The sequence below is a fragment of the Leopardus geoffroyi genome, chromosome B2 (genome assembly GCF_018350155.1).
Source record: "Leopardus geoffroyi isolate Oge1 chromosome B2, O.geoffroyi_Oge1_pat1.0, whole genome shotgun sequence".
Taxonomy (NCBI): Eukaryota; Metazoa; Chordata; class Mammalia; order Carnivora; family Felidae; genus Leopardus; species Leopardus geoffroyi.
The window spans coordinates 135,777,673-136,338,709 of NC_059332.1; the positions used below are offsets into that span (position 1 = coordinate 135,777,673).

At 45.3% G+C, this 561,037-nt stretch overlaps 2 protein-coding genes and 2 long non-coding RNA genes across 13 annotated transcripts; 2 read left to right on the forward strand and 2 right to left on the reverse strand.

Annotated features, from left to right (window-relative positions):
- Positions 1 to 15,478: 15,478 nt before the first annotated feature.
- PLEKHG1 (pleckstrin homology and RhoGEF domain containing G1) lies at positions 15,479 to 253,093 on the forward strand. 7 transcript variants are annotated; one of them, XM_045500019.1, is made up of 17 exons: positions 15,479 to 15,710; positions 72,325 to 72,381; positions 150,670 to 151,175; positions 183,372 to 183,472; positions 201,687 to 201,756; positions 210,518 to 210,564; positions 214,863 to 215,013; positions 219,047 to 219,178; positions 221,946 to 222,128; positions 222,222 to 222,317; positions 222,510 to 222,596; positions 229,190 to 229,223; positions 232,183 to 232,278; positions 234,614 to 234,652; positions 236,634 to 236,656; positions 241,486 to 243,127; positions 249,599 to 253,093. In XM_045500019.1, the coding sequence occupies exons 3-17, from the start codon at positions 150,768 to 150,770 to the stop codon at positions 250,660 to 250,662; spliced, it is 4,173 nt and encodes a 1,390-aa protein (XP_045355975.1). In that variant the 5' UTR covers positions 15,479 to 15,710; positions 72,325 to 72,381; positions 150,670 to 150,767; the 3' UTR covers positions 250,663 to 253,093. The 7 variants fall into 7 exon arrangements, with proteins under 7 accessions (XP_045355975.1, XP_045355976.1, XP_045355970.1 ...); XM_045500020.1 differs by lacking the exon at positions 72,325 to 72,381; XM_045500014.1 differs by lacking the exons at positions 15,479 to 15,710; positions 72,325 to 72,381 and adding an exon at positions 103,662 to 106,466.
- Positions 232,292 to 265,334, reverse strand: LOC123609171. The gene is made up of 3 exons (XR_006717647.1): positions 265,226 to 265,334; positions 251,333 to 251,430; positions 232,292 to 233,167 (listed from the first exon to the last, which is right to left on the reverse strand). It is a non-coding gene; the product is annotated as an uncharacterized LOC123609171 (long non-coding RNA).
- Positions 263,677 to 451,682, forward strand: MTHFD1L (methylenetetrahydrofolate dehydrogenase (NADP+ dependent) 1 like). 4 transcript variants are annotated; one of them, XM_045500021.1, is made up of 28 exons: positions 263,677 to 264,228; positions 270,797 to 270,881; positions 272,268 to 272,318; positions 272,409 to 272,462; positions 275,405 to 275,529; positions 277,349 to 277,449; positions 279,670 to 279,806; positions 295,113 to 295,224; positions 302,629 to 302,720; positions 304,497 to 304,594; positions 307,217 to 307,390; positions 315,686 to 315,822; positions 317,275 to 317,321; positions 320,075 to 320,182; positions 321,044 to 321,118; positions 321,737 to 321,839; positions 324,507 to 324,583; positions 329,047 to 329,187; positions 332,816 to 332,884; positions 339,858 to 339,969; positions 372,109 to 372,248; positions 379,255 to 379,296; positions 380,065 to 380,165; positions 380,723 to 380,900; positions 396,737 to 396,844; positions 399,272 to 399,424; positions 444,041 to 444,161; positions 451,385 to 451,682. In XM_045500021.1, exons 1-27 carry the CDS (start codon positions 264,002 to 264,004, stop codon positions 444,128 to 444,130), a joined length of 2,937 nt encoding a protein of 978 aa, XP_045355977.1. In that variant the 5' UTR covers positions 263,677 to 264,001; the 3' UTR covers positions 444,131 to 444,161; positions 451,385 to 451,682. The 4 variants fall into 4 exon arrangements, 3 of the variants coding, with proteins under 3 accessions (XP_045355977.1, XP_045355978.1, XP_045355980.1); XM_045500022.1 differs by lacking the exons at positions 444,041 to 444,161; positions 451,385 to 451,682 and adding an exon at positions 423,331 to 424,465 and having other exon boundaries at positions 263,682 to 264,228; XR_006717646.1 differs by lacking the exons at positions 396,737 to 396,844; positions 399,272 to 399,424; positions 444,041 to 444,161; positions 451,385 to 451,682 and having other exon boundaries at positions 263,682 to 264,228; positions 379,950 to 380,165; positions 380,723 to 380,833.
- Positions 392,524 to 408,290, reverse strand: LOC123609172. Its single transcript, XR_006717648.1, has 2 exons — positions 408,185 to 408,290; positions 392,524 to 392,756 (listed from the first exon to the last, which is right to left on the reverse strand). It is a non-coding gene; the product is annotated as an uncharacterized LOC123609172 (long non-coding RNA).
- Positions 451,683 to 561,037: the final 109,355 nt, after the last annotated feature.

The following is a 561,037-nucleotide window of genomic DNA, read 5'->3' on the forward strand; positions in this document are numbered from 1 at the left end:
CATACATCAGTTTTCAGCTACTTAAGAGAAACCGAATCCTGGTTATGTAATACAGTAGCATACAACTCTGAAAGAACATTCCAAAGTTGTAAGGGAGAGGATCCTTTCCTCTTTCTTATAGAAGCTCTCATCTGGCGTTAGGAGTTAGCCAGGCTTTTAATGTAAAAACTGAATGTGAAATACCAGGAAAAACGTATTCACATTCGTTACTTATCTGCTATGTTTCAGACACAATGTCTACCTTATTTCACTTACCAACATAATAATGCTTCAACGTGGATTCCACTCCGTGGTCCAGATGAGGAAACTAAGAGCAACACAGGTTAAGTAACAATCTGCTCAGGGTCATCTTGAGAAATTGCAGTGGACAGAATTCTGAGAATGGCTCCTAAGATCCCATACCCTAATCCCTGAAACGTGTAAGTATACTGACATATCACTCCCATGGTTATATCCTAGGGCTCAGTTGACCTTAAAAGAAGGAGATTATCCATGGACTTGATTGAATCACATGAAACCTTAAGAGCAGAGAGCTTTCTCTGCCTCCACTGAAAAGAGAAATCAGAGAGATTCAACGCATGAGACCAGAGGAACATCTGCTGGCTTAAAGATGGGGGATGGGGAAGGGCCACGTGAGCATCTAGAGAGATGCCTCTAGATGCTGACAATGCCCCTTGGCTGATGGCCAGCAAGGAAACCAGGACCTCAGCCCTACAACCACAAGAAACTGACTTCTGCCAACGACCTAGTCGAGCTTAGAAGCAGGTCCTTCCACAGAACCTCAAATGAGAACGCTTTCCATGTGAGGTCCTCAGCAGAAGACGCAGGGGAGCCATGTTGGATGTCTGACCTAGGGAAATTACGGGACAATAAATGGGTGTCGTTTTAACGCGCTAATTTTGTGAAAATCTGTTATGCAGCAATAGAAAACTAATACATACAACAGGGCACCTGGGTGGCTCAGGCAGTTGAACATCCGACTTCGACTCAGGTCATGATCTCACAGTTCATGAGTTCAAGCCCCATATAGGGCTGGCTGCTGTCAGCTCAGGGCCCACTTCGGATCCTCTGTCCCCCTCTCTCTGCTTCTCCCTGGCTTGTGCTCTTTCTCTCTCAAAAATAAATAAACATTAAAAAATAAAATGACATTAAAAAAAAACCAGGGGTGCCTGGGTGGCTCAGTCGTTAGAGCATCTGACTCTTGATTTTGGCTCAGGTCACTGTCTCGTGACTCGTGAGTTTGAGCCCAGCACCGGGCTCTGTGGTGACAGCTCAGAGCCTGGAGCCTGCTTCAGATTCTGTGTCTCCCTCTCGCTCTCTGCCCCTCCCCCACTCACGCTTTGTCTCCCTCTCTCTCTTTCTCTCTCTCTCAAAAGTAAATAAACATTAAGAAAGGAAGGCAGGCAGGAAGGAAGAAACCAAAACTCAGGAAAATGGAGTTACATGCTCTGGGTTGCAGATCTTGGCCTCATAGTTCCTGGTCTCAGAGCCCACTGACCCAGAATTCCTTGTCCCTCAGCCATCTGACCCCAGTTTCTCTGCCTCCTGCAGCCAATAACTCAGATCCGGCACCCACAGCCTCTGTCCAAGCTACAGCCTCTGACTCGGGTCCCCTCCTCACTCTGGGCCTTCGAGCCTTTCCCTAGTGGTTAACCATCCTGCCCCAGGCCCTTTGAATTGGCTGCCAATGCTCTCCCTGCATGCAACACTCTCTCTGTCTTCATCTCTTTGCCTTAACCATGTTGACTCCAACTCATTGTTCTGATCCCAGTTCAAATGGCAGTTTTGGCGACAGCTCCCCTGACTTTCTAGGGCATGTTAATTTCCCTGCAGGCATTCTTTAGCTTCAAAGCTTGGCAATGTATACTGGCTTGGGATTAGGTCATCGACGTCTTTCCTACCCATTATAAGACAATTCCATGGGGACTAGGAGAGCATCCCTTCTGCTCACCTGTGCCTAGCACGGTCCCGGCACAGACATGGGACTCAGAGAATGTCGGACGAATTAGTGAGTGTGTTCATGCATTTATTCATGAATGAAATAATGTAGCCACTCTATGTAGACAGGCGATTACGTCAAAGACGGCCCCTCCAAGTTGTCAGATAGTGAGGGCACTTTGGCAATATGAGACGTCATCTTTCTGCCTCCACCATTTCTCTGCCATGTACCAGAAGTGAGCGTAGGGCCTTTCCAGTAAAAATTTTACATCCCCAGCGCCTCCAACTAAACCAAACCGAAACTAAAAAACACTTTGCGATCCTGACAGGAAAGCACCCTGTACCTCCCAATTGCTTCCTCCATTGCATGGGCTGGGGGGGCCGGTCTTTCCCACCTCCCTACATTTATAGCTCTGATTTTCTCTGCTGAGAAAGAACCACCCCCCTTGCTACCAGGTGACTGGCTGCAACCCGGCCACACGCTGGAAGCTGCTGTGTAGACCATTAGTCCCATGATTGGGTCTCTCCTTTCTCACAGCAGAATTGAGTTATAAAAAAACAGCTCCAGCGCACCGGGGTGGCTCCATTGTTAAGCATCTGACTTTGGCTCAGGTCGCAATCTCACAGTTCGTGAGTTCGAGTTCCACGTCCAGTGAGCTGAGCCCTGCTTTGGGTGAGCCCCACTTCTCTCTCTCTCTCTGCCCCTCCGGGGATTCTATCTCTCTCTCTCTCTGCTCCTTGCTTACTTGTGCCCTCTCTGTCTCTCAAAAATAATAACAATAGGGGCGCCTGGGTGGCGCAGTCGGTTAAGCGTCCGACTTCAGCCAGGTCACGATCTCGCGGTCCGTGAGTTCGAGCCCCGCGTCAGGCTCTGGGCTGATGGCTCAGAGCCTGGAGCCTGTTTCTGATTCTGTGTCTCCCTCTCTCTCTGCCCCTCCCCCGTTCATGCTCTGTCTCTCTCTGTCCCAAAAATAAATAAACGTTGAAAAAAAAATTAAAAAATAATAATAAATAATAATAATAATAATAAATAAATAATAAAATAAAAATAAAAATAAAAAATGGCTCTCCGTATTAGTCATTCTTGAATAAATTGGCATTTTTATCTTATTTTCTTGACAGGAGTTATTTGGAAAATTGTTTGAAAAGTCGACAGTCTCTAAGTTCTTTCCAGTTCTGAAAAATCGTGTGATTTTGCACGTCAGATGTAGCAGCTACAGATTTACAGCATTGTCTCACTCATTAAAATGAAAGCGAACAGCGTCAGATTCCAGAAAATTATACGGCAACATAGAGAATGCCTTCTTCTTGAAGAGGGACTCAAGTAAGGCACTAGTTACTTTTAATCCAATCCAAACTTATTTAATCCCCTATGCTTCTGCCAACTACTTAGTTGACTATTTTTTTTTAATTTAACATTTATTTATTATTGAGAGACAGAGAAAGACAGGGCATGAGCAAGGGAGGGACAGAGAGAGGGGGAGACAGATTCCAAAGCAGGCTCCAGGCTCCGAGCTGTCAGCACAGAGCCCGACATGGGGCCTGAACTCACAAACCACGAGATCATGACCTGAGCAGAAGTCAGATGCTTAACCGACTGAGCCACTCAAGTGCCCCGTTGGCCATTTTAAAAAACTTGAGGAGAGAGACTCTGGCCCTAAAGAACCCATCAATGACTCAGTTTATTACATGACTAACTACCTTCAATTATATCAATTTAAAAACAAAAACTCGTGTACATGCAAGCCGACCACGTTGACATTAAAGGCTCACCTGCCCTATTCTATAAGTCAATAATTGCACTTTGAGTGCACACCGCATAGGGGATCTGGGCCCTTGTTGCCATTCGCAGGGAAGACAAGATCCGCCAGGCGTGGTTTGGGCATTCTGAGTGGGGAACTTTTCCCTGAGATTTTAGGAAAACCTAACACAAGACGAGGAAGTAGAACTGCTTTTTGAAGGAAGAGTACATCTCAAAGAACACACAGAAAAACACATTCCAGCCGCAAACACAAAGTCCCATGATAATGAGATGTCTGATAGGGGACTACAGATACGGGTGGGTTTTGTGGACTGAAAACTTGCGGTAGAAGGAGAAGAAGAAAAGGCAAAATGGTCAGCTGGGAGCTAGATTAATAGGCCTTGAATATTGGGCTAAGAAATTTGAACTTGATTCTAAAGTAGGGAGTCACTGAAGTTTGTTCAAGGGCTGGCTGATGTGCGCGTAACTGAGGTTTACCCCGCCTTCTCCGGCCTGAGGGCATTTGTCCCCTACTTGGCCTGTACCCTCTGAGTATCAGACTGAGAGTGGGGTCCCCATGGTTTAAGCATCTTTCTTTAACAATCCTGAGGGATGCTTGGAATACGTCATATCATGACGTCATCAAACAAGAAATTCGTCGGAAATTAACATCTCCACATTGTGGGATAACGCATATACAGTTTTAAAAAGCAATGATGTAAGCAAGAACGTAGACAAAGTACTACAAAGAGTGTGCGGGAGTCCCAGTGTTTGAGCCTGCCTTACTAGGAAATTTGTGAAATGGGGCGCTCGGGTGGCTCAGTGGGTTGAGCGTCTCACTCTTGATTTCGGCTCAGGTCATGATTTGGCGTATCCTGAGTTCGAGCCCTGCATCGTGCTCTGCGCACTGACTTCATGCAGCCTGCTCGGGATTCTCCCTCTCTGTACCCCTCCCTCACTTGCTTTCTCTCTGTCTCTCTCACAATACATAAATACATTTTTTTAAAAAGAAATCAACCAAAATAACTCGGAGATTAATTCCCAATCAAGTCTACCGTTCCTCAAAGCTAAGGGTGCGAGTAGAACGACTTCTTCAACGATAATCCCAAATTCTAGCATCTTTTCCCACTTAACCCCCGTGCGGGTCTCGACAACACTGACATTTAATTAGAGGTGTTCTCCTCCAATGGGAGCTCTGCAAAACCACTGTCCCAGCCCCAAGTGACTGCCCAGGGACCAGCTTCCCTTCTGGACAGGAGCGGCAGGAGTGGGGCAGGGGGGGAGGTGTGACGCACCTTGGGAAGAACGGTGACCAGGAGTTAGGATGGACAGAGAAGAAAACGCACAGGTTGCGGGCCACTGGGCAAGACTCCCCACTACTCAGAGGACTTTGAGTGTTTACTTAATCCCTGGGTCACACTCTCCAAGTCCTTCCTGAGCACACAGCCTGATTCTGCCTTTAACCATTTGGGGGCCCTTTATGTGTTGTTCAGCTATGCAAACAGTATCCTACGGAGATCAGGCTGGCAGCAGGTTATATAGAGCGTGTGGAGCCCGGAAGTGGACAAACCTCAGTTGGGGCATGATGAGGACTTGAACTAAATCCGGAGGACAAGGACGGAAAGAAGAAACAGATGTTGGCGCTCCTAGGCGGTATGCAGTGACTTCAACGTTATGTATAACGTTTGGAATGGTAAGATTACAGATGCTTGTTAATTAGCCCACAGCAAGGCTGTCTTCTTTTGACGGATAGGTTTTTTGTTTGGTTGGTTGGTTTTTACTTGCTGGATACTTTTAAAAGACCCCTTCAGTTCTTGAAAGGATACAATTCCTAAGAGAAATAGGAGCTCAAACCATCTTGCTAGGAATGTGGGAATCAGCTCTCAGGAAAGTATTGGGTTGCTGGAAAGTGATCATGAAATTGGGTTCTTCATAAACAATGAAGTAACTTTTTTTTTTTCCAAAAAAAAAAAAAAGTGACTTTGAAACCGATATATGGAGAGTGCCTGAGGTTAATGGCTTTACAAAAGGCTGGAATCTACACAGGCAGCTGAGTCCGTGTAACTCATGGGTTCTCCACCTGCTATCAGATCTTGTCTAGGTAATTGACAGGTGGTTTTCTCCCATTCCTATATGTCGGTTGTCCGACCATGGTGAGTTAAGTCGAGGGAAATTATAAAAATTAGGAAATCAATTTTTAAAAGAGTGATTTTTTAAAGAAAAAGCATGATGTTTCTTTGGCTTCTGGTTTAATTTGTTCTGTCACAAAATTCCAACGAAAGTGGATCATCTCAGAATTTATATGCAATATGTGAATATTATGTAATCAGGTTTTGCTGAATTCAGCTGGAAGAAAAATGCTAATGGGAGTAAGGATTTTCATAATGCGAATGAACTGGAGCTTTTTGGCAGAAGTGGACTCAGAAAATAAGAGAAAAAAAGAAAGGAAGCCTGGAAGAACGGACCCGTACAAAGAGGCACAAATACATATGCAAATGTGATCGTGATGGGAGGCGGATTTTGTTTCCGTTCTGAGGCGGTTGATACACACAAGTGAAACAGCTAGATCGCAGCAGTTTTTAATTGATGCAAATGTGATTCTCCATATCTGGGATGTGTTGTTCACTGAGCAAGCATGAAGAAACTAAGATATGGTAAGGATCTTTGATTCATTCTTAATAATTCTTAAGTTTATCCAGGATCATCTGTATTAACAGAGTCTGACTGCTAAAGGTGATGGATGAAATTGTTCCCAAGTTTCATAATAAAGAAATTAGGAGGGGGGGAAACATGAGATGGAGATATTTTTATTATAAATTGTGTGTATGGCAAAAACTCAGTCCACCAAAATATCTTAGCAAATTACAAAGCTTGATCATGCTGACTTGAAGAAAACTATCTTGGGGTTAGAAGGATACTCTGTCCAATCCACCTCTTTCCAAGGAGCTCCCAGAGATGGAAGAGAAATCTCATCTTCCTTCATTGGCTGTTTGATTCCCTCTTATTCCCCATATCGTCCTCCTGTTCTTCCAAAACAGCAGGCACACTATCAGCCTACTGATAACTTCCTTCATCGTTAAACTCTGTTTAAATTTCAAGTCTTCATATTTTCAAATATCAATGTTTCCCGATCAAAATAAATTATTCTTTTTTTTTTTTCTAGAATTTCACGGGACTTAATTTTTTTTTTTTTTTTTAATCTTGCATTTGTCTTACAGGATTGGGCTACGTTGAGTGCTAGTTCGAAGTTCGTGGTTTCACTTGTTATATATGTAATATGAAAACCCAGTCCTAGATCATTGTATCTCTGCTACCAGACATTTGAAACAACATTTTGCAGTTGACGTGAGAACAGCCTGGAAAGCCTGGTTTCATCGGAACCTTTCCTTCCAGAGTTTTTGCTTGCAATAAGTATGTTTTATTCTTCAGGAAACATTGCCTGCCACCATTTAAAATGGGAAGGAAAAAAAGCAATGACATTTTATCGACTGTCCCCAGTCTCTAAATTTGCCAACGGCTTCTGACGAGTTGTTATAGAGTCCTCAGTGATGGCCCTAGATCATGATTTCTAAGATGATAGTGCCTGAAAGAGCACTGCAAATTTACAGTCTCAAAGACCTTTCCCGGCGTAAATGAGTAAGAATAATTATGGGGCTTTCCCCCTTTCTGCTGATCGCTTTGTTCTTCAGAATTCTTCAGTTCCCCTTTTATTCTTTTCTACGGCGTGTGCATTCAGATCTTGAATGTAAGACTTCTTTCCTCGCAGTTAGCCTAAAGATGTACACAAAGGAGAATTGGATAATCACGAAACTCCATGTGAACGTAGCAGCGTAGAAAGTCTTCTTTGGGCTAAAAATCTTTCCCCCCCCCCCCCCCCCGCCAAATTTGTGTTGGTTCATGTACGGAGTCTCCCACGTTCTCTTCCTTCAATCCATATACTCTGGGTGGCACATAAGATCGAAACATCTTGCCCGGTTGACTGTAGAAGGGAGGGGACCCAGGGATCCTTGTGACTGGCAACATCGTGAAGTCTTTGCTCCTCTTGGGCACAACACTGCAGAGCCCCTGTATTTCAAGTGGTCTTTGGAGAACCATCTTTGCGCGGTCAAATCTTAATCTTACCATTTTTCACGTCTTCCTTTACAAGGGAGAGGTAGAGGAGGGGGAGAAAATTCACATCTTAGTCTTTATCAAAAAACTCGTAAAACTGAGATTGCCCCATCATGGCGGCAATAATTTTTCACAGTCCTGAATTCCCTGGGAAGAACTCAGATGGACATTCTAAGGCAATTCCACAGGATCTACACTTTTATTGATGCGCCAATAAAATATACCTCAAATACGTAACTCCTTATTCCCTTGCATCTCCAAATTCCTGCTCTGTTTCTCACTTGTTATAAAACCTTGGCCGCGTTACCCAAGTCTCCAAGCCCTTATTTCCTGATAAGCTTCAATCAGGGCGCTAACAATCTTGTTCCAGCACCATCAAAATTATCCTCAAGACAAAAGGGTTAAGATGGTCCAGGGAAAGTGTTTTGCTCCAGTGGAGCCAATAATTTTCTCTTCATCCTAGACCCTCCCTTGTCACCTTCTGACTTGCAGGGAGGACAGACTGGGAAGAGCTCAGGGGGGCATTTTCCCCCTTTCTTATCTCACCCCTACTTCAACAGTGTGCTGGTAAATGTTGAACAATGAGCTTCAGGGCAAGACAGGAGCTTCGGGGCAAGGCGGAGGAGGGAGGTCTGATTTGCAGCATTTTCCAGTTTCCGTGATGTAAATATTCCTACCTTGGCTGATTTCAGGCTACCGACTTGACGTCCACTGGCTTACCAAATTCTGGAAATTGTGACAACCAGCTCTTGCAAACTAATAATAAGCCAAGGCCAACATGCCATTGCTTCTTACCGTTCAGAAAATATGGTTTTAATAGTACCCATTCAATATCATGTGGGCTTTTTGAAGCTTCAGATCCATAATCTCTAATTCAAGATTTTAGGGGTTTTTTGGTGGGGAATTTTAGAAAGGCAACACGGTGCATATATCATATATTATGTAGTAGCCTTGCAGGCGTCTGGGACGGCACCCCAAAATCCAGCACCCTAATATTTCTGCAGTTAACTGAAAAATTCACACTCAATGGAATTAAAAGCAAAAACTACCCAAAGTCTCCAGCCGCTGAAGGTGAGGTTTTTCTTACAAAATGAGCTCAGGTCAGGACAGACGTCGGTACAAATGGTTTAGGAAAAACTTCCCATTTGCAGAGCTGTGGGATTTCAGAACTGAGGGGAAAAGATGTGGGGCTGTAGATGTTCACAGTATCTAATTGGGGCCCGTGTGTGCGTTAGTCCATGAACTACTGTCTAGAAGTCATAGAAGTCATGACTCCTGGCCGCAAACTCATAGAAGGTGACCAGAACGAACATGGCCGATGTATGTAGAAACTCATCGTGTACCGACAAACCTCAGTGGCACGGGGCACTTAGGACAGGTTTGGGATCACAGACCTGGTTCCAAATTCTGGTGCCGCTCCTTACGGTTGTTGAACCGTTGACCACATCACCTGAGCTCTCTCAGCCCTGGTGTCCTCACTTATAAAATGAAGACCATACACTTGGCTGTGAAGATTAAATAAGTCATGCAGAACACCTGATGTAGAGTTAGGACACGGTAGATCTTCAGCATCCAGTAGAACTCACCGTTCTGTGTACTAACTTGTAAGGATTTGCTGTGTGTTATCAACATCAGGAAAGAGGAGACACAGAAGGAAGAGGAACCAACATGCTTGCAAGCCTCTGCCATCAGTTTATTGTTCAAACGGTTCATTAACTCAATTTTTCAGCCTTAAAAATAGTCTGACTCCCCTCCCCTCCCACACACACACATACTCATTTTGTCATTTCAGTTAGAGCATCCACGGCATTGAATTCTTAGAGGAGAAAAGCATTTTCTCTCCATCCTTCCCCATGCAGTTGATTCCGTGTCTTTACGAAAGACGGAAGAGGAGACGGAGGAGGGAGGAAGGATCCTTCCTTTGATTCTTACCTGAAAAGTTATCCAAAGCCATGGACGTGAAAGGGAGGGCCCACAAGAAGATCCTGGCTTTAGGGAAGGCATGTTTGGTGCAAAGCAGTGGTTAAGAAAAGTTGAATTTAGACGCCTTAAGCGTGCACCACACCCTCACAGCTCTGCGCTGCTGAAGCAATTTTTTTACTGGCCTGGCCCCAGAAGGTATTTCAATTTGTGACGCCCATTCTAAATTTATTTAAGTTTATGTATTTATTTTTGAGGGAGAGAGAGAGAGAGATCACACAAGCAGGCAGAGAGAGGAAGAGAGAGAATCCCAAGCAGGCTCTGCACTGTCAGTGCACAATCCGATGTGGGGCTCAAACTCACAAACTGAGATCAGGACCTGAGCTGAAGTCAAGAGTGGGATGGCTTAACCGACTGTGCCCCCCCAGGCGCCCCTGGTGCCCAGTCTAAAGGCACTCCCCCCCACCAGCGGGCACTTAAGGAGCTGCTCTTGGTATTTATGATGGGAAACCTTTCGTGGTGCAGGACTATCCTATCATTGCAGGAAGTATATCAACCCTGGCACCCTACCGCGGGTAGACCGCATCTCCTACGATAACCAAAAACACCCACCCTCCAACACACACATTTCTAAATGACTCTGAGGGGTGTGGTACTACTCTTGCGGAGAACTTCTAAATATATTTTTTTTTAATTTTTTTTTTCAACGTTTATTTATTTTTGGGACAGAGAGAGACAGAGCATGAACGGGGGAGGGGCAGAGAGAGAGGGAGACACAGAATCGGAAACAGGCTCCAGGCTCTGAGCCATCAGCCCAGAGCCCGACGCGGGGCTCGAACTCACGGACCGCGAGATCGTGACCTGGCTGAAGTCGGACGCTTAACCGACTGCGCCACCCAGGCGCCCCCTAAATATGATATTTTTGAGAGATAAAGCGGTAAGCAGCTTCTCCCTCTACCACATCCGACCTAGAGAAAACAACTCAAAAAATACCTTAAAGTTTACAAGCTTCCACTCATGTACTGTTATAGACTTGAAAATAAGGCTAAGTTTAAAGCAGAAGCATGAACTGTTCAGTATTGCTTCATTTCGTATAATACAATTAAGAGTGGTCTCTATTACAAAGATGTTCAGGCCATCTGCATGAAATAATATGGGATTAAGTTTAACCAAGACGATCAATATCAATATTTATAAAGCATGTACATATACACTTTACTCTGCTGTATCAGTCAAAATTGAGGAAACGAGGGCAATTAGAGGCGAATAGATAAAATTATGATGCTGACCATGAGCTATTTACGGTTATTTTCACAGGTTTCTGTCATCCGGGCACATTTCTGTTGTCCTTGTTGCATTCGTTGGTGTCCCTTTACTCTCTCCCCACCCTGGCTGATATCTGGGGCCCAGCTCTTCTCCCGGGACCTTCTTTCCCAGCAGGAAGTTACACTTTTTAAGAAGATGTGTTCTAGTTCAATAATTGGCAGGATAATCCTTCACTATATCACCCTTTGATAGGTAATGAATTCACACTCGCACCACCTATGTTGATTACGTGTCTTTACGAAAGGTGTAGGAGGACCCAGCTCAGCAAGGACATTTCTTCTTTGTATCTTTCACTCTTTGAGGCTAGCACAGCTTCTTAATTTTTAAATCTCCTGGCTAATGTGAGACTTGAGAGAAAGGATCACCGGTAGCAACAAACGCAGACTCTGATTTCCACTCCTGGCTGGAGAGAATTTGAAGGCACACATCACCCTACCATGCACCTACTTCCACTCTTGGTTTTCTGTCTTCCCAACATGAGACCATCCCCTAAGTCCCTTCTCTTACTCTCATCTCTCTAAAATGGCCCGAATATTCTAGATCATTTTCTGAAAGCCTCCCAAAATCCAATTGGAAACTGAAATAGCTTTTCATCAATCAATCAATCAATCAATGATACCTATGTCTTTTCCTGAGGTGCTCCTATGATCCAATAGCCATGATGTTTCTGATCATGTGTGATCATAAATTCAGTATAGCCATCATCGGCATCATAAAAGTTATCACCATACGTCATAAAATGAAAGCAAGGCGTGATCCAGCCTTTTAACTCTGTAAGCCTTGCAAACATTCACTCCCATATGGGGATGGACTGGGTGACCCCGAAATGCGATCCTATTCAAGACCGTGTACGGATTGCACAGCGTTTCAGTAGAAACAGGAGTTAGTGGGACACACAGGAGAGCTGAAACTTGTTCCGTCACATATGGCTGTGTGGCTTTGACCGAATCACTGAAACTTCCTGAATCTCTGTGACCTTGTGTGTAATTTAGCGATTATAGGATCTATTTTAGCAGGTCTGTATGAACAATGTATGAGATGCTGTGGGGGACGATCAATGATCTCAAAAAGCAAAAACATTTCTTCGGCAGAAGTATATTTGGTAAACCCAATCTTATTTGAGAAGGGAAAGGTATGCTTTGAGGGATATGCCAGGCCGATGCTGGCTGTCCTCGGATCCTTCTGGCCCTTTTCCTGCCCGCTATCACAGGACTGGCCATGGGGCACCCTATAAGAGGAGCGTTCCAGGTTCCCTGTCAGCTGGGTTCAACCCACGTTGGATTGTGGGGCGAAGGAAGGGGGAGACCATGTCTTTGCCCCCCCCCCCACCTCCGCAAGTATCTAAGGCAATGGCTATTTCTCTGGCTCTCAAAGACAGGTTCCATCTGTAACACCCCCTCTTCCTGCCCCTCCAGCCTGATGGCTTTCTGCTGTTGATAGTTTCTGGACTATCTCTCCTTTTGGATTCTTGGTTCCTTCCATCACTGCAGAGTCAAGTCCTTGCATAAAATCTCTCTTTCATAAATACTTTAAGTGGCTTCTGTTTCCCTTTTTTGACCTTGACTTATATTGGAATTAGTACTAAGAAGACCTCACCCAAAGAATTTTCCAGATACAAGAGATGCCTTTAGAAAGTCATTCGAGGGGCACCTGGGTGGCTCAGTTGGTTGAGCGTCGGACTCTTGGTTTCAGCTGAGGTCATGACCTCATGGTGTGTGGGACACTGTGCTGACAGTGTGGAGCCTGCTTGGGATCCTCTCCCTCTCTCTCCACCCCTCCTCTGCTCAGGCTTACTCTCTGTCTCTCAAAATACATAAATAGACATTTAAAAAAAGGGGGGGGGCACCTGGGTGGCTCAGTCGGCTAGGCATCTGACTTTGGCTCAGGTCATGATCTCACCGTTTGTGGGTTGGAGCCCCGTGCTGACAGCTCAGAGCCTGGAACTTGCTTCGGATGCTGTGTCTCCCTCTCTGTCCCTCCCCTCCTCGCATTCTGCATCTATTTCAAAAATAAATAAACATTAAAAAAAAAAAAGTCATTCCATTGGATTCTTTTCCTTGAAGGGGACTGTAGCGTATGACTAACACGGACTGCTACATAATAGCAAGTTCACCACTGTGGCTGCTGCTCTTTCTTTCACCCAGCCGCCATCTGCTCACCCACGGAACTTTTTACATCTGTTGTGTCAGGAGCTGAGCAAAGCGCTGGGCACACACAGATAAACTAGATACACAGGGTCACAGCCCAGGTAATTTGGAGATCACTCTCCAATGATCTGAAGGGCGGAGTGCCTTTATTTGGGACGCGGGAATAACAGTGCAGATCAGGTGCCCAGTGCTGTACCTGGCACTCAGTATCAACGAAAGGGATTTCATGTTCCCGTTTCTACTTCCTACCTCCCGCCTCTTACCTCATTAATGAGCCGAGGTGAAGCGAACAGTAACCATTCCACAGATAAAGAACCAAAGTTCAGAACTGTTATGGGCTTAAGGGTGAGCAGCTCGTAAGGGACAAGAGTCTGCAGCTGGCGATCAGATCACACTCCTTCTCTAAGTCACCTGTGCTAAGAAATGTGTGACTATATGGTGTCAGGGACTAGAGTAGCAGAGAGAGCATTTAGCTAGGAATCAGGAAACCCTAGTTCTCCTCCCTTCTTCTCCAAGTTGTCCCCAACACCGCATCTGGCGCGCGCGTGCACGCGCGCGCGCGCACACACACACACACACACACACACACACACACACACACACACCAGTTAGCTTCTTTGAGCCTGAGGCCCCGAGTATCAGGTGAGACCAGCACCTACTTTACAGGAATGATAAAGACCATGGATGTGATGCTAGTTCACACGTGCTGCACACGTGTGATGTGTTCCTCCTCACTCCCACCCTAACGACATAGAGCGATGGGGTGATACACGTGGTTTTGTGTGAGCTCCACCTACCGGAAAGGGTCCTGCCGAAGCCGGGCCTCCATTTCCCATCTGCGAACAGGACCTAGCACCTGTCCTGCCAACCCCGCGAGGTTATGTCGAGACCAACGCAAACCATGCGTTGAAGATACCTTGCAGTTTGAGTCCCGCTGCAAATCTTCCACGGTAATGTAGTCCAAGCGTAAAGCAGTCTCAGAGCTTTAGGTAACAGAAGTCAGTCGTGGAGACCAAATAAACTGCAAAACTGAACACAAACTGCACGTTGCAGGGAGAGAGCTGTGACACCGTAGCCTTCCTTTCAAATCTTTATTGTGATCCCCGTAATCATGTACATGCATAAAAGCAGACAAAAGGGGGAAAGTCAACAACAATAACAGCTAACACTTATCCAGGCTTTATTACCCGGGCTTAGACTCCAAGCCCGCCTGGTGCATATCTTATTTAAATCACACACAGCAGGGGCGCCTGGGTGGCTCAGTCGGTTAAGCGTCCGACTTGACTTCAGCCAGGTCACGATCTCGCGGTCCGTGAGTTCGAGCCCCGCGTCCGGCTCTGGGCTGATGGCTCACAGCCTGGAGCCTGCTTCCGATTCTGTGTCTCCTTCTCTCTCTGCCCCTCCCCCGTTCATGCTCTGTCTCTCTCTGTCCCAAAAATAAATAAAAGTTGAAAAAAAAATTAAAAAAAAAAATAAATCACACACAGCAGCTCTATGAGGTAAACATTACCGCTATGATCCCCATTTGACAGATGAGCGAACTGAGGCACGGAGAGGTTAGCTAATTTGCTCAAGGCCACACAGCTAGTCACTGGTAAAGCTGAAGGTCTGTAAACAAGTAATGTAAGAACGTATTCCTATAAATCAAGTAACCTACTAGAGTCAATAGGCAAACCATATGTCTGCCTTTGCCAGGATGGGTAAGTGTGAAGAAATCACTCGGGATGCCTTTAAGGGTCACCGTAGGCACCTTTGGCTGAAGTCAGAATTTTACTACACAGCCGGTGCCTTTAAACATTTATCTGGCTATTACAAAGGTTAGTCTTCTTTGCCTTTTTCACTTTTACTTTCTCTAAGCAAAGGTTATTTGGTACATTAACTTAGGTGATTAGGGTAATGATGCCTGAAACTCTGAGATCCCCTCTCTTGTTACATGGTAGTACCCCAAAGCTTCTGTGTAATAGTAGGATGTTGACTTAAAGAAAATTATTTCGGGTGTTCTCTTAAAGAAATCGTGTGGGAAATTATCACGTCCAGGAGAAAGCTGGACCCAAGGATCCCGGAAAATGAAGAAAAATGATGCGTCTGCGAAAACGGTAGCTGGGATTTAAAAAAAAAAAAAAAAAAAAAAAAAAAAAAAATCCCCCCCCCCGGGGGGTTGTAATTTGACTGCGCTCTCTGGCAAGGCTCCAGTGACAAGTCCAAGGGCTTCGTCGCGCTCGTTGGCTCTCCGCCCCCCCGCCCCCCACCCCGCCTCCCCACCTTGCTCGCCCCAGGCCGCGGGGAGGAGGGACGGAAGGTCCGCGGCTGGCGGCGGAGCCCGCATCCCGGCACTGGGAGGGGCGGGCCCGGGCGCGGCCGAGCCGGGGAGCGCGGCCGAGCGGCGGGGCCGAGCCGAGGAAGAGGAAGTGCGAGCCCGAGCGGCGGCGCAGGGAGCTCGGCCGGAGCCGGAGCCGCAGCCGCGCAGCCGCGCCGTCCCCGCCGACCTGCGAGCGCGGCCCCCCGGCGCGGGAGCCGCCCCCCTCCCGGTAAGCGCCGGCCTCGCCCCGCCACCCGGGGTCCCCTTGCAGGGATGGGGCGGCTCGTGGGGAGCCCCGGGGGTGGGGGGCGGGAAGGGGACGCGGGGACCCTCGGCCCGCGGGCACCCCAAGCCGCAGGTGGAGGCGGCCGGAGCGCGGCGCCCGGGGCCCCTCTGCCCCGGCGAGCTCCCTCCGGGGTAGGGGGGCGGACGGTGTCCCGGCGCGCGCCCCCGCCGCCGGGGACCCGGGGCCCGCCGCTGCCCGCCGCCGCCTGGAGGGGGCGACCCGCCGCCGCCGCCCGGGCTCTGGGCTCCCGGTCCCCGAGTCTCGACCGCCGGCCCCGCGCTCGCACCCTTCCGCCCGCTCCGAGAACGGGTTTCTGCGTGCACCCGGGCGTGTGACCAAACCCAGCCCCACAGCTCAAACGGGACCGTCCGAAAACGGGACACGACGGCCAGACGGCCGAGGCCGACTCCCCAACAGCCATCCCGGCGCCCGCCCCCCCTCACCCCCCCCCCCCGCGCCCCCAGGACCCGCGAACCGCGGTGGGAGTCGGAGGCCAGGGTGCTGAGCTTGGCTTAGGGGATCCCTGCCTTGGTAGGAACTAGGCTTGGTGTCCCGGCGCCCAAATATGCTCCCTTGGGGGCGGCGGGGGGGGGGGGGGGGAGTTGAGGCGCCTCCTCCGTCACGGGGGTAAATGGTAACACCTGGTCCGCTGGGACTCCGCCGACTTTCCTGGCCTCGCGGGGGCTGCGGGTGATGCCCGAAGCCCAGCCCCTCTTTGTGTCCTCTGTTGAGAATCTGGTTCCCAAAGCAGAAGCCGAAGGAGGTTCTAAGGGGGAGAAGTTCAGCTGTTAAAGTTTCTTTCCGTTCATCGGAAACAGTGCGGTGGGTGACTTTTTTAAGGGCGCCGGCGGAGCCCTGTTTCGTTAAGTGCTGGTCCTTAACGCTCCCTTTGTAGCACCCTCGGGGGGCCGTGGCTAGTGCACATGTTTTTGAAATCGCTGAGTGGGAGTCCCGTGGAAGGCTGTTTCCAGCCTGCATCGCGGAAGACAATGTCGATCTGAGAGGGAGAGTTGGTGTGGGGGGCGGTGGGGGGGGGGGGTCCAACGGATCGGATACAGAACCATCTTGTGTTTCGGATTTAAACCGGGAGGAGTCCAGAACGTTGACTCCAGGTCAAATTGGTCGTCTCACAGAATTCCAGGCCTAGATAGGTCGTGCAGTGCTATGAAAATAGTTATCAAGCATTAAAGTCGCCTTCTTCTGGCTTGTCAGTTTCTGTAGTTGGCTTACTTTTATTAAAGAATTTACAGGCTTCGGACTTTGATTAGACGCTGTTAAGACATTTCCGAGCCCATCGCGTGGGGAATAAGAAAACTCTGTTCTGACTTGAGATCTGAGCACCGCCGTGTGCCCTTAGCTTCCCTCATTATAAAGCGATGTACATGAACCAGATCGTTCCTAAAGCTTCACGTTCATCCCCGCACCCAGTGATATTTATTTGCGTTACAATATTCAAGACCTAGATACAAAAGTGATGGCTTGACGTCCGATCCTTTACCGTCTGGATTCCTAATTCTTCACTTTCCTTTCTATCCGATCCGAGGCCCCTGTCTAAACCACCAAACCACCTGAAGAAATGTTGTGCCCAGAGTTTGTCCCATCTTGCTGACCTCATCCTTAGTGGGTCGTCCACAGCCATCACTGCTTGACCTTGCCTTTCTCTCCCGCATCCGTTCTCCGAAGCTCCCTGTGGAGGCACAAAGTGAGAAACCGTTATCTAGCAGCCCCTTGCATGCCCTACACATGCTTGCCTTGATCAGTTTTCCCTGCTCATCTCCAGCTTCCTCTTGGGCACCAATTCCTTCGGTGACTTTGCTAGGGATGAAGCCACCAAGTACAGGCTTAACTATTTCCATGGGAGACCCGATCTGTACTTCCGAGAAGTCAAACAGACACTTTGCAAGAAACAATAGAAAGCAGCAACATAGTTTTTCAAAACCAAGAATAAACCAGCACTCTTTTGTTCTCCTGCGAGGATATGATTTTCAAGGGATTTCATTAAGATGTAATGGTTCGGGGCGCCTGGGTGGCGCAGTCGGTTAAGCGTCCGACTTCAGCCAGGTCACGATCTCGCGGTCCGGGAGTTCGAGCCCCGCATCGGGCTCTGGGCTGATGGCTCAGAGCCTGGAGCCTGCTTCCAATTCTGTGTCTCCCTCTCTCTCTGCCCCTCCCCCGTTCATGCTCTGTCTCTCTCTGTCCCAAAAATAAATAAACATTGAAAAAAAAAAAAAAAGAAAAAAAAAAAAAAGATGTAATGGTTCGTAGTCGGACGCGTACATGTGGGGAATGCTTGAGGACGACTGCATCTTTTGAGCTCTTAGTAAACAAAAAGCAATTCCTGGGTCTATGCTCGGATGCTTCATGGCTGCAATCTGCTTCTTGTGGGCTGCTCCCCCCTCCCGCTTTCATGGCGGGTGGTTGGTCTTTCAAATAATTGTCATCTTTTAATCCTTCTGCAGGGATGGTTAGACGCCTGGAATATTAAAGCTGGGATGGATCCTGGACGATCTAGTTCAGACCCTACATCTTAAGGGCTTGGGAAGGTGCTAGTGGTGAAGAGCAAGTTCTCTGGAATTAACTGACCTGTGAATGAAGTTCGCCTCTCTGCATGCAGCTCATTAGCACTGAGACCTTGACCCCTCTAAGGAAATTGTTTAGACCTAGATTATTTTGGAATCAGGAGAACGTAACAATTATGGCTGGTCACTCTCTCTGGATTATCTCACCTTTGCTCATTTCTTCCTGCGTAAATTTAGGAAATAATGGCCCTTTCCTGTGGAGTCACACTGAGCATTGATGATTATTAATGAGATAATTCATTGTGAGTGCTTGGCACATTGTGTGCTTTAAAGATGATTATTTAGGGGGCGTCTGGGTGGCGTGGTTGGCGGGCCGACTTCGGCTCAGGTCATGATCTCACAGTTTGTGGGTTGAGACCCGTGTCCAGCTCTGGGCTGACAGCTCGGGACTTAGAGCCTCCTTCAGATTCTGTGTCTCCCTCTCTCTCACGCTCTATCTCTCAAAAATAAAATAAACGTTAAAAAAAACTAAAGATGATTGTTGTGGATAAACCAAATCCCAGGAGTGAGTGATTTTGCTGGAGGTTACATAGCTCTGGACTGGCACAAGTGTGATTTAGCCCAGCTTCACGTGTCTTTCTCCCAAATTTCACTACCTAGAAGTGATGGTGGTATAGAGACATATTTTTTCTTAATTTTTTTAATGTTTTTATTTTTGAGACAGAGAGAGAGAGAGACAGAGCATGAGCAGGGGAGGGGCAGAGAGAGAGGGAGACACAGAATCCGGAGCAGGCTCCAGGCTCTGAGCTGTCAGCACAGAGCCCGACGCGGGGCTCGAACTCACGGACTGTGAGATCATGACCCGAGCTGAAGTCAGACGCTCAACCGACTGAGCCACCCAGGCGCCCCAAGGCATATTTTTTTAATCAAGTGTAATGGTTCATTCTTTCAGAAAAAAAAAAAAAAAAAATCACGTCTCTTTTGTCTTAGGAAAAACATGATGTCTAAAGCAAAATGGTCATGTATTTAGCAGGGATGGAAATGGAAACATTTTCTAGACAAAGACTGTAAGCAAGTTAGTACTTGTATGTGTTAGGCATCACTAATGCTTCGTCACAGCCTACATCAGTCTTGCTTAATAAAGTGAAAAGTTGACCCCAGACCATTTGGGCAGCCAGAGCCATGGGTTCTGTGCCCAGTAGAACCTATGCCTGTAGAGCCAGCTTTCAAGTAATTAAGAGATAACTACACGTCCAGCTTTTTATTGCTCATGCTGGTGAAAAGCGACAGGTGTTGTAGCAAAGATAATAGAAACAGAGGCTAATCCTCCTAGTAAGGGAGCCCAGGTTTGTTATAGGATAACTGGGCCACAGGTTATCCAGACGCTACAGAACAGCTTCAGATACGCCTGGGTGATTCCCATCCCAGTGATCAGGAGTTGACTGTGTATCTTGAATAGTCTTCGTGTTTGAGTCATGCTTTGCTATCTTTGCAATCTGTATACACAAGGTTACTAACAAAAACATGTTTTTCTGAGGAGATATAAGCCAAGTAAAAATTTCCAAACCTAAACATCTTCTGGTAAATATTGAATTACTCGGTGATGGAAGCTAAAGTATGATGTAATCAGGGATCCCAAAATTCAGAACCTTCTTCTTCCTTCCCCCCGCCGTCCCATACGATCCTGGAGAAAAAAGGAACATGAAGGACGCCAGGCTAATTTTCTTTTTTTTTCAACGTTTATTTATTTTTGGGACAGAGAGAGACAGAGCATGAGCGGGGGAGGGGCAGAGAGAGAGGGAGACACAGAATTGGAAACAGGCTCCAGGCTCTGAGCCATCAGCCCAGAGCCCGACGCGGGGCTCGAACTCACGGACCGCGAGATCGTGACCTGGCTGAAGTCGGACGCTTAACCGACTGCGCCACCCAGGCGCCCCCAGGCTAAATTTTGAAAAAAGATTCCAGCTACGCCGGCTTGATGTACTAACCCGATGGGAGGGGAGTCGGGGTTTTCACAGGTCTTCAATTAAGAAAGTTGTTTTCGTAAGCTTTAATAACCAGGATGCTATCAAGCCCACAGAAGCTCCTTACCACCAGTATTAGGAAAGTAAAACCATTAACAGCAGTTGGCCAAAAGCTAGGAGGCACTTAAGTGTAAGGAGGACATCTTTTTAACGTATCACCGTTGAAATTGGTGTGAGTCCAATAATCGCTAAAAATTTAGAATTCGCATAAGAGGAATGACTATGTCAATAAATTATCGTCCCGTTAAATTGGCCTTAAGTCTTGAGGTGGTAAATGGATCTAGTTCTCTACGTGGGTAGTCACATTAGGCACTAACTAATGGGACTTGTGTCGGAATACAGATGGAGGCGAGTGATAAGAAGTTGTTCCAGGGGCGCCCGAGTGGCTCAGTCGGTTAAGCGTCCGACTTCAGCTCAGGTCACGATCTCACGGTTCGTGGGTTCGAGCCCCACATCTGGCTCTGTGCTGACGGCTCAGAGCCTGGAGCCTGCTTCCGATTTCTGCGTCTCTCTCTCTCTCTCTTTCTGCCCCTCCCCTGCTTGCACTCTGTCTCTCTCTCTCTCAAAAATAAACATTAAAAAAAAATTTTTTATAAAGAAGTTGTTCTAGATCAGGAGGTGGTACACATTTTCCTGTAAAGAGCCAGGTGGAAAGTATTTTCTGGTCCCTGTATGCCTATGCCATATATTCTTTGATGGAGAGGGTTGGGGGAATGTTGTTTGGTTACCGTCCTTTGAAAATGTAAAAGCCGGTCTTTCCTTTTGTGGCATATGGGTAGGACAGGCTGCGTGCTGGCTTTGACCTGTCCCAGTAGTTGGCCACCTCGGTCCTAAATGAAATAGGCAGTGTTTGTGCTGTCCTTCAGTGTTGTTGCAGAGACCCAGAATAACGAATTTAATAGGCTCTATCGAAGCTGACTCAATATAAACGGACTTATAATCAAGTGTGCTTTGTTGTGCCTTTTTCTAATTGTGCTCTATTTTCTTTTTACACTAGCCTTACAAGTCTCTGTTTGACGTAGCCTTCAATTCCCGTAGGAATGACAGTACCAAAGTCCAGTATTCTTCCTTGAGTTAGATGCTGAATGGGAAAGATGCTTGGCTGGGATGGAATAAAGCCCACGTTGAAATGGGTTATTGATGAAGATGATTAATGATATGAAAGGAAGTTCAGACCCCCGAGCATGGCACCCAAGGGCCTCGTACCTACTTTTCTTCTAGCCCCTCCCACGGGTGCTCGACGTCCCTGTCAGTCACCTCGCAGAGCCCTGAGCGGGCTGTGCTGTCTCTCATTGATGGTGGAATCCTTCCATACAAAGCTGAAATATCCATTATTCCACAGGGCCTCTCCTCACCTTACCAGGCAGAGACTTGGACACCTGCGCTTATGTCCATGTTCACACAGGACCTTAACACGAAGCACTTGGAAGGACAGAGGAATGTGGTGATCCCGAGTAGACAAACAGTACTTTTCAAGGACGAGGGGGAGTTTTATTTTTCTCTGTAGCTTCAGGGATCTTCCCACAGATCTTTGGACAGATCACAGAATCAGGTACAGAACTGTCTCCGGGCTTTGTATGTGATGCACGGAACAGCCTAGGGTCTGTGGGTCTGGTTTTTGAAGTCAGGATGCGCCGAGGACTAGTCCTGGCTTCTGCACTTAAGCTGCTCTCTGCCGTCCCATCTTTAAAGTACATGATAAGAACGACTTCGTAAATGCTAGGAATAAATGAGATGTGCCTCTGTAAAGCATTCCGTTCAGAGTCTGACATGTAGGAATGGATCAATAAACGGTAACTTTCCTCCATCCCAGAGCTGTTTATTGAGAGGCTAGCATGCCTAGAATGACACCTGATGCTCTTCTAGACATAGGGGTGAACACAGAGATGTGGTCTCTGTAGAGACGTGATGACTGAGGGAGAAGACTCAGGGTGAAGGGTGGGCCACCTTAGATGGGCACTCCAGGAAGCCTCTCAGAGAAGGCAACGTTTGAACTGTGACGTTAATGATATTGACGAGTTCCTGTCCCATCAAATCCGAGATACTTATGAAATACTCCATTTTTTAACGTTCCACTAAGAAAGGAGAAATTCTGTCAACGAAATTGACACCATCCCCTGTAATATACATCCGCAAGTTATGAAAAATGTACATCGTAACATCAAATGAAATTTATTGGTATTTGTTGCTATATAAATGTGCATCGAATACATTCGTGCTCCTCCGTGGTTGCATACACGATTGGGCGCCAATGGTTTACATTCCGACTGAGTTTCTCTCTTCTGTTTCCTAGCTCTGAAAGACTGACTCGGATCTGCCAAAGATAAATTAAGAATACAGGAAATTAAAATATTGTGAGACAGTGTAGGACATTTGTGATCTAATGTGTTTTTTAAACAGTTTAAAACATCCACTTCGGTCATTTAAATGAACAAAGCATATTAGAGAATCCTGTCTGAGTGGAATTGACCTACACGTACCTTGGGTAGGAGTGAAGTCGAGCCGTTTCTGCATCTGGATGATTCCTTTTGGCAGCTGTCTGCGGGGATGTGTGAAACTTTAATGCACATAAATGCCTTTCTAGGGGGTAATGAAGGCATTAGCTGGCATTTACGTTCTTCTGTTGTCTAGAGCTAATTTAACATAACTGCTCCTCTCCTCTGTCTCCCAAGGGGCCGATCATTGTTCTGACTGTGTACATCCTTAATAATGAAGTGGAAGGGGCTCCATATAGAGTCAACCCCTTCCTCCTCTGGAAAACCTCCGGCTTTTCACACTCCAAGGAATGTTCTCTTCCCACAGTTCCCCACCCTCCGCCCTGTTCAGAGGGTAACCTACTGCTTAAGTCTTTGCTTTCTGACCACCCTCTAAATTCTGAACCTTCATCAAGTTTTTTTTTTTCTGGACCCAGTTTGGAGCCTCATTGTCTCTCCTTCTCCAGCTCTCCCCACCTGTCCAAGATTCCTTTAACTCCTCAGTTTCTGGATGGATGACTCCATGAGAGTTTTGACAATACTCGGCTATTTCTAGCGGTCGTAAAGTGTCCTCCGTGAGGCTCGGGTTTTCATTTCAACATGGCGTGCAAATCCTTGGTGCACGCGGGGAGCACACCTTTCCTTAGACCTTCCTGGGGTCTGTTCCTTTGGGCCCCGCCCTCTCCCAGTAGTCGACTGAAGGCCCAGCAAAGTCCCCTTCCACACCGTGCCTGATAAGGGGGGGAGGGGGGTCCTCAGTGCTTGGCCAAGGAGGAGGTTTGTGCAGGAAGCCAAGTGCAGACCTGTTTCTCTTCCGGGGCCCCCTTCTTCCTCCCTCCACCTTCTCCTGTGACTGAAGCCCTCATGTTTTGGGAGGTCTTCAGAATCAATACCAACTCCAGCTGAAATATGAGTCTTTGCAAACAAGTAGATGCAAAGGGAAGGTCATTTGTAGGCATTCCAGGGATGCACCTTAACCACAGTCCAGCCTGAGGATGATTTAAGGCTGTTCCAACCTGGGACTAGAAGCTGGTGGCGGGGGCGGGGGAGGGTGGTGGGAAGGGGGGACACGTGAGGCCACGAGGAAGGGGTGGGGGCACTGAACCAAGGCCATCAGAGTTCAGCTTCCCGGGGCTGTGTGATGACACACGGTCCTCAAAGACTAGCATCTGTGCTTCTCTGATGTGCTGGGAGAGAGGGAAGACTGTAATCTGGAGCATAAATATACGATCCTGTGTTTGTTCCCTTTAAACTGTGTAAACCTGTTATTAGTTTAAGCATCTGTGTTGTGCTGAAATATTATCGCTGCCTCCAAGGAGGAGCCGGGAGCTGGTCTGAAACAGCTTACAGTTTAAATATTCAGGTGTCTCACACTTCTTACAATGTGACTCAACTGAACACCTGAATTATGAACCCCAAGAGTCAGACTCGGGAAGATAGGATTACCTAGTGGGGGACAGCAGAGCATACCGGAGGAGATGTAGCCTCTAAAAGTTGATGTTTTAAAAGAAAAACCTTCCCCGGGGACACCTGGGTGGTTTAGTCGGTCGAGCGTCTGACGCTTGATTTCAGCACAGGTCACCGTCGCGTGGGTCGTGAGTTCAAGCCCCGTGTCGGGCTCTGCCCTGACAGCGCAGAGCCTGCTTGGGAATCTCTCTCTTCCCCTCTCTCTCTGCCCCTCTCCCTCTCTCAAAATAAATGTTTAAAAAATGAAGGAAAAGCTTCCCTTACCTCATGCCTTTCCCATCATAGATCAGAACTTGTGGGGAGTTGCTGAGGAACGATGAGGGTGAGGCTGTAAGGGTGATGAAGTGATGGGAACTGGGCAGCGTGGATGGGCTGCCTGGGATTGGCTCTATCCAGAAAAGCGCTTGGGGAGCTATTTGGAGGCTTTTGGAATATAGCTAGGGAGCAAAATCTTGGTGGTCTTGGCTTTTTTCCACCACTCTTCACTGTGTATACCAGATAAATGCTCGTTTTCCCCTTCTCGCCTTGAACAGTCGTTTGGGTTAAGCTCTAAGGAATGCCATTTAATCACAATATTTAACGATATCTGATCTTGAAGCTAACATGCTAAGGGGAGTAATGTGAAAATAATGTGTCTGTGGCACATGGAACCCCATACCCTGTCACCACAAGACGTTACCGCTAGCAACTTAGAATCCAGATGACTTCCAGAAAGTGTCCTTATTCGAAAGCTCTCTTATCTTTCTTGTTAGGCCTTTCTCTTTAGAAGCGACCCCGCTACGAAAGCAAACACTAGGAAGTTCTAAAAATTAAGTTGTCGTGAGCCCCGCCATAGCAACACGCTTCAAAATCCAGAAGAGCCCTGAGGAACGAAAAGAGATTTGTTCCGCTCTATGCTCTGCCGTATCGAGCTGCGATCCCATCTACTCTAATACTATAGTTCAAGAAATTTCCAAATAGGGAGTTAAGCGGTGTTCGCTTTAACCTTCTTCTATAAGGGACAAAGAGAGCACACGTCTGTGCCAGCAAAGACATAATAGCTAGCAACGGCTGTCCTAATTGGGGTCACCAATAGGTACAATAAACACGCTTTGCGAATGTTCGGACGCTATCTACCCTACCCTTGAAAGAGAAGGTTCTTCTTGGGCACTCCAGTATGCGTAACAGATATGGCAAGCAAATGCCATACTTTCTTGCTCTCTTTGCTTGCTTCTTGTGCTCCTAGTTCAAACACTGTTTCTGTGGCATTCATTGTGGGGGGAATCGTATGCACGGCGAAGAGAAACTTGTTTTTCTAAGGTCTGAATCCTCAGACTTGAGCTGTGGGAATAGCCTGGAACTGGGCAGTCTCTGTGTGTCAGTTGGAAGTTATCTGAAAATGCCTTCTGTGATGGGGCTAAAACCATGTAACGAAGAGGTCATGAGATTTCCATGTACCATGTGTGGACAGTGCCTAGTAGATAAGTCCTTGCTAAATAGTGGCTCTCTTGGTACGTTCACTGGGTGTCACGCTCCAGTTTTATTCCTTGCTGCTAGACACAGGAACGACGAGCCCACGCGAAAACAACTCAAACAAAAGCCCATGGTGAAGAGAGAGGGAAGAAGAGCACATTTTTCTGGGTCTGTGTTACCGTAGTGGAGACACGATATTCATTATACTTGAGCATTCCGATTAGAATTAGTTTATTCAACAAACATAATTTCCTGAATTCTGGGGATACGTGGAACAAAGCAGACCAAATCTGGAGTGAAGGGGAAACTCCCTGTAAGGAGTTCCCTAAAGAAAAGAAAATAGGGCAATGGGGTGGGGGTGGGGCTGGTTACATGGGGCCAAGGTTTAAATAATAAGTGACCCTGAAAAGATCTGAGGGGAGAACATTCTATTCTAGGCAGAGGGGAAAAAAAAAATAAGGGAGGAGGACCTACGAGAGAAATAAGCTTGGTGAGTTCTAGGAAAAGAAAGGCAGGCTGTGTGTGTGAAATAGGGGAGTCGCAGTGGGTGGGAGATGAGGCCGGAGAGGTAGGCAGGACCCGGATTGTGTAGACCTTTATAATATCAAAGGCCTTTCCCATGACTTAAAAGGGCAATGCAAAGCCACCGGAGGGTTCCAAGCAAGGGAGTGACATAATTTGATTGATGCCCTGTCATCCCTCTGGCTGCTGGGCAGAGAAAGCACTTCGGTGGAAAGTTCTGGAAACAGGTACAACAGTTGGGACGCTATTGCAGTGGTACAGGGGATGCTAGCCGAGGAGGTGGCGGGAAGTGGGTTGATTCAGAACTGGAACGCCAGCCAAGATGGTACAGCTCGAGGCGAAGGAACGTATGCGGATCGGGAAGGAGCGTGGCTACTGTTACTGTGTGGACCTACGTCTCCATCTTTCAGTTCCATCGCCCTTTCTTTTTTGGCTCCCCTAGGAGTGGCTGCTGCTCCCTGTGAAGCCACGACGGCTCAGCTCACCTCCCCGCTAAACTCCTTCGTAGCCGAATACCCCATCCTTCCAGCTCCTTAGCGTCCTGTTGACCTCACTTCTAGTACGTACGGTGGGGTATTTTTGAAAACCATTTCGTTGGTCTGCCTTCCCTCGCACAACGGTGAGCTCCCTGAGAGCAAATATTTGAACAAAATAATCTGTCTTCTACTGGGTGAAGTGAGCGTTAAGAAATCTGGGCAAAAATCTTTGTTTTCACAAATTCGTTGAAAAAAAAGGAGGCTTCGAGTAGGTAGCTAAATACTTAAAGAAGAAGGCGGAGAAGGAAGGAGAGGGGGAGAAGGATGGAAAGGAGAAAAACTGAGAAGGAAATGAAGGACGTGGAAAAGGAAGGGGAGGGAGACCCGCCGGAGAAACCCGGAGGGGCTCTGGCTGAACACTTCACGAAGGCTTCTTTGGAAAGGCATTTGCGTTCTACTGATTTTCTGCAAGAGGCGTCCGGGAGCTGTTGGTTTGAAAGTTGCATGGGTCTGTAGAAAGCGTGGTGCTCCATGAATATGTATGTTCCTTGCCTGCCTTTCACTGGCTTATAGAGCACTTGAAAGCTCACCCGTGCTTATTCTGGAATAGAAACAACTCTCGGCGAAACTGGAGTAGCAAGAAGTCTCTCTCATGTTCCAGCAGTTGAGTGACCGCTGTGCCTTTCCAGACAGGAGATGAGCCCTTTGCCAACTCTATAAACACACTTTCTAATGCACGGGGAGCGCACCTCAGGCCTGTCGCTAGGTCGTGAATCTCCTGGGGCATGGCGACTGTGTCCTCTTCATCCTCGAATTCCCGGCAGAGATCATAGTCACTAGGTGCCATTGACCTTTAATTAACGATCGGAGTTTGGTCCAGTTCTCGATTTCCACTGTAAAGTGGAATCGAGAAGTCTGATGTTCAGCGCTGATGTGTGGGTTTTGGACGAAAACCTGAATTTTAGTTTACCGACGTCGAGCTTAGGCACGTAAAAACAAGTTTCAGAAGCCCGTATTTGTTACTCTCATATTCAGAATTTAGCACTCTCCCTGGGAAAAAAAAAAAAAATGACTATGGCTAAGCCACATTGTTTAGTGTTGTTTTCAGTGGTGCAATGATTGTCCTCTTATTTGCAAGTTGAACTTATTAAGACAGGTCTTCGAAGGCTCCCTTTGTGTTAAAAGGGAATGGATTCTGGTAGCCTAGTTTTAGTTACTAGGCCTATTAGGAAATAACCAAATGAAGTTTCTTTCAGAATATTCTGATTTAAATTTTCTGGCTCAAGTAGTGAGGCCCTATTGTGTTTTAAAATAAATCAAGAGAAAGACTGTGCAGTCCGCCTGTCTGAGCCTCTCACTTACTCACATGCCTTCTGGGATTTATCTGTTGGCCTTTGCACAATTGATTCAAAGTCACCCACCCAGAATTGGGCTCCTAATCTCTCTTTCCAGACCCACCTCTAACTTCCTGGGATTGTTTTTTTCCCTCCTTTTCCAATTCTCAGTTAATAGCACCATAACCCACTGGTCACAGCAAGCCATTTTCCTTCTCTCTCCTGCCTCGTCCAGTCACTTCGCGATAACTTCCTAAATAGTTCTCAGCCCATATGCACTTATCCTTGCCCCTTTCCCATCCTTCTAGACACTCAGCTCTTGCCTAGACCTTTAGAAGAATTGTTGAGCCAGCACTGATATCTCTAGAACACAAATCTGACCGGTGAATACATTGTCAACGGGGCCTCTTCTGATGGCTTAACCCAAAGGAAGGGTTGATGGTAGAACTTAAGGCACAGATAAAAGTCCGAGGTAGAGGGCCTTTAGTATTTCTCTGGTCACGTTCCCCTGCTCCTATCTCAGCTTCAAGAGACATACTGCGTGGGCTCCACCTTCCAAACATCCAGAATCCTGCTGCTCCCACTGGGTCCAATTCATTTGCCCTCTCTCGCTGGATTAGCGCCAATAAGTTTGGAAATTGTCTCCTTGCTTAGCTCCGTGCTGTCTAATATCTCTTTTCCACACAACCGCCAGAGTGATCCTGGCCATAGGCTGGGGCGGGCTAATTCAGACTCCCTCAGTGGTTCCCCGTCTCACTTGGAGTCAAAAGCCAATCTGTGGAACAGCCTCCAAGAACCTCCCCGGTCGGCACCCGCCCCACTCTTTCTCTCTGACCCCACCGCCTGCTCTTCCCCACATGCTCACTCTGTCTCAGTTCACTGGCCTCTTGGCAGTTCCCAGATAGACCAAACAAGCTCCAGCCTCAGAGTGTTTTCGTGACCTCTGCCTGGAAAATTCTCCCCTGGGTATCAAAGCCTTACTGTCTCCCTTCTTGCAATTCCCTGCTCAGGTGTCTCCTTATCAAAGAATTCTTCCTCATCATGCTTTATAAAACAGGAACCCCCCCCCCCCCGCACCTTGCAAGCCATATCCTTCTTACCCTACTTCATTTTTATTCATAGCATTTATCAACACATAACAAAGGAGATGTTTGTTTCTTGTCTGTTCTTCATGAGAAGAGAGGCTTTGTGTTGCTTTCACCGTATTTCCAATGTTTAAAAACAGTGCCCAGCACAGAGAGAAGCTGACACATTTTTTGAACAAATCAATTTCACCATTGCTATCTCTTGCCTCTAGTAAGGTAAGTTCTGGCTGTCCGTTACTGTTAGACCACATTCTAGAGTGAGATCAGCCGCCTAAGGTGCTGTGGGTGGATGTGGGTGAGTGGATGGGTGGGTATTTAGGAAGAGACGGGGTGGAGAACCTGTTCTGCGATGCCACCCTCTTCCGTTCCTGTGCTCATCGGGCTTCTGAAGACATTTGCTCAGGAGGTTCCCCTGGGCCGCTTGCCTGCCAGGTCTGCCCTCTAGCCCCATCTTACCCAGAAAACCTTACTCTTGACTGTTCTCCCATATCTGCCCTCCACTCCACTCAGGTTGCTTCCCCACACCCTGCCTCCCTCCTCCACGGTGCGCCCAGCCCCAAACAACCTCTCGCAGGTAGCAGACGCTCAGAACATCATCAAGTCACTGCTTGATATGTAGGTCTCCTCGTTTATCCTTCGTTATCCAAATGCTACCTACCGATCAAAATAGGCAGTGTGGTATGACGGTTACATGCTTAGGCTCTGGAACTAGGCTACCTGATTCCACTCCGGATTCCCCCACGTAAAGCTGGCATGACTTTGGACAAGCTGTCTGGCCTCCCTAGCCTAGGAGGCACCTTCTTCTCGGCGTCTCCCTCCTCCCTTTGTGGCTTCATTTTTCTGCATAGCACGTACATCTGTCTGACTGACGCGCTGTAAATTACTATGTATCCTTTTAAGTTCCTCAGGGAGGAGTCCCTCTTCTAATTAAAGAAATCTCCAAATAAACGCGAGTAGAGAAAATAGTATAACACACCCCCATGTATTCATCTGCCAGATTGAACGACTATAAACATTTTCACCAGTCTTGTTTCCCCTTGAACCTCCCTCCTCTGCTTTGGAGTAGTAAAAGCAAATCGCAGCTCTCATGTTATTTTACTCATAAATATTTAATATGTATTTCCAGCTGATAAGCACACTCTTCCATTCTAACCGCCAATTCATTAATATGCCTACCTTAATTAATATCTGTTCTTATTCCGTCTAAATTTCCCTGTTGGAGCGGAGCTTTTTTTTTTTTTTTTTTTTTTGCCTGATTTGTTGACTGTCACATCCCAAGTACATCATAGGCCCTGCAACATGTAACTGAATGAGTAGAGAAATTGTATCCTAAAATTTTATTTTTGAAAGACAACTCCATAAAAATGTTAGAAATGGTGATTGCGATCTTGGGCTAATGGAAGAAAGCCCCCCCACCCCGACTCATCGTGTAGTGGAGGCATAATTCTGTCTTATGTTTACATGTACCAGAGAACTGAGACTGGTGTCTTCGATGAGTTCTAACTTGGAAGAGGCCACTTTTGAACCTGCTGCTCTTGCCTCAGAGGATGTGAAATTCCATTTCTCGTCGCCTTGAGCAGGGAATAAAGATAGCCTGGTCCATACTTTCAGAGTTGAACGGACCGCCCTTGAATGTGAGCTGTGCTACTTCCTAGCTACTCCTGCTTCCAGAAAATGAGGAGGACAGTTGTAACTACGGCATCGGATTGTCATGAGCATGTAATAATAGCAGATAAATTGTTGACACAGCGCTTGGCCTTTAGCAGCCGCTTAATGGACAGTTGAGATCTCCCCCTTGTCACCAAGCCACTGTTGTTGGCAGTCTCCAAGGCAGGAGCTCCCAGGAGAGAGAGAAAGGCCAGCAAGGGTTGATCGGGGGCAGGGGACCACCGAAGGGAAGCTGGCCCTCACCAGGGCTGCTTCCCCAGGACTTCCTCCCCTCCCCCCAGACTCTCTTTCGCCTTCTGTGGAGGTCAGCCCTTCAGGGTTTCTTACTTTTACTCTGGTCTACTAGGGAATGGGAAAACAGTATTGTTGTTTTACTTCCGGGCAGTACACCGCCCCTTTGAGATTACTTCGAAGAGTTTTTCCTACGAACAGTGAGATTTAAAGAAATCCTTTAAAGAAATCCACTGAGGGAACACTAGGGGAAAATAGTTGCATGAATATCAGAGTTTGTGCTCTCTTGAATGAATGACCGACCAGGTCACACTCTAGATTCCTATCTAAGTAAGAATGTTTTCAAGCACACTGGGCTCCCAAATGAATCTGGGGACGTACTGGTCTTGTCAATAACGTGTTGGCAAATCGGTTCTCAATGAGTTTAGATACGAAATGAGTTTCCTCTCCATCATTCATCTAATGCATGCACATGCCTTCTCGATTTCATGATTTGAAGAAGTTGCCCTCTGTTTCCAAGTCTGCACCTTGCTCTGAGGTGGGGTAACTTGGTATCTGAGGTGAATCAGGCTTTGTATAAGCTACAACCCCCAAGCTCAATCTCTCTCTACGGCACATAGAGGTCCAAAAGCGTTAGATCCAACTCCGATCGCTTTACCAGAACACACACCGGTGCGCCCTCTCCTGCATTCCATATCTATGCCCCCGCCCCTCACACCAACCCCGAAGTACAATCCAGAATTCTCTGTTTGCTCTTGCTTGGCCAATTTGACCCTCTGAGAGCTGGCATCAGCTTGATTTCCTTCCTCCTCCGTTGCAATGCTCCCCCTTTCCAAATCCCAGTGGAAATTTTGTAATACTCCTGCATGTACTTAAATTCTCACAATGGGAAAAATATATAGATGTAAAGTCACATAGGCTAGAATTTTTTTGTGAGAACAGTCAGAATGAAGAAGGATGACAGTGGGCGGAGTCTGCTGTGAGGAATACCGTGGAAATTCTAAATAAGCCGTATGGAGCCTGGAAGGGGCAGGGCATCTGGGGAGCGGGCATGGGAGAAGGGTGAGGCAGTACAAGAACCAAGGTAATGGGTATGAAGCTTTGCCTTCTGGTTGTACCGAGAAATGGCAGACTCAAGACAGATAGATATGGTGGTGGAGGTGGCAATGGCAATGACCACTGACGTTGACTGAGCACTTCCCAACCCAGGCAGTGTTCTAGAGGCTTTGCGTACATTTACTAATTTCATGCCCACAAGCACTTTGTGCACAACCATCCCCATTTTGTAGGTGAGGAAACTGAAGTTTAATACTGGTTAGATAGATCTCTTGTCCAAAGACACCCATTTAATCGATGGCAGTGCTGGGATCAGTGCCCAACGGACCAACTCCAGATCTCATGCACACAGTATGCTTGGTGTATGGGTTGGGGTTGGATTCAACTGCCAGAACTCACAGGTCTGAGTAGGTCCAAGGCCAATAGGTAGCTCTCTGCTCATAGGGACCCAAGCTCCTTCTCTCTTATTGCACTGAAAGATATCATCTTAAGTATGGGCAGCCATATGTCTGGTTACAATTGAGGATTGCTTTATTATAGAAGAGAAGAGTGGCTAGTTGGGGGACAACTCACATGCTAAGAGAAAAGGAAGGTGACATTGCAAGGTGTGGCATTCTAGAAGGAAGGAGCACGTATAGTCAGAGTCACTGAACTGTCCTGCTCGAGTGCCTTGCCAAACTGTGGCTTATGGTAGCTTCCAAACCACTTGATTGACAACTGAGGCGTCTTCTCTGAAAGCAAAAACCGTACCTAAAATATTTAACATCTGGCGGGATGCCCCACTTAAGTACAAATAAACATTAGATTCTAGTGTTTGATTAACAACTGGGCATTTCCAACTAACGCTTCATTTTGGCAAGAGCTGTTTACTAACAGAGTCAGAAGCAGTTACTTCTGGAGAGGAAGCTTCTCAAGATGCTAGTCACCATAGGATGTCAGTCATTCATGGTGACATCAGGAAACACCTGAAAACCGATATGATCTGCTTGCTTCCATCGGTTTAATGTCTTGTGCAGACTTGCTTTTCTCTGAACGAGGTGTGCTGATCAGACACTTGCTTGAAGGACTCCACATGTGGAGTGAACTGATTAATCAAAGAAATGATTGCGGTTTCAATATTCTCATTCTACTGTGATAGGAAAAAAGCCATTGGGAAATGCGGAAGCTGTAGAATTAAGACCTCCATTGAGTGTGGGATGATTTCAACACGATTGAGAGGATTAGAAGGAACATCGAGAACTAGAATAGCAAAGATGTTTTTTGCCAAAATGAGGAATTTGAAGAAGGGCAGTTAAGTTGTGCATTTTCAGAAGTGTAGATTCTGGGACTTTTCTTCTATTGCATATTCCCAGAGAATTACAGGAAATCCTTTGTAACAGGGTATCCTGAGTTGGAGGTTTGTTAAGTTAAAAAAAAAAAAAAAAAAAGCACCACTCATTTGGTGGCAGGCTTCTGGTGAAGATTATAGAATCCATTTATGCTTCACTGAGTTTGAGGAACAACAATCACTTTAATCACACTTGTTTTCACGGTGGCCCAGGGAAGAATTAAGAGACTTCCTTTTTAAAAAGTTTTTGCTAAGACAGCACTTTTCTTTTCCAGTTGAGTCAATGGGATTGTCTTCTATTGGCATTCCAAAATCAAACTTGATGCCCTAGTGAAATGTACAAGTAAATTGATGAGAAGGAATTAACCAGTTCATTACCAGTGTGGCACAATAAACTTGGGCTTTAAAAGTTTTTAAACTACGCAAAGCTCTGGGACTTTTGAAAAAGGCTATTTGTTAATGTCATGAAGCCTTCTGCAGTGCAAAACTCTAAATCTGCTTGCCAAAGTTTCCTGTAGGACTCAATAAGGTTTTGGTCTAATAGAGGTGTTTGTCTCTTTCCAAGCTGCCCAGGAGAGTTCAGAACGGTGATACTGATGGTAAGTGGGGAAGAAAGCTGCCTACTGGTGTGAGCGGGCTTATGAGGCGGAGGCAGAGAGCTCACCAGGGTTTATAAATGCAAAGGATTTCCTTCCATTCTCTGAGGCCATTTGACAGACAAACGATTCCAGCTTATTGATGGGCATATCAGCAAGCATTGTTTTGTGGGCGGCCTGGGGTGTGGGAACAGGTCTTAAGGGGGCGAGGGAATAGATCCAAGCACAGGAGGATGGAAAGCGAGTATGGCGCACGTGCTGGTAAATGTCTAACAGCCTACTGGGGTGGGGGTAGGGAGGCGCGCGCGCGCGCGTGTGTGTGTGTGTGTGTGTGTGTGTGTACACACAACACACAAAGCACACAATTTGCAAATAGTGATAAAAATACAAAATGATTTGCACAGCATGCTTTTTGAATGTTTGCCAAACTTCTTGTATTCATAATCAACCCGTTATTAAGTGAATATAGTTTCGACGTGAGTACTGTTATTTTCTTTCACATTCATAAGAGGAAAGTGAAACAATGAAGATGTATGTCAGAGTTTCACTCACTCATCAATGACATGACTTCTGTACTGAATTGAGAGCTGGATGAACATTTCCTCATTTTTTTGTGCTATCGATACAATGTTACAGCTATAAACATAACACTCTTTTATGTTTTAATCTGCATTATTAGCTTTTTCATCACTTTCTTAGACATAAACAGAACAAATCACGCCCAGACTTGTAGTGTTTGCCAACTTCCAGGGTGTAAATGTCCCCACTGTGGCTACTTTTGGTACCAATATGACATTAATTGAATGCAGACTTGGGAAGAAATATACACTAGTCCACCATTAAAATAGTATTTCTACCATACAGATAAAGTAGATGTCAATGACCTCAAAAGCATTGGTACTGGTAAAATAATTAAGAGTGATGAGTTTGGGGCATTTATATCTTTGTGTTTAATATAATTTAATTTAAAGTTCATATTGTTTATGTTTTAATGAGGACTGTAACCACTGGCTCGCAACACTCCTGAAATTTAATACCTGGCTCTTGTGAGTTGCTAAGGAAGAGTCTTCAGGAGGAGGGTGCCCCCTTTCAGTCCAGGGAAGCAGAGAGGAAGCATAGCAGACCGCGGTCATCTGGGTAGTCTCTGACCCGACAAAACATTTTGACAAGCAGCAGTGATCTCCCTCCAAGTGTGGGGCAAACTAAATAAAGGCAGTCTCTAAATTACTGAGGACAATTAAAATCCAAAGGGTGGTGTGGCCCCTGCCTGGCTACTGCTAGGGACGTCCCCAGTGGAAACGCCAGGCTTCCTACTTGGGGGAGAGGCAGTAGCCACAGAGCAAGAGGAGGGTGTGTTAACTTTGTGAAAGATCTGCCTGTTCAGAAACCAAAGGGAAGAAACCAGGAAAAGCAAAAACCAGTTTAGACATGCTTTGGGGACAGATTCTAGACAATTCGACTCCAATGGTGACTTTCCTCAAACTGCTACCTACCGGGAGATCCATGCGATTAAAGCCTGGGAGTGGGGGTTCAAAGGTCACCTCTGCTCTGTGCTCGAGGTTCCTTCACACTCCTGCTTGCTTTAGCTGGTCCCACCTCCACATGCCCCTGCCCCCCCAAAACGCTCTCACATTCTTGCACGTGCTCCCCTCTCCCACCCTTGTAGACGGGTCTTTCGCTTTGTCCAACCTTGCATTAGCTCATACCATCACCCAGCTCAGAGGGGACTCAGGATTCACACTTCCTTGAAAGGCAATAGAAGACTGTAAACATAGGCATATTTCTGACACATTGGCAATGAAATTAATCCAGTATTGGGGCGCCTGGGTGGCGCAGTCGGTTAAGCGTCCGACTTCAGCCAGGTCACGATCTCGCGGTCCGTGAGTTCGAGCCCCGCATCAGGCTCTGGGCTGATGGCTCAGAGCCTGGAGCCTGTTTCTGATTCTGTGTCTCCCTCTTTCTCTGCCCCTCCCCCGTTCATGCTCTGTCTCTCTCTGTCCCAAAAATAAATAAACGTTGAAAAAAAAAAAAAAAGAAATTAATCCAGTATTAGCTGCTCTATTCCTAATGCCACTGAGACCCTCTGTACTAAGGAAGCAGATGGTTAAGTGGGAAGGTAGGCAGTTGGAGAGCAGGGAACCTTTGAGGACCCAAGGGAGGCTTTAATGGAATGGAGGGAGGGGTAAGGAAAATAAAATGTATCTTCTAGATGCTTTCTTTCCTCAGACTTGAACGAAGAAATGCCTTTTTTTCTTCTCCCTCCCGCTTTTTGCTCCCCACGGCTTTTCCAGAGACTTCGGGGCTCAGCATAGCCTCAACTCTGTTCCTCACAGGAGCCAAGAGCGAAAACCAAGTCTGAGTTCTCGCTGGGGTGACAGAACTTGTAGAGGACCACCCGTTCGCTGCTCGGACTGCTTACGGTTTTGGGCATGAAATTGATTTCTTTTTCCCAAAAGATGTGTTTTGAGTCAAGGAGGGTGTTTTGGAGCATTCACGCTGACATTTATGATGCCACATCTTGTAAATAAATGCCATGGTTTATTTGGTCACAAGCACGCGATCGTTACCGTCTTTATATTTTCATGGTGTTTGTTTATTTTTATCTTTTGTCTTTGTGTTTACTTTCATCGTATGTTTCTTGGGCCTCTGTGTATAACATTTATTGAATTAAAAAAATTTTTTTTGATGTTTATTTATTTTTGAGAGAGAGACAGACATACTGTGAGTGGGGCAGGTACAGAGAGAGGGAGACCCAGAATCCGAAGCACGCTCCAGGCTCTGAGCTGCCAGCACAGAGCCCGATGCGGGGCTCAGACTCATGAACTGCGAGATCATAACCTGAGCCCAAGTCAGACGCTCAACTGACTGAGCCACCCGGGCGCCCCGACGTTTCTTGAATTTTTAATCTGAAAGGAGATGTTGGTGGATGTGAAGGGAAAGAAAAACACTGGCTCAGGTTTGGTCATTAGCAGTAATTCCAAACCTGTGCCCCCCAAATCCTTGTCTGGCCATCGGCAGGAAGCCCCCGGGGCTGGGCAGCCTTGACTGTGTCCTCGTGGCAGGAAGGCACCCAGACTCAGTTTCCCCTCAGCTCTGTCCATTCCCAGCCCCCTTCGGGCCAGACCTGGCAGGTCCTCATCCCACAGGAGTTTGCTACAGCCGCCTGGCCTGTCCTTTGTCCCTCCAGACCCCTTCAGTATTTGTGCAAGTGGGGAAGGGCTCTATGCCAACACTGTCACTCCCTCTGTGACAGTGGGCACTCCACACCCGTTTTTGGTTTTTTTTAATGTTTATTTATTTTTGAGACAGAGACAGAGCATGAACGGGGGAGGGGCAGAGAGAGAGGGAGACACAGAATCGGAAGCAGGCTCCAGGCCCTGAGCCATCAGCCCAGAGCCCGACGCGGGGCTCGAACTCATGGACCGCGAGATCGCGACCCGAGCCGAAGTCGGCCGCTCAACCCACTGAGCCACCCAGGCGCCCCTCCACGCCCGCTTAATCCAAGTGAGGGTGAACAGAGCCAATTGTGTGTTCTATTCTGCTTGTCTTGTAAATTGCCAGATCTTTTTGACTGACGTGGCTGTCTTTTTTGAGGTCGTCTAGACTTCTGCCGTAATGATGAGTATGTGCGTGTGTGTTCGTTCAGGAAATATCTGTGTGCCAGTTCTGTGCCAGGCGCCATTCGTTGGTTGTGTGGGTGCAGGGGTGAGCCACACTGGGAGTCTGCCCTCTCGGAGTTTGCATTCTCTGCAGAAGACGGACACAAACAAGTCAACGTCGAACGTTTTCAGGAATAACCAGCGCCGTGAAGAAAAGTAAGGCAGCGTGATGGCATAGGGAAGGGATATGGGTTGGGAAGGGTGGGCTCTGTTTCTTAGGGTTACCCAAACACATCTCATTTGTTGATGTTACAAGTGGTAGGCAGAGGAAGTAAATAAATCTGTACAATTTATCCTGCCTCCCAGATGCCTAAAAGCGTGTAAGTCTCTTTTAGGGGAAAGAGAAACAAACGGGGCGGGGGGGGGGGGGTTGGTTTAGAGTAACCCCCTCCCTTTTCTAAGGAGAAGACCCAGTCGATGGCATTGTTTCAGCGCATCTGTCACAGAGGAGGTAGCACTTCCTTTTGTGTCCAGTAGATACGGAGTCTTAACTAAAATCTTTTGTTGTCGCTGTTCTGTAGGAAATGACTGAGCAGAGGCCACTTCTGTCATTTGTTAAGGGTCCTGCATGTCAGGGACACATTCTGAAAGTTTCACTTCTCTTTACACCGCAACTCACTCTAGTATAATTCACCAGGGGACGCTGAAGTCACCTTGGACATGATCGTGCCTTAAACCACACAGGTGTAGCCAGAAAGAGGAAGACAGATGGGGAATCCCCCCCCCCCCCCCACCATTTTGCAAGTTAAATGACCTTGATGGTGGCGGGGAGTGTTGGGGGGGCATTATATATTCTTCTGAGAGTTTGTGCTGTTTGGGGTCAATGACGGTGCTGTCTTTTGGTAGAACTGTGTGAGGTCGTAGGCACCGTTTTAAATATTGCTTAGTAAAAAGCGTTAGCAGGGCATTTCAGTATTTGTTGTTACAAAGTTTCTCAACTCCGCATCCCTTGGAATCATCAGGATCAGAGATCAGCAGTCTTCAGAGTTCGGTCTGTGGTTCACATGTGGGTCCCCTAAGACCCTTTCAGAGGGTCCACAAGGCCAACCTATTTTTATAATAATACTAAAACATTATTTGCCTTTTTTACTCTCTTCTCTCACAAGGGTGCTATGAAGCTCGCCAGGGACTATATGCCATATGATATCACAATATATCGAATGCTAAGGTAGATAGGAGAAGCCAGCTGTCTTTTTTCCACAAAGTCAGATAATTTAGAAATTTAGAAATTTAGAAAACTGTAAAACAATGCCAGCCTTCTCACTAAGTGTTTTTGGTTTAAGAATTTTTATGTTCCAGGAGCACCTGGGTGGCTCAGTCGGTTAAGCGTCCGACTTCAGCTCAGGTCATGATCTCACAGTTCGTGAGTTCAAGCCCCATGTCGGGCTCTGTGCGGACGGCTCAGGGCCTGGAGCCTGTTTCGGATTCTGTGTCTCCCTCTCTGTCTCTGCTCCTCCCCCACTCATGCTCTGTCTCTCTCTCTCAAAAATAAATAAACATTAAAAAAATTTTTTTTAATTTTTTTTTTTCCAACATTTATTTATTTTTTTTGGGACAGAGAGAGACAGAGCATGAACGGGGGAGGGGCAGAGAGAGAGGGAGACACAGAATCGGAAACAGGCTCCAGGCTCTGAGCCATCAGCCCAGAGCCCGACGCGGGGCTCGAACTCCCGGACCGCGAGATCGTGACCTGGCTGAAGTCGGACGCTTAACCGACTGCGCCACCCAGGCGCCCCTAAAAAAAATTTTTATAAAGAATTTTTATGTTCCATTGAAGTGTCATTTATATTAACATGTAATGGGTTTGTGAATGTTATTTTAAAATAAATTAATACAGGGCCGCCTGGGTGGCTCAGTCAGTTAAGCGTCCGACTTTGGCTCAGGTCATGATCTTGTGGTCTGTGGGTTTGACCCCCGTGTTGGGCTTTGTGCGGACAGCTCAGAGCCTGGAATCTGCTTCAGATTCTGTGTCTTCCTCCCTCTCTCTGCCCCTTCCTCTGCTCGTGCTGTCTGTCTGTCTCTTGCTCTCAAAAATAAATAAAAATATTTTCGAAATAAATAAAATAAATTAGTACATATTTTGAAAATCTTCCGTTTGTTCGGTTTTAGCTTCTCATGTGATAAATGTTAGAATTCATAAGCCACATAGTCAAGAGCTCTTTGGTGTCCTCAGTAGTTTCTGAGGATGTAAAAGGGATCCTGAGACAAGTTTGAGAACCACTGGCCTAATACAAGATTTTTTTAAAAAAATTTTTCTTAACGTTTATTTTTGAGACAGGGAGAGACAGAGCATGAACAGGGGAGGGTGAGAGAGAGGGAGACACAGAATCGGAAACAGGCTCCAGGCTCCGAGCTGTCCGCACAGAGCCCGACGTGGGGCTCGAACTCACGGAGTGTGAGATCATGACCTGAGCCGAAGTCAGATGCTTAACCGACTGAGCCACCCCGGCGCCCTGAAGAACTGATCTCATACAAGATTTCTTAACAGAAGAATAGGCAAGATCTATTTTCCTCCACCAGCAGCACCTAAGAGAGTATGATACCCGTGTGAAATGCTGCAGGGATTGTCTGTGTCTACAGAATGCATTATATATTTTTCACTCCATCTCTCAGCCTGTGGGACCTTTGCCTCTTCTGCCAGCCCTTCCAGCCCTTTCTGCCATGACTGGCCTGTGCTCCAGGTGGGCTGGAAATGCCTGGGCCTTGGGTGTGCTGATGCCTTCCTGCTTTGCTCATGCCTGCTCCTTGTTCTTGGGTCCTGTGCCCCAGCCACACCCCAAGGGACCCCACCGCAGGAGGACCTTCCTTCCTTCCCTGTACCCTCAATACCTGAACCTCAGTTTGCCCCTCCCTATTGTGTCTATAAGGAGCAAACAGTGTGTATCTCACCGAGTTATGGTGGAGAACAAGTGAGCTCATTTCCAATGTGTTGGGCACCGGACCCACCCACAAAGTGAGTACTCAAGCGTTACCTGCTGTGATGAATAAAAACGCCTTTATCATGTACATTTCATCCCCATTCAGATTATAACCTCTCTTGGGCAAAGGGGGCCATCCTGTCTATGTGGCACCTCACCCTGCGACTGCTGTAGGGGAGTCTCTTTTAAGAAATTCAACCGGGAAGGCTGTAGTTGGCTTGCACAAGGAAACTGAGGAGACTCTAACATCATCATCATGATTCTTGCATAGACAGTGATCAATTCTTCATCCTTCCTTCAAACAGAAATGTTGGAATTTCTGTTCGGATTAAAGAATGAGAAGAATATGTACTGAAAGCTTTCAATGCACCAGACACTCTCTACGGTTTCGGGTTCGTTTGTTTTTGTTTGTTTGTTTGTTTGTTTGTTTGTTTGTTTGTTTGTTTGTTTTTTCCAGCTGTCCCCACAATCAGCCTAACTTCAACAGCGGCAGTCAGCGTTCGAACTCCACTCTAATGACGCAAGTGAAGCCCAGAAATAGGGACCTTGCTTCCAAGTACCTTGCACCAAGAAACAACTCTGGAAATCCAGATTTTCTGAAATAAAAGTCCAGGGGCGCCTGGGTGTTCAGTATGTTAAGCGTCCGATTCCGGCTCAGGTCATGATCTCACAGTTCATGAGTTTGAGCCCCACACCAGGCTCTGTGCTGACAGCTCAGAGCCTGGAGCCTGCTTCGGATTCTGTGGTTCCCTCTCTCTTTGCTCCTCCCTTGTCCATGCTCTTTCTCTCTCTGTGTCTCAAAAATAAATAAACGTTAAAAAATATTTAAAAAAAAGAAAGATCTGTCCAGTGCCTTGTGATCAGGAGTCAGTATTGCTTTCCTGTGTGCTTCTAGGTATGAAGGGAGGTGATGGGGACCTGGGAAGTCAGTGCTATTCACTCCTGGACTTTTGAGTGAAGAGAAAAGCTTCTGCAATCACTGTACCCATGTTGGCAAACTCAGGTTTTTCTGGCCTTGCAAGACTCAGATGTACTCTGTTGGCAAGTGTTCTTTATGTTTTCAAGGTTCGGCTATGGCACGAGCCAAGTATTATGGGACGTGACTAAGATAAGTAAATCTCTTTAAATAGGTGCTTATCCATTCTATTTCAAAAGGCTCAGGCCCAATATCAAAGAATTCAAGCCCATCATTTGGGCTAGAATGCTAGAGGGATAATATCGTACCAAGTGTTAGGAGTCGTTCCATTTTCATCCTGAAACTCTGTGTGTGTGTGTGTGTGTGTGTGTGTGTGTGTGTGTGTGTGTGTGTGTGTTATTTTTACCCTCAATTTAGGTCAAGGCTATAGAAAACTATTTAAAGTTAAATTTCTTTGTGCTCAACTGTTAGCAAACTCAGGAAAATCTTATGAAAGAAAAGTAGCAAATAAGCGGTGTTTTATGGTGAATGGGACACTTTGAGAGGAAGGGAAGACAGAAAAGCCAGTGTCTGGGCCCTGTGGTGGGGCAAGTCCCCTTGTAATAAATCAAGGGAAGGGAATGCTCAGAGCCTGGTTCTAGAGATGATATACAAGTCCAATCAGCAAGTTCATACGCAGACTTGTTTGTTTATACCATGCCAAATTCTGGACCACATGTTTATTTGAAAAATGAAAAATATTTATGTCTTCGAAGGTGTTTTTGTGGCAGACAGAGATGGGAGAGAAACTTTTTCATCCTTTTGCTTCCCAAGCTCTATTCTAAGCTACAAAATCTGCTCTTAAATTACTTGCACTTGCAAGAGAATCCAAGGCATTATTATCTCTACTCCTGAATTTTGCTTTTGCTAACGTGGCAACAGCCCCTGTTCTGCACTGAAATTTTTCCTTTGTTCGAAAATGAGGTTATCGTGGTTTCTTCCATCAGGACAAGCAAACGTTTCCACAGATTCTTGTCGTGCAAATCTCAGAGTAAAGAGAAACGAAAACGTAACCTTACAAATGACAGTGGTCTTCCCCCCACCCCCCCCCCCAACTCAACACTAACATCATTTTTGAGAAGGAAACTTAAACATCTGGTTTCCTTCTGGGAAACTGCACCGTTTTTTTTGACCTTCATCTTAAAAAAAAGTCTTTACTAGTCTAGTCTCAAATATGAAGTTAAAATAATTACTACATACCTGAGAAATCTAATGTTGACACATAGATCTTGTTTATTGAGATTACAGGGTTAACAAAATTGGATATACATGTGTCCTGCCTGGCAAAATTGAATATAAATATTTGTGTCAACATATGCTTGCTACAATTAGAAAAGATTTCCATCACACGCTTGCCTTGAGCACTTTTGGAGGAGTTTCTTGCCATCTGCGATCATTAGAAACTTAAATCCCAGATTAAAGAGATAATAATGAACAATTGCTACTTTGTTGCCTTCCAAACATGTTGCTGTGTAATATGCAAGGAGTTTTATGGCACGCAGGCTTTATTCTGTTCTAAGAACAGACATAACCCTCCATTAGTATTGATTTTTAATGATATCCTTGTAACCACATGATAATGGGATTTTTAAAAAGAACCCGTCCTTGTACAGCATCAGGGTTGCAAATGTTAACTATTCTTACGTCTGACATGTGGGCAACAGATTGAACCCAAAGCAAATGTTTGAAAGGTTTGGTAATATTGGAATGATTGAGGAAATGCTGTTTCTGCAGTGAAACTGAACAGTGAAGCAATGATGTAGGCATTTGAACTCCCACTTTGAGAGGCTTGAAATGTAATATGTTTCTGGTTGTTTTCTTCTCTGAGTGGGATTTTCTGTTTTACTGTAAATTGCCACTGCTGTTTAATATGTGTATGTTTTTCTTGGTAGAAGCTTCAAACAGGATGTTGACCTCGTAGAAAACCCTTCGCCTGAAAGAATAGCACGAAATAGCAACTTTCCACACGTAGCTTTTTAATCCTGGTTTCTCTTTAGATTCCTTTGAGATCAATTTTCTTTTTTTTTTTTTTTAATTTTTTTTTTCAACGTTTATTTATTTTTGGGACAGAGAGAGACAGAGCATGAACGGGGGAGGGGCAGAGAGAGAGGGAGACACAGAATCGGAAACAGGCTCCAGGCTCCGAGCCATCAGCCCAGAGCCCGACGCGGGGCTCGAACTCACGGACCGCGAGATCGCGACCTGGCTGAAGTCGGACGCTTAACCGACTGCGCCGCCCAGGCACCCCTGAGATCAATTTTCAAAGAGCCCTCAGCAAACGGACGTTTGTTTGGGGATGGTACGTAGGTAGGAAAATACACATTTGCGTGCACGCACACACACATCCACACTTGTCCTTGCCCCGCTGTGTTACGCACTCTATCTAGATTATGTATTAACTTGACTCAACTGGCGGGCCTTGGGGTTGAATTCACTTAGTGTGATAGGGCTGGTTAATATTCTGCCTCTACTATTAACGGCCTTATAATCCAGCAGAGAGGGTAAGATGACTGCACAGTCGTTGTATTCTCCTATAGAATACGGATCTGGGTTGTCGCGATATCTCCAGGCAGTTGTCAGGCACGTGACGTCAGAGAAGTTCTTCCAGTGACGAGTGGGCATGCAGTGCTGTCAGCCACGTGCAGACGAGGAGGCCTCGGAGTAGACGGGGAAGGAGTGGAAATGGAGAAGTTGATCCAAGAGAAAGCGTGTGTGGGTGCGTGTGTGTGTGTGCGTGCATATGCACGTGTGAGACCATTCTTTATACTTGAGCAAGACTGTCCACGATGCCCTCTTTGAGCGGCCTCTACCTCGTTCAGCTGGAAGACCACGGGAAGAATGGTACCCAGGGAGCAGGTCCTGGGTAGGACCACGACTTCTCTCTGGGTGCGATAGGAAGCCACGGGAGGGGTTAGAACCCACGAGCATAATGATCTTGAATATGAGTGGATTTGCTCTGGCTTCTCTACATAGAATCAGCACCGGGGAGGCATGAGTATAGCAAGGAGACTAGTTACAGAGGCTCACAGCAGTCCAGATGAGAGACGATGGGTGCTGGGAACAGAATAGGAGCCGTAGAACTGGTGAGCCATGGTTGAATACCTACTGAGAGCGGACCCAATGGGATTTGAGGACAGCTTGGTTGTGGGGCATTGGAAGAAGAGAGTAAAGGATAAAGCCAAGGATCAAGGATCAAGCCTGGACATTCGAATGCGTCTGGCATCGTCGGCTGAGGTGGGAAACACAAAGGCAGGTTGGCAAGGGTGACAAGTTAAGGAGTCTGTGGCCACGTTGGACCTCGAACAGGCATTTCAGCTCTAGGCAGGGATGCCGAGAAAGCACTTGGAAGTGTGAATCTTGTGTTCCAGAGAGAGGTCCAGAGAGGAGACCTCGCCTGGAAACTACCAGCCAACGTACAGTATTTATAACCACGGAGGTAGATACGGTCTCGTAGAGAGGGTAGACGGGGAAGAGGAGGCCAGAAGGCTCATTGTGAGGCATCTCAGCACTAAGGATGGGTAAGGAGGAAGACCCAGCCCAGGAGACGGGGAAGCAGCAGCCAGCAGGGGAGGAAAGCCGGGAGCCTGTGGTCTCCCGGAAGCCAAGCGGAGAACGTAGATCATACCGGCTGCGAAGTAAAGCAATGTTCTGAGAGCTGATCGCTGCGTTTTGTGGTGAGGCGGTCGCACAGTTGAACAGTTTCAAGTTGAGGAGCACTTCCAGTGGAGGGGAAGGGATGAAAGGCCGATGATGCGTACTTGGAAGAGAAAGCTGAAACTCTCAAAGGTTTTACTCACTGTTACTGAAGAGTAGGACAAACAACATCTCCTAAGCCCAGGGAATTCAGCAGCTCCTGGAGTACGGGTTTCTGGGTCTTCTGCGGCCGTGGCTTCCCAAGGCTCTGTCACCCTCCAGCCTGTTAGCACCCCGCAGCTGATCACCACGATTTCTCTCTCTCTTTCCCAGTTAAAACCAAGAAGCCGGTTCCACCTGCCGTCCAGCTAGCAGCCTTCTTGCCAGGTCTTCTTTCAGGTGACAGACAGGACCACGGGGAGTGATGGCAATGGATGACGTTGCCCTTTTGGGGATACCCCACCCCCTATCGCAGGGAGTCAGGGGCCCAGCATGGCAGCCACATTCTACACCTGGTCTCGTCTGACAGGGGCCTCTTGGCTACTCCCGCCATAATGACAGCCTCTTTAGGTCACCTAGCAAGATGCCCAAGGTAAGGGAACTGCCGTGTGCTGTTAAGAGCCCTAGGAAAACAATAAGGTCTGAGTTTGCATTTCGCGACACTTCTCCCCCCGCCCCGCCACAACGGGTTTGGGGCTTCCCTTCCGTCCACCAGCAACTGCTCCCCACTTGGCTGGCAGGAGGATCACGGATGCTTCCGAGCACCGGTGGAGGCTTCTGAAGACGGGGATGGAAGGTTGAACGGGCTGGTGAAAAGAGGATTTAGGCTTGTGGAGGGGGCTGCTATCAGGGGCAGGCCCCAGGAAGCAGGGAGCAGGGCGTCTCAGCCCCAGGCGCCCCCAGGGGCAGGCTGCCAGCCTCCTCTGCCACTGCCTCCAGGCTGTGCATGGGTCCCCGTGCTCCCGGGCCCACTGAGAATGGCAACAGTCTGTCCACTTCGCGGCTCTCTGATTCCTAAAACAGGCGAGGGGGCGTTTCTGATATTTTTCAGAGGAGTTTCTGCGGCAAGTAGCAAAAGGTCAACAGTTTCAACTCCTCTCCAAAAAAATGCCTGTGGTATAATACTCAGTGGTGGGGGTGGGGGGGACGGGGGAGGAAAAAGGTCAGAGTTCACTACATTATTTAATTCCCCCTTCTCCTTATAAACAAGCAAACAGGCCAGACTGGAAGGAAAGCACCACAATATTAGCCGTGATTGTCTCTGAGTTCTAAGTGATGCCGCGTCCTCGTTTTTCTTCACTTCCTCGACTTCTTACAGTGTGTGCCTATTACTTGTACAACTAGCCAAATGCACATGTAAAGGCGTCTTCCGAGATGGAATTCTCTGTAAACTTTTACAGTCTGCTTTGGCCCCTTGGATGCCAGGAGGCTCCTGTCAGGGTCTCAGGTGCTGTGGTGGACAGTCAGACGGTCAGTGGACAGACAGACCAGAGGCGGCTGCCCAGGCCCCCCGCGGCCCCGGATGTGCTGTCCAGGATGGCTTCGTCTCACCTCCTGGATTCTCCTCCCTCTTCCTCCGTTCCTTGTTCCCGACAGGGTGGCTGGGGCACACGCCACTTGCAGAGAAGATAGGCCAGTGGCCATCGTCCATTAGAGACACGAGTGTCAGGACTAATGCATGTGTTCTCTTATGATCTCCAGGTGAGGGAGACAAGAAGGGTGGTCTTGCTTCTTGGCTACTGAGGAGGAGAACTGATGTCAGAGGAGTTACAGCGCTGATAGATTCCAAAGTTGGGACAAGAGACTCTGAACCCTTGTTTCCTTACACCCGTCAATGGTGGCTTTCAAGTCTCTTAAAACCATAAACAGAATTTTGCATGGAAACGTCTATATGCGTGTAAAAAACATAAAAGCGACCTGTTTGGAGCAGGAGTGAGGAGTAAGGATTCCCTTCCCTCAAGGGGAAGAGCTTTATGATTTGCCTGGGAGCAAAGATGGAAACCCACTGGCTCAACCCATTCTGAGCTCTGAGGATGGAAAGAAGAAACCAAAGCCAGCAAAGGGCACGCAGGTGATAGCAGAGCCCTGGGAGTGCTTTAGGCAAGTTCGGTGTTACACAACTTTAGGGGAAACTTTCGTGGGGGTTAGCGTTGTTGAAGGTGACTGAGGGGTAGAATATGATTGGCACTAAGTAAGAACTGAAACGGTAGTAAGAGGAGGCTGGCCTCAGTTCCAGAAGCGTCTCTGCAGTGGGAGGCACTGGCCTTGGTTCCAGAAGCGTCTCTGCAGTGGGAGGCAACTGAATCTGCATGAGGGAGCTGATGTCTCAGAAGTGTGTAGGCTGAAAATTCACGTGGCTCAGTCCGTTGAGTGTCCAACTCTTGATTTCAGCTCAGGCCGTGATCTCGTGGTTCGTGAGTTCGAGCCCCGTGTCGGGCTCTGCACTGACAGTGCGGGGCCTGCTTGGGATTCTCTCTCTCCTTCTCTCTCTGCCCCTCCCCTGCTCGTGAGTGCGCGAAATCAATCAATCAATCAATCAATCAGTCTCTATCTATCTCTGCTGGTTCCCTGTTGTCAGTCCCAGAAATGGAACGAGCAGGCATTAAAAGGGAGTGGCCCCGAGCCCGATTTGCGAATTGAAGAGAAAGAGATTCATGAGGGGGGCTAGATGAAGGACTGGGGGAGTCAAAATGGAGACGGGAAGCAGTGTGTGTTTCTGTGGCAGGGCGTGCTTCCTGACTCACTGTGTTGAAGAGAGAAAGCCCTTCCTCCGAGAACACCTGTAACGATACGAAAAACTGGAGGGTCTGTTTGTTGAGGCAAAGTCCAGCTGATCTTGTCTGAAGCAGGAGGCGAGCTCACTCACGGAAGACGGGTGTGGAAGGGGAGACATAGCAGGGTTGTGGCCTGACGTCCTACAACAGCGTGTTAGGACACCCCACACGGCTTGCTTCTGCCAGCTCAGCAAGCCAGACTCTGTCTGCAGCTCCCCCGGATTGTCGCTGGTCACGGCTGTCCTTCCCGGGCTCCCGTTATCACGTGTCTAGCATCTCAGGGTGGGTACTGTGCGTGTGTGTGTGTGTGTGTGCACGCGCTCACGCGTGCGCCTGTGCACCTAACTCAGAAGCTGCTTCCAAAGCTTTGACTATGACTACAGGTCTCCTTGACTCATTTCGTTCAGTCCATTTTTATTGAGTTCCAGATGTGTGCTGAGCTGGTTGCCTGTTCCAACTTCCAAAAGCTATCAGTCTTTAAACTCTCAACAAACCTTGTGACTCCCTGACCTGTTTTTTGTTTTTGTTTTTGTTTTTTTCCTAGCTCTAAGTTCCTTCTGATACCTGTCTTAGCAGTGCCTGGCTTATTAATCATCACCAGTCCTTTGGCCTCAGCCCATGTCGGACGCCATAATCCCTGGTCTTGACTATGGCTTGCAGAGCTCACTGTGGCTGCCAGGGTTCCAGCAGGGGACAGAGAAACCAACAGGCCATCTTCTAGGGGATCAGCACTGCCTGGGAGCACAAGGGAGGTGGCCCGGGGTTGCGGGTTGGCACCACACGTTCGGCACTTGCTGGGGAGGAGAGAAAGCGTTGAGTGCTGCCTAAGCAGCGTCATAAAAAGTGGAAGGGAGGAGGGGTCTGCCATGGGCAGTGTTCAGGGAGACTAGTCTTGCTTGAGTCCTAAAACCTAGAGCAGGTAGATGTCTGGATGCATATGTGGTGGAGGGTGGGGGCGGGGCGGGGCGGTCTGTGAAGAAGTTGTAGTTCGAGAACCTACCTTGGATCCAGAGGCCACAAATGATGCCCCATCTTGTGTGGTAAAGTCTAGAGCAGCACTTCTCCACGTTTGCTCCCGGTCAGAGTCACCTGGAGGGGGGCTGGTAGAAACGCAGGTTCCCATTCCGAGGGTCTGGGGCAGAACTGAGAGCTGCCTCGGTCACGGTGCGGCTGACGATGCTTGTGTCCGGGTGACGCTTGCAGTCGCAGGGCTCTGAGGGCCACTCCGAGGTGTGGCTGGTGGTGCTCTGTGCTGAGGGGTAAGGGGTTCCTCGCTGGGGGTGCATCTTCAGTGCGGGGGCTGACGCTGAGAGCACTGGCTGGGACCAGAGCAGAGAAACACGGAAACCCAGGCAAGGAATGGAGGGGAGTTGAGCAGAAGCCCCTCTGTGGGGACCCGGATGGGAAACATGTGTTTTCTCTGACTGGAGAGCTGTGGGAACTTTTTTTGTTGTTGTTTATTTATTTATTTTAAGAGAGAGAGAGAGAGAGAGAGAGAGGGAGGGACAGAGAGAGAAGGAGGGAGATGAATCCCAAGCAAGCTTCATGCTGTCAGCACAGAGCCCGACCTGGGGCTCGAACTCACAAACTGTGAGATCATGACCTGAGCCAAAATCAAGAGTCGGACACTCAACCCACTGAGCCACCCAGGTGCCCCAGAACTTTTTTAACACTCGTGTTCTTCGTTGCAGGACTGATTCCTTCTTGACCATAAGTCACGCGGTGAAGCTAGTGGGCTTGTGTCAGACTCTCCATTATTTTGGTGACTAGTAATACTCTTGTCACGGGAGAGTCCATTGATGAGTATGAGGAGCTTGTAATTTACTAGAGACCAACTTGAACACAGGGACTGTCAACGGTCCTGAAGTTTAGACCTCTTGGCTGTTTGCGTCTACACCATGGGCTTTGACTTTCAGAGAAGTGATCAATTTGTATGAGCGTGTGTGATAGTAATGTTTATATATGTAAACATATATACTTATATAAATATTAATATGCATAGAAGCACCACAGTATATAAACCCCAGAACCTTGGAACTACATGGTAATTTAGGGATTAGTCCAACCCTTTTATTTTTATATGAACTATTAAGATACACAAAGAAGAACAATAAATAGTGTGGGCACACTCGTGTTTAGGAGCCTTATTGGTTCTTTTAAGATGTAAAGTCCCGGGGCACCCGGGTGACTCAGTTGGTTGGGCGTCTGACTTCAGCTCAGGTTATGATCTCCTGGTCTGTGAGTTAGAGCCCCGCATCGGGCTCTGTGCTGACAGCTCGGAGCCTGGAGCCTGTTTCGGATTCTGTGTCTCCCTCTCTCTGCTCCTCCCCTGCTTGTATTCTTTCTTGTTCTCAAAAATAAATAAAAGATAAAAAAAAAAATCTTTTTAACTGTAAAGTACTAATCTCGGCCACGTTATCATACTCTCCTATGAAGGAGGTGAGGAAGGTTCACTTTCCCTTTGAGAAAAGAAAAAGGGGCTTAATATTAAGCTGAGTTTTACATTTCCATGGTCACCATCTGTGGGGAGTACTAAGCCTCCAACCCCTGTGAAGGGTCATCTTCTGCACAAATAGTTTAACAGGCCGTGATATTGTAATTGTTAGTATTTTTTAAAACTCTTACCATTCATCCTTGTAATTACTTTTTCACAAAAACTCCCTTAATGATCACAAAACAAAACCGTCCTCTATGTGTGTGTAGAATGGACATTTGAAAGCGACGAGGGTTCTTCGGGCCCTGATTTGCCCAGAGCTTCGTGTCCACTCGTGAGTGTCAGCTGCCTGGGGGGACATGGCTCAGAGAACAAGGTCTGTCTTTTGAATACGTTCCATTTCCTTGCTTTTCGTTGATGGCAACAAAGCTTTTCAGGGTTACGAGCACAGTGTAAAGTTGTTCTAATAAATAAATGCAGTTCAACTAAACGGGTAAGTGAGAGCTCCTGCCTGTTGAGCTGGCGGAGATTAGGGGGAAGGTAAGGAAGGCAGCTCCCCTCTGACAACAGTTTTGCGAACACCCCGATGTGAAATGCCCGCCAAACAGGCCCAGAGACCGTGTGGGTAAATTCACTAAGGCCTCTGACAGGCATCGCAGGGCTTATCATAGGAAAGCAGGAATGGTGGCTGGCAGAGGCAGCCTGCTCGAGGACCAAGCACCCCTTGATCCAGCAGAACCTGAAGATGCATCCCTGACTATGAAAATGCCCTGACCAGGGTTCCGAGCCCCAGCCGCAGCACAGTTCTGCAATCAGCTTTTGGCTCTTACACATTAGGTGAGATTCCTGTTTAGATGTGAATCAGTCCCACATGTTTAAATACCACCATGTGAATGGCACTTTGACAACGCCCCAGATTAAAGCCAGAGCACTGTTTCCTAGCATAGATAGGAGGATAAGGACGCACCACCAGTAATGGACATCCCCACCTAGTAAATAACGCAAGAGTATGGAGGGGGGCATACATGGTTTATTGTTGGCAAGGAAAGTGAACACGGAGTTAAACGGGAGAGGAAATCGTTGTTGATCTGAAGAGGAATGCCATATCCCCTGCTCCGCAGAGTGTCCACGTGAGGGAGGGAAAGACAGAGGGAATGACAGTCAAGGCAGTGGAGGAATTAAGCCAAGCGGGGAGCGTGAGTTAGTCTGGAGGGATATGTCACGGGCTTACTTGTGATGTGCCTTCCCCTCAAACACGCTGTGCTTTTTCCTGCCTCTGACCCTTGCTCTCAACATTCTCCTTCTAGAAGTTCTTTCTGTCTTGAGGATCTGCATGAGCGTTTATGACATACCCCTTTCACTGCCTTGCCGTGAGCATTGCTGGGCTATCTCAATCCAACTGAAAGGCCACCCGATCATTTGTTAGGACGAGTTTGTTGGGTATTCTGTCCCCTTTCCTTCTTGGAAAACGGAGTATCCCATTCCCATTGTGGAAGGATAGCCACACACCGTACCTGGGGTTGAGCAGGGTACTCTATACGGGTGGAGTCGCTCATTCAGTTGATGCTTGTGGAACATCTGTGACCACTGCTCTTGTCGGGTGATGAGCGAAAGAGGAAAACTGCCACCCCAGTGTCACTCCGAGTCTAGTTGGGAACACAGACAGGAGTAAGGTGTTGCAGCACCGGGGAGGGAATCCTGGGCTGGTAGAACTGTGCAGAATTCGAGACCACAGAGGAGGGGCACAGCCCAACCCAGACGGAGGGAAAAGATTCCCAGAGGACGTTCTATGTAGACTGACTCTCAACGAATTGGGCATTAAGTGTCGGTGAAGAAATATTCATCGAACATGTAAAATGCATTTAGAAAATTTGATCAGGCACAGATATGCAAATACCTGAGTTTCAATCCCTTTCCTACATTATCATATTAAGCCTTCTCAGCCCTCAGAAACCTTGTCACTATTTTCTTATGGATCTGACACCGGTCTCGGGCTCATCTTAAGGCTCAGGATGACGCCCCTCCAGTGAATGGTCTGATACCTGTCAGAAGGTATCCGAGCTTCTGAAGTCTGAAATGAGCCTCAGTTTACTTATTATTTAAAAGACTTTAGGGACACCTGGGTGGTTCAGTCGGTTAAGCGTCCAACTTGACCTCAGGTTGTGATCTTCTGGTTCATGGGTTCGAGCCCCATGTCAGGCTCTGTGCTGACAGGTTAGAGCCTGAAACCTGCTTCAGATTCTGTGTGTCCCTCGCTCTCTGCTCCTCCCCCACTCATGCTCTTTCTCTCTCTCTCAAAAATAAAATAAACATTAAAAAATTTAAAAACTTAAATAAAAAAGAGTATATAAGTGACATGTGATGACTGGGGATAGGGAGGGGAAAAGACCTCATACATGTAACTGCCACTAGACAGAGGCAACCACGTGTAACATTTTTGTGTTGCATCCTTCTAGATGTTTTCCTGCAAACATGTCTTTGTTTCAAAAATGGGATCCTGCTATCCTATCCACCCCAGTCTGCAGTGTGCCCTTTGTGGCCACTGTCTTGTGACCATGTTGAGCATTTCTTAGAAAATAAGCTTTGTTAGTAAAGTATTCTTTTAAAAAAAATTTTTTTAATGTTTATTTTTGAGAGAGAGACAGAGACAGAGCTTGAGCGGGGAAGGGGCAGAGAGAGAGGGAACACAGAATCCGAAGCAGGCTCCAGGCTCCGAGCTGTCAGCACAGAGCCCGACGCAGGGCTTGAACCCACGAACTGTGAGATCATGACCTGAGCTGAAGGCGGACGCTTAACTGCCTGAGCCACCCAGGCACTGCCTATAGTAAGGTAGTAAGTGCCTCCTCAGTCATAATGCCTTCGGTTTGCTTTGTGAGTCCAAATTCAGGAAGCAATGAGTAAAGATACAGAGAATCATTTTTTAAGCTTCTTATTCTGACATAGGCAATGTTGGTGGTAGGGACATTGGTAGTTAAAAGACAAGGCAGAGGAGAGAATAAAGAAGAACCTCGCCTCAAAGGGATGTTTGCAAGAATACCTTCAAAAACGCTCTGTAATGAAATGATACGTATCCTAGTCACTGGTTCTATGTACCAAAGAGTTTCTGGGGGAACTAGGTGGCTTTGACTTTGAGGTTATCAAAGACTAAGGTTAGTAGGCACTTCTCGTATGATTTTATTTGAATTTCCCCTTCCCAGTTTTGTTGATACTTTCGCTAATGACTTAATTATTTATTTAGGCGTTTAAACCATTCTGTGCAAATACCTTGTGCAATGCTTTCCCCCCCCCCCCCTAAAGTTTATTTGTTTTTTACTAAAGCCAAATAACACACTTCACATCTGGGAGCAGCCAACGAGTGGATTTGCTCTCCTTTGAAGACTCCTAATTCAGCTTCCCATGTTTGAATCGTGATTCTGGGCCCAGGGTCCCACAGATGAGACGATTGATGTTTCTGTCCCTGAGGTCAGAGGCACCGTTTGGGGGGAGGGGCGAAGGAGGTCATCGGTGCTAGAGCTGAGTCTGGAGGGGCGCAAGAGAGTAGGCCAGGCGAAGAAGAGGGAGGGTGACGTCCCGGGCACGGGCGCAGGGGGACAGGGTCCAGAGAGGCAGGTAAAGGGGCATCTGGGGCGGTGGCAGGGGTGGGGGGGGGGTGGCTACAGACAGCACAGTCCTGCCAGTGTGTGCCAGGCACCGTGAGGTTGGCAGGGGTCTGGGTAGCGCAGCCCGTGCCCAGCTAGGGCGAGGGGCTTTGCCCTGCTGGTAATCAGCCCAGACAGTCACGGAGCTGTTTCACGGGCAGCTGGAGACACAAGTCTGAAGGCTTTGCTTAAAGCTGGAGGTAAAGATTCAGGAGCCTCTGAAGACCTGTGCCTCCGTCATCTCCATGGCAGCACGAGAGCACAGAAGCAAGAATGGCGTCAGCGGGAGAAGAGGAAGCAGAGGGTCGTAAACAGTGATCCCCAAAAAGTGTGGTCAAGGAAGGAAGATGAGAGTAGGCAAGGGAGGTACAGGGTCCCAAGGGGATCCTTCTTTTTTTTTTAATTTTAATTTTTTTAATGTTTATTTATTTTTGAGAGAGAGAGAGAGAGAGAGAGAGCATGAATGGGGGAAGGGCAGAGACAGAAGGCAGAGACACAGAATCCAAAGCAGGCTCCAGGCTCTGAGCTGTCAGCACAGAGCCTGACGTGGGGCTCAAACTCATAGACCGCGAGATTATGACTTGAGCTGAAGTCGGGTGCTTAACCGACTGAGCCACTCAGGCACCCCGGGGGATGCTTTTTATTTTAAGCAGGGTTGAGATGCCATATATGCATCGGCTGAATGAAAACGGCCAACGGAGAGAGAAAGTTGGACGTATGGGAGGGAATGACATATGGACAAGATGGACAGTGCTAATGATGAGGGGTCCCTGCTCCCTTCTGACCACCCTCCCCTCTGAGCCTGTAGGAAGACAGCAGAGAAGAGTGAAGGCAGAGGTGGGTTGTGAGTGCAAAGCTCCGAAAGCTGAGATTCCTGCTGGCCTCGTCTTCCTCAACGTAGGAGAGTGAGGGATATCCGATGTCGTCTGACAGCAGGGGATGGTATGAGCTAGAAGGTCTGAAGGGCTGCAGACAGGAGCTGTAGAAGGAACTGACCAAGGATAAAGGCAGGAACAGCTTACCCCAGCAGAGAGTCTGGCACACAGTAAGTGTTCAGTTAACACTCAAGTTAAAAACAAGGTCAAAAGGTGGTTGAAGAACATCAAAAGTTTGCCCAAGTGGGGTTGGCGACCATGGATTGGTCACAGTATCAGAGATATAGTACTTACACTAGGGAGACGAAAACTACCCCAGTGTGTGTCTTTTCCTGGGCGGTTGCAAAAGTAAAGAATGGGAGGACGGGAAGGACGTCTGTTGGAGAGTAGTTGGGGGTGAACCCAGGCAGGATCTGACCCGCTAGGAGAATGAGGCGGTGTTCAGGGCTTTGAGGGGATGGAGGCAATAAGGGTTGGGAAAGCAGGACTGTCGCTTTTTCTTACGTGCCCATAATAAATACCATAAATACAAGTGTCCTCATTTTTTAAAGGGTGGTATTGCTATGTTGTTAGTTTTAGGCTCTGTAAGATACAATGAGGGGTAGTCTAAACTTCCAATAAAACAAAATAGAAGTTCAGCGCGGTAGTGAGAGAAAACCATACCATGATGTCCCTGGGAATCAGTTACGGTGTCACATTTGACTCGGGTAAATAGATGTAGCCGGGAGAAATCTCAGCGTCCGGCACAATATGAAAAATCAGATCAGGTTGTCTCTCCCTCTGAGAATCAAGGAGCGTGCTGACTGCAGACTGATTGATGGCTAAGACATGCACTCACCCGTTCGAAAACATGATGACCTACTACGTGCTGGTCAGTGTGTGGGGTGCCGCTTATGTGCAAAGTGCCATGAGTCGACAGAAAGCACGGGAGAGACTGCCTGACCGTCAGACTGGTTCTTCACGTGATTTAGGAGAATGGGTCGAGTAACCTGTATGCCTTTTAAAAGAAAGCGTGCAATCAAGCGGCCGTATGAGTGTTGGAGCATAATAAGTATGAAAATGTTTCGTACTGTAGGGAAAACGTGTAGCCCAGGGAAGTCTAGGAAAGCTTGACGGCTTTGGAGAAATTTTAAACAGTAGTTGAAGAGAAAAAGTATTGGCAGCTCAAAAGGCACATAGTATGCCCTCAGTACGTTAGCTATTGCCACATTCACTTCTATAATTGGACCACGTTCAAGGCTAATTTGAAAACTGAGTCCTGGGGGCGCCTGGGTGGCGCAGTCGGTTAAGCGTCCGACTTCAGCCAGGTCACGATCTCGCGGTCCGTGAGTTCGAGCCCCGCGTCAGGCTCTGGGCTGATGGCTCAGAGCCTGGAGCCTGTTTCCGATTCTGTGTCTCCCTCTCTCTCTGCCCCTCCCCCGTTCATGCTCTGTCTCTCTCTGTCCCAAAAATAAATAAACGTTGAAAAAAAAAAAATTTGAAAACTGAGTCCTGAAACTTAGCTTTGGGAGAAAGCATTTAAAAAATAATAATAAAGTGAATAGAAATAAACATTTAAAATATTTTAACTGAAAGGGTAAATCAGTTTTTCCATTACTAGATCGAATGATTTAAATTCAGACATATGGAAAAATTTAACTTTCATCTCCAGATTCTAAGCCTAATTCAGGGAGAAAACCCATGAAAGTGATAAAACAATTGAACAATAAATCTTTATGTTGTGAAGAACGCAGTGAATGCTTGGAGGTACATCATCATTTCCGTGCTTTTGGATTATTACAAACACCAACGTCTTTTCCAAAGAGTTACAAGGCTGTGATTTGTCACTGACTTCGGGGCAAGGGTGTGTAGGAATTTATGGGATGTTATCCTTCCAAGAAGAATTAGGGGAATTTTTTTTTCACTTGAAGATACTTTAAACAACCCAGGTTTTAAAGTAGTCGAGTGACTCTTCCCCTGGAAAAACAATTAATTCTCAATCCTGTTTAACTTGAATATTGAATCGAACTGTCGCTGGAAATGGAAAGAAATGAAAATGCGGACAGATATGGTCCTTACCCATGAAGGGCTTATGACAGAATACTTTGAATTTCACGCAAATGTTTTCCATTATTTCATTAAGTTGACTCCAGTACATTTCAATTTGTTTCCTGGAGTGTGAGTAAATTGCCCTCTTACTACTTAAAAAAAATTTTTTTGTTGTTGTTTGGGGAGTCATGGAAACTTAATGACACTGCAAACTTCACTTTCAATACATGACATTGAAATGTTTGGAATGCCCTGAAATAATTGAATGAGCATTTTAGGAGTCTTGTAATTAAAATAAGAAATATGAAAGTCATTGGTGGGTATTGTACAGGAGTCATGATTCTGTTGTTTTTTTCTTTTGGAACTTGTGGATTAACTATACATAATTTGTAGTTCACAAGAATTGGGAAGAGTGTCCGTTTAGGTCTGATTACGTCCTTTTGAATGTTTCTAATATCCGTTGTCTTCACTTACGACCAATATCTCAACTTATCTGGAGCTCTATATTTTTTATGTTCTTTTCGTGGGTTCAAACATGTTACCAACGAGTTATGGATGTGGTATTTCTAGATTTTCTCAGTTTCTGCACTCTGGATTCTTAAGATATGGAATTGATTTAACAGCCTCAAGGAGCCTACATAAACCTGGCCATATTAAGTATTCATGTCGATTGGAAGCTCTATCCTGATTTCAGGTATGTTTTTCTTTTTCTTTTGTTTTTTTTTTTTTTTTTTTTTTTTTAATGTTAAGTGAATCTTAAAACCAGGAAACTTGATAGCTGTCCACTGATTTGGCACTAAGTTGTGACATACAGTTCCATGCACGGACACTCATAATGGATTTTGATTATTGCTTGGTAGTGAGTGACTTACAGAAGGCAGGATGATGGGCTTTTTCCATTTTAAGTTTAAAATAATATATCTTTTAGGTGTTAACAGAGGGCATTCTTAAGTTGAAGGAAATGAAACAATCACTATCTTTCGGGGTTGTGTTATCCTTTGTAGATAAGTTAATAGCTTCCTGTGCAAATAATTGCTTCAACCTACCTAGGATTTAGGTTCTCTTTAAAGACAAAAAAAAAAAAAAAAAAAAAAAAAAATCTATAGATATGAATCCCTCTTCAGAGTCATTAGACAAACTTCAAAGTGTTAATGCTCATGAAAAGATGTCCTATTTTGAATTTTTTATATGAGTAACGATTTTGGCATAAAACGGATCGTGGTGTATCATTCAGGCTTTTTTTTTTTTTTTAAGTCGTATAACGTATGACATCCATAAATAGTCACACTTAGAGAGAGAGCATTGTGTCTTTTGAGCAGCTCTTAGGTGGAGGGACCCGGCCACTCGGGCCACCCGCAGCAGCTGCAATGGCAGGGTGGCTTCTGGTGGCTTGTTGCATGATTAACTCGGCTCCCTCGGCCCCTTTTTCTGGCTCACTGAGGACTTCCTCCTCCTGTCCTTTCCTGTGACCATCCATTCTTTACGAGACCGCAGACACTGCTTCTGGACAAGGGAACAGATCTTCCCATCGTCGGTTTTGTTGATACTGTTGCTTTCAAGTCAGAGTTTGGATAAAAATCCCTTGTCTCCCCATTTTTACGTGGCTCCCCGTGTTTGGAGCCTCAGACTTTGCTCATTTTGAAACATTCTCTTTGTTAGAAGTTAGATGCCTCATGAATAAAACTCGACTTATTCTACTCTAAGTGGATGTATTGTTTTAAAAACCTACATCGGGGGCGCCTGGGTGGCTCAGTCGGTTAAGCATCCGACTTCGGCTCGGGTCATGATCTCACGGTCCGAGAGTTCGAGCCCCGCGTCGGGCTCTGTGCTGACGGCTCAGAGCCTGGAGCCTGCTTCCGATTCTGTGTCTCCCTCTCTCTCTGACCCTCCCCCATTCATGCTCTGTCTCTCTCTGTCTCAAAAATAAATAAACATTAAAAAAAATTTTTTTTAAACCTTTAAAAAAATAAAAAATAAATAAAAACCTACATCATTCGAAAGGGGTCAAAATCAAACATAAAAACCTCATTTTCGAGTACAGTTGTTCTTTTCTAAAGGCTCTGTTGGCCCTTTGCTCTGCAGAATGGGGATATTAGCATCTTTCACTCACCTCTCCACCGTGACTGTGGTGACAGTCTAGTCCTGGCTTATCCAGGGTTTTGCCATCGTTAGCACTGAAAGTCCCATGCCCGGATCCCCTCAGACTTAGGAGGGTCGGCCCTTACCTACAACCTCCCGGTGCGTTAGACTCTAATTTTTACAGCATCACAGTTTAATACTTTTCTCTGCTCGCTGTTATAGCATAACTATGAATGTTTCTTTTGTCTATGGTTTGTTCCTAGCAATTGAAAGCCAATATGCAAATATTATTCACCGTGGAGCCAAGTAATATACTCAGATCTGCAGAGAATGCAATTCCATTCTGGATCACTGAATGTTGCTGCTCGAAGGAGATTTTTCCAACAGCTTCATTTATAGACACTCCTCTACTTTGGGGTCATGTTCAGCTCCTAACTATTTTTTTCAAGCCATGTCATTCTCTTCCTTAGATTTCCATTTTCGTTTGGTAGGCTGTTCCCTTGGGATAGCTTTTTATATATAGTGCGCGTGGATGGTCAGCTCTGTTACTGCATGTTCGAAAATGTCTGATTTCGCCTTCACATTTGATTGATAATTTCAGTCTAGATTCAAAATGATAGTTCTTCCACTTCGAGGGCATTGCCGCTTTGATACTTACAATCTAGTGTAGCCAATAAGTCTGGTGCTGGGCTGTTTTTTATAACTTAGTTGATTGTGTATGCGTCTGTTTATTTACCTCTTCGAAGCTTTGGGGAATCTTTATCCGTAGTTCTGATGCTTCGCCAACGATCTTTTTATCATGAATCTTTTTTTTTTTTTTTTTTTGACCTTTATGATTTGACGTCTGCTCAGGCTCAGGATATTTTCTCCCCACTGATACTTAGGCAGTCTTCACAGAGAACTCCAATAGATGGATTTTGGACTTCTTGGAATCAATTCTCCATGTCTCTCCTATTTTCCTTCTCTTTGTTTTTGCTACATGTTCTGGAGGTTCAAATTTTGCAGGCTACTGAATGAGTCTTTAGCCATGTAAGTTCTGTTATTTAGTCCATTGTGTTTTCTGTTTTGACACTTACTTATTTAATGATCTGAGAACTTTCCCATTATTGTTCTTTTTTCCATGAAAGGAATGTGAATAACGATGAGTATTATTCCAGCCCTTAAGAAAGTTTTGTTCTTGACAGTGATAAACTTGACAGGTGATCTTCTGGGATTGCTTAGAATTTTTCTTTTCCAGGGTTAAACACTTCCTTAATTTGTTAATTTTTAGATGGAATGTATTACTGTTTTCGACCCAAACCCTAGCTTCAGCTGAGTTACCTATTTTGGTTTTTGGGAACAATTTAGGCTTTCCTACTCTCCCGTGCTCTCCCATTGCTTCTGAATGTCTTTCCTTCCATTTCCCGTCTCTTTCCTAGAACTCATTCTGATTGCCCCGTCCTCCACTCCATTTACATAAAAGGTTCTGGGGCCCCATCAGCCACAAGCAGTCCCCCCTTTCTCTTGACCCTTGCTTGAACCTTTCTTATTATTGCCCCTCCCTCAATCTTGCTGAGGGTTACCCCTGCTACAGTAGCATTCCTGAAATGAAGGCAAATAAGGGTGTCAAGAGGACAAGAAAATTCCCAGGCACGGGGTGGGGGGAGGCTGAGGAGTTCTAGTGACCGTGACCGGGTACCTCTTGGGTAAAAATAGCGACTCAGTGGTTAGGGGCTTACATTTCTACCTCTTACCTAGACACTTAATTGAGTTGAAACAATTTTTCAAATTATTTTATGTTGCAAAATTCTTCTAGGTGACAATTAGTCAATAGATGACCAAAACAGAAACTATTAACTATTCTCTTTATATAGCTGAGAATAGAATAATATAATCTGGATGCATTCCTGAAATTTCTCTGTGGTTTGGCTTCAGTAAATTACTACTTTACATCCAGCTTTTAAAATATATTTAGATTTAAGTTTAAAGAGTGAGAACCACTTGTGTAAACATCATTGAATACCATTCTTTTAATGAATAGGGTAATGCTATTTATATACTTTCTTCACTTCCTCTGGAAAGCCCATTTCTTGTAGGGAGGCTTTAACTTACATTGTACTCACCTTGAAAAGTGAAAGGAATTCACTCTAGTATATTTTAACTAAGCCACAAATTCTCGCTGTTGCTACTGAGAAGTGCTTGGCCCAAATCTGTGAGTATGATGTTTTTAAATGGGACTATGTATCTTAAAAGAGCAAATGACAATACATATATCCCTGAAGTAGTGAATAGGTATGTTTAGGGGATGAAGAACCCTTATTTTTGCTTGAATAGAGAAAATCCTCTCTCTCTCTCTCTCTCTCTCTCTCTCTCTCGGAAAACTATTTTGCAATTTGTGTTTCAGGGAAGCGATGAGTGAGGCAGAACTGATGACAAAGCGCTTCCTGGGCTGGACTGAGGAGTCTGGATTCACCCAGATAGCAATGGGGGGACCTTTGGAAGGACTGAAGCCAAGAAGTCACAAGATCGTGTTGGTTGTATAGATGGCAGGATGGAAGTAGAATTAGAGGCAGACCAGAGGGGAGGTTGTGGTGTAATCCATGTCAGAAAGTAATGAAGCCATGCGCCAGGACCGTAAAAATGGTTTCTATACAATTCTAAAATTTTATCGTGTTAATTGTGCAGCCATCAGACCATTTACTGGTTATTCTATAAAGAGCCCTTTTGGAGCTAGAAGGGGCCTTGGAGATCTTTATGCAACCTTGTCGTGTTACAAATGGCAGAAACCGAAGAGCTAAAGAAATGAGTGATTCCTCCAAGCCCAGCAGGTCGTTGGGCACAGCAGAGCTTGGGCACAGAGGCAGGTCTCCTGATGCCAAAGTCAAGGCTTTTTCTGTGATGCTACCTACCCTTCCTACCTGCTCTCTGCTGCGCGCATGCCCGGGCCAGTGCCCCACCTAAGGTTCCGTCACCTGGTGGTTGGTGACACGGTTTGATCCTGACAGGCTTCATCAGCTCATGCCCGACTCTTCCAAATGACTTATCCAGTGTTCCCCGCTCTTCCCAAATAGACATTCTCGCTCACCACGTCCAGAAGATGATCTCATCGTTGAGTTCCAAGAAAAAAATAGAAATCACCTAAGAATATGCTGGCCACTGCCTGCCCTCAAACCTAATAACTGTCACATGCCTGCCCTTTGTGATAACGGCCAAAGTATCCCAACCTTATTTAACACTGGCTTCTGAGCCCTAGGTCCCAGTTCTTCCTGTCTTTTCAGGGAACTTTTGATGATTTCCCCATTCCTGTATTTTCAACCCCTTCTCCTCTAAAAGATCTGTCCTGTCAACATCTATAGATCATCTGCACTCTCCCACTTAAAACTCTGCTTATAATACCTACTCAGTGAGCATATTTGATTCAGTTACTCAGTTAATAAGTACTTGCAGGCCAGTACCACGTGGTAGGTGTTGGGCATGCTGTTGTGCTCAAAGGAAATGGGGTCTTATGTGGTCTACTGGGGGAAGTAGATGCTGCACAAATATCTGTAGTTGCTGAACGTTCAGATGGGTAAGTGCAATTCTAACTAACCTGTGGCAGTAGATACTATGTTTCAGTTTCTTCGTTGGCACCGTATTTCAGCTTCATAGTGAGAATTGTGGCCATGTGCTCTCTCTAGCATGTCTGTTAGAGCCCTGCCCTTTGTTATGGGTTTAATAGCACATGGCCGAATGCCCATGCTATTATAGGCTCTTGTAACTTTTATATACCCAAGTAGCTGTGCTAAAAATGCATATAAGCAGAATCTGAAGAAATGTTTATCTGCTCATGGTGTGAAGTTCAGACTCCTGAACTATTTTTGAAATGGCATTCACTTTAAGTTTGAATCTTTTTTTAAATCGGCAAAATAACTATGTAAGCACACGCTGCGTATGCTAATGGCATAATTAATAAAAAGAAAAGTAGTTTTCTCAAGTACAGGTTTAAAATGACAAGGTTTCTATGCATATGTCAATTATCACCCTTCTGTTTTCCTCATGGGCTACTAATTCAGTTTAGCATTTCCCCTCTTTTTAGAAGTAAAAACAGACCGCATTTGCAAAACCAAAGATTTCCAGGAAGTCCTAGCTGCTGTAATGGCAAGGAACATACAGATGAATAAATCACTGTTTGGTAGGGACTGTAAAATGTTTTATTGGAAGCCTGCCTTCCATATTCATGTTTCCTTTGCTTTTTAACCCCCAAACCTGAAAGCTCATCGAAATATCCTCAAGATGGATGTTAAATAAAAACTCTGTGATATATTTGGTAGTTCATTTTTTAAAAACTGAAGTCAAAGCCTGTTTTTCTTGACTGATGTGGAAAGGTTAAAAAAAAGGGGGGGGGGCCTTCAGTGAAAGGAAATTACCTTTCTAAATATAACGTTCAAAAATGATGTAACAGTTTTTTCCATATATTGCCTGAATAAAAGTAGTGTTTTTACAGAAGCCTGGTTTAAAAAAAAAAAAAATCAGTATTCCACCATTAAATAGACAGGCAGCCACCGATTCGGATTTCTAAAGCTACCTCCCCAAATATTAAATAACTAGCATAAGAAACATGATGTCTTCTGTTTCCTTACACTAAAATTGATTTTACTTCTAAACCATTCCAACTTTAAAAACCACAGCCATCTGAATTCTGTTCATTTTAGGGAATGTCCCTATGTTCATTACCATTGCTCATTTTCACTGCTTGCTAACACATCTGAATCGCTCTGTACGGTTATTGATCTAGGTTGGTAGAATCTCTAGGAGGTATTGCTTATAAAATTTTTCTGCTTCGAAATGTTCGTCCGTTTCTGTGACTTCCTCCATTTTATTAAGTACAGGGTCTGCCGCCAAATCTTACTAACTTTCACAGTCACCTTCCTGCTTCTCACTTGTGTCTGTACTTGAAGATCTTTAGAAAGTTCTGCCTCACCTATAATATTCCTCCACTGATATGTTACCAAGCCCCACGTTTGAGTATTAACATTGTATTCTTTTTGTGTTCTCAGGAGCACACTGTGTAACCGCAGGTGCCTCTGGGCTTTGCTGTTCACTAAATCTGTGACCCCCGCCCCATCCCACTAGCTGGAAGGTCTGTGAGCAGTAAGGACTGTATCTGTCCTACTTACTATTGGATCGTCAGCACCTGTGCAGGGTACATGGTTGATGCTTTGCTATTGGATGCTTTCTAGGCATTTTACGAGTAGTGTGGGTTGCTGGGGTGATAAGAAAGGGAGTTAGGAATGTGGCTTTAGCTGCACTCTGGCACTTGTAATGTAGCTACCATCCAATCTGTTCACTAGTATTTACCCCTTCGATGCCTGCTGTCTTCGGCAAAGCCTCAGTATTTTTCTTTGTAATCCCAGAGCCTTTAACAGCACTTGAATGAAGGTCACTCACTCAAGAATCATTCACTACTTCACATTTTTGCCCAGGGTCACCTCCAGCCTTGAAAAATGAAAGAAAATGATGTTGAAATCCCCAGTTCTATTTGGCCGGCTTCCCTTATTAAGAAGCCCACTTTGCCGTAAGAATGAAAGAAAGAGACCTAGAGGACAATACGAGGAAGGGGACACCTGCTAGAACCCCTGATTTCTGATGATTAGAATTAACAATCCTTTGTCAAGTAATTATGCCAACCGTTAGTCTCTTAAAAAAACAAAACAAAACAAAACAGGAAATGGCAAAATCTAAGATCTGGGCCGTCCAGATGTGGTATGCAGTTTTTGTTGTCTGTCGGCTTTTGGTCGCTTTTTTTAAAAATTCACAGCCAACTGACCATGACATACAGCTCAGATTTGACAAGTTTCCAGTATTGTGCTAACATGTCTCAATAATGTATGAGAACTTGAATCATTTCGATCTAGTGTTTGTGTGTGATCCTGGGAACCCCAGGAATTAATACAGACCAAAAACTGAACTTGTCTTTTAAAAGCTCAACTCACTTCTGCATTTTATTTATATGCAGCCTGCAGTGCCTGATAGGATATGCAAAGCTGATACATAACATCAGGGGTGAGTGAGTAGAGCCTTCGTTTTGACAAATTTTCCCTTAGATCTGTTGAAATGCCACTGAAAGCCATTCAACTTACTCCGATTGCTTGACGTGTGTAGTTTTTCCAAGAATACATCCATTCTGTAAAAAGAGAAAATTCTCCTGGAGACCCCGTCCTTCACCCACTTTATAACCCCGCTCCTGGCGCAGGTCAGGTGTTGATTACACACTTTCATCCAGTTGTAGGTAAGAGTAGTATGTTGACTGGTTAGGAAACCAATGAATGTTAGCTATTGAAAGATTTGTACCCCTGTCTGTAGTGTCCACTTCCAAAATTCTAGGGTTTGGGTTTTTTTTTAAAGCGGCTGATACCCACTGTATTTCATTTGAAAAAAAGAAATGACCAAGTAGAGATATCGAATTAGAAATAAAAATGGACTTGAGTTTGCAAGGAGAGCTATACGGTATCTGTCTTTGGACGTCTCTTTGAGAATAAAAATGTGTTATCTGTACATAATAGAGCCTAAATACTTGTTGAATGAATAAATAAAAGTCGGAGGTATTTAAACAATTAATTGCATGAATGAAAAATGCATGTAAATGTTTAACATTCTTATTCTGAACTGTTTGATTATTTTAACTCGCCCCACTCCCTTCCCACCTTGGTCAACAAGTTTCTATTGTGAATTCCATTAGTGGGTTTTCTTATGTCGGAGCAATTATGTGTGCATATAACATCTCAGAACCAAAGCTTGGCTCCATGAAAGAACAAATACAACAAGTGTACTTTTCTGTATATTTTCAAATATAATTTTTAAAAGTATAGTAAGAAAAATAAGTTCCTAGAAATGTACCTAACGAGAGATCTGTGAGACCTTTATGTAAAAAATGGAAGAACTTGGGGCGCCTGGGTGGCGCAGTCGGTTGGGCGTCCGGCTTCAGCCAGGTCACGATCTCGCGGTCCGTGAGTTCGAGCCCCGCGTCGGGTTCTGGGCTGATGGCTCAGAGCCTGGAGCCTGTTTCCGATTCTGTGTCTCCCTCTCTCTCTGCCCCTCCCCCGTTCATGCTCTGTCTCTCTCTGTCCCAAAAATAAATAAACGTTGAAAAAACAAAAATTTAAAATTAAAAAAAAATAAAAAAAATTAAAAAAAAAATGGAAGAACTTTATAACTTTATCGAGAGATACATCTAAAAGATCTAGACAAATAGGGGTGGGTAAAAGATGTCCATTCTTCCAAATACAGGTCCAGTACAATCCCAATCAAAATCCAGCATGTTTTTGGGGAACTTGGGTTGATTCTAAAATTTCTATAGAAGAAAGATCCAGAAGTAGCCAAAAGAATGCTGAAGAAAAAAACAGGTAGAAGGATTTAGAGATGTTATTTATATTGTTATAAAGCCACAGTATTTTAGGCATTATGATTTTGGCAATACAAGTAAGCAACTAGACCAGCAAAGCAGTAGTTCTGAAATAAGCCCTTGTTTATATAGAAACCTGCTGTGTGACAGAGCCGAACTGCAAATTAGTGGAAAGAATAAATTTATAAATGATACTGGCATAATAGGTTTTCCTTATGGGAAAAAAATGAAAAATAGATCCCTGCCTTACAGCATGCATAGTCATTTCAAATGGATCAAGGGCTTAAATGTGAAATCCAAATTTTAAGTTTTTTTTAAACATAATATAGAATATCTTCATGCCCTTGGGGTAGGGAAACAAGACACAAAAATCATTACACCATAATGAGATATATATTAGAGCATCATATTTAAGAACTTCTGCCTGTCAAGAGAGAGACTGAAAATAAATCATAATACAAAATAGACATAAGGATTATATATGGGGAATATATGAAAAGCTCCAACAAATTTGTAAGAATATAATTCTATACATAATTCTATAATTCCATAGGAAAATGGGCAAAATGCATGAATAAGTTTTTCATAGGGAAGGGAATGAGAATGGCCAACAAACATATGAAAATATGCTTAGCCTCATTAGTAATTAGGAAAATACAAATTTAAACCACAAAAAGTACCATTTCCTACCCAGAATAGCTATAATTAAAATACAGTATCCGGTGTCGGCCATAATATGGAGCAAAGTGAATTCTCACATACTGTGGGTAGAGTGTAAATGGGTACAGTTACTCCGGAAAAAAAAAAAAATGTTCATGTGCATGATGAAATCCCAGCAGTTCCAATTCAGCTGAATCCAAGGCGAAACATGACATAAGGACCACGGTACAACATTGCTTGTAATAGAGGGGAAGTGGAAACAGTCTAAAACTCCCAACAGGAAAGCATATGAATATACCGCAAAGTATCCAATGAAACACTGTCCGTCCGCGCAAACAATTACACTGCGTAGTTAGCAAAAGAACGTAGAGGAATCTCACAAACATAACATTGAATGGGAAAAGGCACAGATGGCTGAAGTACCTCTGGCCCCTAAACCCTCTCTCACCTGTGGCTGGTAGGAACAGTAAAGAGTCTGTTTTGCAAGTAAGTTTAATAAAATATGCCAGATGAGGTTTCATTGGCCCTAGGGGTTCTGCTTGGGCCATGTGCCTGTTCGTGAACCAACCACCGTCATCGGGGCTGAAACATGATGAACAGCTTAGCCTAGTTAATGTCATTCAGGTCACAGGAGCTGGGAGGAGGGCAAAGGAGATGAAAATGCCCATGTGGTTGCTACAAGGAGGGTAGGTAGGTGTTGGGCTTCTAAAAACAGCAGCTGCTATTACTCCTCCCACTTTCAGCAACCAGTTGAAGAAGGTCGGACTACCCTAGCTGTTGTTACTTGCTTATGGTCTGTGCACTCAAAAAAGAGCGGGTAAAAGCAAGAAAGGGGTTTTTATGTTGCACGGACCTAGAGTCACAAGTTACCTCCCGTTCTCAAATCAGACTGGACAGATGTGGAATGGCACTCCAGGGTGGAGGGTCTGGGGCAGAAGCAGAACTCTACTCCAGATACAGGGATCTCCTTTGGATTTACATGATCTAACAGCACATCCCTCGAAAATACTCACTTTGTTTTTGTCCATTTGACCATCTGTGTTACTGATCTAAATACTCTCTAGGGAGAGGGAGCGGTGGGGGGAAAAAGGGAAGACTTTCTTGACACTAATGGGAGGAACTTTGGAAGATTTGCCCTTTGTTGGCATTATTACTATTAACTACATTATGGTCTACACTGGTCTGCAGCCCTGTGGTTTCTGGTAGCCCCTTATGTGTATTTTCACCCTTTGTTTCTTCTGTGAAGTTCATGTGTTGCACCCAAGAAATAAAGATTAGAAATTTTGTGCTTATGATCAGATCTCAGGGGCTCCTGTATTTCAAATAGTTGACATCGTAGGGAAAATGTTTATGCTTTGGGTCTTTGTAGAGTCATCATCATAAGTACAAGTGTTTTATCAGACAGGACTTTAAATTGTTCCTTGTTGAAGCCACGCTTACTCAGACCATTAAAAGCCACTTTTGCTAGTCACTGGGTATTACGGTTCTGCAAAGCTAACAGGCCTTTTATTGTGTCCCACATATAAAGAGCAATTTTTGTTAGTGTTCATTCTGTCTAACTAGAATTGATTATGTTGTTATCAGGGCATTTAGCGTTTAGTCTGCACACCGTGTTTAAAATTAAAGGTAAAGTTACTTTAGACACGGTAGTCAAAAGGACATGGTGACATATTTTGGACTTCTGTCTCCTTTTTATAAGACCAGTCGCGACATCTTATTTATTTTTATTCTCAAACTCACATCACTTGTATTTTGCTTTATTTTAAACATGAACTTGAACGTATTCCAGCCTATAAGTTTAGCATTGTTCTTTGACCAAAAGCAATAAAACGTGACCGGTTTCAGCATGATTCAGTGAAGTGCCGTCAGCATTTTCTTTTCACAAATCCAACATCAATGGCTATTTATATACATTTCCCCAACATTTAAAAGTGTAATGATGTGTTTCAGGGTTTTTTTTAAATATCAAATTCTATTTGTTTCTAATGCCCTGAGTGGATTTTGCACTTATGGCCGGATAATCAAATATTCTTAATGGTTTTTTTTTTTTCTAAAAATATTATCTTGAATTTATACCCTGAGGTCCTCAAGTATTCACCTATAAATAAGCATCTCTGATTGTAAAAGTCTCTTGCTGTTCTCATATTCCTTTAATGGTAGTCACCATCCATAGACTAAAAACTAAAAATACATTGGTTTACCTCATGTTGAATTTCCTGGCTAAGTAGTGCTTTTTTTCCTTTTCTAAAAAAAGTACATTTGTACTTTTCATCATTTCTCATGAGGAAACCATTGTCCTAAATATTTCCTTAAGTGTGTTCTATGTACATTCTTTGCTATAAGCATCATTTTTCTAAATATGATCTATCTTCAGATCTGTTTTCATTTGTGACTGGTCATTGCTGCAAATGGACAAAAAACATTGCATTTTATGTGTTGTGCTTTCAAATAATCTTGTGGCACCTTTACTGTTTCCGATAGATGTTTTTTTAGACATTTCTCTTGAGTTTTCTGGGTGTTCAACCTTGTCACCCAGTGATGGTGGTCATTTGGCCTGTTCAATTCCTTTCATTTTGCACTGTGAGCATATTTTGTTATTGACTTCTTAACAAAAATGTTGTCTGTTGTTTTCAGATCTTTTTAAAAACTGTGGTCTGTGATCTTTCTATTTCTAGATTACTGAGAGGCTGGCAGATATAGGTGCTGAGTTTGACCCTGCTCTCTGAGCATCTTTGAACGTATGAATATGCATTGATCTCTTATGACCTATTGATAGAGCACAAGAAATCTATTTCAATAACATTTCTAAAATAAGCCCAATTTCTATTATTGTGTCACTATCTTCATATACTAGAAATTGAGTGTTCTGAGCCCTTGATTTAGTACTCCTCTGTGTTATTTTTCTAAGTTAAACAAGCTTCTTCTCTCTTTGTGTCTTCTCAAGTTTGGTCATCAGGCTTGTACTAGCTTCACCCAAAAAACTAGGGATCCTCATCTGTTCTGTATCCTCAAAGCTTTCTATGTAGTTTGGAAATTATTTACTCCTTGCAGTAAACCCTTATCAGTTTTGTAGCTTTTATATTTCTGGTTCCGTTTTAATAATTAAGTGCCATCTGAGAAAACTGTTTGTATTGAGATGTTAAATTATTCACAATGATATTTTTATGTAACACTCAGTTCTTAATCACTTCCATGTCAGTGATATATTCCTTTAGTAATTCTTTTTTTTTTAATTTTTTTTAACATTTATTTATTTTTGAGACAGAGAGAGACAGAGCATGAACGGGGGAGGGGCAGAGAGAGAGGGAGACACAGAATCGGAAGCAGGCTCCAGGCTCTGAGCCATCCGCCCAGAGCCTGACACGGGGCTCAAACTCACGGACCGCGAGATCGTGACCTGAGCTGAAGTCGGACGCTCAACCGACTGAGCCACCCAGGCGCCCCTCCTTTAGTAATTCTAATTTCATGTTGGATTTTAAGATGAGATTATTGCCTGAAATCCGTCTATGAGTTATTTCATTCTGTAATGAACCAGTGTCTGCTTTTTAAATATCTAAATCACAAATTCCTGCTTTATGTTTATTTCTGCCTTTTTCATCTTCTATTTATTTATTACTATTTTCAAACTTAACTAAGTTTAAATACATATTTCCTTTCTTTGTTCTGTCCAATTTAAAAACAAAAACAAACAAACAATAAAACCCCACAACCAGTCACTGGTGCCATAAGGAAAACCACATTTTTTATGCCTCATAGACAAAGTAAAATTGGCTCACTTTCACTATCTATCCTATTCACTTCCCAGTTGTTTTTTTTGTTTTGTTTTGGTTTGGTTTTTTTATAACAGGATCTAGGACTTCTGACTTAGATGGAGCTAATCATTAAAGTTTTTTTAGATGGATGCCTTTTCAAAAATGTTTAGTTTTCACTCTATTTGGACTGTTTTTAGGATAATTAGCATACTTCAGTCCCTGTTTGCCTGCTCGTAACACTTTCCACCAGTGCTACTGTGACTACTTTGTCGCTCTTAGCTTTTTATTTTGATGCGTCCCTCTCAGTCAACTGGAATATTTTGAAGTTTTTATCGTGAAGATATCCAGCTGATAAATTCCTAAGCACATTTGGTTTGTCCTTTAAAACTCTATAGGGGCGCCTGGGTGGCGCAGTCGGTTAAGCGTCCGACTTCAGCCAGGTCACGATCTCACGGTCCGTGAGTTCGAGCCCCGCGTCGGGCTCTGGGCTGATGGCTCAGAGCCTGGAGCCTGTTTCCGATTCTGTGTCTCCCTCTCTCTCTGCCCCTCCCCCGTTCATGCTCTGTCTCTCTCTGTCCCAAAAATAAATAAACGTTGAAAAAAAAAAAATTTTAAAACTCTATAGACATGGGGGCGCCTGGGTGGTTCCGTCAGTTGGGCGTCTGACTTCGGCTCAGGTCAGGATCTTGCAGTTTGTGAGTTCGAGCCCCGCGTCGGGCCCTGTGCTGACATCTCAGGGCCTGGAGCCTGCTTCGGATTCTGTGCCTCCCCCTCTCTCTGCCCCTAACCCACTCGCATTCTGTCTCTGACTCTCTCGCTCTCAAAAATAACTAGATTTAAAACACACACACACACACACACACACACACACACACACACACACCTCTACAGACACAGAAATGTCTGTGGTTCCTTCTTTTCAAAAATAGTGACCAGGAAAAAAGCCACCCCAAATTTCACCAGATGTAAATATCACCTCTGTGAATTTCCATCCCCATCCCAACTACTTTGCAGAGATGGAAAGTGAGAGGAATCATGGGATATAGCCATGGAGAGGAACTCAGGGATAGAGTGGCCACAGCCTTCGAAAGTTGTTCGTCCTGTGGACGACTTGTACTTCAGAGATAGGGACACTGTGGCCGAGACTGAGGAGAACCATCCATTCTCCTCCTGCCCCTCAGGGTTTCATCTCTCCTGCAGGAAGGGGACATTCTTCCCGGCTTCTGGCAGGTCATTGAACTTAGTTTTTAGTGCTAGTTAAAGTTCACATCTTTAATTTTATGAGTACTTTAAGGGAAAGGGAAAATCAAGGATGGAACATCAGTAACTTTCCTAATACCATATCTTCTAAGTTTTTGTTTTTTAATCAAATCGTTATGCTTATTGGGATAGGTCTAGCATAGACCAGTAGCATAGATGTGGCATTTTCCTCAGAAAATGCTGGCTTTTTGCTGCCCGTGTTCCTTCTGCCACTTAGAATTAGCCCTGCTGTTTCATCCCTGTTCTGCCAAGATAATTCTGGAAAAGCAATAAGAAGTTCATTTTTGTGTCTCCTCTACAGGTGAAGACGGTTATTGGGAGTCTGAGTGCAGACACTGGAAAAGCTTCACCTGTAAAAGTGAGCTATCTTCTTTTTTTTGCTACTCGAGTATGAAACATGCTACAAAATTAATATATTCATAATTTAGGTTTGTTAGGTTCTTTTGTATAAGTACTCTGTAGGCAAAATTGTTCTTGCTTTTAACTATTTTGTAAGCCAGAGTAACAAGTGTGGTCACCACAGGATAAAGTATGAAAGGAAATGCATACTTTACACACACACACACACACACACACACACACACACACGAAGAATAAGAATGGAGTCCGGGAGAGTAACTATTGTTAACTATTGTGTGACTCCGTTCGAAGTCACTTCTTCCCATTGGCCTGCAGCTGTTAATGAGTTGGCCTTTTAGGTTATTTTAAACGCCTTTTATGGGCTAGAAAAGCTCTCTTTGTCCTTTTGACTTTGAGTTTTTCTGGAAGGTTTTAAATCTCAATCTACCTTTGTGGCGGTAGTATTTGAAAAACCACAAAGAATGCTAAAAGGGAAGGAAGGAAGGAGTATGCCTTTTTTTTTTTTCTTTTTTCAGTTCTAGACAGTTATTTTACCCTGCTTCTTTCCTAAGTACTTGATCATTCTCTACCCACATGATAAGCTATATGTCAGGACCCGGAATGCTGATGTTGCTCGATGCCATATCAAGTGCTTACCAGAACGCTAGGAATAGGTGAAGACACTCAGTGCGCTAAGCATTGCGTTATCATTTTTAACTCGTCAGTTTAGACTTTCAGTGTTACATCAGGCCTCTTTCTTTCTTTCTTTTTTTTTTTTTTTAACCAAACAGTAAAATAAAAGACAAAATTAAAAGCGTAAATGCGGGGCGCCTGGGTGGCGCAGTCGGTTAAGCGTCCGACTTCAGCCAGGTCGCGATCTCGCGGTCCGTGAGTTCGAGCCCCGCGTCGGGCTCTGGGCTGATGGCTCAGAGCCTGGAGCCTGTTTCCGATTCTGTGTCTCCCTCTCTCTCTCTGCCCCTCCCCCGTTCATGCTCTGTCTCTCTCTGTCCCAAAAATAAATAAGCGTTGAAAAAAAAAAAAAAATTAAAAAAAAAAAAAAAGATAAAAGCGTAAATGCAGCCCTGGGTTAGAGTTTTGTTGCCTTTAACTAGCAAAATAAGAATGCTTTATTGGAATCATAAATATTTGATACACTGCATTATTCTTCTTGAAGTACTCAAAGTGATTACGAAGACAAATGGTATTTTAATGGAGTCAAGATGACTTTGCTGTGTCAGAGTTCAGAATTCATCAGTGTTTTGTTAACTGGTAAAAACAATGGTTTTCTTGCCGCCGATCTTCATTGCTGGCCACAAAGTCCCAGAAGTTCCTTTGCCTAACTTACGGTAGGACGCTGAAGAGTTTAAAAATCAAGAGTCGGTAGTCCAGAGCTGACTTATTTCTTAGGCACGGTGCCCGGATCCCTGATACTTTTAAAGGCCCGTGAAAATGTCTTCATTTTAATTTCTTTTTCAAAGCAGGAGATAAGTGAATGCAATGGTGAATATAGGATAATGAAGCTTGGGCTGGATGACGTTTTTCTTTGTAACAACGCGGTTGTAAAGTGTAACTTTTGGCGTTTCTTATGGAGGAAGGGGCCAGAGTGCCCACAGAAGTCTGAGTCACCGTCAGGCGCCCTCTGCGTATGTGAGACCCCGTCACTCGAATGCATTTTTCTTTCTTTTTTGGGAGAGAAGTAATTATTTCTGTTTTAGAAATGATCGTCTTCTCTGTGAATGAGTCCACGGACTCGTCTGCTCATCAGTGAGAGAGACACGGTTGTCGCTGCAGAGAAAAGTAACGTGTTGTTAGGCGTAGGAGCTGTGACTATCGGTGCTGTTTCTCTGGAATAAAATCCATATTTTTCCCTCCAGAGACCCACCGATACTCTGTTAGCTTTATAACATGACACAGAAAAATAAGGAAAGGGAAAGCAAGACCTGACTCCGGAAATTGTGGTCTGTGTCGGACAAGCGTTTTGCCCAAGGAGTGTGTGTTCCCGAGCCTGGTGGCTCAGCCGGCCTCCTTGCTGCCACGGGAGTCTAGAATTTTCCTCCTTCCGTAGCCGCTCATGTCTGTTACCAGGTGCACACCATTCTCAATGGCCGTGACGGATCTGGTTTTGTTTGTGTCTGAAGCCCGGATCTGGTTTTAGAGAAAATAATTCTGTTAGTCTTCAACGGTACTGACTATATAAATTGTGTCTAGAATACCTCCTGAAAGTCACTTGTTGATTTTAAAGTAAGCGCATTGCATGTCTGGAGAACTTTTTTTTTTTTTTCAAAATAGGCAACTCGCTCAAAGATAAACTACCTGAGAGCTAGGATCTTTGTCTCTTTTGTTCGTTGCTATTTTGTTCGAGAAAAAGCCAGACGTAAAAAAGAAGCTCAAATATTTGCCCAAAGAATGAATGGGCTCACGTCCTCCTTTAGAAAAACCGTATTCTGAAATTGCTTTGGGCGTGTAAGCGGACTGCTAGCCCTCTCCTCCTTAGACCGGCAAGCATCCGGGCATGCACACACAAAAATAGACATTGCACGTTAATATAAAATTGTCATCTACCAGACTGTTACCCGCCAACTACATAAGAGCTGTCCTCTCTACATGAGCAAGCCAGTGTAGAGGGGGGGTACCACTTCATCAGATGAAGTCAGGAAAGCAAGGGAATTCTAGAGAAAGGTGCCCCTCGCCCCAGCTATTGGAAACGTAAATCTAGAGGTGTAAACAGAATCAACTGACTTTAATTAATAGCACTTGGTTAGGTGGTCCTGGTTTACTGAAAAACCAGAGGACCGTGGCCCTATTTCGCATGGTTTGTTGACTCGAGGAGAACTGGAGTGCGTTATTTTTCTGTCCACGTGCCATGAGTGTGCGCATGTGTGTGTGAGAGAGAGAGAGAGAGAGATTCAGCTTCAAGACTACATTTTAAAGCAGCCCCCCCAAATATATGCATTACACACACCCACGTGTACATTTTCTTTCTTTTTTTTTTTTTAAGATTTGAATGTTTATGTATTTATTTTGAGAGAGAGAGAGAACAAGCAGGGGAGGTACAGAGAGAGAGAATCGCAAGCAGTTTCCGCACCGTCAGCACAGAGCTTGATGTGGGGCTTGAACCCATGCAGTGCAAGATCACGATCTGAATCGAAATCAAGAGTCGGATGCTTAACCGATTGAGCCTTCCAGGCGCCCCCGTAATTTTTTTTTTTTCCTGAACAAACTTGCCCCTGCATTTGATTCTCATTGTGTTCTTGTCCAGGGTCCCACCCGCCCTCTGATGAAGGTATGTTGGGACAGAGCTGCCGTTAGGAGTGCACAGTTTGGAGCTGCCCAAAGAGCAGAAAGATGCCAACTAAATATTCTAACGCCTGCACCAGGCACCGGGGTGCTTGAGTGTCCTGACCTTTACTGCTCGTGCTAGCAGTTTCCAAGCCCCTTCTGAGGTCAAGTGGGGGTGCAGGATAGTGGGGCGGTTTCTAGCGAAGATCCTGAAGACTAGACGTGGTGTGTCTCGTGTGCCAGATTTGCCATCGCTAAGCGCTGCCGTGATGGCTCCTGAGGGGCCTGCAGGGGGGTCGCGCTCTTCTCTGGAGGGTAGGCATCCCTCGTGTCTCCCGTCCCCACACGATGACTCTTACTGCCCTTACGTGAGCAGGTGCATGATGCACATGCATTGAACCCAGGTCACCAGCTGCTTCTGTGGTACCTCCAAAGGGTACAGTCCTGGAGCTGAGGGCTTTGTGGGATTGAATATTGAGGCTTATTACCCCCAGGACTTACAAACAATACAATGCAGGCATGCTCGGGGAGGGATCAGCTGTTTAGTCCTTCCGTGTCCTGCGGGTGTCCTCGCGACCGTGTTTCCAAGGCCCTGTAAGAGTGTTACTCAGGCTGATAGATTTGTTGGATGGCAGCTAATAGAAGGCTCACCAGTGGCTGCAGCGTAAATGATTCGCACTGCGAATAAATAACTTGTTGTATTGAACTATACACTGCTAATCATATAACCATCCAGTGGAACTCTTGGCCCAGTGCTGGAGGACAGGGCTTCACGCAGGATGGGATCTTTAAAAAGTCATCGAGATGCTTTCCTTCTGCTTCGTCCACTGCAAAATCCCCTGGGTATCTCTTGACGTGCGCTGTCATAAAAATGATTTTTTTTAGTGTGTCATCAAAGATTAAAGGTGTTAGAGCTAAATATAGTGGTTACAAAAACATAGCACAAAATCACAGCACTCAGAAAGGTGTACAGATTTGACTCTGCCCAAGCATTGGGCATCTCTCCTCCATTAAAAAGTATCTCCTGGGGCGCCTGGGTGGCTCAGTCGGTTAAGCGTCCGACTTCAGCTCGGGTCACGATCTCATGGTCTGTGAGTTCGAGCCCCGCGTCGGGCTCTGGGCTGATGGCTCACAGCCTGGAGCCTGCTTCCGATTCTGTGTCTCCTTCTCTCTCTGCCCCTCCCCCATTCATGCTCTGTGTCTCTCTGTCTCAAAAATAAATAAAAAAAAAAAACGTTAAAAAAAAAAGTATCTCCTATTGGGGCGCCTGGGTGACTCAGTCTGTTGAGTGTCTGACTTTGGCTCAGGTCACGATCTCGCGGTTCATGGGTTTGAGTCCCGCATCGGGCTCTGTGCTGACAGCTCGGAGCCTGGAGCCTGCTTCAGATTCTGTGTCTCCCTCTCTCTCTGCCCTTCCCCTGCTCATATTCTGTCTCTCTGAAAAATAAACATTAAAAAAAAAAAGTATCTCCTATTAAGGAGTTGTTGAGATCGGCTGCACCGGCAGCGTGAAATGTGCCCCACACGATGGGACTATACACTTAAAAATGGCTAAGATGGCAAATTTTGTCATGTGTATTTTACCACGATCAAAAATTTCAAAATATTTTTTGAAAGTATCGCCAGAAGCTTGCATAGCTTAAGCTGGGGTAGAGATTAAGGGGTGAGGAGAGAGTGGAGGGGGAAGCCTTTCTCGCTGCAGATCTGTGTCATTAGGGAAAGGTATGACAGGGTCCCCAGCTATTCTTGAGAAAAAAAAAAAAAAAACGATATTAGTTTAAAAAAAAAAAGTCCTTGTTTTCTCATGAAAGGATGACCTTTGGAACGAGGAACTGGTTGCTGTTCCTGGCATGGAGCATTAGGGGATTCTCAGGACAGTATGACCTCAATTTTGTGGAATTATGGCAATAGGTTTCCGTCAAAAACAAGGAGGGGGTGGGGGTGGGGGGCTTCACGGTGAAATAGCTGGGGATGGAGCAAGTTGATGAGTTCCTCTTTCTACAGAGCCTTTACCATGCTGCTCTAAGTTCCATGTCTTCAAGGAGGTGCTATGGGCAGGCTTCCTCAAACTTGAGCCTGGACCGTCTCCCCACAGCCTCCACCTGGCCCGGCCTTATAGGGTTTTTTTTTTTTAACCTGTTAACCGTGTTGTTCTGTGGAAGGTAGTTTGGTGAATACAGACGCAAGGCCAAGTGTGGGAACACAAACATAGAAATTGCTTGTAGAAAGAAACAGAGAAACAACTGAAGCCAGAATGGTGACCTGTCCCCGTAGGAGGAGCTTGGAGAGCGGACGCTTCTGGACCACAAAGCCCTGCACGCCAGCTCGGGGCGCCCCATCTCCATACCCAGTAACGGGGCCAGGCCTCGCGTCTGCTCATTAGAGATCCCTCACCTTCAGCGTTCCCCTCAGAGCGACCCGAAGGTTCCGTGTCTGAAACTTGTGGAGCACCTTGAAAGCATTTAGCTAAGCCACTGGCTCAAGGATCGGCAAAGATGATGTTCGGTCATCTGAAATTCTAATGTGGAAGAAGGTTGCCTTAGATCTTTCACTATTAACCTACGTCCAGTCTAGTAACATGTGATAGATTCCGATGGGCTCCTTATGTGAACACATTTCCTGGAAGTGGCGTAAAATTCCTTAGCCCAAGTCGTAATTGATACATTGTTAAAGGTGATCTGTTTCAGGATCGTTTCGTAAGGGAGGGCGTACTTTGTATGAAACGTGAAGTACAAAGCACCCCGCATTGTGAAGGGTACCAAGGCGAGAAGAAAAGGCTTCTGCCCTTGGAGAAGTTCTAAGACACAACTAACAAATAACCTTTCTGTGAAGCAGTATGTGATAAAGAGTGGCATCAGAAAGGTATTTTACCGAAGAGCTTAGAAATGTGATCCGAAGAGACGTACTTCCCGTATAAATTGTTCACTTCTGGGGGGCTCCGTCAGTTGAGCGTCCGACTTCGGCTCAGGTCGTGATCGCACAGCTCATGAGTTCGAGCCCCGCGTCGGGCTCTGTGCTGACGGCTCAGAGCCTGGAGCCTGCTTCAGATTCTGTGTCTCCCTCTCTCTCTGCCCCTAACCCACTCGCATTCTGTCTCTGTCTCTCTCAAAAATAAATAAACAATAAAAAAAATTTTTTTTTAAGTTGTTCACTTTGGTATGTTCTCTGTCTTTGAAAATGATGCTTCTTTTTTGTTGGTTGAGTGTGAAGTTCTCGGTTAAGTCCAAACTGTGTAATTGTTATTCACATCATCAGTATCCTTACTTTTTTCCCACTTTTTTCCCCTGTCGTGTTCTGAGGGCTGTTTTAGAGCTCTCACTGTGTTAGTGAATTGTCAGCGTTTCCTTTTAATTCTGTCAGCTTTTCCTTTCTGTGTTTCAAAGCTATGCTTTACATACATTAAGGTTCACAAGTTGTTCACTTATCATACAGCGAGGTGCAGGTAATTGTTGTATTTGAGAAACCAGATGGAGTATCATATCCCCATGAAGGATGGGGTCACGCAGGATTATTGGAGGTTTCATGCTCTTAACACCTGCAGCTGAAAATCTACCTAGGATGGGCCCACCAGGGGCTTGCCCGGGGAACATCTAATGGGCACGGAAAAGCTGTCACCTAAAATGTCAGAAGAACCAGATGCGCCCAGTGGTGCCGGGTCTGCTTTCAACAGCTGTAGGTAATGAATCCAGTGTCTGGAACAGACAACTAGTTTTAATATTTGAGACACTTGTAGAAGCCCTGGGCCAGACTCACCAGGCTTAAGAAGTCAGAATTATCCACCATGGCCGGCAGTCATCAAGGCCTGCGTTCATGCGGACTGCGTAATGCTGCTCTCACCATCACCTCTGCCTCGGCCCCTTTCTTCCCGTTCCAGACCCCAGGCATCTCGCTTTCAATTGCATTTGCCAAGGTCCGCGTGCTGTTAGAAGTGTGTGTTTTATTGCCCGACACCGTCATGGCTGTTCTGGGCCATAAGGGAAGCCTGTTCTGGAGGAAGATTACATTCGCGATAAAGACTTTTTACAGTTAAGTTGAGCATTAAAGCAATCATTGTGTTTTAAAATTGAAAGACACAGAGTTGCAATTGCTCTTAAGTCCTGCATTAAGTAGAGTATTTTCTTTTAATATTCTTTGTCTTAAAAAAAGAAAAAAAGTGGAGTCTGGCTTCTTAAAATGTTGTAACTTCATATATATTCCTTTGATTTCTAAAGCGTGGTCATTCAGAGGAAAACAGAGTGGACCAATTTCACAGGTCCTCGTAGATGGAATATGGGAGTCGCCAGGCTCTTAGCCAGATGACCGACACATCGTGTTTCTCTGCTTTCCCTTTTATTTCTAAGCCCTCTGCCTCAGCACTGACTCTCTTTCCTGGGTGTTTCCAGTTGGGGAGCTCCCAGTCACCTCCAAGGTCACTTATTCCTCCAACTCACTTCTAAATCCTATTTGAGGAGATGAAGATATTTTTGTGCGTGCTTCTCATTTTAAATGCACGTTTGACATTTCTTTCCCTCCTCGCCGCCCCCTCCCCGTCCCCCAATACCTCATTTGTCACCAGATGTCACGAAATTTTCCTCACCATCTGTTTCATCCTTCTTTTCCATTTCCACGGCCCTTCATAAAGGGAAACGCTGATCACTTGAGTATTTATCACACACCGTGCACTACATTTAGCCCTTGAACCACACAGGTTTGAACAGCACGGGCCCATGTCCACATGGAGTTTTTTTCACTAAATACAGTACAGCCCTGTAAATGTATTTGCCTTATGATTTCCTTAATAAGATTTTCTTTCCTCTAGCTTACTTTATTGTAAAAAGAGGGTGCGCTTTTTGGGGGGGGGGCTTTTTTGGCGACTCATGTACCCTGGAACCCATGCCCCCACGATTCGACCGCATTAAAGAGCCTGAAGAAGATTTTATTGTAAGACTACAGTATATAATACATGTATACGATATATGTTAATCGACTGCTTATGTTATCTGTAAGTCTTCTGGTCAACAGTAGGCTATTGGTAGCTAAGTTTTGAGGGGAGTCCAAAGTTACATACCAATTTTCAGCTGCATCGGGGGCGGGTCAAGGGCACTGACCCTCACGTTGTTCAAGGGTCAGCTGTCTGTACTTTTTCTCACTTAATTCTTTTAGCTTTGTGCAGTTATTATCATGAATTGAACTTCCCATGTTAGGACACTGAAACTCTCAGAAATTTAAGTCATTGCCCAAAGTCACAAAATTAGTAATTAAAAAAAAATTTTTTTTAATGTTTATTTATTATGGACAGACAGAGACAGAGCATGAGCAGGGGAGGGGCAGAGAGAGAAGGAGACACAGAATCCGAAGCAGGCTCCAGGCTCTGAGCTGTCAGCACAGAGCCCGACGCGGGGCTTGAACTCACGGACCATGAGATCATGACCTGAGCCAAAGTCGGACGCTTAACCGACTGAGCCACCAAGGCGCCCCCAAATTAGCAATTTTTGAAATAGGACAAGTATAAACACCTGGGTACGACCCCAAGTCTAATATCTTCTTTGCTTCTGTGACATGTGAAATGCCACCCACAGCCTGGCTATACTGCGAGCCTGTGTTGCCACCTTGGGGCGGAAGGACCAGATTCTCTTTCTCTCGTTTTTCTGAACTTGCAAACCTCCTGCTGCTTCTGCCCACCAGCCTGGTCTGTGCAACGTCTTGGGTTAATTATGTCGGGTGTCTGGTCTAAAATTCACAATGACTTGTTGCTTGCTCTGTAAAATCTGACCTTTCTAAACATGTCATCTTTAAGTCAACTCTTCCAGAAAACTGTGTTTTGTACCACTCAGAACCCTCTCCATTCCTTGGAGTTGGTCTGCAAGAAACACAGGGGGCTCTGGGGTCAGCGGGACCTGGGTGCGTATCTCTCCTTCTCTCTTCCCTGGGACCTCGGGCAAGTGTTTTGCCAATTTCATCTGTGAAATCACGGCCGTAAACTCACTTCAGTTTAACTGTGAGTCTAGAGAGTGCGTGTTCAGTGCCAACTGTAGTGAGAGAGCCTGGCCCCTGGCAGGCTCTCAAACGGAGCTGGAGGGTAGTAGCAGTAACACTATTATCTGGACCTTATCTCTCCTTTTAAACTCAGTTCAAATTCCTCCTCCTGTTTAAATTACTCTGAACTGATTTTATCTGCCTGCTCCTCAAAGCTGCGGTATCAGTTAAACTGCGAACAATGCATTTAGCAATTTTAATTATGTGACGCTGCCTTGCGATCTTAAAAATGCGTCTTGAGATGCCTTCTCGAGAGCTGTTAATTCCTGCTCTAATGGACTGAGGTCATTCAAAGGCTGAACTAGGTCTTACGCATCGTATCTAGGCTGGTGCCTGATACATAACTATTCACAAACTTTTTTGATACGTGATTAAGAAATTTCGCATACATTCATAAGAAATCAATACGCTGAATTGGTTTGAAATATAGAGATATTTACACCCAGGTAGGTGCCTCTATCGTACATGATTAGCCCAAATTTCTTTGTCCCCAGTTCTGAATGTGAAGACTATTGCAGAGTAAATTTTAAAACTCCAAGACATTTCATTATCCAATATTTCTTTTAAAAAATTTTTTTAATGTCTGTTTTTGAGAGACAGAGAGAGACAGAGAACAAGCAAGGGAGGGGCAGAAAGAGAGACACACACAGAATCTGCAGCAGGTTTCAGGCTCCGAGCTGTCAGCACAGAGCCCGATGCGGGGCTCGAACCCACAAATGGTGAGAGCAGACCTGAGCCGAAGTCGGACACCCGACAGACTGAGCCACCCAGGTGCCCCTAAAACTGTCTATCAAACCCTTAAAACATGGATGTATATGCGGTCATTTGTTTTTCTTGGGATAACTCCAGATTGGGAAGTATTCTGATTTTCCTCGTAACTGTTATTTTCCAGGCTTAATTTTTTTTTTTTTTTTTTTCTCGTGCAGCCCTCCACTTTTCTCCTTTGCCTCTTCAGTCCAATCATTTTTTTCTCCCCTCCCCCAACCAGGTTTTCCCTCAGGAGAGTCTGCTGGAGAGGACACCACGGCTCTTGATGCCTGAGGAAAAGTCTTAGAGATGAAAATGTAGCGGCCCTTTTAAGCTGAAGGCACGGCTTGGTTCCTTACGGGCCTTTTAGCTTTACTTAACCACTCCTTATTTACAGCAGAGTTTTAAAACTCCACACTTTATCTCTCATTTTAACTGGAGGATCGGAGCCCCTCTCTAGACAATGTAAGGATTGTTGAAAGAAACATCATTTGAAGCAACTTGCAGGCAAGGTGTGTGTTTCATCCTGAAGTCTTGCACAAAGACTGTTTCTAAGCAAAAAAATATATATGACCAGTTTGAGCAATCTGTGGCCTACGTAGAAGAAGTTATTGGTGGAAATATTTACTTGGGGCAAAGGAAGTCTCCTTGGTCCGCTGGATCTAAAAAGTTGTAAAATTGGGGCGCCTGGGTGGCGCAGTCGGTTAAGCGTCCGACTTCAGCCAGGTCACGATCTCGCGGTCCATGAGTTCGAGCCCCGCGTCGGGCTCTGGGCTGATGGCTCAGAGCCTGGAGCCTGTTTCCGATTCTGTGTCTCCCTCTCTCTCTGCCCCTCCCCCGTTCATGCTCTGTCTCTCTCTGTCCCAAAAATAAATAAACGTTGAAAAAAAAAAAATTTTTTTTAAGTTGTAAAATTGAACTGCGTGAGATCTTTTGAAGAAGGAATCCCCATTCCGGGAAGAGGGCCTTGTGCTTTCTTGGGGCTGAGGAAGGGGGTGAGGGGTTAAGCCACTTCCCCCAGCTGTCGAGATGTGTCATCCCATCACATGCCCGGCTTGGGGAGCGAATCTCCTTCTCTGTGCCCTCGGCCTCGACGTCTGCCTGTGAGGCGATGCTAGCTGGAAAAAGCCTCAGAGGACGTAGAGGCCAAGGCCGGCTTGCCCACACCACCACTGGGATCTAGCAAGATCTCTCGCTTCGCAAAATGCCCTCTCGAAAAACCCCTGCAAAGTTTCTCAAGAGCACTTGAACATTCGTGACTGGCGGTCTGTCGGGAAGGACTGGGAACTGATGAGGGTTCGGGCAGTAAAATTAGGTATATACACAGCATAGGTCATGTGCAAGCAATCTTCGATTCAAGCCAGGGTGATTTTCCAACAGTTCATTTGAAAAATACTTTGGGGTGTATTTTTTCCTCATTAGACATAGAACCATGCATGAGGAGTCCTCAAGCAGACAGAGCCTACTGAACCCATACTGGTCCCGAAATGCAATCTTGTGCCTACGTTAGGGCCATTTGGAGGGTGGGGTCCTGTTACCTACATTCTTTCCCCACTGTTCCCACAAACAATTGAAAGTCTGGTATCTGTAGGCAAACCTCCCCTCCTGGAGAACTTCTCACAACTAGAGAATGTGGCACCCACGTCTTGTATTAGGTCATGTATCTTGATATCAGACTTTAGAGATTCGCACATGAGCTATTAAACTATAGTCATAAAGACATAAGTAATCGTGTGTAAGAATGAAACCGTGGAGCTTCAGGGACACATCAGGGCAATAATAGGAACACAGTGTATCACGCTTTAAAGTTTTATGCTCTTACATCTTATCCCAGTTAAAATTTGGAAACTCTAAGACCTAGGCGTTCTCATTTCTTTTGTAGCAAGGGCTTAGGTGGAATGCGTTGGGATAAGCAATAAAATAGCACCTCATATGCCGAGGGGGGAATGAAGAGATGGTGGGGATGGTGACCGAGCCTCATGGGGGCTCAAACAATCTGTGCACGATATGTACATACCGCGAAAGGAGAAATGAGAAATATACCCATGGTGACCGCGTGTCCCACAGTGAGCATTTGCTAGTCGTGGGTAATGCGAGGTTGAAGGAGAAAAGGAGAGGATAAGGACGTCTTTGCCTTTCCCGCCCTTCAACTCCTCATCTTCCCAGTTAGGGTTACCCACCCCCCCGGCATCTGAGACATGTTGTTCCAGAAAGACACTGATAACCTACAGCTGGAGCCCACCTTGAGGATTACTGTGTGTTAAAAAGCTTTTATGTGGCTTTTTATATGGCTGGGAACCATATATACCATTAGGACCTGGAACACATTTTCCTGTAGAAATAAACAACCATGTCCCGGGAGTCTTTTGGAACACGCTCCATTTTTAAATTGGTTCTGCCTGTACATGTACAGTTGAGTGAGCCTGGGAACAGAATAGGAATTCTCTTGGGGGATGTAAGGCTTCTTTCCTTTGGAACTCAGTGAACTGTCCTACCATCTTGTGGACCCAGAGACCAGTCCCAGCGATGTATTTCTTAGACACAAAATAAAATTTCAAAGTTTTCCATGTGCTTTTTTAATGAACATGAGCTTTCCTATCTGAGAAACTTTAAACACTTATGAAATGATTATGATGCTCATGGGGTCACTTAAGAGTACAGAGAACAGATGGTAAGAAGGTTCGTTGACATGACCAGCTGACCTCCTGTGAGATATTGAACACTGTAATTTATTTTTCTTCCTCCATGATCGTTCTTCTGACCATCTTGAAAGACAGCCAAGAAAACTTTCTCTTCTAATTATTTCCAACTACTTCTCGGCAGTTCATTCAGACTTACGATTAAACAAATCGTCTGGGCTTTGGGAGTACCAATTTAAACATCAAATGTTTGCATTTATATTGCAGAGAGAGGATTAATTCTCTCTCCCGCCACCAGGTTTAGCCTGAAAGGCCAATTATTTACTTTTGCTCACTCTTGTATACTGAGCAGTTGCTGAGTAAATGGATTAAATAATATGGTATCTTGAGTCAGGAAAATGTGTTTCCCAAGTGAACCATTTGGAGAAAAGGGCAAGCATTTTGTATTTTAGATTTATAGCAAATTGAAGACTTATATTCTAAGGAATTTTTATTTTAGCAGATCAGTGTATGTTCGGGAAGAAAATGCTAGAGATACGTAAGGCACTTTCTTTCCTAACATTCAAAGCACACGCACAGTTATTACATTTTTTATCTCCCACAACCCCATTCCCAAGGCTTCTGCTTTCCCTGCTTTACTAGTTTCATTGGGTTTTTCCCTGCCCTGGGTTTTTACTTTATCAGATAGAATGTTTTCAACTATAAGAAAGACTCTAGTTCAAATTTGTTAAAACAAAAGGAAATTAATTACTAATCTATGGAAGGACTATGTCCTTTAGGGTTCATCGACTCTTAGGAACATGACTGATAATTCCGTTTGCCCCCATCTTTCTTGGCTTCTTTCTCTGGCAGATTCTCCTAAATGATCACAAAATGGCTGCCAGACACACATGGTTTAACAGATTCCTTTGTCCATCTGCACCAGGAGAAAGAGAGGGATCGCTCCCTAGCCATGGAATACAAGTCCCTTCTTCCAATCCAATGGTCTCTTACATCGCAGAGAGGAATAACCGCACCAAGAATGCCATGAACTGATTGGCTTCGATTAACCAGGATCCACCAATACAGTTGGGGATGGGATCAGCTGCACCCTTACCACATGACTGTGAGTAGAAGAGATGAAGAGGTAGACACCTCAACGAAACAAGGGCTTGTTGGGAAGGGAGAGGTAGAGAATAGGTGTTGGGTGAACCATCTACAGTGCCCACAGAAGTGAGGTTGTTGTACTTGTCGCATTTTTATTTTCTAAATAAAACTTAGTTCTGAATACAATCTGTCAACTCCTGGCTCTTATCCCTTTGCAGACTGTCCATTGTTCTAGAAAGTTCCTCAAGTTATTTCTTGGCACCTTGGAGAAAGGGGACCACATCTCAGATTATGAACAACTGGGGTGTTGTCTTCATCTTGTGGTCTTAAGTTGCTGAGTCTCCATGACCGGAAGGTGGCAGCCATCCAGCCTACCATGCTATCCAGAATCACCCGTGCGCAGAACCCACCCTGGGCCAATTGGTGCTTGGTTTTTGGAGCATGTGCCAGAGTCAGACCATACTCTCTGCAGAGCTGGAGACGTCGCTAATGTCTCATGGAATTTTAAGTGAAAATTATTCTGTTAGAAAATACCGTCTGCTCTGCGTTCCTCTATCTTTAGGACTCGGACGTAGATCTTAGGGCCCATGGCGCCTGAGGACGGTAGACCAATAACTGAGCTGCTGGGAGTGGCTTCTAGGCTTCTGGCTTGGACAGCTGGGTAGAAGTAGGTTGTAATCAGACAGGCAGGTTGCATGTGCTACTTAGGGCCCGGGTTAAATAGACCAACGTAGTCAATTTCATTACCTCCTCATCCCTTATCCCAATGCCATGTCTGTAGGAAGATGTGCTCCAGTCCCCAGACGTTAAGTCTGGGCTCAGAGTGCTTTAGAACTCAATCTGTTTGTAGGTTGCAAGTTACTGCAGTCGTTGGTGCCACTATCCTGTGTTGTCCTCCTTCTCCAACAACGTTATGTCATTGGAAAAGAAAGTTTTGGTGGGGAAAATGGAACTTTTTTTCCTGCTTGTGTCAAGGCTTTAATGATTTAATTTAATAATTAATGTCAAGGCTCGGCACAGGGCTTTCTTCCTGCTGGATCGTGTTACTCAATTCCTTACAGGGACCAGCACAGACCGCTAGGGAAAGGCCTCTGTTTCTCTCAGCTATAAAACAGATGGTAAACCGCCCCCCCCACCCAGCTGCTTCTGGCCTTTGTTTCTTCATTCCTTAAGGTTTGTCAATCTAGGAACGTTGGTGAAGGTAGCATGGGGGGGGGGGGGCCCACTCCGGAGCTCAGGTAATAGTCCAGTTAAGACCAAAGAAATTTGTAATCTATAAACTCAGCCTCAGGATGCCTGGGTGGCTCAGTCAGTTAGGGGCCCGACTCTTGACTTCAGCTCCGGTCACGATCTCATAGTTTCGTGAGTTCGAGCCCCTCAAGGGGCTCTGCGCTGTCCATGTGGAGCCTGCTTGGCATTCTCTCTCTCCCTCTGCCCCTCCCCAGCTGGCTCGCTCTCTCTCAAAAATAAACAAATGAGCTTTAATTTTAAAACATTACACAAACAAGCAAACAAACTCAGCCTCAGTGCGCCTGTCTGCTCTAATGGGGCCTTGTTTCCACCTCTTAAGTGGAAATGGTGTCCTGACGGATGATCTGGTGTTGCCTTCCCTTCTTTCCACATTGGAAATGCCCCTTGTTTGAGCAAAAACTCCTTGTCGAAAGCAACGGCAACAGCAACAACAAAACATTGAACAGAGATGTATGATCTCTTCTGCGTCTTCCTTCACCCCGGCAATTCTCTGGGTAAAAGAAGCAAGTTATACAAATACAGTGTGGACAAAAGGTGTTACAAGGGTCAGATGTTCCCCTTTCAGCAGCTGGATGGAGTTGTGGTTGTCTGAAGCCAGCCCGTATATTCAGATTGGAATGTTGCCCAGAGAAGAGGGTTGAGGAACAGTGTAGACTTGGCCTTCCTCTCAACAAGCGGGGTCCCCACAATATACTACTGGCTCCCCCTTCAAGGGCATCTGTGGTCTGATTCTGTCCAGCTGTATCTCTGGTTTCTTCCCCAGCCCGTACCCCTCTGCTAACCTGAGTCTGTCTGCCATCTCGCCCCATTCATGAAACATCTTTCTTCTCTGTGTGGAGCAGAATTGTACTTTCCAGATAACCAGTGAGCCTTGTGTGTCTCTGCCCATCTCTGTGCTCGCTTCAGCCACACGGGGTATTAATTTTAGTTGTAAATACGTCCTGTTACTTATGAGAAAATCGGGGCCCAGAGAGACGTGGTGATGCCCCCAAATGTGCCCAGAACGCTTGCGCCAGAGACGGAACTGGAATCAAGATATCCTGTCTTCCAGCTCGGGATGGTTGCCATCAGACCAAATGCATTTATAAGATTCTTTATTTTCTTCGCAATGGGTCTGTGCGTGTCGTGTATATATTTATACGTATACGCACATGTACATATATACACACATATTTTACACTAATGAACGATAAGAAAGGTGGATTTTTAAAAAATGATCTGCTAAATTAGTCCGCAGCTGGGGACGCAAGCCATTCAAATCTTCCAATGTGAAAATTGGGCCTATTTAAACGTATATTAAGGCTGGGCTTATATTACCTTCGCTTACCTAATTATTAAGATTTCAAGTTTCTCAGATCCCTAAATAGTTGATCACTAGCCTTTTAAAATACTGTATTGCTGTAGACATGACTTCTTTATTTGTTAATGTTCATTTATTTATTTTTGAGAGAGAGAGTGTGTGAGTGCAAGTGGGGGAGAGGCAGAGAGAGAGGGGAGAGAGAGAATCCCAAGCAGGCTCCACACCGTCAGCACAGAGCCTGACATGGGGCTCGATCTCATGAACTGTGAGATCATGATCTGTGCCCAGATCAAGAGTCAGACGCTTAACTGACTGAGCCACCAGACTCCCCTAGACTTCTTTTAAAAAAAAAAAAAAATTTTTTTTAAATATTTATTTAGTTTTGAAGGAGAGAGAGACAGAGTGTGAGTGGGGGAGGGGCAGAGAGAGGGGGAGACACAGAATCCGAAGCAGGCTCCAGGCTCTGGGCCCGACGCGGGGCCCGAACTCACGAACCACGAGATCATGACCTGAGCCGAAGTCGGACGCTCAACCGACTGAGCCACCCAGGCGCCCCTCCCCCTAGACTTCTTTAAAAGAATTTCCACACATGACCTTATAGTCTCTGGCTGCGGATCAACTCTAAGAAGGCTGCTTGCTTATATTATCTGTTCAATTCAGTCTGTGTTTTCAGCAAACTTGTAAGAGACAGCATTATGAGGTTTGCATAGAATGGGCTTCTGTTTGTTACACATAATCTAACATCATAAAGTATCTGGGAAGAGAGTAGTTTGAAGCACAGATTCCAGTAATTCTGTCGAGTTATTGGACAACCTCTAATTATATAATTAATTTTCCTTGTTCATAGCAATCTAGTTTTTCCTATTTGCAACAGATGTGTCTAAACAATATGCGTCAATAAATCAAGCAGAAGTATTTTCCTGCATTATAATGATCACATACAACATTTTTTTGTCCAGCCTCGCTTCTGCTTAGCAACTTTTAGAGAAACTGAACTCAGAAGTCCAAAAATCAATGAAGCACAGTGAAAAGCAGAATTGGCCCTCCCTTAGAACTAACGGTGATACTACATCCAACAATAACAAGGAAAAATAGTATCTTGCTGTTGTTGTGTGCTACTTGGCCCTTGAAAAGATTTCTCGGTCAATCAGTGGGCATAAAAGGTTTCAAGACCTCTTGTCTACTTGTGAGATGTGTGTCTAAAGAGACATAAAGAGCAGAAGTATTTGAAAATTGACTTATATACGAAAGTGGCTGAAATGCCTGTAGGCAAATAGGCCTTTCCAGGAATATGACAGTGAAGAATGAGTCTACAAGTCCACTTGCCTGGTTTCTGTAAGCTGGTTTCTGTTGGGTGTGAGAGCTTGTCTGTGAACTAGAAGGCTTCTTGTGCCCACGTATTGCTGTGTCCTCGTGCCAAACACATAGATTGCCATCTGTACCTGCCAAGAAACGACAGAAAGCCCTAGCTGCCCTACCATAACTTTCCTAAAACCATAACAAAAAAATTATCGCGGAAGCATTAAACAATCAAAATACCTTCTAAACAAAGTGCAAGATGATTGGGTTCTTTATGGCTCCCTCAAATATGTTTCACCCTCTCTGTAGTTTAGTTCCAAAGAAAGAATCACGGTTTTTCTATGGGAGCCAACATTTCCCTTTGTAAATTTCTGGATTTGGGGTGATATTTTGAGTTCTGTAATAAAATGTAATGGTCCATTTGAGAAATTGTACCCTTATTGAGCATAGTTTGTATTACTGGGTTGTTGGAGGCAAGTCTTCAGTGTTAGATTCTTCTTTGATCTCTCAGGACTCACTGGTTTCCATGGAGTCTTGCTGGCTCATGACCAAGGGAGAGCTCAGTGTTCTAGTCAGCTGGGGTTCAGTGTTCCTAATCAGCCCTGCCCTGAAATATTCACGTGAAAGGCTTTAAAATCGGAATGCTTTATATGGACCCATGACAATGAGTTGATTATCTGGCGGGGGAAGAGTACAGTTAAGGCTTCAAAACTTTTGTTTCTTTCAGTTAGTTACATGTTGATATGTTTCTGGAAACACAGCCTTCGGACGGTCCAAAACCCATGGTTTTTCCAGTCCTTCTACTTTGTACGCAGTAATACAAAACGGAATGTCTTATTTGACCTTACATGTAAAGAAAACGAGGGCTGAATTATCGGGACCAATATATTGCATACATCCGGCAGTAATCTTTTTATTTTATGGCAGTGACGACTCAAAGCAATTGCTAATCCTAATTTATTTTTCAACGTTTTCACTTAAGCTTTCTTCTCAAGGCTTGCTTCTCCCCCACCTAGTTCTGTAGGAGAGCCAAAATAAGATCACCGTAAATACCCACATTCATTTTTTTAACTCAAACATTTGCACGGCTACTCTGCGGATTCGGGAGAGACAAAAGGAGACCCGTGGCTGAGATCTAGCCCTCCAAAGGAGGGAGCAAAAGCCTTCAAGGCTCATGACTGTAGCAAGCTGGGATGTGTCTTTATTGCACAGAAGGAGTAGGAGCAAAGAGAAAGAAAAGGTGACTTTTCTCTGAGTGGAAAGAGATTGAAGAGGCTTCTGAGATGGCATTTGAACTTTTACAGAGGACATTCTCTGACCTAGTTTGATGCCTCCCTTGCAGTCACTTCTGCTTGCACCCATAAGGCTTCTGGGTAAGAGGAGAATTAACTCCTTAGCGAACAGGTAAGCCCGTGAGATGCTCTTTGGGGTAAATTTTTACTAAATCACTTTCAATGCCTTACGTGCTGTCAGAGTTGCTTGAACTATTTATTTAGGTCCTTTTGGCAGAATCCTGTGAAACAATTGATCCCATAGAGAACAATCCTGTACAGAATCTTATAAAGAATGATTCTTAAGCTCAGTCAAGTTCTTACCAAAGGTGTTCTTCATGTTGACATTGTACTTACCCAGATTTTGACCTTAAAATGTATTTCTGATTTCCTTTTGAAACCATTCCTGGGATTACTAAGGGATTTTTGTATTTAAGGAAAGCAGTGGCTTTATTAATTTTTATCCCTGCTCCCTCAATGAAATCGATGTTTATTTTTCTTCATAAACCCCATGGATTTTGATGGAAATTTCAAGAAAAATACTTAAGGAAAACATTTTATACAATGTTTTCATATGCGCTTCTGTTTTCAAAGTAACTAAACAGTGAGGGATCAGTTTTCAAACGTCAGTAATGTTGGGGGTGTTTTTCTAATAAAAAAATTGACTTAAGCAGATTCTCTTTTCATAGCCTCTCACTGACTTTAATTTCATTGACTTGACAAGGAATATGATCCATTTAATTGTATCTTTAAAGACACGTAGAAGTTAAATGTTGGGTTCAAAACAAAGAATAAACCGGGGCGCCTGGGTGGCGCAGTCGGTTAAGCGTCCGACTTCAGCCAGGTCACGATCTCGCGGTCCGTGAGTTCGAGCCCCGCGTCGGGCTCTGGGCTGATGGCTCAGAGCCTGGAGCCTGTTTCCGATTCTGTGTCTCCCTCTCTCTCTGCCCCTCGCCCGTTCATGCTCTGTCTCTCTCTGTCCCAAAAATAAATAAACGTTGAAAAAAAAAATTAAAAAAAAAAAAAAAAAAAACAAAGAATAAACCTAGGAGCAAAGCATAGGGCTGGAAGAATAAGCCAAAATGGAAACACTGAGGCACTGAGCACAGCCACCACCTATGGCCACATGGACCTGCTCTACACAGCCCACCAGGGGTTGACCACAAACCCCTCTGGGAACGGAGGCCCCTGGAGTTGTACCTACACGTCAGCCCTAGAGCTAACTGAGGGTTATCTTAAAATGTTTTTGCATCCTTGGGTTCCTTCAGCAAACTTTGGGGCCCCTTGATTATCCCAGGAATAATGGGGACACCCTGGACCACATATGTACTCATGGCTAAAAGACCGATTAGTAGTTGACTCCATATGGTTGAGGGAAATGACGTAATGTTAGAGCTCTTGTGTTGCTCCCTTTTTGTCCGTCCTAAGGAGTGCTCCCTTAAAGAGCCGTTATGGGTAAGGGAGAGCCATTACAGGTAAGAAGTCACCAAAGCCCAACACTGTTGAGGAACTAGGTGGGTCAGGAGTCCCCTCACGCTTCACTTGCTTAAGCTTTCATGCCGCCAACACTTACGGAAAAGCTTCATGTGCCAAGTGCTGTAGTAGGTGCTATAGATAAAGTGGACTCCCAGGTTGCTTAGAGTCTAGTGGAGCTGAAGATGATTTTTTTTTTTTCATGTAATCTATTTTAGAGAGAAAGAGAGAGAGCAAAAGAATGCATGGGGGAGAGGGGCAGAAGGAGAGAGAGAGAATCTTAAACAGACTCCACACTCGGCATCGAGCCCAACGTGGGGCTCGATCCCATGACCCTGGGATCATGCCCTGAGCTGAAACCGAGAGTCAGATGCTCAACCAACTGAGCCACCCTGGCGCCCCTGAAAAGTGATTTTAAAGACCATTGCAGTGTATGATTACAAATCGTGGTGAGTGCTACGAATGGAGAACACAGGGTACTCCTACGTGTACAGACTTTGTTGGCCGAGGGAATTGGGGAAGGCCCGTCTGAAGTTGGGCTGTGAATGAAAGAATGAAAAATGAAAGCCAGAGAGGCTGGGGAGCAATAGACAGGGGACAATGAGGTGAGATGGGAGGGAGGCTGGGGGGCTTGCAGGCCACATTAAGGAGTTTGGCTTTTATGCTAAGTGCAAGGAGACTATATTGACAGGTTTTAAGCAGGGGAGTGATGCAATCCAGTTTAAGTTTTTGAAGACTGATTTTATTTAGCTCTTGGGTAAGAGTGGAAAAAAATGGTAAGCAGTTAGGAACCTTTCGCACTAGGCTGGAGTCAAGAGCTAATGATCCCTCAGACCAGGGGGCCCCTGATGCTAAAGAAGTTATGCTCTAAGTCACACAAAAGATGCGTAGATGTTACCAAGGAGCCACTTTTCAGGTCACAGAAAGGGAGAGTAATACCAGAAGTCTTCGTACTGGTATTTCCCTTACCCAACTCACCATATGAGTGTTGCAAAGGGCTCCCTCAGCCTGGGTTCTCTCTATACCATGGAGAAAATGAGAGCCTCGTGCCATGGATGTCCCCACGAATAAATTGTTACTCGGCGCTTTGCGGTACTAGGCAAATTGTAGAAACTGCCTCTGCCTCCTCTCCTTTCCCTGCTGTTCCTTTAAGTTCTTGCGGGAAGCCAGAGGGCATTTATACTGTTTGATCTTAGAGATGTGAACATCAAAATTAAGGATGTTCGGTTGTCTTAGAAGTCGAACCCTTTTAAAAGATCTAATTAGCTGTTCGTTTTAACTATAAGCCTATATTAAACCGATGCTGTATTTCACTAGTGGTAGCATTTAGGTGAAGTAAGAGAAGACAAAAAATTTTAAGTCATCATTCCCTTGACCCGTGTAATATAATTAATGGAAACTAATATATAAATATACATATTAAATTATTATCTTACACATAATATATAATCATTAATACACTTATTATATATTTATATTTATTATAATATCTTTACATATGAAAGGCATACGTTAAATTGTTTATAAGCCACAAGACATAATTGGGGAATGTTTTTCATTATTATTTTAAGTAATATTATTTTAAGCATTGATGCTTAATGCCTTCGGCTATTTGTTCACGTGCTACGACTTTTCCTCTGAATGTCATAAGAGAAAATCATACCAAAGGCTGTAGATTTAGAAGGAATTTTTAAAAGGAGTAGGTATAACATCCCAGTTTTATTTTGTTTTGTGTCGTTTTACGCGGTGACATAAAAGCACTCCCTTATCAGGCGTCATCCCTGCCCAGGAGAGAGAGACAGGCACAGTCCAAACTGAATAAAACTTCAGCTGATAATTCAACTAACAAAGAGAGAAAGATACGATTGTTTGGGTTTTTCTTCACAGCTGTTAATTTCATTTCCACACAGGTGATTTTACAAGGAAAGAAGGGTGAGAAGTCCTCATTTTTCAAGCTGGGGTGGGAAGATAAAAAGTAAGATGAGATTTAAATAAAATAGCTGACCCTCTGACACTCTCCTTTCTCTTTGACTATCTCTGCACGTAGTCGGAGTGTCTGCTTCTGAGTAGCAGGAAATAAATAATTCAGCATTTTCTGCTACATATCAACCCTCTGCTTATTTTCCCCCTCAAATTACATATTCTGGCAAGACTTCCCCCTTGTTAAAGCATTTAATTATTGTGTTTGGCAGTCATGGTTGATTGCATTATATAAACAAATGCCTACTTCAAACACTGAAACTGATTTTTTTCATAGTCTGCCAGAAAGCGAGACTATTTGATGTGCAGTTCGAATGCTCTATTTCTGATTATATAATTTAGGTCTGGGAATAGAATTTTGGCATTTGCCTGCAGTGCTTAATGCCACAGAAAATTAACCTTTAGCCTCCTCTGCAAGAGGGCAGATCATCGTGGATACAAGTTCCAAAAACACGTTTAAGGTAAGCTCCATTCTAGGAAACGACCCTTTTATCTGGAAGCATACGCACATCTGTGTAGTGCCGTGTTGTTTTTACACATTCTGTGTAGCCCGTGACCTCTGCGGAGCTGTCGGAACTCAGACCCTTCATGGTAGTCAGCGTTTAGACGAAGAGTCTGGTAGACAAAGGCTGATAACTTTTCCACCTCTCTGCAGCCAATGCTCGCTATTCGGTGCTTAAATGTATTGCAGAACACTTCTTGGGGCTTTCAACTCCCAGTTGGGGCATGACGTACGCCTGTAGTCCAGTGACGTGTAGGGAAGCCAAAACCCCTAATGGACTGTTCTTTCTAAGCTCAGTTTCTAGAAGAAAATCTAACCCTCCCTCTCCACTGCACACGCAGAGGTCTTGGACATGAGGGGTTATTTCCGGAACTAAGGTAGACCTCCTGAAGTGCGGTATATCCTAGGTCTTCATTCAACCCATTTCACCCATCTTCTCTTCTCGGAGTCTGTGGTGAGGCTCCTTCTTCAGAGCTGACCCTGAGGCAGAGCAAGAGACTGAATCATCAGAGGAAGGCTAAATTATAGCTTGGCCACCATACTTACTTCTAGAGGCAGAAACTTGTATGACCCAGTTTAGAAACAAAGAAATCAAACAGGGGTCGAAAGAGGGTTTCATTGTTAACCCCAAAGCGACCAGAAAGTTCAGTTAGGCAGAACTTCTCATCTCTTGAGGAATTTGGATAATTGCTATTTTACTCTAACAATCGCAACAGAACAAGTGACCTCAGAGGTCAAGCTCTCTTCCCCCTGCCTTGCCCAGAGTGAATTTGCCACCAGGGAGTTTTAGAAGCTCCTCTGAGAAATGATATCCAGAGGGGGAGCCGAGAGCCGGCCAAGGTCAAGCTAGGGTTATAAATTTTTGTAGACCTCCATTTATGACACCCGCGTTTCCCTTTTCTTTCAAGTCACATAAATGCCAGGTTATATACCTCGCACATTTCCTAGGACAGGTGCCCACCCGTTGGAACCGTTTCCTATTTGAAAATGGAGCGGTAAACCCAAAACCTTCGTAACAATCGACGAAGTGGCCTCGCTGAGCAACGTGTAGCAGTCACGAGTGACATTTTGGGTGCTTACCGTGTGCCAGCAGGCAGAGTAGGGCAAGTGCTTTGCGCTTTGTCATTTCCCCTCTACCATCCTGTGAGAGCAGCTCCTGAACTGGTCCTCCTGCGCCCGTTCCTGTCCCCTTCAATGCGCTCTCCCATTACCTGGTGTGGGAACTTGCCTAAGGTCACGCTGCTGCTAAATGGCGGAAACAGGACTCAAACCCAGATCTGCTGGAGACCAAGGTGCGTGCCTGTGACCACTTGAGCTGTCTCAGGAGCATTTTCTCACACGGGCTCATACCCTCTTGCTGTCTTTCTTCTTTTTCCTCTCTTGCTTTCCACGTCGGGGTTGGGGTTTGGGAGAAGAAGGGAGGTCCTACTCCTATAACCTTGTCTTAGAGTTTTATTTTCAGATTTCAAATATATATATATATATTCATATATAACACGAGTACAATATCAGATTCTCACTGGGTAAGTGGTCCAAGGATAGAAACAGACTTTTCACCTAACAAGAAGCCCGATAGGAAACCAAATCTGAAGATAAGTCCAACTTTAGTCAATTTTTTTTTTAATGAAAACATCTCACACCAACCAAGTGAACAAATGTCAAAGGCCAATGCTGGAAGGGCTCTAGGGAAAACGGAGATCCTCGTGTGCTATTGTTGACAATGTAAATCGATTCAGTCTTTTTGGAGAAAACCTGGCAGCGTGTAGTAAGAATTATTAAAGCCTTAACTCTTTAAGCCCACAGCGCTCTTTCTGGGAAGGTATCGTAAGGGTATCAGGAGGCAAGCATTTCTTGAACAGCTGTAGCGTTAGAAGGCGTGAGAGATGGGATGAGGGAGAGCGAAATGGGGATGAGGGAGATTCTGATCTGGAGGAGGAACTCCTGCAACTCAAAGACTCTAAAAAAGCCCAGGTTCAAAAATGCTTTCAAAGGATTGACGACCGTGGAGAAGAAAATACAAGCAGTGGCCTAAATGTCTGAAAATGGAGGTCACTGTTTACCTGACCCGGCCCCCCACCACCCAAACTCTCCTCCGCTCTTGTTTACGCATACCCCTGTGAAAAATGGAGGTGCCAGCCCCAAAGTGTCTACACCACAGGCCTGAGCCCTCTCCCAGACTCCTCCCCCTCCTTCACACACACCCCAATCTAAGCAACCCCAAACCATATGTTTCCCCGCTCCGGCTGTCTCGATACAGGCCACCATCACCTCCTTCCCAGCTGGTCTCCGCCCCCTTACATGCATTCTTACTTCCTCATCTGTTCTCCCACGTCATTGAGAGTCTTTTTTCCGACATACAGATCCGATCATGGTATTCCTCAATTTAAAACCTTTCAAACCCTTCCCATTGCTGTAGGATAAAGTCAGACCCTCGGTTTAGATGCGTGAGGCCCTTCGTGGCCTCGTTCCTGCTTGTGTCCGTTGTCCTTCTCTTGTTGCTCACTCTTCCTCCTTACCACTCCTTACACAACACACACGCACACACCCCACGCTTTCTACCTTACTGCATTGCTTGCTGTTTCCCCCAAATAGGCACCATGGGTCTTTGCACGTGGCATTCTGCGTACCTGCCCCCTGACCGCATCCTACAGATCCAGGCCGGCTGACCCCTAATTATTCCTGTTTGTTCTTCCGGGCCCAACTTCTATATCATCCCGTCGGAGGACAATTTCATGACACACACAGAGACGCAAGACCAGGTTGGGGGTGGGGGTGGGGGTGGGGGTGGGCGGGGCCCCGGGTGGGCGGGGCCCCACCTGTGTTCACCACAACACCTGACATATGCCCGTCATGTTAAATATTCTTAATTTGGAAAGAGATTCTAAATTCTGATGTCTGAATCATCTGTTCTTCATTTTAACTTGGGGAAAAATATATTAGCCTGCTTCATCCCTAATATGGTGTAATGCTCTCTTTTACTGTTTGTTGATAGTCCTCGCTCCAGCCATTTGGAATTGTGCCCCAGGACTGTATTCCTAGGCTCACTGCCTTGCTGTCTGCAGAGGCAAGAACAGGTTTCTGGGACTGTAGACTTGGGGAGCCCTCAGTGACCGTGGTGGAAGAGGAAGGAGAGGAGGGGTACGCTTCCAGTGGCATTGAGGGGGAGGGTTAGGCCGTCGAGAAGCCAAAGAGCTTACTTACTACCAGGAGTCGACCAGGGTAAAGGTACTCTGATCCAGAATTGCTCAGGTTCTGTTAGCTAAAACTCCAGTTAGCCGACTGTTTGTTAATTAAAATGTCTGATATCAAATGTTTTCAGCAAAAGAGGGGAGCCTTACAAGGTCTTTTCAATGTGTTCCCTTGTCTTTAATGTAAATGGTATTTATGACCCCTTAAATGTTGGCATGAGTAATATCTGATACTTCAAGACAAAACATGCGGCCATTAAGGTTAATGGTTCCTCACTTTTTCTAGTCAAATGTCTTAAAATTGTTCCAAATGAACAGCTAAATTCAGCAGTGTCCATATAAGCTTTAATAACTCTATAAAGTGAACATAGAGAAATTTAATCCCTAGTGCCATTAATAACTCCCCATATATATAAAAAGAATTATTTCTTTTTTTTTAATATTTATTTTTATTTTTGAGAGAGAGAGACAGAACATGAGTGGGTGAAGGGCAGAGAGAGAGAGGGAGACACAGAATCCAAAGCAGGCTCCAGGCTCTGAGCTGTCAGCACAGAGCCCGACGTGGGTCTCGTGGGTCTCGTGGGTCTTGAACTCAGGATCGTGGAGATCATGACCTGAGCCGAAGTCGGACACTTCACTGATTGGGCCACCCAGGCACCCCCAAAAAGAATTATTTCTTAATGGAAATAATCCATGTTAAATTCAGATGCCTTAGTAAACAGAAATTTTTCTATTAGGTTCAGCCCAAGTTACCCATCTTGACCCAATCTAATTGATGTAAGTGGTAGGAATTAATTTTGTGCAGGCAGGGATAAAGACTAATCCAGGTCAATCAGCACCTTATAATTAATCCACATTGCTGTTTTTAAAAGACAGAGAAATGTTGGCATGGTCTCCAGTTTAAGGTTCTGCACCAATCTAATACAAAGGTCTAAAATTTGATGGGGTTCAGATTTCAGGGTGGAATCACAAATAACAAAGGTTTTGCTGGAGCAGATGGTTATTCTCAACTGCCAAATGCTGAAGTTTTCCTGGGACTCTGTTCTAACCATCAGGAGTGAATGAACGAGGCTGTGAATTAACGACAAAACATTTCTAGGTACCTTTTAAACAGGGTTGGAAAGCCTGGGTTTTATCAATGGGGCTAAATTGATATTGCAGTTTTTAAAGCCTGAAATCTTTGGACCCCAATTGTCAACTGGAGTTCCGTCTAAACCTGTCACTTTTTATTGCTGAGAACATAGATAAATCTCTGAAAAAAAGAAAAGGGGAAAAAACATTTATGAGTGATTTTTCTACAAAATCAATATGTTAAGCAAATTCTCAGTAAATTGCAGTTGTCAGTAAAGGTGCCACACTAATGCAGGGTAGCCTTTCTTACTTTGATGCAGAGGAAAGAGTAGAGTTGACCCCAGAAGAGCCCAGGAGCCCAATTCACGGGTCCACTTACACTGATTATTTCTGATACATACAGCACAGTCTGGCAAGTGTATTTTCTCTTCATTGTGCCTTTCTTCATGCATTTTTTTCTCTAGCTTTATTCTAAGAACACAGTATATGCATATAATATATAATATATAACATATGTGTGGGGCGTATACGTAACACAGTATATGCATATAATATATAATATATAACATACGTGTGGGGCGCCTGGGTGGTTCAGTCGGTTAAGCGTCCGACTTCAGCTCAGGTCACCATCTGGTGGTTTGTGAGTTCAAGCCCCACGTTGGGCTCTGTGCTAACAGCTCAGAGGCTGGAGCCTGCTTCAGATTCTGTGTCTCCCTCTCCTCCCCTGCTCATGCTGTGTCTCTCTCTGTCTCTCAATAACAGATAAACATTAAAATATATATATATATACGTATAGACACACACACACACATATAAAACATATGTGTTAATTGTCTATTTATGTGATCAGTAACACCTCCCATCAACAGTAAGCTATTATAGAAGTTTTGGGGAGTTGAAAGTTACATGTGGATTTTCTAGTGTGGGAGGATGGGGTGCCCCAAACCCCCACGCTGTTCAAGGGTCAACTGTAAATGTGAAAATCATTTTTGCAACATATCAAGAGTCAGCCACAGAAAGGCTCTGCTGCCTTAATGTTATTTCTTAGTTGCGATGTTTTTAATAGAATGCAAGTTTCATAGGTTTTTTGAAACGTATTTTAACCTAGGTTTTAATCTTATAATGAATACTAAGCTGCCAAGAGATGTTTAGTCATTTGCTAAATTTCTTGAGCTTTATGGCTGTGGATAGCAATGCAGATAGGGTTTCTAGGAGCACAGAAGATGCGTATCTTAAATCTAAAGAGGAGACAAATATAGGCAGCCCACTTTGCACCACAGTGCTCTTTGGAGAATTCATAAAATAAAGTAGGTATCATAAAGTAGATCATGTTTTCCCACGGGAATGATTTTATAATTATGGGCTGCTTTCTTTAACAGAACCTGGTTTCTCATTATAACAATAGCATTTTTTTTTTAATTACAGCGGCTGTGATAGAAATATCATGCACGCTAATTATACCAATGCCCCAGTGCATGATGGCTATTCATTCATTCATTCCTTCACTAAGAGCTCATTGAGTAGGTACCATGTATCAGGCACTATTCTGGGGTTTTGATGTGAGCAAAACACACATGACACCCCGCCCCCCCCCCCCCGACACACACACAACCACATCAATATTACAGAGTGGACTAGTAGGGGAGATGACTATGAACCAAGAGTTCATTGCAAATTATCGATGCTAGAAAGGACAAACATATAGGCACTGCCTGGAAGAGTGGTGGCTGAACTGAGGGCAGTCGCAGCTGTGGCAGGAGGTTGTTCGTGGCTGGAAAGCAATGTGTAGGGACCTGGATCTCCTAGAGGAGCTCAGAGAAGAGTGATGAGTCTGGAGCCATCCAGGAGAGACTCCCGTATAAGTTAGCAAGGAGACAGGGACTAGGAAGTACAAGGTGTTCGGGATCATGTGAAATTTTTGATCATGGTCCTCGATGAAATGAAAGGCATAGGGGAGTTTTCGGTGGATGAGGTAAGGGTGGGGTGACATCCCATGTGCAGTGTGAAAAGCTTGTAGCGTGATGGTCCTGTGCTCTCAGGAGAAGGTGTAAGAGAATATTATGCTAGTACAATTGAAAGATGACCAGGGCAGAGATGGAGAAAAGTCAGTGACACTTGAGAGTGAGCTAAAAAGTGAAGAACAAACAAAACAAACACCACCACCAAAGAAGCTAGCAGTGGTCACGATTTGAATATCTGGAGTGAAAAGGTGGAAAGGATGGCTCAAATTTCTGGCTGGTGTGTCCACACAAATCGGGTGGCAGTCACTGGAAGGCGACCAGACTGGGGAGGAAGATTGCATTTCGTTTTGGGTAATTTATTACATTTCCGTTTCCTGTGAATTCTCAGATCTCAAAGAGTCACTTGGATGTACTGGTCTGGTGCTCAGAAGTTTGGGCCAAAGATAAAGATGAGTCATGGGGTAATCCTGCACAGGAGACTGAAAAGGAATGTCAATATAGGCAGGAGGAAAACCAGGAGAATAAGAGACCGTGGTCCCCAAGGGACGAAAGTGCTTCAAGAAGAGCCCGAATGCGTCGTGCACTGCCGGAAGTTACATGAGAAAGAAACTGATAAATACCAGCTTGGGTGAAGAAACAGAGCCGTTCTGATGGTTGGAAAAGACGAGGGGAAAACTAGATTCGAGTGGGTTGGGGCAGAGCTGAAGAGGTGAGGGCAGATAACCCCATGTGACTTTTACCCTTGAAGAGAAGAGAGCTGCTCCTGGAGCAGCTGGACACCTGGAGAGTCCAGGAAAGTCATCTGAGATGGGCAAGTGTGACCACATTTTCCTACCGCTAGGGCGGAGAGAAAACAGATGCCTTGGCAGCTAATAAATGTCTCTAGACTACAAGAGCTGCTTGTGTGTGTGTGAGAATTCAAATTCTGTATGAATTTTCAGGCAGGTTTCTCAGGGATTGATTTGTATCCGCAGACACGACACACGTTGATATTTTCCCCGTATGCGATCACGGCAACACTGAGGACCATAAACACGGCATCTGGGAGTTAAGGTAATGTTAGCTGGATTTTGTAGCGCGTCCAGCTCAGAACAGTTCAGCCCAGGTTGTGGTTATTACTCAGAGAAAAGAACCAACAGTAGAGCATCATCTTGTTCTTCTCGTTTTCATTTTTTTTTTTTTTTCCGCTTTAGAATTTTCACCATGTTCTTCATGTTGCGAACTAAGCCAACACAGATGGCTGCAGGCCCTCCGAATTTCGAAAATAGGTTTTTATTTCTCTTCCCCCAGAGCAGCTAGTTAGTTCCCAACGTGCAGCACTTTGATCCAAAGGCCATTGCCAGCTCCAGAGTCTCAGTGGTATCTGAGTGAGAGAACCAATTGATCTAGAACTATCTTAAGGCCCCGCAGTGTGGGGAGACTCACAAAGAGCCACCTCAATCCAAATTTTGCCCCTGCTGGGTTTCCTCTTGGCCTTGGATGCAGAGTGGGATTTGGAGCAGTTAATCTGGTGCTGCCTGGACGGGCCTGGCGAGAAGCACTCGAAGCTGTGCCCCCCTCTGCAAGACATACGGCACTCGTTGCCTTGCAGCATTGTTCGCCCTTGGCGTCTCAGTCGCCTGTAAACGCAAGGACTCTCCTTATCCGACTGCTGATTCTTTGCCTCCGTACACCTGCTTCAGAGACCCCGCACCTGTGTAGGTCAAGGGCAAGCAGTGGTAGCCTCCTTCCTAACGCCCCCCCCCCCCCACCATTAGGCTCAACTTGCACTTGCTGGGGCCACCCAGTCATTTGCTTCGGGGAATGAGGCCTGAACCCTGCTTGGGAGGGCCTGGTGCCTGCGGTCTGACTGTCTATCTTTTTATTTCATCGAAGTATGGTTGGCCATCACCTTACGTGAGATCCAGGCCTCCAGCAGAGTGATTCCAGAAGGCTGCACGTTATGCTGTGCTCATCACAAGCATAGCTACCATCTGCCAGCATACAAAACTGTGACAGTACCGTTGACTGTAGTCCCCGTGCTGTACCTTTCGCGTCCTCGTGACTCATTCTGTAACTGGAAGCCCGTGTCTCCCACTCCCCTCCACCCATTTTGCCCATCCCCTCACTCTCCTCCCCTCCAGCAACCGCCAGCTTGTTCTCTGTATTTGTGGGCCTGTTTCTGCTTCTTTTCTCTATTCCTTTGGGTTTTTTTTTTTTTTTTTAGATTCCACGTATACGTGAAATCTTACGGCATTTGTGTTTCTCTGTCTGACATATTTTACGTAGCCTAACAAGTCCATCCCTGTTGGCACGAATGGCAAGAGGTCATTCTTTTTTGTGGCCGAGTAATATTCCATCGTAAAAATTGGCCACACCTTCTTTATCCATTCATGTGTCGATGAACAGCCCCGATACTCTAGAAAGAGCCGCTCCCCTGTGGGCAAAGTCATCTTAAGCTGAAATCAGCTGTCAGAGTAAAAGTTGCATGTGGCATAAGGCTTAAAGCTGCTCTCCAAAGTCACAGAAGAAGCCAGCTGCAGGACCCTAAAAGCTAACCCATAAAACAACTTGCTATAAATCGCCAAATAAACACCAGTGTCCCACACTTAGGACATCGGGGGACAGGGCAATAAAGACGTTCTCCTCCCACCCAGGTTCTGAAGCAATCTGAAAACTTAAAGGAATAAGGCAGAGAAACCAATCTCTCACCTTTATTATCGATAAAACTGACACGAGATTGTGCCTTGTGTCTGTGGGGTGGGTATCTAATACTAAACTCACAAGCAGAAGCTCTCCCGCGCGGCAGAACAAATAGGACAGCCTCCCCCCCCACAAGAGTGGATTGTGCACATGGCACCCTTGTGGCGACAAGAAGTAAAGCAAGACGTGGGCCACCTGTGGGCAATTCTCTGCCGAAAAGAACCAGAGCGGGGCTAGAGGACGCCCGCCCAGTTTTCCTTCTACACTTGCTGACCAAATTCCCGATTTCTGCCCCAAAGAGAAGACTGTGTGCGAGGTCAAAGAGAGACCAGAAGCTCCTGGAACCCCACCCAGATGGCAGAAAACAATCAGGAGCTATGAAGAAACTCCCCCCACACAGCCCCGCCCTGTGCCCCAACATCTCCTTCCTGACACAATAACGGGAGATCAGATATTTGCTACAGAGATGGGAGTCCTAGTTAATTCTGATGGCTTAACGCACGTTGCAGCAGCGGACAGCCGTATCACAGCCTGACACGGATTTATAGACAGACTCCGTATTTGCTAAGTGCCCTTTGTGTGCCCTGAACTATCATAGGCCCGAAGAGCTCACAGAGAAGCAGATGGCCCAGTTCAGCCCTCCTCCTCCATAGGGGGTGTGTGGGCACAGTATTTATGTTAACGGGATTTAGAGAATAGTTGGTAACTCACTGTCACCATAGGAAATCAGAAGCAAACGTCTATGCAGTAAAGTCTCTCATGAGCCGTATTGGCCTTTAAGGATCCTTCGGTGTGATTCTGATTGTCTAGATCTCCTAGCTGAAGACAAAGTGTGTTTCCTTCCTCGACGCGTCCTTTTTCATGAAGAGGGGGAGGGTATGTCATCAGAAGGCTGATTGGGAGGAAAATGACCTCATGTGCTCGCAATTAAAGCTGTTTCCCTTTGCATCTTGGTGGAAGAACACCCTGGGCGTGTGGCAGGTCTGTTTAAGGAAGTATATGTGTATGAATTAGGAAGGGTGGGGCTGACCTACACAGGCAGGACATTACTGGTCTTCCTCTTCCTGCCCACGTTTCCCACAGCAGTCACGGTCATTACTCAGCTTCCTGTTGGGGAAAACCTTGGACACTGAGCGCCCACCTGCTTGGACGGGCAGACTAAGGACAGCAGAGTGTTCGACGCTGCCGTGAAGCCTGAGCCTTGAACTTGCACGCAGACCCCTTTCCGGGAGTATCCGAAGCAGAGGTGGAGCCGAGCCGTTCTGCGTGGGGTGGGGGTGGGGGGCCCGGAAAACGGCAGCGTTGACAGACCGTCACTGCCTGGAGTAAAACACCACAGGCGAGTGACACGTGGGGATTCCCAGGGGCCTGTGGTGCAGAAAAGACCAGGCGAGGTCCCCGGATGGCACCCGCAGCCAGGCAGTGTGGGCGATTGCGGCAAGCGAGAGGCGGCTGGGAGAATCAGGGCGTCGGGCAGCCGGGCAGCGGCGGAGTCCGCTGGGCCTCTGGCCACAGTGCTGATTCTCTTCGTCCAATTGCGTGTTGGCTGCAACACGGCGCTGGGCGCGAAGATGATGAAGGTCGTGGCCTCCGGCTTCCAGAAGCCCACAGTCCGGTCAGGGGGTTTGTTCGTACCGCCCTCAGCTGGATTCCGGGTTGGTAACGTAAGACAGTGTGAGGAGCTCGAAGATACCCAGCCCCCCTGGCACCGTCCCAGACCTAGTGGGGCCGGCCCCGGGCATCTGCCTTTTATCCAGAGCTCCCGACGCGCCCTGCGGTGTGGGGATCGCCGGCAGAATAAGCCCCGTGTGCCGAGTGCCGGGCGCTTGAGCCTTGGGAACCGTGAGGACACGAAGGAGGCAGACCTCTGGGGAGCCCTCAGGCATGGGGTTCACGGAATTTCACTGCAACTAGCAGGTGGCTCCCTTCACCTACTTTTCCACATTGATGTCGCTTCTGGTGGCTGATAACAGCAGCTGCACAGGGCTCTCAGGGTCTGAATCGGGGCATATTGCTGGGCGTCAGGCTCTGGCCGCGTGTCCTGTGGCTGTCACCTTGGACTTCTGATTCGCCCACCGAGGAGCGGTTTGCGGGGATCTCAGATCCGTGGCAGCGGTGACGATGGGAGACCTTGAACAAGAGCCCCACTTGAAGAATGCTAGCTCTCTATAGTCTTCACGGCAGATCCTTGGCTTTTGCAGCATCGCTGTGTTATCTCCGCCACCCCACTCCGAGGATGGGACGAAGGTGGCTTCAGCTTGTCTTGATAGAGCCTTTCCTGGAATCCCTCAGGGGCCTCACCCCCAGCCCACCCAGTCTCCTGCAGCTGGACACGGAGTTCCTAAACAAAATGACTCAAGGTAAACACGCTTACTGTGTTCCCGCCTCCTGGTCCTGTCCCCTAACGAGTGACCCTGGACCATCCCAAAGAGTCCTGCTTCATCCTCCACCTCCAGGCCAGAACCAGGCCCCAGGCTTGAGCACCGATCCCCTGCTGTCCTTTCCTGGATGCCACTCCATGCCCACAGGGAGGGGGCCCGGCAAAGGCATTTTCAGCCTGTCCTGGTGGCTCCGGCGGTCACGGGAACTAAGAGACTGTTGAAGGCCTCTTCGGCCCTTTCCCTAAAGGACAGGTACATGGCTCACCGGGCAGCAGTCTGCTGACCCCCGTCAGAGCCCAGCACAGCAGAAAGGCATGCTACGTGGCAGAGGGCGGTCCCCACTTTGGGGTGCACCACAGGAAGAGACAGGACCCGTACCTCTCGTCACATGCCACCCCCCCATGATCATATCCACTGTGCCCCAGCTTCGCGGCTGACCCCCACCCTGAGGTTGGGACGAGGAGGGACTAGAGCCCACAGCTTCCCAGTCCTTGTACCCCTTCAAGTCCCCATCCTCCATTTCTACCTTCCCTCCCTCTGCAGTGATACTAAAGTTTTTCTAAATTTTGGAAGTGTTCACGATAATGAGCAAACGAGGGACACTTCAGCAAAATGAATGTGCAAAGTGTGAACCCTCAAAACCCTGCTGCTTTGTAATACACTGTAGACATTTGTGTGTGCGTGAAGAATAGGGAGGGAGCTGAGGAGTTTGCCTCCTGCAGAAACAGTCTCGATCTTGTTAAATAAGGTGTCACTGGGAGAAAAGGAGTGTGTGGATGAAGATCCTTTCATTGGCATAATCCATAGACGTCATTAAGAACAGTAAATTATATCAAAACCTCTCAGGCTAATACAATTAATTCAATCTTAATACCACCCAGGGTGAATGAATACAGCAGCTAGAGATCCTCAAGGGATTCTCGAACTTTCTACCACTTGCCCCGCCCACAGCCCTCATGCAGTCGGTGGTCTCCAACCAATGTGCACCGGGCATCTTGACCAGTAGGGGGCATAAGTGAGCAGTGTACTAAATGGAGCTCAGGTCCCACCTTCTCCGTATGAGGCAACTCCAGCCAGCTCACCAGGAGAGATAAAAGAACTAGGCTACTGGAATCAATTCATTTAAAAACATTTTTTTTAAATTTTTTTTTAACATTTATTTATTTTTGAGACAGAGAGAGACAGAGCATGAATGGGGGAGGGGCAGAGAGAGAGAGGGAGACACAGAATCTGAAGCGGGCTCCAGGCTCTGGGCTGTCAGCACAGAGCCCAACACGGGGCTCGAACCCACGAACTGTGAGCTCGTGACCTGAGCCAAAGTCAAGACACTTAACCGACTGAGCCACCCAGGCACCCCTGGAATCAGTTCATTTTTTTTTTCAACGTTTATTTATTTTTGGGACAGAGACAGAGCATGAACGGGGGAGGGGCAGAGAGAGAGGGAGACACAGAATCGGAAACAGGCTCCAGGCTCCGAGCCATCAGCCCAGAGCCCGACGCGGGGCTCGAACTCACGGACCGCGAGATCGTGACCTGGCTGAAGTCGGACGCCCAACCGACTGCGCCACCCAGGCGCCCCAATTTTTAAAGAGCCTTTGAGGGGCACCTGGCTGTCTCAGTCCACTAACAGGTGCAGCTCTTGATCTCAGGGTCATGCGTCCAAACCCCACATTAGGTATGGAGTCTACTTAAAAAAAAAAATAATAAAACAAAATGAAATGAAAAGCCTTTGAGAGTTTACATGATTGTGAATTTTTCTTAAATTCCCTTAACCAACTTCCCTCAGCCACAAAAGCTGACATAATTCTGCGAAGTGAACATTCAGAACAGTAGAAATGTTCCTCATATATTGTGAAGGAATTCCGTTTGTCTAGGAGAATGGTTCTCTCCGGAAGAGTAATTGTCCCAAAGCTGCAGTTCAGGAGAGAAATGGGATGGGAAGAGAGAAAGAGACTGGAAAGGTACATGCCTCCCCCAAGTCCCCGCCCCCCCCCCCCACAGCCACTTTTAAATGTTAAAAAGCGAGACTTCTTTAAGGGCAAAGGGAAGAATAAAAAGAAACTTCCCTCGTGTGGAGGAGCTTGGCCCTTGTGTCGTCCCGACGGGCCCCTCCCGTGGCTTGGCTCTGTTCGTATCCCTCCTTTTTATTTCTGCATGGTCTGCTTTTCTCGTCCCATCTCCCAGACTTTCCCTGGGCCTCCCGAGGGAGGGCTAAGAACACCAGCTGAGGAGAATGTGGGTGCAGGACGAAGGCAGTGGAGCTGCCCAGACCTGTCCGCCTTGGGTGTAGTTACCTGGTCCTGCCCCAGCCTGACGGGGCTGTCCACCCCTCCCCGTCTCGCAGCGGGGCCGCGGCTGCCTGGGGAGCATGCTGTCCGCGACCATGGTGGGGACTCTCATCCGAGGGTGGAGGAGTCGAAGCTCCCCTCGAAGGGCTGAATCCAAACCCCTTCTTCCACGGAGCCGAGATGGAATTCTGACTCAGGGTACGTTCGTGACAACTCGGCCGTGACCGTGTGATCTTTTTTTTTTTTTTTTTTTTTAAGGGTTCAGGAAGGTGATGAGGGTCTTACGAGCTTCCCCCACCTGCTATTTGGAGGTGGTGCTATTAGGACAAACCTAACGTCTGTTTTTCTTCTCCGGTTATTGTAAATGATGGCCAGCTCACCTGTGGAAGTTTTGTTTTTCTATTTTCCTATCAAAGACGCAGGTGCCTTCAGTAGGCACCCAGGAAAAGGGCATTATTTCTACCGTACTCTCCTGCCAAAGCTTTCATGTTGAGATATAATCCGTGTTCTGTGATATTTGTATTTGACCCGTAAGACAAGATGTGTACGGGCTCTTGGCAAATTCTAGTCTAAATCATGCCACTGTGTTGCCTCTGCTGTGGGAAATGGTAAAACAAGGTTAGCTTCTGGGTTTCCTTAGTAACTGTTTTTGTTATCTGTTACTCTTGTTTGGAGGCCACGATGGGACTAGTGACCGAAACGTAGCTCTCCTGTTCACTGAGTTCAAAGGGTTATTGTGGCCTTTTCTGAAACAAATTTTCATTAGAATGCAATACTCCTGAAATACCTGACCTCATTCTGTTCGGTCTGGACCTTGAACTTTTTAATGAAACTTATTGAGAAAGGAGCTCTTGGGCCTTGCTGATGATTGACCTGTGAGAGCACAGAGCCAACACACAAAGCAAGTATGAGCCCAGCGGTAATAAACTCCCAGGGGCTTTCTGAGCTGGCCTGCAGCCCCTCAAAATGCTTTTATCTGACCCACAGCCCTGGGAGCTTTCTAAGCAGTCGATGCAACTGTTCTTTCGTTTCAACGAATACGTGTCAAAAGTCAATAGGTGCCGGGCGCTTCTCTAGATAACTGGCATGCTCTGATCTGTAGCTGACCTACGATTGAGAGGTACAAAAACTAAATGCTGTCGTTTGTTTTGTTCTGCCGGTGGTTTCCAGCTGGACTTTTCAGGCTGATCGCGCTCAAGAATCAAGCCAAGAGGTGGTTTTGAAAACAGTCTGATAAGTATCCATTGCAAGATAGTGAATTACGTATTTTATCAGGCCTGCAAAAGATAGAAGGCTCCTCTGTGTTCTAAACTTCCAGTAGGATTAGTGATCTTTTGTGAAACCTAGGTATGTAGTAAGAAGTGTGAGTCATAGAATTGCAAACATTGATCAGCTGTTTCTGCTCCTGGTAAGTTTCTTTAACAATAATCAGAGCTTTACAAGATGACAGAGTCATATGCAACCTGTGAGGGACGGTGGGGTTTTTTTTACAGGTTTCTTGAGATATAATCTACATGCCGTACAATTCACTCATTTAAAGGGTACAATTCAGGGGTGCCCGGGTGGCTCAGTCAGTTAAGCGTCTGACTTAGGCTCAGGTCATGGTCTCGCAGTCTGTGGGTTCAAGCCCCACCTCAGGCTGTGTGCTGACAGCTCAGAGCCTGGAGCCTGCTTTGGATTCTGTGTCCCTCCCTCTCTCTGCCCCCGCCCCCACTTGTGCTCTGTCTCTCTCAAAATAAATAAATGTAAAAAATATTTTTTTTTAATTTAAAGGGGACAATTCAGTTGTTTCTGGTATATTACCTTCATGTTTTTAAATTATAGTAAAATTATAGTAAAATACATATGACATAAAATTTGCCACTTTAACTGTTTTTAAGGATACAATTAAGTAGCATGAATTACTTTCACAAATTTATGCCACACCACTGTCTACCACCCAAATATTTTCATCATCCCAAACAAAAATTCTATAACCATTAAACAAGAACAATTTCTCCCTTGCCTCCACGCTTAGTAACCTCTCATCTACTTTCTGTATGTAAATTTACCTCCTTATTTCATATAAGTAGAATCATGTAATATTAGTCCTTTCACATCTGGCTTATTTCACTTAGAATAACGTTTTCAAAATTCATCCATAGCATGTATCAGAACCCTTTTATGGCTGATGCAATAGTATGTTTTAAATCCCTCCTATTTTATTCTCTATCTCTTAAATATACTTGAACTTTAAAAAAAATTTTTTTAACATTTATTTATTTTTGAGAGACAGAGCATGAGCAGGGGAGGGGCAGAGAGAGGAGACACAGAATCCGAAGCAGGCTCCAGGCTCTGAGATGTCAGCACAGAGCCCGATGCGGGGCTCGAACCCACGAACTGTGAGATCATGACCTGAGCTGAAGTTGGATGCCCAACCGACTGAACGACCCAGGTGCCCCAGTATACCTGAACTTCTAACCTAGTCATGAAGGAATCTTCCAGTATTCTCAGTCTGATGATATTTTTACATTTAAGTTACTTGAGGCATGAAGAGACTCAGGAACTTACTTATTTTCAGTTCTTTAAAGGTAGGGCCATAAATTGATCTTTTCAGAAATCTTTTTATCCTCATGTTCAGTCCAGGTCCTGACACAGAGCAATCAGTCAATAAATTTCTCTTCAGATGGACCGATGGATGGTTTTTAAAGTTTTGCTTTTAGGTACCAGGAAAAAGATTTTAAATAAAAAAGAATCTGGTTTTAAAATTTTTTTAAAGAATATGGTTTTTATGCTTTATTTCTTTATCCTCCGGAGCAATGATTTTTCTTTTGACATAAAAACTGATAGTTATAATCAGGGCACCTGGGTGGCTCAGTCAGTTAAGCCCCCCTGACTCTTGGTTTCGGCTCAGGTAATGATCTACCAGTTCGTGAGTTCGAGCCCCTCCTGTGGCCCTGTACTGACAATGTGGAGCCTGCTTGGGATCTTTTCTTCCCCACTTTCTCCCTCTCCGTCTCCCTCTCCCTCTGCCACTTCTCTGGTCACACACTCTCTCTCTATCCAAATAAATAAATAAGCTAGGGCACCTGGGTGACTCAGTTGAGCGCTTGGTTGAGCGGCCGACTTTGGCTCAGATCGTGATCTCGCGGTTCATGAGTTTGAGCCCCGCATCAGGCTCTGTGCTAACAGCCCAGAGCCTGGAGCCTGCTTCAGATTCTGTGTGTGTCTCTCTCTCCTCTCCTCCCCTACTTGCTCTCTGTCTCTCTCTCTCTCTCTCTCTGTCTCTGTCTCTCTCTCTCTCTCGAAATAAATAAACATTAAAAAAATAAACTTTAAAAAAAGTAATAGTTGTAATGATTTCACCCTCCATAGAACCACAAAATATGGAGCGTGGATCTGTTATATAATATAAATATTTCACGGTGAAATGGTAAAAGTTGACTCAAGAAATCTGGCAACACCTAGTTCGCGTCTTTCGTGAATGTTTAGTGATGTCTTTTAATGGGAGTGATGGGAGTGTCCCAACGCTGAGCGGTGTGACCTGACACTAGCCTTTTCAACCCACAACTGCCCTCGGCCTTGCCTACCTGGTTGTTCTTTCTCAGCACTGAGCTCAGGAACTGAGAGCAGACTGAGGCGGAAGCTACTACGCCTCGAGAAACCCTTTTACACCTCCCCGGGGGTAAGGAAACCGAAGGCCGGGGCAGATTTGGGTGATTTCACTGTTTTGATCTTTAAATACAGACATAACTATACTGGTGCCAGCTCTGTCCAAATAAAGTCAGGATGCGTACCTTTATATGGGGGCAGCCCCCCACTCGGCACGCTAAAACCAGCTGTGATTGTGCTTGGACTGTTGCAGACGTCGTACAGGACAGGGGAGGAAGGTTGAGGACGGCTGTCACAGGCTGCCTTTGCTGTAGGTGATTTCCCCACCCCCTTTCTCAAAATCTAATCAAGGACGAACAGTTGCAAGTTTCAGATCGCAACTAAGTTGTGTGCTTTGTTGAGAGAGAGCGTGTTCGTTTTAGTTCATGCCGTTATTTTGGAAATGTGGCTCTTTGTGGAAGCCCCTTGACCACCTGAAGGACTTGACTGTGATGCAGCAGGAGCATTTATTCCCTTTCCCTGTGGTCCTCCCTCCTCACCTAGACGATGAGCCCGGTGACTTCAGAACCGTGAAATGCAAGGTGTTATAAAGCAGGGAGCCTGGTTTTCATCTATGGCCTGTGTAATCTGTCTTGATGCTTTGTAAGGCATACCAGGTACTTAAGTTATTATTGCTTTTTACATTTCAAAGGCAGACAGGGCTGCCATTGGCCTAAATATAAAATAATAATTTCTGACTGTAGAGCCATACACCCTGTAGTCGAAAAGAAAGCCCTTCCTTCCTCATTTCTCAGTGACAGCCTGTAATCATCTCTGAGTAATTTTTAAGATTCTTTCTAAATCACCATCCCCTTCGTTATGTCGGCTGGAACAGCTTCTCCTTGCATCAGTTGGAGTGATTCTCATTCCTTCCCAAGCCCAGCCACCCACCTGGTAAGAAGAGGTCGCTGTAAATCTCAGCCAACGTTCTTTTTCCACAATTACGCTGGGTAGGAAGTCAGACGATAAAGTCCGATAACCCACCAAATACTTATTGAGGACCTTGGAGAAGTTTCAGGTGGCTGTTAAAGAGGTTATAACTGAGTTCTACCCAAACCTGATTTCCTCATTCAGCTCTAGCATAGACTTGAAGGAAGAGAGACTGCGTGGGTGCCTCTGGGTTCCTGTCCAGCCAGGACGTGGCCCGTTTCTTTCTTTAGGACTGGGTAGAGTTTGAAAATGCCTGGTCAGGCTTTTATAAATTCCAACTGGAATGTTCAACCTTACCCCATATTTGGCCTAGCAACTGTGGGCACGGACAAAATGAAAACTGAGAAATTGCGCATCGCTCTAAACAAGTCAGTCAGAGAAAGACAAATACCATAGGATTTCACTCCTATATGGAATTTAAGAAACAAAACAGATGAACATAGGGCAAGGGCGGGGGAAGAGAGGGAGGCAAACCATAAGAGACTCTTAACTACGGGGAATCAATCAACTGAGGGTTGATGGAGGGAGTTGATGAATTGACGGAGGGTGGGGAATGGGCTAAATGGGTGATGGGCACTAAGGAGGACATTTGTTGTGTTGAGCACTGGGTGTTGTATGTAAGGGAGAAATCACTAATGTTTACTCCTGAAACCAATATTACACTACTTGTTAACTAACTAGAATTTAAATAAAAACTTCAAACAAACAAACAAAAAAAAAAGAAAAACGGCACATCACAGCTTGGCGTATGGTTTGCGTATAACTAAAAAGTTTTTTTATCTTTGTAAGCCAAAATTCGTATTAACCCCCTGTGTAATTAACAGTAATGACTAAATATGACAGTAACACTTTAGAATGATGCTTCTGTCTGTCATTGTTTCCTGATAGAATGTAACAAGCTCTTATACTCTGACCTATACTAATTTTTCTTAGTTTAAATGAGCTATATAAACCTTTTCCCATATTTGCCCATAATTAACTATGCAATTACCACTTGATAAGAGCCCTTTATTTTAACTAGAATAATCATAGGGCTTATAATTCAGTAAATATTCCCAGGGCAACCGCTCTGTGTAAGACTAACGGGCATGCTAGAAAGATAAAAGAATTACTAAGGCTTGTCCTTTTTTTATTGAGGCATAATTGACCTGTAACATTATATCAGTTTCAAGTGTACAACTTGATCATTCAATATTTGTATATATTGCAAAATGATCACTCTAAGTGTAGTTAACATCCATCACCGTATACAGTTACAGAATTTTTTTCCCTTGTGGTGACAACTTTTAAGATCTATCTAAAGCTTACCCTCAACTTCAAAAGAGTGTTTATGATCTAGGGAAAACAAATGTAAAGAAATGCAACAAATATAATATGAATAGACAAAATTAAGTATAATATGAATAGACAGAATGAAGTGCTAATGGTTATCCGAGAAACAAATGATTAATTTTATGAGACATAGAGACGCATAATTTTAAGAGAGCATAGAGTTTCCCAAGTAAGTAGAACTTAAATTGGGCCTTCCAAACCATTGAGGATACGTTCAAGTCTGAGATTGAAGGCTTAAGAAAGGAAATATTTGCTCTTGTTACACTTCCAGTCTCTTTGATCTCATGAAGGTTCTGCGAAGTCAAAGTGAAGATTTGAAATCAGTTATATACTCTGAGGAACAATTATGTTATATAAGCAGATGCAAAGGCCCCAAGTACCCTGTGATCTCCATATTTACAGAAAGTGGGAAGCATCCCAAGGGCAGGCACTAGACTGAGCAAAGACACAGATGTGTGAAAAGCTGTGGCCTTAGTGAGCAACATTGAGTTGCCCAGTATGGCTGCAGTTCTGGACAGACCCTGGAAGGCCTAACTGCCCAGAGAAGGAGTTGGGCTGAATTTTCAGACCAGAGAGAACTACATCAAACTTTCCTGGCAGGGGGTAACCTACATCCTGAGTTTTAGAGGAGAGCCATGAGGAGAGATGGTTTGAGGGAGCAAGAGATTGGACTTAGCGAGAGTACTCGGGAGGTTATTGGAATGATTCAGGTCAAGATCACGAAAGTAACGGGAGAGATGGGATGGAGAGAAGGGATATAAACTTAACTGATTCTATGTTATGGCCTGTGGAAAAGTTATCATGGCTGTTCTTGATGGAGCTCTGTTGTCTCAACGATTGTACCTGTGGGATTTTAGTTACAGAAATGACCGAGTAACAACACAGACTAATGCCACTCAAAGGAGATTTTTTATTACTTAGATTTCCCGAAAGGAGGGCCGTGGCCTGCCGTGCAGGACCACCTGGGAAGCACCAATGTCAGTCGGGAGGCAGAAAGGAACCAGAGGAAAGCCTAGGCCTAGCCTTTATTGGGGTTGCCCATGCCAGGCAGGGCAGGCTAAACAGCCTAGGATTGGCTAGTTCGAATAATCCCAGCAGGCCTTGGGACATGGGGATTGTCCCTCGCTGTCTGGCCCCTGACCCTGGGATGAGTGTAGAGCAGGAAAGTATTGCTTTGGTACCTAAGAGTTAGATAAAGAGGTGCTTCCGAGTACGGGCTCTGGATCGCAGGGGAGATGTAAACCACTTTGGCTGTTAGTTTGGCCCTGTAATTAACGGATGCCAAGTAGGCGAATACAGAAGCTAAGAACACACAAGTTAGAAAATTTATGTACCAGGACGCTTGGCTAAATTCTTTTCGTGCTTGGTCTCACTTAATCCTCTCAGCAACCCGCAGCAAGTGCTCAATTGTCCCCATTTTACGCATGAAGCAACTGAGACCCAAAGCAAGGGTCGTCAGTTCAACAACTTACCTAAGTTCACACAGGTAAGAACGATTCTTCAAGCTGGATTCCAGCCTCGGCATTATCAGCTCCAACGCCCTGCTACTGATCTCTAGGCTCCGTGGCATGTGACCAGCTCTGCTTGACTATTCCTCCTCACTCCAGCCTCAGGACATGAGACTACCCCTGCTGAAAATGAAGCGGTGGAAACCTGTGGAAGCTTCCCCAGAACTCACCGGGCCAAGGAACAGGGGTGAATTCATGTGGCCACTGTCCCTCCACAGGTCTTTCTGTTTCTCCCTGCTTTGTCAGAATAGTGTAAAGATGCCCGTATTGTGCACTGGTGGCCTGCCTTTCGGCATGTTAAAATTACTTAAGTACATTGTGTGACTTGATCACTGTCTTCTCCCTTCCTGGAAATTGCTTCTTGACTTTTGGCTCCTCTCTCCCTCCCTCCCTCTCTCTCCCTCTCTCTCTCTCTCTCATCATTCTAACTCTGGGTCTTGGAAGCTCTCGTGTCAGCAAACAAAGCCCTTGGCACATTGCTCTCTCCCCAGCATCATCAGTCGATGATCCTAATTGCCTCTGGAATAATCTCTGAATTCGCCGGGATAGCCTGTGAGGTCCTGCATCAGTAACTGCCCTGTTTGGTCACGGTCCAACGCACGTCCTTGGTTCATGCCAGCCACTCCCCGTGAGCTCTCTCTCTCTTCACAGCCGCCATGGCTTTGTTCTCTTAGACTCAGCTGCCTTCTCACCCCCTTCTTTCCGTGACTCTTCACCCGTCACTTGCCTGAGGAGTCAGCTCGGGGCTCAGCCTCTGTGGGAAGACGTCCGCACGTAAATCATGCATCTACGAAGCCTATACTTTGCGCCAGCTGTGAGGGGGATGCGGAGCATGAGAGGCCCAGGTCAGGAATTCAGGGAGGTCGTGACTCGTTTGACAGGCAGGCTAAAGTGGAAAAAGATGCAAAGAACACGTCCAGAAAATGGGGAGTTAGACGCTGTTCCCCACCAAACCGGCACCTCTTTGTACGTAGTTCTTACTTTGCTTTGTCTTCATCTTTCTACCGGCTTCTGACTGTTTGCCTGGGAGCTTTGACTCTCCAACAGGACGGTGGGCCCTCAGAGAGAGGCACCTCCAGTCCAGTCATAAGAGACTTTGCCGAAGGAACATGGCGGAAACTGCCGTTTTCTCTCCCCCGTGCGTTCAGTTCCGCGTGGACAGTCCCCGTCCTCTTGCGCAGAGCTTTGCACAGGGAGTTATCAGAGCCGTGGGAGACGTCTCCGTCCCCGCATCAGACCGGCTGGTTCAGAGGCCACTTTTGCCGCGTCCCAGGTGTATGGCTTTGGACAGTACGGAATCTCTCAGTGCTTCACTTTTCTCAAGTGCAAAATAGGGGCGCTAGCAATGCTTACCTCTTAGACATGTGAGAATGGCGTGAGGTTTTTTTTTTTTTTTTTTTTTCAACGTTTATTTATTTTGGGGACAGAGAGAGACACAGCATGAACGGGGGAGGGGCAGAGAGAGAGGGAGACACAGAATCGGAAACAGGCTCCAGGCTCTGAGCCATCAGCCCAGAGCCCGACGCGGGGCTCGAACTCACGGACCGCGAGATCGTGACCTGGCTGAAGTCGGACGCTTAACCGACTGCGCCACCCAGGCGCCCCTAGAATGGCGTGAGTTTTAACAAATCTGCAGAATGGCACCTGGCACATAGTGAGAAATCGGGAAGTGTCAGCTCTCATTATTAGCTGGTACCGTGTGGTCCTCGTGACTGAATGTTGTCTTTGAGATGCGTTCTGGTCAATTCCTAGTAACCGGAGCTGCCTAAACCTCCACGTTATCGCTTCCATCTATCTTCCGTGCTAGGAAGTCTTTATAAAACCAAAGTTTAAAAACTTCAGCATAAACATTTCCTCTGGAATACTAGAGTTATTGGTATTTCCCGATTCCTACATTGACAGTTTAATGGCCAACAATGGCTTTAAAAGAACTGGGAGGACACGCGGCATCTGGTAGGCTCCATATTGGAGTTCCTGTTGTGTTTTTGTTTCCATGTGAACCTTATTTTTTCAAAAGTTTATAAGCCTTTTGCTCCATGGTGAGATTCAGCAACAAGTTTCCGTTCCAAAGAACAACATTTGTCCTACTTGAGAATTGACCCCGCTTTCCATTCTGGTTGCAGAGAAGTTGCTCAATGCTTTATGCTTCTCGACCTTGAATTGAGCTTGACGTTTTTGCATATGTAATGTTTCATATCTGGCCGTTTTGAGAAACTTCTCAAAGACTGTAAATACAGCACATTGTCCTTTGTCTTTTTGTTTGTTTGTTTGTCTTTGTCCTTTGGTTTTTAGCTGCTGAGTCGTCGCCTTTAGTTGGCCTTTAGCTGCGCTAAGGATGTAGAAAATGTGAGGCATTTACTAGAAATATTCAATCACTCTGTAGTTTCTGTTCTACAGACTAGGATCCTTGACTGCAGAAAGTATTTCTTCCTCACAAAGAAAACTTCTGATTCCCCTTTCCTTGAAACTTTAAAGTACAGGGCAATGGTTGAGAATACGGACACTGGAGTAAAGCAGATCTGATGGAACCCTGGCTTTGTGCTCAGCAGTAGCACCTGGGATGCGTTACATAGCTCGCACGAACCTCAAACTGCCCATCTTTGAAATGGGGATAAGCAAATTCTTACAAGGACTGAGAGAAACAGTGCATTTCCAGGGCTCACAACAGTGCCTGACAAACACAAGCGCTCAAATGTTCACTGCTGTTGTTTCGCAAAGATCTGACCGTCCGGTTTCTATGATGAATTCTATCTGGTTGCTGAAGATTTCTGGGAACAAAATGTGCCCTTCTGGAATGGAGGGGGGTTTTGTGAGGAAATGTCTGTATAGTAACCAAGTGTAGTCACAGTACTTAGGAAGAAGGAAGGGAGAAGACCCATCAAAATAATAATTCAGATTTAGAATTTTCACCTTAACGGTGCGAATTGATGGTTTTCTTGGCGACTTTCACAACCAATTGGGTGAGCTTGGGGCACCCTATATAAGTTACGCAGGGAGTCCGGAAAACTGGTTATCAACCTAAAACGGTGTCAAAAGCCCTGGCTGTGTATCGAGGCTGTGATGAGGACGAATTGAGTGTACAGAAAATGTTTTAGAACCACTCCCCTCTGTAACTATTTTTAAAAGGCCACATGTCCTTTAAATTATTTCTTCGATGATTTCAGTTGAAAGTCGAGGAAGCGTGGCAGTGAAATTCACCCTAAAACCAAGAGACCCTCGGTAGCGCCGTGGGCGGGAGCAGCAGAGGGCTTCGTGAGCGAGGTCTCTCCTCCTCTCCCCGAAGCCTCGAGCCACTTCAGGCCTGCAGGGCTACTGGGCTGGCAGCTCTGGAATAATCTGCAGATGCCAATTTGAAGTCAGAGGATGACATTTAGACGCGTTAATCTTGCGCTGAAGCGCTTTGAATAACTAGTTACCCGCATACACCGATGCACACACGCTTCTCCGTTCTTTGGGGACACATCAGTGCATGTTCCCCGTGGTCTGTTTTCCTTCAGCCCCGTGGATCTCACTTTGTGGCTGCGTCCCTGAACAACATCTCTATGCAAAACGCACGGAAGGAGTCTTAAGCCGACCAGAGTTTGAATTATGAATCCCTGATTCATGAGCATATTTTTGCCAGCGCTTTTTTAAGTCCAGAGATACAAAACTCTGTGCAGGAGAGAGAGGTCTCAAGGGAACTATTTTAAAGGTATTCTTAGTGTGCGTGACACGGAGTCCGCTGATGGTATGTGATGAAGGTTTTCGAAATCCACTTGAAAGCTTTTACAGAGATGGCTTTCTCTTTACATGTTATTAAAGAGAAGACTTTGTTGTCTTTCAAAGGATAAAATTACAAGCTGAAATAGAATGTATTTGATGGTTTGATTCTGAAAAAGTAAGGACCATCACAAACAATTTGTAAATTCTTGAACTTAAGAAAAATGCACAAAACGGTACATTTCCAACCACTTGGACCTACAGAGCAATTCAACACACTGTAGGCAATGGAGACAGCACTGAACTTGGAGTCAGGCCTGCAGTTCTCAAGCTCTGTGCCTTGGGCAGTTCATTTGAATGCTGTCCCAGTGTCCTCAGAATCTTTGTGAGGTGGCCAAGCTTAGGGCACCAGCCCTTGAAGGAGAGAGTCCCAGGTGGGCAGGGGTGTTTGGGGGGAGGAGGTGGGGTTTTCAGGACACTCCACTGGGATGAGTAGGGATGCCCGGGGGACTGGGGGGGCTGCACCAGTGTGGTCCAGGGCAAGCTTCTCCTATTTCAGAGCCCTGCCTAGGGCTGGCCCTGGAAGGGGAGCGGGGGGAGCTGTCCGCAAAAGTTCTGCTTGGTCATTTGGAATTCAGATGACCCCAGCGGGGGTTGTACAGTGGAGGGGAGTTTGGGTCCTCTGCCTAGTGAAACATCTGTTTACTCTGGCTGGCCTTGCTGCTGGGAGATCCACGCCGACGGATCCCCACCATGCAAAAGGAAAATGCCGCTTTTGGTTTCTAATACCAGAGCGGCGTTCTTAGGGCGAATAATCAAATATGTCACCCCGTCATTACCTGCTTAGGAAAGTACTTCTGGGATGGACTCAGAGAATCTGCTTCTTAGAAGCTTCTGAAGACATTTTGTTCTTCTTGTGGGCTGCTGCTGCTGCTTTTTCAAAAAAATATTGCAGCTAAAGACCAAATATTGGCAGACGCATCAAACGGGGAGGTCAGTTGTGAACTACCTTGTGTTATATCAGTTTTGAAAGATAGTTGTTAATGAAGGAAGTTGTTGGCCTATCTGTGGTTTGACTTCTTTTTTTTTTTTTTTTTTCTAATGCTTCTTTATTTTTGAGGGAGATAGAGCACAAGCAGGGGAGGGGCAGAGAGAGAGAGAGGGAGACCCAGAATCCAAAGCAGGCTCCAGGCTCTGAGCTGTCAGCACAGAGCCCAATGCGGGGCTCAAACTCACGAACCGCGAGAGCGTGACCTGAGCCAAAGTCGGATGCTTAACCAACTGAGCCCCTCGGGCGCCCTAGTTTGACTTCCTAACCTGACTGTATATGATGAAAATAAGATACACAATTACCTTACCTATTCCAGCTAATTAAAATATTCAATTTTAATATTTTCAAATATACATGTATGTGTGTGTGTGTGTGTGTGTACACATACATACAAGAATGGTCAAGGAAGAATACTTGGGGAACCTTTAATGACTTTAATGACTTCCTATAAGACTCACTTATAATGAATACAATAATGGGGGCTTCTAAAGATTACTTTTAATTTGATTATAATTTTTAAGCATAGTCTCTGGAAAAAAAAAAATCTTTTAAAGGTCTTTTTTTCAAGGAGAGTCTTATTTAAGTACCACCAGATGGTTCGACACTGGCGGTCATGTTCATTGTCTTTACATCTCCCTTTTGTTTCTTCCCTCTGTTCTTATGTCCTTTACAACCAAAACGCACCTTAAAACTAATGAAGTTCGAATGACCTTCGTGATCTGGACTGATGTCAGCGTCCTGGTTTTGTTTCTGCCCTATCGTCACGCAAAACATTACCATTGGGGGAAACTGGGTGAGGGCTACAGGAGACCCCCTTGTATAGTTTTTTGTTTTCTTGCCGCTTCTTATGGACTGATGCTTATTTCAGAAAATAATTTTTTCCAGGTAACGTTCTTTAGAGCCCTTACCTGAAAGTCTAGTGCCTAGCAGGTATTCTGAAAAGGTGCTTTGGTTCAGTAAGTGACTACCGAGTATTAAGTCCTGGGAGGTTTTGTGGGTGACCTTATAATTACCTCATAGATGTTGATGCTCCTAAATGCTTCCCGAATGTCATGCTCTTTAAATCCCCTTGCTAATGGGGAAGAGAGAGTTCTGGTTTTGAGATCTGTCTACTCACTCGGGTCATGCCATTTCACCCTACCTACCTGCCTGCGCAAATGGGCTAGTAAATAACCCTTGGGCTCTGTTAAATAATAGCAGCAATGATGTTTAAAGCTGGCTGGCACTCTGGGCACACTCCATGTGTGCCAGGCTCGGTCAGCCTTACGCTCATTAAATTGCATAAGCCTCTGAACGCCCTGTGACGACACGAAACACTAAGCCACTTTGAATGTGGCAAGTTTAAACAATAATTAAACAATGTCCCGACTTTCAAAATAGTTCACTCTACCGGGGATCGTGATGAAAGATCCTCTTCGGAGCAAATAAACAAAAAAGTTCCTTTTGAATTATAATGTAAACAAAAGAAAACTTTGAAACGGTCCCGTCGTCCTTTTCTTCTGAGAATAAATACTGGCAATTATTCATGACCCCTGCTTCTTTTGCTAAAACTCCCGCTAGGGTTAGCATTGAAAGAGCCAAACGTTAGATTATAAGTTTTTGGTAAATAGCTCAGAGTGAGAATAAGGCTCACTATTGGCAATAAGCAGGATCGTATCGTTTCAGAACGGTTGGATACAGAGGTAGGTAGGGTCATAGTGAAGTACCAGCATTACAGTGAATCGTGATGCAATGTGCCTGCTTGCCAGAAAGAAGCTTCCAGATGTCTCAGCTAAACTAGAAGGAGGAGAGCATCCCATGACTGTATCCAGGACTGCTCTAGCAGGCCTCCCAGTCTCCCTCAGACTCTCACTGTTATGGAACAGCTGGTAGCCACCATTTACTGGGAAGATACAAAGTGAGAAGAGCCAAAACCTCCTTCTGGCTCAGAGAGTGACTGACGAGGTCATTGGTTCTTAAAATGTATTCCCAAGACCAGAAGCATCAACACCATCTGGGAACTTGTGAGAGATTCTCAGGCCCCACCCCAGACCCACAGAATCACACTCTGAGGGCGGGTCCGAGCAGTCTGTGGTGAGCAGGCCTCCTGGGTGATTCTGATGGTGAGAGCCACCGGCCTACCTTACCTTGGGTGATCTTCTTCCCAGGCTTTAGTTTCTTCCTCTGCAAAATGAAAGATTTATAGTAGCTGTTTTCCGAGGCCCCTCTCTAAACTTCCAAGGCCCACGTCCCAAGCTCTCCAATTCTATAAATCTGTGGTGTGAATGGACACATCCTGCAGAGTTGCATAGTGAGAAAGAGGGCAGGCTCTGAAATCCAACTGCCTGGGTTCAAATTCTGGTGCCTCCACTTGGTAGCATGGTACACGCAAGCAGCCTACTGAAGGTTCCCGCTCGTGAAACTTTCTTTAGGAAGGCGTCGGTTGTGGTTACGGATGCACGTAACACCTGTGATTGCGTCCGTGTTATAACTGGAAGAAAATGAATATAATGAGTTTAGGCTTACTTGCGTCTGGGGTTCTTTTTAATCATTTGACGATAGTCTATCCATAATGGGAAGAAAACTAACGTGATTGGATGCCTCCCGGTGCCGTGCACCGTGGTGGATTTAAGTCTCCTGTCACTTAAATCAAATGGGAACCCTGTGAAATAAGATGGTCCCTGATTTTAAAGGGACCGAGTTTCATTGAAATTCAAGTCCATGATCGTACAGTAAGTTATAGATCCGAGATTTGAAATTAGGTGTATTTCACTCCATAATTCACCCCTCAGCAGCACTAGGTTAGCCATTATATCTTTAAAATACAAACTAACCAGCCGAATAAATAAAATAAAATATAAACTAAACTTTCAGCCACAAGGCACAGACATCTTTTGGCTCTTCACCAGCGTGACTGGATAACACGGTGGTTCTCAAAAGCTCCAGTGCGTGGAACATCTTCTGAAGGACACTGGCAACTTCTGACCATCAACAACGCTTCTCTCCTTTGTGCCTGCAAAAACCAAAGGACTTCACCTAGATGGGTGTGTTGCCCTTCACCATTCTCCCTATCTGTGTGGCCTTCATCTGAGAAAATGACTGGTGTACTTGGAAAGGTCCCAGCTGCCAGGGAGGGACAGCCACACCCAGGCTTTCAGACTCACGACGAAGAAAATCATACTGCCTCTCTCCTTACAGACCTCCGTCCCAGAATTTAAAGATCAAAGCAAGTTAGGAGACACAGAATTCTCTATAAGGGCTTTTAGATTTTGACTCAATACCTGAAATATTTTATTCTGTCCATTAGAAAAGCCCTATTCCACTTGAAGGGTACTTCTTGTAGTATTTCTTTTTTTTAATCGAGAAAATAGGGGCAGCCGGGTGGCTCAGTCGGTTGAGCGTCATCCAGCTCAGGTCATGAGCTCACGCTTCATGCGTTCGAGCCCTTCGTTAGGCTCTGTGCTGACGGTGTGGAGCTTGCTTGGGATTCTCTGCCTCCCTCTCTCTCTGCCCCTTCCCTACTTACACGGATGCTCTCTCCTTCTCTCTATCCAAATAAATAAACTTAAAAAAAAAAAAAAGAATCACTTTAAGAAAAAAATATCCTAGTGTTTGGGGCCCACCTTCCAGACAATATGCTGTTTTTAAAATCGTGTCTGATGGTTGTTTAATATCATGATTTTAGGAGACTTGCAGAGCTTTGTGTGGCATTTTTGCATAGTTGAATGTATTTGGTGCCGTTCAGTTTGCTTATTTATATATTATTATTTCTGACAATGTAACTCAATTAATTTCAAGTGTTATTAGTTTGACTGACTTAGTAGAATCCTCACTTTGGCGATTTTCATGAGTGATTTTAAAAAGATTTTAACAGTAGCCAATATTTATTTTCTATAGGCCCTTGAATTTCAGGGTTGAAAGTATCCTCAATGGTTGGTAATCCAACTCCATTTTTTAGCTCTTAGGATGCTAAAACCCCATCTTAGTTGGTTCTTGGAGGAGAGGGAGCAGGTTCCCAAGCATGAACCCCTAGTGTCCAACCAACCTCTCTGGCCCCTGCGGGTGGATGTGTCCACAGCACAAAGGTCCTCTTAACTTCACCTTTGCTTCACACAAAATCTTTGTGTGGTTTCCTTGCAGTGGAATTGGACTGATCTCTTGTGGGTCTAAAGGGCCCCTCTCGTCCTTCTAGAACCAGCCCAAGTATGAAACTGAAGCGAATTTTCCTACAAAGTCCTTTGCCTCTGACTCCAACCTTTCTGACTAGTTCTATTTATAAGCTTCTGTCCCCCTTTTGGGGAGCCTAATGTTAAGCGTTTGAGGTCTCTAGTTTTTCACTGACCCCATAAGCTTTTCCTCTTTGGGGTGGTGGAATAGGGGAGGTTGAGGGAGAGGTTTGGGAGCTGGTAACAGACTTGAGCCCCTCCCCCCCCCCAAAATAATGACCCTCAACCTTTACAGTGACAAAAATCACCGGGGAGTTAGTGACCAATGCCCATTCCAGGCTCTGTCCCTAAAGATTCTGATTTAGTGTCAGGGCCCAGCAGTCGGGTTGCTTATTGAAAACACAAGCTGATGGCGATTGTATTCATCTACTCAGGCTCACGTACAGGATACCCCAGACTGGGTGCCTTAAATGACAGACATTTCTTTTCTCCCATTCCTGGTGGCTGGAAGTCCAAGGTCAGGGTGTCAGCAAGGTAGTCTCCGGTGAGGCCTCTCTTCCCCACTTGTGGACAGCAGCCTTCTCTCTCTGTCCTCACATGGTCTTCGCTTTGTGTGGGAGCAGAGAGAGAAAAAGACCTCTGTTGTCTTTTCTTCTTAAAAAGACTCTAGTTCTATCAGATTAGGGCCCCACCTTATGACCTCATTTAACCTTCATTACCTCCTTAAGCCCTATCTCCCAGGGCACTTTGGGCTTCACCGTGAATTTGGGGGCGGGGAGGACACATTTCAGTCTGTAACCTTACGAGGTGCTGTGCCCTGAAAAAATGCTGGTTTAGAGTGTGGACTAACAATCACAGAATTCATGTGTCAAGTATTTGGTTGACAAGACCGTATGGCAACTGGTGTATTAAAATATCTAAATACATTAAAATCCCTGAATTTCTACAAAAGAACGAAATGCAAAGTATATCTAGAAGGTGTGCTGTTAAAACACTCATTTTCATGAATTATACACGGTTTAGCTCATCTTCAAGAGGAACTTTTAAAAATTTTTTTAATGTTTATTTTCGAGAGAGCACAAGTGGGGAAGAGGCAGAGAGAGAGGGAGACACAGAATCCAAAGCAGGCTCCAGGCTCCGAGCTGTCAGCACAGAGCCCAAGCCTGGGCTCGAACTCGCGAGCCAGGAGATCGTGACCTGGGTCAAAGGACGCTTAACCGACTGAGCCACTCAGGCACCCCTAGAGGAACTTTTTTAAAAAATAAAACTATGGAATGGGATTTATTGACACAGAAGAGAGAAAGAATCCTCAGCTCTCTAACGCTTTCTTCTCTCAGGCTTTCCAGAGAAGCATCCCAGAAAAAAGACAAGGGTGCCAACCTGTCCTCACTTGGCCTGGAGTGGGGTTTCCCCAGACTTGCTGTGGCCCTCACCGTCAATGTCTAGGCCCACCTGAGCCTGAACCCCCCGGGGCTGCGGGGGGGGGGGATGGGCAGCTAGGAGGTGTGCTGAAAACGCGTGGCCTCGTAAACACGTTTCACAATTGTGCAATGTAAGCGAGTTAAGTAGTCTGAAGTTTGTTACACTTACTTGATCCACCTCAGTCTAGAATCTTTTTCCCTCAGGGAAGCTTTTAGCTTTCGGCTTTTCTGCCACATCAGGATTAGGGGAAAGTAGCTGGTTTTGTTTTCCCATCCCCTCACCCATTCCCTCCTCCTGGTACTCCTGAGGGAAGCTATCACATATCAGAGACATTTCTTCTTCAGAAAGACTTGGGTATGCCCGCAAATCCTCACTGAGGCCTCTGTGTGTTAAAATTTTTATCTCCAGGGTTCAGAAAGAAAGAAACACTGGTAAAGGGTGCAGGATGGGTTTTTTTTTTCCCCCCTTTCCAGGAAAAATGCAGATGATTAACTCATGCCTCTGGGTGTCTCCTTAAATGCTCAATATCAAAATGCACCAATGCTCTTCCAAGTTAGGGGGACTGTTTATTCCTCCTATTTTCTTGCCCAATCTTACAGCCTTTGTTTATTTTGATGGTACTGGGATCGCCACATTTTTTTTTTTGGTTTTAAACCTTATTTATTTTGAGCGAGAGAGAGAGAGCAGAGGAGGAGCAGAGAGAAAGGAAGAGAGAGAGAATCTCAAGCAGGCTCCACGCTGTCGGTACGGAGCCTGACGCAGGGCTCAAACCCACGACCCGTGAGATCATGACCTGAGCCGCCATCAGGAGTCAGAAGATCAACCAACGGAGCCACCCACGCGCCCCCCGGGATCTCCACTTCTAGGTCTTAACTTCTGCCCTATTATTTTTATTTTGAGTTACAACAGAAGTAATGTTTTATGAAGCGAGGATATGATATGTTAATGTTGACATTTAGAGCCCACCTTGGCTTGTTCAGAAGAGTATCACCAACAGATTCTCCGCTTCCATAGCTGTACAAGGGTCTGTGGATGGCAGGGACCCCCACGTGCTGCCAGAGCACGGAGTGTGGCATCCTTCTGGGGCCACGGTTTTTGTCTTCCCGTCCCAGGGCTTTTAAATGTCAAAAACTTAACAATACTTTTTCGCGCGTTTGGTTTGGCAGAATTACCGATTAAATTGTTTCTCCTGTCGTCGTTCCTTCACCGAGGACCCTGCACAAAGTCTAAACCTTACGGCTAGGTTTGCGGAGACCTGGAAGGGGAAAGGTTTTGATTAATAAGAGGGGTGGAAAAACAAAAATGAGAGCTGATGAGGTTAAGTGGTAAAGACGATTCCAATTTCCTGACCTGCAAGGGACATGTTCCTCGCCCTCCGCTGTAAACCTTTGCCCACACTCCCCTTACTAAATCTTTCCGTGGTGGTTTCTCGTCTTACGGCACCTCTTCCCCCTCAGGCTTTTAGAGAGAAATGACAAGTGATATTTAAATTCTTTATGTTTCATATTTTAATGTTTGTTTATTTTTGAGAGAGAGAGAGAGAGAGAGAGAGCAGGGGAGGGGCAGAGAGACAGGGAGGCACAGAATCCGCAGCAGGCTCCAGGCTCTGGGCTGTCAGCACCGAGCCCGACGCAGGGCTCGAACTCACGACCTGTGAGATCACGACCTGAGCCAAAGTCGGATGCTCAACTGGCTGAGCCTCCCAGGCGCCCCACTTTACGTTTCATTTTTATATGACCTACAAACCGTCGAGAAGTAAAGTGTCCTTGCCAGATTATTTCCGGTAATCTGGTCATTCTAGGGCTACTAACCTAGTATGCAGTGTAGTCTTCAAATGGGGTCGTGTATGTGACTCAGAGTCAAGTGCTCCCAGGCTCCAGGGCCAGGCAGGTCACGGAAAGGGGTGAGGGGACGTGCGCAGTACTGAAAAGGGTGGCGGGGACCGGGACAGACTGGGAAAGCGCGCAGCCAGCGTAAAGGGAGCAAGCTTAGCACCCCCATCGCTGCTGAGCAGGAAGGCGCCACCAGTGGTAACTGACGTTAATTGTTCCTTTATTTGCTACTCTCCTTTCCCAAGTTAAAAAAAAAAAAAAAAAAAAAAAATCTGGATTTTTATGGGAAATATCCTGATGTTAAAAATGTTGTTCATCAATTGAAAGGAATTGAAAGAAAGTCTTCACCTCACACTCTGCCTGCTCAGCCTCAGATCATAGCTTCCAGGGGAGACTCACGCCAGGCCTCACCAGCCCTGGGGGTGTGGGTCAAGTCACGTTAATTAAAAGACTAAACCTTGCCGGTTCAGTGTCCCTTCCCACCAGGACAGGTAGAAGACCTCATCTCCTTTCCGTCGACTCCTTTCCCTCTATTTCCCTCCCTGGCTCCCTGTTCCCCCTGCCTGCGCTGTCACTGCCCTTTGTCCAGAATGCCTCCCTTCCCAGGAGCCCCTGCCCTGAGATATCTAGCGTCCGCGGTTGGCCATCCAACCCCCGTCCCAAGCTGCTGGTGCTCACCTCTCTCTCTCTACGGGGAAAGGGTTCCCTTCCTCTTATGTTTTCTTCCCTTCCATAGAAGAGCCCCACAGCTAAGTTGCTTGAGATGTTACAGCTGCCCTCTCCCTCCCTTCCACTCTCTCTTTCTCTCTCCTCCTCTGTCCCCCTCTCTCCACCCAATTTCCATGGAGGCTTGACCAGGACACTCATTACAGTGAATTTGTTCTAACCACCATGATTGCATGTGTGGAAAGTATATGAGCTCCTAGGATAATTTAGAACGAGCCATGCTTGTCATTATCTGTGTGTTATCAGAGCATAATTTTTGCAGTCGTATGGTTACGTTGACTTTTACGTTACCTCTATTCCACTATGCCAGGAGCGTCTTTGGGCAGGTACTCAGTAGGGATGCAGCCCCAAATGATATACTTCTGTGGTAAAATGTGCTATTTCATAATCTATGTTCTAACCCGGTCTCCAGAATTGCAATTTTGCAGAAAGTAGAGATGATGTTGGTGAGGAAGTAGAAAGCATGGGCTACTGTCAGATGATGTTGTTAAATATTCTTGTGGGGAATCTTTCTGTTGATCTGTTGAGCGAAGGGACCCACACAAATTCTGTCGCATAAGGGATCGTAGGTGATTTTAAGCGATTTCCCTATACAAATGCCACATGTTCCTGGTGTTTGCATCGATTCATGGTTATGTGACCATAATAGTGGGGCCACATTTAAGATCCTCAAATTATTTTTTTTTTCAACGTTTATTTATTTATTTTTGGGACAGAGAGAGACAGAGCATGAACGGGGGAGGGGCAGAGAGAGAGGGAGACACAGAATCGGAAACAGGCTCCAGGCTCCGAGCCATCAGCCCAGAGCCCGACACGGGGCTCGAACTCAAGGACCGCGAGATCGTGACCTGGCTGAAGTCGGACGCTTAACCGACTGCGCCACCCAGGCGCCCCTAAGATCCTCAAATTATACGAAAGCCTCAAGAGACACTGTGTGTGGCGTTAAGAAGTGGGGCATCGTGTCAACATTCCACCCAAAGCCATGGACTCTTAGGTTTATAGATTTTAGAAGCGTTCTTAAATCTCGTAGACTCCTGCGTTTTCATTGGGGACCTAGAGAGAGGTTGGTAACTTGCCCAAGAGGACACAATTGTCAGTAGAGCTGAGATTCCACACATCTCAACTCAGGGCCTTGTGTCCTTTCCACCCATCATTTCAGGAGGAGTAAATGATGGTTTGGATTGCATAGAATAAGTTCTGTTTGGGGAGTGACTTTTATTCTCACACCGCTAGGGTGGTAACCGACAGTCCTTGTGAAATCAGCTCCCCGGTACTCTCAGGGCAGCTTAGTTCATTGGGGTCTGCCCCCTTGTTATGTCCTAATTTTCACAGACTCCCCAGCAGATGTCATGTTTGGAGCCACACCGGCACTAGGAAGTTGTCCCTCACTTTGTATCTCCTAGGAAAGGTGACCAGCTGGGCCTGGGAAGTGCTCCAGGGTCAAATGCACGCAGTCAATCCCTAAGTCCCCTGGAAGTAGCAAAGGCAAACAGAGTGGGGGTGACCCCCTCCCCCATTCTGTCCTTTGGTGACCCTTCTTGTTTTAGGGCTCCTCTGATGTTCATTTTAACCTGATTATACTTGGATAAAAATGCTGGGCAGGGACATTGACAGCGTGATACACCGTAACCATACCTTACAAGGGGCCCTGTCCAAGTGGTTGGGCAAGGACAGAGTCACAGACACTGCCCTGGCAGCTCTGCGCAGTGTCTGGAAGGGGCGGAAGAAGAGTCGAGAAGAGAGGGGCTGGTACGTTCAGATGGGAGGATGGGATCACCCCAGAGTAGGCAAAGAAACTAGAACACGCTTTAATAAGAAGTATGCAACCCTAGTTACTTAATGCAACAGTATATTTGTAAACGAGGTTGTCCGGGGGCAAAACTGTCCGCTCCAGTGGCCACTGTGGGTGAAATGGAAAGTATACCAGCAGTTTGCATTTATGGGACATGCAACCACCTGGATGGTCTCTCTCTTCCCTCTGCCTGGCTTCCCCAAGTTAGCTTCTTCTCAGCCTTCAGACGTTAGTTCACACATCCCTCCCACAAGGCCGCTTTCCCTGACCGCCCCAAACCAGGTATGGTCCCCCTTTATGTGTTTCCATTGCACCCCGTGCTTTCCTTGCATAGCACACATCTCATATAGAATTCATCACTCCTTCATGTGATTGTCCAGGGTCTGTCTCCCGGGGCCACATTCTGTGTCTTTTGGAGACGGGGCGTTGTTGCTGCCTCTAAAAATATGGCCTAGGAGGAGCAGGGAGAACATTTACTCCCCAGAGGGATGGTGTCTTTTTCAACACTTTTTACAGTAGTAAGTCGGCATAAAGATTAAAATTCTGAAAATACTTTGGTGGAAGCCATAGGAAGGCAAGATCTCGAGACTCGTGGAGAAGGTGGTCACAGGGTGGCGCCATTTTTAAGCACACTCTCCACAGCGCAAGGGACAACAAGCCATTCCCACCCCACTGAACCCTGCCTCCAGGAGTCACTTAGGGTACTTACTCAATAAACATCTGAACGAAGAGGCAAATACAGTGGGAGACCTGATAGCATCTCAAATAATCAAGGAACTTCAAAATGGGGGGTGAGGTGTGATCTGTCTTCGGTTTCCTGAAGTGGTCCTTGCAGAAGTTCAAGAACTTCAGCTAAAGGTGAGAAAATACTCTAAAGATTAGGACCGCCCAAAGTGTAATGGACTCTTTGAGCAGGGATCAAATCGCCAGTAACTAACAGGACCCAAGCAGAGACCGGGCCTTTCTGGGGAGCTACTCTTAAGTGATTGTTTAAACGCCAGATAAGGGATTAGATTAGAAAAACTCAAAGTATCTTTCCCATATTGATGTACTGTTATCCGAGGATTAAAATCCATATATCCCTTACTCAAAAATAAACTCCATAAAGGCAGGAATTGTTAAGTGTTCATTGGTGTATCTTTTTGCGCTTAAGACAGTGCCTGGCCCATAGTAGCTCCTTAATAAATATGGCTGAGGCAATGAATTGTATCAGTAGACAGCAAATTCAGAAATATATTTCTGGCATAGAGTAGGTTCTAAGCAAATGTGTATTTCGTTGAGCTGAATCAAGCAGGCCATAAATCAAAAAAGGGCTTAGATTTGACAGTATTCCACCCAGTAGAAACCTGATGGTCAGCATTCTGACTAAGCATGGGAAGTGCGACTGCTATCAGCTTTTCAGACCAGAGGTTCTGGAGTTAAGTATAAAATTGTAGAGGCGTCTGGGTGGCTCAGTTGGTTGGCCTTCCAGCTTCGGCTCAGGTCATGATCAAACGATTTGTGGGTTCGAGCCCCATGTTGGGCTCTGTGCTGACAGTGCAGAGCCTGCTTAGGATTCTCTCTCTCTCTCTCTCTCTCTGCCCCTCCCCTACTCACGCTTTCTCTCTCCAAATAAATAAATTTAAAAAATAATTTAAAAAAAAAATTGTACCAGCCAGGGACCTGGCAAGAAACTGACGTAGCTCAGCTGGTTCAAATGGAGGTTGTTTTTTTTTAACGTTTATTTTTGAGAGACAGAGAGAGAGCAGGAGTCGGGGAGGAAGAGAGAGAGAGGGAGACCCAGGAATCCAAAGCAGGCTCCAGGCTCTGAGCTGTCAGCACAGAGCCCGACGTGGGGCCCGAACCCACTGACCGTGAGATCATGACCTGAGCCGGAGTCGGATACTGAATCAACGGAGCCCCCCGGGCGCCCCTCAAGTGGAGATTCTAACGAAGGGGTTACTTTATTAATGGTGGTGTGCAAAGGAGGCAGCAAGGGTCTAAAGGACCCAGAGACTGAACCAACAGCAGGCAGCCCGACACTGTTCTTGGAGACAACCCACAGGGACCCCCAAGGGACACAGGAGCCCAGTGAGAGCCAGAACCATGGAGGCTGGTTGCCACCAGACCCCTCATCAGCCAGGGCGTGGGAAGAAATGCCCCCCTTTCCCTCTCCTCCTACCTCATAATATTGGGGCTTCCGGTGAGCCAAACCCAGCTTAAAGCCAGCTGGCAGGGGGCAGAGGGCGCAGACCTGGGCAGAGCAGGGCAGAAAAAGATCGGGGGGAGGGGGTGTGGAGGCGTCAGCACATGGGAAAGAACCAGCACATAAATTAACTTTGTTCTTCTACTTTGATTTCACAAGCAATACATATTCATTAAAGAAAACGTAGAGACGGGGCGCCTGGGTGGCGCAGTCGGTTAAGCGTCCGACTTCAGCCGGGTCACGATCTCGCGGTCCGTGAGTTCGAGCCCCGCGTCGGGCTCTGGGCTGATGGCTCAGAGCCTGGAGCCTGTTTCTGATTCTGTGTCTCCCTCTCTCTCTGCCCCTCCCCCGTTCATGCTCTGTCTCTCTCTGTCCTAAAAATAAATAAACGTTGAAAAAAAAAATTAAAAAAAAAAAGAAAACGTAGAGACTAAATCAGTGGGTCATGAGGGGTCTCCCCCACAATCCCACCTCTCAACCGCCAGTACGAATATTCTGGCTTTTTCTCCTTTTTTTTTTTTGTTTTTTTTTGTTTTTTGTTTTTTTCTGTTTTTCTTTCCTCTGCTTGTATAGGATTCAAAGATTTCTATTCAGAATAAACCAAAGTGAATTGGGTTACACTTGTTTCTTGGCCTAATTAGGATTAAACCTGTAGCCGAACAGAGAGCTGTTTCCCTTCCTTTGTTCTCTCAACATAAACAAGTTACTTCATGTATCTCTGTGGGAACTAGGAAGCAGGCAAGCGCCTAGACTCACAAAAACTTCCAGCAAATTTGGCTCTCCGCCTGGTTACCAAGTAATTAAATGTAAGACGAAGGATGAGTCCAACGGAGCTCACTCTCCAAGACTGAAAGGAGAACCTAAGTGCAGGCTGCCTCACGGAGCTCGATTTTACCGTCAACATGAAGGTACCATCCGATGTTAATATCGCTTGAAGGGCAGCCTGAAAATAGGAGCAGAGGCAGGTTAGGAAAACGGAGCAGGTGCTTATGTATAGTTTCTAGTGACAGCTGATGCCTAACGCTCCTCCCACCTGTCATTAACTATCTAATGCACGTCCAGTCCCGCTAGGCAGGAACGTCCAGAAGGCAGAGCCAGCGTCCCTTCACCGAGCCAGCACAGAACCTGGTGTCGGCTAGGTCCCCAGCCCAGTGAAGGGGGGTGGTTGTTACTGTTGAAGTCAAGAAAAGGTGTGAAGGGAAAAGAAGGGTCAGCAGGTGGTTGCTGTGTGTGTGCCAAAGCTCTAACAGGCAAAGATCAGTACCCACAGTAACAGGTGGGTGTTTAAGATCCTTGTGATAATATCATCTCACTCAGCAGCCCTCATTGCCTTCTTTAGTTAAACAAAGAAAAGAAAAAAATCCTGGAAGGTAATAAATCGTCGCAACTCCTTGAGAGAAGACTAAGTTCTGCTTTTCTGGAATGGGATCTATCCTTGGCCTTTTATAAAGTTCTGCCTGAATGGGATCGGGCTCGTGACTTGGTGCCGGAGGCCCACCCCGCTTCAGTTCTAGAAATTAGATCTAGAAATTAGATCGCCTCCCCGGTAATGAATCCATTTGCTCTGACAGGGTAAGCCCTCAGCCCCTGTGACATTGAAGGTGGCCTTGGGATTGGGGGAGGAGATGGATGGCGGCCACCCTAAAGGATGGCACTTACCATGGGGAAGATTCAGAACCAGTTCAGAGGAGACTCATAGCTGCTCCGAGCAGCTTGTCTGTGTCTCCCTCACAAGCCTCAGTCCTCACCTCTGCTACTTTCAGTAATCGTCTCTCTGAACCCACCACCGCTTTTCAGAGTCTACAGGCTAGGGGTGCCGCTGGTGATGTCTACCTGGCTGTGTCCCTCCCGGTCACTCCATGGCCTTACGGCTGTGGGGGATAATGGCTGGCCAGGGGGTTTGTCTCTCTTCTCTGCCAGCATCTGAAATGGTTTTGCCAGTTCACATAAAGGTTATGAACCCCCACGGTTGTTACTCTGAAACAATAATAGATTCTTTTTTTAAATTATTATTTTGGAAAACAGCGCTGCAGGGTATCAATAGAGTAGCCAAGCCCTTCCTACAAGTTCAAGTACATTTTTTTTTTTTTAAAGAGTGTTTTCAAAAGTATGGAGTGTGTTGAATGCCTTTCGTTATGAATGGATTAGATGTGTGTTATCTCCTGGAGAAAAATGTGTCTGGAAACATACTGCATTCTTAGAGGGATAATTAGTTCATTGTGCTTAGCACAGAGAGTCCTCCCATGGTGTCCTCAAAGATGGGACTGATCTACTATTGAAAGCAAGAGACTATTTGTAACATATTGCTTGCTCAATATCTAAAAATTGTTCAGTTCAGAAATAACTAAGACTTGATTTCATCGTCTCTGGACAATAAAGACCAAAATAGCCTAATAAAAGAACAAAGTGAAAAACAGAGCTAATGATTGTCCTAGACTCAGAGAAATGAGCCGATGGAGGAACACTCCAGAAACAGCAGGATTTTAGGCAATCTCAGTTGGCTTTCATGGCAGACTGACACATGACCGAGACCTGAAAATATGACTTGATTGCAAGGTAAGAGTGACCGTGAGAAAGTGTGAATAGTACGCGTTGTGTGTTTCTTTTCTAAAATTCATATGATCGTGACTCGATACTGACATTTTAGTGCCGTAGGGGGTGAAGAATTGTTTGCAGTTGGAAGATTTGAGTACTGGAAACCATTTATTATTTATAGTTTGGTTTCTATTATTATGTTCAATACTCCAGGACTAACAACAAAAAAAATAATACCTGCATTTAATTTCCCCTATACGCAAGTGCTTTTGTCTGCCTTACATCTGTACCTTTTGTTAAGAGCAACCACTTTTTAAATTTGCGAAGATAAACTCACGATTAAAATTATTTCACTTTGAAAATCCTCTTTGAGAAACAAAAAACCAGATTAGCTTTTGTGTTTGTTTAACAAAGTATATACTTTGGTTTGTATAACAATCACAAGGCAGAATTTATGGCTAGTGACATTTTCTGGGTTTAGAGTAGACGGTCTGGAGGAGTGTATATAGATTTTTAATAAACACCTGCAATGCAGAAGGGTGTTAGTACATTACATCTCATTTTCAGGAGGAAGGTCAGTGTATCCTTCTAAGGGACATCAGTGGGGATGTGGCAGTTTTTGGCAGGCGACTGCCTCGAGTGTTTATCATATTTATTCTGTGGTATGCACTCAGAAAAATGTAATCTGCCTTTTTCTATCAAAGAAAAAAGCTCTAATGGGCTAAAAAAAAAAAAAAAACAAAACAAAAAAAACCTTAAGAATGTTTTGTCCGTGTCCTGTGCTTTAGAAAATGGTTGGTTTCACCAGTTTGGGAAATGGCAAGATCTTAAATCACCAGATAAACAGCCCCCCCCCCTCCCCACTCCCAGCATTTATATTGTTACATGCTGTGTATAAAATATTAGTTGTGGTTTGAAGTACCCCTTGTAACTCCTGGCACCTCTGTATCTGAAAATGTAGGATTGTGTTCTAAATCTGCTTTATCCGGTATTGGTTTTAGGAAGCAAAAATCTTCCCTTGCGTTCAAAAAACAGTGTGTGTGCCTTTGCACTGCTTCCTTTCTCCAGGACATTCCTTCACCCTTTGTTGTCCAGCTTCTTGGAGCTGTTGCCTGGCTGCAAAGTCAGCAGAGGATCACAATTAGGTCAGACCCTATTAAGTCCCTAGAACCGCACGCTGTCTGAGCCTCCCCCTCTCAGCCTTCCGAGCCCTCCTGGACAGTCCCCTTGTGGCCTCCTTCCTAAAAGACCTGTACGGTTCCTGGGGAGGACGCGGACGTGCACAGGCTAATTCATACTAGGGTAGCAATGACTCCATAAACCCTCCCGGGATAGATTCGAGTGTTCACTGACAACTTTTAGCTTAAACCAAAAGACCTGGTTTCTCGTAGCGGAAGTGCACGCCCTGTGGCAGATGTCTGGGAAAGGACGTTTTTAAGTAGTGGGGCTTTCTGGTCCTCCTCCAATGAGGCCACAAGGCTGGACTGCACTCGGCTCGCTGGCTGGTTAGTGCTGTAGACCTGTCCTGTGGGGGCTGTTCTTCCACCTCTGGGCCCCCAGCCCCGGTGGGGCTACTGTGAATAGCCCGTGTCCTTCCTAATTGCGTAACGAGTGCTGCAAGCGAATTAACAAGAGCTGCTTTCCAGTAAGAGTATATCTCTTTCACCTAACAAGGCATGAATGTGCAATATATCTGCGACCCATCTCTCTGTCCCTTACAAAGAGACTTTGCTGAGCAAAAACAGCCCTTTTCCCTGCTCTTGATATCGGCAAATAAATTCTACAGGAAGAAGCAGCAAGGATGCCAGTGTTTGTGCCTTTTATGTGTCTTGGGATTTGTTTTGCTCCGTGCACAGAGGTCCAGCGGGACACCTACAAGAGCTGGTGCCAGCCCGTGTACTCCACGTGTGGGACATGAGATGAGAAGAACCGGAAAGCAAAGCCATGGCAGAGTAAGGTGGGACACAGAGAGGCCTTGAGAAAACACCCAGGCACACACACGGAGGCTCCTCTGCCCTCAGCTGTGAAAGAGCCTTGAATGGTTCTCCAGGAATGTTCCTTTCCCTTCCCTTTTCCTCTCTGCTCTTAGGTCCCTGAGCCTTACGCTTTGTTCATTTGTTAATTCACTTAGCAAACACTTGGTACTGGGATAAATATAAAGGCAAAAAGTGTGTGTGTGTGTGTGTGTGTGTGTGTGTGTGTGTGTGTTCCCTGCCCTGAAAAAGCTACATTTTTTTTTTTTTAAGTTAGATTTTCAAAGCTTGGATTCAAAATCCTATGAACCAGCCATGTTTGCAGGTGTGATGGAGAATGGTTCCAGTTACTTGCAAGAATTAGGAAAGATCTTTACTTACTAAAACAGGAATCACAGGTGAACTAACAAATGACTAACCCATGGGACCAAATACGCCCTGTGCTGTCACTTCAAAGCTGCCCTACAGGTTGGGTCACTTGGTTAATGCAGAAGTTTACCGACTGCCCAGCATCCACACTGGACACAGTCTTGCTGTCATGTACACAGCATCTCTCAGAAATGGCTTTTTAAAAATGTCTCTTGGCAAAAAAACAAACAAAAAAAAAATCCAAGTACAATAATACTGTAGTAGAAAATAAAAGACTTGTGACCTGAAGGTAAGGACCCAAAACACATGGGTCAGGAGAAAGCCAGGAGCCTCTGTATATGTACTACCCCCATCTAAGAATTTAGATTTTTGCATCTTCCACATGAAGATCAAATCTACAGTATAGGAAGGTTCCCAGCTCCGCAAGCTGATGGTCCAGGGTAGAAACGAGACCATTAGAAAATAATGAAATATGAGACCACGTGATACTCTGAGTATCATAAAGAGCCATTTAACAACTAGAAGGTGCAGGGGGCCGGAGTTGCTATGGAAGATTTGGTGGAGCTTGTAAGATTTGAACTGACTCTTGGGGCGCCTGGGTGGCGCAGTCGGTTAAGCGTCCGACTTCAGCCAGGTCACGATCTCGCGGTCCGGGAGTTCGAGCCCCGCGTCGGGCTCTGGGCTGATGGCTCGGAGCCTGGAGCCTGTTTCCGATTCTGTGTCTCCCTCTCTCTCTGCCCCTCCCCCGTTCATGCTCTGTCTCTCTCTGTCCCAAAAATAAATAAATGTTGGGGAAAAAAAAAAAAAAAAAAGATTACAAAACTCTAAAAAAAAAAAAAAAAAAAAAGATTTGAACTGACTCTTAGCTAAGCAGGAATGGAGGTTTGGGGCAAGGGTCTAGGGGACGTTATTTGGGGGGCAAGAGATATCACTGTGGAGCTCAGTATGGAGGATTAAGAGAGTCCCCACAGCCCCGGGGAGGACCCTTCCTCACAAACTGCCTTTTCAGCATCTGTGATTTAGTGATTTCCATCAAACTGGCGAATTTTGTGGGAGAGAAATCATTCTAAAAGTTGTCCTCTGAACTGACGGATCAATTTCCATCAAAATGGCTTACCTAGGTGGCCTTACATAGGTCCTGCCTGATTTGAAAGGAAATTGCCATTAAAACAAATTATCCTATTATGTTGTTAGCTTAAAATCACGTAATAGGTCTGATAGAAATATCTGTATTAAAGATGCTCAGCTCATATTATTTTCCATGACCCCAAATGAATGCTTTAAATGGAACTTCTATTTAAAGGATTTGATCTTTCGAAATAGTGTAGATTTCCGTGTCTGTACGTAGACATAATCCATAATTTGAATTTTAGCTCTGTGGTGCAGTCATATCGGTTTTCAATAACAGTTTGTATTTCTGAAGACCCTTCATCTAAAGAACTCAGTATCTTTTTCAAATATGAACCTTTTGGGTCTTTCTGTAAAAATACACATAGCATTTTAAGAAGGACAGGTGGCCTTATGGAAACTGAAATCCAAAATAATTTGAAGTTCTCTTGTACTAAAGGGTTGGAGTCCGATCATCCTGTCTTTGCTACTTCATATTTATGAATTATAAGAATTCTCTAAGAAATGCCTTTGAGTTTACATTTTCAGTCGTTTTCTTCAGATGGATTTTTAAGTGCTTTTTAAAATTTTTTTTAATGTTTATTTACTTTTTGAGAAAGAGAGACAGAGCACGAGTGGGGGGAGGGGCAGAGAGAGGGAGACACAGAATCCGAAACAGGCTCCAGGCTCTGAGCTGTCAGCACAGAGCCGACGAGGGGCTCGAACCCACAAACTGTGAGATCATGACCTGAGCCAAAGTTGGACGCTTAACCACCCAGGCGCCCCAATGCTGTTTGTTTTTTTAAAACGAAGCTTAAATAGATTCATGTTTAACTCTGCCTACTTAAAACTGTATTAAATATCTTGTTAAAGGAAAGGAAACGTCCAGACGTCTTCCAACTGGGTGATTCACTGCCACCTGCAAACTTCACTTGAAAACTTATGTTAAAGATGTGTCCATTTACTGTGAAACACACTTATAATTCAGGAAGTGAACTTGAAAATATCAGAGCTCCAAAGATCTTGATTCTTTTGTGGAATTTAATGAGAATGGTAGCCGGAGCCAGGAAGGTGAAGCCCAAGCAGCTTTAGGCGAGTGTGGGTTGTATTTGATGTTCACAAAAGAATGGCCGTCGCAGGGTGTTGCTCAGCGAAGTGTGCATTTTCAAGTTACCCACAGTGGTGTCTATTGTCCTGTTTCTCAATTGAATGATGTCATGTTTCATTTAAGGCTCTTAGTGATGCTGAAGTCTGTGGTCTGCACACTAGGGGGAAAAAGGCAGTGAGAAAGTTGCAAATCAGGTTTTTGTAAAGCCTTTGTGTGTTGGGTTTTGAGAGATAAAAGCTGACTCATGCAATATTTCTGCGGAAGGAGCTGCACGGACTAGTAAAGGCTTCTTGTTTTACCTGACTGAGCTCCCAGTGAGGTCACTGCATCAGCTGAAGGCAGACGATGCGGCTTAGCCTGGGTAAGAGCACAGGTAGGTGCTAACCGTGAAAGTGTCCAAAGAGCCGCTGTCCTCTTGGAGCAGCCAGAGACCGGCCACTGCGGTGAGAAACTGTCGCGGGGAGTTGGGGGCGGGAGGGAGTCCTTCACAACACTGTGCAGGGACAGCGGCTTGCTGGGATATATTACATCTGTTCTGTTATAAATGCGATGCATGGAAAAAAGTTATCCAACCATGGAATTAGTCTGGAAGGTGATTTTTTTTTTTTTCCTTCTCCATCTGAACTGCAGTGTCTTAAATGGTTGTTGCCTTGTTTTGGTTTGGTGTGGATCTTTCCTTAAAGTTCGGTTGAAATGTCCAGAGAGCTGAAGTTTGTGATTCTGGGGAGAAAACTAGAATCCCAGGTTGTTGTGTATTGAATGCCCAGTCTTTTAATGTGCTTTCTTTCTGAGGTTTATTGCAGGCTGAGAGGGGGTGGGGGGATACAGGTTTGCAAATTTTACGCTTAGCAACTGCAATGGTGAAATTTAGTCCGAGTCTAGAGGGACCCAAAGTTGACTGAGTAAATGCAGTTTCCATTTTGAGTTTTTATTGGCAAGAAATACTTTTATTAGGAGGAATAATTGGGGAGAAGGAGGCATGCAGTGTGTTCAACACTGTTGCACGTTGGATTCTGATTTTATTTTGTTTTATTTTGATTTTGATTTAGTGATAGTAATATATTTGCAAGAATATATTCAGCATCCTTTTTCATTAAGAAACATAAAAATCAATTACTTCGATGTAAAATATTTAAGTATTTCATACAAACTGAGGTTGTAGTTTTAATGTCCTCACATAACTTTTTTCAGATCGTAAAAGTAATACACATATGGAGGAAAGTGATATTTACAGATAAATATCAAAGGAAGAAATCCTCTATTTTCCTACTTGGTAAAACCAGTGTTAATATTTTATTATACACCACCTTAATCTTTTTCTAATGTGGATAATAAATAAGTGGCATTTTAAATTCAAAACAGGAATCATATGGTACACATGTCTTACAAGCCACGCATTGTACTAAACTGTATATTATGATGATTTTCTACGCCCATAAGAATTTGAAAGGACATGACATTTAATAGTTTTATATTGTACCTCCTAGATGGATATATTTACTCAGATCTCTGTTGTTGACACTTTGAATTCTCTTCCTCTTTTTCTCTAAGAAAATGTTTAGTGTACTTTGTGGATGGATTTATTTACTCAGAGTGCTATTGTTAGTCCCTTGAATTTCCCCTCTTCTTCCTCCTCCTTTTATCCCCCCCAGCAAATGTTATTTACCCTAATGCCTCCCTTTCAACTGTGCAGAGATGTTTTAGGAACTGAGTGTGTTCAATACCGACAGAGCCTTAATGTACAGCTATCATTGTTAGTTACTGCCCTGAAACTGATATTTCCATCCTAACAGGAAGGTGCTATTCAAAGTGAATATAGGAAGTGAAGCATAGATTATTATTTAATCTAAATTAAAAGTAGAGACTTTTAGCCTTGGCAGAGTCGATGACATATATTTCATCAGCTAAGACCTGACATTGGTAGGATCTAGAAGAAAATTGCTACTTTGCAGTTACTGCTTATGCTGTGATTCCAGCTAGGAATGGACTTGCTGTTTATTTCAGGGTTGGACTCATATCCCAAAGGTTGGATGAGACCTGAGGAAATCATGCAGTCCAGCCACCTAACTTATACGTGAGGAAACCTGAAACCCAAAGATTATAATACCAACCTTGGTGGTACAGAGCCCGGGCAGAAATGCAAACCCTCCAACCAAGAGAGGAAGTGTTATGTCATCACCTAATTTCTGGCTGGTCCTCTGAGTTCTTTCTATAACACACAGTTGGGTATATAATCAGTCCTTCACACACGCACACACACACACACACATGCACACACGCACACACACACACACTGTGTAGGCCCTTTGGCATATTGGAACCATGTGCTTTATGTAGGGAGCTTATGCTTAAGTGCATTTCCTGATCTCTAAGGTCCTTTTCTGCCTTACTGTTTTATGAATCTATATCCAAGTACAAGGAATAATGGACTAGAAATCAGAAACCAGAGTCTCTGATTCACAGTTCAGCTTTGAGCATTCTATTAATTTTTTTCACATATAAAATTTTAAGGAGTAATGACACATGTGAATGAATGTGGAGACTTTAGTTTGTTTTGATTTTTGCTTTTTAAGGGTAATTTTGATGCAGAGTTAGACCAGTGGCATATTACGGTAAAGCTAGTCTGTTATAATAGAGATTGTTCCGGTTATCTCTTGCTGCATAACAAATCATTCCAAAGCCTAGTGGTTTGGAACAACAGCAATCATTTGTAATCTCTCAAGGTTTTGTGAGTCAGGAATTCAGGAGAGGCTCTGCTCTGTGGTTCTCAATCAGGGACTTGTGAGGTTGCAGTCAGACATAACAGGGCTGGCTGGGGTCAACTCGAAGGCTTCTCACTCACGCAGCTGGTGCTGTGGCTGGAAACACGCAAACAGAAGGCACTGGAACAGCTAGGGTTCCATAAGCATCTCTCTACATGCCAGCGTGGTCTTACCACGTGGTTTCTCCAGCATGGCAGCTTCAGGAGAACCAGACTTTTCTGTATGGTGGCTCAGGGCATGTCCGGACCCAGTTTTAATGCAAAGCGCCTTCTGCCCTCATGTTCTACCATATTCTAGGGCCCCGGTGTCATGTTCGGGGTTCAGGCAAGGTCCCTGCCACATCTGGGTTCCAGGAGGAAGGGAAAGAATGTGGAGGAGGGGCGCCTGGGTGGCTGAGTCGGTTGGCCGTCTGTCTTCAGCTCAGGTCATGATCTCACGGTCTGTGAGTTCGAGCCCCGCGTCGGACTCTGTGCTGACAGCTCTGAGCCTGGAGCCTGCTTCAGATTCTGTGTCTTCCTCTCTCTCTCTACCCCTCCCCCTCTCACACTCTGTCTCTCTCTCACTGTCAAAAATAAATAAACATTAAAAACAAAAATTTTTTTTATTTATTTTTTATTTGTTTAACATTTATTTATTTTTGAGACAGAGAGAGACAGAGCATGAACAGGGGAGGGGCAGAGAGAGAGGGAGACACAGAATCTGAAACAGGCTCCAGGCTCTGAGCTGTCAGCACAGAGCCCGACGCGGGGCTCGAACTCACGGACCGTGAGATCATGACCTGAGCCGAAGTCGGACACTTAACCGACCAAGCCACCCAGGCGCCCCCGAATTTTTTTTTTAAAGAATGTGGAGGAATGATGGTAAATGTTTGAGAAATGGACCCCCAGACAGGCACTTCTCACTTCCACTGATGAAGAGAACTTGACCTTCACGCTGTTATGTATGGTGGGAAGGTTGGGAAGTGTTGGCAACAGGAAGTCTATACACTAAAGAAGGGCGTGGACTTTAGTGGATAACTAACAGCCCCCTCTCAAACTGATTTAGCCCAACCCCGTAATCTCCTTCATCTTCCACACTAAATCACCATAATAAAAGCAGACCTTAAAGGTAAAAACAGCTGCCTTTGTATAAAAAGCACAACCAAAAACACCTCAAGCAAAACTGGCAAGCTCTTGCCCTTGAATGTAGAAATTCTGGAGTCACCACTGAGCTGCGGTACTTTATCTATTAACTGCATTAACTGTCCTCTTAGTTTCCATTGCTGGCATGGAAACCCTTAGTAAATTACCTAAATATTTAGTATCAGACTTTACAGCTTGAAAGAATCTTCGTTTTTGTTTTCTCTTTCAACCCCTCGCCTCTTGTTGGAACAAGAGCGTTTTTGCAAAACATCTTTTCCCACTCTTGATCTTCTTGTGCAAATACTTAACTGCCTCTTCAGTGGTAACACGATATTTTAAACTCTGTATTTGGGGAAATTTTTTTAATTTACAGAAGAGTTTCAAAGATCGTCCAGAGCTCTTTGACACCTTTCATCCAGCTTCCCCTCATGTTAGCTTCTTGCATAACCATAGTACATAGGTTAACACTAAGAAATTAACATGGTAGTATGATTTTTTTTTTTTTTTTACTTCTTTATTACCAAAGAGCTGCAGATAATTACGACAATCAAGTTACCTGGAATGAATACTCTGAGCATTAAGGAACATGTGGAATTGCAGTTCTGCCCTTAATGCAAGAATCGCACTGGTATTTTAGAAAAACCCAGAGGCAGAAACTCGTGTTGCTATCTGGTGGCTTTTATCCACTGAGCTATCCACTATCTCAGAGGTGTATAGGGGAGAACCATTCTCCTCAAATACCTCATGTTGTCTTTGACATACGTAAATGTGTATTTCTTATAACTTCGACTCTGAAAAGTTTTTTTTCATTTGTTTTGTTTATATACAACTTTGAGGCTTTACCTAAGACTGGCCCTGTATTAAATGACTTTGCTGGCTGAGAGAATAACTTCTTGCTTATACTTTAGTGTCTCTGTTGGTTTCCCCTTTTTGAGAAATTCACAGGCAGTATAATACGGAACCACGTCATTTTAGTTATTCATTGGTCTTGAGCGTAACACATTCTCTTGATTTCCATGACTGTCCTGCCAAGGAACTCAGCCTAGATGTTTGAAGTCTAGAATAGCAATGAGCAGAACTCGGAAATCCTGATCACGCTTCAGCCCCCATCGTGCATAGGGCTCTGTCTTGCCTTGTAAAGCTCCCCGTGGGGGGTTGTGACCGGGAGTGGTCCCCTGGGGACCCATCAGTCGCCCCTGCACCGTGTAAACATGGTCACAGGAAGCCTGGGCTCTACTTGCCGTGGAAAGTCCTGCCTCAACCCTAAATCAGCCTGAGCAAGTTAGAGCCAAGAAGTGCTGCTTTGGATTCTAGCAGTGACATTCCAAAGGAGAGCAATTAAAATAATGGAAGTTTGAAGAGCAAACAAAGAAGAGCCAAGGAATTAAAGCTCTTTCACCTAGAAACAATTAGACAGAGACTTCTCATGATGTAAAGTGTGTGAGAGCATATCTACATGGGGCTGCGATAGCTTTTTTTTTTTTTTCTTGAGGATGGCACAAGAAGAAATATTTGATGTTGATGGTTTTGAGGCTGACAGCACTTGGGGCTAGAAGCATCATTAGGACTCTGGGGTGCCTGGGGGGGCTCAGTGAGTTAAGAGACCATTGATTTCAGCCCGGGTCATGGTCTCACAGGTCATGAGTTCGAGCCCCACGTCGGGCTCTGCACTGACAGCTCAGAGTCTGGAGCCTGCTTCTGATTCTGTGACTCCTCCTCTCTCTGCCCCTCTCCCACTCACGCTCTGTCTCTCAAAAATTTAAAAAAAAAAATTTTTTTAAATACTTGTTCTATATTTAAAACAAAAGAATCATTAGCACTCCAAGGCCCTCAACATGTGTGTCCACCAGCACTGCCTCCGGGTGTATCAAGGGTCAGATGAACCAAGACCCTCCAGGCAGGTAGACCCGGCTTATTTTAGGATATTCACGGTCAAAAGACCCGCTGACATGGGCCATCAGCAATGTTGGGCAGGTTCTCAGCAGGTGCTATATAATAGCCCAGTGTTTGGGTTTTGGTAAGAAGGAAGAGAGGTTATGGGAAAGAAAACAAAGCAGCACGTTAGCCAAATGCTAAGACAACCTGTCAGCATCTCTCACTCAAGGCGGAGGAAGCAGCTTTCGTGCTTTACAGCTTTGTGCTGGGTGTTTCTGTGTATATGGGACATCAGCTACCCCAATATCTAGTGCACAGCGGCTGTCTTACAACTGTTTTTCTTTTCTTTTTCTTTTTTTTTCAACGTTTATTTATTTTTGGGACAGAGAGAGACAGAGCATGAACGGGGGAGGGGCAGAGAGAGAGGGAGACACAGAATCGGAAACAGGCTCCAGGCTCTGAGCCATCAGCCCAGAGCCCGACGCGGGGCTCGAACTCACGGACCGCGAGATCGTGACCTGGCTGAAGTCGGACGCTTAACCGACTGCACCACCCAGGCGCCCCATTACAACTGTTTTTCTTAACTCGTAACAATATGGTGTATTGATGAATGGAGGGGGAGAAAGACAACCTTGGAGTGTTATGCACCTCTCCCTTCACTACTATTGAATAAAGATTGATAAAGCGGTAAATTTAAATCTTCCAGAGGCATCTCATGATCTAGAAGACTTCCAGATCATCATTGTCCAACTAAACTCTAATGCAAACCCCCTATGTAATTCGTAATTTTCTAGTAGCAAGGCTAAAAGGCAAAATGAGAGCAGTGAGAATCATTTTTAAAAGGTATTTTAGCTAACCCATTTCCCCCAAATATTATCGCACCATGTAAGTCATGTAAAATTATTAATGCGGTATTTAGTCCTTTTTTGTTTCATACTAAATCTTCAACATCTGGTATATATTTTACACTTCTAACACATCTCCATTTGGAGCGGCTGCATTTCAAGCGGTCAATAGCCGCGTGCGGCTCCTGGCTATTGTGTTGAACAGTCAGCTCTGGAGATAAATATCAGTAGTCAGTTTGCTGTATCAGGAAAAATAGGCCAGACAGGGTGGAAATGTTAAATTATTTTGAGGGAGGTGAGAACAAGACGGAGGCAGTTTTTATGAGGTCCATTTCCTTAGGTGTGAAAACTATAATTATCTTCTAAGCAGTGAATCAACATAAAAAATGTTATCCATTAGCAAATGTAGTCTCATATTTATACACCATTAAATGACCTAGCATTAAGTGTTTCACTTCTGTCATTGGTAATTTTGGAAGGTGTTTAATTTGAGGTAGTAAACTTGGTTAAATACTACAGATACCGAATATCTCAAATATTCTCTTTGAAAAGAGCCCGGTCGGCAGTCTGAAGAATAGGCTGGCCCGGTGGCCTAGAACACATAGCCTGGTATTAGCATATAAGAAGCCTTAACTGGAACAGGACCAATTCATGCTGCTACGTACCCATGGGGCACCTGAGTGGCTCAGTTGGTTACGCGTCCAACTTTGGCTCAGGTCATGATCAAGCATCCAACTTCATCTCAAGTCATGATCTTGTGGTTCGTGGGTTCAAGCCCCACATCGGGCTCTGTGCTGACAGCTCAGAGCCTAGAGCCTGCTTCAGGTTCTGTGTCTCCCTCTCTCTATGCCCCTCCCCAACTCACGCTCTGTCTCTGTCTCTCTGTCTCTCTCTCTCTCAAAAATAAATAATAAACATAAAAAAAAAAGATGTATCCACGAAGGGACCTGTTGACCCGAGTTTCCCTATCTTTGAAAGAGTAAAAGGTGGGGCGCCTGGGTGGCGCAGTCAGTTAAGCGTCCGACTTCAGCCAGGTCACGATCTCGCGGTCCGGGAGTTCGAGCCCCGCGTCGGGCTCTGGGCTGATGGCTCAGAGCCTGGAGCCTGTTTCCGATTCTGTGTCTCCCTCTCTCTCTGCCCCTCCCCCGCTCATGCTCTGTCTCTCTCTGTCCCAAAAATAAATAAGCGTTGAAAGAGTAAAAGGCACTGTCATCCCTAGCAGCCCAGCATGGACTCCCCTGAAGCATCTGGCCACTTTTGTTCCCCTTTAATCTCTCAGTCCCGGTATTGGCGCATCAAAGTAAGTAAAGAAGTGAGTCTCTATTGTGGTCATTTTCACCAATACTGATAATGGATATTTGCCAAGAGTTCCAGAACTGTTCAATGTAGTTTTCTATACCGGAGGGAAGGTGTGTCCAGTTATGGAGACTAGGTTGATCTGGACTTTTCCAGATGCCCTGGCTTACATGTACAGTATATCCAGCTTATTTTTGGTACGAAATCATTGTTGCCTCATTGGGCCCTTGGGACCTTAAAGAATAATCATATACTGTACTTCCCAAGTTAGTGCCCATTTTTAAAGTGAGATCAACCTCATGGTTATGATTATGGTTAATCACATGATTACGATGGCTGCCATCATAAGGGGAAGAAAACCTTGATGAGTCTGCCTCTACTTCCAACTGCCCGGGACGTTATTAACACCAGTCCCAAATGTGGGCAAGTGCCCTTTGCTGTAAGCACACCTAAATGCCTGGCTGATTCTTGGATTTTTGCCACACTCAAGTTGGATCAGGCTTTTTAGAGCAAGTGCATTTTAACTACCATAACCAATCCATGTTTTATAGGCCATAAAGTTGTCATAGAACAAGCAGAAAGAATATTGCAAAAGCTTTAAAAATTTGTGGCAAGCTTATACCATGTGGTGGTGGTTATGCTGATAAATTGCTCATTTCCTACACATTTCTTACCATTTCTTCTTGTTGACCCAGTTTAGTTCTTTTATTTTATATTTATAATATTCGCATTACACGTTGGCACTGATATTTGCTGTAAATATAAACTATCTAGAAAAACTCGGGATATTGAAGGATACAGAGTTGATGGGATTCTTTATATTCTAGAAATATTGCTACCAGCTGTTTGACAGTCTTTATTATAGAGTCAAACCAAATTCATGTTCCTTTTAAAAAATGACTATTAATCTAGATCCTTCTTATTAATGTAAGTGTGTCTTGTTCTAACCTTCTAAACATAGGTTGCACTCATATGTTTTCTCAACGTTTATTTATTTTTGGGACAGAGAGAGACAGAGCATGAACGGGGGAGGGGCAGAGAGAGAGGGAGACACAGAATCGGAAGCAGGCTCCAGGCTCTGAGCCATCAGCCCAGAGCCTGACGCGGGGCTGGAACTCACGGACCGCGAGATCGTGACCTGGCTGAAGTCGGACGCTTAACCGACTGCGCCACCCAGGCGCCCCTGTTTTCTAACAAAACCCGTACACATGGATCCTGCTGGTAAGGTCACCTGCCAAAATGAAGCAAATGTCTTCATTCAGCATGCTCTTTATTGCAAGGTATATTGTTCTGTAAACTTGGGATCTCATTAGGGGGAAACAGTGTTCGTCCTGCCTTCTTGCAAACAAAGAAGATTGGAACTTTGTGTGTTTCCCCAAAATATCTTCTGTGAGTTTCAATTTTGTGTAGGGCCTCAAGATTTAAATGCTACATATATTAAATGACCTTTTGACTTTGCCATTAGATAGTCTCTTCTTAATGCCGTCTTCTAAACATTAACAGCCCCATTTCTTTAAAAATGCATAATTTTTCTCATAACCGAGTTCCTATATTACTTAATTGTATATTTACACTGCCGTGTTATCTAACTTTGGGGGGGTGGTGTTGTAGTTAATCAAATATACTCTGGGGGCACCTGGGTGACTCAGTCGGTTAAGCGTCCCACTTCAGCTCAGGTCACGATCTCGCGGTCCATGAGTTCCAGCCCCGCATCAGGCTCTGGGCTGATGGCTCAGAGCCTGGAGCCTGCTTCCGATTCTGTGTCTCCCTCTCTCTCTGCCCCTCCCCCACTCATGCTCTGTCTCTCTCTGTCCCAAAAATAAATAAACCTTAAAAAAAAAATTAAAAAAAAAAACAAATATACTCTGTCATAGCATAACTTCATATACACCCCAATTACGATGTCAACTTTCAAGTAGAGATTGAGGGAAATGTCGTGTTGAGAGAGGAAGTTTGAGGTCTTAATATTTTGGCTTTCCTTGCCCAGTATTAGAAAAGGCTTATCCCCACAACATTTTTTCTTTCATGCTGTCTCCAAGTAAAATGTAAAATTGTCAGCATCTGTTAAATAGTGATGACTGCAGGAAGGTGGCTTAAACTGTTGTGGAATTAGAGTGCAATACTGAAAACATAGAACGGTGTTGCATAAAACTCCATAAGAATCATGGAGGGTGTGTTTGAAGTAAGAATCCCTCGTGATGCTTGTTAAAGCTATAGAATCCCTATGCCCTGACCGCGGAGCCTTTAATTCAGTAAATCTGGGCGAATCCTCATGCACGAGTCGTTCCAGGTGATCCCACTTTGCGGCGGTGGATGCAGTGCTTCTCTGGATGCAGTGCTTCTCGAGCTTTCCTGCGTGCTCCAGTGGCATTGGCATCTTGTTAAAATGCAGAGGTCATGCCCCAGACTCCGCATTTCTCACCTGCTCCCAGCTGATGCTTTAGAAACTCACACTTTGCAACTCAACCGCCCAAGGGCGCCTTTGCATTTCCTTCTATAACGAATTCACCACCTTTCTACTTCTGACCGTATATACATTTGGGCGAGGCTTTAACCTCCTTTAAACCTTGTTTGATACAATTTTAAAATACGTGCTCACCTTGTCCTTCTTCTTTCTTTTGTTCTTTCCTTCCCACCCCCAATGACTGTAGATGTGCACCAGTTAGGTCTTGAAGTGCCATCAGCTGTAGCAGAAATTCCAGATCCCAAGACCATAGCCAGGCATCCCCGCTCCCAGGAACTGAAGGCCATGGAGCTCTCTGACAGTGACCGCCCCGTCAGCTTCGGCTCCACGTCGTCCTCCGCCTCTTCCAGGGACAGCCATGGCTCCTTCGGCAGCAGAATGACCTTAGTTTCGAACAGCCACTTGGGCTTGTTTCACCAAGATAAGGAAGCCGGGGCCATAAAACTGGAGCTGATTCCGGCCAGGCCGTTTTCCAGCGGCGAGTTGCAGAGGGACAGCGCCGCCAGGCAACAGAACGCCGACGAGGGCGACGAAGGGCAGCCCCGGGCCCAGCGCAGAATGGAGGCCAACGGGGCGACCCAGCCGGGTGCGGAGTCGACCACCAGCCCCAAGCTGCTCTATGTGGATAGGGTTGTCCAGGAAATTCTGGAGACCGAAAGGACTTACGTGCAAGATTTGAAAAGCATCGTGGAGGTAAGGCGCAGTTTTTCCTTCGGTTTTGGTCTCTCAAAGTTGGTCACGCAGGAGAAATATGCTTGCAAAATAAAGAGCAAAGCCAGGTATCAGAGATGCGTCGTCTCCCAAGATGCAGAAGTAGGGTGAATGTTCCAACCGATCATAACTTAAGAGGAACCCTGAGGCCATACGCATTGTGTTAAAATCCTCTTGATAATTTGCATTAACGCGCTAATGATGTGTTAGAAGCAAGACTGCTGGGACCAGTGCACCCCCCGCCCCCCACCAGTACGTTATGGTAGTAACTCCTACACCAAAGAGCTCCAAGTGCTTCGCAGGTGCCAGAGCACTTTAAGTGCCCCGACCTGCAGATGTCTGGGGGAGTGTGACTGAGTCCTTCAGGCTGTCTGCACCTTAATCACAATTATCTACTGGTGTCTGGGAGCTTCCCAGACCGGACTGATCCCTGTGTCCCGCCTCCAGAGATTGTGATTTCACGAGCCTGGGGTATGGCCCAGGCAGAGAGATTGTGGAAGATCCCCAAGAGATTCGGGCGAGCTTGGGAGTCTCTGTTCGATGCTATTCTCTATTGGCTGGTGTTGGGGGAAGGGGGTAGAGGGAAGGGAAAAACCGTGGGCTTTATCTTGTCTCAGGCATTTACTTTCTGGTCACTTTTATTACAAACAAGTTTGCTTGAATTCTTTGGCTCCATGTGAATTGAGCTCAGCTTTATGGGCCAAACCATGTACTTTGGAGATTGAGTTATTAATTGACTTTGACTTATAGATCGTTTTTTTTTTCTTTTCTTGTTAATTTTTTTTAAATGTTTATTTTTGAGAGAGAGAGAGAGTGTGTGTGTGTGCGAGCAGAGGAGGGCCAAAGAGAAGGAGACGGAGAATCAGAAGCAGGCTCTGCACTGTCAGTGCAGAACCCAGTGTGGGGCTCAAACTCATGAACTGTGAGATCATGACCTGAGCCGAAGTCAGACGCTTAGCGACCTGAGCCCAAATCAGACGCGTAGCCACCTGAGCCATCCAGGTGCCCCGATTTATAGATAGGTGTTTAAGGATAAAGTAAAAATTACCAGAGTAGCACAGATGTTAGCTCACTGTCAATTGATGATTAAAAATATTAATATTTCCAAGGCAAATTTATGTCATAAAGCTATAGCCACTTTCCTTCCTGGTAATATACCAAGTTCCTTCCTTTGCTAATACCCACTTCCTGTTTTAGACTTTTTAATCTAAAATGTTTCGGAGTATAGGAGAATATTTGCTGAGGAGCACATTCTGCCCCGAATATATGCATTCTTAGAACTTTAGAAGAAAATTCTGAGGCATAATTGTGTGTTGAGTTCCATAAATGACAGAACCAGACCCTGTCTACTAAAAATAGTTATGACATAACTTCCCGGTAAAAATAGAAAAATCAATTGATGCTCAACCAAAACAATATGTGATACCAAATGTAGAATACACCAGGCCAATTTCCTTTTTAATTTCAGCAATGATGTCATTTGTACTTGAGAAGAAATACCTGTGAAATTGCCAAAAATTTTGCAACCTCTCGGGAAAGTCACGGCTGTTGAAGCTTTCTTTGGTCTGTCCTTTTTCTTTTCTTCCTTGGAAATCTTTTCACCTGATCAAAATTCACACACCAAGAAAGAAACCAGCAGTTACCGCACTGGTGTTCCAGGAACACTGTTATTTTTTCTGAGACTGGTTGATAAACTTTAGTGAGAGGAGATGGGTAAGATCTGAACACGAAAGGACCAATGAAGACAGAATATTTTTTTTTAGTTTTTAATGTTTGTTTTTTTTTTTTTTTTAATTTTTTTTTTTTTCCAACGTTTATTTATTTTTGGGACAGAGAGAGACAGAGCATGAACGGGGCAGGGGCAGAGAGAGAGGGAGACACAGAATCGGAAACAGGCTCCAGGCTCTGAGCCATCAGCCCAGAGCCCGATGCGGGGCTCGAACTCACGGACCGCGAGATCGTGACCTGGCTGAAGTCGGACGCTTAGCCGACTGCGCCACCCAGGCGCCCCTGTTTGTTTATTTTTGAGAGAGAGAGAGGCAGAACACGAGCAGGGGAGGGGCAGAGAGAGGGAGACACAGATCCAAAGCAGGCTCCAGGCTCTGACTTGTCAGCACAGAGCCCCACATGGGGCTCAAACTCATGAACCGCAAGATCATGACCTGAGCCGAAGTTGGATGCTTAACTGCCTGAGCCACCCAGGCGCCCCTAGAATATTTTTTTCTAAGAAAGTTTCAGTAAAAGTTCTATTCCAAGCTGCCCAGATGTTCTTGCCTTTTTTTTTTTTTTTTTTTTTTTTTTAATCAGTGAATTAACCATGTTTTATACTGGGCTTTGGTGGAGTTTTTCTCTAAAGATCCAGATAGTAAATATTAGACTTTCTGGGCCCTGAGGTCTCACAACTCACAACTCACAATGGCTCAGCTCTGCCCTTGTAGCTCGAAAGCTGCCACAGGCACTATGTCAACGAATGGGTTTGGATTTTCCAGAAAAACTTTAGGGTCAGGCTTGATCCAGGGGCCGTCGCTTGCCAGCCCCTGTTTGAGGCTCTGAGCTTTGTGCCTGTGTTTCATTAACTCTAAAATAAGACTACTATCTACCCGCCACCCAGCATTAGTAGAAGAATGAGAAAATACATGAAGAGTTTGTACAACAGGATGTGGCACGTGGTAAGCAGTCAATAAAAAGGAGACTGTTATCCTCACCGGCCTCCTCCAAATTTGCTGGGTGAGAGTGGTCGTCATTTAACCATACTGTGACTTACCTAAAGTCTTTCCCAAAAATGAACAGATTAGTCCGTTTGCTGCAGCAGAAATTTAATGAGGGGAAAAAAAAAACAAAAACCTTTAAGCGGTGATTCCAGTATTTTTTTTTTTTTTTTTTTTATAAACCGTGTGACCATTTATTTATTTATTTCAACGTTTATTTATTTTTGGGACAGAGAGAGACAGAGCATGAACGGGGGAGGGGCAGAGAGAGAGGGAGACACAGAATCGGAAACAGGCTCCAGGCTCTGAGCCATCAGCCCAGAGCCCGACGCGGGGCTCGAACTCACGGACCGCGAGATCGTGACCTGGCTGAAGTCGGACGCTTAACCGACTGCGCCACCCAGGCGCCCCATCAGTATTATTGTTTTGAATGCAGTTGGATTGTTTCCGGTGAATCCACCTAAAATCTGAGGTAACACATAATTAGGGAAGGGGAAGGGTGAAGAAGGATGCTGGGAGGAAGGGCGCTTGGGGAAGAAAAGTCCCGGACAAAGTGGGAGGCACCCAAACAGGAAGAAGCAAATGGTGCTTTGTTCTGGAATTCACCAGAACGCTTTCACTTCTGTGCCCTTTCCACCTAGAAAAGGCCAGACCCCCTTTAGATGAGGGACTCCGTGTCACAGCCTGCTGTTCACATACTTTTGCTAGGTGACTCCCTCTTTCTCAAGATGACAATTTTCACAGAGCGGTTTAACTGAATGGTTAAACTCATTGTATCTAGTTCTTTCCTCAATGAAGAATAACCAATTTTTTTTCCCACTTACAGCACCTCTGCCCAACAAAGACTGCGAAAATCGGTATTCTTTTAAGATACAGAGTCAGTCTGTTTTCCTCGATCCGTTTCTACCTTGTTATAATTCTGTAGCCGGCTTCTCTAATAATCCTCAATTTTTCACGTGCAGAATTTTAACATGGGAAAAGGGCCGCTCGTTAACCACCTGCCAATACAAGTTCTCACCACACCTAAGGGGCAGAGCTTGTGACGTGGCTCCTTCAAAGCAAGAATTCTTTCTGGGGGGGAGGAAAAGTCCGAACATTTATAGAGATACGGGTCAGTCACTTTTCAACCAGGCAGAAGCACCTTTCTGACTGTCTACACTCTGCGTTACTGATTCCCGTCTAACTAATGTGTTTCGACAGCCATCCTCCATGGCTTAATCATTTTTCCCTGTAAAATAGTGCATTTTATCTGTATACCACATTCGTACATCATCCCCACAGCTCAGGTTTAGATTTGTTTTAGGATTTTTATAAATGGAAACATTTTTGTGAAAGATCGCTGATACACACATAGATTTCAGAGACATTAACACAGGGACGCCTGGCTGGCTCAGTCAGTGGGGCATGTAACTCTTGATCTTGGGGTTGTGAGTTCGCGCCCCACGTTGGGTGTAGAGGTTGCTTAAAAATATAATCTGGGGGCGCCTGGGTGCTTCAGTCAGTTAAGTGCCCGACCTCGGCCTAGGTCATGATCTCACGGTTTGTGAGTTCGAGCCCCACATCGGGCTCTGTGCTCACAGGCTCCGAGCCTGGAGCCAGTTTCAAATTCTGTGTCTCCCTCTCTCTCTCTCTGCCCCTCCCCCACTCACACTGTTTTTCTCTCTCTCTCAAGAATAAATATTTAAAATAAAATTTAAAAAAAAATCTTAGAGAGAGACATTAACACAAGGTACTTTGACCTGTTTAGCCTGGTCCCCAATATCCTCAGAGTGGCTTATTTCGGAGAAGATATCCTTCCAAACTTATTTAGGTAAAAGAATTCCCAGATGATGGCTACACATTACAAAGGTTATATGCCTTTCTTTCCCATATGTAGAGCGATTGTATTAATCCCAAATATATACGTCTTTTTCCTTTCCCATGCCAGTTAGAAATCCATTTCTGAATCCCTAGTTGCTTCCTGAAATGTTTCAAAATGTTATTGTACTTACTCCTGTCGCCCTCTCTTTCTAGCATTCCTGCCCAGATCCTTCGTTCCAAGCCCCCTGCCCCTCCCTCCCCACCGCAGCTTCTTTGCCTGACATCCTAGTCATCTAAGTTTGTACACTGGACATTCGAGAGAGGAAAAGAGGGAAAGAAAGGGACATGAGATCCAGACTCAAAAGAACAATGGGGCTGTACTTTCCATTTCTATAGATGGCTTCTAATAGCATTCACAGGTAAAACGAGGTAATAAGAAAGCAAGTTTTAAAAGTTGGAAGTCAAGTAGCCACTGATACAATTTGTGGAGAGATAGAAATCTGTAGTTGGAAAGTAGACAGTAAGGGCCTCTTTCATGTTTAATGGAGCCGTACAATGACTGAGAAGGAAGTCTCCTAGGTAGAGGGGGTTTCTTTAATCTTCCTAAATGATCTATAACAGAGCCTTTGAAAGCCTCATAAGATTTGTCCCCAGATACAGTTTACGGCCTGTTTTAACCTTTTAGGAAAGTTTTAAAATAGTTCATAGTGCTGTCCAGTTAGAAGTGAATTCCCTACTACAGAATGTCACCTTTGAACTATAAGAGATGCTACATAATATCATCTTGGGGGCCACTGAGGACATACGTATTTAGTGGAAAAAATGGGTAAAATATTGAGTGTGACATCAGTTTATTTTTTTCTATCATATCCTAGAGAGCTACATTTTTTTTCAAGCACCTTTGTCCACTGTGTTAAAAAGCCAGTAAGTGAGTATCACACCCATAATGTTTAAGACTTAAAGAGCCGAAGCCTTAAGCATAGCTTTTTTTTTTTTAATTTTTTTTTTCAACGTTTATTTATTTTTTGGGACAGAGAGAGACACAGCATGAACGGGGGAAGGGCAGAGAGAGAGGGAGACACAGAATTGGAAACAGGCTCCAGGCTCTGAGCCATCAGCCCAGAGCCCGACGCGGGGCTCGAACTCACGGACCGCGAGATTGTGACCTGGCTGAAGTCGGACGCTTAACCGACTGCGCCACCCAGGCGCCCCTTAAGCATAGCTTTGTGGAGAGCATTCAGCATTGTTCAAAAGCTGTGGCTGAAAAAAAAAAAAAAAAAAAAAAAAAAAAGCTGTGGCTGAACAAGGATTAGAATGTTGATCCCCAACCTCCCAGCTCTTGTGTGTTTCAGTCTACAGAGACTCTTCCTTTAGTGCATGATAGTGTAGATAGCATCAGGGTAGGTAGAGGAGAGAAGGAGGTTTTCACATGCTTGGTGGTGTGAAACACATTGAAAGATGCTCGGCGCATTACCATAGCTTAGAAAAGAGGTTGCTCTTAGTAGTGGAGGCACCACTTTATTTGGAAGGGATAACCTTCTTGCACTTAGGAAGCAAGACTTCTCTCAAATCTGTGCAGAGGGAGAGGGAGAGCGAGAGCGAGAAGGAAGCAAGGAAGGAAGGAAAGGAGGGAGGAAGGAAGGAAGGAAGGAAAGGAGGAAGGAAGGAAGGGAGGGAGGAAAGGAGGAAGGAAGGAAGGAAAGGAGGGAGGGAGGGAGGAAGGAAGGAAGGAAAGGAGGGAGGGAGGAAGGAAGGAAGGAAAGGAGGAAGGAAGGAAAGGAGGAAGGAAGGAAGGAAAGGAGGAAGGAAGGAAGGAAGGAAGGAAGGAAGGAAGGAAAGGAGGAAGGAAGGAGAGAGGAAGGAAACCTGTTGACCAGGCCTGGGGAGTCTATAGTGCCTGTCTACCATTTACTCTGTCTAGAGACTTAGCTTAGAGACTTAGAATGGAATCGGAGTTAGCTTTTGTCCAGGACCACCCCGTCCTCCAGCACAACACTGTCAATTTAGCTGTGGTTTCTGATGAAGTCTGACTTCCTATGGATCCTGTTGGAGAAACAAGACTGTTTGGTGTGGGAAGGGGCAGTTTGTGGCTCTTCCACTCTCTTGCCTTAGCCATGAGAACAGGATTCTGTGTAGACATTCCCGGGGCCAGCCGTAACTGCTTAGGACACTGGAGAAGAGGAGAAAGGTTTCCAACCAAGGGAGAAGGCTATTGAGAAGAGGTGAATTGTCATGGCTTTTAGTACCTTTTTATTTGCAGATGTCCTCACTGAATACTTTCCCTCCAGCTTAAATAACATTTATTATGCCGACACTTTTTATGAGGTCATGTAAAGTTTTTTTCAATACTGGGGGAAATATGTGTTCAAGGCTGGGGTGTAGGACTTGGCTGGAATTGTTTTTAATGAAGGCTTGTTATGTGGGTGGATTTCATAAAGAACTTACACTATGGGATTTGGCACAATTTAATGTACTTTTACGTGGCATTGAGTACTTTTATTTGAATGTCTCTATTTGTTTTCCCCTCCAAGAGCTTTTATCATAATGACTGAATGAGATCTTTCTTAAAACCATTTAAGATAATTTAGAAGCAACCCTGTTAAATAGTTTTCTGCTTGTGTAGAAGCTATTCCTCAAATAGCATATCTGATCACTATACGTAATGAGCAGATCTCACTTGGACTACTCATTTCCATATCTCTTTATGATTGTCGTTGTGTTGCTATCGTTGTTCTCATGCCCCCTCCCTCCCTACCCTATCTCCTTCTCCTCTCTTGCCCCCTCGACAATGACAACAACCTAGAAGGTGGGAACACAGTGATTTTATTTCCACTTCTTTTTGTTTGGTTGTTCTTTTATCGAAGCATAATTGACCCACAGTATTCTGTTAGTTTCGTGTGGACAACATAGTGATTTGGCATTTGTGTGCATTGGGACCTGACCACCACGGTAAGGGCATTTACCATCTGGCATCATACAAAGTTAATACAATATTGTTGACTGGATTCCCTGTGGCGTCTATTACATCCTCATCACTCATTTCATAATTGGAAGTTTGTACCTCTTAATCCCCTTCACCCATTTCACACCCCACCCCACCCCGAACCCCATCCCCTCTGGCAACCACCACTCTGTTCTCTGTATCTGTGAGTCTTGGTCCGATTTGGTTTGGTTTGGTTTTTTAGATTCCACTTGTAAAAGTGACATCGTACGGTATGTGTCTTTCTCCGACCGACGTATTTCACGTAGTCTAATACCCTCAAGGTCCGCCAATGGCAAGACCTCACTCTTCTCTCGTGGCTGAGTAGTGTTTCATTGTGTATGTATACCACTTCCTCACCCATTCATTTATCAGTGGTCGTTCAGTTGTTTCCATGTCTTGGCTATTGTCAATAATGCTGCAATAAACGTGGTACAGGTATCTTACCAAATTAGTGTCTTCATTTTCTTTGGATAGATCCCTAGAAGTGGAATTGCTGGGTCATATGGTAGTTCTATTTGTAATGTGGGGGGGAAACTCCATACTGGTTTCCACCGCGGCTGCACCAATTTGCGTTCTCGTTGTGTGTCAGAGTTCCCTTTTATCCACACCCTTGCCAACGCTTGTTATTTCTTGTCTTTTTGATAATAGCCATTCTGACCAGTATGGGGTGATACCTCATTGAGGTTTTGATCTGCATTTCCCTGATGATTAGTGACGTTGAGCATCTTTTCATGTGCCTGTTGGCCATCTGGATGTCTTCTTTGAAATGTGTCTGTTCAGATCCTCTGCCCATTTCTTTATCAGATTGTTTGGCTCTGTGTTATTGAGTTGTATGAGTTCCTTATATATTTCAGTATTAACCCCTTATTAGATATATCCTTTGCAAATATTTGTCCCACGCAGTACATTGCCTTTTCATTATGTTAATGGTTGCTTTTGCTTTCCAGAAGCTTTTTAGTCTGATGTGGTTCCATTTGGTTTTGTTTTTGTGTTTGTTTTGTGTTTTTATTTTATTGTATTTTTTTGCTTTTGTTGCCCTTATCTCAAGGGACAGATTAAAAAAAAAAATTACTGAGACTGATGTCAAGGAGCTTATCATTTATGTTTTCTTCTAAGTCTTACATTCAGGTCTTTAATCCGTTTTGAGCTAATTGTTGTATATGGTGTAAGAAGGTGGTCTTGTTTCATTCTTTTGCATGTGGTTATCTACTCTTCCCCACAGTGTCTGTTGCAGAGGCTGTCTTTTCCCCATTATACATTCTTGCTTCCTTTTGTGTAAGTTAATTAACCATAGATACGTAGGTTTTATTTCTGGGCTCTGTATTCTGTTCCATGGGTCTACGTGACTGTTTTGATTACCATACTATACTGTTTTGATGACAGTCATTTTGTAGTATGGTTTGAAATCAGGCCTTGTGACACCTCTGGCTTTTTATTTTTCTTTCTCAAGATTGATTTGGCTATTTGGGCTCCTTTGTGGTCCCATACCCATTTTAGAATCCTTTGTTCTCTGAAAAATGCCACTGACATTTGATAGGGATTGCCGCGAATCTCTAGATGGCTTTAGGTAATACGGACATTTTAGCAACCCTAATTCTTCCAATCCATGGGCGTGGAATCCCTTTCCATTTATTTGTGTCCTCCTCAATTTCAATATGGTGATTTTGAGCATTCATCTGTTCAACTCATTGTAATTTAACGTGGGAGGGAAGACCGAGACCTGGGTTGTCACTTTTTCCGAGTCCTAATGAGTTTGCCCATTTTGAAGGTGCTGTTCATTAGTGATCAGTCAGAAGGTATTAACAGGGAAACTGTTCAAGGTGGACAGCATTTTGTAAAAGCAAAGTGAGTCAAAGTTTGCGGAGTTGCTACACAAAAGCAGCTGTTGGCCGTTCCCCAGAGCTCGTGTGTACTTCCTGCTACCAGTTCTCCTCTTTATGGTTAGATCTTGAGTCAAAACTTAGGGACATTATTTAAAATATCTATATTGATCAGATTCACCTGGGAGCATGGTAGACCGTGACATCACCAATGTGACACCTTAAGCTTTGTGACCTCACTGGTTCCCAACGGCTGTAAACATACTATGTATCTAACACTTGTAAATTTTTTTTTTTTTTGAGAGAGAGAGAGAGAAAGAGAGAGAGGGCACAAGTGAGCAAGGGGCAAAGAGAGAGAGAGAGAAGTGGGGCTCGTGTTTTACCCAAAGTAGGGCTTGTTCATGTTCACCCAATATGGGACTTGAACTCAAGGACCATGAGATCGTGACCTGAGCCGATGTCAGATACTCAATGACTGAGATACCCAGGCACCCTAACACTTGTCAATTTTCTAAATATGTGCCTGGATAACAACAACAAAAACGCTAAAAAATAAACACTAACAGCGAGTAATATTTGAGTACTTACCACATATCAGGCACTGGCTTAAGCCCCATCCTCGCTCACAGCCCCATCACGTGGGTATTAGTATAATACGGCTGTTTTAGCGCAAGAATATTAAATGGACGAAGGGTAAAGTTAGTTATCCGAGGCCACATAGATAGCGGTAGAGCTGAAACTGAAACCCAGTTTCACTCCAGACTCCACTCCTTTTGCTGCCATAACGTGACACACGGCATGCGTATTCCTAAAAATCGCCCACTGTGCAAAACCACGGGGGTGGGGGAAATAGGACTTGTAGGAAAAATGAGTTTTGAGCACAACACTCAAAAACGTCATCAGTGATACATTAAAAAAAAAGATTGGAATCTGAGAAAAATGAAGACACAGACTTAGACTTGTTAAATGGTTAAGAAATACATGCCTGCTTAGCAAACCTGACCTTGAAGTTGCTCATGGAAGCCCCCTGGTTGCTACACCTGCCACCCTCTATACAAGAGGAAGAGAGAAAGGGAGCAGGAGAGAAAGAGTCAGAAAAAAGAACAATAAAAGAGGAAAAAGAACCAAGAACAGAGAGGGAAAATACAAGATAGGCTAAGAGGAAAGAGAAAAAATAGGAAACCATCTACAGGACTGCAGTTTAGGGGTTATTTTGAAAAATATTTTTAATATTTATTTATTATTATTATTTTTTACATTTATTTATTTTTGAGAGAGAGAGAAGGAGCACAAGTGGGGGAGGGGCAGAGAGAGAAGGAGACACAGAATCCGAAGCAGGCTCCAGGCTCCGAGCTGTCAGCCCAGAGCCCGACGCGGGGCTCAAAGTCACAACCCTCGAGACCATGACCTGAGCCGAAGTCGGACGCTTAACCGACTGAGGCGCCCAGGTGCCCCAAGGGATTCTTCTGAAGTCACCCGACACGGATGAGTGTGGCACATACTATGCGTGCAGGTGGTCTGAGTTCTCTGGTAGGCATTCGAGGTGAGCGCGCGTGTTTTTGTCTTCCTGTGCTGCTCTCTGGAACTGGGGACAATTTTCTGCATCCACCTAGTGTTTCTTACGGATGAGATCCTGCATAAGCCAAGGCAAAGTTAGGATATTTGAATTAAGTTCAAATTGTTCCCTTGTATATTAATCATGTGGGAACAAATTCATGTTTAAAATAAATGTTATAGGGGCGCCTGGGTGGCGCAGTCGGTTAAGCGTCCGACTTCAGCCAGGTCACGATCTCGCGGTCCGTGAGTTCGAGCCCTGCGTCGGGCTCTGGGCTGATGACTCAGAGCCTGGAGCCTGTTTCCGATTCTGTGTCTCCCTCTCTCTCTGCCCCTCCCCCGTTCATGCTCTGTCTCTCTCTGTCCCAAAAATAAATAAACGTTGAAAAAAAAAATTAAAAAAAAAAAACAAAAACAAAAAACACGGTCTTCCATTTATCTTAAATGAGACTAATAAAAACCAAGACAAATATCCTTAAGGCTCTTTTCGTTTCCACCTTTCAAGAAAAAATGGTTTGAAAGAATTTCGGTTTCTCTTAGCAGTTTGAGAGTTCATTCATGTTTCTGGAAAGTAAAATAGATTTTTTTTTTTTTTTAACCCTAATCTCAACCCAACAAACGTGATTACTTATAACCACAAATAGTTGGAGGGACTTTTTCTTTTACTGAAAGCATTTGCACAATTTGGTCAAATGTTCTTGCATAGACTATAGCAGGTGGTGTTGATGAAACTCTTAGTACACCAAGGAGATTTGAGGGGTAAATATTAGCGTATTTCTGATGTTAACATTAGATGATATTTTCCACCTACACTCGCAGATACAGCTAGACAACATAATAAAGGAAAGTACAACCTTACAATGTAATTGGCGGGGAGGGGAAGAAAATAGAAACTATCCTTTTCACAGACCCAACTGAGTGCTTTCGTTTATTCTGCATGACCAAGCACTTAGAAATACCTGCAACCGAAAAGTCCCTTCCCATCCTATTAGGCTTTTCATTTGAGGCAACATTTTGATTGTTAACGAAAAGGCATTTCAAAAACTTGAGTTAACTCAAGTGATTGAGTAGCTGTTATTACTGGTCTGCTGAAGTGTTCATATATTTCAAAGACCGCCTGTGGGCAAAATTCTATTGAAGATTTGCTAAAACAGTTCCTGTTCAGTTGGGTTGGAATCAGGCTGCCTTTTGGATGTGTGCCACCTTGAATATTCAGTTATAGTGAGTGGGTAGAAAATTATAGAATTCGGGAAATGCTGTCCTCCACAAACCAAGCTTCACTTGAGAGAAGTTGACCACAGCCAGAAATGTCGTCCCAAGACGCTTGCACCTTGTGAAACTAATCACATAGAAGAATTTACCTGGATCATGAGATAAGCCTAACGCCTAGTGGAACCCTCTTTTAAATACCTAGAAAAGGAAGAGGTGGCTTGGGCCGATGCACAACTTGTCAGCCTGCGTAACTTAAGTTAACCGTTTTCCGGTCATTCATGTTTGGGCTTTCTCCTTTGTCCACCAAGACTACTTTGCCACTTATGGGGTATAAGCATTGTTCTGCACAGTAGCACTCGTGGAATTTTTTTTAAGTTAATTGATTTATTCTGAGCAGGAGAAGGGCGGGGAGAGAGAGAGAGAGCGAGAGTGAGCCCAAGCAGAGGAGGGGCAGAGGGAGAGGGAGAGAGAATCTCAAGCAGGCTCTGCACTGTCTGCACGTCAGAGCCTGATGCGGGGCTCGATCTCCCGAACCACAAGATCATGACCTGAGCTGAAATCAAGAGTCGGACGCTTACCCGACTCAGCCACTCAGGTGCCCCTCTCACAGAGTTTTTTTAATCTCTTTTTTGAATTGTGGTAAAATATACCTAAAATGTAGCATTTTCACCATTGTAAGTGTAGAGTTCAATGGCATTGAGCACACTTACATTGTTGTGCAACTATCACCGCCATCCATCTCTAGAACTTTCCTGTCAACTGAAACTGTGTACCCCTTCAACAGTAACTCCCCATTCCCCCATCTCTCAGCCTCAGGCAACTGCCGTTCTCTTTTCTGTCTCCATGAATTTGACGCTCTCGGTACCCATATAAGTGGAACCATACAGTATTGGTCCCTCTGTGACTGTTTATCTCATTTAGCATCGTATCGTCAAGGTTTATCTTTATTATATATAGTATGTGCCAGAATTTTCTTCCGTTTTTGTTACATAATAGTCTATGTAGACATTTCATTTATCACCCATCTGCTGATGACCCTTAGACTGTTTTCAAATGTGTGGGATTTTTGATTAAGTAAAATCACACCAAATTACAGAGAAAATTACAGAGAAAATAACTCTGTGAGGTCTGACTACAGATTCTGCAAGAGTTGAGGTGAGTTGGTAAGTTTTCTATTCCTAACCCTCCCCGTATCTGACACTTACTAGGCCATGTGTAAAAACCTGCTGAATGAATTATCTAGGTCTACCCCATCATTTTTATAGTTGAAGAAATGGAGATTCAGGGAAGCAAGTGCTTTCTCCAGCTGGATGCAAATCCCTCGCTGTCACTACCTTTGATCTCAAGCCCTTACTGAACTTCCGTAACCTGCGGTCTCTTCATGTTAAAATGAAAGCATATCGCGTACTTCCTGGGACATTGTGCAGATCACATGAGGGCATGCCTGTAAGACGCCTGGCGCAGTGCTGGGACCACGCAAACCCTCAACAGCTGATAGCTCTTCAAACCCAGGCCCTGATGCTAAGTTTTGGAAGAGCCAGGACTGCATCCGGGTCCTGTCTCCCAGCCATTCCATTTAGCAACAACTGGAAAAAAACCCAGATGTATTGGGTGCCCCCTATATACCAATTAAGGAGAGTTCTCACATTCACACACACTTGTCGATTCGTTTCTGGAAACCTCTCACTTTTATTGCCCAGTTTCCTCTATCTCGGCCACTGGCCGGGGTACAATTGACCTAGACATGTGTGAGAAGTTTGCACCTTCTGTGTCTAGCCACCACATAGTTTAGGCTTGACCAGAGGGGTGACACAGAGGGGACGTGGCCACAGTTAGAGTCACCTCCTTGGCAACTTCTTGGGACAAGCCTAAAGTAACCTGTGAAATTGCCCTCTTCCCCCAGCACAGATACAGGTAGGCTTTGGAGGGTCTCCTCCAAGACCAGAGTGTGTGTCTGGGCTAGTCCACATGTGATAATAGTCTGGTTGGTTCTCTGGAACGCTTTTTTCCCCGACTCCCATTCTGAAGCAGGAGCACGCTTTGAAGTTTCTGTCCTAATTTGGAAAAAAACATAAAAAATAAAAAAAATCAGGTAAAGCAGGTTACTGATTAAATGTGTAAATGTCCTTAATATTCCGACTTATCTAGAATGTTCAAAAACTACTTTTAGTAAGAAGATTCACCAGACGAAAACTCCTACTTTAAAAATAAGAAAAAGTAAAACATAATAAAGATACCTTATGAGGAACGCGCAATTAAGTGGTCATCACCTAGATTTAGACCAAGGATAGTAAGCCTCATAAACAGGTTCAAAGGGGCTATTATTTGAGCAATTAAAAGCTATCACGTAGGAAATCTAGTTAGGAGGAGCAGCTTAGAAATAGGGAATTTTCTAAAGTAGAGGTTGCACTTTGTATCACCTGCGGAGGGGTTACTTTTCTTGTCCCAAGCGACACCCTGGGCTATTGAAATCCATTTTCCTGGAGATGGCCTCGGTTTTCCTAAAGCTCTCCAGATTCTAAACAGCAATGGATGTTGAGGTCCACAGTCCTAAAGGCATTTTTTGTCCATTGTTACGAAGGGAAAGCTCAACATTTAAAGACAGCACAAATTACCACTCCCCCCACCCAATCCCCTGTGAAAGACAACACAATGATGAGAAGCTAAAATCTGAGAACTGAATCCAAATCCTGACTCTTCCACTTTCCTGTGTGATCTCGGACAAGTTACTGAACTTTCCTACATCTGGTTTTTCACCTGTGAAATGGGAATAATAGGGTTGTTGTGAAAATAAGGTTTTCCATGCAACATGCTTAGCACAATGATAGACACATAGTAAGCATTCAAGTGAGAGTTATTATTATGTGATTACTAATATAATTGGTATTATTTGGTAAAGCCAATCATTTCGGGTAGGTTTTGAAGTGTCATCGATTGTTGTGTTTGGTAATCTATGTTAAGAGGCTATTTCCAAAAATCTAACTTTAGGGCAACCTAAAAAGGATAGGTCAAAAAAAAAAAAAAAAAAAAGGTTATATCTTGGTGCGATTTTTAGTTTACCTGACATACCTACAGGTAGCTGGGATTCATTTCCAATATAAAGGGCTGCAACGGTGGAAGGAAATTATTCTCAGAATCTTGGCTTGAGCTAGGTCAAACCGAGATCGATGTAACACGGCCAGAAGGTCGGCCTGGGCCCTGGGTCTGTAGCTGTGCACCCATGGGTGACCCACCAGCCTGACCTCAGCTTCATCCTCTATAAATGAATCTAATTCAAAAAGCTGAAATCTAAAGATGACTGGAGATCTCATCTCTTCCAGCCTCAGCTCTCAAGAATGTAACCAGGAAATAAGTAAGTCCTTTGAGCAGCCAAAATAGATTATTTCAAACGCCAAACAGTAACTCCTGTGTCTTTACCCCAGGAGAGGCTCCAAACTCTCACTAAGAGCCTATTTACCCTACATGTTTAAAATAAGCTTAATTATTTGGTCTCCTCACCCACAGCAAAGGGAGGGGTGGGGTGGATGTGACAGCACTAAGGCGCCAGAGGAAAGAACTCCTTAGTAGACGGACTAATGTAAGGCCACCTAGAACTCACCTCCGTGACCCTGGTGAATTTCACTTGTGAATCAGGGCATAACCAGGGTCTTTAGTAATGTGCCTGAATAGCAAGAAAAAATTTTCCTTATGTTTGTTAGAGCATCTAAACTATATCATCTGATGCCTGGCCTTCGTAAACAAAGTGATTTTCTGATTAGAATAATTGACTTTTTCAGTGTTTTCCGCTGCTGTAAAATATCCATAACATGAAATTTACCACGTGAGCCATTTTTAAGTGTGCAATTCAACGGCATTAAGCACATTCATGATGGGCCATCATTACCGCTACTCATTTCTAGAACTTTCTGATCACTCCAGATAGAAATTCTGGATCCGTTCAGCAATAACTCCCCATTTGCCCCTGCCCCCGGCCCCTGGCGACCTCCAGTCTACTTTCTGGCTATGAATTTAAACCACGTCCGTCTTTCTGCGTCTGATTTGTTTCCCTTAGCATGTTTCCAGGTTTCATCCATGCTGGAGCACGTGTCAGAATTTCATTAATTGCCATTAACTTTTAATACTTAAGATTCTTGGACAACAACGGATCCATTCACAACGGTGAGATAACACTTCGTGAAAAATGCTGTCATCCTTACTCTGCGAGGGGATGCATTAAGCAAATAATAGAGATATGATGAGAAATTTCGAGCATCTGTGCAACCCAAAGCAAAATGGAATGCTTGTTCCAAATATTAAGAGTCTTGTTTTGTTAAACGAATAGAAAAGAATCCATACTGATTCTTGTGCTCAATACCCTTCTTCCCTAAAGTAGGCCCCTGAAAGAAAGAGGCTGCAGCCTACATCTGTGGTTTCTCGAATGGCAAATAGCAAAATCAAAATCACATTGAGGCGAAATTACTCCTCAATTTTCTCTGCAAGCTGCCTAAAGGGCATTGTGCTGTGTGTGTGTGTGTGTGTGTGTGTGTGTGTGTAAGAGACAGAACAAGCCATTCCTTTAGATTGCACTTGAAAATATTTTCTCCTAACCTTTTCTTTTCCTCTTTGGATCCACAAGAAATGGTACAAGTGTTCCTTCACTTTTAGAATGGGGCTTCAAGTTATGCTGTTAACCTTTCAGAAGCTTTAAGTGGGAGATGAGTCGGGAGGGGCGCCCCAGCCCTGGCCCGACCGGCAGCCTGCAAATACAGAATTGCTGAAAAGACACGGCCTTTGTCTGGCTTTCCATAAAGCGGTGGATAAATCACGCAACCCAGGGGTCTGTTTGTAGCCTGGTAAAGGGTGTTCCCCATGCAAATGCAGATAGAGAAAGGGGTGTGAGTTAATCTACTTTTGATGAGGGGAGCGTTTCTTTTCTTGTGCTTAGCGGGGAGTTGGGTGGGTGGGGAGAGAGTTGAAAACGAATTGCCTCTTCAAGAGGTTGCGTGGTAAAAATCGCCGGGGCCGGGGACAAAGGGAGGGGAGGGGGCAGAAGAGGAATGCCGGGTTGGGTTACAATTCAATACAACTTCAGCCTTAGGGAGTTTGAGTGCAGCCTGGCTCCTTAACCCTTGCCTTCCCGGCTTGGCTTCGCCCGGTTAACAGAGAGACTTGGTCTAGAGAATTCACCGCCCTCATTCCGCAAACCTTCAGGGCTGGGAAAGCTAGGGGGTCACACCTGCGAATTGTTGACAGCAGTCTTGAGGGAAAGCAGGAACTACAAAGGCATTCTGACCGGACTGGCTGTTGAGGACTCACTCCTCTTTTATCGTGGAATTATAAATGCGGATGTTCAGGAGAGCATCTGACCCCCAAGACGTAGAAAGGATTGAACCGGATTCTTGGGAAGAATCTTAGCCTGGGTTTGACAGTAGGAGGGGCCACCTTGCTAGTGAAAATAGAGTGTGCAAAGACAGTGAAGCCAGCAGACAGAGGGCATTCCTGAAAGTACCGGGAGTGAATGCCTGTGTGTTGGGGGTAAGGGAAGGAGGGGAACACAGGAGAGTGGATAAGAGTCCAGAAAGGTAGGCGGGGGTGCAGGCCTTGAAGGACCTCCCTCTATGCAGAAGGCTACGGGAAGTCATTTTATGCAGGAAGCAGACATCAAATTTGAGTTCTAGAAAGACCGCATTGGCTTCATTCTCAAAAGTTGGAGAGGTGAGGGCCCCATAGAGGGATTGGTTAGGATGTCCATGCAGTAGGCACGTGGAAGGTAACCAAGATCAAGGCAGGGATGGGAGAGAGGAGGGATCGGAGAGAGGAGGGATCAGTTTCCAGACAGGTGGGAGAGGCAGGATTTCTTGTCCAGGCGGGCGTAGCAAGTGAGAGGGCCGGGGTCTTTGTATGCATACGTCTCCCCTAACAATCTTCAGACCCTGTCCCAAAAAGGATGGTTAATAGCAAGCTGCTCAAGGACGTCAGCCTTCCTGTGGCACTGTGAATACCTGTGGCAGAGAAAGACGGCGGCAGTTTTTATTATAATTTATCTGTGAAGGTAGTTCCTTGAGGAGGAAGCGGGCACACAGAAGGCCATACATCAGCCGCGCGTGCTGGGCGCCCTGAATGGGCCTCATCGTTTAACCCCCAAGGCCTGCGTTGTCGCATTACCCCTACTCAAAGCTGAGGCGGTGGGGTCTCAACAAGGCCAATAACCATCCAAGGTACAGCTCCCAGCTCCAGGCTGCCTGTGCTTGTGGTTCCTGCACTTTCCACCGCACTGCACCCAGAGGCAGCCCCGGAGCTGAGGCCTTCGAGGGAACTTCTGCCCTTTCGCCCACGTCTTGCTCTGTCCTCCTATAAATCTGCTTCTTGGGAAAGCAGGTTTGCAGCAGATGGAAACTGCATCTGTTACAAGAAAAAACACATAGCGTACCTCTGTTCAGATTGTGAAAGTGCTGCTGTAGAAATTCATTCCATACAATCTCTTGGAAGTTCACTTATGGAAATCTCATCCTACAAGATCTGTCTCTCTCCCTCCTTCTCAGTTCTAAGTAGCAAGATGGCCATGGCCGTGGACAGTGTGCCTTAGATGTAGGAGAGGAGAACAGTTTTCCCTACATCACACATGTCACTCTGTGGGCACGAATTGAGACCAGGCCTCCGGTATGACAGAAGGAAATCTCCGGACGTACCCCATTCAGGAGGCCTGAGAAAGTCAGGTTTCTGAGGAATGTCCCGTCACAGTGGCCCACCTGCACCCCCTTTTTACCCTCTGCCCCCCTGCACATCTCCAAGCCCATAGCTGTTTCAGTGTCAATAAGTAACTTCTGGTTCCGATTTTACCGTGATGAGGTCAACAACAGTATGGCCAGAGAAGCAGTAATATATGTCCTTAGGGCCACTCATTGTTTTGGGTACAATGGACGGAAGGGTTTAGCCTATAGGCATCTCCATATTTAGCAGCGGATTACCTAATGCCACCAAAGTATAATCACCTTCGTCCGCATTGAAAAACTGCCCATACAGAGATCAGCCCATGTGTAGATTCTTTATTTTAACATACACAGCCTCACTGCACTGCAGTTTTCAAGTAGAACAGCTTGACCTTGAGGTCATTATTAAACTGTGTGACTCAGTAGATGGGACATTGAGTTAAGGTCTTCCAGCTTTTTCCTCTCAGTACTTGATATTGCCCAGGTAGCTCCAGCCTTGAGGCCTAGTGGAAACTGTTTCAGGGTTAGAGCTCCAAGCAAATTAGCACAAACAACACTAGGTTTTTGTCTCCTAGGCCTTGTTTCTTCTCTATCAAGTGAATGCTACTTGAGTACCTACTGTATACAGATCAGATGCTATGAGAATCACCTCTAGTATAGTTCCTGTCTCAGTAAAAGAGACTAGAAAGCGTTCCAACTCATTAAATAAGTCATATAGTTCATTATTGTCTAACATATGATTAGGTTATGCATACGGTGACCTGTGCTGTGTATGTGGCAAAACTGTGTATCTGGTTTTTTTTTGGTTTTTTTTTTTAATGTTTATTTTTGAGAGAGAGAGGGAGGAGCAGGGAGGCGGGGAGACAGAGGATCCAAAGCGGGCTCTGTGCTGACAGCAGAGAGCCTGATGTGAGGCTCAAACCCGCGAGCTGTGAGACCATGACCTGAGCTGAAGTCAGATGCTTAAACCGACAGAGCCACCCAGGCGCCCCAACCAGCCCTATAGTTTTTCAATGCTCTGCTTTCTAGGCTCCCCATCATGTAAAGTTTGTTTAATATACTTAAGAGTTGCATGGTACTGGGAGGCCTGGGAGAATTCATTTGTGAGGGTTCCCATGACCGTTTTGTAGGGGAGAGTGTTCCTGTGGGGGAGCTACGGAAGAGTCAGGGCATAAAGAGGAATGAAATGACCTGTGCCTGAAAAGGGAAGGGGGGACGTTTTGCAGGAGTAGAAAGCCAGGCGCAAGTTGAGAGGGAAGAAAGAGAACTCGTGAACCGAATGAGACAGGAAGGCGCGAGCCAGCGTTGGAAGTCAGATGCCAGACGGTTGAAAGCCAGCGTGCTCGGCTGCTGGAAAAGCATGTGCGGGATGTGTGTTGACGAGCACGTGAAGGAGGGAGGCTTGACGTGTAAATGGACTGAGACTGATTCAGATACAGTGTGCTGACGATCCCGGAACGCGGTAGGCGCCAAGTCAATGAGAGTTGTTGTCTTTGGTAGGCTCCTACCTCAAACCTAATCAAAACCACATCAAGTCCCCAGAAGAAGTCAACAGCAAACGTCGCCTACTGTTTAAAGAGACTGCATTAAGGACGAAAGCCTTGGAAACAGTAGTGCTGGGTTTCCAACTGCCCAGGCTGTAAGTCAGCTGATCCTAGTTTGAATGTGACGGAGTCGCTCACTGTCTGTGGGACCTTGGGAAACAACTGAAATTTTCTAAACTTCTAGTAAAATGGGACTAATAATCGGGCCCCCCTCCTGGGGTTGCCGTGAAGGTTAAAGAAGACCATGCATGTAAAGCAGTGAGCTCCGCGCGTAGCAATGAACATAAACGTAAGACTACTGATCGTAGTAAATAGCAGTGAGGAGGTGTTAAACTTCAGATGATCTAATAACGTACATTTATTTTACTGATCTTTTATTTTATTCTCTTGCCCATATACAAAATCCTTTGGGCTTTATTTAATTTTCCTTAATTACCGTGTTTCAAATTATACTAGCAGTACCGTGATTATAATTGAGATGAATCAGTTCTCATTTTCAGGTACTTAAAGCTCTGCCAGGACATCACATCCCTTTGCTGTTTTCCTCCTTAAGGATTATAGCCACATCTAATTGTATCTGTCTGCTTCCTTCCCTGGCTCGGACCCGGAGAACTATATTGCATTTTCAGCATGGTTCTGCATGGTGTGGGGGCGACGTTATATAGACTCAGGGAAAACATCACTCCCCTTTTTCTTCCCTCTTCTCTTTTCCCCCTTCTGTCCCCCTCTCCTCATTATCCCCCTCTTTCACCCTGTCTCTGTTACCCCCTCTCCCCCCAGCCTCAGCAAAGTTGGCAGAGTTTGTCTCGGTGATGAAAATAAAATGGCAAAAAAAAAATAATAATAATAAGGATGCTGTATAAAGTTAACCCAATGAGAAGGAAGACATAAAAAGAGAGTTGGAGAAAAGTAAGGTGACCCGGGGGTGGGGGGGGTGGGGGAACTCCTTCCGGAGGAAGTGTTTAATAAACCTGTCTTTCCTATCTCATCAGCACCCACTGGGATGCTGGTTCTGTGCTTTACTCCAGATGGTTCTGGCAAATTCTCTGGTTGCCCATTGTGAAGATTTTAAACATACTTTACATTCATGCATATTCGGTGAGCACTTAGATTATCCCAGAAATGCTTTATTCTTTTTTGGCTGTTAGAAATGACGATGGGATTAAAGAGTACAGAAAAAAAAAGCAATGTGGGTTTCAAATAAGTATGGAAAGATATCTCAGTGCGAGCGGGACTTCGAAATCAGCATGTGTCCCTGTCCCCTATTTTAAGAAGAGCTTTTACATATGAGAATGCTGCCAATGTAATTTGCAAACACTAAACGCAGTTTTTAAAATAAATATTTAACAAAGCAATAGAAAATTAAGTTTCCTGCCATGTTTTTGTTACAGAAGGGACTCTCGTAAGAACTTTTCCGTTCTAACTTGGTAAGCTAAGAGATTAATTGTAGTACTATATTTGCACCAAATTCTTTTTAATTATCATGAATTTTTAAAATTTATTTGCGTTTGTATACATCACATCTTCCTCTGGATGTCGATATGAAGTAAAAAAAAAAAGACAACTGATTTCCATAATGGTTGCCAGAAGCATAGGAAAAGATGGGCGTCCAGTTGCTTGAAGAACTTTAATATATTAATGCTAATCCTGTTTCTTCTGATTCAGTTACTATAGGCTGCCAGTTCATTTGTGTTTTCTGCTTAAAGCCTTTGGAGAAAACCAAATATACCCACTTTTTGTGTGGAGAAAACCAAACATACCCAGTTGTCTTCAAGCAGAGATCTATTTCTCTTTCTACTCAGCATTTCTGTTTTTAATAGAATTCCTGTCTGCCCAGACCACGTTTCTCTTTCTGGGAAGACCTGCCCAATCCTCCCCCTGTCTAGGGCTGGCTGTCCCACCTCCCTGCTCCCCTTCTCTTAGGAGGAAGAGGGGAAACACTGGAGGGGACTGAACAGGCTGTATCGTTTGTCACAGCTTAGCAAGGAGGCCATTCCTGACGTTTTTTACTGATGCTTTATGTATTGAAAGTATTATACTAGGTAAATGAGGCTGAAAGCTCCCAGTTTTATTTATTTATTTGTTTGTTTGTTTGTTTCTGATCCTTTTACTCAAATGTCTCCGAGCCATTCATTCTGACTTTTACATACCACCAGTTAAGATCAGCTTCTATACCATCAGTTAGGAAGACTGGATGAGAACTGATGTCCTACCAGCAACAGATGCTGCTTTTAACTCTTCCCCCTTTGCTCCCCCCGCCCCCCACCCAACCCCCTCGCGGTGCGTGCACACGGGGTGTACGTCTTCCTCTCTTATCCTTCCCTCTTTCTCTCCTCGTCTTCTTTTCCCTCTTGTGCTTTCTACTCCCCTTTTTCTTCCCTCTTCTCTTCTCCCCCTTCTGCTCCCCTCTATCCATCCTCCCTGTCTTCCCCCCTCCGCCCCCCCTCCTCCCCGACCCCCAACAAGGTTGGCAGAGTTTGTCGCCATGATGATATATGGCATTTTCTGCGCCCTTTTCCGCGGTGTGGAGGCAACGTTATACAGACTCAAGGAAAACACTGCTCCCACAATAAGAGCTTTGTTTCCCGCTTGATGAAGTGGCCAGAGACCCCCGCCTCCCGTTTCTTTAGCTGTACCCTCCTCCCCCCTTCCCCCCCATGGAGGTGGGCAGAGAAATCAGAGAAAAGAGATTAACTGGAAGATTAACTCCTGAAACTTTATCTGCAGGCTACAGAGGGAGATTTTACTATAAACCCTGATTAGTGGCTTATTTGGAAGAAAGAGAAAGGGTTTCTTTTGTTTGAAAATGTGTTCTATCCTCCCACCGCATTTTGTAAATAATTTTTATAACACATCGTCGTACTCTGACTTCTTTCTTTCACATGCCTTTCTCCTGTACGCTTCTTGTGGGCACCTGGAGTGCAGGGTCACATCTTACTTGTTTCTTGATGTCCCCCCTTAATACAGAAACCCACACATAGGATGTGGCCCCCAAAACTCTCAGTTGTGTACGTTATAATGAAACTATTGAAGGGAATACAACGCAGTCACTATAAAGAATGACAAAGAACTATCCTGACATATAGGAAGCCTGTGTATTTATATACATTGAGCGGGGGGAGAGAAGTTGTGAACCGAGCATAGATCTCATTTTTGACAAATGTCACTGCCCTGGAACATAGCCCAGAAGCATGCATACCAGGGCACTAACCGGAGGTACCTCTGGAGAATGACATCTGGGGAGAGGGAGGGGCCCTGCGGACGGAGAGGGAACTTTTTACTCTGTATTCTCTGGCTCACTGGAATTTTTTCTAGCCGAGAAATGAAGCTGACCCATGTGGCCACTCCCTGCTCTACTCAGAAAGACAGTGTTCCCAGCCTGGACCTCCCAGGCGAGGGGCTTATCTTCCCCTCACCGCTTATCTTGGCCCTTGACCTGGTTCTCATGCTCGGCTTCCCCTTCCCTGTACCTACCACCAACCCGTTCACGGCTGCATCTGTGATGAGTGCGCGCATGGGGTGCGTGGGTGCGTGCGTGGGTGGGCGTGCCGGTGGGTGCACGGGTGGACGGATCAACCGGTCAATCCTCCCCGGTCCCACCATCTCTTCCCGGGTCAAAATTCACGGTCCCGTTAGCCACGTCCAGAGCAGGCCGCAGCTCTCTCTAGTCACTGCCCCCGGGAATCTGTCATCCTCTCTCGGTTTCCCCCAAGACTGTCCGGAAGAGGAGGGCTTGCCAGGCTCTCTGCTCCAAGATAGACCCCCTCCAAAGCGCCCCCCGCCGCTGCTCCCGCCCAGGGGTGCGGTCTCATGGGCGGGAGCCCCAGCGTCCTGTGCTGCCCGTGGCCTCGCAGCTCTTCGCTTACTGTTATCACTTCCTTTGCAAGGGCTCTTCGCTGTTGTCCCTGCCACAGGAGACTTCTTGGAGGTGCCATGGCCTGCTCCCCCCTCACCGAGGCTGCAGGCGGCCGACACCGAGCTACTCGGAAGCTGCTTTTTTGTGGGTGGGCGCTGGCCGTGGCCGTGGCCGCTGGAGCATCGGAGACGACCTTGGCCTCTCTGTTCTGTCAGCGCTGCCTCAGCCCGAGCCCAAAGCTGCACAGCCTTTGCACAGCTTCTAGCTCCCCACGGAGCTTTCTGAGCCAACCGCTGTTTTTCTCCCCAGATCCTGAGCCTGCCAAACCCCTCCTGGGAGATCCTACAGTGACATGTGTCTTCACGCATCCCAAACCGATTGACGCCCTGTCTTTGCCCCCAGCCCACCACCCTCTTCTCTTCAGGGCTCCCGGGAACGGGGCGAGAAAGTGCACCCGGGACTTGGGCCAGGCCGGCGATGCTGAACCGGTCATGACCACGGTGATGTTCCCTGGGGGCTCTATTTGTGCAGAGGACAATGGCTGGAAAGTAAAACCCCGTATGTCTCCTCAGAGCTTTGACCCTAAGAAGGCAAGATGAGCAAGCCAGAGCCGCGTGGAGGTCTCCTGTCTAGAGGAGTGAGGCCAAAAGATTGGTCTCCTCTTCATCGCAGATCCCCAGAGGTGTTTGTCAGTGATCTTTCTGGCTGTGAGGCGGTCCAGTACCGCGGGTACCAGCCGGCCAACCAGGCCTAGAGCCAAGCTGAGGCTTCTGCAGGCTCGGCCAGCAGGAGCGGCCCTGGGTTACTTTTACCTCACCAGCTTCCAGGCCAAGAGAGGCAGAAGGAAGGGTGAGGGCCGGTGGGTGCTGTTGCCAGAGGGAGCATCCCAGCTCCGTCCATGCGGTGGACGAGGCGTTGGCCTTCCTGCCTTTTCGTTCACTGCCCGCCACAGAGGATAAGAGAAATGTCTTGCTGCAGGGGAGGAGAACAGAGCTCCTTCTCTTCAGCGTGGAAAGTGAGCAGAGAGTGAAGCGCGGACTCCCTCCTCCTCGTTGGGGAGCAAGAAATCCCGGCCCCTTCGAGGTCCTTCCAGCCAGGCTAAGAATCAGGTTGACCTGAGGTAGATTTAACAGGACAAAATCCGATTTAACAGCGTACGTACGGACAGACATGGGAATTCCAAAGACGGGCAACATGAGATTATATATATATATAATGTCATCCGGAACTAAGGAGAAGGGGGCAAAGGTCGGGGCCTTCAGAGGAAGGAATGCAATTTACAGGAAGATGGAAAAAAAGTAAATGTTTGGGAAACAAATGTTTGCTGGGCCCCTCGGAAACAATAGGACGAGAGGACTTTGCTCGGAGTGGCCTTGCTTAGGTCCCTCCCTGTCTGCCTTATGTGGCTCATATCATAATGTGGTTATCCGTGGTGATAGCCCTCTTTCTGGAGCAGGTCCTCTGTCTCAATTCTCTTTAGGCATTTGAGGGGGGAGGTTGAAGAGCTTTTCCTGAATTGGCTGGGTTTTGATTGCTTTTTAACTCAACATAGACCTTCTGCCAAAGTGACCCATCTTGGGGTGACCTCCGTGGGCCCCCTACATCCTGAGAGCCAACAGTGTCCCTCACACACTGCGACTCTCACCCTTGACTGGCTCCTTTCTGTCCTTCACGCCGCCGGTTAGATGGCGTTCCTCTCTGTAGACCCTGCGGCTGAGGGCCTGGTCTGGGTTCACCTGCGCTGCTCTGCTGGTCTAACTGGCCTCCCCACCCCCGTTTCACACCTTCTGTTCTGTTTTCTTCACGGAGGCTGGGATGGTCTGCGGTGTCCCTACCTCCTTCCGTGGTGGCCACCACCTACAGAGCACGGAAGATTCTCCATGATCCGCCTGTCCTCACACCGCAGCTCACCCCCAGGGTCTGTGCGCCTGTGCACAGGCCCTGCCCTCTTGGCCCAGGTCAGCTCCTTTCAGTGGCCTGATGCCTCTGTTGGCACTTTTCTACCTTCCTGGATGCTGTCTCCCTTTCTCTACATCCAGAATGCTGGTTCTCCTTAAAGATTCAGTTCCACGCACACTTCCTCTGGTAGAGAGCCTCTCTCCGCCCTGGAATGGAGCACTTTTTCTCTGCCCCCTCTGTCCACCATCCTGAATATTTATCAGCCATGCAGCCTCAACATTGTATTGTACTTGTTTGTTTACACTGGTCTTGCAACCCCACGGGGAACTCCTTGGGGGTAGAAATCATGTTTTATTCATTTTTTTAATTCTTAGCTTGTAAAACAGAACTCAGCACACAGTCTTAGGTCCTCAATAAAAGGTGGGGGGGGGGGTTGTAGGAATAAATGCGAATGCTTTTAAACTGTCAATTGATATGCAAGTGTAAGTTTTTGTAACTTATTGTGGCGTCAATGGCATCCCAATGTAATACATGGCATTTGGAGGGCAGGTTTGGGGATAAACAGATGACTCCTTTCTAGAAAAGGTGGAGGGGTTGGAGAAAAGAAAAAAAAAAAAAAATGCTTCCTTCCAAATAAAGACCCAAAAGTCTCACATACGAGTTACATCAAAGGACTTGGAATTTGAAAGTTCTAAAAACAGAAAAACCAACCAAAAAGAGCCAACTATAAACCCACGAGGTCGAACTTTGAAACGTCAGCAAGAGGACTTCGGAATGGAACCTTTTTGTTGTGTTTCTACAATGGACTCTCCACAAGAGAGGAGGCGGAAGGGAGTAGAAAGGATGTAGAGTGTGGTGAGACTTTATAGTTCTAAGTCCGCGTCTCTTTCCCTCTTGTGGTTTATCTTTATTATGGTAAACAGGTTATCATTTTAAAACATTTTTTTTTTTTTTTAATTTTTTTTTTTCAACGTTTATTTACTTTTGGGACAGAGAGAGAGACAGAGCATGAACGGGGGAGGGTCAGAGAGAGAGAGGGAGACACAGAATCGGAAACAGGCTCCAGGCTCTGAGCCATCAGCCCAGAGCCCGACGCGGGGCTCGAACTCACGGACCGCGAGATCGTGACCTGGCTGAAGTCGGACGCTTAACCGACTGCGCCACCCAGGCGCCCCTTAAAACATTTTTAAATGTTATTTTAGAGGAAGAAGGGAAATGGGGCAGGGACATTAATTTAATTCTATAAGCGTCTTAGAGAAATAAGGCGAACTACCAAGGACACTGCACTTGAGTTTAAATTGGAATTTGAACTCTGTCCATTTCTGCACCATCTCTGCTGGGGGACTGCCTAGACCAGGGCTCCTCTGCCTGTGCCGAGGGACAGGGATGTGTATGTGTGTGCGTGCGTGCGTGTTTTCTTCCAGTCAGTCACACGCTGATTCTTTTGTAAAATACAGTAAGAAGTAAATCGCTAGAAAAACAAAATAGAAGAAATCAGACATGCAAAATATAAGCCCGAATTTATCGTTAGATTCAACAGATCTCATTCTCTCAAAATGTTGGAAGTTTCCACCTGCTTACTCTCAACTTCGGCACCTATCTTGTAGTTCGGGCACCACTTTGCAAACGGTCTCCTTTGCCATTTATGGCACTGAAAATAGAGGGGCGCCTGGGTGGCTCAGGTGGTGAAGCGTCCAACTTCAGCTCAGGTCACGATCTCACGTTTTGTGGGTTCGAGCCCCGCGTCGGGCTCTGTGCTGACAGCTCAGAGCCTGGAGCCTGCTTCGGATTCTCCGTCTCCTTCTCTCTCTGCCCTTCCGCCAGTTGTGCTCTGTCTCTCTCTGTCTCACAAAAATAAATAAATGTAAAATAGCACGGAGTTAGTCTTTACTTGGGTGTTTTCAGTACCGGACGTTACAGGGGATGAAAAAGTTACCGCAAGGAGGACACCCGTGTACAAATCTCAAGGAGATCCTGAGGCCATAAACTGATTAGAAAATAAATACCTGAGGCTAAATTTAAAATGGCGTAATAGAACATTTTTCCACCTAGTGGAAAGCTCTTTTTTTGTGTGTATCTCCCCACCTTGTCCCTCTCCCAAGTGGAGTGAATTCTTTGATCTTTTTGGAGAATAATTGTTTTCAATGCCAAAGTTTTAAATTGATCCTTCATTGTTAACTGTAGGGTAGCCGTAAGTGCTGACATCAAGCCAATAAAATTAATAAGCAGTGTGACCGGCTCTAATAGATTTCATTGGTGTCTTTGCTCTGTCATTTGAGCACTGAACCAACTGTTATTATCACCGAGCTTCGAACCTCTCATTTTGGCTTGAGATGATTACAGCTGCTAATGCAGCGCATGCTACAGTCGTTTCCAGTTACTGGTTTAGGGTTAAAGTATCATATTTAAAAGGCTTCATTATGATCAGTGGGGAGAACGAGTTGTGGCCCTATGACTTTGATCCGTTTTCTAGAGTGACCTACAAAAATTGGGACTCCTAACGATCTGTTTTCTCAACAATTTCAACAAACGAGCAGCTTTGACATTCTAGTTTCCCTACCGCGAACTGGGGGGTTTAGAAACTCTTTCATTTGGAGAGGGGCCATCCTCTGTTGGAAGCCAGCCATGGTTCTTTGTTTCTAACCCCAGCTGAAATTCTTCAAGCCCCTTAACTCCATCTCTCCCTCACGTGAAGAATTTAGTATCAGGTTTCTGCAAATGAGCAAGCTCTTCACCTGAAGTGAGAAAAAGGATTGTTTTCTCCTTTAAAGCCCATGGCAGCCAGCGAGGTGAATTTGGCACACACATATGTCACTTCTGCCCTAGCCTTTATCCTGCTATTTGTGTGGATCATGCCTATCCTTATCTTTCTGTTTAATTTCATGCCCATCTATAACCTTATGTTTTACCTCCTTAATTCCGCACTTGATATGTCCTTTTAAAATGATGGGGCACCTGGGTGGCTCAGTCGGTTGAGCGTCTGACTTTGGCTCAGGTCATGATCTCGCGGTCCGTGAGTTCAAGCCCCGCATGGGGCTCTGTGCTGCCAGCTCAGAGCCTGGAGCCTGCTTTGGATTCTGTGTCTCCCTCTCTCTCTGCCCCTCCCCTGCTCATGCTCTGTCTCTGTCTCTCTCAAAAATAAATAAAGGTGAATAGAATAGAATAGAATAGAATAGAATGGAATAGAACGGAATAGAACAGAATAGAATAGAATGTTATCAGGAGTGCCTGGGTGGCTCAGTTGGTTAAACCTCCAACTCTTGATCTCAGCTCAGGGCTTGATCTCAGGGTCATGAGTTCAAGCCCCACATTGGGCTCCACGCTGGGTGTGAAGCCTATTAAAAAAAAAAAAAAAAGATAAGTAAATAAAATGTTGATCAACGTTTTAAACAACTATCAAATATAAGCATTCAGTGCAAGTAAATATTAGCCCATCTTTTTGTACCACTTGTAATTTTATGTAAGCATCATTGAATACATTTATTTTTTTGCACAAGTGTAGGTTAGGTTTACATGTTGTTCAAAAGGTACTTCACTTCTAGCTATCTTTAGCATTTCTTATTTGGGCATTAACTCTATATCCTATGCAGATTCTTTTTTTTTTTTTTTTCAACATTTATTTATTTTTGGGACAGAGAGAGACAGAGCATGAACGGGGGAGGGGCAGAGAGAGAGGGAGACACAGAATCGGAAACAGGCTCCAGGCTCTGAGCCATCAGCCCAGAGCCTGACGCGGGGCTCGAACTCCCGGACCGCGAGATCGTGACCTGGCTGAAGTCGGACGCTTAACCGACTGCGCCACCCAGGCGCCCCTATCCTATGCAGATTCTTAAGCTCCTTATAATTGTTCCATTCATGGAAGGAAGGAGGCTATGTCTTGCTGTTGTGGGTTTTGGGTGCCAGAGACACTTAAACCCTGTGAATTTAAATTTCTTCTTGAGATGGCCACTGTCTTCAGAAGAAAAGATGTTACCACAAAGCTTAAAAGAGAAAAAATGTTTAGAAACATTGGTTCAGCCTTTTGCACTACTGGTGGGAATGCAAACTGGTGTAGCCACTCTGGAAAACAGTGTGGAGATTCCTCAAAAAATGAAAAATAGAACCACCCTCCGACCCAGCAATTGCATTACTAGATATTTATTCAAAGGACACAGGAGTGCTGTTTCGAGGGGGCGCATGCACCCCGATGTTTATAACAGCACTGTTGACAATAGCCAAAGTATGGAAAAGAGCCCAAATGTTCATTAACTAATGAATGGATAAAGAGGATGTGGGGTGTGTGTGTGTGTGTGTGTGTGTGTATACGCACACGTAGATATAGATATAATGGAATATTCTTGGCGATCAAAAAGAATGAAATCTTGCCATTTGCAACAATGGAGATGGAACTAGAGTATATCATGCTAAGCGAAGTAAGTCAATCAGAGAAAGACAGATATCATGAGATTTCACTTACATGTGGAATTTAAGATACAGAACAGATGAACATAGGGGAAGGGAAGCAAAAATCATATAAAAACAGAGGGAGACAAACCATAAGAGACTTTTAAATACAGAGAGCAAACAGGGTTGCTGGAGGGGTGTCGGTGGGGGATGGGCTAAACGGGCGATGGGCATTAAAGAGGACGCTTATTGGGATCAGCACTGGGTGTTGTGTGTAAGTGATGGGACACTAAAGTCTATTCCTGTAATCATTATTACACTATATGTTGGCTAACTTGGATTGAAATTAAAAAAATAAATGAGTAAACAATGGTTCGTGCATGCCAGCGATTTTAGTATTGAAGAACCAGAATGGTAAGTTAGGATGCATTCTGGGAAATGGGCTCCTGAGAAAGTTTCTGGTGAGGCCCTGCCTGGTTTTCCTTTGAGGAACGTGAAGAGCATGAGAGAATGAGTGTGCCTGATGAAAAGGGAGAAGGAAGAATGATCTGATGGTTCTTAAATTTCGTCTCTCCTTTGGCTGGTCGCACCTAAATGCTATTGTGTTTGCGATTGGACGTTGGAATGTGGCTGTGGCCTGGGATTCTCGCAGGGTCCCTTTCTCCACATGCTGCATAACACCGTGTGACGTTTGGTCGAGGGCCACGGTACATCGTGCAGCCCAGGGCAGGGGATTGTATTTATTTTCTATTTTACGTTATTTCAGCTGTTTTCACTTTTTTCTTTATTGTTTTCTTGCCTCCTGCAGAGTTCTTTTTTCAAGCATTGCCGGGGAAGGGGGAACACTCAGTTATGAACTCTCACACCCGGGGCAGAAAACAGCTTTCTCTCAGCAGCTCCAAGCTTCTAAGCCACACACACTTAACCCACTGTGGATCTGAACCCACATTAGCTCTGCTCGGGAGCTGGTACCGTGTCAAAAGATGTAAAATCATTTCAAAGCTTTCCATGGCTCATTAACATAGGCTACTAGATAGCATAAGTGAGTTATGTGCTTATTAAAATAAAAAGACAGTTTTGGGTTTTTTGGAAATTGGTATTTGAGGAAGGATTTGGTTCTGCACTTTAACAACTGATAGCTTCCCGATTTAAAGGTTATGTTTCAACAACTCTTTTCCCCCAGTTTATGGAGATATAATTCACATAGAACACTGCATTAGTTTAAGGTGTAAAACATGATGATTTGACACACATATATTCTGTGAAATGATCACCCCATTGAGTTCAGTTAACAGCCATCACCACACAGAGTTACAAATTTTTTATCTCGTGATGAGAAATGTTAAGATCTGCATTTCTGGCTTTCTACTATATGAATTTGAGTATCTTTTTATCATATAAATCAGTCAAGGAAACAGAAGACGGTGTTGTTATGCCAAAACTCTGACATTCTGAGAAACGAAGATCATTATATTATCCGTCTAGGGAGGCTCTAATACGTTTGGGGGGTATATAGACTAATGTGTGGCATACTCCTTCTTCTTGTCCAAACTCCCTGTTCTATAAATAGGTAAGTACTGTCATCATTAATAAACGAGACACAGTACACTTAATGAGCACATTCGCAGAATAATTACTTGAAACTGATATGAAAGATTTGTCCTGCATAACTAAAGATGGCTTGGAGAAGGACAGGAATGTTTAAGACATCCTTGTCATTGATTTCCCAGGATTACCTTGACTGCATCAGGGACCAAACAAAACTTCCTCTGGGGACAGAAGAAAGATCAGCCCTCTTTGGAAACATACAGGATATCTATCACTTCAATAGGTAAGTTCATACTCAAATGATTGTTCTCACACGAGAATGTGATGACTTTCTCTCACGTGAATGCAGCCTAAGAAAACTCTACCTGTAATCCTTGATTCGACGTCATACAGTTTTGTGTGCCATCATGTGATGAAGCCTTCTAGCTAGAAGCATCCTTGTTCTAGATGAGTCTCCCATTTATTTAATATTCCATCCCACTCCACCCTCCTGACTCGGAGAAGAGACCCGTTTGCCCTGACGGAGGAGTGACCTCTTTCTTCTACAACACAACAGAAACGGGGCATCCAGAAGCGTGCGCGTGCTTAGTCTGCAGCACCCCACCTCCCCTGGATTTTCTAGAAGTTGTCTTCTGCCTAGGGCGTGGGGAGGACACCGTAAACACACAACTACTTTAGGTCACAACATATATGAATTCAAATCACTTAATAATTTACATTTAAATGATTAGTTCAAACACGTATTGAGGACCGACTACATAAAAGACACTGGGCTTAGAAAATTTGCTGAAGGGGCTGGGACAGGCAAATTGGTTAGTGTTGTATGTTGTGAAACTTCTGCCAGGAAGTAGGCAGGTTAAGATTACAGACTCTGGTTTCCAACATGTCTGGGTTTGCATCCCAGCTGAGCCATGTAGGTATCTTTGGGTGAGTCTTTCGATGGAGTAGAATAACTAACTCCCTCCCTCCAAGGCTGTACCTATGTCTTCCTTTCTCCATGAAGCTTGCGGGACACACACACACACACGCACACACACACACACCCCTCAACTGCTCTTTTTCTCCTGGCATTTATCGAATTCCGACATACCCTGTAACTGACTTTGGGTTGACATCTGTTGTTTCTTTCCTCGCCACGCCCACTCCCCCAAGGACAGGGGTCTGTTTCCTTACTGCCCTTGTACCTCAACAGTGCCTGGCGTACAGGCGACATGCAAACGTTTGTGGAACGAATGAATGGAAACAGTAAGTATAGGTGTCTCGTAAGGTTATTGTGAAGCTTCAGGGCATTCATATACCAAAAGCGCCCAGCTCAACGCCAGCCCAGAGGAAGCACCAAAAACATCAACCGGGGATGATGTCGAATTTGTTAAAATCCCATTACGGAATTCGACAGCGCCCTGCCATGGTGTGACTCCACCGTAACGCAAACTATGAATCTTACCCCACTTTGCTTAATGAAATTGGTATACGTGACACCTCGGAGGCGGGACCCACATCTCCTTTGCTCCCTCCGAATCCCCAACACCCAGCCCAAGCACGGCCTCTCTGGGAGACATGCGTCTTGAATTGCATCAACAGCTCCTTTAATTTTGAAAGCCCCGGATGTAAAAACTGCAGGTGTTGAAGCCTCTTCCTAATTGGACCCAGGAGACTTTGAAAACCAGTCTGCATGTTCCAAGATAGGGGTTCTCGACTTGAACTACACACTGGAATCAACTGGGAAGGTTTAAAAAATATATATATATGATGGATCCCACCCCAGAAATTCTAATGAATTAGTTTGGGGTGGGGCCAGGGCATCAGAAATTTTGGACAGATTCTCCGATGTTTGAAGCGTGCAGCCGTGGCTGGGGAAAACCTTCGGCATAAAATAAATATGATAATAAGAAAATAGAGAGGGACGCCTGGGTGGCTCAGTCAGTTAAGCGTGGGACTTAAAGCCCCACGTCGGGCTCTGTGCTGACAGCTCAGAGCCTGGAGCCAGCTTTGGATTCTGTGTGTTTCTGTCACTCTCTGTCTCTCTCTCTCTGCCTCTCTCTCTCAAAAATAAACAAGCATTAAAAAAATATTTAAGAAAAGAGAGAAAGGTCATCAGGAACTTGAATTAGGGAATTTAGAGTGTGCATGTTCATTAGCAACGCATCGGTGTTCAGGCAGCCTCCCATTTAACCGTCACTCGCTACAATGGTAAATTTTAGCTGGTAAATGGTAAATGATGGTAAAGTGATGGTCAATCCTGTGAGCCCCTGAGTGGCCTCTCCTTCCAGAACCTAGCAGTAGCTCCGTAACCTGGGGCGAGGGTGGAAGCATATATGCTGGGAGGCGCCTGGCCTGCGCCTTCTGGTGGTTTGGCTGTGAGCTGATGGTAATGACTGTTTTTCTAGTGCCTACTTCATGCCAGAGGCCATAGAGTTTTATGAGCATTATCACTTTCTATGCCTCATCTGGGCTCCTCTGACCCCAAACCCCAGGCATTTAGCCATATTCCCTCTTGCCAGAGCGGAGCCCTGCGTTTCCAGCCATGGTCCGGGACATTGCAGCGTAGTCCAGAAAGGGTTTTTACTCCCCAGAGTTTAAAGCTTCCAACGTCTCCTAATTTAAAGAAAGGTAAGAAAGAAGCGTAGCCCCGCCCCCCCCCCCCCCCCCCCGCCCCCACCAGGCAACAAAAAACGGCCGTTGACAGTGGAGCCCATTCTGCACGAGTTGCAAGACTGAGAAGGCCTTCCCGAATCAGTTGTCTGTTCTTTTCTCTTTGGTGTTTTCTGAGCAAGGAAGCCAGGCATGTCTACAATAAACTTGAGGCAGAGTGAATGAGTACCCCGATGATGATGACACGTGACGCGTCAGTGTAGGGACGCAGCGTGCGCACAGTGAGCACAACATATTCATGCCTCTCCCTTTCGTAGGTCACACTTAGACATCCCTGCACATGCATTATCTCATTTAATCCTTGTAACAGCTCTCCGTGGTTAGGATGCATATTGTACGCACTTTTTTGTTTTTATTTATTTATTTATTTATTTATTTTTCAAACGTTTATTTATTTTTGGGACAGAGAGAGACAGAGCATGAACGGGGGAGGGGCAGAGAGAGAGGGAGACACAGAATCGGAAACAGGCTCCAGGCTCTGAGCCGTCAGCCCAGAGCCCGACGGGGGGCTCGAACTCACGGACCGCGAGATCGTGACCTGGCTGAAGTCGGACGCTTAACTGACTGCGCCACCCAGGCGCCCCTTGTACGCACATCTTATAGACGAATCAGTCATGCAGTGTAGAAAAAGTCCTTTGCTCAAGGACATGGAACTAGGCATCCAGTTTAGCCTATTTGCCAACTTTCTGGTTTTGTCAAATTTCTGTTGGCTTTCTTATTATTTTATTTCACTATTATTTTCAAGAATATCTTCTTGTTTAACTTTTTCAGATGTGTTGTCTATACTGTTGGGTCCCTATTCATTTTTATTTCCTTCCCCTTAAATCTGAAGTCTACATTTAGAGCTCAAACGTCTTTGCTGTTACATTTGGCTAAATAAATAGTATTGATGTGACTTTTTATATTAATGCCTCTTATGAATCTTTTATTAGATATCCTACATCGGTTGATTTCAAAGCTACGACTATCTGGCAAATCTATGGTTGGGGCTTAAAATAATTTTGAAGGTTCTATTATTAGTTCAGGTCCAGATTTTTCAACATAATATAATATTATTGTGACCAACTAAGCAAGATTTAAATCTCTAAAATTAAAGAGGGGGGAAAAGAAAATGGTGTTATGCTGGCCTGAAAAGCTCTGCTGACTAGATATTGTTTTCAATATATATTTCCAAAAGACAGAAAAGCATAGAGTAGCATGATAAGCACCCATGAATCCCACCCTGACTCTATCAAAGTTTTGTAAATTTTATTTATTTATTTTTTTAAAGAGAGAGAGAGAGATCACGCTAGTGGGAGAGACAAATAGAGAGAGAAAATCTTAAGCCATCTCCGTGCTCAGCACAGAACCTGATGCAGAATTTGATTCCACAACCATGGGATCATGACCTGACCCAAATCAAGAGTTAGATGTTTGGGGTACCTGGGTGGCTCAGTAGGTTAAGTGTCCCACTCTTGGTTTGGGCTCAGGTCATGATCTCACGGTTCATGAGCTCGAGCGCCACATCAGGCTCTGTGCTGACAGCAAGGAGCCTGTTGGGACTCTCTCTCTCTCTGTCTCTCGCTCGCTCACTCTGCTTCTCCCTCTCTGCCCCTCCCCTGCTCTCTCTCTCTCTTTTGCAAAATAAATAAATAAACTTAAAACAATTAAAAAAAAAAAAAAGAGTTGGACGCTCAACCGACTGAGCCCCCCGGGTGGCCTAAAGATTTTTCTTGTGTCGTATTTGCTTTAGAGATTTTTTAAAACAGCAAGACATTGCAAATAATGTTCAAGTCCCTTATATACCCTTCCCAACTGCATTTCACTCTGTAGAGAATGACACAGAGATGTTGCTCGTAAGCGAGTTCTCCGGCAACAGGAGAAGAGAGAGGGAATCTGGGATTTACACTGTTTGCCAATTTCCGTGGTGTAAACGTTCCCTCACCGCAGATTTTAAGCCGCTAACATGACATCACTGAACACGGAAGTAGGAAGAGGCGTGCAGAATTGGCTCAGGCAAGCCAGCGTAATCTGGCTGAGTATAACACTAGCACTGTCACTATCCAAGACTTGGTGTTTCATTGCCAAGTAGGATTTTGTGGCCATGACTATATACGTAAGTATTTAATTTAAAGTATGTAACATGCGGGGCACCCGGGTGGCTCAGTCGGTTAAGCGTCCGACTTTGACTCAGGTCGTGATCTCATGGTCTGTGAGTTCAAGCCCCGCATCGGGGTCTGCGCTGACAGCTCAGAGCCTAGAGCCTGCTTCAGATTTTGTGTCTCCGCTGTCTCTCCCCCTTCCCTATTCACACCCTGTCTGTCTCTCTCTCTCAAAAAATAAACATTAAAAAAATTTTTTTAAAAATATGTAACATGCTTTCGCTTATTTCAAACATGGCATAAACTGTGTCAACCTTTCACAAAATTTTTTTCACTCAACATCGTTTTTGAGCTTTCTACCTCTACTTTGTTTATTTTAACTGTGATGTACTATCCCATTGGGGGATACATTACTTTGCATTTTGTCCATTATAAATAAGACTGAGCATCTTTTGGAGCACCTGGGTGGCTCTGTTGGTGAAGTGTCCAACTCCTGGTTTCGGCTCGGGTCATGATCTCATGACTCGTGACATAGAGCCCCGCTGACGGCACAGAGCCTGCTCAGGATTCTCTCTCTTCCTCTCTCTCTGCCCCTCCCCCACTTATGCGCGCGCGCACGCACACACACACACACACTCTCTCTCTCTCTCTCTCTCTCTCTCTCTCCCCCTCAAAACAAATAAACAAACATAAAAAAAAAAAGATTGAGCATCTTTTCTTGTTTGTTGGCCACTTCTATTTTTCGTGTGTGAATTTCTGCCTCCTTTCCACTGCCCATTTTTCTGTCAGGACGTTTCCTTTTCTTCTTGCCGTGTAGGAGTGCTTGATGAATTTTGCCTGGCGATCTTTGTGGGTTATGTGAGTTGCACACCACCTCCTACTAGAAGACTTGTCTTTTAGCTTTAATTACAGTTTGTTTGAAAAGAAGTCATACGTTTGACCATTTTAAATAAATGTACATGTTATCATACGTGGATTTCGTGTTGTGTTTAAGAAAGTATTTTGTACCCTCAGTTCATAACTATGCACTATTATTTTCTAAAAGTCTTAAATTTTTGCTTTGTCTTTAATCTTACTACAGTTGTTGGAGATATGGTGTATGGTAGGAAGTCCAAATTCTTATTTTCCTCTGTGTAGCCAATGGCCCAATCACCACTGATTGAAAAGTACGTCCTTTGTGTGCTTATTTCTACCTCCATGTTCCTCCCATGTGACTTTTACATGGGTGTGTGGGTCTGTTTCTGAGCTGTGTATTCTGTTTCATTACTCTATTTGTCTGTCTCTCGCCCATACCACACTGTCTTCATTATTAAGCCCATGTTGCCCTTCAACAATGGCTTAGCTTTTCTTGACTCTGCATTGTCAAGTGATTTGTTTTTATTATTTTGTCAAGTTCCATGATGAACTCTGTTGGGATTTTTATTGAAACTACATTTAATGTAGATCGATTTTGACAGATTGATATCTTTACAGTATTGGGTCATCCCATCCATAAACATATTTCTCTTCAATCAAGCCTTTGTTTAAATGTTTTATAATTTCTCCATCATCTTCATGCACACAACTTTTAAAAGCCTAATTCCTTTCAGTGTTGTTTTGACTAGAATATGTTTTCTATTTTTAAATTGACTCATTGTCGTCTGGGAATGTTATTGATTGTTATATTGAGATAGTATCCAACTAACTTTCTAAGCTTTTCTGTAGCTCTAATAGTGGCTTATAAATCCTTTTGGATTTTCTGTACAGACACTATCTGAAAATGAGGAAATCTTTTTGTCTTCCTGTATTCTTCTACCCATAATGTTTTTTCTTGTGTATTGTTTGGGATAAGTCCTCTCAGACAATGTTGATATGATGTTGGCATCCTTATCGTCTTTCTGACATTAGCAGGGATGCTTTAACTCTCTTTGTTCTGGGATTCAGATAAACACTTTTTCCTATTTTGCTAGGATATTGTGAGTGCATACTAAATTTCATTGAATACTTAATCTGCCTTTAAGAAAATTAGGATATGATTTTCTCCCTCTGTTCATAATGTGGTAAATTGTATTAATACACATTCTATTTGAATCATACACTTATTACTGGAATAAACCCTCCCTGGTCATGATGTTTTATATATTTATGCACTGATAAGTTTGATTTGTTTGTATTTTTTTAAGAAAATTTTTATACATGTTTATAAATGACCGATATCTATAACCTCTTTCTCATACTATCTTTTTTTAAACGTTTATTTCTTTATTTTGAGAGAGAGAGAGAACACACATGACAGTTGGGTGGGGGGGGGGGGCGGGATGCAGAGAGATAGAGAGAGAGAGAGAGAGAGAGAGAGAGAGAGAATCCCAAGCAGGCTCCATGACCAGCGTGGAGTGTAACTTGGGCTCAATGTCACAACCATGAGAAAATGACACGAGCCAAAAACAAGAGTCGGACACTCAACAGACTGAGCCACCCAGGCGCCCCCCTCATGCTGTCTTTGTTCAATTTTGGTATATGACTAGATTTAAATTGTTATGTCACAAAATCTGCCAACATAAAACGTCTGGGGATGAAGTTGATCCTTCATTTTTGTTTCCCTTTTTACAGCGAAATCTCTCTTTCCTCTCGTAATCCCTGTGGTAGCCTAGAAATGTAAGTCTCTAGTTTGGTGTCTGGAAGAAATCCCCGAATGGTCAGGAAACTAGGTCAGTGAGAAGAAACTTCTTTCACCCTCTTAACATGCCCCTAAAATCCCAAAACTTTTTTTTTTTTTTTACTTCCTATTAAAGAAGAACATATCGACTGTTTTATACACTCATCCTTCTCTTGGAATAGGGAAGAGTTACCTAAACTATAATTTGAACCTTTGAGGAAAGACAGATCATTCTTTTCTATTGAATTTCTATTTCAAACTTATTAGCAAGTTAAAATCATCTAAGCTCCGTTCCTTCCTCAGAAGATGAGAGTCAACCCTTGCTTTTCCCTTAAACTCTTTCTCTTTATTCTGGATACAAGTCACTGCTTGTAAAATACTCAGCTAAGTCTAGTCTTAAGTCTAAAAAAAAAAATGATCTGAGCCATCCTTTTTTTCGCCCTTGAAATGTAATTTAGAAAGTGAACCAGGGGATACAGAGAACAGTAAGGCAGTAAAAGTTGGGAGAAGTTTTCTTTTAGTTCATTCTTTCACCACCAGAATCTCTTTAACTTCTGCACAGTGGTAGAAATATTTTTACCTGCAGGCTTTTTTTCAAGCGGACTTTCCAAGGCCAGTGCTGAGTGAAATTAATGGAACATTTGGTGCCGTTAACCTCGTTCCATTTTCTGTTCCCATGTGTACATGTGCCTGGATGCTTGCAACAAGTTAAAATGCCAGCTGACTTACGTGGGTGGGAAAAGGAAGTGGTGCTAAGAGTCCTTTGCAGACCAGAAGGGGAGAGGCCTCATTCCTGAATCTCATTTGGTGTAAGGCACTAGAATCTTCAAGGTCAAAATACAGTTCCTGCCTTCACGTTCACGTCACTGGTCAGAGCAAATTTTACATGTAATGTGTTCTGTAAAAGTGAACAGTGTTTCCTCTAATTGTACCCCCCAAAAAAGGGACTTGAGCTCAAGTAAGAAATGTGAATCTTCTTTTTCCGAGCCCTACTCAAAAAAGAAAAAATATCTGAAACAGTTACTCAGGGAAAATGGGAAATACCCAAAACCTGAAGGTGGGATGACTCTAATTTTAGCTGTGAGCCTAAAACACAATCTGTGAGTCACTCCTTCCTGTCAATGTGTATGTAGGGCTGTTCATTAGATTCACAGATGCAACGAGAAACCCGGTCCCCGCCCTTAGGCTGTAACTCTAGCAGGACAGGCCTGGTCCTGGTCTTTATGGAGTATCTTCAGTGGCTGATACACCACATTCCATGGCCACGTCTGTGCTCCCGTAGTACAGGGCGTATTGTTTTATAGTTAGTCTGCTTCCTGTATCTCCCGCACTCCTGTTCACCAAAGTTGTTCACCAAAGTCCAGCCACAGTGGCTTCCTTTCTGTAACCTCACACAAGAGCACATCAAGCTCATTCTGGACTCACAATTGATTTCTTAAGTGGCTTTCTCTTCCAGCCTTCCCCCCACTCAAATATCACCTCCAACAAGAGTTTTCCGTGACCTCTCCAACGCTCTTCCCCCACCACCCAGCCTCAATTGCTCTCCCCACATTGCCCTTTCTGCTTCGTATCACATAGTATAATGTCATATTATGTTGTTTTGTTTTCAGTAAAACCAATACTGTACTATTTTTCACATAAACGTTTCTTATTAAGTGATAATACATTATGATATGTGAGTTTCTACTGTAATTTCACTTAGATTTTTCTGGTTTTTGTTTTTTGTGTTTTTTGTTTTTTGTTTTTTTTTTTTTTTTGAGAGGGAGAGAGAGAGAGAGAGCAAGGCAGGGGCAGAGAGAGAGAGGGAAAGAGAGAATCCCAAGCAGGCTCCACACTGTCAGCACAGAGCCCAACACAGGGCTCTATCTGACAAACCATAAGATCATGACCTGAATTGAAATCACGAGTTGGACACTTACCTAACTGAGCCACCCAGATACCCCCAAGTTTTTCTGCTTTTAGAAAAATGGTGTTTTCAAATTTTACTTTTTATTATATAAGAATGCTTAACGTGTTATCTTCTTGACCAAATTTTTTTTTTTTCTTTAATTTTTTTTTTCAACGTTTATTTATTTTTGGGACAGAGAGAGAGACACAGCATGAACGGGGGAGGGGCAGAGAGAGAGGGAGACACAGAATCGGAAACAGGCTCCAGGCTCTGAGTCATCAGCCCAGAGCCCGACGCGGGGCTCGAACTCACGGACCGCGAGATCGTGACCTGGCTGAAGTCGGACGCTTAACCGACTGCGCCACCCAGGCGCCCCTTGACCAAATTTTAAAGTGTGCAATACGTTATTGTTAACGTAGGCACTATGTTGTACAGCGTATGTCTAGAATTTATTCATCTTGTTTAACTGGGACTTTTTGCCCATTGATTAGCAATGCCTCCATTTGCTCCCCCTTCCCCCTGCAAACCCCTGGGATCTGCCATTCTACTATTTGAGTCTCTGAAGTTGACTCCTTTAGATTCCTCAAGTAAGTGGAGTCATACTGTCTGTGTCCTTTGTGACTGGCTTGTCTCACTTAGCAGGTCTTCAAGGCTTATCCATGTTATCACATATTACAGAATTTCCTCCCTTTGTAAAGGATGAATAATATTTCATTGTATGTACATACCATGCTTTCTTTATCCACTGATGGATTAAGTTGTTTCCACATCTTGGCTATTGTGAATAGTACTGCAATGACCATGGGTGTGTTAATATCTCTTCATGTTCCTGATTTCGTTTCTTTTGGATAAATACCCAGAAATCCAATACCTGCCTCACATGTCAGTTCTATGTTTAATTTTTTGAAGAACTGCTTTCCATGGGGGCTGCACCATTTTCTGTTCCCACCAACAGTGTACAAGATTTGCGTTCTTCACAGCCTTGCCCACATTTGTCTTTCGTTTGCTATCGTGCTCTTTATTGATTCAGTTATTAACATTTAGCACCTCTGGTCAGGGCATAAGCACCATAGGACAGGACTTTTGCCCACGTTCTTTGTCCCGTACCTCCATACCTGTAACGATGCCTGCCATGGAGGCTTTCAATAATTATTGTCGAATGGAGAGCAAACAAGATGGTGGGCCACATACATTAGGATGATGGCCCTTATGACAAGAGCACGAAAGCAATCCCGTTACTTTTTCCTCACTGTTCCCATTTTTTGTGTTTGTCCTATTATAGAAAATGATTGCAAAGGAAAGCTAGCCTGGTGACTCCAGCTAGGGCTCCCAGGTAGACAAGGTCTCCCATTGAAGAAACCTCAGCTTTCTAGAGTTGGTCAGGAAATAAATCATTCAATACATGTGTTTAAAATAGAGTGCAGGCCTGGGATTCAACAGCCCTGTTACTCACCCCAGTTGTGGCCATTAATTTTTAGCTGTGTGAACTAAGGTAAGCTACTTCCCTTGTATGAGCCATGATTTCCTAACCTTAAAATTAGGGGTTGGGACTAGAAGGCGTCTCAGCTCCATCCCAGCTCCCTCCCACCCTGTGGTTTGAGCAACAAATGCCAGCCACTCATTTACAGGTGAGTTGTACCTGGAGCTTGGGTGGGTCCCCTGAGACACTTCCTCCAGCCAGGCCACTACGAGATGAAGTTAAACCTCAGGGGAGCTTGATTAGCATAACATTTAGAACACAGGGAGTTAGGCAATCCCTCTCCAAATCACACCAGCATTCTTCACAGAGCTAGAACAAACAATCCTAAAATTTGTATGGAACCAGAAAAGACCCCGAATAGCCAAGGCAATCTCGAAAAAAGAAAACCGAAGCTGGAGGCATCACAATCCCAGACTTCGAGACCGTATTACAGTCATCGAGACAGTATGGTCCTGGCACAAAAACAAATACATAGACCAGTGGAATAGACAAGAGAACCCAGAATTGGACCCACAAGTGTAGACCAATTAATATTTGACAAAGTAGGAAAGAATATCCAATGGATTAAAGACAGTCTCTTCAGCAAGTGGTGCTGGGAAAACTGGACAGCGACACGCCAAAGAATGAACCTGGACCACTTTCTTACACCAGACACAAAAGGAAACTCAAAATGGATGAAAGACCTCAATGTGAGACAGGAAGCCATCAAAATCCTCTAGGAGAAGGCGGGCAAAAACCTCTTTGATCTTGCCCACAGCAACTTCTTACTCAACACGTCTCCGGAGGCACGGGGAAAAAAGTAAAACAAACGTGAAAACAAAAGTGGTTTCTAACTTGCCAATGGTGGCATAAAGCTGCCGGCCGGGCCCCACTGGGCCTGGGGTGGCGGGGGAGTCTGCGCTGGGTCCACACGGTTCTCAGCTGAGGCTCCGTCCTGCCCTTGGGGCTTGGCGCTGCTCGCCCCGGCTGCCAGGAGCCTCTTGGAATGCCCTTGACACCTGACTTGTGGGGGTTTTTACTATTGGGACCTCATCGAAATAAAAAACTTCTGCACAGGGGCGCCTGGGTGGCGCAGTCGGTTAAGCGTCCGACTTCAGCCAGGTCACGATCTCGCGGTCTGTGAGTTCGAGCCCCACGTCAGGCTCTGGGCTGATGGCTCAGAGCCTGGAGCCTGTTTCTGATTCTGTGTCTCCCTCTCTCTCTGCCCCTCCCCCGTTCATGCTCTGTCTCTCTCTGTCCCAAAAATAAATAAACATTGGAAAAAAAAAAAAAAAAAAAAAAAACTTCTGCACAGCGAAGGAAACAATCAGCAAAACTAAAAGGCAACCAACGGAATGCAAATGGCCTATCCGATAAAGGGTTAGTATCCAAAATCTATAAAGAACATATCAAACGCGACACCCCAAAAATGAACAATCCAGTGAAGAAATGGGCAAAAGACATGAATAGACACTTCTCCAAAGAGGACATCTAGATGGCTAACAGACACATGAGAAAATGCTCCACATCACTCATCATCAAGGAAATACAAATCCAAACCACAATGAGATACCACCTGACGCCTGTCAGAATGGCGAACATTAACAACGCAGGCAACAACAGATGTTGGCGAGGATGCGGAGAAAGGGGATCTCTTTTGCACTGCTGGTGGGAATGCAAAGTGGTGCAGCCACTCTGGGAAAACAGGATGGAGGTTCCTCCAAAAAATTAAAAATAGAACCACCCTCCGACCCAGCAATTGCACTACTAGGTATTTATCCAAGGGATACAGGTGTGCTGTTTCAAAGGGGCATATGCACCTCGGTGTTTATGGCAGCGCTATCAACAAGAGCCAAAGTATGGAATGTCCATCAATGGATGAATGGTTAAAGAAGATGTGGTATATATATCTACAATGGAGTATTACTCGGCAATCAAAAAGAATGAAATTTTGCCATCTGCAACTACGTGGCTGGAATCTAGAGGGTATTATGCTAAGCGAAATTAGTCAGAGAAAGACAAATATCATATGACTTCACTCCTATGAGGAATTTTAGATACAAAACAGATGAGCATAAGGGAAGGGAAGCAACAATAATATCAAAACAGGGAGGGGGACAAAACAGAAGAGACTCTTAAATATAGAGAACAAACAGGGGCTGCTGGAGGGGGTGTGGGGGGAGGATGGGCTGAATGAGTAATGGGCATTAAGGAATCTACTCCTGAGATTGTTGCACTATATGCTAACGAACTTGGATATAAGCTAAACAATAAAGAAATTAATGAATTTTTTAAAAATTCCATACTTCCCAGTCTACAGATTCACTGCAATCCTTATTTTTTTCCTCTTTTTAAATTATTTTTTAATTTAAATGCAAGTTAATTAACCTACAGCATAGCCTTGGCTTCAGGAGTAGAACCACGTGATTCATCTCTCGCATATGACACCCAGTGCTTCACTGCAATCCTTATTAAAATCCCAATTGCAGTTATATAGAAAAAAAAAATCCTAAAATTATTATGGAACTGTATCAGGCTCTGCAAAACCAAAGAAATCTTGAGCAAAAAGAACAAAACTAGAGGCATCCTACTTCCTGATTTCAAAATGTATTACAAAGCCACAGAAATTAAAACAGTATGGTAGTGGCATAAAGATAGATACATCGTCCAATGGAACAGAATAGACAACCCGGAAATAAATTCATGTAATATACAATCAGCTGATCTTCAAATAGGGTGCCATCAACATGCAATGGGGCAGTGAGAGACTCTTCAACAAGTGGTGTTGCAAAAACTGGATGTCCACATGAAAAAGAATTAAGTTGGACCCCTGTCTGGCACTACACACCAAAATCAACTCAAAAGAGACTGAGGAGTAAAATAAAATACCTAGAACTGTAAAAACTTTTTGAAGAAAATGTACGGGGAAAACTTCTTGACATCGGTCTTGGCAGTGATTTCTTGGATGTGACACCAAAAGCACGCGTAGCAAAACTGAACATAGATGAGGACTACATCAAATGATATTTCATGTCTTGATTCATACTATCTTTCATCTAGTTTCCCAGAGAGCTATTTGTGTGTGTGTGTGTGTATTTATGAAAATGGATTATTATTCGGTTTTCCTATTTCCTTTTAATATTATGCTTGCTGATTTATTTTAATATTCTCCATGTGTTACTTAAGGTATGGTAGTTGCTATAACAAATAAACCCTGAAACTTCAAAAAAAAATTTTAAAAAGAACGTAGGGAGTTAAATATTGTCAAGGAGTATTTCTATTAAGCCACGATGGATTCTGCTCAAAATTATTCTCTGAGCAGACAGAGGATTTATAATGAAATCCCTGGACACAAAACCTATGTCCTGGGCATGCCATCCTCCAGTAATGGAAATCACTGGCCCAGAAATGTTGCTTCTTTGGCTATTATTTTTCTTCAACCTATTCTCTTCATCCAGTGTTTAGGTCCCAATGATTAGATGTCAACTATCTTTAATTCATACCCATCTACCTGTAAGAGATATTGATACAAATATCAGAACTGTATTTTCCAAAGTATTAATAATCTTACAAAGGGGATGTTTTTATGGGAATATTAGGAATGGATGTTTGATATTGGGACCATCATGAAATCTTGCATTGGTAAAAGATCCTTTCAATGTGCAAGATACACCAATGGATTTTCTTTTTTAATGTTTTTATTTATTTTTGAGACAGAGAGATACAGAACATGAGCAGGGGAGGGGCAGAGAGAAAGAGAGACACACAGAATCCGAAGTGAGCTCCAGGCTCTGAGAGGTCAGCACAGAGCCCGACACGGGGCTCGATCTCACAAACCGCAAGATCATGACCTGAGCCTAAGTCAGACACTCAAGTGACTGAGCCACCCAGGCGCCCAAAACAGACCATTGGATTTTAAAGTAACAGGGTATAGTGCCTTGGTATGGTTTCAGACTCCAACAGATACCTAAGAAACTGCCATGTGTTCAGTTTCAGTGTAATATCAAAGAAGCATAACCACACTTAATAGGCTATTCAAAGTCTCCTCTGTTTTCTAGTGACGTATCCGGGTGAGGCTAGATTGTTTTCTGCGTGCTTCAATCAAAACAACAGATTGTAGCAGATTGAATGCAGAAGTAATCCATCCGTGTTCCGTCGGGGTCGACGTTAGAGATTTACAAAAATGTAAAACAACACTAGTCTTCTCACCAAACTTTGTTTTATAAAATCTGTTTTTCACAGAACGTTATCATATTAACATGTATTGGGTTTGTCCTATGAATTGGTCAGTTTTCTAAAATATTTAGTTTTAATTTCTAATAAATATCCAAGGATATGATCCACATAAAGAATTTTTTAGACTGTGCATGGGTCTGGATACCACAAAGTTTGAGGACAGCTGCCTTGAGGGACCAGGATCCCACGGAAAGCTCCACTTACATAGTTTACAGTTGCCATTGCCGTGTCTCATTTTCAACCATGAAAGGACAATTTAATATCCCCAGATATTTGGGAAGAGCCTCTAACATGAATGACAGAAGCCAAAATGATCCAACGGTGTAAAGAGAGCTCAGCAGAAAGCAAAGAGCAGGAAAGAAAGGCCCAAAATAGTTAATAATAATGATAGTAATATCATCATCCTTGGAGAGGAGAAATTTTGCACTCACAAGAACAGAAACATATGAACCACCTAAACAGCCTATTTAAAAAAATACCTTGAAATTAAGGATCAAATAGAAGAAATGAAAACGTTCAATAGCGGGGACAGAAAATGAAATTGAAGCCTCCCGGAAAATGAACAATAAACAAGATGATGGAAGATAGAGGAAGAATAAGAAAGATTAGAGTATCACACCAAGAGATGGAAAATGTGAATAATAGGAGGCACCTGGGTGGCTCAGTCAGTTAAGCGTCCGACTTCTGCTCAGGGCACGATCTCGTGGTTCGTGAGTTCAAGCCCCACATGGGGCTCTGTGCTGACAGCTCAGAGCCTGGAGCTGCTTCAGATTCTTTGTCTCCCTCTCTCTCTGCCCTTCTACCGTTTGAGCATGCAGGCACTCTCTCTCTTTCTCTCTCTCTCTCTCTCTCTCAAAAATAAATAAACATTAAAAAATGTAATGTGAATAGTAGGAGCTTCAAAGAGAGAAGTGAAAATGGAGGAGAGGAAATATCAAAGACCTAATTTAGGAACAAAAGTTCCTTAGCTTTTTGGTCCCAGGATCTGTACGTGCTTCAGAATTACTAAGGACCCAAAAAGCTTTTTTTGTTTATGGCTTATGATGTTTTCTTTACCATGATAGAAATTAAAACTGAAAAATTGTTAAAATTTCAATTTCTTCAATAATAACCACCCATTTTTAGAAAAATAATTTTACTGTTCTTTTTCACTAACGTGTGTGTGTGTTGGAATTGTTTTCCATTTTCACAAGTTTATTGTCTGACTTACTAGAAAACAGCTGCATTCTTAGTCTGCTTCTAATTTCCATCTGAAAAAGTCCACTGTAGCCTCATGAAAGAATGAATGTAAAAAAAAAAAAATCCAAAATTGTCCAAGAATTGTTATAGAAATAGTGACCTTATCGACCCCCTGAAGAGGTCTCAGGACCTCAGGACCTGGGGGTCACTTTGAGAAGCAATTGCTCAAGAACATTTCCCAAATAGTCAAGTTGGCTTCGTGCATGAAAAGACTCACCCCAAAGTGGGCCATCACCGAATTTCAGAGGTATGTTAACAAGGCGAAAACTCTTAAGAGCTTCCAGAATAGAAAATCAGGTCACGTGAAACCTGGATCATGGATCAGAATGTTATTGGACTTCTCAGCAGCATTGGAATTCAGAAAGCAACAGATAGTTTCCCAAATACTCAGAGAAGATCATTTCCAACCAAGAATCCTGTATCCACTGACATGATCAGCAAAGTGTGAAAGGAGACCATTCTAAAACAGGAAGAGTTTCAGAAAATTTCCTGCCTGCTGCCCTTACTCAGACAGCTACTGGATGTCGTAATCTCAAAAAGAAGGATACATCTGAAATGGTATCTAAGAAGCGGGGCATGTAACACAGGAACCAGGTGATCTGCATCATCGGGCTGGGGTTGAAGAGACAACCCCGCAGGCCTGGGAGAGCAGCCCGTCTAGGTGAGAGCGGAGTGAAAGGACCAAGGGCTCCAGCAGGGAGGTCACGAAGAAAGAAGACCACCGACCGGTAGATGATCTGATGTTTGAACGCAGCGAGGCAAAGAATTATGCTTCCGGCAAAGTTTGAGGACAACTGGTGTATATTTGAACACTAAGGGGGAAAAAAAAGGACGACTTTAACTCCAGGGGAAACCTGGTGTTACACGAAAGGAAATATAATTATGGTATACTCCAGGGCTCAGCTAAGAATAATATTGACACGGTCATCCAAATGTAAGCTCTGACTTTAATCAAATTTCATGAGAGAGATTGTTGGCAAGATGAAGGGATGAAGGGAAGTTTGGGCAAATTAAGAAGGAAATAATATCTCAAAAAATACTGAAAATGCGGTACCGGCATGTTTAGAGCCGTGGATACATACAGCAGAAACAGAAGAAGTGGAGAATGCTTCTGGAGGATGGTGGTCCAGCATGGGAAATGGAAAACAAGAAACTGCTTGTTTTTATTGTAATTCCTGTAGAACTATTTACATTTTTATTAAATATATATCTCTAATTAAAATAAACATGTAAAATATATATTAATACAACTCATACAACGTGTAATTTGGAAATGTGTTAACATATGACCCCGCAATAGCCTTTGACCCAGGAATTCCATTGATAGACTTTTATCCAACAGTAGGAGATTAGTTCCATTACTTATGGTATAGCCACACAATGAAATATTAATGCAGTTACTTAAAATAATTATATTCCCATTAAAAAATAAGATTTTTCATCTGAGGAAAAATATTTCCTCCCAGTGTAGCTTTCTTTTAGAGCACTATCTCCATTTATTATTTAATTTAATTTAATTTTATTTTATCTTATTTTATCTTATCTTATTTTATTTTATCTTATCTTATTTTAATTTATCTTATCTTATCTTATCTTATCTTATCTTATCTTATCTTAAATTCGTTCGACTCCCGATGTGGGGCTTGAATTCATGACCCCGAGATCGAGAGTCACATGCTGTACCAACTGAGCCAGCCAGGTGCCCCTCTCTGTTTATAATTTTAAATTTGTTAGTGTGTGTGACCTTTGATAGAATGTCTGACTCTCCCAATAGATTCCGAGCTCCAAGCACTTACAGACCATATGTCATTTGGCTCACTGATGTGTTTGTTCTTAGTGCCTTGCCTAGCATTCGGCACCTAGACAGCTCTGTGATGAATGAGTAAGTGTGTGTAAACATGTGTACAGACAATGCCAACCATGTAGAAGACTTCAGTGTCAGGCTGGGCTTATCTCTAGGTGGGAGAGTTATGGGTTGGACCTGTGTTTAAATCCCTGCTGCACCATGACTTTGGGCAAGTCCGTAATGGAAGCTTTGGATAAAATGAGAACGGGTCATCAGTTATCCAGTTAAATGTGATTCCTCATAGCAGTTGCCAGCTCTGGGCTGCCCGCTCTCCCACCTTGAGAGTGCATTTTGGCTTTGACCACTAAGAAAAGCTTTCTTAAAAAAAAAAAAAAAAAAAAAAAAGATTCCTTGTAAATGCCCTATAAATGTATAGACTTCTAAGTTATATAAAATGTCCTCGATAATCAAACTATAATACTTTCTGGCTTTTTTTTTTTTTTTTTTTTTTTTTTTTTTAGTGAACTTCTACAAGATTTGGAAAACTGTGAAAACGATCCTGTGGCCATAGCAGAATGTTTTGTGTCCAAGGTAAGCAAGGTTCATTTCTCTTGGCCAACCAAGACAGGCACAGATTGCAAATTGTTTTCATTTTAAAGTTAAAATGACTGGTTTGTTCCATACTGGATGAAGTTAGCCACTAATCTCTCTTCGCTCTGTTTTTTGTTGTTTTTTTTCCACTAGCAAGGAAAAAAAAATACTGTTACTGTCCCTAGTAAGTTAGGAAGTACTAACTTAGTAGTTGTCCTTGAACTTACATAGTAACTGAATGATGTTTACTCATCTTTCCCAGGGAAAAAAAAAATTAATCTTGGTGGGGAGGAAAAACGCAGAATAGGATAACATTTGAAAAATAATACATATGAAATACCACAAGACCAGTTACAAAAATCTGTTGGCATCTAGGTATTCTATATGTAATGTACGTGGTGCTAGCCGAGGCTATATAATTATCACTGGGGAATAAAGAGATGGCAGAATTAATCTCTTCTATCTTAAATATGCGCTCTCATTTTCCTACATTTTTCTTAAGCTGCATTGATGGCTGAGAAAAATATAAGAAAAGGCTCTGACCGTTAAAGCTTAAATGGTCAGCTCTGTACCAGGATTCTGAAACATACAAGACAATCCTTCACACTCTTTTCTCACTTGCTACCTACCTACTATATATAGAATCCTATCTTAAGTTTGTCTTAAACATTCAATAGCTTTCATTTGGAAAAGGTCTAGTGGAAATGATTTTCAGCAAACCTTCATGTGATTTCTGCAGTTGTGGTTTCAAGTGTGCAAAGGTTTAGGCAAGGTTCATGATGGTACTTTGGGATCAACCAAGAATTAGCACCTCGTTTAACACTCCAGAGAGCACTGTGAACTTTGAGATGTCTGACCCTGGCTCAGGACGTGTTTCACAGGGTCCTTTCTTACGGCCACAGATCCATCCAGTGGTACTGAATCCAATCACAACACCCTGGGTTTCCTTGAAGCATGATTCCTTAAAGGCGGTTGATGGGCTTGCGTATAAAATACTCCCGATGGTGGGCGGCTGTGTGGATGTCAGCGTGTTAACATGTACAATGTGCACGCATGCTTACACAATTCTTCTCACACGTTGCCTGTGTCATAATTGATTCTCCAGAAGGGTAGGAATTTAAAAAAGAGCAGGCAAGTGGAAGAGGGAGAAAGGGGGTAAAAAGACGTGCCGAGTATATATGAGAGTAGATATGTGAGAATAGCCCCAGCGCATAAACAACATGGAAACCATCGGAAACGCTGGGGCTTTTACCGGTAACTGTAATCACAAGTTGATTAAAGACGGTCCAGCATATGCTTAGCTCCGGCTTAATTATTCACATAAAAGTTTGTTTATGCGCCACGTTGCCAACTCCCAGATCTTATTTTTCATTGTAATATTGCCAAGTTTAATTAGAAGACTAACTTGGGCACTCCGCACTTTCACATGTAAGCAGCGAGCGTTCGGTTCTGGCACAGCCTGCTTTTCACTCAGCACCCTGAAATTTAGAAGATGTTACGATTTCTGAAACACAACCAGCTGCTCCACTCTGGGGAGGAATGGAAAATTGCTTTAATTGAGAGGCCATTAATGAAAGAGGTGAAGCTGGCAATTGACTTCTGCTTTTATCTGAATCACTGGGGCTTACGCAGAGACTCATCTTTGACCTTGCTTTTGTGGTATGTGGAGATTACAGAAATCCTTCCTGACAAAAGGGGAATACGGTACTTCTTACCTGCTGCTTAGAAAAGAAGGACAAGGGACTGCAGGGGCCATTCCTTGGGGGGACAAAGGTAAAAGCTCCCCGGTGGGCAGGCCAAGCGGTCTCCCAGCTGAGCATCTGTCTGTTGTTAGGACTCCGGAAACACCTGGAGCAGTTTTCCTTGGTTTCCTGCCTTCACCTCACCCTCGTTTCTGTCCCTTATCTCGACTGTCAGCTGGGCTGACCCCAGACAGCAGTTAAGAGGCAGACAGAGTTTATCTTCAGAGACCCCGCGTCCCCTGAGCCCCTCCTCCCGCCTCCCTTGGTGCCCTTCTCCGTTCAGTGCCCAGGCACGCACACCCACGTGCACACACACCCCCTATCCGCTTACCGAAATTATCCTCAGGAAAGTAAGGACATTGGATATTCCTACCATTGGAATGAATTCAAGTTCATGTTACCTCACCCATATGCTACTTACATATTAAGCCTTTCTCATAGTGTCCAGTGAAAACTCCTCGGGAATCAAAGTCTGTGTGTGTGTGTGTGTGTGTGTGTGTGTGTGTGTGAGAGAGAGAGAGAGAGAGAGAGAGAGAGCTAGAGAGAGAGAGAGAGAGAGCGCTCACACATGAGAGAGATGGACCCCATGACCAAAGAAACCCTAAAATCGTACAGATTTCTTTAATCTGGTTATTCATTCAGTAAACAGTTGAGTACCCCATATGCTCAATTGGCCATCCCTGACTGTCTCTTTTATTTTGGTTCTTTCATAATTAAATGTCCCATTTTTACATCTCTAATTACAGTTTGACAGAGTTTAATCAGAAGGAAATACCTATTTTTGTGTGCTTTCTTTATCATTGTCTTTTTCCCTAAATAGTTCTAAAAAGGAATTGGGGTAGCATATATTGAGTAAAAGGCATTTAAGGATTAACTAACTCAGGGCTATTGATTTTTGTATGCAACCATTGTTGGAATTGTCCACAGAGCTCATACATCGAAGGTCAAATATACATTTGATTCTATGTTAAGACCATGTAGTTGCTTTAAATCAAAACTGCCTAATTTAAGATTGGAATAGAGCCATGGTGTCACAAAATGCACAGCGATTCAGTCGTGCAACAGTCCTAAGGCTTTGTTAGGGGGAAGGTGTATGTAGGGCAAGTATATGGTGTAATTCAGATATATTTTCACTGCAGCCGTGGTTTTTAAGTTTGTCATTGCAAATGATCCTAAAGGTTCCTAAATTTAGGAGAGTCAACCTGATAATTGTTCAGTCCCAGGTTGACTACAGCAGCAGGCAGGCAGAAAAGAAGAAACTGAGAGCATGTGAGCACACCCAGAGAAAGGCTCTCTCTGCCATTAATTTGCTGGGTGACCTCAGGCAGATCACTTTGCTCATCTCGTCTGTGGAGGCTGGGCGCTCAGTGCCTTCAGGGGCTTAACCAGGTGAATGTAGCGCATGCGTGGGCCCAGGTGGGGGCTAGAGCAGCCTCGGTACCTGGGTCGTGAGGGCGTGAGTGTCCTATGAAACTGGGCGCCAGGGCCCGTGCAGCTAACACTGTTTCAGGAGACGCCAGAACTCATGACCTTTTTCTCTTCCAACTTTTGGAAGCTGGCAACTAATTGAGGTGTTTAAAAAAGTAGTATGTTTGAAAATGTGGCAGCAGGGGCGCCTGGGTGGCGCAGTCGGTTAAGCGTCCGACTTCAGCCAGGTCACGATCTCGCGGTCCGCGAGTTCGAGCCCCGCGTCGGGCTCTGGGCTGATGGCTCGGAGCCTGGAGCCTGTTTCCGATTCTGTGTCTCCCTCTCTCTCTGCTCCTCCCCCGTTCATGCTCTGTCTCTCTCTGTCCCAAAAATAAATAAAAACGTTGAAAAAAAAAAAAAGAAAATGTGGCAGCATACGAAGTCAGTGAGGCTAACCATGATTGTGGCGGAACTGAGTAGCACAGGCCCTATGGAGGAGAATTGGGGTATATCTAGCAAAATTACATTTGAAGTCATCCTGTAATCCAGCAGTCCTCCTTCCAGAAATCTATTCCCAAGATACAGCAACAAAAATGCAGGTAAGTGTGGTGCTAGTCTTATAGTAATAATCGTCACAATGTATAGATATATGTCATATATAGAAATATTTTATTAATATATATTATATATAAATTCTATAAATAATATATAGAAATACGTAGAAATATACAATACAGAGAAACAGCTGAAATGTCAATAAATAGGAAGCTCTTTGAATGAATCGTGGCATGTCCACATAATGGGATAGTATGAAGCAGTAGAAACAACTCAAGAGTGTCTCTGTATACTACTGGGACGGGTGGAAAGAGAAGTAGATAAAAGTGTGCAACACTGTGGTTCTCAAAGTGTGCTCCCTAGACCAGCAGCACCGGCATCACCAGCATCACCTGGGAACTTGTTCGGATGCAGATCCTCAGACCCACAGCCAACTTACGGGATCAGAAACTCTGGGAATGCAACCCAGTAATCTCTGTTTAACAAGCTCTCCAGGTAGTTGTGACATATACTCAGGTTTGAGAATCACTGACAAATAATTTGCTTTTATTTATCTAGAAATGTGGAAGGACATGCCTATATTTAAATGTAAATCTTAAAAAAAAAAAAAAAGGGTAAACTAAATATAACACCGTATGTTAACTACACTGGTATTAACTTTAAAAAAAAAAAAAAAAAAAAGAATCAACTGTGAAATTAAAAATTGGTCGCCGATAGGGATGGAGAGAGAGACTAGTACGGAAAGGAACCGAAGCTAGACTTCTTTGAATACGCGTTTTCTTACAGAGTTGACCTTGAACCCATGTAAATATTTTACACAGTTAGAAGACAAAATGAAAGTTAAAAAAGCAGTCTCCAAAAATGAAAACAAAATGAAATGATGAGCCTCTGGATAGAGCCAATTTGTGGCATGATCACACGAAGGAAATTCCAGTTGATTTTAAAATCGACTGTGGAGAAAATACAGCAAATACATTTTGTTTCTTTTTTTTTTTTTTTTTTTTTTAAATTTTTTTTTCAACGTTTATTTATTTTTGGGACAGAGAGAGACAGAGCATGAACGGGGGAGGGGCAGAGAGAGAGGGAGACACAGAATCGGAAACAGGCTCCAGGCTCTGAGCCATCAGCCCAGAGCCCGACGCGGGGCTCGAACTCACGGACCGCGAGATCGTGACCTGGCTGAAGTCGGACGCTTAACCGACTGCGCCACCCAGGCGCCCCAGCAAATACATTTTTAACTGTTTTCGATAATGATATCAAATGTGCTGGTGTTGGTATTGTTCTGCTGAAATTGAGTGTATTGTGGGATACAACAAGGTGTTTATGTCAGTATCATTGAACTAGAATTGGTAAAAGGCAGAAAATACAGACGAAGAATGATGCTAATTACAAATGCTCCAATCCTGAATCCGAATTGCCAGGTTGAACCAAGGATGTATTTTATCTTTAAAAAGCACCATATTCCTAGCTCTGTCCACCGAAAAGGCCTGGAAATAACGATGAATACAGTAGCAAGACCATCTCTGATGCCCAGACTGTGGTCTCCAAATACTAATTCCTACCAAAAGGAATCCGGGCTCCATGAAGGATGAGTCTGGGGCAGGAAATGTACAGGATGATCTGGAATGTCTTATCATTCCAGAAAACAAGGTAGCTGTTGGAGGCTGTAGGTCAGGTCACGAATGCGAAAGGAGAGGCTCCTGCTGGCCAAAGATGGGACATTTCAGCATCAGTGAGGATAATTAATTAAAAACAGCTGAAACTTGGGGTGCCTGGGTGGCTCAGTCGGTTAAGCGGCGGACTTCGGCTCGGGTCATGATCTCGCGATCCGTGAGTTCGAGCCCCGCGTGGGGCTCTGTGCTGACAGCTCAGAGCCTGGAGCCTGTTTCAGATTCTGTGTCTCCCTCTCTCTGACCCTCCCCTGTTCATGCTCTGTCTCTCCCTGTCTCAAAAATAAATAAAACGTTAAAAAATTAAAAAAATAAAAAATAAAAACAGCTGAAACTCATTAGATATGTTTCTATTCATGAATTCACAGTGATCGAAAAACTCAAAGTGGTGGCCTTTGCAGGATGCTAGAGGGCCAATGCCTCATCCTGAAAAATAGGGAAAATTATCAAGCATCCATCCTGCCTTTTCCATACAAACTACAAACTGCGGGGTAACGGTTAACATAAGGAAGTTCCTTTTTTGGAAGGACTCTGGCTAACACATGAAGGAATCAGAGAACCAGAAATACCACCATTTGGCAGCTCGTAATGAATTAATAAATCAGACAATAATCACCATTGGTGGTTAACATCACAAAGAGAAAGACAGCCGGACACCCTGTGCCTCCTGATGGGAGTAAAGTACAATTAGGACGTATTCATGCCAAACCATGGAACATAAGCCTGTTCGGGCTTCCCCTAAACCACATGAGTGCAGGGGGCAGGGAGACACGTGAAAGAAAACCGTAGGGACATAACCAGCAAGACAGGCCATGAGAAACTCTCTAGGACACACAGTCTGGTTTCTTCAACTAAATTGCGAGGGCGGGGGCGGGGTGGGGGGAGATAAAAGGGGAGCTTATAGATTAAAAGATCTTAAGAGGTATCAACCAGTTGCCTTGTGTAGTTACTTGGGTTCCAAATCAGATAGGCCAACTATTTTTAAAAAGAAAATTAAGAAGATAGGAGATTTGAGTAGTGACGGCTGAACATTCATGATGTTTTGGAACTACTTACATGTGATGATGGCACTGTGGTGATGCTTCTTTTTAAAAGTCTTTACATTAGAGATGTATACTGAAATATTTACAAGTGGAATGATCCTATGTCTAGAATTTGCGTCAGAATGATAGGGAAGTAGGTGGCTACAAACCATGAGTTAATATCCAGGTCAGGTGATGGATGCTTGGAGATTCCTTACACTATCCTCTCCACTTATTTATAAATATGTTTGAGACTTTCTCTAATAAAAAATTTTACATCTAATCCTCATCAAGCGAGCAGAAAGGATTCTAAGTAGACATTTCTTTTAAATAGGAAAAAAAATTAATGTATTAAAATGACCCCCCCCCCCCAAAACAAAGCAAAGAAAAAGTCACCGTCTTCCAGTCACATATAAATCCAGCTTGGGGTGCCTGTGTGGCTCAGTCGGTTAAGCGTCCGGCTTCGGCTCGGTTCATGATCTCACGGTCCGTGAGTTCGAGCCCCGTGTCGGTCTCTGTGCTGACGGCTCGGAGCCCGGAGCCTGCTTCGGATTCTGTGTCTCCCTCTCTCTCTGCCCCTCCCCTGCTCATGCTCTGTCTCTCTGTGTCTCAAAAATGAATACATTAAAAAAATTTTCTTAATCCACCCTAAAGTAGTTTCAAAGTAAAAAAGGCAGAATATGAAATACCACCCAAATAATGCAATGTCTCTTTTAAATAATATAAATCCATTTTAGAGTTTACAAGAACTACTAATTCTTTGGCCTTGAATTACTTACTCAGACTGAAAGTTTTACAGTCCAAAGTTTAAAAACCCGGGTTTTTGCTCTCTCACCTGCCCGTCTGCATCCCTCTTTCCCTTGGCAATGTAGGGGAAAATTGTGAAAGACTTTGAAACCAACCGCAAAGATTGCTGGGTGCCTCCACTAGGAAAGAATTTTCCAATTCACCCTTCTAATTTATACGACTCAGCAGACTCTGTGCATCTCTCATTGTCTTCGAACTATCTCCTAACTCTAAATTTTTGATAACTGATAGCGATGCCAGTGATTGTTGACCACAGGCATGCAAATGAAAACTGTCCCATAGAAGGACATTGGATTTCTTTACCCTATAGAAGAGAGCAGTTTGGTATCTGTTTGTAAATTCCTATCCGCATTCCCCGTTGACCTACGTGCGAAGCTTGTGTTTATCCTTAAATCCAGTTACAATAGCTTACTGCTCTCCTGGCCGAGCAGTAGGTTAAATAAAATCTTTGATACTGTTTATTCTATATTTGCATGGAAGTCATGGTTTTACCTTTTAAACAAAATACTGTAAGAGCGAGAAGGATTGACTTAATATTTCTCAATATTTGGTAATATGACTAGACATTTGAAAGCCCAAGAAAGAAACCAGGGCACCGGGAATGTGGTGTCAGGAAAAGGCAAGGACCCCACATCGGTGAGTCAGACATTTACTGCATTTGAGGCGTTGCTACCATGCTGGTGCGAACAGAAAAGTAGGCTTGACCCTGCTCTCAGATAATTTCCGGTTTAGTAGAAAAGAGGGGGGATTTGGTAGCTGCACAGGCGTGATGTGAATACAACATGGCCCCTACTTTGTAGGAACTCACAGTCTGGAGTGGGAGACACAGATTCAGAGGAAATGACACGACCACTTGGTAAATGCTACGAGAGATTTGGGTGTCACAGAACCCCAGCATAGGAGCAGTTAGCTTGGCTAGCGTTCTGGAAAGGCTCCTCGGAGGAAAAAAGCCTAAGTTCAATGTCAAAGGATGCATGGTGGCTGCGAGGTGGGACAGTGGGCAGGGACAACTGTATACACAAGGGCTTGAGAGCACAGTTTTCTTGTGCCCTGCACGTACTTCCCCGTGTTCTTACCACCATAATTAGATGATATTCTATTTCTCTTTCACATTGCACATCTCCTGGGAGGACTAGGAGTACCTGAGGCAGAAACCTCATTTTCCTCCTCTTCCTTTTTGCCTTCAGATTCACCTAACACAGCAGGTGCTCAGTAAGTGTCTCTTGAACCCAGATGAGTTCGAGTGGATTCTAGGTATGAAACAAGGTAGATAAAAAAGACATAGATGAAAAAAAAAAAAAAAGACATAGATGAAAAAAAAAAGACATAGATAAAAAAAAAGACATAGATGAAAAAAAAAAAAAAAAAGACATAGATGATTGCCACAGGGGCTCAGACAGGCCCGTATGACAACAGAGCCAGATTTACAAGTATGAATGATGTTTCTTTTTATCGTTTTTAAATGAATGGTGATGCCTGTGCTTTTCTTTCTTTCTTTCTTTCTTTTTTTTTTTTTTTTTTTTTTTTGCCTATAAAAGTCTCTTTTGTTTCCTTGCAGAGCGAAGAGTTCCACATTTACACGCAGTACTGCACTAACTATCCAAGGTACACGCTGGGAATATACCACAGTGCATTCCTGCACTTGCATACTGTTTCCGGTCGAGGGGTCCGACGTATGCTGGTGTTAGGCCTCCTGAACCTGGCCGTGCTCTGGGTGCCCTGGGGAGTCTCCACAGCGTGCTGACGATGGATTACGGGCTACCCAGATATCCATCCATTCAGCTCTGGGACTCCCAGCAGAGCCAGTGGGAGGGAAAGTGTGAAAGACCGTGAAGGAGACCAAAAAGGTTGCGAGGTGTCCTTCCGTGGAAACCTAAGTAAACCTGTTGTGTTTGGCTGTGATTCTTGTCCGTTGACCCTCCTGTACGTGTGCCGTGTTTTGAAAAATTTGGGATGTGCCGAGAATGAGTTTATATAATCTGGCTGGGGATGGAATATGTTATATCTTTGCTATATAATTTCTAAGAACTATGTAAAAAGGCCTCCTCATCTCACTGGATCTTGGCTTTCGTTTCGTTTACCCTGGAAGCCACAGAGGAGGGTAGTGCAGGGAGCGCCACGTGGACACTAGAGTGACCATTTCAGTGAGGGAGGCCGACCGAAGACCCTGGGTCACACTGTTGGAATTTCTTTTTGCAGCAAAAGACTTGTACTGAGCATTTATTGAGTCCTAATCATTGTGTTAAGTGCTATAAATGCAACGTGTCGTTGGATTTAACCTTCATGATAATCCAGAGATGCCAAGGGATTCAAGAAAAGCAAAGCATCACAGTGCCAGGCGCATAATAGGTTCTCAACAATTGCTGGCGCACAATCACCCCTGCCCCAACCCAAGGCAAGGATGGAGAAACTGAGGCTCCAATAGGTTTACTGCCTTCGCAGGGCCACCTAACTGACGGGTGGCCCAGCTAGAATCTGAATCGAGGTTTCCCCAACCTCAGACCCAAAGCTGCTACATCCTTGTGAAGTTTCTGAAGGTTTGTGATTCTCCCCACCCCTGTGCCTTTTTGCCACTTCCCCACGTGATCAGCAGAACTTGATGGGAGCTATCGTGGGGGACGAGCCAGGGAGATAAGAGCTACGTGCCCTGTCGCCTGTCTCGGTGGAGACATGTCCCTAAGGATGACGCGGTTGGCCGGATCCACCTAGAAGAGAAGCCAGCAGGCTGAGAGCCCCTAGTCCTGCTGCAGCAAGGAAGAACAAATGGAAACCCTGTTCAGAAGTGGCCCCGGAAAGCCAGTCTGGACAGGGGCGCCTGGGTGGCTCAGTCGGTTAAGCGTCCGACTTTGGCTCAGGTCATGATCTCGCGGTTCGTGAGTTGGAGCCCCGCGTGGGGCTCTGTGCTGACAGTGTGGAGCCTGCTTAGGCTTCTCTCTGTCTCCCTCTCTCTCTGCCCCTCCACCACTCACACTCTGTCTCTCAAAAATAAATAAAGATTGAAAAATTTAAGGGAAAAAAAAAAAAAGAAAGAAAGCCAGTGTGGATTAAAAGGCATGAAGCCTGGGACTGCGATTTATGGACAAAGACTTTCCATTGAAGGAGTTTAGTCTCCCTCTCTAGACATGGGTCAAGGTATTGTGCTGCAGTGGTTTATTTGGTTCGCGCCCAACTGTGCATTGGCCAGGTTTCCCTAAAATCCAAACAAAAAACACCAAAACCCACATGTCAGCTCGTACATTTGTCACCATATCCTTATGAGCAGACACACGCAGTTTACACAGTTTCACGTAAGCAAGCCTCTCTCCTATGGTATTTGTTTCCACCTGTGTGCTGAAGGTAGCAGAAAATTGTAGAATGCCCCAACTAAATCCCGAGGACCACAGGCTAAAAACCGGCATGGTACCACACCCCAATCCAGAGAAATCACAGAATCGGCCCCCAACTTCTCCACTAAACTCCTAACCAAGGGAAGGAGGGTGGGGACAACATTCGAACTCTGAAGCATCAGCACATTTCTGGACGCAATTATCAGGATGAGAGATGCTAGAGGGGCTCGTTGGGGGGCGGGTGTGTAAATTTCATCATAAACATGTCATTCAAAGGAATAACATCTGAATTTGTAGTGTGGGAAGTTTATATTATTTTTCTGACTTAGTAGTAAGAAAGGGAAGTACAGAATAAAGGCTGCTTTTTCTATAGAGGCTGCTTCAGGGTCAAAGGACAGGCAAAATCATTTGAGCAAGGACACAGATTTTAAGAGCCTGTCATTCATGGAGCATGGTCCCAAGCTCCGTGTGTACTGGCTGGAGATAGGAGCTAATATCCCTTGCCTTCTAGCAAATGTTATGTTTTTTTCAGCGTCAAACTCCACTAAATGCAATCACGCAATAGCGTGTTAGAGAAGACCAAATGAGTGAATACAAATTAATGGAGTCCAGACTCGTGGTATGTACTAGAAGCTAAAGGTACAGGAAGAAGAGGAATAGTAAGTCCCCTTGAGGAGAGTTTAGAACGGTTCCCTGGAGGAAGTGTTTTTTTTTTTTTTCTTTCTGGGTTTTGTATATATCTTTTTTTTTCTTATTTTATATCTTTGACTTTGACGAAGGAAAGAGACACGTGAGCAGAGAGATGCTCGACAGGCAGGCTCAGTGAGGCAGGCGCGTCCGGCGCTTGCCCAATCGCGTGGTTTTCATATCCCTAGAAAAAGATTTCCTCTTGTCCCCTCGTCTCCAATCAGTTTGCTGTCTGAGGCCCCAGGTTTCCGTTCCCCTGTCTTAACAAGCCAAGAGTGCTGAGGGTTTCAGCCCATCTGACAACATTTCTTCTCCCTTCGGATCCAAGCTGGGGATATTAAATGTCGCCGGCACACCTTGACAGATGTCCACCTTCTTCCTATCAGTCACGCCCCAATAGTTTCATCTTGAAGAGACACAAGCCCTCCCTCCTTTCCCCGGCGAGGGGTGCAGGCCCTGTCGGGTCATTGTCCTCAGATGTCTGCCTATGCCCTGAATCTGGAGTTTGGTGCACTCAGAATTGGTTGCAGGTGTCCTGTCTGTGGGTAAGAGCTCAAGCCTTCATATGGCCAAAGGGCAACTGGGCAACTGGTTCTGCCTCTGAAGAACCTTAGAAAAGACCCTTGGCTACGTGATAAAGAATAGTTTTGAAATCTCCACTTATGTGGGAAATAAACCCGTTTGAACAGATACTTCTCAAAGCAGATGGGCACAAAAGTGACTCTAATAGGTTGATTCGGACCTCCATTTCACTTCCTTCCAAGGAGTCTTGTTTTGTTGTTTGGCTCTAATTTTCTAAATGAATCCTGAAAACATGACTGACTTGGGGAGAAAGTGGCTGAAATTACTTCCACCTGCTTTCTTCTAAGTTATGAGAACATAAGATTTTAATTTACTTGTGTGTGTGACTCCAGAAGCCCACTAGCTTTTATGTATAAGGTAGGAACAGTGTTTCAACTAGTCCTTGGGGATGTTGGGGGGGGAGGGGTCTACTTAATTACCTTTTGGGGGGCTGGGACCCAGACGGAACTCTGACCTGGTTTCCTAGCATACTCAGGGAGGCACACTCGCTAAGAGAGGAGGTTCTCTAGCTGTTTCAGAAACTGTCATTAAAGGGATCTGTTCAAAGGGAGGTTAACCCGTGGGCCACAGCCTCCAACGATCTGCAGGAAGTATCATGCGGTTTGTACATGATACAAAGGCAACCAGCAAAAGGGCTGACAAATGTCCGGCTCGGGGCTGGATCTGCTGAAGAAAGAGCTCCTTTTTCTTGATACATTTTCTTTAAAAAAAACAAATTTTGTTTAATGTTTTTTATTTTTGCGAGAGAGAGAGAGAGTACGAGCAGGAGACGGGCAGAGAGAGAGATCGGGAGACACAGAATCCGGAGCAGGCTCCAGGCTCTGAGCTGTCAGAGCCCAACTCAGGGCTCGAGCTTGTGAACTGTGAGATCATGACCTGAGCCAAAGTCGGACCCTTAACCAACTGAGCCAGGAGCCCCCTATAGTGCCTTTTTCTAATCCATCCACCCAAAGAGATACCTTTTTCTAATTTGTCCAGAGGCACTTTGGTCTAGCTATAGCTCTGTTGCTACCCTACCTGTTTTAGGGCATTTACACTTACGTTGGCCATTAAAACTTGAATACCTGGGGCACCTGGGTAGTTCAGTCAGTTAAGTGTCTGACTCTTGGTTTCTACTCAGGTCATGATCTCACAGTTCACGAGTTTGGGCCCCGCATCGGGCTCTGTGCTGACCGTGCAGAGCCTGCTTGGGATCCTCTCTCTCCCTCTCTCTCAAAATAAATAAATAATCTTAAAAACAATACGTTACAACTTGAATAACTCATCTTACCATTACAACTCGGGTGAAAATATATATTCTTGTTGCAGATCAGTGGCTGTGCTAACAGAGTGCATGCGGAACAAGATGCTGGCCAAATTCTTCAGGGAACGTCAGGAAACTTTGAAACACTCACTGCCTCTGGGCTCCTATCTCTTGAAACCAGTTCAGCGGATTCTCAAGTATCATCTCCTTTTGCATGTAAGTTTCTGCCCACACTTGAATACCTTCCAAGGGGGGCGCCTGGGTGGCGCAGTCGGTTAAGCGTCCAACTTCAGCCAGGTCACGATCTCGCGGTCCGGGAGTTCGAGCCCCGCGTCGGGCTCTGGGCTGATGGCTCAGAGCCTGGAGCCTGTTTCTGATTCTGTGTCTCCCTCTCTCTCTGCCCCTCCCCCGCTCATGCTCCGTGTCTCTCTCTGTCCCAAAAATAAATAAACGTTAAAAAAAAAAAATTAAAAAAAAAAAAAAATGAATACCTTCCAAGGGATGGGGATTTGGTGTATATATATTAAGTTGGGGGGGGGGAAATATCAGAAAAGGCTGTGGACATATGGAAACATTTTCCACATTCATACTTTACAACTGACTAATCTGCTTGGAGGAATTAGAGATATTTATATTCTGGGCCGGCAGCCCCATTGACACCAGCCAAGCAAAAAGATTCATTTTAGCTCTGATTCTGATAGGGCTTGGGAGTACCTCACTCCGGGCAGTGAACAGTTTCAGGCAGAGAGCTATCATCTTAACGAAAAACAGATTTTTTGTGTGTGTTTTATTTGATTTCCACGAGCCTGGCTTCAGTAGGCAGTTGGGGAGGAGAGCTGTCATAGATTGGCTCTTGCCTGAGCAAAGAGAAGGGCTGAAAAAGAAGACAGATGAGGGGTGTGATGAGTGATCTTGAGCTGGGCTTAGCATCACTTCAGGGTATTTATTTCATTTACCATTATTTGTACACAATTCAAGGAGGCTTTAGAAACAAGGGTAGAGGGGTGCCTGGGTGGCTCAGTGGTTGAGCGTCCGACTTCGGCTCAGGTCATGATCTCACAGTCTGTGAGTTTGAGCCCCGCGTCAGGCTCTGGGCTGACGGCTCGGAGCCTGGAGCCTGCTTCCGATTCTGTGTCTCCCTCTCTCTCTGCCCCTCCCCCGTTCATGCTCTGTCTCTCTCACTCTCAAAAATGAATAAATGTTAAAGAAAAAATTTTTAAAAAAGAAGAAACAAGCGTAGATATAGCTCCCACTTGCTCATGTCTGACCCTCTAAGGAAGCTGATAAAATTGGGGGAAAGTTTTGTTGCAAATAATCTCCACTGAGTTAGTAGGATTCGATCGCCTTTATCATATGAGGAAGGCATGGCACGGTGGTTAGGAGTCAGACACTGGGTCAGTCCTGCCTGGGTTCAAATCCTGTAAGTTGTCCATGTTCACTGTGCCTCACAGGCAGTCCATAAAAATGAGCTATTGTTTTTGTTTTATTATTTTTGTACTCCATTAAAAACCTTTTCTTAAAAATATTTTAATCCAGAGCTCTTCTCTGTATCAACATGCCTGCAATTTATATGTTTCTTGTTAAATGATTCCAGGTTTCCCACTTGGATAATCATTCCAGTTTTGCTCAGTTCACACACATCTACAATTTTAAGGAAGCTTATGGTCCAACTTTGCTAGAAACTTCTCAGCTTTGTCTGTCTGCCTGGGTGGCTCACGTTTGGAGAATCTTGTGTCCTACGAAGCCACATCAGGGATATGACTTTAATTGTCACACTAATACTAGTGACCTCTTAGATTAGGAGGATTAATTTGCTAAATCAGTGTCCAAATAACTCTCAAATAAATAATACCTCTCCCAGGATAGATCTCTGCTGGATTGTGCTAATATAGCATTTAAGACTAGTGCATCTCAGTAATCTCTAAATATAGCCTCTAGCCAAGCAGCGTCTAAGATGGCAGTTCCTTAAGCATGTCAGGCGTAACAAGGTCCTTACAAAGAGGTAATTAATAGGAAAAATGGCCCTTACCCTCTAAATAAGGAGCTGGTATCTTAGTTCAGGCTGCTGTAACAAAGTACCATAGCCTGGGGGGCTTAACAACTTATTTCTCATAGTTCCGGAAGCTAGAAGGCCAGGATCAAGGTGCCAACATGGTCAGGTTCTGGTGATATCCCCGTCCTGGGTTCAGACTGTGAGCTCCTTGTTTCTTTACATGGTGGAGAGAGGCCAGAGAGCTCCCTGGGATCCTTGTTATAAGAACACTAATCCCATACTCTGGTTTCTCTTCAGATCGTATAAATCTTTCGCCTTTTACTATAAGAACACTAATCCCATCCATGAGGACTCCACTCTCATAACCTAATCACCACCCAAAGGCCCCACTTCCTAACACGGGCACAATGGGGGTTAGGGCTTCAACATGTGGCTTTTATGGGGACACGGGCATTCGTCTGTAGCGGTTGGTACAGAAGAACAGTGGTTAGATTAATCGAAAACTAACTTCCGGTTGCCTCTGAAGTATTTTTGCTTTTATGGTTGATTTAGAGCATTCCTTCTGTGTCATTTACGTCACTTCAAAGTTGTGTAGCCATCCATGAAGATCCGCACAAGAATACACTCTGTACTTCTGAGTCTGTTTGTCCTTGAACAGGATTGCCTCTCAGGCCAGAAGAAGAAATTATCATTTTCAAGTTTATTTACTTATTTTGAGAGAGAGAGAGAGAGAGAGAGAGAGAGAGAATGAATGAATGAATGAATGAATATCCCAAGCAGGCTCTACCCACAGAGCAGAACCAGACTTGGGGTTTGATCCCACGAACTGTGAGCTCATGACCTGAGCCAAAATCAAGAGTCAGACGCTTAACCAACTGAGCCACCCAGGTGCCCCAGAAATTATTATTTTTTGTTAATTTGCTGTTGATCTGAAGCTTACCTGGGAGTTGTTACTTTAGTGGTATGGTTTCATAGGACCTTTCCAACAGCTGAGTTTAAGTGTAGAAAGAAAATGTGAATTCTTTCCCAGTTTTTAGCTAGGTGGAAAACTTGAGTATTTAGTAAAAGTAAACAGAGATTTATGAGGTAGGACTATAAAATAATGGAACTAACTTTCATAAGTTATACCACAAGATTCAATCTCCAACCTTGGACTTAATGTTCATGCATATCATAGATGCCCTAGAAATGATCTAATTAATTATAATATCTTTCTACTGTTTTATGTATGTATATAGGTTACTGTTGTCATTGTGAAAAGATAGAGCTTCAACTTAATAAGCATGTATTGACCACCCAGCTCTTCCGTAGTTACTATTGAGTGGATAAAAGATTAAATAAATGATACAATAGTCCCTGTCCTTAGACTCTTGAGAAGGCTAGGGACATATGTCTTATGTGCTGGAAAGAATTGGAGCAGAGCTCATGGCCCTTTTGTGCCCCTGGGATTGCGAAACTCAGTGCTAAGTGCTTATGAACTTCATTTGGGCTTTAGAGCCTTGACTACATGAAAAGGCCCTCGCTGTAGAGGTACTTTAAAGATAATGGCCGCTCTGTGTTTGACTCTGTTACATATGAAATCCTGCTTGAGACGTTTTATTTCCCCTTGGAGAAAAAAAAAAGTATGTTTTCTTTTTTTCTTTTTTAAATATTTTTTAATGTTTATTTATTTTGAGAGAGAGAGAGAGAGAGAGAGTGTGTGTGTGTGTGTGTGTGTGTGCGCTCACACACAAGCAGGGGAAGGGGCAGAGAGAGAGAGGGAGAGAGAATCCCAAGCAGGCTCCTTACCGCCAGCACAGAGCCCGGCATGGGGCCAGACCTCATGAACCATGAGATGGTGACCAGAGCCAAAATCAAGAGTTAGACGCTGAACGGACCGAGCTACCCAGGCACCCCTGTTTTCTTGTATTACATTGGCTACCAGGAAACGCGGCAGTCTCCAACTATAATATCAACTCTTGTATCTACTGTAACATCTCTAAGAGACTTAATGGACTCTATCATATTTTGTTTTATCCTCCTCGTCATGAAATTCTACTCTATTGCTGGTTTTCCTAGCCCCGTCTTCGTCCCTATCTTACCACTTTGTTGTAGGTATTTCTGGTAAGTTATCTCAAACTCTTAAGGCACGCTGCTCGTGTGTAAATAAATAGGCAAAAATAATATATGAGGAACGCGTCACAGAGGCACTATGTTTCATTGGCGATAGGAGAAAAATAATGAAAATGACCGGCTCCTTTTGTCCCCCCCCCCAAGGAAATAGAAAATCACCTTGACAAGGACACAGAAGGCTATGATGTGGTGCTTGATGCTATCGACACAATGCAGCGAGTGGCCTGGCACATCAATGACATGAAGAGGAAACACGAACACGCGGTCCGGCTACAGGTAAACCCTCGAAACAGCAGCCCCGCTGGCACACTGACTTCTTTCCACATCAGGTATTAAGGCTGCTCAAGCGTTGGATGTCACCCGTGGCCTTCATCACATCTGAAGAAAGATCGGGACATGGCTAATACTGATCGCTGTTTACCGCGGTGTTTACGAGAAGTTGCTTTATAACTTTTAAACTAATAGTTTGCTTGGAACCCCTTCAGTAACCCAAGTTAAAAATTGGAGTCTCCCTTGAGGCGCCTGGGTGGCTCAGTCGGTTGAGTGTCCGACTTCGGCTCAGGTCGTGATCTCACGGTTCGTGAGTTCGAGCCCCGCGTCGGGCTCTGTACTGACAGCTCAGGGCCTGGAGCCTGCTTTGGATTCTGTGTCTCCCTCTCTCTCTCTGCCCTTCCCCTGTTCATGCTCTGTCTCTCTCTGTCTGAAAAATAAAAACATTAAAAAACAATTTTTTTTAAATAAAAAATTGGAGTCTCCCAAGCCCTTCCTTACCTTATGTTAATGACAAAGAAGTAATTCTTGCTGGAAGCAACTTTCTTCCGAGCTGTTGAAAGGGTTTTTCAGCCTCTTTTCCGCTCTCACTAGTTAATGCAGAGTTGTGAGGTGGTCCATGGGCAGTGATGGGGCCGGGACCCAGACAAAGGAGAGCTAAGTCTGGAAGCAGGTCCTTTGCAGTGTTCTACTCGGGAGGAGGCTGTCTACTGTGTGTTAGTTTCCTCCTTTCTAAAATAAGACAGACCAGGGGTTTGCGAAGACCCCTTCCAGCACCAACATTTTGGACCCTAAATCTGTGGGAACTTTTGATAAATGCTAAGCCAGGGATCGTGTCCCAGGCACATAAAAAAATGCACTTTTTAAAAATAAAAGGTTGGGGTGCCTGGGTGGCTCCGTTGGTTAAGTGCCCAACTGTTGATTTCAGTTCAGGTCATGATCTTGCAGTTTGTGAGTTCGAGCTCTCATTGGGCTCTGCGCTGAGAGTGCAGAGCCTGCTTGGGATTCTTTCTCTCTGCCTCTCTCTGCCCCTCCCCCATTCATTCTTTCTCTCTCTCTCTCTCTCTCTCTCTGTTTCTCTCTCTCCGTCCCTCTTGCTCTCTCTCAAAATAAATAAACATGAAAGAAAAAAAAAGGTTAGGGGCACCTGGGTGGCTCAGTCAGTTAAGCATCCAACTCTTGATTTCAGCTCAGGTCATGATCTCACGGTTTGTGAGTTCAAGCTCCCGTCAGGCTTTGCACTGAGAGTGTGGAGTCTGCTTGGGATTCTCTCTCTCTCCCCCTCTGTCTCTGCCTCTCCCCTGCTCACTCTCTCTCTCAAAAAAAATAAATAAACTTAAAAAAAAATGTTTGTGTTGGTCTAGAGGCTGGTGGCAGGCTCCTTCGTGTCCCTGGAGTGAGACATAAAAGCCCAAAGTGACGCCATGCTGTGTAGAGTATCTGTGGAAACTCAGGAAAAAAGATACATTATTCAGCCCATAAATTTAAGCAAAACCGTAAGATGCATCTATAGGCAGCCAGAGTATGATGTGATGCAATAGACTATCAAAAATCAAGGGAAGGCCACATTCTAATCTTTCAGGTCATGTCTTTTTTTTTGTAACAGTAAGGAAAGGTTTAATAGTTCATCATCCAGATGTTTTGTGGACTTAATGTCTATTGCATATTCGGAAATGGCTAAATGACTGTTTTTTTTTAGACCTTGTAAATCTGTTTGGCGTTCTGCAGACATTGCTAAATCAGGCTCAGGCTCAGACTTTTATCTCCATTACCATCCATTTCCACTTTCAACCCATGGACATTTGGGTTGTCCTGTATGAGGGCCGCTTAATTAAATGCTCTTTGTGAATATGTTCATATGTTCATTTTTCAAAACAATAAAAAATCAGCTTTCTTAAAGAACATTGATATGGGTGTACAATAAAATCCCAAAGATACCTCAGGATCATGCTCTCAATTTATATTTAGCGAGCACCATTAAAAACATAATGGTAATGAAATTAATTTCCTTTCCCCAAATAAATGGGATTAACATCAGGAAATTTCTAAGATGTCTCTTATGTGATTTGTCACAGGCTTTAGTTTTGAGTTACTTATATGTAGTATGGATTTCAGTTTCTGGAAAAAGGTTTCCACAGCAATAGCTCTGAAGGTTTTCTGCAGAGAATATGGGTGAGAAAGTCAAGGAAAGGATGGCTCTCTGAGAAGGTCACATGCCAGTCGCCTCTTTACCTAGCTTTTGAGAGGCATAACTGCTGTCATCAGCCACAGGAGAGGGATTATCAAGGAGCGGAAAGAAGTAATTGGCAACTCATCAACTAACAACTCGATTCATTTCTGCTAGCCCTTATGTGACAACCCCCATAAATGTGGATATAGGTCAGGGCACCTGAGTGGCTCAGTCGGTTAAGCTTCCGACTTTCGCTCAGGTCACCATCTCCTGATTCGCGGGTTCAACCCCTGAGTCAGGCTCTGTGCTGACAGCTCGGAGCCTGGAGCCTGCTTCCGATTCTGTGTCTCCCTCTCTCTCTGCCCCTCCCTCACTCATGTTCTATTTCTGTCTCTCAAAAATTAACATTGAAAAAAAAATCTTTTTTTAAATGTGGATTTGGGTCACGGATCATTAGACACCATTGGATACCAAATAGACCCATTAGGCCCTGTCATAGAATATTCAGACACCACTCTTGAGATTCAGCAAACGGGAGACCTTTCCCTCTCTTCCATGGCTTCCCATCTCTTGTTTAATCACACAGAATGGTCACTTTTTCAGGAGATACAGAGTCTGCTCACCAACTGGAAAGGGCCAGACCTGACCAGCTACGGGGAACTGGTGCTCGAAGGGACCTTTCGCATCCAGCGGGCCAAGAATGAGCGGACGCTCTTCCTCTTTGACAAGCTCCTTCTGATCACAAAGAAGAGAGACGACACGTTTACGTACAAAGCTCACATCCTGGTAGGTCTGAATGTTGGCCATGGGCAAGGGCTTCGGCCGCTCGTCCCATTCTCCTCCAAGCACACCTCACCGTCTCTCTGCTCTCCTGCTCAGTGTGGCAACCTCATGCTCGTGGAAGTGATACCAAAGGAGCCGCTCAGCTTCAGCGTCTTCCACTATAAGAACCCCAAGCTGCAGCACACGGTTCAGGTAACAGCAGAGGCCTCCCCTCCCTGCAGGGCTCGCTCTTGGAAACGATGGGCGCCGTGGGCCAGCCGGCCTTTCCAGAGCCTTCTGGCCACACGGTGTGTTTCCCGTCTCGTCAGAGGGTTATGGGAGTGTCTGAATCTCGTTCGTGGTGGAGACGTGAGTCGTCTGACCGTCCGCATTTCCTTCCGCTAGGCCAAATCCCAGCAAGACAAGCGCCTGTGGGTTCTGCACCTGAAGAGACTGATCCTGGAGAACCATGCGGCGAAAATCCCAGCTAAGGTAAGGTGCCGAGGTCCACAAACAATAAAATGTAAGGTCATCCAAGTCCTAGAAGGCAGCCTGATGTCAATAAATGTTCAACTCTAAAATAAAGAAAATTGGGAGATAGGATATTTATGGGATCAACTAAATTAGCCATGTATGTTAAAAAGATTCACAGGGCCACCGGGGTGGCTCAGTCGGTTAAGCATCTGACTTTGGCTGAGGTCACGATCTCATGGTTTGTGGGTTCAAGCCCCACGTTGGGCTCTGTGCTGGCAGCTCAGAGTCTGGAGCCTGGTTTGGATTCTGTATCTCCCTCTCTCTCTGCCCCTCCCTCGCTCATGCTCTGACTCTCTCTCTCTCTCTCAAAAATAAGATAAATAAACATTTTTAAAAAAGATTCACATATAGGGAGATTGTGGAAGTTTTTTTTTTTTATTGTGGTTGTTATATTTTGTTTTGGGGCTTGAGGAAGGAAAAAATAAGGAAAAGACTACAAGAAAATTTCTAGAGAAATAGTAGAGTACAGTTCTGAGAAGTATTCAAAGCTATACTAAGCAGCTATTGTGAATAGAGCTAGCTGAGGTTCTGTGGGAATGCTAAGGGAAAGAAAATACAGACTCAGCTGTGAGGGAGTTTGTGGGTGAGGGAGGTAGCCACACACACAACGAACTGCTTGCTAAACAGGAAGAATTAACAGAGGTATAAACCAAGTGTTGTGGAAGGATAATGTGTTCAATTACAGTTGAATAAGGAAAGGAAGGAAACGCCTTCCTTGTGAATGGGGGCATCATGTTCACAGCTCACAGACCGTGCCTTGGCGGAAGGGCTGAATCCTCAGGAGATGGAGTAGGAGGTGAGGCCGGACAAGCGGAAGGCAGTCCGCTGGGCTCTGAAGGTCTTGAAGGCCTAAGAAGTCCGAGCGCATCGGCGGTGGGAAACCACCGGAGGCTTCGGAGGAAGGGATGGCAGGGTGGCCCCTGTGTTCTGAAAGGATGGCTTTAGAAACCGCGTGACAGATGAGTCGACGAAGTGACACTGGAGGCGGAAGAAGAATGAGCAAGCCGCCACGGTAGTCTAGCAAAGAGACGAGGGGCCCTTTGGGGGAGCCACGGCAACGGGGGGCGGGGGGAGCAGGTGCAAAAGCTCTCAGAGAGGTTGAGCAATGGTCTGTCACCCACTAAGCGCATGAGGAAAGAGAGAGATGGGAGTCAAGCATGAGTCAGGGCTTGAGCCCAGAGGACGGTGTGGAGTTCTGAGATAAGGAGAGGAACCAGTTGGATGGGAGTGAGGAGAAGCTCTCACAAGTGCGTGCGAGGAGGCGGGTCGGCCCCAGGTGGAAATTCAGGTCTTGGAAGCTGCGGGCCTGGAGGCTCTCTTGACCCAGACAGCGATTGAGGCCCCGAGCTTCGAGAGGATGGCCCATGAAAGCGCGTGAAGGAAAGAAGCCCTGGGAAGATCTGAGTGATCTGCCGGCGGGTGGGGACCTAGAGCACCACCAAGAGGGGTCAGGTGGGAGGCCCTGAGAAAACCCAAGGAGTGGGGCACCTGGGTGGTGCAGTCGGTTAAGCGTCCGACTTCAGCCAGGTCACGATCTCGCGGTCCGTGAGTTCGAGCCCCGCGTCGGGCTCTGGGCTGATGGCTCAGAGCCTGGAGCCTGTTTCCGATTCTGTGTCTCCCTCTCTCTCTGCCCCTCCCCCGTTCATGCTCTGTCTCTCTCTGTCCCAAAAATAAATAAACGTTGAAAAAAAAAAAATTAAAAAAAAAAATAAATAAATAAATAAATAAATAAAAAAAGAAAGAAAACCCAAGGAGAAAGCTGCGCTGACAGAGGAAGAAAAGGATCTCAGAGAGCGCGAGGGGGCAACCGTCTGCGAGGCTGCAGGGGGCGAGGCCGACTCCACCAGAAGAGTGGGTACACGGGTTGGCAACCGAGAGATGAAGGAGAGACGGCAGCGCGTGGCGGGAAAAAGCGGAAATGAGAAGAGGCAGACTGGGTACAGGCTTCTAGAACGCAGTTCAGAACACTTACCAGGCGGTGGTTTGGGGAGTGAGACACTTGGTGCAGGTGAAGCAGGCCGTGCACGTGACTGTCGGCGGAGGGAAGGAGAAAGGGAAGGAGAGCAGAAAGATGAGCGGAGGAACGCTCTTTGGGAGCCATTTTGGGGAGCGGGGAGGGAAGGACCAGGAGCGCGGGGTGCGAGGCTGGTCTTGGGGAGAAAGAAGACAGATGAGAGACCCTTTGAGACAGACTTGAGCGCGGATAGGAGAGTTGGATTTTCCTGGGGTTGGCGATGATGTCGTCTGTTGGCTGGGGGCTGGGGGCGCCCAGGTGGGGTTGGGCCCCTGAGGGAAAGTGGAAAGAAGGCTCAGAACACTTGCTAAAGAAAGCGGTCCCATGTGCAGGGATAACTCCAGGGATGGGTGCATCCAAGACCCAACGAAGGGGGTCACCGTGGATCAGTGCGGTGAGGTAATTTAAAAATCTGCTCAGCGACTTGGAAACAAGTGTTGAGGAACCATAGCGCAGGTGGGTTCCCCAAGGTGAAGGTCAGCAGAGCCAGTACAGGGGAAGGTTAACAGGACAGGGGAAGGTGGGTGCTAATCAGCACGTGGGTGCGGTGACCGAGCGTGATTTCCGGGCTGAGCGGAGAGGGAAGGCACCCAGGAGACTGGGCATGGCTTGAAGGACTGCTGGCTGTAGAGTCCAGGAACCGGCACAACAGCAGCCAAAGGTGGGCAGGTGGAAACACGGAGGTCTGTAGCTGAAGTAGAGACTCGTAGAGCCCCTGCCTGAGAAGCAAAGCAGTTCTAGGTGCTGCTAAGGTCCTGGGGCCGCTTCTGATTGTGTGTCGCTGTTCTGGAGTGGAGGAAAAGGTTGTCAGAGAAAAAGTGGCGTAAGGTAAGGGTGGAGAATACATTGTCAGCGGTGACAACGGATGGTGACGTGGTCCTTGCTGGGCGGGGCGGGAGTGACGTGGAACAGAAAGTGGGATGACGGCCATGGGGGTAGAGCTAGGGGGAAATAAGAAACATAAACATTGCGGAGAAAAGAGAGTCCATTTCACTCTGGGTATTTTGAGAAGCACTCGAAGCTCATTCTCAGGGGCTGTCAGCAATGATCTTGTGCCCAGGAAGTGAGTGTGCAAAGGTGTGTGCTTTGAGTTAAGCGTGAGTCTCATTTCATCAGAGTGTCGAGAGCTGGAAGGTACACCTCATGCAGAGAGGTGACGGCGTTTTCTTCGTGGTTGGTTAGTGGGTTGCTGGCCCTGTGCCTCGGAATGCCCTTCTGAGCAATGACCCAGTGTCTCTGACATGCCCCACCTCTGGTTCACCCATGAACTGGGAAAATCAGAACTGCCAGAGGATTCTGAAAGGCCATTACAAAGCAAGACTAGCTGACATACCTGTCCTCTTTCTCCTACACAAGATGTGTGGGTTCCAGGGGGGTTTCCCTTTGTGTGTTAAAATGATGAATACAGTCACAAGGCAGGTGCATCTCTGTACCCAAATTCCTGACCCTGACCCTGACCCTTTTACAATCGAAGCGTTACTTGTTCCGCCACAACTTCTAGAACACACGTCCAGTGTGCTAACTGCTTTGTGTCTTTAGTTCGACCTCAGCAAACCACCTTTCGAGAAAGATCTTACTCACCCCATTATGGAGAAATAAAAGCAGAAGGTCAGGGACGTTAAGTGAACTGCCCAAGTTTACGTGGCGAGTGCATGAGTGAGCCTGAGTCAGACACAGGTCTGGCTGGCTGCAGAGAGCAAGCCTTAACCATATTGCCCCCAATGGCAACGAAAATTCACTTATTTAATAGACTTCATCCCCTATAATGTGATAATAATTTTCTACTTTATTGAAGCAGGATTATTATTAAGCTAAATTCTCCACTTCTTTCTTCAAGGCTTTTTCTTATTATTTTTTTTTTCTCTAAAGCTTTCAAAATCTGTGTATTCCTATTAGGTAAAAGAAATGCATAATGAGGAATTTTTGTGAACATCAAAAAATGCATCACAGCCGTCTAACAGTGTTACCACAAGCTGATGGAAATTCGTGTTTGTGGCTCCTCCCAGCTCCCTTGAGTTCCTTTAATTCGGCGATGGTCCCTGGCTGACTCCTAGAGGAAGATGTGGGAATTGTACTTTCCTGAAATGAAATGTCAAGACAGGAAAAAATAAAAACCGGGTTCGTCAAGTCGAGTTTATAGATACCAGGAAGCTTCTTGGAAATAGCCGTTGTGTTTATTCATATACGTAGTGTATAAACTCACTCTCGTCCTGGTTGAGAATAAAGACAGAAAGGTAGAGGCTTTTGCAGTTTATCTAATCACCTGGTCCTTTAAGGGTACTTCACAGAAACTGAGCTCACATTGGCGTTTGAAATTAATTCCAACTAGGCATTGCAAACTCCGAATATATGATAAAAATATCAGTGTTACAAAATGTATGCATTTGTTATCTCAGACTTAGGGTGGCTTCAACAAGCCTTTTTTTTTTTTAAACCTTCCTCCTCCTTTATTTGTTTATTTTTTTTAACTTTATTTTTGGGGGAGAGAGAGGGAGCATGAGCAGGGAGGGCCAGAGAGAGAGGGAGGGAGAGAATCTCAAGCAGGCTCCACACCATCAGCACAGAGCCTGATGTGGGGCTCGATCCCACGAACTGTAAGATCACGACCTGAACTGAAAAAAAGAGTCAGACGCTTAAACAACTGAGCCACTCGGGCACCCCTTCACCTCCCTCTTTTTTTTAAACTAGATATTACCATTTATTTTTATTTTTTTAAGTTTGTTGTATTTATTTTGAGAGAGAGAGAGAGAGAGAGAACACATAAGTGTGAGCAGGGGAGGGGCAGAGAGAGACGGAATCCCAGGCAGGCCTCCGCACTGTCAGCGCAGAGCCCAGTATGGGGCTTGAACTCAGAAACCATGAGATCATGACCTGAGCCAAAATCAAGAATCAGACGCTTAACTGACTGAGCCCCTAAACATTACCAGTTCGCCCAAATATTCTCACTGTGCTATCACGGATTGTGGCAAAATACAAGAAAAATTATTTTTAAGGTGATTTTTAGTCTGATGTCCGTCAGTTACGTTCCACGACCCCTGAAAAATGAAAATGACGTGAAAGGAGTTCTACCTAAACTAATTTTTTTTCCCTCTTTGAATCCTCAGGCAAAATGACTCATGTCAGGGTCATTACCCATCTCTTTTTTTTTTTTTTTTTTTTTTTTTTAACGTTTATTTATTTTTGAGACAGAGACAGAGCATGAACGGGGGAGGGGCAGAGAGAGAGGGAGACACAGAATCGGAAACAGGCTCCAGGCTCTGAGCCATCAGCCCAGAGCCCGACGCGGGGCTCGAACTCACGGACCATGAGATCGTGACCTGAGCTGAAGTCGGACGCTTAACCGACTGAGCCACCCAGGCGCCCCATTAGCCATCTCTTTATATCTCCCTAAACATTAACCACATTGGCAACAGGGACAATAGCCAGAAGCCTCAAAGCAGTAAAGCTGTGAGCGTTGAAGTGGGGAGAAAGATGTGTGAAGGAAGCCCCGGTCAAGGTTTATCTGGCCCAATCCCTTGGCGGGTGGGTGGTGACTTCGCTGTGTTTAGTGCCTATCAGTTGAGCCTAGTAGCAACTCTGAAAGGTAGGTCCGGTCTTGCCATTTGTGGCTAAGGAAACACCTCCAGCTAGGAAAGCACGAGAGCCGTGTCACAAACCGTGTCCTCGGGGCCCTTCCCCCTGCCTGGGAGACTCTAGGGCACGGGAGAGACGAGTTACAGGCGTGCTAGAGAGAGCCAAGAGAGTTAGCTAAGGATAATCACAGAGCATTTGGTCAGAGGAAAACTGGAAACTCCCAGCAATCTTTTTTGCAACAATTCAGAACAGTTATAAGGCCCCAGTGATTTGGAGAAGGCTGGCGGTATGGATCCTAGACCCCTATCCCTTGAGCCTTTGGTTCAGTAGATCAGGGTGGAATAGCCGGGATCTACATTTTATAATGGGCTGACCGCCAGATGCCGGGTTTTAGAAACCTTAGTGAAAGGCTCCCCCCACTTCCTCCTTCCCACCTCTCCTTTTCTCTCTCTCCCCGCCTCTTCTTCTCCCCCTCTTCTTCTCTCCTTCCTTCCTTCCTTCCTCTGTCTTCCCTTCTCTCCTTCCTTCCTTCTATCCTCTCTCTCTCCCCTCTCTGTCTCCCTCCCTCCCTCCCTTCCTTCCTTCCTTCCTTCCTTCCTTCCTTCCTTCCTTCTTTCCTTTCCTTTCCTTCCTTCCTTCCTTCCTTCCTTCCTTCCTTCCTTCCTTCCTTCCTTCCTTCCTTCCTTCCTTCCTTCCTTTCCTTCCTTCCTTCCTTCCTTCCTTCCAGATGGAGGCTGTAAGCTTAGCTCTGCTGATCGTGTAGCACGTGCGATCCACAGGAGGCACTCATCTGTTGGAAGCCCTCGAACTGTGTGTTAATGCCTAAAAGAAATAGGGAGTTTTTTAAAGCTTTTTCAAAACTCCCTTATTCTGGTGGGATAAGACCTGTCTCACGATAGCGATAGGTAGTTTAAAGAAAAAACAAAGAGTAATTGTAGTTATAGATGCACTTTCTTTCTTACAGGCCAAGCAAGCAATACTTGAAATGGATGCCATTCGTAAGTTTTGTTTTCTTAATACAATTTGAAACCTTCTTGTCTACTTGTATCTATCATCTTTTCTATCTTAAAGTGTATAAAAATGTCAATTGTAAGAAAAGCACAGTTCTTTCTTCGCTGTTTTCACAAGTAGAGCTGGCAGAGGGCATCATCTTTTCCTTACGCATTGACTCGTTTGTATATTGATTTCGCTGCTTTATCTATGAGTCGCCTGATGGCCAGCCCCATGTCCAGATCTCTGTGTCAGCTGCAAATGTAAGATACGCTTCCAAGGTCAACTCTTACCCTCCCCTCCGCCTCCACCAAAACTCAGGGTTTTACATACGTTTCTGGCCGCACCCCACTGAAGGATAACCTGTTGATTACCTGCAAGGATCATGCCAACGAGACAGTGAATGGTTTCCCCGATGCAGCTCATATTTGAGAATTACCACTGCTCCACATATGGGATTGTATTTCCAGGCTTATAAAAACAGGCAGAAAATGAATACAAGTGAGGTCTTTCCTAGAACATAAAACCCGGTTCAACACCGTTTATCGATTCTTGTTCTCTCCCAGATTAAATAGACTAAGAAGAGAATCCGTGGTTTCAGAGACTGACAACTGGGTCAAACAAAAACTTGTACTTAACACATCTGAAATAACTTACTTTTGAGGCATCTTTCCCCAGGTACAAATACTGATTCACGTCCCTTCCATGCTGCTGGCGGTTAACTCTGCTGAGGAAGCAAGAAGCGTTAGTGAGGGAGAATGATAAGCTTCCTCCCCACATGGCTGAGGTCCCCCATTTCACATCCGGCAGCTCCTCAGAGATGATGGGACATGACCCCAACTAGAAGGCTAGGCTGGGGCCTGCTGCCCTGTCTTCTCTAACGCCCCCACCCCACCCCCCATTTTATTCACTGGAAAGCTCTTGAAGATTTTTTGGTGGGGCGCCTGAGTGGCTCAGTCAGTTGAACGTGTGACTTCAGCTCAGGTCGTAAGTCTCACGGTTTGGGAGTTCGAGCCCCACATCGGGCTCACTGCTATCACCACAGAGCCTGCTTGGGATTCTCTGTCCCCCTCCCCACCCCTCCCCTGCTTGCACTCTCTCAAATAAACATTGGGGGGAAAAAAGGTTATTATTTTTTTTAATAAAAACGCTCTAAAGAGAAGGCAGAGTCATGGAGGGGCATGTAAACGTTAGGACGAAAGGGGAAGTGCGTGGGTGGCTCAGTCGGTTAAGCATCTGACTCTTGATTTTGATTCAGGTCATGATCTCATGGTTGGTGACTTCAAGCCCCACATCAGGCTCTACACTGTCCATGAGGAACCTGCTTGAGATTCTGTTTCTCTGCCTCACTTTCTGCCCCTCCCCGGCTTGGGCTCTCTCTCTCCGTCTCAAAATAAGTAACTTAAAAAACAAACAAAAAAATAAGTTTACCTGTCTAAAACAGAAAGAATTAGGAGGAAAGGTGGAGAAAGAGGTCTGAAGAAGCCCCTATCTCTATGACAAACTTCATTCAGTAGAACTATTTCCTCATTCTCAGCCTCTGGGTGCTGGTTCATGGACACCATTAAGATTCTGTGAGTGCACACACAGAATTATTTCAAGCCACTAATCGGTGCTACGTGGCTTTCTTCCAGGCCTAGGACTAGGCTAGAGCAGCCCAGCCCAGGAAAATCACCTCATTTGCCCCACCTTGACTTTGGACTTGTCTGGGTAGGAATAGAGTAGGCCAGTCCATTGGGCCAAGTGACCTCATTTATGTACCTTTGCTACCGACATTGGACAAAAATGTGTGGTCTTTACAATTCTTAGAACCCTCTCGAACTGTAGACACCCTCTGAAAAGCCTTAACTCTACTATAGCCGTGTCCTAAAATTGTTTACCCTTAGGCTTCAGGGTGTAGATAATCCCTGAATATGCTGGAGTGCTTTAGGATTAGACCTGATTTTCCTTGTTTTTAATGCTGATTTATTTTTGAGAGAGAGTGTGTGTGGGAGGGAGAGAGGGGAAGGGAGAGAGAGAATCCCAAGCAGGTTCTACACGGTCAGTGCAGAGCCCAACCTGGGTCTCGATCTCACGAGCCACGAGATCGTGACCTGAGCCAAAATTCAGAGTGGGATGCTTAACCGACTGAACCACCCAGGCGCCCCGAGACCCCATATTCGTCACTGGATCTCGGCCAAAAGGCCGAGAAGCGATAGACCCCATATTCTTAATCTGAAGCCTGTGTGCTCCTTAGACGGGCGGAAAGACATAAACTCTGAAATTAAATGAAAATCCCTTTTCTGGTAAGAGACCCCAAAGCATTCATCAAATGTTCGCAGTGTCTAGAAGGATGTTAAGAGTCACTGCAGCAGAGGCCAGCTTCCGGAGGGCAGGAACAGCCCGACATCCTCCACGCCAGGCACAGACACCTCGTGAAACTGTGCTTCAGTGGAATTCTCCAGATGGCTTTGCCTTGACAGAGTCTCTTCTGTGGCTCATCGCCACTGTCTGTCTGGGGCCTCGTGAGCAAGTTTGGCTGCGGTGATGTTTAACAGAACCATCAGCCCTCTGTGGGGGCAGCGCGTTGCCCGGGACCCTGAGTGGCAGTAGGAGGTTAACCACACCTTGCACGTTTTAAGTAACTTTCTGCAAAGGGGAGAGCCAATGGCTATGGCTCTCTCTGCTAATGAGCAAAAAAGGAGACTGCAGAGAGAGCATGTACGTGTGCACGTGCGCGTGTGTGTGTGTGTGTGTGTGTGTGGGAGGGAGAAGGAGCGCACACGTGTGCCAGAAAGGCACACGTCCCTGTGGACAGACTCCTAGAAGTCCCCGTGATACGTAGTCAACACCAGTTAATGGAAGGAGAGACTATCCCATGTCTGATGAAAAAGAATAAACCCACAGATATCCAGAACAAGCCGTACCAATTTTCTGAGAAGTCGCTGAACACCTCATTCTTACTGGTGCATGTGGTTCTCTTTTCAGACTATCCCGGTTTCTGTTACAGTCCCGAGGGAGAGACTAAAGCATTTTGTGGTTCTAGAGACGGTTCTGCTCCATATCGGCCGAGAAGAAAATCTGGTAAATAGGATGTCGTGATCAAAAGCTCATAATCCGGGGGGACTAGTAATGAAAGATCCTTTCAGTCTGGCAAAAACCACATTTCCCTTCTGGTGTCGGAGCTCACGGCCACTTTGAATACATTGGAAGCTGCCCTAAGATGGGACTGCCAGGCTTTCGTTCTAAAACTTTTCTGTGTTATCTCTCTATTTTCCAGGGAATGTAAAACTATCAGTCCACTAATTCCTCTTTGCATAGCTTCTTACCACTAGCTTGTAGGTACTTAAAGCCTTATTTACTACACTGGGGAAAAATTGTATCCTATCAACGACACATACAAACGATCATTCAGACCTCACCCTTTAACACATGTTTGCTGAACCAGACTCCAGGTAGCATTCGCTTGGGCCTCAGATATTTTTTTTTTTTTTTCATTTGAAGCAGCATTTATTGAGTACCCAGCTAACCCCCCGTGCTGGGCTAAGGACTGGGAATGCAAGAATAAATAATACACGTGATTCCTGCTTGCGAGGAGGTTGTAGTCCAGTGGGAGTCAACAAGGGTGAAAAAGTACCAGTCCGTATAATGGAGCTGTGCTGGAGGTTGAGTAGAGGGAGAGGCCAAGGAAAGAGAGAGATTAACTCTCTAGGAAGGCGAGAAAGCTTCCCAGAGCAGGGGATCTGGGATAGAGTCTGGGGACTGAGGAGACAGATGAGGCGGGGGAATAGCACGTGCAAAGGCCCTGGGGCTGGAGCCAGCGTACCTTAGATCCGACCTCTATTGCCGGTTCTTCAGCCTGGCCGGATGAAGCCGTGGGTAGAGGTGCAGGCGTGCGAGGTAAACCGGAAGGAGAAGTGGCTGGAGCTGCAGAGGGGGCCTAATCACAGACGGTGTGAACTTGATCCCCAAGCTACGGAAGGATTTTAAACAATGGGATATATACCTTTTAAATACAGAATTCTGGGGGCGGCTGGGTGGTTCAGTCAGTTAAGCACTGACTCTTGATTCCGGCTCAGGTCAGGATCTCACAGTTCATAGGATCAAGCCCTGCACTGGGCTCTGCACTAACAGCACGGAGCCTGCTTGGGATTCTCTCTCTTCGTCTCTCTCTGCCCCTTCCTCGCTCGCACTTTCTCTCCCTCTCTCTCTCAAAATAAATAAACATTTAAAAAATGTTTTTAATTAATAAAAAAAGGAATTCTGGTTTGATGTAGAAACTGAAGTAGGCATTCTGTCTAGTCTGGAGGAGAGAGGACAAGAGCCTGGATTAAGACACTGGGGGGTAGGGAGAGTTGGGGGAGTGGGGTGGCATTATTGGGATCCCACAGGACTGTGATGGATGAATACGGGAGAAATGTTGAATGATGTCCCGGCACCTAACTTGGGTGGGTAATGCCAGTGACAACCAAGAGAAGAAATTGGATAGGGGCGCCTGGGTGGCTCAGTTGGTTAAGCGTCCGACTTTGGCTCAGGTCACGATCTCGCGGTCTGTGAGTTCAAGCCCCGCGTCGGGCTCTGGGCTGATGGCTCAGAGCCTGGAGCCTGCTTCCGATTCTGTGTCTCCCTCTCTCTCTGCCCCTCCCCTGTTCATGCTCTGTCTCTCTCTGTCTCAAAAATAAATAAAAAACATTAAAAAAAAATTTTTTTAAAGAAATTGGATAAAAGAACAGTTATGGGGGGAGACAGGTGAGTTTGAGGCATGTTGGTTTTGCTTGGTCTATGGGCACATTGGGGAAATGTCAGATCAGCAGTTAGCATTTGAGGTCTGAGGCCTGGGACGAGGGTCTGCTTTAAGGATATAAAATTGAACACTGTCCGCTTATAGGTGGTAGTTAAAGCTAAAGAATTTGCTCTACTGGTTGTTGGGAGGGTGGTTTTCTGTTGTGCAACCCCTGATTGCACAGCTTAAATTAAAAAAAAACTTTTTTTTTAATCTTTATTTTTTTGAGAGAGAATGAGACAGAGTGTGAGCAGGGGAGGGGCAGAGAGGGAGGGAGACCCAGAATCCAAAGCAGGCTCCGGGCTCTGAGCTGTCAGATCAGAGCCCCATGTAGGGTTTGAACTCAGGAGCCGTGAGATCATGACCAGGGCCGAAGTTGGATGCTTCACCAACTGAGCCTCCCAGGGCCTCCTGCACAGCTTAAATTTTATCCTCCGGTTTTGTGGGAGTGAATGTCTTGCTGTCGAGTGTCTCTAAGCAATGGGTTTCAGGTGTATCTGATTAAAAAAAATAGAGCTCTGATCAAAAAAATAGAGAGAGCTCAGTTAATTTGCCTATAAACTAATAATTCACTTATAAAGAAAAAAATCTTGATTTGGTTTTGCAAATGATGCTGATCTTATTTTTTTCTCCTAGAACCTTCCTCAAGATCACATAAAGTCTTGAAGACCAGTGGTAAGTCCAAAAATATCTTTCCTTTTTTCATCCTTGTTGATGTCCACTAAGTTAAACCATATTTAAAAAAATAAACACCAGATGAGTTATGAATTGATACATTTGATTGACTTCTATAAGTAACGGTGTCCTGTTTTTAAATATAAAACCAAATGACATAAAATATTTGCAATATAGATAACCTGGCATACAAAGATTAATATACCTATTATGTAAAGAAATCCCATATATCAAAAAGAAGAGACAAAGGACTCTTTTAAAAGGTAGAGAGGGGCGCCTGGGGGGCTCAGTCAGTTAACCGTTTGACTTCAACTCACATCATGATCTCGTGGTTCGTGAGTTCAAGTTCCATATCGGTCGGGCTCTGTGCTGATAGCTCAGAGCCTGGAACCTGCTTTAGATTCTGTGTCTCCCTCTCTCTCTGCCCCTCCCCTGCTCACGCTCTGTCTCTCTCTCTCTCTCAAAATAAACAAACATTATAAAAAATTTAATAATAAAAATAAAAGGCAGAGACCATAATTGGGCATTTCACAGAAAAAGCACAAACTGCCAATAAAATATGTAAATAGTCATCCATGCTAGTAATCGGAAAAATCGTACGTTAAAAATCTTTTTTACATCTATTTATTTTTGAGAGACAGAGAGCACAAGTGGGGGAGGGGCAGGGAGAGAAGGGGACACAGAATCTGAAGCAGGCTCCAGGCTCTGAGCTGTCAGCACAGAGCCCGAACCCACAAACCGTGAGATCATGACCTGAGCTGAAGTCGGGCACCCAACCGACTGAGCCACCCAGGCGCCCCAGAAAAATGATACATTTAAAGGAGATAAATGGGGGCTGGGGGGAAATCGGTAAACTCCACCAAAAGATACAGAAAAACAGGCACTCTGAAATGAATAGTGTATCAATTTCTCTAACTTTTTTGGAGCAGAATTTGGCAAAAGCCATTTAAATTTAAAATGTGTGTTTGCCCTGGACTCAGCAATTCCGCTTTTTTTCACTTTTATAAATTTCATGAGGACACTTCCTGTATAGACGTACTCACACAAGTATGGCTAGATCAGTGTGTGTGTGTGTGTGTGTGTGTGTGTGTGTGTGTGTGTTCTTTGCAGCCTTTGTAATAGGACAGCACCTCGAATGCCCATCCAGTGGGAAAGAGTTAAGTAAATTGTATAATACTACGCGGAATATTCTGCAGTTGTCAATAGAGTACCTCCCTACCTACTGACCAGAGTATCTACGTACATTCAGCAGGAAATGCAATGCTGTGTTTGCACCTTTCTTTTAAAAACAAAACCATGTATTGTGGCGGGCTGGTGTCAGTGGGTATGGGACCAGGAAAGAGGACCATCAACCAGTCTGCAAGAATGGTCATTGCCACAGGGTGGGATTTGTGGAGAGGGTTCGATCCCTGTTTCCTGTATATGCTTCCGTAATTAAACAGTTTTTGAAGATGATACACACGTCATCAGGTGATCTGAAAGGGCGTCTGTAAGGATGTGGCTGTACTCGCCCCCCCCCCAGACACCCACCTGCACCACTCCTTAGCCCAGCGCCAAGGTGACCCCAGTGATAAATGCTGTCTGTTCCTTGCAGTCAAAACCAGTAAATGTTTAAAAATTAGCCCCAGCATAGTCTTATGTTTAAGTGATTGTCATGGCTTAGGGCAGGTATTTCAGGTAATACGTATTTGGGAGGAAGGCTGTGGAATGTATTAACGTGAATCGGTCTGTTGCTCGTAGGGATTCAGAAAGATACTTCACACGCAGATGCATGGAAAGTTGTTTTACATGTAATCCAGGATATATGTCCAGGATAAACCGAGTGGCATTTTCTGAAAATTAGGTCTAGAGGGCCCAAAAGCCTCTCAGGGTTCCGTTATTAGCAAGTTTTAAAGTCCTGTGAGAGAGGAGTGTTTACATATGTATGAGTTACATTTTTTAAACCTCAAAAAAAAATGCTTAAACCTTTTTTATTTTTCAGAAACAGCACAAGACATCCAAAAGGTAAGCATTATGACATTTCTTATTTTGAAATGTTTACTGAGGGACCCTTTAAAGTACCCTTATATATCTCATCCCCGGTCTATATTCCAAGTGTAAACAGTTATTTCACATCGTGAGGTAAGATTTAAGTAAGGACTCGTCCTTATAACCTCCTCCCTCCCCCTGCTTCATTTATCAGAACCAAGGCAACGATTTCTTCATCCCTCTGTCCCACCTCTCACCTCCAAAGCTGTAAGGTTACCTAAGCTGTAAATCTGCACCCTGAATGCTAGTGGGGTCCACCCCACATTGCCCTGCACGTCTGTGCACACAAGACCCAGGCTCCTGCGTCCCAAACGTTGCCCCCTTTTTAAAGCATTAGCCTTCGGTCACAGGGATCTCCTAAGAATATGGTCCCGCTGTTGGTAGGAGACGTAGGGTCATATGTCAATATAATGAAGCTTCACTATGTGAAGTTTCATTTTTCTTCCGGTAAAAGGTTGGGCGAAGGGGAATAAAAATGGTGTGCTCTTTTGAAAGATGCATATCCGAATTTATTACCTACGAAGCACAGATCTTGTATCCTGACCTGGATCATGTCTCATATGGCTGCTGACCAATTGTCTAAGTTAGTAAGTCTTCGAAAACTGGTTGTGGTTTCTTGTGTAATGTCTTATATCTGTGAGGATGTGGTTACAAAGAGCTCTTCCCACAGTCTCACTGCACCACTCCTTAGCACAGGGCCCAAGCAACTCTGTTAATAAGTGCTTATTATCCCTCCATTAAATACAGTAAAAAGTCTAAAAATCAACAGTCTTCCCCCGAAGTAACTTTCTTAAGATTGGAGCATGCAGATTTTTTTCAGGAGGTACGTATTTTTGTTTGGAAGCTTTTGAAACATATTAGTGGGTTATTGTCCTGAAGTCCAGCACGAGCTTTTGATTTTTGTTTGTTTGTTTGTTTGTTTGTTTTCATAAACAGCACAGAGGGTACCCTCGTCTTTAAGGCAGCCAAACTCAGACCTCGGACCACTGAGCCCTGCTCAGTACCAGTCGGGGGGATCGCTCTGTTGGTCCTAAAGATGGGATCTCAAGAGCTTATTGGAAATTTTCAGCAATAGTGATCCAAGCCAGGTCTCTGTATGGGAGAAGAAGAAAAGCAATGTACTTTTTTCTTAGTGGTAAAGTTCTGTCTCCGAACGCTAATGAACAATACCGAATGTAAGGAGGATAGACTTACTGATGACTGAGGAGTGTATAACAGGAAATACTCTTGTTTGTTTGGGTTTTTTTAATGTTTATTTTATTTATTTATTTATTTTTTTAAATTTTTTTTTTCAACGTTTATTTATTTTTGGGACAGAGAGAGACAGAGCATGAACGGGCGAGGGGCAGAGAGAGAGGGAGACACAGAATCGGAAACAGGCTCCAGGCTCTGAGCCATCAGACCAGAGCCCGACGCGGGGCTCGAACTCACGGACCGCGAGATCGTGACCTGGCTGAAGTCGGACGCTCAACCGACTGCGCCACCCAGGCGCCCCTTAATGTTTATTTTAGAGAGAGACAGTGACCGAGCACAAGCAGGGGAGGGGCAGAGAGAGAGGGAGCCACAGAATCCGAAGCAGGCTCCAGGCTCTGAGCTGTCAGCACAGCCCGGACGCGGGGCTCGAATTCACAGACTGCGAGATCATGACCTGAGCTGAAGTCGGGCACTTAACCGACTGAGCCACCCAGGCGCTCCAGAAACGTTCTTCATAATAGCTTAACATTTCTCCCGGAATACATATTCCAAGGCCTTTTGTATGTGTATATGTATGAGCGTGTGTGGCGGGGGTGGGGGGGAGAGAGAGAACGGGAAGGAGGGAGAGAGAGCAAGAGCAAAAAAGGGGAGGGGCAGTTAAGATCATGTACATGCTATGGATTCAGACATGGATTCAAATCCATTTCTGTCACTCCTAAGCTGTATGGCTACAGGCAAGTTGTTAACCTTACCGAGACTTAGTTTTCTAATTTACAGAATTGTCATAAAGATTAAATGCAAAAATACGTGGTTTTTAAAAAATTTTTTTAACATTTTATTTATTTTTGAGACAGGGAGAGACAGAGCATGAACAGGGGAGGGGCAGAGAGAGAGGGAGACACAGAATCCGAAACAGGCTCCAGCCTCTGAGCCGTCAGCCCAGAGCCCGACGTGGGGCTCGAACTCACGGACCATGAGATCATGACCTGAGCTGAAGTCGATGCTTAACCGACTGAGCCACCCAGGTGCCCCACAAAAATATGTTTTTAAAAGTGCTTATTAATACAAGGGCACGTGGCTGGCTGAGTCAGTAGTGTGTGACTCTTGATCTTGGAGTTATGAGTTTGAGCCCCACATTGGGTGAATTATTTACTTAAAAATAAAATCTTTAAAAAAAAAAAAAGTGCTTAGTACAGAATCTAGAACAAAACACATGCTCCACAAGTGGTAGCTATTCTCGTATCATTATAAATAGCCATAATGCTGAGAATGTAGAAAAACCATGGGGAAAAAATGTTCTTCACGGCTCTAGTGAAGATATATATGCCTCTAGTGAGATGTATAAACTGCATGCTTGTATGTTGTGCTAAATCCTCATACTGATTATTTCTAAAGCTAAGAGTTTCTTCAGTTCTCCTGGTGATTTATTTGATATAAAATATCAGTTTCTAGGGGCGCCTGGGTGGCGTAGTCGGTTAAGCGTCCGACTTCAGCCAGGTCACGATCTCGCGGTCCGTGAGTTCGAGCCCCGCGTCGGGCTCTGGGCTGACGGCTCGGAGCCTGGAGCCTGTTTCCGATTCTGTGTCTCCCTCTCTCTCTGCCCCTCCCCAGTTCATGCTCTGTCTCTCTCTGTCCCAAAAATAAATAAACGTTAAAATATCAGTTTCCAAAGTCCAAAGTTTCAACTAATTAGTTTTATTAAAAGCATCTTTTGATATTAAAAATGCAGGTTTCTTCATTTACTAAATGGTCTGGGAATCGTTCTGGAATGGAAGATTTTAAGAAAGTATTACTTGGCTGTTCACAAAATGCTTTTTTTTTCTTTTTTTTTTTTTAATTTTTTTTTTCAACGTTTTATTTATTTTTGGGACAGAGAGAGACAGAGCATGAACGGGGGAGGGGCAGAGAGAGAGGGAGACACAGAATCGGAAACAGGCTCCAGGCTCCGAGCCATCAGCCCAGAGCCCGACGCGGGGCTCGAACTCACGGACCGCGAGATCGTGACCTGGCTGAAGTCGGACGCTTAACCGACTGCGCCACCCAGGCGCCCCACAAAATGCTTTTGTTACACTTTCAAAGTGCTTTGTCATGATTTTACTAGTTAATACTAACTTTTTTTATTTTGTAAAATGTAGCCACTGGCTGCCCATATTTTATAAACATGATATCAATACAGTCTGAGTAAGGTAAAAAGGGAGAGATATTAAAGGGTGAGGAAAGAAAATAGAGTCATAAATATAATCCTATATATATATATATCCTACATAATCATATATATATATTAATCATATATATATGTGTTTATATATATATATATATTTGTGTGTGTGTATGTGTGTGTCCATACGTGTGCATATTCATTGGTTCCTAGTCCTCAAATGGTCCACGGTTTGATCACATGAAAAAAAGTGAGCACAAGATTAAATGACTAATGGGGTGGGGTTTTTTTAGCTTTTAATTTTTAATAGAAAAATAACATTCAGGATGAAATTTTTTTCTTGCCTTCCCTACACTTCCCTTCCCTCCCTGATACACAGACAGGCAGGCAGGCAGACACATTGCCGAGAGGTTATTCCAAGAAAATATGTATCCCAGTTTCATGGACAAGTGATGAAAAATTCTTGCTCATTGGACCGTTCTAATTGGTTATTACAGTGCTTCAATCAGAAAATACGTCCCTGGTACTAATCAGTTTGAACTGGTCTTAACCCTTGCAACTCTTTGAAGCTGATCCTTCTACTACAGACGGCATCAGAGGCCGATCTATTCTCTGTCTGCACACTTGAGGTCCATCAAGGAAGGTTCCAAGTGATAAAAGACCCCATTGTGTTTTTTTATGAGACCTTGTTAACGTGGCTCAAATATTTTACTTCCTAACAGGTATCTAAATATTACTTAATCAAATATATTTTGAGAGAAAGTAAAAAGCTCACCAGCTCAAAAGTGGATTAAGTTACATTCCTGCAACAGAGTCTCTGCCTAGAATTTATAAATCAAGGCAATGCTGGTCAGGTGCAAGGCAGGTCTGCAGATTTCAGAGAAAGCCTCGAGCTGTGCCGTCAGGTTACTGAGAGAGGCTTCTGGTACACCAGAAACCACAATAGGGTTCCTAGGAGTCAAGCCTCAAAGAGAAACCAGATACCCTGGCCCTCGATACCCATGTACGTTCACACATATAATGTTATTTGCCAAGTGCGCGTCAGAATTATTTGAAGCATCTAAGAGTTTTCTGTGTTTTGCCGATTCCCTGCATTGGGGTAAGGGATTTGGAGTCAGACCTAGGTTTGCATCCCAGCCTTTCTACCAACTAGAGAGAGCCTGGATTTCCTTAGTGTGCGATTGGTACAATCACATCTAACCCGCAGAGTATGAGCATTACCTGTGGAGAATGTCTGCAAATGGCCTGGCCTGTTTCTAAGTGCATATCAGTTCCTGTCCTTTCTGCCCCTTTTTGCAAAACTCTGAAGTGCTTTTCCCCTCAGTGAAAATCAACATTTACCGATCATTTGCTTTAAGAATATTATAGTCCGGTGGGAGAGGCAATGTGTAAAACCAGGGCACTCTGTGTCTATGGCACTCCGGTTCAGTCAATATGTCTCTATCTGCCCCAGGTCTCCAGAGAGGAAGGGTCTCCCCCGCGGACCTCAACGGGACCATCTCCCGCACAGAGGAACAGTCAGCCGAGCACTTCTGCCATTATCAGCGTGCTTCGTGGGGGAGGAGCCATCAGAAACATCTGGACGGACCACCAGATCAGACAAGCCTTGTTTCCTAGCTGTCGGTCCCCTCAGGAGAATGAGGATGGTGAAGATGACTATCAGATGTTCGTGCCCTCTTTCTCCTCCTCGGATCTGAACTCTGCCAGACTGTGTGAAGACGGCACTTCCAGTCGCCCGTGCAGTTGGCACATGGGACAGATTGAATCCACAGAAGCCACCGGCTCTGGCCGCCGGGTCGTCAGGCGGGCCAGTAGCGCTGGCGAGAGCAACACGTGTCCCCCCGAAATAAGAATTCGGGACGGTGGAGGCTCTCAGTATAGCCCCCGAAGGGAACTGCAGAGTGACCCTAAAACAGAAGGGCAGGAAGGAATGACTCCCTTTGGGTCATCCGTAGAGTTGACTATTGATGACGTAGACCATGTCTATGACAACATAAGTTACGAGGACTTGAAACTGATGGTTGCCAAACGGGAAGAAGCCGAACCCACGCCCCCCAAAACAGCCAGGGACTCTGTCCGCCCCAAGAGCACCCCGGAGCTGGCCTTCTCAAAGAGGCAGGCTGACCACGAGAAGACCTCTCTGCACACGATGAGGGACGGAGCGCCAACTGGTCGCCAGGCGTCGAACCAAAGCACACACGAACTCCAGATGGTTGAGGAAAACATCTATGACACCATAGGGCTCCCAGATCCACCCTCACTGGACTTCAAATGCAGCAGCCTGAAGCGTCCCAAGAGGAGCACCTTCTTAGGCCTGGACGCCGACTTTGCATGCTGCGACAGTCTGAGGCCCTTCGTTTCCCAGGACAGCCTCCAGTTCAGTGAGGACGAAGCCCCTTACCACCAGGGCCCCTCTGATAATGATTATTTGAGTTTGCTCTATAACTCTTTCAGCTGTAACCTGTCCCTAGCCGATAAATCGATATCTGATAAACTGTCTGAAGAAGTGGACGAAATCTGGAATGACCTGGAAAATTACATCAAGAAAAATGAAGTCAAAGCTAGAGACCGGCTCCTGGCAGCATTTCCCGTCAGCACAGAGGACATGCCGGGCAGGCTGTACTCCGAGAGCACCCCCGAGCTGGGCAGAGAGGCGGCACGTTCCGTGTCCACGCTGTCACTCCCGGAGGGCCACGCTTTCCTCACGCCGCTGAAAGACAGCGGCAGACCTAGCCGGGCCAACTGCCCGTTTGAGGAAGACCTGATTTCTAAAGAAGACTCCTTTATGAGTCTCAATCGGCTGTCTCTGGCCAGTGAAACACCTCCCATGGAAAATCCCTACGACTTGGCCAACAGCGGTCTGTCCCAAACAGACTTGGAAACCCCTGACCCTGGGACGGATGCCACAGATAAGACAAGAAGCAGGGTTTTTATGATGGCCAGGCAGTACAGTCAGAAGATCAAGAAGGCAAATCAACTCTTAAAAGTGAGAAGCCCAGAGTTGGAGCAGCCACTGGCCGGCCAGCAACAGAAGTCCACGCACAAAGACCTGGCGGCCATCTTAGAAGAGAAGAAGCAAGGGGGCCCTGCCATCGGTACGTTCCTTCATACTGCTTTCCTTCCTTCTTGAAAGTAGGATGTGAGGGCAGCTTCCAGGTTCCAAATGTCCTTAAACCTTGAGAACGTTGCCTCTCAGACGTTCATTCTCTCAAATCGAGACCGCTGCCTTACTAACAAACACTGGCGAGGCCGTTGCTCATCTTTTCCCACTTTTGGCTCAGAGTCTCTTGGAGTAAGATTTGGTCTCAGAGGCTTTTGTTGTAGGTTTAACACTGTCACTGCAGGCTTGATGTTTTAAGCCCTGTTCTCCACTCTGAAGTGTAAAAAATAGCAATCAGTTGAACTTGTGGCATCACGTAAAGCCTTTCCCTGTGAATCAGTGTGCTGGGAATGAGCAGTGGCTCAAGTACGCTTTGAAGATTTGGAAGCCTATGGAATAGGGTTGTTCCAGAATCCCAACAGAAAATGCCCACTCATCCTAACAGGGGAAAAGGAGTCCTCTCTGCTCTCTTTAAGAGCTATTCACATTTTATACCTTAGTTGTTTTCCACGTATTTCTGTTACCAGTTTGTGTGTGTGTGTGTGTGTGTGTGTGTGTGTGTGTTTTAAATAGCTGCTATCATGCATTTAATACCATCTCACTTGGTATTCTCACATAGCTTCCAAAAAGTTTAATAACTTCAGTCAAGCCTCCTTTCTGGGGCAGAAATCTGGGATCTCAGGTACAATATTGGCAGGACTGGGGCTAAAGGTTTGACTTCTCTCTGTGTTATAAAGAAGTACATACACAAAACTCGACACTGATCCTGGTGGAAGGACACATGTGTGAATGAGACACATGACTGTCATAGGAGGAGAAACCTGAGGGCATGCTGCTTCTCACCTCAGGAGCTTTTCACCTCTAGACCCAGAGAGATTTCTGGGGTTAGGCCCAGGAGTCTGCAGTTTAAAACAGTGTGGTCTTTTGATCCTATTTTAAGAATCCCTGCCCTAGATTTTTCTGACAAAGGACCACCTCAGTATCAAATGAGAGGAGACCTTTCTCCAATTAAAAGTAAAACCCAGATGGCTCAGTATCGAGGCACATTCAGGTAGTTAGCAGGATAGTGACACGGCTCATCTGGCCAGATTGGTGCCACTCACCCCCTTTCTTGGAGGCTGATTTCCTTCTCTTCGTGGAAACCAGAGAATGAGAAGGGGATCTCCAAATCCAAAATGAAGCCACAAGCTACATGACAAGGACGTATAGGGATTTTTTTCAGGTTTGGGAGTATTTAAGAATTGTCTGCAGCTTGCCTCTGTTTCTAGAACTAATCACACAGTGAAGTTTCCTAACAAATAGGGCAGTTAAGCCCTGGAATTGCTACCTGAAGGACTTTGCAGACTCTCTTGAGTCCTTCTTCTTCTTCTTAAATAAAATAAAGGTGAAAAGTGAATTTTGTATGAGTGTGAGAGACCAGATGGGCATATGTTTTTCCCCCTTGCAAGAATATGCTCGAATTGATTTGGATCCCTTTTCCAACGCTAGCGTTGCTAAGCTGGTTTGTTGTTACACGTGGAAAAGAAGTGGGTTCCAGCCGCAGAAGGACTCTTTGGGGACAGAGATGGCATTGTAAACAGCAGTGCAATCACTGACCAAACCTGGGCTAAGAGAAATCCAGTTCCAAGGTTTCTGATGATGGTAGATTATACCAGCAGACTGTCCTTTAAAAAGTGGTAATCGCCTGAGCCAGGTTGTTTTGAACACGGACCATCTATTAACATGCAAAACTCAAAAATTGATAGAAGCGTGTCCTTCAGTGCTGTTTCATTCGGGCTTACGACTACTTTGAATAATCTTCTTTTTTACCCACCTTTTAAGTATGGACAGATTTTCCTTTTGGGGTTTTCTTTTGCTTCTTTTTATTTTTGGTTTGTTCTCTTTTTGCTTTTACCTACTGATGTCTTCTTGGGATCCCATAGGATCTTTTTTCAGCTTTGCATCTGGGTCCTTTCTTGACATGGTGGGCTACTACCGACGTTCTCCCCAACCAAGAGGAGGAGATCGCTCCAAAGTCATCTTCTGAGGGCGGGGTCTCCCCTGCTGTCTGGCAGGAGCACGTCCCTAGGGCCTGCCATCTCTCAGACCTGAGGAATCTTCCATCCGGGTGGATCGAGACCACTTCCTGTGCCCACTAGGCTTTCAATCAGTTGACATGATGACTCCTTTTCTCTCTCTTGTTTATCTGGGCACAGGACGTCATAATCGAACGGACCGATTCTCCAGACTTCTTCGTATGGGCCTTGCCACTTTGCCAGGAGCTTGCTCTCGGTGTTGTACGGAAGGAGGAACGCCCTATTCACCTGCTGAAACTCTCGAGCACCTTTATTGAACTCTCTGGCGGGGGGTCTACAGGCCCCGGGTCAGATTTCTGCCTTTAAATCACCCAACCAGGTCTAGTGTCCCCCGCTGTTTAGAGCCTATGATAGCATGCCGGCATTCTCGGTCAGTCAGACCTCCCTCCTGATTGTCTTTGAGGCCACGAAACCTTTGGGTTCCCTTTTTGTGTGATGTTTTACGTGGGAGAAGACTCCATATAGGTTTGAGGAATTTTCCTTTTTTTTGCATAAAGTAGAGAAGGCAAAATAACATTTTATGCTTTGGTCCACACCTCAAGCAGTATCAGAAACATTGACATTAATCGTCTGTCTTGAAAGCAATATATTTCATACTTTTCTCGGTAAGGATCACTTCAAGCTTTCATCTGGAATCCTAAGAACACCACCATTGAAATGAACAAAAGAGAAGTAAACCAGGGACAGCCCTGGGTCGTCACATAATGATAATAGACATGTTCTATAAAGTCTGTTAATGCCAGAACTAAGGATGATGGGGACCTCTGAACCAGCTGACCGATACTAAGGTTTTTAGATTAGAAGTGTCGTCTTGCACTGGCTATTTCCTATATACATCTGGCTAAAGAAATCTATTGAATGACACCTGTTCTTTTGGAAGCAGTCTCTTATTCACATTGCCATCAAACAAGTTATAGACTCTCTTAGAATGCCAAGCTGAGACAAAACAGAACAAAAACTCTACAACTTAGATAGGCACAGTATATTGTCTACTTTTAAGATACTTTTTATTGCAAACCTATAAATGGTCGACTTTTTATTATCCAAAGGTAAACTGTGTGCATTATGAGTTGTCCATAGGAAGCATTTTAATCAAAGACTACTTTCCTGCTTCCTCTTTTTCTGCTATGCCCCTGATTTTCTAGGCTGCCTTTCTACTCTCTGGGGAATGGTCTTAGAAAAAGCACATTCATTTTTTAAAAAAAATTTTTTTAATGTTTATTTTGAGAGAGAGAATGTGAGTGGAGGAGGGGCGGAGAGAGAGGGAGACACAAAACCAGAAGCAGGCTCCAGGCTCTGAGCTGTCGGCACAGAGCCCGACACAGGGCTCGAACCCACAAACCACAAGATCATGACCTGAGCTGAAGTCGGACGTTTGACTGACTGAGCCAACCAGGCACCCTAAGCACCTCCATTTTTAACACAATGCTTAAAATAAAAGGTGGCAGTCCAAAAATTATCAGAATAATTAAGTAGTTTCCGAGACTGGTTTCTATCCGAAATTATGCTTGGTGCTCTGTGAGGATTGTTCTCCAAGACTAAAAGCTCATAGACTAGCTGGAATGATAAACTAGACCACATAAAACAATTAGCAACACAAGATTGAGTGTATGCGTGTGTGCATGTCTATGCATGTGTGTGCAACCAATAGCTAAATATTATGGTCCACACTAATACAACACTTCAGTGAAAGCAAATGGATCAGAAAATGATTCACGAAAGGGGTAGGGCTGATAGAGGGTCTTGAGAGGTAAATCGGATTTGATAAAGCAAAGGAAGAGAGTGTGATTAGGAAGAAAGAGGCATGAGAAATACTGTGGATTTTTTGGGTAATACATGGTTTCAGGTCATCTGGGCTACCATGTTCATACACAACTTTATGGTTAAACTTTGGTCCTGAAATAGTTTAACCAAATGTGTTTTGTTTTGTTTTTTTTTTCAACGTTTATTTATTTTTGGGACAGAGAGAGACAGAGCATGAACGGGGGAGGGGCAGAGCGAGAGGGAGACACAGAATCGGAAACAGGCTCCAGGCTCTGAGCCATCAGCCCAGATCCCGACGCGGGGCTCGAACTCACGGACCGCGAGATCGTGACCTGGCTGAAGTCGGACGCCTAACCGACTGCGCCACCCAGGCGCCCCATAACCAAATGTTTTAATTAGCTCTCATTGCTTTCCCCGAAATGGTCGCCATATTGGAATCTTGTAAAAGTTCAGAGCCTTCCTGACTTAGCTGCAGGATCAGGTGCAGGGCCGTAATATAAATGACAATGGTTTGGGCAGAACCATTGGACTTTCACTAACCAGTGACTTATGTCTAAAAGTTCAGTTGCCTTTGTTTGGGTTTCATAGTTAATGAAACATTATAGATTTCAGAATGGCTAATGTGAGCACCTTGGCTCATGTAGATTTTCTTAAAGTGCTTTTTTGTTTTAATGTTTATTTTTGAGAGACAGAGAGAGAGGGAGACCGAGCATGAGTTGGGGAGGGGCAGAGAGAGAGGGAGACACAGAATCTGAAGCAGGCTCCAGGCTCTGAGCTGTCAGCACAGAGCCCGACGCGGGGCTTGAACTCACAAACCGTGAGATCGTGACCTGAGCTGAAGTCAGACGCTCAAGCAGCTGAGCCCCCTAGGCGCCCCAATCAATACTTACAATCTCTTAAGGGGTTGCCAAATTTAATTGGCGTTGAGAATCGTCAGTATTCCATTTAAGGAATAATAGCTCATGTTTTTGTTACTAGAAATTCTAAACTGATATTCTCTGTTCTTCCAAGGAATCTGGACTTGAAAACCTGAAGGATCTGAGTGTAGGGTCTGTACAAAGTTAAACAGACGATTTACCCTGATTTGGAGGACTAGGGAAGCAATTTGAGAAGCTCGCAATTAAAGGCACACAGAGTAATTGCAACTTGTCTTCTGTTCTCATAGAAGATGGAGACAAAAGAAATGGCAGAAACTCAACTAAACATTTTATTTAAATTCAAGGGATAATTTGCTAACAATAGGTTACTAAAAATATCAAAAGCTTAAAGAAGAAGAAAATGTAGTGTCACTTGCTGGCCATCTCCTATGGGATAGATCCCTTTCATAAAGACTATGTAGATGTGTTCTGGGTAATTTATAGGATGCATGGAATTTTTTTTTTTTTTAATTTTTTTTTTTCAACGTTTATTTATTTTTGGGACAGAGAGAGACAGAGCATGAACGGGGGAGGGGCAGAGAGAGAGGGAGACACAGAATCGGAAACAGGCTCCAGGCTCTGAGCCATCAGCCCAGAGCCCGACGCGGGGCTCGAACTCACGGACCGCGAGATCGTGACCTGGCTGAAGTCGGACGCTTAACCGACTGCACCACCCAGGCGCCCCAGGATGCATGGAATTTTTTGATCCTAGGGTGGTCGTGTGGACACCTGGATTGGGATGATGGAGGGGTGGGTAGCTCTTGAAATTGACATTTCTCTTGGCTCAGTCTCTTAAAACATTCCTGGTCCAAGAGAATATTGCATCCGTATCTTGATTCTGTTAACATCTTTAGAAATATCTGTACTCAGAAGTGGAACAGAAAGGAGAATGGCCTCACAGCTTAATTTAACGTGGCAATAGCTTTTGTGGAAGTAACAGTCAAATCCTGTTCTGGCCAAATACTAGAGAATGTTACACTATCGATCCTATGCACAGATGGTTCATTCTCAATATCTCGGAAGCATAGACTTCAATGCCCAGCTTCTTGGGGATGGGAAGGGAGATGTGGGTCGGTCAATACACATGGTTTTGAAATACTGCAAGGGAGGACCTCCTGCAGACACTGGTTTCCCAGACAGTGGCAGTGGACAGCCACCTGGAAACAGGAAGTGCCACCAGGAGCGGCCTCTTCTAGGAGTCATTGTCTGGGACCAATCAAGACTAGTGAGAAGCCAGGGGTAGCCACTAGTGGATTGTGTCATATTCCTTTTAACGACACTTGTGTTGTTTTTCATTGACCAGGGTTTAAGTGCTGACCTTCTTGTTTTTATGATGCCCGTTTTTTAGCACTGACACCATTTCATGCTTGTAAAGAACACCAGAAATTTCCATGATAGATAGTGAACATTTGCAGACCTGAAGTAAACTCATCCAGAATGGTATCAAATTAAATGAACCTTTAGGTGACATTTTTGGTGACATTTTTATTTTTTATGAAACTGTGGATTATTAGCTCGCGTTGCTTAGTACTCAGTGATGAGTCATCCTCACACTTAAAAGTCCTGCCTATTTAAAAATTTTAAATATGTTTGTTAGCATGTTATATATATATAATATATATATATATAATATATATATATATTTTTTTTTTAATCTTTGCATGTGGACATAACCCTATGTATGTTTATTGTTTCACATTTGCCTTCCAGGTGCCAGGATTGCTGAGTATTCCCAATTGTACGACCAGATTGTATTCAGAGAGACCCCCTTTAAGACCCAGAAGGACGGCTGGGCCAGCCCTCGAGAACCCTCCAACCCCACGTCTGCATCAGCTCCCCGGTCCCAACATGGCAGCGAGGATTGGCTTTTGCATTCAACCTATAGTAATGGAGAGTTAGTGCACTTCTGTCCCCAGCCAGAGCAAGACTTGAAGTCGAAACATCCCACTTTAGAGATCAACACAAAAAACATTCCAAGACAGTTGTCCACAGCTTGCTCTGTGCCTTCTCTTCAAACCTCCGACCCTCTGCTGGGCTCCTTCCAGAGACACAGTGTGATAGTCAGTCAGCCCAACAAAGAGAACTCTTACCAGGGCCACCTTTACAGCTCTTTGGGTCGGAAAGGAATCAGTGCTAAATCTCAGCCTTATAATAGGTCCCAGTCATCTTCCTCAATCTTGATAAACAAGTCAGTGGACTCCATCAACTACCCTGGAGAAGTGGGAAAGAAACAGCTGCTGTCTTTGCACAAAAGTTCAAGGTGTGAGAGCCACCAGGATTTGCTGGCAGGTATGGCTGACTCGTGTCAACAGGGCACTGAAAAACGCTCCGATCTCACGCTCCAAGACTCACAGAAGGTTCTGGTCGTCAATAGAAATATGCCCTTAAGTGCTCAAATAGCTACACAGAACTATTTTTCCAATTTCAAGGAGACTGAAGGAGACGAAGACGACTATGTGGAAATAAAGTCAGAAGAAGATGAGTCAGAGTTAGAGCTATCTCACGGCCGTAGGAAGAAAGCTGACCCACAGATGACGGATGCTGACTTTACTGAGAAGACCCGTAGCAACATCACGTCTTACCCTGTGAACAGTCCGTGCTCTCCCAAAAAGCCAATGGGCGACCCACTTGGGATTTCACCATACCTGACGTCCTACGACGATTCGGACAAACTGAATGACTATCTTTGGAGGGGGCCATCTCCCAATCAGCAAAATATCGTCCAGTCGCTGAGGGAAAAATTTCAATGTCTTAGTTCCAGCAGCTTTGCCTAAATTTCTTAGTAGAAGCTGCGCAAACCAATGTCGTGTGATGCTCACAGATTACAGATACTGAGAGGTGTTTTATATGTACCAGATTAAAAACGATTTTGTAATAACCAGAAGTGTAAACCATACTTTCTTTTCCAGCACAACTTTTGGAAACGGCTGACGAGCCAGCCGGAATTGTACTGTATAGGCAGTGTCAGCACCTAACAGTGTCTTCTCTGATGCTGTGTCGTGTCTCCTGTAAGTCAATCTTACTTGAAAATTTTTAGGCTTTTTTTTTTTTTTTACCTGATGGCCATGATACTTTCTCTCATATCCTGACAATAGTGTCCAGACTTTAAGAAATGCCATAATCCTCTCCTGTTATCCAGAAGCCACAAATAGTTTTATTCTAGGACCCAAAGGCAGCAAGGAGGCTTTTCCGCATGCTTGCGAAAGAAGGGAAACGAAAGCTGTTTAAAGGATTACGTGAATCACATCGGGCATTTGGGTTTCATTTGCGACAAGACCCTAGCAAAACTTAAGCTAGAGATCTCTCATTGGAGGATGAATCTCCAGTGCCCGTTTCACTCTGTATCCGTGATTTCTCTATCAGGGTCACGCTAGTGTGGAAATTGGGTACCTATTGTCCACTAGAAGGTAGCAAGACCAATTTTGTATAAGCAAAAATCCTTACCTCTATTCCTGGACGAGGTCTGGAGAATGTGCTCGCTCTTCTGTTTATTTTTGATGGCTGGAGTAAAAGGAATGCTTTCCTCAAGTGCTTAAAGAAAACTACAAGCAAGAAAATAGAAAAGATGGTTATCTCCTCATATTACAGTTAAAGAGGGGGCGGAACTAGAACCCTGCATGCTATGTCTTTGTGCGTATCTCTACTCAACACAAAGCAAGCCAGGAGCTAAAATACAACAACACACGTTAGCGTCACCCTTTGCACAGCAATTTTTCCTTTGTACTTTCCTGAGTTTCGTATTCCACCAAATGACCTCATCCCAGCCGTGAGGATTTCGTTGACCGTGATGAAATGTGTTTTTTAAACTAAGCATAACGCGAGGGCCTCTCTTCGTTGTTTGAGAGCAAAGAATCTTTGGCTGCTAAGCTGTGACTAAAAACCTCTTTTCATTGTCATTATGGTCTTCGAGTAGCCGCTCACTGTGATATCGCGGACCAACATACCACTTCATGGAAGGAAACTGCAAAAACCAGACCTTGAGAGTGAAAAACAAAACCGAAGAAGCACAAGAGAGAAGCGAAGGCAGATCTATGGGTCCTTTATAACAATGTTGTATTTTACTGAAGATTCCGGTCAATGCAAGAAGAGTGTGTTCTTAAACTGTGGCCTTTTAAGGCTCCCTTTAAGCGGTTTTACATTCTGTGATCCCTTCCCCACCTGCTCGGTTTTTTATTTTGAAAACTGTATGTGTAGGAAAGGGGGTCTGGGCCTTTTATCCGAAGGTAAGCAACGATACTGATTTCCATCGGTGACATCTCACCATAATTCTTTTCCTCTTCTTGAGTCCTGTGCCTCGTTTTCTTAACCACGAAACATCAGACGTGACCATCCTTATTTTACAAGCAGGTACCTAAAGACCTTCATTTTTCCTTTGAAATAACAGAAAAGAACCGAAGTTTCTTCCTTCTCTATATTCTTTCTTCTTAGAGCTTGTCAAACAAAGTCCCTGTTGGATAGCATGGTTCTAGAGACATTCCTTCTTTCACTGCCTTTCTTTATACTTGATAGGAGTTTTCAGGACTAAGCAGTGTCAGAAAAGACAAGCCCTGCAAGGAAGCATGTTCTCAGACTTGCCAGAAGGGCTTGTTAGTGCGCTTGCAACACAAAGTTATCTGATTCTTCTTGTCCTAGAATGTAGTTTCCTATTTTTGCTGTTTAGTGTGTATGACCCCCAAGTCTATATTGTCCATATTACCGCGGTGTCTTACTCTCAGAAATTATGAACCCTTCACACCAGTGTTCTCGTTGCATGGCTTCAATGTCATCTGGCGGCACCAAGGTGGATGTCGTGCTGTATAAAATGTCTGTGTCATTGTCTTTAGGTTCTAGGATAAACCTTTACCTTTTAGATGTCTTCTGTCAGCCAGGATGCAGATTTTGAGAGCTGTGTGTATATATAATCATGTTCATATTTTTCCTCAAAGTTACCAATTAAATGCTTCCGTTTAAAATAGTTTCTTTTGGAGGTGGGGTAGGATTGTACATAATTGGGGGGAAAGTTATATGTACTTAAGATTATGTCAAGTTCTTACTGGGTCTCTGTACTGAACGTTCAGGTTTGTTTGTTTGTTTTAAGTTCACTTTTTACCTAGTCTTTGTGCAAAAAAAAAAAAATGCATCTAGGAAAACATAGTTTAAATATTGTATATAAGATAAAGTTAGTAATGCTCATTATTTAATAAAGTTTGTAAAGTACAAGGTAAATTATAGTGTGAAATAGTGTGTTTATTCGAGAAAGGTCAGGATTTTTCCAAACAACGTTTAGTTGTAATACTTTTTTTGTCTTGCCTTTATGAGCCATGCAGAAAATGGGTCACGGTTAATGACGATATGCCATGTTTCAGTGACAGGACATTTTCTGTATCTTTGGGTTACTTTCATTATTTTTTTCATGTTTATTTATTGTTGAGAGAGAGACACACACACACACACAGAGTGCAAGAGGGGTAGGGACAGAGACTGCGAGGGAGACACAGAATCTGAAACAGGCTCCAGGCTCTGAGCTGTCAACACAGAGCCAACACAGGACTCGAACTCCGGAACAGCGAGATCATGACCTGAGCCGAAGTCGGACGCATAACCGACTGAGCCACCCAGGTGCCCCTGGATTACTTTTAAAATATTGAATTTAGTGTCTGGGATGGTATGTGTTTTCTTGACAGGTGGGTGAGTTAGATGAAATCAAAAGATTATCTTTTTTTTTTTTTTTTTTTTTTTACTTTGTAGTAACAAGATATTTTTTTAACTATTTCATTATTGAATCAAAAATTAATGTAAAACTTTGGAGGCACAAATTAAGGGTTTTGGGGGGGTATAACTTGCCTTTTTTTTTTGATAGACAAAATTTTACAGAGAACAGAAGCATGTTAATATAAATTGGTAAACATAGACCATTTTGAAAGCAATTCTAGTTCCCAATATAAGCATAAACCCTACTCTGGCATAATGAAAATATATGTTGCCTAACTTTCTTTATACGGAGGAGAATAACTTTTGAAATTTTCTTTAGAGTGTTTTAAAGTGGGGAATTTCTAAACTTCACACTGAGGATTTATGCGATTGTTTTTTTTCCTCTTTTTAGAGGATTTATGAGGTTTATAGCTTATTCCTCTGCATCGAATCTGGAAGTAGATGGGGTTTCCTAATAGTCATGAAAGTTCAATTTTGAGAAGCAAATGATGGTAGAAAGACCATTCCCTGTGTAAATTACATACATAAATTAAATCCTTAGGGGAAAGGAAGAAAAATCTTAAATATCAGGCTTGCAATGAACTAGAAACACAGCTGTCAAACATGAATATTAACATTTATTTTCTTTTGTTCAAAAAAAAAAATCCAAAAAACATTTTTTTAATCTCTGTTTTGAGGAGCAAATGTTAATACTTTAAGAACTCTCCCATCCTCTACATTATATAACTTCCTCTATCGAGGCAGTGCTAAGGGATTGAAATAAAAGAAACAGCTTCAACCCTTTTGCAAGTTTACATGTCTTTAACTTAAGCCTTGTCCTATGGATAAGATACGGAGCTTTCTTAAGCGTGCTTTTTCAATGTTTTTGTTTGTTTGTTTAAAAAAAAAGTATGGAAACATAAACATTCTCTCACATTTAGCTTCTCATATTTTTCTTTCCTTACAAGTGATTTAGAGCGTGTAATACCAAGACAATATGGAATTACGCTGTGTTGAAAAGGTTACTGAGTGCAAAATATTATTGCACAATCAATCCACATAATCATAAATGAACATTCGGAATGTGTATAGCATATTTGAAAACAACTCTTTTATAGGAGATGTTTCTTCTTGGAAGTTTCTTTTTGAAAGAATATTCTTTTAAAAAAATGTTTATTTCCTTATTTTTAAGAGAGACGGTGCGCATGTGGGAGGAGTAGACAGCAAGGGAGAGAGAGGATCCCAGGCAGGCTCTACATTGTCAGGGCAGAGCCTGACGAGGGACTCAAACTCACTAACCATGACATGACCTGCATCAAAATCAAGAGTCAGATGCTTAACCCGATGGCGCCACTGAGGCGCCCCTGGAAGAATATGCTAAAATTTAGCATGTGACTCATTGGCCCCCTTGGGATGGATGTTTTCACCAGCTCTGTACAGTGCCTGACAATTCGCTGGTGTTCCATAAATATTTAATGATTGAATAGATGGGGTCAAAAACTTGCGCGTCTGACTTCGACACAGGTCACGATCTCATGGTCCGTGAGTTCGAGCCCCGCGTCGGGCTCTGTGCTGCCAGCTCGGAGCCTGGAGCCTGCTTCAGATTCTGTGTCTCCCTCTCTCTCTGCCCCTCCCCTGCTCATGCTCTGTCTCTCTCTGTCTCTCAGAAATAAATAAATATTTTTAAAAAATTTTAAAAAACAAGGAATAAGTAAACAAAATATGGTATATTCACATACTGGAATAATATTAAGCAATAAGAAGCAATTGGGTATTGATACAGGCAACAACTTGCATTAATCTCAAGTGCATTATAGGGGCGTCTGGGCGGCTCAGGCGGTTGGGCGTCCGACTTCGGCTCAGGTCATGATCTCGCAGTTCGCGAGTTCGAGCCCCACGTCGGGCTCTGTTCTGACAGCTCAGAGCCTGGAGCCTGCTTCAGATTCTGTGTCTCCCTCTCTCTCTGCCCCTCCCCTGTTCATGCTCTGTCTCTCTCTGTCTCTCAATAATAAATAAACGTTAAAAAATTAAAAAAAAAAAAAAAAAAACTTGTTTGAGCCCAAAACACGAGAAAAACATGCAAATCAGAGACACAAAGGAGGAAGAACAACAATGATTTCAGTTGCTTTTTAAAATTCACAGCAGGCACCCTCAGAAATCCAACATCTTGATTTGTAGTTTCTGTCAGGGGCGGGGGAGGTCAGAGAAAAGCCTCAAGGCCCTTTTTCCATCACTTGGCTGATAGAATTCCAAGGAAATTCACTCTCGAGTGAGACTGAGCTGAGAAGCTCCACGGCCATGTGAGAGTCAGATGATCAGACCCCTCTCCGAGATTCCATTTAGACAAAACGCCTTTCCCAGTAACTGGCTTCGAGTAGGTTTGGAGAGCACAGAGCAACTTAGCGTGTAGTTGGGGGGCTGAAGTCAGGTGAGGACAAACCTGTCTGCTTCACAGAGGCGGTGAACGCCTGCGAGCCAAATCCACTTCATCTGTGAAAAACAACAAAGCTTGATTTTCCTGACAATGGCTTAGACAGCCGATGCCTCCTCACACCAGGGGGTGGGGGAAGCAAGCTGGTCTACTTCGTTAGTTCTAAAACCTTGTTTATTCCGCTGAACGTAAAAGAACAGAGCTTGGATAGTGAGCAAATCATCTGCTCTGTGGGGCAAATACAAGCTCCAAAGGCCCTATTGTTTCAAAGGCAACGTATGTGTGGTTCTCGGCGTGGTCCTCACGTTACCATCACAACAAGACCTTGGCCCAGATGCTGAACCGGGCTTGTACGTCCTCAAAAAGTTTCCACACAAAAATCCCACTTCCCGGCTTCTTAAAATCATCACCATCCTCCCCGGCCATCATCTGGCTTGTTTGGGCCCGGACTCTGGGCTCTGAGGGAACCTAGGGGCAAAAATCACCCTAAAAGGGGGTGACTGACTTTAACGTTCCTCTGTTCTCCGTTGCAGATTTCATCAGCAAATTTCAAGTAACCATGGGGCACTCGCATGCAGGTGTTTTCGATAGAATGTTTAGGCTCTTACCGCAAAGCATGTCATAGAAAGTCTGCTCTACCTTTTGCCTCTTTGGGGGGAACTTTTGCACCTGGTCCACTTCACTAGCACGTGTCATCTGCCTGGCCTCGATGAGCCTCAGGTTTGTGAGAGCAAATGTTCTCCATCCCATTCTCGTCTAATTTTATTAGCTCCCCGAAGGCGACAACTACGGTTTATACTCTTTCCTAAAACGCCATTTCTAGTTTAGACTTCCCTCCTGAGAGCAAACAGATTCCACCCCTCCCCCAAGACATCCCCTCCCCCCCCCCCCCCCCCCCCCCCCGCCCGGAGTTGTCACTTCCAATCTGGTACCCTTTTTTCCTCTGAAACTCCTCGGGTACTTTTGTGCCCTTTGTTCTTGGCTTTCTACAACAGCTTCCCAGCTGGCTGTCTTGCCACTGTCTTCAGTCACTTCTTGCCACTGTCATCGTCACTTCCAGGCTTGTTCACCTCTGTCCTCCTGATCTTAGCCAGCCTTACATTTTTTTTTTTTTTTCAACGTTTATTTTTGGGACAGAGAGAGACAGAGCATGAACGGGGGACGGGCAGAGAGAGAGGGAGACACAGAATCGGAAACAGGCTCCAGGCTCTGAGCCATCAGCCCAGAGCCCGACGCGGGGCTCGAACTCACGGACCGCGAGATCGTGACCTGGCTGAAGTTGGACGCTTAACCAATTGCGCCACCCAGGCGCCCCTAGCCTTACATTTCTAAACACAAACAGAACCAAATAGTCTACCAAGCCCCCCAAAATCTGCCTCTGCCTTCATAGGAGCCGCTCCCTTTGCCTACATTGCCCTTCCCCTACCATCCAGGAGAAAGCCTGCATGGTCAACACTCAGCTCAAAAATTACTGACAAAAAAAAAAAAAAAAAAAAAATTACTATCCAGAACTGTGCAGAAGCTGGAATATTACTCAGTTTGCCGGCTAGAAGTTAGCCTGCATCGGTTTCATGGATGCTGGCAGAAGCCATGAAACTCCTCTATCAGAGACAAATGGACATTATTACTCCTGGCACAGCAGGTATGAGCTTCACGTGTGCATTGGCTCCCCTTGCTCCTCCAGATGCATGGGGGCGATGCAGAGTAGCTCAAGTGCATACTGCACACGCCGTGGGTTTATTTCAAGGCTGGGGAATCCTGAACTTAGGAACCTGCAGTCTTAAAGGGCTACTAGCAAACCTGCCCCATCTTTGCGCCTGGAGGGAGCTATTCTCCTTGCTCTCTGGACAACAAACATATCTGCTTTCTGCCCCAGAGGGAGATACTGTGCCTTCCAAAGGCTGTTTGCTATACAAACGTCCTTGCAGTGACAGCCTGGAATAAGGTTAACACAATGCAGGAAGAAATGCAGAATAAAATAGATACGTAGAAAGTTGCCTCAAAACAACAATACAATTCTGTGACATACAAAAAAAAAAAGATTTTTTTTTTTTTAATTATCCAATACTGTTAAGGATAGAGGAAAAGGGTTACTCCCAACTACATGAGAATGTAAGTTGGTATACATTTTTCAGAAATGAATTTGGTAATATGGAATAGGGATCAATAATATCAAAGGGTCATCTTTGACCCAGTAATTATACATCTAGCAACGTAGTCGAAGAAAAGCATCAGCTGCAGTAAAGACGTATGTATGTATCAAGGATCCCCAAGCCTGGCCTCACATGCAGAGCTCGTTGGTAATGATGTGGATTTTGCAGGTCGGTGTTGGTGTGCGCCCCTCCTCGCATCTCCAGAGCTTTGGATAAACTGCGTCCAATCTAGAGCTTCTCTCCAAGCCCAAGCAAATCATTCAAAATTCAGGTGGTCCCTCCTGAGAGACCAAAGTCTTCTCGTCCATCCAAAGTTAGAATTCCCATGGAAGTGCAATCCGTTGTGACCCTTGAAAAGCCCAAGTGCCCTCCCTACACTGTTAACCTTTCTGGTATTTATGGGTCAGTGTCTTTGGCATCTGGATCGCTGTAACCACCGTGCTCCATTCCCCTAGTATCCGGGCCATGTCCCAGGACATGTGCCCCTCACACCACCTTTCCTTGCCCACATCCCTGTCTTGCTCTTTCCCAAACCACCTCTTCCCATATCTTTTCCTTGTCTGCTTCCATTCCATGCTTACGGTCCATCCTCTTTCAAATGAAGAAAGCTAATTCATTCCTTTTTTAAAAACTGAACTTAGCTCTTCCTTGAGGACGCTGTTCCTCCAAAGGCTCTCTTAAAGGCAGAATGGGGGGGGGGGCTGTTCATTCTCCTGCAACCCCAACACCTCCTATTCAGGAGGTGAAGTCAGCACTCTCTCTCACTCTAGACTGTGGTTCACGCAGTTCCTTCAACTCAGAATACTCATTGCCAGCACACCATTCTTCTCTTAGCTTGACTCCTAAGCCATCTTTAAGTATTGCCTTCAAGTGCCATCTCCTGCGGGAAGCTTTCTGTGACTCTCCACGTCTAGGAAGGTGCCTCTCTGTGGTACTCATAGAAGACTCCGAACTATCATACGGCTTTCCTTTCCCGCATGCGTGTGTTCTAGCGTATAGTCGTGCACAGTAATCTCAATGAGACCCGAGCTGTGTCTGTTTTGTTCACAGTTGACCCCTTAACTACCTGCCTAGCATAGAGCCAGCTATAAAGCAAATGCTCTCTCACTGTACATATGTATAAATATCTAAAAATATTTTAATTTCAGAGACACATTTCCCATACCGAAAATGAACTGTCTTTGACTTACGTCCGAATGTTATCTCAACGTGCGCCGGCATGATCTCCATGCACTAGGGGAAAAACATCAGTGAGTGGATTTTTAAAGCCTTCAGCATAATGGAGCCCTTTCTTCTTAGAAGAAGGGCTTTTGCAAAGCAGACTAATATATATTTGGTTGGCTTTTGCAAAGCAGACTAATATATATTTGAATTTTGCGTAAATGGATTCAGACGTATCTATCAAATTGAGATAATGATCCCTATGAAACAAACCTGGGAATAGGACAGATCCTAAATTTATTTTCACAAATCTTTCTCCCTTTCCTATTCTTCTGTCTTGCAAACGTGCATCACAAGCGTGCAAGAACTCAAATCCCTTTCCTGTGGAATGCGAGCACCTTGGGCTCAGGCTGCGTGGACTTCAGAGTGAGGCCCATGAGGGAGTGAAAGTGAACAGAAGACAGGTGTCCATATCATCTACATCAGGATCTGAAGAGGTCAGGTCAAATATTTTAACTGGCTCTCAACCAGCACAGTCATCTGTTGTCTTAGACCTTTTAAAGTAATTTTAAAAACTGCATATTAAGGGCACAATCCTAATAGACCTTAGTTAAGCATCAACTATCGTCAAGCAATCACGTGCTATTAAATGGTCTTATATGCCACATACATAACGTTCCACTCTTGTGCCACTATTTCATAGCCAAAGTAGAATGGGAGATTTAACTACTTTATTTATTTTTAAAGTTTATTTTTGACAGAGAGAGAGAGAGAGAGAGAGAGAGAGAGAGAGAGAGAATGAGTGGGGGAGGGGCAGAGAGAGGGAGACACAGAATCCGAAGCAGGCTCCAGGCTCCGAGCTGTCCGCACAGAGCCCGACGCGGGGCTCAAACTCACGGACCGTGAGATCATGACCTGAGCCAAAGTCGGACGCTCAACCAACTGAGCCACCCAGGCGCCCCTTAACTACTTTAATAGCATTTATTATAACTCCTAGTTCTCTGATCCAAAAAATATATTATTACTTTAATATTAAAAATAGGACCTCATTTTCACCTAAGCTTGTTTAAGATTAGAGTGTATGACATTAGTTCAGTCGAAAAAGAAGCAACGTGTCTCTAGGTACAGAACATTATTACACTTGAATGTGTCATCTAACGATGTAGGGGATCACCTTAGAGGTGTGGATGGCCATAGGCTTCTGGTGATGGCTGAGAACCGTCTCCTAAGTGCGTTCTCCAAAATGGCTTTCTAGTACAGTCTACATAGTCTCTTTGGTCTAAGTCATTTCAATGTCAAGGTCATTTCAATGTCTGAGTCATTTCAATGCCAGTAACAAGTTAGTTTTGTGACTTCTCATTAGGCTGGCTTAGGTATGAAGTCTTTAACTTAATCTTTTCTATTCAAATTTTCCATCCGTACAGAGTGTCTAATTAAACGTTGGGAAGTCTCTGGAACCCACTGTGCCATGCGGAGCCCTGGAATTCATAAAAACGCCGTAACCTCCTTGAAATTCCGTATGATCGGGAGGGTTGCTTCTTTATGTGAGGACGCTGTGCTGTTTATCCTCCAGCTCTCTGCCCTGTTTTTCAGTTAACATGGTTACTAGTTATGAGTCTTCTGAGAACTGCTTCAGCAAAGGATGACTGAGGGGTCAGTGGCCCCCTGATCAATCTTCTTCCCATTCCTCCCCCAGCACACAGAAGGGTCTCAGTACAGAGCTATTGACAAATGAATGAAAGGATATTCACAACAGTATTGTCACATCTAAAATTAGAAACAATACAGCCAACAACAAGGAGAGAGAAAATAAATTATGGTTTACCCATAAAATAGGCTATGTTATAATATAAAACCATGAAAAGCCATGATTTCAAATGCTCTCCTTTCCAATTTCATTAAATCAGATATATAGTAAGTGAAGAAGACACACACACACACATATATATATTCACCGTATGTCTGTAATTTTATAATTTCAAATAAAGAGATCAAAATTAATAGTGATGTTTTGGTGATAGTATTAGAGTGATTTTATTTTTTATCTTATGCTTTTCTGTAGATTATAAATAGTATACGTATTTCTTAAAGGCCACTCAGCTGAAGCATCAGATCCCTTGGTGTTTTTTTGGATTCTCCTCCAGAACAGTTAAACCCCAGCACCCCACCACCTTATCTCAAAAGCCTTTTATTTATTTATATATTTATTTATTTATTTTATTTTATTTATTTATTTATTTTGGTAACAGCTTTATTGACATGGAACTCACATAACCATACCATTCGCCCATTTCAAGGGTACAATTCAATGATTTTCAGCACATTCACAGATTTGTGCAACCATCACAATTAATTTTAGAACGTTTTCATCGCCTACACCCATTAGCTGTCAACTCCCCATTTCCCCTACCCCAAGCTATAAGCAACCACTAATATATTTTCTGTCTCTACAGATTTGCCTATTCTGGACATTTCCTATAATCGGGATCATACCATATGTGGTCTCCACTGTGATTTTTTTTTTTAATGTTTGTTTATTTTTGAGAGACAGACAGAGCACGACTGGGGGAGGGGTAGAGAGAGAGGGAGACACAGAACCTGAAGCAGGCTCCGGGCTCTGAGCTGTCAGCACAGAGCCCGATGTGGAGCTGGAACTTACTAGTCTTCAGATCATGACCTGAGCCGAAGTCAGACGCTTAATCGACCAAGCCACGTGGGACCCTGCCACTGTGGTTTTAAGTATCACTATTATGAGCACTCATTAGGTGGAAAAGCTAATTGTCACCACTGTGGCAGAGTTACTATTAGAACTTCTTTAGGGCAGAGGCTGTTTTTGGTTTTTGGGGGTTTTTTAAAGACTATTTTTAGAGCAGTTTTAGATTCACAGCAACATTAAGAGGAAGATGCAGATTTCCCATACACTCATTATGGACAAGGTAATTTTCATCTTAGTGGCCCATGTTCAGTAGTGTCCAATGAATGCTAAATGAATGGGTCACCGATTTATTTTTTTTTTTTTTTATTTTTTATTTTTTTGGGGGGGGGGGTGTCACCAATTTATAATGAGACAAGCCTCCAAGAGTTTTATGACCTGCCCAAGATCACCACTGGTAGTAAGTGAATGGACCACCCAAGTTTCCCTTACAATATTTATATGCTTGTGCAAGGTGCAACTTCTGTGATCTTGTTTCCTCCTTGTAAAATGGTGGGAATACCTAAATCACAGGGCTGTGGCAATGTTAGGTATTCCTGTACCCTACAAAGTCGTAATGTGCCAAATGAGGCAATCATCCTACAATAAAAAATGCAGACAATATTATAAGATTAAGAACATGATCATTGGGGTCAGGCAAACCTCCAGCGCTGTCAATGAACCAAATGACCCCTCTGGACCCGTGTCCCCCAAGTTGTCAGTCAGGCCAATACTCAACGCATCACAGACAGTCCCTGACTTAACCACCGTTCGACTTAACGATTTTCTGACTTCAGGATGGTACAAAAGCAATATGCATCCAGTGGAAACCAGGCTTCAAATTTGGGATTTTGATCTTCTCCTGGGCTATTGATTTACAACAGCAGGATACTCTCCTGATTCTGGGTAGGGGCAGTCACAGGAGGCTCCCGTCAGACACGTGGTCACAAGTGTAAACAACCCATACACTGACAATCAATCCGTAGCCCTTCTTTTGTCCGCTTTCAGTACAGTAGTCAATAAATTACATGCGCTATTCAACACTTTATTATAAAAGAGGCTTTGTGTTAGATGATTTTGCCGAACTATACGCTACAGTCAGTGTTCTGAGCATGGTTAAGGGAGGCTAGGATACCGTATGACGTTCAGTAGGTTAGGTGTAATCAATGAATTTTCAACTTACCGAGTTTCCATTTAGGACCAGTTTATCAGGAGGTAACCCCATCATGGCTCCAGAAAGATCTGTACATTTATTAGAATTAAGTGAGATGTCACTCCGGCGCTTTGTACCGTGGTAGCTACTGTTTGTAATTTGCACTGGTTTTATTCCCACTTTACTTGGGAATCATAATCCTGATAAAATTATAAACAAAGCATCAATATCTTGTTTTAACTGTGGACGCAGCTCAGGTTCACAGGGGTTAACTTGCCCAAGGCTACAGGTCAGCTTTGGAACCCCAAGCCCCACACATCCTTCACTGTTAGGACACCGCCAGCCTAGTAAACCATGCCCTGGTATCTAAACCAGAGGCTCAGCCAAGTGGCCTTCCAGGAAGCAAACTCCCACCTGAGGGCAGGGAGTTATCAGCATCCTAGGCACAGGGAGCAGGTACTATCTCTGGAATGGGCCACAGCCCTCCCTGATGCCACACCTTCCTCTAGCCAGATTTCTAGCAGGACTGAGTGCCAGAGAGCCTGCCCTAGAGGACCGGGCCACTGGAAGGACCAGCCCCGCGTCCCGCAGGCTCCCGCCCTCCCAACGTCACGGCCTCTAGGTGCAGTGCCCCCTAGGGGCTCCCGCTCCGGTTGAGAAGGAAGGTGCAGGTCTTTTCCTGCCACTGGCCCGTTACCCGCCGGCCGGTTCCCTGCCTGGCGCCCGCCCCGCCACCCTCGGGAGGAGCTACACGCCGCCGCCCGTCTGCGCGCCGCAGCCGCATCTCCGCGTGGAGGGAGACCTGCCGCCCGTCGCTCTCGCGGCCTCGCGGGTCTCGCTGCGCCCCCGCGCCATGAGCGCGCGCCTGCCGCTCTTCCTGCGCGGGCTCCGCCGCCCGCCGCGGCCCCCGGGCCCGCCGCTCCGCCTCCAAGCGCCCGGTCGCGCCAGCAGCATTGGCCGTGGCGGCGGAGGTGGCGGCGGGGAGGGCCTGCTCGGGCAGCGGCGGCTGCAGGACGCCCAGGCCGGGAACAGTCGCGGCCAGGGCAGCCGGGCGCCTTCGGCGCGGGACTCGATCGTCAGGTGAGCGTCCGGCGCTCGCCGCCGCCCCGGGGCCGGGTGGCGGCAGCTGGGGTGGGGGTGGGGGGTAGTGGGGGACGCAGGAGTTGGAGCGGCCGGAGCGCTCCGGGTTCGGCGTGGTCCTGGGGGCCTCCGCGGGGGTTTCGCTGGGCGCGGGCCCGAGAGTGCTTGGTGCTGACTCGTTAGAGGCGCCGGCGGCCGGCGGGGAGAGCGCGGGCGGGCGGGCGGGAGGTGGGGGGCCCGGGAAGGGCATCGGGCGGCGCGAGCATCCCTGGCGGGGCGGGCGCCGCTAGCCTGCGTGCCCCGCTCCACGTGCGCCACCGGGGCGGGCTCTGGTGTCGCGGCGCCCAGCGCGGCTGGGCAGGAAGGAGCGGCGCGACGGAGGGCGGGAGCCGGGAGGGGGAGGGGCGGGGCTGCGGCGGGGCCAGGAGGGGAGGGGAGGGGAGAGGAGAGGAGAGGAGAGGAGGGGGGGCGGGGCCGGGAGTAGGTAGGCCCGGCAGCCGCCTGGCTGTGCGCGGCGCCCCCGCGTGCGGAAAGCTGGCCTCTTCCTGCCAGGATGAGGCTTGCCCTGTCCCGCAACGCCGCAGCCTCCTGCGGGCGGGAAAGCGTGCTCTCTTGAGTTACGTAATAATTTCCTGGACGTGTGAACGTGGAGCGGGGCCCACCCGACAACATGCGGAATGCGGCGGAGCAGTCGGGCCAACTCGTGCCCCGCATTGCTGCACGCGTGGGCAAGGAGTCCCCAGGGCCGCTGTGTGTAGAAAGTTCTCGGCCAACCCAGAAGGGAACCGTGGGAGCGCTGGGCGGAGCCTTTCGCTGCTCCCCACCGGAGACGCCGCTTAAGTCCATCCCCCCAACTCGCACCGCTTTTCCGCCCCAGTCGTCAGCCCTCTTTGTCCCCTGAGTGGGAGAGAGCCGAGGAAGAGCCTTGACGGGCCCCTCTGGGAGAAGTGTGTTCACTGGAGCTCTAAACCTGTAGAGTGAAGCACTCGGGACAAACCTGGAGGTGGCGTGCCTCCCCGCCCCGAAGGAGGATTCTGGTTCCAGAATGCTGGTTCCAGAATGCCGTGTCACTGAGCAAGCTGTTGCACGGCCCTCCATTCGCATCCTCTTCCTTTTTCCTTCTCTCCCCCCTTCTAAAAGTAATAGCCTTTACCTAAACCCTTTGTTCCCAAAGCCCTTTATGATGTGGCCGATGACGCTAAGGAGCTTTTTGTTTATCTTGTCTTCTTTCTGAATATAGGACTTACTTAGGCTTCCTCGGGTCATTAGATTGTGACCGGTGTACCCCAGAGCTCACCTTTGTGCGTTCGGGTCTGAAGACAGTATGGGAGGCAGGAGCCACCACCCCATCACCCTCTTATTTTCTGGGTAGCTCTTACTTGCCTCCTGAAATTTTGTTCATTTATTGTCTGTCTTCCCTACCTGGAATGAAAGCTCTGGGGTCGGGAGCCTTGTCTCTTGTCACTGCTGAGTGCCATTTATACGTTGGACACTTGTGATGTGGTGGGTGAATGAATCACTTAAGATTTGGGTTCATTCATGGATTCCATTCATGACTGTTCTTTTTGTTGCCTGACCTGGAGATGAGCAGAGTGGTCAGTAGGGGGGCCGGTTCAGGATTCTGGTAGGGAAGGAACTACAGTAGGGAGAATGGGAGTCTACCTCAAAGGGTTAAGGAAGGGATTGCACGAGAGAACACATACAAGATGCACAGTCCAGGAATTGTCCTATCAAGACCTCCACAGATATTGGCTGTCAGGATTTTTTTTTTTTAACGTTTATTTGTTTTTGAGACAGAGAGACAGAGCATGAACGGGGGAGGGTCAGAGAGAGAGGGAGACACAGAATCTGAAACAGGCTCCAGGCTCTGAGCTGTCAGCACAGAGCCCGATGCGGGGCTCGAACTCACGGACCGCGAGATCATGACCTGAGCCGAAGTCGGACGCTCAACCGACTGAGCCACCCAGGGGCCCCAAGGAGACATATTTTTAATATCCCCAAAACTGGTCTTTCAGTGGATTGTGTCTGACAGTTGCTGTTGGCCAGATGACAGTCATCACATAGTTGTCTTTGCCTGTACCTGTGGGGATTTAGGCCATGCGTATTGTTGCAACTTAGTTGACCTAGGTGCATCTGCTAACAAAACTTTCCTCCAAGAGATTCCCTGAGGGCTGGGAGGAAAGGAGGGAGGTGGGCCTAGCTAGAAGTCACCTAGAATAGACTTCTGGGAATCTGTGTGTGTATGTTATTTTTTTATTATTATTTACTTCAGGGACATATACCAGAAAAGTTGACGACTAAGCTCCCTCGAAAGCATAATCCCCAATATTTCCATCCACAAGTCATGGAAGGGCCATTTTAGGAAATAAAATGATTTCTGGTTGTTGTCTGACAACTGACCATTGACATCTGGTAGAATCAAGAAAGCCGTAGCATTAAAACTTGCAGAATGGGTGTCAGAAATTAAGTGAAAATTTCAGGGGCAAAAATGCTACGGTTTTTCACAAAATGCTGCATCACTTACACCCTTGACGGCACAGAGGGTGATACTGTGTGGGGGGAGGAAAAAAAAAAGCAAAACGAAATTGCCGTCAAGGACTCTTGAGTCAAAAAAAGTCACTCAGACGAGTCAGATCCTGAATGTGAAGAAGTTTTAGGTGTATTTCAGTTTGTTTGCCAGTTTTACTTTTTATGCTCATATGAGTCGGTTATGGTAAATAAAACATATCTATGTCTAAAGAAGTCTTAAAAGCTCTTTTAATATTTACAAAGTAAACACTGTGTTAAGGAAAGATTGTACCGTAGTGTAACTGGCAGCTTTTTTTTCTTCTAGTGGTTTCTCAAACAATGGGATGTCTTTCATTCTCTATCTTACACAGCAAATACGATGAAAGCTCCCAGATCAGGCCTGTGCACCCAGAGGCAACAGGCTAGTTAGTCTGCTTTACTGAAGATACCCCCAAATGTTGTGGGCCTCAGTGTGCAGAGGGAGGCCGACCAGGGAAGGTAGGATGATGACCCGAGGGCGTCTGCTCACTGCTCCAGCTCTGGGTGGAAGGCGGCTGGTCCCATCTCCCAGCCAGCAAGAGGGAAAGGGGGCCAAGTTGCTGGTGTACCTCTTAGCTGCACATTCCTCGCCTCCCTCTGGCCAGTGCTCCCAGCCTTGTTGGCCAGTTGTTAGGGACAGGACCCCATCGAGCTGCAGGCGAAACTGGGAAGTGTGCCCTCAATAGTGTGGCTGGCTGGCCACAAGCAGCTCTCACTCAAGAGTTCTGTAAAAAGGGAAAATGGGAGAAAATATTCGTAGGAAGTACCCAGTAATCCGAGCCATCATCAGTTGTAGCAATACCACTATTATAGTGAATGTATCCGCTAAATTACCAGTGCGTGGATCGATTAAACTGCTCAGTGGTGCTTTCAACCTGGGCTACTTCTCAGAATACTGACGGCTGTTTTGGAAATGTTTAACTCTTTGTGCGCTGGTCACCTCTTTTGCCTTTGAAATGAATCAATTGGCTCTGCATTTAGGGATGTACTGAAATTGATCATTTCTAGTCATGTTAGCACCTGCTACCTGGGGGACTCGGGAGTGGACACAGCTAGCTGCAGGGGAGGCTGAGAAAAGAGGTCATTATTCTGCACCCTGGTGCACACATTATTTCACGGCCAAAGGGAGACCAGCGTGTCATTGGAGTCACTGGTGGTGGAACCGGAGCACCCGGGGGCAAGAGCACGTGGCTCCGAGGGGCCCAAACAATAGGTTCGGCCCCTCGCCGCCGACAAAATCCAAAGGCTGAGAGACAAGTGGTGGTGGAACAAGAAAAGAATTTATCTCAGCGAGGCCAGCACCCAGAAGACAGCAGACTGGTGTCCCAAAGACGGTCTCCAAAGTCTGAAGATACTGAAAATGCTTCTAGTTTTATATAAGGGAGATGTGGGTCGATACAGGCAGGTGGGCCGAAAAGATCAGGTCATTGCCTGGGGGTCGGGCTGGGTGGGGTCTTGCTGGCTCAGGGCAGTCCTTATTGCTTGAGGGGGTAGTTTTGAATCCCTTCAAGGGATGCTTTTGTCTGAGTTAAGAGATAAGCTGGAATGAAGAATTTAGTCAATTAGAAAGTTGAAGGTCAAAATGGAGGAAATTGAAGTCCTTTGAGAAGTGGATACTTTAATCTACTTATTTACATTATTAAAGATGATTACCACCTTCTTCAGCCATAAAGTTCTGAATTGCAGTTACGCAGGGCAGCCAGCCGGGCTGGACGGTCACGCATTCCTTCCAGCTGGAAGTTGACAAGGCAGCTTTCCTCACAGGAGTGAGAGAATCTCTGATCAGCAACATGTATGCTGCTTTTTAGGTTTTTTGAGCCTGGTGACTCCTTTCGTGCTCACTTTGTCACTGTACAAATAAGGAGTAACCTCAAAGAATGAAACGTTGGGGCGCCTGGGTGGCTCAGTCGGTTAAGCGTCCGAATTCAGCTCAGGTCACGATCTCGCGGTCCGCGAGTTCGAGCCCCGCGTCAGGCTCTGGGCTGATGGCTCAGAGTCTGGAGCCTGCTTCGGATTCTGTGTCTCCCTCTCTCTCTGCCCCTCCCCCGTTCATGCTGTGTCTCTCTCTGTCCCAAAAATAAATAAACGTTGAAAAAAAAAATTAAAAAAAATAAATAAAAATAAATAAATAAATAAACGTTGAAAAAAAATTAAAAAAAAAAAAAGAATGAAACGTTACCTACAACAAGACGGGGAGAATTAGCCATATGAGCTTAGGTGGTGACAGGTGTGTGCTTCTCCAGGTGTTTGATGCCTTCACTTACCGAGGGATAGTCAAGGCTATGAACTGGGAAAACTGTTGCCGTCGGAATGTGTGTTTTTTAGCGCTCGAGGGTAGCTTTGAGTCACAGAGACCGTACGATTAGGCGAACAAAGGTCTCCACACATGAGGTTCCTGGAGTTTGTCAGAGACACAGTAAACGTCGCGATGGGTCATGGGAGGCCTGCATCCCGACGTGTGGCTGTTTCCCCTTTAACAGTACCTCGTAACCCCCCCTCCCCCAGGGCCCTTGTTGAAGATGCACATTCCTGGGCCTCACCCCAGCCCTTTTTGAATCCGACTTTCCGGGATGAGACACAGAAACCTTTCTTTTTACCAAGCTTCCCAGATGATCCTCGCGCACACTGCCAAAACCACTGGGGACCCCCTTTCCAGTGCCTTTAGGAACCAGGCAGGAGTAAGGACCCAATGTGGCCCCAATTAGCAGTCCTGAGAGCAGTTCCCGCCAGTAGGCACATTAGTTTCTTCTGAAACCTGGAGGAAGCGGACGGATGCCTTTTTGCAGTGCCTCGGCCATTCGGTGCAGCTGGAGTCTGGCCGGAACTTCCCCCTGCATTTTTTTGGAAGCTGTTAGGTGCATGTAAGACCCTGTCAGAGACAGAAAACAAAACTTAAAGATGGTCTTTTTTTTTTTTTGGTAGTATTTATTTTGAGAGAGAGCACAGGCAGGGGAGAAGCAGAGAGAGAGAAACCCAGGCAGGCTCTGCACCACCAGCACGGAGCCCGGATGCGGGGCTCAAACCCACGAACTGTGAGATCCTCACCTGAGCTGAAATCAAGAGTCGGACGTTCAACCGACTGAGCCACCCAGGTGCCCCAAGATGGTCTTAACAAGGGGCTTGGGTACTGCTTTGGCTGAGCCTTTTGTCTGTTACTGTGAGAGGGAAAAAGCCAACTTCACACGCAAGTGAGGACCATTTCACAGGAGTGGTGGCGAAATCGCTCATCCCGGAGACCGCAGAGGGAGTATGTGACTTGCACCACATTATCTAGGTCTGCCCCGCGCGCACCCCTTTCCCTGGGCCTAGGAGTCGCCTACTGGGACTTTTAGGAAGTCCAAATGCAGACTTGGATGGCGGGAGCCCAGAGGACTGGAGACACTCTTTCCCTAAGAGGCCTTGGGAGAATATCAAATTCTGATGGGTCCCTACTGTTGGTGCTCCCCTCCCTCCTACCCCCCCCCACTTCCCTTTTCTTACCCCTCCCTTCCTCCTTCCCCTCCGTTCTCTTCCCCACCCACTCCCTTCACATTTCTTGAAATTCTGGGACCCGGGATTTATCCTGACGCACCACTTTTCTGACCGCAAGCCTCTTCCCCAGTCTCTGCTACCTTCCCCCACCGATGTTTGAGGTCCCTGGTGGTGGTGGTGGGGGGGGGCCTGGAGATGGATGTGGGTGGAGGAAGGGGATTATTTAAAAAAAAAAAAAAAAAAACGCGAAATTTGTATTACAGTAAACTTGGAAAACACAAGAGAAAAAGTCACCCCTAGAAAATAATTGCTAACATTTTACGTGGCACGCGTCTGAGCGTCTTTAAACTCAGATGGTCCCGGTTTGTTTCGTGCGCGCTTCAACATTGTTACCCTGCCCCGCCTGGCCACACTTCCCATGGGTGGAGCGCACCCTTATGTTGTCTATTTTCACTTACAGTAACGAACTTTCGAGGAAAGTGTGTTGTATCCGTCCTTTCTAGCCATTAACAAAGACGTGACCGCGTGCTGTCTCTCTTTCTCAATGTAGAGAAGTCATTCAGAATTCGAAAGAGGTTCTGAGTTTATTGCAAGAAAAAAACCCTGCCTTTAAGCCGGTGCTGGCTATTATACAGGTAAGCTGGGAGTGTGGTTCAGTCCTACTGGTTTAGGATGCCTTTCAATGTAGAAGATAATTGTGTAGAGAAGACCAGGGCCATTTTCCGGTCACATGAGTCCCATTTGGGCGGGAAGAGAGGGCACGGCTGGAAACACTGTCATTTCCCTCTTCCTTTGGTCATCTTGTTTCTACCTGGTTACTGGCTGCTTACCGCTCTGCTTGAGTGCATCTTTTGTGAGTCTTTCTCCTCTGGGTGTGGGGAGCTTTCAGAGGTTAGGAGCTAGGCACACACATAAGTTGTATTCCATAGATATGTTGTTGTCTGTGTGTGCTCATAAACGCTTATCAGATACGATTTGAAAATGAAGGGGAAACATTCCCCTTTGTTCCTGTGGCAGACAGATGCGTGACGGGGCATGGCATGTAGTAATCTTACTAAATCCGGCGAAGCCTGCTGTACGTTTGAAGGGCCAGACGTCAGCGTGTGCCAGAAGGACTTTGCATTCATGTACATCTCCTGGCTGCGGCCCCTTCATTCCCGACTACAGTTGGCACTGTTTGCCACCCTTCTTGGCACCCCCGTGGGGTGACAGGTGCAGGGAAGTGATGAGGCGAGCCAAGCCCGTAAGCTAACACAGCACAGCAGTTGGGCCTCCGCCGTCGTTTCTGGCACGCACTTAATGTGTCAGAACGTCAGCGTCTAGGGCCACGAGCGCTGTGATTTTCAACACTCTGGAGCTGTGCTCGAGTCACTCGCATTCTGTGTGCTCTGCCTCCACATGCCCTACAAAGAGAGGCAGGCGAGAAGGGTAGAAAGAAGAGTGACTGAGGCCTGGGCCTCCTGGGACTGTGCTTGCTGATTGCTTTCCGGCTACGGGCAGTCCTCTCAACCCCCGTCTTTGGTGTCCTCGTTTAGAAAGAGGTGCTGGCTGTGTGGCTCCATGTGCCTTAGCAGGGCTATTATTTTTATCTTTTTAATGTTTGTTTATTTTTGAGAGAGAGACAGAGCACGAACGGGGGAGGGGCAGAGAGAGAGGGAGACACAGAATCCGAAGCAGGCTCCAGGCTCTGAGCCATCAGCACAGAGCCCAACGCGGGGCGCGAACTCACACACCGCGAGATCATGACCCGAGCTGAAGTCGGATGTTTAACCGACTGAGCCACCCAGGCGCCCTAAGAGGGCTATTATTTTTTAAAAGTAACATAATTTGAAAGTTGTGAAATACATATGTGAATAAATACCAGCTTTAGTCTTCTTTCGTGAGCTATAGGATTCTGTATTTCCTTCTCTTTCTAATTAGTTGGGCAATATAGTCACAAAATTAGTCTCTGCGTTACGTCTTGTGCTTTTTCAAGACATTTTTGTTGTCATTACATTGTCATTCTTGCTCCCTTTCCTAAGGCAGGTGATGATAACTTGATGCAGGAGATAAACCAGAATCTGGCGGAGGAGGTGAGGATTGTTGAATTCCACAAATTCGTCCTAATTTTTTGATAGCACATTCTCTTACCGTGGCAGAATAACCTTGTGTTCCCTTTGCAGGCTGGTCTGAACATCACTCACATCTGCCTTCCTCCAGATAGCAGCGAAGATGAGGTAAGTACCACGGGCACCCGAACGCTCCGGTCGCTTTCCTCTTCGGATCTACTAAACCTGTTGACATCTCTCAGTGGTGCTTGAACAGATCAGCCTATTCTCGTGGCTGAACCTTGAGAGGGAAGATCGCTTTTCCCTCTAGCGTAAATGCTCATTCGCCTGTTGTCCTTTAGTAGATGTTTCTGTGGAAGAGTTGGTCTATGACTTGGTGACTTTGGTTGTGTTTCTTTGGCTGCCGCAGTAGTGGCCAGTGGAAATGGTCTGGGTGTCAGCGGCTGGAGGACTAGTTCAGGTTTTTCCCTGTCCTGACTGGTTGTTTGCCCTTGGCCTTTCCTTTGGCTTCTCTGGGTCACAGCTGGCTTATCGATAAACTAAAGGAATAGGATGAAATCATCTTCAGCGTCCTTTCCAGGCAAATGTTCTGGGAGTAACAGCCTTTGCAAGTGTCATCTCAAGCCTGGGAGAAGCAGCCACCCCCATAAGTAGTGGTGAGGAAACTAGACCATGCTCGTGTTTGGTCCTTCTGTGGCTAGCTTTTCTTCAGCCCAGCTATGGCAGGGAAGCTTGGGTTTGACCGCCAGTGCTGGAAAACTTCAAATAACAGAATATGAAGTAACAGAAGTTTATTTTTCTCATACGTAAGTCAGGTTGAGAAGCAGGATGCTATGGTGACATCACGAGGGCACCAGAAACTTAGGCTCCTTCTCTCTTGCTGCTGTATTGTTTGTGAATCCAAGATGGCGGATTCAGCTCTCCATATCACATCCACATTCTAGCCAGGGTCCAATAAATGCAGACTTAGTAAGGAGACACATAATTCAAAAGGATTATTGCAATAGGGATAATGAGAGAATGTTTTACCCTGTAGCCAGCCTTTTCTCAAAATGGGTTGTCTGCTAATCCAGCTAAGGGTGGGCCAATGGTTAGCAGCCTGGGGGAAGGAGGGAAATTTCCCCAAGTTTGATTAACAAGCATTTTGTTCAGATTGAGCTGTGGGGGGCAAGTAGTTCACCTAATCATTTATGAGACATGAATGGGAATTTGTAGGCTCTGTATTTGGTTCTTTGCAGTACACAGAGGTTGGGGGTATTTCTTAACCGTCCCTGTTTTCTCTGATCACAAGGCTCAATTCAACAACTTACTGTCACCAGCAAGGAAGAGGAAGGATAAGGACCAAAGACAGGCAGGCCCTCAGTCTCTTCCCTTCAGGGACGGTTCCTAAAAGTCACAGTTCTGCTTCTATGCCATTGACATGAACCTAATTGCTTGGCCACGAAGCAAGGAAGGCTGGGAAAGGTAGTCTTTACACCAGATGGCCTTAGACCATTTATTAGAACAGCTAAACGTCAAGAGTTTATTACTAAGGGAGAAAGGAAACCATATCTGGGGCAGATGGTTTCTGCCACACTTACCATTATAATATATTAGAAATACTGACACGTGTCATACCAGTGTTAACAAATGCAGAGAAATTTGTTGTCCCTTTGAGAGACACCCATTGTCTGTATTTTTTCAGGTTCCTTGCCACTGGTGTTGATAGCCCTTGATTTTGTGTGTGTGTGTGTGTGTGTGTGTGTGTGTGTGTGTGTGTGTAAGTAATTCCTTGACTTGTTTTTTGACAAGGATTTTTCCTTGTCAAAAATGTGAATGTGAATTTGCGTGGTGGCGGCGTTATGTTGGAAAAGAGTAAGGGTCTTAATTTGTGAGTTAAGATCTCGTTGTTGCTTCTACCACCTTCTAGTTACAGGTAACAATAGACTGCCCACTTCATTCTGGGCTGCCCATCGACGTCATTCCCTCTGGCCACACCCCCAGCCCTCCATCTCTCCGTTGGCCCCTTACCTTATCTGCTTTACTTTTCTTCACGTCATTTACCACTTCCAGAGATGATACTAATTTTTGGTTTTGCCCCTGTCTTCCCCATTAGACTATAAGCTCCGTGAGGACAGGTGTTTTGTTCCCAACTGTGTTTCCGGTCTTAGAACTGGTACAGTTGTAGGTGCTCAAAACATTCAACATCTGTTGAATGAATGAAAGATAAGTAAATAACTGAAACAAAATTTTCCTTCTCGTTGTAGATCAAATAGCTTTGTCCTCTCTTACCAGGTGGACATACCACGGTGACTTTTTGCTAGACAGTGAAACGGAAGTGGTAAACCAATACTCCTCGCAGTGAGACCCCTATCAATGGGCTGGTATCTCTTTTTCTTAGGAACAAATAATATTGTGAAATGAAATGCATCAGTATGTTCTCTCCTGGCATAAAATAAACAGAGAGGACAGAGCGTTGCTTATTAAAAGACCTACCTAGCCACTCGTTAGCTTTTACATCACCTTCCCAAACTGTACTTTGGTCTTTTTCATAAATAGTGAGTTTCCTATAAAAGGGAGATTTCTCTGCTTAGAATGCATTGACCATAAGGCTTTGGAAATGCTTTCTGTGTGCCATTCAGGTCCAGAGAACCTGAGGGCCTCAGTGATGGCTTCTTGGGTGTGACAGTGGGGAAGCTTTTGTTGAACACATTGTGTTTGAGGTACAGGCTTGTCCGGGCCAGTTTGGAATGCCTGAAACTCATGCTTCCTGGTCTCCCTGAAAGTTGGCAGTGTGTTTGGCTTAAGTATAGTTGTGGACAGGGAATTATCTTTTGCCTATCTAAATGTTGTGAACTGTCGAACTTTGGTTTGGTTTTATTTTGTTCTGTTCTGCCAGGAAGTAGCACAATAAGGGAGACTGAGAAGTCACTAAAATGCAGGCATGCTTCCTTTGAGCTTTTATAAACATGGTAGAAAGAGAAATTAGATGTGATTCATTCTGCTTTACATCAAGTCTTCAACAAGGACTGAAAAAGGAACTACAACAGATGCATTTTTATGAATCGGTTCTTTTGTTGGCTCTTATTTTCGTAAAATTGATTTTAGGGTTTTTTTTTTTTCCTCTGTAGATTATAGATGAAATCTTGAAGATTAATGAAGACACCCGAGTACATGGCCTTGCCCTTCAGATCTCCGAGAACTCATTTAGCAACAAAGTCCTCAATGCCTTGAAACCAGAAAAGGATGTGGATGGGTGAGAAAATAGAAAAGAAAGCAATCAACTCTTACTGCTTTTCTACTGAGATTTTTCTTTTTCTTTTAGTTCCACGGTTTCAACTATGTCAGTAATTAAGAGGTGCAAGAAATCCTTTAACTATTTCAGGGGTTTGAGGGCTTTCTAAATTCCGTATAAGAAAGTTACACATTTTCGGGACACCTGGGCCGCTCAGTCAGTTAAGTGTCTGACTTCAGCTCAGGTCATGATCTCGCGGTTCGTGGGTTTGAGCCTCGCATCGGGCTCTGTGCTGACAGCTCAGAGCCTGGAGCCTGCTTCTGATTCTGTGTCTCCCTCTCTCTCTGTCCCTCCCCTGCTCTCTCTCTCTCTCTCTCTCTCTCTCTCTCTCTCTCAAAAATAAACAAACATTAAAAAAAAAAAAGTTACAGATTTTAGAAAATGCACATGTCCTTTTGTAGTGCTTGGGTGCCATTCTGGAAATAATGTCCTTAACACCATCATATTCATTTGGTAATTTCCTGCCTGACTTACAGAGTCCTTGGCCAGCCTTGTCTTCTAATGAGCTTTTCCTTGATAATTCTGCCAGACCAAAGAAACAACCCAGCGTCCTGAGTCATCAGCAGTACCATATTCTCAGCCCCAGATCATTTGAGAAAAGCAACACAAGCACTTTTATTCAGAACACAAGGTTTTACTTGAAATTACAGAGGAAAACTACAAGTAGGTGGTGCCCTAATATTTGTCTTTGACTCATGTCCTGGCGTGACATCAGCTTCAGGAGACAAGGAATACCGCCCATTCATGTGGGTCATCAGGACTCTGAGTCTTGGGGAATGAAAAGCTCATTTACCTATGTGGAAATAGGAAGTGTTTTGTACCCTGGCCAAAAAGAACATAATATATTCAGTGTTACAAAGTTGTAAGCGAATGAAAAGTTAGGTTCTCAATCCAGCTGTCTTAAGGGAGCTGGATTGAGAGGCTCCCAGGCTTTTTCCGTTACTCCGGCCTCTGTGGGCACTCCGTCTGAGGATAGACCCAAACACAGGTTGCAAAGCTGTCCCGAGAATCTCTGACCCTGTATTAGACTAACTAGAAGGGAGAAGAAGCCCTAATCAATCCAAATACATCCAGGACCTAAAGATATCAAAGTGTCATTTCAAATCTTTCCTTAAAAAGAAGAGAATTATGGGAACTTTTCTAAATGTCTCTTTCGTTACGAGCCTTTATTGAGACCGTTGGTTTCAGCTAGATAGGTACGGACTAGCTAGTCCTGGAGTTGAATGAGGAAGAGCACAAAAGCCATTGAAGGTACCTGGTCACTCATTTTTTCCCTTGACTTCTCAAGGAGATAAATACTGATGCTAAATGGGGATTGTGAATCCAAGTCTTGCTACCTTACCCCAGAGTTCTGGGATTGGTCCTGGATTTTAATATTGATCGAGGTGTACATTTCTTCAGGGGGAAAGTGGGCTCAACTATATGACCCTGGTATGCACACTTTAGAGCAGATTCCACGTAGCGCATTGGACAGAGCTCCCTGGAGTTGTGCACAGCGAGGCCCTGCATGGCCTTATGCTGTGGTCCTGCGATCCAGGCAGAACCAGAATTCCCAAGGTCATCCCTAACCCACAGGGACCACTTCAGAGTTTCCTGAGGGACTGCGCTAAGAAGCCAGTGGTCTTTATTCCTGCCCACTCTTTATTTCGACTTAATGATTTAATATGGCCTGTCTATGAAACGTTGACTCGGATGTTATTTGGGATTAATACATGTGAGTTACAGATCAGTAAGTTTTGACCAAGTTGTGACTTCCAACTTCCCTTATTTTCAAATTCAGAGTAACAGATGTAAACCTGGGGAGGCTGGTCCGCGGGGACGCCCACGAGTGTTACGTCTCACCTGTGGCCAGAGCTGTAGTTGAACTTCTTGAAAAGTCAGGTATGGTTGCTCCTTCAGAAATGCCACTATTGGGGTGCCTGGGTGGCTCAGTCGGTTGAGCGTCCGACTTCAGCCAGGTCACGATCTCGCGGTCCGTGAGTTCGAGCCCCGCGTCAGGCTCTGGGCTGATGGCCCGGAGCCTGGAGCCTGCTTCCGATTCTGTGTCTCCCTCTCTCTCTGCCCCTCCCCCGTTTGTGCTCTGTCTCTCTCTGTCTCAAAAATAAATAAATGTTAAAAAAAATTAAAAAAAAAAAAGAAATGCCACTATTTCCTACGTATTGGTACTGACTTGATTTTTTAATAAGCATTTGTTTCCAGAAGATTTTAATTGAATCATCGAAGTGATGTTCAATGTCAGCCCTTTTTCTCATCTTTTGGGAGCTATAAATGAGCGTGACAAATTTTTCTAACAAGATTAACTGTATTACAGTTTTAAAGAGAAAGGTCAAGATGGGCGGCCTACTTGTAAACAGGTGTTCAGCTTCTCTCATGGAACAGTCAGAGTAACCACAATGAAAACTGTTCCAAGTGTCAGCTTCTCAAATCTGTCAGTGTATAGACTTAAGTAAGACTTTTGTTTAATATTTAAACGAGGGAGCTGTCAGGTATAGTTCAGGGTATGGAAACCGTGATTGGGATTCATCAGTGAGCAATATCTCTTTTCAGTAATCAGTATTCAATTTCCATCATTCTCCCCTTGACCTTGCTTTTCTATGTCAGTAATGTAGAGACGAATAATTTCTTTTTCTTGGTTATCAGATTTAATGAGTAAATTATTACTGTGTGTTTCATATACTTAAGGACTCTCTAGCTGACTATATAAAAATTTAACTAAATTTTTCTTGATTCCAGCTTGAGTAAAAAAGAGGAAGATGTCCCTTCTCCACATCCAAACATGCAACAAACAAAAATTCCAAAATATTTAATATCCCAAATATATAAAGAACTTATACAACTCAATACCCAATAATAATAATAATTGATTAAAACGTTAAAAATGTCGGAGTAGACATTTTTCCAAAGAAGGCATACAGATGGCCAACAGACACATGAAAAAGTTCTCAATCTCATGGATCATCAGGGAAATGCTAATAAAAACCACAATGAGATATCACCTCACACCAATCAAAATGGCTAGACTCAAAAACAAAAGAAATAACAAGTATTGGTGAGGATGTGGAGAAAAAGGAACCCTCATGCACTATTGGTGGGAATACAAATTGGTACCGCCACTGTCGAAAACAATATGGCAGTTCCTCAAAAAATTAAGAGAAGTACCACATGATCTAGTAATTCTATATGGGTATTTACCCAAAGAAAGTGAAAACGCTAATGCACAAAGATACATGCACCCCTATATTTATTGCAACATTATTGACAGTAGCCAAGATATGGAGGCAATCTAAGTATTCACTGATAGATGAGTAGGTAGAGAAGATACGGTATACATAGGCAACGGAATATTCCTCAACTGTAAACAAGAATGAGATTTTGCCATTTGCGATGACGTGGATGGACCTAGAGGGTATTATGCTAAATGAAGTAAGTCAGAGAAAGACAAATATCATATGACTTCACTTATTTGTGGTATTTAAAAAAAACAAAACAAAAAAAGCAGCAGACCCATAGACACAGAACAAACTGGTAGCTGCCATGGGTCGGAGAGGGCAAAATGAGTGAAAGGGAGTGGGAGGAACAGGCTTCTAGTTATGGAATGAATAAGTCACAGGAATAAAAGGAACCGCATAGGAATATAGTCAGTGGTATTGAAATACCGGTGTATTGTGACAGATAGCTGCTACACTTAATGGTGAGCGTAGAATGACATATAGTCACGTCACTATGTTGTTTACCTAAAACTAATATAACACTGTGTGTCAACTATACTTCAATTTAAAAAAAAAAAAAAACCCTCCAAAGGATACACCAAAGTTCTATTAGAAGATTAACTTTTGATATATACCTTTAAGACAAGTAGCCATTAAGCTGAGGTAACCCATGTAGACCCTGTTTTTCCATCCTGTGACTTATCAGGATGATGATTCTCTGTCACTCTACCATAAAATTCACAAAGAGTAAATTATGACTGATAAGCATTGTAGGCTGCAGCTTGACGGAGATGCTCAAGTTTTAAAAGGTCCTTTTTCCTTCCACTAAAGCTGCATGGGAGGAGGACTCTGAAGTTTTGATTATAATACTGGATTTCCATTTGGTGGGTAGGTATCAACTTGGATGGAAAAAAGGTCTTGGTAATAGGAGCCCATGGGTCTTTGGAAGCCGCCCTGCAATGCCTGTTCCAGAGAAGAGGGTCCATGACAATGAGCTCCCAGTGGAAAACACCTCAGCTTCAAAGCAAGGTAAGCATCTTTCGTGTGGGAAACAGAATTTTAAATACTTATACCAGGAAAGGGAAAGAACTAGAAATGTATGGCATAAGCATTTAGCATAAGAAGCTAGAGAAAGAACAGAAAATCTCCAAGGATGAAAACAATGAAGAGCAAAAGTTAATGAAATAGAAAAGCAATGTATGTGAGAGGTTACCAGCTGAGCCAAAAGTCAGTCCTCGGAAGAGTCTAGTAAAATGGAAACACCACTAGCCAAAATAACGGAAACAAAAAGAGAACACCAGCAATGTTAGAAAACAAAGGGACATAACCGCAGAAGAAAAATGATTTTCTAAAAAGGAAGCTATGAACAATTTTATACTGGTAAATTTGAAAATTTGCATGAAATGAGAACTTCTAAAAAATGTAGCTTACAGGGGCACCTGGGTGGCTCAGTCGGTTAAGCGTCCGACTTCAGCTTGGGTCATGATCTCGTGATTCATGAGTTCGGGCCCCGCGTCAGGCTCTGTGCTGACAGCTCAAGGCCTGGAGCCTTGCTTTGGATTCTGTGTCTCCCTCTCTCTCTGCCCCTCCGCCGCTCACGCTCTGTCTCTCTCTCTCTCTCAAAAACAAATAAACATTAAAAAAATTTTTTTTTTTTAAATGTAGCTTACAAAATGAATTTAAGTTAAATCAGTTAGACTTACATATATTAAAGACATTGAATCAGTCTACCCACCAAACATGCAAACAAAACAGGCGATCAGTCGTGTTACAAATGAGTTCTACTGCCATCAAAGAACAGATCATAATCTTTTTTACATAGAGTAAAAAAAGAACACTTCCTGGGGCGCCTGGGTGGCACAGTCAGTTAGGCGTCCGACTTCAGCCAGGTCACGATCTCGCGGTCCGGGAGTTCGAGCCCTTCGTCAGGCTCTGGGCTGATGGCTCAGAGCCTGGAGCCTGTTTCCGATTCTGTGTCTCCCTCTCTCTCTGCCCCTCCCCCGTTCATGCTCTGTCTCTCTCTGTCCCAAAAATGAATAAACGTTGAAAAAAAAAAAAAACCCTTCCTAACCCATTTTATGAGTGCCCAAACAAGGACAGGATGCTAACGGACAAGTATGGGCCAATATCATCTGTGAACATAGTTAAAAGAATCATCATCAAAATGTTAGCAACTGAATCCAACACCAGGTTAGGGTTCTCATAGGATTGCAAGCGTAGTTTAATATCAGAAAAATCCATTAAAATCTATGAACATAATTTACCATATTATCAGATTAAAAACTATACTGTAGCCATAGTAGATACAGAAAAGTCATTTGGTAAAATCTAGTCTCCATTATGATTTTTTTCCTAAAAAAACCTTTTAGTCTAGGAAGTTAAAGGAATTCTTTAACCCCATAAAACACCTGAAAAGTTAGAGCAAATAGATTTAATGGTGATATTAGAAACGTTCCTTTAGAAATAGGAAAGATATAAGGGTGCCTGTTCTCAGCACTCCTCCTCAGCACTATATGGGAATTACTAGACAGTGCCTTGATATGAAGAAAGGAAGAATTTATAATGATTGGAAAGGAAGACACCAGACTGTCATAGATCCTAGATGGTAGGATTACCTACATAAAAAGCCCAAAAGAATCTATAAGAAAACATGAGAATGAAAAAGAGTCCACTTGGGTTTCTGGGTATGAGATCAACATGCAAAAAACCAATTGCATTTCTACCCAGCACACCCATAGTTAAAAAATGAATTTCTTTAAAAAATATCTATTTTGAGAGAGCGCACCTGTGCTCAAGCAGGGGAAGAACAAAGACAGGGAGAGGGAATCCCAAGCAGGCTCCATGCTGTCAGCACAGAGCCCCATGTGGGGTTCCATCTCCCAAACTATGAGATCGTGACCTGCGCTTGGAATCAAGAGTGGGATGCTAAACCGACTGAGACACCCAGGCGCCCACCTTATACCATTCTTTTACATTTTCATGGCTGAAATGGTTAATAACGTTCATAATTTCAAAATATGACCCTGAATTTAACAAATTTCAAGCAAAACGAAGTTACATTAAAAGCGTATTGGGGCGCCTGGGTGGCTCAGTCGGTTGGGCGTCCGACTTCGGCTTGGGTCATGATCTCACGGTCCGTGAGTTCGAGCCCCGCGTCGGGCTCTGGGCTGACGGCTCAGAGCCTGGAGCCTGTTTTCAGATTCTGTGTCTCCCTCTCTGTAGCCCTCCCCTGTTCATGCTCTGTCTCTCTCTGTCTCAAAAATAATAAAACATTAAAAAAAAAATTTTTTTTTAAATAGAAAAAAAAAAAAGCGTATTAAGTACAGGGGCGCCTGGATGGCTAAGCCGGTCAAGCGTCCAACTCTTGGTTTCAGTTCAAGCCGCGATCTCACAGTTCGTTAGATCGAGCCCCACGTTAGGCTCTTGTGCCGACAGCTCAGAGCCTGCTTGGGATTCTCTCTCTCCCTCTCTCTCCACCCCTACCCCCCCCCCCCTCAAAAATAAACTTTTTTTTTTTTTAAGCGTATTAGGTACAATAAAGTACCGCTGAACAACATCAAAAACACATGTTCCTCGTGTTGCCGCAGGAGAACAGAAAGGAGCAGGTTGTGGTGCTGCCCAGGGAAGGCAGGTGTCTCCACCTAGAAGGGTATATTTGAGTGGCAGGTGGATCTAATATATTTTAAGACAGCTCGGGAACGTCTTGCCGTTGAGCTCCAACCCACGTGCCTTTTTAGTGGTCCCCACACGGTGGCAGCCTATTCAAGAAAATTCAAGGGCAAGGTTGTGCAACGCAGAGCCTAGAATTTTTGATCTGGAAGCTTAGTGAAAGAGGAAAACAAACCCTGCTCTGAACTGAACAGCTGTGGTGAAAAAGAGGAAAATACCTTCACTGGCAACTGAATGTTTTCACAGCTGTCACAGAGACTTTGCTAGTTGTATCTGTATTTTTGTAAAACAAAGACATCTTTCAAAGTACTTTTTTTTTATTATGGAAATAAATCACCTTGACTCTTCTTTGGGATAAATCTCATTTTAACTTTGAGAACGACTAAGTGGCTTTACTCTCTAGAGATTCTAGAAATTGGGTAACTTTCCTGTTGTCAGATATCCAAGAAGGTTCTCTTAAAAGTTCACGTTGCACACACATTCTGTTTCCTGAGGCCTCAACATTTGTAACCACACCACCGTGGATCATAGAGACTGTAGACTTTCTCTTCATTGCTTCATCTGTTTTTGTTTTTGTTTTTTTAAGGTTTATTTTTGAGAGAGAGAGAGAGAGAGGCAGACTGCAAGCGAGAGACGGGCAGAGAGAGAGGGAGACACAGAATCCACGCAGGCTCCAGGCTCTACACAGAGCCCGACGCGGGGCTCGAACTCACTGTGAGATCATGACCTGAGCCGAAGTCGGGCGCTTAACTGACCGAGCCACCCAGGCGCCCGATTGCTTCATCTTTGTAGCCAAAAATATGGAAAGGAATTTTCAAGGCTCCTCATACTCTTTGTCTGCGAAATGCATTTGGTCTCTGGAATTTGGCCCCCCTCTACCTGGCGTACTTCCTGTCCCACCAGGAGGTAGAGCCTTTACCTTTCCATTTTTCATGCCAGCAGCCAGCACTTCAATACCAGCTACCTCCCCGCTGATACGCCTCCATGCTTCTGCCCGACATTTGACTTTTCCCTCTTCCTATATTTTATTTCTAAAACACAGGCCATTGCTGGGCCTTGTTGCTGAGGGTCAGCAGGCGTCAGCAGACCACAGTGGTAGCAGCTCATGAGGTACCGAGGGCATCCTGGCACGGGTTGGCATCCTGGGGGCACCTGCCCGGGACAGGGTCTGTCTACCCTTGCTGCGCCTTAGAAAACCTTCACTGTTTGGGGCGCCTGGGTGGCGCAGTCGGTTAAGCGTCCGACTTCAGCCAGGTCACGATCTCGCGGTCCGTGAGTTCGAGCCCCGCGTCGGGCTCTGGGCTGATGGCTCAGAGCCTGGAGCCTGTTTCCGATTCTGTGTCTCCCTCTCTCTCTGCCCCTCCCCCGTTCATGCTCTGTCTCTCTCTGTCCCCAAAATAAATAAACGTTGGAAAAAAAAAAAAGAAAAAAAAAAAGAAAACCTTCACTGTGAAAAACGTTGAAGATATAACAACAGATTGGAATCTTTGTTTTCTAATTTTATTAGGAGCGAATAACTGGTCCAATGTAAGATTACACTGCTTTCAGATTCTCCTTATCAGCAATGACAAGTGTTGCAGAAAGAAAAGGGGAAGCAAAGGATTATGGCCATTCGGTGGAAGGAAGTCATCTTTGCAAAGCATTTCTTCTAGGCTTGTTTGTACCTCACACGGAACGAGACACTCCCCCCACCCCCATTGGCTGTCTGGTTGGGGCTTTCCATCCTGAGAGGTTTGGGGATCAGGAGGTAACCGTGAAACATAAGAATCCTGTCTCCCCCCTCCTACACTCCGTAGCCTTTCAAGGTGGGGATTACCTACAACCAATCCTACCATGACCAGCAGGGACTACCTTTGAGGGTTTAGAATCAGACACAACATTTGTGTTCTGGATAAGCAGTAGGACATAGGCTTTGGTGACAAACAGCTGTGGGTTCACGCCTTAGTTGTTGCTTAACTTTTCTGAGCCTTGTGTCTTCATGTGTAGAATGGGAATTATAATTCCCCCTACCCGCTGGGGAAATTCGGTCATATACGTTGGCTTAGGACAGAACTTGGCACCTATGAACATCCACATTAGTGGTTTGGCTACTGTTAAAGGTGAGTCAGGAAACACACTGGCAAGTTTCACAATGTGGAAAGGCCGCTGGGTCAGTTAAATCATAAGGAGATAAGCTAATAAAATAGTGGCATCTAGGTCCCTCAGTGGAAGCCCAGTAGATGTGCTTCCAGCGTATGGCTGGCAGGAGGGAGTCGCTCTGTGGAGCCTCCCGGCAACATTTGAAGGTGGAGGGGATGAGGGGCGCCTGGGGGGCTCAGTCGGTTGGGCGGCTGACTTCGCCTCAGGTCGTGATCTCACAGCTCGAAGGCTCGTGAGTTCGAGCCCCGCGTCGGGCTCTCTCCTGATGGCTCAGAGCTGGCTTCTGTGTCTCCCTCTCTCTTTGCCTTCCCCTGCTCACTCTCTGTCTCTCTCTCTCTCAAAAAGTAAACATTAGGAAAAGAAAAAAATGAAGGTGGAGGGGATGAAACCACAGCCAGACTAAGAGACAGTGTCTTGACCTATCCGGGCTCACCCCCAGTCTTCACTGGGAATAGTCTCAACTTTGAGTTATGTAACAGCCTTTGCTCCATGGCTGTGGACCTCTTCCTTCCCGTGAATTCTGCGTTACTCGGAAGCCACTCTGCTTCAAGTTATCTTTGGTGGGGGTTCCTCGTTTATTAATTACTTCTTACAGGAATACTGTTCCTTCCTACAATGTCGAGGCATGGTTACGCAGAGTTACCGAAATAGAAATAGATTCTGCCGACGCGTAAGAGCTCTGTGGAGCCTGAGCGTGAAGCATTGAGATTTGCCTTTTTAGAGTTTTGTGGAAAATGGAGTCGACTGCTGTGTTTTGTAGCTTTATCGCTGGTGCCCACCAGAGCGCATCACTGAAAAATAAGAATGAGTTTCCCACTTTGTTTCAAGCGTCCCTTCTGGGCTTTGCAACGTTATGCATTTGCATGTGGGAGAGGGGAAGAATGTCTGGGCATTTGTCCAAATGAGCCGCGTGCTATGGAGCATCAGACGTCAGTAAGCCAAAGCACTGGGCGTGATGTCTTTCGGTAGGGCTAAGGAATCGCCCTCCTTCCTCCGCCCAGACTTAGACGCCACACTCAGCTTCCCAAGCCCCTGGAGTGGAATGACTCCCCGATGTGGGGACTGGACGGAGCCCCCCACCCAGCGAGAACGGGCTTATCTCTCCCTCACCCTGAGGAGTTCACCCTGATGCCAAAAGCAATTTGAAGCGAGACGATGTTCGGCATTTAGTATTTATGAGTTGGAGTGGTACCCCTCTGCAGGGAAGCGAAGTTGACAGGCCCTCTGGGGCTGTGTGTGCACACCCGCTTAACTCACACTGCTAGTGGGAGAGCCTCCTGAATTTGTGGTCAGACACAGCTGGAGGATGGGGGTGAAATGGCCTCCAGCTGTGACAAATCGGGGTCGATCCCAGCTGTGTGTATAAGAAAGAACCCAGAAATAAGAGAACCGTTTTTATTTTGTTTTTCTCAGAGGATCTCATTTCTCCTCCTCCTGCGCACGGAGACCCTCCAAACGAGTACTAACACAAGAAGGGAAAAATACGAGGTTTTCCCATTTGAAGGATCAAAGTGTGTCATTTCTTTGAGCAAAGCTAAACGATCACAAAGTCATTTCCAGTTTACATTCACTGCGTGGCATGGCTCATAAAAGGCTTTTAAAAGTGGTTTGGAAAATTCTGAATAACTCTGTATGGTACATATGAAATCTTAAAAAAAAAAAAAACAAAACCAAAAACGCTTGTTTCCAAAGAGTGGAAGAAAACCCTAGCTTTTAAATTTTTTTTTTTTTTCAACGTTTATTTATTTTTGGGACAGAGAGAGACAGAGCATGAACAGGGGAGGGGCAGAGAGAGAGGGAGACACAGAATCGGAAACAGGCTCCAGGCTCTGAGCCATCAGCCCAGAGCCCGACGCGGGGCTCGAACTCACGGACCGCGAGATCGTGACCTGGCTGAAGTCGGACGCTTAACCGACTGCGCCACCCAGGCGCCCCAAACCCTAGCTTTTAAACTGGATGAGATTAGCGAGCTACGTGGTTGGGTTTTTAAAATGTATCTTAATTTTTAACGCATTCGGCTTTTAAGCCCTGCAGGAAATAAAACAGAATCGTTACGAACCAAAAATACAGCAACACTGGTTTTTCCGGAGATCCTCGTTTCTTCCTAGGGCTTGGAGTTAATGTCAAGGGTCCCATCGTTTCTACCTGGAGGACTCAGTCTTGCATGTCTTGCAGGGCATGCCTAGCGATCAAGTGCTCCAGCTTTTGTTAACATGCACCTGCCTGTTCTCCCTCGTTGCACTACCTTGTCGCCGGGTGCAGAACTCTCAGTTCCCAGATTTTTTATTTCCCGTGCTTTATGCATGTCACCCCACTGTCTCCTGGCCTCCAGGGTGTCTGGTGAGGATAATGGCTGCTTGTAACATTCACAGGAGAGGCTACACTTGAGCTGGACCTGGGGTAAACGGCGGTAACGACAGCTCACGCCGGTTGAGTTCGTGAGTGCCGTGAGCCGGGGGCAGGGCTTTGCTGTCGCCGTGATTCTGCAGGTGCCCTGCCTGTGGGACCCCCATGCCCCCCACATCACGGCTGAGGAAGCTGAGACTTTTTGTAATGGGGGAGGTGGCACTACAGCTTAATTTTTCTTTTTAAGTTTATTTATTTGGAGAGAGAGAAAGTGTGTGTGGCGGGGCGGAGGGAGAGGGAGAGAATCCCAAGCAGGCTCCGCACCGTCGGCGTGGGCTCGAACCCACAAGCTGTGAGATCGCGGCCTGGGCCGAAGTCAGACGCTTAACCGACCGAGCCACCCAGGCGCCCCCAGCCTGAATTTTGAGCCACTGTCCCGAGTGGCCTCTTATTCCAGATAATCACAAAACCCAGTCTTTAAAAGTCCCTTTAAGGTTTAATCTTTTACACCTAAAAGTGTCTGACAGCTCAGATGGGGAACTTCAGGGAGACCAAGGCCCAAGACGTTAGACTGGCCATGAGTTCACTATTGTTTTATTCCAACAGTTTAGAATCCCATAGACATCCTTTAAAAAATTTTTTTCATATTTATTCATTTTTCAGAGAGAGAGAGACAGAGCGTGAGTGGGGAAGGAGCAGACAGAGAGAGGGAGACACAGAATCCAAAGCAGGCTCCAGGCTCTGAGCTGTCAGCACAGAGCCCCACGTGGGGCTTGAACTCACGAACCGCGAGACCATGACCTGAGCCAGAGTCGGAGACTTAACCGACTGAGCCACCCAGGCGCCCCTCCACAGACATCATTTAGGAGAGGAAGCAGAGGGAGACCGGGTGCCATTCTGGCCCTGAGGCACTGGGCTTGTCACCTGCCCTCCAGGGACGCTGTGGGCGCCCTGGTCACATGGGTGGGCGCGCAGGACTGCACATCCACATGCGTCCCTCTTCTCCCCCACCCGATACGGGCTTCTGTCCCCAATCCCAGGGCACCACACATCTTGCGCCAAGCAAATACCAAGGCTATTCAGGAACGTGTGACTAAGCGACCCGAGTCATGTAGGCCCCTGAGCGCTCTTTGGCAGATTTCTCCATGTTCGTGGACTGAAAATGCCTTTCGATGTCAGCTCCCATTCTCACCCTTGCTACTTCCCGATCGTTGCCACCCAAACAAGAGGTGAGGGGGACCTTTGTTTGAGAGTCCCCAAATCAGGCCGATTATATTCGGCAGGATCGAGGAAAGGATTTGTGAGAGAATCCAGAGGAACTGAGGGGCACGCGGTCCCAGGAGTCACGTACAGGGAGCCTTAGTCATACATAGCATGCACTGGATACGGCACAGAAGAAGGGCTCCACGCTGTGTCCCGTGGACAACAGGCCGGTGACCGCACCTCCAGTCCACCCCGTGTCATCCCTGTTGGCCCTTCTGCACCTGGCCAGACCCAAGCTCCGCCTCGTCCCCCTTCTCCCCCAGCGTAAATGCTACGTGAGGAACCAAAATGTAATTTAAGGAATTAGGATACTTTCGTCGGTAGCTTTTAAACCTAACCCCCCCCTCTAATAAATAAAGCACCTTACGTTTGGGTAAAGATCTAGTTCTCAAAGCCTTTTCCCACATGATCTCGTTCACGTTATACCTGAAAACACAGCGTGGGAGCCTGTGCACCGAGCGGGAGCGGGGTCTGCCCTGGAGTCGAGGCCTCGTGGCTCCGCCGAGCCGTGTTCCCGCTGCACCTCGGTCCCCTCCCGTCGAGGGCGACTCCTTCGCCTTTCAGAGGTGGTGACCGAGGCCTGAAGAGTTACTTGGAGGAGGTGGAAAGCAAAACTGTGCTGATGTGTCATCCGGGGTTCCGAAGCGGAAAGTACAAACGTGTCAGGAGATGAAAAGGCAAATCTCCCACGACTGTAGCCACTGGCATCAGCCTGAACAGGCCGTAGCTAGTTAGGTACGGGGTTGACGACGTAAGCGTACGTCAGGGCCGTCCTGCCGCTGGGAAGCCTGGTAGGTTTAGTGTCACTCTGGGAACCGTAACTTGGGCATTCGCTCCTCTTCGTGCCGCACGGTTCTGAGCCTTTGTCCTATTAAGTTTTCTCTCACCCCACCTACAAACACGCAGCTCTCTCTCTGTGTCTCCTTTTTAGCCATCCTTTTTAACTTTATTGCCAGAATACGAGGAAGGGAACTATTTTCGATAAGTCATTCAAAGCTCACCCATCGCTAGCTACGAGGTTGTGCTTTCCTCTTACCGCGTGTTACAACCCGTGTGCGCGTCCCGTGCACTTGAAGAGGGAGTTGCTGTCTTCTCTGTCATTCTGGACACAACTGAGTCTCCTAGGTTCTTTTCCCATACATTGAGCATGAAGTATGTGGAGTGGTGAAGTAAGAGGTGAACCTAGAAGCCTATAGAAAAAGGAAGATCATTCATCATCCTGTGGGGGGAGAAGTTGGTAGATACGTGTTATAATCATAATCCCGGGCCGTGCATTTAGCTTGTAGTCATTCAGATTTATGAAATAAGCATACAAGAGGTCTTGATGTTAAAAGCCAATGATCTGTCCTGATCAGAGGAGAGTGGAAGAAAGACACATACCCAGTTTCCAAAAGGAGAATTCTTCCAGGACGAGATCACTTGGGTGTCTGTGAAAGGAGGCGGGGAGAATACCTCTTGCTGGAAATTCTCTTACCTTACCAAAGTATTACAATATCTGAATGAAAATGGTTTGACATTCTTATTTTTAGAGTCCTTACAGTTGCTGTAATGTTTCTGTCTGACATTGTGCTTAATATTTCGGGAAAATGTGGACATTGACCCATAGGTACAAAGCCGGAATCCTACCGTAGATGCTCAGTTCATTGAAATAAAGAGTTAGACGTTCCAAGTCAAAGTAGCTTGTGAATAAACGGGGACTGTGCTCATGAAACACTCGGCCTTAACGAAGTCTCCGTATGCAGGGAATACACTTGACCCAAAAGGCAGGAGTTTACCAGGCTCCTGCCCATTTCTATAGGAATGTCATTGATGGATTCCTAATTGCCAAAAATGGATTTTTTTGCTTTTAGTTTGTTTGGCCACTGAGCATCATTCAGACCTGTCGACCATGCCCTTTCCCCTGCGCCTACATGACTCCCCCATTCTTCCTACCTTCTGGGCCACACCAGTCACCATCGTTTCTCTCACCATTGAAGATGAACACTCCCAGGAATGTACTCAAGGCCCCTTTCCTTCCCACCCTCCCTGTTTCTCCCAGATCCCCACGTTTCTGGGTTTACCCATGTCTGATGCTGACGAATCCCGGCCTACCTCCCCTCCTCCCTGACCATCCTGAGTTCCGAGTCTATGCATCCAGCTTCCTACCAAATGTCTCCTCTCACATGTCTCCCTCCCACTCCCTCCGGCCCATTCTCAACCCAGCATCCAGCAAAATCTCCCTAAAACACATCCGATGGTGTGAGCACAACCAAAGTAGCCCAGTCTGACAACTCCTTGTCAGTAGCAAGAGAAGGTCAGCAACGTTGGGAATTTGACATTTATAGGAAGAAAGTGACATCTCATTTAAAAAAAAAAAAAAATACCTCGGGGGGCGCCTGGGTGGTTCAGTTGGTTGGGAATCCACCTTCAGCTCGGGGCATGATCTCATGGTTCGTGGGTTCAAGCCCTGCGTCGGGCTCTATGCTGACAGCTTGGAGCCTGGAGCCTGCTTCAGATTCTTTGTTTCCCTCTCTCTCTGTCCCTCTCCTCCTGTATGTGTTTCTCTCTCTCGCTCTCTCAAAAATAAACAAACATTAAAGAAAATTTTTTAAGAGACCTCAGGTGCCTGGGTGGCTCAGTCAGTTGAGCATCTGACTTTTGATTTCACCTCAGGTCATGATCCCCGGGTCGTGGGATCAAGCCCCCATGTCGGGCTCCCACAGTGTGTTGAGCCTGCTTGGCTGCCTGGGATTCTCTCTCTCTCTTCCTCTCCTTTGCACCTCTCTCTTTCTCTCAAAAAAAAAAAAAAAAAACCAAAACAGGGGCACCTGGGTGGCTCAGTCGGTTAAGCGGCCGACTTCAGCTCAGGTCACGATCTCGCGGTCCGTGAGTTTGAGCCCCGCGTCAGGCTCTGGGCTGATGGCTCAGAGCCTGGAGCCTGTTTCCGATTCTGTGTCTCCCTCTCTCTCTGCCCCTCCCCCGTTCATGCTCTGTCTCTCTCTGTCTCAAAAATAAATAAAACGTTAAAAAAAAAATTCAAAAAAAACAAAACAAAACACTAAGTCTTTTTAGGACTTTGCCATGAGCTAGTCAAGGAGTCTCTGTGCCACATGAAATTTCACGGACACTTCTCATTACAAAGCACTGGAAAGAATGTGCTGTGGGACATTTGCTCTCTCAAGCCACTTAACCAGGGTCACACAAACCACAATGTGTCCCAGTTCATCGAAAGTGGAAGAACAAGTTCAAGCCACCCTTCCCTCAAGACCCCTCTCTGTATTGTGTGTGATACCTGCCCAGCTCGTGTGCAAAAACAGATCAGGGAAGCCCATGCCTGTGTGGACAACATAAGCAGAAATGAAATGTTTAATTGTTTCTTTTTCGTATCCCAGTGGTTTGCCCTGTTCCCCTCCATCTTGTAGATCCTAGTTGTAAAATCTTGTGGGCAGGATTTTTATTTTCGGGTCCTCAGTGACCTCAGTCAGTGTCTGCCCCAAGCAGCACTTGAGAGATGGCTAGTGAGTGAATATTTTCGCCAAGGAACCTTGGACCTTCTTCAGTCTCGTAAGCAATTGTAACTTCAGAAGCACCTCTTTGCTGGAGGAAGGACCTATTGATTTTTTTTTTTTAATTTTTATTTTTTTGAACTTTGTTTTCTGAACTGTGTTGATCACTTGAAGAATATAGAAACAGCTTTTATGGGTCTCAGGAAATCACGATTCATCAAAACCTATCCACTTTTTTTTTTTTTTTTACACATCCCAGCTTTCCATATATATACATACCTCATACCTCAGATTCCCACATGTACCCTCTCAGAACACATCAATAGTGGAAGATAAATTATGTCTTCTAGCCAACAGGGTGGGGCTGTAATTTCTATAGTTTGAATTTTAAAATACATTTTTTTTTTTTTTTGCTAAATACAAAATCATGATGTCCCTTATAACCTTGCAGATCATATCTGTCCTCTGTCCTCCTCTCTCCATTTTCTGATGCTTACCTCCTGCTCTTAAAAATCAATGACGTAGAGAAAAAGAATTTTCGTGATATCTCGACTCTGCGTGACTCCCACATACTCCACGTTAAATGTCAGCATATCTGTGTCTTACTATTGTTTGAACATTTGGTCTTCCGCCTGGGGAGTGGGCAGGACTCTGTAAGCAGCTTCTACGTCAAACCTCAGCAGAGAAAGCAATATTTTGTTAAGAGGCAGAGTTGCAAGCCAGGCTTTGGCGAGGGTCTTTCCCATTTGGGAGGAGGAAAGTGGAAACAGCCAGCGAGACGATAATTCTCCTTGAATTCTTTAGCTCATTAAAATCTTTGCTGGTCCTCAGTGGGTTATGTATTGATTTAAGCATCTAGCAGTTTTCCTTTCCAGAAAGAATTAACATCTCCAATGTGATCATTACTAATGGCGGAGATTTTTGTCTTTTCTCTGTGGGAGTAACTGTCGTCCAGTTACTTATTAGCACAGCGCACTTTGGCGTCGTATTTAAATACGGAGTGGAGGGGTCGGCATGAGATTCGTGAGATTTATAGGTAATGAAAAGAACAGGTTGTATCAAAGATACCACGTGGAGGAAACTAAGTGTTCTTAGGGGACTCGTGATCCTTGGCTTTTTCCAAAACGAACGTTTCAGCCCGTATATATTAACTTCCTTTTTATGGAAGTTTTAACATGTTCTGTTTTTGCTGCTATGGTGCATGAAAATGTAGCAAAATGGCATTTCTTATCTGCTGGTCATTTCCAACAGGCATGAAGCATTTGAGTTTCTCTGGGGGCTTTACTGTGGTTGAGTATCTGCAGTGATAGAAGAACATGAAGAAATGCATTTTTTTTATTCAAGTAAAATCCCCTTTCCATAAGAACACTTTTTGCCCCTGAATGTAACATCAGCCAAGAATCTAGCTGCTTTTCATTCAGATCTATCTACGGAGAACATGTGACATTAACACACTAGAGTTCGTTCTGTTTCCCAGTGTTGTGTCCCCGCAGCATAAGAAAATGATGGCTGGGGGCGCCTGGGTGGCGCAGTCGGTTAAGCGTCCGACTTCAGCCAGGTCACGATCTCGCGGTCCGTGAGTTCGAGCCCCGCATCAGGCTCTGGGCTGATGGCTCAGAGCCTGGAGCCTGTTTCCGATTCTGTGTCTCCCTCTCTCTCTGCCCCTCCCCCGTTCATGCTCTGTCTCTCTCTGTCCCAAAAATAAATAAACGTTGAAAAAAAAAAAAAAATTAAAAAAAAAAAGAAAAAAAAAAGAAAATGATGGCTGTTTTAGTAGGGACTTCTCTTCTTTTTAATGTGATTAATTTGGTCATTTTACTTGGACACGATTTCAGTGCAGGCTTCTTCCTGGACCTCAATGAAGTTCGTACTGAAGAGCAGTGAGCCCTGTGTGACTGTTAACCCCCTTTCCCCAATTGGCACGATCAGATTGCTCCGATGTTCCCGGGATGTCCCTTTTAAGGGTTGGCTTTATCGGCTCTTTGAAAAGACATGCCATTTAAGTTGTTACCGTGTCCCTCCTCTGTCAAGGGAGCTTGGCGCTCTTCTAGATCCTGGCTTTCTCCTTCACAAACCAAGGAGGACTGTCACGGATTTTCCTCCCCTCGCTGCCATCTCTCGTCCCGAGATTTCTAAGAGACGTTAGCCGAGGCAGCCTCTTGCCCAAACGGTGTTGCAGACTTTTAGGCTGAGCTGCTGGCTGGGTGGCTCCCCGAGCCTTGCAGCCATCAGCCTGTCCATGCTGAGAATGGATGAGGGCATGTGGAAACACGTTCATTTCTGGGGACTTTGGGTGGTGGGAGTGGCAACGGGGCAGTTTCTGTGTTTCATCTCGACCTCCTCCGGCTGATTCTAAAGAGTCTGCAGTCCTTTGCAGGGCACGGAAGCCTGTGGAAAGAGCAATGAAGGAAGGAAAGCGGCGTGGGAGAGCAGAGGGCTGCAGCGTCCTCTTTCTCCCCCATTGAGTGTCCAAGACTGGCTCCTCTGGGGGAAACAGGACATACCAGAGAGGTGCTCACACCCTCAGAACCTCCGTTTCCTTGTCTCTTAAATGGGTATGACACCGGCCCACATCGCTGACACGTGTAACCATAGTTCTTTTCCCCCACCAGGGTCTCAGATTTGTCCCTGGCCTTGCGCCCTCCTTAGGAATCCAGTTTGCGATCGTCGGTTTAGTTGGGGACGGGGTCATTCTTTGGTTGAGGTCAGAGCTAGTCGCTGCCCTTGTTTCTAGGGGTCCCCTTCCTACCAGACAAGTCACTCCAGCACCGTGTTATCAAAATCGGACGGGACAGATATGATCAATGTGTTTTGTAGTAATAGTCGAATTCCTTTCCTTTCTCTCAAAAAAAAAAAAAAGGAAAGAAAGAAAGCAAAGAGCAGTTTGACAGGAGACTAAGCAGAGCCTCAAGGAAAATGAGATTCTTTCTTGAGCTCTTGACAACCCTCCCGTAGATCCAGTAAAAGTTCCATATGGGTCTAATTTTGAGTGTGCAGTTGTACAGGCCAGCAGTCCCCCCGAACTGGCCACATCTTCCAAGAGGCTTCCCTACGTGCCCCCCCCCCTCCCCACCGTGCACCTTTCAGTCTCTGCTTCCATTGAATGGTTTTCTCGGCCCCATCATTTTTCTCGCTATTGCAGTCAGTGCTGAAAACGTGGACGATGACATTGCGCACAGCGTTCACGCCGAACGGACTGCCCGGAAGAACTTCTACCCCCTTTGCTTTGTAGGATATGATGGTCACGCCCTGTGCCGATCTGTGCTGCGTTCGTACCTTAGTGAAGCGATTCTGTCCCTGTTAAGTGGCATGGCGCTGACCTCCGCATGCGTGTCAGTTCCCTATCGCGTTGAAGTCCATTGACACACATCGCCAGTCCTGTGTCTTTGCCACAGGTTAAAACCCGTGCGGTGTTTTTTCTGTTTCTCTCCAGCTTCACGAGGCTGATATCGCGGTCGTAGGCTCTCCCAAGCCAGAAGACATTCCCCTTTCTTGGATACAACCAGGAACTACAGTTCTCAACTGTTCCCATGACTTCCTATCAGGTGGGTCAATGTCTCAACCTTGGTGTTGGGCCGCGGATGAAGACAGGGAAGAGTGTGAGAGAAACGTGTAACCTTATTCAGAGGAGAGGACGTTCCCTGAAGGGTTGGTCACCGGCAACATCTGTACACAGGAGAGGAAACTTCGACTGTTGATGTGCCTGCCTTTTGGGTCACGTGATACTGAAACTGTGTTGTCGGGCAAACAGGCCAAGGGCAGTAGCTCTCCCCCGTGCCCCTGGAGAGACATGCCCCTGCTGGCCTCTACATCTGAGCAGTCCAGGCAGTAGTGACCTGAAGTAGATCGTGTGTGTGCATATGAAATAAACTAGAAATAGTGGTTTTTAGTCTTTGACAACGAAGTGGAATCCGTTCTCCCAAAGAAATCTTACATGAACTTCAACAGGTAAGAGCAGCTGAAAACAGTTGCTGGGAGGGATGAGAATGGAGACCAGTGCTTGTGTTTCCCTGATTTCCCCTTGCAGTGACCCCTCAGGCACTTCCTGGGAAGCCCCAGAGGCACCTCAGAGCAGTGTGAAAGTCACCATCAGAAACTGGTGGTCCGGGGCACCCGGATGGCTCAGCGTCTGACTTCGGCTCAGGTCATGATCTTGCGGTCCGTGGGTTTGAGCCCCACATCAGGCTCTGTGCTGACAGCTTGGGGCCCGGAGCCTGCTTTGGATCGTGTCTCCATTTCTCTCTCTCTCCCTCTCTCTCTCTCTCTCTTTCTCCCAATCTCTCTCTCTCTCTCTCTCTCTCTATCCCTCTCTCTCTCTCTCTCTATCCCTCTCTCCCTCTCTCTCTCTCTCTCGTTTTCAAAAATAAATAAAACATTAAACTAAAAAAGAAACAGAGGTGGTCTTAGGGTGTATTTCACCACAGGATCCGGGAATGCCTTGGACCACACCAGACCCACCTTCAGAGGATCTCAAGCTGTGCCCGCACCAGGTCATCCAGTCGAAGGGCTGGTTACGAGCAAGCCCAGAGGGATACCTTTTTCTCGTTCACGGAAGGACCCTCTGAGGCTAAGAAAGTTTTGCACCATACCTCGTCCACTTTTTCAAGTCCCTGAGTAACGTGGGTGCAGATTTCAGCGTTGGCGAGGTCTATGGTGAGCAGGCCTGGAGCACAGCGTTTGTCCCCCAAAGATGGTCAGAATTGGAGCCAAGGTGGGTGGAGGCCTCTACCCTCTTTCTGCCCCGACCACACGGGAGTTCTAGACCTTGAAACCTAGACCACCCCACAAGAGAACGACCCAGAGAATAGTATCAAATGATATATGTAATACACACACACACACACACACACATGACTTGTGGTCCAGCCACCTTGAGATACCATTTTACACTTTTCCACAAAAAAACGCACTAACCTTAATTTGATTGCAACATAATAGAAGGAAAACAACGTGATCCTCAAAGTGTTACTGAAATTCATATAACTGTTTCTTCAAAAAGAAAAATAATGGACCCACCCCTCTAGGAAGTGTCCCCCCCCCCCCCCCCCCCAGAATTAACCAGTCAGATTAAAAGCTCTTTGGGGCTGAAGGGGGATGGGGTAGGTTGGAGTGTGCAAGGGACAAAGCTCAGGGATTTCCCAGAATGCCCATGTGCTGGGCTCTTAGATGAAGAGCACGCAGATGAATGAAGCAATTAGAGGCATAATATAATGTGGATGTAGGATGAATCGATCTTTTTCACAAACAGAAGGCTTGCACTAAGTAACTCCTTTGAAATACATGTAGTTTCAGGCCACAAATTTCTTTCCCCGCCTGAAAAAAAAACAATGCCTGACCTATAAATGATGGGCACGGCAGATTTGCTCCTCTGCTCAGAATTCAGATTAGGAAAGTCAGTTTGGACTTGCTGTTCTGTTATTTATTTATTTACTTAAAGTTTATTTATTTTGAGAGAGAGAGAAAGCATGAGTGGGGAAAGGGCAGAGAGGGAGGAAAAGAGCGAGAATCCCAAGCAGGTTCTTACTGTCAGCACAGAGCCCAATGCAGGGCTTGAACCCCCAAACTGGGAGATCATGACCTGAGCTGGAGTTGGACACTCAACCAACTGAGCCTCCCAGGTGCCCCTGACTTGATGTTCTTTCAAATGAATGCTTGGCTGTTACAATTCCTTGCTGTTTTGGGGGGGGGTTTTTAGTTAGAGTTTACACGTTTAGGACAATTTTGGTATAATCTTGGCTGGAGATAGAGTCTACTTCACTGTTCTTGGAATCCCTTTGAGCTCTATGATTATATGAAGGTGACTATATATACACATATATATATATACATATACGTATATATGTATATATATATGCATATACATATACGTATATACATATATATGTATATATATATATACATATATATATATTTTTTTTTTTTTTTAGTGAAATTGTGCCGTATTTTTTAATATGTTTCTTTTGGGGACCTTTACTTTTTTAAAAGCATTCATAAAAACATTAGGTTTCAACATAACCATCCTCCTTGGGGGAAAAAAAAAAGACCAGGGCATTATATTTTGACTGAATGGTACTGTATGCAGACTGCAGTTTATTTTCAATGTATCTGGTCCAGTACAAGTAGTTTTCTTCCTGATTTTTGAGTCAAGTATATGCTCAGTAAATGAGCGTTGAATGAATGAATAAACCTGGTCCCAGAATTGTACTCTGATTGCAGTTTTCAGTTAGTTGCAGACACAGAGACATCTCCTTGAACTAGCCTCCCATTCAAAAACAGGGCTGGCAGGGCAAAGACAAAGAGGAAAAATGTTCTCCTGATTAAATAGATGAACATTTTACAGTCAGTACTATTTATAATAGCATTCTATTTCCTGATAGTCCATTTTAATTTTAACAACTTTGATGAGTCTGAAAATTTAATCTATGCATAGATTGAAGAAAGGCTCTTCTCTCTTTTTCGCATAACCCTGTCACCTTAAAGAGACTTTTGAAAGCAGTGTTAAAAGGAAAGGTGCTTTTATTCACCTTTAAGAGCAAAAGAATTCTTAATAAACTGGCGATTGGGTGAAGGCAGGGTTTTATGATGAAATTTTCATCCTCGTCTTAATGGTACAGGGTTCTCCCCCCCCCCACCCCTCCGTAAAAATAGATGGGATATGGTGATTTATAATGAGGTAATCCTGTAGAGGCATTGTATTGAGTACCTAATCCCAGGAGAAATTTTCGTGATGGCTGACATCCCAGACCCAGTGCTTGGAAAACAGTTACACCCAACTTGTTCGATCTGTTCACTCTTCTGTGGCGTGAGTCTAGTTTTTAGATTTACAAGAGGTACATGTTTATATCCAGTTTTCTAGCTGTAAGAATCGTTTGTTATTATTAAATTTCAAATCAAAGAAGCTGTGATGCTGTAATGCTCTGCTTCCTAAGGAGCAGAATTCATCCTAATCAAGACCGTTTCGTACCCTGACATTAAGATTATTCCCTGATGTGCCAAAGGGGACAAAAGAGAAGCTGGTCTTCTGTCTCATGCCCGGAGAACAGAATCCAAACAGCAATGTGGGTCAGAGTACTTCCCTTGCCAGCATCATTTTAAGTGAACGTAAGTGTATTTGGTGTGGAGTGGTGGGGGAACCCCGGGCTGCATCTCAAGTTCATGCTAATGACCTGGGGGACCTGGTCTGGAGGACCTCGAGCCACCTCTCTTATGGCCCCGAAGGGACACAGTGTAATTAACGTAAGGAGAAAAGCATGGGATCTGGGTCAGATTGATCTCACTCAAAGAGAAGAAGCGTTTTTTAAAATTTTTGTTTTGATTTTCTCTCAGTTGCCTTGTATTTACAAGCCGTGTGACTTTGGGCAAATAACTGAAGTTCTCTGATCTTCAGTTTCCTTGTGAGTAAGATGGGAGCAAGGCTGTTGAGAGGAATAAATGAGCTCTCACCTCACAGCACCTTTTTCTTGGGAGCTGCCAATAAGTGGCCCCCCTCCGACCTCCCTCCACTTCATTGTCCTCATACCTGTAGCACACAAAATAGCTTTCAGACTTCTTATTCGCAAAATGTAAGTCTGTATTTGAAAATCAAGCCCAAGGAAGGATTCTTCCCAGTGAGATTCTGAGAATGCAAGACGGTAACTTTAGAGAAATGAGACATACTTGTAATTTAATCATTATCTCATTGCAAGTAAAGATATTTGCTTATGAATTTTGAACTCCAATTATTCTAAAATCCAGGATAATCTATTACTGGTTTCCCTTAAATTTTTTCCCGGGAAATTCTGGAAGATTTGGACCTATATGTTTTTTGCTAGGTTTTCATTTCAAATTTTAACTGCTTCTCAGTATGACACATTTAACGTTCTTACTTTTGAAAAAGTCTCAAGCTGATTAGAATATACAACTCTCTGTTAATTCCTTCCTGCTTTGGTTTCAGTGATATCAAAAGGGTTGTTTCTATCAGTTGATACGCATATCATTTTTTTTTTTTTAACGTTTATTTTTGAGACAGGGAGAGACAGCGTGAACGGGGGAGGGTCAGAGAGAAAGGGAGACACAGAATCTGAAACAGGCTCCAGGCTCTGAGCTGTCAGCAAAGAGCCTGACGCGGGGCTCTAACTCACGGACCGCGAGATCATGACCTGAGCGGAAGTCAGATGCTTAACCGACTGCGCCACCCAGGCACCCCTTGATATGCATATCTTAATAATACTCCATTTTTTTTGAAGATTCATATATTCTGTTAAAATAGTAAAACATTGTTATTTGGTAGTGAATTCAGATGTTTTTTGTTTTGGGCTTTTTTTTTTTTTTTTTGAGAGAGAGAGAGAGAGAGAGAGAGAGAGAGAGCGTATGCACACGAGAGCAGGAAGGGACAGAGGGAAAAGAGAGGATCTTAAGCAGGCTCCAAGCTCAGCACAGAGCTTGATACGGGGTACAATCTCACTGTGAGATCATGACCTGAGCTGAAATCGAGATTTGGACACTTCACTGGCCGAGCCACCCAGGCGCCCCTGGAATTCAGATGTTGTAAACTGTGAGTTCATCTCTCGAGAACGTTGATACAAAAATTATATTAAGAGCTCATTTATCCCATTTTACTGTTACCCAATATGATTAATATATTGAACTTAAAACTATCACCAGAGATTTTTGAAAGTGTTATCTGCACTAATATGTAATTTTCTTTAGCTTTTCCTGTTTCCAAAACTTCACATGAAGTTTTTTTGAGTTACTCGTTTTCCCAGAGGATGAGAAAATATTTGAGATTTCAGTCTATGGGTTCATATAGCGCTTTTGTGATAAGAAGGGTGCCGTGGGCCAGACTGCAGAAAAACTGAAATGTTTCCATATAGCAGAGAGGGCACAGAGACCAAGGAAGAATTTGCCTTGTCCCTCCCATTTCATTTATTCTGGCAGAATTCCCAGGGTGGTCTCAGGGCAGCTCCTGTCACGGAAAGTTCTGTTCTGATTTCCAGGGAAAGCATTATGACACATTAGCCTTAAATTTTCATGTTGTAGAAAGTTTGGTTAGCAAGAAAAAATTATAAATGAAAGGCCATCTTTTAACGTGATTCATTGACCTGCCTTGGAAGAACCATGAGCTATGGGGAGTATTTAGTGGGAAGTGAAAAGACCCATTTGGTTTGGGACGGGACCCTTGGGACCCCCGCTGGATTCACGGGCTGAGTGCAGACAGCCTTGGCAGGCGGAGCGTAGACAGCCTCTGGGTGGAGCCCTGCGTCTACACAGGCAGAGGGATGAGGTAATGATTTCTTTTCTCAGTTCTCCTTAGCCACAAAATTTGTTGATAATGTGTTCCTGATTCACTGAGTTACCATATTCATTGTTTCGAATTCTCTGGATTCAGAACGTTTAACTGAGTTTTAAGATTACATTGATTCGAACTATAGAAGCAATACAGTGTTCGTGATAGTTTGTGAAACATAGAAGAGTGCACAGAAGAAAGTGACACTAACTTCTGATCTGGTCACCTTGAGGTCACCATTTTACATTTTCCCACAAAGGAAACATGAAACATAATTTTACAGGGTAGAATTTAGTAGGAGGAAAAGAAAACAGTATGATACTAAAAGCATTATTGAAATTCAGGTAACTTTGTTCAGACAGAAAGCTATCGGTTCCTGTAAATCCTCCCAATGTTTAAAATATATGTGTAGGCACGTCTTGTGTTGTGCTTTAAAATCTTTTTTGATTTTAGACACCTTCTATTTTATGCAAGGCAGCACCTAAGATTATGGGCAGAATTATTCACTGTGTAACACCATAGGTGAAATATTCCTCATTTGTGTGGGTATTTGTGATTCTGTTCTGGGAATTTGCATTAATAAATTGATACCAGCTCCTGGAGTGTAGGTTGGTTTTTTTTTGTTTTTTTTTGTTTTTGTTTTTTTTTTTCTTTTTTCCTTGTCATTTAAAGATAGAGATAAAAATGCGGGAAATATCTTTCTTTTCCATAATGGTTGGACAGGATCTTTAGATCAGATCTCTAGTGGTTCAAACGAAACAACAAATCTCATTCTCTAGACTCTTGGCTTTTGCCTAAATACAATTTATAAAACTGTGAAGTGTTACTAAACTCTAAACAATACCGGAGGGATAGGATTTTCCAACACCCTTAATACATTTGACTGTAGATCATCACAAGACGCTTAGTCTTAAGTGTTTTGTGCTCTTGCAAAGTACTGTCAGCAAAATGGATAATTGAAAAGTAGAGTGGTCCAAAATAGAGGAAAATCGGTTCTTAATTCAACCAAGTTGCTATTAGAAATGTTTCTTTTCTCTAAGGGAGGATATAGACTGAAGTATTTTACATATGTGCTTAACTTCTCATAACCTTTATAAGTGCCAGCTACAGAAGGGAACGAGAAATTGGTACAAATACCCCTCTCTTCTGGAAACCAGGTGACCCCTAAAATTAATATCCGAAAGTACATTTTCTCAGTTTCTGTGGAAAATATTTCGCTTTCATGACAGGGATTCCTAAAGTTCTCAAAGGAAGCCTGATCTTTCACACAGCACTTTGGTTGCGATTATGCTATTTATTTTAGTCCCCCTTTTTATACCTTGTATACACCTGAAGGAAATTGCTTTTCTTATCTGCCCGGCACTTTGACATGCCCTTTCACATTCGATTCTGAGTTCTGTGGGGTTGCAGCTACCCACATTAATTAGCAGGCCCAGCGTCACAGTTGCTGGCTGGAGGTAGAAGCAAGATTTTCGTCCAGTCTAACTCTGTGTGGCCCAGTCAAGGGCCCCCAGGCTGCGCCAGGGACTGGTGACCTACCTGGAGCTATGCCAAGACATCCTAATAAGTTCCTTGGTTGAATATGAGAATAGCGCTCAACGTGCTGGTTTTTTACTAGAAGCAATTGGTTGTAAACGACAATATCCTGAATGTCTTTTTTTTTTCTCCTCAAAATTTTTTATAGGGAGGCTTGGATGTGGTTCTCTTGGGGTTCATTTTAATGGTCTCATTGCAGAGGATGATGTGAGTCTCCTTGCTGCGGCTCTGCGGATTCAGGTTTGTTTGGCACGGCTGTGGGTTTGGAGTTTTGATTAGCAGTTGGTAACATCTTGCAAGTGTTTTCTGTTGAGCAGACACAGCGTTAAACACCTTGCCCACATAATGACATTTAATTCTTACCATAATCCTGTGAGAGAGTCTCATTCCCGTTTGATGGATGAGGAAATGGAAGCTTGGAACAACTTGCCCCTGGTTACGTGACACGTGTGGGACGGAGACTCAACTCAGGGTCTGTTGTTAGTGATCTATTGCTGTGGAATACATTATCCCCCAAATTTAGCAGCTTGAAACAAGAAACGGTTATTAACTCCCAGTGTTTGTGGGTCAGATTTGGGAGCGGCTGGGGCTCGTGGTTCTCGCTCAGGGTCTCCTGTGCCGTGGAAATCAGGAGGTCATCCGAAGGCTTGACCGGGGCCGGAGGCTCTGCTTCCAAGATGGCTCACTCGCGTGGCTGTTGGCGTGTGGTATCTAATTTCTCACTGGCTCTTGGCAAGATGCCTCAGTCCCTCACCAGGCAGACTTCTCAGGAGAGCAGCTCATGAGGTGGCAGCTAACATCCACCAGGATGGGTGAGCCACAGGGGAAGGCAAGGAGGAAGCCGCAGGAGGTGGTATGACCTCGCCATCAGAGTCAAGCACCACTTTTCCCTTTTTCTTTCCTCTTTCTAGAAGGCTCCTAGCTAGCTCAGTTGGTAGAGCATGTGACTCGTGATCTTCAGGTCCTGAGTTCAAGCCCAACTTGGGGCTTGAACTCACTAAAAATAAATTAAAAAAACTAAAAATAGAGCTCACTAAAATATAAACTAACCTCCCTTTAAAAAAGAAAAAAGAAAAATATTTTTTAAAGTTTATTTTGAGAGAGAGAGTAGGGGAGGGGCAGAGGAAGACAGCAAGAGAGAATCCCAGGCAGGCTTTGCACTCTCAGTGCGGGGCTCGAACCCACAAACCCTGAGACCATGACCTGAGCTGAAGTTGAATGCTTTACCGACTGAGCCACCCAGGCGCCCTCCAAAAATAAAACTTTACTTTCAAATGGGATACAATACTGTCTTATAAGGATTATGTGTTGGTTTTCGACCTAAGCTAGATTTTATTTCTCTGTCTCTCTGTGCGTATCACCATTTAACAATTCAGCGTTCTTGTTCGATTATGTCAATCCTCTGAAAGGATTATACTCGACATGGTGTTGCAGATTTTGGAAGCTGGGCATCCAAGCTGATCAGCCATGCATTCTCCTATTTCCCTCATTTTTCTTTTCTAACTGAGGTGGAGAACCCACTCTCTAATGTATTCAAGTACTTGATGTCTTTAGTGAATACTTAACCTATTTTCTTTTTTTTTTTAATTTTTTAATGTTTCATTTATTTTTGAGAAAGAGAAAGCATGAGTGGGGGAGGGGCAGAGAGAGAGGGAGATACAGAATCGGAAGCAGGCTCCAGGCTCCCCAGCTGTCAGCACAGAGCCCGATGCGGGACTCGAACTCACAAGCTATGACATCATGACCTGAGCCGAAGTCGGATGCTTAACCGACTGAGCCGCCCAGGCACCCCTTAACCTATTTTAAAAGTACATGTAGCTCACCTTTTCCTTTTTTGAAAAAACCTGCAACCCTAACTACGTGTGAATAAACTTGTTCCTGATATTCACGTGGGTTATTGTGCAACTTTGTGGTCCTTCTTATGACATGACACCCCTGAACAGTAGTTTCATAGTTTAGAGTCGTAGCCTGGCAGCCTTTACTTTTATAACATGCTTTCCTTTCTGTCCCATGAAGAACATGGTCAGCAGTGGAAGGAGATGGCTACGGGAACAGCAGCACGCAAGGTGGAGACTTCACTGCCTGAAACTCCAGCCTCTCTCCCCCGTCCCGAGGTATTCGTGGGATTTCGTTGTACCGATCTCTGGTCACCAAAGTGCCTCAGATAGCCAAAGTTCTCCACCGGGCTGGGGGCTCGAGGTGTTGTTATGGCTTTGACAGTGGATAATTTTCTCTAATTACAGTGCTGCCCTGTTTTTTCTGTTGCTTAAGTCCTAAAAATGAAATAATAATAATGAACATGTTTCCCATATTCTGTCAACTCTAGGATGTACATTTATTTCTTTATGTCCGAAGTCAGGATGCCCCTTACTGTGGATAATGTGTCCTGTCTTAAATGGCGTTCTTTTTTCTTCTTAGTGGTCTGTAACGTACTGGTGCCTTAGATTTGACCAGATACGGTAGCACAATATTTGGAATATGCTTTTCAGTGTCAGGAATGCCCAGCTCATCTGTCAGCTTGGTCTTCAGGGCCACGTAGGTATCTGCTCTGAGGGTAAATGACCAACCAAACGAAACACTATTCTATGTGGGAAGTGAGTTCAGCTTTCCTCAGCACACAGCGATATCTACCAGCTGATAGGGTATTGTGTGATACTCCAGATGGATGTTTCCTCCCGCGTAGCATTTAATGAAGCGTAAGCTATATATTCCCTGCGTAAATTTAGAAATACGTACTGTACCACAGGAATAATTCATTAGATAGCAGAGCCAGGGAGGTGCATTTTCCAGCCTCATCGCGGGTGCCCCGCTGCTCCCGCCGCGGTGAACAGGCCCCACCCTCTTCACCCAGGGTGTGCACGGGGCCACTGGAAAACAACACGTCAGTAGTTAGAACCTTCGGGAGTCGGCTCCGTTTTCATTTGATGACCACTTGGTTTGTAGATTTGATCTGTGTCCTTGGACCACAGCTGAACGCTGATGATTCTTTTATACGCATCGGGCTGTGTTTTCACCCCTGAAATAGACTGAGCATCCTAGTCGCTTTCTATGTTTGTCGATCCATGAATTCCAGGGAACGCTACTCTCTGTAATGCCACCCCTGTAGTGGTGCAATCTATTTCATGAAATATTTTATTTTTTGAAGTTACTTGTGTTGTTAAAGGACCCTGATTTTTAAAAGTAAGTGAATACATTCTAGTTTGCAGAGAGCTCTAAACACAATTCAGGTAGACTGCCAAAATGTGTGCCGGAGTCTTGGCATAAATCGAAATAAATTCCACTCAGGGGAAGAAGTGTTTTAATCGCTGAACCAAATCTGGCTTCTAAAGGTCCCTTCTAAAGGGGAAAGAAAGGCAGGCTGAGTAATTTATATATTACCCTCAAATCAGAACGATGTCACTGTCGTTCTTCAGCTAGCGAGGAGAAAACCGGAGGTTTTCCAAGAGCGGGCTCTTCACAGTTTCGGAGATTTGGGGAGAAGAGAAAAAGAAAAAAAAGGGGTAGACAGGAAGGCAAAAAGAAGTGGGGGCGGGGGGAGGCTGGAAAGGGAAATGCAGGGGCAGGGGCACTTGTCTGGAAGCACAGAGCTCAGCCTGTGTGTGGGCGGAGGCCCCCTGTCCCTCTCTGAGCTGCTGTAGTGCACTTCAGAGAGGTCTAGATTGGACGTGGGTTTACTGTTTACCTCTTGCCCCGACGTCAGTCTTCCGTGGGGTCGTAGAGGAGAATATAGAGTAACGTGAGGGCTTAGAGTCCATCGTTAGCGGGAGCAAGGGAAAGAAAAGTCAGAGCAGGGGACTGCCTGCCAGGGGACGTTGCTGTGCCTCCAGAGGAAGAGCTCCAGGGTGAGTGAGGGCACTTCTGTCTTCTAAGTGTCAACCCTTATGACCCACTGAGTCTCTGAGGCATGCTCTCCCAAGCCTGTCTTTTGCCAGCCACGTCTGACTCTCAAACAGATGGTCAGCCTGGCAGACAGATGGCCCGAACCCCCATTAAAACAAATCGCTGAGCTCGGGAGCCGCAAAAGACTCTCTGAGAAGTCCAGCACGTGTTCATCTTCTAGCATTCCCGTTAGGTGAACAGCCGTGCTCTCATCCTGCTGGTAGAATAGGGTAAATTATTTGCCCAGTGACACTCGGAGGTCCTAAAATGTCCTGTGTCCGAAGTTGAGTTTCAAGTACCAGGTCCTTTTACTGACGCTTATGCAATTAATAAAATACTTTGAAATACAATTTTGGACTTGCAGTAGGAAAAAGAGAGAGAAAGTATGGACCCAGATAAAACAAAATAGCATTTCCACGTTTTTGAATAGCCAAGAGACACGTGGGGTGAGCCCAGCAAGAGCATTATGCAATAACCCGTCTCTTCACGGGTGATGAACACAATGATGGTCCACGGAAAGCACTTCACTGTACAAAGGAAGTACTTCCTTGTGCGTAAAGGAAGCCTTTGGACTTACTGTAATTCACACTTCTTTATTCCCATAGTACAGGGGTTATCTTTGTACCTGGGCAGAATTCTAGGATCTTCGTGAGTTTTGAAAAGTTGCTTCTCCAAGGAAATGTACATTTTCTCACGCACATTAGCTATTAGCAGTTGTGTTTAATGCCGCTTGGGAGAGAGGACCACAAGGCAACCACTTTGATTGAATCCTTGGCGTGGCGTATGGCTGTTTTCCCTCCAGTGGTGACCACCTAACCTGAGGAGACTCTCGCCTTTTCTGTGTCTTCCCCCCCTAGTGATCTTGAGATTTCAAGAGCACAGACTCCAAAAGCCGTGGATGTCCTTGCCAAGGAGATAGGATTGCTTGCAGATGAAATTGAAATCTATGGCAGAAGCAAAGCCAAAGTACGTTTGTCCCTGCTGGAAAGGTTAAAGGATCAAGCAGATGGAAAATACGTTTTAGTAGCTGGGTAAGGCTACTTTTAAAATCTATTTTACCAAGACGGCATGTTTCTAAAACTCTCTTCCCTATTTGTATCTGTCATCACACCCCCTCAAATCCGTCCTCTTCTCAAACTTGACATTTTTGTCCATTTCACTTGGCATTCCTTCATTTGACACGAGGTAAGTTTTCATTTTCAGTGCAAAACAATTCAGTCTGCTCCACAAAATAGAAAGTGTAATGCGTTTCTAATCCAGCCTTTTGTTTTTTTGTTCCTCATATTGTGTTTTGATCATCCTTGGATTTTTCATGTAGTTTTTCATGTTAAAAGTCAAAATAAGATTTAAAGGTAAAGTATCTTGAACTGCGTAGGGGTCTTTATGTTCTACTCAGAAATAACATTTCAATGGAAAATGTACAGATAATTGTGCAAGCTATTATTTTCTTGTTAATATCCTTACTATTTATGTATTTGTATTGTAAAAGTTCATTAGTTCTCTTTTCCTGCCTTGCAAAATTAATATAGGGCCATTTTCATTTGTGTTGGTCATTTTATAAAAGACAAATGCATAGTTTTATGTAAAGGGGTATTTATTTTCCCTCTTTTTAAAAAAAGAAATACACTCACTAGCTGAAAATGATAGAAAACAAGGGATTTCAAATATTTTTTCAATGTGACCTGAGGGAACATCAAGAGACCATATAAATTCCTTTGTTGTCTTGAAATTTCATTGCAGTGACTTATTAATGATACATAGGCCAAGCCTTAAGGCACAAAAACCTGTTTATTAACAGGCAGAGACATTTCCGACAACTGGACTTCACTCTTGGTGAACTTCATTTTCACATATTTTATTATTAACGTAAGCAGCTTATTCCTTTTTCTGGTTATTACAAGTCACGCATGCTCGTTAAACTTTTCCAAAATACCAAAAAGCATAAACAAGAAACTATCGCATCCCAAATCCCATCAGCCAGAGGAAAGGGCTGTTAACACGTGAGACCATCTTGACCCACAGTCTCTCATAAACGACATCAGCTGACACGTGCTGTCCTGTAAGCAGCCTGATTCGTCAGCGACGTGTTGCGTGCCTAGCTCACTCCGTGCAAGACGGTACAGAGCTATTACCATTTTGCATGAGTGCAGAACATTCCACAGGGGGGAGGGGCAGTAAAAAAGGCCGGGAATGAGGGTGGATTCCATTTCACGCATCTTCCCAACACTGTGCAGCCCGGGGTGGCTCGGTGGCTGACGCTTGAGCATGTTTCTTATTCTTCAAGTAAATCGAGGCCAAAAAATGATTTGAAAATACCGTAGAGACGTTCCACAATTTGTCTACAGCCATACCACCCTGAACGCGCCCGATCTCATCTGATCTCGGAAGCTAAGCAGGGTCGGGCCTGGTTAGTACTTGGATGGGAGACGTTCCACAATTTATTTAACCCGCTCTCTGTTGATGGGCACTTACATTGCCTCCCATTTTTGGCCATTGTGAACAGTGCTAAAAGGAACAGCCTTGGGCATGCATATTTGTGCATTTGTCCGGTGCTCTCCTTAGGAAAACTCCCTAGGGGCTTTAAACTGAGTATTTTAAAACTGCAAATAAAGAGGGGCACCTGGGCGGCTCAGTCGGTTAAGTGCCCGACTCTTGACTTTGGCTCAGGTCGTGATCTCACGGTTTGTGGGTTCAGGCCCCGCATCAAGCTCTGCACTAACAGTGCAGATACTGCTTGCGATTCTCTCTCTCCCTCTCTCTCTCTCTCTCTCTCTCTCTCTCTGCCCCTTCCCTGCCCACTCGTGTGCGCACGTGTGCGCTCTGTCTCTCTCAAAATAAATTAAAAAATTATAAACCTACAAGTAAAGATTAAACTACAGTCGTCCGTAATGTCACCTCTTTAGTGGTCAAATCATTTCTTCATATTTCTTTCCCTCCCCCCTTCTCCCTCCTTCCTCTCCAGCTCCTTTGTAATCGCTTGTCTCCATCTAGGGCTGTCAGAGTCACTCAGTGGCTGCAGCATCTCATTTGCCTGTGGCTTAAACCTCCCCCAGGCTTCCAGGTTCACTACCATTGGACTCCCAATCCTACCAGGGTCCTTCCCAACCTAGGACCCCACCTCTGATGCCTCTGTAACGGGGCTGCACGGGTGCTCCGTGCTGAGGGGAAAGGTTGGCCTCACCTACACGCTCTGGGCCAGATCCGTAAAAGGGGGACCTTTCAGCTGACTTGGGGGGCTGTTTGGGAGTTCTTGGGTCCCAGGGTTTGGAGCACACATGGGGTCAGTGTTGCTCTTCTGGAATGTGCTAGATGCAAGTTTATTTACAGAAATAAATAAACTCTTGGGCATTCAGAGCTTCAAAAGCAAATTTCGTATTTTATCCACAAATTTGCTTCCCTCTTTCTGGTCTCTAAAGTGATCTTGGTAGGTGGGTTTGATACTTTTCTCTCCTTGCTTAAGGTGGGAGGATTTAAGGAAAAGTGAGGAGGATGGGCTCTCAGTTTATCAAGGAAGAATCAAGCAGTAATTTGTCATATGGAGTGGCTGTGATTTACTCTTTTGGGGGCTTGTCAATTCTAGAAATAAAAACACCAGTCTACACGTGGCTCCGCCCTTTGCTGGGAGCACAGAATTGAACTTCTGAAACAAAAGCCCTCATGGTATTGTTATCAGATTGCCTTCTTGAAGTCACAGGGTCTAGGCCCGCCTCCAGCCACATGCTGGAGAGTGCCGGTTAGCGCCGCTCCCTAGGGTTAAAGCTGTGCATTGGTCCAGGCACGTAAAACATTGGTTCTTGCCCCGAAGCTGTCTCTTTGCCAGCATTTGTATGTGCATCTGAGCTGAAGAGCTAGATTGAGCCAGGTTGTCATATTGTAGATAGAAGTGAAATTAAACCTGAATTCTCAAGTACAGATTTAACCCCAAGAGATAAACAGCTCTTTTCCTGAAACAGTGGCTCTATATTCCTTACAAAACAACGATCTGTGAATCAACAAAAACTAAACTGTGTTCCTTTCAACTCCACTGAGGGGGAGGAAATGCTGTGAGGGTAGGATTTTGAGACATGCCTGCATCTGTAAGGAAAGCCTGAAGGTTTTTGGAAAATCTATATACCACACTGTGTTCCCCCACCCACACAACAGATGGCATATTTTTTAAGTGTGTAAACTGCTTCTGTTATCGCACCTTTTAATAGCTGGATCTTTGAGATCGGTTGTAAGATACCAGACAATCCTTTTACTTACAATGTAAAATGAAAAGTTCATTTGAAATACAGTCGCCTCCATAGTTTTGCTTTTGGTCACGTCAGTTAATGGAAAGTGACGATTATCAAACCATGCTGTTTATTGCTATATCTTTAGAAATATAAAGGACCCCTCCCAGGTACCTGGCTGGCTCAGTCAGTAGAGCCTGCAACTCTTGGCCTTGGGGTTGTGAATTTAAGCCCCCATGGGGATAGAAATTACTTAAAAATAAAATCTTACAAGAGGACCTCTCCAATAAATGAGTTATTTACTGTTTCTGAAGGATTTCTCTATTCTGAAAATAATACTGGCTTACAATATAAAAAGTTAACATCATGAAAAACAAAAAGGAGAAAACGAAGTCTCTCATGACTGAGAGGTGTTAAAGTTTTTTATATTTCCTTCCAGAATTTTCTCTCTGTACCCATCCTTTTTACACATTGAGATCACGCTATAAATACCATTTTGTGTCCTACTTTTATTTCTGAATACTGTAACATGAGTCTTTTCCCGTGCTTTAGAAGAATGCAGGTACCCAAGTCGTTTTTCAAGAAACCTCAATAATACATTTGTTGTTGTACTTTCGAATTTATGTATAAATGTGATTTAAGCGTGTCAACGGTAGAATTAAAATATAAAACAACAGGATTAAAAGAAAATCTTCTGTTAATAACCCAAATGCAGAACAGATTACTTCATTTTAAAAGCTGTTCTTCTAACTTGAGGATTTCTTACTCCATCGGAATCATCTGTATTTCATCAGCTACACATCGCATGGTATTTACACCTACACATCACTTTATTTGCTTTGCCTGACAAAATGAAAAGTATTGGGAATCGTTTGGGGAAATATGCCAAAAGAATCTTAGGGGCTCTTGAGTTTTACATATTTTCCCAGTTACACTAATGAAAAGGAATTTGTTTGAGAACTTGCCTTGGAGTGCAGCTGTAGGGCATTGAATGTGTGTGCAAGATAGGTCTCCATTGGCCCTGTCCCGATTTCTGCGCAGAAGTTTTGAGAACTTCTCTAAATTGCTCAGGCAGAAAGAGCAGTTAAAAAAGAAGCCCAAATTGGTCTGTGAACAGACCGAGTTTCACATCAAAGAATAATTAAAGTCATTCACATCACTTTATTTCTTTCCTGTAGAGTGCCGAGTATCTGATCTGTTGTTTCTGGTTTTTTTTTGTTTTTTTTTTTCTTTTTAATGTTCCAAACCATTATTTTGGTCAGTGTTAAATAACCTTTCCTGGCTTTTCTAAGATTTTGGTTTTCTACCTTGGGTCACTATTTAAACATCTGTGAGTTTTTCTGCTATTTGCACAACTTGCAGAATAAAACAGGTATTTACAAGAGATCACTACCGACTGGGCCTTTTTGAACTGCTCACTCCCGTCAGTCAGGTGTGATAGGAAACACAACCCAGTGGACTACAGAGTTTGTTGCCAGGAATAAAAAGCCTGTAACGACTTCCCAGTCACGAAGATGCCCGGGATGAGTGATATATATTCATATGCTGCTTGAGCATGTAGTTTTGGAGTTCAAGGTTAGACCCATGGCTCATGACGTGATTCCGTTCAAGATGCCAGAGTTTGAGAACTGCACACTGTTTTGCCACTCCTCTCTGCATAAGCAATCTCTTTGACCTTGGAGCAAATGGTAAACTTCTCATAGGATGTGTCCACACATCCGAAGTCACGGAGTGCTTTGATAAATCGTTAACTGTAGTTGACAGTAAACATATTTGTCTTAGAAAAGATGTGCATGCTGGGGCGCCTGGGTGGCTCAGTCGGTTGAGCGGCTGCCTTCGGCTCAGGTCACGATCTTGCGGTCTGTGAGTTCGAGCCCTGCGTCGGGCTCTGGGCTGATGGCTCTGAGCCTGGAGCCTGCTTCCGATTCTGTGTCTCCCTCTCTCTCTGCCCCTCCCCTGCTTGCTCTCTGTCTCTGTCTCAAAAATAATAAACATTAAAAATTTTTTTTTTTTTTTTTTTTAAAGAAAAGATGTCCTTGCTTTGTCAAGTGTTTTTTGCTCGACTGTGCCTGGACAGGTGACAGAAACGCAATGAGAATGGGTATAGTCCTTCGCCTCAGCAAGCTTGTGGGCTGGTAGGCAGGACAGCCGTGTCAGGAAGCTTGTAATAAGACCCTCAGAAAAGTGATGTGATACATACATAATAAATGCTGTGGGAAACAGAGGGGGGCGGATAGAGCTACAGGGAGATGTTGAGGAGGAGCATGAGCGAAAGGCATTGTTCCCTCTCCATAAACTCTAAGGTCTTCCGGAGAACAGCAATTAGGTTAAGTTGGCCTTCACTGTCTTCTGAGTCAACTGGATAATTTGGAGTCAGAGCTCAGGACACTGGGACAGCCGTTAAACCCAAGTTTGAGATCCAACGTAGGAATGAGGTGGAATAAAATGTTTATTGTGGCTCTCCTCTTATTGCTCCCAATAAATACTTCCTGCTTTTTGATTTTCCTGAATTGTATCAGTTGGCAGAATGCTAAGCCGTCCTGTGTTTCTAATTAAGACTTGGATGGTCGGCCGAAGTTTGGAGGAGGTCATCTCTGGGCGTGTCTGCGTCGGGCTGTGTCCGACAGCTATATTAGCACATCCCTAGGGACGAAAATGTGATGCTTCACGTGACGCACCGAAGTAGACCACCTATTCCTTCGCAAACAGTGGACGACGAGGACCGTACTTAATCCACCCTGTGTTTGATACTTTTTTTTTACAGGCGGTCCGAAGACCGTGATGCCTGTGGCCTTCCAACCACTCTTTTTCTTGTACTCATCAACAGGAAGTTGACTCAAAGTGGAAACACTTTCACGTACCTGGGCCTTCGTGTTGACCAGGTGTCGCGCGGCTTGAGGAGTGGAGGGAGGCGTACGTCACCAAGCATGTGTGGGGCGGTGCACCCTGCCAGCGACCCTGTTGCTTCGTGCGGTGATGGCTTCTCAGCCCTCACCCAGAGTCGGGCGTCCCCGTGGCCTGTGATTCCGTGGGCACTTCCCCGGTTCCCTTCGGAGACGCCCCTGTCGCAGCCCTGCCTCATCCTCAAGCTTTCTCCCTACTGCTCCTTTTGTTTCCTTTTGCTTTCTTCCGGCCATCCCTTCAGAGAACACGTTCTAGAAGATTCCATCCTATCCCTCTTTATACTGTGTTCCCTCTCACTGTGATCTTCCCCACTCCCATGCTTTCAGTTGCTAATTAGTGGTGAACAACAGTTACAGTTTCTGTCTGTAGAAATGACGTGGCGAAGTCAGGTGACGGGTTTTGATTTCCGGCTTTACTGCTTGCTATTTGGCCTCGGGCAAGTTCCTGAACCTCTTCGTGCCTCAGTTTCCTTACCGAGGACAAAAATGAACCTAATAAATGTAAACGCGCAGAACCTCACATATTTAAATATTTTTTTAGTGTTTATTTACTTTTGAGAGAGAGAGCACGAGCACACGTGCGGGGATGGGGCAGAGGGAGGGAGACACAGAATCCGAAGCAGGCTCCAGGCTGTGAGCTGTCAGCACAGAGCCCGACACGGGTCTCGAACTCACGGACTGTGAGGTCATGACTTGAGCCGAAGTCAGACACTCCACCGACTGCGTCAGCCAGGCGCCCTTCACAGAACCTCATATGTTAACGACCCCAAGCCCACCCTCCATCTTTATCTGGCTAACGTTTATTCATTCGCCGGGTCTTAGCTTAGGTGTCACTTCTTATATGAAGACGTCCCCGATGCTCCAAACGTAATCAGATCCTCCTGCCTTGTGCTCTCATAACACAGTCTGATTGCTCTGTTTCCCTCATATGTGTTTATCACTTTAATTGCAATTGCCGGTCAGTCTGTCCATATCTTCCATCGGTTGTAAGCCCTGGGAGAGCAGTGATGGAGTCCAACTTGGTCAATCATTGTGTCCCCAGAATCTAGTGGTCTGGCACATAGTAGTACTTAATAAATATTTGCTGAAAGGATGATTGATTGTATCACTGTGGCGGTCTGAGGCAGTTGGGGACGATGATATATCTAAGACTTTTTTTCTATTTCTTTGTGGTCACATCACTAGGTTTTATAGGCCAGAAAACTCTTATTGTCGGTTTTGTTGTGGTTGAGAGTCCTGGACGACCCTGACTGCACCATCTAACTCATCGGAGACCATGTCGCAAGCCAACATGACAGTTTTTAAATCTTGTAACAATGGTCAGAGTGTGCTAAGGAACAGTTTTATGGGTCCTTATTTGGGAGTGTAATGCACGCCTGTCTTCTTAGTTAATGCCATGATGGTCGTAACTAATGTGTGATGTTTGCTTTTATAGAGTGTGGTGGTCAACGAGGTCCTCCAGAGCACTTGGGGTCTCCTTTGTGTGCTGGGGAGTGTTGGACTCATTCTTTCCCAATGCTTGAGGGGCTGTTGTATGAGAAGGGATTAAGCTCAGTGTGTCTGACTCCCAAGAGATAGGAGCTATAGGAACGCAGACATCTCTTCTTTAGGACAAAAAACTCTCTAACCGTAAAAAGCTATCCGGAAATGAATGGGCTACCCCAGAGGTAATGAGGCTCCCTCTCTGTGTTGCAACATGGTGGGGACAAGCCCTGGGCCCTGAGATCTGGAAGAAGATGGATGAGAGGGTACGATGGGATGCCTTCCAATGCTCAGAGTCTGGCCATGGACCATCGAGTAGGCCTTGTGCCCGCACTGTGCCCCCAGTAAATGGCCCTAGACGAATGAATGCGACATCACCCATTAAGAAGAAACAACATCAGCTTAATTATTTAAACCATTTGATGGATAATTCTATGCCATTTCTTGAAGCTGCTAATGTTATCACTGCCAAATAACTTTTCTTTTTTGGTCTCTTGGTAAAGGTGTGTCTGTTTCTTGGCTTTAGCTTAAACATGGCCTCTGTGATGTGGGTAGACCGTAAAAGTCCCTGGAAATTGAATTTTTAAGTGAATTTGGGAATGGCGTGTTCTCTACCTGTCTGCTCTGATTTGGTTCTAGTACCTTAGGTTGATTTTGCATAGGTCTAGGAAATATTATTAAATTTTCTCTCTCTCTCTCTCTCTCTCTGTCTCTTTTTCCAAACCAGGATCACACCCACCCCTCTCGGGGAAGGGAAAAGTACAGTTACAGTTGGGCTTGTCCAGGCTTTGACTGCACACCTCAACATCAACTCCTTTGCGTGTCTCAGACAGCCTTCTCAAGGACCAACTTTTGGCGTGAAAGGTACTTGATTTAACAACCGGTATATTTTGCAGAGCAAAATTGGGGGCAGAGCAAAGTTTTGAAAGAACATTAGCAACAGGTGTGGCGTTAAAACTTGTCAGAGGGACCGGTACGTCTCATCCCGACGTTTCATCCCGACGCACACCCCACCTGCACGCTCAGCATGCAGTGGTCCTCCCGAGGCGGTCCTCCTGCAGAGGGGACTGCGGCGGGGGTTTCGGCAGAGCCCCGCAAGAAGCCTGTCGCCCTGGCTCCGTGGAGCAGCTGCTGGGCCCTTGCTCAGGACTCCAGCCTTGGGCGGAAGCCTTGCACCTGATCAATACCTTCTTATTCGTATTGCTGTTGTATCATCCACCCCTGCCACAGAGAAAGGTCTTTCCAGCCAGTTAGACACCCTTTCAGTTGGACCCTCGTTGCCTCATCTCGCGAGAGTTGCTGGGGGGCCTGCAGAGCTCTGGAAACTGACCAGCTGTGGTGCAATTTCTGTCTGGCTGTGCTGGGCTGACATCTGGAACCTTCACACTCACACTGATTTATCATGAGGTCATCCTTCAGCTCGCGTTACAATAGCATTTATTGCCGCAATTACTATTCGTTCTTGGCACTTTGTGGATTTTAGCAGTATTCTATTTATCTCACTGTCACAGATGTTAATAACTCCGAACTCATTAAGTACTGATAACTCAGAGAATGTCATACATTCTGTGGTGGAACGAGCACTAAACTTGTAGCAAGAAGGCTGCGGTTTTCTTCGTGGCTGTGTCTCTTGCTGCTGTGTGACCTTCAGCCAGTCGTAACCTCTCTGGGCCACATCTGTGAAAGTGCAGAAAGTTCTAGAGTACCAGGTTTACGGAGTTGTCGTGAGGACCAAATGACATAGCAGATAAAGAACAGGGCACACCGTAAGATGATCTGGACACGGAAGGTATCACTATTGTTTTAAGAAAGAGAAGTCTTTTTAATGTAGTGACGTTACTCCCTTGAGGGATGGTCAGCCTGACAAATTTTATATACTGTCCTCTAAAATCTCTTGGCCGCATCTTACAATGCATTGGTCTGAGTTCACCACGTGGATTTTTTTGAGCGTTTTTTTTTTTGATATTCAAAGCATGTGCAGGTGAAATGACACAGAGCCACATAGATCTAGTAACAGATGAATAAAATAATCTCATGTTGGCTGTAATGAGATTTGCTGTATTGTTTTTACTTTTTTTTTTTTTTTTTTAACCAGGAAACTCAAGTCCTTACATTGTATTGTTGGGCGAAGTGGGAACTTTTTCCCCTTTTGTTCTGCTTTGATGGACAGTTGATGTTTTCTTTACTACCTGCTGTTTCATCTTGGGGGTGCGTGCCTTCCTGCCGGGTTTGGGGAGCTGTGTCCCCGGGGCGCTGTTCATCCTGTGTAGCTATAGTTGCTGAATGATCTCAAACGGCGTCTGTTCTGTTGTTCAGGAGGGGCCGCGGGCGGCGGATATGCCCAGGTCATCCCCATGGAGGAGGTAAGATCTCAGCGAAACACATGTCACGTGTCACTGTGTCTCCTTCCTGCAGCCTTTTTTCTGTGCCCCATCAACACGGGCCCACAGTCCTTTATCCTCAGTCCAAAGGCCTAAAGATTCTGAAAAACAAAAACGTTTGCATCACTTACAGTGGCAAAACCTGACGTTGAGTGTTATGGGCTATTTATGTCTATGCCACTTGATGTAAATATTCACATATTTTGTTGCAAGAAATACTGGTTTGGATTAATGGATACGGACTTAGACCCTGCTTTGGATGTTTTAGTAAAACATTATAGGTATATCGCACTCTTTCTCCATTTCCAAAAATTCTGAATCCCAAACCCACGTGGCTCCATTCTGCATAAGAGGGTGGAGACCTATCCCCATCGATCATCAGTTATCGTGCCCAATTCAGGAGGTCTTGGACTCCTCACTTGGGCAGAGGGAGACTCGAAAATCAAATAGTTCCAAAGAAAAATGGGCACAGAAGGTCAAAGGTGACCATTCTTATTTCTCCAAGAACCCCTACCCCCGCATAACCACCCCCTCGTCCCCTGAATCTGACCGTGACTGGGTCTCATCACTTCTACTCTCTGCCTTGGCCTCTTAGTTCTGGTCCTGAGAAATCTTCTAAAACCCAAGTCTGAGCCCATTGCTTTCCTGTTCAGTGTATTTCAGTTCTTACTCCATCACGCCTGTGCGGTGTGGCATGGCAGGTCCCCGTGTGCTGGTCCTGCCGTCCCTTCCAGCCTTGCTGTCTCACGTCCCCACAGGCTGGACTCCCTCTCGCCCACCCCACCAGACTCCCTGAAGACTCTTGATCCCAAGCCTCGAGCGTTCTTCCTTTCCTGTTCTGCCCTCCCTGCCCAGCCTGTCCATCTCTAGGTTCCGTCTCCCCCCTCACATCCCTTCATGCTGTTTCCCTCATCCGGTTCGGTTGGCTGTGCTGATTTAGAGGGCACGGACCCCAGCGCCCAGCACAGTGCTCAGCACTCACTAGGGGCTCGCTGGGAAGTGTTCGTTGATTTCGATGAATGAATTCGGAAGGGTGTTTGCCTATGGAGGCCTGAGGGTCAGGAAAGCTAAAGGGAAAATATGGACACTCTTCAAGTACTGGGGGTGGGCTGAGAGAGAATAGTGTAAGGCATTGCTGGAAAAAATAGCCCCAAGCCTCACATCTGAAGGGGGATGAGTAACATTCACAAGGAAGAACCAGAGCCAAGAGGCCAGGTTGGGGACAGGGTACAAGGAACATGCCCAGGGGAATGGCTCAGGAATTCCTGTGCAAATACTCAAAGGGCATCGGTGTCCTGCTGTCATATGACATCAGCTGCATGGCTCAGACTTGGGGCAAACTTAAGGCATATGATGATTTCAGCTGCCTTATGATCGTTCAATAGGCCAAAAACAATCAGGCAGTTTGTTCCTTGAGTTCGAAGACCTTCCGTATCTCCTTCATCTCTCTATCCCCAGCTCTGAGCACAATGCCCGACCCTCAGACCGTGTTTGTTGACCGAGTGCATGAATAGACAACTCGTACCGACAGAAACTTAAGAAATAATCATGGGAAAATGTTTGAATAAATTCCAGATGGGTTGAAGAATGGAAAGTGAAAGTACTGAGTCTTGAAGGGCGAGAGGGAGCCAGGGTTGTGCAGAATAGGGGGAGAGTGGGACCTGCTTGGGGGGCAGTACGGGGGCGGGGAGGGGTCTTCGGGGAACCGGAGGCCACCGGCATGTTGTCAGGGGGCCAGTGGGGATAGAGGAAGTGAAATACGGAAATGGGCACGGGGCCAGCTCCTTCAGGCTTTGAATTTCATGGCCTAGATATTGTTTGAATATCGCGGTCCGCCATTGAGGGGATTTTGACACAGTAATAACATGATGCAAATTGAGTTTTATGAAAATCGCCCTGGACTCTGTGTGGAGAATACACTGCTAGGAGTACAGGGTGGATGCTAAGAGTGCAGTAAGGAAGCCCCGGGGGAAAGGCCGTGGCGTGGGCCAGGGAGGTGGCAGTGAGGATGGGAAAAGCATGGCAACGATGGAAGCCATGTTTGCTGAGTTTGCAGAATTAGATGTGGGGCGTGAGAAAAGGGGGGACATCAGGGAGAGTGAGCTGAGCAACTCTGGAGTCATTGATTGAAGCGGATCACGGGGGCAATAATGGCCTCGAGGCTGCAACCGTGATGGTGAAGGGGGTGATGGTCTGTCTGGGGCCTGGGGACACCCCAGTGGATACCGAACGGGCATCAGGAAGGACAAACATGAGCCAACGGTAACATGGGGAAAGGATTCAATGCAAACATCAGAAAAGAGCTGTTAACGAATCGTTGATTGTACATTTTCACTAATAATCAAATTAGTCTACATTAAAACTACTACCATTTTACTTGTCAAATTGACAGCTGGATTTTTTTTTTTTTTTTAAATAGTAACAATACTAAATCTTACCAGTGAGAGATTGAAACACGCTTGTATACATTACTGGGAGGCAGATGTTGGTAACACTTTCCTGGAGGGGAGGTAAAAATACGAAGTGCCTTAGAGGGCGCCTGGGTGGCTCAGTCCGAAAAGCATCCGACTTCGGCTCGGGTTATGATCTCACAGCTTTTTTATTTAAGTTGTTTTACAGATTTAGCTCATTTTAAGGCTGTGTAATTCGTGCAATATTTTATTTGTTCGGAAAGTCCTTGAATACTGCCACGGTTGTTTGAGACAAGTAGAAAGATGTTTTCATTTCCTTTATAGTTCAACCTTCACTTGACCGGGGACATCCACGCCATCACTGCCGCCAATAACCTGCTGGCCGCCGCTATTGACACAAGGATTTTGCACGAAAACACTCAAACAGACAAGGTGAGGAAGTTTTCTCGTTGGCCTTTTTGGGCATCTCGTCCTGGGATTTCTGGATTCTTGAGGAGTTCACGGGAAAACTTTGTGGGGCCGATAAACTGAAATTGTATTAACAATTTTGTGAGTTCTATATATCCTTATTTCTTGGGGAGAGGATCCCTACTTGGGTCAGATTCTCAAATGAGTTTATGACCACTGCCAAGCCGTTGGGTGAATTATGTTAGTTGTAATTTTAAGGCAAATATTCTTTGAGATGGGACTTCAGTTTTGAAGGTAATCGGTAGACCAGTTCTCTTCCTTCTGTCCAAAGGTCCAATCTCCAGTCTGTACTAAGGGGATTGGAAAGATAGCTTTTTGGCTGTAATGTTACATGCAGCCATTCTAGATGTACTGTGAATGAGATTAGACCTCCTTGTCGGAGTTCAAGTGCATGCAGCTGAGGTAAACACACACCTGACAGCGATAGAGCACTAGATGCTACTTCCTCATGGGCGTGGACCGTGGATAAACGTGGGACTTTCTGGCACGTTTACAAGGATCCTGACTTCCTCCCAATTAAAGTAACTCCCTTGTGCGTTTTTGAAGCCAAGTACAGATAAATATTAATTTGCTGTTTGTAAGGCTGTAGAGATCAAGAAATATGCAACATTTTTGCAATGTGCATGATTTCAGATCTCGTCAGATTTATTGAAATGATAGAAGTTAAGGCTACATTGTTTATATCGGCCAAGAATTTTAATAGGGTCTCTAATCTAAACAATTTGGTTATAAATGTAATGAGCTTTGTCATATCCTGTGAATTATCCAAGTTCCTAGCTGGCCCTTAAACTTTTGTGGGGCTTTATTTTTGTTTTGTGTTTTTAGGCGCTGTATAATCGACTCGTTCCTTTAGTGAATGGTGTTCGAGAGTTTTCAAGCATTCAACTTGCTCGGCTGAAAGTAAGTTTCCAGTTGGTGGCTCTTCAACAAGAAAATGTCCTAGAAACAAATCAGAAAAATTGTCCAAGCCAGCAATCTTGAACTTGATTTCGGTTTTCGGACACTCTTTGGGGCGTTAAACTCTAGAGACAGAACAATATTAACAGAGAGAGAATAGAAGGAGAAGCCTGAGACACGGCTACACCAAAGGGCAAGCGGACAGATTAGTTCCCCTTTGAATGTCTCTGTTCCTTCGGCCGCAAACCGGGAGGACTGCTTTGTAGGTGTGGAGCACCGTAGTCAACTGACAGATCAAATTTCCAGGAGTCCTTCTCTTATATTCTTGGATTTCTAGGAAATAAGTTCTGGCTTCTGTAAATAATAATCGATTTTAAAAATTCACCCCCTTGGGGTGCCTGGGTGACTCCGTCGGTTAAGCATCCGACTTCGGCTCAGGTCATGATCTCGCAGTGAGTTCAAGCCCCACGTCAGGCTCTGTGCTGACAGCTCCCTTGAGATCACGACCTGAGCTGAAATCTAGAGTTGGACACTGAATTGACTGAGCCACCCAGGTGCCCCTACATTTTGCCTTCTATTCCTTCCAAAATTGATCACGTTGTTTTTCGTCTTCATCATTAGAAACTGGGAATAAATAAGACTGATCCAAGTACGCTGACGGAGGAGGAAATAAGTAAATTCGCCCGTCTCAACATCGAGCCCTCCACCATCACGTGGCAGAGAGGTTCGTGCCGGTTGTGGGGTCGGGGATGAGGTCTGCTCCAGCTGAAGCTCGTAACCCGCTTCCACGAGCACCTGGTTTCATTTCCTCCCCTTGTCCTCCCAGCTCGTGTTCTGGGATCCCTCTGTTTGTCCCAAGCCCTGTTATTTCCCCATCCTCACCCGCGCCTTCTGTTCGGGAGGAAACGTCATGCTCCTTCGTGACTGGCTCTACCCCATCCACTCCCCCTAACACATGTCCAAGGAAAATTTCCTCGTTTTTCTCCTCTGTGGTAGTACCGGGTGATGATCCCCAAGGTGTCTCAGAAGGGTGAGTTGGTCCGTATTCCCGGTCCTTCTGTGTGTTCTTCTCAGACCTGCCCACTCACTTTCCTCATTTCTTCCCGCTTCTGGAACATTTTTATCAGATGCCTGATTGATTGCAAGCGCCTTTTAATAAACGTTCTTGTGGCAGCTTCTTTCTCCCAGTTCAGTAGGCTCATGGTGTAGAGATGTTCTGTCCCTTCCTGACTCACAAGCCCCCGTGGTGTGTGATAAAATCCTGTGTGCGGTACAATTGCCATCACACCGCTTGGCCTGAAGCACTATCACAGTGTGGCCCCATACGCTTTTGCTCCCTGTCTGCTTTCGAGACAGCCTCTTCCTTCTGCCTGTCCTTAGCCGGCCATCCCCACCCCATCTCCTTGCCTAGACCCTTCCAGACACAGCCCAGGTCCGTCCCTTCCCAAAGCTTCTCTTCTGGGAATCCATTCAGCCAGTTCATTAACAGTTTAGTGTTTTCCCACAAACCGTGAGGTAGAGAGAAAAAGACCAGAAACTGAGTCTTGGCTTCACCATTTATGAGCCGTGCAACTGGGCCAAAACCGAGAGTCAGACACTTAACCACCTGAGCCACCGAGGTGCCCCCTCCCACCAGCTTCATTTATATCATAAGTAGCATGTTCCATTCAGTTAGCTCTTTGTTGTAATGGTAATTTTAAATGGACCTAGGATATTCCTTTGTAGATGAACCATAATTTATTATTTAACAGACCAACAGCAGTTTTAATAATGGATATGAATATCAACATTTTATTGGGAAGCCTGCTAACTTTTTTTTTAATAATGGAAGTGACAACTTTAAAAAATTATTCCAGATAAATACTAGAATTATATTATTGTTCCTGGCACTAAAGTGAAGAAAATATTATTGATATAGGTAAGCCACTTGGGTTGAAGGAGTTTAGAACGACATTTGCTGAGTAGTCTGACTCTTAGTCTCATGAATTAATATAAAAAAAATGGAACTCTTTATCAAATGACTTGAGGACATTTTACATAGCGTTTTGTTTTGTTTTGTTTTGTTTTTTTATAAGGCAATATAGGATTTGACCTAGAAGTAGCACAACCCTGGTGATGAGCTTAGGTCCTCATATGATTTGAGAACTACAGAGGGACACTCAGGGACCACACGGGGCTGAACACTCTTTGTAGACTATATGAACGTCGCGGATTTCATGGCCAGCCCTTCCCTTTGCGCTCAGTATAAGAAGTGTAAGTGGTAGGTCTTTGATCCTGTGCCTCACATCAGAGGCTTATAGGCCTCATTGCCTGGCAACAGGACGGGGCCAGAGCCAACAGACTATTCCAGAAACAATGAACATCAACAGAAGAAGCAGTAAGCATCGAGTCACTTTGTGGTTGGTTCGTCCATCTCCTGACCATTAGACCAAGGTCCTGCACGCCTCAGTTATCCTCAGCGAAGCAACATCAGCTTGTTGGTTCCCGGCGCTGTCCCAACAGCCTCGCAGGGAATCATGACAGTTGTTCTGCCGAAGGCAAAATAGTGGCCCTGCGCCTTGTACCGCCCAGAACGGGAGCCAACTGTTGGTGGTGCTAGAATTATATTATAAGTAAGTTAGGCACCCTCTGGGTGTTCTTCAAGACCTACTACGGTAGTGCTAAAGGGACCCTTCGGACCCGCACTCGCTCGTACCCTCCTCTTCTCCCCTGTGCCCGTAAAAGCCCCCGATCCCCTGATCAGAGATTGATGTCTTGTTCATCTTTGCATCCCGGGATGGCACCTAGCACAAAATTGGCCGAGTAAATATTCCTGGAGTGAATAAATGGGTTTCTCATTCCACCTTTAGTTCTGTATTATTTAGAGGCCAGGAATCCTCAGGATTCCTTTCTGGCCTCTGTCTCGTGTGTCGGTATTTAATCTTCACGTTTCTTAACGTGCTGCAGTGCGTGTGGGTGCGCAAATGTGTGTTCAGGTCCCTGCTTCGGGTTCGGTTGCTTGTATCCCTAGGAGTGCAGTTGCTGGGTCACAGGGTGGGTCAGCGCTTAACCCTTTCAGAGACTTCATTGGCCGCTTCTGGTGATGCCGGTTTCGGTGTAAAATGTGACCACTTCAGAAATGCTTTTCCTTTACTGGCTGGTCAAAAATGGGCACCCCACCCTCACCAACCCCCTGACACACTCTATCACGTCATCTCTGTTTTCTTCTGAGGGCGCTTATCACCGGCCGGTATTTTCTGGTTTACCCGATCCTTCCCTGTGTCTACCCACCGGGAGGTCAAGCTGTCTCTTGCTCCCCGCTGCTCCCTTGGCACTCACAATGGCTCCAGACACACACACGGGGCAGCCAGTCCCCCCTTGTTGATTGAATGTGCTTTTTTTTCTTTTTCAGTATTGGACACAAATGACCGATTTCTACGAAAAATGACGATTGGGCAGGCGCCCACAGAGAAGGGGTATTCCCGGCAGGTACGTGGCGTTTCTCCGTGGGACCGGCTCTGTTCTTCCTACGTTGGTTTACACTCACCCAGAAGCTGGTTCTCTGCTTTTCTCTTCTCGGTCCGCCGCCTGCTGTGGCCTGGGGGGTTCTCATCCTTTCAAGGCGTTGCTTCCTCAGCAGGACCCGGAGAGAATCAGGAGATGGAAGGGCCCCCGGTATTTTCTTACCAGCCTTTTCCTGTGTCATTGTAGTTGTTTGTCATCCTGGGAAGAGCCACTCAGGGTGTCCCTTGAAAATAAGTTTTTACATATTTTGCGGCAAATCTGCCAAGTTAATGCTACATCCACATAACAACTGACGAAAAGAAAATCCCAAACACATGACTCAAGTTTCGGAAACCAAAGGATAAACCCCTCGTTATTTGGTTTCATAGCCTGAAGTGTTTCTAAGGACAGTGTCTTACTGCCCAAGTGCAGAAGGTGTTGAAGGTGAATTACGATGTTTATCTTCATTTTATTAGATCTCCAGTGTGGAGAGGGATGCTTGGGGAACATGAAATCGTTCTGCAATTTCTCAGGCCCAGCAAGCCTTTTTCGTTTTTTGTGTGGGGTTTTGTTTTTTTACGTATAATAAACTTTATATTTTAAGATGGTGTTAGATTTATGGCCTTTACATTGTCAGATTTTTATTAGGGAAAAAATAATCACTTTTACTACAGTATTCAGTTGTCATACTTAATAGTCTTTCGGACCTTTTGAAATATTTTGAATTAAATAGCTAATATGCAGATTGAATCAAGACCGGCTAAGCCCATGCACCTTCCCCCCTCCACCCCCCAGACTCTTCTGCATCCTGGAACTCACACACACGAACCAGTTTCCAACATGCTAGAAAACCAGAACCAGTGCCATATAATTTCAGGAAGCTTCTGAAAGTTAGGAAGACATTCTTTCATTCATGTTCATGTATGTATATACACACAAAGAACGGAAGCTAGCAAGATTACACCGACCTCTGACATGAATTACTTCTGTAAAGAGGGTTGGGAATGAGGGGCGCAGTAAGGAAGTCCTCTCACGTTTCCTCTGTGTACTTCTGTACTGTAACCAGTACTGGAGAGATGGGAGGTTAACCACGGCTGTGGTTTGAACGCCTTGTATCTTTAGCTCGTTACACACGTTTACGCATCTATCTGGTTTGCAAATGGAAAAAGCAGGCATATAATGTCCAGTGACTTGCTCAAGGTTATATCTCATTGCTTTACGCATACATATTTTTAAATCAAAAGGGATTACATTTAAGAGCTTTAACTGGGTTTTTTTAAGCCATAAGTTTCTATTGATATATTTTTATGTTAATAAAGGTAGATCTATATTATCATTTTGGAATGGCTGTGTAATATCGCACCTTGTGGACGTAGTGTAATCAGTTCAGCCAGTTCCCTGCTAATGGCCACCTAGGGTGTTTACGTAGGGCCGCGTAGGGTGTCGGGCTGTCATAAGCTGTAGGAACATACACACATATTTGTGTGCCTTGTCTGATGACGTCCTTAGGACAGACTCCCAGATCTGTAATTGGAGAGTCAAAGAAGAAACAGATTTCCCATGATGATACACATTTCTATCCACGTTACCTTCCGGAAAAGCTGTGTTGATTCAACTACTTCCAATATTGCATATTGTTCTTTGTTTGAATTTGTGAAAAACAATAAAAATCTCTTCATATAATTTTGAAATACTTTCTTTGCAAAACGGAAATGAGCATAGGTACTACATTCAGCCGATACAATGAATAAGAATAGTATTTAAGTTGGGGTGTCTAGGTGGCTCAGGCAGTTAAGCGTTGCACTTTGGCCCAGGTCATGATCTCACAGTTGGTGAGTTTGAGACCCGCATCAGGCTGTGCCCAGCACAGAGACTGCTTGGGATTCTCTCTCTTCTCTCTCTCTCTCTCTCTCTCTCTCGCCCTCCCCTGCTTGTGCTTTTACTCTCTCTCTCAAAATAAATAAGCTTTGCTTTTTTTTTTTTTTAACATTTATTTATTTATTTATTTATTTATTTATTTATTTATTTATTTTTGAGACAGAGAGAGAGCATGAGCATAAACTTTCTTTTAAAAAAGTATTTATTTTTTGTATTTATTTAAAATTTTTTTAATGTTTCTTTATTTTTGAGAGAAAGGGAGACAGCGAGCTGGGAGGGGGAGAGAAAGAGGAAGACACAGAATCCGAAGCGGGCTCCAGGCTCTGAGCTGTCAGCACAGAGCCCGACACGGGGCTGGAACCCACGAACCATGAGATCGTGACCTGAGCCAAAGTTGGTTGCTTCACTGACTGAGCTACCAACTCGTCTCAAAAAAAGAATATTTAAATTGACCCAATTCCAGTGGCTGAATTTTGAGGAGGAAGGCATGTTCTTTGTTTCTCTTTTAGTTCGTTTTTAATGTTATTCAAGGCGCAAAACTTTGAACTTACAATGATTACAAACGAAGAGCTTATATGTTATAAATTCTACTTATTATTACATAGTTAATATTACAAGACTATCTCTAGTCTTAAGTTTTATAAAGAAACCCTCAAAATTTTCAGGCGTGTTTTATATGCACTGTTTATAATGGAATGGTGGTATAGAGAATCCTAAGTATGATACAGTGAAAAGTCACTGATTGGGTTGGGTTATATTGGATTATATATAGTTTGGATTGGGTTATATTGAAAATGTGATAATTGGGGCGCCTGGGTGGCTCAGTCGGTTGGGCGTCCGACTTCGGCTCAGGTCATGATCTCACGGTCCGTGAGTTCGAGCCCCGCGTCGGGCTCTCTGCTGACAGCTCAGAGGCTGCAGCCTGTTTCCGATTCTGTGTCTCCCTCTCTCTCTGACCCTCCCCTGTTCATGCTCTGTCTCTCTCTGTCTCAAAAATAGATAAACATTAAAAAAAAAAAAGCGATAATTGAACATATTTGTGTTTGACTTTCAGGTACTATTTTTTCAGTACCTCAGTGACTAGTGAAATCTCAACCTGGAAGTATCCAGAAAGCTCCTTATTTCTCTTCATTTCCTTTCTTGTCAGTGAAGGAAATGGACAATAACATGTCTCATAGGGTGACCCTGCCAGGGCACAGCCATTTTCTCCTTGTATAAACTTGAATTTGTCTGGCTCACATGGCCTCTCAGGAAGAAGAGAATTCAGGCGGAGTCTAATGAAGTCATTTTTGTCCAGTAGGTTGGACTATAAAGAGGAGGAAGGCACGTTCCTTGTTTCTCTTTTAGTTCCTGTTGGCCTATGTCCAGCCTGGAGTGAGATCCAGAAGAGGGACTTGGAAAGCCCAAGAACATTTCACAGAAACTAGCTGCTGTCCAGCGTTCTTTGCTGGGTCCTTCAAGGTCTGATGTGGCCAAGCCCTTGTGGGCAGCTGAAAATTGATTGTGTCACCTTTTGACTTGGTGTTCGTACTGCTGTGTGAAGCTCTCACTCTGGAAAACTGGCCTCAGAACCATCTTGCGCTGTCTGCCCCTCAGCTCTTTGCTGGACAAATGCCACCCCCTTGACACACCAATGAATGACAGTGGAGGCGGTCGGCAGGTATTTATTTAGCAAATATGTATTGACTGCCCACTGGGTTTCACACCCAGTCCTCCATGCTGCAGACCCAGGAGTAAAGCCTCCCCAGCGTTCTTGCCTTCATGGCACTACTTCCCGAAGTGGAGAGACAGCCATCAGACAGGCAGTCACGTTAATCATTGATTACAAATCTGAGACATGCTACAAAAGCAGACCACATGGTGCCATGGGTGGGAACAGCAGGGGCCTAGCCAGGCTGAGTCCTACTCAGCAGAACAAATCAAAGAACAGTTGTGGCCACAGTAGGGAGCCCACCCTAGGGAGCACCAAGCACAAGACTGTACATGTTTCTAGACACTCCAATTACTTGTGAATGGAAGATGGGCCCATTGAGGATAGACGCCCAGGAAGATGGGCCCATTGAGGATAGACCCCCAGGAAGATGGGCCCATGGAGGATAGACCCCCAGGAAGATGGGCCCATTGAGGATAGACCCCCAGGAAGATGGGCCCATTGAGGATAGACCCCCAGAAATATTGGCCCATTGAGGATAGACCCCTAGGAAGATGGGCCCAGTGAGGATAGACCCCCAGGAAGATAGGCCCATTGAGGATAGACCCCCAGGAAGATGGGCCCATTGAGGATAGACCCCCCAGGAAGATGGTCCCATTGAAGATAGACCCCCAGAAAGATTGGCCCATTGAGGATAGACCCCCAGGGAGATGGGCCCATTGAAGATAGACCCCCAGGAAGATGGGCCCATGGAGGATAGATCCCCAGAAAGATGGGCCCATGGAGGATAGACCCCCAGGAAGATGGGCCCATTGAGGATAGACCCCCAGCCTGCCGGAGCCTACTTACTGAAATATGGCTCCTTGTACAAATGGCCATCCAGATGACATGGTCAGTGAGCAGTACTTCTGCTTTTCAGGCACAATTTGACATCGCAGTGGCCAGCGAGATCATGGCAGTGCTGGCCTTGACCGACAGCCTCACGGACATGAAGGAACGGCTGGGAAGAATGGTGGTGGCCAGTGACAAAAATGGGCAACCCGTGACAGCAGAAGATTTGGTGAGTATGTCCGTCTCAGGAACTCAGGAGAGCTCGCCGTGTCCCTGTGGTAGATTCAGGAGAATGTGGGTTTTCTTCTTACCAGCGTGTGTCAAGGAAATTCAGATGATTTCTGCAGACACATTTGTCCCTCACCAGCCTGTTTGTCATGCGGCAATGTGTTTGTACCTCTCTGCAGCCAAAGCACATGAAATTTATCTCCTAAGCTTTTCCTGATAGTTGCCTGTCCTGATCTCTGCTCCCTGGCTGGGGTGGGGCGGCCTCCTGTTAGCTCTCGGCTTTTTTACAAAGGGTGATCTGTGCCAGCTTTAAATCGAGGACAAATCACCTTTCAAAAGACTAAGAAGTAAGCGGCTCCCCCTTCACAAAAGGGAAGCCAGGGATGCCTGGGTGGCTCAGTCAGTTAAGCATCCAGCTCTTGATGGCATCTCAGGTCACGATCACACGGTCATGAGATCGAGCCCTGCCTCGGGCTCCACGTGCTGAGCGTGAAGCGTGCTTGGGATTCTTTCTCTGACCCTCCCCCGCTCGTTCTTTCTCTCTCTCAAAATAAATAAACATTTAAGAAACCAAAAAAGAAAGGTGAAGTGAAAATTGGCCCTGGCTTCTTAACCCTGTGCCTTACATTTGGGCGTCACATCATAACACCGGATCTTGCCTTAATCAGTCTTCCCCATCTCGCTCCCTTTTGAGTTCAGTGATGCTCTTTGAGCTTTCGTGGTGTCCTGGCCCATCACTGTCTCTTGCTGGGCTTCCTCCAATTTGGCGTGCTCATCTCTCTTCCTCTTCGGAATGACCACCTTTTCTGTGAACTTAAACCCCATTGGTGGCATAGCTGTTTCATGTGCTTGGACCTGTTTCGAAGTGCATAGGGTATGACACAGGCGTTTGGAAAGCCGTTCCACACTCCAAACTTCAGCTGACTTTCCCACATCCGGGTCACATACCATGATGGCAGCTGGATGCTCCCTGGCAGTTGGAAACCAGTTGTGGGAGGAAAAAGGCAAATTAGTATTTTATTAATTCCAGGGGCTTAGGATGTAATTGGAATCCTTTGCCAAAAGTTACTTTTTGGCTGCTTCTGAGAACCTGACTGACTCATCACATAGGTCTTGTCAATCAAATATTAAATATGTCAATTAAATTAAATGTGTTTTTATCAGCAATCCCTGGGATGCTTAGAATAAAGCTTAATGAGAAAACCCAAATCCAGATTGCTGTAAAGGTGTTGTATTTTTGAAACTGAGCCTGGGTGGCTCAGTCGGCCAAGCATCCAACTGTTGATTTTGGCTCAAGTCATGATCTCGTGTGAGATTGAGCCCCTTATCAGGCTTTGTGCTGTCAGCGTGAAGCCTGCTTGAGATTCTCTCTCTCTCTCTCTCTCTCTCTCTCTCTCTCTCTCTCCCTCTCTCCTGTCTCTCTCTCTCTTCTGTCTCTCTCTCTCTCTGTTCCCCTCCCACTTGTTTTTTTTTAATTATCAATATCTTGTAAACTGTGTAAGCTAAACATATTATGGTTTCTGTATCAATATATTTCTTTGTTCTTAATATTGGGTATTAATAAATACGTATCAAGAATAGTTTGGAACTTAATCTGGAAATATTGTTTCCCTAGATTTATTTTGTGTGTGTGTGATACAAGTCTCAGATGTGGAAATAAACCCAAAGTTGGCTCTTTGGGGTCATCTTTTGCCTTCCTTGCTCATAAAAAGCACCTATTTCTTCCAATTGTGTTTCATCAACCTGGAACTACCGATAGTTAGTCTTTCATAAAAAATTAAGGAAGGATTTTTAGAGCATCTATCTTTTCATTTCACTATTTTATAGCTTTTTTTTAAACACATTTTTTTAACGTTTATTCATTTTTGAGAGACAGAGACAGAGCACGAGCGGGGGGAGGGGCACAGAGAGAGAGAGAGGGGGAGACACAGGATCCGAAGCAGGCTCCAGGCTGAGCTGTCAGCACAGAGCCCGATGCAGGGCTCGAACTCACGAACCGAGAGATCATGACCTGAGCCCAAGTTGGACGCCTAACTGAGTGAGCCACCCAGGCACCCCTGTTTTATAACTTTTTATATACTTTGCTCTTGGTCAAAAGGATTTATGTATTGCCATGAGAATTGGAATAAATGGCTTCTGGAAGTTTCTCATAAGACGATCGCTTCTGCCGTCCTCTGGAGGAATGTGTCCACACTCTGTCCCCCTGGACTCAGCAAACGGACCAGAGTGGCCATGACCACACCAGAGCTGCTCTCTTTGCTTGGGCTCGATGACAGTCAGTGTGTTGGGCGCAACAAGATAAGAGGCATCGCCGACGCGGAGGGAGAATGTAATTGACTCACGTATTTTGAATTTTTTTTTTTTTTCAACGTTTATTTATTTTTGGGACAGAGAGAGACAGAGCATGAACGGGGGAGGGGCAGAGAGAGAGGGAGACACAGAATCGGAAACAGGCTCCAGGCTCCGAGCCATCAGCCCAGAGCCCGACGCGGGGCTCGAACTCACGGACCGCGAGATCGTGACCTGGCTGAAGTCGGACGCTTAACCGACTGCGCCACCCAGGCGCCCCTTGACTCACATATTTTGAAAAGAGGAAGATCGGCTAGATTCTGCCACCTGATGCATTGAGATATGTCTCGTGGCATTTTTATCTTTCACGGGCGACATTGCCGTGTGTTTACTCCTGTCGTAGCCTTACAATCACGGACGAGTGTTTTGAAGGCATCTGCCCAGTGTCTGTAGAAGAGGTAGAAGGGTTTTGTTTTGTTTTGTTTTGTTTTGTTTTGTTTTGTTTTGTTTTGTTTTGTTTCTCTAAAGCTCCCTCTGTGGCCTTCTTTGGCACACTTTTCCGGTTGTTCTCACATTTCTTCCCTCTTTCTCCCTCCTCCCGCCTTTTCCAGGAATGGGGAAGGGGATACAGTAGGGGCCTCACCCAGAGCTTTGTAGGACTGGGAGGGGGCAGTAGCCACATTTTATACACAGGCGGCATCGACTCTGTTCCGGGCAGACAGGCAGCATGAGAGATGGAAAAGGAGAAGCCTTCCAAATGTAGTTTTCTGAGTGCCTCTGGCTCTGCGGGATGAAACACTGGGAAACCGAGTGTTCGTTGGTTGCTTTGAGAAAAATGGGTGCTTTAGGACATTCCCCTTTATCCTTCTCCATTCCCACTCAGTAAATAGCCTTATTGTCATACTTTATCTGATTTCTTCAGGCAAGAGTATAATCTCTGATAATGAAAAAATAATGTGTGTAATTGCCAGAAGACACTTTTAGGCAGACTGAAAGATCTGCTGTATGACAAGCCTCTTAAATACCATCAAGGAAGGTGTTTGTGTGTGTGTGTGTGTGTGTGTGTGTGTGTGTGTGTGTGTGTGTGTGTGTGTTTTAAAAAAGCAGGGACTGCTACTTCTCCATCACTTCACATCTCAGAATGGTTGACATGCATTCAGGTGGGGGAGAGAAGGATACGGCCGCCGGAACCATGGTACCCGTAGCTCCGAGCTGAGAGCAGCCTGTGGGAATGCCCACCTCCGAGGCGGGCTGATGAGAAATGGCCATGAGATTCACCTTTGCACGGATGATCTTTTGTCAGTCACTTAAAGCAGGTTTTTTTTTCCTCTCTCCTTTAGGGGGTCACAGGCGCATTGACAGTTTTGATGAAAGATGCAATAAAACCAAATCTGATGCAGACCCTAGAAGTAAGTGATTTTCTTTTTATAGAAATTGTTGACAGCGTTTGCATTCATCGGATCGCTTGTGCACCCCCACACAGCGTGAGCGTTTCCAGCCAACGTGAGCCTGCAGGGAGCATCCGAAAAAGTCCTTGGTCCTCCAAAAAAAAAAAAACAAACTTAAAAGTGTATTTACAGATTCTTTCCTTAGGTAATGCAGTACTAATTGAGTGGAGTGGAGACTTTAAAACGCCATATCTAACACCTCAGTAAGTTATGTAGCCACGTTTACGTGATGTTTTCTGTTTTGCCTTTTTTGGACTTAGCTTTTCATAATCCATTAGGTTTGGGGTTTGGAGGGGTTTCCCCCCCAAGCAAAACACGCAGCGTATGCCAAGAAATGCTCCCCAGGCAAGCTTTTATAAGATTTGCCCTGCCCTTGTCTTCATCGAACTTAAATTTTCTCATCAAAATACCCGTATTTCAGTCTGGTTTTCTGGTCACTCAAGGGAGGCGGAGGCAACCAGAAGAGAAGGAAGGGGCAAGACAAACAATATCCACCCATTTATTCGTTCATTCAGCTGATAGAACGCTCGGTTTGAGCGTACCCTCTGCCGTTCGCTAACCGTGACCTTGGCCACGCCTCTGTTCTCTCCCGTGTGAAGGGATGATGGTACCGAAGACTACCTTAACGGGGTCATTATGAAGGTTCGGTATTCACCTAACACGCGACACAGGCAGGCCTTGGAGCAGTGGCTCAGGACAACAAAGTCCCTGCCCTCTCGGAGCTTGTGCTTTAGTGGGGGAGACAGATGGCAGAGAAGCGTGTCGATATGTAGCATGTCAACTGCCGGCAAAGACTGAAGAAGAAAAGTCAGAGAGGGGTTGAGGGAGCAGAGAGCGATGTGGTGTGTGTGTGTGTGTGTGTGTGTGTGTGTGTGTGTGTGTGTCTGGCTGGTGTCTGGTGACCAGAGATGGGAGCAAGGCAAGAGACCGAGCTGTGTGTGAGGAGCAGCTTTGCGGGCGGAGGGTGACAGTTAGTGCAAAGCCTTTGGGCAGGAACGTGCTGTGCAGTCGGAGGGGCGCCCGCCGAGAGCAGGAATCCAGACGCAGGACACCAGGACGGAAATGGTGGAACCAGACCGAGCTGGAAGGTGCGCAGTTGAGGGCGCGGGGAGGGGAGAGCGCGAGCACCTTTCCGTGGGGTCTCTGCCTCCCGCAGCGTGAGCTCCATGCGACCCAAGTGTTTGTTTCTCTGTCCCCGTCTATGTGTGTGGCCTCTTCGCGAGGTCTGACGCAGGTAATGTTTCTTCCTTCTGGAACACTTGGTTCTTCTGACTTCTGTGGTGCCTTGTGTCCCTGGACCTCCTGCTGGCCTCCCCTCCATTCCCTTTGCTGGCCTGTCCTCAGCTCAGCTTCTGAATGTTGGCGAGTGTGAGCCCTCCCTTCCCCCACCATCAGCCACATGATGACCCCCCAGACTCTCGTTCAGAATCTCCTGACCTCAGAATTTCAGAGTCGTAGGTGTGCCTGCCAAGAGCCATTGCGTATCAAACTTAGTTATAAAATAGGGTCTTTGAGTTTCAGCCTGGCCATGGTTCCAGCCAAAGTCCTAGGAATCATCCTGGAGCCTGTCTCCATCCCTGCAGAGGCTTCTTCCGTGTGTGTGCCCGGCCTCCAGGGTACCCTCCTGCCCAGCTAGCCTCACTGCCTCCGCTCTCCCTTCCAGAATGCTTTCTCTGCTCCGTCACCCGAGAGCTCGGAAACTGAATCAGGCTCTGTTGCTCTCCTGCCTAGAGCCTTGGGTGGTTTACTCTGGTCCTCCCTCTGGCTGGGAACCTCGCAGGGTCTCACCCTTGCCTGCCTCGTTCCCCGTCCTCCCTCTCCCTGCCCGGGACACCCCTTGCAGACATCCGATTTCCCGTGTCTGGTTCCCTCCTGTACTTTAGGATTCGTGTCCTTTATTCTTTTTTTTTTCTTTCCAAGATTTTATTTTAATTCAACTTAGTTAACATACAATGTAGTCTCGGATTCAGGAGTAGAATACAGTGATTCATCTCTTACACCCAGCGCTCATCCCAAAGAGTGCCCTTCTTAATGCCCGTCACCCATTTAGCGCTTGCCCCCTCCCACCTCGCATCCAGCACCCCTCAGTTTGTTCTCTGTATTTAAGAGTCTCTTCTGGTTTGCCTCCCTCCCTCTCTGTTTTTATCTCTTTTTTTCCCCCTTCCCCTACGTTCTCTGTCATGTTTCTTAAATTCCACATAGGAGTGAAATCATCAGCATCCTGGAGAGGCCTTCTCGGGACACTGTGTCCAACCCAGCCCCAGTCCCTGTGTCCTGTCACTGTCCTGTCATTCTCTGCATGTCAGGGAGTATCAGCGTAAGAGTCCCTACTTTGTTCATCCACCAGGATGAGAGCAGGACCTCTTCCACGTGGTTCGCCAGCGGATTGTGGCTCCTAGAAAGTGCCTTGCATGGGGGCGCCTGGGTGGCTCAGTCGGTTGAGCATCCGACTTCGGCTCAGGTCACGATCTCGCGGTCCGCGAGTTTGAGCCCCGCGTCAGGCTCTGGGCTGATGGCTCAGAGCCTGGAGCCTGTTTCCGATTCTGTGTCTCCCTCTCTCTCTGCCCCTCCCCCGTTCATGCTGTGCCTCTCTCCGTCTCAAAAATAAATAAACGTTTAAAAAAAAATTAAAAAAAAAAAAAAGTGCCTCGCATGTATTAGGCGCTCGGCAAACATTTGTTGAATAATTAAATGACTACTTACTAACTTTTACTACGTCGCTCCTAAAAATACAGATTTGTTTAATAAACAACTGAGTGAATAAGAAAAAAGCTTAGAGACGTGACCCTGCTTCTTCATAATACTTCCCCCTCAAAAATGAACATACTGTTATCATCATTATTTGGGATAATCAGATTATTGTTTTAAATAATTATCTTTCTCGAATTAAAAATTACCTGCACTTTGTAAGATAATAACCCATTCTAAAAGTCTAGTTTCCATTAGGGAAGGAGTCAGTGGGCCGGGCTGCTCCCAGATGATTCTTGTACTCACATTTTGTGTCCATTTTTCACTTAAGACCAGGCCATTTGTCATTACATTAACAGACAATGGGCATCGTTTAAAAAAATAACAAAACAGCATTCAGTTAAAATACCTGCATTTATGAACTCTGCTACGTGGGTCCTAACCATTCCCAATGAACCTGGCTAACGAGTGGCACTAGGAATGTAAGTCAGCCTGTAACGTAAAAACCATTGTTCAGTATATAGATGGTGCTTTGATCAGGTTTGAATACCCTTGACTGTTGGTCCCCTAGTAGGTTATCAAGGGTTACCTTACTACTGGTTGCCAGGAGACCCGTAGTTCTCTGTCCTGGCTGCACGTTAGAATCTCCTGGAAAGATTTAGAGATACTAATGCTAGGCTCCACCCAGACCAAGTGAATCAGAATGTCAGGGAGGTAGCGCCTGGGTATCCCAGGTGATTCTCATGTATGGCCAGAATAAGAACTTCCCTGCGGAATACTTTAAGAAGACAGAGAAATGGAAATGTCTTAACGTTTTAACCCTGGGTGAGCCATATATGTATCCATATGCTGTCCAATATGGTAGCCTTTGGCCACATGTGTTTATTTTTATCTCAGTTACTTTAAATTGAATACAATTTCAAATTTGGTTCCGCAGTCGTATGAGCTACCTTTCTATTTATATAGTTATTTTTTAAAAATTGGGGGGGCACCTGGGTGACTCAGTTGGTTAAGCATCTGGCTTCGGCTCAGGTCGTGATCTCGCAGTTCGTGGGTTCGAGCCCTGCGTCGGGCTCTGTGCTGATGGCTCAGAGCCTGGAGCCTGCTTTGGATTCTGTATCTCCCTTTCTCTCTGCCCCTCCCCTGTTTGTGCTCTGTCTCTCTTTCTTAAAAAATAAATACTAAACATTAAAAAAAAAATTAAAGAGATTTTTTGCTAGCTACATTTTAAGTGCCCTGTAACCACATGTGGACAGTGGCTATTATGTTGGATGGCGCGGATACAGAATATTTCCAGCATAGCAGAAAGCTCTTTTTCCTTTCTTTTTTCAAGGCACACTGCTGTATGCGGCACCTTGTTTGGAAAATATTCAGATTTTGGGGTTTTTTTTGTTTGTTTTGTTTTTAAGTAATCTCTATACTAAACATGGGGGCTTGAACTCACAACCCTGAGGAGGCTCTTTTATACAGAGCTCTCTTAGGGCTCTGGTAAGCAAATGATTAATTGAGGTATTAATCTTGGGACGGGGCGCCTGGGTGGCTCAGTCGGTTAAGCGGCCAACTTCAGTTCAGGTCACGATCTCGTGGTCCGTGAGTTCGAGCCCCGCGTCGGGCTCTGGGCTGATGGCTCAGAGCCTGGAGCCTGCTTCCGATTCTGTGTCTCCCTCTCTCTCTGCCCCTCCCCCGTTCATGCTCTGTCTCTCTCTGTCTCAAAAATAAATAAAACGTTAAAAAAAAAATTTTTTTAAAAAATCTTTGGAAAAATTTGAAAAGTCCATTAAGGAGGATATCCATAGCCTTGTCATCATGAGAAATCCAAGATGGTTTCCTCTGTGTTCTGCATATGAAATCAAGTATTGAACTCATGGTAGGTATTTCTATATCTTTGGACCAGTCACAGAGCTCCTTAGACTAAGTATTTAACTCAGTGTACTGTATCATAGCCACAAATATTAGGTGAGTGTGTGAGCATCTCTGGGTTTGAATGTCTAACAACGATCTATAAAGTTTTCCATTCAGACTCCATGCTATAGGAATTTCAAAACCAAGGCTCTAATGCTGCTTTAGTAATTAACCTGCTGTGTGGCCTTTAGTTTTAAATGAAAACACTGCCGATCGAGTCCTTACAGTGGTTATCTCAGGAATAGTGAAGTGTTTATGCTGATCCAGTCACACCCTGTCACAGCTACCACCACCAGACCAGTGTTTGATCCTTCTCAGACCAGTGGACACACTGAGTGCTGCTGTGTGTAGACAAGTGAAGGCATCTGCCTTCCCAGGGATGGAGCCTGTGACGTCCCCACTACGCTTTCCCTGGCTCTGCTACCTTAACACGGGCAGCCATATTCCAGGACGGCAAGGGGAGATGGTGATGGAGACTTAGTGTTTTCTTCAGAGCATTTAAAAGGTTTATCTGTGGGGCACCTGGGTGGCTCAGTAGGTTAAACATCAGACTTCGGCTCAGGTCATGATCTTGAAGGTCATGGGTTCGAGCCGTGCATCAGGCTCTGTACTAATAGCTCAGAGCCTGGAGCCTGCTTCGGATTCCGTGTCTCCCCCTCTCTCTGCCCCTCCCCCACTCGCGCTCTGTCTCTCCCTCTCAAAAATGAATAAATATTGAAAAAAAATAAAAAATAAATAAAAGGTTCATCTGTACAGAAGTGAGAAATTACAGATAGGTACACAGAGAGATCTGGACACTAAACACACACATAAATATATCTGTCGGCACCTATGTTTGGATTTCAGATTCCCAGCTTTATTTTTACAGACATTTGTATGACCTCACGAGGACCGTGTCATTGTCCCTCTTCAGGACTTTGGGAAGAAAAGTAAATAGAGAACTCACAGAGTGGCTTTGATAAACTCTTCTCTTTTCCATTCTCAGACATGACTTTTCTTTCACTGCCTTTCTTCCTGCTTTTGTTCAGCTTTCTCATCTTTGAAATATGTTCCACCAGCAGCCCATCATGGTTCATGGGAATTTTCCTTGGCTCCCAGCCTCCCACCGCCCCCCCCCCCCGCCCCCCCCACACACACACCACATCACTCCCTGTCTTCCCTCCTGTCAGTAAAGGGGCAGCCTGTATTTTCACAGGTGGGGCCATGGCTTCGTGTATACAGACCCCAGTGGCCCTGGCTGGGCTCGAAATAAAACCTGAGCATTTGATTGCATGTGGATAAATTCCTTTAGATAGGGCTACAGTCTGCTCTCCCTGATGAAGGAAAAGTGTAGAAATGGCATTTAAAGCGAATATATTGACAGATTTTCTTTACCAACTTAAATCTAAAGGTTTTGATAATTCCCTTGTATTGTTGTGGGGTTTTCTTTTGCCTGTTTAGTAAGAATTGCTCTAGCATTTGACCAAGAGGGACAATTTTCTTTGCTTTTATTATCCGAATAGTTACCAGGTTTTTAACGTGGAAGCCAGTTAAATAATGAGAAAGACTTAGGTAGAATTTTTACAAATCAGAAGAGCAAATTCATTGTGTAAATATAAAAATAGGCTCTAATGAACTTCAACGTTACATGGTTGTCCTGCCATTCCACACAACTCCTTAATTGTATTGATTTTTTTTGCTTTCTTTAGATTTTTCTAGAAGTGATTAACTTCTTTTGGAAGGAAAAAATACACCTAATTAAGCCTCCTAGACCATCAGGGTCTAATTCTGTTCCTTTAAAAACTGTAATGCCAAATACCGTGAAGGGAGATAAATAGTTTACTTCACAGTCAGTGAGTCAGCTGAGTGCTTTCTCAAAGTTATAGTAGGAAATAATCAATTCTTACAGCTTTTCTCCTAGTTCAGCATTAAATGTCGGATGACGCTCTTGGAGAATACACCAGGAATTTGGCCCTTTGGGAGAGTCGGGGTGTTTTTATTTTCTTTGAGAGAATTTGGGTTTTTTTAAATTTTTTTCTTAACGTTTATTTATTTTTGAGACAGAGAGAGACAGAACACGAACGGGGGAGGGTCAGAGAGAGAGAGGGAGATACAGAATCCGAAACAGGCTCCAGGCTCTGAGCGGTCAGCACAGAGCCCGACGCGGGGCTCGAACTCATGAACCGCGAGCTCATGACCTGAGCCGAAGTCGGACGCTTAACCGACTGAGCCACCCAGGCACCCTGAGAATTTGTACACTGACTGTGCAGTGTTGATAAAAGCAGAATGGCTTTGGTGACTCACTGCCTTGGTTCATTCCTCCCTTTGTCTTTGGGGGTTTTAATTTGTCCTTCAACTTCCGTAGGGAACACCTGTGTTTGTGCACGCTGGCCCCTTTGCTAACATCGCCCATGGCAACTCTTCAGTGCTGGCTGACAAAATCGCGTTGAAACTGGTTGGTGAAGAAGGATTTGTGGGTAAGTCATTTCTTTTTAAATTTAGTTGTTGTAGAATATGGAAGAGGTCTAAAAGTCGGTGGCAGAAAAACAGCGATACCCACTCTGACCTGAAACATATTCTCTCAGACCCACCTTTCACAGAGGGTCTCAATATTGGAAAAGCCCTGTGGTCTGGTCTATACTAGATGTGGCGATGGAACCGTAGCTTCTCACGTCAAGTTCGTATGGGTTTGAATACGCGGCCTGACACTCGCTGGCAGAGCGATCTGGGACGCATTTTTAGCGACCCTCTGAGCCTCAGTTTTCTCATCTGTAAAGCGGTGATTGCAACATGGTTTCAAACCTCATAGAGTTATGAGAACCAAGTGAGATGATTGATCCATTCAGCAAATATTTATCGCGAACCTGGCATGTGCAGGGCGTGCCACTCGGAGCCTGGAAACACATGATGAGCGAAACAGACCCGGCCCGGCCTTCGTGGAGCGTAGGTACGGAGTTGTCATCCTGTGTGTGAGTAACAGAAGTACTCACCAAACGTCCGCCGTCATTAGCAGTAGAAATCAGTTTGCTCTTCCTCAAATCGGAGGATTAGTTTGTGTCTGACGGAGGGGAGACTGCCGCCCATGGACTTGGAAGATTTCACTGGTAGGACTTCACACTCTCTGCTGCTGCCAAGCTCCCCTTGGCGGTGTCTGCTTCTCTTTGGTTTCCATTGGCCGTTCCAGACAGAAAGGGGGGGCGACTGCCGTAGAATGGGCTCTGGCACTGCTGCCCCGATGCCCCCCGCGAGGTTACGGCAACAAAAGACAAACAGTTAACAAGGAGTCTTGGTCTAAGCGCCAGAATCTGGCATCAGACAGACCGCACCGGCAGATCTTCACGCGCCAACGGGTGATTTCCACTCGCCACGTTGGTGCTGGTAATCGTTAAGTCTCACGGTCGCAGCTTTCGCGCTAATCACGAGCCTCCTATCGACCTCAGAGAAGTGAGTTCTTTCACTAGAAAAGGTTCTGAGCCCTGCACTTTTCTGCCCAGCCATTATAAAGTTCATTCAGGGTTGTTGAGACTGTTTTTAAGAACTCCCTGTAGGCATGCAGTCGGGATCAAATGAGAATTTATGTGGTTCATTCCTCCGGGTCTGTACTTGGCTGCTGGGGTACCAAATCCACTATAAGACTGGCTAGACATGCCGTCGAAATGGATTTGCTCGATCGATCACAGCATAATTGCAGAGCTAATGGACAAGGAGTCTGCACAGGGCAGGCACTGAAAAGCGGGGTGCTTCTGTGAAGTGGTGGTCCTGACGCATCCACTCCACAAATAAAAGAGCTTCTAGAAGAAAGCATTCTGTTTTGTGCCAACAGAGCTCTCCGTACCGATCTTTACTTTGTCCTCATTTATTTCTAGAATATGTGTTTCCGTGGCAAAGCATCTTTAAAGGTGTATGCTGAGGGGGCGTGCAAAACATACTAGCTTCCCGTGTGACCTTGGACACACCATTAGCCTCTCTGGGCGTGTCCCTGGGAGACATTCTCACGTGAAAAGTGAGAAACTGGACCGGACGAGGAATTGCGTGTGGATGGGCAGCCGTGACCCTGAGATCGAAGCTGTGGGATCATGACCCTAACTGGTAGTTACCTAACTTCTCCAGGGTTCACCTTCCTCTTTTGATAATAGAATACCTGGCAGTAATTTAATGAGTACTATCAAATGAGGAATTGCTGTGTAAACCATGGAGGACCAGGGAAGTGTCAGTGATTTCGCTGATGATTTCTGTGATCTCTTCTAGTCTTAAGGGGCTGTAAGCGGGGGAGAAGTCAGTGCTGGAAATCTGTCCCCTGCCAGATGGTTTAGGGGACCGGCTCAAGAGTCGGTATCTGGCTCCTTTCAAGTTGGGTCACTTCAGGTAACTTAACCCTTCTTAGCCTCAGTTTCCTTATCTGTAGAATAGGGCTTTATATAAGACTCGCTTCACAGCTTTGAAATCAGGTTTAAGTGAGACTGTGCACGCTAAGCCCTCGCACAGCGCCTGACGTGGGGTGAGACTCAGCAATTCTAAACCACTTATTATTATCATCCTCTCCGTCGCCGATACGTGACTAATAAAGGTTAACTTTCCCTTTTTTTCTTTTGTGTCTTCTTTTCCTTTGGTTAGTGAGTTTATTTTTAACTGTGGGAGAATCCATCTAACATAGAATTGATCGTCTTAGCCATGACCAAGTGTACCAATCAGTAGTCAAATGCTTCCGTGTTATTACAGAACCATCATCACCATCCATCTCAAGGACTCTTCATCTTGCGAAACTGAAATTCTAAATAAAAAATTTTTTAATTCCTCTCATCACTTTCTGCCATAAGAATAGTCTCATTTTAATTTTAAAAAGCGTGTGTGCCGTCTCGCACAAAAATAAGAAAACTCCAACTTTCATTCATATTTAAGCTTCTCCTCTCTCTTACGTTGGACCTGCCTTTGACCGATAACGGGAAGGGAAAGGTGGCTTCTTCTCTGTCCCCCATCATCTTGTCCTTAGTCCCTTAGTCTGCCTCTGGCCCCTCCAAGGTTGAAGCTTTGACATTCAGTGGTACCCATCCGGTCTCTTCCAGCAGAGGACCCACACTCTTGGCAGAAACCCTCCGGGCAATATCCTTTTTAGACAGTCCCGCTGCTAATTCAATACCTGATCTCCAGGCATCATAGACCTTCAACCCGTGTTCTTCCCGTTGGTGGGAGTACAGTTACACGTCTCACTTGAGTCTCTGTTCTTTTGCCAGGGGCTGTTTCCTTTCAGCCTGCACGCTTACTCATCCCCAGTCGACCACTGTGGGTCTCTGCCCCAGTGAGCCTTTCCAGTCCTGCTTCTAAAGCCTCACTCTCTAGATCTGCACCCTTTCCACCGGGGGGTGGGCAGTGGGACTCTGCACACTGATCATTTTCTTTGAAGAAATCCTTTCGTGGCTTCTAACTTTGAAACTTCAAGGGAGCTGTTGGGCTAAAGGATGCAGAATCTGTTTCCAAACAATGTCTTTGCAAATGTTGCTAGGTTTAGTATCAGCCTTTAGTGCGAGAACAACTGACACTGTTTGGGGGCTTCAAACAAAAGGGAAACGAAAAGAGCCCCATTTTAACATCGTCTCAAGGAAGATAAATGCAGGAGACCTAGGTTTATCTGAAGCCTGTGGGAAAATGTACGCCCTTAGAAGAGTCATTGTTTATAGAAGTCTGTCTCTCTTACTGTGTAAGAAGCCCAAACCTAGAAGAAGAAGATTGATAATTTGGATTATATTTAAAAATAAATTGTGGGGGCACCTGGGTGGCTCAGTCAGCTAAGTGTCCAACTTCAGCTCAGGTCATGACGTCACGGTCTGTGAGTTCGAGCCCCACGTCAGGTTCTGTGCTGACAGCTCAGAGCCTGGAGCCTGCTTTGGATTCTGCGTTTCCCTCTCTCTGTACCCCTGTCCCGCTCACTCGTGCATGTGTGCATTCTCTCTCTCTCTCTCTCTCTCTCTGTCTCAAACATAAATAAACATTAAAAAAAATTTTTTTAATAAAAGTAAATTGTGTCTGATAAAAGATAGGGGATTTAAAAAACAAGAGAGCGCGTATGAAAAAACATTTGCAGAGGTAATAGACAAATGACTAACAATTGGAGTATATATAAACCACCAAGGATTATAGATTGATTTTTTTAAAGCAAGTAATCCAGTAGAGAAATGGGCAAAGGGTTTGAAAGGGTAATTCACAGAGAAAGAGCAATCTGACAGAATTTCTGGGTCAGACTGAAAGTGGGCAAATGATCTGGCAATTTCAGTTCTATGTAGAAGTAACTGAAGCTTTATTTAAGTCCTTTGGAATAATTTACTTGAGTACACGTTCATTGAGCTCCTGCTATATGTCAAGTAATATATAGTAGAAGCTTGGAATCAGATATGTAGGACATGTTTCTTGGCCTCCAGTAATTTACAATGTGGTGTGAGAGATAAGCCCGTAAAGAGAATCTCGATAGAAGTACAATACACGTATGAGATTAGGTATCATACTGAGGAATGAAGAACCTTCAGAGATGACGGGCATCTCTTACAATTTTCCCCACACTGCAGGTTTCATGAAGTACGTTTAGTCTAAGATATTTCTGTGTCCCAACACACACAGGAAGGGAATTATTTTGTCTACTCTGCAATAATTATTCCAAGATAATGGAATCAATATTCCATTTAGACTTAAAATCGAGTGAAGTTTATTTGATTACAGTTGGCTCTCGAACAAGTTGGGGGTTAGGGCACCGACCTCCATCCTGCGTAGTTGAAAATCCACATGTAACTTTGGACTCCCCAGAACTTAACTACTAATAGCCTACAGTTGACCAGAACCCAAACACAGTCAACGAACACATATTTTGTGTATTGTATGTATCATACACTGTAACCTTACAGTGGAGCCAGCTAGATAAAATAGTATTAAGAAAATCATAAGGGAGGGGTGCCTGGGTGGCTCAGTTGGTTGGGCGGCCAACTTCGGCTCAGGTCACGATCTTGCAGTCTGTGAGTTCAAGCCCCGCATCAGGCTTTGTGCTGACAGCTCAGAGCCTAGAGCCTGCTTCGGATTCTGTGTTCCCCCCAATCCCTTTCCCTACCCCCCCACCCCTTGCTCTGTCTCACTCTGTCTCTCAAAAACAAATGTTAAAAAAATATATTAGGAAAATCATAAGGGAAAGAAAAGATTTTTATAGTACTGTATCGAAAAGAAAATCTGTATATAAGTGAACCTACCCAGTTCAAACCCACACTTTTCACCAGTCAAATGTAATTGCGCAAATTTCTCAGACTTGATCAGAATAGTCCATGAGAATTTGGGGGACCATGCTGTGGTCCCCGTGATCGCTATCTCTATTTCTCCTTTAGCCAGTAGTCCTCATGGGAGTCCACTTAACCGCCATTCATTGCTATGAAAGCAAACATTTCTTCGGCATCAAACCCTAATCATGGGTTATATTTTTAAAAAGAAGAAGAAAGAAAAAGAAAACAATATTGAGTTTCTAGGCTTTAATAAATTATCTCATTTTTAAACTATTTGTAAGGATTTCAAACTTACACAGGATCCTTGGTTTTTTAAATTTGCTTTCTGTTTTCTTAATTTGGTCTTGATTCCCATTTCGAGTGAATACCTTTCCTTCACTCTGGAATTCAGCATATGCTTGTACGTCTTTATAGCTAGGAGTTCTTAACTGGTGGTTACCAGCCATCCCTCCCATAATTAAATACAGAATTATATACATAAATATATGGTGTGTTTTTTTTTAAGTTTATTTATTTTGAGAGAGAGAGAGAGAGAGAGAGTGGGGGAGGGGTAGAGAGAGAGAATCCCAAGCAGGCTCCACACGGTCAGCGCAGAGCCCAACGCGGGGCTCGATCTCATGAACCTTGAGGTCATGACCCGAGCCGAAGGCAAGAGTTGGCCACTTAACCGACTGAGCCATCCAGGCACCCCTGTATTTTTTTTTTTTTTTCAACAGAAGGGCTTCCTGATTCTCATTACATTTTCAAAGGTGTCCACGACCCAAAAAAGATAAAGACTCAGGGCCTTCTTCTCGTGGCCCAATGGATACCATGCGCCATTTCACCATACTTGCTTAATAATGACCTATACGAAGATTTGGTGGCTTTTGAAGTTCCACCCACATTTGACGTTCAGTGCCCTCTTCCAAAGTGCTGGTCAAGATGTTGCCTAAATTGACTGTGTGTCTCCTTGTCACCTGAACACAAACCCACAGCGGGTTCTCCACACGCCGCCTGGGTACATAAGCACAAGAAGACAGTACAGCAAAAGGGCACGTTAGACCAATGCCCCATTGAATCATCCACTGAGCTTTGCCCTGAACATTTCACGATGAGGACTTAGAGTTCAGAATAAATAACCATGGTCATTCCAAGCCAAACCGACAAAGATTGGGAAACAAGGCCTCATTAATATGTTCGTTACAAACACTGCCATGCTTTGAGCGGGTTCCCGAGCTCCAGACCTGTATCCCAGCCCGGTCGCCATATGCATTCCCTCTGAGGCCTGAGACCATTCGGTGGGGTGGGTGCTGGTATCGTTGTTTTACAGATGACACAACTGAAGCCTAGAGAGATTACAAACTGTGTCCTCTGACATTCACCCAGTCAGTGATGGAGGATACAACCTCAGGGCCCCCCTTGCACCAAAGCCTATGCACATCATCACTTGACTCTGTCTGCAGTGGTTTTCTCATCTCTCTTTACTGAGTTGCATCTTCTTAACGGTCCTCTTTCTTGTCCCATGCCCCTTTTGCAAACCGTTTAGATCTTACTCCCTGGGCTTCAGGAACCTCCGCTGGCAGTTGCCCCCCAGTCACCAGCGTATTGTCTGTTTCCGTTTTCATTGCCATCAAATTTTAAATATCCTTTCATTTTGGAGAGAAGAGAACCAGACCAAACTAAACATTCTGAGAATTTCACCCACCCTTTAAAAAAATCTGATGTCGGGGCGCCTGGGTGGCGCAGTCGGTTGGGCGTCCGACTTCAGCCAGGTCACGATCTCGCGGTCCGTGGGTTCGAGCCCCGCGTCAGGCTCTGGGCTGATGGCTCAGAGCCTGGAGCCTGTTTCCGATTCTGTGTCTCCCTCTCTCTCTGCCCCTCCCCCGTTCATGCTCTGTCTCTCTCTGTCCCAAAAATAAATAAACGTTGAAAAAAAAAAAAAATTAAAAAAAAAAAAATCTGATGTCAAGTAGCCTTCCAGCTTTCTAAGCTGGAATTGTCCCAGACCTCACTCTGTTTACATTATTTAGAAACACAGATCTCAGCCTAGGCTCTACTTTTGTTAGGATACCTCCCACTTTTTTTTTTTTTTCCTCTAATGATTGTATCCGTAATTAAAGCAAGGACAGGAAGTGCAGAGGTATTGGTCACGTGCTAACCTTCGGGAAACTCCTAATCACCAGTGCTGTTCTTTAACCGCTGTGTTCAGGAAGCCCAGTAAGAGAAGGCGATTTTCGTGGTCGCGGAAGTTCGGATTTCTCTGATGTACCTTGAGACCTAATTTCTTTCGCCCTCGCTCTCATTGCCGCTCTTTATTCCAGCCCACCTTCCTCTTCCCATGCTTTTGTGTCAAGACGCCCTCCCTTCTTTCACCAGCCATTCCTCTGCCCTCAAAAAAATAAGTGGGGGGAAAAAATGAAATATTCTGAGTATACAGTATCCAGGAGTATATGCTCATTAGTATAATAAATGCCTGTGTTCCCATCACTCACTCAGCTGTGTCAGAACCACAACATATTGCTGTGAATGCTTTAGTGTTTTTTTGCTTTTTTTAAATTTTTTTTAATGTTTATTTATTTCTGAGACAGAGACAGAGCATGAGTGGGGGAGGGGCAGAGAGAGAGGGAGACAGAGAATCCGAAGCAGGCTCCAGGCTCCCAGCTGTCAGCACAGAGTCCAACGCGGGGCTCGAACCCACAAACCGTGCGATCATGACCTGAGCTGAAGTCGGTCACTCAACCGACTGAGCCACCCAGGCACGCCGTTTTTTTTTTTTTTAATAAAACATTAGACACAGAGTTGAGGTCCCTGTGAGTCCCTCCCTAATCTCATTCCCTTTTGCACTTTTCTAGAAGAAGCCACTATCCTAATTTAGGGATTATCATTTCCGGGAAGAGTTTATGCTTTTATTACATAAGTGTGTATCCACAAAATATCTACAACAGAGATTCTCGGACCTTCTCTGTTCATGTTGTGTCGCAGCAACTATTTCCTAAGGCATGTTGGGCCAAGAGAAATACCTAATGTTTCCATTTATTAAGTAGTTAGGTCCGAGCAACTTCCTGGATGTTTATGTCCTGACAACTTAGTAGCTGTCTGGAAAAAAAAAAAAGGATACATACACATTGAAAGAAAAATATTATTTCATTTTAAAATAGCCACCATATGGGGCGCCTGGGTGGCTTGGTCGGTTGGGCGTCCTACTTCAGCTCAGGTCATGATCTCACGGTCCATGAGTTTGAGCCCCGCGTCGGGCTCTGTGCTGACAGCTCGGAGCCTGGAGTCTGCTTTGGATTCTGTGTCTCCCTCTCTCTCTGCCCCTCCCCTGTTCATGCTCTGTCTCTCTCTGTCTCAAAAATAAATAAACATTAAAAAAAATAATAAAAAAAAAAATAGCCACCATAGGGGCGCCTGGGTAGCTCAGTCGGTTAAGCGTCTGACTTAATTAATTTCAGCTTAGGTCATGATATCACGGTTTGTGAGTTCGAGCCCTGCATCAGGATCTACACTGTCAGCACGGAGCCTGCTTGGGATTCTCTTCCTCCTGTTTCTCTGCTCCTCTCCTGTTCATTCTCTCTCTCTCTCAAAATAAGTAAATACCTTTGTTTTGTTTTTTTTAATTTTTTTTTTTTTTTACATTTATTTATTTTTTGAGAGACATAGAGCACAAGTTCAGAAGGGGCAGAGAGAGAAGGACACACAGAATCGGAAGCAGGCTTCAGGCTCCGAGCTGTCAGCACAGAGCCCAACGCGGAGCTCGAACTCACAAATCGTGAGATCGTGACCTGAGCCGAAGTCGGACGCTTAACCGACTGAGCCACCCAGGCGCCCCAATAAATACACATTTTTAACAAATAAAATAAAATAGCCACTGTAGCTTATTAATAAGATGTGGGTCCTTGTTGAGCACTGAACTTCTCATTCCTTGAGGTTGGGCCACACTTCAGAGCTCATTTCCTGTTCCGCATTGGTTTTCACACCATTCCTGCTCTTACTGCAGCAGCTGCCAAAAATTTGGCTCCACAAATATATGATGTCATTGAAAGGACCATGGAGCGTTAAAATTGAGACCACGAAGTACCTCGAAGTGGTAGAACTTATAGGGTTCAACAGATGTCGAGTGTTACCGAGTTTCCTTCCAAAATTGAAAACCCACGGGTCCTCTGAGTTCAGTGTGGTGCCTCAGGATACCTCAGCACATAAATTTGAGAACCACGGATATACAGCATGTGATTGTAGCATTTTATACATTAATAAATCTTACTATCTGCATTGTGCTGCAATAGCGTTCAGCAAACTTTTGCTGCGAAGGGCAAGACCGATAATTTGGGTTTTGTGAGTCATAGCCTCTCTGCAAATATTCAACTGCAAAAGCAGCCGTAGAGAAGGCCTACACGAATAAAGGAAGCTGGTTTCCAATAGATTGATTTATTCATGGGCTCTGACATGTGAATTTCATGTAATTTTCACATGCGGTGAAGTATTTTTCCTCCTTTTTATTTCCCCAACCATTCAAAAAATGTTTTTTAAAAAAGTAAAGAGAATGAAAAAGTCGTAGGCCACTCAAAAGCAGGAGGCGTGCTATTTTTGTTCAACTTACATTTCCGCATTTATCCAAGTAACTGTGATCAAGTAAGCCTCATCCGCCCCACAGGGCAGTCTTCCGTGGCATGAATATAGCACATAAATTTGTGCGTTCTTCCTTCAGGGGCACTGAGATTCCTTTTGGTACCCTGTTACAAATAATGCTACTGGGAACATTATCATTTAGGTCTCTGAAAATAAGCATAAAAGTCGTGGAGGGTCTGTTCCTAGGAGTAAGATGTTAGGGGTCATATTTTCTGAACATGAACACTTGGCCGTTATGCGTTACAAATATCTTCTCCCATGTGTGGCTTATCTTTTACTTATTTTTTTTTTTAATTTTTTTTTTCAACGTTTATTTATTTTTGGGACAGAGAGAGACAGAGCATGAACGGGGGAGGGGCAGAGAGAGAGGGAGACACAGAATCGGAAACAGGCTCCAGGCTCTGAGCCATCAGCCCAGAGCCTGACGCGGGGCTCGAACCCACGGACCGCGAGATCGTGACCTGAGCTGAAGTCGGACGCTTAACCAACTGCGCCACCAAGGCGCCCCTGGCTTATCTTTTAAATGTGTTCATTGTACCTTTTCTTTTTCCGTCCTTTCTCTTCACGATTCCTGCTTTTGGAATCATAAAGATACTCTATAAATCTGTATTGGCTTATAAAATGTTGCCACTTACATTTAGGTCTCTAATTGTCTCGCAGTTTATGTTTATGCTGTCCCGTTTCTTGAGTTCACCATTTGTGAAAGTTTTTCTTCCTTGGTGGTTCTTTCAGAGGTGGCTGTCAGCTCAATAGATTTAAATCAGTTAGAAGTTCAGCTCCCCTCATCCCATGCCCTGAGGTGACCAAGGCCAGTGCAGGTGCTGGGACTTGTATCTAGAGCTGCTTTTTTTTTTTTTTTTTTTTTTTTAACATTTATTTTTGAGAGACAGAGAGAGAGACCCAGAGTGTGAGCAGGGGAGGGGCAGAGAGAGGAGTCACAGAATCCGAAGCAAGCCCCAGGCTCTGAGCTGTCAGCACAGAGCCTGACGCGGGGCTCGAACTCATGAATCGCGAGATCATGACCTGAGCCAAAGTCAGACGCTTAACCGACTGAGCCACCCAGGCGCCCCTGGCGCTGGTTTTTAATCCACTTATTCTGGCAGCGCGAGGGTTCCTTCCCCCTTCTGCCTCCTCAGAGAAGAGCAGCCTAACAGATGGTTTCTCTGGCACTGCTCATCAGCCTTGGAGACCAGCACTTTCTGCAGGAAGGGGATACACATGTTTTCTGTCCCTGACCGTTGACCTGCTGATGCTGAACTTCCCTTGGCAGCGGGACCTGGTTTTTGGAGACGTGACCTGTGCTGACCCTGTGTTGTCCAGTTCCGAACATTTATCATAAAAGGTCCCGCGGACCTTTGAAAAGAAAGGGTTAAATTTTCCGGTCTATTTACTTTTCTGTCTCGCAAGATACTTTGAATAAAACAATCTTCACGTGCAATGCTTTCGGGTTCTCTATTTGATTACTATTTGTATTGCTGATATGTTCTTTGAATGTAAATCAAATCCCCAAATGTTTGGGATAAGGAAGAAAGAACCTTTACTCGTGAAGATAGCAGAAATTTTAGATCTTTAATGCTCTCGCTCAGCAGAAAAAGGAGTACGTGGTGATCACCAATTTTCTAGAATTGCGTTGCAGAAGAAGAATCCAAAACCAATGAGTATGAAATAATTGCAAAACATTCATCCCTTTCTTCCACTAAAGTAATTGAGGAGTTTTTAATGAGAAGCCTGGTTTCTATTTGCTTTTCTCCGTGGTGCCTTTGGGATAGTAAAGTATGAAAAGTCATGGCCCCATTTCTCTGCCTTCCCACGAAGTGCCCACTGTCCTGGATGTTCAGACTTTTTCATTATTGCTGCCAACTTACGTGTATTCTTCTGTGTGTGTCAACTCTTTCATAATTTTTGTTTTAAACTTAGGATTTGTTGATTAACACTCACCAAATTTTACAACCCGATCTTTCAAAGCGTTGGTGGAATTCAGTTTGAGTACTGTTCAGTTGCCCTAACATTTTTGGGTTCCTGTTTTGGGCGCCAACCATTTATAGGTCGTTTTCTGCTATATACACTGAAAAATCAAGATAATGGAGATGATTTTCCTCAGAGCAGCCAAACGTACTCGATTGCAGGCTCCAGCTGCCTGGGTTTGTTTGTTTGTATGTTTGCTTTTATTTTCAAGTGTAATTGACATGCAGCGTTATATTAGTTTCGGGGGTACGATATAATGCTTCAGCGGTTCGATACGTCGTTCAGTGCTCCTCGGGAGAAGTGTGCTCTTAATCCCCTTCCCCTGTTTCACCCATCCCCCCACCACCTCCCCTGTGGCCACCACCAGCTCTCTATATTTAATAGTCTGGGTTTTGTTGTTGTTGTTCGTTTTGTTTCCTGAATTCCACGTATGAGTGGAATCATACGGTATTTGTCTTTCTCTGACTGCCTTATTTCACTTAGCATTATACTCTCTAGCTCCATCCATGGTGTGGTGGCAAATGGCAAGGTTTATTCCTTTTTATGGCTGAGTAGTATTCCTGTGTGTGTGTGTGTGTGTGTGTGTGTGTGTGTGCGTGCGCGCGCGCACCCCACGTCTCTGTACCCATTCATCCATCGATGGACGCTAGAGTTGCTTCCGTTATCGTGGCTATTGAAAACAAGGCTACGGTAAACTTAGGGGCGCATATTATCTTTTCAGCGACTATGCAAAGCAAACCAGAACACTCATCAGCTGCCTACGTTTGAATGTCCTCCTCCATGGGCTGGACATGTCTTTGGGTAGCTCACCTAACCTCCCTAAATCACAGTTTCTACAATACCTACCGTGAGGCTTGCTCCGCGGATGAGGTGCGGCAATGCTGGAAAAGGCACACGCAGATGCACACTCAACAGAGGATGCTGGCCATTATTATCACCTTGGGGTGCTACGGATCTTTACGTTTAAGATAATTCTTCACAAATATTAATTCGTTTTCAAGGGAAAAATAGCCGCTGGGGTGGCTCAGTCGGTTGAGCAGCCAACTTTGGCTCAGGTCATGATCTCACGGCCTGTGAGTTCAAATCACGGATCAGGCTCTCCGCGGACGGCTCCGAGCCTGGAACCTGCTTTGGATGCTGGCTCTCCCCCTCTCTCTCTGCCTCTCCCCCGCTTGCGTGCTCTCTCTTTCTCGTTCTCTCTCAAAAATAAATAAACATTAAAAAAAAAAAACAAAAAACCTCATATGAAACCCACAGAGGGATTTGAGTTCTGCCAATGGGAAACACTATTGCTTCTCCCTTGTCATACAGAGGCGTCGGGACCATCCAGAGGGCATCTGAGAGATCTAAGGGGACTGGATTGCTTCAGATACCCTCCTTCTTAGGGAATTCCTTCTAGAAGGCCTTGTTTGAAGTTTTTTGTGGTTACCAGGAAGAAAGCCGGGCGCCCAGCAGATCCACAATGCACGATAGCATCCCAGCACATCTCCCTGTCTTGCCTCAGCCTTGTGCGACTCTGGATCGCAAAAGAGCCGAAGATACTTAAACTCACATTGTTGAGAAACAATGCGGAGCGACTTTGCAGTGGCATTAAACATTAAAATTAAAAACATATGGTCTGAAATTCAACTGGCATATTTATCATCTCAAATCTACTCTTGGTGCCAAAAGGGATGCTAATCAAAACATGAGGGATTCGGCTTCTTATTTGGGAAAGACCATCACTGCCAAGGGGAGAGAGGCAGGATGCAAATCATTTTGCGATTTGAAAAAATAGAGTAGCTAAACCATTTAGTAGATGCTGCCTTTAGCCAACTTGAAGAATCTGCATAGGTCCAATACCCTTGCACTCATTTCCCGGTGCACTTGTGCAAGAGTTTCACCAGGGAAAATTTAAATGTGTTGAGGACCTCCCACGTATATGTAACTTTTGTTTGTTAAAGTAATACTCTAATCATTATAGAAGAATCAGAAACTTTTCATGAGTGAGGAAGAAAATTCAAATTATGTCCAGTATGTCCGTGCAAAGATAATTCACTTTTTGCTTTAATATTTCCCTACTTCTACGTGGGCATCTCCTTTTAAAGGATGGTTGTAATCCAGGGCGCCTGGGTGGCTCAGTCGGTTAAGCATCCGACTTCGGCTCAGGTCATGATCTCGAGGTTCGTGGGTTCGAGCCCCGCGTCGGGCTCTGTGCTATCAGTGCAGAGCCCGCTTCGAATCTTCTGTCTCCCTCTCTCTGCCCCTCCTCTGCCTCGCACATGCCTCCCCCCTCAAAAATAAACATTAAAAACATTTTGTTAAGACGGGTTGTAATCCTACGAAGACGAGTTACTCTTAGTTTTTAGCTCTTGAGACCTTGCAGAGTCCAGAGGTCCACCACGCTTCTGGAAGGAGCCATTCTCCAAACTGTTTCTTTTTCTGCTGTGCACGTCCCCACCCCTCCCTGCCATCGCTGCACTGCCACTCACCGTGGCTTATCTAGACCGTGGCTGTCTTTGTGCAGAACTCTCCTTCTTTCACTGTTTTACTTGGGGGTCTGTTCTCGCTCATGCTCTGATGGTCCGTTCTTACCCTTCATCCTGCTCGGCTGTCAGCCACATCGCACAGCACTCCTCTCTTCCTTAAAGCTCTTTCTGAACACACGCCTCTCCTGACTCTCCTCCCGGTGGCCCTGTCCTGTGTGTGTCTTTGCTGGAGTGTCCCTTCTCTTCGCAGCAGGCTGTGTCCTCAGTTTCTCCGTAAATAGCACGTAAATTTCCCAATTGAGAGAACTCCCTAGAGGCAGGGAAGGGAACAGTCCATGACTTTTTCATCTCAGAGTATAAGAATTACAGACATGGATTCTAGGGACAGCCCTGGTTCAAATTCCAGCTCTGTCCTTATCAGCTCTGTGACTGAGCAGGTGTTGTGCCCTAATGCATTCTTAAACTTAACACGCCCTTCCCTCTTTTTATAACAAATTTGACTGACCTGTATGGACTACAAACTTATACGTATAATTTCAAAAAGCAATACTATGTTAATTTTGATATAAAAGTATTTTATATTACACAATATGAATTTCAGTATGTATTGATTAGAAGAAATATTTTTTTAAGTTTTTTTTTTAATTTATTTTGATAGAGGTAGAGAGAGCAAGCGGGGGAGGGACAGAGAGAGGGAGACAGAATACCAAGGTTCTGACCGCGCAGAGCCCGATGCGGGGCTCAAACTCACGAACCCGTGAGATCATGACCTGAGCCGAAATCAAGAGTTGGACGCTTAACCAACTGAGCCACCCAGGCACCCCTGGGGAAAGTTTTGAAAGAAGTTTTGAACTTTCGGAATGTCTAACCTGACCTTGACTGTTTACGTTTACAAAATGCAAATTTATTTTCAATGAGCTATCTAGCCCATCCCTAGTTAAGATTTATGTATATTCTAAATAATGTGCTCGTCATGTAATCCGGCTTACCATCATGAAATGTGGAGTTAAAATAGGCTCTTGTCAAAACATGTTTTGCAGAGATTAGTGGCATGTATATTAACATAAAATGATTTTAAAATGTGATCCAGAGATTAAAGTTGGAGGTCTGAAGTTCACAAAATGCATAGACTATTTTAGGGAGTTTATTAAGATCCAGTGTGCAATAACTTGTAAATTTCCACTGTAGGACTATTATTTTACCCTATTTTGGCTGAGAGTAAAATTACCCTTACCTAATATATAAATTATAGTTTAGAAAATTGTACTTCCGGGGCGCCTGGGTGGCGCAGTCGGTTAAGCGTCCGACTTCAGCCAGGTCACGATCGCGCGGTCCGTGAGTTCGAGCCCCGCGTCGGGCTCTGGGCTGATGGCTCAGAGCCTGGAGCCTGTTTCCGGTTCTGTGTCTCCCTCTCTCTCTGCCCCTCCCCCGTTCATGCTCTGTCTCTCTCTGTCCCCAAAAAAATAAATAAACGTTGAAAAAAAAAAATTTTTTTTTAAAAAAAGAAAGAAAGAAAATTGTACTTCCATGAGGTTGTCTTAAACTTGGAGCAGTGTTTGGTATAATTACAAGATTATACTGTTCTTATTCAAAGAAAACAGTAGATTTTCTAGTAGGAATAGTAAGAAACTGGTAATTGGGTAAGGAACGTTTGAGTCTTTTGTGGACCTAATTTTCACATCTTTTGGGGAGCAGGGAAAGAAACATTGATTCTTACTGCTTTCTAAAATCCTCCTCTCTTACCAGCTTCAACCATAAATGTTGTTTGATGCATTAATACTTTGATATAAGAAATGCCAATTGAAAAACTACCCAAGGTTTAAGAGAGTTGTGGTTGCTTACAAAGTGCTTGAGTATCATGTTCAAAATAAGGCAGAGTAAAGAAGTAACTTTGAGGATGAAAAAGGCATCTCAGTGGAATAAAACTTCATGCAAAAGAAGAATTGAAATAGAATTATAAAAGAGAAAGTAACGATCAGCGTCATATTAAACATTAAAGTCCTAAAGAAACAAGACAAGAATGCTGATCACCACTGTGATTTGTCTTTATTCTGGAAGTCCTAGCCAGTGTAATGAAACAAGAACAGTAACAAAATTAAAAAATTGAAGAAGAGGAGACTAATATTTGATTTATATGCAGTATGATTACATCACTAGGAAATTTAAAATATTTCTTTTAGACAGAGTTTTGGTTGAATAGTTTGATACAATATAAATATGTAAAAGTCCGTAATTTCCCTTCAGATCAGCAATAAAAAGTTAGATACTGTAATGGGAATATCCTACTTCTATGTGTCCCCAAAACAATAAAGTACTTGGGAATAAATGTAACAAGAAATGAGCATGGAGAAAAAAGAATTATGAAGTTTTATTGACAGACACAGCGCAAGACCTGTGTCGATGGGAGGTCTCCCCGTGTTCTTGGATGGCAGTAAGCCATGTTAAACAATAAAAATTCTCCTGTGTCGAACCAACATACAAAATTAGGGTGGTGTACCATGCCATGCCGTCCTAAGCGATCCAGTATTATACTGTGCTGTAGTCTATCATTACCAGGTGAAGCTATACAGGACAGTGAACTTCATGGCTAAATTAATAACATGGTCTAGACTCTGTAAAAATAAATGCATGCGGATAGACAAAAAATTTAAAAGAATAAACGATGGATGACTTAACCTAACTCTTGCTGTCAAAACAAGGTAATTCTGCCACAGTGATAAGGAGGGATTGACAAAGAGTTGATACCGAAAAACCCTCTGACGTGTCCCTACGTAGACTTATTCCATTATATGTAGAAATTAATAATTTGACAAACATGACCTTCAAATTGACCTTTGGATGGATCAGTGGTTAAATGATGTTTGGACATTTGGCTATTAATTCTATTTATTTATTTGTTTGAGAGGGAGAGAGCGCACACGCAGGAGAGGGGGCAGAGGGAGAAAGAGAGAGAGAACTCTAAGCAGGCGCCACACTCAGCATGGATCCTGATGCGGGGCTCAATCCCACGACCCTGGATCGTGATCTGAGCCAAACTCAAGAGTCAGGCACTCAACCGCCTGAGCCACCCAGGCACCCCAACTGTTAAGTTTAAAGCACAAACCTCATAGTCCCTTAACACAATATATTTGGAATGAACATAGACGAAAATTTTAATGTGAAAATTAAAACTTCAAGAAAAAAAGCAAAACTAGTTTAGTATTATTGATACAACATCAAGGCTATGAGGAAGAATCGATTTATATGAAACATGAAAAGATGTTCACGATATATACGGTAAAAAAAAAATGGAGTTACAAAACAAATTTTGAATTCTCATTTTTGAAAATTTTGAAATAAATGTACTGTACATGAACGGAAATGAAAAGGTACAGAAGGTATAAATCAGGGGTGCGTGGCTGGCTCAGTCAGCAGAGCATATGACTCTTGATCTTAGGTTCATGAGTTCAAGCCCCAGGTGGGGTGCAGGATTCCTTTTTAAAAATGTATGTCAAATGATTGCTTTTATTTCTCTATGGGAAATGGGGTCTTTGCGATTTTTACTTCATGCTTTATTTTTCTGGTATTCTTGAAACTTTTATAATTAGGGAATGTGACTTGTGTAATTTTTAAGACAGGAAAGGTTGACTTGAAACATCTGAGGGAACTTGACCTGCAGAGTTGGGGAGAAAGGAGTCCTAGGCAGAACGTACAGAACAGCAAATGGACATAGGTGGGGAAGTGTTGGTGGATTCTGGGGACGGTGTAGCTGGAGTATGAGACGCAGAGGGGTGAATCTCATGGTGAGATGAAGTCATTTTGGAGGGGATTAAGAGCCAATCTGAAGTATTAATGTTTTCAATTAATAGCGGAGGTAAATTGACCATTTCTAAATAGTAGTTCTAGGAAGAAGCCTGAGAAGATGGCATTTGAGACAAGCCGTGAAGAATGGTTAGGATGTAAAATAAAGCAGGACAGAGCGAGCAGACAGGCTGGTATGTGCTTAAGGAACCACCAGTGGTCCGGTAGCCCAGAGACACGGCAGAGAAGACAGATTGCAGGTATGTTTTCAACATCCTTTTAAGTGATGGAGAAGAGTCAGTACAGTTTCTAATCTATGAAGGCTTCCGGAATGATGCACAGTTATTGCTGCTGGGACTCCCCACGACGGTAGTGTTTCTCTTACCCCCTCCCCCCTGCCCCTCTCGTAAGCCATTCCACCTTCCTGAGGTGGAATAGTGAGGGAGGGGGAAGGGCCACAGTCCTGTCCAGGGGGGCTCCCTGCCTAGGAAGGGACTCTGTCAGCGGGTAAAGATGTGGGTGCTGCAAAACCCAGAAGACTTACCTCTGGCTATTTGCACAACACAAGGTCTCAGAAATACAACGTTGAGTGAAAAAGCAGGTTGTGGGATTGTAAATTCAACGTAACACATTCTTAAAACACAAAACCGGCACTATATGTTGTTTATGCCTTTGTATGTACGTACGAGTACGAACACACGACCTGGAGAAGCACCAAGTTGGTAAGAATTTCCCTTTCTGGCGGCGGGGGTGGGGGTGGGGGGGGCAGGGAGCCCAACTGGGGACCGGGCATGGGCGACCTCAGCTCTCTCTGTGCTGTTTACCGCTTTTGTAAGAGGAAAATAGGCAATTGTGGTCAAATGTTAATGTCTGTTACTTACGTGTTGCGTGCCGGGGAAGGGGGAGCTGGGGGGCCGGGGACAGGGAGGAAATGCGGGTCTGTAATTTAGGAGACAGGCTGCGACCAGAGCCTCAGATTGGCAGTCATCGTTAGAATGTGGTCAAGTATTTAGCTTTGCTTAGAGCTAAATCTGGATGTTAATAGTCATGTTTAGAGGGTCAGGGCTTTGCCTTGCTGTCCAGCGGAAGTGACGGATGGAGGGACAAGAGCTGACGGTGTCGGGCCCGGTGCACCCACTGAGCCTTTCTCTGCAGAACCCTCTGGGAGACACCAGGGCTGCGGCCCCTGCTTTCCAGGGGTGGTAAGGATGGTTTACTCGTTCACCGAGTGCCCCTTCTGCACTGTCGTGTTCAGTTAGGCTCCAGTGAATGAGGTTCTTAAAAAATTGTTCCATGTTTTCAAGCGTCGAGGCACAAGAACATTCTGAATGTCAAACACCAGCAATCCGAGCACCTTCTCTTGATTCCGCCCCGCCCCCATCTTGTTTAGTCCTTTTTGTTGTTGTCGGTTTGTTGGTTTGTTTTATAAAATTGCGCGAATGCTTTGGTTGACTGTGGACTGTTATTACTTTTTTTTTTTTTTTTTAATTTTTTTTTTTTCAACGTTTATTTATTTTTGGGACAGAGAGAGACAGAGCATGAACGGGGGAGGGGCAGAGAGAGAGGGAGACACAGAATCGGAAACAGGCTCCAGGCTCTGAGCCATCAGCCCAGAGCCCGACGCGGGGCTCGAACTCACGGACCGCGAGATCGTGACCTGGCTGAAGTCGGACGCTTAACCGACTGCGCCACCCAGGCGCCCCTGTTATTACTTTTTAAGGGTCAGGCAATAATTTAATGATGTAACTTCTAAAAATTGTCAAAACAACTATAAAAACAGGTTTTTTTTTTTGGCCTCCAAAAAGCATTTCCTTGTTTAGCACGTAACACACACAAAGGAGGTGGAATTGAGAGCGAGAACCGTTCTTGAAGTCCGATGAGCAGAAAACCCTTGGAGTCCTACACGTGTATCCTGTGCTGTTGCACACTGACATACTGCTGTTTCCTGCTTTTCGGCCTTAATTCTGTGCCTGGAGCTTGTGATCAGACCTTTTCCAATTGCTTTGCATCACATAGCTTTGGGGCATTTATGGGCACATGCCAACCTCTAAAATTTCAGCTCTTTCATCAGCAAAATGTTAAGCAAGTCTCACATCTTTTCTAAGTTAGATATGGAACCTTGAGTTCAGTCCCAGGATTACTGTTGTACACAGAAAGAAAACACTGCATCCTGTTGAATGAAATCAAGCGCAAACTGAAATGAAAAATGCTTTAATATTTCTGAATAGGCTCTGTTTTCACAAACACATCAGTTAAGATTAGGTTCACCCACAGATAGCAGCAACAGTGAAAGGAAGGGACCCAAAGGAAATACAAGTTTATTTCTCTGTCACATAAAAGAAATCTGGGGTAGGCAACCTGGGCTGGAATGACAGCTCCTCCATCGTCAGGGACTCTCTGATGCCTAATAGTCCACGATGGTTGCCCAAGCCCCAGCCATCACATCTGTATCCCAGCCAGCAGAAAGAGGGAAGAAAGTCCCACCCCCTTTTGAGGAGCCTTCCTGGAAGTTACACCCACCACTTCCGGTACTTAATCACCTTGGTCCCGTAGCCATACTTAGCTACAAGAGAAACTAAGACATTTTCTGACTCTACATGGTCTCCTTCGAATACAAAGGCGAGTTGATGACCCCCTGGCAGCGTGACATAGCTCAAGAGGCTTGTCAGGCACACGGTTGAGTCAATGCCGAGTCACGCACGTCACCATCTCCATTTCCTTTGTGACAGCACCTGCCAGGTAGCCAGGCAAGGTTGAGGAGAGCAGACTTTTGACTTCCCTCCAAAAACCTGCCCGGGATCATCTCAGTCGGCCAAACTGACTGGCTCACCTTCATTCTTAAGTTCATCGCAGATCCTTTTTGAAGAAGAACTTAAAACAGGACCAAAAGGAAGAGTGGCTTTATAAATCATGACTCGCTCTTTTAATGGAATACTATAAAATGAAATATTGTTTGGGAGATGTGAAAAGTCTTCGGGAAATGCTCCGGATGAGGTTCACCGAGACGATCAGGACACCAAAGTGTCTAGAGAGGGTGACACCCATTATGTTAGAGATAGACGCGTATAAATGGGGATCCCTGTCCTTGCGGGAGCAGCCCCTGTCTGCCCTTCAGGCCCATCTCACAAATGTGCAAGCAACATAATTTGTGCAAGTAACGAAGCCTCGTTTTAACGTTTCTCTTTCGCCAGCATAATAAACATAATGAATGTGTATATACACTTAGCATTCCCCTGTATAAAACAAATAATCTTATTTTATTCCGTTTTTTTTTTTTAATGTTTTTTTCTTTTTGAGAGAGAGTGTGAGCGGAGGAGGGTCAGGGAGGGGGTGGGGGGGGACAGAGGATCCAAAGCAGGGTCTGTGCTGACAGGCTGACAACAGCGAGCCCGATGTAGGGGCTCGAACTCACAAACCACGAGATTACACCCTGAGCCATCCAGGTGCCCGCGAGCAATCATATCTTAATCAGCAGTTTTTCCTAAATGGGACGCACTTTTAGATAAAAGGCCGGGCTGGGAACATACAAGAGAGGCAGAGGAGAGAGAGGTGACCAGTTGAGGGTTTGTGGCTCATTTATACGAAATGACACGCATACCAGGCTGTCGCTTCAGCTCCTGCTGGGCTTAGGGATAGGGTAGAGGCAGGCGGTGGGAACATTAGACGCACTCCTGATTATTTGTTACTTTTTCCCTGGACTTCTCAAGGGTGTCTTTCCTCTCAACAGCAGAGCGATAGCCAGGAACAGAGATTACAATGAATATGGTTAAAATTGCCTGATTTGTTGCTGCTGATTTGTTTTTCGCATCAAATTTTCCAGAAATTTCCACACCAAATTTCCATTTCCACACTAATAATAATGTAGCCATTTAAAACTTTTTTTAACATTTTTTTTTGAGAGTGTGAGTGGGGGAGGGGCAGAGAGAGGGAGACCGATAGGATCCCAAGCAGGCACCTTGCTCTAAGAGCAGAGCCCGATGCAGGGCTCGAACTCACGACCATGAGACCGTGACCTAAGCTCAAATCAAAAGTCAGATGCTTAACTGACTGAGCCACTCAGGTGCCCCTATATTCGTTTTCGAAGCAGAAAAAGGTCATGTTGAAAATAAGCCAAAGAAAAAATATGCTCGTCCCTCCTTTTCAAGGTTATTTTCTTTACTTCGAGTTTTTTACAAATGTAAATATGAATTATTGATCTTTTCAGTGTGTTCTCAATTTTTTTTTTAAGTTTATCTGTTCATTTTGAGAGAGAGAGAGAGAGAGAGAGAGAGAGAGAGAGCACAAACAGGGGAGGGGCAGAGAGAGGAAAAGAGAATCCCAAGCAGGCTCAGCACCATCAGAGCAGAGCCCGATGTGGGGCTCAAACCCACGAACCACGAGATCACAACCTGAGCTGAAATCAAGAGTTGGACGCTTAACTGCCTGAGCCACCCAGGTGCCCCTCTTATTTTAAAATCCAATCCTAGGGGCGCCTGGGTGGCGCAGTCGGTTAAGCATCCGACTTCAGCCAGGTCACGATCTCGCGGTCTGTGAGTTCAATCCCCGCGTCAGGCTCTGGGCTGATGGCTCAGAGCCTGGAGCCTGTTTCCGATTCTGTGTCTCCCTCTCTCTCTGCCCCTCCCCTGTTCATGCTCTGTCTCTCTCTGTCCCAAAAATAAATAAACGTTGAAAAAAAAAAATGTTTAAAAAAAATAAATAAATAAAATCCAATCCTTTGGGGACACCTGGGTGGCTAAGTCAGCTGAGTGTCTGACTCCTGATTTCAGATCGGGTCATGATCTCACGGTTTGTGAGTTCGAACCCCGCGTCGGGCTCTGTGCTAACAGTGTGGAGCCTGCTTGGGATTCTCTCTCTCTGCCCCTCCCCTGCTCACTCGCGCTCTCTCTCTCTCTCTTTCTCTCTCTCTCCCAAAATAAATAAACTTAAAAAAAAAAATCCAGTCCTTTCAGGATCCAATCCCATCGGACAGGCAGGGGACCTTACTCTCCTGTCCGGGTCACGCATACTGAAGAAAACGTAGAAGGCAGGATAATGCAGACCATTCCTGCCTCCACACCGAAAAATACAGCCGCAGGACCAGTGAGAGGAGCGTTGCACCTCTGCCCCTAAACACAAATGTCATGACGGATAAAAGTGAGATTGGGGTCATCGTTCCTGGTGAGCTCGCTGTTCTGTTTGCACAGCCCTGAGCAGAAGAGAGCCAAGCCCAAATCGTTGCTCTTGTGAGAAACCAGTGAAACCTGCATTTCTACCTCTTCCCTTCCTAGATGAGAAATCTGCGTAGAGTCTGGGCCAGTGACTCTTGGCAGTTTTGACTCAAACCCGAGGCCTGAAGTACCTTTTCTTTTTTATCACAAATGCACGTGTACACAGGTGTGCAGGTACACAAAACCAGAATCGCGTCTTCTGGAACAACACTCCTACTCTTAATGTGTGGGGTGTATCCTAATAGTCCTTCTATTGCTTCTTTTTCTTTTTCTTTTTCAAATTCTGGTTGCAACCCAGGACCCTGCTTTGCTGAGACACTGATGGGTCTCCGCCTTCACTTTGCATAATCCTTGCTCTGCCTGCTTGTTACGTGCATTGTAGTATCTTCCAGCTTCCAAGTTTAAAATGCTTTCCTTCTGTCTGTCTTAGTTTCTTCTGTGAGAAGCGTCATACTAAGAATGTTGGCATATTCAATTTGTTCTCAGACTCAGTAATCTGAGTTTCACTGGCTGGGTTTCTTTTCCTTGCAGAAAAAGCTATTGTAGGGTTTTTTTTTTTATGGTCCCCCCCCCCCCCCCCCCCGCCGCCCCAGCCGGGAACCTTTCAGATAAAATATATTTACCTTTTGACATCTTTACTTTTTGACGCTTTGGGTTTGTTTTCATAAAATGCTCAGCAAAAAAAAACTGTTCCGTTTCATCTTTTGATTGTTTTAGGGTAAGTTAAAGCCCTTGCAAGCTTGTTTCTCCTTCGAGTTATTTTCCTTGTGTCCAGTTCTCGGGAGCTGCAACAGAACAGTTCTGCCTCCATGCAGTCATCCAAAATTCCAGGCCTCTAGCCGGAACTCTGGGACACCACTGTTTTGCTAAAAACGGAAGGGTTAAAACCCTGGTCATGGCAGTGACATTGTAGAAATGCTCATGATCGCTGCAAGAAGACGGGAGCTATTTGGATAGTAGATTCGTGAATTTAATTCAGTTTGGAGTTTTATAAGGGAGGTAAAAATAACATGTATAATTTAATTTGCGTCTTTAACATTTTTTTTCCAAAATGAAGTTTCACTTGGGTCAGAATTATTTTACAAAACAGGATGATTAATGATATTTTCAAACAATGTGAACCAGTGTCTATTACTAATTAACTCCAGAGGAAGGAAATTCTGGGTCCCTGACACTAAAGTGCATCTAAACAGCATTACTGGTACTTTCAGAGTTTTCTGTCGTTACTGAAAACATATGGTTCAAGTGGATCTGTGTCCTTTTTATATTTTGCTTATTATTTTTCTTCCCTTTCCCCAGATACATCCTCAGTAACTTTCTCATGCTTTCTATACTGCTACGAAAATTCCCTAATATGTGCCCGGTTGGTTCTACACACTCTTAGGGAAATTTGACCTTAAGACATTTAATAAAACCAAGGAGGAGCATAGATTAAATAGACAAATCCAAAGGAACAGAAAAGATTTGGTTGTTTTGGTAAAATTTCAGAGACTTAAGATGAGTTAGATCCTCAAAATTAACATATTTGACATCAAGTGTAATTTTTTTTTCCAGCAGTAGTAATAATGCTGAACTTCTCTTATCATTAATGATCCATCCTGGTTTCCTTAGTCTCCTTCTAGTCACTGGGGAAAAAGAATCGAAATGCTCAAAGGCTAGCCTACCTCGAGCTCAAGTTCAGAATTCTTGTGCTTCCGTGACTTTGAATGGAGTCCTCCCCGAGTTTATCTGCAGATAGCTGTAGCTGGATAGATGTGTTTACCAAGGGCAGAAAGAGGCAGCTTGAAGAGTCTAGTTTCTATTCCTTTGTCCCTGTTGGGGAATTGTAGTTCACGGTGCTTCAGAGTGAAGTCTAGTCCCACATATTCCTTGCTTCCTCCTGTACCAAGGTTTTATTTTTATGTCTGATTTGTCGTGAGAAAATAAAGTGCTGAGTGCATGGGAGCTACAGTTTCATTCTTCCCTCTGTTGAGAAGAAATTCTTTCGAGGATTAAGTTAGCGAACTCAGCACTGTGCAGACTTATTTCTTATCTCAACCCATTTTGAGCCAAGTGGATTGTGAGTACTAGTTCTGTGAGACGTCACAGTCCATAAAGTCAAGTTCGTGCCCAGAAGTAATGGGGGACTTAGTATGTTGTATATTTATTTGATACCTGTGGGGCCGCCTTTATCATAGAGAAATTACTGCTGTTGTGAATTGGCTCTGAAATCTGAAAGTTCTAATCTTCTGAGCACACATGGAATAAAGGACCCCTTAGTTACAACGCAGATGGAAATCCCATTAGCAATTCTTGTGACCTCAGGCGCATCAAGTAGCCAGATACTTAGGGAGAAATGATCTTGGTGCCTCCGTTTCACTCTGTCTCAGAGTCCAAGGACGAGTTTCCCCAAGGTAAAAGCAAAAATGAGATGCCTGGCTGGAGGAGGCTGGGAAGTCAAGTCTAGACTTGACTCACCCAGTGGAAAGTGAGCATTTGGTTCTCGGGAGGCCCGGTGCCCGAACACGTGTTCTCTGCCTGTAGCCTGTGCTGCATTGGGTACCAAACGCAGTGAAACTGGTCCAGGGAGCTGCTTCTCCCTCAGAGCTCTTTCCTTGCTCCCACCCTGCTGCTTCCCAGGACTTCGCACTGTTGGCACACAGACCAAAAACTGAGAGAGGCTTGTGATTCGTAATTCCTAGACCATTTGCCCCAAGAGAGAAAACAAACCGATGAATTCCATTGAAAAAAGAAAGAAACGCATGTCATAATGGTGAAGACTCCCCATTACACGCTTTCGGTTGTCACAGCAGGAATTCTTACCGCACCTAGAAAACAAGTCGGCGGGGCGCCTGGGTGGCGCAGTCGGTTAAGCGTCCGACTTCAGCCAGGTCACGATCTCGCGGTCCGTGAGTTCGAGCCCCGCGTCAGGCTCTGGGCTGATGGCTCGGAGCCTGGAGCCTGTTTCCGATTCTGTGTCTCCCTCTCTCTCTGCCCCTCCCCCATTCATGCTCTGCCTCTCTCTGTCCCCAAAATAAATAAACGTTGAAAAAAAAAAAATTAAAAAAAAAAAGAAAACAAGTCGGGACACCCCTGTCAGAGCTCAGGAAGAGAATTTATGAAGATAACGGCGTTCCACGTACCAAAATATTGAAGTACGAGGTGTCAAGATTCTTGGTGGCAGCGCCACTTTCCATGCTGCATCGTGAGTTGGCTCATTGACAAGGTGGCAGGGGCGGGGACACCGGCCTAGGACTGCAGTCACGTGGGCCTCGCTTTCAACCCAAGCTCCATCCTGTAGAGCTGTGTGAGCTTGGGAAGAACTGTTGATCCATAGCCTCACAGGCCGGATGTGGCAGGTAAGGGTCCCTCCTAGGTGTTGAAGAACGAAACGAGACAGAGGACGTCTAGAACGTCGCCTGGCACGTCGGCGGTACTTAGGAAGTAGCCCTGGTGCCCGGTCTTTAATTAGAATAGCTTTCCCCATCATAGATGTTGGTCTTCAGCAGTAAGACTGACCATTGCTACAAACTGATTTTTTTCTGTCCATCCCTCCCTTCTTATGAGGTTCGTACAGCAGTCACCCAGTGAGGTGCTGTACTTTTCGTCTCCAGAAACTGCCACGTTGTAGCAAACACATAGAGTTTGTACTGCGGTCATCGTATTTCAGGAATTTATGGCATGTAAGGGTATTATTGGTGTAATAATTTTGTATAATCTTTTATTCTGGCATCTAATGCATTTGTAACGTGCTCAGGAAGAGTATCTAGAAAGTGCAAGGCGCCATTGTCATGCTTGAACCGTAGCACTATCAAACTCTGTTGTTATTTTGGTGGATAATTCCACCTTTGGGTTTTTTTGGAGGGTGAGAAGGTGAGGGACTATCCTGTGCTTTGTAGGATGTTTGGAGGCATCCCTGGCCTCTGCCTACAAGATGCTGCAGACTTTCCCAAAAGTCCCATGGGGGGGGGGGGGTAGAGTCCACCCCCATTAGAGAACCACTGATCTACCAGCCAAGTTTGTGATTCCATAGAAATGGGTTCAGAAAACGTACCAAAGCATGAGATCATTCAGAAGTAAATGCAAAACAGAATCTAATTCAAGGGGCGCCTGGGTGGCTCAGTCGGTTAAGCGTCTGACTTCAGCTCAGGTCATGATCTCGCAGTCTGTGAGTTCGAGCCCCACGTCGGGCTCTGTGCTGACAGCTCGGAGCCTGGAGCCTGCTTCAGATTCTGTGTCTCCCTCTGTCTCTCTCTCTCTCTCTCTGCCCCTCACTGACTCATGCCATGTCTCTATATCAAAAACGAATAAACGGAAAAAACATTGAATTCAAGCTTATTGCATAAATAAATGAATAAAAGTTTTTCAAATACCAAAAGGAATTCAAGGAAGAAAAAGTAAAAAAGGAAAAGGTTGGAACGATACACCTTTTTAATTAGGTAATTAGTTAATATTCCCGATCTTTGTCATGTTAAAAATGTTTCCTCACTAAATGAAGACGTGTCCATACATGACTGCTTAAGAGCCACACAAAGGAATAGAGGTTCAGTAATTGTTGAATGGGAAAAAGGGAGGTTTAATTCTGAGATGGATGTGTTTAATCCAAAGTGTTTTTGAATAGAATGCCAAGTAGCAGAGAGCGTGTAGTGCAGAAAGGAGAGCTCTGAGCTGTGGATCAGAGGGACCTGGGACACCACAGTGGGCTCTTCCCTCAGGAACGTCACTTGCCGGGCACATACGGCCCAGAGGAGGTTAGTTCCCTCCTAGCTCTAGAATTTTATGAATCCGTAAGTTTTAGGTCCCACCTAGGAGGAGGTGATGACATCAATACCTTTTTTTTTTTTTTAAGTAAGTTAGCTGATTGGTGCTTGCTTATCTCAGTCCTAATTGTGATTAAGGTTTTCTTCTATGCATTGTGCACTGCAGATCCGACCCACGATGGAATATATTGACATACGAAAATCCTCTCTCTGCCTCATTCACGAATTTCATAGATACGATACGTGCCCGCCAGAAGGGTTTTGTTGTCGTCGTTTCTGTTTGGTTTGTACAATGTGAGTCGGGTGCCCTCGCAGGGCAGCATGGGAATCCAGCCGCCTGGTTGTCCAGTATTGGCTTTTACTCTCCCATTGAACCCTGAGCTCTGTTCCCTGTGAAAGCACTAACCGTTTTTGTCCAAATAGCTAGTCCCTTCCAAGCCCAGACCCACCAACACTTCCTTTCTGGGCAGATTATGGGTTATAAAGTTGAGTCAAGCCATGCTATAAAATCACTATCTAACAGCTTCTGTGCTTACACAGTAAGAGTATCAGTCAGTTTCCTGTTTTCCTTCATGTCATAAGTTGAACATCTGTGACCATCCCCCGCCCCAAAAAAAGAGATTGCCAAGACAAATAATTGTTGTGGCATGTGCAAACATTTTCTTGGGAGCCTTTTTAAATATGCGGCTTTCAGAAGATTACGTGCTTTTCAGGAATGCTAAATCATAGTGTGTTTGCTTCATGACTCAAGAACAGGTCGATATTAAAACCAACCCTAAGTCATTCTTCAGTGTATCTCTTTTGCAATTTATCAAAAGCAGCAAATGTGATAAGTGACCAAATCGCTTATTTGAGATCACTAGGAAAACTTAACTTACAGGTGCTCTGTAGATAATTCTCAGGAAGTGTCTAGGAAATAGAACCTGCCAGGGAGAGTGGCTTGTCCCCTGCTCATGGCAAGACCCACTGAGACACAAGACACAGATACACAACACTCCACACTGTGCACTTCCAAGCTGATACCTGTTGATGAAACATTACTAAGTCGTCCTTATTTTGGCGATCGGTAATTGTGCATAGCACACTTTTTCCATACTGTTTTCCTTAGCAGCCTGATATCTGAAAACAAACAACAGAAATGATTCCATGCAGTATTTCAGAACAGGCTCCCAAGCATGAGAATCTGGCACGTTCTTCTGTTTTCTGCACATTATTTGCCTCCATATTTCCCTTGCATTTGGAAGCCACGGCCCCTGGACTTTTATTACTGCATCCTGTTTCCTTCCCTCATTGCAGGTTTTTTTGTTACCTTTTTTTTTTTCAATTTGCCTCATAAAATATGAAATTAAGCTTAGCTAACCTGTGTCGACATTTGCGACGGTCATGTCTTTGTCAGACAGGACATTTACACCTTGCATTAAAACTTCTGCTACTATAAAGCAAAAAGGGAAGCATGACATTGTGACCAAGGGTCTTAAAACTTTGCAATCCTGCTGCTCGCTTTTTTTTTTTTTTTAAACGTTTATTTACTTACGAGAGAGAGCGCAAGCAGGGGAGGGGCAGAGAGGGGGGAGACACAGCATCTGAACCCACTCCCTTTAATTTGTCTTAGAGACGTACACAAGTCATCCGGTGCCCAGTGTATGTCCAGCAGTGTCGGTCTCTCAGACAGACTTGGCCCCTGTCCTCGTGGAGCTCAGTCTCCTAGGGGAGCTACCAGTGGAAATGGGCATCCAGTTGGAAAGACTGAGAGACCGCTGGATCAAACACTGCGCCGGGCAACATTAAGCAGTTTTTCAGATATCACAGCATTGTAACAAAAACACACACACGAAACTCTGTCACTTACATCCCTCCTCCTCGTAACGGATCACACCGGAGAACAGGTCGCGTGGGGTGAGGTAACGGACTTCTGTAGTCGTCGTGGATCATTTCCCTTCGTCTTGACAGGATGATTTCTGCTCTTGCTTTCTCCTTTACCTGTGAACCCCTTCACTCCCCTCTCCCTCTCCTTCCCCCACCCCCAGCTCCTTATTTCTCTGCCTGGAGAAATCCTCTTGTCCCCGAAAGCCTGATTCCATGGACACCATTTTCCAAACCCGCCACACAACTTCCATCCTTCCCCATGCATCGGGTCCCCCTTACTCTCCTGTCCAATAGTGGGGAGTCTCTCCACCCAGGTCCCTGGAGGGCTGGACCAGGTTTCGGGACCCTATTCCTGGGCCACTACCCGGAGCATAATGCCTGGACATAGCAGGAATCCGACAAATGCTTAACAATTGAATATGACTTCTAGCAAGTGGGAGAATTGGGCTCTTGGTGATAATGAAGCAGACCATTTTTGTGAGCCCCCACCGTGCCCCGAAAAGCAGTCACTGAGTACTTTGCATTGCCATCTCACTTGATTCCCAACAGGTCAAATGAAGACATTGAGACTCCAATCGGTTAACTCACTGACCAGCGTTCATTTTTTGACGGTCACTGTGTAATTGACAGCTCATAGGCACAGTTGGGAGGGATTCTGGATACGGTCTGTCTCATCCAACAGTAGTATGGTCATCTTTCGCCTCCTGGGAGCCCACTCTGTCATGACCTTTGACAAAATGAACTGAACATCCCTCTTCTGGAGTCCTCTGTGCCACTCCCATGCTACCATCACCACTGGTTTCACCCGGGATACCACTGAGATGGGACTGTTACTGTCCGCGATCTCCTCTGTTTAGACCCCCACTAATCAGATCACTAGAATTGCCCCGAACAGTGTGTAAAGAGGAATGCCTTTCACTTCTTTAACTTGTTCTGCTACATTGCTTATTCAAAGAAAACACAATAAGGGAAAAACTGACTTTCTAGCTACGTTCACTCCAAATTGAATATTTTTAAAGAAATATTTTTCAATTTGTCAAAAGCATATCAACAGTCATAAAAATTTTTTATATCCTCTGGCACCGTGCTCTCAACCCTTGGGAATTTCTTCCAAGAATATAATGTGAAAGAGGTTAAATCTCATATGCACAGATATTTTCCATCATTATTTATATTGGAAGCAACCCACATGTCTAATAACAGGGGGAACAGTTTTGTAAATCTTCATACATCAACCTAACAAAATTAAAAGCTGCCACGTAGTATCATAAATTCTGAATGTTTGTAGTACTGCGAGAAACGTCTGAACATTTTAAAGGAGCAAACTACAAAAGTCTCCTTATTCTATAAAATCTATACAGGAATATGAAGCACTTAAAGGAAGCCACAAAGAATTAGAACGATGGGTTGATGTCTTTAGAATTTGAAATTCTATGTGACACGTCACGATTTTTTTTCCTTGATTCTTGTTAAAACGTGTGCGTTTAGCGAATGCTCGAGACAGAGATCTTCAGTGATGCACATTTCAAATGGTGTGATTGTATCTTGGTAAGTTTGTTTTCCTGCAGGTTCCTATCTCTGCCATAAATGACGGCCTTGACATAATGACTGTCAATATGTCGTGTATAATTCATACATTGATATTATTCTTTTCCTAGTGTGTGCTTCTCAAATCTTCATGGGCATTCATCTCACCTGGGGATCTTGGTAAAATGCTTATCGTGATTCACTAGGTGTGGGATTCTGTGTGTCTGATAAGCCCCTGGTGGTGCTGGTGCCCTTGCCCGTCGTACAGCTGTCCTTTGCGTGTAGTAACGATGCTGTGTGCCGTTGACCGCTCGGCAGTCAGGAGTATCACCTGGGAAAGCAGTGTCAGGCACTCTCCCAGCTACCTCCGCGGTAACTTTTCTAGCAATTTGGGGGCCGAGGAGTGTCCCCTGGGGTTATGGACTACAGATGCTATTTTATCAAGCCTGATGATTCATCTTCTTAACCCACTCTACTAACTTGAATTTCATCAAGCAACAAAAATGACACAACAAACATGAAACAATGGTGGTACTAAATAAGTGATTCTATGCGTGTTATAAAAAGTAAGAAAGGGAGACGCCTGGGTGACTCAGCTGGTTAAGCGTCCGATTTGGACTCAGGTCATGATCTCATGGTTTGTGGGTTTCAGCCCTGCGTCGGGCTCTGTGCTGACGGGTCAGAGCCTAGAGCCTTCTTTGGACTCTGCTGTTTCCCTCCCTCTCTCTCTCTGCCCCTCCCACACTCATACTCTGCCCCTCTCTCAAAAATAAACATTAAAAAAAAAATTTTTTTTTAAAAAGCAAGAAAGGATCTTCTAATGCTAATCATGCTAGCAATGTCCCTTGATACAATTTGGAACCCGATTAAAAAGCTGGCAATCCCATCTGTGGTCAGAAACACGTTGCCATGAGTGTGCATAGTGGAAAAAGACTTTTGGCCCTGGCGGTGAATCCTTAAGGCACCGCGGTATAAAGCTGAGTAGAGAGCCGTCTCTTTAGAGAAGGTAGGGAAGGGGGGAACGTCTTCTGTGACTATGGGAAAATCAGCCTACCGCTGCGTATGAACAAGAAACAATGCCACTGGACGTGTTGGGGTTTAAACTGTCCTTTGAGCCTGAGTCACAGCCAACAATTGCTGAAAACTAAAACCTGCTCTTGTTGTGAGACAATGATAGCAAGTCTCCACCTTGATTCCCCACAGTAACTGAAGCCGGCTTTGGTGCTGATATTGGAATGGAGAAATTTTTCAACATCAAGTGTCGAGCGTCCGGCTTGGTGCCCAACGTGGTGGTGTTGGTGGCCACCGTGCGGGCTCTGAAGATGCATGGAGGCGGCCCGAGCGTAAGTCCCCAACTTCCTTCGTAGTGAAACGCATTCCAGAACGAAGATGAGGCTGACTCTAGCGTCTGAAACCTTCAAAACCTGCTTCGTAACCGCCGTTTCCTTAAACAGCAAATCACCGTTATGGGGCCCTGATCGTTTCGTAAGTTCAAGTAAAGGATGATGCTCCCAAAGACGTTGCTGAGCCGTAGTTTGGAAAGGAGCATAATGTAACCGCTTTTTGGTCCCAAGATTTATATCTGAAGCTCAGGTCAACATTTTATAACCCCAGGGTGTAATGAGACGATACAGCCTCTTGTTCTGAGCAGGGAACATAAGGATGAGGAATAATTGCTTTTGCGGGTGGTTTTTCAGTGTTCGTGCAGATAGTTTTTTGGTTCACTGATGCAGGGTCTCATCAGATTTCATCTGGAACTGTTTTCCTTCTGTTTCTGTTTATTCTGATTTCACTTTACCGCTCTGTTACGGCACTGGATTATTTCTACAAGAGCTTTGTTTGGAAAACACACCCTGTTTCCACATTTTCACAGACTTTTGACATTAACCTATCTTATATGCAGAATTCACCCACAAAAGAAAATTTTTTCTTTTCTGTAGTAAAGACATAATGTTTTTCTTTTTTTCATGTTTAAGTTTTTTTTTTTTTTTTCCCAAAGGGAGAATATGAAATGTTATCCTGAGTAATTATCTTTGAAGTAAAATAGGTCAGGGTGTCTTCATCATTTATACTGCGGTTATATCAGACAAAGTACCAAAGCTGATTTCTTAATCGGTAATCCCGTGTATACAGAGGTCACGTAATCATTATTATGTGGCAAGAACGAATGACAGGTTTGCCATCGTGAAACGCATCTGTGATGTGCATTGTGTAACCATTTTAGCAAGTCTTTGTCCTAGGAGAGGCTGACGTTATCTATCTGCAGAGAGCCAGATCTGAAGCCTGAGTCTTAGATCCAAACTCCCTTCTCTGTCCACCAGGCAGAGCTGAACATTAATGAAGGGTAAACAGGAATCCCAAATCCACTGGTAACGCCACTTACGTAGTCCATTTTAGCCCAAAGCTCCGTCATTAATTCAAATGCGAGATGGGCGCAACATGCGTCATTAAGCAGTAGATCCTAAGGAATTCTCATTTGGCTCAAAACACCATTTATCACTACCGTGACTCCTTCACTTGAGATTCTGAATCTGTATACCAATTTCCATTTTCAAAAAAACAACTTCTACCTCCTATAATATACATTTGAAATTCTCCCTCCCTGTTTTGCACCCTGGACATCATAAAATCGAAGGGCTTTAAGACTGGGAAGGGCTTCAGGATTGTCTAAGTCTGGTTCAGTGTTTGTAAAGATGAAGTTACTGAGGTACCAGAAGGATTCAGTGATTTGCTTGGTATCATCCTTCTGGTTAGGGGACTGATCAGACTCAAGGTCTCTTGAGTTTTAGTCTAGGGTTTTTCCACACTCTCGTATCTGTCCTATAAAAATTGTGTACGCGATGTATCATCCTGTTTTAGTTCATCTTAATGTATGTGCTTGTTTTGTAGTGGTGGCATTGTCCTCTAACCTTAATCGTTTTGTACCTCTGCTGCTCCCATCATGGCTCCATGCCAGTGAGGGTGACAGGGCTCAAGCCCAGTAGGCACAGATCCGGGTGGATGATGATTAAAGAAAAGGCTCGGGAAGCCTGGCGAAGCTTCATATCCCCCTCCTGAGGCTCCAGAAGAGCCTTCTGCATCACGTTGTTTTATGAACGTCTATATATGCATCTCCCTTCTCAACTGTGAATCCCTTGAGATTAGGGACTGTGTCTTACTAATTTACGTATCCCTAATGCCTGGCATAATCTGCATCCAGGAAATGTTTTCAACAACTGAATAATAAATGAGCTTTCATTTCCTTAATCCTATACTCTCTATTATCCATGTCAGTGTCTTTCCTTCTTATTTGAGACAACTCTGTGGTAATGTTTTTGAGCCATTATAATTTCTACTTCCTTTGGATATCATTATACAAATAACCATGGCGGCCTCTTATGTTTATTCAGCTTGTTTTTTTTCCATAATTTGTGCAGTGGAAAATCCTGTGACCCTCGAACTTGCCCATTTTAGCCCCAATTATTTAAAATTCATATCCTGTCTTCCAAAGTGCTGACCATTCCAGTGCAATTCACTGTATAGTATTTTTAGTATAACGTTTTTATGCTTACGGACCTAGCTATCCCTTTGCAATGAATTCTTTAAACATATTGTATTAAGAAGTAATACAATGTGTATTTACATAAAGAGAGATTGATTATAAGGAACTGGCTCACACATCTATGGAGGCTGGCAAGTTCGAAATCTACATGGTGGTTCAACAGGCTGCAGACTCAGGAGGGCTGGTGTCGCAGGTCCAGACGTATTCTGAAGGCGGTCTGCTGGAGAATTTTTCTACCACGGAATCTTTTTGCTCTATTAGGGCCTTTAGCTGATGGGATACAGCCTACCCACATGACACGGCACCTTGTTGGGGCTTCGGGGGAATCTGCTTTACTCAGAGTCCAAAACACCCCGCAGGAACACTCGGGATAATGTTCGACCAAGTATCTGAACACCCTGTGCCTCAAGCTGACGCCTGAAATGAACCAACACGCCCGTTGCTACTGATTTTCATATACGGTGCAATCGGCATATCTAATTTCCCCTTTTTTTTTTTTTATATGAATAACCAGTTGGCCTAGTGCTGTTTATTTAAACAGTCCCTCCTTTCTTATCATTCAAGCCTACTTTGTGATAAATTGGTTCTCCATACAGGTGTAGGTCTTTTTCTGGGATGTCTCCTCCGTTCTGCTGGTCTATTTACCTATAATTGTGCCTGTGCTGCACAGATAGCCATTGTGGCAAACTCCTCCAGGTTGTTCTATCTCTTCTTGCACACCTGGCCTGGGATCGGTCCTTTTCACTTTCCAGATGTATTTTAGAATTAGCTCATAAAGTTGCATCAAGAATCTTTTTAGGATTTTCATTAGAATAGCATCAATTATATCAGGAGATTAGCGGTATCTGACAAGTTCCCATCCAAGCTACTTCTATTGGTTTAGGTCTTTTTAAGTGTCTTTTAATAACAATTGACAGTTTATTCCACAAAGGGCTTCTCTTTCTTTTTGTGCATTTGTTACTGCGTACTTTATATTTTCGTTTAACACACCCCTCCCAGATTCTTTTATATTGCTTTTACATCCAGTGCCCTTTCTAAATCTTCTTTTTTTAAAAGTAAGGTACAATGGACATCTAACCGTATATTCATTATAGGCGTAAAACAGAACGATTGGACGTGTGCATGTGTCACAAAAGGATCACAAGTCTAGTTAACAGCTGTCGCCATGCACAGGTACAAAAAGTTTCTTGCACAGAGGGCTTTTAAGCTCCAGCCACTTTCAAGCATGCAATACAGTATTCTTAACCGTGGTCACCATGCTGTCCAGCCGTCTCTGTGACTTTAAAATTGTCTTACTAGTTGGCCTTGTTTACCTGTAGATGCTTTAGAGTTCTGTGTGGGCACGCATAACTGAAAATAATGACAGTTCTGTTTCTTCCTTTCTAATCTTTATCCTTTTTTTCTTATCACACTAAGCAGGTCTTTGTGGTTGCAACGCAGTATTAAATAGGAGTGGCATCCTTTTCTTATTCCTCATCTGAAATAGAACACGTTTAATACGTCATCATTAACTGTGATTTTTCTATAGATTGGTAGTATATTATTCTTATCAAACTAAGGAAATTGACTGCTGTTCCTAGTTTGCCAAGTTTTTACCCTAAAGAAATGTTCAACAATTCTCTCCGCCCTTTGAGGTGATACGGCTTTCCTCTTTGATCTATTAATATTACCAATTATGTTGCTTCACTTTCAAACATGAAGTGAACCTACTTTCCTAGAATAAATCTAACTTGGGAATATATTATCTTTCTCATCAACAACTGAATTTTGCGTATCGGTTTCCCAATATTTTAAGTAGGATCTTTGCATCCATATTTTTGAGTGAGATGTCAGCCATGTAAACTAAAATGAGTAGGATTCCTTCTGTTTTATGTACTCTATAAGGGATCCTATAACATTAGAATAATCTGTTTATACAAAGATGGCAAGAATTCACCGGTAACCATGTATAGGCTTGTGGCTTATCGGTGAGGGGCAGATTTTTAACTACAGATTTAATTTTTTAAATGACTACAACATCTTAGACTTCTCTTAAGGGAGTTCTAATAAACATTATATGTGTGTGAATTCCCCTCTGTTTTCAAGTGTGTTGGTATAAAGTTGGTCATGGTATATTATTAATTCTGTCTCCAGCTGTGTAGTTATAATATATTTTCATTCCTTTTTTTTTTAAAAAAAGTCTTACCAGAGTGCCATCAATTTTGTTAGTCTTTTGTTTTGTTAATCCTCTGTACTTTTTTTTTTTTAATTTTTCTTCAATGTTTATTTTTGAGAGAGAGAAAGAGAGAGAGAGAGAGAGAGTGTGTGTGTGTGTGTGTGTGTGTGTGTGTGTATGAGTGGGGGAGAGAGAGAGAGAGAGGGAAACACAGAATCTGAGGCAAACTCCAGGCTCTGAGCTGAGTGTGTGTGTGTGTGTGTGTGTGTGTATGAGTGGGGGAGAGAGAGAGAGAGAGGGAAACACAGAATCTGAGGCAAACTCCAGGCTCTGAGCTGACAGCACAGAGCCCAACGCAGGGCTGAAACCCACGGTCCGTGAGATCATGACCTGAGCCAAAGTTGGGAGCTTAACTGACTTAGCCACCCAGGCGCTCCTATCCTCTCTACTTTTTGACATGTGTGTACATCCCATTCTTCCTGTGCTTAATAATTGATTCCACAGAACTTTTTATGTCTGGAGGCTCAACAATACTTCACATTCTTTTTTTTAATCTAGCATTTTAGTTGTTCCCATTGAAAGATTCCCTCCGTGTTTTATTCCGTGCTACTGCTGGAAACCCCATCTGAAAATCCTTTATTAGGTCCCCACACACCAACAAAAAACAATCTGTCACAGAGGTAACTTGTTTTCAAAGGACTTTTAATATTCTCAAGGCGTCTTCCATGAGAGGGGAGTAAGTCATCCGCCCTCAGTGAATCAAAATACGTTCTAGAAGCAGGCCCTAGGCAGAAACAATGTGGAAAGGTACTAAATTGGGTTTTCAGAACCCTGTTGTATTCAAGTCCCCGTTCTACCTCTTGCTTACTATGTAATCTTGGGCAAGACACCTTGTCTTCTCTTAACTTCAGTTTCCTCGTCTTTAACCTGCCCTGGCCACCCTATATGTTGTCGTGAGAAACTAGGCCAAAAGAAAAAAAAGAGAGAGAGAGAAAAGTGATGGCAATCACTTCAACATGATTTAGAATTTATTGGGAGAGATGGTACACTTTGTATAAGTCAGGTTTCACTCAAATTATAAGTTCCATTTTATGCTAGGATAATGGGCACCAGTAAGAAAGTTCTCACTATTGGCTCAAATTAGAATCAGCTGAGAGGCACCTGTGTGGCTCAGTCGGTTAAGCATCTGACTCTTGATTTCAGCTCAGGTCATGATCTCGAAGTTTGTGAGTTTGAACCCCGAATCGGGCTCTGTGCTGATGATGCAGAGCCTGCTTGGGATTCTCTCTCTCTCTCTGCCTCTCTCAGCCCCTTCCCTCCTTGCGCTCTCTCTCTGTCTCTCTCTCACTCTCTCTCTGAAAATAAATAAATAAACTTTAAAAAAGAATCAGCTAATGGGGCGCCTGGGTGGCGCAGTCGGTTAAGCGTCCGACTTCAGCCAGGTCACGATCTCGCGGTCTGTGAGTTCGAGCCCCACGTCAGGCTCTGGGCTGATGGCTCAGAGCCTGGAGCCTGCTTCCGATTCTGTGTCTCCCTCTCTCTCTCTGCCCCTCCCCCGTTCATGCTCTGTCTCTCTCTGTCCCAAAAATAAATAAACGTTGAAAAAAAAAAATTTTTTTTTTTAAAATAAAAAAGAATCAGCTAAGGACTTTTTATTTTTATTTATTTACTTTCAATATGTTTTTTATTGAGAGAGAGAATGAGTGGGGGAGGGGCAGAGAGCAAGGAAGAGAAAATCCCAAGTGGGGGGTGGAGCTCAATCTGACTCATAAGACCATGACCTGAGCCAAAATCAGGAGTCAGACGCTTAACCATCTGAGCCACCCAAGCACCCCCAGCTGAGGAATTTTTAAATATTACTGATTCTGGGTCCCACTCCCAGATACCCTGGTTTGATTAGTGTGGTTGAAGCCCACGCATCAGTGTGCTTTTAAATGCACCTTTCCAAAAAAGGGACCATGATTTGTTTCTCTTTTGAATCTCTACCAGAGTAAGCTTTTTTTGTTTTTAACAAAAAAAGGGACAGTATAAAGTGGTCAGATTCCCAGTGACAATAAATAAACTTTCCTCACTTCAGTGTTTAGTGCAATGCCAATTAACGGCCTTTTATGTAAAAGAAGATAAGAAAAACAAGCCCCCAGATTTGTAAATACAATGGCAAGTTGTTCGTTTCCAAGCCACTTACCCTTTTTAAATACGCTCAAGGTTTTTCAATATATTTGGGCTTTTCAAATGTGCCCGGCCTGCTGGGCACCGTTGAGTAAAAGGCATTTGCTCTAACCTAAGAATTCCCTGCTGCTTTAACCATACCCTTTTGGATATGTTTGGATTCAACGGAAGTGGGTACAGGAGACGGCAAAGAAGTAGGCTTTCTTGTCTACCCGGTGGTAACCGTGTGCCCAGGATTGAGGTGGGTGCTGTGTGCAGGCCAGAGGGATGGTGGGAGAAGGGAGGTCCTCAAGCCCCTACAGAAACCAGTGCTGCAGTTTGGCTTAACTGTATGGCTTATTATAAACCAGTATGGCTTATTCAGATGCATTTTCCATAAAGCTACTAGAAATTCAACCTATGCAGCTACTCTTAAATACAACAAGTATCAACACTAAGCATTTCAATGGATTTTTTTCTCAATTTTTGCCTTTTCTTGTCTCAGGTAACTGCTGGTGTCCCGCTTAAGAAAGAATATACAGAGGAGGTAAGAGCAGGTGTTTTGAAGGCTTATGTGAAGAACCATTCAAACCCATGGGCCAGCAGCTGAATCTCAATCAGTGAATGAGCCCTCCACCAGTGGCCTCTTGGAAAACTGCTTTTCTAATAATCCAGGAGAAAATGGGTGGGGCAAGGGATAAAATCCGTTGAGTCACGTATGCACTGTTCCCTACCCTCTGGGCAGCCATCATAGCCAGAGCTCAGTCTCCGGCACAGAAACAAATCTGAAGCTTATACCCGTGTATTCTTTCGGCGTGGAAAAAACTGACTTGTGGAGCATATGCATTTGGTTTTATCACTTGCTTGAGTTACTTGACTCTTGGGTAAATTAGACTTTGATTCACTGGCAACAGTACCTCTTAGCTCCTACAGGTGGCACCAGGGATTCGAGCCGGCAACGGCCAGACAGCACTCCTCACCCTCCCGGGGCCTTGTGCCCTCTTGTCTACCAACCTGCAGAGCATGAGTGCATTGCTTTTGCCCTGGCCACCAGTCAGCAGAAGAAATAGCCGCCCGGCTCCAGACCCAGATACGCCATTGGGCCCAGAATGATTTCAGAAATTATTGTGGAAATGAGCCTCCTCTTTCTGTAGCCACCTTTTCTTGGGGGAGAAACTGTTTTATGGTCTTATTTAATAGCTCCTAGGACAGTCAAGGGAGCAAGATGGGAGCGAAACCTGCCAGAGTGGACTCTCGCCAGTTTGGTTTGGCAGCTTTGGTGGGAGGCGTACATGGGGGTCTGGTCTTCTTCCAGAACATCCAGCTGGTGGCAGACGGCTGCTGTAACCTTCAGAAGCAGATTCAGATTGCTCAGCTCTTTGGGGTCCCCGTTGTCGTGGCTCTGAATGTCTTCAAGTAAGTGAAGTCCCCCCTGCTTTAAACGTGCTCGTCTTGCGGGCCACCCTGTAAACTCTGTTTGTGTCTTGAGGGGTGTTTGTGGTCTTTCTCTGCTTTGTCAAGAACTATCTAGAAATACTCTGCTCCTTCTGTTTGGTTGGCTTCGTTTGGGTTGGTTTCATTTTAACAGAAGTTTCTCAAATGTTTATAGGAAATGAAATCTATATAGTGAGTTAACATTTCCTTGGCTTCTTCTTTTTTCTTTTTTTTTTTTTTTTAAATTCCACCCAGCATTTCTGTCCGAAAGACCGTGGATGATCAAAGGGTTACGTTATGGAATTTTCTCAATAAAACCCTTAACAACTTGAAATATTTGAGTCCTGTTAGAGAGGTTTCTTTTTTTTTCCCCCAGCGCTTTTCTTTAAGTCTGATTTATTTAAACACAACGTAACCACTTTTGATGTTTAAAATATATTCAGTGTTAGAGAGCAAAGTTCTGTATAAACGGTTAGTCTTTCTTTGAAAACATCCCTAAATGAATACAGATGCAAAACCACAAACGTTTTCATCACCAGGACCGACACCCGCGCAGAGATTGACTTGGTGTGTGAGCTGGCGAAGCGGGCCGGCGCTTTTGATGCGGTCCCCTGCTATCACTGGTCGGTCGGCGGGAAAGGGTCGGTAGACCTGGCTCGGGCTGTGAGAGAAGCTGCAGGTCAAGGAAGCCGTTTCCGATTCCTCTACGACCTCCAGGTAAGCTCGGCGAAGGTGCCGCCTCTGGCACCTCCACTGTGGGTCAGGCTGGTGCTTTGGGCAACAGGGTTCGACACCGAACACGTTCAGGGCTGGCTCTCCTGAGCAACTTCTTCTTTTTTTTTTTTTTTTAATCTTTATTTTCGAGAGAGAGAGAGAGAGACTAGAAGAGGGGCAGAGAGAGAGGGAGACACAGAATCCGAAGCAGGCTCCAGGCTCCGAGCTGTCAGCACAGAGCCTGCCGCAGAATTCGAACTCACGAACCATGAGATCACGACCTGAGCCGAAGTCGGATGCTTAACCGGCTGAGCCGCCCAGGCGCCCCTCTCCTGAGCAACTTCTGAAGACTTGTGAAATCGTGTATTTTCCTCATCCATTTCTGCGATCGCTCTCGTCCCTCATTGTGGTTTCCTGGAGCCACGTGTGTGCTGGCAGATGAAAATATTTTTAGTTGTTGGATAACGCACATAACATTTACTATCTCTTAGCCTGTTGGCGTGTACCGTTCAGTGGTGTTGAGTACACGCACATTGCTGTGCAAACACCATCCGTCTCCAGGGCTCTTTTCATCTTGCGGCACGTAAACTCTGCACCCATTAAACCCCAGCTCCCCATTGCCGCACCCCCTCTACCCCTGCTAACCACCCTTCTGCCTTCTGTCTCTGGGTCTGACCGGTCTGCATATCTTTCATATGAAACCATCCAGGCCTTGTCTTTTTCGTGACGGGCTTATTCACCGTCTCCGTCCTTTCAAGCTTCTGGAAGGACTGCCACAGACTGGGTGGCTGATGAACAACACAAGTTTATTGCTGGGACGTCCAAGGTCAAGGCTCGGGCCGGTGTCCGGTGAGGGCCAGCTTCCTGTGTCATGCACGGCCGTCTTCTCCCCGTAGCCTCACGTAGTGGAAGAGAAGTGGGATCTCTCTGGAGTCTGTTTTATGAGGGCTCCAGTCTCGTGACCTCATTGCCCCCAAAACCCCACTTCCTAATTCCATCAACATAGTCAACCCCAGTGTCCCCGTGTCCTAACGCTTATCGCTTTGGGGATTAGACTTCATATGAATGGTGGGGGGGTGGGGAGGATGCAGACATTCGGTTGGTATCGTTTGCTCAGAATAACGTCAGGATTCATCCATGTTCCCACACCCGTCACACGTCAGGATTTCCTTCCTTCCATCGCATGTCGTACATGTCGCATTTAGTCCGTTCATGCTGCTATGAATATGTGTATAAAAATAATCTCTTTAAGACTCTGCTTTCAATGCTTTGGGGTATACACCCAGCGGTGGAGTTGCCAGATTATCTCCTATATTTTTAAGCAGCTGGATAATTAGCCTTCAGCCAGAAAATCTGAACTTCCTGGGATCTCACTCTCCTCAGTTCATCTCGGCACCCACCTGCACATCCCTATCCTGGACGTTGTGGCTTCGGCTCCGGCTATTGATCTGTCCTGGTTGGTAGCCCAGGGTTGCCAGAGTGCTCAGCCTTTATGCTGGATGCTGCTCCTCCCATTCCTTCAGTCCCTCGCTCGCTCTGTCGATCCCTCGGGCATCACAAGCAGTAACATCTCTGTCCAGTTCAGATGCACAGACTCACAGCATAAGTGAAGAGAGGGCATAGCAGCACTGTCTCTATGGCCAGAGTTATGTCCTACGAGGGCACGATGTTCACCTTCCTGCCAAGCCTGCTGCTAGTGAGAAGAAGGAAGGCTTTTTCTGTGCCAGGCATCTGGGCCTCTTGTGCATGTAACTGCTTTAGTCTCGACATCCCTGTTGGATAGGAATTGGTGACATCCCCCCATTTCATACATACGGAAACTAAAGTACAAGGAAATTAAATAAGTACCCAGTGTCCCCTGTCCCGAAAGAGGCAGAGCTGGGAGAGTATCAAGAATGATGGAGGTAACCGTCCTGCTCTGTCCTTCAGAACGCAGTACTGTGTTCAAAAGTAGGGGTGAGGGGCACCTGGGTGGCTCCGTCGGTTAGGCATCCGACTTCGGCTCAGGTCATGATCTCACGGTTTGTGGGTTCGAGCCCCACGTTGGGCTCTGTGCTGACAGCTCGGAGCCTGGAGCCTGCTTGGGATTCTGTGTCTCCTTCTCTCTCTGCCCCTCCCCAGCTTGTGCTCTGTCTCTCTCTATCAAAAATAAATAAATGTAAAAAAAAAAAAGTAGAGGTGAGGGTGGGGAACTACTCCTTAAAGGAGCGGCCCGCCTGCAGAAGAAGAATGACAGTGACAGACACAGGATCCGTGGACGTTGTGGCCACTCCGTAAGTGTACCCGAACGGAAGGATTTCAGGAATGAATTGGGAAGGTTAGCCCACGGAAGGTTTGTCAGTTCGAAGGCCATGCTGTGAGTGAGAGCCAAGCCTGTTCCGGGTTACAGCGGTGGCGGAGATCAGGAGAGGGAGGACACCCCCGTTCCCCACGAAGAAAACGGGTGGAACTGCAAGACGTGAGTTCTCTCACCCTGGAGATGCGAAGCGAAGCGAGACGCGGCCGTGCAGCGGGCCCGCTGAGGGAGTTCAAGCCAACTCAGTGGGGGCCGGCCCATGTGTCCTGTGCTCCTTCCTGTGCCCCGCTGCCCGGGTGAGCCCGCCGGGTTGTCTGTCACACCTCGCACGGCCCCGGGCCCTCAGGGACCCCACTCTCCCTGGCCTGCTCTAGGAGCCTCAGACCATTGCCATCTGATGTGGAACGTCCCCGCTCTGAGCGCCAAAGGCAGTTTTTGAAAGAACGATTTCACCAAGTAGGACTGTGTTCAAGGAAACCATCCCAAGTGAAAAGAAGCTGGGCAAAGAGAAGAAATGTTTCTGCGTTCCAGTCTCGCATACACACACTAAGCCAAAGACGAACCCCTTTCCTTTCCGAGATTTTCTTTTTTTTTTTTTTTCCTGAATCCCATTCTTCAGGGAGATAATGCTGTTAAAATGTCTGCCTCCCTGTAAATAGGGGGAAAATTTATAATAACATGGACTAAAGTCCTGCGTTTGATAGGATTCTTGCCTCCTTTGCCAACATACTCTTCTCCCATTTCTTAGAACCCAGAAATTAGATTTGGATTGCATAATTATTTATTAGATAGCCAGCATCTCTGCGGATTGCTGTATTACGTCAAGAGTGATTGCTGCTTCTGGCTCACTCCTGCCTCCCTAATAGCTAGCTGCGTTCCCCTCACTGGCAAGATGATTCTAGATAATCGAAGACCATTTACAGCCTTGTCTAGAAATCGGAATTCCGTGGTTCAGTTGTTAACACAGCTCAAACTTTTCTCACCTCGTCCTCGATTCTCATATATCGTGCTGGTGAACCTACACAGACTAAGTAATGGTTCTCTTGAAACTCTTCATTCCCTTTCTTTTCCACCCCCCAACGACTAACCCGTTAGTGCTTGGCAGCTTAATAGGTGTGGGATTGCCCTACAGGAAAACAGAAGTGATGAAATCCTTTTGGATAAATCACCCTCCTACTGCCTTTACCTCTCAGCGCAAACCAGGCTTCTGTGTGCCTTTTGCCGTCCACCAAGAATGCATTCCTCACGGGGTCGATGGCGTCTTGTTTCCTACTCCACCTCCACGCCAGTCTAGCGTTAAAAAAGAAAGTCACCTGAGATCGTTCGGAGGCATTTGACATAGAGTAGGAGCACAGGACATGATCGCTTTTGTGTGGGGAGTAGGGATCCTCTCAAAACCCCTTGGGGTAATCACATCTCACAACCCTTTGGGATAATCACGGTCCACGTTATGTCCCCCAGAAGTCATCTTTCTGTAACTTTCCCTCTTGTATTATGACTTTTGACAGTTCTGTCTTTACAGTTGACCGATACGGTATCTCCATACCTGCAAGCACACAGGAAAATAGTATAGCAGAAAGAAAACTGAGTCTGTATTTACACTTTGTTAGCTATCAGATCCCTATTCCATACATCATTCTAGTACATCTCAGCCAGTGCCGGGGGGTGTGTGGGACCAACTCTGCATTTTAAAAATTTTTTTTTTTTCAACGTTTATTTATTTTTGGGACAGAGAGAGACAGAGCATGAACAGGGGAGGGTCAGAGAGAGAGGGAGACACAGAATCGGAAACAGGCTCCAGGCTCTGAGCCATCAGCCCAGAGCCTGACGCGGGGCTCGAACTCACGGAGCGCGAGATCGTGACCTGGCTGAAGTCGGACGCTTAACCGACTGCGCCACCCAGGCGCCCCTGCATTTTAAATGTTTGGGGTTTTTTTTGTTTTGTTTTGTTTTTGAGAAAGAGAGCAAGTGGGGGAGGGACAGCAAGATGACAGAGGGCTGTCAGCACAGAGCCCAATGCGGGGCTTGAACTCATGAACCATGAGTTCATGACCTGAGCCAAAATCAAGAGTCAGAAGCTTAAAGGGATACAGGAGTACTGATGCATAGGGGCACTTGTACCCCAATGTTTATAGCAGCACTCTCAACAATAGCCAAATTATGGAAAGAGCCTAAATGTCCATCAACTGATGAATGGATAAAGAAATTGTGTTTTATATACACAATGGAGTACTACATGGCAATGAGAAAGAACGAAATATGGCCCTTTGTAGCAACGTGGATGGAACTGGAGAGTGTGATGCTAAGTGAAATAAGCCATACAGAGAAAGATACCATATGTTTTCACTCTTATGTGGATCCTGAGAAACTTAACAGGAACCCATGGGGGAGGGGAAGAAAAAAAAAAAGAGGTTAGAGTAGGACAGAGCCAAAGCATAAGAGACTCTTAAAAACTGAGAACAAACTGAGGGTTGATGGGGAGTGGGAGGGAGGAGAGGGTGGGTGATGGGTATTGAGGAGGGCATCTTTTGGGATGAGCACTGGGTTTTGTATGGAAACTAATTTGACAATAAATTTCATATATTGAAAAAAGAAAAAAAAAGAGTCGGAAGCTTAGCCAAATGAGCCACCCAGGCGTCCCCCAACTCTGCATTTTACATGCAGAAGCTCAGAGAAGGTGACGGACTTGTGCCATAGCGGACGGACACTTGACAGAAGGAGAAGCATTATAGTCCAAAGGAGAAAGCTTTGGGGTCATGCAGAATTGAGTTTAAGTCTTGCCTGGGCCTCCTACGATCGATAACATTTGAGCAAGTTAACTCCTCCCTCCGAGCCTCAGCTTCTTTATCTATAAAATAGCGTCTGATATTGACACCAACTTCACCACTTTGCTGTGAGGACAAAATGAAACGTCTCAGAGTAAAATGTGTGTGGGAAGGTAGGAGGCTGGCAATCAATGTTAGCCGTCCCTCTCTCGTGTTCACTTCAGGGGGTGGGGAGGGCTTCCTGAGTTGACCTTCAAGAACTGTCTTGTAACTCAGGTAACGTTGTCAGGCTTCAGGATTGGTTTTCCTGTTCAAGTGGGTTGAAACCAAGAATTAGAGGCCAAGTGTCCAGTTGCACCAGGCATGAAAGGCATCACCAAATTAAAGGAAGATGTTTAGCATTCTTTCTGCATTAGAACTGGGAGCATTGGGGCGCCTGGGTGGCGCAGTCGGTTAAGCGTCGTCCGACTTCAGCCAGGTCACGATCTCGCGGTCCGTGAGTTCGAGCCCCGCGTCAGGCTCTGGGCTGATGGCTCAGAGCCTGGAGCCTGTTTCCGATTCTGTGTCTCCCTCTCTCTCTGCCCCTCCCCCGTTCATGCTCTGTCTCTCTCTGTCCCAAAAATAAATAAACGTTGAAAAAAAAAATTTTTTTTTTTAAATGAAAAAATAAAAAGAACTGGGAGCATTTAGTGATAGGAAAAAAAAAAGTCAGACGCTTTTGCAAATGCTGTGAGGCACCAAAACTCAGCTTGCAAATCAGACTCTCAGTGTTGTGTGTTAACTCAGGAGTTAAGGTTGAAAACCCTCTTCGTATCCTTCCTCTGACCTTGCAAACATTTCGAGGTGCGGCCTTGATGGCAAGAGAGGATAGTGTTTGTTTTTATTAAAGGGTCTTTCCTGTGCTTTGTGCGAAGCCAGTCTCTTGATCGCAGCGGGGGCTGGATGGAGGGAGATCAAAACAGACCGGGAAGACTCAGCCCAGGCAGCCAGCATCCCCGATTTCTGAACTACTGCACTTCTTGTTTGTCCAGGAGGGTTTGCTCTCCTGCTGGTCCGTTTAAGGCGGGGCGGCCGGGTTGGGGAAGGGAGGCGGGGTTAATTTGGTTATTGAGGAATCGTTTTCTATTCCTTAATGATTCAAATTTGAACATGTGTCAGTTGTTAGGGTGGTTTGTGAGCCTCAAGTTTGAAATACATAAAGTTAAGTGTAAACACACGTACATGTGTATATAGGAGTTTTTAAATTGGTAGAAAAAAATATACGTCATACGAAATTTCCCCTTTTAACCATTTTTAAATGTACAGTTCTGGAGCCTTAAGTGAATGTCACATTCTATGTGTAGTTATAATTAATTAATAGAATTTTAAAACGTAAAATTACCTTTATGCGCATCTCTGTGTATCTTTTATATTTCATAGCAATTGCAAACACACACACACACACACACACACACACACACACACACACACACACGGCGAGGAGAAGGGATGTGGTTTGTTGTTACTGCCCTTGTCCTTGTAGCATCGTCTCCCCCTGTGACGTGCTCTGGCTCCTTCTTCCCTCTTACAGACTCGCCCTTGGTCCCTTCCTGCTCCCACCCACCCTTTCAGCTCTCTTCCCCCTGCTGAGCAATGGAACGTTTGGAGTGTTCTGTAGAAAGCAGCCCCTTACATTTTCCACGCAGCGCAGTATCTCATTCAGAAATCCTATGCTCTCATGTTCTGCTTTCTGTTATGACCGAGCTGGGTCTTTCAACCACACTTCTTCAAGCCCATCATCAGCCTCTTCCCCCCCCCCCCCCCCCCCCGCCCCCCACCAGCCTCCTTTCCACCATTCAGCTGCAAATTCCCACGTTGCCTCCCCTTGACCGAACCACACCCTTCTGCGGGCACATCTCAAATCTCTGTCAAACTTAGATTCTGTTTCAGCGCTGGCTTCTGTGTTTTCTGTCAAGTCCCTTGGCCTGCAGTATATCGCTCACTTCCTCGGCCGTCTCCCCGAGCTGTCTTTGGCAGGTCTCGTCCGATCAGAGCCTCTTGTTAGAACCCGCCCAGCCTCCTCGTCGCATCCGACTGAGTCCTGTGTGGTTCTGGCAAAGCATGTCCCAGCTCTGTTTCCTTGGTGCCAGAAGTAGCATCTGATGAGAAAGAAAGAGTGGTCTATAACTGTTTCTCGTGTGCATGTCGCAAGGATTCCTGTAATTTCATTTAAGTGCTTTCTTCTCACATGAAAAGTGGAATGTCACTATGATAGAAGTTTCCAGAAATGCGTTATTTGATCTAAAATTGCGAGCCCATCAAGAAAGACTGAGGGTTGTAAAATGAACCGTCAGCGTCCCACCCTGTTAGCCAGCCACCTTTGCCACTTCTTCATCCACTGCCTGGACATTCTGACTGTCATGTAGGTGACAGGCAACCATTGTGTAGGGACAGTACCCGTTTCTCAGCCTAAAACGCAAGCACTTAAGGAATATTTTTTAATATTATCACAGATCTTATCATTAAAGGGACCAAATACAACATACCGCTTTAAAAAAGAAGCCTACCATGGGGCGCCTGGGTGGCGCAGTCGGTTAAGCGTCCGACTTCAGCCAGGTCACGATCTCGCGGTCCGTGAGTTCGAGCCCCGCGTCGGGCTCTGGGCTGATGGCTCAGAGCCTGGAGCCTGTTTCCGATTCTGTGTCTCCCTCTCTCTCTGCCCCTCCCCCGTTCATGCTCTGTCTCTCTCTGTCCCAAAAATAAATAAACGTTGAAAAAAAAATAAAATAAAATAAAAAAATAAAAAAGAAGCCTACCAGGACGCCTGTGTGGCTCAGTCGGTTGAGCGTCTGACTTCAGCTCAGGTCATGATCTCACGGTTCGTGGGTTCGAGCCCCGTGTCGGGCCCTGTGCTGACAGCTTGGAGCCTAGAGCCTGCTTCAGATCTGTGTCTCCCTCTCTCTCTCTCTCTCTCTCTCTCTCTCTCTACTCATCCCTCATTTGTGCACGCTCTCTCTCTCTTAAAAATAAACATTTAAAAAAACTTTTTTAAATAAATAAAAGAGAAACCTACAACTTCAGCGTTTTAGGGAAAAAAACACTTAAAACAGCACAGGCTTTCAGTCACTCCAGTATCTGAGAGTTTGGAGACTTGTCTTAGTGATGATTTTTTGTGAAAAAATGATTTCTGTTTCCTTTGGTAAAAGTACAGTTGACCTTTGAACCAACACAAGATTGAACTGCACGGACCCACGTACGCGGATTGTTTTCAGTAAATACGCTACCGTCCTGTAAATGTATTTTCTCTTTGTTTTGGTTTTCTTAATAACCGATTCTTTTCTCCAGCTTCCTTTATTGTAAGAATAGTACATACAACATACAATCTCTGTGCTAATCAACTATTTACCTTACGAGCAAGGCTTCTGGTCAACAGTAAGCTAGTAGTTACATTCGGGGGGTAGAGTCAACTATTCTTGGATTTTTGACTACGTGGGGGTGGTTGGTGCCCCACATCTCCCATTGTTCAAGGGTCAGCTGTAGTTTATTATGCTCTTCAGTGAGACTCTTACACCCAGAGTTTCTTCTTCGGAAGCACATTTCCAAAGGATCCGATAGATCTCCATGAGGGAAATTATGAACGCTGCTGAACAATCAAGAAAAAAAGACTCTTGTAAAAAAAAAAAAAAAACAAAACAAAAAACACACACAAAAACAAGGGCTCCTTGAGTGTGAAAATGGAACTTAAACCACACCTTGCAAGCATTCGTATTACTCTTATAATACATTGAGGTTTACAAGCCAAGTTTGCGGAAAGGGGATCAACACATATGGCATAAAAATACATGTTAGTAGGCAAAGTCACGTGCTCAGGCCACGTTAGCGCTTCTGCATGCGGGTGGGAGGAGATCATTAAAATCACCCCTTCCTATATGTTCCTTTCCTTGACGTTGCTCTTATGTTCTGCTTGAGCGTACACAAGCTCACCCCTGTGAATTTTTTATTGTCATCATTTGACGCAGGCAAATAGAGATCTTTCGGCGATGAGCTTTTTTTCCATTCCCAGACCCCAGCTCTGTCCACCGCACATCTCGTTTGCCTTAGGACAGTGAGATTCCTCTGGAGTCTTCTGGGTTAACCTGTCGCTCAGGGCCAGTGAGCCAGCAGGGACACCTGCTCAGTGAGCTGGCTCCTGTTAGTCAGCACGTACACGTTTAGGAGCTCAGATGTGCTGGTTAACAGCCAGGGACAAGCTTTGTGTCAAAGATACAAGTGTCTGTTTTTCTCAGTAAGAGCACTGCTCCCATGACACTAAAGGTATATTGCAATGAACCCCTTATACCTTGTGTGTGCCCAGGATAAATTAACGTCCATGGTTTCATATACTTTTCTTTGAAGTACTAGAAAGGTAGGGGCGCCTGGGTGGCTCAGTTGGTTAAGTTGCCTACTCTTGATCTGGGCTCAGGTCATGATCTCATGGTTTGTGAGATCAAGCCTCACGTCGGGCTCTGTGCTGGCTGTATTCTCTCTCTCTGTCTGCCTGGGATTCTCTCTCTCTGTCTCTCTCTCTCTGCTCCTCCCCCACTTGCTCTTTCTCTCTCTCTCAAAAATAAATACATCGTGCTCGCTTCGGCAGCACATATACTAAAAATAAATACATAAACATTTTTTTTTTAATAAATAAATAAATAATGCAATAATTCTAGCAGGTTTCCCAGACCTTAGCAAAAAAGATGTGCCATCTGACTTTGACTAACTCAGCTTCTTTGAGCCTGGGCCACCATATATACAAAATGAATATAACGCAGGAAGAAGTCACCACATCCTCCAACTTACCTTTGTGCTGTTCCTCAGCTACTTTTACGGTGCACCTACTGTGGGCGGAAGGCTGTACAACGATACAACAATTGGTCACGGTTGTTCTCCAGAGCTGTGCTGCCCAGGCCCATAGTGACCGATTACAGGTGGCTATTTAAATTTAAATGAACCACAATTAAGAATTTTGTCCTCCAGGGCACTAGTGTGTCATACTTGTGCGTTGTGTCATTGTCCCCACCCCATCAGACGCGCTTTATTCAGGAGGTCCCCAAAGTTCTCTGTATACCGTGACATCTTGAAAGTACTCGCCCTCGATGGCTATTTATTTATTCAGCAGATGTTTGTGGAATCCCTACTGCGTGCAAGCCACTCTCCTAGACGTTAGGGATAGGAGGAGAATGATGTGGTGAACAGATAAATTAGTAAATATTTACAGAGTCAGGGAAAGCCAGGGGTGGTTCATTCGTAAGCTTTCATAATGTGTTTTACCATTTTATTTGTTTTATTGAAAACTCATTTAAAACCAAGCAGTGTAGGTGAATTTCAAGTTCAGATCAAGATCACGTGACAGCTTGGCTCTCTCTTTTTTGTTGTTTTTTCTTAAAAGATTGTACTTCTCCCCCAAATTGAGCCGAGCAACAGCAGGATGTCCCTTGCCTACTGACATAACATAGGTTGTGTCCGATGGGAACTACCTTACCAGGGCAGTTTTTAGTTTTCATATAAAACCCAAAAGATACATTAACTAAGATAATCTTTTTCTTTATTGCTTGTCCACGTGAGTGACAGAGAAAAATTGTAGTCACAGTCCAGAGAGGATTTTGGTCTTGGGATTTGTGGCTAGGTCAGCTGACGCGCTTGATTTATTTAGCATGGGGCTGCGGGTCACGCGCCAGGGTGTGGCTATGACATTCTCTTAGGCTCACGTTGGACAGCACTGCACGTGTCAGAGCGGTCAGGGGAGCACGCTCATCTTCCCCGGGCAGAGCAAGACTGGGGCCAGGGCGGCGAAAGTGCGGAAGGGCAAGAGGCAGGCAAGGCATGTTGGGAAGCCTGGGGGTCTGGCATCTGAGGGTAAAGAGGGGAGACAAGGCGCCCAGCTGGACTCCTACTGCTGGCCCTTGCCTGCTTTCCTACACTTTCCCAGCGTGTCACGTTTGGGTGGTTGCAATTTTCCTACAGGAATTAGACAAAAAACAACTACACGGCTTACCTAGTCAGCCTGGCACCTGCTTGAAATTCTCAAAATACTAGCAAATGAGCATTGGAAAGGAAGGTGGTTTAGTCGTCAGCCGAAAATGCGTATTTCTGAATGTCCCGAAGAATTGAAAGCTGAATCTCCAAGGAGGTATTTGTACACGCGCGGTCCTAACAGCATTATTCACAGCAGTGGAAAGGTAGGAAAGAGCCGAGTGTCCATCAGTGGGTGCCTAGAGAAGAAAAAAATGCACTTACAGTGAAGCATAACGCAGCCTTCAAAGGGAAGGAAATTCAGACACTTGCTGTGACATGGACGAACCTTGAGTGTCATGCTAATTGAAATACCCAGGTGCAAGAGGCCGAATGTTCTCTGGTTCCACTTGTGTGAGGTAGCTGGGGTAGCCAAATTCGTAGAGGAAAAGCAGTTTGCCACGAGCCGAGGGGAGGGAAGAAGGGGGAGTTAGTGTTGAACGGGTACACGGCTTTTGTTTTGCCAAATGAAAAGAGTTCTGGAGATTGGTTTTACAACCGCATGAGGGTACTTCGTATGGAACTATATACTTCAAAATGGTTAAGATGGTCAATTTTCTATTACTGTATATTTTACTACAATTAAAAATTAAATACATATATTTCTTGAAATGAAATACCGTCAGGTTTAAAAACATACAGCACAGGGGCCCCTCGGAGCATCCGACTCTTGATTTCGGTTCAGATCATGATCCCAGGGTCGTGGGATCAAGCCCCACGTCGCATCCGGGTCTGTGGTGAGCGCGGAGCCTCCTTCAGATTCTTGCTCTGTCTCTAAAAATAAGGGGGGCAAAAAACCATAATACGTTAGTTAAATACCCACTCGCTAATTCCTTCACTAATCATCCTTTTACTATTACCTGCTTCACATGTGAGCTCTTTAAGTATTGTCGTAACAGAAAAGTCACAGTGCTGACCTTTGAATTTTAATTTCAAATCGTAACCCAGAGTTCAGTAAGTAGCGCGTTGCAGTCGTTAAATGATGTTATAAATGGCAATATCCTTTTTTGTTGTCATTTTGTAGCTCTCCTGGGGACACTGCCTGATGCCCAGGACCACCCACTATTATACTACTTGGGGAACACAGTATCCTGAGACCTGACTTCCCCTGACAAAGCATGGGCATTTGCTTGCTCTCTGTGGATGCTGGAAATATTTTCCAGCATCCGATTAACTTCTGTTTCTTAAAAAGGTTTGCTCTTTGCAAAGCAGTTATTGACCAGCAGAGGAGACTGTATTAGCTTAAGTGCAGTGTCAAAAGCAAGCACTTCAGTGCCCGTCCATATATCCTGCTGATGAGGAGGATCTAAGGTTCGGTAAAAAGTCCTTTCTCGTTATTGTCTCCAGCACATCAGCACCTTCACTTTCTTAAAATCTGACATTGACATTGTACCACATGGAATCCTTGCTTGGTCAACAGGAGATTCAGAAATATCTGTTCCTGGGGTACCTGGGTGGCTCAGTCAGTTAAGCGTCTGACTTCGGCTCAGGTCATGATCTCGCGGTTTGTGGGTTCGAGCCCCGTGTCGGGCTCTGTGCTGACAGCTCAGAGCCTGGAGCCTGCGGATAGTGCGTCTCCCCCCTCTCTCTGCCCCTCCCCTAGGGGCTCATGCTCTGTCTCTCAATAGTAAATAAAACTGTTTTAAAAAAAAGAAAAGAAAGATTTGTTCCTTTGCTCAACTATATATTGAGGGCCTACTCTGGACTCCAGGGGCTGTGTTAATACCCCGCCTGTAGGTGAACAAGAGTGGTCCCTGACCTCAGAGAAGTTCAATAGGCTGTTCCTTCTTTTCACCTACCAGGAATGTGGAATCTTTTACAGTAGAAGCTGCCCTGCAGGTTATCTCTGTAATTCTTCCTACAACATTCCTGGCACCATACCTGGCTTACACTGATCTCTCCTGGAGCAGGCAGGTCACCATTGAGTGAGGCAGTTCCGAGGATTACAGCTTCTCCTTAAACATCGGGCTAAGAATTAACCTCTTTCTCCTTTCTGTCTTTGCTGCGCGTTCTGCCTTCCTGGAAAATAACGATCCTTTCTTTTTGGAGTGCTCCCTTCTGGAGGTGCAGATGATTCTCTGATTTCTCCTGTGACATGGTTTACAACAGGCCCCTGGCCATCTGGTAGACTTCAGGGTCCTAGTTTGATCCTAGGACCATTACCATTTGACGTCCATCAGTGTCCCCAAAAATAGCCCGAGCCCTGCCGGCAGCCCCCTCACTGCCATTCCCGGGTGAAGCCCCAGTCCTGTAAAGCATCCGTGTAAGCGCATTACAGGGCCATCTGAACAGAAGAGAAAAGAATGCCTACCTGTGCTTCAGAAGGATCAGGAAAAGCTTTGTAGAGAAGCTGGCCTTTGAGAGAGACCTTAGAGAGCTCGGAGATTGATCTTGCGGGATTACAGACGAAGAAGCTTTATGTGCAGGGCCCAGAAGCAAGAAGACATGGGGAAATTTTAAGATATGGGGGCTTAACCTTATGCATCAGAGCACATATTGTGCAGGTGTTTAAATATCACAACCAGATTTTTTCTTCAGTAGGCCGTGAAAAGCGGAAGATTTTTGAGTTTGTCGTAGTTGGGTACCTTTTCAAAAGGACCTTTTAGACCGTGGTAGAGTAGGGGGCATGTTGGAAGCGAAGAGACCAATTAGGAAGCTTCACGATGTAGACCATTAGCATCTCAACCAAGGCAGGGGTACTTAGAAGGATCATTCCCCCCACATCCTCACCTATACTTGATATTTTCATACTTTTCATTCTTGCCAAGCTAATGAGTGTGAGTTAGATTTTTATCCTTTTCGTTTGTTTCCTTGATTACTAATGAGAGTGGGCATTCTTTGTGTGGTTATTAGTCACTCCTTTGGCCCAGTATTAATTATTTGTCTTTTTCTTGATTTGTGGGAGGTTTTTTTAATTCATTCCAGTAACTAATCTTTTGACTGCTAAATATTTGCTTATATCTGTCTTCTCCCAGACTGTTCCTTATCCCTTATCCTTATTTATAATGTCTTTTTGTATACAAGAAGTTTTTAATTTTGATGTCAGGTCTATAAATCATTTCTTTTAAGGCATATTCTGTTCTTACCATATTTAAGAAATCCTTCCCTACCTCAAGATCATAAAGAGAACTCCCAATGTTTTCTTCCAATATTTAGAGTTTTAAGTTCAAAAGTTATGCCTTTGTTCTATATTGGATTTATGTGAGTGCCACTTGCGAGGTAGGAATCTGATTTTATTTCTCTCACGCTGAACGTCAGTTGAATGGTCAGCCCTTTCTCTGTTTTGTGTCACTTCTACTATATACTGTCCCACACCTGCTGCGGTATCCTTCTGGGTTCTTTCTTAGCTTCTACTGATTGATTCGTGTAGTCTTATGCCAATACCGTATGGAATTCATTACCATAGTTTTGTAGTCTGATCTGGAAAGGCAAGTCCCTATCTTTGTTCTTGTGGTTTTACTTACCTTTGAAGTCATCTTACCTATCTGTGCCATTACTCTTAGGAATTTGAGAATTGGTTGGCCAAGCATCCCAAAGTGCTCTTGGGATTTTTATTGGAATTGCACTGAACTAATAGGTGAAGTTTGAGAGAACTGACGTCTGTACAGTATTCTCGTCTGTGAACAGAGTGCTTCTCTCCATTGACTCAAACCGTCTTTTACGTCCTTCAGTGAAACGTTATAATGACTCAACACCTTCATTTATTATTTGTTGCAACGTCCAATATTTAAGTTCCAGGCTACAGAACAACTCTACAGTAATAAAAAATCTAGTAATGAAAAACACATTCAAAAGCAGTTTGGGGTTCTGTCAGATGGGGGTGGGGGGTAGACCCAGCTTTCATTTTCTCCTATGGGATAACTCTCCTTCCTGTGTGGATCAGTAGTAATTCGTACGAATGTACAGACGTACTTCTGCCCCTTGGTGACATTCATTCCACCAATGGGCACTCGGTCCAGCAGCTGTTCACCAAACAGTAAATCCACTGACTGCATTATGCCTCTGTACCTTCCACCCATAGTAAAATTATGAATGAGTTTGTCAAATGATTTGCTTAAGTAAGAATCACTTTATCTGCGACATACTCCTTTCCGGTGAACCACGGTGTTTTCTGAAGATCACATTCAGGATTTTGCCAGCAGTCTGCATCCACGTTTCCCCTCCAGCATTACGGAGGATTGTTATTCTCCACCACACACACTTCTGTGCCTGTATCCAGCCTTCTTGGATTCGTTCCCAGTCTCCATGATTTCTCATAATTCGCTGAAGCGACAGTGGATTCAACCCCAATTTCCCTATAAAGTCAGCACATCGACATTTATATCAAAATATCAGCCCACTCCTACTCACAAAAAAAAGTACTTGTTTTCTAGTATCGCTGTGTTCTCTGTTATATAACCCCGAGCTGAGATGCACTTGAGTACCAGCCTTGCGTATTTAGTTAGGAGACTCCTGTTCTGACACATAAGACCGTTAAACCCTTAGTATGAAGTACATCTTTTAAAACAATGCAGTGGGTAAAAATGATTAGATAAGCAGCCTTTGAGTTGGCCGAACCTCTAAAGCTTCTTGATACTTCTTCATACTTTAAGGGTGATAGAAGGAGAAAAGAGCGTTTGTTTCAAATGCCACGGATGCTGAGGAGGGAATCTGGTAGGGAATTTTAAGCAACTGCACAGAAACTCCCCGAGCTTTCCCTCCACTCTTACTCCAGATTAACGTTAACAATTTTGTCGTCATTTGTGTTTCTCCAGCTTCCAATTGTAGAAAAGATAAGAACCATCGCGCAGGCTGTATACGGAGCCAAAGATATCGAGCTCTCTCCTGAGGCACAATCCAAAATAGATCGTTACACACAGCAGGTAAGAGTTACACTTTTAAGGGGGAAAAAAAAAAAAAAAAAGTCCACCTGTGGCTCGTAAAATGCTCACTTTGACTTAAGGACTATTGTTTGTCTCCCCAGCTGAACTCAGCCCAATCTACTTAGTCCACAGAGATTGAACTGATATCCCTGGGTAGTTTGTTGATTACAAATAGAACATTATAGCAAAGGTGTATACCCTCTGAAAGATACATCATTGACTTTTGTGGTTGCAAATTGTCCGATATGCATCGTATGTGTGATGTCGTGTCTGTGACGGGATGGTTCATCCCTCCCGCTCAGCCAGGAGCATTGAAACTTGGATGTGCGGCTGTGGAGTCGGATTTGGAGGATTTCTGGTGCTTCCTCTTCCTTGCAGGGCTCTTACTCCCTTAGGAATGTTAGCACAGTGCCAGGCGAGGCAATGCGTATGTAGTGCAACTTATAAAGATGGGGGTTCTTGGTGTTCATTTTTTCCGCAAGTGGTTCATTGGCTTGGGGCCGAGATTGCCCACCAGAGTCGAAGGCTCTGTCATCTTCTAGAGAGTGACAAAGAGAAGCCAGCAAACAGCTATGAAGGTGGCTGGGAGTCAGCAGCCTGAGTCCAGTCCTACGATGACCATCATTCATGGACTCTGCTGCGGCACGGTCAGCCACCTCGACCAAAACGACCGTATGCCTCGAATGCTCCCTCCACTTTGCTGTGATGCGATAGAAGTCAAAGCACTTCCAGAGCTGGCTGGCGAAATGACTTCATTTATGAGTATCATTGATCTCTTTTTTAAAATTCCCGACCCCTAGATCCTATTTGTAAATCATATTTTGACTTTTTGATAAAAACTACCAATGCCGGCCAGAGTACTCTCCCAGGTTTGGTAAGATAATTAGCAACTCATGTTTTCTTAGAATTTTCCACGTATGCCCTCAGCTTGTGCTTTTAAAAAATAAATGGTTCCTGGGGCGCCTGGGTGGCGCAGTCGGTTAAGCGTCCGACTTCAGCCAGGTCACGATCTCGCGGTCCGTGAGTTCGAGCCCCGCGTCGGGCTCTGGGCTGATGGCTCAGAGCCTGGAGCCTGTTTCCGATTCTGTGTCTCCCTCTCTCTCTGCCCCTCCCCCGTTCATGCTCTGTCTCTCTCTGTCCCAAAAATAAATAAACGTTGAAAAAAAAAATTTTTTTTTAAATAAATAAATAAATGGTTCCCACAAATTGCTGTACATACTGGCATTGTTCTGCAGTGAAATTTCACTCGTGTGCAATGAAATGAGTAAAGTAAGGTCATTGTCATTCATCTTTTTTTTTTTTTTTACGTGAGTTTAAAATAATGCTTAAGGATCATTATTTATTCTAGTGTTTGTTTTCGGCATTAAAACTTCTTGTTTATATGAAGTAATATGCTACTAGTATATACCCTGTTGGTTTTTTGTTTTTTTAAATATCTGGAGTGGCAAAATATTACACGGGCAAGCCTACCTCAGTTCAAATTATTCCATTCGTTGAATGATCTCTGAAACCCAAAATTCTGGCCCCCATTTCTATAGAGCAATTGTGATTGTCCCCCAGCAGATTTCTGATCAGTATATGAGACTATTCTAGCATTTGAAAACAGACCAGCCCCACCCTCCAATTGAAAATATTGAAAAATCTTCCAAATAGTTTTAAGTTGAATCATAAGAAATTCTGCATGTGTTACCTCTGAAGATTATATTCCTTTTATCCCTACCAACCGACTGAAGAAATATTCCTTATAAGTTATGTGTCCAGTATGTGGTTGCCATTAATTAGCAAAGTCTCTGAAGAGACACTATGTACCCTTTAATCAGAACCAGGCTGCAAGGACACTGTCCTTTTTGTGAGACCCCACATGTGACTTCCTGCCCTTTCACCTTTGGAACTCTGGGTCAGGCATCGCCTTTGGTCCTCAAAAATAAGAGTCTTAAATAGTGACCTCATCTTAGTTCATATAATGTAATCGCAGATCAAATAACCATGATTCATAAACCAACACAAAGGGACCCTTTGCTTCCCGACAGCCTCCGAGAATGAGTGAACACGACTGAAAGCCTCATTACGGAGCCTTTCTCCATTTTTACCTTTCTGAGTCCCGGATATTAATATCCTTGGAAATAGTTTCTGACAGGGCCGTTGCTTCTCCTTTGCCTGAAAATAGCCACACTTTCCCCCAAACACACACATAATGCTGCCTTCCTTACGGGGAGTTCTCCGAAATAAACAGCAGGTACTTTCAGCCACGCGATGATCATGTGGAAATGAATTTTCTTCCCATCTTCTTGCCCAGTGAACGAGTAGTGACCAGCACCTGCCGTGTGCCTGGACCTGAGCCTCGGGGATCGTGTGGAGTGCAAGTCGGACACATACAAGAAACTAACATCTGTGCTCAATGAACGCCTTTCCTTTCCTTTCTTCCAGGGATTTGGAAATCTGCCCATCTGCATGGCAAAGACTCACCTTTCTCTGTCTCACCAACCTGACAAGAAAGGCGTGCCCAGAGATTTCATTTTGCCCATCAGTGATGTCCGGGCCAGCATAGGCGCTGGGTTCATCTACCCTCTGGTGGGAACGGTGAGTAACATTCTCCGGAAACCTTCCCCAGGCTGTGTTGTCCTGATGCCTTAAATCCTTGGGTTCTGCCAACGCTTTGCAAATCGGGTGTTGGGAATTAATAGTATTTGCTCTTTTTCTAGACATTCTCTTCCACCGTATAAAACACCTCTTCCGTCGTGGTTTGGGTTTTTCTTTCTTTTGTTTTTTAAATCGTGTGTTCAGGATCCCTTGAGTCATAAAACTGACTCCCCTCATAGAACATGGAAGAGAATAACTTGGTGGAATTCAGTCTGATATTTAAATGGTGGAATGGCTTAGTATGGTGCCTCTGGACCTTTTTCACATTATCGTACTCAAATGATAAGATTTTATTCTCGTCAGATAATGGAGGAGACTGCTCCTGCCAGACAGGACCCGCCCAGCACCTCTAAAGGCTGGCAAAAATCCAGTGTTTCAATCCAACACATGGCTCTGTTGTTATTATGTAAACAAGCAATGAATGGGCCAAAAGTAGATTAAAAAGTGCAGAATCTTTCCCTTGACATTCACATGTTTCATCTAATATTGGGCAAGATGTTTTCAATAAGCATTTCTTGCATTCTCATTGCATGTGAGGCATGGCGATACTCTGAGGAGCACAGGTTTGCATAGCACAGAGGCATCTAGAAAGGGTGGCATTGGCATGCTGAATGCCCTCAGCACAGGGGCGGCGACAGCCGCTTTGGCCCGAGGTGGATGAGGGAACACAGTATGTGGAAGAAGAGAGTCGAGAATTCTTCGTAAGAGCTCTGAACTGGGGAAACAGTGAATTTCAACTCACGGGCACAAAAATACACGACAGACCCAGCGTGGTCCAGCGTGGCTGGGGTTGGACCGGCCGGGGAGTCTGAGAAATGGCTCGGGGAGAGCAAGACCGGGCCAAGCTGTCACTGAGGGAGCTCGACTGCCATCGGTGGGAACTTGGGCTTTTCTCCTCGGCGCCCTGGGGAGTCACTACAGGGCGGTTTCTGAGTTTGTTTGTTCGTTTTATTTTTGTAAGAGGAAAAATGGGATCTGATTTTTATTTTAGAAAAATGGCCCCGGCAGCAGAAGGAGCATGGTTAGAGGGCTGAGAGCCAGAAGTAAATGGCACTGCAGTCGTTCAAACTAAAATGGAGAGAAGAGGAGAATGCAAGACGGATTTTAAGGGCGGCCACCTACCTGTGGGGCCGGGGGAGGGGCACTTGCCGCCTGACTGTGGACGGCGGTGCCGTGGTCACAGAAGGCACACGGGGAAGGCAGATTGGCCGGGCCTAGATGAGTGTGGCGTAGATGTGGAGAAGTGCGGGCGTTAACGGGACGCGTAAAGTGGCCTGTGGATCTGTTAGAAGTGCAGACAGAACACTCGGAGGAGCAGGGAGCAAGGCCTTGAGAGTTGCAAGAATATAGATGAAGGCAGAGCTTGAACAAGGGGAGAGGCGCGGATAAGCACGAGAGATCTGAGAAGAGGGTGAAGGATGACACTCTAAGCACGTTTAGGGACACCTGGGTGGCTCAGTCGGTTGACGATCTGACTCTTGATTTCGGTTGAGGTCGTGATCTCGCGGTCGCGGGATGGAGCCCCGCTTGGGATTCTCTCTCTCCCCCTCTGTCTGCTCCTCTCTCTCTCAAGAATAAATAAGTAAACATAAAAATTGTTTTTAAACGTCCACATTTACAGAGCCGCCCCAGGAGTCTGGGGGGAGACCAGGGAGTCCCTAGGAGTCAGGGCGGTGGCGGGCTGGGGGAGGGGTAGCAATGGCATTGGTATAGGGAGAAGGGTTCACGTCCTATGGCTACTGGGTGACATCTCCCGAGGGGAGGTGGGGCGGAGAAGGGGAGTGACTACAACAGGGGAGCCTTCCGGGGCGATGGAAATACTCTATATTTTGACTACTTTGATTGTGGTGGTGGTTCCATGACTGTATTGGTTTGTCAGAACTCATAGACCTGTACCACCTGAAAAGGATGAATTTTATCGAGTATAACTTACTTATGCCTCAGTGGAGATATACGTAAGGAACAAAAATGGAGAGTGAGAAGAGTTTGCTTTATGCCCCTTCGAGTGGCCTCGTGACAGCAGCTCCTCAAGTGCTCAAAGTCTGCTGAGCTTGGGTCAGTGAAGGCCTTTGCTCAGGAACAAAAGCATAGCCGGAGAGCAGCCCGGAGAGAGGAGGGGTGTGCCCGTGGGCCTCACCGAGGAGAAAGCCAACCTCCCTCAGAATCGGCCCTGTCTTGCCCTGTACAGATTCAAAACCCCGCAGTAACTGGCCCAGCAAATTCCTTCCTTCATTCATTCATTCATTCATTCATTCATTCATTCATTCAACCAGTATACAGAAGGCATGGTGCTCAGTGCTCCGGGAATCCCAAAATAAAGCAGCTTTCCATTTCAGACAGCTTACAGCTGGTAGGAATAGACAGAAGTGAATGACAAAGAAAATGGTTTGGTATAAAAATTAGGAATCAATCAAGGGCACCTGGGTGGCTCAGTCGGTCAAGAGCGTCCGACTTCAGCTCAGGTCATAATCTCACTGTTCCCGAGTTCGAGCCCCGCGTGGGGCTTTGGGCTGACAGCTCAGAGCCTGGAGCCTGTTTCAGATTCTGTATCTCCCTGACTCTCTGTCCCTCTCCTACTCCCGCTCTGTCTCTCTCTGTCAAAAATAAATAAACATTAAAAAAAATTTTTTTTAATTAGTTAATAACCTTAATAGTTCTGAGCATTTAACAGTCATCAGAAGTCATAATTTAAAATCTTGTGGACACTAAACAAATATCCGCTGTGGATCTTCTCCCATCCCAGCTAATACCACCAGACCCACATGTGAGACCCGTTCTGGGAAATCAGAATTCTGGAGCCGCCACTCATGCGGGAACACTGACGAATGACTGGTAGGAAAATGAATGTGAGGAATGGCGTTTGGGGGGCGGCCGCAGGCCCGCAGTGTCCTGAAGAGAGCCCCGGGCTGCCCTGTGGTGCCCCCAACCGCAGGGCCAGGCCAGGAACCGTCAGTGAAACAGTCAAGTGTGAGGACGCAGGAAGGAAGCAGTGCCTGACTAAAGAAGTTCCTGGAGGTCAGGAAACGGTCACGTGTAGTTGGTGGCCTTAGCGTCCGCTTTCTATGACAGCGGGAAGTTGCGCGTGTATCAGGGCAAGCGCACCGTTGGGAGGCCAGGATCGCCTAATAAGGGCTGGTATTTACTTTTACTTGACCCCGCTACGGTCTTTTGAAATGCTTCGAACATTCATCACCCGTGTGGGAGACACAGTGTAGTAATTTCCTGCTGAGATGACTGAGGGAAAGGGAATGGGGACACCGGAGGGGCTGGTTCCTGCAGGTGGGAAAATCCTAGCATCCTGAGTCACTCTTACTCTTAATCACGAAACATGTGCTTGTTTGAGTTCTTCTTTTTTTTTTTAATTATTTTCAATGTTGATCTTTGAGAGAGGGACAGAGCACGAGTGGGGGAGGGACAGAGAGAGACAGAGATACAGAATCTGAAGCAGGCTCCAGGCTCCGGGCTGTCAGCACAGAGCCCAATGTGGGGCTTGAACTCACAAACCATGGGATCGTGACCTGAGCCAAAGTGAGACGCTTAACCGACTTGAGCCACCCAGGTGCCCCCTGAGTACTTTTGAAATGCATATCCATCTATCCACTCCAGAAAGAAAGGCCAAACTGAGACCTCAACATCAGAAAGCTTCTCAGTTTTTCTGCAGTGTTCACTCATTCATTCATTCATTCATTCATTCATAAAACCACGTGGAGGCGAGTAAGATCAAGTCCTTCCCTAATGGGCCTTCTGCTATACCGTAGTAAAAGAAATCTTACGAGTACGGGAAGCTGTAGGCTTTATGACAAAGGAGAAACAGCCCCCAGCTATGTAGTAGGTTCCAAAGTGGCGAATGTGAGTATAGACAAGTCTGTCCTCAAACAATAAACGTCTCTAGCCCTGAAGACCTTGAGCGATCACGCGGTGACATGTCTGGGGAATTCAGTGTTCTCCCCTCCAGATTTAGTTTTGTGGATATTGACTGTTTAACCCCCTGTCTTTACTTATAGGCCAGAGGTTTTTTTTCCCACTTAATTACTTCATTTCATCATGTTCTATGTAGTTATGACACAATACAATAATAATTAGAAATATCAGTAACTGCTGTAGCCGCTTCGCTCGTGGCTTTCACTTCCCCGTCTGTTTGTATAGAAGCACCCGAGGCAAGGATTACTAGCTTAGGGACATTCGGCTCAGCTACCACTCTTCCCTGCACTCTCGGTGTTTCTCATCTTGCTGTAGCTACTTTTTCCTTCGCAAAATCTCAGTCTCCATTCCCACTAAACACCATATATATTCTTGCTTCTCCTTAATGACATAGTTATATGTTATTTCAGGCGTATTCTTGAAAGCTACAAACGGTACGAGATTCCTGACCAGATTATCACTACTTAGTGCATCTCCTTCTAAGACATTGTTTCGCAAATACAGGTTCTTGATGTGGGAAGAAAAGAGCAAACTGTTTTCAAGATTTTCCTACCCTGGGTTCCATGGATGACCCTGTTACGTTCTATTTCCGAAATTCTTTCAAAGCTTACGGTTTATCGTGTTCAATCAACCTAATAATAGCTTATTAAATTTCTCCAAAACAATCTTGTGCCAGAAGAAATTCAGTAGGTGGTCTTTCTCTTCTGGTCACATAGTTTTGATATCGCCTTTAGGTTTCTACAGTTGACAGGGGCTCTTTAATCATTTGGCATAAATCGCATGACATAAAATTATTAGCACGTAAGCAAAGTATATACCATGATATTACTGAGAAGTAAATTATACTCCACTTGGAAAAAAAACCAGGAAGACACCAAAATGTTAACATTGGACTGCAGTAGTAGAAGCAGCTTTTTTTTCTGTACTTTTCTGCTTATTTCAGTATCTGCATTGAGCATGTGTCCCTTCTATACCATGAAAATGCAATGAATAGGCAAGTGATAAACTACAAGTCCTTGGGAAAAAATGTTTAACTAGGGCCATTCAGTTGCCGGGGAGTCAGTAGTACTCTGTGCTTAGCAGGTGGCACTTGCCGGGTCGCGTCGTCTGCCCATCCCAGCTGCCTTGCAGTGTTTTAACACCTGTAAAGGTGAGACCCTGAAGGCGGGACAGAAGGGCTAGGGTGTCGTCGTAAGAAATGCACTCCTGAGTGTGGTGCGTCTGGTTCTGTCCAACGTTTGCCAGCCCCAGATTCTGCTAAGGAAATGCGAGATCGAGGTGTCAAACAGTCGGCGTGGAGAAATGTCCGGCTCTGTGAATTCCACCCCAAGTCCATTTGATGTCAGCGTTCGGTGTATCCCACTCTTCTCCTTTGATGTCACACTGAGACTCCCAAAGAACGTAGAAGTCCTCCTGTGCTGAGGTCCCCCTGACAGGGAAGTCTTCTCTATCGACCAACATGGGACGTAAAATTACGGCAAGATGACTCTTCGGGGCAAGCACGTGGGCTAGAATTTTGGAGATAAGCAGACTCACGGTTCACACAGGAGGGATTAAGAAGTCATAGGGCGTTGATATGCTGGTCACTGCCAGGGAGGGCGTTTCGGGAGACAGAGTGGATACTTGGAACTGTACAGAAAAAAAGCTAAGTGCTTTCACCCCACAAACTGATGAGACAGGGGGGACTAGGAAAGGCAGCAAGTCAAAGCTCCCCTGTCCCTTCCTCCTCCCTTCACTTTGGTCCCTGGGCTCTTTCCAGAGCAGAGTATTGATCACGGGCACTGCCTACGTGTTCGTTCATTTCTTGCTCCTGCCGCGACTGGCCTGGCCTGGACCCATCACAGTGTGCAAGTCTGTCCGAGAAAGAGGGACCAAAAGATCAGCGCTAAAGCACGCAGTTTACCGAGCGAGCACATGAACGCGCACTGGTGTGGCCTTCATTTCCACTCTGACCTGACCCCACCCGGCCACATCTGTGCCCAGGTGCGCCGCTGACCACATCGCTTGGCTGGGCTGTGGAAAGCAGGAAACCGCCGCGGTGTACTTGGGAAGTGAGTGATGTCATCCACAACTCATGCTGGGTGGAGACTTACTGGCCTGGGGGGTGCAGGGGGTGGGAAAGTAGACTGTGGCCCCACCCAGCTAAGCCTCGGCCCCGTTTTGTTCTTTCTCACGTTCCGGCTAAGCTCACTTTGTTTTCCGTTCTACTCCCTCTACTCTAAAAGTATGTACTGAATGTTTAGTTTCCACTGGATCCGATTCAGGTCAGCGATGAAGTTATTCTCAAGTGCGGTGGGGATACGTTCTCTCCTCTGTGTGCCGGCCCCACTTAGGGATGCATGCTTATAAACTGGCTTCACTCGGTTAAGCATGAAGGTGAATTAATTCAGCCTTTGTAGGTTCAAATCAAATGCATCGCTCCTCACATTTTCTGGAGATTTACGGCCAGTTACATGGTGAAAAAAATTAAACATTCACTCCCCAGGCTGCACTTTAAATGCAGTGGATAAGCAGTCATGTAGTAAGGGGCTCACTGTCGTGTGACATCACGCATCCCTCAGCCCCAGCGCATCGCTCGGACCCTCAGAAGCTACAAAATCACCCCCTCGTTTCACTCCCTCCCCTCCCTCTCTGCTTTTCCACCTTCTTACCCTACCCCCCACAAATAAACAAAGAATTCCAAACTTATTTCTTTTAAGTCTCAGCACACAGCCTTCCTATCTCCCCCTCCTCCTCAGCCCTGGTTACCCCAACACCTGAAATAAACCAGACTCCTGCCCTGCTCACGGGTCTCCCTCCCCATCTGGCCTCGTTCTCTGTGTCATGCCCTTTCTCTCCTTCCCTGGGGATCTGATTCGTTTCCTCTCCCCACCCGGCGCGGGTCCCCTTCTCACTACCCTGCCTTATCTCTACATCAGAATTTCCTGCTTTCTCCCGAACATGCCTTCCTCCAGCACAGGCAGCCACTGGCTTCCTCTTACCGTGACGTCCCTGCAGCATCCCCGCGGGCTGGCTGGTTGCTTTGTGACCACACCTTCCTCCCCAGGGTCCAGAGGCCAGCCAAACATGTGTCTGTCGTCCTTGTCTTCCAGTGTGACATGTTTTAGGGGAAAGGAAGGTGGCCGGCAGCGTTCTCGATTTCCAGAAACCGTGTATCACATTGACAAGCTTTGTGACTCATGAAAATGACGTTTGCTTCTCTAGCGCATGAGGTTATCTAGGTCTCGTCCATTTGCTTAGAGGGTCTTTTCTCCCCTAGTGTGACGCTCATTTATTTTTAGCGTAAATATAAAGTCACTTTAACTGGAATCAGCTTTGGCTGGATAATAAGCCAAGTGATAACGGTATCAGAGATCTCTGTCATCGAGTTAAATTTTTAACCTGTTATTAATCCCCACATGTTGGTTCTCTCTTACTTTCTACAAACCTAGAAGAGGTGCTTGTAGCACTTAGTGTCCAGCCCTACAGTCGGCATATTTATCTTGTGTTTTCTCGAGGGACTGGTGAAATACTGGCCCCTTCCTCCTCCACTTCCGTCTCCAGCCTGCTTGCTTTCTCCCTGTTTTTAGTTTGGATTCAGGGCAGAAACTGACGGTCGAGGCCCACCCCAGTTCAGAACTTCCGAAAGACCCCCGTACAATGATCGGGTCCTCATGGAGCTTTTCTTTACTGTGCCTCTTTGTTGCATTTGTTATACTTGACTATCACAGTGTTTAGTAAGAGGCTTATAATCAGGAGCAGCTCAGTCATTTCTGCATGGGAAATTAAATCCATACAAACCAGATTCCAGCTTTCCAAACTCAAGGTCCCAGTGCTCCTCAGAGTCATTTTTTAGGGTGTGGAGGGAATGGATAAATGGAAAGAGGGCTAAATTTATCGGACATTTGGCACACTTTAAACCTACAGTCATGGGGCACGTGGATGGCTCAGTCGGTTAAGCGTCCAACTTCCGCTCGGGTCATGATCTCACAGTTTGTGAGTTCGAGCCCCGCGTCGGGCTCTGTGCTGATGGCTCGGAGCCCGGAGCCTGCTTCGGATTCTGTCTCCCTCTCTCTCTGCCCCTCCTCTGCTCGTGCTCTGTCTCTCTCTCTCTCAAAAATAAATAAAACGTGAAAAAAAATTAAACCTATAGTTATAGTTTTCAAGGAAAATATAATTGATAATTGATAATATCTGAAGTTGCAGGCCTGACCTTAATTTATCCACCCATGGATATCAGATTAAGTGTTAAAAAACATAATTTACCTATTATGTGTTTCCGTTAAATATTTTCTGTTTATCGCTTTTGAAAGAAAGAATGGTCATCGTTTAGCCTTTCCTTCATATCACTGAAAACTCAAAACATTTTATACCAGTGAGAATCACAAATCTAATTTAATCAGGGAACAAATGTAACCATAAAGTCCCTAGAAGACCCATAAAGAAAACTCACAGACTCATTGCCAACCCGCTATAAGAATTTGCTGGTATGCCTGCATTAGGTATGCGTAATAAAGGCACCACGTTCTGGTAAGGAGGAGACCTGGGGCTGGAAACGTAAGTTGCTGCAGCGATCACGGACGTCCGTCTTCTGTTTGAGACTCATTCCAACCCCAAGAAAGCTCTAGAGAGTGTAGGACCCATGTAAGTTACCTACCATGCTTTCTTGCACCTTTCAAAATCCATCGTCCAATTCCCAAACCCGTCTGTGTTTCTGCTCTGAAAACCGACTTTCCAAACCTCCAGACCCGCCCCCACGACTGGCTCTGGGGAGATGGTGCCCCCGTGACACCTGCTCACCTCCGGTTCCTCTGTCTCTCACTCGGTGCCACCCAGCTGAGATGCATTGCAGTTCATTCCTTCGGGTGTCTGGGCTCTCCCCACGTCGCCTTGCCCAATATCTCCTGTTCCTCCAGGCCCCCCTCTACGAACCATGTCTCCAGTTCCCTTGACCTTTCCACAACTGGAAGTCCAGCAGAGAATGTATGTTCGGAGCTGCCCAAGTGTGTTGGTCGCCTGCCAACGCCACAGACAGCAAGGGAATTTTTAAGGAAGGCTCTGCCCATGTGAACTCACCATCGGTAGCCTCCCAGACTTAAGTTCCAGTTGGGAGAAGCAGTCTTGTAAGGAGCTCATACCCCAGGCTCTAGTGCCCACCAGCCCTATCTGCTCATTACTCCACCTTTCCCAATCGCTGCCCTAGCCTCTCTTCTTGAACCAGTTACTGACCAGCAGTAGTATAAACCAGCCCAAATATATTTTTATTAATGTGCTTACATACAGACGTGCAGCTCAAGGATCCCTCCAGATGGTATTGCTTGGCGGTATGGCCGTTTGCGTGGAAACAGTTTATCCGCATTTTGCGTGGACGTATCCGGTCCTCCTTGAGGGTGCTCCTTCTTCCCCTCTCCGTCCTCCTCCTCATCACCATCATCATGATGGCTTTAACCGTAGGTCAGACACTCTTCCCAATGTTTTATATAGATGACTCATTACTCTCCATATCAGCCCTCTGAGCACGGTTGGTGGGAAATGGCAAAAGAAAGTTCTAGTATTCTGAATATTAAAGCTTACGAGATCTTCACCCAGGAATAACTTAGATTTTACACATCGTGATATTTTTCTTTGCGTAGGTCAACGCGTGTGTTTTCATGACGCCAGGTGTGCTAAGCCCTGGCACACATAACAAAGCGTAAAACATGATGCCACCCCTAGGGGGAGGAGACCGTTTGGATAAATAAGGCATCAGCATTTTAAAAATTACAGCCAACAGTGTGTGCGTTTACTTGCCAAAAGAAAGGTATAAATGATAAAGTGCCATGGAACTCCAAAGAAAGCGAAGGCCACTTAGGAGGAGGATGGGTTAGAGATCAAGACTTTGAATGACATGCTGGGGTGCCCAAAGGCATTTGACATTTTGTGGGTAGAGAACCACACTGGCAGCGATCTCCTGAAGCAGAGAGAGAGACTGAGGCCAGGAGACCTTGAGGGGCCTGTGCCAAGGCCCGAGTGAGTGTCATGGGCCCGTGACAGGGGAGTGACCACAGGAGGGGAGAGGAAAGTGTGTGTGCTGGGAGACCGGTGGAAGTCGGAGGAGCCGACAAGGGATGGAATGTGAGGAAGGGGTGTAAGGTGCCTCCTGGGACCTAGAAGGACGGACCTGGAAAGAAAAGAGACAGCAAGCTGGTTTTGCAGTGAACATGGAATTACATGTTGTCTAAGGTGCCCGTTGAACTTCCTGTCAAGTCGTCTGTGAGACAGTTAGAAATTAGTTCCCAGAGGGGGCGCCTGGGTGACTCACTCAGTTAAGCATTCAACTCTTGATTTCGGCTCAGGCCGTGATCTCATGGTTCGCAAGTTCAAGCCCCGTATCGGGCTGTGCCCTGACAGGGTGGAGCCTGCTTCGGATTCTCTCTATCCCTCTCTCTCTGCCCCTCACTGGCGCTCTCTCTCTCTCAATAAATAAACATAAGAGAAAGAAAGAGAGAGAGAGAGAAAGAAAGGAAGGAAAGAAAGAAAGAAGAAAGGGAGGAAGGAAGGAAGGAAGAAAGAGGAAGAAGGAAGGAAGGAAGGAAGAAAAAGAAAAAGAAATTGGCTTCCAGAGTTCAGGAGAGAGGCCAGGGCTAACACTTGGAGAATTTTTGACGTTGGAACAATATACAGTCGTTAATTTCGTTCTGATTTAAAACATTGTCGTGTGTCTAATTTGCACTGTGCACTGAGGTTGCAAAGACCAGAAACCCCCAATCCCTGTCCCAGATGCTGGATGCTAGGGGAAAGCAGACAAAGTCGTGTGTCAGCCAAGTGCTGGGGGCACCAAGGTGCAAAGGGGACAGTAAGGACTCACATCTCCTGTCAGAAGGGGCAGCAATAGAGAGAGCCCGGCAGTGCCCTTGAGATGTCCTGAAAAAGAGTGGTGTTTATGGAGGTCGAGGGCCAGGGTGAAGCCTTCCAGACAGAGCGGGGGCAGGAGCCCCCCGACCACAAAGGGCCTTAGCTGGGAGTTGAATGCCGTGGGAGTGAGCCATCAGAAGCCCTTGGCCACTGGCCCGATGTGAGCAGACCATCCCCAGACCTAGCAGTCTGTGGGAATGGTGGCCCCTGGGGGTGTGCAGGGCCACCTTCCGCGTGCCCGTGATGCAAGGTCTCCAGGCCATTCTTTGTGGTCTTTAAAACCGAGAAACAAAACCTCTAGCAGTTGTAACCCCCCGGGCTGGTGGAGCCCTTTCGCAGAACGGATCTTGTACTAGGTAACCGCGCGGCCGGGAGGGTGAAAACGGGCAGCTCCAGGCTGGGTCCGGGGACAGATAGGTTGCTTCTGCATTCCAGGACCACCCGTGGGGAGAGCGGCGAAATGCGAGGTCTCTATCCGTGTAGTCATGGACCCTCGGTAGTTTGGTTTCTGAGCGAGGTGTCATTTGCCGCGAATCAAAAGCTTTTAGAGTTGCTTCAAACAACATGACACAAAGCGAATCATCCTACAAATGAAGGAAGGAATCTGTTCTCTGAGGCGCCGGGCGTTATTTGCCTGACTTGCACAGGTATTTCCGATCCGTTACAAGCCTCCACTTTTATCTTGTTTGCTGCCCTATGACAGTTATTATAAGTCCACTGGGACCACCACCGAGTTTCCATTAGCTTTCCTCACTTTTTTATGGCCTGGCTGAGGCTCCTCCCAAGCGGCAAAGAGTTAACTTGTCATCAAACCTATGAAATCACGATGATACGTGAAAGATTCTCTTCGAGCAGTGAAAAATCCTGACTGCTGCTCGCTCGTCTAAGGGACAGTTTTTAGTCGTCTACCGCAAATACGTGTTACAAGGACTGGTCTACGAAACGTCAACTTGACGATGGTGGGTCCAGCTCCCAGATCCATTATGGCGTTGGCCTTTCTTCCCTAATGAGTTTGGCAGATTCCTTCTTTGTAGTCCTTCATGCTGATTAAAACCTATTTACTTACAGATACTTTCCACATGGGTAAAGATCATTGAAGAGAGGGCTGTAAGTTCTATGTTCTTTATAATAACCGTAACTGACTTTCTTCAAGCTGTTTTGACAGCCGAAGGTCATTTTAATCTTGATAAGTTTGTCATAAAGAATGGAATGTGCTCCATTTTGGAAATGGAATCATTTTGGCAGGAAGAGACAGGAGAGACCCCAAACCATGTGACAACGGGATTCCAACAGGACATCTATTCCGCTTCTCTGAAGCCCCCTTGGTTTTCATTCGAGGCATAAATCGGAACCTTCTATCTTTCTTTGGAGGAGGAAGTACTTCAGACAGGGGGGAAAAAAAAAAAAGAAAAAGACCGGTGTCGCCACCTCACCGGGAAAAGAACAGAATGTTCGGGAAGAAGACGTGACGTTTACTGATTACAACTTCAGACAGATTCTTCTCTTATTTGGACAGCAAATAGTTAATATAGTATGTGGAAACCATGATGGTGACCCCCCCCCCCCCACCAGCACTAAAAGAACATACGCCCATAAATCCTGCCCTGGCAGTTCTTCGTGATCACAGAAGAGTCAAGCTGGGGACAGTGACAAAGTGTCCAGTTCTTCTCAAGTGCACCAGCCTACTTTGCACCTTTCTGTGACACCCCGTCCTCATCCCAGCGCTATCAACATGCAGACGCTGCTTTCCACATATCACAACTTTAAACTCAAAAACTCTGCCTACAATAGTTCAGTAAATTTTCACAGGTCCTCAGTGTAACTCTCTTTTTTTTTTTTTTTTCCGTGCCTTGTCTATGGCGCACGTGAGCAGACCTCTCCTAGCCCCCAGACAATCCACCCTTTTCTCCTAAACGGAATGTGTAATTTTATTTTTTTTTTATTTTTTTTAATCTTTATTTATTTTTGAGAGAGAGAGACAGACAGTGAGAGCAGGGGAGGAACAGAGAGAGGGGGAGACACAGAATCCGAAGCAGGCTCCAGGCTCCGAGCTGTCAGCAGAGAGCCCCACGCGAGGCTCGAACCCATGAACTGTGAGATCATGACCTGAGCCAAAGTCAGACGCTTAACCGACTGAGCCACCCAGGCACCCCCGGAATGCGTAATTTTAAAAAGATTCATTGAACGGAAGGTTAAAGGTACTAACGTCTGGATAGTTTCAGGACCAGAATGATCGTCCCTAAACATAGACAGTGTTTGTGTGTTTATAATGTTTAACGACTTGGAGAAATAATTGATTTGTTTAGTGGGAAAATGCATGAGGTTCATAGCGCATAATGTCAACAATGTAAAAATGCATAGAAAAGCAGCCAGAAAGAAAGGGATGCTTACATAAATTATAAGGATAATAAAAAAATGCAATCAGAGCAAACATTCACTGAGCACTTACTGATGCCAGGCCGCATTCTGAGAAATTTGCATGTATTGATTCACTTAACACTCACTGCGCCCTTTCCAGGTGGGCAACATCGCTGGCTCTGTTTTACACACAGGGAAACCAAGGCACAGAGAGGTTAAGTAACTTGCCCTAATCAAAGAGCTCGTAACTGTCAGAGCCGCCATTCAACCCCGGCATTGCCTCCTCAGAAATGTTATACCATCTCTGTACTGATCGTACGGTCTTATTTTCGCATCCCAGGAGTGACTGCAAATGACCTTGGTTCTGGTCACCATCTAATTAGAAGGAGTGGCTTCAAGTGATTTGCTCCAAAACGAATCCCATTATGGGAGCAGATGGTGTCCCAAACCATACTGCTTGACATTCGTTAATTCCATACAGTCTTTAAAATTGTGTGAGTCAGGGGGCACCTGCGTCGCTCCGTCAGTTAAGCATCTGACTCTTGGTTTCAGCTCAGGTCATTATCTGGTGGTTGGTGAGCCCCATGTCGGGCTCTGTGCTGACAGCTCAGAGCCTGGAGCCTGCTTCCGATTCTGTGTCTCCCTCTCTCTCTGCTCCTCCCCCACTCACGCTCTGTGTCTCTCTCTTTCTCTCTCAGAAATAAATAATCATTAAAAAAAAAAAAAAAAACAATCTTTAAAAAAAAGGTAAACTTTTAATTGCGGTATGTTGAGATTTTCCTGTGGCTTTTCTAGTTAAAACCGTCCCTTTGAGTCTCTTTGAATATCAGCCGGAATAACATTAGCCACTTCTTCTCTTGGTGTTTCTGTCACCCGTTAGTTAATGTGTTTGTGTCAGGTCCAGAACTGTTCTCAAAGGTGAGGCCTGGCCTCCGTCTCTTGGGGATGGATTGGTCATCTCTTTAGGTGAGAGACTGGGTTTGGCTCCTTGATGGAACCCTACCAGCCACATGATCGATCTGCCAGGCATAGGAACACGGCATGGTAGAAGAGATTCACCCCATGCCTTTGCCAGAGATGAGGAGCTTGAGCTATCAGCTGCCTGACTTTTTATCAGAGGCGTGCTTGGGAAATGGTATTTCTGGAGGATTTTTGGAAGATGCTGCGGTCTGTTTGTGCCTCTGGAACAGTGCACTCTTTCGAGGGACACTGGTGCTGTACAGAGCAACTTGCCACTGCGGGACACCGTCCTCTTACCTGGGGCGCCTTCCAGGGAGCTCACAGGAGAGGGTCCTCTGGGCTCAGTAACTTCTGTGAGCTCCTTTTACACTTTCACACGGTGATTTTTGGTGTAGTGCTCACAGCTCCGAGCTAGGGGACCTGCAAGCTTGTCTTCCCCTAGAAAATAGCAAATGTGGTTCTGTGATGAGTCCCGGGAGGGCAGGAACCACATCCTGTTCGTCCGAGTCCCAAACGCCAGACTTAGCACGCAGTAGGTTCCCGTTATCGAATGAATTTCTAAGTAACGATAACATTTTGAAGTTCCTCACTTCGTTTTCTGTGCGGCTGCCCTCAGAGAACAAAAATACATTTTCAAGGCACATCCTAGGCCTGCGTGTTTTCCCCTTTTTGCTTCGGTTCACAAGAAACTCTAAAACCAATAAACAGCTCGGCTCCAATAATCGTACGATGCCCGGACCACACACCCACTGCCTAACTAGATCTTGACTTTTATTCAGTTTCTATCTTCCATGATCCTGACTTCTGTCGATCTAATCTTTAAGTTTTACTAAAAGCTAAACTTCTTCAAGTCCTTTGCTGAAAACCTCTGTCTTCCGGAACAGACATACAGATTAGGAGGCAAACGTAAATAATGATCCCTGCCAGTGTGTTCTAAGACCAAAGAGATCTAGACTTAAAATAGGCACATACATAGACACATGTATTCCTGCCTTATCTTTCTCAATTAAAACACTCCAGGAAATAGTCTTATCTCTTTGAGGAAAGCAGAACACAAAATCCTCACTCTCCTTTGCCACTCAGCAACAACCCGTGGCTTATAGACTGAGGGTTTCAATTTCTTGTTATCATTTCGGCACCTAGTAAGAGCTTAAGCTGATTTACCACGTTGATGAAATGTAAGTAGCTTCACAAAGAGAGTTTAGAAAGATGTGTATCTGCTGCAGCTTGACGCTCTGGCAGGGTCAGAGCCATGTGGGGGTTCGTGGAGGAACAGGAAGTATGGGGGCACTGAGTGTAGGCATCTGTCCCATCTGTTTTGGGCTCTGGTATGGTGGCAAGGGCTGCACTTGTGAGCTTACGCGAAGCGCCTTCGGGATGCTTTGCGGAATTGTGTTTCGCTTGCTCACTTTTAAGGTTGACCTACAGGCTGACAGCCATCAAAAGTCATTAATCTTTTCACCTTTGCAAATTTTTCAATATGATAGATGGCAGTTAGCCTACAGAAGCCCATTCAACCCCCATGATAGAGCTGTGTCGTGAAAATTATGGTTGGTGGGGGGAGGGCTGGGGTGTTCATTTGTCCCCCGAGAAGGAAAGGGCGTGACTCGCGCACACCCCCGACCCTGTGCCCGCAGAAAGCGCTGGTCCCCTCCTTTCCCCGGATTCCTGATGCCCCCTGCATGGCCTTGTGGGTGTGGCCAGGCCAGTTGTGTGGAGGGCCACCTACAGGTGTGCACCAAGGGTGTGTTTTTTTACTGTTTTAGCTTATTGGACAGCAGTTTACCAATATTATACATTTTACAATCCTTCTTTTTTTTGTTTCCTTAAAATCCAAGTTAGTTAATGTATAGTGTAATAATGATTTCAGGAATAGAATTTAGCGGTTCATGTCTTACACATGACACCCAGTGCTCATCCCAACAAGTGTCCTCCTTAATACCCGTCACCCCTTTAGCCCATCCCCGACCCAACACCCCTCGGGCAACCCTCAGTTTGTTGTCTGTATTTGTGAGTCTCTTATGGTTTGTCCCCCTCTCTACTTTTATATATATTTTTTTTTTATTTTTTTTTCAACGTTTATTTATTTTTGGGACAGAGAGAGAGACAGAGCATGAACGGGGGAGGGGCAGAGAGAGAGGGAGACACAGAATCGGAAACAGGCTCCAGGCTCTGAGCCGTCAGCACAGAGCCCGATGCGGGGCTCGAACTCCCGGACCGCGAGATCGTGACCTGGCTGAAGTCGGACGCTTAACCAACTGCGCCACCCAGGCGCCCCAACTTTTATATTATTTTTGCTCCCCTTCCCTTATGTTCATCTGTTTTATATCGTAAATTCCACATATGAGTGAAGTCACTGGATATTTGTCTTTCTCTGACTGACTTATTTCACTTAGCATAATACCCTCTAGTTCCATCCACGTTGTTGCAAATGGCAAGATTTCATTCTCTTTGATTGCTGAGTAATGTTCCGTTGTACGTATATGTCACATCTTCTTTATCCATTCATCAGTCGATGGACATTTGAGCTCTTTCCATACTTTGACTATTATCGATAGGGCTGCTATATAGACATCAGGGTGCATGTGACCCTTCGAATTAGCACTCCTGTATCCCTTGGATAAATAGCTAGTAGTGCAATTGCTGGGTTGTAGGGTAGCTCTGTTTTTAATTTTTTGAGGAACGTCCATACTGTTTTCCAGAGTGGCTGCACCACTTGGCATTCCCACACAATACTTCTAAAGGAACTTTTTTGTTTTTATTTATTTTTTATTTTTTACTGGTTATTTCTTTTGAGAGAGAGAGAGAGAGCATGAGTGGGAGAGGGGCAGAGAGAGAATCCCAAGCAGATTCCACGGTGTCCGCGTAGAGCCCAACATGGGCTCAAACTCACGAACCGTGAGATCACGACCTGAGCCGAAATCCAGAGTCAGAGGCTTAACCAACTAAGCCACCCAGGAGTCCCAAGGAACTTTTATTTTGAAAGCAAAAGACGGCTAATCAGTGCAAGGCAGAATGGTGCAGTAGTGAGTACACTGAATTGGGACATTTGTACTAGAAGCTTTGCCTCTGCCACAGAGCAAACCCCTGTGCCTCTTAGGTGGGGTGATGCCCCCTGGTCCTGTTAGTTTTAAGCCTCTGTATTTCTCAACTGAATCTGGATTGGTGTTTTATAAAGTCAGAATGGAAAATTTAAGAATGGTCTTTTGTATGAGAAAGGACAACTCCAGCATTTATGAGAGATGTTGTAAAACCTAGCAGGTACTGTCCTGAGATTGAAGCTTTCCTCTTACCATTTTGTTAAATAGTTTTCTTTCCTGGAAACGATTAGAGGTGGTGAGGATTTCCTGCTGATCAAACTACATGGAGATTGGCGTGTCCCAGGGCGGCTCCTCGAGTGTCCTTGCCACTACATTTAGGACCCTCACACCGGAGACCAGCTGTGCTCTCTGTCCTGTGGGCACATATAGACCAGCCACGAGATGGGAAGAGAAGGCTCTTCCTCGGTCTATTACATAATGCACCAGGGAATCATCCGTTTTATTTATGAGGAAATCATTGCTTCCAGTGGATTTTGGCTTTGCTTGGTTCCAGACTCAAATCCTTCATGTAATGTAGGGAGGGAACAGTAGAGACTTGGAGAAAGATACTAGGATTTAAGTGAAGGGCAAAGCAGGCCAAGGTCAGTCAGCGGACATCTCTAAGATAAACAGTACTGAGTTTGTGGGAAGCAGTTCAGAAAAATCTGATCAAAAGAACTCAGTTAATATTTACATAGTGGAGAACTAAATTCATTGCCCCGGGCGGGACACGGGCAGCAGAACATACAGGACCGCCTGGAATTTAGAGTAGGGGGCACTGAGGAATAAGATTTTATCGTTGTCACCAAGAGAATCCAGGTGAGAGATTTCTCTCATCTGAACGGATTCTCTCATTGACTAATCTTCTTCCTTTAGACAAACTTCAGATGCTCAGGCAAACAGTGATGATTCATTAGGCAGTTCGAGCGAAACGGATGCATCACCGTGCAAACACACAAATGCCTTATTTCTGATTCACTCACTCGATATTTATTGAAAAGCGCTGCGTACTAGGGCATGAGAAAGAACAAACAGAACAACAAAGGCCTGGACCTCGCCCTCAAGGAGTTCAAAGGCGTGGCGACAGTTAAATATAGAGACCCTTGAGAAGCTGAGAGCTCTTTCCCTCTGAGCGCAGGTAGCACTGAGGGCTGGCTGGCTGGCTGACCTGGGAGGTCAGGCTGAGCGTGGAGTTGCCTCAGCCCGATTGTGATGGATGAGAACAAATTAGCCAGGCGACAGGGGACAGGAAGGCGGCAAGCCTAAAGCGTCAAGGCATGAGAAAGCATTGCTAACGTTCTATGTTAACAGTGATCACGTGTGCAAGCAACAAGATTCAGAAGAGCGTGAGCAATGACCCTGGGCAGGAAGGCAACACCCAAGTCATGCGAGGCCCTGGGGGAAGGTTCGGAGTCAGCGCTTTATTCTGCAGGGCCTGGGGATTTGAAGCAGAGCAATAAATATCATGATTGCGTTCACATTTTAGAAAGATCACTCAGGCAGCAGTCCGGAGGGTGGAATAGAGAGAAGAGAGATTAGAGGCGTGAAGGCCTAGTAGGGAGGTGATAGTTGTTACAAAGGCAAATACACGCGTCTAGGCTGAGGTCTAGGGAGATGAGAGGAGGCAGCCGGTGGGTCGAGTGACCTGGGCTGTATGAACAGGAGACGGGAGGAGAGATTCAAGAAGGGCTCCCGCTTCTGACCCCTTCCTCCCCCCTGTCTTTTACTTAGATCAGCAGTGCAAAGAGGAGCAAAGAGCTTTACAAGGAAGCTAACTGTGTTGGGAGAGCCCAAGACCACCCCCAGGCTCCATGAGACACGAGAGTCACAGACTCTGCGAACAGTCACACTCAGGGCTGTGGTTTATGACAAGGGACACAAACACAGTTCGCAGAGGGAAAAGGCACATGTAGTCAAGTCCCGAGGACTCCAGCCGCGAGCTTCCAAAAGTCCTCTTCCAGTGGAGTCACACTGGACGTGTTTAATCCCTCCAGCGTCGAGCTGTGACAGCACGTGTGACATGTGGTCTGCCAGGGAAGCTCATTAGACACTCGGCGCCTGGGGTTTTTTCTGGGGGCCAGCCGCATAGATACCCTCTGCCTGGCATGTACCGAATTCCAGACTCCAAAAAAAAGAAAGCAGGTGCTCGGGGTAAACCGTGTTGCGAGCCACCGTGAGGAGTCAGAGAATGGCAGGAACCCTCCCCAGATCCAAGTTCCAGACACCAGCCTTGTAAGCAGGCCTAAAGATGGCGTTCCCGGGCCTGCCGTGTTAACCGTTTTCTGCACGATAACGAATTGAGCTTCGAACACGTTGAGTGAAACATTTGTTGTTAGTTCAAGTGAAGACGTTCACTGGACAACGGGGCATCGGATCTAGGGTACAATAAAGAAATCTGTGCCCTAAATTCAAGATTCTGGAGTCATTAACAGTTCAAAATAGTTAGTAAAACCAAGGTCAGAGAGTGAGAAAGCCCAGCGTTGTGTTTCTGCAAATCATCATGCTACAGGTCCCGTTGTCCCAATACATAAACGAGAAAACAGAGGCCCCTCAACGTGCCGTGGGTGCACGGTCTTCTGTTTCACGTCTGTCTTTCCGTGATGCTCTTCCCGTCATACCACACCGTGTCTCAAAATGCAGAGTCATACATTGTCCATAAGTAAACAAAATGGCATTTAGATGCTAAAGCAGACCCTTTGTAAGTTTGCTTCACGCAAGCCTGATTCTTGGAACCTGAAAAGTCAAGTTGGTCACCTCCAGGCCTCCACCTGGAAGGAGTTTCTGAGCAGCCTCTAAGCCAGTGACTCATGTCCAGTCAACCTGGGTTATCAGTAAATTACTAAGACCTATTTCTCCCCTTTACTCTCGTGTCTGTTCAATAAACATTTATGTTTCCAGGCACTCTGTTAGCCATACTTAATATCCTGGGCCAGCAGCGAGATAGATAAGCGTGATACACAGGTTAGGAGTATGTTGGGGGCAAGAGTGAGCAGGGCAACCCCCTGGGTATGGGAAATGAAGATAAGTCAAACTGAAAACAAGTTAATGATTTGCCTGTAGCCCCGATAAAGGATAAGGTGGAACTTGAAGACTGTAAAATGAGGTTGCTGCCTATTTATTCAGTTTTGGATTTCATTCTTGGGTGGCCTAAAACTTGGATAGAGCAGAACGAGAAAGCCGTAGAGACTGTTGTTCTGCGAGATATCCATTGAGTTCAACGCACGTCACTTGGCTTTGGTTCTCGGAAGTAACCTTGCTGCCTAAAACCTTCACCTTCTCTGATGTCCACCCTGGCCTTCTTAAGGCTAGATTGGATGCATTTACCTGTGTCTGCTACTTTTTGTGTGGTTATTAACCGGCAATTTCGCATGACTCTAGGTCGTCTCCAGGGATACCATAAAGTACATACAAAATCAGACTTAATGGTAGAATGTCGATTCGAAACCAGGCTGCAGTCACCTGTAGCATCTCAACATAGATACGAAAAAACGATCAAAATACTTCCCTCTCGAATCTTTATTCCTATCTGAGCTTCATTTGCTGTCTCATTTGTCATCAAAACAGTCTTTGTTCCTTCAGCTTTCCAGCGTGATTAACTGACACTGTGCAGCATAGCCTAGGAAGAAGGCTGAATATTTTGTAAGATGAGTAATCCAGTTAAACGCCCATCTCTCTTTTCTTTTATATTTTACCAACAAATATGTCTTATGCAGATGTAAGACCAGTTTGCTTGTTTCCCTGTTCAAACTTTTGTGCTTTTAGCCTCGCCTGTTTGCTTTCCATGAAGCAAGCCAAAAATAATATTGACAAATTCATGAAGCCTTCCATTTAATACTGTTGCAGGCTTATGCAAATGTAGTTAGACATTGAAGCAAGTAGGATTAAACACCCCAAGTCAAGAATGGGAAGGGGGAAGTCACAGCAGCCGTCATATTATATTATCTGGCCTCAAACTGAAAATTAATGAAGTATTTGAAAAGATACCTTTAAAACCAAAGATCTGAATGTGTTCTGGGTTTGTTGTTGTTGTTGTTGTTGTTGTTGTTGTTGTCGTCCAAGAGGGCAATAATTTGAATAAAGCACAGCATAATATTACAGTTGCTGCAAGGAGTTGTGACATTTTGAGGAGTTTAAACAATAATCAGTGTATCTTTGTCATGAATCTTTCCACTGGGACCAGACCACTCCTGGATGAACTCACAGATCAAGAGTTTCTCAAAATACATAATCAAATTGTTTGTCTTAAAAATATACTGTTTTAAAGTCTTGGAAAATGAAAGAATGAAAAGAAGGTTAATTTTTGGCAAAACTCGTCAATTTGAGGAGTTGTCTTTGTTAAGAAACACTTTTCACTTACGGACTTCACCTCCAAAAAATTTGCTTTGTTTTCATAAATCTGAAATGTTTCTCTTTATGCCATTTCTTAAATTCCTGATAAATTCCCTTGAAGTGTTAAATTGTTTTTAACTTGGAAAAAGGGGGTTGATATTTTTTTTCAATTGAATGAAAATCGGTTTAATACTCACCACTCTCCAAAAACAACAATAACAAAAAAGTAAAATATTAAACCAAATCATAGCTTATAACTTTTGAAGATAGCAAATGTTTGCTAATCCTGAAGAGTGTGTTAACATTCTTAAATGACCTCCTGCACATTTGTTTACAGTTTTGTACCTTTGATGTGACTTAATAGGAGTGTCTGAAATGCCACTCCCGGCGAACACCAAGGACAGGTTAGCCAAAGAAAGAGATTTTCAGGCAAGCGAATGAGCCTGCAGGGGACCCGGGCCCCTGGCAGCTTCTGATTGCCTTCCCACCTCTTTCCAGCACCTTCCGTCTCCAGGGCAAGCGCAGGGGCGTAGGACAGAGTCACCCCTAGCCAGTGAGGGCTGGCACTCGCTCTCAGAACTCCGTTTTAGTTGCAAATGAGAGTAGCTCAACTCAAACTTATGCAAAAGCGGGGAAGAAACTGACCCAAATAACAAAAACTTCTAGAGTTTTCTGGCTCTAGGCACAGCTGAGGTCAGGGTTCTGGCTTTTGCTCTCCGTTTGTCAGCCTGGCCTCCCTCGGACGGATGCCCTGCCTATCACAGAGTGACCTACTTCACCCTTAAAACTCACTGTCTCGGAGGAAGAGGAATCTTCTCTGTCCTACCACCTGCATCTCAGGGTTCAGGAATCCCCTGACAGGCCCCGTTTGCCTCATGTCCCAGCCCTGACCCCATCACTGCAGGCAAGACAGAGGCAGACCCACCTACACCACGTGAGGTGGCCTCTGTGGTTACAGGAAAACCAGGGTAAGAGTGCTTGTCAGGCAGAAACCCCAAAGGCTGTGTCTAGACCGTGGAGCAAATAAATCAAGCACCTCCCATAGTCGAAAACTATGATCTGTTTATTATCTGTCATTATCTGTTAATTTTTTTAAACATTTATTCATTTTTGAGAAACAAAAAGAGACAGAGCATGAGCAGGGGAGGGGCAGAGAGAGAGAGGGAGACACAGAATCCGAAGCAGGCTCCGGGCTCTGAGCTGTCAGCACAGAGCCCAGTGCGGGGCTCGAACCCATGAACCATGAGGTCATGACCTGAGCCAAAGTCAGATGCTTAACCAGCTGAGCCATCCAGGCGCCCCTTATCTGTTTAGTTATAGGCAGAGGTTGACGGATATGAAATACAAAGTCCTTTAAAAGCCTGACACTCAATGGATTCTGCCCATAGGAACTCATTTTCTACTTCAAAAAGAAGTCCCCATACTCAAAGGTTGGATAGCATTTTTTTTTTTTTTTTTTAATAATGATTTGCCTTAAAAAGAACCACAGAAAAAGTGGGTCGATCCTTAGTCTGTTGCTGGCCCTTCCAAAAAGTCAGCTGCCAGAGTGCATCTTTGTTGGGATGATTGAGGACCCCCAGCCCCCTAAGGTGTGTCCTCTCAAACTTAACGTTTCTCATCTTATTCCCACAAAATTCCTACCTCTGTTCCTCTCCTTCCCTTCCTGCTCCGCATTACATATGCATATGTATACACGTTACAGCAGTGTATGTAGGTCTCTGTAGTACATTTGAGTAAGTGTTGAAAGCGTAGCAATTTCATGATTATAAAGTCAACTTCTATTAGTTTGAGCACTTACACATATCACACACGAATCCTTTTTTTTAAATCACAATTTTTGGGGGGCACCTGGGTGGCTCAGTCGGTTGAGTGTCTGACGTCAGCTCAGGTCATGATCTCGCGGTTTGTGAGTTCGAGCCCCGCGTCGGGCTCTGTGCTGACAGCTCAGAGCCTGGAGCCTGCTTCGGATTCTGGGTCTCCCCCTCTCTCTCCCCCCCCCCTCCTCTGCTCATGCTCTGTCTCTCTCTGTCTTAAAAATAAAATAAACATTAAAAAAAATAAAATCACAATTTTTTTTAGGTTCCTAAGAAATATGTGACAGCTTATTCCCTGCTAACACTGGAAATAAGATCGCATGTTAAACTTGAGTTACGTAGGTGACTGTATATGGCAGCACATATCTGCAGGTACTTGGGGAGGGAAATCTCTCAAACCCAGTGACCCAGGCCCACCATGTGGTCTCACTTCTTCTCCAGGAATTGGAACCTCGTGGCAGTCTGGCAGCTTGGCGTCCCCATTAATTCCTTTCTTTCTGCTGTTGCGCAGACCCCAGCCACGTGAACTCTGACTGTGTCCCATGGATTGCACGTGGGCTCCAGTGCCTGGAAACAGTGGATGGTTATTTCCGATTGCACGTTTGCAATTTTTGGTGAGGTTCTAAGGGACATCCACGTAGCATTGAAAAACAAGTTTACTCTCAGGCATGGCTGCATAAAAGAGGTGATTGATGCTAACCAGATAACACAGTCCTGATTCACTCCACTGGCAGCGGAGGAGAGGCTTCTGGGGAAACAAACCAGGATAACAGCTAGAATGCAGATCTCCTAGCAGTGCTGTGTTTTTGATCAGATCACAAGATGACAAAAGAAAGTTTATGCTGTCCCCCTGTCTGTGGCAACAGAGGCATGACCGACCGCCTGAACCCGCTGAAGTTAAAAAGCCACATTGTGACTTTGCGGGGCACCGATGCCTTGTGCCTAGTGACCCATTAAGGGGAACTTGAGCCAAGATCTTATCTTGGATGAAGATGGAGACACCTCAGGATTTTCCAGTATCGTTTTTCACTTTTATTCTTGGATGTGGTTAGTAACGCTACCGGAGCTTTCAAATCCTGAGGCATTTCCTCATGGCTCCAAGTAGCTGCTGCAGATCAGTTTCTTGAACTGAGGATTCAGTTACAACGTCCATATGCTTCCCAGCCCACTCTCTGACCTTTGTTCTTTTTCAGGACTTTTTCAGGCTTTTAATGTTTCCATTCGCTAATCCCAGGAGACTCTGTCAATACTCTGAGTATACAGCCCAAGTTATTTCTTTCAAAAGTTAACTCGAAATTTCTTAAGCTTCTTGGGAATTGCATAAATTGTTTAACTTAAAAATCATTTACTTACAACGTTAAGACAGTGAAACTGGACAGAACAGGAACGCTACAACTTCCAGGACGGTCTTCCGTAGGCCAGAAAGTAACCACTTTCCCCACACTTAGCATTGTCAACAGTGATACATTCATGGTTTGGACCATCAGTATCCTTAAGAATGACATCAATACTTGTCCACAGCCTTATTTCTTTTGAACTCGGCTCGGTTTCTTTGAAGCAGTGATCATGGTATCCAGCTTTGATTCCTTTCCTGTGGACCTGTGCCAGTGTGCCTGATTTCATTAAATTTTTGGAAAGGACTAAAACTATGGTATCGTTTTATTGCAGTCCTTGCATCAATCATAATTTGGGATGGTCTTGGTGAAAGACGAGGAATTCAGACGGGGATGCCGGGAAAGGCGGGGCTGGTGGCAGGGGGCTTGTGGCGGGGGGTGGGGGGGGTATGGGGTACTTTGAGTACTAACTTCATATTTTAAGTTCAGCCAACTCTGCCCTTTGATATTTTCACTGTGGCTTCCTTCCAAAATGACTGCAGTCATAAGGTCCAAACCCAGGTACATGGAGATCACACTGGTCTTACTTAGGTCCTTTTCTTTTCTGCACCCCCCCCCCCCCCCGCCGGGGCTCCCCTGGCCCTCCCGGTTGTATAGCCAGGAGGAGTATATGGTAGGGTGAAGAACGACCGAGTTGCTCTCTTGCTGGCATGATAGGCCAGAGGACTTTTAGATGTTGGCCATTCGGGGCAAACGTTAAATACAAAACCCATACAGTAGATTCTGCCTTACTCTGGGCTTTTGCCCTTTACTACTCCTCACCCTTGATCAAATCCACCATTATATTGTTTTCCTGTTGCAGTCCCTTACCCTGGATTTGTAACTTCGATTTCTCCTTTAGGAAAGTGCCCTTTCCATTGTTAGCTAAACCACTGCCCTGTACCAACTGCCCTTCTTCCAGCCCCATGTGTCCTTGGTTCTATTTAACTGCCTGCCCAGGGATCACTTCCCTCCAAAGTCCCTCTGGTGACCCTCCTCGTCTCAGAGCCAGTCAAGGCCTTCGGGGCCACTTGCCAGACTACCCTACGTGACAAAGGGCCAGATCTGAAAGGACAGTTGCAAATACTCAATCATTCCAACTGCCCTTTCAGACTTCTGAGAGCATAGATCCCTCAGCAAGCCCCACTGATACCTGAACGTGCCACAGAAGCTTTGTCTTCTATTTCGGTACCTAGAAGAACACCACCTCTCAAACATTAAGTGCCCCCCCCTGCACAGACAGGACCTGGTTCTGTTGATTCTTAGCAAGAGCGTCATTCTTTCAGCCCTTGAATGACGTATGGACAGACAGACTCACCACCTCTGGCCCAAGTGGACCAGAAAGTCATACCCTTGGGTACAAGAAGATGTCACATCTCCAAGAACTGAGGTGCTTTCCCAATTATAATCAGATTCCAAGTAAAACTTTTATCTAGAAGCCACAAATTAGGGTTTATGAATTAGAATCTATGAATTTGTATTCTTCAAACTTTAACTGTATGAAATACAATCTATGAAGTCGTTTCTAAGAAAAAAGAATACTCTAGGGGTGCCTGGGTGGCTCAGTTGGTTGAGGGTCCCACTTTGGCTCAGGTCATGATCTCGCGGTCTGTGAGCTCGAGCCCCGCATCGGGCTCTGTGCTGACAGCTCAGAGCCTGGAGCCTGTTTCAGATTCTGTGTCTCCCTCTCTCTGACCCTCCCCCGTTCATGCTCTGTCTCTCTCTCTCTCTCTCTCTCTCTCTCTCTCTGTCAAAAATAAACATTAAAAAAAATTTTTTTTTAAAAAGAAAGAACACTATAAATTAGCATACTACCATTTATATTTAAATCTCTCTTAACCTGAGAATGATTCTCCCCTAGCGGTCCCCCAAAACATGGAGAATATGCCAGGTCAATGCCCTTTTGAAAAATGGGTTTATTGTTATTCCAGTTATCAGGATTCCACTACTATCACTAGCCTCTCTCATTCAGTTGATACGTGCACTTCGCTAGTTACAAAATGTTTTTGGTGTCGTTGGGGAAGGTTGTAGAATATCCACTTTCTTCTCAAGTCCTCTTTTAAAATGGAGGCCAACAAATATTGTCAAGGGCCAGATGGTAAGGACTTTAGACTGCACAGCCTCTGTCCTAAGTATTCAACCCTGCTATAGTGCAGAAGCAGCCATAGGCCATATATAAACAAATGAGTGGTGCTGTATTCCAATAAAACTTTATTTACAAAAATAGGTGGCCTGCTGGATTTGGCATGTGGGCCATTGTTTTTCAACCTGTGATTTATAAGAAGAGAGGTCCATGCAATTTTATGTTTAGGTAATAAATATATAAAACTGTCTCAGGACCCCCTAACCTCTTTCCCGTTGGGAACTGTTTTCACTTTCCCAATGTCCCCCAAGTCCTGGTGTGAATGAAATGCAAAGGACCTGAGGCAGAGAGCCAGTCCTTGCCCTTTCCCCCACGGAAATCCCCACTGACTACAGGGAAGGGAAACAGCTGTTCTGGAAGCCAGCAACCCCCCCCCACCCACCCACCCACCAGTCCCAGTGAATTTAGAGAAATCAGAACCCTGCTTCACTCACTTGCCTCAACTCTTAAACATAACCACATATGAAACAAATGTTTGCAGTCTTGCCTCATCCGCCGCTAGACCTAAGTGCTTGAAATTAAATTTTCACGTAAGCACCAGATTTACTCTTCCTACAGAAAATTACATTACAATAGGTGTAATGGTTGGGGCGGGGATAGAAGGAGGAGGAAGGAGAAGTAGGATTATCGTGGAAATGGGACAGCAAACTAAGCTGGGAGACAGGTGGTGCCAATCAAACTGGTGGAAAGTGCATCTACATTGACAATTTGTTATTTATATATAAGTATATGAAAAATTCAGATTCTATTGGCTTGGTTTCTGTGGGAAAATAGCTAATGGACTGATGGTATCACTGTACTTCAACAGGCTAGAGAATTACTCAGAGGCTTGTCGGATGCCTGAGCCACATATTTATTTGAGAATGTCCCATCGTGAGAAGCTCTCATTCACCAAGGTCACCGAGAGGGCGGCTGACAGGCACCCTGAACTTCAAATGGCTCTTGCTGCTTTGTCGGTAGCAGAGCAACGTGCAAGGAGCTGACTTAGCAAAAAAAGAAAAGTTCAAAGGAAACCGACTTGTTCTGAATGAGAAAAGGAGATAACTAGGTAGTAACTAGAGAATCTCTTTTTTTTTTTTCATATTGGTTTTCAGTTTATAAGCTGAAACATAAATGTGTGTTGCTTTATTCCTGTTTTTGTAATTTTCTTTTTAAAAAGTACATGTATTAATCTACATTATAAGTATAAGATTTCTCATGCTCCCTTCTAAAGATTGCCAACGTTTTACACACACACACACACACACACACACACACACACACACACACAAGTTCCTATATGTATTTCACATGTTAATCAGTGGGTGGAATTTTGACTCCGGGTTTAAGAAAGTGAATTTAGTTTTTAGCCCCTGTATTGTACCGTTGAACCTTTCATTTTATTCTTGGGCTACATATTTTCTGTCACTATACGTAAAAACACCATGTTTCCAATAACCTTACCTTGTAGGTAGAGTGAGCAGCATAATGGTAACCTTGAAAACCTCCATCAGCCTATAAAATTCATATTCACATTTATAACATAATAGCTCATCCAGCGACATATAACATTCTTAAAAGTAAATTGCATTCTAGTGAAGATAGAATAAGAGGGACCAGATTTACCCTCCCATTTGAAACAAGTAAAAAACTAGACAAAGTATTTGAGAAGATAACACGCAAGACTTCAGATATCAGGCAGCAAAAGATATTGATCCCTGAGAAATGGGAAACTAACAAGGTGAGGCCTACAAGTGGCCTCCACTGCTGCCTGGAGGAAAGGTTCCATGGTGCTGTGAAACCACAGCAAACCCAGAAGAGTTCAGCTGTCCGCCTGAGTTGAAGACATGGGGTCCCGGGAAAGCAAGGCATCTAGAGCTTACAGAGCAGATACTAGAGAAGAAGGGCCGTACAGAGCGAAAGAGAGAGCTCTGAAGGGCCACAGAGGGGCCTCCTTGGGTTTTCAAGCGATCGGTGCATGTGTGTAGAGAAGCTACCTGAAGGCAGAGAAAGGATCACCCAAAAGAATTGGAGGGACCAGTGCATGGCTCCCACAGAGGGCCAGGAAGAGGCACCAGCCTCATAATCAGGGGACACTGGTTAATAGTAAGAAAGATCTTGCCTCAGGAAGGGAAAAATTCATCCTAGACTAGACACAGTTCCAGTCCTACCCAACAACGCTATAAAACAAAATCCTAGAAGATCAAATTGTTTCTAAGTAACTAAATGTATCCCAGAACAGAGTACCAAAATACAAAAATATCCAGTCCCCAGGAAGATGAAATACTGACATCCAGTCCAAAATTACCAGGCACACAGGCAAGCAGGAAAATATAACCTATAATGAGAAAAGTCAATCAAAATTAACCTTTAAATGACACAGATAATAGAAATAGTAGACAGGGACATTAAAACAGTTATTATGGTAGTCTATATGTTCAAGAGAGCAATGGAAAGACTTACATGTTAAGTGGAGACAGAAGACATAAAAATGACAAATCAAACTTCTAGGGATGAAAACTGTAAATATGTTTGAGATGAAAAAATAATAACTCATTGGATATTACAGAAGAAAAGGTTAGTTAACTTGAAGATATAACAATACAGACTATCTAAAATGAAACAAAAAAGGCTTAAAAAATGAACAGAGCATCATTAAGAAGTAATGGGCAGAGGCACCTGTGTGGCTCAGTCGGTTAAGCGTCCGACTTCAGCTCAGGTCATGATCTCATGGTTCATGGGTTCGAGCCCTGCATCAGGCTCTGTGCTGACAACTCAGAGCCTGGAGTCTGCTTCAGATTCTGTTTCTCCCTCTCTCTCTCTCTCTCTGCCCTTCCCCTGCTCACTGTCTCGTTCTCTTTTTCTCTCTCTGTCTTTCTCAAAAATAAATATTAAAAAACATTTTTAAAGAAATAATGGGGGAAATCTTCCTAACTTGACAGAAGCTATAAACCCACAGATTTGAGATGTTAAGCAAATCCCAAGTACAAGAAGGATGAAGAAAATTACATCAAGGCACATCTTTTTTTTTTTTTTTTTTTTTTAATGTTTACTTATTTTATTTTTGAGAGAGAGGATCCAAAGCAGGCTCTGCACTGTCAGCATAGGGCCTGACTCAGGGCTCAAACTCACAAACTGTGAGATCATGGCCTGAACTGAAGTCAGGTGCTTAACCCACTGAGCCACCCAGGCGCCTCTCAAGGTGCATCTTAATCAAATTCCTTAAATGGATGAAGGGGTCAAAAGGTGCAAATTTCCATATGGTAATAAGTCACCGGATGTAATGTACAACATGGTGACTGTATTGCATATTCAAAAATTGCTCAGAGAGTAGATCTTAAAAGTTCTCATCACAAAGAAAAAAAAAATACTTTGTAACTCTGTGTGGTGAGAGATGTTTAACTAGACTTAGTGTGGTGATCATTTCTCAATATATACAAATTCAAACCGTTCTGTTGTATGCCTGAAACTAACATAACGTGATATATCAGTTATCCCTCAATAAAGAATATTTTCAATGTAAAAAATGGCTTACAGCCAATGATAAAAAGAAATCATAAAAAAATAAGCAGAGGATACAAGACACGTTATGTACCGAGGAACAGAGATAAATCGACAGCCGGTTTCTCATCAGAAACCACGCAGACCAGAAGACAGAGGGGCAACGTCTTTAAAGTACTGAAAGCAAATTCTCAACCTAGGTTTCTTTACCCAGTTCAAATGCCTTTCAAATACTACAGTGAAATAAGGGCCTTCATTAGACAAGGAAAAGCTGAAGGAGTTGAGCGTCAGCCAACCTGAAGGGTAAGAGATATTAAAAGAAGTCCTTCGGGCAGAATGAAAATTATACCCGACAGAACCTGGATTTACTCAAAGCTCAGAACGCCGCCAGAAATAGTAACCACGTGGGTAAACGTAAAGACTTCTGTTCTTAGCATTTAAGTCTCTTTGAAAGATAAATGACTGTGTAAAGCAAAAATAATAGAAACGTGGAGTTTTTTAAATATATAGAAGCGGAACATACGAGAACAATATCGCAAGGTCTGTATGTGACGTAGCGTTAACATCCCTCGATGGTAGATTCTGAAAAACTAAATGTGTGCACATGAACACTGAGGAAGCCGCTAAAACGATACAGCAAAGAGTTGTAGCTCCTCAACCAACCAAGAAAGAAAATGAAATCATTAAAAATACTCAGTCCAGGCGTGGGCATGTAAACGTTAGGACGAAAGGGGAGGTGCGTGGGTGGCTCAGTCGGTTAAGCATCCGACTCTTGATTTTGGCTCAGGTCGTGAGCTCACGGTGATGACACTGAGCCCCCACATCAGGCTCTGTGATGACGGCACAGCCCTTGCTGTCATTACAGAACCTGTCCGAGCTTCTCTGTCTCTCTGCCCCTCATTCACTCACACGTGCGCACATACACTCTCTCTCAAAATAATTTTGTTACTCTCTCTCAAAAAAAAGACAAAAAAAACCCAGTCCAAAGAAGGCAGAAAAAGAGGACACAAGAAACAAAGAACAGATAGACAAAGAGAAAAAGAATAGCAAGATAGTAGATTTAAATCCGACTATATCAATAATCACATTAAATATAAATGGTCTAAATGATAGTGTCAGACTGACTAGAAATGCAAGTCTCGAATACATAACAAGAAACCCACTTTAAATATAAAGACATATCCAGTTTAAGAGAAAAAGGCTGGAAAAATACCATTACCAATCAAAAGAAAGCTACAGGGGTACCAAAACAGAACTCGCACAAAGAATATCACCAAGGATGATAAGAGTTGTTTCATAACTGTAGAGGGGCCATTTCATTAATAGGACATAATAGTCCTATGTGTTTATGTATCTAATAACAAAGTTTCAACATACGTGGAGCAAAGCTGTAAGGAAAAACAGACAAAAGCCACAAATGCAGAGATTTTAAACCCCCTCAGAACAAATAAACAGAAAATGAATAAGGATGCAGAAGACTTGGACAATACTACAGTCCAACTTGACCCAACCGACATTAATAGGACACTCTGTCTAACAACAGAATACACATTCTTTTCAAGCATTTACACAATATTTGCCAAGATAGACCATATTCCGGGCCACAAGTTAAATCTCAATAAATTCTAACGGATTCAAATCATACTAACTAGGTTCTCTAACTACAATGAAATTAAATTAGAAATCAACACTGAAAGGCATCTAGGAAAAAAAACAACTATTTCTAAACTTAATAGGCCACAGAGAGGGAGAGAACATTTGCAAATCATCTATCTGATAAGGACTTGTATCCAGAATATGGAAAGAACTCTCAAAACCCTATGAGAAATCAAACAGTGAATAAAAGATTTGAATGTACACTTCGCCCAGGAAAATATATGGGTAATAAGCACATGAAAATTAGGGAAACGCATGTTAAAGCCACAGGGAGATACCACTACATAGCTATTAGAATATCTAGGATTAAAAAAAACTGACCGTACCGGATGTTGGTGAGGATATGGGACAACTGGAAGTCTCATGCTACTGGAAAGAATGCACGATAGCACATGACCCCTTTAGAAAATAAGTTGGTAGGGCACCTGGGTGGCTCAGTCAGTTAAGCATCTGACTTTGGCTCAGGTCATGATCTCACGGTTTGTGAGTTCGAGCCCCGCGTCGGGCTCTGTGCTGACAGCTCAGAGCCTGGAGCCTGCTTTGGACTCTGTCTCCTTCTCTCTCTTCCCCTACCCTGCTTGTACTCTGTCTCTCAAAAATAAATAAATGTAAAAAAAAATTTTTTTAAACCATTTAGAAAATAAGTTGGTAATTGAATTAAACGTATCTACCATATGGCAAAAAAAAAAAAAAAAAAAAAAAAAAAAATCCTTTCCTAATTATTTACTCAAGAGAAGTGAAACATAAAAGCCCATATAAAGATCTGTATATAAATGTTTATAGAAGCTTGTTTTGCCATCGCACACCATAACCTTGACCCTTGAACGTGTGTAGGTTCATCATATGCCAAGCTACTAAATAATGCAGTCTTTAACATAAAGTTGCAGCAAATGGAAAAACGAGAGAAAAAGTGTTTTAAAGAGGAAGATCCCTGTATTGATTTTCTATTTTCCTAGCTGTAACACATCCCCACAGATTGAGCAGCTTAAAACAGTGCACATTTGTATGTCACAGTTGGCACGGATCAGGAGTCCAGGCACAGCTTAGCTAAGTGTCCTTCAGGCCACAGTCCCAGCTTTAGCTGGGACCGTGGTTCTCATATGACCCTAGGGTTCTTCTTCATCTGAGTTCCTTGCATTTGTGGGACTGAGAGCCCAGCTTTTTGTTGGCCATCCGCTGAAGGCTACATGTGGTTTTTGCGGCCTTCTTAGCCCGTTCCTAACATGGTACTTATTGAAAGCTGGCAGGGGGGAACGACTGAGCCCCACCCCCTTACCTTTGCCGTATTCTCTTGGTTAAGGGCAAGTCACAGGTCTCAACTCTCAAGGAGAAGCAGTTATTGGAAGCCGCCACAGGGTGTACCTACCACAATGTGGGTACGGCGAATGGAAACTGAGACGGTAGAAAGTACCAGAAGGGAATCCCCAGGGTCACGGCAAAGAGAGATCCCACCAGACGCTGGCCAGCAGGCTGAAGGGCACCCTCAAGCGAGGGAGGCTCCCCTCACACTTGGCCCCAGGAAGGCTGACCTGGAGGCCTGTCCCTGGGAATTGGTTGAATGATAAGCACGCAGCCAGCTGAGCTCATGAAGACTCAGGGCCGTTACTGGCGCCGGGAGAAGCGGGAGCTGTGGCCGGACGCAAGTGTGTTCAGAATCCGGATGACGGCCTCACTCCGAGTAACGTTGATAGTCCCATAAATCCTGATCTACCCAAAGGTAATGATAGTTGTACGTTTGAGGGATGGAAAGAGGAGGGGAGGGGAGCATGAGTGGTGGGATGTAAAAGATTAAAGCCTCATCTTCGGTATTAAGAAAGCCAATCGATAGTAACTGAAGTTGGCAAATCCAGAGCAGTGGGGAGCCGGTAGAGGCTTCGCGTAGGTAGAGGCTTCGCGTAGGAATGCAGCGGGAGGGCAGCGGCAGAGGGTGGGGGGGGGCTGTCATTTCTTACAGTATGCCTTGAGGAACAGTGTGACCTTTCGAGCCACGTACGTGATCTTCTTTGATCAAAATTAAACTTAAGAGAATCTGTCAGCTCGCTCTCTCGGTGTTTCTCCTTATTTTTAAACGTATCCTGTGTGTTTGTGAGAAACGGAAGGGGGAGGGGCACGATTTGTGAATGATGTAGGGTCAGTGGCCCCCAGTTTTGTATTTCTTCCACTGCATCAGAGGAAGCAGGTCTGGGCAGCCGCTGTGCCCCCCAAGTGTTAGAGGCACTGGGGGGGCGGGGGGGAGACGGGTGAAGAAGGTGGAGGGAAATCCAGGAGGGGCGGCTGGGTTGGCAAAGCCCAGGCGCCCCGGCTGCCCCCGCACGCAGTCCTGTAATTATTGTCCGGCCTCGCGATGAGGCAAAAATGTTCAGTTTAGGGAAGCCTTTGCAAGTAGCGCGGTTAGGACTCTTTCAGTCCAGGAATTGGGGAAAGTTCCAGAAGAAAAACGCGTCCTGTTGCTGTCGAGGAAAGCGTGTAGAGGCAAGGAACCACCCGCATGGGGACCACAACGAAGTACCGCCGACTGAGGGGTTTGAACAACAGGAGGTATTTCCTCGCGGTTCTGGAGGCCAGAAGTCCACGACCACGGCGTCCGAAGGGTTGGTTTCTCCCGAGGCCCCTCCTCTGGCTTTCAGGCAGCCTTGTCCTCACAGGGCCTTCCCTATGCGTGCATGGTCTCTGGTGTCTCTTCCTCTTCTTACCAGGACACCAGTCCCGTTGGGTCAGGGCCCCACCCTTAGGACCTCACTTGATCGAAGCCCTGTCTCCAGCTCATCTCGTTGGAGCCTAGGGCTTTACCACAGGAGCGAGGGATGGGGCTCAGTTCCGTCCATCACCTGCCTTACGTAGACCCAGCCTGCGGTCCTGAGTGTTCCGCCGGCTTCTGCTCTAAATCACCTTAAAACAACAAAAAATGTTGCAGAGCAGAGTAGACCTCTAGGATTTACAAGTCAAATTAGGTGGCAGGGTAGTGCTGAATTCTTCCCTGAATCAGTTTCCTCCCCAAGACTTGGCCAACCAAGTGTCCGTCGGGGAGCGTTAGAGGCGGCAGCTCCCAGCCCTCCCCTCCTCCCGGCAGGCTCCCCGGACCACCCCTCTGCCTCTGTACCAAGAGAAGCATAAAGGGGACGTCAAAGAAATGGATACACTCTCCCTCTGCCTTGTGTTTTCCTGCTGCAGCAGCTTTTTATCCTTCACGCAGGGGGTCGGTGGGGCTGGGCAGGGCGAAGACAAAAAGGAAATTCTAAATGCTGGGGCAGCCCGGGCCCTCCCCCACGCCTGCCTTCCTCCTTCCTGTTCTCCCCTGCATCTTCTCTCTGCTTTCAGTGCCTTACAGAATAATGATTCAGTTGCCATTAGGACCTTGGGATAAAACCCATGCCCAGAACACCCCCCCTCGATGTGCAGATGAGCTTCTCAGAAACCAGAATTTGATTACTTAATATCAGGTTCCCAAACGGTGAAGCATTATTAAATTGGTTTGTTGTGCCAGAGCTGATGTTGTCTCTCAACTGGCAGATGACTGAATGTGCCTCCACCCTCCCAGCCTCTTCTCTGCCCTGCACAGAGACAGGGGCCTTCATTTCCAACCGACTCGGCTCAGGGTAGGGGCACAGCGGCTTTCAGGCCATCGTCACACTCCTGGAGGCTTCTCCTTTAAAATAAGATTTGTCCTCAAGCAGAGGGGGGGCCTCTGTTTGCTTGAGTATCTTAGGTCTAGTTGGGGATAGCTTCAGATTTGATTACCATAAGTAAAAAGGCCAGGAAGTATGGCTTTTAAGATTGTTTGTAAGGCCAGAAAAGTTAGGGGAACATCTCACGAAACTACTGAACGTTTTTGTCTTATCAAAGAAATCCGTAATTCGTCAGAAATAGGAATTGTTTTCAAACTTCCTTTTTCCGTGTCTCGCATACATAAGTTACACTCACTTCAGGAGATAATGAGGGTTGTATTTTCTGTAATAAAGTGACAATAGCCTCTATTGTGTATTCACCACTAGACTAGGGTCCTTTCTTTATTTCATTTGAGTTTTGAAATAGTTTGATACTCAGACTGCATTTCCAGAATAAGAACCAAGGGCTTGGGGAAGTAACTTACCCAGGAACGCCCGCCCCGCACACCCGTCGTTCATGGTGGAGCCCTTCCCACCACACCTCGGCCTTGATTGGGTTACTGCTACTCGCAAGACTTTGATTACCCCCGAGCGCCTCTGCACTGGGGACCCCCTTCCTAATGGGCCCCAGGGAAGGGCACACTACAGCCTGGAGCCCACTGCTGCACCTGTAAATGGGAAGAAGAGAGCCTCTTGGGGGCGCCTGGGTGGCTCAGTCGGTTAAGTGTCCAATTCTTGATTTTGGCTCAGGTCATGATTTCACCATTTGTGAGATCGAGCCCCAGGTAGGGTTCAGAGTTGACAGGAAAGAGCCTGCTTGGGATTCTCTCTCCCTCCATCTGTCTGTCTGTCTGTCTCTCTCTCTCTAAAAATAAATAAAATAGAACTTTAATTTAAAAAAAAAAAGCCTCTTCCACCTCACCTGTCTCATCAGGCTCAGATATGGCCTTTGTGGTGGAATGAGGAAAGGCAGGAATGTCCAGAGCTGTCTCATGGAAATGTGAACAGGATGCAAACAATTCAATACCTCTCTCTGGAGGTGTGGCCTTTGTGTATCATTTTTGGCAAGGAATAAAAACAAAGCCTGTACGTGGCAGAGAAGCCAACTCATTGATCCACAGTGGCATCGAGGGGCGCCTGGGTGGCTCCGTCGGTCGAGCGTCCGACTGCGGCTCAGGTCATGATCTCATGGTGCCTGAGGTCGAGCCCCACATCGGGCTCCATGCTGTCAGCCTATCAGCGTGGAGCCCGCTTTGGATTCTCTGTCCCTCTCTCTCTGCCCCTCCCCCCCCCCACAATGCTTGCGCTCACCCAAAAATAAATAATTTTTTTTTTTAAGGGAAAAAAACAGTAGCATTGATTTCAAATTATCTATCTCAGATTTTGGCAACCCGCTGAAATGAATTATCAGAGCAAGTTCCAAACATAGTTATGGGATGTTTTCCTGAATTTTTTAGGTAAAAATTGATGTGACTCTTCGGTTATTTCAGTGGATAATGGTATTTACACTTTCAGAGGGGACTCAATAATCCATGTCTCACAGCTGATCGTTAAAAAGCTGCAAGCCTATTATTTTTAAGAAGAAACTCTGGGTGTTATTGTTTGTGTATCATTTTGGAAATTTTTTCGGCAGTCATCAGGTATGATTTACTCACTGCTAAGTGCTGTGACTAGATGTTTAAGATGTAATTTGGAAAGCTCCTACCCCCAGCGTAAGCTGTGTCACATGTCCTTAAATAAACGTTACACGGTTTAAAAGGAATCCAGGCTGAAGTTGTAAAGTAACTGAGTTTACTTGACAAATTCATGTAAATTTAGTTACCCGAACGCCGTGGCTGAGAGATCGGTAGCTGGCATGGGACGCAGCGGTTGCTACCACGAAAAGGGTTCACACCATTGCTTTCTGCGGCTCCGGTCCTGGTGAGATTCTCCTCCCCCGCTGCGGCCCAAGTGCACATGTTGCCACTGAAGGGCCGTGAACTCAATGCCACGATCGAGTAAGGAGAGCGTGGGGCTCCGCGGTCAGGGCCAGGACTCACTGCATTTGAATTCCAGCTCCAGCAGGTCTGAGCTGTGTGATTTGTGGCACATCGTGATGCCTTTCCGTGTCTCATTTTCCCAGTGTGCAAGATGGGGATAATGGCAGTCGCCCGTCCCCGCAGGGCTGTAGGAAGTAAATGAGCTACATGCAGTGCCTGGAAAGTGCTTAGCATAGTACTGCGCTGGGTGTCATGGCGTATGTGCCTTTGGTCCAGAGCTGCCCACACAGAGCAGGAAGCCTGAGGATGAAGCCAACACCCAGAGGACAACAGAGAGAAACCATTGGGCCATAGGACCCAGCCCGGCCTTCAGTGTGCCACCTCCGAGCTTCCGGGCACGGGAACTGGAAGGATATTGTCTTACTGAGCCAGCCAGCGGGAGGGCAGGGAGGGCGCTCCTGGTGACCACAGCTGAAGGCAGACCGCGTTGGGGTGACTGGTGGCTCAGTCGGTTAAGCTTCCAACTCGGTTTCAGCTCAGGTCATGATCTCATGGGCCATGAGATCGAGCCCCATATCAGGCTCTGCGCTGAGTGTAGAGCCTGTTTGGGATTCTCTCTCCCTTTCTCTCTGCCTAAATAAATAAACCTAAAAAAAAAAAAGAAGAAGAAGAAGAAGAAGAAGAGAGAGAAAGACGGAGAAGAAGGAAGGGAGGGAGGGAGGAAACTAAGTGATACCGTCCTTACAATCAGAACAAATAAAGGAAAAGAATTATGGGGTGCCGGGAGACTTCTCAACATCTTTCCATTCAAAACCGTTAGTCCTTTGTGACATTTGAAATCTTTAGCTTACGCTCAAAGCACTGCAAATAAGTTGCAGAATTTCTTCTTTCCTTCGTGTATGTCTGGTCAGACCCTCCTGCTTCACATTTATCTTTGTTTTTTCTAAATAAACTCCCCCAATCTCTCCTTTTCCAAAGAGCAGCCCCAGGGACGTCGCACACAGAATGTGTGAGGACACTCTTCTTGCCTCACGCCCTCCAGAGAGCATTACCTTGTGTAAAAACTACCCCGGTTTGAAGCGTTAATCTCCCTGAAAATCAGATTTCAGGATTATACATGTAGAATTACCCACTTTCTGTACAAAATGATATACATATACATTATACAGCTACGTCGCTTAAATAGGAAGAGAAACTCACCCAGGAGTTGGCACAGGACATTATTTACAGGGCTCCCCTCTGGGAGGCGGATGAGGAGAGGACTTTGCCTGTTACGCCTAGCGGTTTTCACTTTTTTGTGTTAAAAACATTTTTTTAAGTAGATTTTTAAAAATCTGGGAAGACAGTTAGGGACTAGCTTCCTCACACTGGAAGAAAATTCGAGTCTTCCCTTACAAAGGGTAAGAAAAATAACAGAGCTTGCCCATTCTTTCATTCAAGGCCCCTGACCTAAATCAGAGTAACGTGAGCCGTGTAACACTGGGCACAGTGTGCGAGTGCAACGTGGTAGTGTTTATAGTCATTGAACGTGGCTTATGTCTTATTAATAAGTCGTAAGTTAAGCATTTATGACATACGTTCTTTTTACATAAAAATCATAGAAGGAAAAAGATTTTGTGTTTTAACTACAGAGTGGAGTGACTTGGTCCAAATATCCCAGTGGTCTGCTCTATTGGTCTGTCCCTCTTAAAGTGGGGACCAGGTCCTGGTCACCGTGGCGTCCCCAACAGGGAATGCTCCGCAAAGGTTCCCGAGGTGAATGACACATCACCGTGTCCCTTCACGTGGGGCAGGCCACCAGGAGAGATAAGTGCACTCTAACAGGACATACCCCCACACTCTCAGAGTGTCCCTAGCTAATAAACAGATATTTTGGAATGGGGTCACAAGCTGTGCAGGTGGATGTTACCTAACTGCCCAGAAAAAAATCCCGGGACATCTGTCTCCTCTAAGTGAGGCCAGTGGAAACCCCGGTGTAGCAGCCTTACCTGTTTTCATCGTAATGATTTCTCATCTCCCTCTCTTTCAGTCACTGGGCATTATATGTGGCCACCTTTCCTCACGCATTATCCTTCAGTAGCTTTTTTCACATCCAAAGAAGGGAAGAAACAGAAAAGGCCCCGATCCTCAAGAAGGCTTCTTTTTGGTTGTTTCCGAATTCTCGTAATTATCCTCCATTTTTACTCCTCTACTCTAAAAAGTATTTGTTGGGGCGCCTACGTAGCTCAGTGGGTTAAGCATCCACCTCTTGATTTCAGCTCAGGGTCGTGAGTTCAAGCCCCGCGATGGGCGCCACGTTGGGTGTGGAGCCTACTTTCAAAAGACAAAAAATGTAAAGTATTTATTGAGGCGTTATATTGCCAGGGACTGTATTTCCACTTGATCTTAGCCAAAGACTGAGAGGCAAAGGACAGTAAAGTTACCACTCAGAAAACACTTTGGCTTAATAAAGAATTTACATTTTTGAGCTATTATTTCATAAGAAAGAAAGTCAACTGTGTTCGGTGATCTCTGGGAGAGAAGAAGTGTGTAGAAAGGATTCTACCTCAGGTCACAAACTACAAGAACAAACAGATACAAGTAAAAATGTTGATTTTTGTTTCCGAACCAAAATAAAACTGGATAACTTATTTAGTATGAAAATAGATTTAAGAAGCCAGAAAAATTTCCCCAACACAACAAAATTAACTACAACGACATTCTGGTTAAGTAGAAATTACGATTCTATCACTTTACAAAATAGAATTCTTAACAATTTTTCTGCTCGTGCCGAGAATATTCTTTTACTTACGAGGACTACTTTTAAGTAGTTGAAGATTTTCTCTTTAACTAGGCTTAATGTATGTTTATAAAGACTATTCATAGAACTCATCATTTCCCCAAAATAAGCTTCACCCGAAATCAGTATAGATTTTGAAGATTCGTTGCAGTTAAAATTAGGGTCATGAAGGGCAAAAGCCCATGTTTTTCAGCCTTTGCAAAAGAATCCATTAATGCAGCGTGACAAGTAAGTACAATTTAGTGGCTCCCTCGTTATTTTAAGCAAGGGGCCTTCTTAGAGGACACACAAATAAAGTCAACACAGATCACCTCCGACCCCAGGCGTGGGGCCAGAGGTCAACTCCCAAGGGCTGTCCAAATTCTTTCTTTCCCATAGTGCAGTAGTGACCCTTGTCTGGGGGCCACAATCCTTTGATAACAAAGTTTTTTATTGGGAGAGAATTTTATGTGAATGTTTTAGGTCTTGTTAACATAATTCCATATTGTGTCTGCTCAGCAGAACTTTAGGGATGGCTCTTTGTCCACAGGGCAGGGAGTCCCTTGGCTCTTCAGACCCTATGTGCTTTCTTGTCCTCTGGTCCCAAATAAGTAGCCCTGATTCTTGGAAGTGACGATTGCATAATTGGAAAGGAGCATGGGAGGCTTCTGATTGAACTTAGTTCCCCCCCCATTTGAGAGAAATAGGCTGAAAATGAAGGAAACAGATTCACACTTCCCAGCATTTAATATTTTGACAACTTTTAGTTCCCAGTTTTGTTCTGAAAGAATCAGAGTGACCAAAAGCTGCATGGTATGATTCACCGCAGCCAGGAGACCAGCTCCAGGAACCACAGAAATCACACTCGGCCTTTGTCAGCCTTGGTGGTGTGGCATCTGCTGAAAAAAACTTAACGATGGGGGCATCTGGGTGGCTCAGTTGGTTAAGCGTCCGGCTCGATTTCCGCTCAGGTCATGATCTCACGGTTCATGAGATCGAGCCCCACATGGTCAGGCTCTGAGCTGACCTGCTTGGGATTCTCTCTCTCTCTCTCTCTCTCTCTCTCTCTCTCTCTGCCCCTCCCCCACTCACACACATGCTTTCTGTCTCAAAATAAATAAGCATTAAAAAAATAATTTCAGGGGTGCCTGGGTGGCTCCGTCGGTTGAGCGTCCGACTTCAGCTCGGGTCATGATCTCACAGTCTGTGAGTTCGAGCCCCGCGTCGGGCTCTGTGCTGACAGCTCAGAGCCCGGGGCCTGTTTCAGATTCTGTGTCTCTCTCTCTGCCCCTCCTCCATTCATGCTCTGTCTCTCTCTGTCTCAAAAATAAATAAACGTTAAAAAAAATTTTTTTTTTAAATAATAATAATAATTTCAAAAAGTTCATCATGAGGGGGCTCAGTCGGTTGAGCAGCTGATTTGGCTCAGGTCATGATCTCATGGTCCGTGAGTTTGGGCCCCACATCAGGCTCACTGCTGTCAGCCTGTCAAGGGAGCCCACTTTGGATCCTCTGTCCCCCTCTCTCTGCCCCTTCCCTGCTTACGCTGTCCCCAGAATAAATAAATGTTTAAAAGAAAAAAAGCTCACTTTTCTAAAAAAAAAAAAAAAAAGTAAATGACAACAAGTTGAATTTTCACATCTGTAAAAAGAGCATGAAGAGGCAGCCGTTGTGTTATTGTGTCACCATCTGCACACGAAGCTGACACTTTGGCTTTGGCCACGTGGGCCCAGCTACACAGGCGTCTTCCTGGGTTTCTCACCTCATGTGGATTTTGGCCTGCCTCAGACTGAACTCTGCCCTGCGGTGAATAGTGTTGCAGCCGCAGACGCAACAAAGTCTGGGTAACGTTCTTACTGCCAAATGTGCCTTCCATCTACAGAGTTAATTTAAGGGACGGGGCAGCATCGCTGTGGCTGAATATGGTGATTCATTTTCTTTTAAGGTTTATTTATTTTAGAGAGAGAGAGAGACAGACCGCCAGCGGAGGAGGGGCAGAGAAAGAGGGAGGCACAGAATCCGAAGCAGGCTCCAGACTCTGAGCTGTCAGCACTGAGCCCGACGCGGGGCTCGAACCCACAAACCGGGAGATCGTGACTTGAGCCGAAGTCAGATGCTCGACCTCTGAGCCACCCAGGCGCCCCTGATCGTTCATTTCTTAACCTATAAAATACGCTGGTCCCTTTTTCCAAATCCATGCCGCCACACACATTCTAAAGGCATCTGAAAATGCCCGTGGCATAGTGTGGGTAGGCAGGAAGACTCCTGTAGAGCACTGGCGTGAGCTGGCCACAGGCAGCTGGAAAAAAACAGGAACAGTTGCCACCAGTGGCCTTTGTGCTTGGTGTCCCGGTGCTATGACAGGAAGCGTGGATTTCTTTCCGGGCTTCCTCAGATATGCACAGCCACTGTGATAACCAGAGAAGAATGTTACTGCTCTGCTAGGAGCAGAACGTTTGCAAGGATAAGTAGGCATCCACAGAAGTAAAGGTTTAAAATTCAGGAAGTCCCCACCTCCAAGCTGGGTGCCAGAACTTTATTTGTAGTTAATTGTTTGAAACCCAGAGCACGTTTTCTCAAAGCCATGTTACAAACGGTAGCAATATTCCAGGAAGGCTCAGAAGCCTTTTTTTTTTTTTTTTCCCAGTAGAGCACAACCAGGGGAGAGGTAGAGAGAGGGGGACAGCGGATCCGAAGTGGGTTCTGCCCTGACAGGCTGACAGCAGCGAGCCCAACGCGGGGCTCGAACTCACCCACAAACTGTGAGATCATAACCTGAGCCAAAATCAGACACTCAACAGACTAAGCCACCCGGGTGCCCCCTCAGAAGCCTTCTTAGCCCATGATATGCCTAAAGTACAATCCTGCACAATTGGCAAGACAGGAGCTAGCCACCAGACATCGCTGTGTTGATGCGTCCGGCCACACGGAGAGCAGGTCCCGGGGCCCCCTCACCACACTCTCAGGGAGCAGGTGGTTAGTGAGGCCCGTGGGGGCACGGGTGTCCTCCCCGCCTGCTGCTCCAGAGGAGGGTGAAGTAGCATGGCCAGGGGTGAATCAGACTTTCCCGTCCCCTTCCTCCTCGGCCACATTGTCTAAGCCGGCCCCCTTCGCAAATGGTAACGTGCACACGAATCACCTGGGGGTTGGTGACGTTGCAGATTCCGATTCAGCAGGCCCGAGCTGGGTTGAGATTCGAGATGTCAAACAAGTTCCCGGTGATGCCCACACTGCTGGGCCACGGACCCCAGTATGAGCCGCAGGAGTCGGCCAGCATCGTGGGCAGGGGTCGGGGGTGGGGGGCAGGGGGTGGCGGAGGGGGACATCCTGAGTCGTTGCAGAAGGGACGAGGCAAGTGAGAGAGCTGAGCTCTGTCGCAGGTGGGAAGAAGTGGGAGAACCCTGGACGCAGTCCTGGCCGTGTCACACGTCACCTCACTGGAATGTTCTCCGGCCAGAGCAGGCAGGAGCTTTGCAAGACACAGCCCTTAGTCCTCAGAAGAGTGAAGCCAAGTGGGGTCCCGGTTATCTTTGCTCCAAACGATCGCATGCAACATTGGTTTCTGAGCATCCTTTTTATGAAAAGTACAGTAATAAAGTCCGGCCAGGAAATAACGGCAGTCATTAAGGAGCAGATCATCCCGGAGCCTCACCATCTAGGTCCTTGACCGTGTTTTAATACGTGAGTCGCCAGCAATCACAGCACTTTCCTCCGGGATACCAAGGGTTTCCGGTGCAAGTGGACTCAGACGCACTCTGATAGACTGATCTGGACACACCGCAGCAAAGCAGCAAGGAGCACGGGCCTGGTTCCAATCCTGTCCCCACCACTAACTTGCTCGTCCTTGTCCGTGTCCTTGAGCACATGGCTTGTGCCTGAATGTCCCCTGTCCCATCAATAAATTGAGGCTGAAATTAGTACCTCCCTCTAAGGGTGGTGGGGGACTTAATTAAAGATGTGATTTGAGAATCTTGGAGCTACGATGTGCTGTGGGGCCGTGGGGGGAGGTAAGTGGTCCCCACGTTCAGGAAGTTGACATCTGCCTTTTCTATTTCATTTCCTAAACCAAGAGTGAAATAGCAGATGGCGAATTTAAAGAGATACAGGTGACCTAATACAGGAGGCTGAATCGAATTATGTAGTTAATTTATGTCATTAGATGTACACTGTTCAGAGTGATCATTTTGCGGCATTTGCTAACATACAATATTCCGTTTTCTCCTCTAGATGAGCACCATGCCAGGACTGCCGACCCGGCCCTGCTTCTACGATATAGATCTTGATACAGAAACAGAGCAAGTTAAAGGCTTGTTCTAAATGAACCAGACTTCCACAGGACCCAGTGCAGGTAGGCTCCTGGGCTTCCTCCCGTGTCTTTCTTTCTTTCTTGCCCCAAATATGTTTTAGTTTTATTTTGTCTTGTTTTTCTAATATTTACTACAAAACATGGGCTGATAAGTAATTTCCTGACTTGGTTACTATGAATTCCTACTGAATAAGAGCCCGTGACTTGGGTCACTCCTCGATGTGGCTATGCAGTGAGAAAGGGGTCCCATCCAGTGAAAGTCAAATCATATCGCTTCTGAATATAGATTGGTTGAAGGCATCTCTTGCGATTAAAAAAAAGGAACCCTGTGAACTCATTATTCTGTCTCCAGAATTAAAACTAATGTAGTGTCGGGGCGCCTGGGTGGCTCAGTCGGTTGAGCATCCAGCTTCGGCTCAGGTCATGATCTGGCAGTTCGTGAGTTCGAGCCCCGCATCGGGCTCTGTGCTGACAGTTTGGAGCCTGCAGCCTGCTTCAGATTCTGTGTCTCCTTCTCTCTGCCCCTTCCCTGCTCATGCTGTGTCTCTCTCTGTCTCTCAAAAATGAACAAAATTAAAAAAAAAAAAAAAAGGCGAATATAGTGTCCCTCCCTGTCCATGTGGATTCATTCTAAGACACACAAACCCTCACTGCCCCTCAGCGTATGCCTAAAACCACAGATAGCACTAAATACTTGCGTGTGCTATGTTTTTTCCTATACGTACACACGCATGATGAAGTGTAATTTACAAATTAGGCACAGTAAGAGATTAACAATAATAAGTACCAGTAAAGTAGGACAATTATAACAAGATGCTGTCATCAGAGTTCTATGAATGTGGTCTTTCTCTCTCCCGCTCTCTAAATACCTTATTGTACTGCACTCCCCCCCCTCTTCATGTGCTGATGGGAGATGATAACATGGCTACACGATGAGATGAAGGGGGTGACGGAGACATCGTGACATAGCTTTAGGCTGCTGTTGACCTTCTGACACCGTGCCGGGAGGATCATCTGCTCCCAGACCACATTGACTGTGGACAACTAGACCCATGGAAAGGGAAACCGCAGATGAGGGGGCCTACTGTGTCTCTAGGCATTTTATAACCCTACCTTCCTATCACATACCTCTTGTGTGGAGTCAGAATTACGTGATAGACGGATCTGGGTGCATTCATTCCCTGCGGCTTCCATAACAGTATCACAACTGGACGGCTCAAAACAACAAATGTTTGTTCTCTCAGTTTCAGAGGCTAGAAATCCAAAGTCAAGGTGTCAGCCAAGTCGTGTCCCCTCTGCGACTCTGGTAGAATCCTTCCTGGCCTCTTCCTGGCTTGTGGTGGTGCCAGTCATCCTGAATGTTTCCCAGCTGGACCCACTTCGTTTCAATCTCTGCCTCCATGGCTGTAGCATTCTCTGTGTGTCTCTTTGTATGGGGGTGTCCTTAGAGGGACACCAGTCACATCGAATCAGGGCCCACCCTCCAGACCCTATCTTAAAGTGACTACCTCTGCAAAGACCTTATTTCCAAGTAAGGTCACTGTCTTCGGTCCTGGGGGTCAGGACTTCAGCGTATCTTTTTGGAGACAGTTCAACGCATAACACTCAACCGTGGCACAACAGATAGATTGGGCTCTTGAACCACTGGAAAGGTACATGAAGATGAGACCAGTCTAACGCAGAGGGTGCTGTGCGTCATAGGAAGGACAGGGCAGCAGAAAGGAGACCCTCGCTAGTTCATGGTCCACACAGTTTAAGAGGGCTGGTCTTGACTTGGAGCCCCCATAGGCAGCCCACAGTGGGGGTCCCTTGGTCTTACTCATGTCTGCCCCTCAGGACTGCAGTCACACCAGCTGGCTTCTTTCCTGGCTTCCCTTCCGGAAGAGAAATGACCACCCTCCTAATCCTGCCCCTGGGAAAACTCTCAGTCACCAGTCGTAAAGGCTTGTGAAGCTGCTTTTCTCATCCCGTATATCAAACCTCACCATATTCTCAGAACACATTCCTTTTCCCAACACTCCCAGTTCCGTCTCCACACTCGCTCCTGTTCCTTAGCCCAGCATCCCTTCCTTTTTTTCTTTTTCTTAATTTTTATTCATTGAAGACAGAGAGAGAGAGAGTACGCAGGGTAGGGGCAGAGAAAGAAAGAGAATCCCAAGCAGGCTCTGTGCTGTCAGTGCAGAACCCAACGTGGGGCTCAGACCCACAAACCATGAGATCACGACCTGAGCCGGGACGAAGAGTCAGAAGCTTAACCCACTGAGCCACCCAGACTGTGGGCCTATTAGACAAGCTTACTTGACCTGAATTCTCACTTTGGTTGGTTTCACTACCAGTCATCAACATGGGGAGATTGTTTTCCTTTTTTGTAAGTCTTTGTTACTAATACGCTAGAGACTATGATGAGAAAGGTAAGGGACCACGCCAATATGAAATGACATTAATACAACGTGCGGAATTGTTGGGTTTGGGGTGTGTGAGGCGTATGCTGTTGGTTTTCACTGAGGAGTGGGGGCTATGTTTAGTTTGAACCACAACCACATTTCAAATCTGTGTCCATTCAGAAGAAAAAACCCCCACAAAATAAACCAAGGAGACTAATTTCACAAAGAAGCCTTGATAATGGTGTCATTTTGGTCTTTGGGTATAATGTGTGTGTGTGTGTGTGTGTGTGTGTGTGTGTGTGTGTGTGTGTGTATGAGAATGTCTTGGGTTTCCCAGCTAGTTCTTGGGAAAATGACAGTATCCTTCCTCTTCCACTGAAAATTAACCCATCCTGACTAATCTCCCCTTTCACGTCAAGAAACCATTCTGCTGCATTTCTGCCATTTATCATTCTTCTCCAGAACAAGTGTGTTTTCACCCTTTTGTCTCTCTCGGGTTGTATTTTTCCAGCCTCATGGTCCGTTTTCATTTGTGCCTCAAGTAGGTAATTAAAACCCAGTTACACCTTAATTATAGGTTAAGACTCTGCTAATGCCAAGGGACACGTCACGTACACTTAAATCCTTAGATCTGTGTTCCCTAACAAGTGTTCCTCCAGACTTTTTTTTTTTAAGTTTACTTACTTATTTTGACACAGAGAGAGAGCACAGGGGAAGGGCAGTGAGAGAGAGGGAGAGAGAGAATCCCAAGCAGGCTCCACACTGCCAGCATGGAGCCCGACGCAGGGCTCGAGCTCACAAACTGTGACATCGTGACCTGAGCCAAAACCAAGAGTCGGGCGCCTAACCGACTGAGCCACCCGGGCACCCCCAGATTTTTTTTCAGTGTTGAGCGAGGGTTAGAGGTCAGGACGCCGGCCTGTGGAAGTTACCTCAGTGAGCCAGGCACCGTGCCGAGCACCTCACCTGGGTGGTCACAGCACCCCTTGCAGGCAGGTGCTGTCCCACAGGGGTAGATCCTTCCCGAGGAGGTAGCTGAGGCGTGGTCCCGAGCCCCAGGACTGCAGAGCCATCTTTCCATTGCTTGGCCCTGCCTCTCCTTCCAAAGCTGGCACGGGAGTCACCTTCCCACCCCTTGCCACCGCCTGTCACATGTCATGCTGGGATCAGTGCAGCGAGATGGGCGGTTCTGTCTCAGAGCTGTGGAAGCACTGGCCCAGGAGAGTCAGCAGCACGGTCGAGGTGCCCCGCCAGTAAGCACGCATGCCGAGACTCCCCCGGGACCTGCTTCCCCTGTCTCACCCCATCCTTTATGCCCAAACCAAAGGATGCCCTTTGCGTGTCAGTCACAGGGTAAATGAACCTTGGCCCGCCCTAGAAGATCGTAACCAGTTATTTGAACAGACCTATAATTTGGGGATCATTTCTGTATGACAAAAGGTAATTCTTTGGGTATTAAAAGCTATGACTTTGTCCAGGTTCTTTTTCGCCGGAGTATAATAGGGCTATCTCTCGCTGAACTCTCTCATAGAATGTTGTTTTCCCCCTCACTTATCCAAGGCTCCTTTCTGCTTTGTGAACTGCCCGATCCCGTTCCCAGCTCGGTGGGCGGTGGTTCAGAACCCATCACTTGACCCTGCTTTGCACCTTTGAAAATGGATCCAGTGTCGCGGGGGGGGGAAGCGCTGTACAAAGCAAACATTCCTTCCCGGGAACTCCCGGGGTGATGATCCCGCAAACGGACCCTGTGTTTCGCATGTCCTCACAATACGCGGTCAGGGGCCACCTCCTCGCAGTCAGGTCTGTGGCGATTAAAGGTGCAAGGAATCAAAATGTTGACGTTTGGATGACAGTCGGCGTAGACAGATTTGCCCGCCAAAAACGGGAACGTCTGGCGGTCGCTTTGCTCCTGGAGCGGTCAGCCTCCAGAGAGCCCCGTGCTGTCAGCCTCAGAGTGACACACTCGTGAGTTTTTGCAGCACACGTTGTAGACGTGTAGCACACGGAAGATCGCGCTCTGTTAACAACTGTTTCTGTCCTTCCGCTTCCTCTCCTCTCCTGCTTACCTCCCCATCGAGGAACTCATGTAAGATCTCATATGAACAGAGAGCCAAGAAGTCACCAGAATCTGAGCTCCTGCTCCCTTCCAAGGCTCCCCTGTGATGCTTCACTGTTGTCAGAAGAAGGGCATGATTCATTCTTCCAGGTGGCACCAAATAGAAAGAATTAAAATCAGTTGTTTGTCCCAGGAACACCGATCCTGCCATATTACTGCTCAGTCTTTTGCTTGAAGATGATTGGACTTCAGGTGTTTTTTTTGTTTTTTTGTTTTTGTTTTTTAACATTTATCTATTTTTGAGGAAGAGGGAGTGGGGAGAGGCAGAGAGAGGGAGACAGAGGATCCGAAGCAGCCTCTGTGCGATAAGCATAGAGCCTGATGCGGCGCTCGAACGCACAAACTGTGAGATCATGACCCTGAGCTGACATCAGGTCGACTCTAGTCCTGCTATAAATGTTAGTTCTTGGCCCAGAAAGCTTTTTCTTGAACTGCACGTGCAGAGAAAGGTGCTCGTTTCTTCCCCCAACTGCCTGTAGAGCAGAAATGTTCAGTGATAGTTAATGGTCATACGAGAGTCTTGAGTATGGTTGCTGCCCTTCTGTGGTCAGGGTCTGTTATGCAAACCAGAGGCTTCAGGGTTCCCTCGGGGAGCACCTGGGCTCTGTGATTTTGGTCTTAAAACTGTCTTTTCAAGAAGCAACTCAAACACTGTTGATTACCGTTATGCTCCAAGATAAAGGTCAGCGAGTACCTCGCCCTGAGCCATCCTTGGAGGGCACAATGGGAAGCTCAGGCCACTTAAATAAAAGATGGAGGGGACTTGAATCTAAAGATGCCATCTTTATCATCTCATTGACGTCGAAAGGTGGTGACGGGGGCGCCAAGATGGCTCAGCCAGCTAGCATCTGACTTCAGCTCAGGTCATGATCTCACGGTTCATGAGCTCGAGCCCTGCGTCGAGCTCTGTGCTGACAGCTGGGAGCCTGGAGCCTGCCTCAGATTCTGCGTCTCCCTCTCTCTCTGCCCCTCCCCAGCTTGTGCTCTGTCTCTTGGTCTCTCTCAAAAATAAATGAACATTTTAAAAATTTGGGGGAAGTTCTTAACTCCCTTTTAAGGAAACTTTTTTTGGGGGGGGGGGGGCAGGGCGGTGCACCTGGGTGGCTCAGTCAGTTAAATGTCCAACTTCGGCTCAGGTCGTGATCTCACGGTTCATGGGTTCGAGCCTCGCGTCCAGCTGTGTGCTGACAGCTCAGAGCCCAGATCCTGCATCGGATTCTGTGTCTCCCTCTCTCTCTGCCCCTCTCCCGCTCACACTTGGTCTCTCTCTGTCTCTCAAAAATAAATAAACATGTTAAAAAAGAATTTGAAGAAACTTTTTGGGCTCTCTTTGATTTCTTATCCATTCCATACCAAGATAGACTATTTCATATATTCTGTCCTCATAAAATTCTGAAATGTTTTTTTTCCTGAATAACTGGATAATCATAAACAGCTGAGTCCTCTTTTTAAATCCTCACTAGAGTGGTTGCATTTCCAATTTATAAAATCTGTATTCAGACTTTCTATACTTCTACCAACACGCAGAGGTGTTTTTTGTTTGTTTGTTTGTTTGTTTGTTTGTTTGTTTTGTTTTGTTTTGTTTTTTAATGTGGAACCACATACGCCACGCCCCTATAAACACAAAACCACTACGTACAAATCTAAGGTGTCTAATCAGCTGGTCTTCAACCACCCACTTTGGGTTTGGAAGGTCTTCAGACTTGCCCTCCTTGGGCTGTTTCCAGTGCACCAAGCCCACCGTCATTCCCCTTACCCTCCTTTCCTCCATGTGTGTCACTGAGCCTCAGGTCCAGGATCACGAGAGCCCCCAAAGTGAGGCTGGCCGCCTCCCTGATTGGAGGGGTGAGGTCCTGCCCCAGGCAAACCTCCCTTCCCAACTTCGAAAATATTTTCTTTTGGTTGAGGATTATTGTGCTCGGGGTGCTCCTGTTTTCGGTTTACTTCCCTGACTTGAATCCGATGCGAGGAGAGTAGTCTGCATTCCTGGTCCCCTGCCTTCGTCACTGTCTTCTGTTCTGAGGCTAAGCAAGCATCCTTTCTGGCTCTAGAGCCCCCACTCATCTGTGGGAGGCCAACTCACTATGTTCTGGCCCAGCAGACAAATTCTTCCACGTATAAATTCAGATTAAAGGCCAAATACTTGCATTTACACTTCTTCCGCAATGATGAACAGAGACTTTCTGAACCTTCGGGGTTTGGTTCGTTTATCTTTTCTAAAATGTAGTTTGATGACTGCTCCTTCTAAAAGATTTCAGGCTCCAACAGTGTCCAGGAGGCTTAATATCCTTTCAGAGGAAACAACAAAGCTTTAACATCAATAAGATCTCCTCCCTTCCATTCTTGCCCTAAATGCATTTTTCAGACCTTCCTTTCTGTGCCTACTATAAAAGACAAACTGAAATCCAAGGCGACAGGATTCCTGATCTAAAATCCTGAGCGGTCTCACTCGGCAGGATCCCGGAGACCGTAAAGCCCAAATTCAGAATTTTAGAATTTCCGCCTAATCTTTTCAGGAGGTTCAGAACGCTGCCTACAGTGACCGTGCTGACTGGGTCACAGAGCGGTGTGGAATCGGATTCTCCACCGCTCTTAAGTAAAATGATTCCAAACAGTGATTCCCAGCCCTGTCTTGTGAAGGGAATCATTTATCTGCGGGTGAATTTTCTTTTGGACTCTGGCTTTTTAGAACTATATTACCAGTTTGACATCACGGGGGGGAGAAAGCTCTTCTTAAATCACTGAAACATGGCTTTGTTTTCCAGGCTCCCGAAACACAAACCCGTCTTTTGCCTTCTTGCTGCCGTTGGAGAAGAAAGTGAATTTGAAATATGCCGGTTACACAATGCGGGAGAAATGGGGAAATAGACCAAAGACATATTCTCCGTTCAAGAATTCTGTTTGCAACAGAGTATGGTGTCCGGTAAAAGGACCTCCACCAAGTTCGAAAGAAAGTAATTTATTTTCCGTTTCTGCAGAGTTTACATTATTTCCCACTGCTTACACTGTAGAAGGTTTATTTTATGGGGACTGAGGGATTAAAAGAGTGTGAACTAAAAGGTACCATTTTCCACTCTGGAGTTTTCTATTTTGTCTTTGAACTGAAAATAAACAGGTATCTAGAAAACCAAACAGCAAGTTTCCAACGCTAGATAAAACTCTCTGATCTCTAGAGGTAACTGTTCACATTGGGGTTGTGACCTGACAGATTTTCTGGAAAACTGTGAATACAACGAGGGCTTTTAGAAACATAATGAGAAAGAAATTGCACGCGCACCCAGAAATATCTGATCCGTTGTGAAATCTTCAGACCGTTTGGAGGGTTGTAATAAATAAATAGCCTTTAGACCGCAGTGCATTTTATACACAGAACTGTTTTTCAGTGCCAGTGGAGTTTACATCACTTACCCAAAAAATAATGGGTTCATGCTCGTTCCGTCCACCCACAAATGAATCTCAGCAGCCATTAAGCTTTCGAAGGCCCATAGGGCAAAGAAAAGTTGGCTCTTGAGGTCAGGTGTTGGGCAGATGTTTTTCCATTTGTCCAACCCATAATTCATAGTAAAGAATGGTGTATGGGCTGTACCCCCTTCCCGGGAGTTACTGACCCTTTTCTGTTTCCATTTTTTCCTACAATAACATAAAGTTATATAAAAGTTAAGACAAAACCAAGGATTCAGGAACAAACAAGAAGTGATTGTCCTCTAAGCAGTGTAAGTAAGAGTCACCATAAATATCTTAAATGTCCCCCCCGGCGCATCCTGCAGAGTCCTTGCCATCGGATCTTTCCTGCACATTCTAGTACTGCACCCTTCAGTGACCCTGCTCGTTAGTTGCCCTGCGTATAATGTGTCTTTATGCACAATTTAATTTGTTCCAAAACATGGCTGAAACAACCAAAAAGCCTCCCCACACAAAGACTGTCTCAAGAATGGTTTTGCTTGGTGTTTCTGAAGGGTGTGTGTCCCTCTCCCCCGACCCCCGTCCTTTATTTGCGAGTACACCTCTCAAATATACAATGAACCAGTATTTTCCATATACCGCCCTTTGAAGGTCTTAAGGGTTCACAGGAAACCTGTTCTCTCTGCGATGCACTCAATGAGCGGTCTGGCTCAGGAGTTCATTTTTAAGCAGTTGCCTTCTGTTATTTGACTTTATAATTTTCCTCTGCTATTTAGTTTCATTTTCTGGTTTTGAAAGTATTTTGGGGCGCCTGGGTGGCTCAGTCAGTTCAGCGTCCAACTTCAGCTCGGGTCATGATCTCACAACTCGGGTCCAAGCCCCGCATCGGGCTCTGTGCTGACAGCTCGGACCCTGGAGCCTGCTTCGGATTCTGTGTCTCCCTGTCTCTCTTCTCTGCCCCTCCCCTGTTTGCACTCTGTCTCTCTCCCTCTCAAAAATCAATAAACATTAAAAAATTAACAAAATAAAAAATACATTTTTAGAAACCTATATTCCAGGGGCTTTAGACTTCTTTCTTTACCTGCTTTCACCAGGCAGTTCGCCAGTTCACCAAAAAGAAAAAAAGAAAAGCATCCCAAACAGACATGGGAGAGCTTTTCGGTGCTCAACGTTGAAGGGCCTGTAATCCACGTGTTGCTAGAACACCCCAGACTTTTACTATTGTGTGGCCACATTTACCTCCTTTAGATACCATCACTCGAGTTCTGGTGGATTTGTTTTCTCTCACTCACCCCTGCCGAGTGATAAGCCGTCTCCACCGACTTGAAAGGGCTTCAGCTGGTTAATTAATGGGCTTATCAACTCGTAATGACTTGAGGCTGTTCCCAGACGGGAGAAGGTGTTCCTTCAGGGAAGACCTACTTATCTACCCTCTCTTAGGAGGCCAAGGCCCAAGGAAAAAGAGCATACTGCCTTTAACGTGGCCGAGGCCGGTTCAAGTGCGAAATCTTCTCAAGTGCGGATGCTGACTTCTCTCCGCCTCTGGAAGTGAAATGTCAGAAACCACTGACAGATCAGTGGGGACCCCGGTGACCCGCCATGGCACACAGACTAGTGGCCGGGCTCCCTCTCTGCTCGCAGTCCTGTGGTAGCATTACCTGCAGAGGTTAAGACCCAGGTGAGAAGAAGCTTCTGAAAGCTCCTGGGGAGATGCACCATCGGATCAACTGACAAGGGAGAGATGAACGTGGCCCCCAGAAAGCAGCGGTAAGCCAGTCCGTTCATTTCGGTCCTTTTTATTCTTCTCTTTCTGGGGTTATTTTAACTGGGATGTGCTGACCCCGTTAAAACAATACTTGAGTATTCTTCACAGTAGATATTTTAAAAGAATCCTCAGATCTGACATTAGCCAGGGTTTTGTTTTGCTTTGTTTTGTTTGAATAATTTACCCATACCTGGGGCGCCCTGGGTAGCTCAGCTAGTTAAGCGTCCTACTCTTGGCTTCGGGCTCAACTCATGATCTCACGGTTCATGAGTCCAAACCCCACGTTGAGCTCTGTGCTGACCGCCATGGAGCCTGCGTGGGATTCTCTCTCTCCCTCTCTGTCTCTGCCCCTTTCCCGCTCGCTTACATGCATACGCTGTCTCTCTCCCTCTCTCTCTCAAAAACTAGACATTTTAAAAATAAGATAATCGGGGCATCTGGATGGCTCAGCCAGTTAGGCATCCAACTTCAGCTCAGTTCACAACCTCACTGTTCATGGGTTCAAGCCCCACATCGGGCTCTCTGCTATCAGCCCAGAGCCCGCTTCAGATCCTCTGTCTCCCTCTCCGCCCCTCCCTCTCTCTCTCTCTCTTTCAAAACAAATAAACATTAAGAAATATTTTAAAAAATAAAACAATTTACACATACCCATAAATAAGAGGGTGTCTGAAGCTTACCTTATTTATTCCAGAAAAATCCACATACACATAATTTGTCCATTGCTTTTATATAAATGTATACATACATGAGGATACAAGTTAACTAATAAGTATAATTTTTATAGCATTTTTTACAAACCTATAATACATATCCATTGCAGATGTTGACTCCCGCGGTAGAACAGTTGGTTAGTAAACAGACCTTTCCCCCAAAAAAGCTCTTCTATAGCGACATTTCAAACAAAGGAGAATGGAATTCAAGAGTCCATGAACTTGGATGGGGGGAAAAATTACATTTTTGCTTTTACTAACCTCTAAACTTAGTGTAGAATTTCCTTCAATTATGAACGTTGGCAACAAACTAACAGTATAAAATAGTGCCTGTGTCTGCCACCAAGAGAAATCACGGATATTTTAGGGGGCATCTGGGTGGCTTAGTCGGTTAAGCGTCCGACTCTCAGTTTCGGCTCAGGTCATGATCTCATGGTTTCGTGAGTTCGAGCCCCGCATTGGGCTCTGCGCTGACAGCCCGGAGCCTGCTTGAGATTCTCTCTCTCTCCCTCTCTCTCTCTCTGCCCCTCCCCCGCTCACACTGTCTCTGTGTCTCTCAAAATAAATAAATAAGACTTTAAAAATATTAAATGGGGCGCCTGGGTGGCGCAGTCGGTTAAGCGTCCGACTTCAGCCAGGTCACGATCTCGCGGTCTGGGAGTTCGAGCCCCGCGTCGGGCTCTGGGCTGATGGCTCAGAGCCTGGAGCCTGTTTCCGATTCTGTGTCTCCCTCTCTCTCTGCCCCTCCCCCGTTCATGCTCTGTCTCTCTCTGTCCCAAAAAATAAATAAACGTTGAAAAAAAAATTTAAAAAAAAAAAAAAAAAAAGACTTTAAAAATATTAAAAAAAAAAAGAAAGAAAGAAATCACGGACATTTCAATACCACATTTCAGTGTCTGCAGATATTCAGAGTAGCATTTTGCTCATCACGACCTCTGAATGCTAGCTATTAGATCAGCCACTACCTTGTTATTTCATGTGTAAGGAAAGAGCCACATATATTGCTATCATCCAATTTGATTGCCTTTCAATATTTTAATTTTTTTGTAACGTTTTTATTTATTTTTGAGACAGGGAGAGACAGAGCATGAACAGGGGAGGGTCAGAGAGAGGGAGACACAGAATCTGAAACAGGCTCCAGGCTCTGAGCCATCAGCACAGAGCCCGACGCAGGGCTCGAACTCACGGACCACGAGATCATGACCTGAGCCGAAGTCGGCCGCTTAACTGACTGAGCCACCCAGGCGCCCCTCAATATTTTAATAATTGTATTTCACTATCATTGGCTTGCCTTAAACCCAAGGCATTTAACATTATTCTGAGAAGCGGTATAGACTTCACACTGTTAAAGGGATCCGTGGCGTGAAAAAGGTCACGATGAAATTCTAACAGCCTAAATCCGGGTTCTGAGGCAGCATTGCACTGCTCTTAGGTGTTGACATGTCAGGTCATTCCTATGTGAAAAGTTTCAGAAATCGCGGGGTAGCCTTCATGGCCTACATCATGTCTCTGGTGGGTTGCCCTCAGACCCTACATCACACTTAGAACCACTCTTAAAGGGTGGCCTTCATTTTCAGATTTAGCTATTGGTCACTTAGATTTGATTTAACTTCCATCAAGAGACAGGCAACCTTTCTGCTAAAGCCCATAAATTTCCCGAGCGCAAGCCAGTGTCCACAACCCTGGGCAGATGCCACTGGTCACTGGAGATGGGACAGAGCTAAATAGCCAGCGTCCCCCTAATTGGCAGCTATTTGTGTGATGTTACCTACCGATGCATCATGTTCTAAACATGCATTAAAATAACCATAGATTCAAGAGAGTATCCAAAGAGAGAAAGAGAGCAAGCAAGGGAGGGACAGAGGGAGAGGAAGAGAGAGAATCCCAAGCAGGCTCCACGACCAGTACAGAGCCCGATGCGGGGCTCGATCCTATGACCGTGAGATCATGACCTGAACCAAATCAAGAGTCAGAGGCCCACCGACTGAGCCACCCCGGATCCCCTCCAAAGAGCCATTCTTAATGACTACTCCTGGGCCTGCCTTCAGACCGCAGGAAGACGGTTGCTTCTAGGACAGAAGGTGAAGGTCGTGAACCAAAAAGAATGGGGAAAAAACTTGACAAAGTGGGACCATGTGGTTGAGCCATCAGCATGAAATTAAAAAGAATGAAATTCTTCCTGTGATCTCAGCCTTACCATGGTGGGAAGTCATCCTAGGTAATCTAATGCTCCTTCCTTTGTGCTGCCTAAACCCTGTCCCATGTCCCAAGTGTGGTCTCCCAACCTAGCATTGCTTTCCAGAGTCTGAGGCGATGGGTGTGCTGTTTCGTCTTTAATTTTTCACAGAGTAGAACTGTGCCTGGCCACACCCGGTGTGTTCAAGGTAAGCTAACTACGTAAGAGCTGAACATAGAAATCTCTCTGGGCAATTAGCAGACTCCTATGCATTTAGGTTAGTTTTACATTTGTTTTGTTTTGTTTTGTTTTTGAACCGATCCCAGGACTATCTGCGTTAGAATTACCCAAGATGCTTGTTAAAAATGCATCTTCCCAGCTCCATGCACACCTAAGAAATTGGGCTCTCTGGAATCCGGGGAATCCATATTTTTGACAAGTTCCCTAAGTTATTCTCCTGCGTAATAAAGTTTAAAATTTAACCCCAAATCCACTTTTGTATCACAGTGGTGCGTCGGCCAATGTTTAACAACTAGTCGGTGCGAAACAAATACTTGTTGAAAGAACGAGTGAACATTTATAGCCATCAATCCCCCCGCCCTCTGTGGCCCCTGCTGTGTGTGAGACATCACCATTCCGACCCCCTCAACTCCTGATACTTCTTCAGAGCCAAGGAATTAAATATTTTTTTACGCATTTCTCCCCTGCCTTACTCTGGCCTCTCTACTCCCCCAAGGCTCCCAAATGTAATCTTTATGCTATTTTGGCAACCGCAGACTCTGAGGATGGCACAGTGGACAACAAAGAAGTTGTATGGGGTCGGTCAAGGTCAGTGCTACCATCCCAGAATCTTGTCTAATAGTCCAGGATGGGTTGACCCCAGGCAAGGCTCACACTAAGCTCCCCAGGCAAGGCTCACGCTAAGCTCAGGAGGTTGGAGAGGATGGTCAAGCTGGGGGAGGGGAGCTGGTGGAATGATCCCAGAAGCCATTGCAAGGATCCTGGAGGGAGAGGCCAGCCTGGCAGGAACGCCTGTAAATGCTTAGGCTGGCCTTGGGGCAATGACGGCTTTTTACCCGTGTGCCCCTGGTGTCTGCGCGTGCTTTGAGTTCATTTTCATGAAATCACACTTAGTGGTCGGCTCCCCTTCTCTTTAGCACCCTAGGTTTGTAGTTTAGGCTCCTGAAATCCTTTGCAGATTAAAACTTTCAGAAACTTTGTCAAACCATATTTCACCCCGAGATTAGGAGACTGCTGGCAGGTTTGTTCTGAAAACAGCCCACGTCCCCTCCGTTTGGGCAGGGCAGACACCGAGGACAGGGATGTCATTGCCGAGACCGAGTTTGAGGTTACAGTGTTTACATAACAAATCAGCGAACTTTAAATGTTTCTCATGGTGTGGTTAGGGCCTCAGACCTTTGCCCACCACACCACCCTGAACGTCCAATGTTCACTCAGCCCTGTGCGGGCACCTCTACGTGAAAGGACCCTGCCAGTTTAAAGCCAGTTAGGGGCGCCTGGGTGGCTCAGTCGGTTAAGCGGCCGACTTCGGCTCAGGTCATGATCTCTCGGGCCGTGGGTTCGAGCCCCACGTCGAGCTCTGTGCTGACAGCTCAGAGCCTGGAGCCTGTTTCAGATTCTGTGTCTCCCTCTTTCTCTGACCCTCCCCTGTTCATGCTCTCTCTCTGTCTCAAAAATAAATAAATGTTAAAAAAAAATTTTTTTTTAAAAGCCAGTTAATATTTTCAATCCTATATCGTGTTGCTTACGTATTTTACAACAAGGAGAGCAAGGACAACTTTTCAAAACAATCAGACCACTTAAGTTTGTGTGTGCGCTGATGAGCAGATATGCTTAATGTTCATTTGGCAAAGTCATACAATCAAGGAATGTTTCTTCCCCCAGATAATTACACGAGCCCTGACAATTTTCCTCCAAGTCAGCCTCTTGATTACCTCCCCCTGCCCTTGAGAGAGTGCGTACCAGACAAACAGCTGAGACAGACACCCTGGAGGGACTGGAAAGGCTCTCCTGGGTCCACAGCAAGCCAACTATATGAGAAGTGATGCTTTTCAGCTTCACCACGGACTTGAGAGCCAAAGACGATCTCAGGGGCCAGAGGAAAAACATGCTGCATAACTCCCCCGTTCCTCCCAAGGCAGTTTAGACCTTAGTTTCATCACCAAGTTTGACATGTGAATTCCCAGAATTTCAGACACCCCCAGACTCACAGGTGAGTGCAGAAATGCACTCCAAAGGCAAACATAAATTATTTTGAAATTGTTCACGCCACCCTCCTCACCATTAGAACAGATCATTGAACCGACTGTAAACATGCATAAACAGAAGTGACAGAGAAACCTCTACCACAAACCGCAGATGAACAGAAAGAAATCCACTGCAGGGCTGAGTAATTAGGGCGGAGGGAAACCAAGGAAGGTGGGAGGCCGTAGTTCTAAAGGGATGAGCGAGTTGGGACCTCACGGGGAGCAGCCACAGGGATGGGAGGTGACTGAAGCTGGGGAGGGATGGGATTTGGCAGGAGAAGGAGGGAGTGGAGAGGAGTTACACTGGCAGAGAAAGACCGATGTGCGGTGGGTTCCGGTTTCTGACAGATCTGAACTCAGCGAGGCAAAAGCCACAAATGGAGCCGTGGCCAAGATGAGAAGAAAGTGTGCAGCGTCAGAGATGCTCGAGGTCCTCCTGGATCCACGAGACGCCACACGTGGAAACACCATGCCGCCTGCTGCCATGCACCCCAGGACGGCCCCGCTCCGCTGCAGAGTGAGCTAGGCAGGCAAACGTTCTTAAGGAACTTTCTCCTGTAGCCAGTGGCAAGTCGGGAGCAAGGATATGCTGTTAAGTGGTTTGGAATTCCCCCATTTTTTAAAAACGGAGAGGGTTCAGAGCAGCTGGTGAGAACACACAGATGTTAAGAGTGAAAGAATGTGGTGGGGCGTCAGGGGCGCTCAGTGAGTTGAACGTCCAACTTCGGCTCAGGTCATGAGCTCACGGTTTGCGAGTTCAAGCCCCACATCGGGCTCACTGCTGTCGGCACAGGGCCCGCTTCAGATCCTCTGTCCCCCTCTCTGTCTGCCCCTCCCCTGTTTGCATTATCCCTCTCTGTCAAAAATAAACATTTTTTTTTAAAAAGTGAGGAGTGCCTGGGTGGCTCAGTCAGTAGAGCGTCCGACTTCGGCTCAGGTCATGATCTCACAGTCTGTGAGTTCGAGCCCCGTGTCGGGCTCTGTGCTGACAGCTCAGAGCCTGGAGCCTGCTTTGGATTCTGTGTCTCCCTCTCTCTCTGCTCCTCTCCTGCTCACACTCTGTCTCTCTCTCCAAAATAAATAAAGATTTTTTTTTTAAGTGTTTGGTTTTTTTTTTTTTTAAGTGAAAGAGGGGTGCCTGGGTGGCTCAGTCGGTTAAGCATCCGACTTCAGCTCGGGTCATGATCTCACTGTTTGTGGGTTCGAGCCCCGCATCGGGCTCTGTGCTGACAGCTCGGAGCCTGGAGCCCACTTCAGATTCCGTGTCTCCCCCCTCTCTGCCCCTCCCCTGCTCGCGTTCTGTGTGTGTGTCTCTCTCTCTCAAAAGTAAATAAATGTTAAAAAATTTTTGAATAAGTAAAATACAAATAAACACACAAAGGTAATCAACAGAAAGAGACTCCACCCGAACCTAATGAAGCCGGCACACAGCCCGACATGTATACCCAAAATTGGCTGGTGATATTGATAGTTGTAAGGAAAAATTAAGCACGGAAAGTTCAGTTCGTAGCAGACTGTGATGTGAGAGCAGAAACTTGGGCAGATGTCCCTCATCCGTGCAGACACCTGAGGGCGGCGGGCAGCTCCCAGACCAAGCGGTCAGCGGCTGGGTGAGGACCGAGAGTGAACTAGTCCCTACCGGGAAGGACAAGGAACCGTCTACAAGAAGCCGCACGGCAACCCAAATGACAAAAGCAGGGACTGCGTGCGTCCAGGCAAGGGTCTATTTATGTAACGACCAGAGAGATTGTCTCCAACGTGTGTAAAAAGGAAGTAACTTTAACCCTGAGCTTGCACCCTGTCTTACAAGGCCGGCAACCTCCCCACACCGGGACTTTAACATCAGTGCGACCGAAGCGGGCAAACGTCCTGTGAGGGGCAAACCCTCTTCCCGCCACGTGACCAAGGCCCCCACACGGAGGATGGTTGTACAGCGAGTCATAGTTTGTGCAAACCTACCAGTTCTGCACAGACTCCACTTGGAAAACGCAGGCCCTGACCTGACACTGATCCTGGACCTGAGTTATGGGATCCAAACAGAAATCGGTGTTATAATGGGTAATATTTCCACCCAGATCATTTTAGGGTGATCTTTGTGTTTTAAGTTTATTTATTTATTTATTTATTTTTAATGTTTGTTTCTTTTTGAGAGAGAGAGAGAGAGAGACAGAGTGCAAGTGGGGGGAGGGGCAGAGAGAGAGAGGGAGACACAGAATCCGAAGCAGGTTCCAGGCTCTGAGCTGTCAGCACAGAGCCTGATGGGGGGGCTTGAACTCACGAACCGTGAGATCATGACCTGAGCCGAAGTCGGACGCTCAACTGAGCCACCCAGGCGCCCCAAGTTTATTTATTTATTTTGACACAGAGGGAGAGAGAGAGAGAGAGAGAGAATCCCAAGCAGGCTTAGCACTGTCAACGCAGAGCCTGATGCGGGGCTCGAACCCATGAACCCTGACATCATGACCTGAGCCAAAACCAAGAGTTTGGCTAATTAACCGACTGAGCCATTCAGGCACCCCCTAGGGTAATCTTATTTAAAATTCTGTGGTCTGATGGAATCATCTCTGAATAACCATATCTGAAAGGTGAATGGCATATTTTATGGAGTATTTGATTCAACTTAAGAAACATTTTCCAGTGTTGAGTACTTATCCTATGCACAGTACTTATCCTCTGTTCCCCCGACTTTAGACAGACACAGCCAGAATGTAACGCACAACGAATGGATGATTTCTTATCCTTATTAACATTATTTCTATTCCTGCTGTCACTAATCCAGAAATAGCAAAATGAAAACCACCAGAGCAAAAAAAAAAAAAAAAAAAAATAGTAATTAGTGAGAGCTTATTGTGCGTATAAAAACAGTTCGGGAACTGGGAACTTTCAAGCCAACAGTGGGATGGATCTCAGTGGTGTGTGTTCATAGGACAGTCTATACAGTGAAAATTCAGAGGCCGTTGAGTTTTTGCAATGGTTATAGCACTGGAGTTTTCCCTAATGATGAGTACTGGTGAAAAGGGTTCTTTCGTGCCAGTTTTGGAAAACAGTTTAAGTTTGATTTATGATTTTTCGAGGTGTTTACAAGAAGCGACCCAACCTAATGTCACCTGCGTTGCAGGATAAGCAAAATTAGCTTTCGCTTCCATGGCTTAACTGGTTTTGTCAGGGAATTTCCGGGTCTGGTTTCCATTTTGTATTTTATCTTAACGCTGTTTAGTAGCCAGGAGAAGTAGCTGCCCGATAATTTCATCACGGAATGAATGAAGTAACCAATTCGTTATCAACGTGATGTTACAATTGCCCAAGATGGCAGCTGGGACACAGGAGAAAGAGAGAACTTCTGAGTCAGGGGCCACTGGGAAAGTGGCTTGCCCTGGTGGAAAATGGCAGTGAAGGATGGATACGCTCACCTCACATGGGCCAGGGGTCAACAGTCATGTAAAGTAAATAATTTATGAAGTTAAAGAAAGAAGATGTTTTCCTTAAAAATATCCTTCATCTGCTTAAATACCGTATCCTGGTTGAGACTTGCAAGTCTGACAGGCAGAATCCAGTAATGTGCTAGAGTCTGAATGGCGGGAAAAAGGAGTTAGAGGGAGGAACCAAGACCAGAAAGCCCTGGAAATGGCCCACCTGCTCTGGGATCCCCACCACAGGTGCCATGAGTGCAGACACAGGCCAGGGACTCGGTGGGCAGAAAACTCCCAACATGGAGCTAACCCTTGAGGAGAGAATCCCATCCTCACCTTTCAGACGTGATGCCCACAGTGGAGGACCTTGTGGGGGCCAGACCTGGGCTCTGAGGCAAACTGATGACACAGAGCCTTCCCCTGAGGTAACCACTCGAGAACTGCGTCCTCCCTGCCCCCCCCCCCAGAGACCTGTCCCCCCCCCCCCCACCCACACACTGAGTCATCACAGGCAGAAAAAGAGCTTGAAACCGAACAAGAACAAAGTTTTGACAGATAATTCAGAGGAAACAGAAATTCGAGGAGCTGTCAGCCCTCCTGGTTTTGCCAAGACTGCTGTGAGGTGCCTTCAGCAGTGGGACCTAGGGCTTTCATGACATCTCCGCTTTCTCAAACTCCAGGTCACTTGCCGCTCTGAACTGTGTCTGATTCCCTTGCAGCCTGGTGGTAACCCAAGAGGCCGGTGCCCCTATTCCCCACCACCCTCCATCCCAGTGACTGCCCTAGAGGTGCCCTTTCCTTCAGACTCCACCTGCCTGCACCTGTGCCCTCCCCTCCCAGGTCCCCGGTCTCCCCATCTTAAGGCCCCCTTGGGGTGCCTGGGTGGCTCAGTCAGTTGAGCATCTGACTCCTGATTTCAGCTCAGGTCGTGATCTCATAGGTTCATGAGAGGGAGACCCAGTGCGAGGCCCCGTACTGACGGTGTGGAGCCTGCTTGGGATTCTCTCTCTCTCTCAAAATAAAAATAAAAAAAAGCTGAAAGCCCCCTTGCCTGGGGCCCAGGGTCTTTGTACAGAACTGCTGATGGCAGACAGGGCCAGTGTTCCCCACCCTGTTTCAAATATCACCTCAAGAATGGAGAGATTCTGATCCTTAGAATAAAACCACACAGGGGCGCCTGGGTGGCTCAGTCGGTTAAGTGTCCAACTTCAGCTCAGGTCATGACTTTGCAGTCTGTAGGTTCGAGCCCCACATCGGGCTCTGTGCTGACAGCTCGGAGCCTGGAGCCTGCTTCAGATTCTGTGTCTTCCTCTCTCTGCCCCTCCCATGCTCATGCTCTGTCTCTCTCTCTCTCTCAATAATAAATAAATGTTTAAAAAAAATTTTTTTTTAACCCCACAGATTCACTCTAATAAGGCTGAATTTTTAACACAGTTCTTATAACAATCCAACTATTTCTTATCTTTGCATCATCAAATTAAAAATTCATCATCAAGGGGCCCCTGGGTGGCTCATTCGGGAAAGCTTGCAATTCTCGACCTCAAGATCGTGAGTTCAGTGTGAAACCTACTTCAAAAACAATAATAAAAATAATTTTTAAAATTTAAAAGCCAGGGGTGCCTGGGTGGCGCAGTCGGTTGAGCGTCCGACTTCAGCCAGCTCACGATCTCGTGGTCCATGAGTTCGAGCCCCGCGTTGGGCTCTGGGCTGATGGCTCGGAGCCTGGAGCCTGTTTCCGATTCTGTGTCTCCCTCTCTCTCTGCGCCTCCCCCGTTCATGCTCTGTCTCTCTCTGTCCCAAAAATAAATAAACGTTGGGAAAAAAAAATTTTTTTTTAATTTGAAAACCAAAAAAAACACATCATCAAGAATATCCTCACCATTCCAAACCACACATGGGATTGTTTGGTTTTGTTTGTTTGTTTGTTTGTTTGTTTTGAGGGGGGAGGGGCAGAGAGAGAGAGAGAGAGAGAGAGAATTCCAACCAGGCTCCACACTGTCAGCACAGAGCCTGACGAGGGACTCGAACTAACAAAACCATGAGATCACGACCTGAGCCAAAGCTGGACGCTTAACCGACAGAGCCACCCGGGTGCCCCAGTTTGGTTGTTAGTCACAGCAACGAGACTGACTCCGTGAAATTGCACTTTCACCCCCTTTTTCAAACCTAGTTATTTCCATAGCAAAAAGGAATTCCCCAAGAAGTTAAGTATAGAATTACCCTATGGCCCAGTGATTCCACTCTCAGGCATATGCCCAAAGAATTGAAAACAGAGACTCAAACAGAAACGTGTTCACCCGTGTTCATGGCAGTGGCGCTCGCAAGAGCCAAAAGGGGAAAGCAACCCAAGTGTCCATCAACAGATGCTAGATCAACAAGATGTGGTCTATCCACACAATGGATGCAGTTGGGACACGTGCGACAACGTGAATGGCCTGTGAAAACATCTCGCGGAGGGAAACTAGGATTATTGTTATGATCCCACTTTTATGAAAATATCTAGATTAGGCAGATTCCTAGAGACGAAAAGTGAACTGGAGGTGAACAGGCTGGGGGTTGTGGCTTAATGGGTACAGAGCTTCTGTTTGGGTATGAGAACCCATGGAATTAGATAGTGGTGATAGTTACACAAGGTTACGGTTGTCATTAATGCCACTGAATTCTATCCTTTAAATGGTTAAGATAGCTTCAAACCTTATAAATCAAAATTTAAAAATAAAATAAATAAAAATAAGATGGTTAAAATAGCAATTGTTATGTGCATTTTAGCACAAATTGAAAAAGGAAATCGGTTTTTTATCAGTGAAAAGTAAAAACAACTTTTCATTAGTATGACAATTTTTAGCTACTAGAGCAATTAGACTTCTTACTGGCTCTTATTTAAGGTCATCGTGGGCGTCCTGGGTGGCTCAGTCCATTAAGGTTTTGGCTCAGGTCACGATCCCGCAGTTCCTGGGTTCGAGCCCTGCCTGGGGCTCCTCGCTGACAGCATGGAGCCTGCTTGGGATTCTCTCTCTCTCCCTCTCTCTCTCTCTGTCCCTGCCCCACTCGTGCTCTTTCTCTTTCAAATTAAATAAACTTTTTTAAAAAAATAATGAAGGGGCGCCTGGGTGGCGCAGTCGGTTAGGCGTCCGACTTCAGCCAGGTCACGATCTCGCTGTCCGTGAGTTCGAGCCCCGCGTCGGGCTCTGGGCTGATGGCTCGGAGCCTGGAGCCTGTTTCCGATTCTGTGTCTCCCTCTCTCTCTGCCCCTCCCCCGTTCATGCTCTGTCTCTCTCTGTCCCAAAAATAAATAAACGTTGAAAAAAAAAATTTAAAAAAAAAAAAAAATAATGAAAAAAAAAAAAAGAAAACTTATTTAAATAAATAAATAATAAAGTCCTCGTAAAGACGTTATTTCAACACATGGCTCCAATTCTGAATGTCTTTAGAACTTAGCCGACCTGCCCAGCAGACTGCAGACTGCCTGGCAACGCCCTTCTCTGTGTCCAGAGTACGGCCCAGGCATGGCTGCCCAGCCTCGTATCTGGCTCTCTGCTCCCTGCCTGTGGACTGGGCAAGACGCTGACCCTTGAAATGCCTCAGTTTCCACATCATGTGATGATAACAATTATTTTATGGAGTTACGGCAAAGATAAATTGTGTTGTAAGTGCTGGCACATGTGAATGTTTCCAATTAAGCTTCTGTTCTTATTGGGGCGTCTGGGTGGCTCAGTTGGTTGGGTGCCCGACTTCGATTTGGGTCATGATCTCAAGGTTCGTGGGTTCGAGCCCTGCGTCGGGGTCTGTGCTGACAGCTCACAGCCTGGAGCCTGCTTCCGATTCTGTGTCTCCCTCTCTCTCTGCCCCTCCCCAGCTCGTTCTCTCTCTGTCTCTCTCTCTCTCTCTCTCAAAAATACATAAACATTTTGTTTTTATTTAAATTTTTTTCTTTAACGTTTTATTTATTTTTGAGACAGGGAGAGACAGAGCATGAACAGGGGAGGGGCAGAGAGAGAGGGAGACACAGAATCGGAAGCAGGCTCCGGGCTCTGAGCTGTCAGCACAGAGCCCGACGCAGGGCTCGAACTCACAGACCGCGAGATCATGACCTGAGCCGAAGTCGGACGCTTAACCGACTGAGCCACCCAGGCACCCCCATAAACATTTTTTAAAAAGCTATTGTTCTTTTTAACATCATCATGACAGAATTCAGTAGTGTTTAATGAGCAATTGAATTTTTTTTTAATATTTATTTTTGAGAGAGACAGAGAGACAGAGCGTGAGCAGGGGAGGGGCAGAGAGAGAGGGAGACACAGAATCGGAAGCAGGCTCCGGGCTCTGAGCTGTCAGCACAGAGCCCGACGCGGGGCTCGAACTCACGAACTGTGAGATCATGACCCGAGCCCGCGTCGGATGCTTGACTGACTGAGCCACCCAGGTGCCCCTAGTGAACAATCGAAATGTAAAGGGGAAATGACGAAGCAGCACTAACCACCCCAGAGAAAAGAACGGTAGAGAATGGTCCACAGGCTGAGGAAGCTCAGACCTGGGAGTAGAGAAGGGGCATGAAGCTTTCCTGAACATTCCCCATGGCAGGACTGAGCCTGCTGGTGGCTCCCTAGGGAAGCAGGCTGCGCCCCTGTGTGTGTGTCGGGGGTGGGGGGCAGGGGTGGGGGCTGCGGCATTCTCAGAGGTCCCTCGGCCTGGTCCAGAGGAGCCTCTGGTCCCCAGCAGCTGCGAAGCACGGCAGCGGCGGGCAGTTGCCCTGATGTGTCTCGTTGGTGTCGTTCTGGTCACTCTTGTCACCAGCATTTGGGGTCACGTCCTGCGGTGCGTGACCAGCTTAGACCCTTTAATTTTCTGATTCCGTTAACTCTCCAGGCTCTCAACAACCAGGCCACTCCAGACCCCAGACACCCAGGGAGGCGTTTGATGTGGCCGCTGAGTGCGTCTGGATTCACATCCGACTTGACATCAGGTGCTTGGCCTGGTGTGAAAACAGCGCAGGGAGAGAGCGTGCGCTCGGGTCGGGGCACAGTATCTGCCTCATCACCGGACCTGGTTCCAGGCTGTTCTTTGTGCATGGGATACAGGATTCAGCCCTCTCCTGGAAGAGGACCGCGTTCCTTGCTTCCCTTGTTGCTGCTGTGACAGCAGTGAGGGACCCCCGGGGACTGGAGAGTCCTGGACAGAGGGGAGGCCAGTGGCTGGAAGTGCAAGTTCACACTGCATAAATGAGTCCTAGAGACCTGGGGGAGAGGGAGGGGATCCTGTCCAGCCGGCCCAGGGCAGAGCAAGCTCACACCCAGAGATGGAGAACAGAAAGCAGCACCCCCGGCCCCGAAACGAACAGTGTTCCTGATTAAAGTCTACCAAAAATAATGCAATGCTCCACTCCTAGTCGAAGGTAAGGAGGAGAGCTTGAGACTTTACGCCCTAACTATAGGTGAGGACACCCTAGAAATTTGTGTTCCCCATTCAAAATCTTTTTTTCCGATTCAAAAGCACACTAATCAGGGGGGAGGCCTGGGTGGCTCAGTCGGTTAAGTGTCCGGCTTTGGCTCAGGTCATGTTCTCACAGTTCGTGGGTTCGAGTCTCAGGTCAGGCTCTGGGCTGACAGCTCAGAGCCTGGAGCCTGCTTCCGATTCTGTGTCTCCCTCTCTCTCTCTCCGCCCCTCCCCGGCTCATGCTCTGTTTCTCTCTCTCAAAAATGAATGGACGTTAAAAAAAAATTTTTTTTTTTTTTTGTAAAAACGGTAAATTTCATGCCGAGTGTGTTTTGCCACATTTAAAGCAGTTTCTAAAAGTACGTTTGTTATGAGACACCTGCAACACTTTTCACCCACCTGATACAAATTTTGTCTCCTCACTCTTCCCCATTTTATCGCTGGGGTTTCGGGAAGCTCCGGTTGGGATTACCAAATTCTACTGTAACTCGTTCTGTGACCTTGAGCACGTCGTCTCCTCTTTCTGGTCTTCAGTGGCCTCACTTGTAAAATGAGAAGGTTGAAAAGAATTGTCTGGTATGGACTCTTCCAGCTCTGACAGTCGAGGATTAATGACAGGGACCATTTACTGAGGGCGTGTGTGCAGCAGGCACATTTTATCAGCATGACCTCATTCCGTCCTCACTAAATCCTCCGAGGCAGGTATGATCATCCTCATCTGAGAGGGAGCAAACTGAGGCTTAGGAGGTTCGGTGACTCGTCCGGAAACAAACGATGAGGGGGAGGAGCAGGATTTGGTCGCGGTTCCGTGAGACCCCGAGCCCAGGCTCAGTCCAGGGAGCTTTCTCCCTGGAAAACCTATTAGCCTGGAAAATAAGACCTACGTCCAGCCAGGAGCCCTTTCTCTGGTGCTTTGTCACCCAGTGATGATGTATCGGGCACGTCAGGCTGCAGGGCACGGGCAGACAAGCCGGTCAGCCTGCTGGCTCTTGCAAAGTCAGGCCTTCACAGTAGTTCTCATTATTTTGCCCAGAGCTAATCGGAATCCCCCCAAGTTGGACATAACCTTATTTCGGTGTGATTATCATAGGTATGAGGAAACAGGCGTTATTTTTAGATTATGTCGGCCCCTAGTCCCACCCCTAATACATTCGACAGTTGATCTGAGCATCCAGGCTCTAAAAGCACACATTCGCTAACTCCCAGCCCCTCACACTGACCCCTCACACGTTCTGTTTTAACCATGATCTTTTCTGTCACCCTGACCCACAGCGATAATTAGGGCTCTTAGCAAGAAGCGCAGTGGGCAGGCGCGTGCATTGCCCAGTGGCCACCCCCCCCCCCCACCAGAGAAGCAGGAAGAAAAGCAAGAAGAGGCAGCGAGAATACACTGAGCCATAGCTGACCGCGGGATATGGAAAACCATGCACCATTCAATTGGTTGACTCAAGTCATTGAAAATCAACCGGGGAACTAGATGACCAAAATAAAATCTAAAACAAATGTTGGAGCGTCTGGGCAATGACACAGTGTCCACGTGAAGAAGGAGTCAGGCCTCCGATGGAGCAGATCGTCATTCAAATCAACAAAGCCTGGCACCTTGAGGCCAGGTTGAGCAATCATCCTTGCAGACGTGGAAACGGATCCGAAAACAATACCAAGATCCTTAAGAAGCAAGCGATGCTGCACCAAATAGCCGGGAGAAAGAATCCCACAGGACACAACAGAGGGGTAGCTCAAGTACCAAGAAGAGGAAACTACCCCTGATTGTGCCTTTTTCGTCAATACCTCGATGGCTATGCTCACCAGGGCTCAGTGCAGAGGAACTGAGGACCCCAGTGACTAGCGTTCTTTTTCTTTTCTTTTCTTTTCTTTTTAACTCAAGAGAGCGAGAGAGAGTGCAAACGGGGGAGAGGGACAGAAGGAGGCAGAGAGAATCTTAAGCAGGCTCCACGCTCAGGGCGGACCCCAACGCGGGACTGGATCCCACGACCCTGGGATCATGACCTGAGCCGAAATCAAGAGTCAGATGCTTGGGTCGCCTGGGTGGCTTGGTTGGTTAAGTGTCTGATGTCAGCTCACGTCTTGATCTCATGGTTTGTGAGTTCAAGCCCCACATCAGACTGCGCTGACAGTGTAGAGACTGCTTGGGATTTTCTCTTCCTCTCTCTCTGCACCTTCTCCACTCTCTCTCTCCAGATAAATACATAAACTTAATAAAAAAGAAAAACGAAGAGTCGGACTGAGTCACTGAGGCGCCCCTCCCGTGATGAGCATTTCTAGCCTATTAGATTTATTAATGCTTAAGATAGTACACACATACACACACACGCACACAGCCCTCATTTCTTAGTTGGTATTCAAATACCCTCTTTTTTCCTATAAAGGTTATTATTTGAAAGCCTTTGGGGATATCTTTGTATACAGACCTCTGCACTGGCTAGTAACTAACCAACAACCAAAATCTGTTCCCTGGTGTGGGTAAAATCAGGTAAGCAGCACTATATCAGTTAGCTATGGCCGCATAACAAATTACCCCCAATCCTAGTGACTTAAAGCAACAATTATCATTTATTATCTCTCCTGGTTTCTGTGGGTCAGAAATGTAGGTCACAGAGGGTGCACACTTTTGTCTCTGCTCCATAAGGACTGGGCCTCAACTGGAAGGCTTGCAGGGTAGGAGCTGGAATCATCTGAGGGCTTATTCACTCACATGACAATTGATGCTGGCTGTCATCACATGTGTCTCACATGTGTGACAATTGATGAGGGCCTAACTGGGACTATTGGTTGGGACCCACACCGTGGCCTCTCCATGAGACCTGGGCTTCCTCACAGTATGGTAGCCGGGATTCAAGGGCAAGCATTCCCAAGAGAGAGAGCTGGACAGATGCCGTGTCCTTGTGATATGACCTAGCCTGGAGGTCACCGGCTTTATTTCCACCAGACCTCCACTTCCTTGCCCTTCCAGAATTCTGCTTTAAAGCTGATTTCTGTAGGTACGTGCTCCACGGTACAAAGACTTCATGAACACGAGAGTCTAAGGTGAATCCTAACAAATAAAGCAGGAATATTTGGTGCCTGGTCACCTAGTGGGAAGGAGGATTAGAAAGATGCATTAGGGCCAGATTTCAGAGTGTTAAATGACATATTCAAAATGTGATCTTTAGGGGCACCTGGGTGGCTCAGTTGGTTGAGCATCCGACTTCGGCTCGGGTCACGATCTTGTGGTTTGTGAGTTCTAGCCCCATGTCGAGCTCTGTGCTGACAGCTCAGAGCCTGGAGCCTGCTTCAGATTCTGTGTCTCCTTCTCTCTCTGCCCCTCCCCTGCTCATGATCTGTTTCTGTCTCAAAAATAAATAAAACATTAAAAAAAAAAAAAGAAAAGAAAAATGTGGTCTTTGAGGGGCACTGAGGAGGCATAAAAGTATTTTCATATATATATTTTTTCATATATATATCTTATTTATTTATTTTGGGGAGGGGAGAAGGGCAGAGAGAGAGGGAGACAGAGGATCTGAAGCAGGTTCTGCACCGAAAGCTGCGAGCCCGACGCGGGGCTCCAACTCACAAGCCATGAGATCGCGAACTGAGCCGAAGTCCAATGCTTAACCAACTGAGCCACCTAGCCGCTCCATACAGTATTCTCAACAAGGGTGGCCCTCACGGCCCTGGAGGGGATGGATTACAGAAAGGAGAGACAGGCAGGGGGACCACTGGGAGGTAATTAAGGTGTTCCAGGTGAAATCTGTCAAGTGACAACGATATTTATCCACATCTCTGAGCTGCCAGCCTATACCATCTGTCCGTTTTTGCTCCTGTCTAATCATAAATTCAGCGAGAACCCTAAATAGTTCCAGCATCTAATATTAATAGATTACAGATCCTAAAGATATATATTTAATACCTGGTTTTGTTTCTGTGATCACACACGTACAGCATGGAGTAATCTGCCTGAAAATTACTTTTACTTGGGGCGCCTGGCGGCTCGGTCGGTTAAGCGTCCAACTCTTGGTTTCAGCTCAGGTGAAGATCTCATGGTTCGTGAGTTTGAGCCCCACGTCGAGCTCCACGCTGACAGTGAGGGATCTGCTTGGGAGTCTCTCTCTCTCCCTCTGTCCCTCCCCCTCCTTGTGCTGTTTCTCTTTCTCTCTCTCAAAATAAATAAATAAAATTCAAACAATTACATTTACTTAACACGTGGCTATCAAATTTTATAAAGCATTGATGTTTGTTTACAAATCCCACAAAGTTCCTCTTATAGCCTCTTGGTCTTGTTTTTAACATGTTACTTGAATATATTACTTTGGTCCATCTGTCCTTCTTTTCTGACTTTGCTTAACTCTTGGCATAAGCCAAAATCACTGAACAAATTATATCCCTGGTTCTCTAAGAAACTTGACTGATGCTTGAACGGTGATTTGGGAGTTCTAGGGATTGGTGGGGTAGGGAGGGGACGGGGGCCTGTTGCAGACAACTCTAAGAAATCTGATGAAAGTTCACAGCTGTATGGGCTTGAGCTTGCTGTCTCCTGAGATGGGAAATAGCTTTAGGGTACTGGCCCGAGTCAACAAGGTCATATGAATCAGCTGTAAATTGTCACCTGGATTAGGTCAGAGTGGTCACGGGGATTTTTGGCCCCCGAAATGAGGGCTCTGTGTGACTTGAGGCAGTGCCTCATCTCTTTGAACTTCAGTTTCTCCAGATGAGAACGGATGATGAAACTCACCCCCTGGATGCAGGATCCTGACGCGCTGGCCATCTGCTTGGAAATCTGTATTGTGTGCTCGCTCGAGGCAAGTGGAACCTGTCCTTTCGGCTGACCCTGCTGAAGCTGCTTTTACAGCTATAACTTGTAGTTAAGTTTACTCTTAGAGTGCGTTATTTAAACTCTTATGTCGTTATGTAAACACACCTCAGCACAATTTATAGGCTTGCGATTCTTTCTATCATAGCTGACCTGTTTTTCTTTTTGAAACAAACTCCTGAGTCTAGACTTTGTCAGGTTGATCCATGAGTTTGGGGACTGTTTATATGGAAACCATATACACATTCCAGAAACGTGCCTTGTTACCGATCTGAAATAAAGATGATGAGCCTTTAACTAGTAAAGAGACACCCAAGAAACCATTTGAAGTGCCAACTCTGGTCTATTACTAAAAAGAGAAACAAAAGGTTCCTAACAACGGGATTTGAGGTTAGAAGAGCCGGGTGTTAGGAAAGGATCAACTTGAGATCAACATGGGAGAGAACTTTGTCATGATACAAGGTGTTCACAATGAAGAGGGCCGGAGAATCTCTGAATAGTGACTTTCCTCTCAAGAAGTGCTGAAACAGAGCTGGTTGACCATCTTTAAGAAATTATAGGAAAAGTGGGGCGCCTGGGTGACTCAGTTGGTTAAGCGTCCAACTTCAGCTCAGGTCATGATCTTGCAGTTCGTGAGTTCAAGCCCCGTGTCGGGCTCTGTGCTGACAGCTTGGAGCCTGGAGCCTGCTTTGGATTCTGTGTCTCCCTCTCTCTCTTCCCTTCCCCCACTCATTCTCTCTCTCTCTCTCTCTCTCTCTCAAAAACAAATAAACATTAGAAGAGGAAGAAGAAGAAGAAGGAGAAGAAGAAGAAATTGTAGGAAAGGTGTCAATCAACTAATGGGAAAGACGATGGATCTCCTGGAGGTAACTAACTTTAAATTCAAATATCCTATCTTAGATTTCTCCAACCTTGGCTGCAGCAACTTCTTACTCAACACGTCTCCGGAGGCAAGGGAAACCAAAGCAAAAATGAACTATTGGGACCTCATCAAAATAAAAAGCTTCTGCACAGAGAAGGAAACAATCAGCAAAACCAAAAGGCAACCGACGAAATGGGAGAAGATATTTGCGAATGATAAAGGGTTAGTATCCAAAATCTATAGAGAACTGATCAAACTCGACACCCAAATAACAAATAATCCAGTGGAGAAATGGGCAAAAGACATGAATAGACACTTCTCCAAAGAAGACATCCAGATGGCCAACCGACACGTGAAAAAATGCTCCACATCACTCATCATCAGGGAAATACAAAGCAAAACCACAGCGAGACCTCACACCTGTCAGAATGGCAAACATTAACAACTCAGGCAACAACAGATGTTGGCGAGGATGTGGAGAAAAAGGATCTCTTTTGCACCGCTGGTGGGAATGCAAGCTGATGCAGCCACTCTGGAAAACAGGATGGAGGTTCCTCAAAAAAGTAAAAATAGAATTACCCTACGACCCAGCAATTGCACTACTAGGCATTTATCCAAGAGATACAGGTGTGCTGTTTTGAAGGGGCACATGCACCCCAATGTTTATAGCAGCGCTATTAATAATACCCAAGGTATGGAAAGAGCCCAAATGTCCATCAGTAGATGAACAGACAAAGAACATGTGGTGTATATATATATATATATATATATATACAATGGAGTATTACTCAGCAGTCAAAAAGAATAAAATCTTGCCATTTGCAACTACATGGATGGAACTAGAGGGTATTATGCTAAGCGAAATTAGTCAGAGAAAGACAAATATCATATGACTTATGAGTCCTACATATGAGTCCTCATATGAGGACTTTAAGATACAAAGCAGATGAACATAAGGGAAGGGAAGCAAAAATAATATAAAAACAGGGAGGAGAAGAAAACATAAGAGACTCTTAAATATGGAGAAAAACAGAAGGTTTCTGGAGAGGTCACGGGAGGGGAGATGGGCTAAATGGATAAGGGGCATTAAAGAATCTACTCCTGAAGTCATTGTTACACGTGTTAACTTGGATGTAATTATTAAAAATAAATTATTATTAGATTAAAAAATTAGATTAAAAAAGCTTTCTCAGGGGCGCCTGGGTGGCGCAGTCGGTTAAGCGTCCGACTTCAGCCAGGTCACGATCTCGCGGTCCGTGAGTTCGAGCCCCGCGTCGGGCTCTGGGCTGATGGCTCAGAGCCTGGAACCTGTTTCCGATTCTGCGTCTCCCTCTCTCTCTGCCCCTCCCCCATTCATGCTCTGTCTCTCTCTGTCCCAAAAATAAATAAAAAACGTTGAAAAAAAAAAAAAAAAAAAAGCTTTCTCCAATGAGCCTATGAAGATGAAGACAGGACCGTGTAAATGACTCAGTTCTGAGTAACAGATCTTTGTAAACAGGGAACAGATCTTTGTAAACAGTGGGACCCTACCATGGGTAGCATGTGGGGTGAGGGGAGTGATATGTGTGTGGTAGCTCACTCATGTGTGTGTTTTAGGCCAAATATGTAACCCAGAGAACACATTTCCGAGCTTTCAAAACACAAATAGTACTCAATAAGTCAGTGTTCAGTGACTTCTCTTTTCTAGGGCTGAGAGAACAAATCTAGAAGTGGCAATTTACTTTGCCAACCCGTCATGGACCAGACTATCGGGAGGGGGATTCCAATCAAGCCCAGGTCCACAGCACTGAGGCAGGAGGAGGAGTTCACTGGTCTTCAGAAGCAAGTGACCTTCATAGCACACTGACCATCAGGCTCACGCTAATGTGCATGAGAAGCAAGTCAGTCCCTGAAGCTTGAGTTCAGACTCATCACAAATAGCCTGGACGTCATTATGTGGTCTCTCCAGAACCTCCTATGCATCAGCATGTGAAGAGCAACAAAGTTCAGAAGCTATGTCTTCTAATAAAGAGATCAACGTATACATATCTTGGTACGTACGAATGAATGCGTTCTTTCCCTGGAAGCTCCAGGGCATGAAGATACAGAGATGGAACGTGCTCCCATTACCTTCCTCTACAGACCGCCAACTCACTTCCTGGCGTGTGGAAGAAAGATTTTCGTTTGCCAGTCCAGCATCCAATCCCCTATTTCTCCTTTTCCTTTGGGAAAATCTTGGGTGATACCGGTCTAGTGAATCTCATCGCCGGCTCCAGATACAAGCTAGTGACCCAGGTGTGTGTGCCAGTCACTGGGATTGGAAATAGGACCTAAATTAAGGCTCCGAGGACTTTAGAAGGAGGGAGCTTGTAGAGGGGAAGAGTACAAGTGTTTCCCCTGACGTTGCTGAGTTGGTAGGAAGTGAGCCTGGAGCCCCCGGGGACCTCCTAGACATTGGCATCTGGAGAATGAAGCCAACGGAAAAGAGAGTGGAAGAAGGAGAATGGGACGCATCCTGATGACATTTGTTTAAGCCACTGGATTCAACTGACGAAATCACTCCTTCAACTTGGACCCACCAGAAACACTCTTTTACATGACACCCACTTGAGCTAAATTTCTATCACTTGCCATCTCGACAGACTCCATAAATCAGAACCAAAGTGAGGTACAGTGACACACTATGAAGAGCTCCATCCTGTCCCCCAGAGTGGCCCATGCCAGGGTATCTGGCCGGGCTGCCTTCAACAGGTCCAGTGAGACCCTGCTGATACCTCTGAGTCTTTTTTCTTTTTTCTTGTTTTCTTTTGAGACCTTCTGATTTACGTCTGAGAGCTTACTGTCTGGGTTTTGGAGCTACAGCTATGTTTTTTAAAATATGATTTGCTCTCCAATAGGGAAGGCTCGTGAATCGTTGGGAGTTTGGTCTGTGGAGTGATTTTGGAAACACAAGGGGTCCAGCAAGTGACCCCAAGTGCATCCTTGAGGATTAACATTTTATAAGGAGGGCTGAGATACAGTTATCTAAAAAAAACATCGCTCACTTTAACTTGATTTTTTTGCATTTGCCGAAGTAAGGCAGGTTTGCATGGTCTCGAGTGAATTAGGTTTGGACCTGGGCTATCCGTGGCTTCATCCTATGCTAGCTCGTGTACAGGGGAGTTCTGTGTTCTCAACTTACGATGAAGTGTGGCAAGACTTAAGCAAATTATCTCATGCTAGGGTCTAAGGGAACCGGTTGGCCATACTGAACATTTGGAAATTTGTTTCCTCTGAGGGATTATGGAGTTTCCAAACTCACTTTACTAAGTATACATGTTTAATCTGCATCCAATTAGATAAAGCAGCTGGATAGAAGATGGAGTGCGGGATATTCATTCATTCATGCAGGCGTCGGAGTGGGAAGTTACGCACAGCCATCACACAGATGAATGCGTTGAAATTGCTCTGATCTACAAATTGGAGCAAATTCTCTGGAGTCTGAAAGCTTGGAAATGTTTCCTTTACAATATATTTTCTGCAACACTCAGAATGCTACAGCTGACACAGCCCCACTCTTTAGAAGCAGGCTTCTTAAGCAGGGGAGTGACGGGATCAGGTTTACATCTTAAAAAGATCATTTCGATGCTGCCCAGGTGCCCAGGGGATGGACTGAAGGAGAGCCGATGGGGCCAGAAGGCAAGTTTGATGATAGTCCAGTCAAGAAATGACAAGGAGGTGACCCCAGGAAAATGGGAATGGGTCTCTGAGAGGCATTTGGTTAGTAGGGCAGCGGTCAGGGGTAGAAGAATGCCCCCCCCAACACATACTCACTAAAAAGATCTGTGCATCCAGAACCTGTGAATGTGACTTTATTTGGAAAAGGGGGGGGGGGGGGTCTTTGCAATGTAATTAAGTTAAGGATTTTGGCATGAGATCATCTTGGATTAACCAGATGTATTTGTCTATTTGGCATCCATTCATCACAGGGCCAATTATATGAACTGTGTTTTCTTATTTGCTGTATTCTTGAAGTGCTGGCCTTTGGGGGCCTTAAGGAGCAGGGGAGAGACCCCACCCCCAGGGCAAGCCAACTCAAGAGAATCACAACTCGCCCAGGATTATACCTTTCATATGCAAACCAATCCTGAATCTCCAGCCCCAACTCACACACCAGCCCACCTTTCCCCTGCCCTAAATCATCCTGGGCCCGGGCACCTGGGTGGCTCAGTTGGTTGAGCATCCGACTTGGGCTCAGGTCATGATCTTGCGGTTTGTGAGTTTGAGCCCCGCGTCGGGCTCTGTGCTGACAGCTCGGAGCCTGAAGCCTGCTTTGGATTCTGTGCCCCCCCTCTCTCTCTGCCCTACCCCTGCTTGTGCTCTCTCTCTGTCTTTCAAAAATGAATAAACATTAAAAAAATTTTTTTTAATCATCCTGGGTGAGGTGCCAGGTGTCCAGAGACCATCCTAGAGCCCACAGCCTGCCAGAATCATTCAAATTAGCCAGTCCTAAAACATTTACTCTGCCTGCCTTGGCTTTCCCACGGAAACTCCAATAAAGGCTCAGCTCTAGGATTTCCCCTCCTGCTTCTGCCTTCTGGCTAAACCTGGTGCTACCCATCTCCCCATGTGGCCTGAGTGGCATGAGATGCCCTTTCTCTTGGGAAATGTAAGTAATAAATTATTCTTTCATGGCATTGACCAAACTATGTCATCACTCCGTCTCCATAAATAAAAATCCCAGTGCAAATAAGACAAGAGACCCCAAATCCAACGATGAGTGTCCTTTTAAGAGACAGAAGGGGAAAAGACACAGAGACGCACACAGAGGAGGAGCCGCGTGAACACAGAAGCCATGGCCAAAGAACGCCCGGACCCACCAGAAGCAGGACCTTTGGAAGGATACCTTCCTACCAATACCTCTAGAACTAAGAATAAATAGCTGTTGTTTTAAGCTACCACATTTGTGGTGATGTATTGTAGGAACTGTAGGAAACTGATCCTGCACCTTACCAAGATACACTTACAGAAATTATATCTTGTTTTTTCTTGATCACCAGTCTTAGGGACTAAACATCACCACCTTTAAAGCAGATCTGCCTTATGCTACAAAGAATTCCTTATTGCAAAGAAAAGTCTCTCCCACTGATGTATAAGAATATAATAAGATGTTTTTGTCGGGGAAGAAAATGCCTCTTCCTGGGGCACCTGGGTGGCTCAGTCAGTCAAGTGACCAACTCTTAATTTTGGCTCAGGTCATGATCTCATGGTCGTGAGATCTAGCCCCGCACTGGGCTCTGAGCTGAGTGTGGAGCCTGCTTGGGATTCTCTCTCTCCCTCTGGCTCTCCCCCCCCCCCAGTAAATAAATAAATAAACAAACAAACAAACAAATACAAACTTGGAAAGAAAAATAAATCGAATGCCTCTTCTCTTTAGGAGAAGAAAGGGGTGGGAATGTACTTATTGAGAGAGATAGGGAAGCAGGTGACAATGTGAGAGTCCAGCTGACGTTCGGAATTAAAAAATAATAATGAAACTAAAATGTATTGAGCTGCTACGATCTGGTAGAATGATCACCTTTTGGCATCATCTCATTCAATCTTGCCAATAATCTTATGAGAACGATTATTATGCCCATTTTATTTTTTAAATTTTTTTTTCAACGTTTTTATTTATTTTTGGGACAGAGAGAGACAGAGCATGAACGGGGGAGGGGCAGAGAGAGAGGGAGACACAGAATCGGAAACAGGCTCCAGGCTCTGAGCCATCAGCCCAGAGCCCGACGCGGGGCTCGAACTCGCGGACCGCGAGATCGTGACCTGGCTGAAGTCGGACGCTTAACCGACTGCGCCACCCAGGCGCCCCTATTATGCCCATTTTATAGACGAGGAGCATGAAGCGATAGCTGAATAAATTTTCCAGCTACGCACATCGGGCAGGTGCAGAACGAGAACAGGTAGCTGGTAGGACTGAGTCACAGCGGAGCATCTGTTGGTTGAGATGGAAGGGAAAGACAAAGACGTGAAAATCCTGAGGGTTTATTCATTTATTCAACAGGATGTCAGTGCATGGAAAATTAGTTCAAGGGATGACCGAGAGGTCTAGAGTGGTACTGTCCGTAGAAATTTCTGCTATAATGGGAATGCTTTGTAATTTACACTGTTGAATACAGTGGCCGGTAGCCCACATGAGCCTCTCGTGCACTTGGTGTGCAGGATGGTTTAGTGTTGGTCTGGCCGTATTTCATGGGCGTGAGACACACAAAAAACTTCCATGCTGTTCCGCCATCTTGGCTCCTCCCCGAGCCTCTTGTGCCCTTGCAATGTGGTTAGTATGACCAAGGAACTGAATTCTTAAGTTTTATTTAAATTTAAATAGGTACATGTGGCTAGTGGTGACTGTGTTGGACAGCATAGATGTATGGAATGCTGGAGAAGAAGGATCTAGAACGGAGCTGGGAAACGGGTGGAGGGAGGGGCTCGTCAGCCCCAAGAGCAGGTTCAGTGGGCGTGTGAGAGAGAGAGCTGAGTGCGGTGTTGGAGAGTGGGATATTGGTCTTCAAGATTTCAGAGGCGAGTAATAACTTCATGTGGTTGCCAAGGTCTACGCAGTATCCAGGGAGCAGATTACAGAGCTGAAGAGAAACGAAGGTGAAGATCACCTTGGTGAAGAGGAAGTCAAAGAAGTGATAGGCTCAGGTGCCAAATGGGCTGTCCACACCGGGGAGATGGTGGTGAAAACGGAGACTGAGAGGAAATCTGAGAACGACTGTCAGAATGCACGTGGCACTTTGTATCAGTCCCTCCTTGGGGACGGAGGTAGAGAGAGGCAGAGCCAGGGACATGCAGTGGGGCAAAGGGGACATTGGCAGAAGGCTGGAAGAGTAAACACCGGGCGTGAGTAAGTGGGGTGTGGGAACATGTCATGGGTAGATCCGTGTCCCCCCACATTCCTGGGTTGAAGTGCTAACCCCCAGTACCTCAGAATGTGACCTTTTTCAGAGATAGAACCTTTACAGAGGTCATCAAGTGAGGCCACGAGGGTGGGCTCTACTCCGATATGACTGGAGTCCTTATAAGAGGGGCTGTTTGGAGACAGACATGCATAGAGGGATGACTATGTGAAGAGACACAGGGAGGAGACGGCCGCGTCCGAGCCAAGGAGAGAGGCCTGGAGCGGATTCTTCCTCAGCCCTAAGAAGGAGTCAAGGCCGCCCCCATCTTGATCTTGAACTCCTAGCCTCCATAACTGTGAGACCACAAATTTCTGTTCCTGATGCTGCCCAGGTTATGATAATTTATTAAGGTAGCCCCAGCAACGGAACACAAAAGGACCCACAGAGCAAACTTCTTTCTATCAATCCCTTGAATTCTTTCAGAAACTAGAGGGGGCGGGGGGCGGGGGGACTACTTACCTAGTTAAAAGAATTGACTTGAGGCGAGTAATTGATTTGGTTCTCACCCTTCGACCTTTTCCCCTTTTTCCCTTCTGGCAAATAAAAACTTGTTTGCAGTCAGCCAGCAGTCCAATAATTAAGAGGGTGGGGAGGAGACACATCAAAGTGGCAAAACGCCCACTGTCCAATAAGTCACGCCGACCCTGGGGGCCAGAGGAGGAAAGACCTGCGGTTGTCATTGGGGAGGGTTGAATATGTAAGTGAGGGAGGATTTGTCTATTCGGCTAATGAACACCCTGAGTACTGATGTCTAGGAAAACGCCTCTGGTGTTTTTATTCCCCTAACCCCAGCTGCCACGCTCTTGCCCCTCCCCTTTCTCCCACCCCGCCCCCCCTTCACACACCCCCACTCCCCTCACATGAACCATACTCTGTGTGAGTCTTTGGGTAAGGGGAGTGTGGAAGGCCCAGATCCCTGCAAATTTTTGTCCTGTCCCTAGTCCTGACCTTTGTTCCGGTCTTTGGATGTCCACTTTCACCGAGGGACGCCGGGAGCTCAAAACCACTTTCAAATCTCGGAGGAAGACATCATGACAGTGACAGCTTTTAGAACACAATGCAATCGGGGCGCCTGAGTGGCTCCGTGGGTTAAGTATCCGACCTCGGCTGGGGTCATGATCTCACAGTTCATGCGTTTCAGCCCCACCTCGGGCTCTGTGCTGACAACTCAGAGCCTGGAGCCTGCTTTGGATTCTGTGTCTCCCTCTCTCTGCCCCTTCCCTGCTCGCACACGCTCTCTCTCTCTCTCTCTCTCTCTCTCACAAAAATAAATAAACATTAAAAAATTTTTTTTTTAATCTGTATCAATATGGCACCAGAAAACAAATTTCAGGCTGACGTCACAGCTTAACATCCACTTAGATCATTTTTTCTTCATTGATTTTTCTATAGTTAACACAGATCATCAAAGAGTTATTGGAAAATTGACGGAAGGGAATTAAAATACACTTGGAAAATATAAAGTTCAATGCAAATTGTAAATCATCTTTCTAGCTGAGGCTGCTCTTTCCTAGTGGTTTTCATCCTCTGTACCTCTTACCGTATCTCATCTTTCATTGAACACGGCAGAGCGTTCAATTCTGTGCTCTATCAACCTTTAAGCCGTGGATACCATGATTGCATGACTGAAGGGGCTAATTTTGCAGAAGAGTCACAGAGGCTTTGGGAGTTTATTTGCTTTGATAGAACCCTTTGTGGGATAAGGAAGGGGATAGATAGATAGATGTAGAAACATACATAATACATACATACATACATACATACATACATAATACATACATTCATACATACATACATACATACATACAAATGCTATAATGTCTGGCACAATGATTTTATACACATATACAAATACAAATATTGACCAGGGCTCGGCAAACTTTTCCTGTAAATGTATGTTTTATAAGCCACATACTGTCTCTGTCGCATATTCTTTGTTTTCGTTGCAACCCTTATCGATGTAAATGACCATTCCTAGCACTCAAGCTGCACAAAAGCAGTCCACAGATGCTGTAGATGAAAATGTTTATTTGTGTCTAGAGATGCATAGAAAATGTTACCAATGATGGTAGTGTGTCACGAGTAGGAAATAGAAAAATAGAACTGTTTAATATCTGTTAAATAATAATTAGGAATCATCTGAGCATCTCAGGGCCAATTTTCTTAAGCAAGTGCTTTAAATATTAAATGTTTAATATTTACATATTCCAATTTTAGCTTTTGGCTTAGAGGGGAAAAAAACCTTTCATTTGGCTTCCTCATATCAAACTAGAATTTTACTTTCTTGCTTTCAAATATAACCTTTTGTCATTTTCAAAGAGAAATATGGCCTTTTCTTCCTCATTGAAATTTCTTTCACAATAAACTGCACGAAGGACTAGGTTTCATCAAAACCTGTTTGTTGAAAGCAGACAGGGACTCAAAGCCCTCCAGGAGTGAGGACGTCTGAGTTCTAACCAGCCAATCACTAACCCCATGACCTTGAGCCAAAAACTTGGGCTCGGCTTCTCTCTCAAGAGTGCGTGAGAATCAGATTAAATCACGTACAAAAGAGCTTCACGAATGTTAGAATCATATGTACCTGCAAGTTATTATCTTTTTCATTCGCCATTCTTTATGCCTAAATATGTCGGTGCTCAAAATGATTTTCAAAGGGCATTAAAATCTTTGAAAAATATTCATCCCTTGCCATCCATGTACCCATTCTTTAACAAACACCGACTGAGAACCAGATACTGTAGAGGCACTGGTGAAGAAACAGAGTTGGCCTGGCCCTTAGGAGTTCACGGCCTTAGGAATGACTGCACTCATGGCCCAAAGAGATGGGAAGGCAATGTTGGGGCTGAACAGCTGGTTCTCGATGCTGTGCTTTGCTTGAGGGATTTTGAATCTCCTACAGTTAAATAAGGTCAAAATATACTCCTCAAATAGGCATCAGGTACCTCGTGAGTGGTTAGTAATACATGCAGCATGCAAAATTCAAAAGATACAAAGGAATTTGCAGGCCAAAGTCACCGAGCCGAGTTAAATAGTTTCCTCCAAAAAAAAGTCATCTCCACCTGGAACCTATGTATGTGACCTTATTTGGAAATAGGGTCTTCGCAGACGCAATCGAGTTAAGATGAGGTCATGCTGCATTAGGGTGGTCTCTAAATCAATCTGACTGGTGTTCTTACAAGCAGAACATTTAGATACAGACACCCAGAGAAAACATCACGTGATGAGGAAGGCAAAGACTGGATTCGAATGATGCACCTGTAACCCCGAGGATGGCCAGCAACCACCAGAGCTAGGAAGAGGCAAAGAAGGATCCTCCCCTAGAACCTTCAGAGAACTCCTAGAACTATGGATACATTGATTTCTGGAGGCTAAAAGTCTGAAATCAAGGTGTGGCAGTCCATGCTGCCTCTGAGGGCTCTAAGGGAGAAATCTCCCTTGTGTTCTCTAACCTCTGATGGTGTCCATGGTGGTCCTACGCTTAAGGCCACATAACTCCAATCGCTGCTCCACTCTCACATGGTGTTCTCCCTGTGTCTGTGTCTGGGTCTTTTTCCCCCCTTTTATAAGAGCATCAACCAGGGCACCTGGGTGGGTCGGTCAGTTAAGCATCCAACTCTTGATTTCGGCTCAGGTCATGATCTCACGGTTCATGGGATCAAGTCCCGCATCAGGCTCTGTGCTGACAGCGTGGAGCCTGCTTGGGATTCTCTTTCCCTCTCCTCTGCCCCTCCCCTGATCGCACTCTCTCTTAAAATAAATAAATAAACATTCTTTAAAAATTAGAACCCCACTTACTCCGATATGATCTTACCTTAACCAATAGCAACAATAACCCTATTTCCAAAGAAGGTCACACTCTGAGATTCCAGGAAGGAATCAATTTGGTGGCACAACTACTCAACCCAGTACGGGTGGCAACTATCATGTGGAAGGAGAGATCCCCAATGTAGGGTGTGTAGAGCGAGAACAAGTGGAAACACAGAATCCTGGGAAACAGAAGACATGGAAGGCCAAGAAACAGAAAACACGAGACTCGATTACTTTTTCCAAAAGCGTAGCTCCCGAGGGAAAGAGGAAAACAGAGCAATACTTAGGGTGCTCGGGGGGATCTGCTTGGTAGTCTGAATGGAAGCATCAGGTAGAGAAGAGGTTCAACACCAAGGAAAGGTTCTCTTTCATGGAATGGAATTCTGCGGGAAACAGGATAGGAGTCCAAACGGAGGTGGAAGAATTGGGATCGTACAGAGAAAGACAACTCCTTCTCCCTTGATGTGTGTGTGTGTGGGGGGGGGGGGGGGGTAGGGAGGTGAGTGTGGAGACAGGTCACTACATGGTGGGGCAGGTAGTGGGAGACAGCAAGCTGTGAAGGCCCTGCTTTGGGGGCTTCTGGTTTTTTTTTGTGAAGTGGGAAGAGAGGTTAGTCACCTACAGGGAATGGGATGAGGTGGGAATGAGATTTGGCAGACAGGGAAAGGTTTAGAGGAAAAGACGGGAGGGTGGGGACCAAATATCATTTCACCGTTGGTATCAAGGTCTTCTGGTTCCGATTTTGTATGTGTCACTGATAGCCTATGATCTGTGTTGGTATTTTTCTTTTTGTGAATTGTTCCTATACCACGATGCTGAAAGTGAGGCTCTCAGGGCAGTCCAGTAAGATGGCTTTTCCCATGTCTTTGGCTGAGAGGTCAAGTCGAGGCAAAGATGGCACCTCCTCAAGGGAAACATGGTGCCTCCCCTTTCCATACACTCCCTTCCCACAGAGCAAGCTGGAGTTTTAATGCCTTGGTTATGTCAGACACCAGGTCTGTATGTAACCCATACAGGAAATCCTAAAGGCAAGAAAAAGGGCATTTGGCCAGACCCTTGACGGGGCAGGTGGAACTTCTACCCCTCGGCCACAAGTTTGACTTGTGAAGTTTTTTATAAAACTCCTTTATTCTGAGGCGCCTGGGTGGCTCAGTCAGTTAAGCGTCCAACTTTGGCTCAGGTCATGATCTCACGGTTCATGGATTTGAGCCCTACATCAGGCTCTGTGCTGATGGCTCACAGCCTGGAGCCTGCTTCTGATTCTGTGTGTGTGTGTCTCTCTCTCTGCCCCTCCCCCACTAGCTCTCTCTCCCTCTCTCTCAAAAATAAATAAACATTAAAAAAAACTTTTAAACTCCTTTATTCCATACTTATATGCATTTTTTTTTGCAGTTTATAACACACACTGAATTTTTATAGCTATGTCGCCCACATCTTACTTGAACTTCAACACACATCTTTGAATTCCCACTATTGTCCTCACTTGAATGCTAAAAAATATGAAGTTCCAGGAATTATACTAAATTGCCCAAAGTGAGGGGTGCCTGGGTGGCTCAGTCAGGAAGTGTCTGACTTCGGCTCAGGTCATGATCTTGCGGTTTGGGAGTTCGAGCCCTGCATGGGGCTCTGTGCTGATGGCTCAGAGCTTGGAGCCTGCTTTGAATTCTATGTATCTCTCTTTCTCTGCTCCTCCCCCACTCATTCTCTGTCTCTCTCTGTCTCTCTGTTTCTCTCAAAAATAAACATTAAAAAAATTTTTTTTTAATTTCAAATTGCCCAAAGTCAAATGGAAGATTGATGGGGAAATTGGGATAAGAGCCTCAGTCTTCCAACCCCATACACTTTCTTTAGATAGCCAGGGTTGGCCAACACTAGCTTGGTGCTTGTGGGCAAAATAAAAGAGTCCCAAGTTTCATCCTTTGTCTTTAGTCCTCGAGGCCCCTACTCCCTTCCCCCTTCTCGCTCCCTCTCCCCTCCTCCTTTCCTTTTTCTTTTCATGGAACTGATATTTTCTTAATGTTTTTATTTATTTTTGAGAGAGAGAGAGAGTGAGCGTGCGCGAGCACCAGCAGGGGAGGGGCAGAGAGAAAGAGAGAGACACACACAGAATCCAAAGCAGGGTCCAGGCTCCGAGCCATCAGCACAGAGCCCGATGCGGGACTCAAACTCATGAACCCTGAGATCGTGACCTGAGCCCAAGTTGGCTCCTTAACCGACTAAGCCACCCAGGTGCCCCTCATGGAACTGATATTTAATGAGTGACTGTCATCTGCCAACCTGTGCTAAGCTAGGGACACAGTGGTGAACATGGCAGGCGCTCCTTATCCTGCCGCGTGGGTCTCAGGACGCCAGCAGGTAGTCAGGAAGCAGCGGTGCACCGAGAGCTCCGGCCTGCGATGGGCCAAGCACAGGGGATCAAGAGGCCACCAGACAGTGCAGACAACCCAGACCTGGATGGGCACAAAAGTCTTCCACAAGTAACTTCTGGACTGAAGGGTAAACAGTGAGTATCACCAGCCAAGGGCAGGAAGCCCCGGACACACACACACACACACACACACAGCCCTCAGGGTCTCACAACCTCCAGGACAGAATCCCCATGGTTTTCTCACCAGCCTCTTCCTCAGGCAGCTCCTCTCCTAGGCGCTGGCCCCGCCAGCCATCCCTCAGAGGAGGGTGGTACCGGGAGGAGCAGTGGCCCAGGGCAATACCTGTGTGGTTGTACTAAAGTCTCATGTCTCCCTGCCCCCATTCGGCAGAGACAAGAGGGCTGGGAGAGCCTCCTCCTTGTTCAGAGGTGTCCCCCCAAAGCCTCAGAAAGGGCCCGGCAGAGGCAGTACACAAATTCCGACTGATGCACACCATTGAAGACCGCCTGGTCCAGCCCTGGGGAGGAGAGTCGGGTGGAGCCTGGGGTAAGCAACGCTCCCACACCAAAGGGCTTTTAAAAGTGACAGGTAGGGACGCCTGGGTGGCTCAGATGGTCAAACATCCGACTCTTGATTTCTGCTCAGGTCGCGATCTCACAGTTGGTGGGATAGAGCCCCAAGTCAGGCTCTGTGCTGACAACGCGGAGCCTGCTTGGGATTCTTTCCCTCCCTCCCTCTCTCTCTCTCTGCCCCTCCCCCACTCATGCTCGCGCGCGCTCTCTCGCTCTCAAAATAAAGAAATAGTTTCTTTTTTTCAGTGAGACGCACGCTCTGCAGATGCTCAGGGTCCCCCACCTGCTTTGACCAGCAGCCCTGCCCTTGGCACGCGGTGAATGGGCCTCGCCAGCTGGAAAGTGCTCCCCAAAAGAAGAGATTTCATTTAAATGAAATCCAGTCAACAATTTGGGGTAAGTGTTGGGGTACTGGGGCAGATTCAACTCGGACTATTCTCTACTTTGCTTATCCACTAAACAGAGCTTCAACTGTCAAAATTACTCTCGCTCTCAGCATGAAAAAAGCGTGCACGCAGCGTTGCCACTCAGCTAGTAACTACTGATTGACAGTGATTGGCAAGTAACCTCAGGGGCCCCCAAAAGAAAACTTTAAACCAGCTCCCTTTAATCTCCGGAAAGTCCCAAATGAAGAGGGTGCTCTGTGTCGCCTACATTATTCTCCCCGCGATGCCCAGGCTCTCTTGCTGTATTTCTCTTTATTTTGTCCCAAGCTGATTGCCAAGATTGCTCTGGTTGGGACAGAACTTGGGAGTGGCTGTTGTCCAAACCTAAAGCTGTTTCCAGCTGGCCCTAACCCTCCAGACGTTTGTCTACAACAGCTGAACAGAGATGGGAGATTGGTCTATACCCGCTGTGCTGCAGGGGCTCCTGATGAACCTGCCTGTCTCCTCCCGCGCTTGTGACCCTGCCCTGAGGGTCTCCCGTTAGGGATGCAGCCCTTGGACCAAACTATCTATTGGCAATCGTATTTAGTGAGCACCTACTACGTACCAGGCACAGTTATTCATCCCCATATCACCGATGCAGAAAGTGAAGCACAGAGAGTTTAAGTAACTTGTCCAGAATGAGGCAGGGAAGAGACATACTGGCAGTCAGGCCGCAGAGGCTCCTCGATTAGCTGCTGTGTCACATGGCTCTTGTCCAAGTCTTGTCTTTTTTGTTGTGTTCCTTTTGTTTCACCAACGTGAAAAAAGGCTTAACACTCGAAAGGCCTGAAGTCATGGGGCACCTGGGTGGCTCAGTCAGGTAAGCGTCCTACTTCGGCTTGGGTCATGACCTCGGGGTTCATGGGTTTGAACCCCACCGTAGGGCTCTGTGCTGACAGCTCAGAGACTGGATCCTGCTTCGGATTCGGTGTCTCCCTCTCTCTCTGCCCCTCTCCCAACGCTCACCAGCTCGTGCATGCTCAGTCAGGATTTGATGAATGAATCCTGGGGACCAGTTAACAGTATTTCGTACATTGTTTTTGAGACAAACTTTTGTTGAGGGATTGTGCCGGCCTCTTACTAGACAAGTCAGGCTCTAAATGTAGTCGAAAACAAAATGTGGTCCCTGCCCAGGGGCTCCCTTCTTTCAGGAATACACCAGTCAACGGATGATTACGAAAAAATACTGCCACAGTGGGGTATGTGGAGCCCTGGTGGGATGACCTAACCCCATGTGGGGTGGGAGAGTTCTCAAGGCAGTTTTCACCAGGAAGTAATATCTAAGTTGACGCCAGAAGGAAGGGCGTGAGCTGTGTGAAGAGGACAGAGGAATGGTCATGATCTCGTGACTCATGAGATCGAGTCCCCGAGTCGGGTTCTGCGCTGACAGCACGGAGCCTGCTTAGGATTCTCTCTCTCCCTCTCTCTCTGCCCCTCCTCTGCCCACACCCACGTGTGCACACGCTCTCCCGCTCTCTCAAAATAAACAAACGTTTCTTTAAAAAAGAGAAAGAGAGCACAGCACATTATGGAATTTCGAGTCCTACAGGGAGCCTGGGGTGTCTAGTTGGGGTGGGTGCTGGGGTTCCAGAAGGAACGTCTTCAGAAGGAGTCAGAGGTAAGGAGAGGCCAGCCCACAGAGAACCTACATCCAGAGAGAGCGTACATCCAGAGAGAGCGTACATCCAGCTGGCGGGGTCATGCCTATTTCTCGACATAATTATTAAAGGTGTCCCCTTCACTCACTACAGTGTCCCAACGTGGATAATCAATTACAGGGACATCCTGGTTATATACCAGAGACTAAGGATGTGGACTTTATCCACCCAGTTGCATTGCAATGCAGAGGACGCGACTGAGAAGTACTGAGATGATCAAATAAACAGATCTAGGTGTGAGCAGGTATGGGGGGGGCAGTGGAGGCGGGGGGGGGGGGGGGGCAGGGGTGTTCTGCTGTGCCCGCAGGTGCCTGACCACCTGCTGTCGGGCAGTGGTGGTTCTGCATCACAGATCACTTGGGTTTTGTGTGTGCGTGTCCGTGTGTGCGTGTGTGTGTGTGTGTGTGTGTGTGATGCAGATTCACCCTCAATGAGACCCTCTTGGCCGGTGTTTGGGTGAGGAGCGGGGAAAACTGCAGGGTTAACAGGCTGTCAGGTAATTTCCCTGCACACAGAATTTATGCCCAGCGAGCGCCCGGGAGGGTGGGGGTGGGGGGAGCAGCCTTGCTCTGGGGCTGGGGCTGCCGAAGGCCATCCGCTCCCTGCGGGTGGGAGAGAGCGTAACCTAAGAGCCACAAAAATCTAAACACCAGCTTCCCAAAGGCACATGGGGCTGCCCCTCCTTCCAAATGTCTTGCACCGAGAGAAAGCAAAGAACTAGCAGAGAACAGAACAACAGGAAGGAGAAAGGCGACGGCAGCCAGGACTCCGCGGGGAACAGAGGGTGTTCGCTCGAGGGGCAGGAAGTGAAAATCCAGGAGTGTTGTCCCAACGCAGGATGTCCTCTCACATTCCTTTCTGTCGGGGGTGGGGAGGGGTGGGGGGAGACGGAGAAACTGCATCCTGCAAGGCCTGGAGAGCCACACCCCGCCCCCTGCCGCCTGGGCGGGGCTGCGATCAGAGCTGGGGCCCCGCCCCCTGCCCGCCTGGGCGGGGCTGCGATCAGAGCTGGGGCCCCGCCCCCTGCCCGCCTGGGCGGGGCTGCGATCAGAGCTGGGGCCCCGCCCCCTGCCCGCCTGGGCGGGGCTGCGATCAGAGCTGGGGCCTCTGCGGTCCTAAGGCAGCCTTCTGAGGGCAGAAGAAAAGAATGAAGGGGGAAAAGAGGCAAGAAAAAAGAAGAGACCAGTTTAGTACTGTAGTCAGGTTGGGCAGGAGAAAGAAGGCCAGATAAGTCCCCCTGACGTGAAGGCAGAGTCTGGAAAGGGCACTCTGGGAACAGCACCTCCTGGGTGCTGGGCTGAGCCCTCGCCTCCCGGACTCTGGCCAGCGCGGGCTTTCTCCCCGCCCATCGGGCCCGGGAAGATGTTTGCTGACAGCTTGCTTTTCTGTACCCTGACTCTTGGGCACACATAATGTGCATTCATTTTGGCTCTCCTTCGCATGTAATATGATTTTGCCTCTTATATTTTGGTGGTTGCTGCAATTCTCAGGACCCTCTCTCACGTTTCTGCGTGGCTTCTCAAATGCAGAGCCCACAGGTCATGATCTGATCTCGCCGTCTGTGAGTTCGAGCCCCGCGCAGGGCTCTGTGGTGACAGCTCAGAGCCTGGAGCCTGTTTCCGATTCTGTCTCTCTCTCTCTCTCCCTCTCTCTCTGCCCCTCCCCCGCTCGTGTTCCATCCCACTTGCCCTCAAAAAGAAATAAAGCATTAAAAAAATTTTTTTTTTTTAATGCAGAAGCCAAATAGCCGGGAGAATAGCCAACCTGCTCCGTGCTCCTTGTTCTCATTTGCCAGATTTTTAATACTGTTTTAGGACAATGCTGCTGGTGTTCGATTTATGGCTCACGGGGAGCAGCTAGTGTTTCTCAGCAATATATAAACTGGAAACGTTCTCCCCCGTTTCGGATCTGGGTAGTTTTGCTCTTCACGTAATTGAACTGCTTTTTGTCAAAGCGTATTCCAAAATTTCCCCATCTGCGTCTCTCAGAGGCAGGATTACTATCACATGTTCCTGGCTCCGTGATCAAATAAGGTGGGTGGGAACATGTAACCCCATGCTTGTCTTGGAGATTTGCCATGGTGTTAGCATGCAGAAGGTTCTGACAAGTCCTGCAGTTGTCTAGTTTATCATCCCCTGCTTACTCGCTTGCTCTTGACCCAGCATCATTCTGAGCTCCCAGGAGTGAGGGATCTCCTGGTGCTGGATTGACCCCTTTTCATGCCCATTTTCCTAAATCCTCCACACAGGAAGATAATACCGCCCACTGTGTAGCTGATGACAAGTTTCAGGATTTTTTCTTCCTCCAAATGAAGTAAATGCCTTTCATTGCTTTTATTATAATAATAATTATTATTAGTATTACAAATACTTTGCATTATTATTATAAATTACATGTTAATTACAGACAACCCAGAGAAGCAAAAGAACCTAAAACACCTGCTCTCTTAAAAAAGCCACTGTTGACATTCCATTCTAGATTTTTCTACATATTTATACATAATTTATATACTTATGTATTTTTTAAATGAGATCACGTACCAAATGTATTTTTATACAAGTAAACTGGCAACATACTTCCACATGCATAGTTACATTTCTGTAATGTTATTTTAATGGCTGTATAGGATTCTCTAAATGGCTGCCCCATAATTTATTAATTGATCCCCTGTGGTGAGACATTCAAATTGTTTCCAACTTTTCTTTACTCCAAATAGCACTGTGATGAACATATTTAGAGTTACATTTTTCCATGTTTTCTTAGGTATTTCAGGATAGACTCCCAGAAGTTGAATTATAATATTTCTTTAACATGGTGCAGAGACTCGTGTGCCCAGAAGATGTACAGGTCCAAGGCTTGGTAATGGACAGGATTCACCCGTCCTTTCCCTCAGCTACCCTAAATGCCTCATGATGGTTCCACTAGGTTCCTGTGGCCACTGTAACAAATTACCATACACTTGGTGGCTTAAAGCAGAAGTTTATTATCTCAGTTCTGGAGGCCAGAAGTCTGAAATCACAGGCTCAGCAGGGCTGATCCCTCTGAAGGCTCTGGAACAGAATCCATTCCTTGTCTTTTCCAGCTCCTGGGGATCAGACATTCTTTGGCTTCTGGCTGCATAACACATCTCTGCCTCTGTCTTCACGTGGCTTTCTCCTTGTCTCTCTGTGTCTGCGTCTTCTCTTTTGTCTCTTATAAGGACACTGGTTATTGGATTTAGGGCCTACCCGGATAAATAATCCAGGATGATTTCAGCTCAAGATTCCTTTTTTCAAATGCTTTTTAAGTTTTTCTTTATTTATTTTGAGAGAGAGAGAGTGTGCATGCGGGAGAGGCAGAGAGAGAGGGAGAGAAAGAGAATCCCAAACAGGCTTTGCTCTGTCAGTGCAGAGCCCCACGTGGGGCTCGAACTCCGGAACTGTGAGTGAGCTCCGGACCTGAGCTGCAACCAAGAGTCAGAGGTTTAACCGACTGAGCCACCCAGGCACCCCTCAACTGGAGATGCTTAATTACATCTGCCAAGACCCTTTTTCCAAATAAGGTCACATTACAAGTTCCAGGGCTTAAGGCAAGAGCATATCTTTTGGGGAACCACCATTCAACCCATCGCAATATTCTTCCAGACCATGAGGAGTCATTTTCAAATTGGTAAACCCACATATACATAGGTTAGCAATGGGCTTCCTTTTAAAATGCAATCTTGGGGGCACCTGAGTGGCTCAGTCAGTTAAGCATCTGATTCTTTGATTTTGGCTCAAGTCACGATCTCCTGGTTCGTGAGGTCCAGCCCCGCATCGGGCTCTGCCCTAGCAGCTAGAAACCTGCTTGGGATTCTCTCTTTCCCTCCCTCTGCTCCTCTCCCACTCTCTCGCTCTCAAAATAAATAAATAAATAAATAAATAAATATTTAAAAACCAATAAGTAAAATACTAAAATGCAGCCTGATGTGGAAGCCCAGTATGCAAAGTGACAAGTTGGGCCAAGGCTGGGGTGCAGGGAGACCAGCCCAGGGGAACATACACTTAGATCAAGGACACAGGAGCTCGAATGGATTCAAGGACTCCAGCCCTCGCTGTCTCTTGAAATAAGAGGGAGGACCAAGTTGCCCTTGCTGTCCTGGGGGAGGACTCCAACATACCCTCCCTTTGTGGGTCGGGGTCTCAGCCTACACAAGCCCTGTTCGCTCCACCGCGAGGAGAATCAGGCACCCAGACAAGCTTTGCACGTGACCAGCTGGCCTTGTGTGAGAATCACATGGAGGTCCTGATTTACAGGGGTTTAAAAAGCAAATCATTCACGTGTCTCAGCAAAAGTCCTCAAAGGACATTCCTGAGTTTCAGTGGGAGGAAAAATGAGTTGCTTTATGAGCTCTTTCAGCATGTTTCTGGACTGCTGAATGTTTCAATCTGCTGCAACGTTACAACCTTATCTATAAACGGGGCCTGAGTGTCAAACATAGGCTGTCCGTGAACTCACAAATGACCGTCTTCCAAAGGTTCATTTGCAGGTGAGTTATGTGCAACTCTTAGTGTCTTTTCCCATCTATTCTGGGCTGGAGCTCCCAAAGCCTAGTGATTCCTACTGTCAGCAAGAAAGAGCCCTGACCGTGACCCTGGCCTCACAGAGCTTCCAAATTCTGAGCCCTGGGCTCGCCCAGGCCGGAAAGCAGGGCTGGAGGGGGAAGGAGAAATGTGGCCTAGGATCTCCCAGGGCTTCAGCAGCCATGGGCACTCCTGGGGGAAGCACCAAGGACAAGAGGCTCAGGGGATAAGGCTGTCACTGGGGGGGTTGGGGAGAGGAGTTACAGAGAGCCACAGATACCCGTATGTGCAGACATAAGGCCTGGAAGGCCAGCCTGCCTAGATTGTCGCTATCTGATTAGCAAGGATTCAGAGGCTTTGAATGGATTTTCAAGGTGTACTAAACTCCCTAAGGCTGCTGTCACAGGGACCACAGACTGGGTGACTTAAAACCACAGAATTGGGGCGCCTGGGTGGCTCAGCCGGTAAAGCGTCCGGCTTGGGCTCAGGTCATGATCTCGCGTTCCGTGAGTTCGCGCCCCGCATCGGGCTCTGTGCTGACAGCTCGGAGCCTGGAGCCTGCTTCGGATTCTGTGTCTCCCTCTCGCTCTCTGCCCCTCGCCCGCTCATGCTCTGTCTCTCTCAGGAATAAATAAACATTAAAAAAAAAATTTTTTTTTTAAGCTTCCCTTTGTGAAGTCCAGAAGATTAAGAATAAGGTACTGCCAGAGCCATGCTCTCTCCCCAGCTTCTGGATGTCTCCTGCCATTGCTCTCCTGCCATCCTCGGCATTCCTTGGCTTGGGGACGCTTCCCTCCAATCTCTGCCTCTGGTGGTGCACAAGCGGCTTCCCTCCATCATCTGTGTCTTCACATGACATTCTCCATGTTTGTCTCTGGTCTCTTCTTACAAGGACAACAGTCCTTGCAACCCCTGCATGATGTTTCACCCTAATGACCATCCTAATTTGGTTACGTCTTCAACAGACCTCATGTCTTTTTTTTTTTTTAGTTTAGTTTATTTACTTATTTTGAGAGAAACAGAGAGAGCGTGAGCAGGGGAGGGGCAGACAGAGAGAGAGAGAGAGAGAGAGAGAGAATCCCGAGCAGGCTCCTCAGTGCCAGGGCAGAGCCGGACACTGGGCTCAAGCTCACAAAACTGTGAGATCATGACCTGAGCCGAAACCAAGAGTCGGACACTCAATTGGCCGAGCCATCCAATTGCCCCCATAGGCCCCATTTCTAAATAAGGTCATATTCACAAGTACCCAGAGTTAGGACTTCAACATATCTTTTGGGGGGACACAATTCAACTCGTAACAGAAGGTATATAATTTATCATCTCACCCAAAATAGAAATATAATCTACAATGGTTATAATGCACAACCATAGAGCCCTCTGCTTAAATACTGCCGATGACGGGCAGGCGATCCATTCTATTCTCAAGTCACGGCAGTCATGAGCTACCTCCTTCCTTAATATGATCCAAAAGCTAGACTTTCACCTACTGAGTCCCGTTTTCCCTTGTGAAACTACATAGAATAATTCTAAGTTTTGATAAAATCCTTCGCTTTATATGAAGCCCTCCCAGTCACCCTCCAAATATTTCCTAAAGGTTCAATTCTCCAGATCTTCCTACGACATGGCTTTAAGCCCCTCTTAAGATCCTAACCACTGAACTCTGGACCCGGTCACTGATCTAGGCCCATCCTAAGAAGAGGTAACCGAATGCATACAATATGGGTGTGGCCTGTCAGATTCAGCAATCTGGTGGGTCCGTTTACCTGCTGAGATCTGAGTCTTACACATGCATTGAAACCCAAAGTTGTGTTGAGATTTCTGTTTTGTTCTGTTTGGGTTTGGTTTTGTTTGCTTGTTTGTTTTGCAGACAGCCACCGAGCTTCGCGGCCAAGCTAGACCGTTGAGTAAAATCAAGTTTGCGGTCAGCTGAAATCTCAGCTTCTTCTTCGTAATGATCGCCTGTATGCACATCTCCCGCTCGTTACTGCACTGTTTCCTTCTGGACCTTCTGCATGCTGGCCCCTGATACATTTTATCTATTGCCCTCAGTCCTTCAACATAACTCATCTACGCTCTTGTGAATCTTGATTCGTCATGCCTGCCTTGGTCATTCAACCTAACTCTGGTCATCCGCCCTGCAGCAAGAAAAGAAAAGGGGAAAAGACAACCAATGTTTATAATATTTATAAGACCCTACTAAGTTGGACTAGTTAGTTGTTTCTAACTTTTTCATTGACGTCAACACACAGGAAAATGCACATATGGAAATAAGCAGGTCAATGAATGATCACAGGCAAATGCCTGTGTAACCATCCATGTCAAAAAAGAGAACATTAAGCTGAGAATGTTTTAATAAACATTCTTCTTTTTAAGTCCTCAGACCTATTTGGTAATTATTTTCAAAGCTGGTTCACAGATGATAAAATAGACTCAGAAAAGGGAAGTGATGTGCCCAGCATCCCGTAGCCAGGAAGTAATAACGCACAGAATGACTCCCTGCAAAGTGCTCTTCCTACCTGCTGACGCTGGGCTTGAAAAATGAGAGATGTGGCCACTACCCAGGTGAGGTGGGTAGAAGGGCATCGTGAGCAGGACAAACCAGGAGAACGAAGGCAAGCAGGCGGGTGGCACGGAAGGGGGGTGGGGGTAGTCCAGAGTTCCTAGGGCACGGGATCCCGGCACCAGAAGAGTGCCGGGAAACCAGGCCAGATGTGGTTGATAGGCTCGCAGATCTGCACGCTCTTCCGTATCAGTGGCAATGCCCCTGAAACTTTCGAGAACATTGCTTTAGGATAAAATAATTCACTGTAAACAACAGTGTCCTACAGGTTAACAGAATTTGCAAACTCCCTCTGCTTAATCAGGGTTTCTGGAAGTCTTAGAAAATTGAGATTCAGGACTTCAGGGGGTCAAATATTTAACGGTTAAAAGGGGCAGAAGGAAATGACAGGCTAAGCCCGTGGGAGGCTGGCCTAAGAGGCTGCCTGACCACCTAGAGAGACTAGCTGCAGAAACACCACATCGTCCAAGCCTTTCAGGTAAATGAGCAAAGTGGTTTGAGCAAAGTAAAATGGTCACCCTGGGCTAAGTAACTTCAAGGTAATATCAATAGAGTGATCCACTAATCAACCAAGATTTATTATAGCAGGGTGTGCATAAAACCAAGCAAGCCGGGCTAGAAGATTCCCATAGTGACATGGGGCATCTGACCATTTCTTTTTTTTTTTTTTTTTTTTTCAACGTTTATTTATTTTTGGGACAGAGAGAGACAGAGCATGAACGGGGGAGGGGCAGAGAGAGAGGGAGACACAGAATCAGAAACAGGCTCCAGGCTCCGAGCCATCAGCCCAGAGCCCGACGCGGGGCTCGAACTCACGGACCGCGAGATCGTGACCTGGCTGAAGTCGGACGCTTAACCGACTGCGCCACCCAGGCGCCCCTGACCATTTCTTTTTAAGTTAGTGTGGAGATTCTTTTTTTCGAGCAGGCCCTCTAGTAAAAATTTTTTTACTATTTTTTTTCGAGTAGGCTCCACGCTCTGCATGTAGCCCAACATCGGGCTTGACCTCACGACCCTGAGATCAAGAGTCCTGTGCTTAAGGGACGGAGCCACCCGGTCGCCCCCCCCCCCCCAAGATTAGTCACTTCCTATACAGATTAGGGAATCGCTTTCACAAAGGAAAGAAATAAGCGGACGTTTCTTGGACGATCCCCAAAAGAGGGACCAAGGCTACAACTGTTTTATTTTCAACAGTCTTACAAATTGTGCGAATAAACAGAGACCAGCCACATGAGCATGGGCAAAGCCTGTTTGTTCAGAGGTTGCTGTAACAGGGGAACCAACTACTGTCGCTGGCCTTTGGCGAAGACTCAAAGGCAGACAGGGAGGTGGCAAAGCTTCGGGTGCTGGCGAAGGCTGTTGTTGGGATGGGGAAGCTGCGGGCAGCTGACCAAAGTGGGGCGTCCTATGTGGTCCCGGAAGCGCGCGTATTGGCCTTTCGCGGTGGGTCCCAGGTTGGAAGCAGGGTAAACATGAAGAAAGCTGTCAGATATTAATCAAGTCCTGGCCATTTGGGGCTTTTTGTGACAGAAGGTATTATTCAGCTTCCTCGATTTTTACTAGAGATAGCGGTTTGATTTCCTACAAGTCTGGCTTACAGCCAGCCGGTTTCCTTGGCTGTTTATTGTAGATCCAGGACTGATTCTCTGGGCAGGTTACTACAAGTTTTGGACCAGAGTTCTAGTCTTATAGCTACTCTGGCCATCATCCATCTGTACATCCCGTCTCTTGAAATGAATCAGGTGAGGAAATCCATGTTGAAAAATGGGAGTGGGCAAGGCAATAAAAGCAGGGCAGGGAGAGAGCTGCAGGATGGTGGATGGGAACGCTCTTAGAGAAGGGAGAACACAGATTTTTAAGAAGAGCCAATAGGGGCACCTGGGTGACTCAGTCAGTTAAGTGTCTGACTCTTGGTTTCAGCTCAGGTCATGATCTCACGGTTTGCGAGTTCGAGCCCTACATCAGGCTCTGCACTGGCAACATAAAGCCTGCTTGTGATCCTTTGTCCCTCCCTCCCTCTCTGCCCCTCCCCTGCGCTCTCTCAAAATAAATAAATAAACTTGAAAAAATAAAGGAGGAGAGGTGATAGGTAAGGATAAAAGAGAGATGGTCTGAGTCACGAAGGGCCTTGAATACAAGACAGAGGAATTAATTACTAGTAGTTGATGTTGAAGAGTGGGGGAACCCCCAAGAATTTTCAAACAACCTAACAGGGGGTCCAATGTGTGACGCTAAAAGATAAGTCTAGAGCTGAATCTAAAGCTCCTGTCTAGTTATATTCTTCCCCTGCTTAAAGCTGTCTGGAATGTTCTCTCCCTCCAGCCCTTCACTGTCTGACAAACTCATCTTCATCATAAATTCAGCATCATTTCCTCCAGGAAGCTCTCTCAGGTTGAGTTAAACACTCCTTCTTCTCCCTCTTTGAGGACCTGAGGGTTCTTCCTCTTCTCCTAAACATAGCACTGATCTCAGGAATAGAATTCAGGTTCCCGGATGACCTCCTTCGCTAAGGAGCTGTCCTGAGAGGACGACTAGGCTTTATTCGTCTTTGTACTTCCACTGACATGGGCACAGGGCCTGGGAAACATAGGCATTTAAATGCATATGTTGTTGGAGCTGATTTGCCAAATGGAGATACTGGATGTAGGGGTGGGGCTGGAGGTGGTGGGGGTATTCAGGGCAGTGGCTCCTAAAGGCTGGGAGGCATCAATCCACAAGGTGAAAGGATAGGGGTTGCTTTAAATACACATCCCTGGGCCACTTCTGGATCTACTGATTCAGAATCTCCAGGAATGGGGCCTCAAATCTGAGTTCACGGACACTTCCCTCAGGTGATTCTCACCCTCAGCAAAGTTTGAGAACCATGATATAGGTAGCACCGTGGATAATACGTGGATAATTCACAGAAGGCAGGGATGAAGGAAAAAAGGGAGTTGTCTGGGCCTGAGAACTGATCATCAAGGAAGATGGAAAAGCCATCCAGAGAGGGAGTCCTGGAGAAGGCAGGGGTTAAGTTGCTTTCACAGAAGTGGGTGTGAGGTGCCCACTTGAATCCAGACGAAAATGTCACTTGGCAGCCAGAGATTGGATCTGACGTTCAGTAGTCTGGTCCTTATGACCCTGAGAATTTAATGTTTGGGCACAAAAAAATCAAGCTTCCATAATCACTCTGTCCTCTGTAGTTTAGCAGAGAGGCAAAAATCGCATTCGTTTCCTTTCTATGATCGATTTAGGCAAGTAATTAGTAGTGATAATGTAGAAATAGCAAACTACATTTAATGTGCACCTTATCATCCGGGAGTGAAATCAACATTTGAATAGTTGCACAAATGCCTTAAAAGAAATGAAGGGAAAGATACCTTTGCTAAAATATGAACATGACCACTTTTAAGCTCCAGTGAATCTTACTAATTGACTCGAAAGTCTGTTTTTACAAATAAATCCTGGACACCCCAAAAGGACAAGAACCATGTATGCAAAATATCTGACCTAATCAATTTTCAGATGAATCTGAAACTATTGTTTCAATTCGGATTTAGTAAATGTCACGGACCCCTGCACTGGAGCACAGATATAAATCTGATCTACTAAATGACATAAAATAGAGAAGGGAGTAATTTCTCAGGCGAACATGAACGAGCACTGAAATCCATCTGGGTAATTTACATAAAAATTGGATTTTCCTCTCTTGAATTATCTTTTTACAGTGGGCATCTGTAATATGGTCAGTTTGGTTCCCTGCTCTACTGTCTGTCTTCGTCTATGTGGTGCCACAGTATCTGCCTTGTTTTTTCGGGAGTCCGTCCCATTGGCCAAAACTTTAAAAAAAAATTTTTTTTTAATGTTTATTTTTGAGTGAGAGAGACAGAGTGTGAGCAGGGGAGAAGCAGAGAGAGAGAGAGAGAGAGAGAGAGAGAGAGACATAGAATCCGAAGCAGCTTTCAGGCTCTGAACCGTCAGCACAGAGGCGGATGCGGGGCTCAAACACATGAACAGCGAGATCATGACCTGAGTCGAAGTCAGACCCTTAATCGACGGAGCCACCCAGGCGCCCCCCCGCCGCTGCCAAAATTTATTGCCCATGGCCTGGCACCCCATCCCCATGAACTGCTAGCTCTCTCCTGCAGGGGGTCTGGCCCTACCACCAGAAAGCTTAAGGGTTTAACTTGGGAACGGACAATAGTCACATTACCATCCATTCAACAGAGACCTCTTTCCAACAGCCCAAAGAAGAGAATCAGAGAAACCTTGACCTGCTCTTGTTCCAGTAGCTTCTGCGGCCAAGCTGGAGCACCCCTCTCACAGTCTGATCGATTCATTCTTCTTTTGACACCATAATCCAAGAATTCCTCGCAGCCGAATCTAGAGGCAGATAGGTTTCTACTCCCTTGAAACCAAGGGTAATAAGGTACAGTTTCATACACATTTACTCTCCAGCTCAACCTCTGAGATCCTAACTTTCCTTAGAAACAAACAGCTAGAAAAAGAATCGGTGGGATGAGATGGTCTCTGATACGAGTTGAACCGTGTGTCTCTCCCAAAGATGCGTTGAAGTCCGAAGTCAGCGTTTGACATTCTTTGCCAATAGGGTCACTGTAGATGTAAACAGTTAAGATGAGGTCATGTTGAAATAAGAGAGCCCTTAATCAGATGTAACTGGTGTTTTCACAAGAAGAGGAGAAGACGCACAAAGACAGAGGGAGGAGACGCTGTGCAACAAGGGGGCAGTGAGTGGAGCCAGGCATGTACAAGTCAAGGAATGTCAAGGACTCCCGGTTGCCCCCAGCACCGGAATATGAAGGTCTCTTCTTTAGGAAACTTTTATTCAGAATGTCTTGCTTTGCCCCCAAACACAAATCCTTCTTAGTTTGTGCTGTGTTGTCTTAACAAGAGAAAAACCTATTTTTTGGCAAAAAAAAAAAAAAAAAAAAAAAATCCACTTTGGCCTCCATAGCTGCCAGCCCTCACACCAAGGGGGCAATTTCTCACTCCGTTTCTGGTGTTTAGAGACTGTGTGAGTGTGATCACAAGTAGATTTTCACACAACTCTAAGGCGAGAACACTGTGTCATTGTCCTGTGAGCAAATCTTGAAATCCATGCCTTTTAGTTCACTTTAAAAATAAGTTAATTCTATTTACACAAGATAAATCTGGATGTTTTGGTAAACTTTAATTTTTTTAATGTTTATTTATTTTTTGAGAGAGAGACAGAACGCGAGTCGGGGAGGGGCAGAGAGAGGCAGACACAGAATCTGAAGCAGGCTCCAGGCTCTGAGCTGTCAGCACAGAGCCCGACGTGGGGCTCAAACTCACGGACCGTGGGATCATGACCTGAGCCGAAGTCAGACGCTCAGTCGACTGATCCACCCAGATATCCCTGGTTTAAACTGTTCGTGCTAATCATAAATGGGCCTGTCAGCAATACAGGAGATCTTCAGAAAAAATCAAGGAGCAGATTATTGAAAGTGTTTAAAGCTTTAGTTTATTTTTTTAATTTTGTTTACCTATTTCCAAAGTAAAACCGGTATGTTGGTTGATTTCCTGGAGCTTCCTTTAGAGGTGGCATTAATTTTCTAGGGCTGCATAACAAAGCACCACACAGTGGATGAATTAAACAAGAGGAATTTATTTCCTCACCGTTCTGGAGGCTAAAAGTTCATGGTCAAGGTGTCGGCGGGACTGGTTTCTTCTGAACCACGGATGTGGACTGCGGCCTCGCTGGCCTGTGCTCTGAATCAACTGCTTTCGCAGAAGTCTAGGCCCCGCAGGACCTGGCTCTCACCCCAGCCATGGCGAACCTCTCCGAGTTCGTTGGCCCCACACCTCCACGCCTCGGCTCAATCTGCTCACTCCCCAAGCTCACTGTTCCCTCCACCTACATCTGCTTGGGCCACAGTCGTTCAAGCTCCAAGACCCAGCCGCTTCCCCCTTCCAGAGGCCTTTCTGGACTTCTGCCCCCACTGCAAGCTCCTTTGAAATACTTTGTTCCCTCTATACCTCTCACACATCTTCCGCACATCACAGTACGTCTTTGTTTTTTCCACATGTGACTATTTCCCATCTAGGCTGTTTCTTGAGATCAGGGACCACGTCTTTCTATCCTCAGCCACGGAATATCTGATGAATGAGTGAATCTCAGGATTGGAATGGATCCCGGCATGAATCGACTCCACCACATCCGTCACAAGCAGTCACTCAGTGCTACTTGAATGCCAGCGGTGATGGGGAGCTCATTATGCACGGGCACCCATTCTATCCACACGGCTAGTGAATGCTAATGAATGAGGAAACAAATCAGATCTTCAGCATTTCATTTGTATTCAGATATAAAGTTTAGTTACACCAGGAAACTAACAAATGCTTTCATCGCATTTTCATAGGATCAAAATAAGCAAGGAAACAAACACAGTTCTAATTCTGTGCTTGCCATTTATTCGTTTCGTATTTAGAGAATACATACTATGTATAAAACACTGTGTTGTTGGGGTGTCCGACTGGCTCAGTCAGAAGAGCATATGCGACCTTTGATCTCAGGGTTGTGAGTTCGAGCCCCATGTTGGGTGTAGAGATTACTGAACAAGATTAAATCTTAAAAAAAAAACACCATGGTGTTGTTGTAATAGGTGGAAACTTACGGTTCTTGCTCTTAAGGTATTTATGATCTAATTGAAACGTCAAGACTTGGGTGGTCAGAGAATACATAGCTAAGTTCGAAGGAGCAGAGCCCATCAGTCCCAGAGCACCCCGGGTGCAAAGGAGGAGAATGGGAGACGTGGGTTGGGGTTGTCAGGAATGTCCCAGCTCAGATCTGGAGAGGAGGCCACTGCAGGTAGGAAAGCACAGTGCTAGCGACAGGCAAAGGCAAGAAAGCACCAGGTGCTTAAGAGATCATGGAATCCAGACTTCCCGCAGTGGAAGCGATCTTCACAGATTGACTCATCCGGTGATTTTTCTTTTGAATGTTTATTGACTTTTGAGACAGAGAGGGAGACAGAGCATGAGCAGGGGAGGGGCAGAGAGAGAGGGAGACACAGAATCCGAAGCAGGCTCCAGGCTCCGAGCCGTCGGCACAGAGCCCGACTCGGGGCTCGAACTCACGGACCGTGAGATCGTGACCTGAGCCGAAGTTGGATGCTCAACCGACTGAGCCACCCAGGCGCCCCTCCAGTGATTTTTCAAATCACGTTAAGCCACACAACCTCTTATTCAACTGAAAGATTACTTCGAGACAGTAAATAAAGTAAATATAAAAAGTGGAGCTAATCTGGCTGAATCAGGGTGAATCTGGTGGGATTCAGTCTTGAAAGATACGAGAAAACCCAGGCATAGCCTTCATGAGAAATGTATAAAATGAGGTAAATATAAGACTTTTGTTAACACATAGAGCAGCAGAATTGGATAAGTGGAGAAATGTCCATTGTTAACAAAGTAATTTATAGCTTTCATGCTATTTCCACTCAAATCCCAATGCAAGTTTTACAGAAAAAAAAAATTTTTTTTTCAGAAAGAAGAGTTTAGAGTTAGGGGAATAACTCTCACGTTTAAAAACATATTCTAGGGGCACCTGGGTGGTTCAGTCGGTTAGGCATCTGACTTTGGCTTGAGTGATGATCTCACGGTTCGTGGGTTCAAGCCCCACATCGGGCTCTGTGCTGACAGCTCAGGGCATGGATCCTGCTTCGGATTCTGTGTCTCCTCTCTCTCTGCTCCTTCCCCAGCTTACATTCTGTCTCTCTCTCTCTCTCTCTCTCTCTCAAAAAAATAAACATTAAATAAAAAAAAAAAAAGAGTCCAACACTTAACTGACTAAACCTCCCAGGTGCCCCAAAAGGCTTTTTATATAAGATCATGAAGTATATAAGAAAAATCACTAAGACCCCACCCCTAAAAATGGATAATCCAGCAAATAACATTAGTAAGCTCATATATGGAAAGATGATCAAATGTGTTAGTCAAGTGTTATAGACAAACATTTTTGTCGCTCTAGCCAGTTAACCTACTTAGACAAATAAATATGAGATTCCATCTATCCTAAAATTAAAGTAGTATTCTTCGATGTCTATCTTAAAAATAAAACAATGCTGAAATTTGGGAAAAGCTTGATACACAAAGACATTCAGGGCAGTATTATTTACAATAATAAAGAGTCAGTATGTAAATGAATGAATAAATTGACCCACAACAGAAGATTGGCTACGTAAAGTAGAACTGGCCACCTCAATGTCAGATTATGCATTTACGTTGTTTTATACAAAGAATATATAATAAAAAAAAAGATTTTATGTTAATGGAGGCAAAGTTGACGGTGTGTTACCCCTGAGGTATTCTCAATTCTTAGCCCAGTGACTATTCCATAGCAGAGACACAATAAAAACTTGGTCAATGAATGAAACTTGTACACACACGGTATGATTTTTGACCATGTGAAACAAAACCTACTTATAGAAAAAAGAATGAAAAGAAATATAAATAATGGTAGGAGTGTTGCTACTTTTTTCTACTTTTCTATAGAAGATAAGAGGCAATATCCCAAATGTTTCATGATATATACTTATCATTGCTGATCAGACTTTGAGTTAACTGGGTATCTTCTATTTGGGGGGGGGGGGTAGGTATCTTGCATTTTTATTTGCTAAATCTGGCAACCCCTCTAGACATCAGAGTTGATGTCTTTATAGATACGTTTTAAAGTCTGTTGAACAGAGAAGTTCCCTGCGATGAGTACTTAATTGGAAGTATGTGGTTATTTTTGTGTGTTTGTTTTCTCACGTAGAGTATGTGTGTGTGCACATATTTCTCTGTGTAGAAAAAGTATAAAGGGAGAAAAAAAATCACCCCAGATTCCACCACCCAGAGATAACCACCACTTACATTTTATTTAAGCTATTATATACATACATGTACATACAGATTTATAAATGTAATTTTACACGCACATGGAATCATATTATATATCCTTTCCTGTAATCCTGCTTTTTGTGGTTTGTGTTTTGTTTTGTTTTGTTTTTTCTGACTGCCAATTTCACTGCCTATCCAGAGGTCTGACTTCCATAAAATCTCATTTACTCGCCATTCCCAGGGGACCACCGCTACATGGACTACATATGCAGATGATTAACTAGTAGTTTGTTATTTTTATGGCAAACCACATAGCGCCGGCTTACAGAGGGGCCTCACTTGAGAGGGCAAGTCCAGAATCTACCATCGAAGCCCTCGAGGAGTCTCAAAAAAGCCACGCCATTTTGTAACAAATACATTTGTGTTGATTGGTATTTACGAAGCTTTGTTGATTTCATCTCACTTTACCTGTTCTGTTCCAGAAACTTAATAGTTGTGAAAACATGAGACAGTAACAATGGATATTTGGGAGAGGTGCTCACCAAGAGCAATCCTAACAGCTCGCTGAGTTTAATATTTACTGAACAGCTATTACCAGCCAGGCACGCAAAGATTATGAAGACCAGGAAGACGTGCCCCTGCCCTAGAGGAAGCTTAAACTTTCATAACATAAAATTAAATAGACACATCCGTGACTCGACCGCTCAGAAATACCGCGGTTAATTTTAGTGGATGTCTTTTCAGATCTAATCATTGTAACAGCTAACACTTACGGAGCACTTGCCGTGTGCTGACTTTGCTCTCGACGTTTCGCATGTCACTCAAGTAATCCTCGGAAGAGTTTTACAAGGGACCGTTCTTATTTATATTGCACAGAGGAAGAAACCGAGGCAAAGAAAGATGTTAAACTTGCCTGACATGACACTACCAAGTTGCCAGGCCGAGATTCAAACCCAAAGTCTGTCGATAGATGATGCTGAATAGGTGGATGGATGAGATCCCATTGTTTAGGAAACCGGATTTTTGAAACAAATAGTATACAACATCTATTTATGTGCCAGGCGCCATCCTGAGTGTTGTAGCTGTCTGTGTTGATTTCTTTTCTCCATAAAGGCAGCAGGTACAAGTTATTTTATTCAGTTTTATCCTGACAATTTCAGGGACCACAGGCGACTTTCAGGACTTCGAAGAGTGGGAGAATATACCAGGGAGACCTGGGATCGCCCTGCATCTCATCAGAGCTCTGTCAGTAAGTTCACGGAATTCTGCCTCCCCTGAAACGCCAGGTTGCTTCCGAGGAGCTTTTCAAGCTCCCTGTCTCAGCCTCCAATTTCACGGTCGTGTCTGAATGCGTTTCTCTCTGAACCCATCTCCAGGAAGGCTCCGGCAGGAGTGATAAATGCCCGGGCACAGGTGAGCCACAGTCCCACCTTTTGATGTATAATTTCGTCCATCCGTAGACCTGAAAAATGTAAACCATGTTGCTCCGAGCCATCAGGTGGCTTCGTGGTAACAGATTCTCGGTGGACAATGAGTGGGAACCTTGTAAAATGCAACTGTCAGCCTAGGGAGAAACCAGCAGGCTCTCCAGGAAGGGCTGTCCCCAGGTGGGGGGCACCGTGCAGACTGCCGGGATCCCAGTGTGTCCGCAGTGTTGACTAAGGCTCCCCCACCGTGAATGTGCCAGGGCACAGCTTTAATTTCCTCTCATCCTTTTCTTCATCTTGGGCAAAATAAATCATGAAGTTTATATTCACTTTAGCATATACATTTTAAATGCACTCTCTAAAGCCGTAGGCTTAATGAATTCAAGATGCCCGCATCCTACTGATTCTGCCTACTAGCTGTGTTTTCTACTTTGAAGCCAGCCTTCTTGGGATTTTTTTTTTTTTTTTTTTTTTTTTTTAGGATTTTATTTATTTATTTATTTTTACGAGTAATCTCTACACCCGGCAGGGGGGCTCAAACTCACAACCTCAAGATCAAGAGTCCCACATTCTACCTGCTGTTCTACCGTCTGAGCCAGCCAGGCGCTCCCAGGACTTTTGATAGGAACAGATTTCAGACTTCCAGGGCAATGGGAAGGATAATGGTATGAGGCTTCAGACGAGTGCTTGGTCTCAAACACCGTGGTCCCGGAGCTCCAAAGTTCCAGAAGGCAAGTAAAACGCAGAAATGCATTCCTGGGGAGGAGGGAGGATGGGTGCAGGGTGAGATAGGCAGGGAGGAGGGACACTTGAACTTCCTGCGCTCCTTCCCCTGGCCCCCTTGTGCCCTGTGGCCCGTGACCGGTCAGTGCGCCCGCGGCCCTGTGCAATTTCTGCATTTCTGGGGTAGCCCCACCTAGCAGATGCCAAGAGAAACACAGTCCCCCAGAGGGGTCGGAATGGTCAGTCACCTGTGCTCTTTGCTGAAGAAAGGGGAGCGGCCGCCCCCAAGAATTCAAGCATGCAAAGGTGCTTTCAAATCACTGTGAACTCTGGTTCCTGGGAGCTGTTATCACAATTTTTTTGTGTTGACCCCTGCCCCCCGGCGCCCCCCAATTCCACCGCCGGGAAAAGCCTCCGTGGGACAGGCACAAAATGCTCACTGAGAACCCCAGCCAGCTCCCCAGCCGTCAAAATCGAGGTGGGGTTTACTCCGTTTCAAGTGGCAGAACAGTCTCTCTGATCTGGGGGAGACTTTAGAAGTGGGGGCAGAGCGGGGTCACAGGCTAGCCCAGCCCACGCTCTCTGCAGCTTTCTCGTGACTGCAGACCAGTTGTGTACAAATGTGGCCAGGACGCACGCGCGTCGCCCGGGATGCTCACAAGGAAACGTAAGGATCTCTTGTTCCTCGTAACGTTAGACGACGTTTCAGGACGCAGAATCCCAGGCCAGGCCGGCAGCGGGGAGGCGAGCTATCTTAGAAGCAGATGGAACAAAAGATCGGGTCCCTAGTTCCCGGGGTGAGACGAAAGGGCAAGACGTCAGCCCAGGACCACCCAGGGAAAATGAAAGACAGATCGACTTTTGATGGCTTATGTTCACAGAGGGGAGATAGAGTTTTGATCTCGGGAAAGACAAACACCGCAAACTTTACCCGTAATCACTGTTTATCACCCTCCTATCCTGGAGTAGCAGGGACTGCTAAGTAGCCACAAATACGCAGTGGGGAGGGGGCTGCTATTTCCTGCCACTCAGCCCGTCCCCTGTGGGCTGGCGTCCTCCGCGGGCTGGAGAGCTGGGTGTGACGCCAAAGGAAAGGGCCTCGAGGTTTCCCAGCCGTTGAATAAAGAGCAGAAAATGAGTCCTACGGGGGTCGGCTCCCCTCCTCAGCTCCAGGCTGCGACTGCAGACCACCCTGGCTATGCCTTGGAATGAAGGGCAGCCCACCCTGCTCCCCGGCCACCCAGCCCACCAGCCCACGGCGGTGGCGGCACCCAGGGCCCCCGCCCACCCACCCGGGATTGCAGGTGGGATGACTCTAACTGTATTCTCGACCCGAGCCTTCGTTCAGCTGTTTGCAAAAATACGCTGTGCTCAGAAGTAGAGAGCGTGTGACAGTCTCGGGTGAGACTCAACCCTGAGCAAGATTTATATTGATAAGCGTTCGTCTATCTGCTGTATCCTGCTCTCTCTTAAGCAAATCCCAGACATCGTGTCATTCCAGTCCCTCATGCTTCAGGGAGCATCTCTGAAAACATCGGCATTTTCTACATACCTGGAATATCAATGTCACTCCTAAAAAAAATTAAGTCATTCCTTAATGTGATCCAAATCACAATCCATTTCCGCTTTCCCCTATTTCCCCAAACGGTCATTCTTAGTTGGTTGGTTGGAGTCACTGGTAAAAAAAGGGTCACGTATTTCGTTTGGTCGTTAATGGTCCGACGACCTTTTTCATGGATAGCAGCACCTCTCGCTTTTTTCTTTTTCTTTTATTTATCTATGTTGAGAGAGAGAGAGCAGGGGAGGGGCACAGAGAGAAAGAGAGAGAGAGAGAGAATCCCAAGCAGGTTCTACATCAGCAGCACAGAGCCTAACGCAGAGCTTGAAGTCACGAACCGCGAGATCACGACCTGAGCAGAAACCAAGAGTCGGACGCTTAACCAACTGAGCCACCCAGGCACCCTCCTCTCACTTCTTTCTTAATGCCGCTGAGGGGCACCTGGGGGGCTCAGTCGGCTGAGCGTCCGACTTCGGCTCGGGTCGTGATCTCACGGTTCGTGGGTTCAAGCCCCGCGTCGGGCTCTGTGCTGACGGCTCGGAGCCTGGAGCCTGCTTGGGATTCTGCGTCTCCCTCTCTCTCTGCTCCTCCCCTGCTCATGCTGTGTCTCTGTCTCTCTCTCTCCCTCAAAAATAAATAAAACATTAAAAAAAAATCTTAATGCCGCTGACCTCCGCAGTAATCAGGGTAGTGCCCACCCACCCGAATCTTTCAGTCTGCCCCAGTGACCTCCATCCTAACTTCCGCCCTCTGATAGGAAGTTGGACTTGAACGAGATGACATTTTTTGTACTGTGTGCAGGCACTCCTTCTCCAAACCAGAAACTTGGGACAATCTGGCCCCGCCTCATCTTCTCCAATACATGTACCACGATAATCCATACGTGGACCTTCTGTTGTAACCAAACGGGGTTTTTAACATTTCTCAAACACCCTTTATTTTTTTCCCATCTCTTTACCGCTGCCCTTCCCATTTACCTTAATGTTAAGTAACGTCACTTATCATTGTGCCAATGTACCAAGTTTTTTAAGGCGTGGCCCTCAAATCTCACACTTGAGGAGCCCCACACTTTGACCAGAACCGGAATTTCCTACCCACACCCTTCCACCAAACCCAGGCCAACCCCGTGGCCGCTCCCTTGCCCGCAGCGCCCGGCTCCCTCTGGGCTCGTTGCCTTCCCTTCCCGGCTACCCTTTCCCTTTGGCGCTCCTTGCCCTCTACTCCCAGACCCCTCGGTCCTTCTACCCCACTCACGGCCCAAATCCGGGATCAATCCATCCTGTTGTCGCTACTCCTACCACGGGCTACTTGGGAGAAAAAGAAGCACGCAGATCACTGTCACTGGAAATGTAGAGTGGCCCAGCGCCGGGACTCATTGTTATCCCTTGATCCTATCACTTGTCACTCGTCAGCAATTTCCACCCTTTCTCGTTAGCCCCTTCTTACAAATATACGGAGTATTGCTCAGGTATTTTGTAGGAAATTCCTCTGTTGGGGTTTGTCTGCCATTTTTCTCCTGGTTACACTGGGATGATGTGTCTGGGGGAAAAAGCGGTTAGAGTGTCATGTTTCGCACCCCATGTCAAGTGAATACACTGTCAGCATAACTTATCACTGTTGGTGCTGACCATGATCCCCTAGCTGTGACGGTAGGTGGCAGGTTTCTTCTCGCTGAAGTTATCCCCCACCCCTCTCCGTACTCTCTGGAATCAAGTCATTGTATGCAATCCACACTTAAGATGCTGGCCGTTAGACTATATCAGAATGGACTCACGGATATTTATTTTATCCCCCAGCTTATAACCCAACACGATTTTATTTACTTTGTTGCTCAGATTGTTCCAGCTTTGGAGCTCTTTCCATTGGCTCTTTTTTGTCCCTTTGATTCTTTTTTTTTTTTTTTTTTTTAAATGTTTACTTATTTTTGAGGGAGAGAGAGACAGAGCATGAGCGGGGTAGGAGCAGAGAGAGAGGGAGACACAGCCTGAAGCAGGTTCCAGGCTCTGAGCTGTCAGCCCAGAGCCTGACACGGGGCTAGAACTCACGAACTGCGAGATGATGACTTGAGCCAAAGTGGGACGTTTGACTGACTGAGCCACCCAGGCACCCCTGTCCCTTTGATTGTAGATTTTGATGAGTGCCATCAAATGGCTTTCCATAAATGCTGTACTCCTGCATATTCCCACCAGTCATGCATGTGATAGTGTCTCTTCCCCAACCGCTTGCCAACACAGTAGTTACCAGATTTTTTACCTTTCCAATCAAATAGGTAAGCAATGCAATGTCACTTTTGTTCTTCTTTGTATACCTTATATTATGAATTAAGTAAAGCATAGTTTCATGCTTAAGGATCACGTGCACTGTGTGTATGTATGGCTTGTCTCTTAACATCCTTTGCCACCTTTTCACTGGGAAGTTAGTCTACTATATTGATGTTTAGTAACTCAAAGAAGGTAAGAAAATCATGCGCGTACATATCTGTTTCCCCTATTCAAGTGTTAAACCCTAGGGGCGCCTGGGTGGCTCAGTCAGTTGAGCATCTGACTTCAGCTTGGGTCATGATCTCTCGGTTCATGAGTTCAAGCCCCCCGTTGGGCTTTGTGCTGACAGCTCAGAGCCTGGAACCTGCTTCCGATTCTGGGTCTATCTCTCTCTCTCTCTGCCGCTCCCCTGCTCATGTTCTGTCTCTCTCTCTCTCAAAAATGAATAAACTTGGGGTGCCTGGGTGGCTCTGTCGGTTAAGCGTCTGACTTCAGCTCAGGTCATGATCTTGTGGTTCGTGAGTTCGAGCCCCGCGTCAGGCTCTGTGCTGACGGCTCAGAGCCTGGAGCGTACTTCCGATTCTGTGTCTCTATCTCTCTCAGTCCCTCCCCCACTCATCTGTGTGTGTGTGTGTGTGTGTGTGTGTGTGTGTGTGTCTCAAAAAATAAACATTAAAAGAAAAGAATAAACTTAAGAAAAATTTTTTTTAAATCTATTCCATTAAAAAAAAAAGTATTAAACCGTAGAATCAAGAACTGTGTTCCATACATGTTTATGGCCTCAGTCAAAGCAGAGAGCCTGGCAAGCCATACATATTCAAGAAATATTCCTTCAACAAGGAGTTTTCATATATCTTAGGCTTTTATTCTGAACAAAACAAAGCTGTATGCATTTTTCCATTTAGACACCAAAGGAAAAGAAAGACTATGTCTTAGCTTTCTGAGGAAGCCAGAGGACTGAATTCGGTGCCCTTGAAAATAGTTTGGGCACTTTAGTCCAACTCTTGGTTTCTGCTCAGGTCATGATCTCATCATTGATGAGTTCAAGCCCCACATCAGGCTCTGAGAAGGTAGCACAGAGCCTGCTTGGAATTATCTCTCTCCCTCTCTCTGTCTACCCTTCCCCTGCTTGACCTCAAGAATAAATAAACTTTATTTTAAAATTTTCATTTTAGACCTCTTAAATTTGAGACGCCCATTAAAGAGTCTTGGAGAAGTCCAACGGGCTATTGACTTGAGAAGTCTGGTTGGTGTTCAAGAGATAGGTCAGAACTAGAGTTATAAATTTGGAAGCCATCAGCGTATAAATGGCATTTATAGGGGCGCCTGGGTGGCTCAGTCGGTTGAGCGTCTGACTTCGGCTCAGGTCATGATCTCACAGTTCATGAGTTCGAGCCCCACGTCAGGCTCTGTGCTGACAGCTCAGAGCCTGGAGCCTGCTTCAGAGTCTGTGTCCCCCTTTCTCTCTGCCCCTCCCCTGTTCATGCTCTGTCTCTCTCTGTCTTTCAAAAATGAATAAACATAAAAAAATTTTTTTCAATGGCATTTATAGCCACGAAACAGGGTGAGATCACTGAGGGCAAACATAGAAGAAAAGAGGCTTCAAACTGTGGGCACAGAAAGAGTCAGCAGAGGAGACCAAGAAGGAATAGTCGGTGTAACGGGAGTAAAACCGGGAGAGAATGACACCAAATAATAAAATAAAATAAGAAAAGATAGTGTTAAAGAGGAAGCAGTCCGCCCCTGAGTGCTACTGTGAGACCAAGAAAGATGAGGACTGATCCCTGGTTTGGGCAAATGGGGGTCACTGGTAATCTTGATCAGCTGTGTGGTGGTGACAGAGGCCAGAGGGTAGTGGTTGAGGACAGAACTGAGGTTACACAGTACAGACAATTTCAAGGAACTTCTGCTGTGAGCAAGAGTAAAGAATTGGGGCAGTTGCTAGAGAGGAATATGGGCTCCGGATTTTTTGTTTGTTTGTTTGTTTGATTGGTTGGTTCATTGTTTTGTTTTGTTAATGTTTTATTTTTGAGAGAGAGAGACAGAGACAGAGTGCGAGCAGGGGAGGGGCAGAGAGAGAGGGAGACACGGAACCCGAAGCAGGCTCCAGGCTCCGAGCTGTCAGCACAGAGCCCGACGCGGGGCTCGAACCCACGAACCGTGAGATCATGACCTGAGCCGAAGTCGGACGCTTAACCGACTGAGCCACCCAGGCGCCCCATTACCTTTTATTTTGTTTTCATTTTGATTATGGTAAAATATTGGGGTGCCTGGGTGGTTCAGCTGGTTGAGCATCCAGTTCTTGATTTGGGCTCAGGTCACGACCCCAGGGGCTTGGGATCAAGCCCCGTGTCAGGCTCTGTGCCGACAGTGCGGAGCCTGCTTGGGATTCTGTCTTGCTCCCTCTGCTCCTCTCCCCACTCATGGTCTGTGTCTCTCTCTCTCTGAAAATGATTTCTAAAAAATTTAATCCGATCATGTTGAAATATACATAACGTAAAATGTACCATTTTAACTATTTTCAGGTGCGTAATTCAGGGGCATTCAGTGCTTCACATTGCTATCGTAAGTGCTCTGTCCTCATTCCACGCCAACCCCCATTTCCTCCTCCTCCCAGTCCCTGGTAATCTCTACTTTCTACCACTGTGAATTTGCCTCTTCTAGGCACCCCATGTAAGTGGAGTCACGCAGTATTTATCCTTTAGTGTTTGGCTTCGTTCATCTCGCGTGTTTTCGAAGTTCATCCGCAACGTAGCCTGTATCCGAATTTCGTGCTTTTTCACGGCCGGGTAACATTCCATTGTGTGCATCTACCACAGTTAGGTATCTATTCATCTGCTGATGGACATTTGGGTTCTTTCCACCCTTTGGCTCTTGGGAAGAGTCCTGCTGCGATTAGCACAGGTGTATGACTCTCTGAGTCCCCGCTGTTTATTCTTTCGGTCCTTTATCAAAAGTGGTCCCTTTTAGGGGCACCTGGGTGGCTCAGTCGGCTAAGCGTCCGACTTCTGCTTGTGCTTCATGAGTTCCAGCCCCACATCGGGCTCTGTGCTGACAGCTCAGAGCCTGGAGCCTGCTTCGGATTCCGTGTCTCCCTCTCCCTGCCCCTTCCCTGCTTGCTTGCGGGCTCTCTCTCTCTCTCGAAAATAAATAAACATTAAAAAGTGGTCCCATTTATTTTGGGCTTAATGCTCATAGCAATCCATAGATAGATATTCTTCAGGAGGGGCCTGGCGTCCTTCCTTCTTCCCTCAGTGGGGATTGGCACGCTTCCAGCTTCCGGGACAAGCTCAGCGTCCAGAATAGCCCCCAGCCCTCAGCCCCCAGCCTTCCAGCTCCTGCTTCTGCAGAAGGAGATTCATTCACAGGTGCTCGCTCGCTCGTGAGCAGGGGAGAAGCCAGGGAGGCAGGCCATTTCTCTTCCTCTCCCCCTGCAGTGACAGTGAAGCACTGACTTGGCCATAGGGGTGGTTGGGCGTAAATGCTTCACGCATTTGCTTGTAGGTCTTAGTCCTCAATCTTTTGGAGTCAGAGCAGCACTTTCTCTCCTAAAATTGCGCTGCTTCTGGAAAGAGCTAAAACCTGAATCCTGAAGTTTCCAGGTCAAACAAGTCATCTGAGAGTATGTCACAATACCATGGTCATTTGTATATTTCGGATATGCTAAAACTTAACACTTTAAACACCAGAAGAGAAGTTATCATGACAGCATGGAAATAGAACTAGAAAAATTATTTGCAGAAAACGAGTAAGACAATAGGATCGCAACAACTTTTTAATAGCTAAAATTTCCTGTAAACGGCTATACAGGAAACAAGACAGTCTCTCCTTTAACATATAAAAGTATCTTGTGATCCGAAAAGAGCTGATCTCAGCATTGTTTCGGCAACGTTGCCCTCAAAATAGAATTTTGCTTTCTTTTTAAAATGTTATGATCTGCCTAATTCTACAGAATTTAGCTTTGTTTACACAAACCATCCTGGAATCAAAAGCAATTTAGTGACCCAAGGGCGCGTTGGTGGGGGTGGGGGTGGGGGGGAGGGGGAAATGGATTCTTTGTTAATATTTCTGGCTCCCTTCTGGATTGCAAGAAGCTATCAGGACCCCAGGATAAGTCCCAGTGGTGAGTGAGGGGGGTGAAGGAAGGGCAGGAGCCAGGACTCAAATCAGAGACACAGGAGGCCATCCCCGTTCTAGAGCTTCCTCACCGCCAGGCAACAACAAGCGTGGTGCAGAGACAGAGTTCATTCTTTTGGGGGGGGGGGGGGGAGGACAACAAAGTGCATTTTTCTTTCTCATTTTCTGTCTTTCCTTGCAATCTGTTCTTACAAACTTTGACCTGATCGTAAATGTATCTTACACTTTCCTAACACAGTTTTGATATATTCTGTTCCTTAATCATTAACACAGGAGATATTTTCCTTGGAGTTTTGTGAAGTTTTCCTGTTTTTATTGCTGTTTGTTTACTCTTCCTTGACTCCATCTAGAACTTTTTCTGAAATCGGGTTTTGTTGGTTTGTTTTTTAGTTTCCCGATGATCATTCTGGAGTATTTTATTGCACCTATATTTGTCAACTTACTTTTTATTTCCCATTCCTCTTTGATAAATATTTCCATGTTACCTTCAGGTTATAATTTTTTTAATGTTTATTTTATTTTTGAGAGAGAGAGTGTGAGCGGAGGAGGGCCAGAGAGAGAGGGAAACAGAGGATCCGAAGCAGGTTCCCCTGATGACAGCAGAGAACCCAATGCAGGGCTTGAACTCACAAACCATGAGATCATGACCTGAGCTGAAGTATAATGCTCACCCGACTGAGCCACCCAGGTAACCCAGCAGGTTATAATTTCTTAAACTTATTTTATAAAACTAATTCTTCCAGGTAGAGTTAAATCAAACTTCAATCAGTGTTTGGATGATTATTGATTTCCTGCACCCAGGTACAGTTGCCCATCCCCTGGAAAAGAAGTGGGGAAGATTATAACCATAAAGTAGTTTGTTTCATACTTGTGTTTGGATCCTTTCACGTGGAAAGATCCTTTGTCCACCCCATTTAAATTCCTATATGGAATCAAATCAAATCAAATCAAAATTATGAAAGCTTTAAAAACTAATACTCATATCATTTTTAATTCTATAAATGCATTCTTTCCTATTGAAGTCGGGAATAAGACAAGAATGGTTCCTACCATATTATTACTCAACACTCTTTTGTAAGCCCAGCAAACAAAATCAGACCAGGGAGACAAAGACACATAACTTCCAGAAAGGAAGGGACGAAAAAGACGGTGAGTGAAAGATGAGACCTTGGATTACCCAATGCCCTTGTATTGTATGTTATTTGATTTTGTAGAGATTTTATTTTTAAGTCATCTCATGGGGCTTGAACTCACGACCCCAAGATCAAGAGTTGAATCTTCCACCAACTGAGCCAGGCAGCCACCCCAAAAAGCCTTTTATCGTAAAAAGAAAATGAGATGTTTAGGGGCGCCTGGGTGGCGCAGTCGGTTAAGCGTCCGACTTCAGCCAGGTCACGATCTCGCGGTCCGCGAGTTCGAGCCCCGCGTCGGGCTCTGGGCTGATGGCTCAGAGCCTGGAGCCTGTTTCCGATTCTGTGTCTCCCTCTCTCTCTGCCCCTCCCCCGTTCATGCTCTGTCTCTCTCTGTCCCAAAAATAAATAAACGTTGAAGAAAATGAGATGTTTAAAGCAGAAACTTTAAAAACATAGAGAAACGCAGAGAAAACAACTAAACTCATCCATAATCCCTCTAACTGCAGAAAACTATTGTCAAAAACTGACAAGGTGCTTTATATCTTCCATTATGTCTCTGCACATATGTGCGTGTGTTCGTGTGTGTGTAACTGGTGTGTGTGTGTAATATCTTTATTCCAAACATTCTCCCTCTATTTATACTGCCATTGAACTTTAGATAAAATACAAAACGATCTCAGGTGGGGCTGTGGTATCACCTTGACCAGAATTTAGTCTCTGCTCTGAGAGAGATGATGAGGGCAGAATGTGAGGGCACAAACTCTGACTCAAAATTCTAAAACCTGGAAGCTCCAAAACACGAAAATATTGAAAGTTCATTTGCTAGGGGTCCCTGGGTGGCTCAGTCGGTTGAGCGTCCCACTTCGGCCCAGGTCATGATCTCATGGCTTGTGAGTTCGAGCCCCACGTCGGGCTCTGTGCTGACAGCTCAGGGCCTGGAGCCTGCTTCGAATTCTGTGTCCCTCTCTCTCCCTCTGCCCCTCCCTCGCTCATGCTCTGTTTTTCTCTCTCTCTCGGGAATAAATAAAACATTAAAAAAAAATTTTTTTAAGTTCATTTGGTAACAAAGCTTGACCTAAAATGACGTGAGCCTATTCAGTCTTAATTAGTGTTAATATTCATATCATATGCAAATAGATCACCGCATGGCAACAGGGAACTTCCTGAGGCCCCACTGGGGAGGTTTATACTCTGTGTCACCGTTTTAAAGTCCAAAGTATTCTGAAATACCCCAGGGCTTTGGGTAAGGGATTTAGTACCTGCCACATACTGGGCAGTGTCCAGGCATAGCAAAAAACATAGAAATAGGCATATCCATGAGTTCGCAAAATTGAAACGGCAATATAGATGCATAAGAAACCACTTTAACCTTTCCGATAAGCCTTTAAACAAATAGGTAGACCTGGTCTGTATCGAACTGAAGATGCACAATAGTGCCTATGAATATTTAATATGTATGTGCCCCAAATTGTACAGGATCGTGTTTGATACGGAAGAGAAATGCTTGACAAAAGGAGACGGAAAGGTAAAGATGATTCCTAAGTCTTTGATGTAGATTCTTCCCGGTGTAAGCATCAGCGCCTTCATATGAATTCAGCATAACAGAAGTCTGTAGTCTGTTTATGAAAAGGGCAGTCTTCGATGAGCTACCTGTTGGTCCCTGGGCTCTCTCTCAGTCCGTTTTCTTGACAAGGGGAAGGGGGGAGGGGCGGGGGATCCTTTATAATCTCTGTGTGTTAGACTCTTGCCGGTGCAAACCTCAGAAATCGGACCTGATACGAATTAAGCACAAAGTTAATCTGTTGGCTCATTTAGAGACAAGCACAGGAGAAGCAGAAAATTTTCTGAGGGTTAATCCTATTATAATTCTGACGTTTGGGGACCAAGAGCATCCTATATTCAAGCTTCAGGAGCCTTCTAAATGATTTGCTGAAAGTTGCCCGGGGCAATGATTTGTTGTTGCAGTAGAGGGGGATACAAAGGAGAAAGGACTGTGCCTGCAACTTTTCTGCATAATTCAGTTACAGTTGCTGTTTGCAAGTCAGGGCAGAAGACATCTTCCAACAGATGCTCCTTCGTCATGTGTACACACGTAGACACTTCTTATATTAACGTCGTGATTATATGTTGGATCACCCTTTGTTTTGCCCTTGAAGGACAAAGATTAAGTCTTAAATGCAGAAGGCAGGGAAAGAGAAGACACAGTTCGCATGGCCTAGAACAATCCTGGTCTGCTGATTTAGATGCATGCAAAGCTGGATAGCATCCAACTACAGACCAGCTCCCGGTCCGTTATCACTTACTGCAGATTAAAGGAAAGAAGAAATGAATCCCGTAATGTGCTGGGCATTTACACACATTGGCTGCGGAAACAACGCTGAAAGAAAGCAATTAATCCTGTTTTCATAAATAAGCAAAATAGGGCTCAGAGACCTTTACTTGCTTTCCCATGACCATCAGCTCAAAGGAAGTAAAGCCAGGATTCTAGAACTAAACTGTCTGATTTTTTTTTTTAAGTTTATTTTTTATTTTTGAGGGAGAGGGAGAGAATGCACGGGCAGAGAGAGAGGGAGAGTGAGACGCCGGGAGAGAGAATCCCAGGCAGGCTTCGCATCATCAGCGCAGAGCCTGACTCAGGGCTCAAACTCTGAAACTGTGAGATCATGACCTGAGCTGAGACCAAGAGTCAGGCGCGTAACCGACTGAGCCCCCCGGGAGCCCCTGAACTGTCTGATTTCAAAGCCTGAGCAAGAGTGTGGGCCTGGCTTCATGCTGGGTGATCTTTGGGGAATAATTAAACTGTACGACACCTTGCTTTTGGTTTCCTGCTGCAAGTCCTCCTCTCCTCACCAAATATAGATTTATGATCATGAAGATAGAATGTAAAAAGCACCATCCAAGGCGCTGAGAAAGCTGAAAAACTGAATACAGCCTTTGCCCACCAGGCCTTCGCAGTCTGGGGAAAGAGAACCCAAATACGAAACAACAGGCGACAACCTAAGAATGGTGTTGGGCTGAGCAACCAGAGAGCAGAAAGGACTCAGAGGACAGTGACAGAGACTCTCGGTAACCCCCATGTCTCTTTCCCCATCCTTAGTAAGACAACCTGCCCCCCCCTCCCCCCCCCCTTCTTTGCTGGGACCACAGCCTGGAATATAGACTACGTTTCCCAGCCTCTCTTGTAGCTTAGTGTGACTAGACTCTGTCCAACGGGATGAAAGCAGAAATGACAAATGTAACTCCTGGTGGGGATTCTTAAGGGAAAAGAACAATGCCATACTTCATCCCTTCCGCTCTCTTGCCTGTTGCCATCTTGGCAAACTCCTGGAATCATGAGGCGGGATCAGGAGCTGAAGCCACTCACGGCAGACTACAAAATGAAGGGAACCCCGAGCTCTGACTCTGGCACAGCCTGGGCTCTAGACCGCCATTCTTTTATGTGAAAGAGAAATGAATGTCTGTTTAATTTAAGCCATTGCTATTTTGGGGTTTTGTCGTTGCAGGCAAATTTAATCTTAACTATCAGAAGGGCACAGCCCTCTTACCCCTTCTTTCCCCCCAAACCCTACTGTGTGACTTTCACTTAACCTCTCCCAAGGTGCCTGGAGGAACCCAATGAGATAAACCAGTGAGAGAGCCAGAGAAAGCACGTAGAGATTTTAGTTGGCCCGTTGTAATACAGTATGGTGGGGGGGTGGGGGTGCCCGGGAGGGTCTGAGGGGTGAAGAAAAGAAAAGAGAAATATAAACAAGGCTAGTCAACTCACAGACTTTAAATTCCTTGAAAATTCAGAGAAGAGAGAGTCTGTGTGCTGGAGGAAATGATTAAAGAGTGATGAAGGAGGTGAAGTAGGAGGGGGCATTAAGGAATGAATCCAATTTAGTCTGTAAATTGGGATTCTCCCTTTTTTTTTTAAGTGTTTATTTTAATTCCGGTTAGTTAACATACAGGGTTATATTAGTTTCAGGTGTACAATACAATGATTCAACCCTTCCATACATCACCTTGTGCTTATCACAAGTGCCCTCCTTAATCCTCATCACCCGTTCACCCCTCCCCCTCCCTTTCCCCCTCCCCTCTGGGAACCATCAGTTTGTTCCCTATAATTAAGAGTCTGTTTCTTGATTTCTCTCTCTCTCTCTCTCTCTCTCTCTCTTATTTTTTTTCCCCTTTGCTCATTTGTTTTGTTCCTTAAATGCCACATATGAATGAAATCATCGAGTATTTGTCTTTCACTGATTAATTTCACTTAGCCTTATACTCTCTCGCTCCATCCATGTCACTGCAAATGGCAAGATTTCATTCCTCTTTATGGCTGAATTATAGATATAATATCACTTCTCTCTCCATTCATCAATCAATGGACATTTGGGCTGCTTCCATAGTTGGCTGCTGTAAATAATGCCGCTATAAACACACGGGTGCATGTATCCCTTTGAATACATGGGATACATTGAACCCACTGGGAATACAATGGGTTCTTGCATTCTTTGGGTAAATACCCAGTAGTTCGACTGCTGGATCATAAGGTAGTAAAAAGTCAGTCAATGGGGCGCCTGGGTGGCGCAGTCGGTTGAGCGTCCGACTTCAGCCAGGTCACGATCTCGTGGTCCATGAGTTCGAGCCCCGCGTCAGGCTCTGGGCTGATGGCTCAGAGCCTGGAGCCTGTTTCCGATTCTGTGTCTCCCTCTCTCTCTGCCCCTCCCCCGTTCATGCTCTGTCTCTCTCTGTCCCAAAAATAAATAAACGTTGAAAAAAAAAAAATTAAAAAAAAAAAAAAGTCAGTCAAGGAACTCACCAAAAAAAAAAAAAGGCTATAAAACATAATAACATATATCTAAGACGTGAGAAGGAGGATAAAGAGGCGGTTCAAACTTAAATGGCTGTCAACCTTATATGGACTGCTACCTGCAGAAGAGGTTATATACAAAATTATTGGTAACCAGGGGCACCTGGGTGGCTCAGTTGGTTAAGCGTCCAACTTCAGCTCAGGTCATGATCTCACATTTAGTGAGTTCGAGCCCCTCATCAGGCTCTGTGCTGACAGGTCAGAACTTGGAGCCTGCTTCAGATTCTGTGTCTCCCTCTCTATCCGCCCCTCTCCTGCTTATGTTCTGTCCTCTCTTTCTCAAAAATAAATAAACATTAAGAAATTAAAAAAAAAATTATTGGTAACCATATTTCAAAACCACTAATAAATATGCAAAGAATAAAGAGGTAGAAATCCAAATATATCGCTAAAGAAAATCAGCGACACCAGAAAGAAAGACAAGAAAGGTTCAGAGAAGATCTTGGGAAACATTCACAAAACAAGTAATAAAATGGCAATAAATACATACCTATCAATAGTTACTTGGAAGGTAAATGGGACTAAATGCTCCAGTTAAAAGACACAGGATGACAGAATAGATAAAAAGCAAGACCCATCTATATGCTGCCTGTAAGAGACCCATTTTAGACCTAAAGACACCTGCAGATTGAGAGTGAAAGCATCTATCAAGCAAATGGTTGTCAAAAGAAAGCCAGAGTAGCAATACTTATAGTCGTGACTCTTATTTTTTTTTTTTTTAATGTTTATTTTTAAGAGAGAGAGGGACAGAGTGCAAGCAGGGGAGGAGCAGAGAGAAAGGGGGACACAGAATCCCAAGCAGACTCCAGGCTCCGAGCTTCAGCACAGAGCCTGACGCGAGCCTTGAACCCATGAACCGTGAGATCATGACCCGAGCCGAAGTCGGACGCTTAACCAACTGAGCCACCCGGGCGCCCCTAGTCGTGACTCTTTCAGCTACAAGTTATAAAAACTCAATCTAACCCTGCTTTTAAAAAAAAAAAAGTAGGCAGGGAGGCATTAGTGGTTGGCTCATGTAATTAAGAAGGTAAGGATTAAGCTCAGGGAAGGCTGGACTGAGACCAAATGATGTCATTAGGATGTGGTCTCAGTGCTGTTTTCTGAATTCACTGCATTTCCAGAAGGCAAGTAGTCACATCCGGCAGCTGTGGATTGACAAGCTATCAGCCAAGCAGCTCAGATGGAGAAGATCTCCTTCCTTAGGGCTGCACAGAAGTCCTGGATCTACCTGACTCCTTGTTGACTCAGCTTCTGCAGACTTCGGGGGGTGGGGGGCGGGGAAGGGGCAGAGAGCTTATAGAGCATTACTCCCTCCCAACTGCATGGATTGAGATGGTAAGAATGGTGGCTGCTTAAAGGAAAAGCAAGATGCTGTTGGCAGTAGAAAGGAAACGGATGCTGGGAAGAATATGGTTCGGATGTCAGGGCACAGAAGGGGCAAAGCAAAGACACAAAGTCTGGAATGAGTGGGACTGAATAGGCTGGATGGAGGAGAAAATTCGTATCAGCAAGACATGTGCTGGCGGGGGCCCCTTCTTCTTCTCTGTATCAGTTTGCTAGGGCTGTCATAATAACGTCGATGGAACAACAGAAATTTACTTTCTCACCGTTCTGGAGGCTAGAAATCCAAGATTAAGGTGCTGGCAGCATTGGCTTCCTCTACAGTCTCTCTCCTTAGCGGGCAGGTGGCCATGTTCCTGCTCCCTCTTCACATGCCGGCCCTCTAGTTCACATGCATGCCTGGTGTCTTTTCTCCTTCTTCTTCTTTTTTTTTTTTAAGTTTATTTCTTTCCTTTGAGAGAGAGAGAGTGAGTGTGAGCAGGGGAGGGGCAGAGAGGAAGGGCAAGACAGAGAATCCCAAGCAAGCTCTGCACGGTCAACGCAGAGCCCGATGTGAAGCTCGAACTCAAGAACTGTGGGATCATGACCCAAAATCTCACGTTTCTCTCAAAACAGAAAGCAGAAAGAGGGAGAGCGAGCCTCTGTGGTGTTGGTGAGTTGCCTTTGCTCTGACAATACACATAAGGTGGAAAAACCGTCACCATCTGGGGCAGTGGGATGAAAATGGAGGGGTGAAAGCCACCTGCGCTTTGATGCAGAAGCCCTTAGAGCCCGAAGCATGAAATAAGATACCTTCAGAATGTATCCAAGGAGGAGGGGCAATGAGAGGAGGAGGGACGCCTGGATGGCTCAGTGGGTTAAGCATCCAGCTCTTGATCGTGGCTCAGGTCATGATCCCAGGGTCATGGGATTGAGCCCCATGTTGGGCTCCAAGCTGAGTGGGGAGCCTGCTTGGGATTCTCTCTCTCTCCCTCTTTCTTCTGTCCCTCCCCTACTTGTGCTCATTCTCTCTCTTCCTCTCTCTCTCTCCCAAAATAAATAAGTAAACATTTTTTAAATTAAAAACATTTTTTTTTTGGTTTAGAAAATTTGTGGTGGTATCATGAAAAATCAGCTTTAGTTGTTTCCCTGTTTCTTTTGCAATATTAATAGCAAAAACATAATCTTAGGTGATTTTATTAAGCTTTTTGTGAACATATGTATTAACCATAGCTTCGATATTCTATTTTCTGATGCTTTGACATCTGGGGCCTTGTGGCCCTGGAGAAGACTTCCCTTCCAGGGTGAAGAGCCAGTTCCCAGAGATACTAAGCACCAAACCCATGAGCATGCTTTTTAAGTGCAAATCAACCAATGCAGAGCCCACACTCCAACTCTCCTTGGTAGGGCCCTCAAACTCTGGGTCACTACCCGCCGCCCTAGTCACCCCAGAGCCAGATACTAGACAACTAGGGACGACTGATGCCCTAGAGCCCGGAAATCATCCGAACTAGTCAATCCTAAACATTCATGCTGTGCCTCCCGTTCCTCCCACAGAAACCACCATAAAAGCTCCTGCCCAAGTTTCTCCCTCCCCTGCTGCTCTTAACCAACCCAGGAGCTTCTTCCTCATGTGGACCCCCTGGTGTGGCATGCCCCCCCCCCAACCTCCTTGGGAGTTGTAACAAACTATATTTTCATTGGTGATTGTCTCCTGATCTATGGAGCTTAGACACCTCAAATTTTCTATGAATACACAATATTTTTAAAACAACGTATCAGGAGCGCCTGGATGGCTCAGTCAGTTAAGCATCCAACTTCGCTCGGGTCATGATCTCACAGTTTGTGAGTTCTAGCCCCTCGTCGGGCTCCGCACTGACACTGCAGAGCCTGCTTGGGATTCTCCCTCTCCCTGTCTGTCTCCCTCTCCCTCTGCCCCTGCCCGGCTCTTTCTCTCAAAATAAATACACTTTAAAAGCAACATACCTGTTCTGATACACTCAGTTGTAAAGAACAGAAAAGCCAGTTGAAATAGCTTTATGCCCTAAAGGAGATGTGTTGTGGCGTACCTGGATGGCTCAAACATCCGACTCTTGATTTCAGCTCAGGTCGTGATCTCACCCGCACTGGGCTCTGTGCTGACAGGTGGAGGCTGCCTCTCTCTCCTGTGCTCTCCGCCCCTCCCCCACTTGCACGCGCATGCACTTGTGAACTCTCTCTTTGTCTCAAAAATAAATAAACATTAAAAAATAATAAAGGAGCTATGTTGTAAGTTAAGCATCAGGACTGTTGGTTCATTGCAGTTTCCCATGATGTCGCGGAAGGCTAAGCGTCTTCCAATCTCTCATCCGCCCTCTGCAAAGTCGGCTCGTGCCTCCACTCCCCGGCCCACAGGCTTCCTCGTCTCAAGAGAATGGAGCCGCTTCGTTGTGAAGAGCTCCAGCAAACCCCTTTGCAACATGAAGGCACGTCCCCCTCCCTGGCCAGGAGCGGGACTATGTTGATGAGCTTTGGCCACAGCCACACGTCCTTCCTTGAATCAGGAGGGCAGTCAGCCTGCAGGAAGCGTGGAAGCTGCACGGGGAGCGCGTGGGTGAAGTGGAGACACCCAAATGCATTCCACGCAGCGAGTGAACAGGAAAAGGAACGTGCACGTGGAGTGGTACCATGACGTGCCTGCAGTAACATGATAGTGACACAAGTATGAGAAATAAAGAAGCGACACAAGGCAATAAGGTCTGTTGGGGTAGGCGGTGACCGAGGAAGAAGGGATAAACGTCGCACAGCGGCTGTAGCATCATGTTTGCAGGTCAAACTCTCGATCGTTGCTGGCTTTTACTAAACTAGAAGAGGACAAGTCACTTCTCATGAGATACGATCCTGCTGTTGAGGTGGCCGTATTAAAAAAAAAAAAAAAAAAAAAAAAAAACTCATTACATTTATGTTTTTCATTTCTGTCTTGCATTGGCCTGTCTCATCTTTTAAGGTTGTAAACTTGATGGGAAAAGAGGTCATATACTTTTATAGCATGGTGGTATTCAAAATGTCAAGAAGCAAAAAAAAAAAAAAAAAAAAGCAGGGTACATTTTAGCCTGAGAATTTTAATGCATGTTTATTGCTTTTCTTAACAGTTTCTCTCATTTGACAGCTACACATAGATATTAGTCCTCCCTGACACCCATCCCCAGACACACACATTTAGGTCAAGGGAAGACGTGCTACCAAGCAAGAAGCACAATTCTTTATTAAAGCACCAAAGAAGGCTAAAGTAATTAGTGTCTAGTGTGGAAGGAATGAAAAAAAGCACGTAATGTACAAAGGTTGTTTGTGCTCTGCTTGGTGAAAACATGTCTGCTTGATTTGTATCTTTCTGTGGCTCTCCACAGTGGAGGTTGGCTCCTCTCTTGCCACAGACCCATTTCCAATCGCCAGGCTTCTGTAGATTTATGCTCTCTTCCTGATTTAACAGCAGCTCCCAGAAGTGCCTTTCAGCATAACAGCATGGAGGGATTGTTAGACATTCTACAAGCATTTATTATATTCATTAGCAAATTTGAGATAATCGTGAGCAAAGAAGGATAATTATAAAATTCACATATCATGCTACTGACTAGCCCAACTACCATGATTTTAATATATGCGTCTTGCCTTGATTTTTGCATTTGTTGAAAGTAATATACGGTATGAAAACAGGACTAGCAAGCAACATATTATTGCTCCTTCCAACAAAAGGAGAATGAGAAAATGGATGCGAAAGCACTTTGTAAATCCTAAAGCACTATACAAATGTGAGCCACTGTTATTGATTTCATTAGTTGTTAAGCTTTATTGAAAGGAAGAAAGATAAGAAAAGAACTGCAAAGGTTAGCTCATTTTCTTCCTTTGCTGGCATTCTAAATGCATTAGAGTTATCTATTTATTTTCTAGGTATCTGAGCATGTGCAGATGGCAAATCCTACCCTGATGAATGTTTTCACAGTTCAAAAAATGGTTTGCTTTCACTGCAGTTTTTGAAATGGGCAAAAGACTTGCACAGGCATTTCACAAAAGAGGTTACACAAACGACCAGGAAGCATACGAAAATGTGTTCATGATTAATCACCAAGGAAATGCAAATTAACCCCCCATTTATTTGTTACTACCTGCCCAACAGATAGGCTAACATCGATGAGAGCTACCAATATTGAGAACCAGCAAGGATGTGGAGCAAGCAGATTCTCACAGGCTGCCAGAGGGGGTATAAAGTGGTACCTTTTGAAAAACTATGGACAATATCTGCTATGGTTGAATTTATGCACCTCTTCTGTGGGAGTAAACACTCCCAGGTATATACCAGGTATATGGTAGGCAGAATAAAGACCATCCCCCTTCCCTAAAGCTGTCCACCTCCTAATTTGGGGAACCTATGACTTTCCTACCTTACATGGTTAAAGGCAAATTTCAGATGTGATTAAAGTTACAGACCTTGAGATGGGGAGAATTATCCTGAATTATCAGTGGGCTCAACCTCATCACATCAATCTTTAAAAACCCAGAACTATTTGCTCTATGGCTTTCCTCTGGTTTTCATCATGGCTTCAAAGAACATAAATTTATCCTCTGATAGTTCTAGAAGCTAGAAATCCAAAATCAGAGTGTTGTCAGAGCCATGCTTCCTCCAAAGGCTCTAAAAATAAATACTTCCTTGCCTCTTCCAGTTGCTGGTGGTTTCCGGCAACTCCTTGGCTTGTAGATACCTCACTACAGTCTCTGCCTTCAGCTTCACACGGCTGTCTTCTCACAAGGACACAAGTCATGTTGGATTAGGGCCCCACTCTACTTCAGTGTAACCTCTTCTTAATTAATTACATTTGCAATGGCCCTTCTTCCAAATAAGGTCACATTCTGAAGCACTGGGGGTTAGAACCTCAACATATCTTTTGGGGGTGGGAGGAGCAGGACACAATTCAACCCATGTTATGGACTGAATGTTTGTGTTCCTCCAAAATTCATATGTTGAAAGAAGCCCCAATGTGATGATACAAGAATAGTACATGATTTGGTACTTGACTAAGGGAACAAATAAATACTATATGTAAGTGTTGTCGGCATTCACCAAACGTTTGGAAAGTGTTTATTGGGTCCCAGGCTTTGTTCTGGGCATTGAGATACAACTCTAAAAAGGGAGACAAAATTCTCTGTTCTATTGGGTCTCAGTGAGGAGACAGACAGTAAACAAATAAGTAAAATGTATCTTATGTTTAGACATTAATAAGCACTAAGAAGAAAAAATAAAGCATGGAAGGAAAATATCAAGTGTAGGGAGCTGAGTTAGAATCTGAGATAGTGTGGTTCTGGAAGGTCCCACTGAAGACCCTCTTGCACAAAAACCTGAAGGAAGTGAGACTTGGGATGGCTACAGGAAGAGGAAGTACAAAGGCCCAAGTCAGAAGAAGCATGTCCAATGTATTCGAGATAGAGTGTGGGGCCAGAGGCTGCAGGATGGGCAAGGTGGGGCCAGGGGCATCATCGAGGTTACAGGGGTAACAAAATCCTGTCACACTGAGGCCACAGGAAAGACTTGGTTGTACTCTGAGTGATGTGAGAGCATTAGGATCGTTCAAGTGGAGGACTTCACTCCGTCCAACAGAAGTTTCAGCATGGCGGCTTTGTTGAGAAGAGGATGAAAGGGGCCCAGGGTGGAACCAGAGACCAGTTTGGAATCTACTGCAATCATTCAAGCAAGAGATCATATAGTTTGGACTGGGTTTGCAGCTCTGGGGTGGGGAGGTGTAGTCATGCTCTGACCCTATGCAGAAAGTAGAGTGGACAGTTCTTGTGGTCAGACCAGATTCAGGATGCAAGAGGGAAAAATGCAACAGCCCAAAGGCTGTTGATCTGAGCGATCGAAAAGACAGAGCGGTCATTAAGAGCGACAGTGACATGGGGACAGTGAAGGCAGCGGGCTTAAGGGAGAATACAAAGTACAGTTGGGGACATATGAAGCCTGAGAAGACAAGCATGAGTCTGGAGTTCAGGGAAGCAGTGCAAACTCGAGAAACCACTTGGGATTCCAGCCCATGAAGGGCACTGAAAGCCATAAGACTGTTGAAATCTTGGAGGAAGTGAGTGTAGATCTAAAAAAAGAAAATGAATCTGGTTTCCTGAGTTTAAGAAGCCCATGGAACATCCAGGTGGAGACTGAAAATACTAGAAGAGCAATTTAACTTAAAAAAAAAAAAAAAAAAAGACATCAGCCAAAAAGCAATAGTTAAAAAATAGAAGTGGCCACTTGGAAAGGCCAATGTTTACATGATGGTTAAAAAGCTAGGAAATGCAAATTTGGGAGGAGACCCGGTGGAGAGGAGGGGAGGGCTGGGAGGAAGGGGTGTCAAAGAGCCAGGGGAGGAAAAAAGTTTCAAGGAGGAAAGTAGAATGCCATAGAAAGGCAGGTGGGCAGCAAAGGGAACAGGGACCACTGGGTTTGCTAATTAGGAGGTTTCTGTTGACTCTAGAAGTCAGATTGCCGTAGATGGAGGAATGAACGTGAACTGAGGAATCAGGGTAATATTACCTGAAAGGAAAATAAACTCTACCTTCTGACTGAATAATTCGCCTGAGGTTGATACATCACGGGGCCGACCTCTTTTCCCCTCCTCCTGTGTGGAGATGTCTGGGCCCTCATTTAGTGCTTCCTCTTGGAAGATCCCGGCCTCCCAGGTCTGTCTGACAGGTGCAGCCCCGATGCCAATCTCTGTTCCTGAAAAGCCTTGTCCTTCATAAGTTCAAGTACCACCCGCGGCTCAGATCTCAGCTCAAACACTACCCCTACCTGGAAGCTTTCTTCAGTCTTTCCAGCCTTAAGCTATTTTTTCCTCCTCTGAATTTCTATAATATTTATCCATACATCTCCTAAAGTACACTTTGCCTTAAACCTTTATTTCTTTTATTATATTTATTGATGCTTTTCGACTTTTTGTCTCTACTAGAATAAAAGCCTCAGACAGGATCCAAGGCTGATTCACCTTGATATTCCCAAGGATATCATATTTCCTCACATTTACACTTGATATTAATATTTAGTACATGCTGGCTGTTCAATAAATATTTGTTTAGTAAATTAATAAGGGACCCAACAGGATCATAGAAAATAGAGTCCAACAATCTGACACAAGGTGCATATCTTTAGATTAACTGATCTTTGTGGATGAAAACAGCAATTTCAAAGTCAGCAGAAGCAAAGAGTTCTAAGCCGATCCAAAATCCAGGAAATAATGTAAACATCAGTCAAGGCTGGAAGCACCGTAGGAAATCATGTGCTATGGGCCAAATTGCGTCCCCCTAAAACTCCTATGTTGAAGCCCTAACCCTCAGAATGCAGCTGTTGGCGATGCGGCCTTTAAAGAGGTGATTAAGTTAAGATGAGGCCGTTATGTTGGGCCCTAATCCAATGAGACTATGTCCTGAGAAGAGGAGACGAGATACACAGAGGCAACATAGTAAAAGTTGGAAAGTGTGATTTGGGAAGGCCACGTGTTCTTCATGAAGACAAAGCCAATTGTAGTGAATAGGAATGGGGCCAAGGGCAAGGTCTAGAGATGGCAAGACTCAGGAAGATGTTAAAGCGCCCAGTTGTAGTTGTGTCAATGGGCCAGCTGGATTCTTGCCCTGCTACAGCTCCATTGCTCAATAGTTGCTTGGGATCTGGGGCAAATAAACCCCAGTCTTGGCCAAGATTCCTTTAAAATTTCAGTTTTCCTTCCCTGTAACAGAGTCCTAACTCGTTCAATATCGAACAACTATATTCTTACTTGCATATTGCCTTTCAATTGTATTAACAGGGATGCATGATTTCTTAGAGAGTTGTAACTAGCAACATTTTGTGTCATTTTTATTTTGCTTTCTTTTAAAATAGTGTATTAGGGGCGCCTGGGCGGCTCAGTCAGTTGAGTGTCGGCTTCGTCTCAGGTCATGATCTCGCAGTTTGTGGGTTCGAGCCCCGCGTCTGGCTCTGTGCTGACAGCTCAGAGCCTGGAGCCTGCTTCCGATTCTGTGTCTCCCTCTCTCACTGCCCCTCCCCCGTTCATGCTCTGTCTCTCTCTGTCTCAAAAATAAATAAACGTTAAGAAAAAATTTAATTTCTGGGCATGTTTAATTTCACAGAATCTTGGGCTCATGGCTGAGACGTTGATTTCTAGTCCTCCTAGGCACAACGACACCATGGAGAAATGATTTTAAAAGAGGAAGATTTAGGAGAGCTTAATAAATTTTTCAGGCCAGTTCTCAAGGTTCTCTTAATTTCCTATGTACTGTTAAAGAGCAACACACGTCCTGTGGTTAGAATGTTCTGGTAGTGCACCTGGGACAGGAATGACTGGAGATCACAATAGAATCTGCCAAAGTGTCCAAACAGCAAGCAAACAAAAATGAAAACAGTTAACAGCTGCATAAAATGATCCCAGGGTAGTAGCCCTGACCCAAAATAAAATGCTGCCACTGGGGACAAAAATCACAGAAACTTCCAGAGGGTGCTCAGGATGTGTGTTCCAGCCGAAACCCCAGGGCTCTCTGTGGCTTGCTTTTTCCCTTGGCTTGTGGTGCTTGCAGTGGACTGCATTCCTAAGCTCAAGGGCCTTTTCAGAAGTGCACGGGCAAAGCTCTGTCAGCCCCAGGCAGAGGATAGCAAAGAAACACCTTATTACACACTGGTAGTTTGCAATGAAGGCTATCCTAATAAACAAAGAAGCAAAAGTTAGAAATCATGCCTGGTCCAACCTGCCAGAGAGGTGGGGTCATAAATGTAATAAAGAATGATATGCTGGGGCGCCTGGGTGGCTCAGTCAGTTAAGCGTCCGACTTTGGCTCAGGTCATGATCTCACAGTTCATGGGTTCGAGCCCCGCGTCGGGCTCTGTGTTGACAGCTTGGAGCCTGGAACCTGCTTTGGGTTCTGTGTCTCCTTCTCTCTCTGCCCCTCCCCTGCTCGTGCTCTGTCTCTCTCTCTCTCAAAAATAGAATAAACATTAAAAAAAAAAAAGAATGAGATGTCATGGGGTTTCTGGCTCGCTCAGCCCATAGAGCACGAGACTCTCGATCTCAGGGTTGTGGGTTTGAGCCCCACGCGGGGTGTAGAAATTACTTAAAAATAAAATCTTACCAAAAAAAAGAATGATATGTCAGGTTCATTTTATAAACATTGGTTTAGAATTTTGTTCAGAGAGAGCTAATTCTAGAGTTCATTACGGTTTCTTCAATACTTCTGTTTTACGCTCTACGGCCCCTGTCTAATCCTCCCTGGGGAGAGGTGTCTTGATCTCTCACAAGATGAAAACACAACAGTCTATAGAGTTCCAGTCAAGATGCCAGAACATTGCCCCCCTCCACACTTTCATTTCCCTAAATGTTTGGGAATTAAAGTCATTAATCTTTTTCTTTCTTTTCGTTCTTTTAATCACAAAGGCCCTACCGGCAATGGTGATTAGCAATTTTAGCCTAAAAAAAAAAAAAAAATTCTAGCACAGCTGCAGAAAAACAGACAAACAGAACAGCTGGGATAGACCTGATCTATTCTTGCTTTTCATGTAGTTGGCAACACAAAATTCCCTCTTGGAAAAAATTCCGCCACCCCCACTGCCCTCCATTTACGTTGTCTCTTCTCCTATAGCTTTCATGTTGTTTTTCTTTCCTTAATGCTGCTGTCCTTTCATTCAATGGGCATTTCCTTAATTTTTCACTCATTTAACCAATATCCATGCCATGTGCTGGTGAAATATCGTGCTAGACGCTGTAGGGCCATGTAAAGAGACATTGAACTGAAGTACTCACATCAACAAGTCTATTATCCCAGTAGAGGATGTGACTGGTATATAAATATCACCGAAAGTAAAAGGTGGGAAGGGACAAAATAAATACAAAGTGACGTAGAAACTCCGAAGGAGAAAGATTCCTTCCAACTTGAGGGTTCAGTGAAAGTTCACTGAGGAGGTGTGTGCATAAAGGCCATTCCAGGCAGGGAACAAACAGCAAAAGCAAGGAGGCATGGAAATAATTTTTAAAGACACAGAGAGACTGAGTGACCCCAGCAGCAGTTCTCAAGGTGTGGTGCCCAGACCATCGGCCACTGCATTACCTGAGAACTTTCTAGACATGCCGGTCGTGGAGCCCCATCCCAGATCTACCAAACCAAAAACTCTGTGGCGGGACTCAGCAATCTATGGTGTAACAAGCCGTCCAGGAGATTCTAACGCATATTCAAGTTTGGGAGTCACTGGATGAAGGTATGTGGCACAGGGGGTACATGGGTTGGAACATTGGCTTTCAGAGGAAGACTGGCAAAGTGGGACCACATCAAAGTTAAAAACTTGTGCATCTAAGGCCACATTTAACAGAGCAAAAAAGCCATCTACGGCATGGGAGAAGACACAGTTGGCTCTTAAACGGGTAGGAACTGCATAGGCTCACGTACGTGTGAGGTTCCTTTCGATAAATAGACTGGAAAGTTTTTGGAGATTGGGGACAATCTGAAAACACTCAAAGACAAACCTTGTGAAATACTGAAAAAAAAAATCACAAAAAATTAGAAGTTAGACACGTCATAAATGCATAAAATAATGTGGATTTTATCATTTGCTGCCGTAAAGTGTACACAAATCTCTTACAAAAAGTTAAAATTTATCAGGATGTATGCACACAAGCATTTACAGACTGTACATCAGCAGTCGAGAGAAACGAAAACAAGCATAAAGATGCAGTATTAAATCATAACCGCAAAACATGAACCATAGTACATACTGGACTAGCGTTTTGTAATAATTTGGTAGCCACCGAGCTGGAGCCTTGCAAGTATCTGCTTAAAATGAAGTGTGAGGGGCGCCTGGGTGGCTCAGTCGGTTAAGCGGCCGACTTCAGCTCAGGTCATGATCTCACGATCCGTGAGTTCGAGCCCCGTGTCGGGGTCTGTGCTGACACCTCAGAGCCTGGAGCCCGTTTCCGATTCTGTGTCTCCCTCGCTCTCTGACCCTCCCCTGCTCATGCTCTCTCTCTGTCTCAAAAATAAATAAACGTTAAAAAAAAATTTTTTTTTTTTTAAATGCAGTGTGATGCTAATCATCTCGCTGAGAGCAGTTTTTCTCTTCAGTGAATTGCATGCCGCAGTAATGAGTGATCCCTCGAGGTTCTCCCTATTAGTAGTTAAGTTTTGAGGGAGTCAAAAGTTATATGCAGGTTTTCAACTGCGTGGGGAGAGCGGTGGGCCCAAGCCTAGCGTTGGTCAAAGGACGACTGTATTTGCAAACGTATATCTGATAAGAGGTTAATATCTAGAATATATAAAGGATTCCTAGGGGGTGCCTGGCTGGGTCAGTTGGTAGAACATGTGACTCTTGATCTCCGGGTCATGAGTTCAAGCCCCATGTTGGGCAAAGAGCTTACTTTAAAAAAAAAGGAAAAAAAAAGGATTCCGACAACTCAACAATAAAAAATCAAATAACCCAATTTTTAAAAAAATGGGTGAAGGGCTTGAATAGACACTTTTCCAAAGACAGTGTATATAAATGACCAAAAGTATATGAAAAGATGCTCATCATTGTATTAAATGAAAGAAGCCAGTCACACAAAAAGACAAATATGTATGATTCCGTTTATGCGGTATGTAAAGTACTCAAATTCATAGAAATAGAAAAGCAGAATAATGGTTTGCAAGGGCTGGGGGAACGGCGGGGAGAGGGGGAAGAGGTTCTTATTTGATGTGCATGGAGCTCCAGATTTGCAACATGAAAAATTTGTGGTGGGGTGCCCGGGTGGCTCAGGCGGTTAGGTGTCCAACTTTGGCTCGGGACACGATGTCACCATTCGTGAGATCGAGCCCCACGTCGGGCTCTGTGCTGACAGCTGGGAGCCTGGAGCCTGCTTCGGATTCTGTGTCTCCCTCTCCCTCTGCCCCTCCCCTGCTCATGCTCTGTCTCTCTCTCTCTCAAAAAAAATAAAAAGTAAAACATTAAAAAAAAAGAAAAGAAAAAAAAAAGAAAATTTGTCGAGCTCTGTTTTACAACAATGTGAATATCCTTGATATTACTGAACTGCCCACTTAAAAATGGTCAAGATGTTAAATTTTATCTTATGGGTTTTTTAACTTTATTTTATTTTATTTTATTTTAATCTTGTTTTATTTTATTTTTAAATGTTTATTTATTTATTTTGAGAGAGAGAGAGAGAGTGAGTGAGAGAGGCAGAGAGAGGGTCAGAGAGGGAGGGAGAGAGAGAATCCCAAGAGGGCCCCATAGTGTCAGCACAGAGCCTGACACAGGGCTCAAGACCACGAACCATGAGATCATGACCTGAGCCTAAATCATGGGTCAGATGCTCAACTGACTGAGCCACCCAGGTACCCCTTATGTTGTTGTTGTTGTTTAATCAATTTAAAAATGAAAGGAAGGCTGGGGTAAGTGAGGGCTTGGAATTTTACACTCTTTTCCTTCCTTCAGCCTAGTAGGAGTCTATTCCTCCCTTGCCTTTGGTCTGGGGTTCTCCACTAAGGATAGGGCTGCTCACAAATGAAGGAAAAGATGTTTCTTTCGTTCTTGATTACCCTACATGATCAAATTAGATTACAAATTATGCTTTTTCCAATAGATTTTTTAATTTGTTAGGTTAACAGGGGCACTCTGGTATTTTTTTCTTGGTATATTTTACACTTCCACTTTCTTGCTGAAAATAATTTTCCACCGTATTGTGTAGTGTTATTTAATAAATGAACGGTCTTGGAAATCAAATTGATCTTTGAATCCTAAGTGAAGAAAAAATAAGGCTGTGTTATCTTGAGAAACTTTAATTCACATTTTTAAGTCTCATTTTCTTTTTTTTTTAATTTTTTTTTTTTTAACGTTTATTTATTTTTGAGACAGAGAGAGACACAGCATGAACAGGGGAGGGGCAGAGAGAGAGGGAGACACAGAATCGGAAGCAGGCTCCAGGCTCTGAGCCATCAGCCCAGAGCCTGACGTGGGGCTCGAACTCGCGGACCGCGAGATCGTGACCTGAGCTGAAGTCGGACGCTTAACCGACTGAGCCACCCAGGCGCCCCATTAAGTCTCATTTTCTTAACTAATTGGGAATAATAAGAAAAGCATTTAAATTAATGCATGTAACATAATGGCATAGAGTAGGCATTCAAGGATCCATTATAAGTGCATTATTTTCATCGTCATTTTGTTGTAGTTTGTTTCCATATTAAGGGAAATAAAACCTGTGTATATACCCCCCCTAAAACTTATATTTGTATACATTGTGTACCCATTAACAGAGGTTTCTAATTATTGCTGTTTACAGTTCTCCTTTAAATCAGACAGGAGGGGGAAAAAAAGTGTTACACACAAAAAATAAAGTTATACTGTATTTTATACTTACCCATGTCCTTTAGTTCTCCATGTGGATTCAAGAATTTCTTAAAAGACACCCTTTAGAATTACCCTAGGGAATTGAGGGGCGCCTGGGTGGCTCAGTCAGTTGAGCATCTGACCCGTGATTTAGGCTCAGGTCATGATCTCGCGGTTTGTGGTCTCGAGGCCTGTGTAGGGCTCTGTGCTGATGGCTCAGAGCCTGGAGCCTGCTTCAGATTCTGTGTCTCCTTCTCTCTCTGCCCCTCCCCTGCTCTCTCTCTCGCGCGCTCTCTCTCTCTCAAAACTAAATAAACATTAAAAAAAAAAAAAAAAAGAATTACCCTAAGGAATTGAAAGGAGCCACTAGAACATAGGCCAGTTTTCTCACAATCTTTATGGAGGAAAGAATACTGTTTGGGCTGATACTGTTTTCTCTTGCATTTGGAAACTGGGTGGGGGCTTTGTTCCCCCTGCTCTCTGCTTTCCTCAGGGCCTAAAACAAGGCCCCTGGCCTCTTTCTCTGAGCTTCACTATTTTCTCTCTCAGAAAGGATGCAAATGCCTTTCTGAGAAAACAGTGCCCCAGACAGTACTCGTAAAGCACAACTGTGCAGTGCTAACATCACTCGTTCAAATCTGAAAGGATTCATCCTGAAGGAAAAAGGTGAAGGTTTCCCTTAGCTTCGTGCTGGGGGAAGGACCTGGAGAATTGCTCCCTGTGAGATCACTCTCAGTCCCTCTCTTTCCTCCTGTCTCTTTTCCTCCCTCTTGTCCCTAAGATAAGGCAGGGTTGGGCCCCCGTTTGCTGATTTGGTCATCCCATAGTGTGAACCAATTCAAGACCATAGGTCTCCTGCTGTTATGGTAAGCAAGACTATTTTAGGGTCAAAGACAACTCTGTCTAAACCCAGCCATGCCATTCACTACTTGTCTCCCTGGAAACACCACCAAGCCTCTGTTTACTTTCCTGTAAAATGTGGGTAATAATATTCACCTTGGAAGTTTCTAAAAAGATCTAGAGTGTCTGAGTGGCTCAGTCAGTTAAGCGTACAACTCTTGGTTTCAGCTCAGGTCATGATCTTAATGGTTCATGGGATCAAGCCCCACATCGGACTCTGAACTGACTGGGGATCTTGCTTAGGATTCTCTCTCTCTCTCTCTCTGCCTCTCCCCTGCTCATGCATGCTGACTCTCTTTCTCAAAATAAATGTTTTGTTTTTGGTTTTTTTTTTTAAAAGGAAATTTCAAAAAAAATTTAAATGAAGTAAGGAATTTATTTGAACTGCCCAGTATACTCCTATGCATATAGTTGGTACTTGAGAATAATAATTATGTCTCAACATTATCCAGGAAGGGCAACTTGTATAGCCTTGTTTATAATCCTTTCCTTTATTAAATACACTTTACTCCCTGAAAGTTCTTGTATCTAATTTTTTTTTTAATGTTTACTTATTTTTGAAGGAGAGAGAGACAGAGTGTGAGCGGGGGAGGGGCAGAGAGAGAGGGAGACACAGAATCCGAAGCAGGCTCCAGGCTCCCAGCTGTCAGCACAGAGCCCGACGCGGGGCTCGAACTCACAAACTGCAAGATCCTGACCTGAGCCGAAGTCGGACGCTCAACCGACTGAGCCACCCAGGCGCCCCTGAAAGTTCTTGTATCTAAATAAATTCCAGATTATTTTGGCCCTAGTTGAGGAAAGAAGAAGGAGAAGGAGAAGGAGAAGAAGAAGAAGAAAAAGAAAAAGAAGAGAAGGAGGAGGAGGAGGAAGCAGAGGAGTGGGAGGAAGAGGAGGAAGAGGTGGGGGGGGAAGGAGGAGGAAAGAAGGAAGAGGAGGAAGACGAGGAAGTGGCTGTGAACTTTTGTTACCATGACACTTCCCAGCCTGTATCAAAGTTACCATGAATCCAGATTTCTCTGGTCAGCCTGCTCAGCTCAGTCCGTCCACTCCCCCTTTGCGGTTCCTTTGTTCTCTTTTGTGCTTCACTTTTGTCCATCTCTTCCTATGTGTATTAATTGGTGTATTTTTTAGGTCAGTGTGCTATTAAGGTCAAGGTCTGTGTCTCTGGGACTCGGATTCAGCTGTCAGCCCTCAGACTCTAGAACAATTCGAGACAGAGTCGAAGCTGCACACGCAGGCAGAGAGGCTGTGAGAGCAACAAAGCCTGGATTTTTGGACAAGTGGGACAGCTGGATGCGACCAAAACGGTCCCTAAACCTGTTTTCCTGAGGTAAAAAACAAAAACCAACTCGGGAAGTAGGGTAGGGTCAAGACTGTTCAGGAATAACTATAAACACCAGCCTTGAACACACATAAAACACGGGTCAGGAAATGCTGGGCCTATTTCATTATTTTTCACAAAAGAGTCCCTCAGTGTCTTTTGCTAATAGATGCTTTGCCCTAAATTCTATTCGTCTGCTCTTCCTTCTTTTGTTTATTTTTCATTATCTCCCTTGCCCGATTTGTTACACACTTCATTGTCATGTTGCTTTTTCTTGCGGGTTCCCTTGGCCTTTTGCTGAACGGTCACTCGTGTCCTCATTACAGATCTTTCAAGGTTGTTTATTTGATATAATGGAAAGAATGAAATTTGAAATCTGACTGGTCAGCCCCTGGAAGATGTACAACCTTGAACAAGGAACAATGGGCTTATTTCACAATTACCTCTCTGCGTTGTTAGAAAGACGAAAAAAATTTTGAGTATATGCAAAATTGGGACATAGTAAGAACTCAAAAAAAGTATAGCTATTATCAGTGTTTTAACAGCCTCATGCATTTATGTTTTTTATTGGACATGGTAGGGTTATTTGACTATAAACTAACATCTGGTGAGTGTGGCTTGTGCTTGGAGTTGGTTTTTCCAGAATAAGGATGAGCTGAACTGAGCCATTCCTATGACTGGACTTGATTTCCCTACGACCAATGGCTGGCATTTCTGAGGATGACGATTTACACTATGTCTGTGGCAAAAATCAAGGTAAGTCTCTTTCAGTGTTCCTGGGCTCTATTGCCGAGCCATCTGGATACCCTAGGGTCTTACCTGACTTCACATTAGAATCGTCCAAGAGTTCTTTTCTGTTTTGTTTTCATTGGTCACACCCAGAGACTCTGAGGTTTTAGGTCTGTGGTAAGGCTCAGTTACCTGAATTTTTTAAAAAGCTTTTTAACCGTTCAGTCGGTTAAGCGGCTCAGGTCATGATCTCACCGTTCATGGGTTCGAGGTCCGGCTCTGTGATGACAGCTCAGAGTCTGGAGCCTGCTTTGGATTCTGTATCTCCCTCTCTCTCTCTGTCCCTCCCCCACTTGCACTCTGTCTCCCTCTCTCTCTCTCTCTCTCTCAAAAATAAATAATAAACATTAAAAACATTTTTAAAAGCTCTCAGATGATTCTAGTTGCTGAGTCAGCTTTCCCGAGTTAGATAACTCAGCAACGCCTACTCCCACAGAGTGGCTTTTCACGCTGTCCTCCCCTCAGACTTTTCCAGCCTCATTCGTAGCTTTAGATGAACCAGTTATCTAATGCAGACTAGCATCTACTGATGCCAAAGAGCAAAACTGTTTAGCCTCCTGGGTAATATTCACATTGTAAGTGGTTCCATCTGGAGGACAGTGTTTTCCATAAAGGAAAGATCTGACATCAAAGTACGTCCTCCTCCAGGAAGCCATCTCTGGCTGGCAGGCTGAGTTCAGGGTCCTTCCTGCAAACTCTGGAGATGCCATGCCTCCACTTCAGTTTGGCATTTCTGGTGATGCTACAGTGACCTGCTTACACACCTGACTCTTCAGAGCCTTCGACTGTGTCTTTCATCTTTGTGCTTGTGGCATCCGCCCTGAGCGTGGGACACCTGGGTTCCCAGGCACTGGTCCTCTCTTGAGCCTCTGCTAAGTACCAGGTGCCTCACAGACTGTCATCCTTCCTCGAAGGCCTTCCACAGTGAGGTCATGCTCTCCTTCCTGAATTCTCTATTTTGTAGTCCCATTTGTTTTCCAAACCAGAAACCCGGGCTTCATCCCAGACTTCTTTCTCCCTCCAGCTCATATCTAACTAAGCACGCATATCTTGTCCATTTCTCCCTCCTGGAAATTTCCCTACCTGTCTCCTTTGATTCTGGCCTCATGACCCCTGTCTTAGGTTTCCTGAAGTAGATATCCAACTGGTCTCCTCCCCGGTCAGCTCCCTTCCCATTTCTTCTTCTGGCAGCTAAAAAAGCCCTTCAATAAAATGTCCTTCAGTGGGGTGGGCAAAGAAATTGTGGTATGCCCATACGATGACCCGGTAACAAACAGGAAAAAGTACGGATACAAACAACACTTGGAGAAATCTCACAGCAATTGGGCTCAATAAGAGAAGCCAGTCTCAAAAGCTTACATAGCTTATGATTCCACTTATATGACATTCTCAAAAAACCCCACAAACCTGCAGTGATGGAGAACAGACCAGGAGTCGCCACTGGCTTGCGTGGGGGAAAGGTGCGACCACGAAGGGGCAGAGAATGAATTTCTGAGGGGTGTGGCAGAACTGTCCTGTATCCTGACAGCTACACAGAACTGTACATGTGTTGAAATTCATAGCACTACACATACCCAAAAAGGTCAATTTGGGAGACAATAATTTAAAAATTAAAAATAAATACAGGGACGCCTGGGTGGCTCAGTTGGTTAAGCATCAGACTTTGGCTCGGGTCATGATCTTTTTATGTTTTATTGTTTTTAATATTTATTTATTTTTGAGACAGAGAGAGAGAGCAGGGCAGAGGCAGAGAGAGAGGGAGACGCAGAATCTGAAGCAGGCTCCAGGCTCTGAGCTGTCAGCACAGAGCCCAACGTGGGGATTAAACCCACTAACGGTGAGAACATGACCTGAGCTGTGGTCCGGCACTCAACCAACTGAGCCACCCAGGCGCTCCTCAGTGTTTATTTTTTAAAGTTTGTTTGTTTGTTTGTTTTAGTAATCTCTACACCTCACTTGGGGCTCAAACTCACAACCCCGAGATCAAGAGTTGCACCCTCTCCCGACTGAGCCAGCTGGCTGCCCCTATACTTTCCGGGTTTAACACAGGGCCTGGGAGTAAGGCTGTTGCAGTTGGAGGGGTAAATGAATCCACGATGTTCTAACCTCACAACCATGACCAAAAACACCTTAAAAGAGAATACAAAATGGTGTTCTAAATGATCCTGTGGTCAGTCCCTCTATGGGGTTCCAAATACAATGGCTCCCTGTGTGGAATCAGTCTAAACAGGCGGTGGGCTGACTTCCATCTCATTCTGAATTCGCAAAGAGGTAGGAAGGCGGCACTGAGATGGACTGTGGCCACCTGCTGTGTTTCCAGCACTGCCCAGGTATTACCTGCGGTCCCTTGCTTCCTACCCCGATCCTGTGGAATAGGTGTTAAACCCCTCTTCCAGATGAGGAGCCCAGCTTGCAGCCTCACCCAGCCTTCCAGAGGGAGCAAGCTCGGGAGCCAGTGTTGCCACAATACCAGCGGCTAATGTTGATCGCTTGGGCATTGCCCCATGCGACTTTTATCTCGTGGCATCCTGTTAACAGTGTTGTGTACATTGGGTTTTATATCCCCACTTCCCACGTGAGAAAACAGAAAACAAAGACCAAGAGGCATGTAGCAATTCCTCCAAGGTCACGTGGTGGGAGAGCTGGGTTTGCCGGACCCAAGCTCTTGGCCGCGGTGTGACCCTCCTTATCTCTCTGCCCGCAAGGTCTACACTGCTGCGTACTGACCCCCGGGGCCTGCGGCTCCCCTCTCTCATACTTACAGTTCCTCTCTTTGCCCCCCCCCCCCACCAGTCCCAGCGAGACTTTATCCAAACCCGAGAGGGAGGGCCGTGGACAATCTCACAAAGTCACATCACCCGTTTCATGACGACAACACCCAGACCCGGTGTTACCGATGAAGAGAGAATTCCTTCCGCAAATCAAAGCACAAACAAAGTTGTTAGAGCTATAGTTAATCTACCTGAGGATAAACATGCCTGTCGGTTTCAGAACATTCTGGTTTCGAAATTATACTAATTTAAAGGAAGGATTTATTTATAGTCATTGAAACGACACCGTGAGTCCCGGTGATGGCATGCACTTGAAAGAAGTAAAACTTTATCCGGTTTGAATTCGAAGGCTTGCAAAACAGAAGCAAAACAAAACTCCCTTACAGCTAACCGGGAGAATCGGTAAGAAAAGGAGTTCGGACTTCCTGAAACAAAACAAAAGCAACAACAACAAAAAAAACCCCACTCTGACCTCTACTTCACCTCCGGTAGGTCTTCACGTTAATTGCAACGCTTGCAAACTTAGCAAAGCTGAATTAGCCACATTTCATTACATCCGCAGCATACACTAACAGACTGCAGAGCAAAAGGTAGAAATCAGAAATAAAGGGGGAAGGCACGGTCCTTTACTATAGGAAGAAGAATCCTCTAACTTCTACTACAGATTGGGCTGGGGAAAACCGGGGCTCAGTATGGCTGCACCGCGGGGGCTCCGTCAGAGAAGCCTTCGGGCCTCTGCGGCGCATGAGGTAGTTGCTTTCTGTTTGGAGCTGCTTCCTGGTGGCTGACGCTCCACTGTAATTGAGACTGAGTTCAGGTTTATTTAATTTTTTTTTTGCCCGTCCCCTGTATCCTGTCCTTGTTCCCGAAGAGCTTTTCCCCGGCCTGGCGCCCACCCCACCCTCCTTTCCCAAGGAGCCCAGCTAGTCGTGCAAACTGATCACAGGCTCTCCAGAGAAGGGAGCCGACGGTCTACGCTCTCTGCGCCTCTCTGTATCGTTGGCAAATCAGCTGGCAGGCCACAGGCAGTGTTTCCAGAAGATCAGGTAAGGATGTGCCGACTCAGCACAGTTGGGAGATACTCATCAGATAAGACACCTCTTGTTCCCACGTGCAGGTTTTTTGTTGTGGTTTTTTTTTTTCATGTGCAGCTTCATAGCCAACGTCCTTGGTTTCTCATTGGAAATCGGCTACAAACACAAGCCCTATAAGAATATCGGCATTGGCTTCTTCGAGATTCTATTCTGGATCTTTCTGCTGTTATTGAATTACAAACCCGAAGTGTAGCTTACTCACATTTCCAATGTTAGCCAAACTCCTAAGAAAAGCAAGTCGGGGCAGCAGCAAATGAAGAATCTAGAAGAAAACACTTTTCCAGAACTTGCCTAAGGAGATGTCATATGAACGTGACTTTTTGTGTGCCGTTCCAGGTTAACATGTCCCCGGCCAAAAATCCCTAGTTTCGGTTCTTGTTTTAGGTGACTTTCCTTTTGAGGTTACATGTGCGCCTCTTGAAGAAATTGTTAACAATTTATTTCAGCTTTTACAATCCTTTCTTGGGGCCCCTGGGTGGCTCAGTCGATTAACTGCCTGACTCTTGATTTCGGCTCAAGTCATGATCTCACAGTTTGCGAGTTGGAGCCCCACCCTGGGCTCTGAGCTGACAGTGTGGAGCCTGCTTGGGATTCTCAGTCTCTCTCTCTCTCTCTCTCTCTCTCTCTCTGTCTGCCCCTCCCTTGCTTGCTTTCTCTCTCTCCCAAAATAAATGAATAAACATTAAATATATATATCCTTTCTTGATCAATTGAACAAAACTTAAAATCAAAGTACCTAATTTTACTTTAAAACGTCAGATTCTTAACTCAGTTCTTCCCAAAGCAGAGACCAGGTAGCCCCCCTGGGAGGCCACAGAGTACTCACCATCACCCCCTCCCCTAGGAGTTCATTCTACAGACTGGGTAGCCTGCTCAAGACTCAACTAGCTGCAAAGGAGATTGCAAACTCACTCCCAGATCCCAAGGACAGACTGCTGCGTTGCTTCTCAGAAACAAAGGGAGCCAGGACTCGACCAGTTAAAGAAGAAAGTCCTGTCCCCTCGGTCTCTCTTTCTCTCAAGGCTGAGCAGTCTCTGTTTTCTCCCTGTTGTGTCTACTTCATCCTCCTCTCTATGCAAAGGCAATGATTTCATAGCCGCTGAAAATATCGTGAAAAAAGATCAAATTCCAGCGGCGCGTGCGTGACTCAGTCGGTTGAGCCTCTGAGTCCGTTTCAGCTCAGGTCACGATCTTGCAGTTGGGGAGTTCAACCCCACATCGGGCTCTCTGCCGACGGTGCAGAGCCTGGCCTGGGATTCTCTCTCTTTCCCTCTCTCTGCCCCGCCCCACATCATTCTCCCTCTCAAAATAAATAAATAAACTTTAAAAAAATCATTAAAAAAAAAAAAGGTCAAATTCCAGACACAGATGCATCATTCTAGGCCAGGACTTGGTGCTGTTCCCTGAAGCAAAGGCCAGAGTGTACAGGGAGGAAGAGCTTTGGGGGCAGAATAAAAGGCACATGTGCAGAAGTATGAAGGTGGGAAAGACAAGGGCAGGTTCAAGGGTTGGTATGCTGGGGTCAGAGTTTGGCAAGATGGGGTGGAGAGCAAGGGTGGGGAAGAGAAGGCAAAAGAAGGCCGGGTCACATCTGGGAACGTCTGTGTGCCACATTAGACATTGAGAGCTCACTCTGCGAGTGAATGGGGAGAGGTGTCAGTGAAGAGGGCCCCTGAAGAATCTGGAGTGAGAAAATGACATGCCCAGATTGCATCTTGGGAAGATTACTGGAGAAGTTCAGCGCTTCCAAGGACTGGAGGCAGCCAAGGGCTATTGGTCTCCCCCACCCCAGGTTCATTTCAGGTTGTATATTGAATGAAAGCAGCTTCACCAGAGTTCTAGAAGAGGCACAAACATTTAGGAGCAAGCAAGTAGGAAAGCAGTCCTATGACGTGCCCCGAGGGGACCCAGACCCCCCTCAGGAAGGAACCAATCCACAATGTTCTGCGGGAGGGCAGGAGGGCAGCCGTTAGTGAGGCAACAACAGATTTCGAGACTTCTAGAATTTTTGACCCAAGGAGCCTCTCTGAAAGTGTTAGACTATAGAGTCACCCAGTTCTCACACCCACTCATCCAGGCAAAGCCCGTGAACAGCCCTTTTATTGGCCGCTTGTCTTGTTCACCTTGTTTACCAGTTAAAAATTATCTTTAATATCTCTTATTCTGATCAGTAAATCTTCTGGGCACATTAAATGAGGTATTTGAAGTGCCTTCTGGGGATGACCTTCTGATTAGGGTCTTTGTTTTTTTTTCACTTCAATAAATTACGGCTGTGGCTCCTGGTCGGCTCAGTCTGTTAAGTGTCTGTCTTGATTGCAGCTCAGGTCATGATCTCACAATCGTAAGATCGAGCCCTGCTTTCGGCTCTGCACTGGGCATGGGGCCTGCTTTTGGTTTTGGTTCTCTCTCTCTCTCTCTCTCTCAAAAAGAAATTAGTGCAGAATATACAAACACTACATATTAACAGTCCCCACATGGAGAAATGCTACCTGGACACACATTTCAACCATTTTAAAACTATTGCAAACCATTAAGAACTTCACAATGTTGTGCAACCAACAGCACTAGCTATTTTCAGAATTTTTTTCACCTTCCCAAACTGAAACTCTGTCCCCATTAAACTCTAACTCCCCATCCCTTCTTCCCCTGGCCTGTGGCAACCACAATTCTACTTCCTGTCTCAATGAATGTGACTATTTGAGGTACCTCATATAAGTCTGTCTTTTTATGTCTGGCTTATTTCACCCAGCATAATGTCTTCAAGTTTCATGTAGCATGTATTATGAATTTCATTCTTTTTCAGGACTGAATAATATTATAATCAGGGCCTCTTTAAGGCCAATGAAACACTCCTAGAAAGTAGATTAAAGTTAACTTGCACAAGCATACACATGTCCTACTGTGTATATCTGTGCTGAAGATATCAGGATAATTAACCAAGGAAGAATAAGAAGGACCCAAGGGCACCTGGGTGGCTCAGTCAGTTGAGTGTCCAGCTTCAGCTCAGGTCATGATCTCGAGGTCCGTGAATTCGAGCCCCGCCTCGGTCCCTGTGCTGACAGCTCAGAGCCTGGAGCCTGCTTCCGATTCTGTGTCTCCCTCTTTCTCTGTCCTTCCTCTGTTTGAGCTCTGTCTTTCTCTCTCAAAACAGAAAGGAAAGAAGGAAGGAAGGAAGGGAGGGAGGGAGGGAGGGAGGGAGGAAGGAAGGAAGGAAGGAAGGAAGGAAGGAAGAAGGAAGGACCTAAATGATAAGGGTCTACAGCAGTGAAAAATGGATGGACGGAAGGGGCAGTGGCCAGAGAAAGAGTTAAAGTTGAGGAGCCTCAGAAGAAGAGATTTTCCGAGGGGCGTGGTCCCCAGTGCCAAAGTGTAGATGGGCACAAAGACGGAGGCCGACATGTGCTCTCTGCTGGTGGTGACCAGGATGAGCAGATAGCAACTTGCCAGAGTGGGGGTGACAGATGCCAGATGGTAGCGTGTTGAGGGATGATGGAGGGCGAGGTGAAGATCGGCGCGCTGTGGAGACTATTCTCCCGACAAACTTGATCGTGAAAGAAAGGCGTCACCGAGGGCACTGAGCTCCGGTTGTTTGTTTTTACTTTTATGTATTTATTTCTTTTCCAGTGAAGCATTTTATTTGCACGCATGTATTCCATCCCTAGAGAAAGAATCTCAGCATTTTCCCTCCTGTGTGTTTGCATCTGGCTTCATGGTCCATGATGCCAGCGGAGGTCGCCAGTACAATGACACCAAACTGGCTGGACGGAGGCAGATTATTCTGCTATTCTGGTTATTTCTTATTTTATTTTGTGTTTTTAGTGTTTATTTATTTATTTTTTTAACGTTTTTTATTTATGTTTGAGACAGAGAGAGACAGAGCATGAATGGGGGAAGGGCAGAGAGGGAGGGAGACACAGAATCAGAAGCAGGCTCCAGGCTCTGAGCCATCTGCCCAGAGCCCGACGCGGGGCTCAAACTCACGGACCGTAAGATCGTGACCTGAGCTGAAGTCGGACGCTTAACCAACTGAGCCACCCAGGAGCCCCTTTAGTGTTTATTTTTGAGAGACAGAGAGAGAGAGAGTGTGTGAGCACACGAGGGGCAGAGAGCGAGAGAGATACAGAATCCGAAGCAGGCTCCAGGCTCTGAGCTGTCAGCACAGAGCCTGATGCGGGGCTTGAACCCATGGACCTTGAGATCATGATCTGAACCAGTTGGATGCTCAACAGACAGAGCCACCCAGGCGCCCTTCTGGTTGTTTATTTTTAAATCTAAAATAGATTTACAGGCACCTGGCTGGCTCTGCCAATAGAGCATATGCAACTCTTGATCTCAGGGTCTTGAGTTCAAGCCTCACGTTGGGGTGGGGTACTACCTGTGGAGCCCATGGAGGGACATTAGCCCAGTGTTCAAATAGAGGCCTCTGGCATCTCCTCATGCTAGGATCCTGGAATAAAGACAAAGGAGTTGCCAGATTCTTTGGGAGTGTATTAACAGTCCCCACGTGGAGAGATGCTACCTGGACACACACACAGAGCCACGAGCCTCCTGTAGTGGATGGGTGACCAGTGCCATCCACCTGCAGTTCACAGAGGACACAGGGACAATGGCCTCTTCATCGCCATCTACCGCAGAGGGCCCAATATTGAAACATGAGACAAAAACACAAGGCCTGTCCTTTGCCGTTTATAATTTTAAAATAATAACAGTTTAATACGAGATCTCCCAAACCATAAGAGACTCTTTGTTTTTTTTTAAACATTTATTTACTGTTGAGAGACAGAGAGAGATAGAGCGTGAGTAGGGGAGGGGCAGAGAGAGAGGGAGACACAGGATCTGAAGCAGGCCCCAGGCTCTGAGCTGTCAGCACAGAGCCCGACGTGGGGCTCGAACTCACAAACCGCGAGATCATGACCTGAGCCAAAGTCGGATGGTTAACCGACTGAGCGACCCAGGTACCCCATAGGAGACTCTTAAATACAGAGAACAAACTGAGGGTTGCTGGAGGGGTGTTGGGTGGGGGGATGGGCTAAATGGGTGACAGGTATTAAGGAGGACACTTCTTGAGAGGAGCACTGGGTGTTATATGTTAAGTGATGAATCACTAAATTCTGCTCCTGAAATCATCAGCACACTATATGTTACTTAATTCAGATTTAAATTTGAAAAAAAAAAAAAAAAAAAAACATAAGAGATCTATTTCATTTTGTTCTGACAATAAAAAGAGAGTGCCACCTTTTATTAAAGTTCATAGTGCCCAAAATGGTCTTATTCTTGAGTCTTCGTTTGGTTAAATTAGAGCTGAAATATGATTGAAATCTCACATTTAAAAGCCAGATAGGTCGTAATGCACTTCTTCCAGTGAAAAGATGGGACCCCTGAGGTTCTAAAACTTTGGCTCCTCAAATTATTAGAAGTTTGGAAATTTCCATATGGATGTGACAGACCTGCTCATCTCATCTTCAAGCCAACCTATCGTGTCTTTTGCAAATACTGATTTTTGTTACCGCATCTCTCGTGCTGGGCAGTTCCATTCGCACGGAATAGACTTCTGCTGGGGGGCCCCTGGTGACAGCACCCCTTCCACCTTTTACTTTCCTTGGTTGCTGTTCCAAATGCCTCAGGCACCTCCGGGGAAACTCCTCCAGATCCTAAGACACTTACGCATTAAAATTCAGTATTTCAATTTACATATATTTGCATCTCCACTCTTAGGTCTGAAAATAGGTATTGTTTTAGCTTCGTCTTCTAAGTCTTCTAAATTCCGGAGCCTCTCACACAGCTCCTGAGTGTCAGGAAAAGGCCATTGTACCTACAGCCCCATTTAAATTGGTTTGAATTGGGCACCTCCTGTGTTTTTATTTGCACGTGGAATTATCACAGTTGATCCTGCCTCTTGCCGTCAGGTCCTCTCTGCAGCCACATTTTTGTTGTGAAACCGCCCTGCTGCTCTGCCTGCCACGCAGTGAGCTCATTTCCTCGTCATACATCTGCCTCTGAGAGCTCCATCCAGATCTTGTCAGAAACAAAACAGTGCAGCAGCCTTGCAGAGCACAGCGGTCACTAAACTGACATGACAGATACCAAGGCCTCGACTCAGGCCTAAAGACCCCTGGCTGTAAGGATCTACCACCTTCTTTTATAAATACCTGAACATTCTTGGGCTTGCAAATTCCAAGGGAGTTTCTTTGTCCTTGAAACACAAACACGGGGCCTCTTTAAATACCTTAAAACAACAGACATTTATTATTTCACACAATTTCTGAAGATCAGGAATCCGGAAATGGCCCCGCTGAGTGGTTCTGGCTCAGGGTCTCTGGTAAGGTTGCCTTCAAAGCTGTCAGCAGGGTTGGCGTCATCCGTAGACGCATCTGGAGCTCAAGAATCCACTTCTCAGCCTACTCTCATGGTGGGTGGGAGGCTCCAGTTCCTCCTGGCTCTTGGCAGAAGGCTTCAGTCCCTCAAAACACACACCTCTGCACCGGTCCGCTTACAAGATGGCGGCCTGCTTTTCTCCGTGTACATCCAAGATGGAAGCCACGGTCTTTTATGGCCTAATCTCCAGAGTCTATGAGGTGCCAGAAGAGCAAGGAAGCCCTAGGGGAGTGTCCCCTGCAGAACCTGTCCTCTATGCTGGGATTCCCTGGGCTGGGCATGCAGAAGGCTGGTAATATAAGACAGGGGGAGCCAGAAGTGGGTGGGTGGGGTAGGATGGGAAGGATGGGTGGGGATAAGGGACTTCAAATCGGAGCAGCAGTTTCCACAGCAAGTGTTTGAACCAGAGCACTGTATATATAAAGAGGCAGTGACAGGAGACAGACTGGAGGTGGGCAGCTTTAGGAAGGAAGAACTCAAACGAAGGCCAAGGCCAACATGTTTTACCGGCTCCAAACACTTTCCTGAATCCCACCTGTGGCTTGGGTGGGAGAGAGGAGATTCCCATTTAATTATCTATGCAGTTTTGAGTTTGGGGATGAAGACGATGCCCTGAAAGGAAGTTGCATTTGCAACTTGTGCTCATAGAAATTGTGTCGGTGAAGGGAAAATTATTCAATAATAAATGCAATCATTCTTCCACTCCATTGCTAGTTTCTTCCCACCAAGCCCGTCTCATGGACATCAGAGAAACGCTGGAGCTAGAGACAAACAGTGTATTGGTGCCCTGAGCCATTTCTTTTCAGGAATGGAGAAAGCTTGGTGTCCTTCACAGACTGGCAAAAAATACCTATTTTAAACAGTTCAGATCTCTAAAAAATCTTCTTACCCCTTTTCTCAGCCACCAAAATTAGGCACGCTGTCATTTTGAGGAGAGGCCGAGATGGAGTTTTTCCTCTGCATATCTCCAAAGTGTCTAGAAACCGTTTTATCTGAATACAATGAAATGTGGAAAATGAAAAACTCATCGCATGTGGACATTTTTGAGGTTAAGTCTCGTTCTGCCACCACTGTCTATGTCTTACTCGGCTCAAAAGTCAGCTTCTTAATCCTTTCATTTTTTTAAGTTGTTATTTATTTGAGTAATTTCCACACCCACTGTGGGGCTTGAACTCAGGCCCCTGAGATCAAGATTTGCATGCTCTTCCGACTGAGCCAGCCAGGTGCCCCCTTGAAAGTCAGCTTCTAATACTGGTGGCCAATAGGTGCTAGCTGAGAGGTTTATCATTTTCAAAGCTTTTTAAAAAATGTGATTATAAATGATTATCAATTTGTTAATCTTGGAGAATGCCTTGCTACATTGACTTGGATGTTGCAAATATTTATAGATAAGCAAATATTTGACATTTGTTATTAAAATGGGCCATGGGGCACCTGGGTGGCTTAGCCGGTTAAGGGTCCAACTTCGGCTCAGGTCATGATCTCACAGCCCCACACTGGGCTTCATGCTGACATGAGGAACCTGCTTGGAATGCTCTCTCTCCCTCTCCCTCTCTGCCCCTCCCCCATTGCACTTTCTGTCTCTTAAAATAAATACACATAAATAAATTTTAAAAAGGCTAAAGAGGGGCGCCTGGGTGGCGCAGTCGGTTAAGCGTCCGACTTCAGCCAGGTCACGATCTCGCGGTCCGTGAGTTCGAGCCCCGCGTCGGGCTCTGGGCTGATGGCTCAGAGCCTGGAGCCTGTTTCCAATTCTGTGTCTCCCTCTCTCTCTGCCCCTCCCCCGTTCATGCTCTGTCTCTCTCTGTCCCAAAAATAAATAAACGTTGAAAAAAAAAAAAAATTTAAAAAGGCTAAAGAGGACATGAATTTTTTTTTTAGTCCAGAAAATATAAACCATGCTCAATTTTGTTGAAGTTAAATTTACTCTGCGAAATTAATGGTTTTAAAAAAAAACATTTAATGTTTATTTATGTTTTGAGAGAGAGACAGAGCATGAGCAGGGGAGGGGCAGAGAGAGAGGGAGACAGAGAATCCAAAGCAGGCTCCAGCTTTGAGCTGTCAGCACAGAACCTGACATGGGGCTCAAATTCATGAACTGCGAGATCATGACCTGAGCCAAAGTCAGAGGCTTAACCCACTAAGCCACCCAGGTGTCCCCACTCTGGGAAATTAACATTTTAAAACACCTTAGTGTCCCCTCCCATTCTTTATCTGATTTCTTTTATCTTTCTTTTCTGGTATCTGATGTGATTTTGCTAGCTTCCAATTTGTGTTTTGCTAAACATTAGCGATGAGGGAAGCAGAAAAGGCAGCCACCTTTGCAGAAACTCTTCTTAAGTAAAAGATGTTCCTCTTAGCTGATTTCACTGTGACTGCTCCTCTTGCCACATTTCTTGTTTGATCTGGTTCCTCTGAGGCCCTTGAAAAGCAGGGGAACTTGGAAATGATGTTGGCCAAGATGATTACAGGTGGATCCACTCCTTCTTTACTGGCAAAATGAAACCAAGGAGTTAAAAGGGTGTATTGACACGAAGGGCAGAGTCAGGAAATCTATTGTGAGTCTGATTGTTTCAGAGTTAAAAAGCTTAGAAGCAAAACAAAATACCAACCTCTTAACACTGTTGACATCTGATTTGGTTTAGTTTTCATTTTAAAGGTTATTTCAAGCATGCTGGAAAGTTGAGGAGACTGGAAATTGAATAAAAACAGGTATCTAGGATCTTAATTTTAGCCCATCTGAGAATACAGATATATATAGATATATATATATTTTTTAATTAAATATATATATATATATTTTTTTTCAATGTTTATTTATTTTTGGGACAGAGAGAGACAGAGCATAAATGGGGGAGGGGCAGAGAGAGAGGGAGACACAGAATCGGAAACAGGCTCCAGGCTCTGAGCCATCAGCCCAGAGCCCGACGCGGGGCTCGAACCCACAGACCGCGAGATCGTGACCTGGCCGAAGTCGGACGCTTAACCGACTGCGCCACCCAGGCGCCCCAATATATATTTTTTAATTAAAACTTCCCCACCCCCACCCCGGCAGTTAAATTCCCATGTAGTTGTAAGAAATAATGCAGAGAGATCCCACATGCCCTTCACCCAGTTTCCCTCATGGTAACATCTTGCAAAACTATGGTACATATCACAGTCAGGATATTGACATTGATACACTCAAGGTACAGAGCATTCTCATCCAAGGATCTGTCTTGTTGTCTTAGCCTTACACTCTCCCTCCTCCCCAACCCTCCCTTAACCCTTGACTGCCACTAAACTCTCCTCCCTTTCTATAATTTTGTTATTTTAAATATGTTATATAAATGGAATCATACAGTATGTAACTTTTGGGGATTGGTGGTTTTCTTTCAGCACTATTCTCTGGAGATTCATCCAGGTTATTGTATATATCAGTAGTTTCTTTTCATTGTTGAGTCAAACGTGTTCAAATCTTTTGGACATTTTCTAATTGGATTGCTTGGAGTTTATTTGTTTGTTTGTTTTTGTTTTTGTTTTTTTACTGCTGATTTTGAGAATGTCTTATGTACCTAGATACTAGTCTTTATTGGATTTGTGGTTTGCAAATATTTTTCTCCCAGTCTGTAGCTTGTCTTTTCATTCTTATAACTGGATCTTATGCAGAGCAGAAGTTTTAAATTTTGATGAACTACAATCTATCCATTTTCCTCTTATGCTTTTTGTATCAAGGCTGAGAACTCTTTGCCTAGCTCTGTATCCTAAGATTGTATCTTATTTTTTATGTTTACTTTTATTTTGAGAGAGAGAGAGAGAGCACAAGTGGGGTAGAGGAGCAGAGGGAGAGAGAGAATCCCAATTGGACTCCACGCTCAGCACAGAGCCTGATGTAGGGCTCGATCCCTCAACCCTGGGATCATGAACTAATTCAAAATAAGAAGTTGGACACTCAACGAACTTAGCTACCCAGGAGCCCCATCCCTTATTTAAAAATACATATATATATATATTTATTTTTATGTTTTATGTTTAAGCCCATGATCTGTTTTGAGTTAATTTTTTTTAAGGTGTGAGACTTAGGTCAAGGTTAACTTTTTTGCCTATGGATGTCCAAATGTTCCAGCACCATTTATTGAAAAGGCTCTATTCCCTCCATTGAATTACTTTTTTAAATTGTGAAAAAATCAGGTGTGCATATTAGTATGGGTTTATTGAAATTGTTATAAAATTATTTTACATTTATTTTAAAAGCATTTAGCAAGTCAACTTACAGGAATGCAAAAGAAATGTTAGATCAACATATCTGCCTTTCTTCAATTTATTCCTAGTTAAGATATTTATCAGTTCACACTCTGATTATTTCCATGACTAAAGAAGGCATGTAGGTTTTGGCTGACCAAATATTTTCTATAGTGATTAAATTCTATACTTTGAAGCAAATATTCAGTATTTCATAACCTAATGGTTTTCTGGCTAGGAATATGATAAGCAGTATATAATTGCATAGAGATATTTTTATATTTATCTGTAACTCTATCCTGGAATAACCATCTTCTTTGGCATGATTTGAAACAGTACAGTCTTACTATAAGGTATTCCCACTATAAGACAAAATTCATTATGCCATGTGGCCCTATGCTGGACCCCTTACAGGTTGATTGATTTCCTTGGAAGGTCCAGATTGAATACACGTAATTATAATGATTCCAGATCATAGACTTCCCTTCCCCTAATATCATTAAAAAACTGTGCTAGAAGGAAATAGCTTTTCTCCCATATCCTTGCTTAGCTGACTACTAATGCCCATCAGGAAAGGAAGCTAAGCAGCACAAAGAAAGTCAATTCAATCTAAGAGCTAGAGCAGTGGTTCTAGACCTCAGATGCACATTAGCATCACCTAGGGAGCTTTTTACAACACCAATACCCAAGCTGCACCCTAGACCAATTAAATCAGAATCTCTGAGGTTGGGATGCAGGTATCAGTATTTGTTAAAATTCTTGGGTTATTCCAGTATGCAGCTAAGTTTGAGAACTACTGTTCAATGCTAAGCTCTCTTCTCTTGTTTACTTCTTTTTTGTTGTTTCTAAGTTTATTTATTTTTGAGAGAGCCATGCGAGTGGGGGAGGAGCAGATAGAGGGTGAGAGACAGAGAGAGAGAGAGGGAATCCCAAGCCAGCTCCACACTGCCAAAGCAGAGCCCTATGCAGGGCTCAAACTCAGGAACCATGAAATCATGACCTGAGCAGAGACCAAGAGTCGGACGCTTAGCTGACTGAGCCACCCAAGCACCTCTCTTGTTTACTTCTTTATGACACCTATTATTAGTATAATTTATCACTCAATACGGTGAATATAGTATACTGGGTTATCATTAAAACTGATTTGGGGCGCCTGGGTGGCTCAGTCGGTTAAGTGTCCGACTTCAGCTCAGGTCACGATCTCACGGTCCGTGAGTTCGAGCCCTGCGTTGGGCTCTGTGCTGACAGCTCAGAGCCTGGAGCCTGTTTCCGATTCTGTCTCCCTCTCTCTCTGACCCTCCCCCGTTCATGCTCTGCCTCTCTCTGTCTCAAAAATAAATAAACGTTAAAAAAAAAAAATTTAAAAAAAAAACTGATTTAAAAAATTATTTTAAAAATGAGATACATTTAAACAATATATATATATATATACATGTATATATATATATACTTATATACATATATAAATTTTCAGCTTTTGTCCTATCAAAGTTGAGATGACATTATAAATATAATTTTCTAAGTTATTTTAGATATCTGATAAATAAATGCAAAAATTAGTATCAATAACAGAAAGAGTGAAGTCAATATTGTGTACAATTGTCATAATTTTTGCCAAATTTTTCAATGGTCAAAATTGCTAAAAATGTCATAATTTTTACAATTTTACACACCTTGATCTGGGTTATGCATAACAGTAGTTAAGATATACTTTTATTTTTAAATTTTTTTTTTTTCAACGTTTATTTATTTTTGGGACAGAGAGAGACAGAGCATGAACGGGGGAGGGGTCAGAGAGAGAGGGAGACACAGAATCGGAAACAGGCTCCAGGCTCTGAGCCATCAGCCCAGAGCCCGACGCGGGGCTCAAACTCACGGACCGCGAGATCGTGACCTGGCTGAAGTCTGACGCTTAACCGACTGCGCCACCCAGGCGCCCCAAGATATACTTTTTTAAAAGTCATTTTACATTGCTATAAAACAACATATAAGGTATGTGACTATACTTTCCAGAATATTTCCCACCTAAATTGACAAATTACTATGGATACCTCTGCTATCATATATAGATTTAGAATTATGGTAAAAAATGCATCATTCCCAACCAAACTAATAACTATCATGTAAAGATAATTGTCTTTTTAAAAAAAATCTTTCCATATTCAGATTAAAATAATGATATGAAGCAGAAAAAGCACATAAAGTGAATACAGACTTATTAAATACAGAATGGAATTGCCTTCAGCTCTGAATCAAACTCAAATGCCAGTTGGTTTATTATTCTCTGGATTTCAATGGGATATGCATGCATATATCATGCACATATGCGTAAATGTTTTCATTACAGAGAAAAAACTTAATGCATATTCATTATGGAATATTTAGGAAAGCCATATAAGCAAAAAACATTTTTTTAATAAAAATCATCTATAACTATTGTTAAATGCAATATAATTATAGATGCATCTACACAATTATACAATACAATTATAGATGCATCTCAATATAATTATGCTGGGTAAGAAAAACCAGATGAAGAAACGTATATCTATATATAGCTATATAGTAGATGATTCCATTTCTATGAATTTCTATAAAATTCTAGAAAATGCAAACTAATTTATAGTGACAGCAAATCAGTGACTGCCTGAGAAGGCAGGGTGGGACTACAGCGGCTAAAAACAGAAGTTACAAGGGCACGGGGAAAGATTTTTGGGTCAATGATTGTGCCCATTATCTTCACTATGATGATGATTCCAAGGATGTATACATTAATCAAAACTCATCTAATTGCATACTTTATTTTTTTATTTTTTACTTAAAAATTTTTTTGGTAATTTTTATTTATTTTTGAGAGACAGAGTACAAGTGGGAGAGGAGCAGAGAGATAGGCAGACACAGAATCCAAAACTGGCTCTAGGCTGTGAGCCTTCGGCACAAAGCCTGACACAGGGCTCGAACCCATGAACAGTGAGATCATGACCTGAGCCGAAGTCAGATGCTTAACTAACTGAGCCACCCAGGCACCCCTAACTGTACACTTTAAATGTGTGCAGTTCTTTCTACACCAATTATACCTCTAAAAAACTGTCCAAAATTTTTTTCTTTTTTTTTTTTTTTAATGTTTATTCATTTTTGAGAGACAGTTATCAGGGAAGGGGCAGAGAGAGGGAGACACAGAATACGAAGCAGGCTCCAGGCTGTCGGCACAGAGCCCGACATGCGACTTGAACTCACAAACCATGAGATCATGACCTGAGCCGTAGCTGGACGCCCAACCTACTCAGCCACCCAGGAGCCCCTGTCAAAAAATTTTCTAAGTGACTGTTGGCAACTTTCAATCATGGAATCCGTTCTGTATAGTTTTGCTTGAAATACGAATTTGCAATCACTCTGGATATTCTTTTCACTAACTCATTGTTTTTACTTAGGAAAACATCCTGTAATTTTGCACTCTGAAACAATCAGTGTTACAAATTCTCTCATAGAAAGTAAAATTCAAATAGTTTACTCATAATTTCTTCCAAAGAATTCTGAAGAGCACAACATTCAAAACAACATATCCAAATGATTATTTCATTTTTCAAAGTTTTCATTGACTTAATAGCATAAGCAGCTGCATATTTTGGAATCTGTTTCATGTAATTAATTATGCTCCCAATGAAGTTGTAATGAAGTAACACGTGGGGGGGGGGAGGGAAGGAAGGGGAAGTGTATTTAGTTTCATTATTGATTTTCTATCCTTTATTCTGATTTATCACAGCTATCCCTCCTATAGATACTGCATTTATAGGAGTGACAAGAAGTCATTAGAAAGAAAGAAAGAAAGAAAGAAAGAAAGAAAGAAAGAAAGAAAAAAAGCAGTTGACAGAGTTAAGATTAATCCCCAGGAATACAGAATCTTACCAGGACATCATTTGAGATTTAGATGGAAACTCTGTAAGATGGGATAAAATAGTCAACCTCTTCTGTGTACCTGATTTTAATAATTCTTCAGGTCAACCGTTGGCCTTGTCATTGTTAATCACAGGCAAACAACAATTGAAGTATTTTTTGATGTCAAAGACAGCAAACATATCGTAGACCTGAGATTAAAAATTCAGGAATTGGGGGGTGGGGGTGCGTCTGGATGACTCAGGCAGTTAAGCATCTGATCTCAGCTCAGGTCTTGATCTCAGGATTGCTAATTCAAGCCCCACGTTGAGTTCTGCACTGGGCATGAATTAAAAAAAAAAAATCTATATATATCTATATATCTATATGTATATCACAAAGGGGCAGTCACCTGGCTGGCTCTGTTGGTCTTGATCTCAGGTCATAAGTTCAAGCCCCAGGTTGGGTGTAGAGTATACTTAAAAAAAAAATTCACAAAGGGATTCAAGTTAATAGAGGAACATAAAAATCTCTCAGTAATTTACAATGTATATTTCTAATGTCTTTTATCAGTAAGCAATGTTGACTTTTGAAACCCAAGTGTTCAGCTTTGAAAAGTCCCAAGCATTTTGCCTAGTACTTAACTCAATAAAAGTTTGTTGAATTTACTATGTTAAAATATATTTTTAAATATATTGGATACTTACAGATACTTACAGAAGGGATTTGAAGTTATGAGGATTACAGTAACTTGGTCTGCTCTGGGGAGTGGAACCTTCTGGATGCCTTCAGATACCCTCTCCAATGTGTACCCGCGAAATCTTTCTCCATACTGAGCAAACTGTTTGCTATATCATAGTTCCAGTCATGAGTGGGTGGAGAGCAGCACAACTCTGGAAAATTAGGAGTCAAAGCTATCCTGGCTTATTGGTGACTGCATTTCAATTGCATTCATTTGCTTGTCTGGTTATATTTAGACACATTTTGAACAGAGCATGGCAACTATATCAAATTAGTTCTCTGTGAATAATTGCCTCTATTATATAAGCTTCCACGGTGGCTGGAAAATATAAATGAAAAAAATATATACATACATAAAAGAAAGGATTAACTCCTCTCCATCCCACTGCCCTTTTTGTTATTTTGGCATAATCTCAGATTTGGGTCAAGAGCCAATCTCAAATCTTGGTAAATGAAACCGATACACAAAAATCTGGCTTTATAGTTAACCCAAAGCGATAGATTTCTTTAAATTTAGAAGAATAGGGGCGCCTGGGTGGCTCAGTCGGTTGAGCGTCCGACTTCGGCTCAGGTCATGATCTCACGGTCCATGGGTTTGAGCTCCATGTCGGGCTCTGTGCTGACAGCTCAGAGCCTGGAGCCTGCTTTGAAGTCTGTATCTCCCTCCCTCTCTGGCTCCCTTGCACTTGCACTCTGTCTTTCTCTGTCTCAAAAAAAAGTAAACACTAAAAATTTTTTAATTTAGAAGAATGGCATTTGCCTGTATGTATAATGTATGTCTACATGTGGTTGGCCTTTGAACATCGTCTGTATATTGAACTTTTTCCATAGCTTCTGTATGAATATTGGATTATTTGTCATGAATAAAATGAAATTGTTAATTCTTATAGTTTTCTAGTTTATAATTTACAAATGCAAGAGAGGAGAGTAGGAGTTGGGTTCTTTGATGATTTAGATACCTTGATGTAAGCAATTAAGTCAGAAAAAAACTAGGCTTCTTATTTAGCGAATACAGTGAAGTGATAAGAGGTAGTTTCAAGAGTGAAGAATTTCCATGTTCTTTTTTTTTTAATTTTTTTTTAAAGTTTATGTATTTATTTTGAAAGAGACAGAGACAGTGTGAGTAGGGGAGGGGCAGAGAGAGAGGGAGAGAGAACGACAGAGAGAATCCCAAGCAGGCTCCATGGTACCAGCACAGAGCCCAATACGGGGTTCGAACCCACCAACTGTGAGGTCACGACCGGAGCTGAAACCGAGTCAGACGCTTAACCAACTGAGCCACCCTGGTGCCCCAAGAGTTTCTATGTTCTTTTAAAAAAAATTTTTTTTAACGTTTCTTTATTTCTGAGAGACAGAGAGAGACAGAGCATGAGTGGGGGAGAGGCAGAGGTGAGAGGGAGACAGAATCCGAAGCAGGCCCCAGACTCTGAGCTGTCAGCACAGAGCCCTGCATGGGACTCGACCCCATGAACCGTGAGATCATGACCTGAGCCTGGGTTGAACGCTTAACTGACTGAGCCACCCACGTGCCCCAAGAGTTTCCATGTTCTTTTTTTTCTTTAACGTTTATTTATTTATTTTTTTTTAATTTTTTTTTTCAACGTTTATTTATTTTTGGGACAGAGAGAGACAGAGCATGAACGGGGGAGGGGCAGAGAGAGAGGGAGACACAGAATCGGAAACAGGCTCCAGGCTCTGAGCCATCAGCCCAGAGCCTGACGCAGGGCTCGAACTCACGGACCGCAAGATCGTGACCTGGCTGAAGTCGGACGCTTAACTGACTGCGCCACCCAGGCGCCCCTAACGTTTATTTATTTTTGAGACAGAGAGAGACAGAGCATGAACAGGGGAGGGGCAGAAAGAGAGAGGGAGACACAGAATCTGAAACAGGCTCCAGGCTCTGAGCCGTCAGCACAGAGCCCGACGCGGGGCTCGAACTCACGGAGCCTGAGATCATGACCTGAGCCGAAGTCGGACGCTTAACCGACTGAGCCACCCAGGCACCCCAGAGTTTCCATGTTCTAAGCGAAGTTGCCTGAAGGCTTTGTAGCTAGAGAATGGATCTTTGGGGGTAGAGTTAAGTGTTGGTTTTAAAGTGTTATAATATTTGTAGTTATTACTGCTTTTTCAAGGAGTTGTATTAACTCAGGTATAAAATGTTTCACGTTTGTGAATTCATTTAAAACATACTTGAAAATGTTTTGGTGTGTGCACGAGACACCCAGCTGTGGCTTTAAATTTTATGGGTAAATCTCGTGTGACCTGTCTTTCTGGAGAAGCGAGCGAGCGTGAAGCCTAACAAGTTCAGCCTGCTGTACGGGCCACGTCTCTTTGTTTTGGAGAAATCTCGAGCTGTTTTTATGAGAGTATCAACTCTCACAGGGAAAGGACTCTACCCCATCAGCTGCCCCATGGGGGAGGATGTGTGGGACACCTGCGTCCTGCTGTTTGGAGGAGAAAGGGGCTGCTGGCGACAAATCGGGGTAACTGACAGCCTTGGCCCGAGAAGTGGAAAACTGAGAACAGCGCCTTCCTCGCTGTCACTGACACTCATCCAAGCAATTCTAAAGGAGTCTCCGAAACCCTAGAAAAGAAAACCTTGGCGACTTGATTTAGAAGCTCCAGTGGGAAGCACAGTAATGGAAATGCAGTAACTCTGTGCTTGGCACCTACTAGGCACTCGATAAATATGCGTTGAAAAATAAAGGAGTGGTGTACCTGACTGGCTCCGTGGGTAGAGCATGTGGTTCTTGATCTTGGGGTTGTAAGTTCGAACCCCAGGTTGGGTGTAGAAATTACTTAAAAACATAAAATCTTAAAAAAAAAAAAAAGAAAGAAAGAAATGAATGCGTCAGCTTCGTAATGTTCTGAATGGCATATCTTCTGTTCTGTTGAATGTTCTTTTATTTTTAATTTTTGAATGTTTATTTTTGAGAGAGACAGAGTGTGAGCCGGGGAGGGGCGGACAGCGAGGGACACAGAGTCCAAAGCAGGCTCCAGGCTCTGAGCTGTCAGCACAGAGTCTGAGGTGGGGCTTGAACTCATGAACCAGGAGATC

Excerpts from the sequence above, each read along its gene's own strand:
- PLEKHG1 (XM_045500014.1), top strand. The coding sequence starts at position 106,262 with ATGCTAGCTCTCTATAGTCTTCACGGCAGATCCTTGGCTTTTGCAGCA. Across the intron at positions 183,473-201,686 it reads GATATCTATCACTTCAATAG|TGAACTTCTACAAGATTTGG; the intron begins GTAAGTTCATAC and ends TTTTTTTTTTAG. Across the intron at positions 222,318-222,509 it reads AGCTGCAGCACACGGTTCAG|GCCAAATCCCAGCAAGACAA; the intron begins GTAACAGCAGAG and ends TCCTTCCGCTAG.
- MTHFD1L (XM_045500021.1), top strand. The coding sequence starts at position 264,002 with ATGAGCGCGCGCCTGCCGCTCTTCCTGCGCGGGCTCCGCCGCCCGCCG. Across the intron at positions 380,901-396,736 it reads GATTCCTCTACGACCTCCAG|CTTCCAATTGTAGAAAAGAT; the intron begins GTAAGCTCGGCG and ends GTGTTTCTCCAG. Across the intron at positions 396,845-399,271 it reads TAGATCGTTACACACAGCAG|GGATTTGGAAATCTGCCCAT; the intron begins GTAAGAGTTACA and ends CCTTTCTTCCAG.